The sequence below is a fragment of the Pinus tabuliformis genome, chromosome 7 (assembly GCF_031772625.1).
Source record: "Pinus tabuliformis cultivar Carrire ecotype Pingquan chromosome 7, CPIR1, whole genome shotgun sequence".
NCBI classification, from domain to species: Eukaryota; Viridiplantae; Streptophyta; class Pinopsida; order Pinales; family Pinaceae; genus Pinus; species Pinus tabuliformis.
The window spans coordinates 1,613,557,346-1,614,100,637 of NC_142293.1; the positions used below are offsets into that span (position 1 = coordinate 1,613,557,346).

General features: G+C 39.2%; 1 protein-coding gene and 1 pseudogene across 1 annotated transcript; both read left to right on the forward strand.

Moving 5' to 3' along the window:
* The first annotated feature begins 235,393 nt into the window (after positions 1 to 235,393).
* LOC149254378 (aldehyde dehydrogenase family 7 member B4-like) lies at positions 235,394 to 481,328 on the forward strand. The gene is made up of 12 exons (XM_089454764.1): positions 235,394 to 235,529; positions 236,688 to 236,918; positions 239,541 to 239,627; positions 255,791 to 255,922; positions 284,859 to 284,931; positions 317,112 to 317,134; positions 317,381 to 317,444; positions 338,653 to 338,698; positions 436,415 to 436,595; positions 480,601 to 480,777; positions 480,875 to 481,039; positions 481,128 to 481,328. The coding sequence occupies exons 2-12, from the start codon at positions 236,778 to 236,780 to the stop codon at positions 481,326 to 481,328; spliced, it is 1,290 nt and encodes a 429-aa protein (XP_089310890.1). The 5' UTR covers positions 235,394 to 235,529; positions 236,688 to 236,777.
* Positions 277,910 to 279,542, forward strand: LOC149254379 (nucleolar complex-associated protein 2-like; annotated as a pseudogene).
* Positions 481,329 to 543,292: the final 61,964 nt, after the last annotated feature.

Below are 543,292 nucleotides of genomic sequence, written 5' to 3' on the forward strand. Positions count from 1 at the left end.
CTAAATCTTTTGTTAAGGGATAACTCTTCTCCAAATCTCAGCTCATGGAGTCTAAATTGGTAACCATAGAGTATATTGAGCCTTCCCTGACAATAAATATACTTGAGAGTGTGATAGCTTACTTCATCCCAAGGATAGGGAAGTCTCTCCCTTCTAATCCCATTTTTGTCCTCAATTGGCTCTTCATATCTCAAGAAAAAGTTCTTCTTGGCATAAGTGTTGCTAGCTTTATCCTCCTTTCTCCATTGCAAGGCTAGAGGGAGTGTAGTGATTCTGCTAATGCTTTCAAGGGTAATTGTTATGACAATCCTCTCACCACAGAAGTAGCACTGACTCTAGCCCAAGGTGTGAGTGACATAGCAAATTCCCAAGCTACATCAACATCATATCCTCTAAGCAGCTCAAAGAATCCCAACCATTGATTCCTTCTAAATATCTCTACCACAGGGGGATGGAGGTGTATTCTGGATGTCCCTATGGGTTCCCTTTTGTTGAAACCTCCCGTCATTTTCTCTTCTCTGTCAAGTTGAATGTAGGTAGTTTGGTGGCTTAGCTCTAGATATTTCCAATGTGATTGAGGGTTTAGAGTTTAGGAGGGTGATGACTGCAATTATTTCTTTATCCACACACAATTTCTCCAGACAATTCTGTCTATTCCCATGCACACTGTAATTACTAGAAAAAAAATGGAGATTTCTTTTCCTTTTCCTCTTTCCTAGTTATCAATTCAAAACACAGAAGATATGGGCCACCTATTATTTGATGCCCTGAGTGAGGAGAATTTCTGAGTAGTTGGGCCCTAGGCACCCCCTTGCAGAGTTTTTTGACAATTCCCATTGTTTCATGTAGTTTCTCTGCCTTTCTTGTAGGTGTTCACTGTAGGATGGCCGAGACTAGATTTATTTTTTGATGGCTCCTCCATGTGGTCCTAGTTCTATAAATCTCGAAATGAATGATGTGTGCATGAAAGTTAGGAATTTTTTATATTTATGGTTGATTCCTTTGGGTGCTGTGTTGGCTGGCAATGTACAAGATTTTTCCTTTTGGACCGTTGGCCCACCTTTAGTTATCATGCAACCCTTTCTAGTAATCATCACCCACTCCTATACAACTTAACTTGACCACCTTTTTGACTTATTTGCTTTGATGTGACCTTACTACGTGGCATGCTGACTAGAACTTCACTTTTTGTTTTCGGGCTGAGGGTGGTCAAGTTAAATGGCCACCTTCAGCTTGTAAAATCAACTTTTTCATATTCCTATCTTTTTATCATATTCATACTTAGGAAAGAGTGTGGATGAGGTGCCATACCTATGGTCCTTCACTTGGTCGATGCATGCTGGAGGGTGGCTTTGTTGCGCATCTTCTTGTTTAGGTGCATGTTTTCCTTTGCTCTTGTTTTGTTGATTTCACCTAGCTGATATTTGTCTTCCTTGTTGTGGTGTGAAGGTGCTGGCCTCTTCTATTGCCGTTGAGCTCTAGATAGGTGCCATATTGACTGCAGGGGTGATGATACTCTTTCTCTGCATGGATGCTGAAGGAGGAGCATGGAGACTGCTGCTATCATAACACATGCTGCTACAAGGTTTCTTGTAGTACTACAAGAAATCCTGTAGCTGCCTCTTTCTTAATTTTTTTTTTTGTTTCTTTTTCTTGGAGGAGGAATAAGTGGTGAGGTAGGAGTGGAAGGGGTGGCAATGGGGGATATGGAGTGGTAGGTGAGGGAGGTCATTGATGGTATGGCCATTGGATTTTTTCTTTATCTTTTTTTTTTTTTTTTTCGAAAGACACACAGGCAGCCTCAAAGGAGGTTTTCAACCTATTTGATTTCCCTAGGCACCTCAAGGGAGGTTTTCACCCATGGATATTTTATTTTCCCTTTTTCACTCTTGGGCTGCCTCAAGGAGGTTTTCAACCCAAAAGTTTGCCTCAAGTGCCTCATGGAGGTTTTCACCTGGGTCCCTTATTGTGTTTTTTTTTTTTTCTCTTTTTTTCATTTTTTTCAAAAATAAAATAGTCTTTAAGAATTCAGTGAGTTGGAAGCCGAGACACTTCCAATCACCATCACTTCCTTACTGATAGTACTAACAAACTCTTCCTTTGATAGAGGTCTTTTGTAGGATTTCAATCTGTACCCATTGACAAGCAAGGGGATACCTTCTTCATCAATGGTTCTTATCTGAACAACCCCATTGTCATGGAAATTTTCTATCACATATGGGCCCATCCATTTGGTCATCAATTTGCCTTTGAAATCCTTGAAACTAGAGTAATATAGCAAAGCCCAATCACCCTCTTGAAAAAAATTGTCTTTGATGTTTTTTTCATGTCAAATCTTTCTTTGTACTTGAGTCACCTTTGTGTGTAGGAGGGCCTACATCTTGAATTCATCTAACCCATTAAGCTGGAGCAACCTCTCTTGTTGTGCCCTTGTAACATCCAAATCCAATTGTGCTGCCATTCTCAAAGTGTTGTAGTCAAACTCAATGGAGAGAAAATCCTTCTTCACATAGACCAAATCATAAGGGGTGAAGCCAGTGGTTGTCTTCCAAGTTGTATTATAGGCCCAAGTGGCCTCCACTAGTCTGTCAGCCCAATCTTTCCTGCTACTACTCAACACCTTTGTGAGAATGCTTTCCAATGCTCTATTGGTAACCTCTACTTGTCGATTGGCCTGAGGATGGTAAGAAGTTGATTTCCTGTGATTGATCTTATGTTGGCTCAACAGATTCTCAATCAGGTGTGATGTGAATTGAGTGCCCTAATCAATGACTAGCTCTGTAGGGTACCCAAACTTGTAAAACACATTATCCCTTAAGAAATCAACCAATTTATCTTATGTTGCTACATTGACAGCCTTGGTTCTAACCCACTTTGTCAAGTAATCAATGCACACAATTATGTACTTTTTTTGCCCTAATGGTGGATCAATGGGCCCAATGAAATCCATGCCTCACTTGTCAAATGGCTCAAAAGTCACTTGAGGTTGCAAATACATTTCATCCCTAGGAGTACGTTTCCCCATTCTTTGGCACCGATCACATTGACTGGTATATCTTCTTGCATCTTGGTGGAGAGTGGGCCAATAGTAGCTAGCTTGTAGTACCTTGAAGGTTGTCCTCTTGGCTGTAAAGTGACCTTCACAAGGCCCATCATGACATGCCAGAAGGATGTCAAAAAATTCCTCCTCCCTGACACATCTTCTTAGAATTTGATCTAGGCCTAGCTTGAAGAGATTGCCCCCAATCCAAGTGTATGGTGCATTTTTCTTTAAAATTCCACTCTTTTCCTTGGAGGACGAATTTGGAGGGAATTTTTCAGCCACTAAGTAGTTGGCTATGTTAGCGAACCACAGAGAGAGAACTGAAATAGCGAATAAATTCTCATCTGGAAGTTGATCATCAACCATTCCTTCCTCACCTACAGGCAAAGCCAGTCTAGACAAAAAATCTGCAACTACATTTTCTCTACCAAGCTTATCAATGATAGTTAGATCAAACTATTGTAACAAAAACAACCATATAATAATTTGGGCATTCACATCATGCTTTTTCATCAAATATTTAATATCAACATGGTCAATATGTACAAAGGTCTGGTAACCAGTGATGTAATGTCTAAATTTATTCAAGGAATGGACAACAACTAGGAGTTATTTTTCAGTCACTGTATAGTTAAATTCAACCTTGGACAAATTTTTGTTGATGAAGTAAATGTCATAAGGTAATGTTTCATCTATTAGGCTTTGTCAGAGGCATCATCATGGATGTGTAAAGGAAGAGCCCAACTTGGGCCTCGAAGCATAGGTGCAGTAGTCAACTTGTCCTTTAGGGTTTTCAGAGCCTCTTGGCAGCTTTCTGACCATAATAATTCAGATTCCTTGGCCAATAGTTCAAACAAAGGTGAGGCTACTTTGCTGAAGTCATTTATGAATCTCGTATAGTATCCAGCTAAGAAACTTGTGACATCCCTCTGCTTGTGAGGAGGAGGGACCCTCTTTATGATAGCAATTTCATTTGGGTCCACTTGCAGTCCTTCCTGGGATATTGAGTGACCTAGAATATTCCCTGCAGTCATCAAGAACTCACACTTCTCAAGACTAAGGGATAAGTTCATTTCAATGCATTTTTTTAATACTTTTCCCAAGTTAGAGAGAGCCTCTAGGAAATCACACCCATAGGGGGTGAAATCATCCATATAAATTTCCACAGAGTCATGGACTAGCTCTGCAAAGATGCTCAGGATTTCCCTCTGAAAAGTGGCAGGGGCATTGCATAATCCAAAAGGAAGGACCCTATAAGCAAAGGTACCCCAAGGATAGGTGAAGGTGGTTTTATCTTGGTCCTCTGGGCTGATCTGGATCTGATTGTAACCACTGAATCCATCCAGGAAAGAGAAGAACTTCTTTCCTGCCAAACCATCTAATACTTGGTCAATGAAAGGTAGAGGGAAATGGTCATTTTTTGTGGCTTTGTTTAGCTCTTTGTAGTCCACACAAATCCTCCACTTCCCATTTTTATTTGGGGCCAGAACCACAAGAGACACCCACTCAATATTTGAGATGGGGTAAATGAACCTTGCGTCCAACAACTTCTGCAGTTATTCTTTGACTATATCCTTGAGGGCTGGGTTCATTCTCCTCTGATGTTGGCGCACTGGCTTGTATCCTTCCTTGATATAAATGTGGTGAGTACACACCGAAGGGTGCACTCCACTCAATTCCTTATAACTCCAAGAAAAGGAATCCAGATGCTTTCTCTGCATGTCTCATAACTCCTCTTCCTGATGTGCAGAGAGAGGGGTTGATTTTCAATGTTCTTTCTAGACCAAATTCTATCATATTGAAATGAGTAGGACTTGAGTCAGCGAGGCATAAATCAGTCCAAGGGTTATCTTCAGTTTTCTTCAATAACTCATCAAGAGACATGGTGTTGAGGGGCTGATTCTGGAGGATTTTCTCAATCAAATCATCTTTACTAGGTTGCCCCCCTCCTAGAGTAGCATTGAGGGTATAGATCAAGGAAGAGTAGACTTCATATTCCTCCTCATATTCTAACCATAAAGGTAAGTCATGCTCTAGAGATGGTTGAGCAAGAGGGTACAAGACCAATTGTTTGGACAAATGCCCATTTTTAATGGTCATATTCCCAACCCTGCAACTTATGTAAGCATCAACAGTGGCTAACCATGGCTTTCCAAGGATGAGAGGATAACTATTGTACTTTGTCTTAGGTTGGAGAACTAAGAAGTTAGCAGGGTATTCACAGAAATCAATGGAGACCATCACATCCTCAACAGCTCCCTCAGGAGCTACTGTGGGCTTGTCTGCAGGATGCAAGACTGTTGTGGTCTTCCTTAATGATCCTTGGAGATTTAATTTAATCATACTATCCTTAGTCATCACATTTATGGTAGCCCCAAGATCGATTAAGGTATGGGGGACAATGATACCATCGATGTGCATATCTACCACAGGACTTCCAGGATCTAGATACTTCAGGAAAATCACTCACCCCAACATTAAGTTGGACAAGTTTCCAATGAAATTAATGGTAGGGGTGCCTTTCTTTCACCTTCCAAGATGTTTGAAGCATTTCTCCTTGAATAACTTGTTGTAGATGGGAAAATCCTTGATAGCTTGGAGGAGCGGGATTTTAACACACAAGTTTTTCAATTCACCCAAAAGTTCAGTATCTTCTGGGGTGTGTTGGATATGATGGATTAATCTCTCAGGAAAAGGAGGTGGATTGGCTTGAGGAACACTATCCTCCTTTTTCTCTTCAAGCTCCTCAGGCGGGGATGAAGGTTGATTATCCAGAAGCACTCTTCCAAACCTAAGGTTGATTTCTTGAATTTCCATAACACAGGCAGGGTAATATGTTTCCCCATTGTAGACCTGTTGTGACTGCCTGTTGTTTGGGTTCGGATTTGGTTGAGTAGGCATTTGAGGTTGCTTCAGGGTGAAGGAGGTGTGGTTGGGATAGAGGTAGAGGCAATATGGCTGGAGATTGGTTGTATGGGGGCCTCCACCCCTGGGATGGTGCATTCCATTGAGGTTGTGGAGGAGCATATGACTGAAACGATTAATTGGAAGGTTGGGAATGGTATTGAGGTGAAAAATTCTATGGATAAGGTGTGGACCATGAAGGATGAGCATGACAGTACCAAAGGGGGAATGGATGCATTCTGGTTAGGATTGTAATATGAATAGGATGCCCCTTGCATGCTTTGCTGGTTTGGTCGAGATCCTTGAGGCCTTCTTTGGTTGATATAACAGAGTTGTTCAGTCACCCCTTCAGTTCCTTGATACACAACTTTCAATCGAGGCAGAGAAGAGCACTTTTCTGTGGAGTGGTTCTCCTCACAAACTGAACAGATCTTTATAAGATTCAATGGACATTCATTTTTAGGATGCCTTTTGGTGAATCTAGGGCAAAAGACAACTAAGGCTCTTTCTGATTCCTCCTGCTTCCTCTTGATCTGCATGGTGTCCATTTGCAGACCAAGAGTATGCAACATTTTACTCTTGAAGTCTTCCAACATGTTCTTGATTTCACTTTTGATGGATGTGTTGGAGGAGGATGAACTAGCCAAAGATTGACTAGCCCTACCCTTCTTTCTGGCTACCCTAAAATGATTTTTGAAAATTATCTTGATATCATCATATGGTAACTAATAGACGTCCCCTTCTGACAACATGTTTAGGGTTTCTAGGAGATCTTACTTGATCCCTCTAAGAAGGACTAGTTTAAGTGATTCAGGATCGAGGGTGCATCTGGCCCTTTTGTAGCTGAGTTGGAACCTTTCCTCATAATATTCCAAAGACTCATCATGTCCCAAGGTCATTCTAATTTTTTTATCTTTGGAATCTTTGGACTTGCAATAATCCATGTACTTATTATTGAAGGCTTGTCGCATTTGAGCCCAGGTGGTGATGTTTTCCCTAGGTAAACCCATGAACCAGTGCAAGGTTGCATATTTGAGGGTGGATGGGAACAATTTCAACTTCTGGTCATCAGAGGTATAATCATAAGTTCTGCATATGACAACAAACTCAAACAAAAAGGTATCCGGGTCCTCTGAGGTTAAGCCATGGAAGTGAGGAAGGGTAGAGGGGCTTATGTTTTTCATCATAACATCTCCATTAGTTTCTCTGATGGGAAAATCACCCTCAACTCTATTTTCAACTCCTTCTCTATTTTCAATCCCATTTCTATTTTCATCCATGGCGTAGGTTGGTGGAATGGTCTCTTCTTCTTCTTCTTCCCCAATAGGCTCTTCAAAGATCTCTAGTTGTTCGCTTAATGGGTCCTCTAGCTCATAGCCAGCGAAGAAGAGGGAAGGTTGGGTGTTAGATGCGGTTGGGGTATTTGGCAAAATTTTTCCTAAGTTGTCTCTACTCCTACGAGGCATGAAATGAATTATTTATTTATTTATTTATTTTATTTATTATTATTATTATTATTATTATTTATATATATATATATATATATTTTTTATTTTTATTTTATTTTTTATGTTTTGTTGTTTTTGTTTTTGTTTTTTTGTTTTTTGTTTTTTCAGAATTACTTGCAGAATGGAAAGAAGCAAAGATTTTCAACTATTTTCTGAATGGAACTACTTGTAGAATTGGAAAGAAAGCAAATATTGCAACTATTTGTTGAATGGAACTACTTGCAGAATTGGAAAGAAAGCAAGGATTGTGACTATCTGTTGAATGCAAAAAAGAAGGAAAGCAGAAATCACATCTACTTAGACACCTCCCAGCAACAGTGCCAAAAAGTTATGAGCCCCAGTATTGCAACAAGGATGCTGTAACTCATAGGGCTACCAACTTTACTTCATCAACTCGGGGTTCATACAAACTTAGAGGTGAGAGTGTTGTATACATAGTAGATGCAATGGTATACTCTTGTCACTTTTCAACTGGGGCAATAGACCACTACGGTTTTTCAAACCAATCTTCTATTGACTAGAAGGAGTTTGACTACCAAATAGCAAAGGGAAAACTATTCTCAATGCAGAAAGGAAATGCTTCCTACTCTAGGAAATGAAAGTTTTGAATTGGAAAATGTTATAAAGTGACATGAAATCATCTAGCTAAGCATCTACACATATTTCTTGCAAAAGAGACCTAACTTAACCTTGCATCTAACATCTAGTTATCTGGATTAAATAAGCATGGAAATTATCCTAAAACTATTGTGACTGTTGCATGCATGTGCTAACTAGAAATTACAGAAAAGCCTTTTTGATTTTCAATTTTATGAATGCAAATGCTAATTTAACATATTTTTTCTTTGGCAGGGGAGATAGGTATGGGGAAATAGGTTTGGAATGGTGTTGAGGGTATGGAAGCCAAGTGGAGGCCTAACCTAAGATCAGATGACCATTTCTGCTCAATTCGGGCTTAAAACAAGCTGCTATAGGGTTTCCTGTAGTACTACAGGATGTCCTAGTTCTACTACAAGATGCCCTGTTTTACTATAGGAAACAAGCTGAAAGCTTATAGGCATAGGAAAGGTAGAATGAAGTGTGGGAAAGGTGTCTGATGGGGAATAAGGCACAAAGGAGGTGCACACTACCCAAGGCTCAACCCAAGTCTTCAAGATGGTTGGACTTTCTCAAGGAAAATTTCCACTTTGCTACAAAACAGAAATTCAGAGTAGGGTTTGGTGGACTTTGGCAGCGTAGGTGGAGAAGACTTGGATGAGGCTGGCAAGATGAGGCCTTCCTGCTAATCAGAAACTCTTTCAACAACATATATTCTTTTCTTCAAGTATGCACAACTTCATTGATATATGGAAAACATGAGTTGAATTTAGGAAAAACATAGTTATTAATAGCTAATGAATAAGTCTATGAATGGAAGTACTTCTAAACCATAACAAACTCAAGAACCCAAAATGACAATTGCAGTTAATTCTGAGGAATTGAGAAACAATGATCTATGCAACAAGAAATCCTAAGTTATGCAGCGAGAAAATAATAAATCTGTTTTTGGGTTGTGAGAATGGAACCCTCAAACCATGATCCCATAAGGGAGATGAGGCAGAGGCCACTACCACCAGCTTTTCTGAAGTGTTCACCTTCACTATTGTACCACTGATCCATTTGTTCACAAATGAAAGCAAACTAAGTAATCACTTTAGCAGCTAACTATGAATGTAATCTAAGCATACATATACAGAAAGAGGAGCCTTTGCTGTTAGGGTTGGGCCCTAACCCAAGAGCTTTAGCCCTCTGAATCAACTCAGTGTTGGATCAAGGGAATGCTTCTCATTCTCATCAAAATGTCAAAAATACATAAGAATTATCAGTCACAATTTTTTAGCTCGAAAATGCCTCTTGGCTACAACAAAAAAATTCCAATCCTAATGAGGCCCTAGGCCTTCTTATTTATACAACTGAATCTAGCAACAACTTCCTTAAAATTAGGGAGGGTTGGCTCCCAACTCGATATCAACTTGTCTTCAACTATCACTGGCTTGGCCACCAATGACCTCGGTGGGCTTGGATGCTTGTAACTTTGAGCTTATGAGATCTGGTGGAGGAATCTTCGAGTGATTGAGGAGTTAAGGAGGGAGATCCAATCTCCTAAAATATCTCTTGCTTGTCTACTTCGAGTTCCTGCAATTAAAAATTGCTCCAAATCCTACAATTAATGCACATTAGGCCACATGGCATAACATCTCATCTTTACCCTTCTCACTAAGCAAAATATTAATAAAATATGTAAATAAATGTGAGAAAAGTTGATTTTAATAAGTTGGAGAGTGGCATTAAGGTCCATATAATTTACCTATTGATGAGCCTCATCATATAACTTGTAGGGGATAGGGTTTGGAGGTGATCATTGCCGATTTACTTGCCCGATTGGGCCATATTAGGTCAAGGGAAAACCCGTGTTAAGTTTTACAGGGGATTTGTTAGGTAAAACTTAACTCTGTGAAAGAGTCAAAGTTGTTTGATTAAATAGTGGTGGTTTTTGGCACATGATTTTCGTTTCCCATGGTTTTTTGCCTATGGATTGTATGTAATGAAGCATATAAAAGGATTGAATAATTCATTGTAATGGGTCAACAAAGGTGAGTTGTGAAGACTCACTTGGTCGACTTGGCTGGGTTTTGGCCAAGGAACTAATATAATTATATTAGCTAGTTTTTTACCCAGATTAGGTTTTTTTTCTAAGATAAACATTATATGCATTGTGTTTATGATTTATGATTTATTGCTTATCATTTATTGATCTTCTGTTAGTAAATTTATTTATTACTGATAATGTTAACACTTTAGGTGGATGAAGAGAATGAATGCAAGAAATGTTCAAATTCTTGATTTATTAATCCAATGGAATAGATGTGGATTATTCAACCTTTCTAATAATTTCTCATTGTCATACAACCATTCTTATCTCAAGTGTAGATTCTAGGAATATCCTACAATCTGATGGACATGCGTAAGTTCAAACAATTGAATTTGCTCTTATCTATGAGATTCCTGAATGTTCCCAAAATTTGCAATCAAGTTAAGTTAAAAAATTTCCATACTTTTCATTATTGTCAACATTTGCAAGTACGAAACCTATCAAATTTTGCATTTTTTTTCTTTTGGTGTTGAAATATGTAACTAGGTTCGGTGTTCATAATGATAAATGTAATCATGATTTTATGTATTTAATGAAAAATAGAAAAATAAACTTATTATTTTGAGTTTTGAGGCATGGGTTTCATGCTCAAAAGAATCTATTTTTATAAGTCAAAGAACCCATTGAGTGCTTCTAGGTTTGTTATAAAGTCATTGAGTCATTGTCATGTATGAATGACCCTTTTGGGCATGTTACATATTGTAAAGAAAATTATTTGAGTCAAATTAGAGTCAAAAGACCCTCCAAGATCTAGTCAATCATGCAAGCATCAAGTTAGCCTAATGGAGCAATAAGTCGACCTAAGGACATGTCAAGTTGGCCTAATAGGAGGCTCAAGGAAGCCTATATATAGGGCACTCAGCCTCATTTGGAGAACACACTCATACTCACACAAGTTCGATCATAAATAAGAAAAATAAGTGCAAAGAAGAGGAGGTCGAAGGGAGAAGAAGAAGTCAAAGTTTTGGGTTTTGTTTTTAGGCTACTTCTCTCCACACGTGTGAAGGAATTAGGGCGTATATTGTTGCTGTAAAGTCGAGTTGCAGAAGAGAAGTTAGGTCACCAAAAGGAGTTTTTATGAAGGTCGAGTTCTTTAAGATAAAGAATATACCTAAGCAGAAAAGTGAAGTTGCAATTGAAGTTGCAAGTCAAAGTTGCAGTTTCTGGGCAAGTCGAAGTTACAGTTTCTTAGCAAGTCGAAGTTGCAGTTGTAGTTTCTAGGCAAGTCGAAAGTGTAGTTGCAGGATAGGTCGGTGTTGCTAGAAAGAGAAGATACTCAAAGAAGGAGCATTGAGTTGGTCTTAGTAGGGTTCTTGGTTAAGGGTATAGGTCTTGGAATTCGTCAGTTGAAGATTCTATAAGAAGAAGAATTCATTGCATTTTCCTCTCAAGCTTGGAGATGTTTTGGCCCTGGTTGATCGCCTACATCTTGTGTCCTTTGTCTCATTGTTCTTTATGGTTTGGTAGTTGTTTTATGAAGAAATAACACATAATAATAATCAAGTACAAGAAGAACCTAATTAAGAAAAGTAAAAAGTCCTCATAAGTCATTATCATTATAAGATAAATCATCTAATATCTCTGCCCTAGTTTCTCAACATTAAAACTCTATTAAGTGTTTTATTCAATCAATAATTATATACATATAAATACATCAAGCCTTGCCTTGAGATAGGTACACTATCTTAGCACTTAAAAACTATTGAAAGAATATCTCAAAAAACACGAAAATAAGAGCCAGTTAGTTAAAAAAGATTATCATATCCAACTACATCTAACAACCTCCTAAAACTTAGAAGCAAACTATTCATGTAGGGATAAAATCTACTTTATAGTAAGTAATATAATAACAATCATAACCTTCGCATATGATCAAGTATCACACATTTGTTTTTTTAAACCAGAACAATAATTTATATTAAGTGAAAATCTATGTTTAGGGTCTAACTATTACATCAAGATGTTATAATAGAATCGAGTCTTCCAAAGTCCTAAGGAAGGATGATCTAACTCAAACACTATCAACATGCCCAGAAAGAACATGGTTGACTCAAACTATCAAATATTTAAAGGAATTACAATCCAACATTTCTGACATCTTGCATTCTTACTACATCTAATACCATGGAAACGCTCAACACTTTGTGAGCAATAAATACCAGCTTATGAGGCCTCATTCTAATGATTTTTTATGAAATTTGTGCACTTTGAGGGGGAAACCTACTTTTAATTAATACAATGTCTAAGACAAGATTTGATGATCATATATATATATATATATATATATATAAGAAAAATGGTACAATTATAATAAAATGGTACAATGAAAGTTTCTAGCCTACGTATAAATATAATAATAGAAATGTAATCACTTAATATCCATGGCTTAATAAAATGTTTTAGGGTTAACTTGGGGCTTATATAAGTCTTAACATGACCCTCCCCTTAAAATAAGTGTTTCCCTCAACATTTTACTATCTAAGAGTATTCATGCATGAACAACCCATCTTCACTTGTCACCTCTTCCACTTGTAGGTACTTCCATTTGATGAGGTACTTGGTAATTGCTTGATTTCTGAGCTACTTAGTCCTTATTTCTAGGATTTTTTCTAGTTCTAGTATGATTTTCCATTCTTCATTAATCTCCAATAAAATAGTTTGGACTAGGATCTTGTCATTGATTACCTTCTTTAACCAAGAAACATGGAATATTGGATGTACACGTGAAGATGGAAGCAAATCCAATTTGCAAGCCTACTTCAAATCCCCTAGAACACCCTATAGTGGCCATAATACCTTAATTTTAATTTATTATACTTGTTTTGTTGCTTGAGGGAAATATTTTTATATGGTTGTAGTCTCACAAATATCCATTCCCCCACTTCAAATTCTCTTTCATTGTGATGCTAATTTTCTTGTTTCATCCTCTTTTGTGCTATAACCAAGTTGTCCTTCAATAGTTTGAGAACCTATTATTGGTGTTATATGTGGTCCTCTATTTCTTGAGCCTCTATAGTCCCTTTCAAGGGTGATGTGATGGATGGAGGATAATATCCATAAAGTTCCATAAATAATGACATTTTTTATGAAGTATGGAAGGATGTGTTGTACCAGCATTTTGCAAAGGGAAACCACTTGATCCATTATGCTATTTATCATATGTAAATCAATGTAGATAGAATTCTAAACATTTAGTCATAATCTAAGTTTTCCCATAAGATTTAGGATAGTAAGATGAGTTGTGAGCTAATTGAGTATCCAAATAAGAAAATAATTTAGTTCAAAAATTTCCAGTGAAAATTGGATCACTACCACCTACAATAATATTTGGTATTCAGTGTAGTTTTTGGATTGTTTCCATGAATGGTTCTTCCATTGTACTTGAGACTTTAAAAGGATGATAAAGAGATAAAAATTGGGCATACTCTTTCATTCAATATACCATTACCACAATGAGTAAACTTGTAATAGAATCCATTGAAACTTCTTCCTAAAATTGTCTTGGTATCACAAATGGTTGTAGGAGCCTTGGGGTCTCAATTGTCACTCCCTTATTTTGTTACCATACCACACATTCAACCACAAACTTTTGCCAACTACTTTATTAAATTCCTTGATCCTATGGTATGTATTCAAGAACCTTGAATGTCCTCCTCTAGGAGAATTGTGTTATTCCAAAAGGACCTTATGTTTGAGTTGAGAATTTCTATATAAGTGATCTTGATACCACAACAAATCATTCTTCCACATAAATTTTTCTATTGCATCAGGATCCTCCTATAGTTGTTGAATTATCTTGCATACCTTCTCATCTTGCTTATGTTCTATCCTTGCTTCTTCCACCCAGTCATATTGTGGAATGGAAATAATGTGTAGTAGAACCTTTGTGTCTTCCTATATCCTTGAGAGTGCATCTCCCACAATATTTTAATTTTCCTTTTTGTAGATAATTAAAAAATCATAACCCAACATCTATGTAACCCTTTTTTGTTTCTCTTTTGAATATATTATTTGTTCCAAGAAGTACTTCAAACTATCATGATATGTTTTTATTTTGATGTGCCTTCCTATTACATATGGACATTATTTCCTAATTGCATGTAGTATTTCCAAAATTTATTTTACATAGATGAGTCTCGATAAGTTCTTTCCTTTACGTTTGCTACTTTCAAAGGCAAGGGGCCCTCCTTCTTGCATCAAAATTGCACCAATACGATGACCTAAGGCATCACACTCCACAATGAATTTTTTTGTGAATTTAGGTGTCACAAGGACAAGAGTTGTGCACATAGCCTCTTTAAGTTTTTTCAAAATCTTTTGTTGCTTCTTTAGCCCAAGAAATGCTTCTTTCTTTAATAATTTTTTTACAGGTGCTACTATTTGACCATAATTATTGAAGAACTCTAAAATTTTTGTTGGAGATGTTTCTCTTTGACCATAATTCTTGATAAACTTGTGGTAATATCCTATCAATACTAATAATATTCTAAGTTTTTTCAAGGTATTGGGGATTAGTCATTCCCTCACATATTTTATTTTGTTACAATCCATTTTGACACCTTCATGGGATAAAATATGACCCAAATATTCCACTTCTTGAACCCCAAGGGCACATTTGTAGTTATTTCTCTTCCAATAGCATTAAGACCTTGTAAAGATGTTGTACATGCTCTTCCTAAGATTTATTATGGATTTGTATGTCATCAAAAAATTAATAACACAAATTTTCTAATGAAGGGTTTGAAAATAGAAACATTAAGCTTTGAAATGTTAAGGGTTCATTTTTAATTCCAAATGGCATAACCAAAAACTCACAGTGACCTTAGTGTGTTCTAAAGGTTGTTTTTGGAATGTTTTATTACCTCATTATAATTGATGATATCGAAAATGGAGATCCAACCTAAAAGGAAAATTTCTTCATGCAATTCATTTATTAAATCATCAATGATAGGAATAGGAAACTTATATTTGATTGTCATTTTTCTATATTGTCTGTAATCTAGACACATACACCATGAACCATCATTTTTAATAACCATCACCACTATTGAGGAAAGAGAAATTTGGATATCATAAATGATGCGAGCCTCTAGCATTTCTTAACCGATATGCTCAATCTCACTCTTTTGTGCATATGGATACTTATAAGGCTTAAAGTTATGTGGTACACTTCGAGGTTGCAAATGAATAACATAGTCATGATCTCAAGCAAGTGGAAAGCCCTTAGGCATCTCTCCAAATACCTCAGTATGTTTGTTGATAACTGTTTGGAGATCCACTAGAGAAAATGATATATATGTTTAAACATCTGATGAACACAACTATACAATTACACCATGGTGTCCCTTTTTAGGAATTTTGTCATGCTATTAGAGTTTATCACTTTAAAGGGTTTCTCTTGGATACCTATAAGCTCAATTTCCTTTCCTTTTGAGTAAAATCTTATGAAAATATCTTGAAAATTAAGGTCCATTGTTCCCAATTATTGGAACAATTAGACCCTTATTATAACATCAACACCACCCATTTGGATTGAAATCATGGGACTATACAATATATACTCCCTCATTTTCAACTTACTATTATGACACTTCCTTGAATAATTTATGATACCTCCAGTTGCAATTATTACTTGAAATTCTGGTGTTGGATATATAAAGTAGCTAAGAAGTTTTGCCAATTTGTAATTGATGAAGTTATTGGTACTACCTGAATCAATCAACATTGTCACCTTTTTCTTTTTTTACATATCATTTTATCTTGAGGGTATTGGAGAACTAATTATGACTAATGTATAACATGATATTGTTGGACTAGTCTCTTCTAGCTCTAGATCTCATGATGATTACAATGCTTGATCTTCTTCATCTTCATAGTCTATGTCAAATAATGTATTTTCACTGCATTTATACCCATTACTATACTTTTTGTTACAACTGAAACATAATCCATTTTCTCTTATTTGATCCATATGTTGAGGTGTCAATCTTGTTAGTTTAGGAGAGGGAGCATGATATTCTCTATATTTATTATTGACTAATTTTCTAGTATCCATATTTTTACTTCAAACTTTCCTTGCTAGATTGAAATAATGGTCTAGAGATTTAGATTCAAAGAGATGAACTTCATGTTGGATGCTTTCCTTTAAAGTTCACATAAATAGGTCCAACAAATTATCCTCTGAAATGTTCTTTACCCTGTGACTCAACTTTTGGAATTGGTGAATGTGCTTTGTAACCGAACCGTTTTGTCAAAGATTTACCAATTGACTAAATAACATATTTATCTTAATATACCATAATGTGCTATCAATTCCTAGGTTAAAATGGACCAAGATACAATATAATCATTTTTCCTTTCACAAAGGCATTGATATCATACATGTTGATCTTGCTCTAAAAACATGGATGCAATATTAACATTTTGTAAGTTTTCTACTTGTAGTAGGTCAAAGTATCACTCCATCTGGAATATCCATGTTATAGGATTACTATCATAAAAATTCATCGTATCGAACTTTGGAATGTAGTAGGTTCTTCACGCTAACTTGAAACCCTAATCATGTGGATCTTGGATTGAAACACCATGGTTATGGTTCTATGATTCAATATTTTTGTTCTTCAATTGTGGTAAAATACTCCCCATATGAGATTTGGTCTCAAAAACCTTCTTCTCCTTATGTTCATGATTTCCTTGGATCTCCACATCCCTCTTAAGAAGATTCTGTAATAGCATGGTTTGTATTTTCTTAATTTCTTCCTTATTTTCAATCATGGATTTTTGTATTTCTTGTTTTCATTCATCTCCTTTTTCATTTCATCCATCATTTCCCTATTAAATTCTTCTCGATAACATGATAATTTTTCCTTTTTCAACATACTAGCATCTATTTCAATAACTTTCTTCTATAAATGGGAGAATATAAATTCAAAGTCTTTGCTTTCTTCATGAGTTCTGGATGAGTCTTCAAGAGATTTAATTAATGTAGTAGCTTTTTTTGGAGGCACAATAATAATACTCATCTTTGTCACAAATTTTAGTCACAAGAAAAATAGATCTTCTAATCAAAATTTATGTCACTTGTCAGTTATGCACCTTTAAAACCTTAATTTGGAAAATATCTAAATGACTAACCTTTTTATTGATATATCTTCCGAGATTTGAGCCTTTCTGTCTCAAAAATCGTGGCTTGCAATACTATGATATGTCTTCTATGCAATTTAATAGGCCTAACCATAATTTGATGTGTCGAATGAAAGTTATGGTAACTTTCCCAAAACTTGCTAACTTTTGGCCTCTTCTCAACAACAAACTTGTATGGCATGTCACTTATCCAATTCTTCAAATCTGATTTTGAAAATTTTACCTAAGGTATTTTAATTATGTCTTCTTAGATCTCTGAATTTTTACAGCCTAAAGTGTCCCAAAAAAATTTATAGCGAAGATGTCATGATCACATTTGAAATTGATTTTAGGACCGTTCACAAACCCTAACTTCCATAGGGTATATCTCATAAATTATAACGAACCAAAATCTAAAATATTTAATAGATGTACCTGGTGATGCCTTTTAAATCTATTCAAAATTTCATAATCTGAAACATCCCAAAAAAACAATCATGGCAAAGAAATCGATATGACTCATTTGAAATAGATTAAAGGACCAATCATAAACTTTAACTTCCTCAACACATATCATAGAAGGTATAGCCAAGCAAAATTTGAAATTTTAATTAGATGTTACGCAATATCTCTCCTCAAATGCTCAAAATTGCACTATCTAAAACATCTTAGAAATTTTTTTATAGCAAAAATGCCAAGACGAGGCTTATTTGAAGCAACAAAACTCTACGTTCATATGGTCTAATACCAAATGTTATGAACCTTGTGCCTTAAAAATGATAAGAAACCAATAATTATGGTCCACTTCAAGGTGGAAAGCTTCTTTTAAAATGAATACAATGTATAAGACAAGATTTTATGATCCTAAGACTAGGTCTCATTATATCACAATTATAATAAAATGGTACATTGAAAGGTTCTAGCCTATATAACAATATAATAATATAACTATAATCACTCAATATATGGGGCTTAGTATGGGGTTTTAGGGTTAACATGGGGCATATATATGGATTAACATGTTTTGTCAACCTACCCTTTTTGGTATGCTTACCAATATTGCATTATGGGAGCTGAGCCATATAATACTTCAAAAGTATCTTTTGTTGGATCGGATGGGATTTTCACAAATTTTCATCTCTCTATTGAGTTTGGAAGATATTTTTAGTTGAATCATTATAACTCTATAACATAAGAAAGTTGCACCCAACATTGAGTTTCAACACCCATTTTATCACGCCATAATCCATGGTAATATGAGTTACATATACAAATGAAAAAAAACACTCTTCAAGATTTGAAAGGGATATTTGACAAAATTACGTCATTCAGAGAAAAAAGTTATGAACAAGTTGTTTCAAGTAATCATGATTTTTTCTTTTATACACACACATACACACATGCATGTGTGTGTAAGTGGGTGTAAATAATATTTTAAATGGGCATGTTTCCTATTTAAAAGGAAAAGATCCCATGCCTTATAATTTAGGGTCAAGGGAAAGCTTTCCATCACCAAGATTGTTATGAGTCATCCACAAACCCAAAATTATAGATTAGCCACATAAAACCCATCATCATTGGACATCAATAATTTGTAAGCATGTTTCCACTATCAACATTATGTGGTCTCTTTATTTTACATGGATGAAGGGATGGGAACCGTCATTTTGTAAGTGGGAAATACTCATCTCAATCTTAAAGGGGGTTATTGTTCAAGGTTACAATGTATAAATCATAATTTTATGAAATGTAAAATGGAATGTGATGAATATGTATTTGGCACAGTAAAAAATTAATCAAAATTGACTTCATCAACCAATCCCCATTGTAAAAAGGAAATAAGGGGAGAGCTAAGGTCGGGAATGATAGGGCCTCATATTTTCCGTATTGAATGTAATGGTTCATCCTAATAAAATAAATTTTCCCCAACAATCTCTCTCATATTTTCGTGTATTTTTAGTTATGTATTGTTAAGCATTATCTTTCTTGGGCAAAATAATGTATTATATTCCAACATTTAATTATTGAACCGAGAGTCTATGAACTTAGAGGTGCAAGCATAGGAGATGCATGATCATAGCCTATTTTAGCATATCTAAGAAATGATGGAAATAACTAACACTGAGGATTATAACTTGTCACTATACTATGGGACTCTAACGCTTATTGAGTTTGAACCACAATCTTTCATTACCAATAGATAATGTTCATGCGGTTTTTTTATATAGACTTCAATGGTTTTAATATTGTAGTGATCTAAGAAATCAAATCAATCATAAATTAATTAAACTAACACCACAAGATGTACCTTAACATTGGATCACAAGATCATATCTCCTGAGTTAGATCTCAATCTTCAATGGCTTATTCCTATAGTGGTTAGCAAAGAAATAAATGTAGTAACCAAACTATTCTAATTTACATATGGAGTTGTTTGATGAACACTTCTAGGAAGTGAAGAAAAAACATGAATTCACCCTTTCCATACCAATAGCATCATGCAGGTATCCAAACAATAATGATTTTCCCTTTTAATCTAATTAACATCATGAAGGTGTCCAAGTGCTCTATTTAGTTCATTTAGTTTATCAAATAGTAAATAAACACACAATACTAGAATGTAAAATCAGGAAATCTTGGTCATAGGTTCAATCTCTATGGTATTTCAACCATGTTCTGAGTTCCATGGGTTAATGACTTCAAGATTGTCTGAACACACCACCTGAGATTCCTACAAAACATTCAACACACTTTCATGAAATGTAAATGACTGAAAGATATTGAATAGAAAGATAAAAGCAAATGTTGAAATAAATATTACACATCACACATGCTATGAAATAAAATATAATTACTAATATTGTAAGTGCATCCCAGAGTAGGGGGACCTCCTAGTTGGGTGCACGAATTACACATTAACTTGATAAGTTATCAACACAAAGTTTTTATTAATCAAAAAGTGTCTCCATACATCAAGAGTAGAGGACGCTCTTACAATATTAACAACATATTGCTAGTCGAATATAGATTGATTACTATATTGAGCTAGAACTAGAACTAAATATCCTTTACGTTATTACATGGTAATTTATAAAATTGGTGTTAATAGACAAAGATCTAATTTTCATGGATCATTTCTTACTTAAAATGGAGTATATCACACGAAATATTATGCTTTTAATAGAAATTATATCGTATCCTCTTGATGCTTATTGTGCCATAACCATTTCATGAGTGATAGCATGAAAACATTGGAGTAAAACTCGATCTTGAAACTAAAGATAGATAATTAGTTGACCATATGGTTGTTTGTTGATGAATCCAGTTGAACACATTCCACAAGTTGAGAAAATGAGATAGAACCATACCAATCATCCCTGGAGTAAAACCCACATCGTAGATTTGGATTTCCTTGCCCGAGAATATCTCAACTTGGATGTTAATTCACCTTCAATCATTTTAGTAACAAATGCACAAAATTATAACATTGGTATATTACCTAAGTATCAAATTTCAATAGCAAACACAAACAATTTGGTAATTGAAGTCCTATGGCACTATGTGCTTTTGGTCCTATATGATTGAAGTATGTACAACAAAGAGTGCTACGACATCCAACGATCATTAGTCCAAAACTAATTCCATTTTGAAATGTAGGCTAAAACATAAGAAATTATGAATAATTGAGAATAATTATCTTGGATGGTTTCATAATGATTAGTACATAACGATGATTGATACATAAGGAAAATTGGGTAAAATGTGGTAAAATGGGTGAATGGTTGGTAGAAAGGAACCATCTTGATAATGCAAAATTGGACAAAATGGAGATCCAACATTCCCCCCCCACACTAATATTTTTGCATGTTCTCATGCAAACACTATTAAAAAAGTTGTTTCTGGGCCTCCTACCTCTCAGGCTCATTTGGCTGCTTGCACATAATATTTCAAACGCCCTTCTTTCTTCTTTTGATATACCTTTGTTTTCAACATTGCTCCATAGGTGAATTTTGTATGCTTCTTATTATGGGAATCTACGGTTTCAAGGTCTTTGTGCTTACTTTCAAGATTCAATTTTGTTTTTTCCAAATTTGAAGTTTGACTCCTTCTTTTTCTAGGTTGTAGGGGCTTCATAAGAGATTTATTATTTGTCCTTTGCTCCACATTCTCCTTGACTGACAAAATATCAACATAATTCCCAAGATGTTAAAATTCTTCTCTATTTCCTAATCTTACTGAACTCCTAAGCCAAAAGGTCAAGATTTGAAGGAGCATGTTCGTGTCCCCATTTCCTTGTTGCAATATTTTGGATTTTAAATTCTTATTTTTTCTCTCTAATTTCTTCATTTTTAGGCATCTCCTTTTGACACATTTGAGAAAAGATTTTTTGCAGGTATCTAGCTCTCTTCTTTTTCCTCTTTCCCTTAGTAGCCTATCAAGTAATGTTATTATTTGGTCTAGGCTTGGCTCTTCTTGTTCAATCCCCTTAAGCATCTGGTTTTGTTAATTGTCTAATGCCTAAAACTTTATATTTCCACCCTTTTCTTCTTCTGAAGTGGATTTTACAAAGGATCAACAAATACAAGTTCTTCATCCTGGTTATATTTCTCTGAGTCATCATCTTCTATGTCTAAATAGGGTAAACCAAGAATGTTTGTTTCTATTGGTTCATGTGTCTCTGCTTCCATTTCCTCCAAAGGCATAATAACTTCCTTCTCAGAGATTACTTTTTCTTTGCCTCTTGGTTTTGCCTCGGGTTCTGAGAAGAGCTTCTTTGCCCTACTAGTTTTAGTCTTGGACTTAGGATTTACCTCAATAAGTTATTTAGGATGGATCGCTGGCTCATTCGTCTCCATTTCCAACACAACCTTTCTTTTCTTCTTAGGGTTGACCCCGGAGGTAGATCCTCCATCACGATTGCCTTTTTTTATAACAAAAGTGATTATAAATTTGATTAAGTCTATGCATGGAACGCAATAGGAAACCCAAGAAGTGTTTAAATTTAGTATAGAGGCAAAAGATCTTCCCTTAAGATTATATATGGAGTTTCAAAAATGACAATTACCCTACTATCTTATTTAAACATTATGCAAAAAATACTACAACTATAAACTCTACAGAATTGACCACAAAACATAACACATTTGTAGAATTTAGACATAGAGAAACTATGGGGGGTCAATGGACATATTATCTAAATGTCCTCCTGAGGCGTTTCTTGTTGTGTTGTATTTTTTTCAACATTCCTTTGGAGCTACATGTGATCCAATTGGCATCAAATCCAAATGATTTCCTCTTCAAACTGGTTAAATTTTTACTAGAAATTTTGTAGATCTTCCATGAGAAACAAGATGGAGGTTGATCATTGCCTCAATTGTTATATTATCTAATTATACCCCTCATTGCTTCCTATGTGAAGATGGGGACAAAGGTGACATGGGCTAGGACATCTTAAACTAGAGTCAATATTATATTGGTTCTCCATGTTGAGTTGAGACATTAAATGGCTTGATACCACCCTCCATGTTTTGAACACGTTGTTGGAGTCAGAAGGAGAGTGGACAACAGAGTCTCTTCACACTGTGGTGAACAAATGAGCATGCCTCCAAGGAACTAATCAATAGTGTCTAATATAGGGAGGGATCTCTAAAAGGAACCATGGAGCTACCCAACTATAGAGATAAAAGAGAGAAAATGTATTAAGAGTGTTCAGAAACACATGTGGAGGAAAATTAGAAGACAAAGAGTTATCTTACAAGTGCTTGAAGTTGGCCCCTCGGAGAAAATTGATACTAATACAGAGAGATAGAACATCAAATATACCTACAATAAAAAATTATGGACAACCGACCTTTGCAAAATTGAATCCTATTGGCTCCTTTGAGAGAGAGAAAATTAGCTTGTTCACAGAGATGTTTAACAATAAATTTCCATTTATGGGCAATGAAGCATGGGTACACCACCCCTTCTTCGATCCTTTAAGAGGAAGATTGTCAACCTTTGAAAAGAAAATGAAATCACTAGAGTCATGAAGGTCAATTTACCGCCACCATACATAAATACCAACCTTTTGTTCCACTATGAATTCTCGAATAATCTCCGAATTGTTTAATTTGAACTTTTCTTCCATGAATTTTGCACGGGACTCTAAGATCTCCCATGCTCCAAGGACCGATTTAATCCAAAAACATTTAACTTTTCACTGTCTAGAATCCATCAAAGTGAGTGCACATTCATAAGGTATGTAGTGACCAATCCAGGGGTCTAGATTAGACTAAATTTAATGTCAACCAAGGTAGGTAAACTTAGAGGCACGTGTCTAAAGTTTATAGACCTAAAAGGATCTCAGCTATCTAAATAAGTGTCTATTGTGACAGGCTACATCACTCTTTTACAAGAGATTGGAATATGTTTCCTTTCACAATTTAAACACCTATATCCTCTAATTTAATTAGCTGTTCTAAAACAGAGTGTTACTAGTCTGAGTCTTCAATCCTCTTACAAGGATATGGTTCACAAAAACTCCTTCCAGCTAACACACTAAGCATTCATGAAAACCAAAAACTCTTTTAAGCATACTAAAACTCAAATTCATGAAAACAAAGTCCATAGAGATACTTTGAAATTCAATGTTCAATTAAACCTTTTACAAGATCTTGTTCAATAATTTAGCAATTGAATTTTCAAGCTATCACCATGAATCATACAATAACACTCGCCAGAACTTCTAATTGAATTAATAAACTCACAAGCAAGGAAATAACATCAAACGCTATTCAGATATGAAGGCTAAATCCTATGAAAATGAAACGACAGTGTACCAATCTTCACGTAGGGCCCTTCCACGCTTTGATGGAACACTTAGTAAACTTCAGGTGATGAAAACGTTAACACATAAACACTACAATTGATGAAACATTGTCTGTGATTAAGTTCTGGAAAATTAATTACATACTAGAATAGAGTTCTGGAATATGCAGCCTTTAGCCTGCTCTTGTCTCCTCCTAGTTATTACCATTTACATCCAAACGTACATGCATTATCGCTTCAGATGTTTCTGCTTTTACAATAAAAAAGGCTAGGTTCGTTTTTTTCTAATCCTAACTGATTTCTAAAACAAAACGAAATCAGTTTAGGTAACTTTAGATTTTTGCTGCTTTTACAACCAAAAAGGTTGGGTTCGACCAGCATTGACCATGTATTCAAGAGCTCCAGATTTGATGCTGAATAGATATTTCACCATGTATGTACATCCTAGATCACGTCCTTATCCTCTGTTTCGATTTTCCTGCCATACCACGTGTCACAACATAAACCAATTACAGGAAGTCATGACATCCTGTAATTTTGTTGAAAATTTCCAATTTTTAACATAAAAATCCATAAATTAAATTTAATGTAAAATAATAATCATAATGCTTCATTAATCAATTTCAATGGACTATGAGGGGTTTATGGAGGAAAATGATAGATAAATGATGGATTTTTAGAAGAAAAGAATGGCAATAAAATAGTACCAACAAGGTATAACAAAGATTATAATTTGATTTGTCCTCTCCGCCTGAGGTAAGAAAGGATGTGCATGTCCTACTACCCAATAGTCCACCACCTTGCATTGAATGAAGAGATCTTGATGCCAACCCTGTACACCATATTTATTTGAGATAGAGGAACACAATGAGTGCACCATTGGGAGACACTTATTTTGCACTTCATGAAGCCTTATTTATTCTATCCACCTAAGATGATAAGACCTTATATGCATAATAAGGGTTATCATGGGATAGCTTGCAACCCCATCAATATGTTGATTTCCTAGTGCCCTGCTTCAAGCTAGCATGCACGAATTGTTTGAGTGCCCACTTCCTTATTGTGATGTCGAATAATGTTATACTATGATTTTTGAGATAAGGATTCCATAATGGTTCTAATTTTGCAAAGAATGAGAGATAATTTATTATTTGTAGAGAGAGATCTTTTGAGGAGATGCCTAATTGTGATGAGGGAGTCACCTATAATTACAATTGAAGAAGATACCCTATCCTTGACCAACTAGAGACCGAAATAAATCTTGTACATTTCAACAAAATTATTCGATTTGAGGTCTAGCCCCCAAGCGTACTTTTCTTTTTGTATTTCTTCAGGATTAAGTAGAATCCCTCCCCCTCATGCATAGTAAATTTTAGGGGCGAATTTTAGCCCAAGGGCGAAATTTAAGGGGTTTTTCATTTTAGAGGGGTGAAATTTTTATAAAACACCCATTTCATATATTTAGCCCAACTTTTATTTTAAAAAGTAAATTTTTTTTTTCATTTTAGCCCAAAAAAGGCGCAGATAAACTATGAAAAGACTCATTTGACCCAATTCACCTAGTTTGGGAAGTTCTATTCCATTATAATCGCCCAAATTTTCTTCTTTGCAATGTTAAGTTATATTCCATTACAATCGCTCGATTTTTCTGCTTTGCAATGTTAAATTCGTTTGCAATCGCTCATTTTATGGTTTGGGAGGTTGCATTTGGTCCTAATAAATAAAAATATAAATAAAGTGGAGGTATGTTAAATAAATAAAACCTCTTTTTATACTTACTCCAAAGGTATGGTAAATAAATAAAAATATAAATAAACTAGAGGCATGGTAAATAAATAAAACCTCTTTTTATATTTAGTCCATAACCCTCTTTGTATTTAAGAAGGCTCAAAAAAGAGGTTTTATTTAAGTGAATCCTATGGGCCAAATACCATATTTATAAAAGAGGTATGGTAAATTAATAAAAATATAAATAAACGAGAGGTATGGTAAATAAATAAAATATTTATTTTTATTTTTATTTTTATTTTATTTTTTTAACTCCGTAAGTCACCTTATATTTATGAACACGCAAGGGTGTAAATACATAAAAATAAAAATAAAGTAGAGGTATGGTAAATAAATAAAATCTCTTTTTATACTTACTTCAAAGGTATGGTAAATAAATAAAAATATAAATAAACTAGAGGTATGGTAAATAAATAAAACCTCTTTTTACATTTAGTCCATAACCCTCTTTCTATTTAAGAAGGCTTAAAAAAGAGGTTTTATTTAAGTGAATCTTATGGGCCAAATACTATATTTATAAAAAAAGTATGGTAAATTAATAAAAATATAAATAAACGAGAGGTATGGTAAATAAATAAATCATTTTTTTATATATTTATTCCATAAGTCACCTTATATTTATGAACACTCAAAAAATGCGTTATATTTAGGTGAAGCTTATGGGTTAAATACCATGGGCCAAATTATTATTAATACCATGCAAAAAAACATTATTAACCCTAATATTAGTATTAATAAAAATAAATATGGCACATGGTATTCATGATGGAATGTAGCCTATTTAAAGGGGGGAATTAAACTAGCATAGATCCATCTTTACTCTAGATCTATTAAGCCCCGAGAGGGATCAAATATCGTGATATGCAAACTAGCATAGAGTGAAAAAATATTTGATCCCTTTAGGGGCTTGGTAGATCAAGAGTAAAAATGGATATTGTAATTTAATGTCATTTAAACATTCTAACTTGGTTACAAAAAAAAAAAATCATTTATTAATTTTTATAAATTACTAATAGTAGTTTTTAAGCTTCAGGTTTATGATTACCCATGGTATTGACCCATGGTAATACCATAGTATTCATGTCAGCATAGACTATTTAAAGGGGGGATTCTATCATCTTAGATCCATCTTAATTCCAGGTCTACCAAGTGCTGAGAGGGATAAATAGATTTCATCATTCTAAGAGTGGTAGATGTGGAGTTAAGATGGATATAGGTTGGTTTTTATGATAATGAAGATATTAAATAGACTTAGGAAATTATATTGTAAAAAACATCTTAAGGTGAATGGTTAAAGCTACATTTAGTCCTTTCACAAAATTTAGTAAAAAATACCAATATCTCCATCAATATTGGTTTTTCTGATTTAACAAAAAAAAGAATTCAAAACAGTGAAATCTTATCACTCTTTCCGCATCACCTTCGCAAAAGAGAGATAGTCACTGCCTATATTTCCCACCATTTTTCAAACGTTCTTAATATGATATCTTCATGAAAAAGTTAAGGTACTGATGTTGGATTAGTTGTTTGAAAAATATGCTAGTTTGTACAACCTTTCATCTTCTCTGTTATTCTTAGTTTGTCGTAATGATATGTAGGGGTTGGGCCACTACACCATATTGTCCTAAAAGGCAGAGATTGTGCACCAAAAAGGAAATTAATCCACATGTTACAACGATGTTAAAAAATGCAAGATGTATGAAGGTAGTGAATTATGCTAATAAGCAATTTAGATTGGGAGAGACGTAATTAAATTTTATTATTTAATTGAAGATTTCCAATTAAAATAATAATAAATCTACATTTATATATTTATATATTGATTGGAAGGCTTCTGACAATGGTCACTTCTTTCCATTAGATCCCCTTTAGTTCTTTGGGATACCTACTACTTTTTTATATTATATAGTTGGGGCTTGCTACTTGTTGGCGTGTTGGGGTAAACAAATTTGATGTGTTTTTGTTTTGTTTTGTTTTGTTTTTGTTTTGCTTTTTTGTTTTTTAATATCTCGTAGTTGGAGTCTATGGAATAAGAAAGAAATTGATAGCTTGACAAAATTGGTAGAGAAAAGATTAATCTCTTCGACCTTGACAGAACTTGTGGTCAAGATCAACACCAAGAACTTTGTTGTGGAATATTATCAAAACTAATAGAAGGATATGAAAGAGTGTATAGTAAGAACCTTGACAAACACGGCCACTGAAACTTGCAACATTGTTTGTAGGAAGAGAACATTATGTTTCTTTTTTCCAAACATGTATGTTAGTATATTACAGTTTAATGAATATGTTTTCCTATTGTCATATATGGTTTCATACTTTAACAAAACATTCGCCTAGACTTCACAATGTCTTATTATTCAGTGAAAGATTTGCCAAGATCTTACAAGATTTTATAATTCAGTGAAAGATTTGCCATGACTTTACAAGATAACATAATCTGGTGAGAGGTTCACCAAAAAAATTATATATACATATTATATTATTGATAAAATTGCCTCCCATTTTTCCTATGTATCATGGGGATTTGCCCATTTATTATACATATAAATTTAGGGTGGTTCTTAAAATTTTCCCTGCTCTCATGCCACCTCTATCATTGTTGCTTTTAACCTTAAGAGTTTCCTCTAGCAATTTTATAGAAGGGGTTGCATTCTTGGTCGACCGTTTCTTTCTAATGTTTGTTTTGGCTGATGGCCCTGTATCTTTGCTACTCCCCTCTTTTTCCATAGCTACCTTTTGACCATAGAGGTTTTACCCTTATCCACAAACTATTTTCTAGTAGCATTTGTCCTTCCCTTTCCTTGAGTAGTCTCAGTATGCATAGGGGTTTCCTCTTTTGTCTCATTTCTCTTCAAGGGTTCCCCTTTCTTCTTTTAAATTCGAGGAGTTGACTATTTTTGTTTAGAATATCCTTTTGCAAATAATTAGGGGTTGTAGAGGGGTTTTTATCAAACCGTCCCCGAAAAATGAAATGCTCCCAAGTTTGGTTATTTTTCTTCAACTCTTCCTCCACAAATAATGTGATGGCCTTTGATGACAAAGGTTCGATTCCTCATTTTTTAGATGAGCATTTTAATCAAGCTCTTTAAAAGAAAAAAAATGGCAAATTAATTTTCTTACCTCCAACAAAATGCAGAAGGACTCTGATATGATACTGAAATGTCACAACATATCTTCCCTTGTACGTGATGTACTTATATGACACAATGAGAAGATCCCTCCATTTCTTCTTGACTCATTCTCTCTGTAATCTCTTTCTCCAGTTTGGGTTCTAATGATCAAGCTCAAAAATTGGTTCACATCAAATTATTTAACTGAATTTCCTTTGAACCAGTGTTCTCCTTCTCTTGGAATCCCTATGCATGTGACAATGGATTTCTCTAAGATGGTTAGATACAGAGGTCCAACTCGTTCTACTGGTTCATTCAAAGAATTGGCGATTTCTCAGGTAACATTGACATTATGGCCAAGTAATTTTTCACGCAGAGGGAGCCATCCAATTTTTTCAAAAGACATCCTACATTGTGGGTAAATCTCCATCAATTTTGTCCCTATGGGTTCATACCTAAGCACTAAAGTTCGCTTATTATCATTACTTACTTCATCCTACATTACTTGTATTATTTGAAGGTTTGATAACTCAATGGAGTTTCTCTACTTCTGCATAATCAGATGGTTATGGAAGAGGCTGGTTTTGGGTGTCATGATAACATTAGATAATGATTTCGTGGTTTTATATATTTAATGGTTTTAATATGGAGCATGTAGTGGAGGTATTGAAAACGTAGCCTTCGTGCAACTAGAACATACTACGTGATGAACAACAACAAGAACACACATGAGAATACAAAAAGAGAAACATAATTTGGGAAGGAATTCCAACTGGATTTCTATTAGTCTTAATTTGTATTTATACATGAGAGATGTGGTTGGAGCAGTTGTACCTATTCTCAACCACCTATTCACTTTACCTCGTAGATTTACCAAGTATTACTCACATTTACATATATTTTTATGTATGATGAAAAACATTGGCCTAAGAGGCCCATACAACATCTCTCCCACCCTCAATGCCTTTCTAGTCTCAAGCAATGACGCAACAAATTCATGGATCTCTACTTCTTGTAGAAGTATCCTTAATGTACATCAACCATGCATATCGATATACATAGGTAACTCAGCCACAACAATCACCAATAGGATAGGGAGATGCATCTGTACAAGTCTTACTATGACTTCTACTTGTCTAGTGGCCACTTACTATAGATATCAACTGTTCACATTCTCTATGGTTTCTCTACTATATGGACTGCCACTAAAACGAAGAGTTTTCAGGAAGATCCTCTCCAATCCAGGGGCGTCCTTTTCACTCCCTCTATGGATGAGTCCAACATGTGATTGTCATTCCTGGGATTCTTTCATTCAAGCATAAAATAAGTGAACATCTTCCATATCAACCATCCTACTGTTTACTTTTTCTACAACCTAAGAACCATTCTACAACTTTATATTTGGGAGATACAATCAATTCACTAGTCATCATCTCATCATTTCAATGCTTTATGTGTATGTTCTTCTTATCTAGTCTCATTCTTGACTGTGTCCTTTCACTTCTCACAAACTGCAAGTTTTTCTATTAAATAATTGTTTATGTTCATGCTCTGTCGACTTTTTAACTACTTTCATTCTCTAAAATTTTTGTATGTTGCAAAATTATGTATGTTGGTTGTAATGGATGTTCTTATGTATTAAAATTCTATCTAATCTTTTGTTGAAGGTGCTAGAAATACGTCAACCAAGGGGTCTCCCCGATGTGAAGTCCTAATTAGACCTCACATCATTTGGAGTAGGAGCCCCATCCAGAATATCAACTCGGTTTCCATGTATTCTTATAGATTTTCCTTGGCTCTAACTGTCAATAAGAGAGTGGAATGCATGGTGGCTTCAAAAATAAAGGGGGGTGTGCCTGGTGAGTGTTCGATTGTATGTGTGTCAAATTTCTTTCACTGTGGAGGGGAGGAAAAGTGAGCCTCTAAGAGAGAGGTAGTAGTACCACCCTAGTAGAGACACACATGAACAAAAAGGGTTCGTACAACATCAAGCAAAATAGTCCACAAAGATGCGATGGTCATTGAAACCAGCAGAATAGTCCACGAGGATGTGACAATGATAATAGAAATTACAAGACATTCTCAATATGATAAGTACCAAAATCACTGAAATAGTTCAACTACTTTAGCACATATGAAAGCAAACATGAATCACAAACATCCATAGAATAGACTTACAAATATCCATAATCCATGCATGAAGAATGTGTTGGCCCATAGGGCTTCTTATATTAAGTAAAAGTTCCAAGACACATGTATACAATGAACACCACTAACTCCAATGGTGGAGCATTGGAGTCAATCCTTGCTCCTCAAAATAACTAGCTCATCTCTCTGATGCCTTTGCGGGAGGAGCCAAGGTGAAAAATCCTTTGCTCATACAATGAGGGTGTATATATAACGAATAGGTGATGCTTCACCCTCCTTGTGACTCTTTGACTACCCTCATGATTTTTTAACTTCCTATGACTTTTCAACTTACATGACTCTTCATATTCCATGTCTGTCCTTTGGAATTTCGTTTTATAATACATTTCGAATAAGTAATTACATAATCCACAACAATGATGTGGCATATGGTGACTTGTGACAGGACATGGCATGACACTGATGACATGGACTGCATGATGATGTGACATTGCCAAACTGTCCTTCTTGCTACTTCTTTCTTTATGTCTTCTTGAACAGTAATTTCTAGAAAAGCCCTCACAAGTAGTGAAGTGCATATTCACATGTAGGTCTAATCTCTGCCTCCCTTGTTTCTTCTCCTGGTTTGATTGGTTTTTGTTCCTATGTATATTTTTAAAGATGTAAAACATTTTTTTGTAGTTGCATCCTTTTAACATCAGTCAATGTTATTATGTAAGTTTTTAGAGCACTCTCTGTTACTGTCCATGATGTATGAGTCGACTGTAAACATTTTTTGTTTTGTCTACTTTTAAATTGAGATGGATAATTTCTTTTCCTAAATACATGTACTTTCGTAGTTAATAAAAAGCTTTTTTCTTTGTGAAAATTAAAAATCTAATCAACTTTCATTTAGTACTGAAAATTCTATCCTACTCTTTCTTTTCTTTTTTGAACTAAGCTGAAATTAACCTGAATGACATGCTAAATTCTATCCTACTCTTTTTTTGGGAACTACGCTGAAATTACGCTGAATGACATGCTAATCTATTAGTAATAATGATTTTTAAGAGGGAAAGTTATTATTAAAGGATAATAATTTCCTTTAATGCAAATTGAAATTACAATTTACATTTGCTAGAAAATCGAAAAAGTGAGTAGGATTGGAATCTACTTTCCAAACTCCTCCATTAATCAATAAAGACACCATCATTCTCATGTTACGTCCACTGAGCTTTGATTTTGTTCTAAAATTTTGAAGGCCTTTTCAAGATTCCACAAGCATCTCGAAGGTCCTCACATGAAATGAATATTCACACGTTAAGTGTAATATGCTTTGATCTTGTTCTAGAATTTCTAACGTTGTTCCCCTATAATCTCGAAAAAGTTATTATTAAAGAATTATTTCCTTATGCCAACAATTTGGGAAGGATTTACAGAGCACCAAATTCCCATCTATCACTCATGACTGAAACTTAGGGCAGACTCACATTGTGCTAAAAATTCCGCAGTGTCATTCATAATTTCCATAGCTTTGGCTTAAATGTTTATTTATTTTTATATGTTTTGATTATATGGGTTTGTTGATAAAAAATAATTAGAATGGAACATCTACAAATTTGAGTATAAACTGAGTATTTAAAAGTGGTTTGGAATTGGTTTACCTAATAAAAATAACAATCTTGTTCAAAGTTTCAGGGAATTGAGAAATAATTAAACTTTTTTGAATTTTAATGGAATTAAATGATTTATTTTGTAGATTTGAAGTTTTAATTGAAAATTTCAATTCTGGTGGGAATGTGGTAAAGTGGGTGTTAAGGGGAATAGGTGAAATTAGCTCGCGCTCGCTCCATAACATGAAAAAACACAGGTTATAAAATAGTTGATAAAGGGCATCCATACCACATTGCAACTCTGCTCCTCCTTCCTCTCCTTTCCTGTCTTGGCATTTTCATTTTCAACTCCAAAAGTCATGACGTTGCCTTCTCTTCTCCTGTGGTTAATCCTCTCATTGTTTTCCTTCTCCTTTGTCGTCTTATTTCACCATGATCAATCATCATTGTTTCAATTCAACATTCAAGAATCTCATCATGAGCGATCCTTATGATTCCAAGGCCAATTGGGGTCCAACGACCTATCTCTGCAATTGGACTTCAGTCACCTACAGTTGCCGACATCTAAATAGAGTCATTAAAGAAATCACACCAGAAATCCATTAAGCACTTATTGAAGAAGTTGATCATGATAACTGTGAAGGTGGTACCTAGTGGAAACATGTCCCTATTGTCACCATGTTCTTCTTCTTCGTCCTCCTTATGAATTGAAGATGAGGAGTCTTCCATGTGATCTTGATCTTGATATTCTGTTAGAGTTCGATGTTCCTTCGTCTTCTCGCTTCTTTATCATCTTATCTCTTCAGCTCCATATGTCTCTTATAGCATGTTCTCCTTCTCCATCTCCTTCTTCATCATCTTGCCATAGCATGATAGAGTTATTATATATGAAATTCACTCATGACAAGTCAACATCAGTCCGATAAACCCTAGGCTAAGATGGTGTATATTGATCCACTACCTGCACTGGAACCTGGTGACAGGCTGGGAAAGAGGCTTAGTAATTGTTCAATTATGTAGCTTAGGCAGTCATGGGTGAAGCTTGAGCCTTGAGGTTGCGTAGTGCGTAGTTCAAGCAAGACTAATGAAGAAATCTACACAACCTGGGAGCTCGGGATGACAGGCTCAGGGGATAGGAACTGGATCAACCTACTACATAGTTCTAGAGGACAAATGAGCTCAATTAACTACAAAATTAACAGTTTAAGAGCTCAGGGCTAAGGCTTGAGCCTTGAGACTGCGTAGTGTGCAATTCAATCTATATGGAGGGAGAAAACTGCGCAGTTCAAGGAGCCAGAGAGGCATGCTGAGGGGATGGACACTAAGTGAACACACTGTGTAGTTTTGGGAGACAATAGATGTTGGGCTATTACGCAAATGCACATTTCAGAAGCACATGGAATGATCTTGTGGCTTGTGATTGCACAGTTAGGGCTAGGCTGGGAGAAAGGATGTGCAATTCTGGGAGAAAGGATTGCATAGTGCCAAAGGGGAAGGTCACAACTAGACGGTTGAAACTACGTAGTGCGCAATTCAAGGAGGCCGGGTAAAGCTAGGTTGCTTAGTTGGGATGCCTTTCCAAAAATGGATAAGTGTGAGGCTGACGTGTGGACAGTGATAAGACTTCAACTGTGATCATACACTTAGAATACTTGATGGCACAATCAACATAGACCATCCATGACACATGAACAATGAATTTCCCTCCATGTGACAACTTTATGACAAGTGCGACACTTAGGATACACTCTACAACAACTATGACGACACTTGTACGGCAGGGCTTAAAACTTTGGGAATGAGTGTGACTGATGTTTACATGGTGAGACCAACTCATTCACACAAAGATAATCCCTTGAAACCACCAGAATAGGCATCCATACATTGTGCAATAACTAACATGCCAAAAAGACGACAATTACTCAAGTGGAAACAAATCTTGCGATATAAGAACGACAATGAAAGTAACACATGCCAGAGAAAAGCTAACATGAAAACGACACCAGTTATAGTGAAAGCAAGTGAAAGTGACACTCACAAAAACAAATGTGCACGAGAGCGACAATTTTCAAAACTCATCGAAATAGAAGTACAAACACATATATAATGTGAGAAAATGCCATTGTCAGTGCACACTGAATGTCGACATGGATTGGGCATCGCACATGCACAGTCTTGATGGAACATGCTATGCTTGTCCTAGCTTGCGTAAAATAATGCACTCATGAACTTGTTGCAATTTGAGCATATAAGAGCAAGTGACTTCGACACTTCCGATCCAAGAAGGGAGCTTAAAAGCATCAGCTTACCAAGAAGTGACTATGGAACGATCGATCATAGAATCCACTGTAGGATCCAAAATTTGAGTGTATGCAAAATTTTGGGGGGTGTTTGTCGTAGTGACAACACTTAACGACTCAATAGTAGAACTCCAACGTCTCTACCTCATTCAATTCTTTTGTACAGGGTCTAGTTCCTTAGGAAGTATTGATTCATCATTCATATTACCATGGCTTCCCCACTTATCCCATGCATAAACATAGTCCCCTTCATTCCTTTAATTGGTTAAACACAAACATAAGATCAGCGATTACACAATGTTTCGAATTAGGATAGGGTAATGAAGTTCGCGAGCTTTAGAATTTCAAAGTATAGTTTTTCATCTCTGGTGTTACTTTACTTCCAACAAGCCTAGACAGTACCCCAGTGGAGTCACTACAGGAACACAAACATTGCTCCATTGCCAGCAAGCCTGGACAATACCCCGATGGAGTTGCTTGCTTCACCTCTCTGCACAGGAAGGCTTCCTCTTCTTTCACATTTATTTATTTATTTAAAGAGGATTGTGCATTGACACTTATTTATTTATCAACGAAAGAGGGATCCCGACTTATCGAGGGTAGGATAGGTTGTCGCTTCAGAGAAGCATATATAATAACTCTAATATTGGTTTGCTCGTTTAGATTTTCCCCTTGTCCTTCTCTACTTGATTGGATCAGCTTGAAAACACCGAAACATAAAACCCGAGTGCAGGCATGAGGTTTCCAGAATAGACATGGAGGTCATGGTTTGACACAAGGATTTATTAATGCAAGGATTGTATTTTCCATCAGAATATCATTGACCAAAATATGTAACCCAGACAAGGAAGAAGGACAAAGAGTTAGCCAAATGTTGCAGTGTTACAAAGTCCTTTTCTATTTTTCCACATTCCCTTCTGAGCCAATAGAGCATATTCATGTAAGGTCTTATTGATGGAACAAAAGGAAAAGACACAACACAACAAGAAAGAAAAACAAAAGCACAAGCAAAAGAAGCTAAACCAAAGCATAATGCAAGAGAAAAGTAAGAAAAGACAAGAGAGACTAAAGAGAATAAGCACATGATGAGTGCAAGAGAGGGAAAACTAGGATGCAGCTAATCCTACTCCATCTCCTAACATCTAGAAGATTGGGGTCACATATAATGAAATTTCCCGTGAAGCCACCGTAGTTGTTTCTGACCTACAAAGAAAAATATGCGATCGACTAAAACAAATATAAAGTAGTGTGCAAAAGAAAATATAAGAACTTGAATAACTTGCATAACAAAAAGAAGGTCTTTCTTGTGGGCAGAAATATGTGTTGCAACCACTACTTTCATCCAATTCACATTCTTACCTTTTCGACGAAAACCATAATCAGACAAACCTTGAAAACTTCTTGCAAATACACCTTCTTCTTCGTCATCCTAATTAGCAAGCATGAGAAAAGGTCAAAACTTTTTTATTGAAATGGAGCTTGTCGAGTAAGATTTCTCAAACCATTCAGTGATTAGATCATAAAAATCATGATGATCCTCTTGAAAACCCCAAAATCTTTGAAAATATGGATTTCAATTAGAGGCATGGGATTATAATGAGAATCTGATGAGGAAAAATAGATCTGATCATATTCAGCAGTCATGTCGAGACAATGAGGACCTTACATAACCATCAATGAAGGCTGAAGTGCCTCAACTACTCAACAAATATCCAGATAGTGAAAAGTTGAACCAAAAAGTTCGAAGGATGTAAAACAATTGTCATTGGATGTGCTGATGGGAAAATGATAAAATGAATTACAGTCTTCGGAAATAGAATAATTATCAGATTGGTTGATTAAAGAATCATATTCCCAATTTGTAATAAATGAAGATAAATCAATTTGAACATTTTCTCAAATACTCTGAATAATAGAACCAAGTTCCTCGCAAGACAAATGTGACAAACCATTTTCCTGTAACATGTGACAAACTATACAAGCATCATAATCATCAAAATAATTTAAAAGGGATGCTAGCACAACAAATACATGAGACTAGTTAGGGCATGGTGAATGGAGAAGAACTTGATTCGTGCGATAACTCGTGCATTCATTATCACTCAAGAGGATTTCAGGTGCGATGAAGGGAAATATTTGCAATATAACATTCGCAAGAAGAACTAGGAGTTGACTATTAAGGAATGAATTCGATAAGCATGATTCCTTCAGCCAAAGATAGTCCTTGGAATGATCAACTTCGCAACATCTTATGACTTTTCGAATTACATGACTCTTCATATTCCATGTGTGTCCTTTGGACTTACACTTTACAATACATTTCGAATAGGTAATTACATAATCCACAATAATGATGTGGCATATGATGACTTGTGACAAGACATGGCATGACACTGATGACATGGACTGTATGATGATGTGACAGTGCCAAGTTGTCCTTATTGTTGCTTATTTCTTTGTGTCTTCTTGAACAAATGGCACATGTTCTTCTTCTTCCTCCTCCTTATGACTTGAATATGAGGAATCTTCCATGTGATCTTGATCTTCATCTTCTATTAGAGTTCAATGTTCCTTCGTCTTCTCGCATGTTGATCATCTTATCTCTTCATCTCCATATGTGTCTTCTAGCATGTTCTCCTTCTCCAACTCTTTCTTCATCATCTTGCCATAGAATGATAGAGTTCATGTATCTGCAATTCACTCATGATAAGATGGCATTAGTCTGATAAACCCCTAGCCTAAGATGGTGCACATTGATTTGCTAACTAAGCTAGAACCAGGTGACAGACTGGGAAAGAGGCTCAATAACTGCGTAATTGCATAGCTCAGGCAGTCAAGGGTGAAGATTGAGCCTTGAGACTGTGTAGTTTAGGCAGGACTAGGAAGAAATCTACATAATCTAGGAGATCACTATGACAAGTTGAGAGGATAGGCACTAGATTATCTTATTGTGTAGTTTTGGAGGACATATGAGCCCAGGTGACTGCGTAGTTCAGGCTAGATAGAGGGAGAAAACTACGCAGTTCTGGGAGCCAGAGAGGCAGGCTGAGGGGATTGACACTGAGTGAACACACTGTACAGTTCAAGGAGACAAGGGAGGTTGATATATTGCACAACTGTGCATTTCAGAAGCTCAGGGAATGATCTTGTGGCTTGTGATTGCACATAGCATAGTTAGGGTCGGGATGGGAGAAAGGATTGCGCAATTTTGGAGGTCAAGGTTAGAGCTTGAGCCTAGAAACTGTGCAATGCAGCGGTCCTAGGAGGCAGTAACTGTGCATTACGCAATGCCAAAGGGGAAGGTCACAACCAAAGGATTGAAACTGCGCAGTGCATAATTCAGGGAGGTTGGGTGAAGCTAGGTTGCTTGGTCGGGAAGCCTTTCCATAAATGGCTAATTGTGAGACTGATGTGGACAGTGATAAGATTTTGACTGTGATCACACACTTAGAATACTTGACGACATAATCACATAGACCATCCATGACACATGAACAATGCATTTCCCTCTGTGTGACAACTGTACAACAAGTGTGACACTTAAGATACACTTTACGACAACTGTGACGACACTTGTGTGACATTTCTTAAAACTTTTGGAATGAGTGCAACCAATGTTTACATGGTTATAACAACTCATTCACATAGAGATAACCCCTTGAAACCACCAAAACATGTATCCATACATCGTGCGATAGCTAACATGCGAAAACGTCAACAATTGCTAATGTGAGAACGACTCTTGCGATATCTGAACGACAATGAAAGTAACACGTGCTAGAGAAAAGATAACATGAAAATAACACTAGTTAGAGTGAAAGAAAGCGAAAGAAATAGCCAAAAAAATGAAAGCGACACTCGCGAAAACAAAGGTGCGCAGGAGTGAGAGTTTGCAAAACTCATCGAAATTGAAGTACAAACACAACTATAATGTGATAAATTTTTGTTGTTAGTGTGAACTAACTGTTGACATGGATTAGACATTGCATATACACCTTGATGGAACGTGCTATGCTTGTCCAACCTTGCGTAAAAGAATGTGCTCATGAACTTGTTGCGGTCTGAGCATGTGCGAGCAAGTGACTTCGACACTTCCAATCCAAGAAGGGAGATTAAAAGCATTAGTTGACCAAGAAGTGATTGTGGAACGACCGATCACAAGATCCAAAGTAGGCTCCAAAATTTGAGTGTATGCAAAATTTTGGAAGGTGTTTGTCGCACTGACAACATCTTCTTAATAATGTTCTTTTTATAGCTATTTCATCATCAAAATATCAACTAGGTTGATTAGTTGTTGCTTACTCTTGGGTCCATTTCAAATATGAAAGGTGCTCTACTTGCTTTTCTAATTTGGTCGTAAAAAATGTGTCAACAATACTTGTGGAGATCCCAAAACAACCAGCTTCTAACAAATATAATTAATCCAATAGTTGTGCATGTCACATTATTTTCAATTTGGAACTTACAACCTCATTAGATAGTGACTCAAACCAGCAAAATATATTCAATCAGAATCGATTCGACATTGGAACCCTATAACTAATTTCAAAGGTGATCAACCATTGAATGGGCAATTAAAAAGTTTCTGGCATCTACCAAAAATCAGTGATTTCTTTTAATATCAAGAGTTAAGGATTTAGCAAACTCTTTTCCACTAATATTTCTCAACATTATACGCAATTAACTCGCGTCTCTTCTATTAATTTGTGACCACAAACAACTATTACCTTGCCTCTTGTTGTCTTGATTATTGTGCACATATTGGAATTCACCTTCAAGCTTTGTTATTCTAATTATATACTTTCTTTGAAATATCATTGAAATCATTAATCAACGAACTAAGTACCTTCCTCTTACACACGAGCAAATGATCAATACAAGAGTGCATCAAAGACATAAAAACACATAGCTTAAGATCCATAGGTACAAATGACAGAAACGTTGTCAAACATTGCACGTATATGGAATCAAAGTTAAGTCAATTCACTTTTCATTTAGTGGGTTCTGTCATTTGGTCAAATTGGGCTCATGAGTCAAAGGTTGAGAGTTGACTTGGTCAAATAAACCACAAATCAAATGTTGAGAGCTAGCTAGTTCCACGAGTCGAAGGTTGAGGGTCAACTACATCGGTTGGTTGAATAGACCACAAGTCGAATTCTGAGAGGCCACTCTACCATGATGATTTTGAGAGTCGATATTGCATTTGCTCGAATTCAATACGAATTCAACTTAAACAATTTTTGGAGTGGATACTTCCACAACCTAGCAAGGTCTACCTTTAATGATGATATACCCATTTTTATGAATGACCCCTGCTTGCTAGGGGAAGGAAGTAGTTGTTCATAAGAAAGAAGCCCGAGATCATCTTTGGTGTTTCCATGGTCATCCATCAAACTCACAAATCCTTCCTACAAAACATTAGTCACTTTAAAATCGGTGCAAGTAACATATGGGATGTTACTGTTGTAACATAGTTATCTATCAAACGGGAAAATGACCTAGTACCCATTTTTTGAGGTAGTAAAAAATCAATCGATTTTGAAAAATGGTGATTCCAAATTACACCTTTTTTTAGCATATTTTTGGCACTTTAAATTTTTTTATGTATCAAGTATGAATATTTTTTTTGAATGTTAGTGATTTTCATGCTCATTTTGAAAAGTGATGATGCAGCATCAACACATTTTTTAAAAGACTTATTTTTTACACTTTAAACTTTTTTATGTATCAAGTGTGAACATTCTTTTTTTTTGTTAGTGATTTTCATTTTGATTTTCAAAAGTGCTTGTGAGTATCAACCCTTTTTGTTTAGAGGGCTTATTTTTTACACTTTAAATTCTCTAAAGAATTAAATGTAAATAATTTTTGTTAAATGTTGGCGATTTTCATGTTAGTAATAAAACATAAAAATAAAAATAAAAGAGCATGACAAAAAAAATCAAATACAAAACAAAACAAAAACAAAACAAAAAACAAAAAACAAAAAAAATGTTAAAAAAAAAACAATTAAGTTGTAAAAATAAAAAAACAAACAAACAAACAAACAAACAAGCAAACAAACAAATAATAAAAAATGATTTTTCTTTCAATATATATATATATATATATATATAATTTAAAGAAAAACAAATTAAACTTAAAACAAAATCAAAAACCATTTTTTTAAGTTAAAAGAAAAAACAAAAAAAAAAACTCATTAGAAAATAAATTTAAAATAATTACAAAAATATAAAAAAATAAAGAGCTAAGAAAAATAAAAATCAATTATATATGTGTGTGTGTTAAATAATTTAAATCAACAAAATAAAAAATAAAATAAAATAAAAATTTAAGAATTTTTATTTTTATTTATTTATTTTTCCAAATTAAAATTAAAAGAAAAAAAATTCAAAACAATTAAAATTAAAAGAAAAAAAAAATCAAAACAATTAAAATTCAAATTCAAAGAACAAATTAAAAAATATTAAATTAAAAAAATTGTAAAAAAACTAAAAATTAAAAATTAAAAAATAAACATTTAAAAAAAAATCAAAAAAATTTAAAAAATTATATATTTAAATTAAAAAAAAAAAGTTTTAAAAAATTATATTATATATATATAAACCCCCCCCCTCGCTCGCCACCCGACCTCCCCTCTCCTCCTCCTACTCCTCCCCAGCCCACCCGAGCCCCCTTCCCTTTGCCGCCGCACCCAACCCCCCCTCGCCTCCCTCACCCCCTCCCCAACCCCCCCTTCCATCCCCATCCTCCCCTCTCTCCCCCCCCCCCTTTGCCATCCCTTCCCACCCTTGGTGGGTGGGGGGGAGGGGGGGGGGGGCTCAGAGAGGGGTGCGGTGGTGGGGTGCAAGGAGGACGGGTGTCTAGGTGTCAAGCTCATGAGTTGGCGGTTAGTGTGCGATGGAGTGGAGCGACGCGCCCTCGGTTAAATGCGATGAGCTGGCAGTGAGTCGGTGAGTAGGCGAGTCGGTTGCGACATTTGTTGCGATGATGGGACGAGTTGGTGTTGGGACGAATTAGGGTGGCCGGTTAAAGGCACCCGGGACATGAGTTGTGACGAGCCAACGAAGAGTCGAAAAACCGAAATTTGGCTAAGTGTGGAGACTTTGCGGAGGTAAGATTATATGGTGCGAAGTTGGGCAAGTGGACCGGGCGGGGTGATGACGTGGGCGAGCCGACGTAAAATGGGGGTGAGTTGGTCGAGTTGATAGGTCGGCCTAGGTAGACTGATCCACGTTATGTCCTTAGAGAAGTGTATAAGTAAGAGGACGCCATGGGGGAGAAAGACAACAACTTCAAGTTCAACCATCTAAGTGTGAGTTCAAGGAGAAGTGGACGAGCCAAGGAGGTGGGCGAACAAGCCAGGCAACATGCAGACGGCTGTTGACCGAAGCACCAAGCCGAGGAGCAAAACACATAGTTTTCGGGTTTCATAGATTGCAGGTTGGGCATGTCTGCCCGACGAATGAACCAGGTAGGGCGTTGATGCACGGGGCGGGCATGTTTGCCTGGCAGGCAACCCGCGGAGGGCATTGCTGCACGACAGGGCGAGCTATGGCTTGAACGATGAGTTTTCTACGGTGCGACTGCTGGAAGGCTGTGGTAAGGCGTGCAGAGGTACGGTTAATGCGCTGAACGTTTGGATGAGTTGCGGGTAGGCGCTAGAAAGGCAACACACCATAGGCAAGGGTAAAACGAAGCATGAGCTGCAGTAACCGGTTGCGACATGAGCTGGGCAAGGTCGCATGGTGGGTGGACTGCCCTGGGCAAGGCTGCGCAATAGGTCAGGCAGGCTGAACGACAATTGGAGGTGAAAATTCTAGATTGGGTGTTTGGCCTTCTTTGGTGAGAAATAATTTGGGGTTGCCTTGAGAGGTTGTTGTACATTGTTTTTATAAAATATTATTATTATCATTGTGGGTAGACTCTTATCAGGGAGTTTCCCCTCCCATTAAAGATTGTATCCGTTATGCATATGTTGTAAACGATAATGATGATGAAAGAAGATTAAATGAATGTTTTCACTATGTTATGAATGTTAATGCTTAGAAAATGAAAAATAAACTAAGTATGGAATGTTAGGCATAGTCCACACTTGAAAGTATTGTTGAAAAGAAATCAGGTGGTGGTGTCGCACTTGCCTATGAGTGGTTGAAAGACTACCGCCAAGATAGGGGCGTGACAAGTGGTATCAGAGCTCCGGATTCTACAGGCTTTGATTTGCAGGAAAGTTGAAACACTTGCACTTTGTGACAAGTGATATCAAGGGTTTGATTCAGTCGAACAAGGTTGTAGAAGTAGAGAGGTGTATCTCTACACTTCAGGCAGATAAACGACGGAGGCTTTTGATCGGTTTATGGTCTATACCAGACTACAAAGGAAGCGGATGGCTGAAATGGTAGAGGAACCTCAAGTGATAACAGGTGAATCTAGTAGGGATGCCGAAGCTGCTTTCATGGATAGGGTGTTGGATCGAATGGAGGAGCTAGCTTCTGATGTAGCTTCGATAAAGGCTGAGAATGTTGAAGTTCGAGATGGCTATTCGAAGGTGAAAGGGGAGCTTGAAGACCTCAAGATCCGATACGAATATATTGAATGGCAGTATCTACAAACAGAAAGGGAAGTCAAAGAGATTGGAGCTGCAAGGGACCAAGGTTTGGCTGAAATCTTGAAATTACAGAAAGATCTTGATGATGCTTAGAATGAGATAGCGGTTTTGAAAAAGGTTGTTGGGCACAACTCAGGTGGAGGAGTGGCTCATGTGAAAGTCAAGGAACCTGATTCTTATGACGGGACAAGGAGTGCAAAAACTATTGGTAACTTTCTATGGGACATGGAACAATACTTGGAGTATTTGGGGATGTCCGATGAGGAAACCAAAGTCAAGGTAGCTGCTCAATTCTTGACGAAGGATGCTAAGATGTGGTGGCGAAGGAAGATGGATTAGATTGCCAGTGGCAATGCTGCAGAGATCACTTCGTGGGATGAGATGAAGAAGGATTTGCAAACTCATTTTAGTCCACAAGACGAAACATGGGATGCAAGGATGAAGATAAAGTATATAAAGCAAACAGGGAGTCTACAAGCTTATTAATGAGAGTTCTCAAGTGCAATTTTGGAACTTCCAGACATAGTGGAGAGGGACAAGCTATTCAATTTTATCACAGGATTGAAGCCTTGGGCACGTAATGAAGTGAAGAGGCAAAAGATAAAAACACTTGAAGAAGCATTTGTTGTTGTGGATCACTTGGTAGAACACTATGATGAAGGAAGCAAAGAGAAGAAGAAAAAGATTGACAAGCCAAAAGAGAAGTCTACAAAGGAAGAGCCTTCGAGATCGTATGATAATATGAAGACGAAGAAACCGTTGAAGTTCTGGATATGTGAGTAACCACATATGGTGAAGAATTGTCCTTCAAGACCAAAAGTGACTGCGATAGCACAATCCAATGTGAAAAATAAAGAAGAAACTTATGTTGGGGTCATGCAGATTCTAGGAGTTGCGGTGGCTACGGAAGCGGTCTCACGAAGAGATCCGAAAAGAAACAAGTTAGAGTATGTTGAGATGAAAGTTGGGAGTGATCTTATACTCGATATGGTTGATAGTGGGGCAACTCACAACTTCATGAGCGAGGATACTGCGAGAAGGATTGGATTGAAGTTTGCACCGGTGCAGGCACAAATGAATGCAGTGAATTCTCCTCCGAATTCTGTGATTGGTGTAGCTGAGAGAGTGGATGTGACACTTGGTGAATGGATAGGGAAGGTCGATTTCACTATGGTGCGGATAGATGACTACGAAGTTGTATTGGGCATGGAGTTTATGAAGCAATTTGAAGCTATGGTAGTTCCCCATATGAAGAAACTGTACATTTACAACGGACGAGAGGATGTACCTATTGGTGTCCCAACCGTAGGAGTTACAAAGATCGAGTGTAAACTGACAGCGATGAATATGGAGGATGACAAGCGAGATGAAGAGGTCTATAAGCGGTTTTCTTCTACAGAGACAAAGCTTATGGAACAATCACAGGTGATCCGCACATTGTCTGATAGTATCTTGGATCTATCAAGGAGGCTAGAGGCAGTGGAGATGGATGAGGATGCTAGGCCGAATGTTCAGACGAAGGATCGAGAAGCATACTTACAGAGGTTAGAAGTGGAGGATCCTAATAGATGGATTGAGTTGATTGGTGAGGAAGAGGGAGAGCCTTCAAGCTCCACTTCCTCCTTATCTTCTTAGACTATCATGGAGATGAGGCTCATTGTTAGCTGCTCATGGCAGTGAGTCTCCAACATTTTGAGCAGGCATCTAGGGGTGAGATGACACAAATTGACAGGTGGCATGCAGTGGAGAGTCATGATGATGTAGGGGCATGAGTTCTTATGGAGGCGATGCACGGTTGGATTAGCTACCCAACTAGTCACCGACATGAGGGGTACCAACACATGATTTCTTGTAGAGTTTGACATATCTATGGCATGAGGCAGGTCAAGAGGTGGACACATCTAGATTACCCATACACACATTTGTGTGGTTTGATAGTCTTGGTGATGGTGATTGCTGGGATGGAGAGTTGTCAAGGATGATAACTATTTAGAGTGGGGGGGTATGTCAAGCCCACGAGTTGGCGGTTGGTGTGCGATAGATTGGGGCAACGCACCCTCGATTAAATGCGACGAGATGGCATGCGACGAGTCAATGGGCGGTGAGTTGATTGGTGAGGAAGAGGGAGAGCCTTCAGGCTCCACTTCCTCCTTATCCTCTTAGACTATCATGGAGATAAGGTGGGGGGGGGGGTCAGAGAGGGGTGCGGTGGGGACGGGAGTCCAGGTGAGGTGGGGTGGGGTGCAAGGAGGACGGGTGTCTAGGTGTCAAGCTCATGAGTTGGCGGTTAGTGTGCGATGGAGTGGAGCAACGCGCCCTCGGTTAAATGCGATGAGCTGGTAGTGAGTCGGTGCGACGAGTCGGTGAGTAGGCGAGTCGGTTGCGACATTTGTTGCGATGATGGGACGAGTTGGTGTTGCGACGAATTAGGGCGGCAGGTTAAAGGCACCCGGGACATGAGTTGGGACGAGCCAACGAAGAGTCGAAAAACCGAAATTTGGCTAAGTGTGGAGACTTTGCGGAGGTAAGATTATATGGTGCGAAGTTGGGCAAGTGGACCGGGCGGGGTGATGACGTGGGCGAGCCGACGTAAAATGGGGGTGAGTTGGTCGAGTTGATAGGTCGGCCTAGGTAGGCTGATCCACGTTATGTCCTTAGAGAAGTGTATAAGTAAGAGGATGCCATGGGGGAGAAAGACAACAACTTCAAGTTCAACCATCTAAGTGTGAGTTCAAGGAGAAGTGGACGAGCCAAGGAGGTGGGCGAACAAGCCAGGCAACATGCAGACGGCTCTTGATCGAAGCACCAAGCCGAGGAGCAAAACACATAGTTTTCGGGTTTCATAGATTGCAGGTTGGGCATGTCTGCCCGACGAATGAACCAGGTAGGGCGTTGATGCACGGGGCAGGCATGTTTGCCCGGCAGGCAACCCGCGGAGGGCATCGCTGCACGACAGGGCGAGCTACGGCTTGAACGACGAGTTTTCTACGGTGCGACTGCTGGAAGGCTGTGGTAAGGCGTGCGGAGGTACGGTTAATGCGCTGAACGTTTGGATGAGTTGCGGGTAGCGCTAGAAAGGCAACACACCGTAGGCAAGGGTAAAACGAAGCATGAGCTGCAGTAACCGGTTGCGACATGAGCTGGGCAAGGTCGCATGGTGGGTGGACTGCCCTGGGCAAGGCTGCGCAATAGGTCAGGCAGGCTGAACGACAATTGGAGGTGAAAATTCTAGATTGGGTGTTTGTCCTTCTTTGGTGAGAAATAATTTGGGGTTGCCTTGAGAGGTTGTTGTACATTGTTTTTATAAAATATTATTATTATCATTGTGGGTAGACTCTTATCAGGGAGTTTCCCCTCCCATTAAAGATTGTATCCGTTATGCATATGTTGTAAACGATAATGATGATGAAAGAAGATTAAATGAATGTTTTCACTATGTTATGAATGTTAATGCTTAGAAAATGAAAAATAAACTAAGTATGGAATGTTAGGCATAGTCCACACCTGAAAGAATTGTTGAAAAGAAATCAGGTGGTGGTGTCGCACTTGCCTATGAGTGGTTGAAAGACTACCGCCAAGATAGGGGCGTGACAAGTGGTATCAGAGCTCCGGATTCTACAGGCTTTGATTTGTAGGAAAGTTGAAACACTTGCACTTTGTGACAAGTGATATCAAGGGTTTGATTCAGTCGAACAAGGTTGTAGAAGTAGAGAGATGTAACTCTACACTTCAAGCAGATAAACGATGGAGGCTTTTGTTCAGTTTATAGTCTGTACCAGACTACAAAGGAAGCGGATGACTGAAATGGTAGAGGAACCTCAAGTGATAACAGGTGAATCTAGTAGGGATGTCGAAGCTGCTTTCATGGATAGGGTGTTGGATCGAATTGAGGAGCCAGCTTCTGATGTAGCTTCGATAAAGGCTGAGAATGTTGAAGTTCAAGATGGCTATTCGAAGGTGAAAGGGGAGATTGAAGACCTCAAGATCCAATACGAATATATTGAATGACATCATCTACAAACAAAAAGGGAAGTCAAAGATATTGGAGCTACAAGGGACCAAGGTTTGGCTGAAATATTGAAGTTTCAGAAAGATCTTGATGATGCTCAAAATGAGATATCGGTGTTGAAAAAGGTTGTTGGGCACAACTCAGGTGGAGGAGTGGCTCATGTGAAATTCGAGGAACTTGATTCTTATGGCGGGACAAGGAGTGAAAAAACTATTGGTAACTTTCTATGGGACATGGAACGATACTTGGAGAATTTGGGGATGTCCGATGAGGAAACCAAAGTCAAGGGGTAGCTGCTCAATTCTTGACGAAGGATGCTAAGATGTGGTGGTGAAGGAAGATGGATTAGATTGCCAGTGGCAATGCTGCAGAGATCACTTCGTGGGATGAGATGAAGAAGGATTTGCAAACTCATTTTAGTCCACAAGACGAAACATGGGATGCAAGGATGAAGATAAAGTATATAAAGCAAACAGGGAGTCTACAAGCTTATCAATGAGAGTTCTCAAGTGCAATTTTGGAACTTCCAGACATAGTGGAGAGGGACAAGCTATTCAATTTTATCATAGGATTGAAGCCTTGGGCACGTAATGAAGTGAAGAGGCAAAAGATAAAAACACTTGAAGAAGCATTTGTTGTTGTGGATCACTTGGTAGAACACTATGATGAAGGAAGCAAAGAGAAGAAGAAAAAGATTGACAAGCCAAAAGAGAAGTCTACAAAGGAGGAGCCTTCGAGATCGTATGATAAGACGAAGACGAAGAAACCGTTGAAGTGTTGGATATGTGAGGAACCACATATGGTGAAGAATTGTCCTTCAAGACCAAAAGTGACTGCGATAGCACAATCCAATGTGAAAAATAAAGAAGAAACTTATGTTGGGGTCATGCAGATTCTAGGAGTTGCGGTGGCTACGGAAGCGGTCTCACGAAGAGATCCGAAAAGAAACAAGTTAGAGTATGTTGAGATGAAAGTTGGGAGTGATCTTATACTCGATATGGTGGATAGTGGGGCAACTCACAACTTCATGAGCGAGGATACTGCGAGAAGGATTGGATTGAAGTTTGCACCGGTGCAGGCACAAATGAATGCAGTGAATTCTCCTCCGAATTCTGTGATTGGTGTAGCTGAGAGAGTGGATGTGACACTTGGTGAATGGATAGGGAAGGTCGATTTCACTATGGTGCGTATAGATGACTACGAAGTTGTATTGGGCATGGAGTTTATGTAGCAATTTGAAGCTATGGTAGTTCCCCATATGAAGAAACTGTACATTTACAACGGACGAGAGGATGTACCTATTGGTGTCCCCACCGTAGGAGTTACAAAGATCGAGTGTAAACTGAAAACGATGAATATGGAGGATGACAAGCGAGATAAAGAGGTCTCTAAGCGGTTTTCTTCTACAGAGACAAAGCTTATGGAACAATCGCAGGTGATTCACACATTGTCTGATAGTATCTTGGATCTATCGAGGAGGCTAGAGGCAGTGGTGATGGATGAGGATGCTAGGCCAAATGTTCAGAATGAGGATCGAGAAGCATACTTACAGAGGTTAGAAGTGGAGGATCCTAATAGATGGATTGAGTTGATTGGTGAGGAAGAGGGAGAGCCTTCAAGCTCTACTTCCTCCTTATCTTCTTAGACTATCATGGAGATGAGGCTCATTGTTAGCTGCTCATGGTAGTGAGTCTCCAACATTTTGAGCAGGCATCTAGGGGTGAGATGACACAAATTGACAGGTAGCATGCAATGGAGAGTCATGATGATGTAGGGGCATGAGTTCTTATGGAGGCGATGCATGGTTGGATTAGCTACCCAACTAGTCACCGACATGAGGGGTACCAACACATGATTTCTTGTAGAGTTTGACATGTCTATGGCATGAGGCAGGTCAAGAGGTGGAAATATATAGATTATCCATACACACATTTGTGTGGTTTGATAGTCTTGGTGATGGTGATTACTGGGATGGAGAGTTGTCAAGGATGATAACTATTTAGAGTGGGGGGGTATGTCAAGCCCACGAGTTGGCGGTTGGTGTGCGATAGATTGGGGCAACGCACCCTCGATTAAATGCGACGAGATGGCATGCGACGAGTCGATGGGCGGTGAGTTGATTGGTGAGGAAGAGGGAGAGCCTTCAGGCTCCACTTCCTCCTTATCCTCTTAGACTATCATGGAGATAAGGTGGGGGGGGGGGGGGGTCAGAGAGGGGTGCGGTGGGGACGGGAGTCCGGGTGAGGTGGGGTGGGGTGCAAGGAGGACGGGTGTCTAGGTGTCAAGCTCATGAGTTGGCGGTTAGTGTGCGATGGAGTGGAGCGACAAGCCCTCGGTTAAATGCGATGAGCTGGTAGTGAGTCGGTGCGACGAGTCGGTGAGTAGGCGAGTCGGTTGCGACATTTGTTGCGATGATGGGACGAGTTGGTGTTGCGACGAATTAGGGCGGCAGGTTAAAGCCACCCGGGACATGAGTTGGGACGAGCCAACGAAGAGTCGAAAAACCGAAATTTGGCTAAGTGTGGAGACTTTGCGGAGGTAAGATTATATGGTGCGAAGTTGGGCAAGTGGACCGGGTGGGGTGATGACGTGGGCGAGCCGACGTAAAATGGGGGTGAGTTGGTCAAGTTGATAGGTCGGCCTAGGTAGGCTAATCCACGTTATGTCCTTAGAGAAGTGTATAAGTAAGAGGATGCCATGGGGGAGAAAGACAACAACTTCAAGTTCAACCATCTAAGTGTGAGTTCAAGGAGAAGTGGACGAGCCAAGGAGGTGGGCGAACAAGCCAGGCAACATGCAGACGGCTCTTGACCAAAGCACCAAGCCGAGGAGCAAAACACATAGTTTTCGGGTTTCATAGATTGCAGGTTGGGCATGTCTGCCCGACGAATGAACCAGGTAGGGCGTTGATGCACGGGGCGGGCATGTTTGCCCGGCAGGCAACCCGCGGAGGGCATCGCTGCACGACAGGGCGAGCTACGGCTTGAACGATGAGTTTTCTACGGTGCGACTGCTGGAAGGCTGTGGTAAGGCGTGCGGAGGTACGGTTAATCCGCTGAACGTTTGGATGAGTTGCGGGTAGGCGCTAGAAAGGCAACACACCGTAGGCAAGGGTAAAACGAAGCATGAGCTGCAGTAACCGGTTGCGACATGAGCTGGGCAAGGTCGCATGGTGGGTGGACTGCCCTGGGCAAGGCTGCGCAATAGGTCAGGCAGGCTGAACGACAATTGGAGGTGAAAATTCTAGATTGGGTGTTTGTCCTTCTTTGGTGAGAAATAATTTGGGGTTGCCTTGAGAGGTTGTTGTACATTGTTTTTATAAAATATTATTATTATCATTGTGGGTAGACTCTTATCAGGGAGTTTCCCCTCCCATTAAAGATTGTATCCGTTATGCATATGTTGTAAACGATAATGATGATGAAAGAAGATTAAATGAATGTTTTCACTATGTTATGAATGTTAATGCTTAGAAAATGAAAAATAAACTAAGTATGGAATGTTAGGCATAGTCCACACCTGAAAGAATTGTTGAAAAGAAATCAGGTGGTGGTGTCGCACTTGCCTATGAGTGGTTGAAAGACTACCGCCAAGATAGGGGCGTGACAAGTGGTATCAGAGCTCCGGATTCTACAGGCTTTGATTTGTAGGAAAGTTGAAACACTTGCACTTTGTGACAAGTGATATCAAGGGTTTGATTCAGTCGAACAAGGTTGTAGAAGTAGAGAGATGTAACTCTACACTTCAAGCAGATAAACGATGGAGGCTTTTGTTCAGTTTATAGTCTATACCAGACTACAAAGAAGCGGATGACTGAAATGGTAGAGGAACCTCAAGTGATAACAGGTGAATCTAGTAGGGATGCCGAAGTTGCTTTCATGGATAGGGTGTTGGATCGAATGGAGGAGCCAGCTTCTGATGTAGCTTCGATAAAGGCTGAGAATGTTGAAGTTCAAGATGGCTATTCGAAGGTGAAAGGGGAGATTGAAGACCTCAAGATCCAATACGAATATATTGAATGACAGCATCTACAAACAAAAAGGGAAGTCAAAGATATTGGAGCTACAAGGGACCAAGGTTTGGCTGAAATCTTGAAGTTTCAGAAAGATCTTGATGATGCTCAAAATGAGATATCGGTGTTGAAAAAGGTTGTTGGGCACAACTCAGGTGGAGGAGTGGCTCATGTGAAAGTCAAGGAACCTGATTCTTATGACGGGACAAGGAGTGCAAAAACTATTGGTAACTTTCTATGGGACATGGAACAATACTTGGAGAATTTGGGGATGTCCGATGAGGAAACCAAAGTCAAGGTAGCTGCTCAATTCTTGACGAAGGATGCTAAGATGTGGTGGCAAAGGAAGATGGACTAGATTGCCAGTGGCAATGCTGCAGAGATCACTTCGTGGGATGAGATGAAGAAGGATTTGCAAACTCATTTTAGTCCACAAGACGAAACATGGGATGCAAGGATGAAGATAAAGTATATAAAGCAAACAGGGAGTCTACAAGCTTATCAATGAGAGTTCTCAAGTGCAATTTTGGAACTTCCAGACATGGTGGAGAGGGACAAGCTATTCAATTTTATCACAGGATTGAAGCCTTGGGCACGTAATGAAGTGAAGAGGCAAAAGATAAAAACACTTGAAGAAGCATTTGTTGTTGTGGATCACTTGGTAGAACACTATGATGAAGGAAGCAAAGAGAAGAAGAAAAAGATTGACAAGCCAAAAGAGAAGTCTAGAAAGGAAGAGCCTTCGAGATCGTATGATAATACGAAGACGAAGAAACCGTTGAAGTTTTGGATATGTGAGTAACCACATATGGTGAAGAATTGTCCTTCAAGACCAAAAGTGACTGCGATAGCACAATCCAATGTGAAAAATAAAGAAGAAACTTATGTTGGGGTCATGCAGATTCTAGGAGTTGCGGTGGCTACGGAAGCGGTCTCACGAAGAGATCCGAAAAGAAACAAGTTAGAGTATGTTGAGATGAAAGTTGGGAGTGATCTTATACTCGATATGGTTGATAGTGGGGCAACTCACAACTTCATGAGCGAGGATACTGCGAGAAGGATTGGATTGAAGTTTGTACCGGTGCAGGCACAAATGAAGGCAGTGAATTCTCCTCCGAATTCTGTGATTGGTGTAGCTGAGAGAGTGGATGTGACACTTGGTGAATGGATAGGGAAGGTCGATTTCACTATGGTGCGTATAGATGACTACGAAGTTGTATTGGGCATGGAGTTTATGTAGCAATTTGAAGCTATGGTAGTTCCCCATATGAAGAAACTGTACATTTACAACGGACGAGAGGATGTACCTATTGGTGTCCCCACCGTAGGAGTTACAAAGATCGAGTGTAAACTGAAAACGATGAATATGGAGGATGACAAGCGAGATAAAGAGGTCTCTAAGCGGTTTTCTTCTACAGAGACAAAGCTTATGGAACAATCGCAGGTGATTCACACATTGTCTGATAGTATCTTGGATCTATCGAGGAGGCTAGAGGCAGTGGTGATGGATGAGGATGCTAGGCCAAATGTTCAGAATGAGGATCGAGAAGCATACTTACAGAGGTTAGAAGTGGAGGATCCTAATAGATGGATTGAGTTGATTGGTGAGGAAGAGGGAGAGCCTTCAAGCTCCACTTCCTCCTTATCCTCTTAGACTATCATGGAGATGAGGCTCATTGTTAGCTGCTCATGGCAGTGAGTCTCCAACATTTTGAGCATGCATCTAGGGGTGAGATGACACAAATTGACAGGTGGCATGCAATGGAGAGTCATGATGATGTAGGGGCATGAGTTCTTATGGAGGCGATGCACGGTTGGATTAGCTACCCAACTAGTCACCGACGTGAGGGGTACCAACACATGATTTCTTGTAGAGTTTGACATGTCTATGGCATGAGGCAGGTCAAGAGGTGGAAATATATAGATTATCCATACACACATTTGTGTGGTTTGATAGTCTTGGTGATGGTGATTGCTGGGATGGAGAGTTGTCAAGGATGATAACTATTTAGAGTGGGGGGGTATGTCAAGCCCACGAGTTGGCGGTTGGTGTGCGATAGATTGGGGCAACGCACCCTCGATTAAATGCGACGAGATGGCATGCGACGAGTCGATGGGCGGTGAGTTGATTGGTGAGGAAGAGGGAGAGCCTTCAGGCTCCACTTCCTCCTTATCCTCTTAGACTATCATGGAGATAAGGTGGGGGGGGGGGGGGGGGTCAGAGAGGGGTGCGGTGGGGACGGGAGTCCGGGTGAGGTGGGGTGGGGTGCAAGGAGGACGGGTGTCTAGGTGTCAAGCTCATGAGTTGGCGGTTAGTGTGCGATGGAGTGGAGCGACGCGCCCTCGGTTAAATGCGATGAGCTGGTAGTGAGTCGGTGCGACGAGTCGGTGAGTAGGCGAGTCGGTTGCGACATTTGTTGCGATGATGGGACGAGTTGGTGTTACGACGAATTAGGGCGGCAGGTTAAAGGCACCCGGGACATGAGTTGGGACGAGCCAACGAAGAGTCGAAAAACCGAAATTTGGCTAAGTGTGGAGACTTTGCTGAGGTAAGATTATATGGTGCGAAGTTGGGCAAGTGGACCGGGCGGGGTGATGACGTGGGCGAGCCGACGTAAAATGGGGGTGAGTTGGTCGAGTTGATAGGTCGGCCTAGGTAGGCTGATCCAAGTTATGTCCTTAGAGAAGTGTATAAGTAAGAGGATGCCATGGGGGAGAAAGACAACAACTTCAAGTTCAACCATCTAAGTGTGAGTTCAAGGAGAAGTGGACGAGCCAAGGAGGTGGGCGAACAAGCCAGGCAACATGCAGACGGCTCTTGACCGAAGCACCAAGCCGAGGAGCAAAACACATAGTTTTCGGGTTTCATAGATTGCAGGTTGGGCATGTCTGCCCGACGAATGAACCAGGTAGGGCGTTGATGCACGGGGCAGGCATGTTTGCCCGGCAGGCAACCCGCGGAGGGCATCGCTGCACGACAGGGCGAGCTACGGCTTGAACGACGAGTTTTCTACGGTGCGACTGCTGGAAGGTTGTGGTAAGGCGTGCGGAGGTACGGTTAATGCGCTGAACGTTTGGATGAGTTGCGGGTAGGCGCTAGAAAGGCAACACACCGTAGGCAAGGGTAAAACGAAGCATGAGCTACAGTAACCGGTTGCGACATGAGCTGGGCAAGGTCGCATGGTGGGTGGACTGGCCTGGGCAAGGCTGCGCAATAGGTCAGGCAGGCTGAACAACAATTGGAGGTGAAAATTCTAGATTGGGTGTTTGTCCTTCTTTTGGTGAGAAATAATTTGGGGTTGCCTTGAGAGGTTGTTGTACATTGTTTTTATAAAATATTATTATTATCATTGTGGGTAGACTCTTATCAGGGAGTTTCCCCTCCCATTAAAGATTGTATCCGTTATGCATATGTTGTAAACGATAATGATGATGAAAGAAGATTAAATGAATGTTTTCACTATGTTATGAATGTTAATGCTTAGAAAATGAAAAATAAACTAAGTATGGAATGTTAGGCATAGTCCACACCTGAAAGAATTGTTGAAAAGAAATCAAGTGGTGGTGTCGCAGTTGCCTATGAGTGGTTGAAAGACTACCGCCAAGATAGGGGCGTGACAAGTGGTATCAGAGCTCCGGATTCTACAGGCTTTGATTTGTAGGAAAGTTGAAAGACTTGCACTTTGTGACAAGTGATATCAAGGGTTTGATTCAGTCGAACAAGGTTGTAGAAGTAGAGAGATGTAACTCTACACTTCAAGCAGATAAACGATGGAGGCTTTTGTTCAGTTTATAGTCTGTACCAGACTACAAAGGAAGCGGATGACTGAAATGGTAGAGGAACCTCAAGTGATAACAGGTGAATCTAGTAGGGATGCCGAAGCTGCTTTCATGGATAGGGTGTTGGATCGAATGGAGGAGCCAGCTTCTGATGTAGCTTCGATAAAGGCTGAGAATGTTGAAGTTCAAGATGGCTATTCGAAGGTGAAAGGGGAGATTGAAGACCTCAAGATCCAATACGAATATATTGAATGACAGCATCTACAAACAAAAAGGGAAGTCAAAGATATTGGAGCTACAAGGGACCAAGGTTTGGCTGAAATCTTGAAGTTTCAGAAAGATCTTGATGATGCTCAAAATGAGATATCGGTGTTGAAAAAGGTTGTTGGGCACAACTCAGGTGGAGGAGTGGCTCATGTGAAAGTCGAGGAACTTGATTCTTATGGCAGGACAAGGAGTGAAAAAACTATTGGTAACTTTCTATGGGACATGGAACGATACTTGGAGAATTTGGGGATGTCCGATGAGGAAACCAAAGTCAAGGGGTAGCTGCTCAATTCTTGACGAAGGATGCTAAGATGTGGTGGCGAAGGAAGATGGATTAGATTGCCAGTGGCAATGCTGCAGAGATCACTTCGTGGGATGAGATGAAGAAGGATTTGCAAACTCATTTTAGTCCACAAGACGAAACATGGGATGCAAGGATGAAGATAAAGTATATAAAGCAAACAGGGAGTCTACAAGCTTATCAATGAGAGTTCTCAAGTGCAGTTTTGGAACTTCCAGACATGGTGGAGAGGGACAAGCTATTCAATTTTATCACAGGATTGAAGCCTTGGGCACGCAATGAAGTGAAGAGGCAAAAGATAAAAACACTTGAAGAAGCATTTGTTGTTGTGGATCACTTGGTAGAACACTATGATGAAGGAACCAAAGAGAAGAAGAAAAAGACTGACAAGCCAAAAGAGAAGTCTACAAAGGAGGAGCCTTTGAGATCGTATGATAAGACGAAGACGAAGAAACCGTTGAAGTTTTGGATATGTGAGGAACCACATATGGTGAAGAATTGTCCTTCAAGACCAAAAGTGGCTGCGATAGCACAATCCAATGTGAAAAAGAAAGAAGAAACTTTTGTTGGGGTCATGCAGATTCTAGGAGTTGCGGTGGCTACGGAAGCGGTCTCACGAAGAGATCCGGAAAGAAACAAGTTAGAGTATGTTGAGATGAAAGTTGGGAGTGATCTTATACTCGATATGGTTGATAGTGGGGCAAATCACAACTTCATGAGCGAGGATACTACGAGAAGGATTGGATTGAAGTTTGCACCGGTGCAGGCACAAATGAATGCAGTGAATTCTCCTCCGAATTCTGTGATTGGTGTAGCTGAGAGAGTGGATGTGACACTTGGTGAATGGATAGGGAAGGTCGATTTCACTATGGTGCGTATAGATGACTACGAAGTTGTATTGGGCATGGAGTTTATGTAGCAATTAAAAGCTATGGTAGTTCCCCATATGAAGAAAATGTACATTTACAATGGACGAGAGGATGTACCTATTGGTGTCCCCACCGTAGGAGTTACAAAGATCGAGTGTAAACTGAAAACGATGAATATGGAGGATGACAAGCGAGATAAAGAGGTCTCTAAGCGGTTTTCTTCTACAGAGACAAAGCTTATGGAACAATCGCAGGTGATTCACACATTGTCTGATAGTATCTTGGATCTATCGAGGAGGCTAGAGGCAGTGGTGATGGATGAGGATGCTAGGCCAAATGTTCAGAATGAGGATCGAGAAGCATACTTACAGAGGTTAGAAGTGGAGGATCCTAATAGATGGATTGATTTGATTGGTGAGGAAGAGGGAGAGCCTTCAAGCTCCACTTCCTCCTTATCCTCTTAGACTATCATGGAGATGAGGCTCATTGTTAGCTGCTCATGGCAGTGAGTCTCCAACATTTTGAGCATGCATCTAGGGGTGAGATGACACAAATTGACAGGTGGCATGCAGTGGAGAGTCATGATGATGTAGGGGCATGAGTTCTTATGGAGGCGATGCACGGTTGGATTAGCTACCCAACTAGTCACCAACGTGAGGGGTACCAACACATGATTTCTTGTAGAGTTTGACATGTCTATGGCATGAGGCAGGTCAAGAGGTGGAAATATATAGATTATCCATACACACATTTGTGTGGTTTGATAGTCTTGGTGAGGGTGATTGCTAAGATGGAGAGTTGTCAAGGATGATAACTATTTAGAGTTGGGGGGTATGTCAAGCCCACGAGTTGGCGGTTGGTGTGCGACAGATTGGGGCAACGCACCCTCGATTAAATGCGACGAGATGGCATGCGACGAGTCGATGGGCGGTGAGTTGATTGGTGAGGAAGAGGGAGAGCCTTCAGGCTCCACTTCCTCCTTATCCTCTTAGACTATCATGGAGATAAGGCTCATTGTTAGCTACTCATGGCAGTGAGTCTCCAACATTTTGAGCAGGCATCTAGGGGTGAGATGACACAGATTGACAGGTAGCATGCAGTGGAGAATCATGATGATGTAGGGGCATGAGTTCTTATGGAGGCAATGCACAGTTGGATTAGCTACCCAACCAGTCACCGACATGAGGGGTACCAGCATATGATTTCTTGCAGAGTTTGACATGTCTATGGCATGAGGCAGATCGAGAGGTGGACACATATGGATTACCCATACACATTTGTGTGGTTTGATAGTCATGGTGATGGTGATTGCTAGGATGGAGATTTGTCGAGGACAAAAACCATTTAGAGTGGGGGAGTATGTCAAGCCCATGAGTCAGTAGTTGGTGGTGTGTGACAGAGTGGGATGATGCACCCTTGGTTAAACACAACTAGCTAGCGTGCGACGAGTTGATGGGTGGTGAGCTGATATGATGAGTTGGTGAGTGGGCGAGTCGGTTGCGACGATGGGACAAGTTAGTGTTGTGATGAATTGGGGTGGTCGGTTAAAGGTGCCTGGGAAACGAGTTGCGACGAGCCAACGGAGAGTCAAAAAACCAAAATTTGGCTAAGTGTGGAGACTTTCCGGAGGTAAGCTTAGACGATGCGAAGTTAGGCAACAGGACCCGGTAAGGTGATGACATGGGCAAGCCTCTGTAAAGTGGGGGCAAGTTGGCCGAGTTGAGAGGTCGTCCTGGGCAGGCCGACCCACGTTATATCCTTGAAGAAGCATATAAGTAAGAGGATGCCATGGAGGAGAAAGACAACAACTTCAAGTTCAATCATCTAAGTGCGAGTTCAAGGAGAAGTGGACGAGCCAAGGAGGTGGGCGAATGAGCTAGGTGAGGTGCAGACGACTCTTGACCAAAGTACCAAGCTGAGGAGAAAAACACAGCGTTTTCGGGTTTCACAGATCGTAGGTTGGGCATATCTGCCCGACAGATGAACCCGGTAGGGCGTTGTTGCACGGGGTGGGCACGTCTGCCCGGCGGGCGACCCACGGAGGGCGTCACTGCATGACAGGGAGAGTTGCGGCCCGAACAACGAGTTTTCTGTGGTGCGATTGCGGGTAAGGTTGCGGTAAGGCGTGTTGAGGTGCGAGTAAGGTGCCGAACGTTTGGACGAGCTGTGGGTAAGTGCCAGAAGGGCGATACGTCGTAGGCAAGGGTCAAATGAAGCACGAGTTGTAGTAATCGGTTGCGTCACGTTCTGGGCAAGGCTGCACGATGGGAAAACCGCCCTAGGCGAGGCTACACGACGGGTCGGGCATGCCGAACGACAGTTTGAGGTGAAAATTCCAGATTGGGTTTTTAGCCTTCTTTGGTCAGAAATAATTTGGGGTTGCCTTGATAGGCTATTGTACATTGTTTTTAGAAAATATTATTTTATCATTGTGGGTAGACTCTTATCAGGGAGTTTCCCCTCCTATTAAAGATTGTATTCGTTGTGCATATGTTGTAAATGATAATGATGATGAAAGAAGATTAAATGAATGTTTCCGCTGTGTTATGAATGTTAATACTTAGAAAGTGAAAAATAAACTAAGTATGGAATGTTAGGCGTAGTCCAGACTTGAAAGTATTATTGAAAAAAAAATCAGGTGGTGGTGTTGCACCTGCTTATGAGCAGTTGAAGGACTAACGCCAAAATAGGGGCATGACACCAGGTGACATGGGGAGGGATGGGGGTTCGGGTGGGGTGGGGAGGGATGGGGGTTCGGGTGGGGTGGGGAAGGATGGGGGTTCGGGTGGGGCAAGGAAGGGAGGAGGGGGAGCGAGGGGTTTTTTTAATGTTTTTTTTTAATAATTTAAATTTTTTATTTTTTTATTTTTTAAATTTAAATGTTTTTACATTTAATTTGATTTTTTTTTATATCATATATATATATATATATATATATATATATATATAGATATTTTAAATTTAATTCATTTGGTTTATAATTTAAAATTTATAATATAACTACTTCTACTTCTTCTTCTTTTTTCTTTTTTCTTTTTTAATTTGAATATTTTTAAATTTATTAGTCTTTTTTTTTTCAATTGTTTTCCATTATTATTATTATTATTATTATTTTAATATAAATATTTTTTAATTTGTTTTTCTAATTTTAATTTTAATGGTTTTGATTTTTTTTAATTATATATATATATATATTTTCCACTGGAAAAATCCGTAATTTTCATTATATGGAAAATTACATATTGTAGATGCTATACGCATATGCCTGAGGTCACTATTCACAGTGTGCCTGTTAGTTACAAAAAGGATTCTGTTCATGTAAATCAGATCAGATGTACCTCGCAGGGTCATCTTCCAGTAATCTATATAAAAAACCTGTTTACAAAAATGCCTTTCGGCTTTCCTAGCTATTCAAATATGTTTAAAGATTACAAAAAACTGTTGCTGTCATGTACAAAAATTCATCAGATAATTTATTGCTCAGGTGCATGCTGATATCTCGGATCATTGTATGGACGATGGTAGTATTTGTACTCCTGTTGGCCTTGAACCTCTGTAATCTCCCATACTCCTCTGTCCATCATCGAGGCCTCCTTGGATAGTTTGTCAGCACTCTCGTTATGTTCCCTGTAGATGTGTGAACATGTGATGTTGTTAAATGCAGCTTTGAGTTCAAGAACTTCATTCAATATAATGCTGAGTGTGTGAATGTGACAAATAGATATGTTGTTGAACCAATTTATGATGATTTTTGAATCCCCGAAGATGTTTATGCAAGTGAAATGATGACTCAAAGCAAAATGAAGTAAATGACGAAGGGTGATGAGCTCTGCAAAATTGTTTGTTCCCGTTCCCAGTCCTGCTTTTACTTTGTAATAATGATGCTCGGTTTTGTATATATATATATATATATATATAATGTTATTTTTTGAATTTTATAATTAAAAAATAAAAAATAAAAATTCTTAAAATTTTATTTTATTTTATTTTTAATTTTGTTTGTTTAAATTATTTAATTTAAATATTTTTTATTTTTTATTTTAATTGATTTTGTTTGGTAATAAATAAAAAATCAAAATCAAAAATCTAACGAGGTTTTTATATTTTATGTGTTTTTTTAACATAAAAGATGGTTTTAGTTTTTTTTTTTTTTTAATTTCTTTTTCTTTAAATTATATATATATATATATATATATATTGAAAAAAATTTAGTTTTTTATTTGTTTTTTGTTTTTTCTGTCAATTTTTTATTCAATCTTTTTATTTTTACAAGTTAATTTTGTTTGTTTGTTTTTTTTTTGGTAAAGTAAGAGTGGAACCTTCAATTAACCGAACAAAGATTACATATTGTACACATCTTTACAAGTGTAAAGCCCAACAAAAGACAGACTCGTTGATGATCAACAAACAACAGGGTTTACAGAACCCAAAACCTTACACACATAACCACAAAAGCCCCCTGGGCCATATTCCTAAGTGTTCAGACTGTTGATCTCTCTGCAATTCTTCTCATTCAATTCTTACCGCTCAATCTCGCCAATTCTTAACCCTCCATCTCCACCGTCGATCTTTCTTTCAATCAGACAGTTGATAGATCCTCCGATCAACTGAGATCCACCGTCGATCTTACCTTCATTGGACGGTTGATAATCGCTCCAATCAACCGAGTTGCACGGTGATCCTGCACCATAGATCAAAACCCATTTGATCTGACAGTCCTCAAGTTATCGCTTCGGAAACTTGTGCGGTACTTACCCGCTTTACGGAGCCGATATAGATTAAAACCTTGGTCTATAAAAATTTCGGGTCCACTCTTCGGCTTAACCTTCGATCATTTTGAAACCCGATATCCATTTGATATCAAAGGCCTTCAGATCCTATGGCCTGCGACCCTTCAACTAGCACGTTGTTTATCACATCCTCAACACCCATAGTTGGCTATGACATAAGCATTGACTATGGGATCGACGGTTAGGATTTACTGCGGCATTTCAACCAAGCTCGAGGACTTCCGCTCTTTCTTACTCCTGCTAGTCTTCCTCCTGCTCATTATTCATCATCTGGAAGTACTCTATGACAATCTTCACTCCGTTTACCAAAGGGTATGGAATCCAAGTCGTACCAGATATAGCTTTCCTTGCATATCACGCCTTCATTCGCCAGACGATTAGCTAACATATTGGCTTTTTTTCGCACATGAACAAAACTGACGGTTCTCAGGGTTCACAAGTGGGAATGAATACACTGAAAGACTTGCGAGAGCCTCCAATGTTTCGACACTTTTCCAGGTGCCGTACCATTACACATTTTCTTGGCTGCATTAATGACCAATTTTGAGTCAACTAATGATGACATTGTGTAAATTTAACTCAATCAGGATTTCCATGCACTGTTCTAAGGCCATGAGCTCTGCCATGTTATTAGTGGTAGTCCCCAAATGACTGTGGAAAATATCCTTTATGCTCCCCTGCTCATCTCTTATGACTCCTCCAAATCCAGCAATCCCTAGGTTGCCCTTAGAGGCCCTGTCTATATTGATTTTAAAAAACCATGAGGAGGAGGCTGCCATATATCTTTACCAGCAATTGTTTTGCTCACACTCTTAACAACACCTAGGGGAACTAGAGAATGAAGACCCAGCTGCCTCAGAATGCAAGCCTCCTGAGCTGAACGGGGTCCTTGGGAATTTTCCACATAAGGGCTCCTACTGTATCTTTGATCTGTCGTAGAATTTGAACAATGATATTCTGGGTCGAGCCTATTTTGTTCTTGAAAATCCTGTCGTTGCGTTCTTTCTAGACATCCTAGATAATAAAGCCTGGAACCAGAGTCCAAGCCTTGTTAATGATTTCATTACCTGAGAAGTCTTTCCTCCAATTTTTTAACATGTTGGTGATGCTGAGTATGTCCCTGTCAGTTTGCCTGAAGACTAAGGCCGCCCAATCCCACAAGGTAGAGGTGAAGGGGCAGAGGTTTAGTAAATGTTCCATCGTTTCTTCCTGTAAGCCACATAGATGGCATTTGGATGGGCCAACAAATCCCCTTTTAAGAAGATTCTCCCATGTGAGAATTTTCTTTTGGTGAACCAACCACATAAACAACTTGACTTTCATCCATTGTGGGTTCCTCCAAAGGTCCTTCCAAACCTAGTCAGGGTTTGGATAATCAAAACCTAGGGCCATGCATTTAGCTTCTTTGAGGTTAAATGTGCCTTTGGTGTTTCAACTCCATCTCAGTTGGTTAGACAAGGAAGACACTAAAATCTTCCTCTTCTTCAAGTCAAGAGCAAGGGAATCTGCCTGGACTTTCAAAGGACTCTCTTCACTGTAACCAAGATTCTTCCATATTCTCCATTTACCATTGTCCCTTACCTGATCCCAGAAGTCACTTACCATGAGTAAACCTTTGTTGTTAGTGTCATTTTTTAGAGCAGTTAGTTCTTCTCTAAACAAATTTGGTTCCTACTACCAGTTATCCTCCCAAAACCGTGCAAGGTTCCCAGCTCTGATCTCCCAGAAACTATGTTGCTAGACAATGGCTCTATTCTCCCAAGAAAGGTTCCAAATGTGGGAGCCTTTGATGAGCCCTGACATTCTAATGTGATCCTTCTTCTGCCAATTATTTGCATATTTCTGTTTCCAAAGCTTTGCCCAAGGGGTTGTCGATTCCTTGAGCCACCTCCACCAAAGTTTGGCTCCCGAAACTCTGCTGAGGATTTTAGGGTCATGAAGCCCCAACCCACCACGGGCCTTAGGTTTGCAGAGCTTGTCCCAAGCTACCAAAACCCACTTCTTTTTCTCTTCCCCTTTGCCCCAAAGAAAATCTCGTTGAATACTCCTGATTTGTTGTATAACTCCTTTGGGAGCAGGAAGAGTTGAAAACATGAAAATGGGTATAGCCTGCAAGACAACCCTTGTAAGCACAAGACGCCCTGCCAAATTCAAAGACCTATAGGTCTGTTTCCTGACTTTATCCTGAAGTTTATTAGTTACCGGCTCCCACACTCCCTTACACAGAGGTTTGTCAGTAAGAGGCATTCCAAGGTACTTGGAAGGTAACTGAGCCCTTTGAAACCCAAGGATTCTGGTGAGGTTCCTCTGAATAGAAATGTCAGTATTGAAAAAAAAAACCTTTGATTTATCAAGGCTTACCTCTGTACCAGTAGCCAATGCAAAGTCGTTCAGGATTTGTTTGAAAGCTCTCGGTTCCTTGACCATAGTAATGCCCTACAGCATTGTATCATCCACAAATTGTTGATGAATAGAGGCAGCCCCAGCCGGGGTAAGTTCCAGACCCTGGATTCTTCCTTCAACATTTGCCATTTTTATCACTCTGCCTAGTCCTTCCATCTTGAGAACAAAGAGGAAGGGGGAGAGCGGATCCCCTTGTTTGAGACCCCTAGAGGGTATAAAGGTTCCAGAGGGTGAGCCATTAAGCAGAATGGAGAAACTATCGTGGATACAAGGGCAATAACCCATCTTATCCAGTTGTGGTCAAAGCCATAAGCTCTTAGCACTTCCCTGATGTATGCCCAACTTAGCTTATCATAAGCTTTCGCTACATCCAGTTGCATGATCATACCATCTTGCTTATTGCTCTTAAGAGAGTGTACTACCTCGTGAGCTTGTATGATGTTGTAGAGAATATGTCTTCCTTCCATAAAACCAGTTTTCTCCTCTGAAACTAGAGCAGGAAGAAGAGGCTTGAGTCTGCTAGCGATCACTTTGGAAATAATTTTGTACACCACATTACATAAGGCTATGGGTCTGTATCTGTCCGGTGTCATAACTTTTTCTTGCTTTGGAATCAAAGCTATGAGCGAGGCATTAAGAGCTTTCAAAATAGTTTTGGATCTTCTAGAGTCTTCCACAACCTCAAGGATATCTTGTTTGACTGTTTTCCAACAAGCTTTAAAGAAATCCACATTGAATCCATCAGGGCTAGGAGCTTTCCCATTTTGCATCTCATTGATAACTTCACTAACCTCTTCCTTAGACATTGGCTTGTTAAGATTGTGGTTGTCTTCCCTGGTTACAAGCTTAGGAAAGAACTTTGTGAATTTGTTAATGAATCGAGCTCTGTCGACGAGAGGCTCCTCTGCTATGCTAAGGAAGTGTTGAACTAGGATAGATTCTATATCTTTGTGAGAGAGGTGCTCTTGCCCTTGAGATTCTTTAAGTTTGGAAATTTTTTTGTGAGATATGTGATCCAAGGTTGATCTATGAAAAAACTCTGTGTTTCTTTCTCCTTCTCTAATCCACTGCACCCTCGATTTCTGTCTCCAGAAAATCTCCTTTTGCATGCACCGATATTCCGATTCATTTTGAAGAGAGTCTGCCTGAGTTTTCCGTTCCTCGGTAAAACCCTCTAAGATGTTGATCTGATTAATTTCCTAGAGTTTCTTCTCAACTTCTTTTTTGGCTTTAAAAATATTACCGAACTCTTGTTTGTTCCAATCTTTAAGCCTAGATTTGATGTGTTTGAGTCTCTGCTGCAGCACGAACATTTTAGTGCCTTGAACGGGCCTATCTTCCATCCACCATTTGTCAATATTGCTGGTGAAATCAAGGTGAGAGAGCTAGATATTAAGGAATTTAGACTTCTGTGATCCATGACATTGTTTAGATAATCTTCAGCAAACTCACATAACCATTCTTTTGTCAACGCGTTTCGAACCAACCAGTGTGGTTCATCGTCAACTTGTCCTGACGATGAACCACACTGGTTGGTTCGAAACGCGTCGACAAAAGAATGGTTATGTGATTTTGCTGAAGATTATCTAAACAAGAGCTAGATATTTTCAAAACTAAAAGGTCTGTTCCTCGGTGTACCCATAAAAGTAGCTTCCATCTGGACAAGCTAGTGGTCCGAGCCACCGAAGGGAAGGATTAAAGCTGAAATATCTAGGCCTGTGATAAAGAGGTCCTTTGAGATTATGAATATGTCTAATTTGGAGGCGACTTGAGAAGCCCCTCCCCTCTTATTATTCCAAGTAAAAATGCCATTTACTATTTCTGTGTCCACTAGCCCCATGTTATTCATGAAGTTCTGGAAGGCAATGGAGTTCCTGCCTAGTTTTCTGGTACCGCTTTTTTTCTCTGTAAGAGATCTGATCATATTGAAATCCCCTACTAGAATCCAGGGCATATCAGGATATCTCTCCCTCAGGTCCTCAAGGGAGGTGAGAAGCTTTAGTTTGTCTTCTAGTTTTTGAGGACCATAGACATTAGTGATCATGTAGATCTCCTTATCTCCCAAAGGTTGAATCACCATCGATAGATAATTACTAGAAGCTTCAACATCCAGAATTCCAAGTTTTTGAGGATCCCATAGAGTGAGAATCCCACCCGCCGAGTTATCCGCTTTAACCTCTAAATACTCATACTTGTTTAACAATTTTCTGTGTATCTCTCTGATCTTGTCCATCGAACATTTTGTTTCCTAAATAAAAACCATATCTAATTTTTCTTCTTTTATTCTACTGCTAATATTTCTTTGTTTCCTTTTACTTCGTAGACCCCTAATGTTCCAAGTTGTAAGCGTCATTAGGAAAGGTTTGTAAAGGAGTAACTGATCAGACCCCTCATCTTACCTGAGTTAATCATAAGTTTCCCACGTTCAGACAACAGTTCATTTTGTTTTTTCCTTCCTCTCTTCCTACTCGGGTTCTTGGAAGAAAGCATCGGTGTATCCTCCATCATTTTCACTCCCCTATTCTCCTGGCTGTCATGATTTTTTTTGACTCCATAACACTTTGTTTATGATCTCCAGAGGAAGAGCTGTTGAACCCTGTCAAACTCCTTTTTTGGCAGAGAGTCTACCCCTTTCGTAATTCCCTGGTCTAGAAAATTTTCTAGATCTAAATTCTCCCTCTCTAGAATCTCCTGTAGTTCATGGTCTTCCATTCCTGCCTCACTTGGGGTCATCTCGTTGTCCCTACTAAGCTCCATCATGCTCGAAAAATCCTCCATTTGTTTGCTGTTTTCTGGTATATCCTCCATCTCAGCATCCCTTTCCTTCTCAGTGGGAATATTCTTCGCTTCCTAGCTCATCCCAGTGTTTTCGACTTCTTCTTCTAAGATCTTGAAACTATTGTGGTTCGGTTGTCCATCTTCAGTAATTTTCTTTTGGTTCCGCTTGCCTCCTTTCCCTTTACCTCCAACCTTAGTAAAACCTTCGGGATCCTTGCCTGTAGTGGCTTTCATATTGCTCTCCAGCTTGTTCATTGGGCAGTCCCTGTATAAGTGCCCGTGTTCATGGCACTTACGACACCTAAATGGGACGTGTTCATAGTCCACCGCCTGCACCCATTCCTCGTCATACACTTCTAAAATGATTGCATCCGGAAGTGCCCCTAATAAGTCCATTTCCACACATATCCGGGCGAAGGAAGTGTATTTGCCTCTTAGAGTAGCATCTGAGATCTTTATAAAATGCCCTAGTTTGTTGCCGATAGCCTTAGGAGACTCCGACAGCCAATAATATAAAGGGAGGGAGTAGAGTCTTATCCATACCGGCACTGAGGTGAAAGTCTCTCATTCTGGGACAAAGTTCATTACCCATGGTCTCATGTAAAGGCCTGCAAAAGTGTAAAAATAGGGTCCTCCTTCGAACACTCTATCTTTATCCTCTAAGCTTGTGAACACCACCGTGAAGAAGCCCTTGGACCCAAGGTGAAGTTCAATTTTCCCCTTTGGTTTCCAGTGGTTCTTGATCCATGCTTGCAAAGCCTTCTCCGTTGGCCAAATCCCCATAAATTTACAGATAACAACATATTCCGCCATGTGTTCTCTATGCACCTGCAGCGCTGGGTCACTTAAAACAACTCGAGGAATGGTGGTCGACTTTGGTTTACAGGCCCAGGATGTACTCAGAGGAGCAACTTTCTGACTGCTAACCTCTGTTCTCTTCTCCTTACTAGCTTCCTCAGGATTCTCTTCCTGTCCTTAAGGTCCAATGGTTTCCGATTTTTCTTTATTCTTAGCCTCTCCTACTATCTCCGTCAGTTTCTTGAAGCGATGCGATCCACCTCCCTTGCTTCTGTCCACAACTACTTGACTACAGGAGGAAGCCGAACTCCCCCCTCCACGCCCCGCTATGGTGACTAGAGACCAAACCCTAGAGCAAAACCCTAGTTCAGATTTGCAGAGCTCCCATTTCTAAATCGATCTTTCAATCCAGTTAATTTTTCTTTTTCTTCTTTTCTTTTCTTTTTAATTTATTTTTTTTTAAATAGTTTTTATAATATTTTTTATAATTTAAATTTTATAATATAAATTAAAAAAATTATATTATTTTAACTTTACTTTTTTTTTATATAATTTAAAATTTATAATATAATTTTTATATTTTAAATATTTATATATATACTTTTTAATTTAAATTTTTTTTTTCAATTGTTATTTAATTTTTTTCGTAATGATTAACTTTTTCTTTAATGATGTTTTTGTTTTTTTTTTTTACTTTTAACTTAATTTTTTTATTTTGTAAGTTTTTCATTTTTACAAGTTAATTTTTATTCTTATTTTATTATTATTATTATTATTATTTTTTTATGGTTTCTTTTTTCTTTGTCATGAATCGTCTCCTTGCCACCCTTCGCCGGTTGGGCTTTGGGGTGTCCGAGGAATTTTTTACTTCTTTTTTGAAGTTTTTAATTTTTTTTTTTTAATGTTGTATTTTATTTTTGTAACTTTTATTTATTTTTCTTGTTCTTTAATTTTTAATTTTTATTTTTCTATTTGGTTTTTATTTTATTTTACTGTTTTATTTTTTATTTATTTTCTATTTTCTATTTTTATATAGTATGGTTAATTTTTTTTTACAATTTTTAGTTTTTTTTATGTCATTTCTATATATTTTTTATATTTGATTTTTTTTTTTCACGTTTGCTTATGCTTTATTACTTGTTATTATTATTATTATTATTATTTTTCTCAATATTTGAATTTTTGTTTTTAGATATATATAAATATATATTATATTTGTGTAGGCCTATGTCGATGCTTGTCTAGCAACCCGATCCCATTATGTGCAATTTGATAGTTGATTTTAAATTTTTCGTTATAATGAATCAAATCTACCCCACAATGTATTAATTTCATGGTTGGTCTTTAAGTTTTCATTACAATGGATTGAACTCACCTACACTGCATGTCAATTTGATAGTTGATTTTTAATTTTTTTTTGCAATGTATCAAATTGTCTTAGGCTAAGATTTTAAAATTGCTATACATACAGCGTTTAAAAAAATTACTCTTAGTATAATAACTCTTTAATTCAGATGTTCATCTTTAAAGTTTTTTTAGTCATAAATTTCTTCCATAATGTTATGCTTGAAATATTTTGAAAACTTAAGATTGTTTTATAGTCATAACCTTTGGTTTTAATTCCATGGTTGAAAAATTGTCAAGATTTTAATGTTTTTCTAAGTCGTGATATTATATCTTTAATGCTATGGTTGAAAACAGTGATAAATATTTTTTCTTAGCACCATGCTTGAAAATTGTTAGAATTTTAAGGTTTTTCAAAGAAGTGATATTTTAAATTTAATGTCATGCTTAAAAATCGTTGGAATTTTAAGGCTTTTCAAAGACGTGATATTTTATCTTTAATATCATGCTTGCAAATCGTTGGAAATTTAAGTTTTTCATAGTCATGATATTTTATTTTTAACGTCATTATTAAAAAATGTTGAAAATGTACCCTAAAAAAAAAGACGTTATTCTGGCACCAACACTTTGCGATTTCAAGGTGTTTTTTGCACCAAACAAAATGGCTTTTATTGTTTTTTACTGTTATTTTTAAACAATATTGAAAATTTACTCTGAAAAAAATGGTAATGCAGAATCAACACTTTTTATTTTTGGGTTGTTTTTCAAGTTTTTTTGGGATTTTTGGGCTCAGGTACCCATTTTGAGGTAATAGTCCCGGTTTGATCTGTAACTATGTTTTATGGGAAGATGGGACAATATCTTCAAGTCTTTTCCCATTAAAAATATTAATTGCAACAAAATGGCACTTTGCATGCCCATGGTACGTTATGGTTGAACAACACCTTTAGCTATATAATTTAAAAGCATGTTCGCAGGTTAAAAATCTATTTATTCCTTCTTATAACTATTATTGAAATATTGTGGATGAGTCTGTTTCTATAGAAATCATGGTCATATATATATATGTGTGTGTGTGTGTGTATCTGACTACTAGGCAGCATAAAATTTGGGCTCTGACCAGCCCATCTTCAAAAAAAATCATCATTAAGCCATAAATATTTTTTTCTTTTTAAGCTTCCAGGCAGATGGAGAACAAACTTACATTCCTTTCCTCGAGAGAATTCTGGTAACAAATCATAAGACAACAATCTCAAATCTTATTCTTATAGAAATTTTATGTGTTCACACCAATTTTGTACCTCATATCAAAAGGAATCATCTTAAATTCTTCTAGTAGGTTCTCCCATTTAGCGCCAAACCAAAATTGTTTGACTTCCATGTATATCTTCTTACTTTTTTTTGCAAGTTTTATGGAGCAACATCTAGCAATAGACAAGTTCTTCTTAGCATATATGAGCACTTCTTTATGGAGAATTTTTTTCTTAGAAAACATCTTCTCGAACAGGTTTTCATGTGAAACATGCACATTCTTTAAACATCTCCAACATATTTCATGAAAATCTCTTCACTTGTAGACTAATCCTCTTCATTTTTCTTTCTTCTTGTAGGTTTCACGCAGTCTTCGTTTTGACAACCTTGGACTCAATACCAACATCAGTGGAACTGTGATGTTGTAAGCATAGCCTTCATGTAGCCAGAACAAACTGCATCGTGAATAGTATCAAGAACACACACGAGAATACACAAATAAAAACATAATTTGGGAAGGAATTCCAACCAAAACTATTAGTCGTATTGTGTATTTATAGATGAGAGATGTGGTTGGAGCAATTTTACCCTCTTTCAATCACCTATTCACTTTACCTTATAGATTTACGAAGTATTACTTACATTTACATAGATTTTCATGCATGATGACAAACACAGGCCTAAGAGGCCCATACAATGGGGGTATTAGAAACAATCCTAATTGGATATGGATGACGTTATGACAACATAAAGTTATGATGGGATTGTGTGATATTATTGGTATGATTATGATGGGAGTGATAATATGGAAATACTATAAGGTAAATATTTCAATTAGACACAATGTTTTGATGTTAACCATACATTCAAAAATGAAAATTGACTTGGACATCATTACCTCCATGGCATGCAATTTACTTATGGAGATCCATCGAATTGATACAATTATGTGATGTTTTTTGTCTGTGATTCGCCTGGAATAGAATATGCCAGTAACTGTACACTTGGCCTACCAATTGTTCTTATTGGTCTATTTGGTTTCCATTTTCCGAAGGTTTTGATCACAATTCTTTTGGCATAATTACATGCAAAGAGAATCTATTAGTGATCCTCAACATAGTGGATGCAGGAACTTCCTGCGACTCTATCCCATGTTCTATGTTGAGCTTTGTCTTCCGGAAGTTCCAACAACCTTGTGTGCATCATGTTGGTTTTTAATGGGATCTTCTAATTGATAATTACTTATGATTTCTTACGTTAATCTTTTCTTGCATTCAAATTCATCATAAAGAAATTACACAAACGATCTCAATAGTAGAAACAAAATGCTAGTAAGATCTTAAAGAGGGAGCCAAAAATGAGACAGAAGAGTTTACCCTAGGAAAACCCACATGGGGGAAAAACCCATTAGAGAAATTATTCAATTAAACAAAGATACATCTAATTCTTCTAGCCAATAACAAGGTCAAACTGACCAACAATATCACTATGGTCAAGCCTAGTCAAACAGCCCTTAGGTCAAGTTAGAAATATGCCCAATCGACTCGGCCTAGTATGATATGTCTATGTTGAATTTTTGCTTGCCAGAATCTCCGAGAAAATCAACCTTGTTGCTACCCAAAAACTCAGACCTCTACCCAAAAATTGTTGCCCAAAAAACCCTCATAAACACACACGTGTGAGCTCAAACAAGAGAAAATGTAAGAGATATATTTGTCCTCTTTATCTACTTCTTCTTCATTAGATGACCAGAATTTTTTTTTGTCTTGTGTGATCCAAATTTCCCAAGAGGAGGAGGTCGAATGACATATATATAGTGATTATGATTGGTCGAATGGGTGTCTCTTTGTTTGGGGTAGACTTGACTTAAAGGAGGGCTAACTTGACCTTATTTGGAACCAAATATTCAAATTTAAAAATTTAAAAATTATCTTTTGAAAGTGACATGAAGAACGTGCCAATAATTATGTCTCAAGGGATAAAGTAAAAATGACATGAAGAACATGTCTTGCATAATTCAAGGGCTAAAATATTAATTATGAAGACCAACCATAGCTATAGAATACAACACTCCCTCTTAGCTAGGGAGGTATTCATAATGACTATCAAATGTTCTCTTGTTGACAAATTTCTCTAAGAAAAAGGTTATAACAATTCATCATTAGCATCATCAACATCAACATCTTCTAATTACTTAGTTAGCAAATTTAACACATGGTAAATCAACAATATCAACTAGTTACCATAATTTCGGTCAGCAACTCTGACCTATGGTGCATCATCACCATAATCTTGGTTAGTACTCCTGACACATCATACAACATTAGCATTTATTAGTCACCATAATTGATCTGGTCCCCCTAACACATGGTAAACAGACTAGTCTTGGTTCACCATCATTTTAGTCAACATCTTTGAGTTATGGTGAATTTCCAAAGGCCTAACTCTTCATGAGTAATTTTGAGCTTAATGCTAAATGTGCTAACTCAACTATCTAGATATTTTGAGCCTGATTTTGAAAGGCACCCACTCAACTAAGTGATTATGGGCCTTTAGGACCATTCTTCCTAATTTCAGTCAACATTCTTGACACGGGAAGAATAATGTCGTCTGTTGGACCATTCTCCCTAATTCTGGTCAACAAATTTGACATAGGGAGAATGTTTATCCCTGATGCTATCACATCAACATTGTGGACCATTCTCCCTAATTCCGGTCAACAAATTTGACATAGGGAGAATGTTTGTCCCTGATGCTATCACATCAACACTCTAGACCATTCTCCCTAATCCTGGGCAACAAATTTGACATAGGGATAATGTTTGTCCCTGATGCTATCACATCAACACTCTAGACCATTCTCCCTAATCTTAGTCAACTTGACCTAGGGGAATGAATGTCCTTGATGCTGCAATTTGATCACTCTCTCTTGCTTGAGAGGCATGCTCAATCACTCTAAGCTTGTCCTCGAAGTATAAAAACTTCATGCTAGGATAGAGGCTTTGTGAATAATTCACTTGACTACATAATAGTGTTGGAGGCATATTGCTTCAGTTTGTACCATGTATTGGTACTAGATCTTACTACGCTTTGACTCGTCATCATGGTCATCACCTGCACTTGATCAAACAATCCTGCAAGTATTTTCTGAAGCCATATTTCTTCTCAACTTGCCAACCAAGCTACAATGTATTCAATTTCTGAGTGCGAAAAGTGTTTGATTCTTTCTCATCCAAGAAATCATAATGAATCACACAATGAAGCAATATCCTGATAAGCTCTTTATGACTTCTACACTCTTTGGTCAATTTGCATCTCTGAATACTTGTAATTGTACTTTACTTTTTGAGACATATCTCAAACCATAGCTAGTTGTTTCATAACCAACTGTACCATGTTGGTACTTCAACACATGTTGAGCTTCATGCCTTGACTCAACCATAAGTTGATTGATTACTTTTTGGTTATCCTAACTAGGTGCTCTTTCTGAAACAACTTATGTTATGGAAATCCTAGTCGCTCCCTCTGCCACTAGTGCTTTTTAGCATGTTGCCTATCTAGCCTGATAATGTCAATGACAGTCCAACGTCTCAAACTCAAAGGTCAACTTCCTCTGAAGCTAAAACAAGGCTCCCTAACTGCTCCCTATATTACAGAAGCAATTTTTTTTGCCATAGTTGCTCCCTTTAACAAATGAGCCCTTATGTTTTTGTTGGAAACAAATCATATAGGATCAACCTTGACCAATCAATCCAAAATATCAGGTACAATCTTCTATTTGCAAGTAGGATACTTCTTCATGGCCCTCAAAGTCTTGAGGTGATTCCATGTACACTTCTTCCTCAAATTATTCATGGAGAAAAACAACCTCTACATCCATGCATAACATAAGTAACAATAATTCTAAGAGAAGTGTACTAGGCAATTGGAGCAAATGACTTTTCATGATCCTCTCCCTCTTTCTCAGAGAACCTTCTCAAATCTTTCTTTTATGCTACCATTTATTCCACGCTAGATCTTGTAGATCTATTTGGAAGTCACCATTGACTTCTCTTGAACATAATCAAGGTATAATTCAAACTTGTTGATCTACATTCTCCCTCTGAGCTTGGATTTCATCTAGTACAATATCTATTAACATAAATCATCGATTATGGGAAATTCCTCTCGTCATGATTTTTGCTTTGTTCTTCCATTATTTCCATCTTCCACCAGTGTTGAAATTGTAACTAGGTTCGGTCTTCATAATGTATCTTTATCATTTATATATTTATTATATTTTTGTCAAGCATGTACTTCATGATAAGGTCAATAGAAATTTATTTTATGTCAAAAGGAAAATTATTTGAGTCATGTCCCATTTTGACATTAAAATAATAATAAAAATGAATTTTTATCTTGAGTCATAAGACCACAGGATGACCAAGTCGACCCTCCTTGGACAAGTCGGCCTGCCCCTCCAAAGTGACATTTATTTGACCCTCCTGGGAAGCTATATATAAGATATATTTTGGCCTCTTGGAGATATAACTCACTCAACACACAGAGAATCATTTATGAACCTACTTGTAACACCCTCCTCCCACATCTACCCAAGTAATCGGCCAACTGGGGTAAACATGTGACGAGAAGTTACTATGATATGATTTGAATCCCCATGTGTCAGTCAAGGAAGTGGAACTGGTGGAACACATCACACAGACCTTCCACATCAGCAACAGAACTCCCGGGAGCCATCCCAACCACTCAGGTAACCAACCCCTAAGACCAATTAAAGTTTTAGTGCATCAAACCCTTGGACGCTCCCTTGATATTGACAAGGGTGCACTTGGGAGGCTCCAGAAGCTCCCACGGCAGGGAAAGGGAGCTTCCAGGGACTTTTTGCCCAATTTTGTGCCTGTGACTCTAGGATTTGTGCCACTTTTTTAGGCCCAGAGCCGAGTTCACTGCCCAGAACTCAATGAAACCTTAAAAAATGAATTTACACAATAGAACAATGATACATTTGCAAAAACATTGACAAGGACTAGACTGGACCACTACTAGCCATGACAGGCATTTCGTCAAACATGTCACAAAGATGCAGTCTACAGGTTTAAACTACATATCTAAGCATAGGGGTCTCATACTTATCCGAGAATCACTAAGAAGCATTGATGCCTCATCACAATAACTACATTACCATCTATTAAGCCATATATTCATTGTGCATTCAATGATTAACCAAAACATGATGAGAGCCATACATTTCCATTGTCATAAAACTCATTCATAACCAACATGTAAATTACAAAATATCAAGGATATAACAGCCATATAAACCACATGTAAACAAGTATATTTACCCATAACATACCAAGGTGAAAGAGAGCTCTTATTGAATATTTCATAGGCTGACCACGTATGGGACTTCCACGAACCACCCGACTGTAGACTAGGCTGAACCAAATATTTCTTTAAGTCAATCACCCCCATGCCATATTCCAAGCATGAATGTGGGATCTCATGGAATAATCCATCAAAACCGAACCAGGGCTTCCAGAGGCCAAACCACCTCAATTAATTAAACAGTGATTCCACCTCATGGTCAAATATCACAAACCATCACTAGATTGGTCTCTACCCAAGCCTTCAAGGTCACGAGAGCATTTGTTCCAACCGAGGCTTCCAGGACTGGTAACTCAACCCACAATTATCGTCGACCTTCCAGGACTAGTAACTCAACCCACCAAGGGCTTTCAAAGTGTTTGTCCAACCAAGGCTTCTATGACTAGTAACTCAACCCAACTTGTTACAGGGCTTCCAGAGCGTTTGTCCAACCAGGGCTTCCAGGAACTAGTAACTCAACCCAAGCTAAAGAAAACATGAGAACCAACCATAAAAACAAAGAAATGAACCCACAACACCATGGTTATCCAGGAAATGGCGAGGCTAGGAAAATCCACCGTGAATCTAGGAAATCCTCCATGCAAATGACAAATCATAACCAAGTAACCACATGCATGTGACATGCATGCCAAAACTAGTAAGGAAAACATACATGCAACTCAGTACCTGCAAGAAAAACCCATTGTAGTTGCTAATCCCAATGTCCTCTTATGCTTTCCTGCTCTTCCTTTGCCTTCTTTCTCCAAGCATCCAAGTATGCCACACTCTCCAAGAGTGCTCCAAGAAAACTCTAAGTGTCCAAGAGTATGAGAGAGAGAGAATAGAATGAGAGCTCCAAAACTGAACTGACAAAAAGCTCTACTAACTAAGCCTACCCACTGATCCTCAGAAGCTTTTTTATCAATGAGGCCTCTATTTTCTTCAATTTCCATTATTTTCCTTCATTTTCCTCCTCACATGCAACCTGTGACCTTTCACCTTCATTTTCTCCTAATTTCCATTATTTTCATAAATAAAATGCCAATTAATGCATCTTTTCCTTTCCAAAGCCTTTGCCATTGCCTTTGCCACTTTCCTTTAGCCATAATAACCAAAATGAACACCCACTAGGATGTTTTTCCCACCATTCAGCTTGGAATATGCTTCCCATGACCCTGGTCTTATATTTTTTACATGAATTTTTAACCATGACTGTTACAAACCCCCCCCCCCGGGGGAACACTGTCCTCGATGTTCAATGACACCTTTAACCAACAAGATTGTTGAAAACAAAACATACTTCCCATGGAGATTTATAACACATCTCGTTGTAGTATTTACAATGACCATTGTTGAAGCATGACAAACATATCATTTATTAGAGCTTTATAACGCAACTCATTATAGTATTTACAATAACCACATATACACTCATGCACATTAATAACCATATTGTCTATGGAGCTTTATAAATCCATCTCGATGCAATATTTACAATAATATACACATTTTCTCAACTAGAAAATAAAAGGATATGATGCCCGTGTCAATCAACAAGGGAATCCAAAAGCTCACACCTCCACCCTCAAAAATAGTACCAGGATTCACCTCCTTCCCAAGAAGTCCAGAATCCACTGTCAAGGTCAAAGATGCATCCAATGTCTAGCACTACAATCCTGCGCCACTTGTCCTCTCAGTGAACAGTTACCGACTCATTGTTCCAGGGCACACTCCCAATGTGCATCTGATTCCATCTGGAAATGCTAATGACCAAAACAAACCCATCCTCGTCCTTCCCTTCTCTGCTACGCAGTCCCTCGGGCAATCTAGTCACCCCATTCTGTGTAGTCACACACCTTCCAAGTTACACAGGCACCCTATCCCAGGCAGTCCATCCCTCGGCAAGGTTTCCTCGCATCGGAAGGTATAGAAACCAAGGCATATCCCTGCCTCAAACCATCATACCAACCATAACATGCTCATGGAAATCAATGGACTCTATTGTGTACCATTGTCCCATAATGGCCCTGCTCATAAATACTTTACCAGCATATTGTTGCCTGTTCCAATTCCTTTTGTTGTTGTTGCTAATGCTTGATGTTAGTTTCGATCACCTAGTCGGGCATTTCATGCTTTCCTGTACAAAGCACATAATTTCCATTAGATTCAAAATAAATTGAATAACCTCAAATCATACCTCATTGGTGGCCTGTCAATAAGGTACACTTGCAATTTTGTTCGCTTCCTGTCACAACAAGTCAAACTAGCATCTTTGACCAAATCATAATGTATAATCATATCACATCAAGTTAGCTCAAAACACAACCATCATATATCAAAATCATAAGTCACATGTAACCATCATAAACCATAATCATAAATCACATGTAATCATCATAGACCAGAATCATAAATCAAATGCATAATAAAACCAAAATAAAATATTGATACTTATCCTTTAATCAATCCTTGGCTTCTACCTTTGTCCTTATTCCATATGCACATCGGATCGGTTTCCACACCCGAAAAACACCCAATTCCTTCTCTTCAACCATGTACTCATACACATAGTGGGCATCACACACATACAACCACATGCGACATACAACACCATGTAATACATGCACCTACACCTGAAATACAAAACATACACCTACACCCAGTGTACAACATAACACAATACATATGCTTACATCCAGTGTACACCACCACACAATACATACACCTACACCTGATGTACAACACAATACATATACGTACACAGAGTACAACACAACAAATACACATGTCATGATACCACGACTACACAATGCACATACATAGTATTGCATGCCTGCAACACAACATGTATGACATGTGCACAATACCACATGTGCACCAGTACCATATGTACAACATGTACACAGTACCACCTGTACATAGCACCACCTACACAATGTGTACACAACATCACATGTACACAACACCACATGCACAACGTGTACACAGTGCCATATGTACATTGCACCACCTATACAATGTGTACATAATACCACATCTACACAACACCACATGCACTACATGTACATGACACCACATGTACATAGCGCCACATGCACGACATGCACACAACACCATATGTACATAGCACTGCATATACAACATGTACATAGGATCATATGTACACAACACCGCATATCCAACATGTACATAGTGCCATCTATACCCAGCACTACATATGTAATATACACACAACGTTATATATACAATAGGCATACATCATATTTACACAATACTACACATACAACATTACACATCACCATAGGTACAATAACTGAATATACATCATGCACAACATATACACCACAATAGCACTACACATCCAAAACCATACTACTTCTACCAAGCAAGCTTGCTTCCAATGTCTCTCTGCCATCCATGCTTATCCTAGCATGCCGCAAAGCACATTGTTTTCATTTCGTTGATGTATCCTTCAACGTTACCTATCATAACATAAACATAGGCATAATACAAGCATACAATATCAATTCATATCCACATGATACTAACCTCGTATATTTTTCATGACTACTCTTCCCACTTGATTCCTCATAAACTAGGAACCTCTTCATGCCATTCACCTCCATAAGTAATCATTCATCCAAAATAATGATCCCTGGTGACCCTATCACACAACGATATACATACATACATGTATACATATAAACATCAACATAAAACAACCATTATCCATGATGACCTTGTGAGATAATCATATACATACATACATATATGCATGTAAACATTAGCATAAAGCAATCATGATCACAACATAATTACTAGATCTCAAGTTCAAGGTTAAGAGAACTCTTGTTATTCATGAACAACATTGAGAACAATAGTTACCAAGATAACCAAGGCATTTGTTACCTTAAGCCCATTTACTTTGCCTTTCTTGTTACCTTTCTCGACTGTCACGACACCATCCATTATCCCAATGGACCAAACCAATCCAACTGGCTGTCATATTCTTTCCTTCAACTACCCTGTACTCATGCACTAAGCTTCATTTGAGCCTTACATTGCTTGCTAGATTTCATTCAGCTCTCCCCAAGCTCCACTAACTTTCCTCTTTTCCCAACTAATTCCCAAGACTCTCAAAACATAAAAGGCGATACCAAGAAGCAAGCAAGAGAAAACCATGAAAACCAATAACAATACGACACCACAAACAAAGAGGTATGTCCATACACCAGTCGTAAACAAAGCCACAATCAATCACAACAAATCACAAAAGACCAAAAGCACAAGACTAACAACAAACATTGTGACTCAATCCCATGGTTCCCATGGAAAGCTCAACCCGAGCCTTCTTCAAGATTTCATGGCAGCCTCTCTCGCCATGCAATTCCCTGCATCACATTACTATAAACACATAATTGTTAGTGTATAAATAAATATAACAATATACTAGTTACCTTACCTTGTTATGCCAAGCACGTTGCCTTGTAGCTGAACACATCTGTGCCATGTCTCAAGGGACTCCAATTCCCTTGACAGATCTAGCTATAACTAGACACTTGATGTTATACCTGTCAAATACATGTCCATGAATATATCACATATCCACATAACTTCAAAGAAATTAGGGTTAAGAAGACTTCTTGTATGCAAAGCACCAATTCATTTGGAATTGCGGTTTCCAAACATAGCCAAAGGAATTCTCACCCAATTCCTTTCTTTTACCTTTACCTTGTTGTAACTGAGTCTTACTATGTACTGTCACATCACCCAATGGATAGTTATATAAACAAATCAACTATTACCTTGTCATGCTAATACCAAGCATGTTTCTTGCAACTATTTACACATGTCGACCACATGTTCCAAATATCAAGACAATCATATCTATCAATTTGAAATCAACCTTTAACAAGACTAACAATCATGTCATAATCCATAGTCAACTCATATTCATTAGACATAATGCTACAATTACCTATTACACTCAAGTACATGTCAGTTATCTTAACACATATGTGTTAGTACAATCATCTTAAAACAAGATCATTTCTTGACGCAATCTTATGGACACATACTCATATCATGTAATTAATCAAACATTCAATAACAGATAGACGACATAATAGACACCAACACTCAAACACCAAATAGACGACATAATCAAATATTCAAGCACAAAGTAGATGACATAAGAAATCTCATACCTTAATGTATATCAGGGGAGGCTATCTTGTCTACACAATCAATCTATATTAGTGTGATATAATTTCACGACATATCAACTCAAACATAAATAAGTTCATGATATCCATAATAGTCACTAGCTAACATGTTCACATCATAAAATCATAAACTATTATCATTCATACATAATAATCACATTTGCATAGTCAGTCTAGATTAGTATGACATAACATCACAACATATTAACTCATACCTGGATTTCATAACCCTAACCATTTGCATAGACCTATACAAATTAGTATGATACGTATAACATCAAGATCTTAATGTAATAACCCTAATCATCAAGTTACTAGCATATAACAACAAAAAGTTATATATCATGCTCATCAACAACATATAACCTAATCATTAAGTTATCTAACATAAAACAACAATAGCAATGCATACAACCACATGTTACTATCATTCATGACTATCCGACACATGTGCATATGACTACACTAATCAAATAGCATCTATCATGTATGTAACCATAACATCAATAGAATGAAAGGCATACACATAACCATAATGCATATAACAAACCTTAACCTACATACCTTCATGCCCAACATACAAACTTGTATGGCGACATGCTCTTGCCTCGATATCCAATGCTGTAATTTCACTTTGATGGTTTGCATCTCCTACTTTATCTCATCCAACTCATTAGCATCATAACATACCAATAACATCATGATGACCTAATTGCATACAATGACCTCACAATGAATGTCTAACCTACCATACATGCATAACCATAACCATGACAATGTATGCATAACAACATATAGACACTGATATGCATAAAAAATTCATATACAACCGACATGCATTCATGAAAAACACATCCCAACAACAACATCATCAACTTCTACATGACGACACAATGGCAACAATGACCACCACCATGCAAACACAACAAGCACATAGTCCACAAACATAAAGAGCACATATGCAACTGACATGCATGCATGAAAACCACATTCCACCCATCCAGCCCAAGAGATGAACATAAACTAGACACCTAAAGATGACATAAACCAGACACCCAAAGAGAACATAAACTAGACACCTCCCAAGGAGAATAGAACCATGCTCTGATACCACTATGTGGTATCAAATATCACCCAAAAAGAACGGAAACCGGACACCACCCAAAGAGAACGAAACTCGTTATGATACCACTCTGTGGTATCAGATGACACCCAAAGAGAACATAAACCAGACACCTCCCACAGAGAATAGAACCATTCTCTGATACCACTCTGTAACACCCTCCTCCCACATCTACCCAAGTAACAGGCCAACCGAGGTAAACATGTGATGAGAAGTTACTATGATATGATTTGACTCCCTATGTGTTAGTTAAGGAAGTGGAACAAGAGGAACACATCACACAGACCTTCCACATCATCAACAAAACTCATAAGAGCCATCCCAACCACTCAAGTAACTAGCCCCTGAGACCAAATGAATTTTTAGTGCATTGAAGCCTTGAATGCTCCCTTGATATAGACAAGGGTGCATCTGGGAGGCTCCATAAGCTCCCACAACAAGGGTAAGGGAGATTCTAGGGAATTTTTTTACCTGGTGTTGTGCCTGCAACTCCAGAATTTGTGCCACTTTTTCAGGCCCAAAGCCCAGATCACTGCTAGAACTCAATGACACCTTCAGAAATGAATTTACACAACAGAACAATGATACATTTGCAAAAAAAATGACAAGGACTAGACTGGACTCCTACTAGCCATGATAGGAATTTCTTCAAACATGTCACAAAGATGCAGTCTACCAGTTTAAACAACAGATCTGAGCATAGGGGTCTCATACTTATCTAAGAATCACTAAGAAACATTGAAGCATCTTCACAATAACTGCATTACCATGTATTAAGCCATATATTCATTGTTCATTCAGTGATTAACCAAAACAAGATGAGAGCCATACATTTCTTGATCTGAATGGAAATTGGCATCCACTCATGGAATATACCTATGGTATTATAAGTGACATCCACCCATGGTATTCATCTACTCAAGGTGTTTATCGACCCATGGAATTTACCCATGGTATTATAAGTGGCATCCACCCTTGGTATTCATTCACCCATGGTATTGTAAGTGAGATCAACCCATGGTATTCAATCATCCATGGTATCTACCATCCATGGAATTTACCTGTGGTATTATAACTAAAAAAAGACTATAAGTAACAATTGAAATTTTGTAAAAGGAAAGATTGTCCATCACAATGTAGCTTTTACAGTTATTCTCTATTTTCAAAAAAAAAATCTTGGTGGTTTTGGTTGCTATGTATTCTCATATTTTCTGGCATTTCAATTTTTCAAATCTTAGGAGCCTCCCCCTAAGATCCAAATTAGTGCTATCAGATTCAAGTTACAACTCCATGGGAATGAGGGTTAGACGCATATTTCAGTTTAATTATTTTACAACAATCTTCAACAAACTTCATACATGTGCTATGACATCCGCATAGCACTTTATTGGGCAAAGCGGGAAGAATTTTTTTTTTCATTTTTTTTGCAAGATTTTTTTGGGCGGCAAGTTTGTAGATCATATATGAAATTTTTGGTGAAAAATTTACAAAAACAAATAACATATCTAGATTAATTGCGCAAAAATACCCAAATTCAAAAAAAGAAATCGACCGAATCGGAATTTGGATTAATTGCGCAAAAATACCCAAATAACACTTTATTGGGCAAAGCGGGAAGAATTATTTTTTTTCATTTTTTTTGCAGGATTTTTTTGGGCGGCAAGTTTGTAGATCAGATATGAAATTTTTGGTGAAAAATTTACAAAAACAAATAACATATCTGGATTAATTGCGCAAAAATATCCAAATTCAAAAAAAGAAATCGACCGAATCGGAATTTGGATGAGGGAGATATAGTTGATTTAAAATCAATTGTGTTGCAAAAAATTTTCTGACGAGAATTCATGGAAGACGATTCTCCTATCATTTTTGTATAGTTTTTATGTTGAATTTCATAAACATGATTGCAGATATGATCTCATCTTGAAAAATCACCTAATTTCAAAAAAAAATTGGTCGAATCAAAGTTTAGATGACTGAGATATCGCGGATTTAAAATCAGCTATTTTTTTCAGAAATTTTGTGGCGGTGGGACAGTGGCAGCGCGCATCTGAGTTTTCAAAGTGTCCAGATAGGGATTTCAATCACATGGCAAGACATAGAATGATCATTCTATTTCAAAAAACATGTTATAATAAAGATTATGAGTTATATTGACCAATTCACGGCCATTTTAAATTAGTTTTTATATTCGGAGAGGGTTCCCTTTGGAGACGTGCCCTCCCACCCTGCTTTAGTAGGCACCTGCTTCACATTGATCAATTTCAACATAGCAACATCTAGATTGGGTTATTTGGAGATGTGCCCTCCCACCCCAGGCTATGTAGGCACCTGTTCATCAACAATCAACATCACGGTTATGGGTCAACCGCACAAAACCCTTGTCATCGAAGTCCATTTACTAGGCCGCACACTATTAGTATCACAGTCGATCACAAGAATTACATGGTATCTCTATCCTTGGATCTTCGTTTGTCACAGTTATGGGTCATCCACAAACTCACACTTCATTGAAGTCCATTTGCTAGGCCACACACTGTCAATATCATAGTTGATCACAAGAAATACAAGGCATCTATATCCTCGGATCTTCATTCATCATAGTTATGGGTTAACCACACAAAATTGTTCTCTTTAGTGGCTCTTCATATTCAAAAAAGGATTCTTAGGAGGGAACTCCACGTAATGGGGACCATTTCTTGTTAAAGGGGGAGGAATGATCTGAATGGAAATTGGCATCCACCCATGGTATTGATCGACCCATGGTATTCATCGACCCATGGTATTTATCCACTCATAGAATATACCCATGGTATTATAAGTGTCATCCACCCATGGTATTATAAGTGTCATCCACTCATGGTATTCATCTACTCAAGGTATTTATCCACCCATGGAATTTACCCATGGTATTTTAAATGGAATCCACCCATGGTATTCATTCATCCATGGCATTGTAAGTGAGATCCACCCATGGTATTCAATTGTATCTGCCCACCCATGGAATTTACCTGTGGTATTATAACTAAAAAATACTATAAGTAACAAGTGAAATTTTGCAAAATGGAAAATTGTCCATCACAATATAGCTTTTATAGTTATTCTCTATTTAAAAAAAAAAAAAGTTTCTTGGTGGTTTTGTTTACTATGTGTTCTCATATTTTTCTAGCATTTCAATTTTTCAGATCTTTGGGCCCTCCCCACAAGATCTGGATCATTTCCATTGTCATAAAAACTCATTCATAACTAGCATATAAACAACAAAATATCAAGGATATAACAACCATATAAACCACACATAAACAAGTATATTTACCCATAACATACCAAGGAGAAAGAGAGATCTTATTAATGATTTCATAAGCCGACCAAATATGGGACTTCCACGAACCACCTAATAGTAGACTACGTTGAACCAATTATTTCTTTCAGATAGTCACCCTCGTGCCATATGCCAAGCATGAATGTGAGATCTCATGGAACAATCCATCAAAACTGAACTAGGACTTCTAGAGGCCAAATCACCTCAACCAATCAAACAGTGATTCCGCCTCACGGTCGGACATCACAAACCATCACCATACTGGTGTCTACCCAAGCCTTCCAGGGCCCCGAGAGTGCTTGTTCCAACCAAGGCTTCCAAGACTAGTAACTCAACCCACAGTTGTCGTTGGGCTTCCAAAATGTTTGTATAACCAGGGATTCTAGGATTATTAACTCAAGCCACCAAGGGCTTCCAGAGTGTTTTTCCAACCAAGGCTTCCAGGACTAGTAACTCAACCCAAGCTATTACAGGATTTCTAGAGCGTTTGTCCAACCAGGGCTTCCAAGAACTAGTAACTCAACCCAAGCTAAAGGAAACATGAGAAGTAACCAGAAAAACAAAGAAATGAACCCACAACATCATGGCCATCTACTAAATGGAAAGGCTAGCAAAATCCATTGTCAATCCAAGCAATCCTCCATGCCAATGACAAATCATAACCAAGAAAGCACATGCATGTGTCATGCATGCCAAAACTAGTGAGGAAAACATACACACAATTCAGTACTCGCAAGCAAAACTCGTTGTAGCTATTGATCCTGATGTCCTCTTGTGCTTTCCTGCTCTTCCTTTTCCTTCTTGCTCCAAGCATCCAAGTATGCCACACTCTCTAAGAGTGCTCCAAACAAACTCTAAGTGTCCAAGAGTATGAGAGGGAGAGAATAGAATGAGAGCTCCAAAACTGAACCGACAAAAAACTATACTGACCAACCCTACCCATTAATCCTCATAACCCTTTTTATCAATGAGGCCTCTATTTTCTTCAATTTCCATTATTTTCCTTCATTTTCCTCCTCAAATGCAACCTGTGACCTTTCACCTTCCTTTTCTCCTAATTCCATTATTTTCATAAATAAAATGTTAATTAATGCCTCTTTGCCTTTCCAAAGCCTTTGCCAATTTCCTTTAGCCATATAACTGACATGAACACCCACTAAGATGTTTTTCCCATCATTCAGCCTGGAATACATGTCCCATGACCTTGGTCTTATATTTTTTACATGAATTTTTAACCAGGGTTGTTACACTAGCGAAGAAGAAGAAGTTGAGTCAAAGGAGAGAGAATACCAAGTCAAAACAAGAAGAACCTAGCATCATGTACCAAATTTTGACTTCTACTAGCATGCACATGTGGAGCACAATTTTTTTTGAAAGAGGCCGATATTTCTAAGGTAGTTACAATCCAAATTTTAACCCCTTATTAAAGGTTTGAATTTCATAAGTTTGACCATATTTGGAGTAGTTTTACCTGCGTTGAATTTGATATTTGAAGGTGACTTGGAGGAGGGTTTGACTTGGCATATTGGTGGCAATTTGGTATTGGTATTGGCTTGGATATCTCTCATTTTGAATTGATTCTGTAAGATAAGGATTGTTGGGTTTTCCACTTATGGGTTTTCCCCTTGTGGGTTTTTCCCTAGCCATTGGCCTGATTTCTAGTGTCTCTTATCTCATTGTGATCTCTATATTTTCTTGAAAGATTGAAAAATTGTATTATTGCTTGGTCAAGAAGACATAAGAATTAATAAGAAGACATCTAATTTTCACAAGTAATTATCAAGAAAAATAATTAAGTGTTAGACTTCATTACACTTGGTTTCTCAACATGGTATCAGAGCTAAGGTGAAGGAAGGAAGCTTGAAGATCACAATTTGTTGGCATACTTGATTGAAGACACCCTTGTAGAAACTCTCTCTCACTCCCAAGTAAGTACTCTTATATTAATTCCAATCAAATGGCCTCTATTTGCAAGGAAGGCAACAAGCTTGAAGGAGCATCCAATTTCAAAGCTTGGAAGAAGAGGATTGATATAGTCCTTATAGAAAATGAAGTCATGCAATTTGTTGAAGGCAATGTTCCACTACCAAATAAAAACAATGCTCAATAAGTGGCCAAATATAATAAGGGTGAAGTACGAGCACAAAGGATTCTCTTTGAATCCATTATATACCATCTCATTTGTTTTGTTTCATATTTGTTTACATCCAAGGAAGTTTATGACACTTTGGTGAAATTATACTCCATCAACACAACTGATCATAAGGTATCTTTGAGGAATCAACTTTATGGAACAAGGATGACAAAAAATGATAATATGGCTTCATATTTTATGAATATATCTAAAATCAAAGATCAACTTCAAAGGCTTGTGAAACTATATCTGAATCTGAATTGATCACCTATGTAATCAATGCTTTACCTCAAACTTAAGATGGTTTTGTTGTAGGCATTTATACTAGAAAGGAAACTCATAATTTTGAAGAATTATGGGTTGCTTGTATTCTAGAGGAATGAAGACTGAAGGCTAAAATAAATACTCAACCTAATAATGAAGATTCTCACTTTTTTGTAGCTAAATCAAAAATGAAGTTTGGAAATAAGAAATTTGGATCTCAGAACAAAAATGTTGGTAACAAATCTTAAGGAAATAAGGATATGTCCAATGTTCAATGTTATGGATGTCATGAACATGGAAATAACAAGAGAGATTGTCCCAAAAACGCTAAGAATAATAAGAGGAAATAAAGACTTGAAGCATCAACAACTGAAGATGACGAAGCTCCGAAGAAACCCAAGGACAGAAGTAAAGGATTTACTATTAAAGTTAATGAAGAATATCGCAGGTGTACATAGCTCTACAATCTACTTTTGTACTAGGTTTGCAGTAAAGTTTGATTTCTATTTCTTGTTTAGAAGATAATAGATAGAATAATTTTTATTGATGGTAAGACAATTATATGACCTATGGGGGATAACATAAAAGACTATTGGGATTTATGAAGGAAAAATGTATAAACTTGTAAGTCTTTTTCAAGGAGATTGAAATTAAGAGGGAGCTCATAGTCATATACAATGAAGTAGTTGAAAGAAAGAATTGATTCATTAAAGTATGTTCCAAAGTTCTTATAAATAAAAGTCTCCTTAACCATTCTCTACATAGAATCATTCATAGAACTATAGAAGAAACATTCAATTGCATATGAGAAGACCAAATATGTTCCCACATAATGTAGAAATACTCATGTTTCCAAAATTTCATCATGATTATCCTGAGGAAGCTAATATTTTTCTCTAAGAAGTAAGGACTACAGGATGGCAATAAAGACTTTGAAAGAGCGAAATAAAGATAGAGTTAAGAAGTCTGTCAGTGAAAGTCAATATCTAGCTTGCAGCATGTTAGAGATTCTTCCAGCTAGAAAGAGTTAATATTCACTTCGAATTCCATTAAAGAATTTATACATCAAAGAATTAGCTAGTGATACTACAAGCAAATGAAAGAATTGGAAGGGTCTAGAAAAGAATATTCCAAAGGAGGAGAAAGTTGTTTGAAGTATGCATTAAATAAGTCAAGACTTGGCATTAGATGGTAGCATGGAAGAAGTTGATAATAAGACACTTGGTTTGGTTGGAAATATTACTCCTGATTCTTGAAAGACATGAAAAATGAGTCTCATGATTAAATGAGACCTCGTACTTTGGGATCAATTGAATGATTTAAGAAGGACTCGTGAATTAAACAAAAGTATTGCCTTTAAAGAGAGTTGGAAGTAGAAGGATCTTGGATTGATACACTACAACTTGAGGTTTGGAAAAAAAATAAGAGTAGCTTGTGATCAAGATCCTCCAGAAGTTTGGATGATGGATTATAGACCTATGGAAACATCTATTAGCAGAAATTGGAGAATCCTGATATTGATGATCCTTCACTGTATCAGTAATTGTTGTACTTATTTTGATTGGGCTTGTTGTGTTGTCAATGTGAAAAAGGTGCTAATAGTTTCAGCTTAATATTGGTTATGGTTTCTTAAGCGAGCATGAAGTATAATTGTGTTGCATTGGACATTGCAAAAGTTATCAAAACTTTGCAGTGATTTTAGCTCTTTTTGATGGACTATTTGATGACATGTTGGATTTGAATATAATACTTTGTTTTGACCAACGTTGTATGAAGGTTGTCAGAGAAACTGGAAGGTCGAAACACATTATGATTCGAGATACGATGCAAATAGGAGCCAAGTAGCTACAAAAAATCTCCACATATGAACATGTATCTAATGTAAGGGAAGCTTGAATAATTTCAAGACAAGCTTGGACTTGTGGATAACTCCTCCTAGATTGAGAGGGAGTGAAGTTGGACACCTTGTTTCTCCCTGTGTCATGTATTGTGACTGATTAGGATTAACACACTAAGTCAAGTGCATGGACCTGGATAGGGAGAATGGTAGATTGGATAAGCATCATGGACTAACATTCTTGAGTCATGCACTGTGACTAATTAAGACTAACCGTCTAAGTCAAGTAAATTGAATCGATTTAAGAATAGTCCAGTGGACTGACATTTCTTTGTGCCAAGTACTATGACACTACATTAGGAAATGGTCTTGTGAAGTACATACTTTGGTGAACCTAGGTGGAGTATGTGCCTTAGAGAGGTGGTTGTGTGGTGTCTTATTAAATGCCTCCAATCATTGTGCTATGATCTAGTTGAGAGATAGAGCTTACTGGTCAAGGTCTTGGTAGTTTTAAAATGTTGGTCATGATGATGTTTATAACGATGCTTATCAATCTAGACCCTTTCTTATAAGAATATTTCAACTTGATATTATCTCGATGAGTCATTATGAATACCTCCATAGGTAAGAGAGAGCGTTGAAATTGTAACTAGGTTCGGTCTTCATAATGTATATTTATTATATTTTTGTCAAGCATGTTCTTCATGCTAAAGTAAAATAAAAATTATTTGAGTCACGTCCCATTTGGACATTTAAAAGAAAGAAAAATTGAAATTTTTTTTTAGTCATAAGATCACAAGATGACTAAGTCGACCTGGCCCTCCAGAGTGACACCAATTCGACCCTCCTAGATAGCTATATATAAATGAAAGTTTGATCTCTTGGAGAACTCACTCACTCAGCACACAAAGAAGCATTTTCAAACATAGTGAAGAAGAAGAACTTGATTCAAAGGAGAGAGAAGACCAAGTCAAAACAAGGAGAATATAACATCTTGGACCAAATTTTGACTTCTAATAGCTTGCACGTGTGGAGGACAAATTTCTGTGAAAGTGGATGAGATTTTTGAGGTAGCTACAAGTCAAATTTTGGCCCCTTGTTGTAGGTCCAAATTTCAAAAGTTTGACCATATTTCGAGTAGTTTGACTAACATTGACTTTTACTTTTGGAGGTGACTTGGAGGAGGGTTTGACTTGGCATCTTAATGGTCGTTTGGTATTGGTCTTAACTTAGATATTTTTCATTTTGATATGATTCTATAAGAAAAGGATTGTTGGGTTTTCCCCTTGTGGGTTTTTCCCTAGACACTGGCCTAATTCTTGGTGTCTCGTGTCTTATTGTGATCTCTATATTTTCTTGAAATATTGAACCATTGTATAATTTCTTGATGAATAAGACATAAGAAGTAATAATAAGACATATAATTTTCACAAGTAATTATCAAGAAGAGGAATTAAGTGTTATATTACATTACACTTGGTTTCTCAACAACCAGAGCCTTGGCAACCTTTTCTATGTACCTGCAATCCTCAATAAGAAGCCATGGAAGAAAAATTATAACCAAACAAAGGATATAAAAGAAAGAGGCTAACTAAAAGTAAAACAATAACAACAATACAATCAAGGAAGAGAGATATAAAGTACTTATCTTTTGAGGGTTATATGGAAATGCCATCTCCCTCTTGATCTTGGCCTTCTTGCATCCATCTTGTAAATTTATCAACCTCATCCTCATCATTAGAATGATGCCATTCCTTCCTTGCATGACATGGGGTTTCTTATTTTTGTGAAAACATTAATCTAGCTCTAGACTTTTGGGTTTTATTTGAAAACCCTAGGGTTTTCATATCCAAGACTTCTAGTCTTCTAAGATTTACAAACCCTAGTAGCCTATGTTATCACTCAGGTTGTCCTTTAAACTCCTGAAAGGATACGGCCGAGGTAACCACAAACCAATCTTTGGACTGCAGGTTCTAGCCCACCTGCAATCAGAGAGGGCTCTCTCTTTCTGATTTAGCTTTGTTGAAGATGATTTTAGGCTAGTTATTGAGTTCAAGGGGTTTTGTTTTGATTTTGGTGGGAAGATTGATGCTTTCAAGTAGAGAGGCAGAGATAGCATGAAGGTTTTAGAACCATTGGGCGTGGAGTCATGGAGTAAGACTGCTGGTGCATTTTCTTGGTCACAAGAAGGAATATGGAGCAAGCTAGCTGCACATGAAACAATGATTCAAGCTTAAAAGGATGGAATGAGGGCTAGGAACGAGAGGCAGTTAAGAATCTCTCTTTCAGCTTAGCAGAGGGAAGGCGAATGAGCTCTATCTAGGAGCAGTGAAGAATCCCTAGATAACTGTCAAACATGAGTGAATTAGGGAAAATATGAGCCACAAGGAATTCATATTCATTACTAATCCAGATGAAAACATAAAGAAACAGCAGAAATTGAGCATAGAGGGCAATTAAACCAGTTCTAAGCTAATCTTTCTTTCTGCTATTTAGACGGTGATACAAGTATGATAAAACATATATGAAATTGAAACAGAGGTAAGAAACACTTATTGCATCATGTTGCAGCACAAGAATTCCACATTCAATTCTTCAGACCACTAATACACAGCACACAGTCATTCCTCCAAGCTTTTCAGCAATCTTTGATTAAGTAAAACCTCATGTCCACAGAGCGAGTCTCTCCTTTTCTATACAATCAACTAACCAACCCCTTTAAACAGTGAATTAGGGTTGTTTATATAAGCAAAATATCTACACTAATCAGATCTCAGATAGATCTGCTGTAATAAATGCCCTAAACCTAACACATGTCTGAAATAAATGTGGGAAAATATCCTCGAGCTGCGCTGGGTGCAGCTGTAACAAAAAGGAATTAATGTATTGCCTTTATGGCTCTGTGATGGTCACTTAGCCATAACTGTGCTTCGGGTTTTGATCCATTGCTGTTGAGTGGTTCTGAGGTGCATTAACTGTGATGGGAGAGCCTCGATATAGCTCCACCGCTTTCTTTGACTTTGTTGGAGCTCATTCAATGTTCACCTGTATTGGGAAAAAGGATTTCCATTAAAAAACATTTAACTGATACTCTTTGCCGCTTCCTTGATCTGCTTTGGCGTTGAACCTGGAGTCTTTAATGTCTTCTGAGTGCTTTAGACTGTCTCATCGACTTTAATGGCTGCTGTTCGGCCCTCTGTTGCTTTAAAAACTGTGTTTGCCTCTTTCTGTATGCTTCGCGAAGAAATTCTAGTCATTTTGTGCCTTTTGGGCCTGCTGGAGGCCGAGTCAAGAAGGAGCTTTCCATTTTCGCCTATTTCCCGTAGCCATGCGCGATTAGCGCATGAACAACTGCCTCAGATTTTGATTCCGGGCTTCCTAGGCTGCGATTTGCGCCTTTCGTGCTTTTTGACGGTGACATCAGCATGACGTCAGCGGTGGGTCCCAGTATGGTGGTGACGTGGCAGGATGATGTCAGCAGGGTGACGTGGTAGTACGGTGGCAGCTACGTGGCAGGTTCACAGTGGCAGGAGGGCGACGCGGGATGGTGATGCCAGCATGACGTCACTCGGCGGAGGCGGTGTCCGGTTTCATGGCGCACTGCCTTTCCGCATAGGTGGTATTGGAGGAGGGGGCTCCGCCACAGCTGAAAGGGTGACGCGTGGCAGGAGTCAACGGGAAAACCGTCGATCTCCCGGGCGTTAACCCTCGGCGGCTTCGGAGATGACAAGACCCGCCCATCGTTGATCTGCGGCGCACCAGATCTGACGGTCGGCGGCACAGATTTGAATAATTTATTAAATGGCGGGGGGGTTTAAACATTAGAAAAGTGGGTTTACGGGGTTATAAGCGGGCGGGGTAGATATTTACATGTAAAACTTTAGGATAAGGGCGGAATATGGGTGTTGTAGGGTTGGGGTTAAGGGGGAATGGTTGTTAGCATGACCAGGTGTCAGACTAACTCCAGTTAGGACACGGATGGGTTAGTAGGAGCCCCAGATGGACTGCTGCCTCCCGGACTTAAAAAAATATGGCTATAGTGCCAAGGGGGGAGGGCTATTTAATATTTTTGGGATTTTATATATTTTTGCATAGTAGGGGATAGGAAAATGATTTAGGGAGCTAAATAATAGAGTTAGTAGTTAATATGGAGATGACAAAAAGCGCTAAGTATGTGGATCTTAGGCTATCAAGGGGGGAAAGTGACTCATAGAGGAAGAATGTAAATCCTTGAGTGAAGCAGATCTTCACCCAGGCAAATGATATGGAAAATAATGAAACTAAGAGGAATCAAGCAGATCTTGACCACTTTAGGAAATTAGTGAGTGATTTGGGGAATAAGAAGAAAGGGGAGTTAGTCATGCCTCGCTTGAGCTCCTCCAAATGAAAACTGCCTTGTACCTGTGATTTGAAGTACAATATCACTTTGACACACAAAATTGATCACAAATCAACATTCTGCAACCTCAAAAGCTACCTACCCAGCCTACTTACCTAGCATTTTTTCTCCTTTTTGGTTTGGGTGCACTTAGGCTTGCAGACCCTGCTTATCCTTTTTTCTTTTGACTGCCCTCCTATCTAAATCTACACTTATTTCTTCCAAGGGCCCAGATTAAGCAGTTGGGCTCCTTTGATTCTCTACTTATCTATAAATCTGCCAAGATTAAGCTGTTTGGACAGATATTCATTCTCTATATTCTAAAACAAGAAATTGAAACCTAGGGAAACCAAGATTAGGTTGTTTGGACTTCCCTTAACAGAACATTCTTCAAAAATGGTTAAGTCTTGGAATAGAGCAGTGGCATTTAGACTGGCACACTTTCATGGTCTCTTTTTTTACCTCTTTCTGGAAATATGGAGCATTGCAGCATGCAAAGTATGACATATTTGGCATGTAAAAAGGTCGATCATGAAATATAAACACCTGTTGCAACAGGAGGCTAACAGTGGCTCCACTTGGGGATGGATTTTCCTTGTGAAAAGCCAAGAATAGCAGGTCAGACTGCCTTGATCTTCTATTGTTGCCGTAGATTAGAAAACTTCTTTATGCTGGCTGTTAAGAGTGTGAAACTTCGAAATATGAACAACCCTTTCCTCAACTGCATTGTCATGAAAAGTGAAGCATTGCTTGCTTTCTTCTACGTGCTTGATATTATATATAATGTTGCTTGAGCATTGCCATGAAATAGATCCAAAACATGGATCAAAACTGATGCATTTCCTGTAGGAATTTACAGGGTAAGTTCCACAGAAGAATACCAAAAGGACACCGCTCACAACCAGATCTCAAATCAATACACCAGTATTTTTGACGTGGTTAAAACCCTCAGAGTGCAAGGAGGGAAACAGTCCACGGCCTGTCCCAACGTGGGTACAGACAATTTATTAATCAAAGAATGAAAATTTACATAAGCTTCTCTCATGCACGGATTACCCGAACAATGACCCTCCATGCGCTTTAAATAGAACTCATGGACCAATCGGGTGTCAAGCCACGGATCAAGTGTCGGTAATACCGAGGTGAGAGTGAACCGTCGGATCACTACATATCGTGACCGTCGGATTGTAAGTTACAAAATGTACAACGGTAAAGAAACACACTTTACCTAACTCTAACCTAACTCTATACTAGACCAAGTTGAACTTAACTATATCCTATGTGTCGGAATATCCTAACATCCCCCCTTAAGAACAACTTGGGATAGGATTGAAGGATTTACAAATATGACACAATAGGAGAAGGAAGGAGGCACTAGAGCCTATCCCCCCTTAGTGACAACTTCCTGAACTCCAAGCATATATCGAAGTTTAGTGAACTTCGCCTCTGTGAGAGCCTTTGTGAAGATGTCTGCAACCTGATCATCCGTTGGACAATATTGCACTTCAAGAACATGGTCATGAATGAGCTTTCTGATGAAGTGCATGTGTAGTTCAATGTGTTTGCTGCGCTGATGCTGGACTGGATCTTTGCATAGCTGAATGGCACTTTGATTATCACACCAAAGTGTGGTTGGATGCTGCTGCTCAAAGCCAAACTCTGATAGGATCTGACGAAGCCACAAGGCTTCCTTACTAGCTTCCACGGCACCACGATACTCTGCTTCTGCTGACGAAAGAGAAATGGCAGCCTGTTTCTTACAAGCCCATGTAATAGGTCCTGAACCAAGAGTGAAGACATAACCGGCAGTAGACTTCCGATCATCAAGGTCACCAGCCCAATCAGAATCAGTGAAACCAACTAACAGAGGAGCTGCTTTGGCACTGTAATGAATCCCAAACTGTATTGTACCTCGAACATAACGAAGTATTCTTTTAGCTGCTTTCCAATGACTTTCACGGGGGTTTTGCATAAAACGAGCAACAAGGCCAACAACAAAGGAAAGATCAGGACGAGTATGGGTTAAATACAAGAGTTTTCCGACAAGTTGACGGTATAAGGTAGCATCAACTTCAGGAGAAGTACAAGAGACTGAAAGTTTGACTCCAGACTGAAAGGGAGAAGGGGCTGGCTTACAGTCTTCCATGTGAAAATGACGAAGAATATCACAAGCATACTTGGACTGGGAAAGGAAAATACCCTCTTGGGATTGCAAGACTTGAAGACCGAGAAAATAGTGTAAGTGTCCTAAGTCTGTCATTTCAAATTTCTTTTTAAGGCTGGACTTCACATGGTTTATAAGGTTGGGATCACTACCAGTAAGAATAAGATCATCAACATAAAGAACAAGGATGATGAGAGAGTTGCCCACTTTCTTGGTGTAGACAGTATTGTCAGAATGACACCTAGAAAAGCCAGATTCTAAAAGAAAGCTATCCATTTTGGCATACCAAGCTCGAGGAGCTTGCTTGAGGCCATAAAGGGATTTCTTAAGTCGACAAACGAGGCTGGAGTCTGTTTGTATGAAGCCAATGGGTTGTTCCATATAGATTTCTTCCTGCAAGTCCCCATGCAAGAAGGCAGATTTAACATCCATTTGATGGACTTCCCATTTTAAAGAGGCAGCAAGGGAAAGAACAAGGCGGATAGAGTTCATTTTGGCAACTGGAGAGAAGGTTTCAGTGTAGTCAATGCCTTCAACCTGTGAAAAGCCCTTAGCAACTAGACGAGCTTTATGTTTATTAACTTTCCCATCTGGTCCATACTTGGTTCTGTAAACCCATTTGCATCTAACAAGTTTGCGTCCCTTTGGTAGAGGAACAAGATCCCATGTATCATTTGTCATCAATGAATGATATTCTTCATTCATAGCTGTTTCCCAATGTGGATGGCCTGAAGCTTCTGCAAAAGTGTCAGGATCATGATTTACTGGAGCTTGAGCCAGTAAAGAAGAGGCTCTTTCAAACTGAGAACGTGTACGTCGCTGATCTGTAGGATCACCGGCAAGATCACCTGCTGCATCCCGAGTAGCACGGACCCATCTTGGAAGTTGAGGATCCTGAGAAGGTGGGGAAGGATTATCATCCTCGCTTTCATCATCAGAAGAAGAAATGTTTTCAAAGATAGAAGAGATAGGAAGAGGTGGCACATCCGCCGGACTAGGCTCGCAGGCCGATTTATTTTCATCAAATTTTACATCTCTTCTAATGATAACATTTTTGGACTTAAATGGAATAAGTCTATAGCCTTTTACATCTTCAGAATATCCAACAAAAGTACATTTCTCACTCTTAGGTTCTAAGGCTTTATGCTTTTCATCTGGAATATGGGCCCATGCTTCACTTCCAAACACACGAAAGTGACTTACATCTGGTTTAATGGAACTCCAAGCTTCTTCTGGAGTGATATTCTCTAGAACCTTAGTAGGAGTGCGATTGATTATATAATTTGCACAATTAATTGCTTCGGCCCAAAAACTAAGACTGAGTCCTTTAGATTGCAGCATACAATTAGCCATTTCCTTTAAAGTGCGATTTTTCCTTTCAGCTACACCATTTTGTTGTGGAGTGTATGGAACAGTATGTTGCATTTGAATTCCATTTTCGGTGCAAAAGGTGATGAATGCATTTTTAACATATTCTCCACCATTATCAGTTCTTAGCTTAAGAATTTGATGTCCAGATTGTTTTTCAACGAATGCTTTGAAGGCCAAAAAGGTGGTAAATACTTCGCTCTTGAGTTTTAAGAAGTATACCCAAGTGCGTCTAGAGAAATCATCAATGAAAGTTAAGAAGTACTTGCAGCCAGAGAATGAAGCAACAGGAAGAGGACCACATAAATCACTGTGCACAAGCTGTAAAGGGGCTGAGGCGTGCCAAGAGGCACGTTTGTCAAAACTGTCCCGATGATGTTTTCCGAGTACACATCCGGAACAAACACCATCTTTGCAAGATACCATAGGAAGACCTGTCACCATGTTTTCTTTACAGAGATGCTGAAGGGAGCGATAGTTTAAGTGACCATACCGCTCATGCCAAAGTTTGCTCACTTCATCATTATGAGCAACAAATACTGAGGGAAGATGGGATGACCCAAAGTTGTGAAACTTATACAACCTTTTGGAATCATCAGCAAGACCAGTAGCTAGAATCTGTTTAGGATCTTTTAGATCCTTGATTACAACATCATGAGGTGAAAATTCAACAATTTTACCTTCACCTGAATGAGTTATCTGATAGACAGATAGAAGGTTGCAGGATAAGTTTGGAACACATAATACATCATTGAACTGACCATTGTCTAGATGAACAGTTCCAGTCCCTACAACATTAAGAGATCTATCATCACCAACATATATATTTTTGGTGTTACAATCATTTAAAGAAGAAAACATGGCTTGGTTTTTGGCCATGTGACAAGAGGCTCCAGAATCAATGAGCCACTCATGAGAATGAGAAGAAGAAGAAGATACATTTAATGCATAACCAGACTGAGATGATTGACGATGACATGCAGAAAATGCCGTTCCGGAAGTTGAAGTTGAAGTAGGCTCCAGATGGATGTTATGTTTCTTCATTGCGGCTTCCAAGGCTTCCATCTTCTTAAAGCATTTAGATTCTAAGTGGCCATCTCGATTACAAAAGTTACAATGTCTTTCAGTCTTCTTCCATTTGTTTTTATTGGGCTTATCATATTGCTGAAATGATCTTTCATCTTGAGGCTGAGTTGGTTTAGGACCATTCCTTTGAGGATAAGACTTCTTAGGATTCTTTGAATTTGGATACTGCTGGGCGGCTAACGCTTTTGTGGAAGAGTTTCCAAGATTAAGAAGACCAAGGTGTAAGAGTTTTTCTTGTTCTCTTATTAAGGAATCACAAAAGGAGTCAAAGGAAGGGGGCTTGTAGTCTTTGCCTTGACAAATGAAAGCTTCCCTGGTAGAATGGAAAGTGGAAACAAATACAGAGTAGGCTGGCCCTAACTTAGTGAGGATGGAATAAATAAGGTTACCATCATCTTTCTTAACTTTAACACCTTCCAAGAGATATCTAAGGTTCTTGAATTTTGACAAGAAATCTTCAATGCAAGAAAAATTATTAGGATCCAAAGTAAGCAGCTCATTTTCAAGTTGATGGGATCTAATTTCATTTTTAATCCCAAAAACTTTAGCAAGTTTTTCTAATGCTTCATGAGGAGTTTCAATTTCTGCAATGTGGAATCTAAGATCAGGAGAAACAGACATTCCTATCAAGCCACGTGCTTGATCTTGTCGATTTTCCCATTTTTCGGCCTTGTCTTCATCTTTGGGTTTCTTCTCTTGGTCTGTGGCTATTCTGAAGAGACCTTTACTTCTAAGTAAATCTCCCATGTAGGCGACCCATTGGAAGTAGTTAGTGCTGTCAAGAATGACTTGGCATGGACTTTCCATTTTTGAAAAACAACTGAAGCTGAAGATGCTGAAAGTGAGTGGTCCAATGGATAGATCTCGAAAAAATAGGCGGTTTTAAAAAAAACGGCTCTGAAAAAGGCTTCCGGATGAAGAAGTTATGGCTTTTTGAAAAAAAATTGTTGACGTTGCCGGCAAAGTGCGCGAATGTGCGGGAATGAAAAAATCCGCCCCCACAAAATGGAGACTTGAACCCAAGACCTCTACTCTCTTAAAAGGTCTTTGAACCAATTGATCTATACAAAAGATTTGAGAGAGAGAGAGAGAGAGAGAGAGAGAGAGAGAGAGAGGGGGGGGGGGGCCTCGATTTGCGTGCTTGCCTTGGGAAGACTCTTTTCCCCTACAAAACACAAAACACAAAACCCAACACGAATATCCAAAGAAAAACGAACCTTACGGCTCGAAGTTAGCTTTAGCCAAAAAACTAGAAATTTTAAAAAAAAATCTCAAAGTTAGCTTTTAGCCGAAAAACTAAATATTTTTCTCAATGTTTCTGATTTTCCGAGATCACACTAAGGTGCAGGGAAAAGAGCATACGCATGAGAAAAATCCTTTCTTTCTGTTTCTGATTTGCCCAGATCGCACAGAGTCGCAGGGCAAAGAGCATACGCAGAAATGAAAGGTATAGATCCGGGAAAAAAAAGGCTAAATAAACCGAAACCGAAATAAGCAGAGAGAAAATGACAGTAAACTGCAAAAAAAAAACACTGTATACCTCCCGATCTGAAAAATGACGCAGCTAGGGCTACCGGAAACCTTTTCGCGTGAAACGAAAGGGGTTCCTCACTGAAACAGATGCTCCGAATGCAACAGAGCAGTCCTCTCGGCCCGAAAGCAGTCAGAAACAGCAGATCTAGGAAACGACAGCCGCATGCAGTTCTACCGGCTTCAGATTTGGATCACCAACGGACGCGGCCCTCAAATAGCTCTGATACCATGTAGGAATTTACAGGGTAAGTTCCACAGAAGAATACCAAAAGGACACCGCTCACAACCAGATCTCAAATCAATACACCAGTATTTTTGACGTGGTTAAAACCCTCAGAGTGCAAGGAGGGAAACAGTCCACGGCCTGTCCCAACGTGGGTACAGACAATTTATTAATCAAAGAATGAAAATTTACATAAGCTTCTCTCATGCACGGATTACCCGAACAATGACCCTCCATGCGCTTTAAATAGAACTCATGGACCAATCGGGTGTCAAGCCACGGATCAAGTGTCGGTAATACCGAGGTGAGAGTGAACCGTCGGATCACTACATATCGTGACCGTCGGATTGTAAGTTACAAAATGTACAACGGTAAAGAAACACACTTTACCTAACTCTAACCTAACTCTATACTAGACCAAGTTGAACTTAACTATATCCTATGTGTCGGAATATCCTAACATTTCCTTAGCCTCTGATCTACAAAAATTGCTCCTCTCTTATTGATACTGTTTAACTGAAGACTGCAAGCCGCAAACAGTTTCTTTTTACCATGAATTTCTGTTATATGACAGTGCTACTCTTCCTGTTTTGCTGAGATTAATGCCAAGACAGAGCTTTAAAAAATGGAATACTTGCATTGGTTGTGTCTTCACAAACTTTGCTGCTGCTCCTCTAACACTCAGACTGCTTATACATAAAATAAAAACAAAGTGCTGATATACACAAATATCGATGTACAAAGAGATATATACAGAGTTGCATTGTATCCTTTAAAAGGGATCATGGTAATGTTTTAACATTCGGCCATTTACAGGGCCTTCTTCAGCAGTGCTGCCCTCTACAGATTTGAGAAAATATGTGTTATTTCCCTGAACAGCAGAAATAACGAATGGCCCTTTCCATAAAAAATCAAATTTTGCATGTTTTCCCTTGTCTTCTCTTCGTGAGTCCCACCTTAGAACTTTGTTGCCAACACAGAAATCTTCCGCCTTAGCTCTTTTATCAAACATCTTTTTGAGCTTCTCTTGCAAAATCTGAGCTCTGTCATAAACTTGCTCTCTGGTTTGCTGAAGATGAATGGTCTGATTGATTCTTCGTTGAATATCATTTGGTTCAGCCTGGATCTCCTGTAACAGTTTGATAGTAGGGATGCCCAAGGATGAAGGAAATCTGGCCTCCATGCCATATACTAGCTCATAAGGGCTCATCCCAATGGATTTCTTTGTTGAAAGTCTGTCTGCCCATAGGGCATTTGTGAGTTTTCTATGCCAGTTCTTCTTGTTTTCTTCTAGCACTTTCTTTATGATATTAATCAGGCTCTTATTAGATGACTCAGCCAAGCCATTACCTTGGGGGTAATAGGCTGTGGAATGCCCCAAGGTGATGTGAAATTTATGGCAAAAATTGATCATTTTTTTGGATTTAAAAGCAGTGGCGTTGTCAGTAATGATCTTCTCAGGGCAGCCAAATCTAGAAAGGATATTGCACTCAAGGAACTGGATAATGATGGAGTCATTGGCCTGTCTGCATGGGATGGCTTCAACCCACTTGGTGAAATAGTCGGTGGCTGTTAGAATCCACTTGTGCTGGCCTGAGGAAGAGGGATGGATTTCTCCAATGAAGTCAAGACCCCATTGTTGAAAAGGCTTTTCAGTTGAGATGGGTTTAAGGGGCAGGGGCAACAGCTTTCTTTTGCCCTCAAAGATTTGGCATTTATGACATGAAATGGAAAATTTCCTTACATCTGCAAAAAGAGAGGGCCAATAGAAACCAGCCCTTAAAATTTTATCAGCAGTGGACTTCCAATATAGATGTCCTCCACAGTCACCTGCATGGAATTCTTTCATGACATCGTTAGTTTCATTCATGGTTAAACAATTAAGCAATATACCTTCATGATTTTTCCAAAATAATGCACCATCTATGACACAAAACTTTGAAGCCTTCATTTTTAAAAATCTTTTCTTGGTCCTGGACAATCTTGGGGGAGCAAACAGGTTTAACAATACAAAGCATATATCAGCATACCATGGGGATTGAAAAAAGGTTTCACTGATCTATGGAGTCGCCAGCTCCTGTTCATTGTCCAATTGGTTGATGTCCAAGGTTTGAAAGTTTGTTTCGGACATCAGTTTGGCTAAACCTTGTCCATTTATCAGTTTGGTTGGTTTTATTTCTATGTCATACTCAAGGATGTTAGCAATCCACTTGCCTCTTTTGCCCTCTAATCCCTCTTGGGTTAATATGTCTTTTACAACAGCGTTTGGTACATAAGCAATCACATGTGAATATAAAATGTAGACTCGGAAATCTTTGATTGCTTTGACCAGGGCATAGGCCTGCTTCTCCATGATTGGGTACTTCAAAGGGGCATCTCTTAAGGCTCGGCTAAAAAATGCAATTGGCTTTTCAGCTCCCTGGTCATCCTTTTGCAAAAGGACAGCGGCTATGGAGTGCTCCGATGCAAATGAAAATATGATGAAATCTTTGTCAAATTGTGGACTGGTGAGGACAGGGGCTTGGGTTAAGGCAGTTTTGATACTCTCAAAGGCTTGCTTGGTCTCAAGAGACCATTTTACCTTAGCATCCTTTTTTAACATGTTACTTAACAGTCTTATTAGCTCGGCTAGATTTGGAATAAATCTCCTCAAGAAGTTGATTTTTCCAAGGAATGCTTGCAACTCTTTTATGTTTCTTGGATATGGGACTTGGAGGATGGCTTGGATTCTTTCAGGATCAATTCTAATCCCGTCCTTTGATATGATATGGCCAAGGAGTTTGCCTTCTTCAAGGCCGAAGAGGGATTTCTTGGGGTTCAAGGAAATGCCATATTTCCTACATGTCATGAATATTTGCCTCAAATGTTTTAGGTGCTCTTGATCAGATTTAGAGAAAGGGGTTAAGTCATCAAGGTAGACAACTAGGAAATCATGTATTTCCTTGGCGAATGCAATATCCATTGCCCTTTGAAAGGTAGCACCAGCGTTTTTAAGTCCGAAAGGCATCTTCACATACTTAAATGTTCCCCACGGTGTGGTAAAGGCTGTCTTGTCTTGGTCATCCGGGTGAACCGGTATTTGATTGAAACTTGAAAATCCATCTAGCAAAGAAATTCTAGATGACCCCACTACTCTCTGTAGAATATGATCCATTTTGGGCAATGGGTAGTGGTCTTTTAGGGATACTTGGTTTAAATTTCTTAGGTCTACACATAGCCTAATCTCACCTGTCTTTTTTCTTGTGGGAACAAGATTGGATACCCATTCAGAAAATCTGATGGGTGCTATGATACCTGCTTCAAACATTCTTTTCACTTCCTTTTCAATCAAAGGGAGAAGCATAGGATTGATTCTTCTCAGTTTCTGTTTGAAGGGCTTTTGGTTTGGTTTTAAGGAAATGGTGTGTTGGATTTCTGAGGTGTCATAGGACTTCAAGTCCTCATAACTCCAAGCAAATACATCTTGGAATTCTTTGAACAAATCAACATATTTAGGCTTCTGATCGGGTGGCAAATTTTTGGATAATTTGATCATTTTGGGCTTCTCTGTTGTCCCGATGTTATGTTCTTCTATAGCAGTGTTTAAGGGCTGCATTTTTGGCTTCTTGGGAACATCATTTGCATCAAACATATCTTCTAACAGAGTGAGGCTAGTAGGGAGAAAGTTATCCTTTAGATCAATGATCTCGGCCTCTGTTTCGGCTATTCCTCCAAACGCATTTGTCTCAGCTCTTCTATATTGGTTCTATCAAAAACAGTTCGGTTTAACATTTGTTTTGTTGTTATAGCAGTTACAGCCTGCTGACTTTCGTTCGTTTGTTGTTGCTCATCTGTCATGGCATCCATGTCAATGTTAATATTTGAAAACTCATGCTCAAGAGTGAGGAAGTTGTTAATCTGGGCATCATTTTCGAACACTTGCCAATCTTTAACATTATTTGGGATAGCGGGCCTATGTTTTATCTCAGCAGTAAAATGGTGATTTGGCTTAAAAGGGAGCTTGCATGTACTAGCAAAAGTAGCTAGGCTGTGTGCATGAATGTTATGCTCTCTTGAAATCTTGGCAAGCTTGGATTCAGTGAATGCATTGAGTATATTAGTGGCAGCAGTCCTATAGACCCTCATTCTATTATCATTGGTAACAAAGTTACCTTTCATTTGTTGTATGATTAAATTGAAGTCACCTAGGATGGACACCTTTGCAGCTCCTAGAGCTTTGAGCAGTTTAAGGCCTAAAAGGAGAGCCTCATACTCTACCATGTTGTTGGTGCATTTAAAGTTCAGTCTGTAGGCATGGCCTTCTGCATGATTGTTATGTGTATTGTGAATCCAGACACCTGCCCCTACTCCTAACTTGTTAACGGAGCCATCAAACTCTAAATACCATGTGATTTCTTGCTTGTGGTTAGTATCAAGAGTTTCAGTCATTCTTGCAGTGGACAGATTTGAATTTTCTGTTTGGGGAGGTTCTTCCTGTAAGCTGGTTGCCTTTATTGTATTGACAATTTTATCAGTATGGGCAACCGATTCTTCATTGACGTGGGTGTTCAGTTCTAAAGCCAACGGCTTGTCATCAATGGGAGGACTTGTTTCATCATTAAATAAAATAAAAGAATCCATGTCAGAATGGATTGAGTAAATGGGAAAATTTTCAGGCTTGCTCTCACTAGTTACCACATATTTCATCAATGTTTCTCTATACAGTCTCTTTGGTTTCCCAAAGACAGATATAGTGGCGTAAGAGAGATCTAATTGGAGGGATCCTTGGAGTTTTGCTCCCCAAGATCTTGACAATAACATGCCATACTTTGGTGGAATGTCAGCAACCACCACATCCATGAGGATTGTCTTGTTAGGAAATTGGACTAAGGAGACACACAGGTCTTTGATGAGGCCTAAACACTTGACTTGACTTGAGTCAAAGGAGAATAGATCTTTGTAGGGTCTTGTAACATCAAGGTTCAACTTTTCCATTACAGCTTTGGGCATAAGGTTGTGTGAGGCACCTGAGTCAAACATGGCATTGTGTAAGACTTTGTCATGTATGTGCAAACTGACATAAAAAGGTAGAACAGATCCATATGTTGATTTTCCATTAACTTCTGGACCGAACAGTAGTTCAGGTTGATCATCAAGAACATTCACATCATCCTTAACCTCCGGCATTTGAAGTGATCTTTGAATTTGTTGCCTATACACATCATGTTTGGCAAGTTCAGATAAGGGGATGGATATCTTCAGTTTACCTATTTCTGCCTCTAAGTCAAATGATTTTTCAGATTGGGTCTTAGTATTTTGAGAGGCAAGCTTCCCTTTTTCCATTGGAGTATCAGCAATTTGGTCTTGTTTATCAGTGTTATGGGAAGTGACTGCTTGTGGTTTTTCAGTTTTAGGAGGGCTTTTTGGAACGCTGTTCAAATTCTCTTTTGAGGAAAAGGGTGGCAGAGGCTGATCAATAGAAGGCTGCATTTCTGTTATGTCCTCTACAGTCACTTGATGCGGGTTTGGGACAGGTATATCAGTTGGTTCTGTTATGACAACCTTGCTTTTAATCTTGTTGGGCTGTTTGCCATCCTTTGGTTTACTAGGTTCAGGAATGTCAATGGTCCTAGTTCTCAGCTTATATTGTTTGTGGACCTCATACACAGCAGTATCATAGCCTTGTTTAAAATCAAAAGACTCACCAGACTTGGTCTGAAACTTATTAAAGTTATGTTCATCTTGGTCTTGTTGAGTTAGGAAAATTTGTTGCTCAGCCCTTGAATCCACCAAGTTCATGTGAGTGTCCTCTGGGGGCTCACTAGATGTAGATGCTTCCGCATAATTTTCATGAAAAGGGGGTCTTATATCATGGTCTGGGCTAGACCTTCCAGCATTTGTGTTCTGCGTTTTCCTAAAATTTGGGTTCCTTATGGTATTGGACTGTTGTCCTTCCCATGATGATTTCCTCTCAACACTTTCTACTCTGTCTCCCAGCCTTTGCATGCCATTGATAATAGCATCAAGTTTCTGATCTAAGGCTGAGGGTTCTTCTTTGAAGGTGGTTCTTCTCTCCATTCTAGCTCTGTTTCTTTTGGCAATTAGGTTGGCCTCTACGCTAACAACAACATTTTGCATGTCTGCAAGGGTTTGAGGGGCTCTTTCTTTTAACTGGTAGGCCATATCTGGGTCGAATCCATCAGGGAATTTATACAAGGCAAGGTCAGGTGGAGATCTTAGGTTCTGTGGTATTGCATTATAGACATTGTTGAATCTTGCACAGTAATCTAGGACAGACTCTTGAGGGCCTCTTTTTATTGTATCGTATTCAGCTAGTATGTGCAAAGGGTCTTTCTTTTTCTCCCATCTATTGGTAAAGGATTGGTAAAGCTCATCCGGATTGGTTATGGAATTTGCAGCAAGTGCTCTGAACCAAGTTCTTACATCACCTGTTAAACTTTGGACAAAAATTTTCATTCTCACGCTATCATCATCTATTTCGTAGTTCTCAAAATAGTCTTGCATTTTCTTTGTATGCTGAAGGGTTGTGCAAGAACCAGTTCCATCAAAATATGTGATTTTAGTTTGATAATCCTGAGGCATAGCCCCAGGATTTGCAGGTAATTGTAGGGGTGCATATCTATTAGCCATGTTTACAGGGATAAGTGGAACAACAGGGACAACAGGGACAGCGGGAACAGCTGTAACAACAGTGGTGGTAGTGGTAGTATGTGCAGTGAATGGAGGTGTGGAAGGAGTGCTTTGAGATGTGGATGATGAACAAGGGGAAACAGGGGTTGAATGAAATAAAACTTTGACAGGGGTTGGAACACTGCTTGGGTGAACTGCTTCAGGACTATTATCAGCAAAATCTTGGTGTTTCCTAAGAATCTTTGGGATTAAGTTGGGATTTTCAAAAGCAGCTGGGGGATTTGGGTCAGGATTTGTCCTTGTATAACAAGAATTCTTTTTGGGAGCCAGATTCTGAATTTGTTTTGGTATTTTCTATGAATGTTTTTTAGAATTAGCAAGGAACTGATCAAATTTTTGGGACAGCTATCTGCAGCTTAAAACTAGCATGAAGATTGACTGAAGCAGCATTTATTTACTCCTGTAAATGCAAAGCAAGAACAGTTTCAAAGGCTTCCTGGCCGACATTCAGACTTCATCTGTAGTTTTAAGGAATAGACAGCACTTGAACAACTGATTTTTGTTCTCATGGAGTTTTCCAACTTGATTTGTGAAATTAACTGAGGATGGTCCCCAATGGAGTCGCCATTATGTTATCACTCAGGTTGTCCTTTAAACTCCTGAAAGGATACGGCCGAGGTAACCACAAACCAATCTTTGGACTGCAGGTTCTAGCCCACCTGCAATCAGAGAGGGCTCTCTCTTTCTGATTTAGCTTTGTTGAAGATGATTTTAGGCTAGTTATTGAGTTCAAGGGGTTTTGTTTGATTTTGGTGGGAAGATTGATGCTTTCAAGTAGAGAGGCAAGAGATAGCATGAAGGTTTTAGAACCATTGGGCGTGGAGTCATGGAGTAAGACTGCTGGTGCATTTTCTTGGTCACAAGAAGGAATATGGAGCAAGCTAGCTGCACATGAAACAATGATTTGAGGTTAAAAGGATGGAATGAGGGCTAGGAACGAGAGGCAGTTAAGAATCTCTCTTTCAGCTTAGCAGAGGGAAGGCGAATGAGCTCTATCTAGGAGCAGTGAAGAATCCCTAGATAACTGTCAAACATGAGTGAATTAGGGAAAATATGAGCCACAAGGAATTCATATTCACTAGTAATCCAGATGAAAACATAAAGAAACAGCAGAAATTGAGTAAAACCTCATGTCCACAGAGCGAATCTCTCCTTTTCTATACAATCAACTAACCAACCCATTTAAACAGTGAATTAGGGTTGTTTATATAAGCAAAATATCTACACTAATAAGATCTCAGATAGATCTGCTGTAATAAATGTCCTAAACCTAACACATGTCTGAAATAAATGCGGGAAAATATCCTCGAGCTGCGCTGGGTGCAGCTGTAACAAAAAGGAATTAATGTATTGCCTTTATGGCTTTGTGATGGTCACTTAGCCATAACTGTGCTTCGGGTTTTGATCCATTGCTGTTGAGTGGTTCTGAGGTGCATTAACTGTGATGGGAGAGCCTCGATATAGCTCCACTGCTTTCTTTGACTTTGTTGGAGCTCATTCAATGTTCACCTGTATTGGGAAAAAGGATTTCCATTAAAAAACATTTAACTGATACTCTTTGCTGCTTCCTTGATCTGCTTTGGTGCTGAACCTGGAGTCTTTAATGTCTTCTGAGTGCTTTAGACTGTCTCATCGACTTTAATGGCTGTTGTTCGGCCCTCTGTTGCTTTAAAAACTGTGTTTGCCCCTTTCTGTATGCTTCGCGAAGAAATTCTGGTCATTTTGCGCCTTTTGGGCCTGCTGGAGGCCGAGTCACGAAGGGGCTTTCCATTTTGGCCTATTTCCCGTAGCCATGCGCAATTAGCACTAGGCGCTAATCGCGCATGAAAAACTGCCTCAGATTTTGATTCCGGGCTTCCTAGGCTGCGATTTGCGCCTTTCGTGCTTTTTGATGGTGACGTCAGCATGATGTCAGCGGTGTGTCCCAGTACGGCGGTGACGTGGTAGGATGACGTCAGCAGGGTGACGTGGCGGTATGGCCGAGGAGGTGACGTGGTAGTACGGTGGCAGCTACGTGGTAGGTTCACAGTGGCAAGACGCCGACGCGGGATGGTGACGTCATCATGACGTCACTCGGCGGAGGCGGTATCCGGTTTCATGGCGCACCGCCTTTCCGCATAGGTGGTATTGGAGGAGGGGGCTCCGCCACAGCCGAAAGGGTGACGCGTGGCGGGAGTACGATGGGAAAACCGCCGATCTCCCGGGCGTTAACCCTCGGCGGCTTCGGAGATGACAAGACCCGCCCACCGTTGATCTGCGGCGCGCCAGATCTGACGGTCGGCGGCACAGATGAGGCGGCGGAGGGATAATGGACGGGGCCCGCGGCGCATTTGAATAATTTATTAAATGGCGGGGGGGGTTTAAACATTAGAAAAGTGGGTTTACGGGGTTATAAGTGGGCGGGGTAGATATTTACATGTAAAACTTTAGGATAAGGGCGGAATATGGGTGTTGTAGGGTTGGGGTTAAGGGGGAATGGTTGTTAGCATGACCAGGTGTCAGACTAACTCTAGTTAGGACACGGATGGGTTAGTAGGAGCCCCAGATGAACTGTTGCCTCCCGGACTTAAAAAAAATATGGCTATAGTGCCAAGGGGGAGGGCTATTTAATATTTTTGGGATTTTATATATTTTTGCATAGTAGGGGATAGGAAAATGATTTAGGGAGCTAAATAATAGAGTTAGTAGTTAATATGGAGATGACAAAAAGCGCTAAGTATGTGGATCTTAGGCTATCAAGGGGGGAAAGTGACTCATAGAGGAAGAATGGAAATCCTTGAGTGAAGCAGATCTTCACCCAGGCAAATGATATGGAAAATAATGAAACTAAGAGGAATCAAGCAGATCTTGACCTCTTTAGGAAATTAGTGAGTGATTTGGGGAATAAGAAGAAAGGGGAGTTAGTCATGCCTCGCTTGAGCTCCTCCAAATGAAAACTGCCTTGTACCTGTGATTTGAAGTACAATATCACTTTGACACACAAAATTGATCACAAATCAACATTCTGCAACCTCAAAAGCTACCTACCCAGCCTACTTACCTAGCATTTTTTCTCCTTTTTGGTTTGGGTGCACTTAGGCTTGCAGACCCTGCTTATCCTTTTTTCTTTTGACTGCCCTCCTATCTAAATCTACACTTATTTCTTCCAAGGGCCCAGATTAAGCAGTTGGGCTCCTTTGATTCTCTACCTATCTGTAAATCTGCCAAGATTAAGCTGTTTGGATAGATATTCATTCTCTATATTCTAAAACAAGAAATTGAAACCTAGGGAAACCAAGATTAGGCTGTTTGGACTTCCCTTAACAGAACATTCTTCAAAAATGGTTAAGTCATCAAAATTGGAATACAGCAGTGGCATTTAGACTGGCACACTTTCATGGTCTCTTTTTTGACCTCTTTCTGGAAATATGGAGCATTGCAGCATGCAAAGTATGACATATTTGGCATTTAAAAAGGTCGATCATGAATGATGAACACCTGTTGCAACAGGAGGCTAACAGCCTATACTTCATCATAATAAGAACACTTCTATTTTTGTAGGTGATTCATTTTTCTCAAGATGACTTTGGTCTCCAATATTGAAGAGGAACTCAACCTCCTTTTCATTTTAAACTTGTCATGTCAAAAGTGAAGGTAATATCCATGACCTTCCTTCATGAAAATGATCCTTATTCCAAATTTTGACTCCCTTGGAGTGCAATGGATAGTTTCCTGGATTGAACAAAATGGGTCCCATGTTTTAGTACCCAAATACCTTAGTATCAACAATTGATATTAGCAACAAATTTAATGTATGACAACAAATGACATCAATACTTCAAGAGGTTGTAGCTTCAAAATATCTTGCTTCTCAAAACATTATGAAATACAATGCAACATCTCCATAGGTTCATTATATCACACTTCAAACACTCAACACATGTCTATAGATCACATATTTCCCTATATTGGCCTTGTCTTGCTCACAAACCGAATTGTGATGATTTCATGCAACATATTAGTAATTGTAACTAACAATATTTCCTTGCATGAGAATAAGAGAACTTGATCCATAGCGAAAAATTTAGATTTGCATGAGTATGAGATTACTTACTTCATGCTTATCTATAGACGATCCTTTCATTTTTCTGAAATTCAAGTCACTTGATCTCCTTAGAATTGAGGCTTCTTCCTTCGATTTTATAGTCCTAAACCTATGGCTTTGGCCCTATTTCAGAGATAAACAAAACTTTTAGCTAATGTTCATCATCTCGGCCTTTTTGTAACTTGTTCTCCATTTAACCAGAAGAAGGTTTCGATTAGATCACAAATAGAGTTTGGACTTTTACAAGAGACTCCTTGTTGGCTTTTTCACAAAGGTATTTCAAACTTCTTTTAGGGCACATAATTTCAGCGAATCTTCTGAGGCCTTTTGGCCTTCCACAATAGGCCAAATCTAAGGCTTATTATGCCTCTTTCTAGGGTTTGGACTTTCTTTCTTTGCAAAAAACAGAACTTGTTCTTTTAGACAGAATTTTGGTGGCCTTTCCTCCTTATTTAGGCTTGGACAAAGCACAAATTATCCATAATAATTCAACCTAGCTTCTGATCAGACTTGGCCCTCTTCTCATCACAGATCAAACCACAAAATTTTGGTTTCCTTCTAGTTGTAACTTAACTTTGACAATAACCATCTTTCCCTTTTGGGCTAGTCTTACACCATAACTTTGATACCATGTTGATTTTTCATAAGTACTTCTAATCGATAATTACTACTTATGATTTCTTACGTTAATATTTTCTTGCATTCAAATTCATAATAAAGCAATTACACAAAAGATCTAAATAGTAGAAAAAAAATGCTAGTAAGATCATAGAGAGATAACCAAACAAGAGACACAAGAATTTACCCAAGGAAATTCCACATGGGGGGAAAACCCAACAACCTTTTCCTTAGAATTTATTCAATTTAACAAAGATACATCTAATTCTTCTAGCCAAGAACAAGGTCAAACTGACCAACAATATCACTATGGTCAAACCTGGTCAAACTACCCTTAGGTAAAGTCACAAAGATTCCCAATCAACTCGGCCTAGTCTGATTTGTCTATGCTAAAGTTCGGCCTCCCAAAATCGCCTAGAAACTTGGCCCTGTTGCTGCCCAAAAATTTATACCTCTGCCTAAAAACTAATGCCCAGAAAACCCTTAGAAACTCACACGTGCAAGGTCAAACAAGAGAGAGAATGTAAGATATATATTTTTCCGTCTTCTTGATCCTCCTTATCTTCTTCTTCTTCATTTAGATGCATGTATTTAGTGATTCTAGCTAGTCGAATGGGTGTCTCTCTGCCCAGGTCTGACTTAACCTTCTTTGGAGACAAATATTCAAATTTGAAAATTCAAAATTTATCTTTCGAAACCGACATGAAGAACATGTCTTACATAATTCAAAAGCTAGATATTAATTATGAAGAATGACCATAGATACATAATTCAAAACATAATTCTGTAGTCTTGGCTACCGAAAGTTTTCGCACTACCAAAAGTAGAAATTCCAATGGTTTTGATGTATTGTTAGATACTTGGACAATTACCATAATCTAAAGTTATAGTAGCTAGGTTCTAGTACCTGATGATGTCTACATGTACTACAGGTGCAGGAACTAGTAGATCTGATAATAGAACTGAAAATTTTTTACCTTGGGAAAATCTGCACCTATACCAGTCCTAAAAGTGGAAAATGTTGTAATGTTTTTTTCCTTCAAAAGTTGGAAACACTTATAAAATCTTGACACTACTAGTGATCTAAAAAGGTTGAAATTGGAAATTAACTGCAGAAAATGTGAAGAACAGGGGAACTAAGGTCCCAATGGTTAAGCCCCAATCTACGTAACAAGAAAGAAACCATAACTAGGAAGGACCACTTTCCTGCTGAGGGATAGGAACCTTCTCTTTTTAATGCTACACACCATCAAACCATATTGTTTACACTTATTTTTATGACACTATCATGTGGATTGTTATCAAGGCCACGATAGTTACTACTCACTGGTGTTTTCAATTTGAAACAAGTCTAAAAAACTTAAAGAAGACTCAAACACTATCATATGGATTTTTCTCGAGCCCAGGATAATTGATGCTCGTTGGTGTTTTCAATTTTAGAGAGTCAGAAAAACTTAAAGAAAACTCTAGGGGGGTTCCTTTTCCGTAAATAATCTACCAAGACCGGATAAAGAGATAAACCTATACTTGGTAGATGTCCCTCTCATAGTTTAATGAGCACAACAAGGAATAGAGTAAGCTCAAAATTTTATTAACTAACTACACATATTTTTATTGTTTTTATTTATCTATTTTAAAACTAAAATTAAAAGAATAAAAAAGGAAGGATCAAAGATAGGAAGATTACCTTCCTTTTTTACCATCTCCATCTCATTTTGCTAAAGCATGTTTGCTACAAACTCTACTTCTTGAAAGAATGCAAAGGTTGTTTGAAGAGGACCTAATGATACCAACAATCTGTTGATGATCTCTAGAGATGGTCCCTTCTGATTACTAAACTAGTTTATGGGACTATGCAACATTTATTGTAATTTATTCACTATCCTACCCTACTTAAGAAAAAGAAAAATATATCTCAAATGTACGAAGTATTTTCAATGAATCCATGAGTATAACAGGATTAGAAATACACTCACATTCAGGTTTGAAATAAATTCTTTGATAAATACCAAAACATGAGGAGCCAATTGCTTCAAATGATAAAGTGTGAAGAATTGTTGAAGAAGAGAGTGGTTCTTTGATATGGTGGTAGCCTGGAACCAATAGTCAATATTGTCATAATGCTCTTGGTTCACTTGTTTATCTAGATCACTATGTATGTCTTCTTTTGCTATGCCACACAAATTGTCTTCTTTCAAATGATTGGTTTCTTGAGTACACAGGGTGTAACAACCCCTTGTTGAATTTCCATCTAAAAAAAATATAAGACCAAGGTCATGGGACACATATTCCAAGCTGAGTGGTGGGAAAAATATCCTAGTGGGGTTATCATTTCAATTTATTATGGCTAAGGAAATTGGCAGAGGCATTGAAAAAGGAAAAGAGGCATTAATTGGCATTTTATTTATGAAATAAAGGAAAATAGGAGAAAAGGAAGATGCAAGGTCACAAGTTTGCATGCGAGAGAAATTGAAGGAAAATGAATAAAATAAAGGCCTCAATGATAAAAAGGCTTATGAGGATCAATTCACAGGATTTGTTAAGTCTTAGCTTGGAGCTCTCTCTCTATTCTCTCTCTCATACTCTTGCACACTTAGAACATTCTTGGAGCACTCTAGCATTGGAGAAAGGAAGGCAAAGGAAGAACAAGAAAACAAAGGAAAGCAACAATCAAGCAAGGGAAAGGCAATAGGTTGCATGTGTGGTTTCCTAGTTGGTTTATGGATGCATGTATGTAATTAGTTCTCTTGCTATCATTGGCATGGGTTTTTCCAGGCGTGACAGTGTTTTTAGCCTTGCCTTTCCATTTCAAGATAGCCATGGTGTGACCAGGTTCTTTCATTTGGTTGAGCCTTGGATTGCGAGATGGTTTTGGAACTGGGTGAGGTGGTCTAAGGAAAATTGTCAAGGGCATAGGAATCCCTTAACCGGTTTTGGCAAGATTGCGGTAAAGATTGAGGGTGGAGATAGAAAAATTCCTCAAGGTATTAGTGAAGAAATTTGGAGACATCCAAGCTTGTTTGGGCCTAGGAATCCCTTGATTGGTTTTGGCAGGATTGCGGTAAAGCCTACTAGTGTATGTTTTTTGTTTGGGCCTAGGCATCCCTTGACCAGTAATGGCGGGATTGTGGTAAAGCCTAGTTGTGTAGGTGCTTGTTTTGGGCCTAGGAGTATCTTGACTGGTTTTGGTGGGATTTTGGTAAAGCCTAAGGAAGCCCTCGCTTTTTTGTTGTGAGCCCCACTTTCGTGCTTGGAATATAGCACAATGGTGACTGGCTGAAAGAAATATTTGGTTGAGCCCAATCTATGGTCGGGTGGTAGGTGGAATTCCTTGACTTGTTTGGCTTTTGCATATGTTAATAAGAGCTCCTTTCATCTTGTATTTCATGAGTATTTGTACTTGTTATTATGTGTCTTTGATGGTTGCTATATCATGGTTATTATTATGGTTATAAGCATGATTTCATAACATGTTCTTATGGATATTGATATGTTTGATTTATTAATGAATGCATGAGATAGTAGATGTTATTGTAGTTAATGTGAGAGGGAATTAGACCTTCTTGATGATTCCCAGATAAGTATCAAACCCGTATGTTTAGATATGCATTCATGACATGTAGATTACATGTTCTCAATATGTTTGATGAAATGACTGTCATGACTAGGCCTGGTTTGGTTAAGTATTTGAGAAAGTTTTATATGAATGTATTTGTCTTGATGTCATCTATCATTCTGGAAAGTTTCATTAAGTTCTGGGTAGTGGTCTCAAGACAAGCTCTGAAAAGGTGGCCAGATTATGTGGTTGCAGGCTCAAAATTGAGAAATTGGGACTGTAGTCGCATGGATGCAGTGTCCAACCTATGACCGAAGGCCTACAATTGCATGGATGTAGTGTTATGCTTGCGACTGGAAGTTTAGGTTAGTGAAAAAGTAGTCTAGCTTAGATTTTGGGCACCTGGAGTGGTTTTTTTAGCTCCTAGGGGTCCTGTAGCTTCCAAGGACGATCAGTAAGTTTCTAGTTGTCATCCCCACTTTCGTAATTATATCTAAGAGGTCGGGTCATATCATAGTAACTCTTCGTCACATGTTTACCCCAATAGACCAATGAACTTGGGTAAATGTGGTAGGAGTTGTTACAAGGTGGTATCAGAGCCAGGTTTCCATTATCTTTGGGTGATATCTAATACCACAGGGTGGTATCAGAGCTTCCAAGTTTAAACACTTGGACTCGATGGGCTAGATTCATTTTGTTATGCATGCATTGCCATGGGTAAGGTTGTTATGCATGAGCTCATTGTATGAAGTTAGTGTCATCATGATGTTGTTGGTATGTTATGATGTTGATGTGTGGGCTGAGATGAAGCAAGAGATGCAAATTATCAAAGCGAGGTTGCAGCACTAGGCCTTGGGGGAGAATATCATCATATAAGTTTGTATGTTGGGCATGCAAGTATGTTGGTTAATGGTTGTTATAAGAATTATGGTTATATACATGCCTTTCATTCTACATATTTTGTGGTTACATGCATGATAAATGTTATTTAATCAGTGTGCTCATATGCACATGCGTTGGATAGTCATGAATGATAGTAACTTGTTGTTATATAAATTGTGGTAGTACACATGATGATTATGGTCATTGTAGTTAGATCTTGATGTTATATGTATCATGTTAATCTGGATCAACTTGTGCAAATGGTTATGGTTATGATATTCATGTATGAGTCGATATACTTGTGATATTGTGTCATACTAATATGGATTGACTTGTGCAGATGTGATAGCCTCCCCTGATATATATTCAAGTATGAATTTTATTATGTCGTTAATTTGGTTTATATAACATGGTATGTTTACAGGTTGTTTGAATTTTGATTAATTGCATGGCATGAGTATGTGTCTATAAGATTGCATGAAGGAATGAATTTGTTTTAACACTGTTGTACTAACACAATATGTGTCTAGACAACCGACATACACTTGAGTGCAAGTGGGTGCTAGTAGTAGTATTATCGACTATGACTGTGAGTTGATTTTTTATTATGACATGGCTATTAGTATTGGTAAAGGTTGATTTCAAATTAATAGACATGATGTATTTATCTTTGGAACGTGACTGGCATGTATTAACAGTTGCAGGGCAACATGCTTCGTATTAGCATGACAAGGTAACAATTGATTTGTCTATATAACTAACAATTGGGTGATATGACAGTACATAATAAGACTCCATTGCAATAAGGCAAATTAAAAGAAAGGAATTGGGTGAGAATTCCTTGGATATGTTAGAAACTGATCCGTAAACTTCCATGGATATTCCACTCGACAGTTCGTCACAATAGATCTGATAATGTTATATTAAAAATATGAGATTATACACTACTACAATTTTATTTAATTTCTAGATCTGTAAACTTAATTGTAATTAGTGCATGCATGTAAAAGTAAATCAAGCAGAAAAGTAGAGAACAAAAAAATAAGCTCACACACACATAATACACAAGATATTCTCTCTGGGAAACCCTTTTGGGAGAAAACCTAGCTGGAAGGTGAGGTTGCTTCGCTCTCTTTCTCTGTCTGGAAACATGGCTGTAGATACAAAGAAGTAATATATGTGGCCCGTGGTTTGCTACAGTGCACAGATCCTCTCTATGTTCTCTACCTCCTATCTCTCTTAGATATATTTGCTCAACTATGGAACAAAATGATCTCGAAAGAATGGAATGCCTCTTCCTCCTAGTGGCTCAGTTATAACACAACCTGATAGCCTACTAGTGGTTAAGTTTGACTACATCAACTCTTAACTAGAGTTACGAAATATACTCTTCTAGAGTCTTTTACATCACAAACATGTGGCTAGCCCCTTTTCCATGAATAATGGGGGCTGACGCGACATCCTCCCAAACTATAGGTGTGAAAACAGGAAGGTCAACTTCTGAGTGGCATAACTTTTGCATACGTACTCAGATTAACATGATTCTTGCATCGTTGGAAATATTTGTATGTGTATAATAGCATGAAAATGTGTTGCAATTAAGCAGCATAGTTTTACCCCAAAAAACGTCGTTTGATGCCTCAAAACACTCCCGAAAAGGTTTCAAACCATGTTTCGCCAAACTGGGTCTAGCCGGTAAAAATGCTCCTGTGAGTTGATTCCTCCATTTTTTCCACTCCAAATGCATCAAGATGGATGAAAAACAATATAATGATCTAATTCGGATCAGAAACAACAATTACAAATGAATGAGTTCTTTGCATGAATATAAGAAGTCTTCTTAACCTTGATTTTGTCTGACATTATGTGGATATGAGCTAGATTCATGAAAATGTATTTGACAGGTATAACAACTGGTTTTTCAGTTATGGTTGGATTCGTCAAGGAATTGGAGTTTCTTGAGAACTGATATTTGTATCTGTTCAGTTACAACGTCATGTTCTCGACACAATAAGGTAAGGTAACATGTATATCGTTATGTTTATTTATGCACTGACAATTGTGTGTTTATGGCAGTATGATGTAGAGGATTGCATGGCAAAAGAGATTTCCATGAAATCTTGAAGAATGCTAAGGTTGAGCTTTCCTTTGGAAGCACTGGGAACCCATGGGGTTGATTCAGGGTGTTTTTTTTAGTTTTTTGCCTTGAATATTTTGTGATTTGATTGTGTTCGACTTGCGCTTTTGATTTGTGTTTGGCGCATGGCCATGCCACTCTATTTGTGTTGTTGTATTTCTATTGGTCTTCCATGGTTATCTTCTTGTTTGATTCTTGATATTTCCTTTTATATTTTGAGGGTATTGGGAAATGGTTGGAAAAGAGGAAGCTAATGGAGCTCAGAGGGAGCTGAATGAAACCCAACAGGTAATGTAAGACCCGGATGAAGTCAGTGCATGTATAAGGGCAGTTGAAGGCAAGAATATGATAACTGACTGGATTGGTTGGGTCCATTGGTGTAAATGGATGGTGGTAGAACAATCATGATAAAGGTAACATGAAAGGTAAAGTGAATGGGTTTGAGGCGTCAGATGCCTTGGCCATGTTCGGAACTATCATTCTTTGTAACAACCCTGGTGAAAATTCCATGTAATAAAAGTAAATAAAAGCAAAATAATAACCACGGATGATGGGACACTTATTCCAAGTTGAATGTTGGGCAAAATCCTAGTGATGGGGATCACTTGTGATTGTTTATGGCTAAGGAAATTGGCAAATGAAATGGCTAAGGCTTTGGAAAGGAAAAATGGCATTTTTGGCACATTTATTTATGAAAATAATGGAAATTGGGAGAAAAGGGAGGTGAAAGGTCACAAGTTGCATGTGAGGAGGAAATTGAAGGAAAATAATGGAAAATGAAGAAAATAGAGGCCTCATTCATAAAAAGGCTTCTAAGGATCAGTTGGTAACCTTTTGTCAGTTCAATTTTGGAGCTCTCTCGTTATTCTCTCTCTCTCATACTCTTAGAGACTTAGAGTTTTCTTGGAGCACTCTTGGAGGGTGTGGCATACTTGGATTCTTGGAGCAAGAAGGCAAAGGAAGAGTAGGAAAGTGCAAGAAGGCATCGATATCAACAACTACATCATATTTGCTTGCAGGTACCGAGTTGCATGTATGTTTCCTTCACTAGTTTTGGCATGCATGGCACATGCATGTGGTTTGTTGGTTGTGATATGTCATTGACATGGAGGATGCCCAAGATTGATAGTGGATTGCCTAGCCGTGTCGTTTCCTGGATATCCATGATTGTGGGTTTATTTCATTGTTGAGTTTTTTGGTTGGTTCTCATGTTTCCTTAGCTTGGGTTGGGTTACTAGTTTCTAGAGCCTTGGTTGGACAAATTCTTTGGAGCCTTGTAACAACTTGGGTTGAGTTACTAGTCCCGTAGTGTTGGTTGGACAAACACTCTGGAGCTCTTAGAGGGTTGAGTTACTAGTCCTGGAGCCTTGGTTGGAACAAACGCTCTGGAGATCTGGATGGCTGGGATAGAGACCGATCTGATGGTGGTTTTATGATGTCCGACTGTGAGGTGGAATCATTTTTTGATGGGTTGAGGTGGATGGCCTTTAGAAGCCCAAGATGGTTTTTGATTTATGTGTTCTATGATATCCCACATTCATGCTTGGAATATGGCACGAGGATGAATGGTTGAAGAGAGATTTGGCTCAACCATTCTATAGTCAGGTGGAACGTGGAAGTCCCATCCCAGGTTTGGATTTTGCATCATTAATGAAAGGTTATTTATCCTTGTATTTCTATGATAATTTTGATGGATTACATGTGGTCTACATGGCTATACTTTCATGAGTATTTCTGTTGCTATTATGTTGGTTATGTATGTGTTTTATGACAACAACTATATATGGCTTTCACCATGTTTTTACTTGTAATTGAATGATTAATGTATCTATGACCTAATGGATGGAATGGTAGTTTATGTGTTGAGGCATCAATGGTTCTTAGCGATTCTCAGCTAAGTATGAGACCCCTATGCTCAGAACTATTATTTACACCTGTAGTTTACATATTCGTGATATGTTTTACGAAATGCTTGTCATGGCTAGTAGGGGTCTAGTAAAGGTCTTAAACAAGAATTTTCTTTAGTACTGTCATTTCCATGTTATTTTATTTTTCTAAAGGTTTTATGAAATTATGGTAGTGACTTGGGCTCTGGGCCTAAAAAAGTGGCTCAAATCTCGGGGTCGTTGGCATAACACTGACAAATTTAGTCTCTGGACACTGGCAGGCAAGCGTGTGAGAGAGAATTTGGGTTTTTGGACATTGTCATGCCTATAGCATGAGAGCGACTAAGGCTTAAGTTGTCCAAAAGTTTAGTGAGACCCAAGGGCAAGCTGTTTGAAGTGTTGGATTGGTTCCTGAGGGTCTTAACGCTGATTTTGAATGTTTGTATGGTGTGTTTTCGTCGGTTCCACTTCCTTAACGTGACTTAGGAGGTCGAATCATATCATAGTAGCCTCTCGTCTCATGTTTACCCCTGTTGTATGGTTGCTTGGGTAGATGTGGGAGGAGGGTGTTACAAAGTGGTATCAGAGGATGGTTCACCCCTCATACTAGATGAGCTATGTGTTGGTCATGCATGCATGTCAGTTGCATGTGTGTCTCTCACACTTGCATTCCATGTGCTTGTTGCATTTTCATGATGTTGTTCATGGTTGTAGTGATGTCGTCATGTGAAACTTGAGGTTGTTGTTGTGGAATGCAACATCGTGAGTGTATGAATGGTTACATGTCGACTTATGTCACTTACATGTATCGTTGTAGTATGTTTGGTTACAATATTGCATGTTCGGTTACATTCTTGTATGCTTGGTTGCATGTATCATTCTTGCAGGTTTGATTTAAAGTATCATTCACTCATGCTTGATCATATGTGCTTATGCATATGTGTAGTTGGTTATGTATTGCTTATGCATGTTCATGTTTTCATGTGGTCAAGTGTACAATGATGTAGTGGTTGTTGTCATGCATGAGGTCGTGGTGTGTGTTGTTGTTGAGGTCATGCATTGATGACTAGACCCTAGCTAGAATGATGGTTGCATGGTCATATGCTTATGTTTTATATTTCTATATGTTTTCATGATTATGTTATACATGTATCACACTAATTTGTTGATCTTGTAGACAATGTATCCTCCCCGAGCTATACTAAGGTACGTTGGTTTATTGTGATTTGGTTTAGCTAACATGATATACCTTGCAGGAATGAATGTCAAATGTCTAGCAAGATGGTTGACTATAAAGACTCTCCCTATGAATCATAAGACAATTATGGTGTTGGGAACTCTTCCGATTTCGCAGTTACATTAAGAAGCTTAAAGGAAGAGATAACAAGTTGTAAGGTAGATAATGACATAATCATACAGGCACAGAAGAAAAAAGTAGAGGTAAATGTAGTAATACTTTAGAGTTTGTCAGATTTGCAGCGACATGGACCACGTCGGATCAACTATGAGCAGGAGGATAGAACCAATGGGGCATATAGTAGTCCGTCGCATGGTGGTCACAGGTCAAATAGAGATGACACAGTCAGAGATGGCATATTCTTGGGCACTCCGGATAGGAGAGGGGATAAACACAGGTATGATTCTAGTTCTAATTTAGATAGGCATCATGATCGTCATCATCATCCCCAAGGCAGGGATATAGAACCTGACCTGTACGATATTTAGTTTCACCTAAGCCAGGGATATTTAGTAGCGGGATTGGTAATTTGATCCATTTACGAGTAGGATTTCTACTAAGCCGGGTACTTACAGGAGAAGTGATAGGGGATACTTGTCGGATGAATTTAAGAAAGCAAAGCCACCAACATTTGATGGAGAGATGAAGAAACCATGGGATGTAGAGGCATGGTTACTTGGCATGAGGAAATTCTTCAGGTTGCATGATTATTTAGAGAACATGAAATCTAGAGTGGCTACATTCAATCTCAAAGTTAAAGTAGACATTTGGTGGGAAGATGTGAAGAATGTCAGATGTATTCATGAGGAGGATTTGACTTGGAGTGAGTTTGAGAGGCTATTCAAGAAGAATTATTTTTCAGAAAGATACTTTGATAACAGGGCAAAGGAATTTTATGAGCTAAAGATGGGATATATGATAGATCATGAGTACACTAGTAGGTTCTTGGAGTTGAGGTATGTGCCTTAGAGGAAGAAGGCAAAGATTCAGAGATTCGTTAGTGGATTATCGGTTGCATTCAAAGATAGGATTGATTTCGATGAGCCTAGATCATTGGAGGAGGCCATTCAAAAGTTGAAGCATTGTTATGAACAATCAAAGTGCAAAACTGAGACGAAGCCAGACTGGAGAGGCAATGCAAAGAACAAGGGAAAATGGGACAAGAAGCGAGTAAGACCACAAGATTCGGGTAACAAGGAGAATGTTGCACCACCTAAGAGGTTCAATGCATCAGATAGAGGACAGGGACACAGATTTGAGGAGCAGAATAAGGAGCCTGTGCAGTGTTGGACTTGTGGAGGAGATCATCACAAGAGGGATTGTCCACAGTACCAGAGTGGTAGGCCTAAGATATACAGTGTGCAGGAGGCACAGACTGTTGGAGATGTTGGTCAGAGTATTCTGCATATCTATGTAGCATTGGATGACAAACAGGCAAAGTATCAGGCATCTATCATTGAGATGGATAGTAAGCTTTGTGATCAAGTTATTTCTATTTTGATTGACCCTAGATCTAATTATAACTATGTTAGCCCTGACTTGGTGGATAAGTGTTGTTTGAGTAAGGAACTGCATGCAGAGTCTTGGTTAGTACAATTGGCTACAGGGACGAAGAAATGAGTTCATTATTGGGTAAGAACTTGTGCATTTGATTTGAATGGTATGCCTACCGCAACACATTTGAATGTATTACCGTTGGGATCATACAATATGTTGTTGGGCATGGATTGGTTGTATCTTCATATAACCAAGGTGGATTGTTATAACAAAGCCATTGAGTGTGTTTATGACAATGGAGAACCAAGAGTCTTGCAGGGAAAGAAGAAAGCTACATTAGTTAGGATGGTGAGAGCTATGCAAGCACAGCGTAGTCGTGGAAAAGGGTTTAAGCTATTTGCAGTGCAAATTTCTAGTGATAAAGGTAAGGAAGTTGAGAATGCAGATGTTTTGAGCAAGTACCCAGTTTTACACCAGTTTAAGGATGTATTTCCTGAGGAAATTACAGGGTTTCACCTCACAAGGAGGTAGACTTTTCTATTGAGTTAGTGCCAGGGGCAGCTCCAACATCAAAAGCACCTTACAGGATGAGCACACCTGAGTTGGTTGAGTTAAAGTTGCAGTTGAAGGAAATGTTGGACAAGGGATACATTAGGCCAAGTGTATCACCTTGGGGCACACAAGTGTTGTTCATAAAGAAGAAAGATGGAACACTCAGATTATGCACTGGCTACAAGTAGTTGAACAAAGTGACCATCAAGAACAGGTATATGTTGCCGAGGATTGATGACTTGTTCGATCAGCTGAAGGGAGCAACAATGTTCTCGAAGATTGATCTAGGATCTAGATATCATCACGTACGCATCAAAGAAGAGGAAATTTACAAGGCTGCATTCAAGACTAGGTATGGGAATTATGAGTTTGTTGTAGTTCCATTTGGCTTAACTAATGCTCCAGCTACATTTATGTGATTGATGAATAGTGTGTTGCTTTCGTACTTGGATAAGTTTTTTATTATGTTCATTGATGATATACTTGTATATTATAAAAATGAGGAAGAGCATGTCGAACATTTAGCAATAGTTTATAGAGGTTGTTGAGAGAGCATCAATTGTGTGCTAAACTAAGCAAGTGTAGTTTCTTTCAGATTGAGGCACACTACTTGGGGCATGTTGTCTCCAAGGAGGGAATCCCAGTAGATCCAGAAAATATAAGAGCTATCATGGAGTGGGTAGCTCCTAAGAATGTGGATGAGGTGAGATCTTTCATGGGTTTGTGTTTAGTCAATTTAGTGTTATCTAAATTGCTAGTATTTATTGTCAACCCGGGGCTCGTAAGCTGATGAAGTGAAGGTGTACTATATGTACTTAAGTATCCTCTTAGAGTTTTTCTTATCGTTGGGGTGTTGTTGCGGTTTAATTATGTTCCTAAATGGAATGAGAATTTATAAACAAGTGAGTGATGGTGTGTGTGTAGAGTGAATTCTAAATGAGTGGAAGTGTGTGTTGAGTGATTTCTAACTATTTGCTTGAAAGGAAATGCTTGGAATGAATAAATGAAATTGAAATGACTTGAAATAAACTTGAAAGCAAATGACCACTACCAATGGCACTAGACACCGTTCAAGTTGCTGCTAATAAAAGGAAAAAGAGTCACTTTTAAAACCCAAGAATGAAGATTATCTCTCTCTAACTCAATGCCTCAAAGCACATGTACTGTGTAAAGCACGGAAAGAAAGTAGCTTAAGTGGAATTATAAAAGTGAGAAAAATATGCTTGAAAGACTAATGATAATAATTTGTTATTTCTAATACTCTACTTCAGCCATATGTACTATGGGAAGCATGATTAGAAAGTAGTGAGGAAATAGTCTAGGAAACACTTTAAAATCAAAACTTTTACTTTAAAGACTAGTGGTAATGATTTACTCTTTCTAACTCAATACTTCAAAGCACATGTACTGTGTAAAGTAAGGAAAGAAAGTAGCTTAAGAACAGTCCAAAAAGCACCCAAACAAGCTGCAAGTTAGTGATATTTTGATCTTAAAAGATAGTAGTTTATGATGAAGATCATTCATGTATGTTAACAGCTCTTTGAGAAATAAGATTAAAAACTAACTATAAAGACAAAGGCAGCACTTGAATTGTCAACTTCAAATACCATTAGCTGTAAAGCAAACACAACACATATAAAAATAAATCCCGGGCTAAAAGAAACCTGCAAAGAAATAACACTGATCAGCTGAAAATAAAGGAAAACAAGTAAATAAAACTATACATGCTTAAGGAAACAAATGAGAAAATAATGAAATGCTGCACATGAAATACTTTACAAAGGCTGAGATGAGCAGGGGCCCTCTGTTCATTCAGCCACAAGAGAACTCAAAGATCTGGAAACTTCAAAACAGTGCTATATTGATTTCTCCATTTGCAAAAAGTTTACAAAACAGAGTGCTGGAATAGCACTAGAAAACAGAGTTCACAAACGCTTCTAAATTCAACACGAGTGCAGCAAAATACAACTAATCAAAAGTTCTTTGAGCGTACGCAGACGCATCAATTTATAGGAATTTCTAAGCTATCCTTTGCGTACAGCTAGTTAACAGAAAAACGATAACAGTCATGCGTATTAAATGGCTCTTTGACACATCACGGTTGCATAAACGAGTTTGGTGGTTCCTGTCATCATGGATAATAAATCCCTGTTGGATTGCGTCCCCTGCCGTCTTTAGAACCTTGACAAATCACCATTGGAGATGACGTGACCAAATAGCTTTCAAACACCGTTAAACCACTTTGAGTTGACCGTGGTTAAACCAGCTTTGACCATGGATGAAAGTGACGTGGATGGTTGGAACAATAGGATAGGAACCTCGACCACACTGATACCTGAGTGCCCATGTGGCCCGTCTAGCAAACTGACACGTGGATCATAGTGTTTAACAAAAAGGCTGCAGGATCTTCAGATAGCTGCGGGATCATCAGATAGCTGCGGGATTCCTGCAAGTAAGTCAAAAACTAAACAAATAGTCATCCATTAGCAAAACTTGCTTGATCATGCTTATTGACACTGAATGTAATGATCTGAGAGGTTTTATGGTGAAAATGAGGCAAAAGTGAAGGAAAGATAAGGAAAAGTGGAGGAAAATGGTAGACAAATGGGTGTAAAATAGAGGTTCTACATACCCCCACTCCGAGGGTATTGCATGTCCTCATGCAATGAAAACACAATTCAGTCCATCTGCTGGGATTCCTCAGCTAGGACATCCAACCTCCTTCTCTTCCTTTGTGTAGAAACATTAACCTTTGGCCTTTTGAACATGCATCTGAATTTCAAATTAATTAAGGCTCTGTTCAGCCTTCTGCATCTCTTCTTGAGTCTGCTATGTTTCTTCTGCCACATGCTCATGTGAAGATAGGTATTATCTTGGATTGCCTTGGCAATATCAGCTTGCTGCTTCAGGAATTTTTCCCATGTGTCTTGTTTTTCTTTTAACTGTTCTTCTATCAATAACTTTACAAGACCATGGTGACAGATGTAAGCTTCTACATTTCGTGGATTTCGTTGAGCCATGGAACACATTTTCCTAAGGCTTTGAAATAGGAAATAAGGAAGGTTTATATCATGTTCTCCTTGGAACTGCAGCATAATTTTACCATGATAGACATACAACACTCCAAATCTCCCTTCACAGGTGAAAAACTTTTGTACTAATAACAATAGAATTTTCCATTCTTCTTTAACATGGGAAATTGGAATGCCTTTGGTAAAAACACTTGTGTCCATACCTGGGTTTTTAAAAATCCGCTTCCATTGTTGATCCTGGACTGCCCGGTTTTTGAACCAACGTTCACCGGTTTGTGGAAGAGAGGTAGCCCTTGCTATGCATCCTTCGCTGACTGTAACTGTTAAATCTCCCACCTTTGCCTGGCTGTCCTTATCCGTAAACGATCTTGCAAAGGCTTTGGTTACTTCCTTATGGTAGCCCTTAAACTTTCTGATAAATTGTAACCAATTGGCTTTTTGTAGTGCCTCCTCAACCTGTGGATATGCCTCCAAGAATTTCGAACCTTCCGGTTCAGCCCTCAGAAGCTTTCCCATCGACTCTTCAGCTTTGTTTAAACACAAATTTGATGGTGACCTTACACAGTAACTCCGTAACTTCACACAGTAACTTCTCGGTCTCTGTTCAGACTCTGTGGAACAGAGGGTATACGGTGCATAAACAGTCTCAGACACCGGGAATTCACGGCTTGAATTTAGAGTTAAGCGGTGGAATTAGCGTGGACACGGTAAAAACAGTGGCTAACAGTCGTAATACGACTGTATTACAGGTTTACGGCTATACGGCAGAGGGAAAACAGAGGATGGTTTATGGAGGTAATCGTAGTGAGTGAAAACGAAACAAGGGAGATAATGGCGAGGAATAGGGTGTTATGAACATAGAGGGTTTTGAAATGACGAACGGAACGGCTACATTCTCCAATTTCGGATGTGGAGTGACACATGGCTGCGGAACGAGAGCTGAGAGACGTAATGCGGTAGGTTACGTCATTAGGGTACAAGACCTTAATGACCGAAACAGCCACATGTAATTTCAAAAATCGTGGTTATTATGAGCTGGTAGACGTGGAGGATTCGGAGATTTGTAGTCGCATGGGAAAAAGAAAATGGGTAATCATTACGTTTAGTGGCCAACAAAACATAACCCAGAAAGTTCGCATAATGAAACAACCATAGGTTTAGAGTTTTGAACATACCTCGGATCACATTCGATTTGGCTTCTGATGATTTACTAACCTTTTGTTAACTTTATTGCTAGCACATGATCTTTTCTCCTTGTCTTTGATGATTTTGAATTGTAAATATTTTCTTCAGACAAACTGTGTTTCTTGTGCAGATACAGAAGGCTGCAGGAAAGCTAATCGGCTGCAGGATTGTCAAATGGCTGCAGAAGCTGTAATGAAGTCTTCTAGCTGCATAAAATACTTTAGTTGCCTAAAAAAAAAACTTTATTAATGAAGTGAAATGGAATGAATGAATGAATGAATGAGTGAAAAGCAGTGAGGTGAAGTGAAGATGGTAAGATGAAAGAAAATGGTGAGATGAAATAAATGAAATGGAAATGAAAGAAAGAGAGAGATTTTTTTTTTGGAAAACATGAGGTGTCAGGTGACCCTGATTTTCACCTTATGTTTTCTGCATGAGACTGCCAATCAGAGATTGGTTTTCAGGTTCATACATTTATTCATTTTTCTCTTCTTTTTTTTTTTTTTTTTTTTCTTTTTTCTTTTTTTTTTTTTATTGAAATTGAAATTGAAAGAAACAGAGATTAGGCTGATGGAGGAGAAGAATTCTTCTCCACCAGCCTCATTTCAGAATCGCCTTGGAATAACTTAACAAACTCCTCTCTTGAGAGTGGCTTGTGGTAGACTTTTAACCGGTGGCCATTCACAATAAAGGGATTTTGAAGTTCATCAATAGTCTTCACTCTAACTGCTCCATTGTTAAAGACTTCATCAATCTCATATGGCCCAAGCCAATGAGTTTGAAATTTTCCTTTGAAGTCTTTAAATTTTGAATCAAACAATAGTGCCCAATCACCCTTTTGAAACTTCTTTTCTTTGATATGTCGATCATGCCATTTGCTTCTTTGGTGCTGATCTATATCGGTTCTTAGAATTGCATCTTGTCTCATTTCATCTAGTTCATTTAACTGGTCCATTCTGTGCTTCTGGGCTTCTGTTAAGCTCATCCCCAATTGAACTGCTGTCTTGAAGGTCTTGATTTGGAACTCAATGGGGAACAGGACTTCCTTCCCATAAACAAGTTCATAGGGAGAATGTCCTGTAGTGTTCCTCCATGTAGTTCTATAGGCCCATAAGGCTTCAGGAAGCCTTTCTGCCCAATCTCTTCTATGAAGATGAACAGTCTTTGTGATGATGCTTTCAAGAACTTTATTTGTAGATTCTACTTGACCATTCGCTTGCGGATGGTATGGAGTAGATGTTCTATGCTTAATCTTATATTCCTCCATCAGCTTTTCCACCATCCTTGATGTAAACTGGCTTCCCTGATCTGTTACAATTTCTCTTGGGACACCAAAACGAGTGAAAATATCCTTGAAAAGAAATTGAACAACTGAATTTTCAGTAGCAGAAGTTAATGCTATAGCTTCTACCCACTTGGTAACATAATCAGTACAAACCAGTATATATCTATTTTGCTTGGATGGCGGATTAATTGGTCCAACAAAATCTAGAGCCCATTTCTCGAAAGGTTCGATGCATACCTGTGGCTGTAGTGGCATTTCATTTGAAAGAGTTGGTCTCCCAGTTCTCTGACAACTGTCACACCTTTTAACATATTGCTTTGCATCCTTAAAGAGAGAAGGCCAATAATATCCTGATGAAAGGATTTTATAGGCAGTCCTCTTATCAGAAAAATGCCCGCCACAAGGTTCGTCATGACATGCTTTAAGGATGTCAGGCATCTCATCCTCTCGTACACATCTTCTGATCATCAAATCTGGCCCTGTTCTGAACAATTCATTAGAAATCCAAGAATAAAGTGAACTATCCTGAATGATTTTCCTTTTCTCATTAGGAAATAAATGTAAAGGTAATTTTCCAGTAACTAAATAATTAGCAATATCAGCATACCAAGGGGTTTTGGTAGTTACTGCAAACAAATACTCATCTGGAAATTTGTCCTCCACCGGAGAGTCCTCATTAGTGTTTTGGATTCTGGACAAGAAGTCAGCTACTGTGTTCTGCTTACCTGGTCGATCTAACACAGTTATGTTGAATTCTTGTAAAAGCAAAAGCCATCTTGTAACTCTACCATTAGTGACTGGTTTGTTCATGAGGTATCTAATGGCAGAGTGATCAGTGTGGACAAAGGTTTCATAGCCGGTTATATAGTGTCTAAACTTGTTTATAGCATGAACAACGGCTAGAAACTCCTTTTCAGTAACAGTATAATTTAACTCAGTAGGAGTCAAATTCTTACTCGTATAATAAATGGCATAAGGGATCAAATCCTTTTGTCCCAAAACAGCTCCTAAAGCTGTATCTGAAGCATCAGTAGAAATGTGGAAAGGGAGTTTCCAATTTGGACCCCTTAAAATGGGTGCTTCAGATATTCTAGACTTTAAAGCTTCAAAGGCAGATTGACATTCAGGATCCCACTTAAATTCACAATCTTTGGTAAGTAATTTGAAAAGAGGGGATGCTATCTTTGTGAAGTTTTCAATAAATCTTCTGTAATAACCAGTAAACCCAAGAAAACTTCTAACATCTCTTTGGCAATTTGGAACAGGTAACTTAGAGATGACTTCTACTTTAGATCTATCAACTTTGATTCCATCTCCTGAAATATGATGTCCTAAAACAATCCCTTCAGTAAACATCATAAAACACTTTTCATGACTTAAAGAAAGATTTGTTTCCTTACATCTTACCAGTACTTTTTCCAAATTTGCCAAAGCTTCTTCAAATGTATTACCATAGACTGTGAAATCGTCCATGTATACCTCTACACAATCATGAATCAGATCTGAGAAAATTCCTAGTACAGCCCTTTGAAATGTGGCTGGTGCATTGCATAAACCAAAAGGGAGTACTCGATAGGCAAAAGTCCCCCAAGGACAAGTAAAGGTGGTTTTGTCTTGATCTTCAGGTGCTACCTGAATCTGATTGTAACCACTAAAACCATCCAAGAATGAGAAATACTTTTTACCTGCTAAAGTGTCTAATACCTGATCAATAAAAGGTAGGGGAAAATGATCCTTTAAGGTTGCCTTGTTCAATTCTCGATAGTCAATGCAAACTCTCCATTTACCATTCTTTTTGGGCACTATAACCAAGGGAGAAACCCATTGGCTATCTGAAATGGGGTAAATGAAGTTTACCTTGAGCAATTTCTGAAGTTCTTCCTTCACAATTTCCCTAAGATTTGGATTCATCCGTCTTTGTGGCTGCCTAATAGGTCTGCTGTTTTCTTCAATGTAAATATGATGAATACAAGTCTTAGGGTCGATTCCTTTCATGTCGGTATATTCCCATGCAAAGGCAGTGGAATGTTTTTGCAACAGTTTAGTTAATTCTTCTTGTTGTAGTCTTTCCAAGTTTTTGTTAATGTTTAATGTTTTTCCTGGAAAGATTTCAACTGTAGAACTACCAAACTCTTCCATTGAGAAGAGAGACATTTGTCTAGAGGAGAGATATTCAATATCTGCATCTAACTGGAATTGTGAAGAGTCATATTCTAAAGGTGCCTCAAAATTTTCTAATGTATTTAGAATTTGACTGTCCTCACTGATTTCAGAGATGGTTAGAACAGGTTGAAGAGTTTCCTCATCATTAATCCACTCATCTTCTCCTATTTCTGTTATTGCCTTTGCGGGAGGATACAAGTTGAATTTCTTGGTAGAATTACCATCTGATATATACATGTCTCCCGACCTACAACTTATGAAAGCATCAGCTGTGGCCAGCCAAGGTCTTCCTAAAATAAGAGGATGTCCTCCTAGATTGTTCTTGGGAGTTAAAATCATAAAATCAACTGGATACTCCCAAGAGTCTAGTGAGACTGGAATGTCTTCCAATACACCATCAGGTTTAATGATTGATCTGTCTGCAAGTTGCAGCAAAGTAGGTGTAAAGAGAAGATTAGGAAGTTTTAACTGATCCATGGTCTGTCTACTCATAATGTTGATAGCGGCTCCTAAGTCAATCAAAGTATTTGGGATTTCAACCCCATTAATATGAGTTTTAACAATAGGGCTACCGGGATCTACATATTTTTGCATGGTAATTTTACCCATCATAATGTCTGCAATTTTTCCAACTAGATGTATCCTTTTTGTGTCTCTGGTTCTTTTTATTGTTTTTTTCAAACTCATCTCCTTTATTGTCTTTGCTAGAATGGGAATCTCCTTAATGGCTGTTAACAAGGGGATCTTGATACAGACATTTTTTAATTCATCTAGAAAGCTATAGTCAGGCAACCAAATCTGCTTCTCCACTCCTTTATCAATTTGCAATCTTTCAGGAAAAGGAGGAATAGCTGAAGATGTAGGTTGCTCTACTAAGGGAGTTGATTCTTTTTCTTTTTCTTTAATGCTTGGGTTTTGAAGGGATACTTCAGAACCTTTATTGGCTTTGAGAGATTCTTCCTCAGAGATGCTTGGTTGTTGAGTACTTGTAGAAGGTTGGTCTAAGATTCTACCTTATCTGAGTTGGACCTCATTGAGAGGGACAACCATATAGGTAGGGAATGGTTGACCTTCCATAAGTGGTTGACCTTCCATCACATAAGCATTTTGAGGATTCCTATTATTGGGGTTTGGTTGAGGTTGAGAGGGAAGTTGATTTGGCCTCTGCTGAGATTGTAACAAGAGTTGAGAATTTTGATTTTGTGGAGGAGGTTGTTGTTGAGGGAATGGTAATGACAATTGTTGACCTTGATTTGGAAGTTGGGGAGCTTGCTGATTCTGAAAGGATTGAGGATATTGATAGAATTGGGCAAATCTCTCATAAGGATTTTGCATTTGCATGCTTTGCAACCATGCTTGGAAAGGATTTTGTGGTTGTGACCAAGGTTGTTGCCAAGGATTCCAATTTGGTGGGGGCTGGAAATTCATAGAGTTGTTAAACCCTTGATTTTGCTGCCCCTGCCAAGGTTTCCTTGCAACAAAACAAAGAGATTCAAGCGTACTTGGATCTTCTTGAAAGACTGCTTTGAGGCCAGGGATTGAAGGACATTCCTTGGTCTCATGGGTTTCTGAGCAAATTACACAGGTTTCCACAACTTGTGCTTCCAAGGGACATTCCCTTAAAGCATGCTTCTTTCTACACTTCGGGCAAAAAATGGTCATAGCCTCGGCTTCTGCCTTTTGTTTATTCTGAATCTTAAGGGTATCAATTTGTTCACTAAGACTCCCTAAGATGTCAGTTTTAAATTCATCTAGCATATTACCGATTTCAGCCCTACTCACTGATCCTGTTGCAGATTTATTTGCCCTAAGGAGAGAAGGATCTCTAGGCCCTTTTTGAGTTTTTGATTTGCCTCTTGAGAGATGGGTACATAGTTCTGCTATATCACTGAGAGGAAGTTGAGAAATATCCCCTTTCCCCATCATGTTTAAGATATCTATCCACTCATCCCTAATGGCTTTTAATAAGAGGGCTTTTAAGGTCTCTTCATCCAAGGTGCTCATTTTTGCTCTTTTTAAATTATATTGAAATCTCTCAAGTAAATCTTCTAAGCTCTCATCTTCTTTTTGCATCATTTTAAAAACTTCACCCTTATGATCAGTAGGCATACAATAGTCCAAATACCTATCCAAAAAGGTTTGTTTCATTTCATCCCAGGTCCTAATGGACTGAGTAACTAATCCCATGAACCATTTCAAAGCTTGATCTTTTAATGTTGATGGGAACAGTTTGAGTTTCTGAGTATCATCCAGATAGTCATAAGTTCGACACACAACTTCAAATTCAAACAAGAATGTTTCAGGGTCCTCAGTTCTTAATCCATGAAAATTTGGGAGGACGGATGGTGATATGTTTTTCATTGTGGCTCGGGAGTCCTCATCAACAATGGGAAACCCAAATGTGTTATCCCCATCTCTATTTCCTCTAATGGGACCTCTACCTCCTCCATTGTTATTGTTATTTCCTCCTCCTCCTCTACCTCTACCTCTACCGCCTCCTTCTTCCTCTGCCATGATGATTCTCCTAGGGATTTCAAAATCTTCTGGTTCTTCTACAAGGGGTGAATGAGAAGAGATTTCTCCTTCCTCTTCAGGTGAGTCTATTTCCTCAATTACAATTGGTTGTCTGGTAGGAGAAAGAGAAGAGTCTCTTCCTAGTTCGAACTCAATAGAAGGTATAGGAGAGTCAACTCTTGGTTCTTGAATTTCAGGACTAGGAGTTTCGGTTGGAGATAAGGGAGGTATCTCTTGTCTATCTCTTGAAGCAGATGGACTTGTAAAAATTGAACTTCGAGCTCTAGCTAAAAACCTTCCCCTAGAATCTCTAGCTCTATGCATGTCATTTTTATTTTATCCTCAAGTTAAGTTAAATAGTTCTTTTTCTGATCTTCCAGTTCACTCTAGGTGCAAGAAGAGAGCATACTTAAGAAACTATTAGATTAATAACTTTCTCCTTTCTGATCCTCCAGATCACTTCAAAGTGCAAGAGGAGAGCATACTTAGATAGGTTATTAACTTCTTTTCTTGAAGTTGTTGTTTTTTTTTTATATTTTTTTTCTTCTAAGAATATGGCTACTTAATTTCACTTCCCCGGCAACGGCGCCAAAATGTTTAGTCAATTTAGTGTTATCTAAATTGCTAGTATTTATTGTCAACCCGGGGCTCGTAAGCTGATGAAGTGAAGGTGTACTATATGTACTTAAGTATCCTCTTAGAGTTTTTCTTATCGTTGGGGTGTTGTTGCGGTTTAATTATGTTCCTAAATGGAATGAGAATTTATAAACAAGTGAGTGATGGTGTGTGTGTAGAGTGAATTCTAAATGAGTGGAAGTGTGTGTTGAGTGATTTCTAACTATTTGCTTGAAAGGAAATGCTTGGAATGAATAAATGAAATTGAAATGACTTGAAATAAACTTGAAAGCAAATGACCACTACCAATGGCACTAGACACCGTTCAAGTTGCTGCTAATAAAAGGAAAAAGAGTCACTTTTAAAACCCAAGAATGAAGATTATCTCTCTCTAACTCAATGCCTCAAAGCACATGTACTGTGTAAAGCACGGAAAGAAAGTAGCTTAAGTGGAATTATAAAAGTGAGAAAAATATGCTTGAAAGACTAATGATAATAATTTGTTATTTCTAATACTCTACTTCAGCCATATGTACTATGGGAAGCATGATTAGAAAGTAGTGAGGAAATAGTCTAGGAAACACTTTAAAATCAAAACTTTTACTTTAAAGACTAGTGGTAATGATTTACTCTTTCTAACTCAATACTTCAAAGCACATGTACTGTGTAAAGTAAGGAAAGAAAGTAGCTTAAGAACAGTCCAAAAAGCACCCAAACAAGCTGCAAGTTAGTGATATTTTGATCTTAAAAGATAGTAGTTTATGATGAAGATCATTCATGTATGTTAACAGCTCTTTGAGAAATAAGATTAAAAACTAACTATAAAGACAAAGGCAGCACTTGAATTGTCAACTTCAAATACCATTAGCTGTAAAGCAAACACAACACATATAAAAATAAATCTCGGGCTAAAAGAAACCTGCAAAGAAATAACACTGATCAGCTGAAAATAAAGGAAAACAAGTAAATAAAACTATACATGCTTAAGGAAACAAATGAGAAAATAATGAAATGCTGCACATGAAATACTTTACAAAGGCTGAGATGAGCAGGGGCCCTCTGTTCATTCAGCCACAAGAGAACTCAAAGATCTGGAAACTTCAAAACAGTGCTATATTGATTTCTCCATTTGCAAAAAGTTTACAAAACAGAGTGCTGGAATAGCACTAGAAAACAGAGTTCACAAACGCTTCTAAATTCAACACGAGTGCAGCAAAATACAACTAATCAAAAGTTCTTTGAGCGTACGCAGACGCATCAATTTATAGGAATTTCTAAGCTATCCTTTGCGTACAGCTAGTTAACAGAAAAACGATAACAGTCATGCGTATTAAATGGCTCTTTGACACATCACGGTTGCATAAACGAGTTTGGTGGTTCCTGTCATCATGGATAATAAATCCCTGTTGGATTGCGTCCCCTGCCGTCTTTAGAACCTGGACAAATCACCATTGGAGATGACGTGACCAAATAGCTTTCAAACACCGTTAAACCACTTTGAGTTGACCGTGGTTAAACCAGCTTTGACCATGGATGAAAGTGACGTGGATGGTTGGAACAATAGGATAGGAACCTCGACCACACTGATACCTGAGTGCCCATGTGGCCCGTCTAGCAAACTGACACGTGGATCATAGTGTTTAACAAAAAGGCTGCATGATCTTCAGATAGCTGCGGGATCATCAGATAGCTGCGGGATTCCTGCAAGTAAGTCAAAAACTAAACAAATAGTCATCCATTAGCAAAACTTGCTTGATCATGCTTATTGACACTGAATGTAATGATCTGAGAGGTTTTATGGTGAAAATGAGGCAAAAGTGAAGGAAAGATAAGGAAAAGTGGAGGAAAATGGTAGACAAATGGGTGTAAAATAGAGGTTCTACAGTTTGGCAGACTATTATAGGAGATTCATCAATAACTTCTCACAGATTGGTTATCCTATCACATCATTGCAAAGGAAAGGTAAGAAGTTCAAATGGACAGAGGAGTGTGAGGCTAGTTTTGAGCAACTCAAGCAGTTATCGACACATGCACAAGTGCTAAATATTGCAGATACAGACAAAGATTTTGTAGTATGCACAAATGCTTGCAAGAGAGGACTTGGTGGATTCCTTATGCAGGATGGACATGTGGTATGTTATGAGTCGCAGAAACTAAATGAGCACGAGCATAACTATCCCACGCATGATGGAGTTAGCAGTGATTATACATGCACTGAAGATGTGGAGACACTTATACATGCACTGAAGATGTGAAGACATTATCTTCTGGGCAAGAGGCTTACATTGACGAGTGATCACAGTGCTTTGTGATATCTATTTGACCAATCGAATATGAATGGTAGGCAGGATCAATGGTTGGCTACGATCAATGAGTTTGATTTTGAGATTCGATATATCAAGGTAAAGAGAACAGAGTGGCAGATGCTCTTAGAAGGTGGGTACTGGTAAATCACTTAGTAGCCATGAGCTCCTATGGGACAGATCTATAGGATAGGATCTTGTGGGAAGGTCAGCAGGATGTCAGATATATAGATATTGTGCACAGGTTGCAGCATAGCACAAGTACAGGTACATGTGATAATATAGGTACAAGTACAAAAGATATGGATTATCATCTTACAACGGATGGATTGGTCAAGTTTCAAGACAGGATATATGTGTCAGATAGCAGTGAGCTCAATAAGGTGATCTTGAGGGAGTTTCATGCGAAACCTTATTCAGGTCACCCAGGCTACTAGAAGACCCTCACAATAGTGAAGATATTTTATTATTGGTCGAATTTGAAGAGGGATGTAGCACAGTTTGTGGCTAGATGTTTTGATTGTCAACATGTAAAGGCAAAGTGTAAACATCAAGGTGGACTGCTACAGCCGATTGCAATTCCAGAGTGGAAATAGGAGGTCATTTCCATGGACTTCATCACAGGGTTACTGAAGACAGTGAAACAACATGATTCCATCATGGTCATTGTGGAGAGGTTAACAAATGTTGCACACTTCATTCCAGTGAAGTCTACATTCTCAGCTAGCAATGTAGAATAGGTATTCATCAAAGATGTGGTCAGATTGCATGGTGTCCCAAAGAAGATTGTGTCGGACAGGGTTGTGAAGTTCACTTCCAAGTTTTGGAAGGAGTTATTTGCAGGATTGGGCACAGTTTTGGCCTTCAGTATAGCTTATCATCCGCAAACAGATGGACAGATAGAGAGGGTCAACAGGATATTGGAAGACATGTTGAGGGTGTATGTGATGCATCGGCAGTGAAAGTGGGAAGAGTACCTTCCACTGGTATAGTTTGCGTGCAAAAATGGGTATCAGGAATAATTGAGGATGAGTACTTTTGAGGTATTGTATGGGGGGGTTGCAACAATCCTATTAGTTGGAGTGATCCGGTTAACATGGCATTGATTGGACCATATATGTTGGTAGACATGGAATAGGAAATGCAGGTTATGAAGAGGAATCTAAAGGAAACACATGATAGGCAGAAGAGTTATTCATATCAGAACAGGTCGTTCGAGGAGTTCCAGGTTAGGGAACAGGTGTACTTGTGCATCAAAACAAAGAAGATCTCCTTGCGGATTGGATCATTTGCCAAGTTGGCACCACGGTTTTGTGGACCCTTTAGTATCATTGAGAGGATTGGGAAAGTAGCATATCAACTTACACTGCCTCCGGCAGTGAAATTCCATGATGTTTTCCATGCACCATTACTTAAGAAGTATGTTAGAGATAATGGATTGCAGATTTCTGTGGTTCGGTTTTTTAGAATCTAAACTCGGATAATCCATAGTTTTCATTTTTCTTTGTCGAAGTTTCAAGTCTATACCAAGACTTATCATCAGGACTTGATTTACAAAGGAGAGAGAGAATAGTGTTGATAAATAGGGTTGAGGTTGAACTGTCAAGAATGTGAGCCGATGTGATTGAATGGTTTATATTGTAGGTGGAACCAGATGGAGAATTCTAGTCGTAGCCTCAGTGTATATTGCAGAAAAAGGTGCTCATGCTCCAAAACCAAGCAATTGAGCAAGTTAAAGTGAAATGGAAGAACTTTAGGCCTGATGAAGCTACATGGGAGATGGTGGATCAAATGCGGGCTATGTATCCTTCCTTGTTTGTCGGTTGAGGCAAAGCAATTTTGGCTTGGTGTTTTGGTGTGATTATGGTATATGTCTTGGCATATGTTTTGGTACATGTTTGGTGATTTTTGGTATATGTACATATGCATATGGATGTAAATACCGCCACGAGCTATGTTATAAAGCTCCAATAAATGGTATAGGTGTCACGTCATTATGATGTCATGTTTTTATGTTTTCATGTTGGTTTTCTTCTCAACAGGTTGATCATTGTAAATACTGCATCGAGCTAAGTTATAAAGCTCCATCGAAAGTGAATTTTGCTTACAACGGTTTTGTGATTATAGGTGTTGTTGAACACCGAGGATGATGTTCCCCCAAGGGAGAGGGTTCTGTAATAGCCCTAGTGAAAATTCTATGTAATAAAAGTAAATAAATGCAAAATAATAACCACGGATGATGGGACACTTATTATAAGTTGAATGTAGGGCAAAATCCTAGTGATGGGAATCACTTGTGATTGTTTATGGCTAAGGAAATTGGCAAATGAAATGGCTAAGTCTTTGGAAAGGCAAAATGGCATTTTTGGCACATTTATTTATGAAAATAATGGAAATTAGGAGAAACGGCAGGTGATAGGTCACAAGTTGCATGTGAGGAGGAAATCGAAAGAAAATAATGGAAAATGAAGAAAATAGAGGCCTCATTCGAAAAAAGGTTTATGAGGATCAGTTGGTAATCTTTTGTCAGTTCAATTTTTGAGCTCTCTCATTATTATCTCTCTCATACTCTTGGAGACTTAGAGTTTTCTTAAAGAACTCTTGGAGGGTGTGGCATACTTGGATTCTTGGAGCCAGAAGGCAAAGGAAGAGCAGGAAAGTGCAAGAAGGCATCGGGATTAGCAGTTACATCATGTTTTATTTCAGGTACCGAGTCGCATGTATGTTTCCTTGACTAGTTTTGACATGCATGGAATATGCATGTTGTTTGTTGGTTGTGATCTGCCATTGGCATCGAGGATGGTCGAGATTGATAGTGGATTGCCTATACTTGCCATTTCTTGGATAGCCATGGTGAATGTGGGTTTATTTCATTGTTGATTTTTTTGGTTGGTGCTCATGTTTCCTTAGCTTGGGTTGAGTTACCAGTTCTTGGAGCCTTGGTTGGACAAATGATCTTGAGCCCTATAACAACTTGGGTTGAGTTACTAGTCCCATAGCCTTGGTTGGACAAAGGCTCTAGAGCCCTTGGTGGGTTGCATTACTAGTCCTGGAACCTTGATTGGACAAACGCTCCGGAGCTTGACGGTAACTGTGGGTTGAGTTACTAGTCCTGGAGCCTTGGTTGGAACAAACGCTCTGGAGCCCTAGATGGCTGGAATAGAGACTGATCTGATGATGGTTTGGTGATGTCTGACCGTGAGGTGGAATCACTATTTGATGGGTTGAGGTGGATGGCCTTTGGAAGGCCATGATGGTTTTTGATTGATGTGTTCTATGAGATCCCACATTCATGCTTGGAATATGGCATGGGGATGAATAGTTGAAGAGAGATTTGGCTCAACAATTCTACGGTCGGGTGGAATGTGGAAGTCCCATCTCGGGTTTGGATTTTGCATCATTAACGAAAGGTTGTTTCTCCTTGTATTTATATGATCATTTTTATGGATTACATGTGGTCTACATGGTTGTACTTTCATGAGTATTTATGTTGCTATTATGCTAGTTATGTATGTAGTTTATGACAGTGGCTATGTATGGATTTCACCATGTTTTTACTTGTAATTAAATGATCAATGTATCTATGGCCTAATGGATGGAATGGTAATTGAAGTGTTGAGGCATCAATTGTTCTTAGTGATTCTCAGCTAAGTATGAGACCCCTATGTTGAGAACTGTTATTTACACCTGTAGTTTACATATTCGTGATATGTTTGATGAAATTCTTGTCATGGCTAGTAGGGGTCTAGTCAAGGTCTTAAACAAGAATTTGATTTAGTACTGTCATTTCCATGTTTTTTTACTGTTATGAAGGTGCCATGAAATTCTGGGCAGCGACCTGGGCTCTGTGCCTGAAAAAGTGGCTCAAATCCCCAGGTCCCTGGCATAGCACTGACAAATTTAGTCTCTTGATGCTAGCAGGCAAGCCTGTGAGCGGTTTCTGGACATTATCATGCCTATAGCATGAGAGTGACTGAGGCTTAAGTTTTCCAAAAGTTCAGTGGGACCCAAGGGAAAGCTGTCTGAAGTGTTGGATTGGTGCCTGAGGGTCCTGAAGTTGATGTTGAATGTCTGTATGGTGTGTTTCCGTCAGTTCCACTTCCTTAACGTGACTTAGGAGGTAGAATCATATCATAGTGGCCTCTTGTCGCATGTTTACACCGGATGGACTGTTGCTTGGGTATATGTGGGAGGAGGGTGTTACATTCTCAATGTTGTGCATGAATAAAGGAAGTTATCTTAACCTTGACCTTATGATAGCTAGTAATTATGTTGTGATCATGTTGATGTTTATATATATGTATACATGTATGTATGTATGTCATTCAATGACATGGTCGTTTGGGATCATGATTGTTTATGTTAATATTTATATGTATATGTATGTATGCCATTGTTTAACAGGGTCATTAAGGATCATGATTGTTTTATGCCAATGTTTATGTGTATATAAGTATGTATATATGGTGTTGTCTAATAGGGTTGTTAGGGATCATTCTTGTGGACTAATGATTGGTTAGGCAAGTGAACGACATGAAGAGGTTCCTGGTCGTATGAGGAATTGAGTGGGAAGAGTAGCCCTGACAGATCTGTGAGGTCAATATCATGTGGATATGAATTGATATTATGTGTTTATATTATTCCTATGTTTATGTTATGGACAAGTAATGATGAGGGATGCATCAGCGAAACGAAAGCAGTGTGATCTACAACATGCTGGGACAAGCATGGATAATGGGAAGACACTGGAAGCAAGGTTGCTTGGTAGAGTCAATGTGGTTTCTGGATGTGCAATACTATTGTTGTGTACATGTTGTACATGTTGTTCCTATGATGTTGTGTGCATCTTGTATATGTGGTGTTGTGCATACATGGTGCTATGTAGATGTTGTATATGTGGTGTTGTGAACGCATGGTGTTGTGAACGCATGGTGTTGTGCACATGTTGTATATGTAGTGTTGTGTATAGATGGTGTTGTGTACATATTGTATATGCGGTGTTGTGTACATGAGGTGCAATGTACACGTTGTACATTCAATGTTGGGTATATATGGTGTTGTGTGCGTGTTGTACATGTGGTGCTATGTACACATTGTACATGTGGTGTTTTGTGCATGCACTATAGTGTACATGTCGTACATGTGGTGTTGTGTGCATGTGGTGCTGTGTACATGTTGTGTAGGTGGTATTGTGTACATGTGGTGTTGTGTACATGTTGTACAGGTGGTGTCATATACATGTGATGTTGTGTACATGTTGGGACGTGGTGTTGTGTACACGTTGATCTGGATTTAAATAGGAATGCAACAAATTACAAATATAACCATAAACACAGAGATGTAGTGGAAATAATACTTCATTTCATTAATGTAAAATACTGAAATATTCTTACAAACAACAATGGAAATAAACCAGCTAGGGCGATGGTAGCTTATCTCTGAGAAGAGATGTGGTGGCTACATGCCTCTGAATTGTGTTACAATGAGGCTTGAAGGCCAATTTATTGTTGAAAAACAATGGAAAACCCTTAACATCCCAAAACCTAACCCTAGAAGATGAAACACCAAATTGTGGGCCCCGTTTTGGGTAAGTTGGTACATCAACTTCCCGGGTTCGTAACTTTGGCACCCAATCTTCGTTTGACGCGTACAATAGCTCGTTAGAAAGATCTATCCGAGCACTACAACTTTGGGAAGAGCAACATCGGTCCATGGACCCATGTTGCTCCTAGATTTCCCAAAAACAATCGTTTAGGGCCTCAAAATGGCTCTGGAAGTTCAGGACCCGAAAAACTGCTAAAGTAGTAAATTGTGCTACAATTACGAAAACTGAAAGAGACAGTTGTGGGGGTCCAGGTGGGATGGGTGGTGTTAGTGTCGGTCTTGAGCCCTCCATCAGTGATCAAAAGCTCTTTGCATATGCATAGGTAGGTATCTCATCAGTGTCAGTTTTGCATCCCGTTAGGCATGCCATAAAACTGATGGAGGAGCTGGTCCTTGTCCCCTTCTTGGCTTTGCTGGATCAGGTCATGTCAGGTATTAAGCTTGTGTCATATTTGTTTTGTTTTGTCTTGAAGTCCCAAGTCTTAGGTCTAGGGTTTTGGTCAAAAATCACTGCAAGGTCACGAGTCAAAGGTCCATGAGTGCCCAGCAAGCCAGAAGGAGGTTTGTACATATGTTCCATTGATATTTTTCATCAGGTACAGATCATTTATACCTTGGATTTAAAAACCCTGTTTTTAAACCCAAGGTCATGTAATATTTGCAAAAAAAATAAGGAAAATTTCAAAAGTCTTCAAAATGCCGGCAATAACCCTGGTCTCCTCGCCAGACTCCATCATATGGTCAACCTGCAAAAAGAACGGAGTTAAAGTGCCTCAAAAGCTAAATTCAGGACAAAACAACTCAAGAAACAGTGTTAAAGTGAATGCCAAAATAGAACATTAGAGAGTGGGTTTTGTGATTTAATTTTTTCAAATTCAACCTACAAGAGCTAAATTTCCCTCTAAACATTTCATTATGCCTCTATGAGCTAACAAAGAGGAGCAAGAGGGCGAAAATAGTGAAGGAGGTCCAATTGCAGTGAAATTGGAGAGTTTCTCTGGTGCGCGACCACTCGGGCAGGGTGCGCGACCACCTGGGCGTTGCGCGACCACTCGAGCCCTCCTCCGCAGTGCAAATTTTACACTGGCGCGACCACTAGAGGTGCGCGCGACCACTCGAGCTGTAACTTGCAGAACCGGCCCAAACTCACTCAAATTGCCTTGTGACTTGTAAATTGCTCGAGGTAGGCCTCTCAAATGTTTTGAATGTTGAAAATAAGGATGATGAGCTTGTGTTTGTGCATTTTGATCATCAAAATTATGAAGAGAAATAGGTTAAGTGATTGCTTGTTCTTGTAGGCAATTTTGCTAAGGTTGGTGTTTGCTTTCAAGGTTTTTAATTCCTTTTTATTCCCTCCATTACTCCTATTAGATTTACACTTGTCATCATGTGTCTCAATCTCATCACATTTGCAATGAATATCAATTCCCCATTCCCTATACCTAAAACCCTAATCCCTCTCATATGCATCCCTTAAACCCTAATTCCTTCCCCACAGCAATATTATAAAAAATATATATATATAAAAACACAGCAAGAATCAAAATAGTGATGTGTAAAAGGAAAGAGCAATTGCAATGGTAAAAATAATAAAACAAAAAAGACAAAAAACAGAGGAAAAGATTACTATGTGTAGCCAAGCCATTGCAAGAACAAAAGAAACTTATTGTTGTGCATAGTCCTCACAAATACAGTGAAAAGAAGGCTGTGTTATTCAAAGCAAAAATAAAGCAAATACAGCTGTACATATTTATTAAAGGACATGCTGCTCTGAAATACTGTTTGCAAAAGAATGTTGCTGTGTCTCCAAAACCAAACCCTACGCATCCTTTTCCCTTCTATCCCCCTAATACCCTTGATGCAATGCATCTCCTTTCTCTTTTGAATTTGTTAAGTAAAGCCCTCCTCCCCTTATGACAAATGTAAATTAATTCCTTATTTCCCCTTAGCATCAAAAGTACATCAATCCCTTGGAAAAACAGAGTATGCCTAATAATGTACAGTCAAAGGACAAAATCTAAGAGCTATCTGTTGATGCTAGTAATCAGTGCTGCCCCATCTCCTGTATTACATGCTACCCCTTACCCCCTGTTGAAAAATGTATTGTCCTTTCCCTTGGTGACCTTATTACATGTCTTCCCTACTAAAGATATTTCTTTGCAAATGATTTCCCGATAATGAGAGATGAGATAAAATGTTTGACATTTTGTGAATTATTCCTTAAAGGTTCCCTGTTTTTATATATTTTCCCATTCCTTATGAAAAAGTCCCTCCCCTAACATTTCCCTCATGATTTTTTCCCCTTGAAAACAGCATACTTCTCAGCATTTTGCAGGCAGGGCAGCAGTCAACTTTGTCTATTTTCTCCACCTTGCTCAATAACACCATGTCAACCACTGAAACTAATGAGCAAGGTGATGACCGGTCTTCTTCTACGGAGGTTGAGGCACAGCAGAGGCCTCGTAGGGGTGGCAAAGGTGGTCATCATAGGAGAGAAGAGCCCACATCTTTAGCAGAATTACAGGCTTGCCCATTGGAAGTGACTTGTTTCCAGTACATGTCATGTTTCCAGTTTTGCGAGAGGCTTGCCCAGATTCAGCACCACAGGGAGTTGGCCCGGCTATTTGTTTTGCGCCTTCATGATGGGCAGGTTACTCTTGCAGGGGTGAATTTTGTGTTTTCTCCTGAGATGATTTCAGAGGCTACCGGGATACCCAATGTGGGTGAGGTGTGGCCAAAGCGCAAATGGCTGGATTTTGTTTATTTTGAGCCATATGTCAAGCCAGCATTCGTACATCACTTGTCAAGGAACTTTCCTTTCAGATTCCTCCGAGAGGAGTATGCTCCGATCATGCGGCTTATCATGCATTACTTCACATGTGAGGGAAGGTTTTCACGAGTCTTTGCTTGTCACATTCGCCTGTTGATGCACTTTACCCGAGTGAGGATGATGAACATCCCGGTTTACTTCTTCCAGGACATTCAGAGGATGGTGTCCGTGTTTCAGAGGCAGTCCCCAGCTCAGCGGCATAGGAGTTTGTGCCATCATGGTCTCATCCAGCTCATTGTTTCCCATCAGTTGAGTCAGCAGGGCATTCCATGGGCAGACTTCATTTCTCATGAGTTCTTTACAGTGCCACCACAGCCACAACCAGAGCCAGAGGTCATTCATGAGGCGGGAGGTCCATCACACCAGCCCGAGATTATTGTTCCGAGACATGTTGCTTCCCCCCCGCAGCTTACATATCAGAGGGGTCATAGGACCTTATTTGCAGCAGCTCGACGAGTATTTTCTCCATAGCAGGTGGAAGGGGTCTCGTCATCTTCTTCAGATCAGCGAGTGTTATCTCCACACCAGGTGGAAGGGGCCTCGCATTCTTCATCAGCAGAGGCAGTACGGGAAGGCAAGCAGCCCATGGTTGAGGATGAGAGAGCTGACGATACACATCATGATTTCATTGACCTTGACGCTCACTCTCCTTCTTCAGATTTTTATGAGCTTATCAGACAGAGAGAGGAGGAGAACCTCGTGTTGCAGCAGAAGCTCGAAATGGCTCAATGGACCATCACTTATTTGGAGCAGCGCAACAGACAATTAGAGGCGGAGAAAGAACTTGATGAGCTATGGAGGATCCGCGGTAATCGAGGTTTGAACCGTAGGAGGCCCGGGGACCCATTGCCTGCTGACCGGGAGTCTTTGCTCATTCAGGCAAATGCTCGCTTGGAGAAACTGTTGGAGAAAGCCAACCAAGACAAAAGGCTGCTACGGAACATGAAAACTCATTATTGGGCGAGAATGCATGTTTGCAAGGCAAAAATGAAGATACTCCAAAGGAAGTTGTCCGAGGCCCGCAAGAGGAGGAAGAAGACCAACCCGCTCCGTATCTTGGCTGAGGCCTCTCTTACTCACCATGATACTCATTAGCCTCCTCCTGGCAGCAAACTCAAGAAATTTTGAGATTTTTGAGGCATTTTTGGCATTTTTGAGAATTTTACAGGTTTTGGCCATTGGAGTGGTCTCACCCCGCGCGCGACCACTCGTGGGGACAGCTCAGAACGGGGAAAACTCTACATTTTTGGAATTGTCATGCAAAAATACACTTGCCTATGCATGGGGTCAAATTTTTATGGAGATTTGGGCCTCCAAAAGCTCAAAATACATGCAAATTTTGACTTTCTGGCCCTTTTTTGAGTTGCAGAAAGCTGTCTTGGGAGAAATGACTTTTCAGGGGTCAAATCAACTCCAAATTCAGAAATTCCAGTTGGGTTGGAAAGTAGACTCACAGACCTTTCCAATGAGCTATCTTGCACCTGATTTGGACACCAGGAAAGCCCTCAAACACAGCTTCCAATGCACACGACCACTGCAAGGGAGGGGCGCGACCACTCAGGGAAATTTCACCATTTTGACTATTTCGGCCTGCAAAACATTGTTTTTACTTTGGTTGACTTTTGATGTATGTAAATGATGGATTGTTGGGTAATTTTCATGGCACATGGATACATTTACTCTCCTTTAACACTTCTAGAAGTTTCCTTGATGTAAATAGTGAATATTAAATGCATGGATGGGTTACTAAGTTTTAGAGGCAAGTTGTTTTGACTGCCTATTATCTAGTGCTCAGTTTAGAATTAGTTCAAACTGCTCCTAGGAAGCTGAGCTCGACCCCTAGAGGTGGGGATGATCTATATTATGCCTTCTCTTGCTCATTTTCATGGTTGGACTCTTGAGGGAGAAACTCTATTGTATATTTTACTTGTATCTCTACAATTTGAGGAAAAGGAAGGCCAGGGTTTTGCAGACATCATTGTGGATTCTTGTGGATTATTGTGTTGATGGTGTGTTTCCTACTTGTCATTGTAAGTGTGTTTATGTGTTCCATCTCTTATTCTATTGCTGCTAATTAAACAAAAGAAGTGATAAAGTTTGAATTCATGCATGCCATGCTCAGCTTTCAATTTTGTTTAATATTTATGTTTTCCACCGTCTAAAGAGGATTCAAAGTCATTGTTTGCCCTCTTTAGCTCCCTCTCTTTCTTCCTTGATCATCCATATCAGCTTAAGGCATCAGCACAAACTCCTTCCTTGCCCCAAAGACCCACCTGCAAAAACTGAGCTCAATCCCCACATCCTGAATTGCACTCCCTCCAATTGCCACCAAAAACCCCAAAAACTTTAAATCAACCCTCCTCATCAGTTTACTAGCCTAATATCTTTGATCCTAATTGGTCAGCTCACCCCATTGAGAAAATACCTTGAGTCTGACCGGAGAGAGCCTTCTCCTTCCTCGTAGGGCTAGCTACGAGGTGTAATGGTTTGATGTAGCCTTGAGATTTGTCTATCTCAGCCTAGGTGAAATTTCAAGTGCTAACAGGTGGGTCGCCACCAACATCCACCTAGATCATTCCTCCCCCCTCAGGAAGCAATGGTCCCCCTTACGTTGAGTTCATCCATCTGTTGAGCTTGGTCCCTGATGAGCTGTTCTGCAATCTCTGATGTGTCCAGTAATGATGGGAAGCATGGTTGAGGGCGTTCCACATTGAACACTTGGTGCAAGCGAAGGAATGGAGGAATGTTGTGCTCCAAATCATTGTTTCCCACAGCCTTGGTAATGCTGTAAGGACCATGTCGGAGTGGTCTAAGCTTCTGATGGGCTCTTGTCAAACGTTCTTTCTGCAGATGCAACCAGACTTTGTTTCCCACTTGAAACTTGTGTGGTACCCTTGTGGGTGAGGAGAAGTTGTTCTTGTGTTCTGTCATGACCGTATCCCTTTGTTGTTGCTACTGCGTGGAGGAACCCTTCATGGGGGTCATGGATGTGGCAACGATCTTCCCCTTACTTTGGGAGCGAACCAGATAGAAAATGAATTTCCTAGTATGGGAGACGATCTTGCTGCATTTCTTAGCAGAGATCAAAGAGGTGGCAGTAGGTGGGGCTACCTCCGGTATCCTGTATAATGAATTACCCAAAGTAATAATAACAGCACGAGGCCTTGACTCATACATAGCATGTCGCCTCCACAAGTATGGTTGGCCAAATAGTACATCACAAACATCCAAAGGTGCAACATCACACAATACCTCGTTGGTGAAGGGCTTGATGCTGTAGGGAAGGCGGCACTGCTGGTGAACTCAGAGATCTTGTCCTTGGTGAAGCCATCAGATATTGTATGGTTGTGGGTGTGGTGTAGTCAGTAGGCCCAACCACTTCACGACCTCTGCTGAAATGAGGTTCTTTTGGCTGCCACTATCGACAATGAATTGTAGCGGCAAACCCTTCACCCACATTTGTGAGTGGAAAAGACGCTCCCCCTCCTCTGGATCTTCGAGCTCATTCTTCTGGATCTTGGCGGTGGAAACAGTGACGCTGGGCTCCGCATCAATGATCTGCATCCCTTTGCCATTCCCCTTGTTGGGTTCTGACTCAGGATCGGACCATGCATCTAATTATGAAGCCTTCAACTCGGCCACCAGTGATTGCTTGGTCCGACACTCACTTGTGTTGTGAGTAGGGCTCTTTTGGAACTCACACCACTTTCCTGTGTCCTTCTTCGACTTCGTGGTGTTGTTCTTTTCTTGCGGCTTCAATGAGCTGTCTTGGGTCACCCCACCTTGGCTTTGTCCTTTGGTCTTCGGATTTGCAGATCCAAAGTCTCGCTTCTTCTGTTTGAACTTCTGCTCAATTTTGACAGCGTATCGGTACGTTGTGCCGAGTGAGGAGATGTTCAGGAACTCCATATCTTCCTGGATGTATCTGTGTAGGCAACCGTTGTATTTGAGTACCAAATGTAGCTTAGAGTCCTTTATACCCAACTGTGTGTGAAGGGTATGAAAAATGTTTGTGAACTCTGGCACATCTTGGTCCCTTCCTTACCGCAACGTGGTCCACTTATGTATTTGTCCTCATAGCTTTTGACGGGGTAGTACTGCTCCTTGATGGCATCCCAGGATGAATTTCAAGTGGGTGCGGCTGAAAATAGTGAGTCCGTACTTTCATCCTGCTGCTCGCAGTAAGTTTCCCACCAGTCCTTGACGTGGGGGGATTCTTTGAGAAGAGCGAAAATAATATTTTCTCGACTCGAAAATTCATGAACAGAAAAATAAGCTTCTAGCAGATTTAACCATTTATCTATGACATCTGCGTCTATCTGACCCTCAAATATGGGGATTTCAAAATTAACTTGTACCTTAAACGGTGTGGTGTTTCCAGAGTATCTGTTGGAAGCTGATGCATCGCCTCTGGGTAGCCGCTGAAGGATCTGGGCAAAGTTGTCCATCATCACGTTCCTTTGTCTCTCGAGGGCTTCTTCAAGCAAGATTTTGATAAGATCTCCTGCCCCCTCATCTTTCTTTTCATCCGCCATGGGAGGCCTTCGGGATTTAAGAGCCTGGTCTTGCAAAGGTTCGACTAGTTCAAGCCCTAACTCCTTATATCCCGACCTCGTTGGGGACATGCAAAAAAAAAACAGAGAAAAAGCAGACCGCTCTGATACCACTGATCCAGATTTAAAAAGGAATGCAACAAATTACAGAGATAACCATAAACACAGAGATGCATAAGAAATAATACTTCATTTCATTAATGTAAAATACTAAAATATGCTTACAAACAACAATGGAAACAAACCAGCTAGGGCGATGGTAGCTTATCTCTGAGAAGAGATGTGGCGGCTACATACCTCTGCATTGTGTTACAATGAGGCATGAAGGCCTATTTATTGTTGAGAAACAATGGAAAACCCTTAACATCCCAAAACCTAACCCTAGAAGATGAAACGCCAAATTGTGGGCCATGTTTTGGGTAAGTTGGTACATCAACTTCCCGGGGTCATAACTTTGGCACCCAATCTTCGTTTGATGCGTACAATAGCTTGTTAGAAAGATCTATCCAAGCACTACAACTTTGAGAAGAGCAACATCGGTCCATGGACCCATGTTTCTCCCAGATTTCCCAAAAAATGTCGTTTAAGGCCTCAAAACGGCTCCGAAAGTTCAGGACCCGAAAAACTGCTAAAAATAGTAAATTGTGCTACAATTACAGAAACTGAAAAACTGAAAGAGACAGTTGTGGGAGTCCAAGTGGGATAGCTGGGTGGCCACCAACATCCACCTGGATCACACGTTGTGCAAGTGGTTCCATGTATATGTGGTGTTGTGTACACATTGTGCAGGTGGTGTTGTGTACAGGTGGTACTATGTACATGTTGTACATGTGGTATTGTGTGCATGTCGTACATGTTGTGTTGTGTACATGTGGTATTGTGTGCATGTTGTACATGTTGTGTTGTGTACATGTGGTATTGTGTATGTGATTCGTGTAGTAGTGATATCGTGACATGTGTATTTGTTGTGTTGTACTCTATGTATGTATATGTATTGTGTTGTACATCGGTGTAGCTGTATGCATTGTGTTGAGGTGTATGCAGGGTGTAGGTGTATGTGTTGTGTTGTACCCTGGGTGTAGGTTTATGTATTGTGTGGTGGTGTACACTATGTGAATGTGTATGTGATTGAAGAGAAATTAAGACACTAGGTGCTTGCCAGGTGTGGAAACTTATCCAATGTGTATACAGAAAGAACAAAGGTAGAAGCAAAGAACCGATTGAAGAATAAGTATAAGTATTTTATTTTAGTTTTAACTAGGCATGTGATCTATGATTTTGATTATTATGGTTGCATTTTAAGCTAACCATATGTGATATGCTTATACATGATTTAATCGAAAAGCTAGTTTGACTTGTTGTGATAGGAAGTAAACAGAATTGCAAGTGTACCTTATTGAAGAGCTACTAATGAGGTATGATTTGAATGTATCTCGATTCATTTTGAGTCTAATGGCAATTATGTGCTTGGTACAGGAAAGCATGGAAATTCCTGGTTTGGGTGGTCGGATTGACTTCCAGAGAATTAACAACAATAACAAAAAGGAATTGGAACAGGTAACAATGTGTTGGTAAAGCATTTAGGAGCAGGGACATTGTGGGACACTGGTACCCAATAGTGTCCAATGATTTTCATGAGCAGGCTATGACTGGTATGATGGTTTTGGGGTAGGGATATGACTTAGTTTTTGGATCTTCGGATGAGAGGAAACCTTGCCAAGGGATGGATCGCCCTGAAAAGGGGATGTCTAAGAACTTGGAAGGTAAGTGACTACATGAAAGGTGGTTACTAGATTTCCCAAGGGACTGTGTAGCAAAGAAGGGAAGGTTGGGGGATGGGTTTTGGTCATTAGCATTTCCAGATGGAATCAGATGCACATTGGGAGTGTGTCGTAGCATAATGAGTCTGTAACTGTTCAATGAGAGAACACGTAGTGTAAGGACCGTGGCTGGATATTGGATGCGGACTTTGACTATGGAAATGAATTATAAACTTCCTATGAAGGAGGTGAATCATGGTATTACTTTGAGGGTGGAGGTGTGAGCCTATGGATTCCCTTGTTCCTGATGCAGGCTATACATCCTTCATTGTTTTTCGATTGAGTCAAAGGAGTTTTGGTATATTTACATATTTATGTATGCTTGTTATTGTAAATTCTATAATGAATTGTGTTATAAAGCTCCACTAAACGGTATGATTGTCATGTTTTTAGCAGGATGTCATTGTAAATATTGCAACAAGATGGGTTATAAAGCTCCATAAGTAGTATGTTATTGTTTTTAGTTATTGCAAGTTTATAAGTGTCATTGATCACCACGAATGGTGTTCCCCCAAGGGGGAGGGTTTTGTAACAACCCCTGGTTGAATTTCCATGTAAAAAAAAATAAGGCCAAGGTCATGGGACATGTATTCCAAGCTGAATAGTGGGAAAAACATCCTAGTGGGGTGTTCATTTCGATTTATTATGACTAAGGAAATTGGCAAAGGCATTGGAAAAGGTAAAGAGGCATTATTTGTCATTTTATTTATGAAATAAAGGAAAATAGGAGAAAATGAAGATGAAAGGTCACGGTTTGCATGAGAGTGAAATTGAAGAAAAGATGAAGGAAAATGAAGAAAAAGAGGCCCCAATGATAATAAAAAAAATGCTTTTGAGGATTATTTCATAGACTTTGATCAGTTTTAGCTTGAAGATCTCTCTCTATTCTCTCTCTCTCTCATACTCTTACACATTTAAAGCATTCTTGGAGCACTCTAGCATTGGAGAAAGGAAGGACAAGAAAGCAAAGGAAAGCAAGGATCAAGCAAGGAAAACTTGGATACAACAGCTTCATCAGAAATACTTGCAGGTAAAAGGTTGCATGTGTGATTTCCTAGTTGGTTTATGGATGCTTGGTACATGCATGTATGTAATTGGTTCTCTTGTTTCCATTGGCATGGGTTTTACCAAGTGTGACAGTGGTTTCAGCCTTGCCTTACCATTTTCGGATAGCCATGGTGTGATAAGGTTTTTTCATTTGGTTGATATTTGTATTGCCAGATGGTTTTGGAACTAGGTGAGGTGGTCTCAGGAAAATTCCCAAGGCCCTAGGAATCCCTTGACCAGTTTTGGATGGATTGCGGTAAAAGCTGAGGGCAGAGACGGGAAAATTCCTCATGGTATTCATGAAGAAATTTGGAGGCATCCAATCTTGTTTGGGCCTAGGAATCCCTTGACTGGTTTTAGTGGGATTGCTGTAAAGCCTAGTAGTGTCTGTTTTTTTGGGCCTAGGAATCCATTGGTCGATAATGGCAGGGTTGTGGTAAAGCCTAGTTGTGTAGGTGCTTGTTTTGGGTGTGGGAGTCCCTTGACTGGTTTGGCGCGATTACGGTAAATCCTGAGGAAGCCCTGGTTGTTTCGTTGTGAGTCTCACATTCATGCTTGGAATACAGCATGGGGGTGATTAGCTGAAAGAAATATTTGGTTCAACCCAATCTATGGTCAGGTGGTAGGTGTAAGTCCCTCACTTGCTTGGCTTTTGCATATGTTAATAAGAGCTCTTTTCCTCTTGTATTTCATGAGTATTTGTACTTGTTATTATGTGGCTTTGATGGTTGTTCTATCACGGTTATTATTATGTTTATATGTTGATTATAAGCATGGTTTCATAACATGATCTAGGTGGATATTGGTGGCCACCCACCTATTCCACTTTGACCCCACCATTGTTTCTTTCAGTTTCCTTGATTATAACACAATTTCAGTTTCCTTATATGTAGCACAGTTTACTATTTTTGGCAGTTTTCTAATCCTGGACTTCTAGATCCATTTTGAGGCCCTAAACAACGTTTTTATGGGAAACAGGAAAACATGAGTATGTAACTAACATTTATAGTTGAAATTTGTAGTCCTCAGTCAGATATTTCTAATGAGGTATCGTGCGCGGCAAATGGAGATCGTATGCCAAAGTTACGACCTCGAGAAGTTCGGGTAACAATTTACCCCAACGGGGCCCATAGTCTTGGTGCTTCATCTCCTAGGGTTAGGTTTTTGGATGTTTAGGGTTTTCCATTGTTTCTCAATGATAAATAGGCCTTCGAGCCTCATTGTAACATAGTTCAAAGGCATGTAGTCGCCACATATCTTCTCAGAGATAAGCTACCATCACCCAAGCTAGTTTATTTCCATTTTGTATGTAAGCAGATTTAAGTTCTTTGATATTAATGAAATGAAGTTATATTTCTACTGCATCTATGTGTTTATGTTTATATCTATACTTTGTTGCATCCTGCATAAGTCTGAATCAATGGTATCAGAGTGGTCTGCTCTTTCTCTGTTTTTCTTTTCATGTTCCCAACAAGGTTAGAGTATAAGGAGTTAGGGCTTGAACTGGTTGAACCTTTGCAAGCCCAACCTTGCAAACCCCGACGTCCTCCCATGGTGAGAGAAAATAAAGACAAGGGAGTAGGAGATCCTTTCAAATTATTGCTCGAGGAGGCCCTCGAGTGATAGAGGAACCCGATGATGGATAAATTTTCCTAGATCCTTCGGCGACTACCCACATATGATGCATGTTCATCCAACAACCACTCTGGAGGCGCCACTCCTTTTAAGGTACAAGTTAATTTTGACATTCCCATATTTGAAGGCCAGATAGATGTTATCATTGTAGATAGATGGTTAAATATGTTGGAAGGAAATTTTTCGGTTCATGACTTTTCCAATAAGGAAAATATTACATTTTCACTCCTCAAATCCACCCCCCCATGTCGGGCACTGGTGGGAAACCTATTGTGAGCAAAAGGACAAGAGGGAATCCTCATTGTTTTTAGCCACACCCACTTGGAATTCTTTCTGAGACGCCATCAAGGAACATTATTACCCTGTTGGGAGCTATGAAGATAAATAGATAAAGTGGACCACTCTGCGATAGGGAAGGGACCAAGATGTGTCGGAGTTCTCAAATGTTTTTCATGTCCTTTGCACGAAGTTGGGTATCAAGGATTATGAGTGGAATTTGGTACTCAACTACCACCACTATCTACATAAGTACATCCAAGACGAAATGGAGTTCCTAGACATCTCCTTGCTTAGTGCCGCATATCGGTATGTTTTCAAGATCGAGTAGAAGTTTAAATAGAAGAATCGAGACTTTGCATCTTCGAATCCGAAGCAAGGGAAAAGTGCCCCCAAACAGAAGAACAAAAGGCAAAGCCAAGGTGGGGCGGCCCAAGACAACCCGTCGAAGCCAAAAGAAAAGAAAAACACGACAAAGACAAAGAAGGACACTGGAAAGTGGTGTGAGTTCCATAAGAGCCGCACTCACAACACAAGTGAATGTTGAGCCAAGCAGCCACTGGTGGCCGAACTGAAGGGTTTTGAATCAGATGCATGTTCTAAATTTGAGTCAAAACCTAACAAGGGAAATGACAAAGGGGAGTAGATTCTTGATGCAAAGCCCAATGCCACTGTTTCCACCACCAAGATCCAAAAGATTGAGCCTAAAGATCCAGAGGAGAGGGAGTGCCTATTCCACTCACAAATGTGGGTGAAGGGTTCCCCGTTGCAATTCATTGTCGACAACGAGAGACAAAATAACCTCATTTCAGCAGAGGTCGTGAAGCAACTAGGCCTACCGACCACACCACACCCGCAGTCTTACACCATCAGGTGGCTTTACCAAGGAGGGGATCTTCATGTCAGCCAACAGTGTCGCGTCCCTTACAACATCAAGCCCTTCACTGATCAAGTATTGTGTGATGTTGCTCTTGAAGTTTGTGATGTATTATTAGGACAACCATACTTGCAGTGTCATGTTGTGTATGAATCTAGGCCTCGCATTGTTATTATTACTTTGGGAAATAGGTTGTACAAGATACCGAAGGTAGCACCGCCTACCACCATTTCTTTTATCTCTACAAAGCATTGCCTTAAGATCATCTCTTAGACAAGGAAATTTGTCTTCCTCATGATTCGCTCTCAGGGCAAGAAGGAGATTGTGGCCACCTCTATGGCCCCTAGACAGTGCTTCTCCGCACAACAAAAATAAATGGACAAGGTCATGGAGGATCACAGGGACATCTTCACCTCACCCACAGGCGTACCCCTACAACGTCAAGTCAAGCACTCCATCGATCTGACCCCGGGCGCATCACTACCCAATGGACCAATCTACCGAAGCTCTGTTTAGAGAACGAGGAGATCGTAAAGCAGATTCAGGAGTTGTTGTAGAAATGGAACATTAGGCCGAGTTCATGACCCTGTTGGAGCGCGATCGTGTTGGTATAGAAGAAGGATGGAACCTAGAGGCTCTGTATTGACTATTGGGCGCTGAATAAGATCACTGTCCAGAATAGGTATCCAATCCCACGGATTGATGACCTTCTTGACCAACTCAAGGATGTCAAATACTTTAGCAAGATTGACCTTAAGTCCGATTATCACCAGGTACCTATTGAACCCTCCGATGTAAGGAAGATTGCCTTTAAATCCAAGAGGGCATTTTCGAATGGTTGGTCATACCTTTCAGGTTGACGAATGGCCCCACAACCTTCATGCAGATGATGGATGACATCTTGCGGCCATTTACCAACTCATTTGTGGTAGTGTACCTAGATGACATCATGATCTTCAGCAGGAGCTGGGAAGAGCACATACACCATATCCGACAAGTCCTCCAAACCTTGCGACAACACAAATTGTGTGCCAATTTAGAGAAATGCACTTTTGATATGACCCAGGTTCAATATTTGGGGTACATAATTGATGAGTGAGGTGTGCATGTGGACCCAACCAAGATACAAGTTATTTGGGATTGGCCAGCCTCGACCACTCTAACAGAGCTCCGTGGCTTTCTACGTCTTGCCAATTTCTATCACAAGTTCATGTTGGGATTCTCTCATATCACTTGGCCTTTGAGTCAAGTCACCAAGGCAAGAGTGAAAGAAAAGTTCTTTTCATCTAAATCCCAACAGAAGGCATTTGTCGAGTTGAAGCATCGCCTCTACTCTGCACCAGTGCTCACATTACCATACCTTCAACAACCATTTGAAATTGAGACAGACACCCCTGACTATGCTATTGGTGCAGTTCATACCCAGCAGGGGCATCAGTGGCATATCACAATGAGACACTTTCAGATACAGTCTAAAATTATCCCACTTATGACAAAGATATGTATTCCATTATGCAATCCTGCCAACAATGGAAGCATCACATTCTGGGGAAGGAAACAATCATCCACACAAATCATCAACCCCTGAAATTTATACAGACACAAGGAAAGTTGCAAAACAATCGACATCAGAAATGGTACACATATCTGCAACAGTTCTATTTGAACATCAAGTACAAGAAGGGAAGCACCAATAATGTTGCAGATTGTCTCAGCCGACCACCGGCTATGGCGTTGACCACTGTGCTCGACTCTTGTGGGCACATGATTTCGGGATGGCCGCATCTTTACAAGAGTGATCCAGAATTCAGCAACATGTACCAAATGCTCTTAGAAGGCAAGAAATTTCAAAGTTTTCACCTCCAAGGCTCATTGTTATGCCACCTGGGACACCCAATTTTTCCTTAAAACGAGTGTGCCAAGATGATTTGGAAGGCATACTACAATCAGTTCGTTGGAGATTTCAGAGCAAAGAAAATAATGGTAGTGCTGCAAAAGTATTTGTATTGGTCGAACCTTTGAAGTACATTAGATCCTGCATTTCCTATGCCATTTCCAAACCGACAATCAAGAAGCAACGAATATATACCCCTCTTACTACTCCTAGTCATCCTTAGGAATCTGTCCTCATGGATTACATGTCGAGCCTTCCTTCTACTAAGCATGGAAATGACTGTGCTTTTGTGGTCATCGACAGATTCTCTAAGATGGCCATTCAGGAGGCCTATCAGAAACCACTACTGAGCTCTTCTTTGAATGAGTGTGGGTACATTTTGGGATCCCACAATCCATTATATACTATTGGGACAGTAGGTTTCTGAGTACATTTTGGTTGAGCCTCTGGTTGATGCTCGATACCAATCTCACTAAGTCCACGGCCTTCCACCCCTAAATTGATGGCCAAACAGAGGTTGTAAATAGGATGATCGTGCACATTATGCGCATGTACAACTTGAAGAATCCTAGCACATGGGATGAAATCCTCCTCTATGTCTAGCACAGCTACAACATAGCTCTTCATCGTGTAGGTTTTAACCCCATACAGAAATTACCTGCACACAAATTCTAAAACGCAGAAAATAAACAATGCGAGAGCATAACACATAAAAGACATATACATAGAGATTTTCCCCTGGATCCCAAAACTAGGACTACCAGCTTGATTTTTCATTATGTTCCTTTCATTGTTACAATACATATTTATACATGCCGAAGCATCCAATACCATGGACTGAAAACCATCACATCCTAAACCATAGCTCGAAAACCATCGCATCCAAAACCATGTGTGAAAATCATGCACAAAACCATAGGTAGGTCCGCTCAACCTAACATAAGGTCCAGAAAACAAAATTTTCTAGGGCGTTGCCCCGGACCATATAGAGGGGGTTACCTGAACCCCTCAAACGCCATGTGACCCCCTTGCTACGCAATCAGCGCTACGAAGGGGGGGCTCCACCCCCCCTCTAACCCCCGGTTAACTACGTGGGCTAGTCGTGGAAAGAATATAACACAACCCAACATTCTCCCACTTATTGTTTTCTTTCCACAGTGGGCCACAAGAGAGCTTAGTCATTTATCCAGCCCTACAACACCCATTGTTTCTCTACACAAAGAGAACTTCTCAGAGCTCACAGATTTTGTCAATGCATCTGCATTATTCTTCAAAGTGTCCAAATTTACCAGCAACACCTTTTTGTCTTCTATCATATCCCTCACAAAGTGATATTGAACATCAATGTGCTTTGTCCTTGAATGATATGTAGGGTTCTTTGCCAAGAAAATTGCACTTTGGCTGTCACATTCTATCCTTATAGCTCCCTGTACTAACCCCATACTTGAACACAATCTCTGCAACCAAACTGCTTCCTTGCTTGCATGAGTGGCTGCCATGTATTTTGCCTTTGTAGTTGATAGTGCCACTACAGATTGTTTCTTAATCATCCAACTCACTGCACCTCCAAATAGGTTAAACACATACCCACTTATATATCTTCTTTGATCTAGATCTTCAGCCCAGTCTGCATCAACAAAGCCACGAATATCCAACACTCTGTCCAATCCTGGTCTTCCTTGGTAGCACAAACCATAATCACTAGTGCCACGCAAATGCCTAAAAACCCACTTCACCATTGTCCAATGCTCCTTCCCTGGTTTTGACATAAACTTGCTCAATACTCCCATTGCATGTGCAATTTCTGGTCTAGTATAGACCATTGCATACATCAGGCTACCGACTGCACTTGCGTATGGAACACGGGACATGTCCTCTTCCTCTTCTTGTGTCTTAGGACACTGTTCAACAGATAACCTCACACCTATAGGAATAGGAACCTTCACCGATTTACTATCCTGCATATTAAACCTCTGCAGTATTGTCTCGAGATACTTCCTCTGGTTTAACCAGAGCTTCCTCTTTTCTCGGTCTCTTTTAATTTCCATGCCCAAAATATAGTTTGCAACACCAAGATCTTTCATGTCGAATTTGGAGGACAAATTGGGTCTTCAAATCTTGGATAATTTCTTTGTCATTTCCAACTAGAAACATATCATCCACATACAAGACCAGATAAATAAAACGGTTACCAATTAATTTAAAATACACACAGTGATCTGCTTTTCTTCTGGTGAAGCTAAGTCCCCATATAAATGTATCAAATTTCTGATACCACATCCTTGGTGACTATTTTAACCCATACAAAGACTTCTTTAACTTGCATACCATTTCTTTCTTACCCTTCACCGCAAAACCTTCAGGTTGCTTCATGTAGATCTCCTCTTCCAGATCCCCATGAAGAAACGTTGTCTTCACATCCATCTGTTCTACCTCAAAATCAAAAGCAACAGCAACAGATAAAAGTAATCTAATAGAAGCTACCTTGGCAACAGGAGAAAAAATATCACCAAAATCAATTCCTGGCACCTGGGAATAACCTTTTGCTACCAACCGAGCTTTGTATTTCTCCACCTTTCCTTCTGCATTTGTCTTCTTCTTAAACACCTATTTTCTGCCAATGGGTTTCCTTCCAGCCAGCAACTCCACTAGATCCCAAGCCTCATTTTTGTGCAAAGATGCCATTTCACCAACCATGGCCTCTTTCCAGAGTTTGCCATCCTCTAAATCTACTACTTCCTTCACAGTTCTGGGATCATCATCAATAACAGATAAAGCAAAATTTGAACAGAAAGTAGATGGACTACACCTTTCCGGCTGCATTCTTTCTCGAACTGATCTCACACCCAAAGTTTGTGGCTCTATATATTCTGATTCCTCCTCTGCTATAAAGTCTGATTCTTCCTCCATAAGCTCAAGCTCTATCTTCTCAGGTTCCTTTGGTTGGACTTCATGTTTAATAACATCTTTCACCTCTCCAAACACCACATCTCGGTTGTACACAACCTTCCTTGTTACTGGGTTCTAAAGTTTATAACCCTTTAAACCATCCTTATACCCAATAAAGATGCACTTTTCAGATTTACTATCCAACTTGGTTCTTTTCTCCTTTGGAACATGTACATATGCATCACATCCAAATACCTTCAGATGTGAAAGAGAGGGTTTCTTACCAGTCCATACCTCTTGTGGAGTCTTATCCTTGAACACTAATGAAGGTGATCTGTTGACCAGGTAACATGCTGTCTCCACCACCTCTGCCCAGAATTCCTGTCCTAACCCGGCACCACTGAGCATGCTTCTTGCCCTTCCATCAACGTCTTGTTCATTATTTCTGCAACTCCATTTTGCTCAGGTGTGTATGGAGTAGTCTTTTATCGTGCTATACCACACTTCTTACAGAATTCTTCAAATTCCTTGCTGCAAAACTCTCCATCGGTATTTTTCCTCAACACCTTTATCTTCTTCTCTGTCTGGTTTTCGACCAGAGCCTTAAATTTTTTAAACCTGTCAAAGACTTCAGATTTCTTCTCAAGGAAGGATATCCATGTATTCCTTGAGAAATCATCTATAAATGATACATAGTACACAGACTTACCCAGTGATGGAACCTTCACAGGTCCAAACACATCACTGTGCACAAGTTCTAATATATGTTTCGCCCTCTTACCACTAGAGGGGAAACTCACCCAATTCTGCTTCCCATATACACAATTTTCACAGAAATCAAAATCCAGAGAGCTATTACTCACACCTTCTACCATACCTTTACCATGAAGTATTGAAAGGCCCTTCTCTCCAATATGTCCAAGCCTTTGATGCCACAACATGGTCTTCTCTCCAGAGACCACTATATTTTCTGCTCCACTTTCAGGAACCACAGAACTGTTGCACCCATCAACAACAGTGCTACCTTGCAGCTTGTATAGAGTTCCAATTCGAACTCCCCGCATCAATACCAATGCCCCCCGAACCATCTTGCAGGTATCCTTCTTGAACATTGTTTTTACACCTGCATCATCCAACTTGCTTACAGAAATCATATTTCTGGCTAATGCAGGAATATGCAAAACACCCGGAAGTGTTCTAACTCTTCCACCTTGCAACTTCAACGTTACTTTTCCATGACCAACTATTCTAGCCTTCTTGTCATCCCCCAAGAAGACATAACCACCATCATATTTCTCATACTCACAAAGCCACTCTCTATGGGGAGTGAAGTGAAAGATGCACCTAAGTCAATCAACCATGTCTCATGATCTACATGTGTACTTGAAGAAGCCAAGTACACATCCCCACCTTCATCTGAGGTGGTTTTCGCCTCTGTAGAAGGAGCATCATCAGATCCCTTTCCCTTATCAGGATCTTTAGATTTACAATCCCTTTTGTAGTGCCCTTCCTTTCTGCATTTCCATCTCACCACCTTTACAGGTTTTCCTGGAGATTTAGATCTCCCACTCGATGACTTATTTTTGTCTCTGTTATGGGACCGTCCTCGTACAGACAAGGCATCACCATTCTGGCTCTCCATATTTTTCCGTCTCAGTCCTCCGTCAGCAAGGATGAGACTATTTCATCAAACTACAAGGTAGGTGTATTGTTACCTATTGCAATAACCAGACTATCCCATGAATATGGTAGAGAGCACAACAAATTGATGCACTTATCTTCATCTAAAACTTTAATATCAACAAATAATAATTGACTTACCACAGTATTAAATGCATTCAGATGCTCTGTCACCGAGTCTCCATCTTTCATCCTCAGGTTATACAGCTTTTTCCACAAGAATAGTTTATTCACCAAAGACTTAGATTGGTACAAAATCCCTAACTTGTCCCACAAAGCCTTCGTCGTAGCTTCCCCTGATACATTCAAAAATACTGAATCTAAGACACACAATCGTATTGTGCTCTTTGCCTTCCGATCCAACTTCTTCCATTCTTCATCGGACACTCCCGTTAGTTTAGTACCCGGATCTACCGCGATCCACTGATATTTATCCACCAACAGATCCTCCATCTTGAGTTTCCACAACTCAAAACTCTGACCATTAAATTTCTCGATCTCTATATTTCCAATACTCGCCATCTTCTTTCACCACCAGAATCGATCTCACAGATCTCCCGCTGAACAGGGTCTACCACAGGCCCGAGAGAAACCCCTTAGCAACAAAGGTGTCCCTTTGAAGCCAAAACAACTATGATACCAAATGTAGGTTTTAACCTCGTACAAAAATTACCTGCATACGAATTCTAAAATACAGAAAATAAATAATGTGAGAGCATAACACATCAAACACATATACGCAGAGATTTTCCCCTGGATCCCATAACCAAGACTACCAGCTTGATTTTTCATTATGTTCCTTTCAATGTTACAATACATATTTATACATGCCGAGGCATCTAATACCATGGACTGAAAACCATCGCTTCCAAAACCATAGACTGAAAACCATCGCGTCCAAAACCATGTGTGAAAATCATGCACAAAACCATAGGTAGGTCTGCCCAACCTAACATAGGGTCCAGAAAACAAAATTTTCTGGGGCACTGCCCTGGACCCATAGAGGGGGTTACTTACACCCCTCAAACCCCCTGTGACCCCCCACTACGCAATCGGCACAACGAAGGGGGGCTTCGCCCCCCCTCTAATCCCCCGGTTAACTACGTGGGCTAGTCGTGGAAAGAATATAACACAACCCAACACATAGCTACTCTGACCACAACCCCTTTCAGGTGGGGTTTGGATTCAAACCACTTTGTCCCATTGATGTAGGCATACCATTTGCAGCTACTCAGGCAAAGTCGGCTCATGTCCAGTCCAAAGCGAACAAGGCTAACAACTTCAATGAGTTCATTCAACACATCTGCCAGCAGGTCCATGACATATTGTACAGAGCTAATGCTAAGTACAAGTAGCGTCATGATCAACATCAGGTGCCACACAACTTCCAGGTGTATGACAAAGTTTGGTTACATTTGCAGAAGGAGCGCCTCACTTTGCCCAATCGCAAGCTTCGCCCTCTTCGATATAGGCCATACACCATCACCAAGGCTATAGGAGATAATTATTTCAAGCTCAGCATTCCACCATTCCTTGGCCTTCACCTAGCGTTCAATGTGGGCTGTCTTCGGCCATATTTTCCACCATTATTGGACACATCAGGCATTGCAGAACAACTCACACCAATAGAGCTAAACCCAGACTACATGGAACAATCCACAACTAATCAGATCAGGGACATGCATATCAATAACACTCGCCAGCAAAAGATCCAACTATATATGGTTGTCAAAGTTTGCCAACTCCTGGACCAAGGAAAGTGGCTGATGAGGGACCAAGTTCAGTAGAAGTTTCCCCATCTCATGGAGACACTAAATGCATTGGGGACCATTGCTTCCTAAGGGTGGAGGACTAATCCAAGTGGATATTGGTGGCCACTTGCCTATTCCACTTGTGCCCCCATCATTGTTTCTTTCGGTTTCCTTAGTCATAACACAATTTCAGTTTCCTTGATTGTAGCACAGTTTACTATTTTTGGCAGTTTTTCAGGTACTGAACTTCCGGAGCCATTTTGAGGCCTTATACGATGTTTTATTTGGAAAACAGCCAAACGTGAGTCTTTGATTTCCAATTAGAGTCGAAATTTGTAGTCCTCGAATAGATATTTATAACAAGGTATTGTGCGCGTCAAGCGAAGATCGTATGCCAAAGTTACAACCCCAGGAAGTCGGTGTACAAATTTACCCTTATGGGGCCCATAGTCTTGGTGCTTCATCTCCTATAGGGTGTTAGGTTTTTGGATGTTTATGGTTTTCCATTGTTTAGCAATGATAAATAGGCCTTCAAACCTCATTGTAACATAGTTCAAAGGCATGTAGCCACCACATCTCTTCTCAGAGACAAGCAACCATTGCCCGAGCTAGTTTATTTCCATTTTGTATGGAAGCACATTTCAGTTATTTGATATTAGTGAAATGATTTTTTATTTTTTATTTTTTTTTGCTGCATCTATGTGTTTATGTTTATATCTGTACTTTGTTTTGTTCCTGCATAAGTTCGGATCATAACAGGTTCTAGCTATGTCTCTTGATATGTTTGATTTATTAATGAATGGTTAATGAACGCATGAACTAATAGATGTTATTGCAGATAATGTGAGAGGGTATTATACCTTCTTGACAATTCTTGGATAATTATCAGACCCCTGTGTTCAGATATGCATTCACGACCTATAGATTACATGTTCTCAATATGTTTAACGAAATGTCTGTCATGGTAAGCCCTAGTCAGGTCAAGTATTTGAGCAAGTTTTGTATGAATGCCTTTGTCTTGATGTCATCTATCATTCTGGAAAGTCTCATTAAGTTCTGGGAAGTGGTCTAGAGACAAGCCCTGAAAAGGTGGCACGTGTTTCACTATTGCAGGTTCATAACTGAGAAATTTGGACTATAGTCGCATGGATGCAGTGTTATGCTTGTGACTAGATGCCTAGAGTTGCATATATGTAGTTTTATGCTTGCAAATGGTAGTCTAGGTCAGTGAAAATGTAATATCGCTCAAGGTTTGGGCAGCTTGAGTGGTTGTTTAGATCCTGGGGTCTTGTAGCTCCGAGGAAGATTAATAAGATTCTAGTTGTCGGCCCCACTTTCATAATTGTATCTAAGAGGTTGGGTCATATCATAGTAACTCTTCGTCACATGTTTACCTTAGTAGATCGGTGAACTTGAGTAAATGTGGGAGGAGGTGTTACACAGGGTCTATTGATAGGCATGTTAGCAACTCTTCGATATCAGGTTTTAATGGCCTCTCTCCATTGAATACCATACATGATTCATCGCTCTCCTTGGTAGATTGGTAAGAAGGATCAAATGAGGCTTATAGATCTTCTTGGGGATGTGGAGAGGCAAATAAATTCTTGACTACTATCAAGATTTGTTCTTCATGAGAAGTAGAGATCCTAGTTACTACTAGGATTTGAGAGAGTTCTTTCAAACTCTTGATCATCCTTGAATATTACTTTGTAGGTTGTTAATCCTTTTCATGCACATGGATTAGTGTATGGGGTTCTTACAACACCAAAAAATCATAAATAAATGGAAAGGGAGCACACTTTAAGCAAATACAAGCAAACCAATTGAAGCGTCGCCATGCTACTAGGACCCTGTTGTCACCAAGTTATATGTTCACACAAGTTAGGCTTCTCTTGTTTTCATGAATCAAACTAAAAGAAAACACACTTGCACAAAAACATACTAAACCATATGAAGAGGCTTTAGAGAAACCTACCAAAGTGGATGCGACATGCTTGGACCCTTTTCAAATATTTTGAAACAAGGGTGTCCTTGCATCTTACTATTTCTCCTCCCCCAAGTCACAAGTGTTAGAAAAATAAAGAAAACAACTAAGCTACCAATGCTCTAATCCCCTTTTAGTACCTCCCCAGTAATGGCGCCAAAAATTTTGGTCAAAATATAAATATTATATTTCCAACATATAATTATTGAACCGAGAGTCTGTGAACTTAGAGGTGCAAGCACAAGAGGTGTAGGATCAAAGCCTATTCTAGCCTATGTATGAAATTATGGAAAGAACTAACACTAAGGATTATAACTTGTCACTAGACTATGGGACTCTAATGATTATTGAGTTCTGAATCACAATCTTTCATTACCAACAAACAATGTTCATATGTTTTTTCTTATATAGCTTATTAGTTATTTAGAATTCAACGATTTTAATCTTGTAGTGATCTAAGAAATCAAACCAATTAGAAATTAATTTAACTAATGCCATAGGATGTAGCTTAGCATTGGATCATAAGATCATATCCTGAGTTATTTCTCAATCTTCAATGGCTTATTCCTGTTGTGGTTAGTAAGGAGATAAATGCAACAATCAAAATATTATAATTCACACAACTAGGAGATGTTTAATGAAAAATTCCTAGAACTGAAGTAAAAGCATAATTTCACCATTTCCATATCAATAGCATCATGCAAGTATCCAAACAACAATGATTTAACGTTTTCATGCAATTAACATCATGAAGGTGCCCAAGTGCTTTATCTAGTTCATGTAGTTTTTCAAACAATAAATAAAAACGCACTGCTAGAATGTAAAATAATGAAATCTTGGTCATAGGTTCAGGCTCTATGGCCTTTAAACCATGTTCTGAGTTCCATGGGTTAATGGCTTCAATATTATCTCAACACACCTCATGGGATCCCTACAAACCATTCAAGACAATTGCATTAAATGTAAATGACTGAAAATTATTGAATAGAAAGATAAAGCACTTGTTGAAATAATATTACACAACACACATGCTCTGAATTAAAATATACTTACTAATATTGTAAGTGCATCCCAGAGAAGGGGGCCCTTCTGGCTGGGTGAACAAATTAAACTTTAACTTAAGTTATCAACATAGAGTTTTTATGAATCAAAGAGTGTATCCATACATTAAGAGTAGAGCAACTCTCTTACAATATTGGCAACACACTGCTAGCCAAATACATATTGATTACTGGACTAAGCTAGAACTAAAACTATCTCTCCTTACACCATTACATGGTATTTTATAAAACTAGTGTTAACAGACATATATCTGATTTTCATGGATAATTTCTTACTTAAAACAGAGTATATGATTTCACACAAAATATTATGATTCTAATATAATCATATTATATCCTCCTGATGCTTATCGTGCCATAATGATTTTATGAGTGATAACATGAAATTGTTGGAGTAAAACCTGATCTCGAAACTAAAGATAAACAATTAGTTGAACATACAGTTGTTTGTTGATGAAGTTAGTTGGACACGTTCCACAAGATGAGCAAATGAGATAGAACAATACTAATATTCCTTAGAGAAAAACCCGCATTTTTTATTTGGATTTCCTTGGATGACAATATCAAAACTTGCATATTGATTCACCTTCAAGCAATTCGGTAATAAATGCGCAAAATTCTAACATTGGTGAATTACTGGAGTAGCGAATTTCAGTATAAAACACAAACAATTCGGTAACTGAAGTCCTGTACAACTACATGTTTTTGGTTTTGTATCCTTGAAGTCTGTATAACAAAGAGTGCTACAACATCCAAAGGTCACTAGTCCAAAACCAATTCCATTTTTAAATGCAGGTTAAAACACAAGAAATCATGAATAATTGAGAATAATTACCTTGGATGGTTTGATAATGATTAATACGTAAATGTGATGAATACCTAAGGAAAAATGGGTAAAATGTGGTAAAATAGGTGAATGATTGGCATAAAGGAACCATCTTGATTAATGAAAAATTGGACAAAAGAGACCCAACAATATTTAATTGTTTTATGAGAAGATTTTTCGGTGTAAATCACATTATAATACATTTGTCGACGCATTCCGAACCAACAACCTTTAATTGTTTTCATCAATATTGCTTACACTTGCAAAGCTAGTTTCTTGCATAATTTCATGATGGATCTATAGGTCAATTTCATCCTCTTCTTAGCATTCAAGCATTCTATATCTCATCCCCTAATATTTGGATCATAAGAAGATGACTCACCCCAATGCTAAGTAAAACAACTAGTAATGCCACTTGACCATCCCCCAATATATTTAGGTATTCCTAAACCTCCTTAAAAAAGGCTTGTAATTTCATTCTTTATGCTACAAAATCTTTTCCAAATTGATATCTTAATCTTGGTTTACGTCTCAACTTCCACTTTCCATGCTCTTGGGATTGCTTGGATAGGTTGTTTTGCTTACACAAGCTTGGAGGTTTCTATAGTCATTGTTATCCTATCCACTTGGCTTTGGAGTATCTTTGTTTCTTTAGTTGGATTGACTGAAGTGTTTGGCCTACTCCCATGTTCACAACCAGTCTTCCAACAACATATCTAAAATGTAGATTTAATGCAAAGTTGTTAATGGGAATAAAACCTTCTTGTATTTATATATTTACTTGTGTGGTTATTGCTTTGTATTATTGGAAATAACTTATCACATTTTTTTGCATTAGGATAGTACTTCATAAGTTTGTAGGATAGTTCCTAATCCTCTATTTGCTTACTTATTATTTGTGTTCCTTCTACAAGACAAGTGTATTCCTCTATTCGATAGATTATATCATGTTTAGACTGTTCAACACCTAGTTAAGGGTTTTGACCCACATAGGGAGGAAATAAATCCTAGGTTCCCTTTCTTGTATTACTTAAACATCATAGTGAAAAGGATAATCTACCTAATACTTGTTGTATGTTGTTATCATTGGGTGGAATAGAGGGATTAGTTAGGATTGTGTATTTTTTTTATTTTTTTTGCAAGTAGGTAATCAACTTATCAAACGGAAAGAGTTGAATAAACCCTTGTTAATTTGCATTTCCTTCATTAATAAGTTGGCTATTTATTTGTTTATCTAAAATAAACCTTAAATAAATTGCCATACATACATAACCTATAACTATGGATCACTGGGTAGAAATAATACCTTAATAAACTTAGTGGCCTCTCATATCCCTTGTTGCCTTCATGGTTTTCTCCTAAAAACTCAGTAGCAACCCCACCTACCTTTTTAGTGATCAAGATCGGATTTCCTTTCCTTATGGTACTACAATATGCCATTTACAACTACGATGTATAGATTTATTGATTCCATTAGTGAGTTCCCATTAATACTCTTATTTCTAAGGTGAAAGCTTCCCTTTCATCCTGCTATAGTTATATGTGTAGCTATTATAACCCTATTTCCCTTTATCTTGGTGTTAACCAAGTCCACCCTTAAAACATAACAAAATGGTCACATGTAAAATAAACGAGCATTGTGAACATGCCTCCAAATGCTTATCCAATTACACATTCAACAAAGATGCAAGGACATCTCCTTACCCAAGATTTCCATCTAATTATTCCACCTCAAAACATAGATATTCCTCCTCCTCTCTTAAATTGAACCTAATGATAAGGGGAAAATAACCATTACCAATAACAACAGGTTCACCATGAGAAGAAATCTCAATTTTGACCTCAACTCAGTTGAAATAGTGAACTGATTTGAATTTTGGCCTAGCAATTGTTATTGGTTTTATGTTTTTTCTATTTGCAACTGGTCCATATAATGCAAATAATGAAATGCATCCAATTTGCCATGCAAAATGTAAAAAATGTAGCCTAAGCTACTCCCAAGAGCATAGTGACAAGAACAATTTTAATAAAAGACAAGTGGAAAGTAAATAAAGTAGGGAGAGTAATCTACCAACCATAATTAATACAAAACCTCGCGAGTCAAGCTCTATTGGAAATCAAAGATGACTTATAATTATGAAGGAAAACACACAAGCTTTCCCTCCACCACCTATATGAAGGTAGCTTCAAATTCTAAGAAGAGGGACTTGTTTCCTATCAAAGGGGTTAAACATAAAATTGCCCAAAAACGAAGACAACTTACGAATTTCTAGGTTGTATACCTAATAATCCCATCACACAAAGTTTAACCCACAAACACCAAGAAAGAGGAGCAAAAAAGTGCAACCCCCACTATGATATTGAATGAGTTGCCAAACATAGGTGACCAGGTAGCAAGCACATTTTTATTAACTATGACCACAAACTAAGCCTTATGAATCATGAATTTGACTAACTCTAGCCTCCTCATTCAAAAAAAAAAAATCGTCATACATTTTGCAAAGAAAGAAATCCTCTTATGTGTGGAAAAAATTGCATTTACTCTATCTTTTCTAATAAATATATTTTCCTTTTTCCCCTTTCCATGTGGCAATTTCACTTACATCTCAAAAATATTATTGCCCTTTTTCCCTCTCTAAATTTGTTTCTTTAACAATTTATCTTTTTTTTTGGTCAAGTAAGAGTGGAGCCTTCAATTAACCGATAAAAAGATTACATATGGTACACATCTTTACAAGTGTAAAGACCATCAAAAGACAGACCTGTTGTTGGTTAACAGACAACAAGGTCAACAAAACCCAAAATCATACATCGCATCACAGAGTTACAAAGACTCAAAAGCATATGCACACAGGATTCCCGACTTGCGATATGTGATTTCCCTTTTCCACCGTTGATCTCATCCGCCAGATCAACGGTTGTCGCAAGATCGCATCGCACCATCAAGTGATTTCACCGCTCTCGCATGCGAAATGCAAAAACAATCGGACTTCAAATAAATTGAAACCGCACCGAAAATCTTCTCGGGTCCGCTCGCCCAAGCCTAATCGCTCAATCACCATCGTCAAACTTACCCTCAATCTAAGGATAATACTTCCTCTAATCAACAGAGCTGCTCGGTGATCCAGCGTCGTAGATCAAAACCCATTTGATCCGACGGTCTACAATGACATCACCTCAGACCACTTACACAACATTTAACATCCTTACAGAGCCGATAAGGATTAAACCACTTTAATCTATAAAAGTTCGGGTCTGTCCATGAGGTTAACGTTCGATCCCTTTCCAGCCTGATATCTGTTGGATGACGAAGGCCATTAAATCCTACGGTCTGCGGCCCTTCATCTAGCAAACAGGTTAACCAACTCTCGACCCCCGTAGTTGACTATGACGTAAGCAATGACTATGGGATCGACGGTTAGGATTTACTGCGGCATTTCAACCAGGCTCAAGGACTTCCACTCTCTCCTACTCCCGCTAGTCTACTGATCACTGTCGATCCACCATGTCGATCCAACGGTCCAGATCGATACTCACCATTCAACATCCACTAGTACTTAGATTGAAACTCCGCCTTTCATTTCTAAGCTCCACCTTATGCGACTTAATCCTGGCCACCCATCACGAACAAATCTCATCTGTTGATCTTCTAGATCCAACGGTTACTATGCTTCAACACTTCACTTCTTCGCTCTTCTCTTCATTTGAGTTTTTACAGTTAGGAGTTACTGTGGCTCAAGGGCTTCTACTCTCTCCTCCTTCCGCTAGTCTTCCTCCTGCTCATTGTTCATGGTCTGGAAGTGCTCCATATCTTTGGCAGCCTGACGTTGACAATCATCACGCAGTTTACCAGAGGGTATAGAATCCCAATCGTGCCAAATATAGCTTTCCTTACATAGCACTCCTTCATTCGCCAGACGATCAACTAACATGTTGGCTTTTCTTCGCACATGAATGAAGTTGACGGTTCTTAGGGTTCGCAAGTGGGAATGAATACGCTGAAAGACCTGCAATAGCCTCCAATGTTTTGACACTTTTCTAGGTGTCTTGGCCACATTAATGACCAATTCAGAGTCAGCTTCAATGATGCCATTGTGTATATTTGACTCCACCAGGATTTCCAGGCATTTCTCTAAGGCCATGAGCTCCGCCATGTTATTGGTGGCAGTCCCCAAATGACTATGAAAGATATCCTTTATGCGCCCCTACTCATCTCTTATGACACCGCCAAATCCAGCCATCCCTAGGTTGCCCTTAGAATCCTCGTGTATATTGATTTGAGGAGGAGGCTGCCAGATATCTTTACTAGCATTTGTTTTGCACACACCCTTGTCAATGCCTAAGGGAACCAGAGAATGGAGACCCAACTGCAGTAGTATGCTAGCATCCTTGGGTGATGGAGGGTCCTCAAGAATTTTCCACATTATGGCTCCTATTGTATCTTTGAGTTGTCGTAAAATTTGGACAATGATGTTCTGGGTCGAGCCTGTTCTGTTCTTGAAAATCCTACCATTGCGTTCTTTCCAGACATCCCAGATAATAAATCCTGGAACCAAAGTCCAAGCCTTGTTAATGATTTCATTACCTGAGAAGTCTTTCCTCCAATTCTTCAAAGTGTTGGTGATGTTGAGTCTGTCCCTGTCAGTTTGCCTGAAGACTGAGGCTGCCCAATCCCATAAGGTTGAGGTGAAGGGACATAGGTTTAGTAAATGTTCCATCGTCTCCTCCTGTAGGCCACATAGATGGCATTTGGATGGGCCAACAAAACCCATTTTTAGAAGATTCTCCCATGTGAGAATTTTCTTTTGGTGAACCAACCACATAAACAACTTGATTTTCATCCATTGCGAGTTTTGCCAAAGGTCATTCCACACGTGATCAAGGTTTGGATAATCAAAACCTAGGGCCATGCATTTAGCCTCTTTGAGGTTAAAGGTGCCTTCGGTGTTTCAACCCCATCTCAATTGGTCAGATGAGGATGACACCAAAATCTTCCTCTGCTCCAAGTCAAGAAAAAGGGAATCCGCTTGGGCCTTCAAAGGACTCTCTTCACTATAACCAAGATCCTTCCACATTCTCCATTTACCATTGTCCCTTACCTGATCCCAAAAGTCACTTACCATAAGTAAACTTTTGTTGTAAATAAAAAAATTTAGAGCAGTTAGTTCTTCTCTAAACAAATTTGGTTCCTACTGCCAGTTATCCTCCCAAAACCGTGTAAGGTTCCCAGCTCCAATCTCCCAGAAACTATGCTGCTAGACAATGGCTCTATTATCTCAAGCAAGGTTCCAAATGTGGGAGCCCTTGATGAGCCCAGACATTTGGATATGATCCTTCTCCTGCCAATTATTTGCATATTTCTGTTTCCAAAGCTTGGCCCAAGGGGTTGTCGATTCCTTGAGCCACCTCCATCAAAGTTTGGCTCCTAAAACTCTGCTGAGGGTTTCAGGGTCATGAAGCCCCAAACCACCATGGGCCTTAGGTTTACAGAGCTTGTCCCAAGCTACCAAAGCCCACTTCTTTTTCTCTTCCCCTTTGCCCCAAAGAAAATCTCGTTGAATACTCTTGATTTGTTGCATAACTCCTTTAGGAGCAGGAAGAGTTGAAAACATGAAAATGGGAATAGCCTGCAGGATAGCCTTTGTAAGCACAAGACGCCCCGCCAAATTCAAAGACCTGCAGGTCCATTTCCTGACTTTGTCTTGAAGTTTATTAGTTACCGGCTCCCACACTCCCTTGCTTAGAGGTTTGTCTGTAAGAGGCATTCCAAGGTACTTGGAAGGTAACTGATCCCTTTGAAACCCGAGAATTCTGGTGAGGTTCCTCTGAATAGAAATGTCAGTGTTAAAAAGGAAAACTTTGATTTTTCAAGGCTTACCTCTATACCAGCGGCCAAAGCAAAGTCGTTCAGGATTTGTTTGAAAGCTCTAGCTTCCTTGACCATGGGAATTCCCTATAGCATTATGTCATCCACAAATTGTTGATGAGTATAAGCATCACCATCCGGGGTAAGTTTCAGCCCTTGGATTCTTCCTTCAGCATTTGCCATTTTGATCGCTCTGCCTAGCCCTTCCATCATGAGAACAAAGAGGAAGGGGGAGAGCGGATCCCCTTGTCTAAGACCCCTAGAAGGCATAAAGGTTCTAGAGGGAGATCTGTTAATCATAATAGAGAAGTTAGTTGTGGATACAAGGGCCATAACCCATCTTTTCTAGTTGTGGTCGAAGCCATAAGCTCTTAGCACTGCCCTGATGTAAGACCAGCTTAGCTTATCATAATCTTTCGCTAGGTCAAGCTACATGATCATACCAGCTTGCTTATTACTCTTAAGAGAGTGTACCACCTCGTGAGCTTATATGATGTTGTTGAGAATCTGTCTTCCTTCCACAAATCCAGTTTTCTCCTCTGAGATGAGAGCAAGAAGAAGGGGCTTGAGTCTGTTAGCGATCACTTTGGAAATAATTTTGTACACCACATTACATAAGGCTATGGGTTTGAATCTATCCGGTGTCATAGCTTTTTCCTGCTTTGGAATCAAAGCCATGAAAGAGGCATTAAGAGCCTTCAAGATAGTTTTGGATCTTTTAGAGTCCTCCACAACATCAAGGATATCTTGTATGATTGTTTTCCAGCAAGCTTTGAAGAAGTCCACATTGAAACCATCAGGGCCAGGAGCTTTCCCATTTTGCATCTCATCGATGACTTCACTGACCTCCTCTTCAGACACTGGGCTGTTAAGATTGTGGTTGTCTTCCCTGGTTACAAGCTTAGGAATGAACTTTGTGAAATTGTTAATGAACCGAGATCTATCTATGAGAGGCTCCTTTGCTATGCTAAGAAAGTGTTGAACTAGGACAACTTCCATTTCTTTGTGAGAGATGAGCTCTTTCCCTTGAGAATCTTTAAGTTTTGAAATTTTGTTATGTGATCTGTGATCCAAGGTTGAGCTATGAAAAAACTTCGAGTTTCTTTCTCCTTCTCTAATCCACTGCACCCTCGATTTCTATCTCCAGAAAATCTCCTCTTGCATGCACTGATCTTCCCATTCATTCTGAAGAGAGTCAGCCTGAATTTTTTGTTCCTCGGTAAAACCTTCTGTGATGATGATCTGATTAATCCCCTGGAGTTTATGCTCAACTTCTTTTTTGGCTTTAAAAATATTACCAAACTCTTTTTTGTTCCAATCTTTAAGCCTAGATTTGATGTGTTTAAGTCTCTGCTGTAACATGAACATTTTAGTGCCTTGAACAGACATATCTTCCATCCACCATCTGTCAATATTGCTGGTGAAGTCAGGGTGAGAGAGCCAGACATTTTCAAACCTAAAGGGTCTGTTCCTCGGTGTACCCATAAAAGTAGCTTCAAGCTGAAGCTGGACAGGCTAGTGGTTCGAGCCTCTGAAGGGAAGGATTACAGTTGACACATCAAGGCCTGTGAAAAGGAGGTCCTCTGAGATTATGAATCTATCTAGTTTAGAGGCAACTTGAGAAGCCCCTCCCCTCTTATTGTTCCAAGTAAAAGTGTCGTTTACTGTTTCAGTGTCCACTAGCCCCATGTTATTCATTAAGTTCTGGAGGCAATGGAGTCTTTGCTTAGTTTTTTCGTACCGCCTTTTTTCTCTGTAAGATATCTGATCATATTGAAATCCCCTGCCAGAATCCAGGGCATATCAGGATATCTCTCTCTCAACTTCTCAAGGGAGGTGAGAAGCTTAAATTTGTCTTCTAGTTTTTGAGGACCATAGACGTTAGTGATCATGTAGATCTCCTTATCACCCAAAGGTTGAATCACCAGCAATAGATAGTTCCTAGAAGCTTCAACATCTAGGATTCCAAGTTTCTGAGGATCCCATAGCGTAAGAATCCCACCCGCCGAGTTGTCCGCTTTAACCTCTAGATACTCATACTTGATTAACCATTTGTTGTGTATCTCTTTGATCTTGTCCATCGAACATTTTGTTTCCTGAATAAAAACCATATCTAGTTTTTCTTCTTTTATTCTACTGCTAAGATTTCTTTGTTTCCTTTTACTTCCTAGACCCCTAATGTTCCAGGTTGTAAGCTTCATTAAGAAAGGTTTGTAAAGGAGTAACTGGTAAGACCCTCATCTTACCTGAGTTGATCATGAGTTTCGCACATTCAATCAGCAACTCATTCTGTTTTTTCTTCCTCTTTTCCTACCAGGATTCTTGGAAGAATACATCGGTGTATCCTCCATCATTTTCACCCCTCTATTCTCCTGGATATCATGGTTTATTTTGACTCCAGAAGCCCTCATTTTTGATCTCCAGAGGAAGAGCTATTGAACCTTTTCAAACTCCTATTTTGGCAGAGAGTCTACCCCTTTAGTGATTCCCTGCTCCAGAAACTTTTCTAGATCTAAATTCTCCTTCTCTAGAATCTCCTGCAGTTCATGGTCTTCCATTCCAACCTCACTTGGGGTCATCTCATGGTCCCTACTGAGCTCCATAATGCTCGGCATATCATCCTTTTGTTTGTTTTTCTCTGGTATATCCTCCATATTGGCATCCCTTTCCTTCTTAGTGGGAATATTCTCTGATTCCTGATTTGTCTCGTTGTTTCCAACTTCTTATTCTAATATCTTGAAACTATTTAGGCTTCGTTGTCTGTCTTCATTAATTTTCTTTTGGTACCGCTTCCCTCCTTTCCCTTTACCCCCCACCTTAGTAAAACCCTTGGGATCTTTGCCCGTAGTGTCTTTCGTCTTGCTCTCCAGCTTGTTCAATGGGCAATCCCTGTATAGGTGCATGTGTTCATGGCACTTACAACATCTAAATGAGACGTGTTCATAGTCCACCGCCTGCACCCATTCCTCGCCATACACCTGTAAAATGATTGCATCCGGAAGTGCCCCAGATAAGTCCATTTCCACACATATCTGGGCAAAGGTAGTGTATTTGCCTCTTAGAGTAGCATCTGAGATCTTTATAAAATTCCCTAGCTTGTTGCCGATAGCCTTTAGAGACTCTGGCAGCCAATAATATAAAGGAATGGAGTAGATTCTTATCCATACTAGTACCCATGTGAAAGTTTCTCGTTCTGGGACAAAGTTCATCGCCCATGGTCGCATGTAAAGGCTTGCAGAAGTGTAAAAATAGGGTCCTCCTCGAACACTCTGTCTTTATCCTCTAAGATTTTGAACACCACTGTGAAGAAGCCCTTGGACCCAAGGTGAAGGCTAATTTCCCCCTTTAGTTTCCAGTGGTTCCTTATCCATGCTTGCAGAGCCTTCTCCATCGGCCAAATCCCCATAAATTTGCAGATAACCGCATATTCCGCCATGTGATCTCTGTGCACCTGTAGCGCTGGGTCACTTAAAATGACCTGAGGAATAGTGGTCGACTTGGGTTTACAGACCCCTATTTTACTCATAGGAGCAACTTTATGATTGCTAACCTCTCTCCTCTTCTCCTTACTAGCTTCCTCATGATTCTCTTCATGTTCATGAGGTCTGATATTTTCCGATTTTTTTGTATTTGTAGCCTCTATTGCCACCTCTATTGGTTTCTTGAAGCTATGTGATCCAGTTCCCTTGCTTCTGTCCGCAACCACTTGATTGTAGGAGGGAGCTGAACTCCCTCCTTCGTGCCCCACCATGGTGACCAACGACAAAACCCTAGTTCAGATTTCCGCCCAGGGCCCTCGCATAAAGATGTTTGTTTCTTTTACAATTTATCATTTCTTGATGGGATTGTATTTAGATTAAATATTGTGATGAACCTTTATCTTCATAATCTCTCCTTTCCCCTTTGGATTTTCGATAGAAATTTGTGGTGTGATACATTAATGATTATAATTGTTTACTTATATAGGTAAACAACTAGTAAAAGAAGATTACAAATTAATGATTTCATAGTAAAAACAAATTACAATCTTTTCGGAAAATGATGGATGCACACCCTTTTCCTTAGATTCATTGCCATATATGTGTGATTTTTTTTTTATTTTTTTTTTTATATATATCCTTCAAACTTTGCAACTTTCGTTCTCTTCCTTTTATTGTATTTGTTGTTTCTAGCCTAATGTTGTCAAGCATTTATGTCATAAAAAAAAAAGTAGTTTCAATGATAACCAATGTAATTATTACTGATATAGCAAGATAACAATGTCAACATACCTTGCTCATGAGGGGCAGGTCAAGTGGCGATAGCCATGTTATGAAGTAATGTAAACCATGTGATTCAAGGTTCAAAACCCCCTGTGAGTCAAGACAAAAGAAAAAAAACAATGTTAACATCCCTTGGTAACTTTCTAGCTCTTCAGCATATACCTTATTTTCTTCTACAAACTCGCTATCCCTTACTCTCTTGCATATTATTTAAAATAAGACAAAATAAGGACTTGTGATTTTGTCATCAACTTACTCTCTAAAATTCCCTTTAGCTTCAAATGTGTTATCTCGTCGTTGTAGATTTCAATCATATAACATTTAATTAAACACACATGAAATGAATAAAATCTAATACACAAATAAGCAAGTGAGACCAAGATTTTACATTCAAGTAACCCCCATAGGTAAAATTATATTCACTTAATGAATTTTTATTATACAATAAGTCCCTTTATATAACAATAGATAACCATAACAACTCATCATAATTAGATATTCAATTCAAGCATTTGTAGAACTATCTCCAATAATATCTCTATGAATTATTCAACCCAATTCTATGAAATCCAAATCTTGATTTCAATCCTTTTTTTATTCGTAGTTTTATATATAAACATTTAAGCTTGGTCCACTACATTAATTTGAAGAGGCTGTGTGCCTTGCATTAAATAAATCTTCATTTACTCCAATATTACATTGTGCCACAACATAGTGAGCGGATTCAGGTGCTTTACCTTTGTCTGTATCATCAGTTTTACCTTTCTGTTGGTTTCTTTACTGCTCAATTTTGTCCCATGGTAACTTGCATGTAGAGGCATCATGTGATCCATTTCTTTTGCAGTGTATGCAGTGCAAATCTGCCTTTTCTCCTTGAGAGTGTCTACCCCCCCTGCCTCTAAAATTTCTTCCTCCTCCTCTTTGACCACCTCTTCCTCTTGAAGAATCTTGAGCAGGATGCTTTTCTTTATGAGCAAGGCACACAACGTCTTTAGAAGATTCAGGGGTTGTCTTCTTTCCAAAAGCTTTCTCTCTTTCAGCAAATTTTTTCACAGGAGATTCAAAGGTAATGTCTTTAAGATTTCCATTTTCTTGCAATGACTCAAGATAATTGGAGTAAGTAGGATAAAGTGCCTTGAGAAAAGCGATAAGAGGAATATCCAAATCAATTTTAGTGGCTTGGATATCATGCATTATAGACTTTACTTCGAATGCAAGAGCAAGAGGATCATTATTTTGCAATTCAAGAGGGAAGAGTTTAATCATAAGTTGAACAACTTCAAGTGCATAATGTGAGTCATAGAGTTCTTTCAGCTTTTGTAAGGCTTCGAAAGCAGTTGAAAATGGCGTAATATGGTGACTCACCTCTTCACTTATAGATGCTACAATTAATGCATAGGCTTTGTTGTTCTAGTTTTCCCATATGGCGAGCTCTTTGTCTGAGGTAGGCTGTTCTGGGTGTTTGTCTCCGTCTCCAATGCACCCTCCTTTCCAACACTCATTGAAAATGAGGGTGTGTTTTATCATCCGGGACCGCTAAGGATACTTCTCCTTGCCAATGAGAACTATTCCCACAATGGATATGACTGAATGCATACTGTAACAAAAACTTCTGCTACAAAATTTTACTCCTAATGAGAAAAATATAATTTTGATATGACTGGACAGTAAATTCAAATGTCAATACGCAAGACTGTAAATACACAAAACTGTATAGTGCATTCAACTGGACAACGCTCTGAATTGGACAACGTAAATACAAAACTTTATAGTGCATTCAACAGAGGTATATACAGCATTCTAACAGAGGTACGACAGAGGTATAGTTTTGCATCTCTTCTCCTTGCTATCGGTGCCACTTCTTTTACCAAATCCGTCAGCTCTCGGAGTGTAGCATCCCTCCATGTGTAGATCTGCACTTCATCTTTTGATGATTTCCTATCTTGGTAAAAAAACCGAAGTAACAACGGACAAGTCTTCTCACGATCAACAAGGGGCGGTGGTCACAAAGGGCTGGGAGCTCGGGCTTGGAGAGCTAGAGCCTTTACAGGCCTGTTCTGTGCTTTGACACCAACAGCGCTCTGATACTTATCAACTCCTGTATGGAGTGAGCACAAACGTCGAACCGCCGCAAGGAACACATTTGCATCAAGGAATCAGAAACCTTGGTCTTCGCTCGGCATGGTTGAACAGAGGAATCGCTTTGATACCAACAGCGCTCTGATGATTACATAAAAAGACCATAAAAAGACCATATAGGCATAATACTGCGATGATTACATAAAAGGAGCAGCGTCTAAATTCATTTCATAGCGTCTATGATACCACAGCATCTATGATACCAGCGTCTATGATACAGAGAAGCGTCTATGATTACATAAAAAGACCATATATAATACTGCGATGATTACATAAAAAGGAGCAGCGTCTATGATACCAAGCAGATACGAAAGCACCAGCGGATATGAATAAAATCTCAAAAATAAGAAGATGAAGTCGCAAAAGAAACCGGTGAACAGGATTCACATGTTTCCCTTTTGGCTCTATCAATTTCTCCAACAGGGAGTATGCACAGAGGGCTATTACATTTCAGAGTCGAATGGGCGACTCCTGCTCCACTTCTGGAAAACCGAGAGACATTACAATCATACAAAAAAACGTGCCAACTGTTAGGAGGGAATGGTAGAGAGCCCAGAGAGCGCAGAAATGACACCAGACAATTATGCACAACTCAGGGAGCGCAGAGAGCGCAGACAAGGAGTTACAACTAATTTTAGGAACTTGGCTCTGATACCATGTCAGGCCAGGTAGTAACTCCACAAAATTAATTCATATTATTCCTTTAGGTTGGTCTTTATTATATACATGAGGGAGACTGTTCACTTCATCTCCCGATGACTGTTCATATCTCTTATTATTTATTTACATTGATCATATTTATTCACCCAATCCTGATGATTATGTGTCAACATAATGACATTCATATTTTCAAGTATTAGTTATTCCCTCATATTCCTCTTAATAAATACTTATGAAATATTCAATTATCATCCTCTATCTCTTCAATTGGTCTTTTGAGCCAGTCCAATATTCATTTCATCTTTAATCTTCTTAAATATTATATGTTCTATAATCATTATCTTTTGTCTTCTTAGTTCTATATCTTCAAGATTTTTTAGTGTTCATCTTATACTTGCAAAATATAAATATTGTATTTGTTTAAGTCCAAATAAAAAAGTCATCATCCATAGGAATACATGCATCACCAATTGTATCTGTACATTCTATAGTAATATTTTTCTTTTACATGATTCATTAACAAATCTTAGATCACAAACCTTTATATTTTTACCTTTTAACCCCTGCATCATCATCAATCATTATCCTAGGTTTTATTTGGCTTACTTGTAACCACATTTTGGAGTTTTGTTGGTTACCCTTTACCATTACATCTTGTAGGCTTTACATTGTTTTACCCTTAACCATTACAATTCTCAAGTGGTTTTGGTTTGCTACAAACCATTCAATATTCAAACTATGGGGGTTTACTTAACTTATAAGGCTTACAACCAATACACCATCATTGACTCAATTACATACAAATAATTTCATCATACATGTTCATTTGAGGCTAATTTATCCTATTTGAAAATAAAGGACTATAACAATCTTCTATCCCATCACTAAAAACAATAATAAGGATGACCATCAATCTTTGTAGGATTTCATTTTTTATGAATTCACTTTACTTACTTTTGCATCTCAATTATTAACAAAAAAAATTATTTTCACTACTTATTTTACCTTACTTTTGTTGCTTCGTTCTTCTTTTTCTTCTTTTGTTGCTTCATGTTTCTAAGATTGCCACTTATCATTGCATAATTTGTTCATTCCAAAATGTATGTTTATTCCTTTATCTTCTCTCACTTTCTTTCATTCTCCTCTTATTATTTTATCAAATTCTTTCATTTCTCCCACGTTCTTCTTCTTTTATCTTGTTAAATTCAACCTCTTGCTTCTCTTGTTGATGCCTAGAATTTTGTCTTCTTCATTCTTTGTATCCTTCTTTTTTTATTCTACCATCTTCTTTTGTCTTACATAATTCTTCATCTAACTCTTCCATTAAAATACTTGCATAAACATGTTTCTTATTAGAGTGGCGTCTCCATCGAATAAGACCTATGACATTAGATTAGGAAACTAAATGAGCCACTAATGTCATAATATGGCACAAGTCAACTATTGACCCAACATTGGGGTGTGGAAACTCTCATGCAATGATTTGACCATGAATTTAAACATAGGGTGTGAAGTTACATTAATCATGCACCCACTTTCAATGAGGTAAAACCAATTACAACCATTGACACAATTTCACACATTTAACCATGTCTCCAATAACTTTACTATGAACCCCATAATTATTAAAAAATAAGTTATCCTGTGTGAAGTGACCAAGCAAATTCCCATGGATTGACTTCAATAAAGACACCTTAAACTTGAAAAATCCATATATGGAAGGATTTGATGTGCGGGAAGCTCTGTAACTTGAACTAGGGTTAGGGTTTTGACGTTGGGCACCACGGCGGGACTCGCAGGGGGGAGTGCTACTCCCTCCTACAGTCAAGTAGTTACGGATAGAAGCAAGGACATGGGAAAGCAACATTTCAAGAAACCTCTAGAGAAGGCAACAGGGGCAAGTAACAGAGAAACATTGGGAGGAAACAGACCTCATGAACAGGAAGGGGAGCAGCAAGAAGTAGTAAGGAAAAGGAGAAAGGGGATAACAGTCAAAAACCTACTTCTATAAGGACATTTGGGGTCTGCAAACCTAAGTCAAACACCATTCCTTGGGTCATCTTGAGCGACCCTGTGCTACAAGCGCATAGGGATCATATGACGAATCATGCGATCATCTACAAATTCATGGGAATATGGCCGATGGAGAGGGCGCTGCATGCCTGGATAAGGAGCCACTGGAAGCCAAAGGGGGAAATAAACCTTCATCTGGGATCCAAGGGCTTTTTCACAGTAGTATTCACAAGCCTAGAGGATAAAGACAGAGTGTTTGAAGGAGGTCCATATTTCTACACTGCTGCAAGCCTCTACATGCGGCCATGGATAATGAACTTTGTTCCGGAACGCGAGACATTTTCATTGGTACCAGTATGGATCAAACTATACTCCCTTCCTCTGGATTATTGGTTACCAGAATCGCTGAAAACAATAGGCAACAAACTAGGGCATTTTCTAAAGATCTCAGATGCGACTCTAAAAGGAAAATACACCTCCTTCGCCTGAATCTGTGTGGAAATGGACTTATCTGGAGCACTTCCGGACGCGATAATTTTAGAATTATATGATGAATAATGGGTACAGGCGGTGGACTATGATCACATCCCATTTAAGTGCAGCAAATTCCATGAGCATGGGCATCTATATAGAGACTTCCCAACAAATAACATAGAGAGAAATGTGAAAACCACTGTGGATAAAAATCCTAAGGGTTTTACCAAGCTTGAGGGCAAAGGGAAAGGTGGAAAGAATCCACAAAAGAAGATCAATGAGGAAAGACAACCGAGCCACAATAGCTTTAAGATCCTAGAAGAAGAAGAAGGAAACAAAGAAACAAACCAGGAAATGGAGAACATTATCACTGAGAAGGAAAGGGATGACAACATGGAAGATATCATAGAAAACATGATGGAGATAAATAGGGACCATGAGATGACTCCAAGTGAGGTGGGAACGAAGGACCATGAACTGCAGGAGATTCTAGATAGGGAAAATCTGGATCTAGAGAAATTTCTGGAACAAGGAACGACCAAAGGAGTGGACTCCCTACCAAAAGAGGAATATGATAGGGTTCAATGGCTCTTCCTATGGAGATCACAAACGAAGGGAACTAGAGTCAAAAGAAATCATGAAATCCAGGAACATAGAGGGGTCAAAATGATGGAGGAGACACAGGCACAATCTCCAAAGAACCCAAGCAGGAAAAGAGGAAGAAAAAGACAGAAGGAGTTGCTGAATGAATGTGGGAAACTATTGATTAACTCAGGTAAGATGAAATAGCTTACAAGTTACTCCTTTACAAACCTTTCTTAATGAAGCTCACAACCTGGAATATTAGAGGCATAGGAAATAGAAGGAAACAAAGAAATCTCAATACTAGAATAAAAGAAGAAAAATCAGATATGGTTTTTATTCAAGAGACAAAATGTTCGATGGATAAAATTAGAGAAATTCATAATAAATGGCTAATCAAGTATGAGTATCTAGAGGTTAAAGCAAAAAACTCACCGGGGGATTCTCACGCTGTGGGATCCACAGAAATTTGGAATCCTGGATGTTGAGGCATCTAGGAACTATCTTTCTTTGGTTTGTCAACCTTTAGGTGATAAGGAGATATACATGATCACAATTGTCTATGGACCTCAAAAACCAGAAGACAACTTCAAGCTTCTCACCTCCCTTGAGGAACTAAGAGCAAGACACCCTAATATGCCCTGGATTGTTGCAGGAGATTTCAATATGATAAGATCTCTTACAGAAAAAAAAGGCGATATCAGACAGTAAGGCAAAGACTCCATGGCCTTCCAGAACTTCATAATGAACATGGGGTTAGTGGACACTGGAATAATAAATGGGACCTTCACCTGGAACAACAAAAGGGGAGGGGCTTCATAAGTCACATCTAGACTAGATAGATTTATTATCTTAGAGGACATCTTTCTCTTAGGCCCTACCATAACAGCTTCTATTCTTCCCTTTGGAGGTTCGGATCATTGGCATGTACAGCTGGAAGCCACTTTTATGGGTACACCAAGAAATAAAGCTTTCAGGTTTGAGAATGCATAGCTCTCTCACCCTGAATTCACCAGTAATATTGACAAATGGTGGAAAGGGGATCTCGACATTCAAGGCACTAGAATGTTCCTGCTCCAACATAAACTTAAACATATCAAATCCAAGCTTAAAGGTTGAATTTGGCAATATCTTCGAAGCCAAAAGAGAAGCTAAGCAGAAACTCCAGGAGATCAATCATATCAACATCACAGAGGGCTTTACAGAGGAACAGAAAAAGCTAGCTGATTCTTTGCAGGAAGAATGGGAAGAATGGTGCTTGCAAGAGGAGATCTTCTGGAGACACAAGTCAAGGATACAGTGGATTAGAGAGGGAGAAAGAAACATGAAGTTCTTTCATAAATCCACCATGGATCACAAGGCACACAATAGAATCACAAAGTTTAAAGACTCTCAAGGGAGAGAAATCATCTCTCACAAAGACATGGAATCTCTCCTTGTACAACATTTCCTCAGTATTGCAAAGGAGCCTCTGGGGGACAGATCCAGGTTCATCAATCATTTCACTCAATATATCCCTCAGCTAGTTACCAAAGAAGATAACCACAATCTTAACAGGCCAATGTTAAAAGAGGAGGTCAGTGAAGTGATCAATGAAATGCAAAATGGAAAAGCTCCAGGCCTGGATGGGTTTAATGTAGACTTCTTCAAAGCTTGTTGGAAATCAGTCAAACATGATATCCTTGAGGTGGTGGAAGACGCAAGAAGATCCAAAAAGGTTCTGAAGGCTTTTAATGCTTCGTTCATAGCTTTGATCCCAAAACAGGAAAAAGCCATGACTATGGAGGGATTCAGACCCATAGATTTATGTAATGTGGTGTATAAATTATTTCCAAGGTGATCGCCAATAAACTCAAGCCCCTTTTACCAGCTCTCATCTCAAAGGAGAAAACAAGCTATGTGGAAGGATCCTCAATAAGATCATCTACGCCCATGAGGTGGTACACTTTCTCAAAAGCAACAAACAAGCTGGTATGATCATTCAACTGGACCTAGCAAAAGCTTACGACAGGCTAAGTTGGTCTTATATAAGGGCAGTTCTAAGAGCCTTTGGCTTTGACCAAAACTAGATAAGATGGGTTATGCACTAGTTACCATGACTAGCTTCTCCATCCTGCTTAATGGCATTCCTTGAAGACTCTTCACACCCTCGAGAGGTCTCAGACAAGGGAATCTACTCTCACCCTTCCTCTTTGTTCTCATGATGGAAGGGATAGGCAGAGTGATTAAAATGACAAATACTAAAGGCAGAATCCAGGGCATCACTCACCTTGGATGGAGCAGCTAATACTCATTAACAATTTGTGGATGACACAATGCTGCAGGGCATACCCACAGTCAGTGAAGCCAGAACAATCAAAAAGATTTTGAATGACTTTGCTATGGTTGCTGGCACAGAGGTAAGCCTCAACAAATCAAAAGTTTTTTTCTTTAACACTAGCATTGCTATTCAAAGAAATATCACCAGAATTCTTGGGATTCAAAGGGACCAACTACCTTCCAAGTATCTAGGCATACCACTCATAGATAAACCTCTCAGCAAGGAAGTGTGGGAGCCAATTATAAATAAACTTCATGACAAGATCAGAAAATGGACATGCTGGTCTTTAAATTTGGTGGGGTGCCTTGTGCTCACACAGGCTGTCCTGCAAGCCATTCCCATGTTCATGTTCTCAACTCTTCCTGCTCCTAAAGGAATTAAGCAACAAATCAAGAGCATACAAAGGGACTTTCTATGGGGCAGAGGAGAAGAGAAAAAGAAATGGGCTTTAGTTTCCTAGGACAAGATTTGCAAACCCAAGAGCCATGGTAGCTTGGGGATTCATGATCTTGAAACAATCAGCAGAGTTTTGGGAGCTAAACTCTGGTGGAGGTGGATGAAGGAATTGGCAACTCCCTAGGCCAAGATTTGGAAACAAAATAATGCCAAGCATTGGCAGGAAAAGGATCACATTAGAATGTCAGGGCACATTAAGGGCTCACATATTTGAAACCTTGCCTGGGAAATAAAAGTATTGTTCAGTAACATAGTTTCTGGGAAATTCGAGCTAGGAACTTAGCTCGATTTTGGGAGGACAACTGGCAACAAGAACCCAACTTGTATAAGGATGAATTAGCAGCTCTCAAGAATGACATAGACAACAAAGGTCTACTTATGGTAAAAGACTTTTGGGACCAGGATAGGAACAATGGAAAATGGAGAACTTGGAAGGATCTCGGCCACAGTGAAGAAAGTCCTTTGAAGGCCCAGGCAGACTCTCTTACCCAGGATCTAGAGCATAGGAGGATTCTGGTATCCTCCTTGTCTGACCAACTAAGATGGGGAAAGAACACCGAAGGAAACTTTAACCTCAAAGAAGCTAAATAGGTAGTAACAGGATTTAACTATCTAAACCCTTATCAAGTTTGGAAGAATCTTTGGCAGAGCCCCCACTGGATGAAAATAAAGTTATTTATTTTGCTAATTCATCAAAGGAAAATATTAACTTGGGAGAATCTCCTGAAAAAGGCTTCACTGGACCATCCAAATGCTACCTTTGTGTCTCATAAGAGGAGACGATGGATCACCTTCTCAACCTTTACCCTTTCACCTCCACTGTGTGGGAATGGGTGGCGTCAATCTTTAGGTACACTGATAGGGACAGACTCAACATCTCCAACACTTTGAAGAATTGGAGGAAAAATTTCTCAGGGAATGAAATCATTAATAAAGCCTGGACTCTGGTTCCAGGCTTTGTTATCTGAAATGTTTGGAAAGAGTGCAATAGTCAGATCTTCAAGAACAAAGCAAGCAAGCCCCAGCACATAATTGACCAAATTTTAAGGCAGCTCAAAGACACAGTCAGTAGCTTGTTGAGGTCACTTCCTAAGGACCCTCCTCTGCCCCAAGATGCGAGCATTCTACTTCATTTGGGTCTCCAGTTTATAAGCCCACGGGGCACAATCAAGGGTGTGAGCCAAACAAATGCAGATATAAATATTTAGAAGCCTCCTCCACATGGTTTCTTAAAGGCCAATATAGACGGAACTTCTAAGGGCAACCCAAGGTTAGCTGGTTTTGGGGGTGCTATAAGAGATGAATAGGGTCAAATAAAGAAGATCTTTCATGGCCACTTGGGGAAGGCCACTAATAACATGGCAAAACTCATGGCCCTAGAGCAATGCTTGGAAATATTGGTGGATTCAAATTCACATAATGCTATCATTAAAGCAGATTCGGAAATGATTATTAGAGCGGCTAAGAAAATATGTAATGGCACATCACCAGACAAAGTGTCAAAACACTGGAGGCTATCGTAGGTCTTTCACTGTATCTACACCCACCTACAAACCTTAAAAACTGCAAGCTTTGTCCATGTGAAAAGAAAAGCTAACATGTTAGATGATCGTTTGGAAAATGAAGGAGTGACTAATAAGGAAGGGGACACTCGACACGTTTGGGATTTCTTACCCCCAGGTAAACTGCTAGAGGATTGTCTCTATCAAGCTGTCAAAAATAGGGAGCAATGGATGGACAGGATGGATCGAAGAGGATTAGGAGATATGCGGGAGGATATGGAAGCCTAAACTGTATGCTTGTTGCTTGGCGGAAGAGTGTGCAATTTAATTCGCTTGGCAGAAGAGCACGCAAATTAATTCGCGCGGGAATGGTTTCTAGAACCACAAGTGGTATTTTGGGTGGGGTTTGAGTGGTAACTGGTTTTTCGAGGTTGGCCTTTGATTCCACTCTTTAAACGACACGTAGCAGCGAGGAGGAGAGAGGAAACTGCTTTTCGGGCGGTTAATCCTCATGCTACTTGTCCACCCGAATTCAGCGTGGACCATTGGATCCATGAGGGGTAGATCAACGGTGGAGGTGCAGTTGTGTGGACCTGCCATTTTTTATGGTTGCGGTTGTGTTATTTTTGAAATCCAACCTTATGGGTTGCGGGTCGGGTTTGTGTATTTCCTGTGTAATCCTTATTTTCCGTTAGAGTGAATGGTTCTAAGTTTTAAAGGTTTAAAGCCAATAACGCTTCTGATAGGTTATGTGGACCATTTTTTGGTAAACGAAAGGAATTTTGGTTTACCCTGTAACATATGTAATGTACTTGTTCGGTTAATAGAAAGATCCATTCTTACTTGACCAAAAAAAAAGAAGACACCTTAAACTTTCTTAGGAATTTCAATTTCAACTAATGCATTTCTGCAAGCCTCCTTCATGTTGCTTCTTCATATTTTTTTGAAATCAAATTATCCCTATTAATGTTGTCTTATCCTTTAATCAAAGGAACAAAATCATCCATTTATTAATAACCATAATCACCAACCCCCATTGTTTGGTAAAGGAGCACATTTCTTAACCTAGACTTTCCACTACCCACTTCTCCCCTAATTTTGTCATTATATAGATGACTATTATTTATATATAAATCATAACACTATCATACAACATGTCAATGTGGAATGATATTTGAAATCTAAAAGAAAACTCATATAATTTCATTCAACTCATGATGTACGTTTTCTTTCTAATTATTTTGTGTTATTTGTGGGGTTCATTAAGCAACTTATTATGACTACAACCATGTGAATGTCTAGTTGTATCACTTAATAGTTTATTCTAGTATATTTCTAGCTAACATTCATTTGGCATGGGATGTTCAATGTCTTACACTATGTCTAACTTGGTATCTCCATAAAATCAATGAGCCTATCTTTGATTTCCCATGAATAAATTATGGAATTAAATATTCTTTCGATCTATATGATTTAATTAGTAAATCAACCAACCCTTTGTTGGAAAATGTAACTTGTTTCGGTCTTCATAATTGTCAATGTACTCAAGTCATTATGTATATCTTATGTTACAAGAAAAATAGAAAGAAAAATATTACTTTAAGCATGGATTTCATGCTCCATTTTAATGGTCATCTAGGTCAAGCATGTTCTTTATGCTTCGATGGGTTTTCATGTCAAAAGAATATTTTTCTTGTGACAAGAGAGTCCTTATCATTTGTATAAGACCCCATTGGGCAAGTCGTAAAAGATATCAATTTTGAGTCTAGAAAGTCTTATATGCCTTCAAGCACAAGTCAACCCTAGTCAAGGACAAGTCGGCCTAGAGAGGGCTAATTAGACCCCGTGAATAAGGTATATATAGAGACATCTTCGACTTCATTTGAGACACCAACCAACAAGTTCAATCTGCAATAGAAACAAGAAGAAAAAGAGAACGAAGGACAAGAGTTAAGGAGAAAACCCTAGAGAAGGAGAAAAGACGAAGTTTTGATATTTTGTGGTCAAACGTGTGAGAATATTAGGGTTTTTGATCAGTTGCGGGAGGCTGAAAATTGTAGGCTAAAAATCTAAAGTCACTACGGGTCCGAAGTATTGAGATTGCAGGTTGAAATCTGAGTTTGGAAGCAAACTTGAAGAAAGTTGTGTTTTGTTGACTAGAGTGTACTTTTGACCTCTTGGAAGGGTTTCTTTACATGGATGAATTGGTGTTTGGATTATCTAGATCATTGGAGGAATGAGGCTTAGAGAGTGACAAAAGAATAAAAACTAGAAATTCCCAGCAAATCACCCATCCCAGTACTACTCTAGCCCAAGAGCACTTAACTACAAAATTCTCTTGAAATATAATGCATTAATGTTAATGGGATCCAAGTTGAAACTTCATGAGTGAAAAAGGTATATGTCATAATGTGTGATCTGTAAACTACCATGGATATTCCATTGGACATTTCATCACAAAATATCTCATAATATTATATTAAAACTCTTAGATTCTACACTATTACAATTTTATTAAAACTTTAAGTTCTGTAGATTTAACTATAATTAATGCATGCATGCATATGGAAATTATACAGAAAAATAAATAACAAAAAAATAAGCTCACACACATACATAAGACACAAAATATGCTATGGGAAACCCTTTTGGGAGAAAACCCAAATGGAAGTGAGGTCGCTTCGCTCTCTTTCTCTGTCAAGAAATATGGCTGCAGGTACAAAGAAGTAAGTTCTGTGGTCTGTGGGTTTCTACAGTGAATAAATCATCCATGTGTGCTCTACCTCCTATCCATCTTGGCTATCTTTGCTCAACTATGGAACAAAATGCTCTCGAAATACCTGAATGCCTCTTCCTCCTAGTGGCCTAGTTATAACATAGCACGATAGCCTACTAGTGGTTAAGTTTGACTACATAAACTCAATGTAGACTCTTCTAGAGTCTTTTACATCACAATCATGTGGCTAGCCCCTTTTCCATGAGTAATGGGGGTTGCGGCGACATCCTCCTGAATTATAGGTGTGAAAACAAGAAGGTCAACTTCTCAGTGGCATAACTTTTGCATATGGACTTTGATTGACGCACCTCTTGCGTCACTGGAAAGATTGCTATGTGTAGAATAACATGACAAGGGATGGTGCCAAAGCGACAAAATTGTACCCCCAAAAAATGTCAATTGATGCCTCAAAACGCTCCCGGAAGGTTTCAAACCTTGTTTCGTCATACTGGGTCTCGCCGGTAAAAACAATCTTGTGAGTTGATTCCTCCAATTTTTCCACTCTGAATGTAATTGAGATGAATGACAAACAATATAATGATTCAATCCGGATCAATGCGCGAGGGAAATATTTCAACCAAAACATTATAAAAAAGGATAACTCGTAATATGGCACCATTTCAAAGAGAGATATTGCAGAAAAACACTAAAAATGAATCAAATATTTATTGAATTGATACCATCCCATGAGACTACATTGCGAGAAACAGATGATTTACTCTACGGTGAAGTTGGGTATTTATACTTTTACGAGTACCTTTCACCAAGAGTCATGCCTCCTCCTACATTTCAAATACCATGGTTTACAAAATCCATGAGTGAATACTATGGGAAAATATAATAAATTATGACACCATGGGTAAAAACCATGGTTTACAAAATCCATAGGTGAGTATCATAATTAAGATAGTAAAATTGAAATCATTATGAGATTATATTCTCACTTTAATACTCTAGTTTATTTTATCTTTTATCATGCATTATCCATGGTTTTAACAACCATTGATAAAAAATTAATTATTAACTACAGTAATTATTTTCCACCTGGATCAATCCTCCCCCCTTAAGAAGCAATGGTCCCCATTGCATAAAGTTCCCTTCACGAAAACCTTTGTTGAATAGGAGCATAACTATGGGTTTGTGGATGACCCAAAACCAATTGTTGAATAGGAGCATAACTATGGGTTTGTGGATGATCCAAAACCAATTGTTATTGAAGACAAGTATTTTGCGTGGTTGACCCATAACCGTGGGTTTATGGATGACCCTTAACCATGAAGATCCGAGGATAGAGATACCATGTAATGCTTGTGGGCCAAATGTGATGCTGATAGTGTGCAGCCTAGCAAATTGACTTTGGTGGTAAAGGTTTTGTGTGGTTGACCCATAACTGTGATGAACGAAGATCCGAGGATAGAGATACCCTGTAATGTTTGTGGGCCAATTGTGATGTTGACAGTGTGCAACCTAGCAAATGGGCTTTGGTCGTAAGGGTTTTGTGTGGTTGACCCATAACCGGATACCCTGTAATGTTTGTGGGCCAATTGTAATGTTAACAGTGTGCGACCTAGCAAATGGACTTTGGTGGCAAGGGTTTTGTGTGGTTTCCCCATAACTATGCTGAAATAGTTCGCTTGATGATCTTACTGGTAGAAATATGGTGGATTATCTTTGTAAATTATCACCATCCAATGAGATCTTATAAAGGCTTTCGTCATCTCACTCCTTTTTCGTGTAAGTTCTTCCTCAAGCAACAGATTGACAAGATCTCCTGCTCTAGCATTTTTTTTGTTGTCCACCATGTGAGGTTGTTGGGGTCGATGAGGACGGTCTTACAAAGGTTGCAATAGTTCGATCCTAAACTCCTTGTACCCTGACCTCGTTGGGGACATGTGAAAAAAAACAAACAAGAGAAGCCCCACTCGGATACCACTGATTTGGATCATTGGAGGAATGAGACTTAGAGAGTGACAAAAGAATAAAAACTAGAATGCTCAGCAAGTCACCCATCACGGTACTACTCACTCTGGCCCAAGCACACTTAAGTGCAAAGTTCTAATGTTGCAACTTCATGAGTGATAAAAGTATATGTCATATTGCGTGAGAGAAATATTTCTGAGCCAAACATTATAAAAAAAGATAAATCATGATATGGCACCATGGGCAAGAGAGATATTGTCTAAAAAATCTAAAAACGAACCGAATATTTATTGAATTGATATTATCCCACAAGCCTACATTGCAATAAAAAGATGATTTACTCCACGGTGAAGCTCTGTATTTATACTTTTACAAGTATCTTTCACCGAGAGTCATGTCTAGTGTTACATTTCAAATACCATGGGTGAATACCATGAGAAAATATAATAAATTATGACACCTTGCAATATAATAAATGACGACAACATGGGTAAATATGATACCATGGGTAAATACCATGCTTTACAAAATCCATAGGTGAATATCATAATTACAATCGTAAAATTGAAATGGTCGTGCGATTATATTCTCAATTTAGTATTATGATTTATTTTGTTTATTATCATGCAGTATCCATAGTTTTAATAACCATTGATAGAAAATTAATTATTAACTGCAGTGATTATTTTCCACCTCGATCATTGGAGGAGGACTTGATCTAGCATTTTGGGTCTTGGTTTTTTCATTTGAAGCGAATTTTCTAAGAAGATAAGAGATTTTTCTGGGTTTTCCCCTTTGAGGGGTTTTTCCCGAGCCTAATTTTTGTGTCTATTGTCTTTACTTTTTTTGTTCTTGATAATTTTTTGATGAGAAGGTCTAATAAAGAAAAATAAGAAGTTAAAGTAAATTTCACAAGCAATTATTAAGGTTACTGATAATTTGAATCAATAGATGCCCTATTGCATTATCCAACATGGTATTAGAGCTAAGGTGAATAACAAAAGGCAGTTAGAAGGTCATTTTGAAGGGTTTGCAAGAGAAATCATTTGCAAGAGGACACAAGGAAAGAAAAAGAAGATTTATTGACCTAGAAGGAAGAATACTACATCAAGATTTTGTTGAATAATACCTCATCATCAAGCTTTCAGTGAAGGAAGGATAAGTCTTTGTTGAATATTATCTAGTGCATCATCTTGAAGAAGAGGGAGCATCAAGGAATCTTGGTATCATCTCTCACTCTTTGAACTTGTTTTAGGGCAATTTTGAAATCTCCTTGTAGGTCTTCAAAACATCAAGATAGTTGGAGACAACATCAAAGGGGAAGGACTCTTGGTTGACAAGTAAGTTTTACATTATCTTCTATGTCTCAATCTATAGATCATAAGCTACATTTTGCAAGGAGAGAAACAAGCTTGTTGGATCAACAAACTTCCTAGCATGGTCGAAGAAGAGGATTGACTTAGCACTCACAAAAAATGAAGTCATGGTATATGTCCTTAGTGAAGTAGTTGTACCAGACATAGAGAAGACTCAAGAGTTGGAAAAATACAAGAAGGGAGAAGTAAGGGCACAAAGACTCATTGTTGAATCTATAAAGAATCATATTGTTACCTTTGTTGTTGATTTGAAGACATCCAAGACTATGTATGATAAGTTGGTAAAATTCTACTCTATAAGTACATCAGACCAAAATATATCCTTGAGGAGTCAACTATATAGAATAAGGAAGTCAAAGGATGAAGACGTGGCCACTTACCTCATGAAGATCTCATAAATAAGGGACTAGTTACAAGGGCTTGGGGAAACTGTTTCTGACTCTGAAATGACCGTTTGTGTATTGAACGATTTCCCACTTGATTGGAGCAAATTTGCAACTAGTATCTACTCTAAAAAGGATACTACACCATTTGATGATTTATGCGATGAATGTATCTTGGAACTTGGAAGAATCAGGGATCAAGGCAAAGGATGACACCAAATCAAATGAAAGGTCTCGTGCCTTTATTGCAAGGACCAAGAAGATGAAGAAAAAGAAGTTTGGAAAGTCCAAGATTCAAGGTTATGAATACAATGAGTATGGACACTTTAAGGGGATTGTCCAAACATGAAAGATAACAAAAGAAAGGAAAGAAGTGAAGCTCACATAACTAAAGAGAAGGGAGAACCTGAGAAGAATTCAAAAGAAGAAGATCCCAAGGATCTTTACTATTGAAGGAAGCTCCATCTCTGTCAAGTTATTTATGAAATTTGTCTTTCTTTTATTAAGTAGTAAGTAGAGTAGTATGCATTGTTGGATTCTCTAAAATAAGTCTTGATTTTTGTAAAATCATGAAATCATAGATAGTAGAGAAATTAGAATATACTTGATTAAGTTCTTTGGGAAATATCATCTAGTTTAAAAGGAATGAGAATATTGGAACCATATTGCATATAATTATTCATCCAAGCATTTTCTAACATCATGTTAGAGGTAGTCATTTTGCAAAGAAGTATCACCAAGATCCTATAAGAACCATCATTTTTCGAAGGTTCTTGGAAAGAGCATTATGACATGAGTAGTATATATTCCATCTAGTATGGAAACAATACTTCTGAAGGATGAAGGAATGCAGATGGTCAAGTTGCAGTGTGAAGGGAATAATGAAAGTATTTCTACTTTTCGGAAAAGAAACCTATAGGAAGCAAGCTCATTCAAGAAAGGATGGCTAGATGATTATATGGAAGAAAAGGTATGCATATTTTAAGTAACTCTTCTCTAGGTAAGGTTCATATCTACAAGAATCTTGCAGAAAGAGTTGAATATAAAAGTGTGCTCGGTAAGTCTTCCATATGGCTACATGATGCTTGAAAGAAGAAATTTGACATGCTTTGGAATGGATGGAGATCAAGACTCTCTCACAAGATTGCATGGCATAAAAATGAAAATATTGATCAACATCGTGTTATGTAGAATTTATGATTGCAGGCAAAAGTATCTTCCCTAGACCTAGTGGATTGGTCTAGAACAATAGAAAGCAAATAATATAGAGCTTTACTTAGAGATATTGAAGAATGGTCAAGAGGGTTACTTGGAATCCATCGCAAGCTTTCCTTTCCTCCCAGCTTGTAAGCTCCAATCGTAGCTCTGATTTCTATAATTAGAACATGCACATACAACCAAAACAAACCAAGGATCCACAACATCTACATAGCATAATTCAATTACTCTATTCAATGAATCAACGAAGCATTGAAATACATGAATGTAAATGTAACACACCACATATAGGAAAACAATATACTCTTTGTATTAATAGAAATTAGAGAGAGTTTACAACCAAAAATAGTAGCTGATCTTGTAGATATGTCCCCAAGTTGACTTGTCCTTCCTTGTCACAAAGCATGCCTCAATGTCACCCTAATGCATGAAGATGATGTCTCTCTTAGATTCAAGGCAAAAACATAAGGGAATGATCAGTCTCCAAAATCCAACCCTAATGTTGTAGATGGCAGTAAATTTATAGGAGAGGGTTAGGAATTCTTATCTATTTACCAATCTAGGCTTGGGATCTACTTAATATGGGAGAATGAGCTCAAGGGATAAGAGGTGAAGTCTCCAAGGTAGGATCATATAGGACTCGAACTCCTTATTCAAGCTAAATGGTTAAAACAACCCTTGTAAGCTTCTGGAAGAGGAAGCTTCAGATATCTTTTTAATTTTCCCAAATTTCTAGAATAAACGCACCCCTAGCAAGGAGCAAGTTGTTGTTGATCAGCACTAGTACAAAAGGGAGAAACTAGCGTTGCACGCAGTCTCTAAAGGTGTGGAGTGCACTGGGGATTAAAAGCACTGATTTTTAGCAATTAGACAGTGAAACTCAGTTACTTGGAAAGGTCATGCTTAGGGATTTGTGTAGGGATGATGGAAACATGTTCACGAATGATGATTGGTCTGATTTGTAGGCCTATTGACCAGATGCAACAAAATGGCCTATAACAAATTGCCCCTTAAAGCATAAAGACAGAAACAATAGTTGATGACTGAAGTGCTTTACCTTGTGACAAGTTCAAACCAAGAAAAATTGGTCACAATCATCATCTATTACAATACATTTTCATCATGATATCTTTGTTGAGGTAGGCATACCCATGCTCGGTACATAAGATAGCATTACATGTACAGTGATTAAGAAGTTTGTCCACTAATAATAGAGAGTGGACCCATGCTTGGATGATTGTCTTGTGTAATCATAGCCATCATGCTTTGCAATCTTTCATTAATCTTAAAAGCGCATCTCGGATGGAAGGAACTAGATCTCGGGTCTTTTATCTCATTCACTCAATCATTAATGTACAATTCTAACCACACGAATAAGGAGTTGGAGTCGAACATGGAAGACACCATATGATTACTATCCAATGATGTAAGTCGTTAACGGACGCGAGCGAAACCACTGATGATGTTAATGGCTCTTAAGTACTACGATACAATCTGTATGGTGTGAATGAATTAGTTGAAGTCAAACACCACACAAAATCTGTCAGTCGAAGGCCAATAATGAAAACTTGTTGTCGAGAGCTAGGAAACTTGCCATTGATGTATACAAGCTCCAAGGTACCGAAGGGAGAGTTTCTAAGTCAACTTCCTAGATAATGAGCTAATGTCGATAGGAAGTGACAAGTCGTAGGAGGGTCTTGATGTATCCCCCATCAACGACACAATACAGGTATCATGATTCGAGAAAAAATTATGTTGATGTGGAACTGGTTCAGAAATGAGAGACATGAGATGAAGCCTTAAGAATATCGTAGCAGATATCAATTGAATCATTTCTCTTAAACATATTAGCGACACTAAATGGAGTTGGAAACAATGACCCAAAACCAAAAGCATGTTTTGATATGATGCGTTGAACCAAAAAGACAAGCAGATTTCCCAACCCAACGACCACGAAGATGAGGTGAAGAGTGTCATGTTTAAGAGTGACTCACTGCCATTGATAAGTAAAGAACCATGTTTTCCCAATTTCCCCAACCATTTATGGTCAATATCCCTTTATTTTTTAACAAGCTTGAGGATGATAACATATACTTGATATGTAAGTTCCTTCAGATGAATCCCTCTGAGTATTTTTAAAGAACCTTGAGAAGGAGTGGTTTGGTCCCATCATGTTCGACGATTCCATCATTGTTTGATGTTTTTACGAGTCCAGCGAAGGTCTAACTCGACTCCCTTTTCATGTTTAGAGAGTTTGAAAAAGAGGCGAAAAAGAAAACTCCAAAGGTTCCTTTTCATAAATAGTCCCTTGAGTCTGAAAAGGAAGAAAATCATACTCAAGAGAACCTCTTAGCCATGTTCAACTAAGGTATTCATTTTTTGTAAATAGTTTATCTCAGTCCGGAAAAGGGTTAAACTTGTACTGAGTAGACGTCTTTTCATTTACTTTAACAAGTTTGAAAAGACAAGTGCTCGAAATTTTTTTCATATTTTGGGAGTCTAAAAAGAGCTAAAATATGAATACAAGGGGTTCTTTTTTCATAAGTTTACAGAGGTTGAAAAAGCAATAAAAGTATGCTCTTTGGTCAAAATGATTTGTTTCGATTCAGACATAATTAAATCCGTTATATAGTTGTTAACCTACTCAAAACACCACCAAAAGATTAAAAATACCTGATTCATGATAAAATTAGATCATATTTAGGTCAATATAATAAAATAATCATGAAAATGACCATAAATAGGCAAAAAAGTAATTCATTTTTACCATTTTACATTTTACCTCTTGGTGAGTGAGTTATGAGTGCTTTTTTCCCCTGATCTTCTGCAACTGATTGTGACCAATACGGTGGATCGTTTCAAGTGTCGTCACTTCCACGGAGGAGATCTCACTTTCTTCTTGCTTTCTACAGTTCTGTTTTTATATTTCATGCAAAAGAAAAATCTAGTTTTGGGTGACCTAGGGCTTCAATTTTTCGCCCTAGCTCCAGCACACCACAATAGTGTCAAAAGGTGCACTAGGTAGGAAAAATTTACACTATCAAGGGCGTTGTAGTGCACTGTCTCCCCTTAGTAGGCTGTGTTGGGCACATTTCACATTTTTTTTTCCTTTTCCACTCAAAATTCTCTCAAATTTTTACATGAGATTAACCCTAATGATTCTTCTTGTCATGTTTCAGGTTTCTATCAGAACAAAATGGCTATGATATGGCGAGAAAGAGAACATGAGGAACAAGATATGAATGTAGCTAATGATCCAGCTACAATCCATACCTTGATAAATTGTGGGCTCCTGAAATTCTTCTGGCTTCTTGGGATGAGGCAACAGATGGAGTTGTTAGAGTATCTTTTTCGAGCACAGGATGTTCAGGTACATGCTTTCAAGCTTGGATCACACATGCTTACCATACAAGTGGAAGACATATCTTTTTTGACAGGTTTACCGAGGAGAGGTGCTCCCATCTCATTATCTAGTTTGAGGAGGGGTGGAGAGACAATTAAGGATTATATTAGCACACACTATGACCTCGATCCCAACTGACCAAGGATGTGAAAATCAAGATAAAGGATGTGGTACATTTACCTTTGAGGGAAATCTTATTTATCATTGCTAGATTGTTCGGCAACGCTACCTTGTATTTGGCCAATAGGTCCCAAATGCAGTATGCTCTAGACTGTATAGATTCGACAGTATTCAACTAGAGCGAGGGGATACCAGAAAATATGAAAGAACAACTTACCAAGGCAAAGGATGGACGGTTGAAGAAATTTGGGTATGGTTTGATTTTGATTTCATTTGCCTTGGAGTGGATTCCATTACTCTAACCACAACATATATCACTCAAGCTCATAGATTCGACGGTCCCACAGATGAGGAGATGGGTGGATGTCATGTCCAGACATGCAGGTTCATCATCTATGAGCTTCACGTCAGTATTCTTCTTATGATTGTGCATGCAACTCATTATGATTGAAGACTATCCATATGCAGGGATGGATTTCCGCAGAGACCCAGAGCTCGTGGTCCCTGAAGGTCATCGATGGGGTGCCATAGGTAAAACAAAAACATTTTGATCATTTTTTTTTAGTTTTAAGTTTAACAATTTTTTTTGTATCTAAGACTAAACTATCGATTTTTACATGCAAACGTTGGACTCGTTCGACCTGTGGGTTCTTCCTATCTTCAACGTGCAGGAGATCCACATTAGGCACCAATAGGAGTACACATTACTATAGGTGGAAGAGAGGCATTGCAGGATCTCAATGTGGTCGAGACTCTTGCAGAGGTCGAGTGTCACATTGAGGGGGTTGACCCAGGGCATAGTTGAGACTAGGGTCGACCAAATACCTATGAGGTTGTAGAGTCATACTATTGGCGTGCATGGTCATATCAACCGGCTACTATGCAAGATGGCTCACACAGTTGCTTGCTATCATGAGCATCATGATTAGTCTACTAGAAGGCTATATATAGCCATATTTTAACTGTAGATATATTTTTTATATGACAGGCCGTGTGGCCATATGTGTCTCGGGCACAAGTTTTTGTAAAACCAAACTTTGATATATATATATATATTCCTACCAATGCTTATTATATGTTCTATTATCTCGTCAATGTATGTGATGTGAATTGAATTGAATTTACATATGTCACAAATGTTTGTCTAAAACCTGATTTGCCAACGCATCTGTCAATGTATTTAAACTTCTAGAAATGTGTTGATATTGGATATAATCAAAATATCTTTCCAGAAGGCAAATCCTTAAGAACATACGAAGCATAGTTGGACTTCTAACATAATAGACATTAGTCAACTGTAGTACTACAAGTTGTGAGTGAAGTCTGATAACTATATGGCAGATACCATAAGAAATAGCATCAAACAATAGCTCGATCAATGTGTTATACTCATTGATGTTATTTTTAGAGAAACAGATACAAATTCCTTGTAAACTCACTAACTCACCATTTGGAGCATATATAGCCCATGCTACAGAAGAAAGGTTTTGAGTAGTACGACTAGTGCCATCAACATAACCAACATATGGTTGAAGGGACATCAACATCTACAAACCAAATGTAAACATGATTAATAGAAATCATAAGAAACTTTGAAGGGAATACACTACCAACACACTCGACACACCTATATACAATGTGTACATAGTGAACTACGCAAAAATCACCGAAGCATAATATATTTTAAGGTACAACCCATTTCTAGGCTGTGCCAATGCAACTCCATCGAAATCAACAAGATCATAGGCCCCTTTAGCAAGAACATGTTTAACGATGTATGGGCCGAGGCACTTTGTCTCAAACTTCCCCAATACTAAATTTTTAGACTCTTCATCATACAACAAGACAAGGTCACCTTCTGAGAAGACATGAGGCTTGATATTCTTGTCGTATTGCGCCTTAATGCATTTCTTATGGGCTTCATTAGCCATCGCGACATCACGTCAAGTTTCATCTAAGCACGTGAGATGTAAGAGACTCTCTTATTTTGCATAAGTGGTAGGGAGGAGCTCGACAACAAGTTTCAAAGATGGAATTTCACACTCAATAGGAAGGATTTCTTCCATACCATATACCAATTGGAATGGCGTAAACCCAGTAGTAGTCTAAATAGAGGTTCGAAACACCCACAAGGATGCATAAAGGATAAGATTTTAATCCAATTTATGGACCCTATCATGCGTTGAAGCATTTTTTTCAAAACTTTGTTGATGGCCTCAAATTTCCCATTTGCCTGACGATAGTAGGGAGTCGAGATCTCATGGGAGAGGCCTAACTTGGCAGTCAGTTCAGACATCATGTGGTTACGAAAATGTTTCCCATGGTCTGTAAATATAGCCTATGGTACACCAAACCTCGCAATGACATGATTGAAAAGGAAGAGAGCAATTGTTTCTCCGGTGTTATTATGTGTAGGAATCGCCTCATCCTACTTGGTACAATAGTCTACTGCCACAATGATGTAACCATGCCCCCCATCTGAGTGTGGGTTACATATCATGAAGTTAATGCCCCATTTCACGAGAGGTCCAATGGCGATAACATGGTACAAAGGAGCGGGTGGATCACGGGTTTTATGATAGTATATCTAGTAGGTGTGAGACTTTTGGACCATGAGGATGTAATCACAAAACATCGTAGGTCAAAAGTAGTCAGCACACAAAATATTATGTGAGGTGGCATAACCAAACATATGTCCACCACATGCCCCAACATGGCATTCATTAAGGGCTTTCTCAGCCTCTTCATAGGTGAGGCACTTTCGAAAAATTGTATTAATACCTTGATGATAGAGGGTGTCGTCGATTATAATATAATTTTTAGCATGATATCAGATCCGACCAAATTGCAACACAAAAAATCGATTCAAACTCAGAGAAAGGTCTTCCTAGGGTCAATCAAGATATAAGTGAGGCAATGGAGGTTTGTTCAAGAAGTGAAATAAGATATAAGGTCAAGGAAATCACTAAGGGAAAAAAACGATCCCCAATATGGTCGTCAATTTGTTATGCGGAACTTACGATTGTAGACAAAATAATATTCCCTAGACTTAGTGGACTAGTCTAAAATAATAGAAAGAAAAGAATATAGAGTTTTTCTCAAAGAGATTGAAGAATGGGAAAGGGGTTTACTTGGAATCCGTCACAAGCTTTACTTTCCTCCTGGCTTGTAAGCTCCAATTGTAGCTCTGATTTCTATAATTAGAACCTGCACATACAACCAAAACAAGCCAAGGATCCACAACATCTATGTAGCATAATTCAATTACTTTATTCAATGAATCAATGAGGCATTGAAATACATGAATGTAAATGTAACACAACACATATAGGAAAACAATATACTCTTTGTATTAATAGAAATAGGAGAGAGTTTACAACCAAGAATAATAGTTGATCTTGTAGAGATCTCCCCAAGTTGACTTGTCCTTCCTTGTCACAAAGCACACCTTAATGTCACCCTAATGCATGAAGATGATGACTCTCTTAGATCCAAGGCAGCAGTATGAGGGCATGATAAGTCTCCAAAATTGAACCCTGATGTTGTAGATGGCCGTAAATTTATAGGAGAGGGATGGTAGTTTAGGAATTCTTATCCATTTACCAATCTAGGCTTGAGACCCACTTAAGATGGGAGGATGAGCTTAAGGGATAATAGGTGAAGTTTCCAAGGTAGCATCAGATAAGACTTGAGCTTCTTATCCAAGCTAAATGGTTAATAAAAACCCTGCAAGCTTCTGGAAGAGGAAGCTTCAGAAATCTTTTTAATTTTCTCAAATTTCTAGAATCAACGCACCCCCAACAAGGAGCAAGTTGTTGCTAATCAACACTGGTGCAGAAAGGAGCAACCAGCACTAAACATATGTATCTAAAGGGGAAGAGTGCATTGGGGCTGAAAAGAACTAATTTTTAGTAGTTATACCCATAAAATAAATTATTTGGAAAGGTCATGATTAGGGCTTTGTGTAGGGATGATGACAACATGTTCATGGATGATGATTGATCCTGTTTGTAGGCCTATTGACCAAATGTGACAAAATGGCCTATAACATCAAGTATAATCTCTAGAAGAAAGCAAAAGAGTCAACAATGACAACTCCTTGGGAGATATTGTAGCTTGGTAATCAAGTCCAATCCGTGGGCACTTTGATTAAAATGAATACATGGAGAAGGATACTTGTACTACATGGATATTAATCATGTGAAAGGATGTTGATCTCGAATAACTCAAGTAAGATGATGTTTTCATCAGAAGGCCATCATGATAAGGTAAGTCTAATATTAATATTTTGATATTGGTTATCTGGTTAACATATCGTTTTGCTACCTGCAAGGATATTGCAGGAATACATGTTGATCGTTGAGGTAAGTTCAACTATTGGTGTTGAACTCAATTTAAAGAGCATATGGATTGAGTATATGATTTTGGAAATTATATACTCAATATGTTTACATCATCATATTGGGATTGAAAAGTATCAATGTCATAACATAAACTAATCACTTTCATGTTTAAAGGGAGCAATGATGGATTCAATATAATTCCTTCATTGACGATGAAAGGAAAGTGATATGTAAGATTAATGGTATGAACCCTATCACAAGATTAAAGGAAGAAGATGGCTCCAAAATGTGCAGGAAGAAAGAAAGCTTAATATTATGAGAAACAAAGGAAAGAAGGAGCCATGCAACTATCTCCATGAAGAACTGGTAGTTGATACACTTATGGACAAGTTAAAGAGCATGTGGTTATGACTTCCCAATTGAAAGTAAGTTAAGAATCTCATCGATATTTGAGAGAGATTAAATCGAGTTTCCTTAAATGCATGAAAAGGAGCAAGGATCAATTCCCTAATCAAGAAGGAAAGAGGATCTCCTCTCTGGTTGAGAGGGAGTGTCATTGGACATCACATTTGTATTCTCTACTCCATATGTCATGCACTTGACCAACACTAACAGTTGTACGTGTAAGTGAAGGCCATGGAGGGAGAATGGAGTATCAAGGATTGGATAAACATGTGTTATTTCCTTGAGGATAGTGAAATCCAAGATAGGAAATGGACCGACACTCTTTGAGGATTGGATAGGTATCCAAGACAAGAGTGGTCGAAGAGGGCCAATATTCTTTGAGGATTGGGAATCCAAGATAAGAATAGTCCTAAAAGGACATAATTAGTGAACATCTAGGTGGGGTATGTATCTTATAGAGATAGTGTCGCTTTTGTATAAGAAAGAGCTTGCAAAAGTTAAGGCCTTACAATGTTGACAATGTTAGTCATGATGTTTGATGCTTAAAGATGGCTCACCAATCCGACTCTTCTTATGAGAACTCTTCATTTTGAGAATAACCTTGTACCAAGAGTACAATTATGAATACCTCCATAGTTAAGAGGGAGTGTTGGAAAATGTAACTAGTTTCAATCTTCATAATTATAAATGTACTCAATCCATTATGTATACCTTCTATTACAAGAAAAAAGAAGAAAGAAAAATATTATTTAAAGCATGGGTTTCATGCTCCATTTTAGTGGTCATCTAGGTCAAGCATATTCTTCATTCTTCTAGGGTTTATCATGTCAAAAGAATATTTTTTTGTGTCAAGAGAGTCCTTATCATTTGTATAATACCCCATTGGGCAAGTTGAAACATGTAAAAGATATCAATTTTGAGTATAGAAAGTCCTATATGCCTCCAAGCACAATTTGGCCCTAGTCAAGGACATGTCGGCCTAAAGAGGGATAATTCGACCCCATGAAGAAGGTACACATAGAGACATCTTCGACTTCATTTGAAAAATGAGACACCAACCAACAAGTTCGATCTACGATAGAAACAAGAAGAAAAAAAGAGCGAATGATAAGAGTCAAGGAGAAAACCTTAGCAAAGGAGAAAAGATGAAGTTTTGATCTTTTTTGGTCACACATGTGAGAAGATTATGGTTTTTTATCTGTCATAGGAGGCCAAAAATCAGAGCCTAAAAGTATGAAGTCACTAGAGGTCCAAAATATTGATATTGCAGGGAAAAATATGAATTTGGAAGCAGACTTGAAGAAGGTTGACATTTGTTGACTATAGTGGACTTTTGAACTCTTCAAAGGGTTTCTTTAGACGGCTGACTTGGTGCATGGAGGAGGGCTTGGTCTAGGATTTGGGGTCTTGGTTTTCTCATTTGAAGTAGATTCTATAAGTAGAGAAGATAATTTTTATGGGTTTTCCCCTTGGAGGGGTTTTGCCCTGGCTTGGAGCCTAGTTTCTGTGTCCATTGTCTTTACTGTTTTTGTTCTTGATAATTGTTTGATGAGAAGATCTAATAAAGAAAAATAAGAAGACAAAGTAAAGTACATAACCAATAATTTATTAAGGCTACAAAGAAATTGAATCAATAGTTTCCCTATTGCATTCTCCAACACCTTCTTTGCCACATTCAATCCAAAGTTTTCCACAACTTTCTAGTAGTTGTGAGAATCTTGGTGATCAAAGTTAAGTAATATATTTGTTTTTATTTCTTTGACCATGATAAATTTACTCAATCCACACCACTAATCTCACTTCTCAACATTTATCATCAAACAAAAGCATGCATGGGCATACATGAATTTCTCACAATCTCACCCTCTAGTTTCTTATCACCACTTCTCATGTTTTCCACTAAATAAGTAACTCTAGTAGTGCTTGCACCTCTAAGATACTCAAGCAAAAAATACCAACAATTGTTTAGAGTCGCACCTCTAATTTTTATCATAAACCAAATTAATTGTTTAGAACAGAATATATAGGATCTCATGGCATCCAAAACCCATTATCCATCAACTTGGATTAGATTACAACCTTATTTCCTTATATGTAATTAGAAAGCCACCGACTGAAACACCGTGCACTGCAAAACCACCACAAGTGAAAACCATGTGTCAAGAACTACCAAAAATAGATGCAAGAGACCACCGAATTTATTTTATTTATTTTCGAGGGATTTGTCACCCTGAACATACACAAGAGCCTAGCCTTGCAAATAATATAACACATAAATAGGGAATTATGATTAAATATGAAGATTGATAATTGAAGTATAATAAATATACTATAACACATATCTCCATATTTTCCGATACCAGCAAAACATGCAAGTATCGAAGTTGCAAAATTGGTACTTTCCTTGATTTGCATTGTTTCAAGCTAAGTGAACTATTGAATGCTTAGGCCAAACCATTTACTAATTTTCTAATATAAAACTTGCTAATTCTTCCTTGTGACTCGATTTACCTTCACACTATGTTATATTTTCAATTATCCTAAGAACTTCTAATTTTACAAAATGCATCAAAACTACTCTTACACAAAATGTAAATTAAGCCTATATAACTTAGTAAAATACATGTTGATTAGTCCAAGGGTGTAGCTCAATCATTTTCCACCAATGTTAATGCGAATTTGGCTAGTTCTAAGCCAATAGGTGCCTAGTTTGAATCCCCTAGTTCATGCACACTAGCTACACTAGTGTGTTTACTAGGGATGCCATGCACAAAATGGGAAATTTTCCTTGGGTTTCCTCACAAGGTTTTCTTTGGAAAAAGAAATGCACACTAACCCTAGAAAAAATGTGCACATGTGGACATATAAATGTACCACATTAGAGTATTTCACATGGTTATTGACCACTTCTATCAACATCTCCTCAATATTCCTTCACTTGTAACATCTATCTTTGCCAAAATGCCAGTTTTTAATGATTTTCACTATAATTTTTTTACAATCTTAGAAAAACACATATCACCTTTACAAAAAGCACACGCTACATTGACTATGAACCCAAATAATGCTCTAAAAATTGTATATTATTATTAAGGAGCTTCTATATTTCTCTATAAGGTTAGATTTCATGGATGTATCTCTCAAAGGTCTTTCAATTCTAAATGAACTAGAATACTTATATTTGGGATAAAATGCAGGCCAACTTTCAAAATTACACTCCATATGCTAGTTAAACCTACCAAATTTTTTTAGCTTCTAGCGAAGAGTTACGAAGCTATATTAAACCTATCCATGAATAGAAAATGTATATCATTGTTTTCCTATGGATGTTCATGTGACATATATAATAATGCCTCGTTGTTAGAGTACACATTGATAACAATTAAATTCATATCACATGTTTAAATTAAAAAAAAAAAAAAACAAAAGTAAATATGAATAAGAAACCACAAAAGTTACTCAAGTCGATGGCCAATGTTAAGAACAACATAGTAACAACAACACTATTTTACCCTTGAAAACCCAAACTAGGAAAAACCGACATCAATAGATCTATTAATATCCTTAATCAAACCTAACTAAGATCGCTAAGTGAGCCTTCATTGCTCACCTCCATACCCATAACAATGAAATATCTCAATCCATTTAAAGGCTTCATTACATGCAATCCATGGGCTTGAAAACCACCACCATTAACCTAACTCATTCATTGACTCAAGGTTAACCTAACATTCCCCCCCTTTAAATTTTATTTGGGTTAATTATCCAAGTTCTACCCCCCTCAAAGTTTATAACTAAGGCATCCAAAATTTGACATAGCCCCCTATATCACCTAGGTCTCTCTCTAAACTTTATCGGCAATTTACCAAGGGTATGCATGTCTAATTAGGTTTAACATTCGTAAAAAGTTCAACTCCATAATATTTTTTATTTTTCCTTAAAGGCTCTATGATAATGCGCTCATAATCTCCATTACCTTTTTTACTAACACTTCTCTTGCTATTACATGATAAAGCCCCACAGCCTCCTCCAAGAAACCCATTTTTTGAATACCTTGCAATCATAATAGTCCATGATACATCATCTCTTTGAGGCATTTTGTGAAACACTTTGCATGCATCCTCCAAGATGTTAAAATTTGGATACATACACATAAGGGCATGCTCCACAAACACATCCCAGTCCATTTCTCACAACCATGGCTCTAATACTAGTTGGGAGGAGTAAAAATGCGAGAGAGAGAAAAATTACAACATAGCAACAAGAACCCAAACCGGGAAATACCAACATCAATAGATGTATTGATATCCTTAACCAAACCCAACCAAAATGGCCAAGTGAGCCTTCAGTGCTCACCTCCAAGGCCATTAGAATGGAATTTCTTGAACCTTTTAAAGAATTCATTACGTATAGTCCATGAGCACAAAGCCATGGGCCTAAAAACCACCATTATTGACCTAACACAACGACTCATTTAGCCTCGAGGGTTAGCTCAGTTGGTCGAGTCCCCGTCGGTAAAACACCTCCGCTATTGAGAGGCCATGGGTTCAATTCTACAAACACTCTTAGGGTTAGGCTCTATAGTTGAGCTAACAAGAAGTGATCCTTTCATGTAGATCTACCTTGTACAAATATTTCATGGACATAGTAGTCACCGATCTTTGGATATTGTGAACCACATAGGTAAAATACACACGCACACACACACAATGACCCATTCATCGTCTAAAGGTTAACTAAATATCCAATGGTTAGGGCCTTCATACAAACTACATCATAAACAAAATATCAATTTAAAAACCTTGCATCTATAACCAATTATTTCATCAAATTTGGGTTTAGGTCATAGATCTAGAGTTTCCCCTTTGTCCATTTCTTCAATTTTCCTCACTATGATATGGTTAAATCTTCTTCAATTATCTTCAATTTTCTACCTTGCACCTTCTCTTTATCTTGTAGAAACAATGGGTGTTTCAATAAGGAATAAGAATGGTTTTGATAACAAACCCACCGTAAACAAACTCTTTGATGGGAAATTTAGACTTATTTAGCTTTTGATACGAGAAAAAACACCATAGACATGAAATGAATCATTTATATGGTAATGAAACATGATAACTACAATTTAAACAAAATTATAACATTTGAATTCTAAGCATTGAACATAGTGTTGCAACTACTTTATGTTAGGTAAAACTTAACTCGATGAAAGATACAAAGTTGCTTGCCTAGATAGGGGTGGTTTGGGTAAATGGTTTTGGTTTCCCATGGTTTTGTGTATGTGGATTGCATTTAATGAAGCCTTTAGAAGGCTTGAATACTTCATTGTAATGGGCTAGGGTAGGTGAGCATTGAAGGCTCACTTTGTCGACTTGCTTGGGTTTTGGCTAAGGAACTAATATAATTTCGTTAGCTAGTTTTTTCCCTGGATTGAGGTTTTTCCAAAGTAAACATTGTATGCATTGTGTTTGTGATTTGTTTCTTATTGCTTTTTAATCTTGTTTTAGTAAAATTATTTGTCACTGGTAATTTTAACATGGTTTTAGAGCTCAATTGACCTGGACTCTCTAACGAGAGTGGTTTGATAATGGATTTGAGATTGAGGTTGTGGATCTGTCGAGAGCACTAAGATATATGGCTTGGATCTAATGGATATATCAGGTGTGTGGTTAGATCTATTTTCTCGTCGTAACTCTGTGGAAAATATGATGGTGAATAAAATTAAATAATGGTTCATGTTTATGAGCCATATGCATGGATAAGAGGCAGGCAGTTGTGGAGGTCATTGTGCATAGGTTCACAAGGAGAACAAGCACATAAGTTCGATCTAGAGAGGAGAGCATCGAGTGAGAGAATGGCGACTTAAGTACTAGGATAATAATTAAAAAATATTTTATTATAATGAAGTTGAAATTTTTTTAATTGCATGTAAATGGGAATATGATTGTAAGACCTAGTAAGGCATGCATACCCTTGGGAAATTACCTGTAAAGTCTGGAGTTAGAACTAGGTGATAGTGGGCATGCAGGATTATCGAATAACCTGGTTATAAACCTTGAAGCGGGTATGGTTTTGAGATGATCATTATCGACTTACTTGCCCTATGGGGCCGAATTTGGTCAAGGGAAACCCTAAGTTGAGTTTTAAGGGGGATTTGTTAGGTAAAAATTAACTCTATGAAGGAGTAAAAGTTGTCTAATTAAATAGTGATGGTTTTTGGCACATGATTTTTGTTTCCCATGGTTTTGTGACTATGGATTGCATGTAATGAAGCATTTAAAAGGATTGAACAATTCATTATAATGGGCCAACATAGGTGAGTTGTGAAGACTCACTTGGTCGACTTGGTTGGGTTTTGACCAAGGAACTAATAGAATTATACTAGCTAGTTTTTTACCCAGATTGGGGTTTTTTCTAAGATAAACATTATGTGCATTGTGTTTATGATTTATTTATTATTGTTTTTTAATCTTATCTCAATAAAAAAAATTATCACTAATAATTTTAACACTTTAGGAGGCTCAAGAATATTAATACAGGAAATGTTCAAATTCTTGATTTGTTAATCCAATGGAATAGGTGTGGGTTATTCAACCTTTCCAATAATTTCTCATTTCCATACAACCATCCTTATCTCGATTGTAGATTCTAACAATACCCTGCAATTTGATGGATATGAGTAAGGTCAAATAATTGACTTTGCTCTTATCTATCAGATTCCTGAATGTTGTCAGAATCTGCAATCAAGTCAAGTTCAACAATTGCCATACTTTTCATTATTGTCAACATTTTCATGTACGATAACCTATCAAATTACCATTTTTTTTTTTGGATTATTTTTATAGACAGATGGGATATTAGAAATTTTTTCCACCCACATTAAAACTCTAATAAGTGTTCTATTCAACCAATAATTATATGCATATAAGTACATCAAGCCTTGCCTTAAGATAGGTGCATTATCTTAGCACCCTAAAACTATTGAAAGAATATCTCAACAAAACACTAAAATAGGAAACAATTAGTTAAAAAATATTCTCATATCCAACTACGTCTAACAACCTCCTAACACTTAAAAGCAAACTATTCATGTGGAGATAAACTCTACTTCATAGTGAGAAATATAATAACAATCACAACCTTCACATATGATCAAGTATCACACATTTGTTTTTTTAAACCAAAACAATAATCTGTGTTAAGTGAAAATCTATGTTTAGGGTGTAGCTATTACATCAATATGTATCAATAGATTTGGGTCTGCCAAAATCCTAAAGGAGGAAGATCTAGGTCAAACACTATCAACATACCGAGAAATAACATGGTTGACTTAACTACCAGATATTTAAAGGGCTTCCAATCCAACATTTCTGACATGAATATATTCTCATGAAATGATTACATAAACATAGACATAAGTAAAACATGCTTATACTAGCCTTATGGTGTGACTTCTTATCACCATTGGTTGAGATGCTACTAGGTGTTTCTTTTTCTTTTTTCCTACTTTCTTTTTTATTTTCAGGCTTCTATTGCATTTGGAGGATTGGTTGCTGAAATAACTGAATCTAGACTATTTTGTGCATATGATACTTCATTTTCTTAATATTTAGTTGCATCTTCCTGATCTTCCCAACTTTCAAATATCTGAGTGCTAGGCTTACCATGTGAATTAATACCCATGTCTGGAGGATCTAGATCTTCTTTTGGAAAACTTTTCGAGTCATGATCTTGTAGCTTTTCTTTGGAAAATAGAGTCTCTTGAGGAGTAGGAGGAGATTTGTATCAAAGGACTAACTAATGATCCTCAATGGAGCCAACCCACCAAGTATATTTTCCCTGCTTCTCTTTACCATTCTTTAAATCACAAGGATAATGAGCATCTCTACGACATGTATTAAAACAAACCCTACATCACAATGAAAGTAACTCATAATCAAGTATTTGAGTCTAGGAATAATGTTTCCCAATCAGATCAATTTTAGCTGGAAACTGAAGGTTGAGATCCATTTCAACACAAGTTGTAGCAAAGGTAGCAATGCTTCTCCTATGAGTTTCATGAGAGAAAAAAAATGAATTTTCCTAAAGTAGACCCAATACACTAAAGAGTGGGAAAACCCCATAGAAGCAGTGATAGATTTGGAAGCCACACCCAAACATGAATATAAGTCAACACATAAGTCATTGTATCAAAGGAGGGGGACCGAGGTTTTAAACACACACCAAAATTAAAACAAAACCATGAACCAAAATTAAATATCAAATCCCCATATTCAACGTCATTAAACTTAGCAACAAAAAACCCCTTAACGCATGGGTAGATGAAGACCTCATGCTTGATCACTGGAAGCCAATGTTTTGCAATCCACGGCCAAAACAAAAAAAAAAATAGCAAACCAGGTTGCCAAATATAAGGATCTCAACTTCCTCATCAACTTCTGATACAATGATGATTTAAATGGATGGATATACATGGACAAGAAATGAGGAAGGAAGCATAGGAGAATGTTGAAGCACTACATGCTTAAAGGAGATATCATTACACGAGGCAATGGTTGGATCCAAAACTAAAGGACTAGAATAGACATGACCTCCAATGACTAGATTGGATAAACCCCCCTTTGAACAAAGGGATTAGTTCACAAAACCTGTAGCATAGGAGTAGAGGCGGTTGCTATAATCATAGCTGCATAAAAAGGAAACTCTAAATCGCAATAAAAAATACCAAAAACAAACTACAAACCAATATCTTCTCTTAAATACACTACAACTTAATGACACCTTTACAAAAGGTATGCAAACACATTGGAATAATGGCACAACAAACCGAGATCTACACGAACATGTAACATATCGATGACACCTTCTACAACACGATGGTGATGAGGTGGGGGAACTCTCTAAGTGACCATAATGGCTAGGAAAGCCTAGCCGCTCATACCCTCACTTGTTAGGAGATGGAACATTCTCCACTAAATAGAGGTAGTGTATTGTATTATGATCAAGTACCACACATAAATCTTCAAGACAAGTAGGAATTAATAATTACAACTCTTCCCCTTAAGGAATACTTGTCTTAATCTCTACTAAGTTGGATCTTCATCAACATCCTTTACCAACCTCAATCAATAAAGTTTATATCTCATCCAACTTGACACTTGCATCTTGTATGTTGATTATGTAGACTTCATCAAAATATCAAATTACATATGAAGGATCAAAAATCCACTAGAATACATGGGTACCTAACCATTGCAATTATCAGTCTAGTAGGATGTACTTCAGATACATGGTTCATTTAACTCCTTGATGAATTCCCCTTGATTGTAAAATACTTCTCATTTTTTTGCACCTCCAGAAGTCTACAACTAAAATGATCAACTCATAAGCATCTAGTTGACACACAACCCACTCGTCCAAGTGTTAACAACTCCACAATATAGGCCTTGCACTATATTGAATAAGTTTATCCAAATCATTAAGGACACATGGAAAAGGGATACACGTGCATATGTAGGTCTTACAATATATGCCTTTTATATTTTGCATACCTATATACATACACATACTATTTATATGTAACTCCTCATTGAGAAACCAGTTGCAAGCTTTTATAAATCACTTGGGTACCACCACAATAATCCCCCCTAGTACCAACCCTAGGAAAGATACAAGTTTGAAAATTTCAGTGACTAATACATAGGATCTACATATCATAGAATTGTTACAAATACGAGGTGTGATTTAGATTTTCATATGGTCACTGCTCTCATTAAACAAAACACACAAACTTAACCTTATTTTTCCATCACCAATTGATCTCCATTTTTTCCATAAGAACCATCACCAATATCCTGTCGACCAAACTCTAAGAAAACTCTCTATACATCCTAAACAACATCTTTGTCATTTCTACTACAGTTTTACATTACAATGTAGAATTGAGTATACAATCATAACTTTGCTTCTCTAGTGAGAACAATAAAACTTCATTGTATATTTAGCTACTATAATAACCAACCAATAACTATTCATTGTAGTTAATTGCTTCCATCAATAAACCAATTTCCATGTTGCTCCATTAATTTATAGGATTTCCATTTGAACAACATACTAGCAAGTAACCAACTACACATTTGGGTTGAACTTTAATACCACAAGGAACCTATTGTACTCCGGGGCCTAACATCAAATTTACTATATATTTAACAATTAACCATCATATGGACATATTTCCATCTATTAAGACACCTAGATACTCAACCATGGTGCTCATTATTTATTTAACAAAATGGTATGGATACAAGATGTAAGAAGCATAAGGTGTCTATTAATCATTTATTAATGTCCCATGCTTTCACTCTTCAATTTTCAATGGAAGTGGGGGAAGTGGGAGACATCATATGTCTTAGAGAGGTATCGGTCAAAGATTCTATCAAGGAGAGCCTCAAATCATGGTGTTTAAATCCATACTAAAAAAAGTTAGAGATCTTCCTCTTATAGTTGGTTGGGATGTTTCTTCACCTTGGAATGCAAGAATTTTTTGAGATCTTAATATTCAACCTCTCTAATTTGTTTCTCAAAGTAAACCAATACTTGAAAATTTCTAACAATCCCATAAAGAAAAATCTTGTGAGCTTGGCAATGGTAAAGCAGATTGATAAAAATGGTACCTAGACATTCTTCGACAAGTCATCCTAAGGTAACCCTCCTACTTGTGGGGCCAAGAGTGGGTGTCTTACATTTGGATAATTCTCGTTGTTTAAAGTTTAAAGAAAATCTTGGCAAAGGTTTGAATAGTTATATTGAATTAATGACCCTAAACTACTTATGATTCTCTTAGTTGACAAAGGAATTAACAATATACAATATTTGGTGACTTTATGGTGTTAATAAACAAGACGTGGTGCATCGATGGGTTGGAGAATTATATGTTGAGGCTCATTTTCAATGAAGTGCAAGGTTTCAAGTATGAAATAAACTTAATTTCTTTCTCTTACATATATAGGGAAAGAAATGGTGAAGCAAATTCCACCTCAAAAGTGGGTCTACAACTGGACTTGGGAATTTGGCATGTTTAGGAGTTCAAAGAGGATTAATCCTTTGAACATTATCATTCTTGTATTTTATAATATAGTTGTTTGCAAACCTATGCTAGTTGTTATGATATGCTTTCATGCTCCTTATTGATTTGTGTGTGTGAAAAGTTATATGTATCTTTTTGATGTTATATTTTTTATGGTTATGCTTAAGATCTTTATGCAAAACTCTTAGAGATGATAGGAGACATGTATATCCTCCATTCATGGAAGCTCAATGATGAATCTTTTTGGACTTATTAGGTGGATGTAGGTGGGAACACTTTATGTGTTCTTAAAGGTGAAAAACTTTCTTCCAAAATCTTTAATTGCTTAAATGCATATGCATAGTAATTTTATCTCAACAAGAATGATATATATATATATATATATATATATATTATCTTTTTTTAATCGCCCAGAAAGGAAAAATCATCATTTTCTTTAATTTCTTAAATAAATATGCATAGTAATTTTATCTCAACAAGAATGAAATTATGTTTTTGTTTTTGTTTTTTTTTTCAAAAAGGAAAAATCATCCTTTTCTATTCATAAAAAAGGAGTACATGGCCAACTACTTAGCAATACTTTTCATGCATGGAGAGCAAGTTATTATATAAGGATGTAGCATGTACAGGTTGTCTAAAAGAACCATCAACATCAGTTGTATACAAAAAGGGATATATAGATAAATAAAAGAGAGTAGCAAATATTCACTAAGATATCTAGATACAAGTTAAATGTTATAGTGATACTAGAAAATATGACATGCATAGATGATCCGAAGATGCCCCGAAGAGTAGACAGAAGTAATGCAACATTTATAGACTTGTAACAAAAAACAAGACATGGTTACTCCACTAGAAGTTCTTGACCCATGGAAAGATGTATTCTCCCACATCTCAATAATAAGTTGCCTTGTCTTTCTTCAAAAATGATGGAGCCTTCTTCCACATATAAGGCCTTCTTAGATAGGAAATTTGATAGATTGTTCCATTCCCTGTGAACATGTTGGAAAGAGAGGAATACTATTTTTTCCTTCATATTTGTGATCCTGTCTTGCTAGTATATCAAATTTAAAACCTTAATATATTGTCTCCCAGCTAACCAATCTGTGATGCACTTTGAGTGCCCATATAACTACAAAGAGTCAATTTCACAATGAAAGGCAAAAACAGGAGCGCCCAACATGCAACAATCTTTGCCTTGGTGTTTGTGCCAAACCCCAGGTTTAGCCTTATATGGAAGGAGAGAACCCCCTAGCAGCATAAAGATGCACCCTCAGCACACATACATTCTTGTGTTGCACCATAAAAAATCTAATATTACAAGACTGAGGGCTCATAGGAAAACAAAAATACTCACCGAATTTTAACTTATGAGATTTCAAGGTCTCTAAAGAAGCCAAGGATTTGTGCAAGTATAACTAGCTAAGAGATAAGATGATTTTCAAAGATAAGATTTTTATGGACCTTCCATATGCCCCAAGCAATGAATAGAGGCAAATATTTGTAAATTCCCATCTTAACATCCCACCAGTGGTGGCAAGACTCAAAGGAAGGATGTAGACCATCAACCTGTATACTGAGAGAAGCTAAAACATCATAAAAGAGATCAGTATAAAAGGTACAATCGAGAAAAAGTGAGCTACCGATTCAGGCCCTCTTAGACAAAGTCAACAAACATTAGGACCCGTGAAGCCCCCTGCAAGACAAGTTATCCCATGTGAGTATATGCTTCTCCAAGGCAATCCATAAAAAATATCTGAGTTTTAGTGGTAAGGTCCATGTCTAGATATTCTTGTGTCACTAGATGTCCTTAACGCCATGAGAGAAGGCATAAATGGGAGCATAGGCCTGATTGGAAGTGACCTGCCCCATAGAATTGTTCTAGCTCCAAACAATAGAACCTTCTTCATTCTTGAAATAAAGTCTACTAAACGTGAGTTTTTTTTATAAAAGTGTCCCATTCGACAACAAGGGAGCCCTGCAAACCCAAAACATGAGAACTTTTCCACCAACAAGGAGATATAGCTGGAGAGCTAGAGGAAGAGGCATGGTAAAGCCAGGATATGCCAGGGGCATCGAGATTAGAAATAAGCTCTCTCGAGAGATGATAGTAAATATTCCCCCCAATAAAAGGGTCCTTTCCGAAGATTACACTATTCCCATTGCCCACCTTCCAGGCAATCCATTTGGCAATCCAGGGGAAATCCTCCATAAGACCCCTTAAAGTAATCGAACCCAAAGGAGATTTATGTACATGAAAGGACCTCAACCACTTCAGAAAAACTTGTTATGAATATATTTATCATAAATATTCTGAATCCAAATGTCAGTACCCATAACATCCCTCCAAAAGATTTTCACAACAAGAGCAAGGCCAAATCAATGAAGGTTTTTAAATCCCCAACCCCTAAAGACCTTTGGCTAGGAGATAAATTCCCATTTGGCCAGATGAAAACCAACGCTAATCTTCTTACCGGAGAAGAAAAATTTAAACATACACTGACGAATCCTCCTAATGGTTGATTTGGTAATCTTTGAGAGATTAAGGTAATAAACCGATATACTTTCTAAAACAGATTTGACCAATGTCATTGAACCACCCAGAGAGAGCCACCTATAGCACCAATTATTGATCCTATCTTTAATCTTTGTGATAAGTAATGACCAGTCTTTAAATTACTAGCAACTTACGGTAACCCAAATAGACCAGGCTAATGTCTAAAGGAGCCATCTAAAATGGAAGAAATGAAGTGATGGAATCTATGGTCTGCCCCTCTATATTGTTCTGGATAAAAAATGATTTATGTATGCTAATCTCCATACTAGTCGCAGAACATAAAGTAATGAAAATATGATGAAAATGTACCCATTTAGAAACAAAACCATCCCAAAAAATCAAAACATCATTTACAAAGAGTAGATGTGTTAGATAAAGAAACCTAGAAACTTTGACCCCATTAATTATACCATCACATTTTGCCTTGGATGTCATCATGCTAAAACCTTCAATTATAAGAAGAAATAAAATGGGGGATAAGGGACAACCTTAACGTATGCCTCTAGAAAAAATGAAAAAAGCGATAAGGGTACCATTGAACAAGACAACAAAATTAGCAGATGAAATGCATCCCATGATCTAATTGGTAACCTTAAGATCCAGACTTGTATGTATGAGCAACAGCTTGAGAAATTCCCAATTCACCCTGTCATACGCTTTGACCAGGTCCATTTTGAGGATCATTGTACTACGCTTTTTTGTCTCGATTAAATGAAGGGCCTCTTGATGGAATCTGTGGTCATGGATTGTATGACCAGGGAGGAAGCCAAATCGTTCAGGAGATACAACTGAGGAGAGTAATTTTTTTAGTATGTTGGAAATGACTTTAGCAATGACTTTGTATGTCAAGTTACATAAAGATATTGGCCAAAAGTCATTAAAAGTGAGGGGTTTTGTGTTAAGTCCCTATAATACGAGTGTATCCCCCATATTTTTCTTGGTGTGCCCCATAGAAGCCCACTATTGTTATTGTTGTCCCCTTACATTAGTATTGTTATGTAGCACCAATTAAACTCCTATATATACCAAGGAGGTCTTGTCATTTGAATCATCGAAGAATTGTTCATTTATGTGATGTAAATGAGGTTTCCCCCTCGAAGGGGATTAATATATAGTCGTTGATCTATATATTCTTCTATTTTTGTGTTATTTTCAATTGAAAACATAACTATTGTTGTTAGAGCTTTGGATCCTACGGTTTTTCTACTTCAAACAGGTCATCTCAGAATTTTTCGCTATAAATTATTTTTACTGCGAGGATTCAAAAGCTAAAAAATTTATCCCATGGAGTCAAAATCTTGTTGAACTTAATGTAAAATTTTTAGATATTTGTTTGCTATATTTTCAAAGATATGGTCCAAGGAATTGAGGGTTTCTGCATGCTCTAGAATTCAGTCTCAAATAGGTGACCTAGGGAAAATCGTCATAACTTTCTCTTCGTTTATTGGATTTGAATTCCGTAAAAAGTGGCTGAGAGTGCACAAAATTTAGTTTCTTGGGGATGAGTTTCAAGGCCAAAACAACGACACGTGGAATTCCATACAAGTTCGCTATATTGAACCAGTCCATAATCAAGTCATTGTAGGAGATTTGGTATAACTTTCCCTTAAAGAATCCAATTTCAGTCTAACTTGTGGGGTTGGAAAGAGGACACAAAAAGATACCTCATGACATATTTTCATATCTTGGGAGGATGTAATGATGGAAATACAATAGTTTAAAGATCAAGATCCAAAAAGCAAGAAAAAGGGTTTGTTTGTTTGTTTGTTTGTTTTGTCTTGTTTTGTTTTGTTTGACAAATAAGTTTGAAGTTATTCAAAGGGCATAATTAAGCATATATATCATTATTTGGTTCCAATATTTCTCACAACAAAGAAATGGATACACCTAGTAAGCCAAAAAAAGCAATACTATGGCGCATGAAGAAGAGGAAGAAATGCAACATGATATATCAAAATTACGAGACCAAGTGCAAAAAATTTCACTCTCATGAGAGCAATTAAAAATGATTTAGATGGTATAGAAGTAGCAATAAAAGGGGCAATGGGAGTTTTGAAGGATGGTTAAAAGCAGACATGGAAGCAGTGATGAATGTCAAGATGGAAGGTTTGACAAAGTCATTGCAAGAAAGGCTTCCTAGTGGTGACAAGGTATTCTATGAAAATAAGGATGAGGATAAAAGGAATATGAATTATGATTTTAGAGACTCCAATAGTGGGTTGAAGATTAACCACACTCTAACGATCGATATGAGGAAGTTTGATGGAAAGGATTTGGTAACATGGTTACTATAGATGAAGTAATTCTTTGGTCTACACGATGTGCAACACACAAAAACAGTGCACATTGCACCTTTATATTTAGAACACAACCAATTTGTATGGTATCGATGGCTTTGTTCTCATAAAGCACTAGTCACTTGTAAAAATTTTACGGAGGAATTGATAACACATTATGAGGATAGAAAGAGCAATACATTCTTTAGCCAAATGATAAATCTCAAACAAAATGGTTCAGTAGGGGAGCACATTGAGGACTTCCAAATATTGAATATCAAGGCAACTGATATTCTAGAGAAGCATCTAATTTATGTCTTGATAAGGACTTTAAAGGATAACATCCAACATGAGTTTTGCCTTTGGGAACCTAAGTCATTGGAGAATGCATTTAAGGTGGCAAAAAAGGATGAAAGAGAAATTATGGCAACAAGGAGGTCTACCATTCACAACTATAAAGATGGAAGTGTTGTCACTCTTAGTTTCCCACAACCTACAGGGTTGATACCACAACAACTGAAGGAAAAAATAGCAAAAGGGCTTTGTTACAATTGTGATAGAAAATACACTAAAGGTCATAAATGTGCCGAGAATAAATTATTTTACATGGATTGTGAAGAGGAGGAAGAAACAAAACAAGAAACATCAAAATAAGAATTTATACACTAGGAACCAAGCCCTAGGGCTCAAAAAAGATGAAATGAATCTGACCATATCTTGTAATGCATTGGCAAGAATTACTACTCAAACTCTCAAGGTAGAAGGATATATCAAGAAGAAAAAGGTAATAGTGTTGATTGATTCATATGGTACTCATAATATTTTTCATTGTAAGATAGCCAAGGATTTGAATTGTTTCTATACCCAGCACCAGAGTGTCAAGTGATGGTTGCAAATGGAGGAACCATAAATTTCTCAGGGAAGTACCATAATATCAATCTAACCATGGGGGAACGTGTATTGAATAGTCAAATTATTTCCATTCTAATGGGTGGTGCAGATGTTGCATTAGGAGTCCAATGGTTACAATCTTTGAGGATGATAGTCTTAAAATTTCAAGAACTTTTCTTGAAATTTTTCTCAAAAAGATAGGAAATTGAATTAAGGAGTATCATAGGGAAACCTCAAAAGAAAATCAACTCTAATGGCATGAAAAAGTTTTTGAAGAAGGAATAATGAGGGGTTATTGCATAATTATGTTCACTAGATGTTCAAATGTTTAAGTGATCCATTTATCCAAATCTCCAAAGATTCCTTGACAATCATTCCAAGGTATTTGAGACTCCCAACACTTTCCCACCTATTCACAATCATGATAATTCTATTCACTTGATTCCAGGAAGTGTTCCCCAAACATTAGACCTTATAGATATCCTTATGCTCAGAAGAGTGAAATTGAACGTATGGTTGCAGAAATACTAGAGGCAGGTATAACTCAACCTAACCAAAATTATTTATCTTCCCCAGTAGCATTGGTGCACAAGAAGGATGGATCATTGCGTATGTGTTTGGATTATAGAGAGCTCAACAAGATCACTATAAAAGATAAGTTTCCCATTCCCATCGTTGATGAATTGTTGGATGGACTGCATGGATCAATTTACTTCACAAAGTTGGATCTTCGTTCAGGATATCATCAAATTAGAATGAAGAAAAAATACATTCTGAAAACAACATTTAGAACTCATGAAGGTCATTATGAATGTTTGGTCATGCCTTTTGGCTTTACTAATGCACCTTCCACATTTCAAGGTTTTATGAATTCCAATTTCAAACCATTCCTTAGAAAATTTGTGTTAGTATTTTTCTGATGATATACTAATCTATAGCAAGTATTGGAAAGATCATGTTCGACATGTTAATAGGGTGCTCAAACTATTGGAGGAGAAACAATTGTATGCAAAATCCTCCAAATGTTTCTTTGGAGCACAAGAAGTGGAATATTTGGGTTATATTTTATCCCATAATGGTGTTAAGGTAGACCCTAACAAAATTAAAACCATCAAGGAACGGAAAATCCCCACAACCTTAAGGCATATTTGAGGATTTCTCGGGTTAACGGGGATTATCATAAATTTTGTTAAGAATTATGGGAAGATAGCAACACCTCTAACAACATTATTGAAGAAAGATACCTATTTTGGGACTCCAGAAGAAACTAAGGCCTTTGAATATCTTAAGGGGCAATGTGTCGAGCTCTGGTATTAGCTACACCAAACTTCACAGGAAGCTTTATTTTGGAATGTGATGCCTCAGGAAATGCCATTGGAGTTGTTTTAATGCAATAAGGAAGAACCATTGCTTTTGAAATTCACCCAATTAGGGGAAAATATTTACAGAAACCTATTTATGAGAAGGAAATGTTGGCAATACTACATGCACTAAAGAAATGACGCCCTTACCTAATGGGAAGACACTTCAAGGTAAAAATAGATCATGACAGTCTTAAATACTACTTGGAACAATGATTATCTTCAGAAAAGCAACAAAAATGAGTCACAAAGATGTTGGGTTATGACTTTGAAAAATCTATAAAAATGGAAGCAAAATGTTGTTGCAGATGCACTCTCAAGAAGGAATGATGATGTGGAAGCATTTCTCTATGCCATTTCTATTATACATCTTGATTGGATAACTGAAGTAAAGGAGGAATGGAAGAATGATGAAGAGGTATGGACACTCATTCAAAATTTGCAACAAGATCCCAATGCATCTGATTCATTTATTTGGAAAAATGATTCACTGTGGTACAAAGATCACTTATATCTATGTAAGAACTCCCAAATTAAATAGAAGGTTATTTTGGAATTGCACACCTCTCCTATAGGAGGGCACTTGGGATTTTTAAAAACTTACCATGGGGTCAAGAAGGAATTTTTTTGGGATGGACTTAAATATGATGTTCATAATTTTTTGGCAGGAGGTTTGTTTTGCCAACAAAATAAAGTTGAAACACTTAAGACCCCAAGTCTTTTACAACCATTAAACATTCCAAGTCAACATTGGGAAGAGGTCTCAATGAATATTATCACAGGTTTACCCAAGTTTGAAAGAAAGAGTGTCATCATGGTTTGTAGTTGATAAACTTACCAAGTATGCACACTTTTGTGCAATATCTCATCCTTTCAAAGCTAGTATAGTCGCTACTAAATTTATGGAAATAATTAAAAAGCTACATGGAAACCCAAAGATTATTGTAAGTGATAGGGATCCCATTTTCACTGGAAGTTTTTGGACAAAACTATTTGCTTGTATTGGTACTCAATTAGCTCATAACTCATCTTATCATCCTCAATCGGATGGGAAAACTGAGATAGTGAACAAATGTTTTGAAGGATATCTTCATTGCTTTGTATATGATAAGCAAACACAATGGATCAAGTGGTTACCCATGGTAAAATGGTGGTATAACACTTCCTTCCACACTGCAATAAAAATGACCCCATTTATGGCGCTTTATGGATATCATCCACCATCCATCACAACGTCTTTAAGAGACAACTCTAAGGTTCAAGCAGTGGAAGATCACATCAAGCATCAACAAGAAATTATTCAACTCCTAAAGGATAACTCGAATATGGTGCAGAACCAAATGAAACAAAAGGTAGATCAACATCACATTGAAAGAAGTTTGATGTGGGTGATTGGGTATTTTTATGACTACAACCATACAAAAAAATGTCCCTCAAGTAAGCTAAGAAGGATAATAAATTATCACCCAAGTACTATGGCCCTTACAAGGTGTTGCAAAAGATTGGTACTATGGCATACAATTGGAGTTGCCTGCATCTCCACGAGTACACCTAGTTTTCCATGTTTCATGCATAAAGAAGCTCACAGGTGAAAAGCTTCCAGTTCAAACTATATTGCTAGAACTTGATGAGGAAGGAAAAATCATATTGGAGCTTGAAGCAATCATAGAAACAAGAATCTCATAACTACGAAACAAATCAATTTCAGAGTATCTCATTAAGTAAAAGAAATTTCCTGTTGAATACTCCACATGGGAGGATGAGTATTTTATTCAGAAGCATCCAAAACTACTCAAGCATTGAGGACAACACTTTTTTGAAGGAGGGGGCATGTCAGATCCCTATAATACTAGTGTAGCCCCCATATTGTTATTGTTGCACCCCATAGAATCCCATTATTGTTGTTGTTGTGCCCATACATTATTATTGTTATGTAGGCCCTAATTATATTTTAACCCCTTAGACTCTTATATACCAATGAGGTTTTGCCATTTAAATCATCCAATAATTGTTCATTTGTGTGATGTAAAGGAGGTATCCCCCTCGAAGTGGAATAATATCTAATCATTGATCTTTATTCTTCTTATGTTTTTGTGTTATTTTTAGCTGGAACCATAACATTTTGAGAATTTAGGGATAAGAGCAATGAATGTAGCATTGATTGGTTGAGACACCCTCTCCAGTCTCTTGGCCTCTTCCATCACCTGTAATATATCATTCCCGAAAAGGTCAAATAATTCCAAGAACAGTTCAATTTTCCAACCATCAGGGCTAGGACTCTTGTCCTTTGCAAAAGAGTGAAGGAAACTTTTAATCTCATCTAGTGAAATAAACCCCCCGAGACTTGCAGAATATTCCTCAGAGAAGAGTCGAGGAAAATGTTGAATAACTTGGAACTGGTCCTGAATCTTGTTGCCACCAAGATCCCTATATATACGAGTAAAATGAGAAAGGGTTGACTTTTCCAAATCCTATTGGTGGCAATGAGAGGTAATTGTATCATATTGTAAGTCCCATATAAAAGTTTTATTCCTCCTATGGGCAACAAACCTATGGAAAAATCTAGTGTTTCCATCCCTTTCCCTCACCTAAATAGCCTCGCTTTTTAAACACCACCTTTGCTTTTTGGCTTTAAGAAGTTGATCTTTCCTTTCAGCTAGGGTGCAAATATTTCCTTTAATTACATCTCGAAAACATGAGGATATAAAAGCATTGTTAGGCCCCTATACTACTAGTGTAACCCCTTATTGTTATTAGTACAACCCCCTTATTATATTGTTGTGCCCATGTAGTCCCCATATTGTTGTTATTGTGCCCCATAGAAGCCCACTATTGTTATTATTGTGCCCTTACATTATTATTGTTATGTCAGCTCTGATTATATTATGACCCCTTAGACTCTTATATATAGAAAGGAGGTCTTTTCATTTGTATCATCTAAGAATTATTCATTTGTGTAATGTAAAGGAGGTTTCCCCCTCGAAGAGGCTTATTTCTAAGGTGTTGATCTATCTTTTCTATCTTTTTGTGAGTTGGTTTCATAACATTTGGTATAAGAGCTTTGGATTCTAGGGTTTCTGCAACGTTTCAGGAGCGAAAAAAAACCCATTTGAGACGAACTCGCGTTAAACCTTGGGTCTGAATTTCAAAGCTTGTCTCACTATATTTTCGGAGATATGATCTTAGGAATTTAGGGTTTTTGCAAGATCTAGAATTTCAACTAAAATAGGTCATCATGGGATTTTCGCTATAAATGTTTTGCTACGAAGTTTTAGAAGCTAAACCAAAAACCCATTTGAGAAGAAATCGGTCTGAACCTCGGCTCCGAATTTCAAATCTTGTCTCGCTATAGTTTCAGAGATATAGTCTGAGGAAGTTAGGGTTTTTGCAGACCCCCGAATTACATTCCAAACAGGTCACCTTGGGAAAATCGTCATAACTGTCTCTCTGAGAATCAGATTGAAATTTAGTAAGAAGTTACAAAAAGAGGATGGACTTTAGTTTCCTGTGTATATTTTTCAGATCCAAAGGTCAAAACAGTGACACGTGGCACTTCATACAAGTTCACTCTTCTGAAAAGGTATATAATCAAGTCATCTTGGGAGATTGTGCATAACTCTTTCTTGGAGAATCCAATTTTGATCAGACTGGTGGCATTGGAAAGAGGACGCAGAGGGCTACTTCAGGTCGCAATTTCAGAACTAGAAGAGCCAAAATTACAGAGTTATAGTCGTTTCAAGATCGAGCTCCTAAAATCAAGAAAAGGCAATATGAGGAAGTTTGATGGAAAGGATCCGGTAAATTGGATACTACAGATGGAGCAATATTTTGATCTACATGAGGTGCAACTGTTACAAAAGGTACGTATTGCATCTTCATATTTAGAACCAGATCAATTTTTATGGTATAAAGGGATTTGTTCTCGTAAACCACTTGTTATGTGGTCAATTTTCACGGAGGAAATGATAGCACATTATGAGGATACAAAGCGAAACACCTTATTTAGCCAATTGATAAATCTCAAACAAAAGTGTTCAATGGTGGAGCACATTGAGGACTTTCAAAAATTGAATATAATGGTAAATGATATTCCAGAGAAGCAAAGGATTGATGTCTTCATAGGTACTATAAAGGATAACATTCAACATGAGGTTCGTCTTTGGGAAACTAATTCATTGGAGAATGCATTCAGGTGGGTAAAAAAAATTGAAAGCGAAATTATGGAAACAAGGAATCCCACCACTCACGACTATAATTATGGAACTGTTTCTTCTCCTAGCCTTCCACAACCTACAATGTTTACACCACAACAATTGGAAGAAAAAAGAGAAAAAGGGCTTTGTTACAATTGTGATAGCAAATGCACTAAAGGTCATAAGTGTGCTAAGAAGAAATTATTTTACATAGAGTATGAAGAGGAGGAAGAAAAGGATCAAGAAACATCAAAAGAAGAGGATATACGCTAGGACCCAACCCCATAGAAAGAAGAAATGAATCCGACCATATCTTGTAAAGCATTGGCAAGAATTACCACTCCTCAAACTCTCAAGATAGAAGGATATATCAAGAAGAAAAAGGTTCAAGAAGTGAAAGATCGCATCAAGAAAGAAGAAATGAATCCAGCCATATCTTGTAACGCATTGGCCGGAATTAACCTCCTCAAACTATCAAGATAGAAGGACATATCAAGAAGAAAAATGTTCGAGAAGTGAAAGATCACATTGAGCATCAAGAAATGAATCCGACCATATCTTGTAAAGCATTGGAAGAAATTACCACTCCTCAAACTCTCAAGACAGAAGAACATATCAAGAAGAAAAAGGTTCAAGCAGTGAAAGATCAGATTGAGCATCAACAACAAGCTCTCCAACTTTTAAAGGATAACGCCACTTTGGTGCAGAATTGAATGAAACACCAGGTAGATCAACGTTGCAGTGAAAAAAGTTTTGATGTAGGTGATTGGGTAATTTTACGGCTATATCTCAAGAAATCTATTTATGAGAAGGAAATGTCGGCAATATTACATGCACTTAAGAAATGGTGACCTTACCCAATGTGAAGACACTTCAAGGTAAAAATGGATCATGATAGTCTTAAATACTTTTTAGAACAAATATTATCTTTAGAAGAACATAAACAATGGGTCACAAATATGTTGGGTTATGACTTTGACATCATCTACAGAAAAGGGAAGAAAATTTTTGTTGCAGATGCACTCTCAAGAAAGGATGAGGATGTGGAAGCATTGTTTTGTGCTATTTCTATTATCCAACGAGATTGGATAAACGAAGCAAGGGATGAATGGAAGAGGGACGAAGAAGTGTGGCCACTCATTCAAAAGTTGCAGAAGATCCCAATTCAAACAATATTGTGAGAACTTGAAGAGGAAGGAAAAATCATATTGGAACCTGGAGCAGTCACAAAAACAAGAACCCGACAGCTATGAAATCAATCAATTTTAGAGTATCTCATCAAGTGGAAGAACTTACCCACTGAAGATTCCACATGGGAGGAGAAGAATTTTATACAGAAGCATCAAGAACTACTCAAGCGTTGAGGACAACACTTTTTGAAGGAGAGGGGCATGTTAGGCCCCTATACTACTAGTGTAACCCCTTATTGTTATTAGTACAACCCCCTTATTATATAGTTGTACCCATGTAGTCCCCATATTGTTACTATTGTGCCCCATAGAAGCCCACTATTGTTATTATTGTGCCTTTACATTATTATTGTTATGTCGGCTCTGATTATATTATGACCCCTTAGACTCCTATATATAGAAAGGAGGTCTTGTCATTTGTATCAATGAAGAATTGTTCATTTGTGTAATGTAAAGGAGGTTGCCCCCTCGAAGAGGCTTATTTCTAAGGTGTTGATCTATCTTTTATATCTATTTGTGAGCTGGTTTCATAACAAGCATCTTGAGAGGAAATAAAATTAGATTCAATTTCTTCAAACTCCCTTCTTTGATCAAGAATATGGTCTGTAGCCTATCATTTGACACATCTTTTCAGTTCTTTTGTTTTATATGTCCAAGGATCCGTCACAGACATTGATGGATCCACTAGGATATGTTTCTAGCAAGAGTTTATCAAATATATGGAGGAATACTCATTAATCCAAGAGTGGTTGAATTTTAAAGGGTATTTATAGGGAGAGAGGTTAAATTCCAACTGGAGGAAAATGGGGAAGTGGTCAGAGATGACCTTAGGCCTGATCCAAGCAAGGTATGTTCCTAAAACAACAACCAAGGAATCTACTATCAGGAATCGATCTAATCACTTGGAAATTCCCTTATTACCTAACCTCCCATTTTTCTAGGTTGCAACTATGGGAAAAGGACAAATATAAATGAGATATGAGTCATCACTGAGTTGGGAAATGAAAGGAGCGAAGGGATCATGTTTGGAAATATCTCCCCAAACCTCACTAGAGGAGGTGGTAAAGTTAAGATCCCCAGTAAGGATAAGGGAGTGTTCCAAAAGTAGACCACCGTAATGTAAGAGACTCCAAAAGACCTCTTTTTCCTCATAAGGTCCATAAAAATTTACGAAAATGATCGAGCAAGACAAACGTTTAAGACGACCTTCCAATATAATACACGACTTAGAGGACAAAGGGTTTAGGGATGCATCTTTGGGATTCCACAAGACAATGAGCCCTCGAAAGCGACCCATGATATCTATCGAGCAATTGCACCAGTCTCGACAGACTTTAAGAAGTTCCTCCCTCGCCTTTTCGCTAGGGACCATGGTTTCCTAAAAGAAGATAACTGAGGGATGTTGGGAGACACTCAAATGAAGAAGAGCACATTTTTTGGGAGGTCCTCCAACTCCACAAATATTTAGGGACATAAGAATCATGAGGAAACCTTGTTGAAGGGCATCTGCAAAGGGTCCATTTAGAATCAGAAAAGCTCATATTCTCTGAGAAGAGGCCACCCTGGATGGACCCCTTGTAAGAAATCTCTTTTTTGTTTTGCCTTTTCTTTTTGATAGTGACATTATTAATGGACTATAGAGGCTCATTATGGACATGAGCACGAGGATTTGGGGAAGGGAAGGTATAAATGGAGGATAGATAGAGGGATGACTTATCCAAGGGGTCCAGAATGAGAGGGTCATTTATAGGAGAACCCTCAGACTGGACAACGAAAATAATATTTGTGGAGTCGGTCGGCTAGCTAAGATTTCTATCCGAGGGGGGATCTAAGGGTCTTAGGATGTCATATTGGAACAATGAGGATCGAGGAAATCCATACTAGCAAAGGAGAGGGTTAATGCATACAGAGTCGAAGGATAAAGGGTTAGTGGAAGGTTTTGAATTATCTTTTAAGGACATAAAGTTCTCCAAGTAGGAGTCCGAGATATTAAAATCAGAATATGCACAGGAGGCTTTCCAAGAAGGCACAAAAGAATTTATAGCTAATGTAACATCCATGGTGAAAATTCCATGTAATAAAAGTTAATAAAGGCAAAAATAATAACCACGGTTGATGAGACACTTATTCCAAGCTGAATGTTGGGCAAAACATCCTAGTGGGTGTTCATTTGGTTTATTATGGCTAAGGAAATTGACAAAGGCAATGGCTAAGGCTTTGGAAAGGAAAAATGACATTTTTGACACATTTATTTATGAAAATAATGGAAATTAGGAGAAAATGAAGGTGAAAGGTCACCAGTTGCATGTGAGGAGGAAAATGAATGAAAATAATGGAAAATGAAGAAAATAGAGGCCTAATTGATAAAAAGGCTTATGAGGATCAGTCGGTACCTTTTGTCAGTTCAGTTTTGGAGCTCTCTCATTATTCTCTCTCTCTCTTTCTCACACACACACACTCTTAGACACTTAGATTTTTCTTGGAGCATTTTTCAATTGGATCAAGAAAGGCAAAGAAGGCAAAAGGAAGGAAGGAGCAAGCAAGGAAGAGCAGGATCAAACAATGACAATAATATTCTTTGCAGGTATTGATTTGCATGTGTATTTTCCTTGCTATATTTGGCATGCATGGTATTTCATGTTGTTATTTTGCTGTTATGGCATAGGTTTTTCTAGGTGTGATAATGTTTCCAGCCTAGCCTTTCCATTCCCGGATAACCATGGTGTGATGGGGTTCTCATGTTTTGGTTGAGATGGATTGCTAGATGGATTCAATGCTGAGTGAAATGGATCTTCGAATGATATAACACATGGCCTAGTAACCCTTAAACTAGATCGTGGGTTGTGGTAAAGCTGGATTTTGTGTTGCCTCGGTGGGCCTAGGAATCTTTGTTGTGATTGGTAGGATATATGGTAAAGCCAAGAGGTGGATTTCTCTCTGTAGGGCCTGGTAATCTCGTGTTGGGATATGCATTAAAGCCTGGAGAGTGGGTATCGGTTTAGGGCCTAGTTATCCAGTGTGGATTGCAGTAAAGCTTGAGAGATTAGGAGACAAGAAAATTCTTCACGGTGTGGGTGGAGAAATCTAGTGGCATCCATGCTTGTTTGGCCTAGTGATCAGGTGGAGATCATGGTAAAGCCTGTTATTACATGTTTATTGTGTTGGCCTAGTGATCCAGGATGGATTATGGTAAAGCATGGTTTCTATTGATGAGGGTGAGGTGATTTAGCCTCGGGATGCCCTGGTTGGCTCTTTTGGTTTGAGTCCCACATTCATGCTTGGAATATGGCACGGGGGTGAATGACTGAAGAGAGATTTTGCTCAACCATTCTATGGTCGGGTGGAACGTGGTAGTCCCATCCCGGGTTTGGATTTTGCATCATCAATATGAGGTTATTTCTCCTTGTAATTCTATGAGTATTATACTGGTTTATATGTGGATCATATGGCTGTGATTTCCTTGGTATTTCTATTGCTATTATGCTGGTTATGTATGTGTTTTATGACAGTGGCTATGTATGGCTCTCATCATGTTTTTACTTGTAAATGAATGAACAATGTATCTATGACCTAATAAATGATAATGCAACAAATGATATAAGGGAACAATGCTTCATAACGATTCTCAGATAAGTATGAGACCCCTATGCTTAAATATGTTGTTTACACATGTAGATTACATATTTGTGATATGTTTGACGAAATGCTTGTCATGGCTAGTAGGGGTCCGTTTAAGGGTTTGTTCAAGTATTTGCATTTGCATCATTGTTTCCTTGTTAAATTTCTATTCTGAAGATGTCATTCAATTCTGGGTAGTGACTTGGGCTCTGGGCCTGAAAAGTGGCTCAAATCTCGGGGAATCTAACACAACACTGAGTAAAATAGTCCCTGGATGCTGGCATACCTTATCATGAGAGTGTCTAGAGCCTCCTGGACGCTGTCAAGTCCATATCATGGGAGCGTCCGGGGGTCAAGTGGTCTAAAACCTCATTGGGACCCAAGGGCTGGTTACCAGAAAGGTTGGGATGGTTCTTAGGAGTCCCGTTGATGATGTGGAAGGTATGCATGATGTGTTTCCGTCAATTCCATTTCCTTAAGGTCACCTAGGAGGTTGAATCCAATCATAGTAGCCTCTTGTCACGTGTTTACCCTAGTTGGCCGGTTACTTGGGTAGACATGGGAGGAGGACATTACAACTAAGTAGTCTAACAAATGAATGTATTCCACAAAAAGAGAATTGATAATCTTACCGAAGATAGCAACAAATATGTCTGAAGAAAATCTAGGTGAGTGACGAGTGGGAGGCACACCGATAATAGAGTCCCGGGAGGAGTACTTTAAGCCATCTAGAGGGACCATGGTCCTCACATATTTAAAAGGAGTGATTCCATCCACATAAGGAGGGACTGAAGGAGGATGGGGCATATTGCCCAAACTCATAGTGGCAACAAGGATAACATGATGAGTAGCTTTGATATCTAGAGAGACACGAGGAAACACATCATTCGATGCCAGAAGGGGAATCACATGTAAGCCCAAACCACTGGATGGAGTCCACCTCGAGACCCTCGCCACCATGAATCAAAGGGGAGATGCGATGGGGAAATATTGAGACTTGTCCACTATGCTGGGGTCATAGGAACGACAAACAACATCAGAAACACGAGACACTTTGAGGTGACCTATTTGTTTGCATTGAGTGCATATGAATGGAACCTTCTAAAAGTCCAACCTCTGACAGAAGGATGTATCCCTAAGAGTAATTTCAATTTTAGCCGGGAGACCCAACGACGAATCTAACTAACAATTTGCTGAGTCCATAATTTGAGTGAGAAGCTAACCAAATTTACCTAGAGATATTGGGATTTGGGTTTCTTTGTGATTGGAAAACCTTACATGCCACCTTTGAAGCCATAAGTAACCTCACCCAATAACCCAGGCTTGCTAGAGAACCAACGACACATCCTCTTCGCCCAAAAAGTGGAAGTGTAACCAGTTGTTCATGAGTAAACTAATGGTCGAATAGTGGCCAAGAAAGGGCTTCCAGTGAGTTGACACTAAAGGTTGAATTTGGTCCTTTGAAAGAGTAATGTAGAAAAGCTTCCCCATAAGAGCCCGAGACGACAGGCTGGAAACCTTACGAGTATTGATATCACATCCTAGCATGAGCATTGACTTCTTACCATGAACATTGAGTGCTTTAGGAACTCGGGAGAGTTATGTCTTGGGAGCCCGAGGGCAGGAAGGTGGTAATGGTATATGGTTCAAGCATATGACGCCCTTATTTTTAGATGTTTGTTCTTGACAGCCATGTGTCCCACCTAATGGTATTTCCAAAACACCCTTCTCCATGAGCAAGAAAAAATGTTGAATTGATAAGGCAAAAGACGAGGCCTGATTGACCAAATAGAAATGCGAAAAAGGAGGCAATCCAATCCTCGAAAGGTGAAAAATAGATCCTGAAAGGGGCCCCAATGGGACCGAGAACAATCACAACTAACTATCCTCAAACCAACCATTACACATCGTCACTTGGGAGACCTATACCCCTCGGTTATAGATGGCCACTGCGAATCTCCCGTCGCAGGACCAAGAAACCCTCAAACCTTATCTTTATAATATTTTGACAAATTTGCTTTGCAACAACAACACATGAGAAGGGAGGGGGACACACCAAATGAAATCTAGTGATTTTAGAAAAAATCCTCATTTAGTGGGATTCACCTACTAAAACATCATATCTATATTACTTTCATTGTATAACATGCCAATCAATCATTATAAAGAGGCTTATCTAATTGGCAGAAGTCAAGTGAACTAGGAAAACCATTGCACTTGCCAAATAGTTGACCTAGTGATGGTCTTAAATGACTCAAAAAAGATGTAGGTTTGATGAAACTACATTACTAAGTTTGAAGATTAAGCTATGAGAAGATAAAATGCCAATTTTATAGGACAAACCGACTTGATATTTTCACACCATTCACATAAATATAAGATAAATTTAATTTATGGATTATGATATTTTGTAGTAAAATTCAAACTATTCTCAACTATTTTGATAAATTCTTTCGGATTAATCACAACATGAGTTTTTTGGTCGACGTTTCGAACCATCTAATGTGGTTCATCATCAGGACAAAGGTGAAAAAATGAGTCAATCATGTTTAAATCGCAAGGATGCATCTGTTCCTAACGGCTAACTCTGGAACAAATGCATCCTTGCTATTTAAACATGACTGACTAATTTTTTCACCTTTGTCCTGATGATGAACCACATTAGATGGTTCGAAACGTCGACCAAAAAACTCATGTTGTGATTAATCCGAAAGAATTTATCAAAATCAGTGTGGATCACAAAAGTCTAAAATCAAGCATTATTCTCAACTATGTTGATCCACTAAAAAACTCTTCAAGCATTACATTCTAAAAGCTCTATGACCATAATCACATTCACTTACAAAAATATGAATTGAAACTTCATCATGCCTAAAGTAGCATCACCTTAGAAACCATTTTTTTAGTAATTTATTTTTTATTATACCATTATAATTTAATATTAAAAATAATTCATCCCTTGTTTCATAATTTCAAAAAAGAATGTGGATTGAACAATGAGAAGGAGAAATTGAAAATTATTTGGTTGAAGCAGAGAAGGTACAAAAATGCACATGTAGAGTTCTGTTTTTGTTTTATTTTTTTCATGTATCATACATTTTGTCCGAGTAGCTTAATAATAATTATGAAATTTATGTATGATACCAATCCTTCTCCTCCATTCGACCTTGAAATACAATAATGCAAAAATCAACACATTTAGAATCAAATTATGTGCAGGTAGAATGTAAAAGACTCGAAGCTTTTGATCAAGTGAAACAATTCAATATTGATAAATGGTTAGAAACAACTAGGAGAGCAGAAAGAAATATGCACTAAACTTGTGTGGAAGGAAACAATCTCAACATCAAATGTACACTTCGCAACCTTTTCTAGTTTTTGGGAATAGATCCTGCTTTCTGAAGCATAAAAAACCTTTTGTGTTTATTTATAGGCCCCTGCCTGGTCAAATACATAGCCAAGTCTCACAGAATATCATGTTGAATAAAGGAATTATTTAATCAATGCTCAACAAAAGATCCACTTCTCTCCTATCAAACATGTAAAGTTGTTATGTCACTGACTAGATTTATGAATATCATATCTTTACTTTAAATTAGTTCATCCAATAGTAAATTTTGAATTTGTCATTTTCAAAAAAACTTTGAATAAACCTCTTATGTCACAAAGGAGTCCAAATGCGAAAAATAAGTTGAGCAAGGACAAGCAAAGGAAAATCTAATCACCTTAAGAGCAAGTGGTAAAAGATTATAAGCTTTTGATAAGTCAGACAGTTCATTATTGAAAAAGAGCATCTTTTTGATCAAATATTTGCTATTGGAACTGGGAAGAGCATATTTGAAGATTCAGAGGCAATCTATGTTGTAAAGGTTATAGAATCTATAAATTTGGCATAATGTAAGTGGTTTCTCTTTATCTTCTAGTTTTGAATAACATTTTGTTTACTAATTTTTATATTGAGTGATTTTCAATATGCCAAACTTTTCTCGAATTTGCTAGTTTATTTATTTTTATACTATTATAATTTAATATTAAAAATAATTCATACATCGTTTCATAATTTCAAAGTAAATAAAAACTTAAATGAATATGGAATGTCGTAATCAATCCATGTTCAATCCCAATACTGGTTTACAAATAAACAAATGACGAATCAGCTCTCTTATCCTCACCCGCACTGAACCTGGATCGTACCTTGCCCATCCTTTTATTTATATATATTCTTTTTATTTTATTGTTTCCTCGTATGTGGAATTTATAACTCCAACTTTATGGCATGACAAGTCCATTTTAACAATCCTTGCTGCACCATAACGCGGTGAACTAAAATAAAGTTGTTCATTCATTTAATACCATCACTCTAGCCTGTACTCCGAAACAAACGTGACCTGTTGATTGGGAATTTCAGTTGCATTTTTTGGGAATCTTGAAAGATTATCTGGATTTGTTACACAGACGCATCTTCGTGGCACAGTTAGGTTGTCGTTGTCGTTTCCAGGAGAAATTTGATAACGTAACGCCACTATCAACAAATCCCCAATAAAACAAAAGAAATGTCACCCCACATACCCACTATCTAAACATTTATCGTCTGTATCCCAATCATTTATATCTAACCATACTTCAGCTGGGTGAACTGATAGATTTGCATCCCCTCGAAGGTATGGTTTCATCAACATTTTCCCCAAAATTTCTGAATTTATTGTGCATAAAATTCGTCTTTTTGTCTATCAACAACAAAATGTTTACACAGATGTTCCACGCACGCTATGTCTCTTGTTAGTACCAAATGCTTAGTCTCTCATTTATTCCATTTACCCCTTTCGATCATCACTAGATGTAATTTTACATTTTTCTTCAGAGATATGCTGCATCTGTAGGCTTCGACGCGGTCTCGGATGCACTTTGTTAGCAGTACTAATGTGGTAGCATGTCTTTGAAGACTTTGAATCCCAGTTCCAGAACTGAAAGTGCTTTGATTTAACTACTCACAACGCCCTGCTTTATGTAGAACTGCTCGACTTTCTCAAATAATTATTGAAGCTTTGGCCATTTTTTAACATTCAATTTTTCTTCTTAGAGAAGAAATATTTCAAGATCCTCTCCTTGGGTGATCTTACATAAAAATAATCAAAACTATAAATCTGATATGATCCTAGACAAAAGCTCTAAAAGTCCACGACAGAGGTGACATCATGCTATCATAAATATGTCTTTATAGAGATCTCAGGTTTTCCCTAAAGGCAAGCCATCAGTCCATCAGAAATCTTGGAATTCTCTAAAACACTAATACCATCCCTGAAACTATCAGAAAATAGTAGTGTAGGATAAAAAGGGATAACAACAGCTGTTCAGACCAGAAGAACGAGAGTGTTGAGATGTCTGCCCATCTTTTAATTCTAGTGTACCAAGCTGGAGCCTTTTTTTGGAGAGAGCAACGGTTTCTCTGATTATTGATTCTTCTTGTATTATATGTGGAACATACCAATTTTCTCTACAGATTTTTATTTTTATTTTGTTTTTTGTTTTATTATTTTTCAATTATTTTATTAATAAGAATTGCTTAAGAAACATGTCCTAAACTACTGCATTGAAAATAATAGGCTGCTTTTTGCTTAGGTGCCCGGTCTGACGAGCAGCTATTCCACCAATATTACCCAAAATTTGTAACCAGTCTTAAATTTTTTTCCATGCGGGGCATACCACAATAAGAATGTAACCTTAGTGGATAGTCCGCTGTCGAGTGAACCAATGCTTTCTTGAGTTCAAGCAAGAAGCTTGAAGGTGCAATTTACAACCCGTTAGATTGAATCCTTTTCACCCAAGGGAAAGTGCTTGGGCTTTACCTTAAGGGAAATTTGCATCCATAGATAATAATTTTGTAGGGATTTCAACTTCAGTTTGCGTGCACTAAAGTTTGGATCGTAAAAACCCAAACCTATAGATTTGTGGAGTAAATTTAGAAGAGCTTATCGAATTTCATGTCTTCTGTAATTTGTGGAGCAAATTGAGGAGAACTTATTGAATTTCGGGTTTTCTGTTTTGCTTGTCCTGATTCTGTATAGTGATTTATGAATTTGCAGGTGTTCTACTAGGTCTTAGTCTTATTCTGTGTACGGGCAGAATCTGCAGAGACTTTGGTCTAATCCATTGGAAAGTTTAAGCTTGGAACCATGGGAGCAGACTTTGTAAGAAATGAATATCAGTTTTTGAAGGGGCTTGGCTTACATTCCCATAACCTGGGATGTTACGGCAATGGAATATGGAAAGGAAGTGGCAATACTGTGACATCAGTAAATCCTTCTAATAACCAGGTATGGAGGCTGGAGTTTCTTCTATTTACAGGAGTATCTATTTGAACAAATAATGCTTGTGATATACAATTATGTTGACGTAGAGAAGGAAAATGCTATAATTGAAGTTCCCACGCTAAATGTAATCCTGGTCTGCGGACCCTATTATGATAGACAACTAACATTGGGCCTGCAAAATCCTTTGTGCAGTCATAAAATTGTTCTGTAAAGTTGACCTATTGATGACCGTTAGTCTAACCATTAGACCAAACTTGTTGCTTTGTTTAGTCTGTAGGAAGCTTGGCATTTCAGCTTGTCTTTCCTAGCGTGAAGACTTATTTAGGCAGGAGAAAATAATCTTGAGTGACTTAGTCTGGGTTCTCACATATGGATAGAATTTTATGGTATTGGATATGTTTTTAACTTTTGCGGCAAGTAATAAATTGAAAAAGCATGGTTTCTTATGAAGCCCAGGTTAGGTGAAGATATGTACTGTTTATGCAATTTGCCAGGCGAAGTTTGTTTGTTTGTTTTTTTTTTACGTTTAAAATATTTTTAATTTCTTAATGAAAACCAAAAAACACCTGCAGCAACCAATAATTAAAATCAAAAGGGCCTGCCTTGAGGTTAGATCAGGTGAGCGCACAAACTATTTGTGCAAAATTCCAAATATTTGTTTTATTGTTCTGAAATTACTGGCTCCTTCCAATCAAGAGAGCCACTTTACATTGCATGTCTTTGGTTGGCCCTTCAATCTCCATGCAGTTAGCTTGTAAGGTGGTTCTTGAACCTGGTAGAACTGGCATGTCATAGTCCCTATGTCATTGAACTTGGAAGGTATGTAGAAATGCCTCCCCCCAGAACTGTGTCTTACTAAAACAAAAAAATTCAAGTATTTTTAATGATAAAGGGGGATTTGTGATGATAACTATCGAGCTTTTTTTATTTTTATTATTTACTTTCTTCTGTGAAATACACATCCCAGGGAAACCTACTGGGCATTTCCCCTCATTTTTCAAGGATGGTATCCAGGGTAGACCTGATTTCGCAGAAGTTTGAGGCTTTGACAACACAAAGTTCAAGGCTGTTACAACAATATACTCATTAAGAGCTCAAACATGCGACTTGTGGGAATTGAATCTGAGTGAGTAGGATAACAAACCTTCCCTCAACCACCTGAATTAAATCCAACTGACAATTTTGTTTGGAATATATTCCTGAGAAACTAAATTCCGGATTCTTATTTACTTTCTTCTGTGAAATACACATCCCAGGGAAACCTACTGGGCATTTCCCCTCATTTTTCAAGGATGGTATCCAGGGTAGACCTGATTTCGCAGAAGTTTGAGGCTTTGACAACACAAAGTTCAAGGCTGTTACAACAATATACTCATTAAGAGCTCAAACATGCGACTTGTGGGAATTGAATCTGAGTGAGTAGGATAACAAACCTTCCCTCAACCACCTGAATTAAATCCAACTGACAATTTTGTTTGGAATATATTCCTGAGAAACTAAATTCCGGATTCTTTAGGGTTCAAGGCCATACCAAATGTCACTAGTGAGAATAGAACTCAGGTGGGGAGGATAACAACCATTCCTACCAAACACCGGAGCTAGACCTGATTGACAACTATAGAGCATATTTGAAGTCCACTAGCATAGATTTAAGGGAACCTTTAAAACCAAAACTCCTACTTTTGTTTCAGGTATATAAGGGTTCTTATATAACATTGCCTGAGATTTCAATTGGGTCAGTTTGTCTGTCTTCTATGATCTATCATCAGCTCGAGATACTTTGCCATCTTACTTGATAGCAAAACTTTTTACTATTTAGATTCTGTAATATGGAACCAGAAGAGCTCCCAATTTGAGATAGTTTGCCATCTTACTTGATAGCTAAACTTTTTACTATTTAGATTTTGTAATATGGAACCAGAAGAGAGCACTGCCTTTTATCGAGAGATAGCTATTCCAGCAGGAGGTATTCAATACTAGATCTAAGGAAACTATTAGTTCTCAACTGATTACTTTTTTCTTCCAGTCCAGACTCGACAGGAGGTATGAGCCATAAAGAACTAGGTCAGATCAGTTTGACAGAAAATCATGCTGAGACATTGGACTGCTACCCAAATGCATACGTACCAATTTATTTTTTTCCTTGCTCTGCGTATGGATATCTCATTTTGTTTCATTTGCCATGACAAGAGCTTTGAACAAAAATAGTGGATTTTTAATTGCTTTCGTGCAATTTGGCATTTAACACAGTATTATTAGTGACTTTCATGCATAGCTGTGCTTTAGGTAGTTCAGTTCAAAATACAAGCAAACTTTGGTGCTCGAGTTCCATACTCATTTCAATCTATGCTATGGTCTGTTTGAAACATGATATTATTTTTACTAAATAGAAAATTTCCTGTCATGTTGTTTGTTTGCAACTAACATATTAAGAAATATTCAAGATGTAAATTCAATTAATTTTAGAGTTTTTCTTGATATTTGTCTACATATCTCTCAAAAATCCTTGAAAAATGATGCTAGTAATTCATGAACTCTGTTTTGTATGAGCTATATAATATTGTATTTTTGGTACATGATTATTGCATATTAAGACTGATATCGTTTGTCTGATCAATTTTGTAGCCAATAGCAACGGTGGTTGAAGCTTCTATTGAAGAGTACGAAGATAGCTTGAGAGCCTGTGCTGAAGCTCGTAAATTATGGATGCAAGTAAGAGATACTTTCTATCCTTTGAAGTATTTTCTCTTTCAGCTACTGGGATATGGTTTGAAGAGCTCACCTATCATTTTCTAGACGTCCATTTCTTGTTCACAGAATTCTGTACCCTTATTTTTAAATCTAATAGTGGGAGTACAAAAGGAACTCCTAACACAAATTCACAAAAAGCAAAAGAGCTAAAGAGCTAGATAGTAATGATAAAAAAATAATACAAATAGAAGACATATTTTGAACATTAAATGCTGGCATTCAAGTACATCAGATCTAGAAGCAGAAACAGAATGAGGGGAGAACGAAGAGGACTCCCTGATAAACAAGCTGCAATCAGGTCATAGGTAAAACTCGATGAACAAAATATTGGCCTTTACAGAAGAATTTCAGAAATATGATCCTTAAGATTGAAGCCTTTTTAGGTTAGCTACATAATAAGATCATATTACGTGCCCGCCATGAAATTTTTTTTTGTCAACACATGCAGACATGTAGCCATGAAGTAATGAATCCATAGACTAGCATGAACAAAAATCAAATTGTTGGATTCCAATAAGCCAAGATAAACAATGAAAGGAGGAACCTCAGGCACTTCTATGATTATACATATCTATGATGAAAATAGGATCTCCAGATTTTCCTAGCATATATAATTATATATATCCTAGAAAAAGCTCATATATATATATATATATATATGTTAATTGGGGTTATCCAGGGTGGTTGGGAGGAAGGAATGGAATCCTCCCCACCCAGGTTCAATTCCCGCAAGTGACATGATGGATGTTGACAGTCAGTATATGTATATTCCTCATATGGAATATACGGCGTTATATATATATATATATATCGCATAATTATATTAGCGAATTCTGTGCAAATGAACAACAGGATTACATCTTAAATATTGAGCTTCAAAATTGTTCTGATTTCCTTTAGCTAGTCTGAAACTCTTTGGTCTGCGAGATCATAGTGCTGTTACATATATCCAACCATATCTGAAGGTATATACTCTATAAAATATACCTGGGATTAGACAATACTTTGCAGGCCTTATCAAAACTCAGTACCAAAACTACAGCAAATAACTTCTAAAATTACTACATCAGTTGTCTAGAATCACCAGTTTTTCTACTGAGGCCATCTGGTTCAGGTTGGGTACAACAGCCCTTGGAGAAAGTGCTGTGTTTGCTGATGACACTGAAGCAATCACTGCATGCTGACCATCCTGGAAAGCACCATGGATACTTTGCTGGTACAGGCGAAGGTCCTTTATCTTCTCGCTCAATTGGTGACTTAGCTGCCTCTGCTCCACATAACGTCCATCATGGAGTTGAATTGGGCTGTTAACCTGTTGACCCTCAGCTTAAGGGTGGCAATTTCCAATTGTGCATCTGACTCCACAGAGTTAGACTTTTTGTCTTCCCCACAGTGCCGAAATCCCCTACTATGCATTACAATTATCACCGGACCTTCATCCCCTGTCATGACCTGAGGGAGAGGAGAGTTTCCTGCTAGCTTTGATCCACAGTCAAATTCTACCACCTCAGATATGCACCAAAATAATGCCAGAAAGCTGCGGACTGAAGGAACTATATTGCCATAAAAGCCTTAAAACGGATATGCATACCAACTGATTCTTTGAATGAAATAATGCCTAAAAGTTGGAGACGGCACACAAACATGAATGCATAGGGAGTACAGAGATAAACCCACAGCATACTTGTTGCCTCACATGATGAACCGAGTGTCATTGTCACCTGCGAGGTTTCGACCTGTCCTTCATCCACTGCCGACTTCCCAGACTCATAGGGGGATTTAACTCTACAGGATGATCAACAATAATGGTGGTTTTAATGCCTGGCTGGGCTCACATGTTGACACAGTTCTTGATGATCTGCACCGTCTTGACCTGACTTCTCACCTCCATTATGTTTCAATTGACCTTGCTCACGATGAAGAATATATTGCACAACTTCATATAATGCACATACGTCCAACCACCCATGCCACGTGTTCCCATGAGGGGCCAGGTTTTGCATGTGGTGTAATATGAGGTGGGGGGCTCAACCCATCCGTCACACTATGGGAGCTGGCCATGCCCCAAGTCGTTACCTTAACCGCAAGGAGGGGGATGCCGAAGGCTGGGCTAGTGACTGGAGTGAAGTCGTAACAAGGTAGCCGTACTGGAAGGTGCGGCTGGATCACCTCCTTTTCAGGGAGAGCTAATGCTTTTTGGGCTTCTTCGTTTGACACTGCTTCCGGAAGGACTCACATGTGAGTAAAGAATTCAAACAGTTTTTAGGGATCAGAGCACCCAACAAGGTTTCATCCACCTTCAAGTTTCCCGGGGCTACGTTGGTGGCTAAGAATATATTGCACATACGTCCAACCACCCGTGCCACATGCTCCCGTGAGGGGCCAGGTTTTGCATGTGGTGTAATCTCAGGTGGGGGGCTTCAAACCATTAGAATTCAAAGTTCAAACGGATGCTAGGGGATCGGAGCACCCAACAAGGTTTCATCCACCACCAAGTTTCCTGGGGCCATGTTGGTGGCTAAGTTTGCCATTACATCTGCCTGATGATTCAGTTCTCTTAACACGTGATACACATGGGATTCCTGGATAGTAGAGAGAATGATCAAAAGTCTCCTGTAAAGAAAATGTAGCTTAAGATCATGCGGGGCAGTTTTTAAATTAAAGTGTCTGATTGAATTATGAGAGTCTCCAACATTAATTAGCTTTGGGATTAAATTGTTTAGCCAATTGGAGTCTCAGATAAAGAGTATATATCTCTGCCTGGTTATTAGATGCTTTTCCTAGGCTCCATGAAAAGGTTGATTCTTTTAGCCCTCCAGGTGTGGTGTGCTGCTAGACCAATGTGTGCAAGCTGAGCCAGGAGAGAAGCAAACTTCTTGGGGAACTTAGCTCATGGTGCAAGGGGTCGAGCTCTAGAACTATAGAAATTGCTGGAGATGTGCCAGCACTAACTCGACCTTCCTGGCCTGAACATGAATCTGCAACTGCAAATTGACATAGATGAGAGCACCATTATACTATGTGAAACGAGTGAATTGTGCTTTATTAAAGACACATTCATTTCACATTTTCCAGATAAAGAATAACATCTCTATTCTAACATGTTGCCATGCTTCATGAAACTCTATGATCCGTGGGAGCTGGTCACAGAGGGTAGTTTGCCAAGTAACTTCCATAGGGAGGAACTGACCACATAGATGGGAGACCCAAGCCCATGCTGATTGGGCAGATACATAAAACCAAAATATATGCTTGACAGTTTCATTTTTATGATAGAAGGGGTATTTGGATCAAGCATCTTCCATATATTTGCCAAGAGAAAGGCCACCTAGAATCAAAGACCAAGCAAAAATAACCTTCTTAGGCTCAATGTAGGATTTCCGTATCCAGTGCAGCCTAGTCAGCCACTTAGAGGGTCTAGAACACATTCTTTAGATCTTATTAAGCTTGGCGTTGAGTTTAGGTCAAACACTGAGCCATTTATACTCGTCTACAGTTTTATATTTTTAAAATGCTTAGAGCCATTCCTTCCACCATGATGTTGCACAACTAGTACGGAAATTGAGAAACAGGTAATTATAATGAGGTCCCGCACTTTTTTCAATTACCGGTTTGTTAAATCTCACAAGCTTGAATTTAGTCTTGAGTGCTATCCATGGTTTCCAAGAGTAAGTCCTGCTGTCATAAAGGTGTCCAACACAAGAAATGCCCTTTTGGAAGTGTCGCTTGGCTGAAAGCCAAAAGGGCTTTGTGTTAATTTTGAGTTAATATGTTATTTTCTTAGGTCAGTTTCTTCATTAATCCATTAACCCATTATTAATTCCATTAATCCATTATCACATGACAGTAACTGATGAAAGAACATCAAACATAGATGCAGGAGACAAGCCAAGAGAAGAGAACACAAAATATGGCTCAAGCCAGGGAAAAACCCAAGATGGGGAAAACCCTTAATCAATTCTTCTGATTATCAACATCAAATTCTCAGCAAAGAGAGGGTACAATAAAGTCAAGATTGACTTGCCAAAATGATAAATGGATGGCTCAAAATTGCAATCCTGAAGCAGACTAATTTGCCCTCTGAAGCTGGAGTCAAACTGCTGTAGGTTAGGGTAGTCCACAGCTGTCTCACTTAACAGCTCCAAAACATCATCTTTCAACTGCGGCTCTTTAAGGCAAACAAGGTGCTGCTCTTCGCTGGCCCTTAGGGCTGGTCTTATGATCAAATTAGGTCCCTTGTTGAGTTTATCTAGGCTGGGACAGACCTGTGGTCCATCCTGAAGCAACAGTCCTCCAAAAGGCTGCGGCCTTCCTCCTTTAGCCTCCAATCCAACATACAGTTGTTCTAACTCAAGTTTAGGCCTCACGACCCCACCAATCTGAAGCACTAGGGCTCGGACCCCTCTGCAACCATCGAGCTATCTGCAACCTGTTATTAATCTAGCCTTCAATCATGAGACGTGAGACTTTCCACGAGGCAACTACAACAATAAACTTCTAGAAAGCTCTAGGTCAAAGAGAAAAATTGTGAAGGATTGTCATGGTCCTTCTTCAACCAGGGAGAAGAAATCCTCCCATGAGATTATGTCAAAGCAGCTGTATTATACTTTATCTCCAGATGATAGCTACCAACGCATTAGATTACCCAATCCATGATGTGGAGGGTTCCTTCGCATTCAGGCGTCCATATCTATAAGACCATTCTTCATAAGATCCTGGCTCAATGCAACCAAGATGCCAGAATCAGGGTCTTCTGCTTATTGTGCTTATCAAGACATAGAATTTATCATGCACTTTCTTTAAGGCACATCTGTTTTCATGCTGATAAGAGTTGTTATGGACAACTGTTCCAAAGTGCCATGCGCTTCTTCTCCTAAAAATGAAGGCTTCAAGTGTGCTGCACCCCTTATCAAAGTCAAAGGTGTTGCAATTTCTTTTACTGGAAGATCCCTGTAGCTTCTTCATAGTAGATAACTTTTCAAAAGATAAGCTATCCAACATTTGTATTTGTCTTGTTCACAACTTTGTTTGTGAACAAGACTATAACACTGTCATCAATTTATTGGGTCTACAACATATCATCACGACTACTGGACTATAAAGAGACCATAAATGATGCTGAGCTGTATATACTGAGATGCCATCCATACACATAGCAGAACTGATGACACATATCAAGAATCTTCTCTGCACAGGGTTCTATCCTTGACTTTTATGGTAGCTTCAGGTCTTCAAACTTCCAGGAGGACCATTCCTTCTTGAGAGATCCAAGATCTTTGCCCACTGACATGTCTTCAGCAGAATCTCTGCTCTGCTACATGTCGCTTCCTACCAGTATAGAAGATTTCAATATTTCTTCTCAAAACTGAAACAGGGTTAACTCTGTTTCAAATATCAAATGCTTTCACCGCTTGATGCTTGTAGCTACTGTAAGTCTGAAAATTTCCATAAGTTGGCTCAACTGATATAAGAAGTTTAAATTGAGTATATATATGAGCTGATCATGTCACTGTAGAATGTGCAAGTCTTGGATCTCATTCAGAGACGAATACTATCAGCATTTATCACTGTAGAATGTACAGATGCATTAATGCTACTGAGCTATAGGACTGATGAGCAATGTGTGTGCTGTGATTGCTCCTCTTATCTCAGTACCAAACGATACCAAGAAATGAAACTGATCTGTCATTCATGTGCGTTAGGATTACCTTCATAGTCCAGGTTTCCGAAACACAGATGTCATAGTTTCATGAACTTCATATGAATCAGATGTAGGTTCTTCACATCGGTTTCTACGAATAGATCCATCCTTGGCAACTACTTAAAGAATAACTCTTCCTTTTCAGATTTGATTACTGATTCGAAGGAATTCACAACCATGCCATAGTCAAATTTGCACATCTCCAATGAATTCACACTAAGCGCACAACTCCTTTTCTTCATGTAGTTGCACCACTCAACATAGGAAGCACACCTCTCATATGCATGCGGCTCCACACTAGACAGGGTTCTCTCATGGCTCCGCAGAATTTTTTAATTAAAGATCACACGCTCCATGCTACGTGGCTTTTCTTATGCGTAGGGTTCATGTTAAAATTGGAAACTAGGGCCAAACTCCATGTGGGTCATCTTATTAATGGCAGCTGATATTTTTCTTGGATCCCTCTCATCGAGAGGTGTAGGATTGATCTAAAGATCATCCGATTCCGATAAGTATTCATGGAGATATGAATTTATTTGTGTTAAGGGACAATTCGTCAAGGTCGGCCAGCAACCGAATAAACTCCACTTGTGCTCAACGTTTTAGTATAAATAGAGGTGCCTTGAAAGTCATTTGGACACACATCCTCTTGGTGATCTCTTCCTCTCCACTTGTTTTTGGGTTTTGGTGGGAGGAGAGATCTAAAGAGGATACGCTGCCCTAGAGGATGCCCTAGATCCTAACACTATCATGGAGGAGATTTTAACGCAGTGAAGGAAGCCTACATAACGCAGCAAGGAGAGATCTAATTGCTGGTCTAAAAGAGAAGCCCTACACTGCCCTATACACAGCTCTATGGAGAGCCCTACGCTGCCCTATACACAGCTCTATGGAGAGCCCTACGCTGCCCTATACGCAGCCCTATGGAGAAGCTCTATGCTGCCCTAACCGCAGTCCTTCAGGTGACATAAAGGAAGACTATACAAGCATGCCCCAGTCACAAGGAAGGAAGGTCTGAAAGCGGCTTGTATGACATGGAGAAGAGTGCTGAAGGGTATACGTTGAAGTCTGTCCAGCAAGGCAGCATATGTTAGGACTGTGTTGATAATAGTACAGTCACTTGGATGGAGAAAACAGTGATGATACATTGAAGCAGCGTGATGTTGCAAGCAGCAGATATATTGCAGTAGCATGTTGATGAATGTTGCAACATGATGGGTACAACAATGAAGTGTATCATAGCATAATGAGGGGCAGCACAATGGTGAGGTACAACAGTATGATATAGCAAGTTCATAGTGCTGCTAGTATAACACATTGGGACAGCAGCATGATAATTAGTGTAGCAAGTATAGCAAGCATGCTAGGGACAACAAGCATGCTTGGGACAACAAGCAAGCAAGGGACAACAAGCTAGCTAGGTGCAACAAACACACAGGTCAATGTGGCAACATGGTGCAGCAATGGCACATATTGCAGTAAGCATGATGAGATGCAGCATTGTGATGATGGGTGCAGCATAGTGCAACATGGTGAGGCGCAACATGATGGCGAGATGCAGCGCGATGATAGGTGAATGAGTCACCTTGAAGAATCAGTTGAAGCCGCATGTCTTCAACTAATCTCATGTATCATCTTCTTAGAGAAGATCTATGCTCTCATCTAGATAAGTCAAAGTGTTGACTTCAGTTGTAAATGTACTATCTCTCTCTCTCTCTCTGCTAAACTATTGAAGAACATATAAGAAGAATTGATCAAGGGTTTCCCCACATTGGGGTTTGTCCTTGGCTAGCGCCACATCTTGCGTCCTCTTATCTTGGCTTGTCTTCTGCGATTTATGTCTATGTTCTATCTGCCGTTTACTTTAATGCTGATGTGATTGCTAATCTGGAAAAGATATTGAGCTAACTATGAAAATTGAAATAAATTGCTCCAAGCATAGAACGTACCTAAACTTAACATGGTATCAGAGCTGAGGTGAAGACAAAGCCCAAGCAAGAGTGAAAGAGCAATCACCGAAGACAGTTGGAAAAGGACAAAAAGATCAGTGGATTCCTTATCCCTCTTCAAATTCACCAAGGGTGAAATCAAAGTAGAGAATATTATCAGAATAGCGCAGCGGAAGCTTTTGATGGCCTACCTAAAGATCACTTCATTGGGAAGTCCGGATCTAAGGGTGGAAGGAAAGGCAAATGCCTTGGTTGCAATAAGTTCGGCCATTATGCGAAGGAGTGTCCGAATGGCAGGGACACATCACTTGATGATGATAACAATCATTCTAGGGACATCTTCAATGATCAGAGGAATGACAGGTAATGCAGGTCATCAAGGAAACAACCGACTCCTCAGAGAAAGCAAGGAACCCTAGATATGAAGAATCAAATGTTGTTTATGATAAGATAAAGAAGCATTATCTTGTATTGGTCCTCTCCTTTAGATTCTTTAGGAATCTGGCTTATTGATTGTAGTGCTTCAAAGCACCTCATCAGATAGAAGGGTGCTCTCTCAAATTTGGTAGAGATGGAAACAACCGTGGGATTATACTTGGAGTCGATGCCACCTATCCCGGAAAGGGTGTAGGGAATGTTACCCCTCAATTGAATGTGGGTAACTCGATTCATTTACAAGAATCTCTTTTATGTACCTGATCGCAAGAAGAACCTGGTGTCCATTTCGGCAATGGAAGTCAAAAGGTTTCAGGGTGGCATTCATCGATGGAAAGGTACGTGTTTGGAAATAGAATTTTCAAAGATGCTTTTATCTTTGAGTTCAGGGTTGGCAGGAAGTCCATTGGGGACCATGTCAGTTGACACATAGCACCAGAGGTCTATAAGTCAGATGATGACAGGGATGCCTGAATTCAAAAGGAGCATGAAGGTACATGTCTGAGATGTACCGAAGGGAAAATCTTACAAGGGGACCATTCCCCTCATGTAGCAGGTCCACAGGTTTGGAACAACCCGAGGGGTTTGAGATTCATGATCGGGAATCTCATGTGTGCTGGTGGAAGAAAGCCCTCTATGGCTTGAAGCAAATCACCCCGGGTTTGATATGAGAGGATTGATAGCTGTCAGATGAAGCTGAGATTCACTAAGAGTGAAGTCAATCCAAACCATTGTTTGAAGGTTGTGGATGATAGACCTCTCATACCGACACCTTCTGAGGACGACCTATTTCAGACAAGTGCAGACCCTCTCACTTGCAGAAGTAAGAGGGAATTGGATTCTGGAAGGTGGAATGGTGAATTGCAAGCCCGTGACTACCTCGAGGATCTTAACTTTCAGAAGTTATATTGTGATGATGCAGACCAGATTTGGGAAATGCCTCTGAGTTTCATAAACTCATTTGCATTGATGTTCTTAGTGAAATTCTGTCTGGACATATGTTTTGCAATTAGCATGGTGAGCTCATATTTGGTTGAGCCTCATTGGATTGGTACCAAGAATCTTCTGAGATATCTTCGGGGCACAATCTCTCATGGATTGAGATACACTGTCGGAAATATGAAGCTGCATGATTATTCAAATGCTGACTAGGCAGGTAGTGTGGAGGATCACTAGAGCACTTCTCAGTGTTGGTTCTCTTTGGGTTCTGCTTCGATATCATGGATGAGCAGGAAGCAGAAGTCGGTTGCTATAAGCACCGCCGAGACCGAATACATAGCTACGAGTATGATCTCGTATGAAGTTGCTTGGTTGTGGAAGCTCTTTAGTGAGCTGTTTGTACATATGATGAATACCACCATGATCCTCTGTGACAACCAGGGGGGATTCGATTGTTGAGGAATCCCGTATTCGATGATTGCTCCAGCAGATAGACATTAGATACTACCTTATTTGGGATATGGTAAGTCGATGAGCGAGGAGGCTCCATCGCATTGAGACTGATGTACAGGTTGCAGACATTTTGTCAAAGCCCCGGGGAAAGGTCAAATCTGTGACTTTCCCGAACGACTTGGAGTCGTTGAGAGACTTTTTTATAACGGTCCTGCATGTTGCATGCATTGAGCTTTGGGAGATCTGGGGGGCTTGGGGTACTTACTGGAGCGACATACAACCGCAGGGCGACTCACCCTCCCTTGGTGGTGCGTTATGTACAGGGTGAAAGGTTCAACCTTCCCCTGTGATACCCGGTGACGACTTTGGGACAGAATGATTAGTTCTCCTATGGCGACTGTTGGACAGGATGATTCGTTCTCTTGTGGGTCAGGATGATTAGTTCTCCTGTCGAGGCATCCTACCCATGCAGTATGGGACTCATGGGAAGTACCTCTCATCTGATCAATGAGCAGGGAAATGGGGTTAGGAACCATAGTTGTATCTACCGTACTCCCTATGCTAGGATGACCTCCATTGATCTAGGATCAGTATGAGTGGTTTGAGACACTCTCTTGTGATATTGATCTGGGATCAATAAAACTGACTTCGGGTCAGTAAGAGTGATATGACACACTCTCTTAAGATGAAACTGACATCAAATCAATAGAGAATGGTATGAGACATTCTTGATCAATTCTTCTTCTTCATGGTTCAGCAGAGCAGAGCAAAGCAGAGCAGAGCAGTGCAGGGCACTGATGGCAGAGATAGTACAGTCAGACATATGAATCAGTAAATGGAGTTCTCCCTAGTTGAGAGGGAGTGTTAAAATTGGCAACTAGGGCCAAACTCCATGTGGGTCATCTTATTAATGGAAACTGATATTTTTCTTGGATCCCTCTCATCGAGAGGTGTAGGATTGATCCAAAGATCATCCGATTCCGATAAGTATTCATGGAGATATGAATTTATTTGTGTTATGGGACAATTCGTCAAGGTTGGCCAACAACCAAATAAACCCCACTTGTGCTCAACGTTTTAGTATAAATAGAGGTGCCTTGAAAGTCATTTGGACACACATCCTCTTGGTGATCTCTTTCTCTCCACTTGTCTTTGGGTTTTGGTGGGAGGAGAGATCTAAAGAGGATACACTACCCTAGAGGATGCCCTAGATCCTAATGCATGGAGGAGATTTTAACACAGTGAAGGAAGCCTACATAATGCAACAAGGAGAGATCTATTTGCTGGTCTAAAAGAGAAGCCCTACGCTGCCCTGTACACAATGCTATTGGAGAGCCCTACGCTGCCCTATACATAGCTCTATGGAGAGCCCTACGCTGCCCTACACACAACTCTATTGGAGAACCCTACGCTGCCCTACACACAACTCTATGGAGAGCCCTATGCTGCCCTATACACAACTCTATTGGAAAGCCCTATGCTGCCCTATACATAGCTCTATTGGAGAGCCCTACGCTGCCCTATACACAGCTCTATGGAGAGCCCTACGCTGCCCTATACGCAACCCTATGCTGCCTTAACCGCAGTCCTTCAGGTGATATAAAGGAAAACTATTCAAGCATGCCCTAGTCACAGCCATGGAGGAAGGAAGGTCAGAAAGTGGCTTGTATGACATGGAGAAGAGTGCTGAAGGGTATACGTTGAAGTCTGTCCAACAAGGCAACATATGTTAGGACTGTGTTGATAATAGTACAGTCACTTGGATGGAGAAAACGATGATGATACATTGAAGCAGCATGATGTTGCAAGTAGTAGATATATTGCAGCAGCATGTTAATGAATGCTACAGCATGATGGGTACAACGATGAAGTGTATCATAGCATAATGAGGGGCAACACATTGGTGAGGTACAACAGTATGATATAGCAAGTTCGTAGTGCTGCTAGTATAAGACATTGGGACAACAACATGATACTTAGTGCAACAAGTACAACAAGCATGCTAGGGACAACAAGCATGCTCGGGACAACAAGCAAGCAAGGGACAACAAGATAGCTAGGTGTAGCAAAGACATAGGTCAGTATGGCAACATGGTGCAACAATGGCACATGATGCAGTACATTGATGGGTATCGTCACGATTGATGAAGCATGATGAGATGCAACATTGTGATGATGGATGCAGCACAGTGAGGCGCAACATGATGACGAGATGCAGCAAGATGACAGGTGAAGGAGTCACCTTGGAGAATTAGTTGAAGCAACATGTCTTCAACTGATCTCATGTGTCATCTTCTTAGAGATGGTCTATGCTCTCATCTAGATAAGTCAAAGTATTGACTTCAGTTGTAAATGTACTATCTCTCTCTCTTTATCTGCTGAACTATTGAAGAACATATAAGAAGAATTGATCAAGGGTTTCCCCACATTGGGGTTTGTCCTTGGCTAGTGCCACATCTTGTGTCCTCTTGTCTTCTGCAATTTATGTTTATGTTCTATCTGCAGTTTACTTTAATGCTGATCTGATTGCTAATCTGGGAAAGATATTGAGCATAGAACATACCTAAAGTTAACAGTTCACACCATGCTAAAGGGTTACACAAGAACAACTTCAACACAGATCTTTCGACGTAGAAACATATAAAGTTTTTGTGCAAAGTTCAACTCCACAATAATGCCGAATCAAGATTCCACTTTGTCCAACAACCACACTCCCTGGATCTTCGTTGATCTTTAAAATGGGTTGCATAGAACTAAGATCAAAAATACCACATGTTGTCTTTGTTTTGGTAAGGCCACAAGAAAGTATGATATGCTTCAGAATGCTGGAACAAGTTTTTTTTTTTTTTTTTTTTGTTCTTTTCTCAGAGAGGATGCCCATCATTTTTGCATTGGCAAGCCTTAGAAAGGCCAAAGAATATCTTGATCACTTGCACAAATTCAAGCAAAACCGTACGCTAACGAACCAAAAATGAGCCAAAAACTTAAACCCCTTTTGAGTTGCCTTTACTCCACTAGCCCAAAAGATTTCGGAGCTCTCGTTCTATAATATAAATCACTGCTAGAATCTCGTACTCAAATCATCTTATGCAAAATCCTTAAATCTTATGTCAACATGACACTATAACACCTCAAGAGTTATCGCATCTGAAAAATTCCAAAGTCATTAGAGCCATGCGAAGTGCCTCAGATCAATGCGAGGATCTCAAAGGGAAACATCATCTGCGCTATCCTTTAGGGAATATACGGTCTCACCCCAGCTACATGCTTGATGTTTCGGTCCTCCAAAACAAGTACTATAACCCTTCAAACAAGGCACCACAGTGGCTCAACTCTATCTCCAAAATCACAAAAGATTTCGTCCTTCAAGACAAAATATCCTTCCACAAACAAATGCACAGAAGTGTCCCCAAACTCAACCAGAAATAGAGAGAATTAGACCTCCAAAATGAGCACAGAGCTTAGCCATAGTGATCATAGTGATCATGCCTAGAATTTGATTTAATGCCACACGGAGCTAGGTTCTGGGTATGCTTCTGTCTTTTGATGTGATGAAGCTTTCTTAGTGATTGCATTCTCTCTTGTTTGGGCTTGTCCTCACCTGAGCTCTCATCCCATGTTAATTTTGAGTTAACATGTTCTTTGCTTAGGTTAGTTTCTTCAATCCATTAGCCCATTATTAATTCCATTAATCCATTATCATATGACAGTAACTGATGAAAGAACATCAAACATAGATGCAGGAGACAAGCGAAGACAAGAACACAAAATATGGCTCAAGCCAGGGAAAAACCTCAAGATGGGGAAAACCCTTGATCAATTCTTTTTATTATCAATATCAACTGCTCAGCAGAGAAAGAGTACAATAAAGTCAAGATTGACTTGCCAAAATGATAAATGGATGGCTCAAAATTGCAATATTGAAGTAGACTAATTTGCCCTCTAAAGCTGGAGTCAAACTGCTGTAGGTTAGGGTAGTCCACAACTGTCTCACTTAACAGCTCCAAAACATCATCTTTCAACTGCAGCTCTTTAAGGCAAACAAGCTGCTGCTCTTCGCTGGCCCTTAGGGCTGGTCTTATGATCAAATTAGGTCCCTTGTTCAATTTATCTAGGCTGGGACAGACTTGCGGTCCATCTTGAAGCAACAATCCTCCAAAAGGATGCGACCTTCCTCCTTTAGCCTCCAATCCAACATGCAGTTGTTCTACTCAAGTTTAGGCCTCATTGCCCCCACCAATCTGAAGCACCAGGGCTCAGACCCCTCTGCGCTCTCTTGGACAGGCCTGCGGCTCCTTGTAGGCTGATTCAAACATGAAATTTGGACCCTACAATATGACAGAACCTGCAGCCTAATAAAATGAGGAAGAACCCTCTCCATCCATCCACAAATAGCCTTCAAACAAGCCTTCACCTACTTGGCCCTGCTGCTGAATGTCTGCAGCCCTCCACAACCCTAAAGGGAACCCAAAACAGTGTTCTAACCCTTGCTTGAGTAGCTCCTCTCCTGCGGCCAAGATCAGATGTGTTTTCTTGTGATAAGATGTATTTAAGATATTACAAATGAGGTTGGAGGACACCTCTATATATACAAATTGGTGAGGGTCAAGAGACATGACGTTTGGGCTTTATGAGCCTACATGGAGGTGAGGCCGACCTTGACAATTTGCATATGAGTGGGCATAAATTCAAAAACACATTTCTCCTTATCCAAATTTGATGATCTTTAGGTCGATTTTGGTCCTCTCGAAAAGAGGAATTCAATGCAATAATCATCTCCATCAAATGAGCTGTCCAAAGTGGAATTTGGCCCTAGTTGCCAATTTTAACACTTTGCAAAGGGTTTGCCTACAAAAGGAACCAGAGGTGACCAACAAATGTGATCATTGAAGGATAAGCCAGTGCAAAGGGATTCCCCTTGTTGACTAGGCTATTTGTTATGGGCTTCCCATGCTTTCTAGATGATTGGGCCAACATGCCTTGGATATGAACTTCGGTAGGATTAAGCAACAATGTTCAAAAGTTGAGATTCGACGAACTTCTTTTTACCCAATGGGGCTCTTCAAAAAATACAATTAGGTAGCAGAATCTTCCGGTTTTCTTGGTGATCCACTACTTTAGTAACCATTGCAACAAAACATCCAATTAACACAGTGAAAATCCCTTTTTCCCTACAAGGTAGCTTTGAGAGTTTTGCAAGAGCTTCCAGGCTGTTGGTAGGCTGCTTGGCAAGATACCCTACATGATGAATAATAGGCATGAGTTGTAGCAAGGACATTGGAGCAAATTTGGAATGTCATTGCCAAGGATAAAGGTCAAGAAACCCATTGGTACACCTTCTTAGAAATCCTCTGAAGCACAATGTTCCCTTGGATTTTTGGCAAGGATCAAAAGTCAAAGGGGATCCCAAGAATTTAAACACTTGGCCTAGTTGAATGAGCCCAATCTTGGCTTGTGAGATACTTAGGAGCAACCTCTTGGGAAAGATGATAATGTCGGGTTTTCATTGCTTGAAGCTTAAAGCTTGAGGTGTCATTGAAAATCTAAATGCACCCCAACATGTTTTCCATGAATTCTCTGTGCTCTAAAATGGGGAGAAAGAAGTCATCTGTAAAACATCCATTGAACATTTGGCCAACATCAAACTTGGCAAAGAGAATGCTCAAAATCGACTCCTGAGTCCTGAATAATCCTGTGGTGGAGCAAGTAACCTAAAGCTTTTGCAGCCATCACATGGAGAGTAGAGGCCAAAGGGAAACATTACTTAATGGAGTGGTAGAGCTTGACACTCTTTGATCAGGTGTGATTGGTAGAAAGATAGGCCAAGGCTTCAATAAAAAGGGTCTCAAACCCTAGGGCTTGAAGCGTAGTGAGAATGAAGTGCCATTCTTCTTGGTCACAGGCTTTCTCAAAGTCTAATTTGATGGAGGGCGCTTTTGGCCCAAGACAACAAGCCCATTCCATACCTTCCCAGACTACAATGACGTTGAGGATAAATTGACCTTGGACCCTAACTTAGACAATCACTTAGAGTAGATTGCTCTACTGTGCATGTGTGAGTGCCTAGAATATTGTGTCCAACTAGGCTAGGGATCAACACCCAGCGAATTCTGGAATCTCTCCTAAGTAGGGTGCCTTAACTAAAATTTGAACAGCAGCTAACTAGAAGAAGGAAAGCCCCTATTTTATCTGGAAATTCAAGTTCAGTCGTTAAACAGAAAAATAAATTCTAATGAAGTCAAGAACTAAAACTGGAAGTGCCTGAAGGCTGGAACATGCATGTCCTACAGCATGTATCATTTATCCATAATTGTGTCTCATCCTCACTAAATTGCCTCTCTACTGCTGTTGCTGGGCCCACATCTTCACTGCTGTGCACACGTATTAAGGGGAATGGGGATTTTCTGTAGCTGCATCCCTGCTGAAAGTGAATACAGACTGAGCAACACAAGCAAACTCTAACACCATTAATACTGCTTGCAGTTTTAGCGACATGTTACCAATGTTGTCACCTCTTAAGAGCTAGGAACATTCTCAAAGTTCACAGGACAGCTTTTATCATTTAGTAACTGTCCTGTAAGTGTGGAAGTTTAGATTTGTATCTTATTGAGGTCTTTTGTTCTTAATGATATATTCTTTTCATGCAGACTCCTGCTCCAAAGAGAGGTGAAATTGTAAGGCAGATTGGGGATGCTCTGCGATCAAAATTGGATCTGCTCGGTAGACTTGTATCGTTGGAGATGGGCAAAATCCTTGCAGAGGGGATAGGAGAGGTTCAAGTAAGATATATATATTTTTAATGCCTTTTTCTGGTTTTGATACAAGTTCATAGACTAATATTTTGAGTGACGTAAAAGTTAGATTTATGACTTAAGAGTTAGATTTATGCCTTATTCAAAATAATGAATCGATACTAGAATTTATATTTACGTCACATTACTAATGGGATACATGGTTGTGGAAAGGAAGATGTAAATACATAGACTTGAGAAGTCAGAATAAGAATATACTTTTTAGAGAATGGAAATATGGGCTGGAACCAATATAGGTTGAATGAAGAAGTTATATTGAATTATGATAGCTTTTCCTACAAACCAAAAACTAACCAGAACCTCAATATGATCATGTAAAATGTCAGACATGAAGTTACATCAATCAGTGCTAAAAGATTGGAGTTTCTAGGACTTTTGTTATACATATAAATATGTAATGTCGCCAACTAAGGTTTACCACACAGACTTGCACTAGTTTCAAAATTTATCTCTCAGGTGTTTTGTCAAACACTTTGCATACATAAATCTTGCAAAAATTCTATTTAAAGCATTTTGACAAATGCTTGGCATAAAAACATTTCTACAAACAAAAAATGACTTTCACCATACAGTCATTTCTTGAAATATTTTGCAATCAAACATGAAACCTCTACTCGATAATACCACAAACTCCAATTGAAAGTAGCTACCACCATTGAGACATTTCTTCGAACACTTCACTTGCAACTAAGATAGGTTTTGTAACAGACACATTTTGCCAAATAGTTTGCACTCAATTAGACATTAATTCCTCATTTAGCAACAAATACCATAAAGCTCCCAATCTCAGCCAATTTATTAATATTAAACAGAAGATTACATGCCATCTATACAATTTTGGGCTCCTGGAAATAGCTCTGCAGAAATAGCACACTTTGCTTGTAGGAATGGCTGAAAGTGACAGTGCTGTAGATGGAATTAAGCTAAGGAAATACAGCCTCCAAAAGATGGACTGCTGTCCTCACCAATAGAACAGCAGAGAAGTATAAATGGCCTGCTACAATGGTACTGCTGTAATGTGGCCTTTCCACAAAAAAACTTCTGCCCCAATAATCAGCTTGGTCTGCAAATAATTTACCCACTCGGCTTGTAGAGAGAATGTTGCTCAGCGTGTAATAAATAGAAGCAAACTCGACAACTCAGCCTGTCTGTCCTGTATGGGATAGTGAACTGGGCCCCTAACCTGGACTGCTACAGGCTGCAATTTGGCCTGCTACAGCCCTCAGAAATTCGACCTTCAAAATAGTGTAAACTTGGCTGTAATAAAATACAATTTCGGCCTGTATAAATTATGTAGAACTCAGCCACCAAAGAGATCAGTTTGGCCTGCAAACAGTGGTGATTTTGGCTTGCGAATACTAGGGAGTTTGGCCTCCAAAAATAATGTAACTCAGCCTGCAAGAGACAATGATCTTGGCCTCTAAAAATAAGACACAGCTGTAAGGAACTTGGCCCTCCAAAATTAAGCAGAACTCGGCCTTCTAAAGCGTGTATACAGCCTGCAAGAGGAGTATATTCAGCCTGGAAGAGAAAGGGAAACTTGGCCTACAAACACATTGTGAACTGTAATAAACTCGGCCCCATTAAGTATAAAAATTGAGCCTCCAAAGAGACCCCTGCAGTTCAGATTCCGGCCTCCACAATATCTGCTTTGTTTCACAAGTAATGGCCTGCAAAATAATCCTTAGGGTGAAGGATCTGAAGTGATCCTCCCTTCTTCCTTAATTTGAAGCCCTAGTGATCGATCGGCTTGATCTCTCCTCATGATCTCCACGTTAAGCTCGAGTGAGTGGATCTGATTTGATCCCTCCTTCTCCTTCAACCTGAAGCACAAGTGAGTGATCTGAAGTAATCCCTCCTTCGATTGGCTAGGGTGTATTGTTGTAACACCGAAACCAATCTAGCTGGATCACATAAGGTGGATCTCGCTCCACTGAAACTACCCTCCACATGGGGTTGCACCCAACCTTTAAGCTTCACGAGCTCTCAGATTAATTAACAAAGTCAATATTCAAATCAACATGTTCATGAGAGAGCTCTAATCTTCCCTTTAAAGTCTCGAGCTATCAGAATATCATGGGCGAATGCAATGGGCTATTACCATGGGTCATCCAACTTGGAAAGGGACATAACAAAATACTTTATAACCTCAAAATTTGAGGGATATTACAAATCATTGTTGCAAATATCTCGATTCTCCAGATATTTTTGATTTCTCCAGAGTTGTGGGGTTGCTGATTTGTCCGATGTTTATGGAGTTTTTCAAGTACCAGTTTATTCTTGCTGATAATTTACATAATTTCCAATATTTATATTTCCTATATATTTCTTTGCAGACTCCCAGCAATATTCCCTGAAACGATATTTGCAACATTGTTAAGACAGATAATTTGAATTTGCTGCAATTTGCATCTTTAATTTTCCAGTGAATTACTGAAGTTTCACAGAACTGTAGGATATTTTGGAAGGCTTTTCCACTACATTGTAGAAAGGACACGCCCCCATCCCTGGTGGATGCTTCCCCAGCTTTTCTCCATTCCTAAAGGACAGTGGGATAGGGGAAGCACACCTTTTCTGTGGAGACATCCCCTTAAAATAGGGGACGTTTCCCTGTGCTGGGACATCCCTCAGTCACGCTTGGTGTCCCTAGACTGTCTAGGTTGTATCAAGGCATCCCTGGGATAGTTGGGGGATGCCAAAGCATCCGCTCCCAAAACCCAATGCCAACAATAAAAAGTTGTCGGCTAACAAAAAAAGGCACCAACCTAACCTTTGGCAACCCCACTACCCAAAACACTAACCCACTATCTTTTTAGCCCTTTTTTAACATCCTTAAGAGTGGTGTATGAAAACATTGAAGCATTTAAGGAAGAAAATTATTCAGTTGGAATGGAGCTTTAAATGAATTCTAGCGAAGATTCGAGAATTGCTCTTTGCTTTTCAAGAATTCAAACTTTTATATTGTATGAGTTTGATGTTATAACAGGTCATTTTCAAAATTGCAATTTTCTCATTCCAGTTTTTAGGATTTTACACATCTATTTTTATTTTTCTTCGCGTAGTGCATTTCCTGGGGAAACCTATTGCCTATTGGGCACCTCCCCTCATTCCAAGAATGGTACCCAAGGTAAACCAGATTCTGTAGCAGCTCAAAGTTGTTGTCTGTTGTCAACAACATGCTCATTAAAGCTGAACATGTCACTTGGGTGAATTGAACCTAGGTAGGGAGGATGACATTCCTCCTGACTGCTTGGGCTAGACCCAATTGAAATCTTACACATCTAATTATTTGCTTTTTCTGTATTTTTGATTGTTTTATTAGCACGACACCCTATGTTGTCCTTAGTTTTGGGCCACTTCGCAATGCCTTATGTTGTCACGCAGATTGACACGACAACGCTCAGACCGGGGGCTGTCACCTTGATCCCCGATCCCTCCGTTTAAGCTTGTCTCCCGCGGCTAAGGGGGGTAGTCCCTGTGAGATGATGAGACCAACTGTCGACCAGTTGGTTGGGAGACACGAGATACGATATAAAAAAGCACTTGATGGATTTGATTAATTTAGCAGACCAGTGCCTTAAGAGATTGTGGTTAAAACGATCACTTGTTAAATGATATAAAAATATGGACCATGAACAACAATCATCTATCATCAGCTAAATCACAATACTCTTAGAATGACCAAAACGATATCCAACAATTGAGAATTTTCAGAAAATGAATGCTTTAAACCACCACGAATCATAAACCATTAACCAGATATCAATTTCGCATCTCGACTTGAAAATTTAGATCTCAGCATGAAAGATATGACAATTCCCGAAAATAACTGGATCTAAAAATTTCCACAATATTTTTATATTTTTTCGATTTTTTTTTTTTTTTTGAAATAAAAATTCTAAATCTAAACTATATATAAAAAAAATAAACTAAACCAAAATTAAAATAAATAAATCCTTTTTTATTTTTTAATTTTCATATAATAAAAATCTATAAAGAAAAAGAAAATGATTAACTATAAAAATTAAAATCTAAAAATTTAAAATCTAACAAAATATAACTAAGGCTAAAAAATTTAATTAAAAGAAATCTAAATAAAACAAAAATTAAATCAAAATCTAATTAAAACTAAGTCTAAACAAATCTTTTTTATTTTTCATATTACTATTAGAAGCAAAATTTTAAAACTATATAAAAAATCTAATGAATAAAACAACCTACCACTAAAACGAAATTCAAAATTTTAAATTTTAAAGTTAAAACAAAACTTAATTAAATCTAACTAAAACTATTTTAAATATAAAACAAAACTAAATTTTTTTTAAATCTAAAGCATAAACTAATCTAAATTAGTCTAAAGAAAAACCCAAAATATACCTACGCTATCAAAACGCATCGAATTTTTTTTTTTGTTTGTTTGAAAACTGATAAAATCAAAAAAAGGGAAATAAACATAAATCGTAAAAAATTTCGAGATTGCCAGATCGAAAGACGTAACCCCTGAATACTTTCACGCCTAAAACCCAAAAATGAATACGCAGGCAGGGAATAAGAATTCGATCAACGACTCAAACCTACCATAACCACGTAAAACCAAAACAGTAAAAAATTACCTGTGCGGTGAATCGATTTTACCTGCGGCAATGAACCAAAGTCTTCGACGGATAACTGAGAAAATTTCTGCGGTGAATGAATTCGATATGGAACAGGTTTGTGGTCTGATCGGATCGCGTTGTAGGCATCTCCAAAACACGTCCTTTTTTTGATTTTATAAATGCATTCACCGCGCGTTAAAATGAAGATCCCGACCTTGGTGCTCGAACAGTTTTGGACGGCAGGCAGAGGCTACACAACGGGAGGCGAAAATACCCAGATGCATTCGATTTTGGCCTAACGCGTGAGGATACTGAGACTGCAAGCGTTGAGTTTTGTTGCCAGAGATGGATACAATGCACTGAGATATTTTTCTTCTCTGATGCCTGCAACCTGAAATGATGAAATCACCCAAAAGGATAATATGTACATAAAACCAAAAACCAAACCCTAATGAAAAATTTGTGTAAAGAAAGATTTGAAATTTGAAACCCTAGAACAGCTGATTAACATACAGATTTGGCCCCTTAACAGCCAGATTTAGCAATGAGCACAGGAATATTTTAAAGAAATAAAGATTTCAGATTTTCACTGTGAAGAACTTCAGAAAATCTCATGCAAATTAGAAAAATAAACCGAATGATAGACCCAGGATCAAATCCAACTGGGCTCAACAAAAAATGCTTGCGGGAGTTGGCTGGTTCAGCCGAGAACTTCCCCGAACGCCCACAAATTTCCTTCAGAAAATGTTTTCTGCACAGCTCAAAACAACCATCAGTAAAGAGGGCAAAAATGCTGCTAGATCTCAGGAAGTAATGGAGATACCTGCCATTACTTCAGAAACCCTAACAGCATCCAAACCCTAGCAAGTGAACAAGATACCTGCGCTCACAATACTCTACAAAAAGCTATTATTAACGGCTGAAAATAACATATGCAGAAAATTAAACAATCTCACAGCATTTCAAGAGAGTAACACCAACAAGATATGGACCCCAAAGTCTTCTTTTATTAACCAGAAACAGATTTACAAGAGAGCTTCTTCAGTCTTAGACTCACAGATCCCCCAATATCTCTGAAATGACCCCTAGCACCCTATATAAAGGAAATGACTCCAACGGCTAGTTCGAGTGATCCATGCTGAAATGATCTCGACCGTTGATGAGGATCAAGACATCTCTTGATCTCATCCGTCGATTTATTCACTTAAAATATTATTATTTTATTAGTTAGGGTTTTTGCTTTATTTTTTTAATTTTTTTTTTTTATTTTTTTTTTTATTTCATTTTTTAATTTTTATTTATTTTATTATTTTTATTCATTTTTTAATTTCTTAATTCATTTTAAAATGGATCATCGAACTAAGCCTTTGGAAACATCACCTAGGACCTAGGACTTAGGACTCATGAGGGGATTTAAAACATTTTTCGACCCTCAGGACACATTACATCATGACTTTTACAATTTACATCTTAAGGGAGAAAACCCCTTTAACATAGACCCTCACAAATCACCAAGTTCTGCGACACAACTATAATCTAGCAGATCAACACACTAGGATTCTCCTAAAATTCCAATGACAAAATCCATCCCGGCTTTGGGGTCAGGTTTGAAGGAAAACTCTGCCGATCCATGGATCGGTGAGACGAAAAACCTTCCGGGACGTAGATTACCACTAGAAAGTTAGGTCCACCTAGGCAATTCACATACACGACTCATATCTGCTAAGATTATTTACAATTAATACATGCAGACTGGGTTTACAATTAGATTGATCAAGCTGCTGATGACTGCTGGATGGCACGGACACGCTGATCAGGTGCTGCCCCTTTCTTGCAAAGAAAAAGGGGGTGTACTGCATGGGTAGTTGACCGGTAGAGGTCAACACCTTAAAACTTGTCCCATCATCAATGCATGCCATCCCCACCCCTTGTTTGTGACCAAGTGCAGCATGACTTTTCCTTATTGATGAATTTTGACTTCTGAAATTCAATATACAATTAAATAAGTTTATTGCGAGACTGTATTAATTTGTAGGTTTCCCTATTTTACAAAGAAAAGAAAATGCAGATGGATATTGAGACTTACAGGGATGCCTATAAGTCTCCTATAAATCTCAATATAAGTCTCAATTCCATCTAAATTCCTGCCAAGATCCACTGGTTTGCTAGGCCCTTCTGGTTCTTCTTGATGATCTATGGGATGTTCTGCAATATTGGATGGACCTGTAACTTCTTCCTTGGGAGCTTCATGTTCTTCGCCATCATCAGAATCCATGGAAACTTCTTTAGATTTCCAATAGGCAACATTTTCATCAAAGGTCACGTCCCTGCTAACTTCAACTTGTCTTTGACTTGGAACATAGATTCTATAGGCCTTTGATGACTTACTGTATCCAATGAATATTCCTTTCTTTCCTGAAGGCTCTAGCTTCCTTCTCTTATCTTTAGGTACATGGATATAAACAGGACAACCAAATATTCTCAAATGACCAACCTATGGTTTTTGTTTGGTGAAAGCTTCTTCAGGAGTCTTGTTTTTCCAGAATTCGATGAGGACTTCTATTTTGAATGTAGACAACTATCATAGATGCTTCACTCCACAAAAACATAGGCAGGTCTTGATCATGCATCATTGCCTTAACAAATTCTTCAATGGTTCTATTCTTTCTTTCAACAACTCCATTTTGTTGTGGATTATAAGGGACTATCAACTCCCTCTTAATCCAAACTTCTTTGCAAAAGGCAATGAGCTCCTTAGAAGTATATTCTCCTCCATTATCATATCTTAGGATCTTGATCTTCTTTCCCTTCAAGTTTTCAACTTCAGTCTTGAATTCTTGAAACTTGTCAAAGACTTCATCCTTTGTCTTCATGAAGTAAATCCATGTCTTGCGAGAGAAATCATCAATAAATGTTACATAGTACAAGGAGCCTTCAAGAGATTTTACCGGCATAGCCTGCATAGGGTTCAACGCTGCCCTAATGATGCCCTAACGCTGCCATAAAGAGCCCTAGACGTGGAGAAGGAAAAGGTCTTCTAAGAAGCACCTATGCTGCCCTATTACAGTCAATGAAGCCAACCCTATGGATGCTGTCCTAGAGGAGAATTATCTCATCGAAGAGAAGCACCTTCGCTGCCCTAAAGGAGGCTCCTAGCCGCAGAGAAAGAAGGGTTCTATTCACAGCAAGCCGCAGTCCCTATCACACCTACAGGTCTACGTTAGGAGGGCGTAAGGCATGCTGGGGTATGACAAAGCCAACGTGGGATGTAGGAGTGCTGAAGAAGGGTAACTGTAGCCTTGGTAGGGATGTTGCAGCCGATGTGTGAAGGCTGGTAAGACTGTCAGTTGCCCTAACCAGTCCATGACCACATTGTGAAGGCTGTCCTAAGTGCTGTCCAGCGATGTCGCAAACAACTGCATGATATGATATAATGTGACAACATTGTGGTGAATGCTGTAGCATGATGATGGGTATAAAGATGAAGTGTATCACAGTACAATGGTGAGGTACAACAGTATGATATGTTACAGCAGTTTGATACATTACAGCAGTAAGATATATTGCAGCAGTATGATATATTGCAGCAACATGATCCGCAAGTTCATGATGGTGCAATAGAATAGCACATTGGGACAGCTGTATGGTACTTAGCAGCAAGTACACGAAGCATGAAAGGGGCAACAAGCTAACATTGGGACAACGGTATGGTACTTAGCAGCAAGTACACGAAGCATGAAAGGGACAACAAGCTAACATTGGGACAGCTGTATGGTACTTAACAGCATGTACATGAAGCATGAAAGGGACAACAAGCTAACATTGGGACAGCCATATGGTACTTGGTGCAGCAAGTACACAAAGCAGCTATGGTGCAGCGAGTACACAAAGCAGCTATGGTGCAGCGAGTACATGGGTGACAACATGGTGCAGCAGTGGAACAAGGTACAACAGTGACAAACACTGGGACAACAGTGCAGCATAAGGTGCAACAGTATGATGTGTACAACATGGTCATAAGGTCCAGCATTGTAATGATGGGTGCAGCGTGGTGCAACACGGTGAAGTGCAGCATGATGAAGAGATGCAACACAATGATAGGTGAAAGAGTCACCTTGGAGAATCAGTTGAAGCAGCATGTCTTCAACTAATCTCATGTATCATCTTCTTAGAGATGATCTATGGTCTTACCTAGATAAGTCAAAGTGTTGACTTCTGTTGTAAATGTACTATCTCTCTCTCCGCTGAACTATTGAAGAACATATAAGAAGAATTGATCAAGGGTTTCCCCACATTGGGGTTTGTCCCTTGCTAGTGCCACATCTTGTGTCCTCTTGTCTTGGCTTGTCTTCTGCGATTTATGTTTATGTTCTATCTGCAGTTTACTTTAATGCTGATGTGATTGCTAGTATGGAAAAGATATTGAGTTAACTGTGAAAATTGAAATAAATTGCTCTAGCATAGAACATATCTAAAAATAACAATTGTTTTATGCACTAGGTTGTGAGACAAGACAAGAGCTCACGAGATTGTGAGGAAGAAGCTTGTGCTGTGCGTACTTGGAGGAGCTAGTGCGCAGTATTGAGTGAAGCTTTCTTGTGGCAGAATTGTGCTAAGAATTAGCAGACAATTCTGCACTAAGAAATAGGAGTTGCGTCCTAGGAATTAGGAGGCCCTTTGAGCTAGGAAACAGGGGACCTGTGTGCAATGAATTTGGGCCAGGCAGAGAGCAAGGAAGCAAGAGCTGGGTTAGCATAATTTTAGGGTGGTTTAGGCTAGTATAGCTGAGAATAAGTGCGTTCTCAGTTAAATAGTTTGTCTTGTAATTGATTCATTTGCTCAGTGAATAAAAGACCACATCAAAGAAGAGGGTTTTCCCAGTTGGGTTTCCAAAGAAAATTATTGTGTAATTGTGTGATTGTGTTTTTATCTCCATGTTCTAATTTCGCTGCTTATAAGTGTTAAGAAGTTTTGTGTCTTGGGGAAATAAATTTTGGTTTCAGTTTGCAGTTGCTTTAGTTTCAGATTGTTCATCTAAGTAGTTAAAGAATTTTGTGGAAAATTAACAACATTTTCTTTGAAGAGTCAAGCTTTGCAATATATGGGATTAAATGATCTTTGATGGAATCTACAATGATACTTCTAGCTATACTATCATCTTTCTCAAATTTTAATCTTTCTTCATCCTTTTCAAGTTCACTGACCTTGCCCTTTACAATACCCAAGAGTTCATTTTTCGCAAGAAGAAGACCAACCTTGGTTTTCCAAGCCCTTAAGTTTGTAGCTCCTTCTCATTTATTTTCTGCCTTCATATAGGAACCCGTAGTCATAAACAAGAAAATGGATCTTAGATGAGGTCTTCTATCCCTTTATCAAAGATTTCGAAGAGCAATCTCAATGTCCTATCCTTCACCAAAGCTCTAATACCATTTTGAGTTTTCAAGTGCAATAGATACAATCACCAATTTTCAAAACATTGATAATTACTTCAAATGATGTAGATCTTCTAACAATTCCAGTTTATCATTAAGCAACTACACTTTAGAAATTCAACCATAAAACCATAAGGACAATAGAGACCACAATGCACAAAGAGAAAACAAGATTTACCTGGGGAAAACCCACCTGGGGGAAAACCCCAACAACCTTTTCCTTAGAGAATTTCTTTAGTTCGACAAGAGATATTTTGGAAATACTGAGAGGGGAGTGAATCAATATTTCTTTTCAATTGTTATTTTTACTAGTTAGATCACTTATAATTTAGAATACAAAATGAACAATAAGAATAAATACTTTTATTAACTTCTTCTTTACAATAAATCCAATACAAAATAGTGTAGGGCTCCAACCTTAGATGAAGACACCAATCTTCAATCTCCTAGGCTCTAACCTGTATTTTGCCAAGCACTGACCTGGACTTCCCAAGGCTCCAACCTTGTCACTTTGAGGCACCAAACTCTAGGGCTCCAACCCTATCTCTGGTAGAGGCTCCAACTTGGTCCCTTGAGGACTTCTATCCTCTAGGGCTCCAACCCTATCTTCCAAGGCACCAACCTTATCTGTATGAGGCTCCAACCTCTAGGGCTCCAACCCTTGGCTTCAATTTGTCAAGATAAGTTTGATGATTTTTCACGACTCCCGATATCTTCTTCAACGAGCCCTGTCTATCTTCAACAATGCCTACTCCAAATCACTTCATCAATGACAACCTTGTCTTCTTAGAAGGTGTCACCACTGCTCTTCATATTACCCACACAAGTTTCTTCAAGGTTACATCATGAGGGCCTTCAGCAGTACATCACGTGTTTTCAATTAGCTAAAGCTTCTCAACAAGATGTCTTCGCCAGACTACACTAAGCCTGCTCCAAAAAGATCTTCAAAATCAACCCTCCTTCAAGAGTACTTCAAATTGGTTCAATCCCAAGGTCTTGCTCCACTACAGGTCCTCAACAAAGTACTTCAAATTACTTCTTCAACAAGTTCTGAGGCACTTGTGAACTAGTCTGTCTGTGCTCCTTATCCCTTTAAACAATACCTACAAGCTGGCCTTCAATCGATGTTGATGACATGCTATATAATACAGGTCTCCAGGCTACAATGGATCTGTAATCCGAGCTCCACAGACCACACAGGTCCGATCACTTAAGTGAGTTACCACAATAGTCACCACAGATCCGAGGTTTCTCTTGTAGCTGGCCACAGGTCCTCTGTAATCCGAGCTTCAGTTCTTGGTTACTGACCACAGGTTCGAGGGTATGGTAGATCATTGTTGATGACCACCTTGCTGCTTCAATTGATGCGGACCTTTTGATCTCCTCGTCTCTTTTTGGTACTATAATAATCGTTTTCTGTGTGAAATTGTCTCGGTTATTAATGGAATGCTTCGAAGACTGCTTGTTTGCAAATTCTCGACTAGTATCAGAATACTTCAGATACTGCTTGTTCTCAATGGATGAAGGCCTTCCGAGTTCCGATCCAAGAGGTTCGAGATTTCTTCAGATATGTCTTGAAAGTTTACAAAGCCTCGTTATATATCAAGCATAATGTTCCTTGTCGCTGGTCCGAATGTTTCATAGGTTCGAGAGATTTTGTTTCATCAATTTTTAACCCAACCAAAATTTGCTTCCTCTTCTTGGCTTTAAGCTTCCTTTCCTCGGTGCTGTAAAGTTTACGAGTTGTGAACTGTGTCTTACTCTCTGTGTTGGATAACCAAAGATGATTGTGAAATGAAGATCCAAGTTCATATATATATGGATTTCAGCTTGAAGTGAAGAGACGTGACCTATGGAGGAAGCTGACTTGAGAGACAAGGTATAGGTCGGCTAGACTGTAAAAATAAGACATATGACCTTCAAAAAAATCAATTGTCATCAGTGGCAGATGTGTATGGGTATCGAAGGTTTGGGTATCAGAAGCTTTAACATGACACAACCTTCAAAACTTGCGATATAGGAAAGTTCCGATGCAATGGACTCGATATTATATTAAAACGTTATGATAAAGCCAATCGGGTCTGCATAATGGAAATCGGAGCTTAGGTCCCATTTCAAAAGTTTCGATAAAGTGGCGAATGCGATTTAATAATTAAATTGTTAACTTAAATCAAGTCGGGTCCGCATATCGGAAGTCGGAGCAAATCATAGGTTATATGATATCGCATATCAGAGATCAGAGGTTTTGAGTGGTGACACATAATAAAAATGCCGATATGATATTTCTCCGATAGGGTTTTATTATATGCGTTGTGTTATATATGATCTCCACTGTCATGTCTTCAACTATGTCATCATATCATCTCCATGTCATCATATGGTCCTCCATATCATCATGTGGTCTCCATCCATGTCATTATGTATAGTCATCTAAGTCATCAACTTATTAAATGTTTAGGTTAAGGCTTCTTCACATGAGCAAGGACACCATCATGGTTTTAGGGCCTCTTCATCAAGAGCAAGGATATCATATTCCCACAACAAGGATAGTTCTAGGGCTTGTATATTGGACACATAATTGACACTCAAAGACTAGATCACTATGAACATCAATCTTCATGTTTTAGAGCATCATGGGCATCTTAGACTAGACTTCTTCATTAGTGTCTTGACATCTTCATAATGTAAGAGCAACCTTAGCACCTGGGGATTGCATGAGGTTCATTGACATCACAAGAATATTTTCCATCTCCAATAATGCTATATTGACATCAATGACAACCTTGACTAACAATCTCCCCCTTTGTCATTGATGGCAATATTTTTGCCCTTCCAACATTTTCTCCCCCTTTGACATCAATGGCAAACGAGGTGCCCAAGTACTGCCCCTATCAATTTGCTTCGTGATATGCTGCTCCCATTGTATTTTCTTCAATGATAGTTCGCTGTGATAGATATGTTACTCCCACTATCAAGGTGCTCTTCCTTCTGGCAATGTGGTCCATGATAGATGTGTTTGCATTTCTTCATGTAATGAACCAACTCCCCCTACCTGCATAAAATCCTCTAGCTCTTGGCTGCCCTTTAGCTCCTCCAATGATCAATCCTTAGGACTCCAAACCTCTTGCCCACTAACAACCCTTACTGTCCTTCACAAGGGACTGTACTTAGGGCACAATAAGTAGCTACCTAATAGCCCTCCTAACTATACACGAGCTGCTAAACAAATTTGTCCAACAAGACCTACATGACCTTGCAAATTCATCAACTTAGAAAGCAAACAACATACCTTTGAAGGGCGTCTTTCTTGCCCTCAATTACACCTCGGCTTGTGTATAGAACTCTGTGTTGAAGAAAATGTAACTAGGTTCAGTCTTCATAAACATACTTTCGATATTTGTATCAATGTTGCACGAAGCGGGGACGCGGAAGTGTCATTTTCCAAAAATCTAGGAAGCGAAGCGTCTGATATCTATATATATATATATATATATATATATATATTTGCATTTATACTCAAAACAAACATCCCAAATACCAAATTAATTGTAGAAGACATGAAAACATGCATATTTTTGCATAAATCAAGATAGATATGGGATCCATGATTCCATTGTAGTTACTAGTATGTACAACAATCATCTATATTCTAGCTATTACAAACATACATCAAATTTTTAAGCATATTATAAAACCTAAAACATTTAAGCATATTATAAAACATAAAACATAGAGCATATTATGATTTATCTAGCAAGTGAGCAACTGTCAACATTTGTCATGTCCACATTTCAAATAATAGTGTTTACAGAATATGTCACTTGGTCACCGCCAAGACAAAAAAGGTTCAAAATTCAAATTCACAAGCCTACAAGTCTAATGAGTAATCTATGACAAAAAGTAGTAGATTGTGAATATATCTACTAATCTCTCCTCCTTCCACCACGAAGAGAATGTGGCGGCGGGCCTCCACGTGGTGGCAATGAAGAAGATGGTGCCTGTGGAAGTTGTGGCACTGAAACTGATGAAGAAGAACCCCCTGCTGTTGGTGTTGAACCATGGAACCTAGGAACCAAGGGACCAGATGGGGGTGGGGGTGGCATATCAACACGATCATCATCTTGGAATTGCTCAAAAAATTCATGCAAAAAAAAAAACACTAGTTAACAAAAAAATTAAAAACATGAATTAGAGAAATGCTTTATAAGGAAAAATTGGAAAATTCATACCACAATGGACATACCTGGATAAGAGCATCCTCTAATTGCTCTAATCGCAACACTCCATCCTCCAAATTGGGCTCCTCTGGATTCTTGTCCCAAATCAACAGGTCTTTATTAGACTTTGCATCTTCACAGTAATGGGACAACAATCGCAAGTTGTAATGAACATAAACCAAGCTCTCTGCCCGGTCTAAACTCAACCTGTTCCTTTTAACATTGTGGATGAAAGAATAAGAGCTCCAACACCTCTCTGCAGAAGAAGTGTTTACCACCTATGATAGCACCCGCAATGCCAAAGCCTGTAGAAGTGGAGTACCCCCTCCATGCATGTTCCACCACTCAAGAGAAGAAAAAGTCTCTCGATCTTTAATTGCATGCATGCTCCCAAATGGACCAGTGTTAAGCGTATAGTTGCTCACCTGTCTCTGTACCAATGCAGCCTCCTCCTCATCAGGGATTAATTTACTCAATGCAGCCATATATTTTCTGTGAACCTCTTGATCTTGGTGTGGTTTTCTCCTGCTTCCCTCCCTAGGTGCTGGTGTTGAAAGCCATGATGGATGATAGTATTTAGGTGTCAAAACATATGCTAATGCATGCAATGGAACATTTAGCATTTCCCATTGGTTTTCCACCTCTACACGAATATAATTGTACAAGGTGGTATCTCTAGGCTCAACAATGTCTTTAATCTGCCCCAACATGCTATCCATTTGCTCATACACCTCCCCAATTACTGGTCGATCTGAATCTGCAAACTTGATCATGTAATAAATTGGTTTGGTGAATTGCAAAACATATTTAACCTGTGCCCCAAAGTAACTGTCAAGAACAGTGTCCTTGACTGCATTAGCACCATCTATGTCAGTGTTAATTTCATCCCATGATTCAGCACACACTAGATTAGTTAAAGCTTGTCTCACCTTCACTAGCTGCCTAAAGGTGAGGTAATAACTAGCAAATCTTGTCTTTGCAATTTTAAGCAACTGCAACTTGGAGTAAGTGCCATAGAAGTAGTTTACCCTTGTATGCCTTGTGATGAATTTAATGAGTTGCTTCCCTCTCCTGTAAAGCTCAGTAATCCACCCACATTCTTTGTGCTTCACAATATCATGCATCAAAAGGTTCAATGTGTGAACCAGGCACCCAGACCAAAAGATGTGTGGATGAGTACGCTCAATAATTTTTCCTGCTGCCTTACAATTTGTTGCATTATCTGTGATCACTTGAACCACATTATTCGGACCAACATCTTTGATTGATTGAAATAGGAGATCTGCAATTTTTTGTGCAGATGCACTGATGGAGGAGGAGTCATGACATGAATAAATACTGCATCACTACAAGAAACACCAAAAACATTTATCAAATGTTGGTTTCTAATGTTTGTCCACCCATCTGATACAATGGATACCCCAGAATCTACCCACTCATTTGTAAAACGTGTCAAAGCTCTTTGAACCGCTTTTTCTCTTTCTAATAACACTGTTCTAGCTTTCTCATAGTTGGGGGCCTTGTATCCTTTTGGGGCTTCATTGATGGCCTTTACCATTTCATGCCAATAGGGAGAGCAAAGCACATTGAATGGTACACCGCAAGCACAAAGAAAACGGACTATCTTTCCATCCACATCATCCCTCCCAGCAACATTAAGGAAATCCACTATTGTTCTTCTACCTCCAGAGCTTGCAGAAGTACCGTGAGGAGATGAGCAGCTACCAAATTTAGAGGTTGCACTTGATTCAGAATGAGTTTTTTGTTTCTTGTTTTTTTTGTTGTGCAGCGATCTCTATTTGGATGTATTTTCTTCTTTCTTCAGTTGAAATGTTTGGGCAAATTTGTACCCCCACAAGACCCTTTTTTTCATCACTGTCCAGCACCCCACAAAGATGCCTCCTCAGACGGGTATATGAACCACAATATGGTTTTCCTCCATGACAAGCATGAGGGCACACAAATTTGTAAGATCCACCACCCTTTCCCCCATCAAGTTTGGTCACATAGTTCCACAAGGGTGTTGATGTAGCTTTCCCATCTTGTGTTTCAGTGTCCCCTTCAGGTTCATCCCTTTCCTCTTCAAACCCTTCCTCCTCATCATACATTGGGTCATTCATATTGGGACCACTGTCCTCTTGTGTTTCTTCCCTTCTATTCCTATTCCCCTTTGCCATCATTAAAACCAAGAGTGGAATGATTCATAGAAGCCAAAAGAAAACCATTTTGGAATATGGATATAGGTGGTGGACAACCGGTAAGTAAAGGAGCAAGTAGAAACAATGGGAAAGAGTAGGAGGGGGAGGAGAAAAATACAAAAAAATTGTCAAAAAAATAAGGCAGTTTGGGGTTTGAACTTACCTCTTTAGCTCTTGTAGATGAAGTCCTCCAAGCTCTTGCTCCAAGCTCCTCCTCCTTCACTCCTCCAAGCTCTCCTCTCTTCTCCTCTCCTTTCATCTCTTCTCTTCTTCTCTCCTCTCTTCTCTTCTCCAACTCTCATAAACTCAAAGTGAGAAAATGAGGAATGAATGGGGACTTTATTCTTTTCATTCCTCACCTTAACCTCACTCTATCCTCACCCTAATCCACCCCCTTTATGCTAAGTTAACATAAATTAAAAAAAAAAATAAAAAAAAAGATTTTTTGCCTTGCACGCGACCTCTTCCGGTTCTGAGGCCCGAAGTGCCATACGAAGCGCGCTTCGGAGGCCTGGAAGCGGCGCTTCCGAGGCCTGGAAGTGGCGCTTCCGTACCACGCTTCTGAATTTCCAGGAAGTGGCAAAAAAATAGGAAGCGGCGCTTCTGAATTTCGGAAGCGCGCTTCCGGCCAAGCTTCCTAGGCGCTTCCGTACGGGACGCGCTTCGGGGCTTGGAACTGGGGGGGGGGGCGCTTCGTGCAACATTGATTTGTATTTATTTTAGAAAAGAAATATTATTTTTGTTATATTTATCAATGAGTTTCTTTCTCATTGAAATAGGTCTAGCACATGTTAAAGTGCTATAGGTGAGTCAAAGAGTCAAAAGAAAATGTTGAAGACCTTAAGGGCATGTTACACCATGTATATTTATGTATTAGAGTCAAAGATATTCCTCCAAGCAAAGTCACAAGTCCTCACCTAGCAACGACATCACCAAACAAGCAAATATGAAGTGGAAAAGTCAAGTCAGCCTCAAGACTGTTAGTCGGCCTCAAGTCGTCCTAAAGGAGGGACAAGCCTCTATATATAGAGGCTGTGCACTCCTCCAACGACAAGCATTCTTCACCTCTGAAATCAGCGAAGGTAGAAGGCAAGATAAAGGGCAGCGAAGATAATAGAAGGACAAAAGAAGAGTCTCCAAGGGCAGCGAAGAAAGGAGGAAGAAGACCGAAGTGTAATAGGGTTGTCTTAAGGCCTATTACAGTCACACGTGCGAATAAAGGAGCCTGTTCCTGCGGTCATTACAACACTACTATCACAGTCATATAATTTCCTTGGTTTGGTGATCAAAGTAGGCCTATAAGGCCTCTCACTCAAGTGAAGAAGAAGCTCACTCAAGCGAAGAAGGAAAGAGGACTTACACATAAGATCTTTAAAGGAATCCTCTCACACGTGCGAAGAAACAGTAATACACTGCTGTCATATCAGACCTGCAACTTGTTGGAAATAATATTGAGAGGGGGGGTGAATCAGTATTTACAATTCAATAATTTTTCATTTCCCAACAGATTTATGTACGCTACTTCAGTGAAGTGAACTTGCGTGTGCATGCTACTGTGATTAGAGAAACTAGCGTATACCTAGAGAACTTATGATTTAGTCAATTTATCATGTCTTGATCTTTAATCAGTGCATCAGTAACTTATTATACAGTAACTATGTGCAGTAATAACATAATAAACCATCACACATAAGCAACACACATGAACACCAAGATTTAAGGTGAAAACCCAATGCGGGAGAAAAACCACCCACTGCTGTTGTCTCTGTCTTCTTTTAATGTAAAGAAAATCTGTTTACAATCTTGTACTGATGCTGACTCATACTAGCACGCAGGCACCCACCTGCAGAAGGCTACAACCTTCTCTCGTTTTCCAACTTCTACTAGAAGGGAGCTACAACCCCCTAGCTCTTGCACTAGCCGATATGTTTACTAGTACGTAGGCGCCGACCTACAGAAGGCTACGACCTTCTCTCTTCCTCCAGGGACCACGTTTCATTAATTTTTAGACTGGATGCTCTTGGTACACAACAATACAAAATGAAGGCCTCGTTTCATCAAATTTTCACACTGGACCCATCAGAACTTTCAAACTGCATCAACCAACAATCAGTTAATTTGAACAGTCAGATCACTGTCACCAGAACACTGTGCTGAACCCAGAAACCTGCATCATCATTCAAAACCAGCTGCAACCTCAAAAATCATACATCGGAATGCATACGCTACTTTACTGAACCCAACCTTCGTGTATATGCTACTTCTTTAACAAAACCTGCGTATACCTTCAAAACTACTGAATCATAAAAATTTCTGAATCAGATCTGTACCAACCAGTAATATTCTGAACATCTACTGTCAATTTACAGAGATCTAGACAGTCAGCAGCAAAGATAACCCTTCTCACTTAATCAATCAATCAATCAGACACAAACTCCTTATGCATTTAGTTTTACTTTCATATCTAAGAAGACTTCATTGACAGACAACAGTAAAACAACAACACTGATCAGATAGATCAGTCATTTTTGAACAACAGGCTTTTATTTTGCATATGCTACTTGGAAGAGTAGAACCTGCATGTATATGCACCTTTACCAAGGTGAACCAGCGTATAGATCTGCAAAAATTAACTTACTACTTCGCTGCTATTCCAGACTTCAAACATACCCAGATCATGACATTTAAAGAATAAAACATGTGTAAGCAATCAGATCTAGCCCAACCATTATCAGATCATATAATGATAAGTCATTTCAGGTCTCATGATCCTGATCCAACATTGTAAACAAGGTACACAAAAATATTTCAAATCATATCATAATCATAGCCCCTGTAACATAAAATATACTTCAGATAAAAGTATTCCTAAGAAACCCTTTCACTTGCACACTTGGCCCTTTGATCTTCTCCTCCTTATATAGTTTTGGCCTTCCTCAATACCTCAGACCAAAATAACACTTAGAGCTTGTGGTATTCTTGGACGGGATCAAATAATCATTACTCCGCTCAATATTGTGGGCTAATACCATGGTATTCACCCTTAGTATTCTTTACTCTTGAATTTTCTTGATTTTCCAACCCATACACGCTTTTCCTCTTGTGAAAGTGCGTGCATACGTATACGCTCTTTTTGTTTTGTGAACCTGCGTGTATACGCTGCTTTGTCAAGCTGAACCTGTGTATACAACTTAAACTATCTAAAAACATCCTTTTCCTTCAACTTCTTGATTCTGATCAGTAGACCTTTGTTCCAACTTCCTGTTCTTCTGTACCAATGCCCTGTTACCTCTAAATTGACTTGTTACACTGTGAGTTGCCATCAAGGACAACACCTGTATCATAATGCCAACACAACTATATCTCAAGAAATAGCTCGGTTGGAGGAGGGATAAAGTACTCTTCATATGTGAAGGAATCTACCAAGGATCAAAGAGGAATATCTCTTAAGAAGCATAACAAGGACTACTATCAGTTGCCAGAAGAAGGACGAAGTGCCGGAGGAAGGAGGACGAAGTGCCGGAAGAAGAAGGACAAAGACTTGACTTGTGCTTGGAGGATATTCTTGTCAAGGGTCTAGGGTTTGGCATTTATCAATAGAAGCTTCAATAAGAGAAATTTGAAGAAGGGTTTTCCTCTCTAAGAGAGAGAGGTTTTTCCCTGGCAGAGAGCCAACATCTTGTGTTCTTGTCTTTTGTATTTTGATAGCAATTTGATGAAGTAAAAGAACATACACTAATAATAAGAAGAAGATCAAGCTAACAAGAAAAAGTAAAAGTGCTTCACAAATTGTTATCATTGCTAGAAGAATCCTATCTTAACTACGATGCCCTAGATTCTCCAACACTCGGGGATTTTTGGCCCTCTGTTAGGGCTTCCTGTAACAACCACGTCAGTCCTACAATACAACATCCAAACTACCCCAACAACTACGCTATCCTCTTCTACAAGGTCTTGAACTTCTACGTTGTCCTTCTTGGTAACTCAACTTGGTTTCTACTGCAGTTCCAAAGCTATTTCTACCTCAGACTTGCTCCTAACTAGGGCTCGACCCTCCTGCAACAAACACAACATTAGGTCCTGTTATCAAGAAAAATGCACCATGATCATGCACAAAATTGTCCCTAAATTCAGCCAACAAACTGCCTAGTCACGTCCAACCCAAAAACACAGAAAATAGATCAAACTTCGTCCTTCCTTCACTTGGAACTAGCTCCTATAGGTTGTGGCTAGATCAATTGCTTTCTTCTTAGATGCTTTCCACTTGATGTGTGTCTTGAATGAGCTCCAAGGCTTCTTATTTATATTGAACATTGGAGGAGCCAAGGGGTGCCTTATGTGGTGAGGCCGACTTGATGAAGACCCGATTATGATATATTCTTTGTTGCTAGGAAGAGAGGCTGACTTGATGAAGATGATTGCTTACCCAACATTGATTTTAAGTCACTTTATTTAATAAAAGGAATATCAAGCCGATTTGAACACATTAATAATAATGATTTTCTTTTATCCAAAATTGAATTCTCACATGGAGAAAAATGGTTTTTCCTTGGGGTAGTTGAGCTTCTTCTTGGGGTAATTGAATTTCTCTTGGGGAAATTCATCCCAAAGTTGCCCAAATTTTAACAAAGTATTGAAGGTTGATGCTTCCGCTAGAAGAAGAAACCCTTGATCATGGAAGGAATGACATCATGCCGATGATGAAAATTAGGATGATGAACTTGCAGATGAAGTGTTCAAGAAAGCAAGGATCAAGAGGGAACTGTCAAATTCCCTTCATTCCTTAAAGATAAGTATCTTATATCTCTCTTCACTGATTATTATTGTTGTTATTTTTACTATTAGTTAGCCTCTTGCCTTTATTTCTTTTTGATGGGTTGTAATCGTTTTTTGCTATGATAATTCATAACAAGTAAATAAATAAAATAAATGTAAATATTAAATAATCAAATATTGGTTATGTTAAATAGTCATTAAGTTAAGTGAAAAGGCATGTCTAAAAGACATGCCCAGTCATGAAAGGACACCTTCTTAGGTATATATATGCGGATCCTCATTGTAACATTCATCACTTATACATTTTTATATATAATAAATTATTATTACAAAATACCTCTTGGGTATTTTTACATTCAAGCCGACAAGCTATAAGTTTTGTTGCTTCAGTGGTATCGGAGCCATGGCGCACAATATAATCATGCGAGTCTTTGAACGTTGTTCACCACACAATATGCCATTACATTCATGTCCTGGATTCATGGAGCAGTTTAGTAAAATCCAAGAAGCATATTAGCGTTTAGAAAAATCATATGCAGAAGTTAAAGCATGTCGGAAGAAAATCGGTAATAAGGAAAATGATCTAGATGATGATTCCAATGAAGCTTATACAGATCAAGATGAGGATTAAGATAAAACTGATCTTGATGTGAATGAGGATGATCTAGATCAAGATAATGATCTCGATGAAGCTGATATAGATCAAGATGAGGGTTCCAATGAAGCTAGTCTTGATATGGATGAGAATGTTGCAGAAGATTCTCGAGCCGAAATTTCAGAAGGTAAGGTCGAAGATGTTGCAGTTGTGGAAAAGGTTAAGATGGAAGAACAAAGCACTGAAGATGATACTCTTGTTGAGGACACAGTCTCAGAAAGCGATGGTCTACCCTTGGAGGAAGAGAATGACTTCTTAGATATATTTAGAAGTGAATTTGTGGAAGATAATTCAGAAGAAGATGATGCTGGTAATGCTTTGCAAGGCCAAAATAAGACACTGCAGTTAAAGATTGATAAGCACAAGAAACAGTTAGAGATACTTAAACAGAAGGATCCTAAATTTTTGAATTTTTAAAAGAACATGAAAAGGAACTTCTTCAATTCAATCATGAATATAACACTGACTCTGAAGAAGACAAAGAGAATCTCAAGGAAGGTGTTTTGAAGCCTGGTCAACTAGAAGAGAGTGACAACAAAAGTTTGAAATAAAAAAGGTCCTCACAGCTGCTCATGTTGATGCTTGGTGTCAAGAAATAAAGGAGCGACAAAACATAGGAGCTCTTCGTTGCCTCTTGCAAGCTTTTAGAACTGCATGTCACTATGGGGATGGGAGAAGAGATGATGCTTTTTCAATTTTGACAATTGTAAACAACAATACCTTTAACTAAATCATGATATCTATTATTGGTGACATTGATGGTATATTCAGGAAATTGCTGCGAATGCCTCTGTTAGGTGGAAAGAGGGAAGCAATTTTAGAAATGAAAGACACTCCACGATGGAAGGACCTTGAGGGTCTCATCAAGTCATATTTTGTCAACACAACAAACCTTCAACAGATTGAGTTCCTAAAGAACTATGTTGTGGAACTCTATGGAGTGGACTTATCAAATGCTTATCAACATGTATTTACATTCATTAAACAGTTGGGAATGGTTTTACGACGTGCTCTCACATTAAATACCAAGGAAGCATTGGAGAAGGCTTATAGCTGGAAATATATGAATTGCCTTGAACTTTGGTTTAAATTTCTTTGTGCCAATGCCAACAATATTGACTTCCAGCCTCCTTCCTATCCAATGGCTCAGATTGTAATTGGAGTTGCTCATTTGGTGCCTACTGCACGCTATACACCTTTGAAGCTGAGATGTACTAAAATGTTAAACACACTTGCTTTTGCTAGAGGAATTTTTATTCCTTTGGCTTCTTTACTTTTTGATATGATAGAGTGTAAAGAATTGGACAGGACACCAACTGGAGGATATGGGAAAGCTTTTGACTTTCCAATAACATTAAAGGCGCCAAAAGTTTTCTTGAAAACTCGTGCTTTCCAAGACGAGTGTGTATATTCTGTGCTTCATCATCTCACTGAACACTTGGCTCAATGGAGCTATCATGTAGCTTTCCCTGACTTAGCATTTAAAGTCCTTGTACCTTTACAGTGTTTCCATGAAAGAAGCAACATTGGTAAAATTGAGACGAAGCAAAGAGAAAAGGAAGAGTTTTTCATCTATCCAACCCATTATTATAATAAGGCTTCCAGAATTGATAAACATGAACCTTCTACTTGGGTTGGAAAAGGCCAGCTGCTTCTAGCAAAAGGTGATCTTGAACAAGCATATGGTGCATTCAAAATTGTATTAGATGGATAGGCTGATAATATTCTTGCTCTTCTTGGAAGGGCATGTGTACAATTCAACTGCAGACGATATACCGAGTCATTGGAGTTTTATAAGAAAGCTTTGCAAGTTTATCCCGGGTGCCCCGCAATGGTGAGACTTGGTTTAGGTTTGTGTCGGTACAAACTGGGTCAGTTCAGGAAAGCCAGACAAGCTTTTGAGCGTGTTTTACAGTTAGACCCTGAAAATGTGGAAGCTTTGGTGGCACTTGGAATAATGGATTTGCAAATGAATGAATCAGAAGGCATTCACGAAGGAATGGAAAAAATGTGGAGGGCCTTTGAGTTATATCCATACTGTGCAATGGCATTAAATCATTTAGCCAACCATTTTTTCTTCACGAGGCAACATTTTCTTGTAGAACAATTAACTGAGACTGCTCTTGCTTCAACGGATCATGCTTTGATGAAATCTCATTCTTATTATAATCTTGCACGGTCTTATCATAATAGGTTGATTATGAGACTGCATTTGCCCATTTTTCTGTGTCACAGGGGCTCTAGAGCTCCGTCCCCGAATATCTGCGGGTCTTCTACCACGATATCCGTCGGCTCCCTTGACTCTCACTGTGGCCCTGACCATGCCTCTGTGACGACAGTCCTCGCTACTGTCACAATTATCTGCACCGTTCAAATAACCCATTAACTACTCTGTCGCAAACCCCGATGTTATCCGCAAACCCCGAAGCGACCATCCAACAAACCATTCTGTCAAAACCTGCACACTATCGTTTATCATCAACCAACACACCAGCGACTCCATGTGCCCTTCAATTCAAAGTTCCATATTTCCCAACTGTAGTCGTTCCCCGTTGCACCGCAACTACCCGCATCTCCCCTCGTTGTCTCTGCTGCGTGGTCTATTGAGCCGTCAGCGTTAACGCTTCCACCTTTCTTCACTCTTGCATCAACGACAACAACACTTATCTGTCCGCCTGTACCAACGACAACAACACACGCAACACGCTGTGCCCTGTGGCCAGTTCTCCGCTCCTGCACTGACGACAACAACACACATAGCATCGTTAAAGACCGGGTTGTCCTAAACGACGTGCTTCGGTCAACGACTGGTGTCGTTTCGATCGGGCGTATAAGCGTAAGCCATCCGGTTAAATTCATATAAATTAATTAAAACCTATTAATCAATTCATATAAATTAATTAATTTATATCATTTAATTAATTAAAAAAAGTATTATATATATATGTATGTATGTATATATGTATATATTAAAAAAAATAATTATTGTTTCAAAAAAAATTAAATTCGATAACCCGAGATTCAGACAGTGTTCCAGCGAATTACATATGCCGAGATAACAAACACAAGATGAAGAACAATGAATTACATATGTCGAGATGACAAACACAAGATGAAGAAATTGTTAGCAATACAGCTTTGAGGACAAAGCTTCCGAAGGAAGGGGCTATGCTATGAATATAATACATAACAAGTAAATAAATAAAATAAATGTAAATATTAAATAATCAAATATTGGTTATGTTAAATAGTCATTAAGTTAAGTGAAAAGGCATGTCTAAAAGACATGCCCAGTCACAAAAGGACATCTGCTTAGGTATATATATGCGGGTACTCGTTGTAACGTTCATCACTTATACATTTTTATATATAATAAATTATTATTACAAAATACCTCTTGTGTATTTTTACATTCAAGCCAACAAGCTAAAAGTTTTGTTGCTTCATTCTTCCATGGCCTCCTAGTGAGGATCGCAGGTACATTGTGTAGGCTGTCAAGGCGCTGACAACAGATAAAAGAATGGAAGAACAAAGTAAATCTTGTGACAAGAAGACTGTATTGTATTAGATGAATTATGGACTTTGAGGGAGCTGACAAGTCAACTAGATTGAAGTATGTCTCGAAAAGAAGTCACTTGTGACTTCCAAGATGAAGATGGCTAGAAGTTCACAGGGAAGGATTACCTCAGTAAGAGGAAGAAGATTATGAAGAGCCATTTGCTCCCGTTGCTAGGCACCTAGGGTGAGAAGTCTTGAAGAGCGATGCTGATCCAAGTATGTACTACAAAGTTGTTGAAGATGAGCCTGTGGTTTTTCTACTATATGCTGATGATCTATTTCTAATTGAGGCCAAGGATCTCATTGTCTAGTTTAAGAGGGAGCTGATTTTTGAATTTGAAATGAAGGATCTGAGTTTAAAAAATTACTACCTGAGATTAGAAGTATGGAAAAAGCTTGGAGAAATCTTTGCTGAGATCCTTTAGAAATTTGGCATGATGGACTGTGAGACACTGATTTTGACTTCGTTGATCCTACTGATTGGATCATTTGCTGCATGTATTTACAAATTCTGATTGGGCTAGATGCACACTAATGATAGGAAAAGCACTTTTGGATGTTCTTCAACTATAAGCTCATAATGTTCCTGTCTTGGTGATTCATCTGACACTCACATGATGATAAATCTGAAGAAGCTGTGAGACTCTGATTTTGACTTGGTTGGTTCTACTAATGGATCATCTGCTACATGTATGTACAAATTCTGATTGGGCTAGATGCACTGAAGATAGGAAAAACACTTCTAGAGGTTGTACAACTATGAGCTCATAATGTTCTTGTCTTAGTGATAAGTGATGTTCATGTCTTGGTGACAAATGCTTGTCTTGGTGGCAGATGATATTCTTGTCTTGATGATGGATGCTTGCCTTGGTGGCAGATGATATTCTTGTCTTGATGATAAACGCCTGCCTTGGTTGCAAATGATGTTCTTGTCTTGGTGACAAATGCCTGCAAATGAAGTTTGCTTACTTCTGTCAGAAGTGTGAAGTGGTTGAGAATTCCTCTTGGAGAGAGAGAGCATTGATTGTATAGCATTATGCGAATGACAATCTTCCTTGGGCTTGGTTGAGAAACCTCTATGGTTGGAAAGATTGGTTCTGAGACTTGGAGTGCTCCCTTGGGTTGTTGTGTTTGATTGAGAGGCCATATGGCTGGGGAGATTAACTCTTTTGACATTGGGATCGGGATTCCTCCCTTTGTTCATGGACCGAGAGACTATATAGTTGGGGAGTTCATGTCGAGATAGGGATTCCTCCCTTGGGTCATGGACCGGGAGACCTTGTTTATGGTTGGGGAAATGGGCCATGCGTACTCTCTTAGGTCATTAGGTTTGAATAGGAGACCATTGGTATGGTCAAAGAGTTTGATCCTGATTACTCCCTTGGGTCATTGTGTTTGATTGAGAGACCAGTGGGCTTGGTCGGGGAGATTGATGTTGAGTTTTTTCTCTTGGGTCATTGGGTTTGATTGAGAGACCAGTGGGATGGTTGGAGAGATTGACTTTGATTACTCTCTCTTGTGTCATTGTGCTTGTTTGAGAAACCATTTCATATGGTTGGAGAGTTTGTCCTCATGAACAACATAAAATGCTCCTCCAGTCAGTGGGGTTCTGACCTTATTGTCATTGGGTTTGGCTAGTTGGTTGAGCTTGTACTTGATGCTAATGCTAGATGCTGTCCACATGTTTCCGGTGATGAACATGTGGTGGATGGATTCATTCAACCTTTTCTTGGAATAGAGAATTTTTTCAACAAGAGAACATCTGTAGAACTCATTATGAATACCTCCCTAGCTAAGAGGGAGTGTTGGAGTTTTGTAGCTTTGGCTGGTCATCATTATTTCTATTAGCCTTCCAAAATTGGCAAATTTAAATTGGCTTCAAGTCGGTTTTAAAAGAAATGAAATTGGAATTTTTATAATATGAATTTTTCCTTCTAAAATTTGTTAAGTCAGCCCAGCATAAAGTCATGTCGGCTCCTCCCAAAAGTCACACCTCTTGGGGCTCCATTGATCACAATAAATAAGGTCAATCGTCCTCATTTCACAAGAGAATTCAGACCACTTCTGAGTTCAAATTCAGACTGAGGCAAAATTTCAGGACTAATAGAGGATGGATCTGAGGCTAATCTGATGCACTTATTTCTGGGCATATCTGGACAGCAGACTGAGTTTATGGAAGGATGAATTCTCTGAGCAGCAGATTGACGTGGCTTATGGAAAGTTTGACCAGGTTTGGTCTATGTTAAATTCTGTTGTCAGGATGACCTAGTTTGATTTGGAAGTTCAGATTGTATCTCTTGTTGAATGGACAAATTTCTCTAAGAAAAGGTTGCTGGGTTTTTCCCCTGGTTTGGGGTTTTCCCAGGGTAAATTTGTGTCTGTTGTGTTTGGCTGTCTCTTCTTGTTCTTACTGGCATTATTGTTCTACTTTTGATGATTTTTCTTGTATAATTGCTTAATGATGAACATGGTATAATATGAATTGAACTAAGAATCACCGTAAGTATGTGTCAATTAAGAAAAATCTCTGTAAAATCAACATATATAACATGTCTAAATATAGATGTTTCTATGAATAGCAACCCCTTGCATGTCACTGAAAATAGCCCCATCATACCCGTTTACTTCCAAGGAACACAGGTATGTGCTTTGTTTCAACATGCAAGCCTTGTAGCCTTGACTGCAATAAATAACATTTTCAGAAAACACCTCGTATGTTGCCAAATAAAGGCTCATCAGAATCATGAGCTCGCAAGGACTGGGAATATGTACTCAATCTTTTATGTGGACCCCAGAACTCTGGCTTCTTAAAAGTAGCAGAACTGCTAAATGGCAAGTCCTCAGAATTTGATGAAACTTGAAGCAGAGAAGCTACTGAGCCATAGGAAACCCTGAATGTACTCATGAATGCACCCTTTTGATGAAATCACTTTGGAAATTAACCCTTCAGTTGTCCAACGCAATCTGGGGATTAACAAGGTTTAAAATATGTCAATGCAACAATTTTAGTACCACTAAGTGGACTTAGCTGTAACTATTTATTGTTCAAATCTTGACAATTTTGTTAAAATTGGTGAGCAGGTAGATCTTCTCAATGCATGTCTGGCTTTATTTTGTAATGTAACGCAACCATTAGGGAAAGATCATTACCTAGATTCTTAAATGCTTATCAAATTATTGTGTAAGATCAATTACCATCAAAATAAGACAGACTTATATTGGACATAATGAACAACATACTACAGGGCTTTCTTACAGAGTTATTTGTATGCAGTATGATCTTAATTGATGTGCATTTATTTTTATACATTTCAAGTAATATCCCTAGTTAGTCATTTTTGTGTACATAGAAAAACTGTTTTTCATGTCATTCTGTGTTTACGTTCAGAGAGAATAAACTCTATAAAATAATTGTAAATTAAATTAAGTTTCTTTTATTTGTCCTTCTGTAACTCACTTTTGCATTCTGCAGGAATTTATTGACATGTGTGATTATGCGGTTGGCTTAAGTCGACAGTTGAATGGGTCCATCATACCTTCCGAACGTAAGCTTTTATAATCTTGAATCAGTAGAAAAGTTTGGCTGATATATATTCCATTAGAACTGGAAATAAGAAAAATTTAAACATGCATACTGTTTTTTGCTGAGGTTTGTGTTTAAGTATACCCTACAAATATTTCAAAATGGACATGGAAAGAAGTTATGTCCATCTATATGCTCTCCTTAATAATTCGTAGAAAGTTGATGGCCAACATGTGCACATTTTTCAGTGGAATCATAATGACTGAGGAGTTATTATCCTTTATTCTGTGATGGGCAGGCTATTTATTCGAAGTGGCTAATTTAGTAAGAAATATCTTATTGTTTTCCTTGACATGATGCAATCACAACTTAATGCAATGCACACCACTCAATCGTGGGGTATCGATGATATGTCCCTTAAACTGGTTACCAATCTTCAAACCTTTGACGAAACATGTCACATATGGTTAGTTGATAATCAATACCATGATTCATGCAACAAAAGTCTCACTTTGTCTGGCTCATTAATCTGAAACAACACTCCCCAACATGATCGTTATTGTTCATCAATTGGGCAATAATGAAGAAATAAATTACAAGCTCCTGAAAGTGTAAATAACATCCAAAGATAGAATAGTAGTACTTAAAGGTACTGAACGACTCTTGAAGGTGAGTAATATAGCACCTAAAGATGAACAGTAATACTCCAAGGTAATGAATAGCATCTGAAGGTGAGAATTGTTGAAGAAAGTGTAACTAGGTTCAGAATTTACAAATGTAATTTTGAGCTTTGTACTTGTCAAGAAAAAGAAATATTATTTTTTGTGAATTATAAGAATGAGTTTCTTGCTCATTTCTTAGGAAAGTCAAAGAGTCAATGTCATGCTCTTCTTGAGCCTATATGTAATGTAAATGAGTCAACCTAGTGTCTAGATCAAAGCCCTCCAAGACAAGCACCATCCCCTTGAAGAAGGCAGCAAGCAAAATGAATTAATAAGAACAGTCATGTCGGCCTGCAAATGAATTAACTAGCACAGTCATGTCGGCTCAATAAAAGACACAACCGTTCACACTGTCATGTTGGCTCAAATGCATAGGCTGACCACTATATATATGTGGCTAGGGTCTACGCAAAAGGATAGGAACAGAACTTGCATTCCTCTGAAGTTTCAGATGGCAGCTACAGGAAGGGTTTCGTATGCCACAGGAAGGTAATGTCGAAGTCTGTCCATAATGCAGGTTGGGTATATTTCGGGTGAATACCACTGCCTCGGCACCCTAGTTGCAGTCACTGTCTCGGCATACTTACACTCTCAGAATACTATCTTGGTACTGTTACAGTCTTGGCTTAATTGAGATGAAGAGGACTTCGATGATCCTACAGTAGCACTCTCTATCTCACAGTGACATGTTTTGAGTATAATCCCAGTGTCATACATTAACTTGACATGTATTCTGGACACAGTCATGAATTCAGTCTCTGTCATGGATATGTTGAAGATATAGTTACAAAGTCTTGATCATGTAAAAGTTCTCGGTGCAGCTCTCATGAATACACACATATGGACCTCATTGTTATGATGGTGATCGTGATGAAGGTGCAGAGATGATCTCAGTAAAGGCACAGTGGTGATCTCAATGAGCAGTCAAGGTGCAGCAATAATGATCTTGGTAAAGCAGTAATGATGATGATCTCAGCAGTAAGAAGAGGATTGGTGTCTTGGTCTTGGAGTGGCTTGATAGGTCAAGGGTCATGGTCTTGGTGTTTGTCAATGAGAATCTCTATAAGAAGAATTATGTGCGGGTTTTCCTCTCCAAGAGGGAGAGGTTTTGGCCCTGGCAGAATGCCACTTCTTGTGTTCTTGTCTCTTTGTTTTGGTAGCAGTTTGATGAAGTAAACACACACACTCATAATAAGATGAAGATCAAGATAAGATAAATAGTAAAGGCATTTTACAAATTGTTATCAAGTATAGAAAAATAAAAAATCTACCTAATGCTAATTGCCCTAGATTCTTCAACATGGTTTCAGAGCTATGGTTGCAGTCTAAGGAAGGGCATAAAAGAGACACTTAAGGATCAGCTTCAAGAAGGACATCAGAACAAGTTGAAGGCATTGAAAGATCAGTCTTCAACAAGCAGTATACTACATCAAGACAAAGATCAATCTCAGTTAAAGTAAAATCTCAATGAGCACAGCGAAGTATGATATCTCAGCATTCTTGTGATTACAATACAATCACTGTCTCGACCTTCTCATAATCACAGTCCTCAACATGCTCATGATGAAGAGATACTAACAAGTCTTGGTATCTTTGTTCCGGTAATCTCTCAGCATAAGAATGATGGCTTCAAAGACCCTATAGCACCACTCAGTTTTGATGGAAAGAATCATCGTAATCCCTCAGTAGGGAACAGTCTCATACACATCTCAATAAAATCACAGTGAAGAATTCGGTGACAAGTTCAGGCTCACAACACAATGCACAATTCGAATGAACAACACTCAAGACATCGCTGTCTCGGTGCAGTGTTACAGCGATATACTTGTCACAACTCCGAATCTTGTAGCATGATGCTCAGATCAGAGGATGAACTTGCTGATGCTAAAGTATAATAAGGTCCACTTGTGTGATGGCAGTATTCCGAGCATGACAACAATGTGTTCAGTACAGAATGAGTCAAAAGTCATGATGCCAGAAGGTCCCCAAAAAAGTTTTGGTAAAATGATGCTACTGGTTCATGATGGGAAGCTCAAGCAAAAGAAGCATCAAGGTGAAGATCACCTCTTCACATGCCAAGTAAGTATCTTTCAGTTTTTTTTGGTTTAATAAATTTGTTGTGCAAGGAAATGGAAATACTCCTCATGAAAAAGGTCCTAGCTTAAAATAAGGAGGATTGTAATAATCCTCATAAAAAGAGAAATCATTGATTTCTATGGAAAGGTCTCTGAAGGTTAAGCATTGTTTGAATACATCAAGAGATTCATAGGATTCATATGATATCACTCAAAATCCCTCTCATACTTAAATAGTAGAAGAGGAAACATAAAGAGAGATATATGAAATGCTAGATATACTCTCGGAAATTTAAGTAGAGAAGGTCACTTAGACCTACACAATAGTAAAGGTATCAAAGAATGAAGGAACAACTTCTTAAGGATCTAGGAAAGATGATGAGAAGGTAGTCATCATTGATGAGCAAGGTAACAAATATCAATAAACAAAGAAGGTTACCTCACTCGGCAATTTGTGGTCTCTATGCTCGATAGAGAAAGACAAGTTGCGGTCTATGGTATTAAAGGATAAACCATGTGCAGAAAGGAAAAGCAAGGTTGGTCCTCAAGCAAAGGCAAAAATAAATATAGTGAAGATTCTATGCTATAGAAAGATTTTGGAAGCTCATATCACTGAAAGATGGAGGAAGCTAAAGAAAAGGGCCAAGGAAAGAGGGAGTATCACATCTCTCCTATCAATAAGATAGTATCCCTCAGAAAAGGGTCCTATCATAAGCTCTTAAATCTTGTGTTATAAGATATGACAATGATAATAAGATGCATCATGGCATCATGGAAGCATTAGAAACAAGAGATTGTGACATCACCATGGGAATCATGAAGGACAAAATCCATGGCAGACAAACATGTAGGGTATATAGCTCTTGGGAACCTCAGTGGACATTGAAGAAAAGAAAGGAGTCATCTAAGGCTCATCATACATCAAGTAAAAAAGGAAACATCTTCCAGTTGGGGATATACAAGATCCTAAAAAATTCTTTGATGGAATCCTCATCATAGGGTTCACTAATCTAGAGAGGAAGCAAGTGTTTCAACAAGAACTCCAACTTATGGAATCCATGAGATAATGGTGTGATGACATGAAGCAGATCAAGGGATTGAAGATCTCTTCAATCAAGGAAGCTATTGGAAGAAGCCTAGATGACCTAAAGGTAAAATGAGGTATGTATGCGTGTATTTAATTTTATAATGTCATGTCGTATGGTTGCAGGTAATATAGATCATCTCTTCTATCTTAAGAAGCATGATCAAGAGAAAAAGGATCTTCCCCTCTGAAAGAATGCAGGAAGGCATAAATCACACCAGATGAAATCAACATAATATGTCCTCATGTGAAGTATGAGGCAGTTGAATAAGAAACTATGATTAAAAGCTTCGGGAAATGGAATGTGTGAGGAAGGAAGACCGTGAGATATGCAACCATGATGAAGGAAATCAACATCCAAAAGACCAAGAAGATTTGACTAGGAAATCTCCCAGAAAGATATAAAGACTCTAATGAAAGGCGGAAAAAGATGAAGACCCTTGACAATGGATATCTTTGGGAGATATGTCAAGAAGTGTGCAGGATGTTGATACCTGCAAGAAGATGTCATGATGAAGAGTCATCTCGTAAGGTATGATTTAATTTAATATGATGTTTTGATTTCTTGAATAATATCTGGATGAGTTCATGTAGGGCTACTAAAACAAGACTTGTAAGTACAAGTACAACTAGCATTCATGCGATGGATGGAGACTCCTGATAGAGGCATGGAGAGAAAAGAAGTAGCCATATGAAGAAAGCTCCAGATATATGCCAAGAAGGCCACTTTCCATGAAGAAAGGAATGAGATGACGAAATAAGAAGGAAAGTGATCGATGGCTGTTTCCCTACAAGGAAGAATCTCAACTAAATTTCATGACATCAAGGAGAGAAGTTGATCAAGTAGTTGAAGAACCCACGAAGAAGAAGATGCTAATGTATAAAAGAGTCCCTAGCTAAGAGGGAGCTCTGACAAGTCCTTGATCAAGAGGGAGTTTGAATTAAGATCACCCCTGATCACAAAGGCGTGACAATTGTGTTTTTTCCATGTCATGTGTCATGCACTAGACCAGGACTAACAGCCGTAAGTCTAGATGAAGGCCATGAATGGAAATGTAAACACATGATAGACACAACATTCTTGTCTTCACTTGGGAAGAAAGAATGGGGGGATTGGGTAATCATTTGGCATCCGATACTCTTTGAGGATGTGTAGGGCATCCAAGATAAGAGTAGGCAAGAGGACCAATATTATTTGAGGGATGGGAACCCAAGATAAGAATAGTCCTAGAAGGTCATACTCAGTGAACACCCGGGTGGGTAGGTACCTTAAGAGACAATGATAAAGGTGTCTATAAATCATTGGTCTCGCTAGCATTGTAGCTTATGGTCTCGTAGAGAGATGGAGCTGTTAGTCAAGGCCTTGCACTATGACAACGCTGATTGATATGATGCTATACAAATAGGATTACCAATCCGATTCTTCTTATGAGAAATTCTTCAGATTGAGAATAACCAAGTACCATTGTAAATACCTCCCTAGTTAAGAGGGAGTGTTGAAGAAACTGTAATTAGGTTTGGAATTTGCAAATGTAATTTTGATCTTTGTACTTGTCAAGAAAAAGAAATATTATTTTTTGTGAATTATAAGAATGTGTTTCTTGCTCATTTCTTAGGAAAGTCAAAGAGTCAATGTCATTCTCTTCTTGAGCCTATATGTAATGTAAATGAGTCAACCTAGTGTCTAGATCAAAGCCGTCAGACAAGCACCATCCCCTTGGAGAAGGCAACAAGCAAAATGAATTAATAAGAACAATTGTGTCGGCCTGCAATTGAATTAACTAGCACAGTCATGTCGGTTCAATAAAAGACACAACCGTTCACACTATCGTGTCGGCTCAAATGCATAGGCTGACCACTATATATATGCGACTAGGGTCTACGCAAAAGGATAGGAACAGAACTCGCATTCCTCTAAAGTTTCGGATGGCAGCTACAGGAAGGGTTTCGTATGCCACATGGAGGTAATGTCGAAGTTTGTCCATAATGCATGTTGGGTATATTTCGGGTGAATACCACTGCCTTGACACCCTAGTTGCAGTCATTGTCTCGACATACTTACACTCTCATAATACTATCTCGGTACTATTACAGTCTCGGCTTAATTGAGATGAAGAGGACTTCGATGATCCTACAATAGCACTCTCTATCTCACAGTGACATGTTTTGAGTATAATCCCAGTGTCATACATTAACTTGACATGTAATCTAGACACAGTCATGAATTCAGTCTCTGTCATGGATATGTTGAAGACATAGTTACAAAGTCTTGATCATGTAAAAGTTCTCGGTGCAACTCTCATGAATACACACATATGGACCTCGTTGTTATGATGGTGATCGTGATGAAGGTGCAAAGATGATCTCCGTAAAGGTATAGTGGTGATTTCAATGAGCAGTCAAGGTGCAACAATAATGATTTTGGTAAAGCAGTAATGATGATGATGATCTCAGCAGTAAGAAGAGAATTGGTGTCTTGGTCTTGGAGTGGCTTGATAGGTCAAGGGTCATGGTCTTGGTGTTTGTCAATGAGAATCTCTATAAGAAGAATTATGTGCGGGTTTTCCTCTCCAAGAGGGAGAGGTTTTGGCCTTGGCAGAATGCCACTTCTTGTGTTCTTGTCTCTTGTTTTGGTAGCAGTTTGATGAAGTAAACAAACACACTCATAATAAGAAGAAGATCTAGATAAGATAAATAGTAAAAGCATTTCACAAATTGTTATCAAGTTTAGAAGAATCTACATAATGCTAATTGCCCTAGATTCTTCAACAAGAATAGCAGCCCAAGGTGAAACACCAATTAGTGGCATGTAACAAACTAAATTTATAAAAATAAACACAAATAATGTAAAAACAACAAATAAGATTAAACAATTAATTACTTAGCAATTAATGAAAAGGTATGTCCCTAAAGGACATAACTGTTCGTGAAAGGGTACTTACCTCGCTATATATACAGGACCCTCATTCTCATTGTCATCATCCTACATCAATTCTTTATATAATATACAATTTACACTTACTCTCCTACGATGGATGTATTTGTCCACGAAGTATTTTAAATATTTCCGTTGCATATACGACTTTTCGTCGTTACATTGATATCAGAGCCACTTTGGCTGATCAACAGGCCTTTGGCCGATCAGCAGGCCTTTGGCCATCAACCTCCCGACAACCTTGTTGTCTTCAATCAAGCATTTGCTACAAGGAGCTTCTCCATTATGCAGTTGCTAATAGGACATTGGCCATATCAAAAAAAGAAGGATATATATAATAAGGGATTTGTATATATAATTTTGTTTTTTATAAAAAAATATATACATACAAATAAAAAAAAGCAAAACAAAACATTGCGGCATTGTCACTGCAACTTCACTGCAAATGCACCACCGCTTCACCGTTTCTCCTGTTTGCAGCCACTGATATTCCCACTGAACACGCCAACCACCTTTGCCTTTGGAAACACTGCTCAAACCAATCCAACAAACCCCGCTCCATCGGTAATCTGCTACCCCTTCTGCCTCACTAATCCTTCAGCCTCTGCCAATGATGTACCCCCCACGTCACCAATATTCCGCATACTCCATCCATTACTGCGTCCGTCCTCGACACCTGACTCACCCTGATTGTTGCTTGTGGCTGCGTATTTTGTCGACTACTGTTCCCGTCCGCTGACCATCCGCCCCGCAACATCGTGTTCCCCGTTCCATACCTTCCCTGCTAGTTCTCCATCCAAATGCTGACACACCTCCGGTCACGTACGGTTAATTTAGGTGGCGTCAACATTTGATATTTCCTCCCTGTCTGACAACGCTCCAACATTCCGACCGCTCGGTGTTGGACAAATCTAACCGTTACTGCCCATCTAACAGTCACGTACATTGGAATCAACACGATTCATACACTGTTGACTCCTTTTATTAACTTAATATAGTTTAATTAATTAAAAATATTATTAAAAAAACTATATTATATAATTTTTAATATAGTTATATAAACTATCTTATAATTTTTAATGTAGTTACATGTTAAAAAGAAAAATTATTAATTTAATTATACAATAATAATAATAATAATAGAAACAAAAATGAATTATATTTAAAAGAGAAAAGAGAGAGAAAAAATTTATTATGACAAAAAAAGAAGAAAAAAGCTACATTAAAAAAAAACAATCAAAGAAAAAAGAAGACGATTATCATTAAACCCTAAGCTCTTCGACAGACACAAAAGAAGTCCATTTTTGAAGAACATACCAGTGTTGCTGACAAAAAATTATCAAAAAACAAATGGGATCAATCATTGAAAAAAATGATGGAGCTCAATTCTAAAATGACGAAGGAAGAAATGTTTTCCTATAATGGCCTTTCAGTTATAGATCACGAAGTAATTACATTAAAAGGAAGTATCCAAGGAAGAGAAGTTAATGTCGCCATCAACCCAACCAATGATAAAAATTATATCAACATCAACTTGGCAAATCAGCTATTAATACCAGAGCTAAGCATTGGTGTAAAGAAAATTATTTTTGACCAAAAAGAGTATAAAATTAAGGATCTACAAGTGACAATAGGTCATTATGAGTACATATCTCAATTTCATGTTGTAAGGACAGATAAAAACATTGACATCATACTTGGTCAACCTGGTTTAAGGATTTGGATACATTCATGTTAAACATAGAGAAACAAGTTTTGACGTTTCCTTATAAAGGGAAGATGGTCACGTTTTGAGACAACAAGTAAATCAAAATCAATAAAATCTTCATTAGAAAACCTTAAGGATATTTCAGACTTGATGTTTCAAGATAATGAAAAAACTATATCAAAGAAGCAAAAAGAGCTTGAAGAAGTCATCTGCAGCAAAGATGAAGAAATTTCGCGCCTCAGAGATCACCAAGAAAAGCTACTCAAACAAGTCAAGAAAGTTAAAGCATCAAAGAATGAACTCAAGGAGCATTTATTAGACAACAAGAAGAATATTTACATTTAAAGAGCCTTAACCAAACATTAGTAGAACAAATCAAGTGTTTAAAAGACGAGAAGTGTGAAGGCCAAAATAAAGTTGACTTAGGGAATGAGGAATGCTTACTTCTCAAAAATCATAATCAAAATCTGCTCAAATAGATTAAAAAACTTAAGGACGAAAATAAATCATTGACGAATACGTTCAAAGAACTTGTCGCAAAGGAAGCATCAAAATCTCCAGATGTAGCAGTCCAAGCTGAAGAAACAAACATCGATGACACTAATTTCACAGTTCAGGCAAATCTAAATCCTACTGAAGTAAAGACGTACTCAGAGGTTGCAGTTCAAACAACAGATACCCCAAATGAGGATTTAGTAGTCAAGTCAACAACAACAATGCCTGAAGGAGATCTGGAAACTGCTTGACACGATTCATGTCTAGAACAGATAGGATTTTGGCCTTCCAGACTACGAAGTTTGAGGCTTCGTCCAGTCTGTCCTGGTCTCTTACCCAGTTCAATGCCATCTCGCTGCTCCTCTACTCCCCTCCTGGAAGTTCTTGGTGTGACTCCCTCTGAGCCTCGATTTCCTCCTGGAAACCCTTTTGCCAATGTCGAGATGCCCCCACTCCGATCGTTAGTGCAGTTGCACCACTGATCCGGATTTCTCGGCTAGAAATCCTCGATAGCAACTCCCTCCTCTTTGGCCTTGCCCTGTTAGGTACTGTTCTGACTACACTACCCCACCAGCTCCACTCTGCAACTTACCCATAGCCTCCTAAACCCCAGCAAACTGAAGGTTAGAGCTCCTAGGCTCTGCGCAATCCTGGCACCAGCAAATAGACTTCCTCAGCCAACTATGTCAGCCCTCTTGGCCTCTGCGTGGCTCTGCGTGAGCCTGTATTTGCGTCCCTTAGCCTCTGCGCGAGCTCCTAGGCTCTGCGCAATCCTGGCACCAACAAATCAACTTCCTCAACCAACCGTGTCAGCCCTCCTAGCCTCTGCATGGCTCTACGTGAGCCTGTCTTTGCCTCCCTTAGCCTCTGCGCTACCTATTCTTGGCTTGAACTTGATGACTGAAGCACTGCGTCACCCCTTCCTTGCTGCTTCTCTGCTAGGAACAACATCTGTCACTCGAGACAACTATTTTCCGCTGTTGCTGCTCTGCTCGGCTGATGTCCTTAGTTCTCCTGTGATCTGCAACTACGCTCTGATACCATGTTGGAATTTCTAAGTCTAACTGTTGTAAACCCTTCATGTACTTTACTGATTTATTCCTACCTACTTGTTTTGTTAATTAACAAGTTACTTACCATGTAAATATTGGAAATAAATACAAGTACATGCTCAACACATTACAGATCATCAACTGAAGGAAACAGAAACAAGCACACAAGTGACACCGTTGTTTTTGGACTAATGTCCCCGGAAAAACCCAATGCCCCGGAAAAACCCAATGCGGGAAAACTGGTGCAGCTATATGAGGGTTTGATTTATTAAGCTGTTTCAGAATACAATTTGGGTGCCAAATCCGGCTCACCCAATAGAGAAAAATCTCGGCAGTAGTACCTCTCTACTTGGAAGCATATATTCTGGCTGAAACCTTGGATAAACACTCCGGCAGCTCCCTAGCTCCAATCTGCCCCATGAAACCCCAACTTCAGCCTCTAGGGACTACGTCAACTCTTTCTGGCCCAGCATTAGCCCAACATTGCTTTGGCTTGGCCTGTGTCAGCCTCTGGAGGCACTGTGTCAGTCCTCTGGCCCTCTGCATCACTCACGCTAGCCCTCTGAGGCCTGGCTGCCTCTGCGTGAGCCCTTGTTGGCTCTGTGTGAACCCTTGGCTGGTTCTGCGTCCCTCTCTCCGGCTACTGCGCTGATCCTCCCGATGCTATCTTTGCCTCTCTGCTTCTGTATTCACTGCCCCTCAGCTGCAACTCTCATCACTCTCTCAACTTTCCCAGCAAACCCAACCTGAGAAAGTCGAAATCTTGATCTCGTGGTGTGTTCTCCAAGTGACCCTCAAGCCTCCTCTTATACTTTTCTCGTTGACAAATCAACGACCGAGATTAAGTCCCAAATCAACGGCTAAGATTAGATCTAGCTTGATCCATGACTTTTGGACTACTGTAACATAGTTTATATTAATTCACATTAATATTTTATTTTCCCTAAGTTTAGACTTAGGGACTCCATTAAAAAAATTAATTATTTTAATATTTCCCAAACTGTTTAGAATCTGCCCAAACCCTTTCTGGGAATTGGAGATCTCATGTGCCTTAGCCTCTCCACCAATTTTTGTGGGTAGAGCACATTCGATGCTACCCCAAATCAACACTCGGAAGAAGCGTCTCGCTGATTGTCTACATTCCACCTTGTGTGGGATCCACTGTTTAGAAAGATTATGGTATGGTGACAAAGGAGTGTAACATGTCAAGTTGGTTGAAGAATTTTCATCTTCAAGCAAGGAAAGGAAGCTGCTAGAAGGAAGTCTAGATGACCAAAAGGAGGAAGAGGTATGTATATATTTGATAGACAAATTGATGTCATCACATAGTTGCAGATAGCGTGATTGAATGCTCTATCTCATGAGCATGATCGAAGAAGAAGGATCTCTTCCATTAGAATGATGCATGAACGCCTGTAGACAGAATGCCTTGAACTCTTCTACATATTGATAAGATGTAATCAACATAATATGACCTCATATGGAAGATGAGGTGGTTGATAATTATGGTTCCTATAATGAAGGAACTATGTATAGAAGTTCCTGGGGAAGCGTAATGTGAAGAAAGGAAGAAGAGTTCATGAAAGATGTAACTATAGTCATGTAAAATAAAGATATGTGATCAACATCCAATAACTAGAAGAATTAGCTATGACATCTCCATGGAAGAAGAAGGTATGAAGACCCTGATAATGGATACTGCAAAAGAAGAATCCTGGTAATGGATGTCTTGAAGATGGGTTCATACATATGAATGATGTTGATGTTGCAAGAAACTGATGTCATGACAATGAGGTGGTTGATAATTATGGTTCTTATAATGAAGAAACTATGTATAGAACTTCCTGGGGAAGCACTATGTGAAGAAAGGATGAAGAGTTCATGAAAGATGTAACTATAGTCATGTAAAATAATTATATGTGATCAACATCCAATAACTAGAAGAATTAGCTATGACATCTCCATGGAAGAAGAAGGTACAAAGACCTTGATAATGGATATTGCAAAAGAAGAATCTTGGTAATGGATGTCTTAAAGATGGGTTCATACATGTGAATGATGTTGATGTTGCAAGAAATTGATGTCATGACGAAAGGCCATCATCAAAAAAGTAACTTTGATTTGATGTTCATTTTGATTTTGAAAACATCTGGTTGGGTTGAAATAGGGCTACCGAAAGAGGGTTGTAGATGTCACCTACAACTAGTACTCATGAGATTGGATGGAAGATCCTGAAAGAAACATAACTTGGAAAAGGTAGTTGTATGAAGGATAACCAGATGTGGACTAGAAGATCACTTTCTGATGAGGAGAAGGAAGACATGACTATTGGTTCAAAACTTCAACCCTATGGTTCGTTAAAGGAAAGTGATGGAGAAAGATGGATGAAGCCCTATAAATAAGTTATGATAAAGAAGGCTACATAATGAAGAAGATGAAGTTCATGACATGATGCAGAAAGGGGAGCCCTACAAGCAGTTGATATTACCATGCTCTCCATCAAAGAGCAGATAGCTGCTGATTGGAATCAAGTCCCTAAGTTAAGAGGGAGCTTGGACAAGTCCCTTGTTAAGGAGCTTGGGTATATTTCCTTTTATAGGAATGATTTGATCCTCCCTATTTGAGAGCGAGAGATAGACACATCATTCTTGTCTTCATGTTATGAAGAAAGAATGGAGGATTGGGTAAGCATCTGGTTCCTGATACTCTTTGAGGATGTGGTAGGACATCCAATAGGTAAGAATAGTTGAAGAGGAAATTCCTCGAGGATATGTTATTCCAGACAAGAATTGTCCTAGAAGGACATACCTTGTGAACTTCCGGATGGGTTATGTGCCTTAAGAAACAATGATGATGGTGTCTATCAATCATTGTTTATCCAACATTGTGCTCTAATCTTGTGGAGAGATAGAGCTATTAGCCAACGCCTTGCTATATGACAATGCTGGTTAATATCATGAGATGTAATGAGATAAGCTGAAATAATAGCTTATGAGATGGCTTACCAATCCAACTCTTCTTATGAGGATTCTTCAGTTTCAGAATGTCCAAGTACCATGTATGGATTATGAATACCTCTCTAGTTAAGATGGAGTGTTGAAATGTGTAGCTAGGTTCGGTATTCATAATGTCTATTATAATCATGATTTTTATATATTTGATGAAAAGAGAAAAATAAATTTATTATTGTCATTCTTGATGCATGGGTTTCATGCTCAAGGTAAATTTATTTGTAGGTCAAGCACCCATTGAGTGCCTCTAGGTTTGTCATAGAATTATTGTTAAAATTGGCAACTAGGGCCAAACTCCATGTGGGTCATCTTATTTATGGCAGCTGATATTTTTCTTGGATCCCTCTCATTGAGAGGTGTAGGATTGATTTAAAGATCATCCGATTCCGATAAGTATTCATGGAGTTACGAATTTATTTGTGTTATAAAACAATTAGTCAAGGACGACCATCAACCAAATAAACCCCACATGTGCTCAACCTTTTATTAGAAAAGGAGATGATTTGAGAGTCATTTCTCACACACACTTCTATCTTTATTTCTCTCTCCACTTGTCTTGGGTTTTAGTGGAAGAGAAATCTAGGAGTGGAAGACCTAGACGTTGGAGGAAAAGAGGCAGCCCTAGACGCAGACTAAAGGGTGCCCTAACGCAGACCTAAAGGCTTCCCTAAACACTAGTCTAATCCAGCCCTAAACGTTGATCTAATTCAACGCTAAATGCAATTAAGTTTATGAGCCGCAGTGAGGGTTTGCTGTAGGTGACAACATGGTAAGTAAGGGTTGTTCCAAGTGCATAATGCTGGGCAGATTAGGTCGAGGAACAAATCTGTGGACAACAGAGTCTTAGCCGCCGTATAAAGGGTCAAAGGGATAGTGTGGAGGCTGCCCTAGATAGCGTGAAGGGATGTATGGACAACAACTTCTCAAGGGAGGTAAGCCACACTCTTTTCAAGGACTGTTGCCGAGTTTAGAGGTGGTTGTTAGGGTACTATTGATGCCCTAACCAGAGTTGCAGAACTACAATAGTGCACCAACATTCAAGTATAAGTATGAGGATAATTTGATGATGAGAGTGTTGTTAGAAGAATCAGTGTAAGCATGTACAACTTGGCAAGCATGGCTGGACAACATGGCAAGCATAGCAAGCTGTGATGGGATAGCAGTTGTGACATGGCAACAAAGGTACATGGTGCTGCAAACTCATTGGATAGCACAATGATGGGACAACAACATGTTGGGACAACAGCATGTTAGGACAACAACATGTTGGGACAGCAACATGTTGGGACAACAACATGTTAGGACAACAACATGTTGGGACAGCAGCATGTTAGGACAACAGCATGTTGGGATAGCACAATGATTAGGACAACTATGACATTGTGCAACAGTGGCACAATAGGACAATAGCAACAAGTACATGGTGGTTGTACATAGTGGTATGGTACATGGGACAACTGTATTTAGTGCAACAAGTTCATGGTGCTGCAATAGTATGGTACATGGGACAACAACAACAACAAGGTGTAGCAAGCATAGTGCTGCAAGCACATTGGGACAACAGTATGGTACTTGGTGCAACAAGTACACAAAGTAGCAATGGTGTAGCAAGCACATGGGTGACAACATGGTGTAGCAGTGGCACAAGGTACAACAGTGCTAAACACTGGGACAACAGTGCAACATAAGGTGCAGCAGTATGAGGTGTACAACATGGTCATAAGGTCCAACATTGTGATGATGGGTGCAGCATGGCGAGGTGAAAATGATGACGAGATGCAACACAATAAGAGGTGAAGGAGTCACCTTGGAGAATCAGTTGAAGCAGCATGTTTTCAACTGATCTCATGTATCATCTTCTTAGAGATGATCTATGGTCTTATCTAGATAAGTGTAAGTGTTGACTTCTGTTGTAAATGTACTATCTCTCTCTCTCTCTCTCTGTCGAACTATTGAAGGACATATAAGAAGAATTGATCAAGGGTTTCCCCACATTAGGGTTTGTCCTTGGTTAGCGCCACATCTTGTGTCCTCTTGTCTTGGCTTGTCTTCTGCGATTTATGTTGATGTTCTATCTGCAGTTTACTTTAATGCTGATGTGATTGCTAATCTGGAAAAGATATTGAGCTAATTGTGAAAATTGAAATAAACTGCTCTAAGCATAGAACATACCTAAAATTAACAATTATGAAGTCAAAAGAGTCATTGTCATACATGTAGGACCCCTTTGGGCATGTTGTATCTTGTAAAGGAAATTTATGTAAAGTCAAAAGTGTCATGTAGACCCTCCAAGGCTTTGTCATCATCAAAAGAACAAGTCGGCCTTCATGAGTGGATAAGTTGGCCTACAAGCATTAATTCGACCTAGATAGAAGCCTATATATAAGAGACTTCGATCTCACTTGAAGAACACTCACTCATCTCACAAGATATTCAATCAAGGAAGAGAAAGAGACCAAAAAGGTGCGAAGAAGAGGAGGACTAGAAGAGGAAGAAGAAAGCGAAGTTTTGGACTGTCTTTGGGCTACTATACTTAACATGTGCGAGAAAAACTAGGGCATCTATTGCAACAACAAGACCGAATTGCAAAAGGCAAATTAGGGTGTACTTTGCAAGCCAAATTCCTTAAAAGAAAGAACCAAGTCAAACGAAGGATAAGAAAGGAAGAAAACACCATCTTTGTCACATGTGCAAGAGCTAGGGTTTTTGCACTAATCAAAATTGCAGAAGAAACTGTTGGGGTCGAAGTTGCAGAAGAAATTGACTAGGGTCGAAGTTGTTGGAGAAGTAGTTGGGGTCGAAGTCACTGAAGAAATCACTGGAATGAAAACTCATCAAGGAGGAAAGATTGACTTGGCCTTGGAGGGGCCTTGGTCAAGGGTCTTTGGTCTTGGAATTCATCATTTGAAGATTTTTTAAGAAGAGAAGAATTCTTGTGGGTTTTCCTCTTAAGAGGAGATGTTTTGGCCCTGGTTGACAACCTACATTTTGTGTCTCCTTGTCTCATTGATCTTCATTGTTTGGTAGCTGTTTCGTGATAGAGAACACTAATAATAATTAAGTGAAAGAAGAAGCTAATCAAGTTAAGTAAAAATACATCACAAGCAGTTTCAAATTAAGAGAAATTATCTATTTAGCTGCCCCTAGATTTCTCAACACAAATGAGGGGCTTCACTGATCGAGAACATTGAGCATAGCTGTTCCCCCCTTGGTTGAGCTCCCAAGATGGGGATAGAGCGTTAAGGGCTCCTGAGGTTGAGGAATCTCTGGAAAATAGGGTATCTCCCCTATCTGTCACCCATAGGGTGTGTGTGATCCTTGTCCGTTTTGACATGTCAGGTATCTCCCCCTATCTTGGTCTAGCATAGTATACCCCAGTTGGCCTCATACCCGGGTTTGTTGGGTTTGGCCAACGGGTTGAGGAGGCCTGGAGGGTGTGTGATCCTTACCTTTGGTAAATCGGGTATCTCATCCAAGCTCGGATTATGATGCAGGTGTTCTACCACATGACTCTTGAGGGTCATTGTTAGGAAGATCTGTAGGCAATAGGATGGATGTTTTCCTTACCTCTTCTATATCAAGTGGTATCTCGCCCATTGATTGTATAATGGGATGGTTGTGATCCTTGATTGTTAAGTTGTATCTCGCGTATTGCTCGATATAGGGTGGAAGCTGGATGCTCCCCTATGAGATGACTTGGGGTGAGTGTCCCATAGGACCTTCCCCATTGTCATAGACATGAAGTATGAGTGTCCCATAGGACCTTCCTCATTGTCCTTGATTAGAGGGTGGTAGCTATAGCTCCACTAAGATTATTCTTCTTTAGATTCGAGAATGATTCAGTAGATAGGGTTGAGCAGAGATGATCAAAGACAAGCCATGATTTGATGATATAGTTGGAATTTCTCACTAGTTGAGAGGGAGTGTTAATTTGGTAGCTCAGTGATAAATTCCACTCATTGGACTAGATTTCTCTTTTCGAGAGGACCAAAATTGACCTTTGAAGCACTGGATTCGGATAAGGGAAAGTGTATTTTTTGAAGTGAAGCCCACAATGTCACATTTGATCAAGTCGGCCTAGAGGCTAATTAGCCCTCCTCCAACTCCTATAATTTAAGGACACCTCAAGCTCATTTGGACATCAATGATTCACACATTTCTATCTCTCTTCTTGGGTTCGACACTTCTAAAATTGCAAGAGTTTCTCTTCACACGTGCAAGTAGAAGGAAAGACATTTTCAGGAGGCCGAAATTCAGAAATTCATTTGCACTTTGACCAATGTTGACCACTTGTTTTGGATCTGTTTTGGAGTTCGATCTCTCGGGCATATTTCTGTTTTGGCAGGCCAAGCTTGTTGGCACAAAAACGAGGTGATCTGGGCACTTTGACTTGGGATGACCGCAGAGATAAATTGCAGATTTTGACTGCAGAAAATCTCTCTCCTTTGACTGAGTTTGATCGAGTATTCTTGGACTATTTTGGGCTGACTTTGACCAGCGATTGAGGTTGAGTTGTAGGACTGTTGACTGAGCTCTTGATGGACAGATTTGATTGTTGACTCGGGACTGGTTAGGGCACATTGACTGCTGTTGACTTTTCAGAATTGCAGGCTTTATGATAGTTGACCAGATTTGACTATTGGCTCATATTTTGGATATTGGTTGGTTGAATTGTTGACAAGTCAAAACTTTGACTTTGATTATTGTTTATGGATTTGGGCTCATTGTACTCTCTGCTGAACATTTTATGACAATCTAATAGAAGAAGAATTTCAAAGGGTTTTCCCCCTTGTGGGGTTTTTCCCTGGTCTTTGACCAAATCGATGTCTCTTGTTGATGTGTTGATTGTCTCCTATTGTCATTGCATTTACTGTTCTATCTTCAGTTACTAAATTGAATTGGAAAGATTAATTGCTACTGAATTGCTTATTGAAGAAGTGAATTGGGCTAAAGTAATTGAAATAACATAGAGCAATGGAAAAATTAACAGTGTCCATTGTCTTTATTGTTTTGATCTTGTTATTTGTTTGATGAAAAGATCTAATAAAAAAACATAGGAAGATAATTAAAGTTCACAAGCAAGTATTAATGAATAAGGAAAATCTGACTTGATAGCTGCCACATTGTATTTTCCAGCAAGGTATTAGAGCTAAGGTGAACAAGAAGGTAGTTGGAAGGATCATCTTGTGGACACAAGAAGGTTTTGCAAAGGGGAATCATTTGCAGAAGACTACATCAAGCTCTCATCAAAAGAAAGCCTGAAGAGGAAGACTACAAGAAGGTTGTTGATCTCTCCTAGGAGGAGATATATTCAAAGGCTCATTGAAAGACATTTTTGAAGGAAGCATCAAAGGATATTGGCATTATTCATCACTCTTGGAAGCTGTTGCTAAAGATATCCTAGAAGACATCTTTTTAGGACATCATTGAAGTCTTATTGAAGATCTTGAAAGCCTCAAGATAGTTGGAGACATCATCAGAGAAGGGAAGACTCTTGGTTAACAAATAAGTATCATATTATTCTATGTTTTAATACACGGTCATGTGGGTTATGTCTGCAAGGAAAGCAATAAGCTCGTTGGCTCAGCAAATTTCCTAGCATGGAAGAAAAGGAGTTAATTAACACTTACAAAACATGAAGTAATGGAATATGTTCTTGGGGATGTCACTGAACCTAGCAAAGACAAGACTCAAGAGCTAGCAAAATACAAGAAAGGGGAAGTAAGGGCACAAAGGATCATCTTGTTCCATTTGTTGCTAATTTGAAGACTTCAAAGGCTATGTATGACAAGTTAGTGAATTTGTACTCTATAAGTACATCAGGTCAAAATATGTCTTTGAGAAATAAACTATATAAAATGAAGAAGTCAAAGGATGAGGACATGGCCTCCTTTCTTATGAAGATTTCTCAAATAAGAGATTAGTTACAGGGGCTTGAGGAGACAATTTCTGATTTTGAAATGACCATATATGTACTAAATGCTTTGCCACCAGAATGGAGCAGTTTTGCAACAAGCATCTACTCTAAGAAAGACTCAACTCCTTTTGATGAGTTGTGGGCTCAATGCATCTTGGAAGAAACTAGAATCAAGGCAAAGGATGATATCGAATCAAATGAACAGTCTCAAGCCTTCATTGCGAGGACTAAGAAGCTAAAGAAGGGAAAGTTTGGAAAGTCCAAGAAGAAGCTAGATATGTCCAAGTTTCAATGCTTTGGGTGTAATGAATATGGACACTTTAAGAGGGATTGTCCAAACAAGAAAGGAAAGAAGCGAAGCTCGCACAGTTGAGGATATGGAAGAACCTGAGAAGAAGCCAAAGAAAGAAGATGTCAAGGATCTTTACTATTGAAGAAGGCATCCTCCCTGTCAAGTTCTTTAGGAAGTTGGTCTTTCCTTTAGAATAACATGCATTGTTGTTTGCTCTAAGAGAATCTTGGTTTTGTAAATGCATAGCATCATAGATAGAAGCATGTGATAGTAGCATATTTAGAGTCTACTTGATTGAGTTGCTTTGTAGGAATCATATACTCTTTCAAGAATGAGAAGCTTGGGACCATGTTGCATAGTGTTCATCCATACATTGTTTAACATTATGTTATAGGTAGTCTTTTTGCTAAGGTGGATCATTAAGATCCTATAAGAGCCATCATTTTGAAGGATCTTGGAAGAAGCATTATGACAAGGTTAGTATACATTCCATACAGTATGGAAATAATACTCTTGAAGGATGACGAAATGCAATTGTTCAAGTTACAGGCTCATTCTTGGGCACATAGCTAGATGATTGAATGAAAGCATAACATTGCATATTTGAAGTATCTCTTGGGTAGGATTCATGAGAACAAAATCCTATAAAAGAAACTAGGGCACATAGCTAGATGATTGAATGAAAGCATAACATTGCATATTTGAAGTATCTCTTGGGTAGGATTCATGAGAACAAAATCCTATAAAAGAAAGTTGTTCATAAAATATGCTTAATATGGTTGTATGCTGCTTAAAAGAAGAAGGTGACTTACTCTAGAATGAATAAAGTAACAAGACTTCCTCACTAGATTATATAGAATCATGATCAACATCCTATAGAGTCGAAGAAAATTGTAACTTGGTAATCAAGTTCAATCCTTGGGCACTTTGATGCATGAAGGTGCATGTTGAGATGGACCATGAGGATGTTGATGCCTTGAGGAGAAAGCCATCACAATGAGGGAAGTCTAATATTTTTGTTATTGGTTATCTGATTAACATATTGTTTTGCTACTTGGAAGGATATTGCAGGAATTCATATTGACAATCAAGTTCAACTGTATGAGTTGAAGATATGGTCCTGGCAATTATGAAGTCAAGATGTTTTCATCTTGAGATTAAAAGGTAGCAGTGCGAGAAGATAACTTGAAGGTGAAATTCATAAAACAACAAGGAGATCACTTTCATAAGGAAGCTATAATCAACTTGAAGCTTGGAAAGGCTCAATATAATGTCTTCATTTATGATGACAAGATGAAAGTGATGTGCAAGATTGATGACCTGGATCCTGTCACAAGATTGAAGAAAGAATATGGCTCCATGATACCTCGGAAGGAAGCAAGCTCGATACAATGAGATGTGAAGGAAAGAGGGAGCGATGCAATTATCTCCATCAAGAACAAGTAACTGATACTCTTATGGAAACAAGCTAGATAGCTTGTGGTTGTGACTTACCAAATAGAAATGAAGTTTGTAATCTCCTCTAGATTTGAGAGGGAGCAAAGGAGTCTCCTTGAATAGGAGAAAGGATCTATTCCCCAGTCAAGAGGGAGTATGGATATCCTCTCTAGTTGAGAGGGAATGATGATGGACATCACATGTGCATTCTCTTCTTCATGTGTCATGCACTTGACTAGGACTAATAGCCGTAAGTCTATGTGATGGTCTTGGAGAGAAAATGGTGGAGGATTGGATAAGCATCTGTGGTTTCCTTGAGGATAAAGCATCCAAGAAAGGAAAGGTATCGACACTTTGAAGATGGGATAGGTATCCAATATAAGAGTGGTCGAAGAGGATCAATATTCTTTGAGGATTAGAGGTTAAAAAATCCAAGATAAGAATAGTCCTAAAAAGAAATACCTTGTGAACATCCGGATGGGGTATGTGCCTCGCAGAGGTAGATAGGTATCACACGTAAAGCCTACCAACATAATGCTCTTGAATGAAGTTAAACTTGTCTTGTTAGGCCTCAAAGACAATGTTGGTCATAATGTTGATGCTTACAGTTGGCTTATCAATCCAACCATTCTTATGAGAACTCTTCAGTTTGAGAATGGTGTTGTACTGGTTGTACAATTATGAAAACCTCCCTAGTTATGAGGGAGTGTTGGAAATGTAACTAGTTTCGTTCTTCATAATTGCTATTGTACTCATTTCAATATGTATCTTATGTAACAAACAAAAGAAGGAAAAAAAAGTTATTATTCTAAAGCATGGGTTTCATGCTCCTTATTGATGATCATCTAGGTAAAAGCATGTTCTTCATTCTTTTAGGGTTTGTTAGGTCATAGGATATATTGTCATGAGTCTAAAGAGTCAACATCATGTGTATAAGACCCTTTCGGGTAAGATGTAACTTGTATACAAAATTATTTTGTGTCTAGAAAGCCCTGTAAACCTCCGAAGTACAAATCGGCCCTGGGAGCTACAAGTCGGCTTAAAGGAGGGAATTCAACCCCTTGGAAAGGTTATATAAAGAAGTAGATTCAATCTCATTTGGCACTCGCTCACTCACAAGTTCGATCCATCAAGAAGAAGTTTGATTTGTAGCTGGGATGCAAAAGGAAAAGGAGAGCGAAGGTCTAGAAGGTAAGAAGAAGGAAGATATGTTTTTGGGCTCTATCTCTCTCACATGTGTGAAGATCTAGGGAATCTGCAACTTCCATGAAGGCAAAAGTTGCAGGTCCGAATTGCAGGAAATCAAGTTGCAGTATCAAGCTGCTAGAAGAGCAAATACTCTGTTGTGACCTTGTTGACCTTGGGAGAAACTATCTCTCTCAAAGGATAATCTCTTGAAAGAGTTAAATTAGGGTTTTGTAGCAACTGTAGGGCCGAAGTTGCAAGTCAAAGTTGCAGGGACGAAGCTGGGGTCGAAGTTGTAGCTGGAAGCTGATTGAAGCAGGATCAAAGCTTTGTTGATCTGATCTAATTGAAAGGATTTCTTGAAGGGTTGTCTTGGTACTTGGAGGAGGAATCAGTCTAGGATTTGGGTCTTTGTTGTCTCATTTGAAGCAGATTCTATAAGAACTTAGAAGAGAAGATTTTTTCTGGGTTTTCCCCTTGGAGAGGTTTTTCCCTGGCTTGGAGCGTAATATCTATGTCTATTGTCTTTATTGTTTTGATCTTGATATTTTTTGACGAAAAGATCTAATAAAGAAACACAACAAGATAATTAAAGTTCACAATCAAGTATTAAGGAATAAGGAAACTTTGACTTGATCGCTGCCACATTGGGGTTTTCAACAATAATTTCTTAATTCTTTTCTATAAAAATGTTAAGACGCAATGGCACCAACTCAAACTGCATGGAGAGCAACTGTATAGATGGTACAAACTCGTCGAATGATTGTGTGAAGGCTGCCGCAAGTTGTATGGATGCGATGTCGTGGTTGCATAAATGTTACATTGGTCTCTTGGATTTTGCTAACCACACCACAAATTTTGCAATTTTAACCCTCAAGACAACACAAAATCATAGTGAGATTGAAGACTCTTTGTATTCTCCAACCTTGTGGAGTTTATGTTGAAATATGTAACTAGGTTCGGTCTTCATAATGACATATGTAATCTTGATTTTATGTATTTGATAATTTTGATGTAATAAGAAAAATAAATTTATTATTGTTGATCTCGAGGCATGGGTTTCATGCTCAAGGAAATTTATTTTTAGGTCAAGCTCCCATTGAAAACTTCTAGGGCTTATGAGTCATTGTCATGTATGAGAGACCCATTTAGGCAAGTTATATATTGTAAAAGAAAATTATTTGAGTCAAAGTCGAGTCAAAGAACTCTCCAAGACCAAGTCATAATGCAAAATACAAGTCGGCTTAAAAGCATGGATGAGGAAGTCTATATATAGGGGGACTCCACCTCATTCTAGCGTCATCAATTATCATCACAAAAGTTCGATCACTAAGACAAGAAAGGGTCTCACATCAAGCGAAGAAAAGGAGGATAAAAGAAGGAATAAATCACAGTCTTTCAGGTCTGTTTTTGGGCTCATTCCTCACACATGTGAACTATAACTAGGGCACACTTTCAGCCACAAAAGGACGAAATCATAGTCAGACCAAGAAGGTGAATCAAGGATGAAAGAAGTCTAGAAAAGCAAGCCGAATAGTCCAAGAAAGGAAGCCTTCCCAAGTGAACGAAATAAGAAGTCTATAATATCCTCAATCTTGGCACACGTGCAAAATGTACAGTCGATTTCAAGAGACCGAGAATTTCAGAGAAGTATTGCAAGGTTGAAGGTCGAAAGTTGAAGAAGAGATTGCAGTTGAATCAAGAAGAGGTCAACTTTGAGTTGAGGCAAGTTTGACTTGGTATTGGAGAAGTTTTTGGTCAAGGGTCTAGGTCTTGGAATTCGTCAATTGAAGATTCTATAAGAAGAAGAATTTCTGTGGGTTTTCCTCATTGGGAGAGGTTTTGGCTCTGGTTGATCGCCTATATCTTGTGTCCTCTTATCTCATTGTTCTTTATGTCTTGGTAGTTGTTTGATGAGAAGAACACAATAATAATCAAGTTGAAGTAGAATCAAATTAAAATAAGTAAAAATTCATCACAAGCAGTTATCATAGAAAGAGAAATCTCCTATCAATATGCCCTTAGATTTCTCAATAGTTTATGCAACTCTTTACACTTTTAGTTACGATAGTTTGAACTGGATAGAGCCTTAATTTAATAAAATGTGTATTTTTATCCACATTGGCATTGAATTAATTACATGCTATGCTTCTCAATGATTGTACTGCTCTTTCGGATGGATGTGCCCCTTGCTAGCTCGACCTCGCCTCATGGTTTAATCTCTGTCTACGGTTGTGGCTGTGAATAATAAACTTAAAGCCCAATGTGTTCAACAATTAAAACAATCCTTGATAGTGGCTATGATTGTACCTTAATTCAATTATTGCAAAGAGGATTGTAGTAGATTAAACATAGTTGTGGAGGGTTCGATGGCTACAACAGTGTTTGGTGGTGGCGGCAATGACTATGGCTATTGTTGAAAAGTGTAACTAGGTTCGGTCTTCATAATGACATGTAATTGTGACTTTTGTAAATGATGAAAAGAAAAGAATAAATTTATTTTTTGTATTCCCTTGCTCCATGGGTTTCATAAGCAAGATATTTTATTTAGATAGCTCCCATTGAGAGCCTTAGGATTTGTCATTAGAGTCAAAGAGTCAATGTCATGTATGAAGAACCATTCTTGGGGATATAACACTGTATATGAGTCTATGAAAATGTCTAGAAGCCCTCCACCGACAAGCACTAGTCCTTCTCTTGAAGTCGGCCTCAAAATAGAGAGTAAACTCATGTTGGCTCACCTCAAATAGACACATCTATTTGGATAAGCATAGGTTGGCTTATTTATGGGACAAACCACTTTAAATACGTGGGCAGACTCTTCACATTTCAACAGTGAAGTGAAGTGATTAAGATATCTCTCTCTGAAGTTCGGATGAAGTTACAGTCAAGTTCAGATCTCTGAATTCAGGTGGACCATCACAGTCAGAATTTCAGACATCTATATCTGAGATTTGGATGGGCAGAACAGAGAGAGATTCAGATCTCTAACACAGTGAAGACAGTTTGGATGGGATAGCGAAGGGACAACAAGGAGTAATGAAGGGCCAACGAAGTATTGTCTAGATATAACAGTTCAGATGGGATAGCAAAGGGACACCAAGGAGTAATGAAGGGCCAACGAAGTATTGTCTAGATATAACAATTTGGATATCATGGGATTAGGGCCTTGGTGCTCCAGCAAAAGAACACCACTTGATAGAAGCATATAGACTACACCTCTGTCCTTTCAAAAGGCCACAACTCGGTGCTATCTTGGAGACCACTGTGTGGTATGAAGAAGTTATCCTTCTGAGATCTATCACAGTATTTCAGTGCTGCTACAATGGTCACATTTTGGTGACGCTACATTGACATGTCCTGGTGCCATCCCTAGTGTATCTACAATTTGTTGAGGAGATGATCTCAGTGATAAGAAGGTCAAAAGGGAAGAGGAGTCAAGAGAAAGAAAAGAGTAGAAGACAAAGGACTAGTGTCTTGGTCTTGGAGTGGCTAGTAGGTCAAGAGTCTTGGTCTTGGTATTCGTCAATTGGAATCTCTATAAGAAGAATTTGTGCGGGTTTTCCTCTCAAAGAGTGAGAGGTTTTGGCCCTGGCTAATAGCCTGCATGCTGTGTCTCTTGTCTATTTATGTTCATGCATTGGTAGCTGTTTGATGAAGAAGAACACTAATAACTTAAGCAAAGAGAAGATTATAATCTAATGAAGTAAAAGATACTCACAAGAAATTACTAATCAAGAGAAATCATCTATTCTAATGCCCTAGATTTCTCAACGGCTATGTCACTATACCTCTGCGTACGATTGTGACGCCAACAACTATTGTTGCATTTGACCTTTTTCTTATTTTATTTTATTTTGTTTGACTTTTTTTTATAACTCTTTTTATTTTATTTTAGTTTTATTTCCTTCCTTATATATATATATATATATATATATATATATAATTTTCTTTTCTTTCTTTTAATGGCCAAAGGCCTAATGATAGAATGTAGAATCTCCAAAATCTTTTTATTGCTAAATACCTCAATCACAATGACAACGAACTTGATGAAGAGTTGATGGCCAAAGGCTAGGACCATGTTGCTTGGGAGCGGGAGCGGGAGCGACCATTTTCAGAAGTTCCCGGTTTGGGAGCGAATCCGGGAGCGATTTAAAATATATATATATATATATATATATATATATTTAAAATTTTTGATACATATATGTCAACAAAAACATGTAGAATGATGAATTAGACATAAAAAACATAAAAAAAACATAGATTGATCATTGAACCATATCACATCAATCATGTAGAAATTATAATCGTCATCAACCATGTCCACAAGTTAGTAAAATACATATTACAACTGCAACATATTGAGTCTCATGAATCATGATTCATCAAATTCAATCTTAAAGTTTCAACTTCAAGCTTTCAAAATTGAAAATTCAATAACATTTATCATCATTGATCACCAAAGTTGTACTTGTAAGCTAAGTTTAACCATTACAAGAAGTAATATCTAAGATATTTCTAAGTCCTAACTTCTAACTGTTAACATGATATGAAATGTTATAAATTTGTAAAATGAAACATGAATAATGAAATGAAATGAAACAACTTTAGTCTTTCACGAAGCATCATATTCATAATTCACATCATTACCAATGAGTTATAATTGCCAAGGCCCAACTTCAAACTTCAAATTTTCATTGTTACAGTGATATATTGTTTACAAAAAATATCATTATGATATGAAAGAGTCAAGAGTCAAGAGTCAAGGACTCAAAACTCAACAGTTATGAAAACTAAAGTCTAATAGAAACTAAAAAAGACAAGTAAACTGTAAATCTACAAGTGGCCCTTGCCACGAGAGTCTCCAGGAGTATAAGCAGGTCGTGGTGGTATTCTAGGAGTCTCCCGCACAGACCGACGACCAGAACTAGAACCTCCACGTGAGGGTGTAGATGGAGGTGGCGACAGCAAAGGAACAAGACTCGGACCTCGAGCACTGCTACTGGATGGTGGAGGTGGAGGTGGAGGTGGCATGGCTGCTGCAACTGCTTCATCTTCATCCCTTACAAGTTCCTCTTCCAGTTCTTCAATATGTACAATGCCATCCTCCAAATTGTCATCTTCTGGGTGATTGTCCCAAATTTTATATGTGGGATCCTCATAAGCCCGATCACAGTAATGACTCAACAACCTCAAGTTGTAGTGCACATAAACCAAGCTTTCTGCTCGGTTTTCATTGAGTCTGTTTCTTTTCACATTATGTATGTAGCTATAGGTGCTCCAACACCTCTCTGCAGAAGAAGTATTTTCAATCTGTGAAAGAACTTTTTTTGCCAATTTTGGCAAAAGTCCGTGGCCGCCATATGTTTCCCATCATGTGAGAGTATCAAATCTATCTCTGTCGTTCATTGCATGGAAGTTACCATACAAACCAGTGCCACCGAAGTATCTGCCTATTTCAAGGCGCACATCTGCACATTCCTCCCTGTCAGGTACCAACTTTTCTAATGCTTCCAAATATCCTTTAGTTACCTCTGGATCTAAATGGGGTTTGGTCCTAACCCCACCCCCTGCTGCAGGTTGGCCCAACCAAGATGTAGAGTAGTATTTTGGCGTAAAGATATACGCCAAGCAATGTAGTGGAAGATTAAGTCTATTCCACCGTTCACACACACAATCATGAATCCGTTTGTACAAGTTGGGATCTCTGTTATGAACAATATCTTTTATTTCCCCCAACATGGTATCCATCTGCTCATACACCTCGCCAATCACTGGTTTGTCTGTATCTGCAAACCGAATCATGTGATGAATGGGCTTGGTGAAATCCAATACTTTCCTCACACTTGTCCAAAACTGACCATCAAGAGCGGCCTCCTCCACCATTTCAAAACCTCCCATGTCAGCTACATTTGTAGCCCTTTCCTTTAATACCTGCCAATGTGGACTTGATACCATGCTAGCCAATGCCTCTCTTACCTTCAAAAGGCGCTTGAAGGTGAGGTAATAGCTATCAAATCTGGTCTTCGCAATCTTCAACAACTCCAATCTCGAGTGACTATGGAAAAGGCCATGGGTATTGCTATGATTTGTAATAAATTTTATCATTTGTTTGCCTTTCTTGTACAAATCACCAATCCATTGGTATTGTTCATTTTTGTTCTTGACAATATCATGCAATAAAAGGTTCAATGTGTGAACCAAACATCCAGACCAAAACATGTTGGGGTATTTATCCTCAATAATTGCTCCCGCTGCCTTACAATTAGGAGCATTATCAGTGATGACTTGGATGACATTGTATGGGCCAATACTCTCAATTGTTTCAGGGTATGCTTCTGCAATGTTGATGGCGGTCTTGAACTTGTTTGAGTAATCATGTGCAGTTAGAAAGATGGGGCCACTAACAGACACAACGAGAACACTTATCAATGGCTTGCCTTTTACATTTGTCCATCCATCAGATACAATGGACACCCCATGGTCAGTCCAAGAACTTGTCATTCTATTCAAAGAATGTGATATTTTTGCTTTTTCATGATCAAGGCCAACGGTTCTTGCCTTGTCATACCCAGGGCTCTTGTATCCTTTAGGGGCATCATTTATGGAAGAAACCATTTCGTGCCAATAAGGTGAAGGAAGAACATTGAATGGTATCCCACATGCATAGAGAAACCTGTAAACCTTTGAATCCACATCATTCCTACAACCCTCATCAAGGAAATCTGATATGGTTCTACGCCTTAAAGATGATGACCCTATGCCTCCATATCCACTGCCTTGGGAGGATGCTGAAGGAGTTCTTTGTGATTGTGAGCTTGGTTCAAAGAAACCCCTTGATTTTTTTGATCTGTATTGGGCTTCCTCCTCTTCCCTTATGTATTTGGCTCTATCCGCTGCTGACACCGCTGTACAAGTTTTGATTCCTATTTGTTTGTCTCCATCCCATGGCCTTTTCCCGCAGAGGTGTCTTCTAGCACGGGTGTATGAACCTGTGTAATCAATGTTGCAATGGGGGCAATGAAATTTAGTGGTTCCACCCCCTCTCCCTGTTTCAGCCCTGTTAACATATTTCCACAATGGAGTTTGGTCTTGTTTAGTTTTTTGAGGGTCATGTTCACCCTCCTCCAGCTCCTCCTCACCGGGTTTTCACCAATTTGACTTTCTCCAGCTTCTTCATCCCCCTCTTCAGTTTGGCCCCTCCGTTTCCTACTCTCCAGCACCATAATAACCATAAAAGGGACCAGGAAGAGGAAAATGCCAAGAAATATAGCCAGGTCCATGGTGTTTGATGTTTGTAGGGTTTTGATTCTTGAATCTGCAAATTAATTTAATTTATTGGAATTAATTAATTTAATTTAAATTCATGATTTTTAAACTCAATAAACTAAATTACTACCTAACTAAATTAAACTAACTAAACTAACTAAATTACTAAGTTACTTACCTCTGCAGGCTTGCTCCTTGCTCCTTTGCTCTTGCTCTTGCTCAATGAAGTGATAATGAAATTTTTTTAGGCCCATTGGGCTTTTAAAACAAAAAAAAATTTTTTAAAATTGGATTTTTTTTGGCGTCCGCGGATTTTTTTTTCCCGCTGGATCGCTCCTGGCCCCGTCGAAACGCTCCGGGAGCGACCGCTCCCTACAACGCTCCCGAAAATGGCAGGGAGCGCAATTTTTTTTTTTTCGGGAGCGCTCGCTCCCGCTCGGAGCGCGATTCGGGAGCGGGTTCGGGGGGGGGGGGGGGTGCTCCCTCGCAACTATGGGCTAGGATCAGAGAACACAACTCTGATACCAATATAACGAACAGGGTTCATATATGCAACAAAATATTCAAAATATTTGAACAATATCCATTATAGGACAGATAATATATTTATATAAAGAATGTTGAATGTACAGAAGATATGAGATGATATAGTTACAAATGAGTATTGAATTTTGTAGCTATGGTTGGTCTTCATAATATTAATTTATATGTGTAATAACAAAATATAAATTCTATTTGCAAAAGAAAAATTATTTGAAGTATGTTCTTTGTGCTTGCAAGAGAGAAAATATTTATTGTTTTATATTCAAAAGAAAATTTTATAAGGCATGTTCTTCATGTCCTTATCAAGAGTGGGAAAATGAAAATTTGAATTTGTATTCTAGACACCACAAGATGCCCAAGTCGGCCTCCTAGTGATGAAGTCGGCCCTATCCAAGAGGCACCTATTTGACCCCTTCCAGTGTGTATATATAGAGACCACTTGTCTCCACTCCAAGCATAATTCGCATCTCATCTTCAAGTGTATTTCTGATCCAACATAGCGAAGGAGGTCGAAGAAGAAGAAGCCAAATTGAAGAGTCAGTCTACTCGCACATGTGATCTTCTGCTGCCCTTGCACTTGTGTATTGCAGGTCTGAATTTCTGTGGTAGAGTCCTGTCAAAGGTCCGAATTCTCAGATAAAGGAGAGGCCGAAATTTGGCCCTAGTGCAGACCTAGTGCGAGTTTGAGGAGAGGTTTCTTAAAGTGATTTGGTGAAGTTTTGGCTTGGCATCTTGAGGCATCTTATGGTTGTCATCTTGCTGGTTAGTTTGACTTTGATGTATCTCTTGTTGCATTAATTCTCTAAGGAAAAGATTGTCTGGGTTTTTTCCTGCTTAGTGGGTTTTGCCCAAGGTAAAAACTTTGTGCATTGTGATCTCTATTGCTCTTTTGTCTCTATTGTTGAATTTCTGAATGTATAATTTCTTAATGATACATTGAAAGAGCAAAATAATTACCTACATCATTGGAAGTAATTATCAAGTTTCAGAATTAAAGTACTTGTATCTACTGTACTGGAAAAATCAACATGAGGGACCACATATATACCTGGTCATGTGCCCTTTCATGAAAGGTCATGTCCTTTAGAGACATGCATATTCAGTATACTAATCATTATTAACTATTAATTATTAATTATTTACATTCATAACATCGAATATTGAGTTGACGCCCATTGGTAAACTCTAGACTTCCTCCCAGTCCCAGTCCTGTCTTGACTTGGAGGCTGGGTCAAGGGACAATTCTTGATGGACCTGTGACTGTCTGGCTCTGTGGTAGCTGCTGGCCACTCTCCTTACCATAAGCCAGGAGAAAATTAAAGCTGTCACCTTTTACAATACCATTATAAATCATTTGCAGTCAAGGAAGCAACAGATAACATTTCAATGTTTGTACAGGAAAGGATTACTTACAATAATATCTATAAGTGTAGTAGTCACCAGTGGCATAGAACAGAATGAATTAAAGCTGTAGCAGTCATCAGTGGCATAGACAGAATGAATCAAAAGGATGACCCCCAAATTGAGAGGGATTTCTAGGCTAGAAATTGTGCCTCTGTTTAACTGCAGTTTTAAAAGTGCTATGAAAGGGTCAAAAAGAGAAAATTAGACAAATTAGCCCCAAGTCGATTAGCTTTACAGCATGTGCTGAAAAAATTCTTTTGCTTTATAGTTACAAGAACAATACATGATGTGTGAAATTTTCCAGGAATCATCTCTAAAGTTGTTGACTGCGAGAAAGTCCTAGGAACTTGCCTAAGGTTATAATTTAGTGTATAATCTACTAGATGGGGCTCTGTTGCAATATACTGGTTGACCTTGCAGTAGTACAGCTGGAAGAGGAATAGACAGCTCTCCTATTGAAGGCTTTGGAGAGAAAGAGGGAAAGTTTTTTCTGAGGTAGCATTCATACCTTCGTGAGTTTAATAACGGGCATCCTATTAGTTCACCCATCCAAAACAGTCCAATGATTTTCCTAACTTTAGATCTATATAACTGTTTTATAGACTTATACAGTGCTTGCGCTAAGGACCACCTGTTTTAAAATTGTATGTTGAGCCACAGACAGTGACGTACATGTGGGTTAGAGTTTAAAATATCATATAACTCCATTTAATGTTTTAATTGAATAAAAAACATCTTCTGAAGGTTTTTAAAGCCATAGTCAATGGATCGGCTGATTTCCATCCACTTGGAAGTGGGCTGTGACAAATTAACCTTTTCGAAATGTTAGAGCTGTGTATTAATGTTCTTGCAATTCTGTTATCACTCCATTGCATGTTCCTTGATAAGAACTGTTTCAAATTATTTTTTGGTGAATCCTTGTTGTATTTGCTGGTAAACTGAAATTTCTCTCAGGCCTCGTGAATATAACTTTTAGTTGTGCACACTTACTGGTCTCTGATGAATTTGTATTTCTAGTTATGTACATGTACTGGTCTCTGATGAATTTGTATTTCTGAATGATTATGCAGGGCCCAATCATATGATGATGGAGGTATGCTATGACTTAAACCACATTGCAGCTTTTAGTTGTAGGGTTATCATTTCTTCCAAGTACGTTTTTGGTGTGCCAAGGGGAAGAATATTTCTATTGGCATATATCTTGGGAAAACTTACTGCAAGCATTTAGCTTTTGGGAGTGAGAGCTTATTGTGAAACTCTTGGTTAGAACTTCTTATAGTAGTGTTGGGTCATTTTAATAGTTCTAACTTCTATCAACTATTTGTTTGGCTCTTGAAAGGTTTGGAATCCTCTTGGCATAGTCGGAGTAATTACTGCATTCAACTTTCCATGTGCTGTACTTGGTATGTGCCACTAACTCTTTGGAAGAGATACCTTAAGAGGATGACTTGCAAATTTTAGTTGAAGCAATCTGGTAGTGATGCAAGTAACAGATGAAAAAATTTGAGAGCATTAAATTTTGAACTGCAAATACTTAATATGTTTCAGATTGAATTGAGATGGTAGTTCTCCTGTTAACATGTTCAATTTCTAGAGCTGTTATCATGGAGGATATTTCTGATGCTATTGAATTGTGACCCAAGTATCAACCTACTGGTGAAGGAAAAGTTCCTGGTTCCTAAGAGATTATTAAGATTGGAAATGAAGCATATGCCAGCTGCAACAATGTGGATATTCTTATTTTCAATAAAAAATTGAGGCCCAACCTATTTACATGGAATAGCTACCAGCAAATGGCAATGTTAGCTAAACATTTCATTGATAATGAATCTGTTGAATTGATCATTGTTAAGCACCCCTTAGATGTCGCTTCCTATGCAGGGATAATGTATGTTTAATTTTTATGATCATCAATTACAAAGAAACTCTCTTATCTCTACTCGGAAAGGATTTTTGTTAGCTCAAATTTTGATGTGATGTCACATTTGATCTTTGTTTGTTTTATTGTTTAGTGACAGTTATCTTATTGGCATTGTAATTAAAACCCATATGGTAGATAAAGTTGCGATCTACTTAAAGTTATACATCACCTGATAAGCTGTATAGGAGTTAGTAATTAAAGAGCTTATCATGGGGAAGTCTTGAATAGGAGGTCCTGATTAGTTGGGGGTTTCATAGTTGCTTCCTCAACCATTAGGTAGTAATGTACATTTGACCTCGGCATGTGTAAAACCCCTGTTTTTCAAATTGAGTATTATTATTATAATATGTAGGCCAACCAACTTCAGATAATTCTTTGATCTCGACAATGCTGGTCAACCCATTTGGATGAATGTTTTCTTATTTAAAACATTATCTTGCAACTTAAGTCTATAATAACTTGAGGGATAAATAGTCATTGACCTCTAGGTTGATTTGGAAGTTGAAGTCAGAATATATTCCTAGACTTGATTTCGATCTTCATCTTCCTTCAAATGTGAGTTTTCAATATTTTTTTATAACAATTGGATTAATTCAAGGAACTTACAACATTGTCTTCATTTATGTCAATTGGGTTCAACTTAGACAATTGAGAGTGTAAGTTTTTACAGTAAGCAATGCATACATAGATCCTTTATAAACAAACAATTAAACGATGACAATCACACATAGTATTTAGAGATTTATCTTGGAAACCCTCAACGAGTAAAACCAACAAAATGTTTAGAGCTGCACCTTTAACTTTTTATCATCAATCAAGTTCATCATTTACAATACAATATATAGGATCATGCAGAGTCCAAAATCGCTATTCCATTGACCTGGATTAGATTACAACCTAAGTCATTTGACACGATGACACGAGACACGAAGGACATAGAAATATGAGTATTTGACATGAGATATGATGACCCTAGAAATAGGACATGTTACATATTAAAAAATATAACAAATTAGTGAATTGCGCATACAAAAATGAAGAATAAAAATATTCAATTTTTCTTAAAATTAAAAAACTAAAACATTTACATGATGATGATGCAAATTTGATCATAAAACTATTACTACATTAGTGATGATAAAACGACAAACACAAAAAGTGTTGGAACCATAAACTATAGCTTTCTCATGAAATCATCAAAATCAAAATGCATTACATAGATATTGAGTCACTACTGCTATGGTGGGGATGCCAATGGCAAATACAAAATAGTGTAGATACTACTAGAAATCCAAGCACCCCAGGTCTGGTCCATGTTTTAGTTGGAAAACATAAACACACTGAAATGCCTAACTTTAAAACAACTTGCACAGCAGAAAATACACCAACAATTAGATCAAGCACATAACATTGAAATTTAATTGCCAAAATTAATTTCTTATAAGTCCTTTAACAAGAAATCCAAGGGCTCCCGTACCAGGGATAGTGGCCCTTTACAATCCTTGAAAATGCCCAAAAACACAAGTACAAAATCCTTGGGTTGAGGCTAAATCCTTCAAGCCCTCACTGCCCAAAATCACTCAGTCCAACTTCTCCTTTAATGGACTGTCCACACAACCACCTTGTTGTAGCACCTTAGGGCTTCCCAACCCTCCTTAAACACTCGGTCCACCTGCAATCTTCCCTCTTTACATGTTTTTTCTGCTGTGACTACCTCCTGTAGCCCACGACCCTCACATAGGTCCCTCGGTCTGTACTTTTTTGGTTGCAGATAGCACTCAACAACCCCCAACCCTTCCTTTTTACTGTGCATTGTTCCTCTAAGCTATAGACCTCTTGCCAGCTACCAAAAAAACACAACTTACCCTCTTTCTAGAGCTCAGGCCCTACATGACTCCCTCTTTAGTCAACCGACCCTCCTCAGGGCACAATTCCTTCTTCCCTTGATTGCAATTTTGCCCCTCAAACCGCAATCAAGGGAAGAAGCTAGCTTCCTCTACCTTCAATGCCTTGTCCTTTAGCCTTTGGATGGTAGATTCCCATAGGTCCGACCCTTCCTAGGGAATGGCTGCCTTTAATGCCCTCAACTTCTCCCTTCCTCCTTGCAGCCTTTCCTTCCTTGCCTTTAGAATAGCCTAACGACCTCCAGGATCTGTCTTAATAGATTTGCCACATGAACCAATTTACTCACATCCTTCAAGAGTTACCCTGCCGCTCCTTTGCAGGTCTGCAGTTTCCTCAGCAAATCAAAACCCCACTCAAGAAGAAACATCCATTATTCTACTCTCCATAATTGATCTCAAGCCTCTCCATTGGCGTCTAATTTATACTTTTCCTTGAAGTGTGCAGCAATACCATGTGTCTATACCATGGGTTATCAGAATACTATGGGTCATCAGAATACAATTGATCTATATGATGGGTCTATGGGTACAAAGCCCCATCACTTGCTCATAAACTTATACAATCACTTTTGTGAGCGTTTTCCTCTCACATACCCAACACCAAGGGGACGTGAGAGTACCTCTCGATGCTACCAAATTTCAACCCTCCCTCTTAGCGATGGAGGTACTTCCATACCCTGGAAGTCTCTCTATTTCCCACATTGGAACACAATCCTCTTCCACAGTTGTGCTCCAACACTCATCATAAGCTTCTTCTTCCATCACTAAAGAAAAACTTGCTATAAGAGTTGAACCCTTCTTGGAAGTTCCCTTGCTACTAGAAGCCTCCTGCTTCTTCTTATCTTGCATGGCCTTTAAGCCAGACCATGACACCTTCTTGTCAGTTTTGGAAGACTCCTTTCTTCCATTTAAAGACACACTCTTCTGGGGTTGCTGACTCTCCCTCTAAATCTATCAACTCCCTCTGAAACCTGACTCCCTTTGAGTCTCTAAAACCAAATTCCTTTTTGCTTGGTTAATAGGATTTCCCTTTAGTTTATACGAACCACTCTCACTAACTCCAAGAACCACCCTTTGGTTAGAGTTAGATCAACTGATCTGAGAATTACCTTTCCATCCTGGAATACAACTTCAAACAACTTTGCCTTGTTAGTTGGCATAGTGATCTTGGTGTCAACATACTCCCACAGATCACCAACAAGACTAGCTTGATTCTCTCCTTCCACGAATTGTAATTGGAAATCCAATCCAATCGGTTTTCAATTCTCAAGCCAAAAACCATCTTGTCCATTGATTTTTTACCCATAAATCCAAGAGACCAACTGTCAATCCTTCAACAACAAAACAACTTAGCTTCCTCTTAGCGCTGCCACTTGTGAACAAATCTGGCGCAAATGCTCTTCAAAGTGCTCCGATACCATGTTAGAAATCCATGCACCCAATTTTTGGTCTATATTTTAGCTGGAAACGATAAACAGACTAAAATGCCATACTTTTAAATAATTTGCACAATGGAAAATACACCAACAATTAGATCAAGCACACAATGGTGAAATTTATTGCTAAAATTAATTTCTTATAAGACCTTTAACAAGAAATCCAAGGGCTCCCATACCTAGGGTAGTGGCCCTTTACAATCCCTGAAAACGCCCAAAAATACAAGTAAGAAATCCTTGGGTTGAGGCTAAACCCTTCAAGCCCTCACTACCCATAATCACTCAGTTCAACTTCTCCTTTAATAGATTTTCCACACAACCACCTTGCTATAGCACCTTAGGGCTTCCTAGCCCTCCTTAAACACTTGGTCCCCCTACAATCTTCCCTCTTTACAGGTCTGTCCTGCTGTGACTACTTCTTGTAGCTCACGACCCTCACACAAGCCCCTTAGTATACACTCTTCTAGCTGCAGATAACACTCAATAGACTTGCGACCTTCCCTTTTGTTGCGACCCGGTGTCCCATCCTCAAAACAACAACCCCCTACCCTTCCTTCTCACTGTGGGTTGTCCCTCTAAGTTTCTGGCCTCCTGCGAGCTACCAACAATGTTGATTTTTATCCATCATCAGGAGGTATTCTTGCATGCCAAGAGGCCTCCTGAGTTGGCTTAAAATAATTATCGAAATAAAAAATAAAATAAATTTTATTAACTGGGTTTCATGTAGGCTAAAAAGTGACTAGTTGGTTCCACCATGAAAGGGTGTGTCCCTTGGGGTAAATACACCCATTCGACTTGTATATATAGACATATTGTGACACTTCATTTGATCACTCACTCACATCATATCTCTTCTATAGAAGACACTCGTGGGGGTAGAAAAATGATGAAATGACTAATGTTTGGACTTGGTTTTTGGCACAGATTTCTATACAATTTATTGTAAACCTTGTTGAGGAACAATTTCTCTTAGAAGAAGAGTTGTTGGGTCTTCTCCCAAGTTTGCATTTCTCAGGGAAAATTTGTTTTCTCTATTGTGCATGGCTATTCTTTTTTGATCTTACTGTTTCACTACATTACTGTTAAGATTTTTTTGTGTATAATTGCTTAATGATATATGTGGCACAAGATAAAGTAATTGAAAATCATTAGAAAGTAATTATTAGATTAGAAGATCAGTTTCTATTGTGTATTATTGTAGAAAAATCAACATGGTATCAAAGCCTTGACAAAAGAGCAACCATTGGAGTGCCTTAGCATGTTTGTTCATCAAGGGCTGGATTTCTGGCCAAGTTTAAGAAGAAGGGTTAATGCCCTAACCATAGATTAAAGAATGAACAAAAGTCTAAGGCCAAGGGGTCGCAACCTTAGAGGATGGCCAAAGGCCTTCGGAAGAGGACAAAGCAGGTCAGGAAGGAGATAGGGAAGCTTTGGATTTAATTCTATTGAGATCCTTACACCAGTTGGGATTCTGTGTGTGGACAACGGTTCCAACATCGATTCCGAGGAATGGAGTTCAGTGGAGGCAGTTACGAAGACATTATTAGCCCATGTCATGAAAGAATTTCTTTTGTCGACCGAGAATGTTGGTATACAAGTTCATGACGTTGTTTAGGTGAACCCCCATGTTCAGGAATGTTGTTGGTATCGAATTCTCACATGTTTTTTCGTGAGTGAAGAACTGAGGTAGTTGAATCCTTTGGTCAAAATTCCTTTGGCTACGATCGACAGGACATGAGGATTCTTGTTCATGCCTTTCCTCCACGATTTAGACGAAGGAAACCTAATTTCGAAGAACTGGCAAGGCATTTGAAGGCGGACTTGTGGAAACTATATGCTTTCATCTGCAGGCCATTCATGATGAGTAACTTGAATCCAAATATACGATTGCTTCAAGAGTATATCAAGTTTTTCGAAGAGGAAAATCTGAAGGGCTCGAGGAAATCAAATAAATGGTGGAGAATTAGTGGTGTGCGTTGGAAAATACTAAGAGGGGGGTGAGTCAGGATCTCCTTTATTTTTACACTTGGTGAGTTAGTCATTAAATCGTTCAGAGCATTCAGATAATCATCACATCAAAAGAAAATAGGAACCAACAAAGAGACAATACAAAAGATTTGGCTTTAATCAAGCTCTGTTATGTATGAATTTACATACAACAATTTACTAGACAAGTCTGGAAGGAAGTACAAGACTCCCAAGGGGTTTTACCAGCAAGCTGGAAGGAAACAAATGCTCCTTGAAGGATGGGCTCCTGTACCAAAGAAAATGGCCCAAGTACAATTGACAGTTGTCACTGCAACTACCCTTGCTTCTGTAATTCCACATTGTCATTATCTAATGGTCCTTTCCGCTACGACTTTTGCTGCGACTGCCATTGCTTCACCTGCTGCCACATATATTGCGACTGCTATCACTTAAAGCTGCTATCCACTACTAACTGTCACTTCAACTTCTGTCACTGCCTTTGTCTATGCTGCCTCGTCAATGTCGCATGAAACGCCTCCCCCCCGGATCTAACCTGGGATTCGTGTCCCATACGGATCTGTGGGGGATCCGTCGCCGGATCTGCAGTTTGGAAATCTAGAACTGTGGATCACGTCGGAAAATAGGGTTCCTAGAATTTTGGAATCGTGCCGGCCTGATCTGCGATTCCATATTTCCGAATAGCGGATCCATGACGGATCGGTCAAGGATCTATACGGATCCCAAGTGGGTTTGATGCCCAACGGGCGGTTCTGCGCGACCGACCCAAATAACTCATTTTATTTATTTATTTATTATCTAACTTGAGTTGGGGGTGGGTTTAGGTTGAGTTAGGGAAATGATAGATGGGGATAAAGCTCATTTCCCCTCTCATTTCCTCACTCTTGTATTTTTGGAGAGATTGGAGAAGAGAGGAGAAGAGAGCTTGAAGAAGAGAGTAGAAAAAGAGGAGAAGAGAGGCTCGAGGAGAGCTTGGAGGAGTGAAGGAGGAGCTAGGAGCAGTGAAGGAGGAGGAGCTTGGAGGAGTAAAGAAGGGCTTCCATCTACAAGAGCTAAAGAAGTAATTGCAAACCCCAAACTCCCTCATTTTTCTGTTATTGTTGTTTGTATTTTTTGTCATCCCTCTCCCACTCTTTCCCATTCTTTCTTCTTGCTCATTTCATTGCAGGTTGTCCATCTATATTCATATTCCAAAATGGTGTTCTTTTGGCTTCTATGTATCATTCCACTTTTGGTTTTCATGATGGCAAGGGGGAGTAGGAATAGAAGGGAAGAAGAACAAGAGGATAATGGTCCCCATATGAGTGACCCAATGTATGATGAGAAGGAAGGGTTTGAAGAGGAAGGGGATGAAGAGAACATTAAAATGCTAGAGGGGAAAGCTGCATTGACACCCTTGTGGAATTATGTGACCAAACCTGAAGGTGGAAAAGGTGATGGAAGCTACAAGTTTTTGTGCTCTCATGGTTGTCATGGAGGAAAACCATATAGTGGTTCATATACTCGTGTAAGGGGGCATCTTTGTGTGGTGTTGGATAGTGATGACAAAAAGGGTGTTGTGGGGATAACAATTTTACCAAAGGTTTCAGCTGAACAAAGAAGAAAATACATTCAAATAGAGGAGGTTGTACAACAGAAAAACAAGAAACAAAGAACTCATTCTGAATCAAGTGCAACCTCTAGATTTGGTAGCTCATCTCCTCATGGTACTTTTGCAACCTTTGGAAGTAGAAGAACAATAGGGGATTTCTTGAATGTTGCTGGGAGGGTTGATGTGGATGGAAAGATAGTCCGGTTTCTTTGTGCTTGCGGTGCACCATTCAATATGCTTTGCTCTCCCTGTTAGCATGATATGGTTAAGGCCATCACTGAAGCCCCAAAGGATACAAGAGCCTCAACTATGAGAAAGCTAGATCAATGTTATTAGAAAGAGAAAAAGCAAAGGTTCAAAGAGATTTGACACGTTTTACAAATGAGTGGGTGGATTGTGGGGTACCCATTGTAACAGATGGGTGGACAAATGTTAGAAACCAACATTTGATAAATGTTCTTGGTGTTTCTGCTAGTGGTGTTGTGTTTATTACATGTCATGACTCCTCCATTAGTGCAACTTCCTAAAACATGGCAGATCTCCTATTGCAACCAATCAAAGATGTTGGTCCTAACAATATGGTTCAAGTGATCACTGATAATGCAACAGGAAAAATTATTGAGCGTACTAATCCACACATCTTTTGGTCCGAGTGCTTAGTGCACATACTGAACCTTTTGATGCATGATATTGCGAAGCATAAAGAATGTGGATGGATTAATGAGCTTTACAAGAGAGGGAAGCAACTCATTAAATTTATCATAAGACATACAAGGGTAAACTACTTTTATGGCACTTACTCCAAGTTGTAGTTGCTTTTACTTGCAAAAACAAGATTTGCAAGTTATTACCTCACCTTTAGGTGGCTAGTGAAGGTGAGACACACTTTAACTAATATGGTGACCTCTGAATCATGGGAGGAAATTAACACTGATAGAGATGGTGCTAATGTAGCCAAGGACACTATTCTTGACAATTCCTTTTGGTCATAGATTAAATATGTTTTGTAATTCACCAAACCAATTTATTGCATGATCAAGTTTGCAGATTTAGATCGACCAATAATTGGGGAGATGTATGAGCAAATATATATCATGTTGGGGCAGATTAAAGACATTGTTGGGCCTAGAGATATCACCTTGTACAATTATATTTATGCAGAGGTGGAAAAACGATGAGATATGCTAAACATTCCATTGCATGCTTTAGCATATGTTCCGACACCTAAATACTATCATCCATCATGGCTTTCAACACTAGCATTTTGCCTAGGTGTTCCCAAGGGTAGAACCTAGTAGGATCAATTTGACATCTTTGGGAGAATATTCTTGTTTGATCCTTTCCCCTCACCTTGGCCAGGGAAAGAACATCATTGGTTGCCAAAATCCATCCCCTAACCTAGGCTGGGTCCACTTGGCCTCGTGTGGTCCCATTCTTTACCAAAGCCTATTTAGCAAGGACTATTCTAGAATCCAAGTTCTGAAAAGGATTTTAGGGATTGATAACATCATTTATAGGTCTTAAACTTCTACCTCAACGCTCCAATCCTCATCCCCTTTCCCTAGAAGATCAAGTCCTTTGCTTAAAAAGCAAGGAAGCCCTATCCTTCAAACTCTTCTGGAAAGGGAATCATTTGGGTCACTCACCCCTTCATTGATCTATACTTTATAAGTGACTTCCCTAACTGTCGGGTCTCCTCCCATCGATGATGTCTGTAAAGAGCATGGAGTCTTAGCTGAGGTGTCAGTGGGCTAAGACTCTATTTGTTGCCCTTGGTCTAGCATTTGCCCTTTAGGGATTCCCCATAGGTCCCCTGCTAGTTTGAGTGGTAACAGATCATAGGTGCTTCAATTCTCCATAGAACAAGGTCTTGGATTTTCTAGGGTTTCTGGTCAATTCAGAAGATAAAACAAATAACATACGTCAAGTCCCTTTGGTTTCTCTTTAACCAAAGCTCTGAAACCATGTTGATTTTTCAAGATTTCCTTAAATGATAATAAATTTCCAATGTTTCTTAAATGAATTCATCTTCTACTACATTTATCATTAAGTAATTATACAAGAAAATCTCAACAGTAAAACAATAATTCCAGTAGGATCATGAAGAGATAGCCAAACACAAGAGACGCAAAATGTATCCCGGGAAAACCCCAAACCAGGGGAAAACCCAACAACCTTTTTGTAGAGAAATTTGACTAATTCAACAAGATATACAATTTGAATTTTTCATATAAAACAATGAAAAACTGATCAGGAACCAAACCCAAGTCAAACCTTGTCAAACTGTGATAAATTCAACCTCTTGAAATTTCGACTTCCTGCACTTTCCTCAGAGAGTTCGATTTGCCTCAGAATAACATCCTTTTTCTGCCTCATATGTCGTCCCTGATTGTTGAATTTTCTAAATCTATCCGCTAGAAAATTAATCTGTATTCTGCTGGTTTATTTCTTCTACTTGTTTAAAATCGAACAAGTTATTTAATACATTAAATACCAAAATAAACACAATACAATCACAACATCTACAGATCATCAACTGAAAGAAAACAAGCACACAAGTGACACCGTTATTTTGGACCAATGTCCCCAGAAAAACCCAATGCGGGAAAACCGGTGTAGCGATTTAGAGGGTTATATTATTATGCAGTCTATTTGAGTAGAACTGGGTGCCTAACCGGTTCACCCGACAGAGAAAAATACACGACAACAATTCCTCTATTTTCGGAAATAGGTATTCAGAAAACCTGTCCCACAAAACCCTCTCCGGCACAACTGAAGCTCAACATTGGCCCTTTTGGCCTCCTGCTGACCCGCTTTAGCCCCAGGACCCTCTGCGTCAGCCCTCTGAGGCACTGCACAACCTCTGGGAGCCTCTGCGTCACTCCCTTTGCCCTCTGCGTGGATGACATAGTCTCTCTGGGCTCTGCGTTGCCTCTATTGGGCTCTGCGTAGCTTGGACTGACTGCTGCTCTCACTGTCTCTGCTTCTGTGCTGGTCTCCCAGTATTGTCCCTGCCTCTCTGCCTCGTACTCACTGCCCCTTGCTACTGATCACTGATTCAACTTTGCTTAGCAACCCCACTCTAGCAAAATGATCGACTGATCACTCTGGTGTATTTTACAAACCTCTTCTTATACTTTTCTCGTTGGTTTTTCAACGACTAAGATTATATCTCTAATCAATGGCTAAGATTAGATTTGGCTTGATCCATGACTTTTGGAACCTTCTAAACCAGTTTTATATTAATACCCATTAATATTTTATTTTTCCTAAGTTTAGACTTAGGAACTTTATTAAAAATATTAATTATTTTAATATGTCCCAAACCGGGTACAATTTGTCCAAACCATTTCTGGGTCTTGGAGATCTCATGTGTTTTAGCCTCTCCACCAATTTTCATGGCTAGAGCACATCCAATGCTACCCCAAATCAACACTCCCTATTAGCGAGGACCTATGTCACACAGTTCGAGTTCGAATTCGAGTTCGACAACGATTAAGTTCGATTCGAATTCGAATTTTCCGATCAGGTTCAAATGAGGTTCGACATTAGGTTCGACTATACATATTTTTCAATATATATATATATATCTATATATGACAAATAATAAAAAATTCAAAATCGATCCATAAACACATGAATACAAATTCTTATTAGTAAACATACATGAATAATGTAATCATTCTAACATCTAGGTATGAGATATGAGATGACCATCATTTAATGAATAACGTCTTAGCCATTAAAGTGTAAGATAATAAATAAGTTCTTCATAAATTTCTATACGGTTAGAAATATAATCATAAAAATTTATATAAAAATGCCATTTTCAATATTTTTTATAATGTATCATAAATATTTGTGCAAAAATATAAGCAAATTTTTAATATATTAGGTCCTTTAACCATGAAAAAATAATGAGAGGACGGCTTACAACTTTTTATTAACTGGACATCCCAACCATCTCCTATCTCCTATTTTTATTTTCTAGCTCCAATTCGGCAGGCGAAAACCTGAATGAAGAGTGATAGCGATGTTGAAAGCCCCTCGTAAAAAATAAGCAAACCAGGGCTATGGGGTGGATGAATAGAAACAACGGTGAGTGCAGAGCTCGTGTTTTTTAAAAATGCGGGTCACTAGGTCGTAGGTCTTTCAGTTTGGCTTGAACCCCATCTACAGGCGAGTCGACCCAGAGTACCCGATTTTAAATATACAGGAGGTGTTGGACAATGGTTTCGCTTATGGATTTGAGCGTCTCATAGCGCTTGGCCTTTGCAGGGAACAAGGTCTATCCCTTATTTCTGTTTTAAAATATTCATTTTGCTACAGCTACTGGAATTTCCAAAAGCTGTCAAAAAAACCGTCGAACCTCAAAAAAAATTCATTCAAATTCGCATCAATGTTCGTTCAGATTTGCTTTCAGGTTCGGGTTCAGATTAGTTTCGAATTCGTTCATGTTCGTTGTTCAGGTTCGAATTTTAGGTTCGGCAAACCTGAACGAATTTCAATTTTTTTTTAGGTTCGCCGAATTTCGAACCTGAACCTTCAAATTCAGCGAACCCTGTGCAATAGGCGAGGACAATGCTCTAGTAATACTCCACACTGAGTATCACACTGATTATTCGGCACCGGTACCTGTGCTGATGCTAGGCTTCCCTGCCCAACATCCTTTGCACTGCTACATCCAGTACTGTTGCCCATGGCCCTGCCACTGCCACTGCTGCATCTGTACGACAACTCCCTCTGCATCCTTGTTGCTGCTGGTCCATCCTCCCAACACTGCATGTGCAATGCATTCCCCTCTCATCATGCTGCATCGTGCTACTGCATTGCAACTCAGTTATTGAGAAGTAAGTCACTGATCCACCCAACATCTGACATCCCTGTCAGGCTAGAAACACTCTCGATGCTGAAGCTCCCTTTGCCGCTAACAAGTGCTCCCTCTACTGACCTCTGCGCTGATGCAACAACTCCTTGCATCTCGCACCGTTGCACACCTCTTTGTGCCATCCTGCACTGGTGCAACACTCCTGTGCCTCTCGCACTGTTGTAGCTTGCTAGCTTTGCGTTGCCTCGGGACTCCTGCACTGTAGCACTCTCTGCTGCTTCATCCGCATCTATTTCTACCTACACCCGCTAGTCTTGCTACTCCTCTTGGGGGCTCCCGTAGCAAGGTATAATCCAAGAGGTTGGGTACCTCAAGGATCCTGCCCCTCATCGCCTGTAGTCCTCCTGACTACAACTCGATGTCTCCCCACTTCTTCTCAAGTGGTACATGAGCACTCATGGCACAATCATCATCCTCCTCGACTTCTTTCTCCGCCTTCGCTGGCGCTGCCTTCGAGTCAGAAGCCTCTCCCTTACTCTTCTTCCTCGGACACTGGTTCGCAAAATGACAATTACCTCCCAATCCTCGGAGATTGCGTTAAGTGCGGTCCTCACCATCAATTCATCATCCGGCGTGGCCCCTATGGAAGTTAGCTGGTCATGGATCTACTTTAACCGATTGAGGAAGACATCTATTTGCTCTCCCTTCTGCATCTGGTATGCCCTTAGCTAATTTTGTAGGAGCATCTTCCTTTGCACAGAAGTATGCTAGTATAATGTCTTCAAAGTGTCCCACATCTCCTTTGTCGTTTCCTTCTCGGCAATATGTGGTACCACATGATCCTTGACCCCATCAAGGATGATGCACTTTGCCTTAGCCATTGCCTCCTCGTACCTATCATTTGCTACTGGGTCAACTGGGATAGCCATCGTTCTCAAGGCGAAGCCCTTGATGCGATGTCTGTCTAGAATGGACAAGATCCTGGCCTTCTAGACCACAAAGTTGGACACTCCGTCCAGCCTGTCCTGATCTCTCAAGCCATTCACGACCATCTCGCTGCTCTTATCTGACTCTCTGAGTCTCTCTACTTCCCTCCTGGAAGTCCTTTGTTCGACTCTTGCTGAGTCTCTCTACTTCCCGTCTGGAAGTTCTCTTCTGGACTCCCTCTGAGTCCTGATTTCCCTCCTGGAAATCCTTTTGCCAACGTCAAGGTGCCCCACTACGATCGTCTATGCAACTGCAACATTGATCTAGATTCCTTAGCTAGAAATCTGCCTCGGCAGCAACTCCCTCCACCTTGGTCTTGCCCTGTTAGGTACTATTCTGACCACAATACCCCACCAGCTTTGTTTTGCAAATTACCCACAACCTTCTATGCCCCAACAACTGAAGGATTGAGCCTCTTGGCTTTGTGCAATCCCGGCACCAGCAAAACAGCTCCCTCAGCCAACTGCGTCTGCCCACCTGGCCTCTGCGTGAGCCTGTGTCTGCCCTCCTCAGACTCTGTGTTAAAATTGGAAACTAGGGCCAAACTCCATGTGGGCCATCTTATTTATGGCAGCTGATATTTTTCTTGGATCCCTCTCATCAAGAGGTGTAGGATTGATCTAAAGATCATCCGATTCCGATAAGTATTCATGGAGTTATGAATTTATTTGTGTTATAAGACAATTCGTCAAGGTCGGCCAACAACCAAATAAACCCCACATGTGCTCAACGTTTTACTATAAAAGGAGATGACTTGAGAGTCATTTCACACACACTTCACTCTTGATTTCTCTCCACTTGTTCTGGGTTTTAGTGTGAGAGAAATCTAGGAGGAAGTAGCCTTAAGATGCAGGAGGGAAGGAGGCCTACACACTGCCCTCTACAAGCCCTAGACGCAGTTCTAGATGATATACACAATCCTAAGGAGGATGCCTAACGCTGTCCTAACCTAGAGGATGCAATCATGAAAAGATGCCCTATCCTCCGCGTTGTCTCAAGGGTAACCTAGCTGCAGTCAAGAAAAGGATATACGCTGTCCAAATAGATCCTAGCCGCAACAAAGTCATGGGTCTTTTGGAGGACCAAGTTGCTGTTAGGAGGGCCGAGAATTGGTCTAGAAGACTGCAATACAAGGTCTACTTCAGCAAAGGAGAGGGGACGTTAAGGTCACCCTTGTGACTGTTTGAAGAGGCAACAAGGTCTATGTGAAGGGATGATTAAACTGCAGGCCTGTAAGTATTGTTTTGATGGTCAAAACGACCCTATACATGGAGCTGTAGGTGTCTCCTCAAACAGCGAGGTCACTTACCTTGTAAAGAAAGGGAGGCCGCATAATTCAAGGTGAGTTATGGCATGATCGTTGGGTTGCTGTAGGTTACCGGAGGATGCCCTAACCAGTGACCGAACTCTGTCCATGAACAACAATACAGAGGTATGTATGTACTCCATTAATGACTTGTGTTGGGTCCATGATTTTGGATCAGTTTGGATGGGATGTGCTTGCAGCCTATAGTAACCAATGTGGAGGGGCAGACTTGGTGGTTAGATGCCCTAACCAGTGGCAGCATCTACAGTGATTTATTAGACACTTGGAGAATCTGTTAGCAGCCATGTGGAGGGGTTTCTTAGGTGTTGGATACTGCCACATAGGAGCAACAATGTCACTAACAATGGGACAACAGTGCTAATAGTATGATGGCATGATGCAATGGGATAGCAGCAAGCATGGTGCTGCAAACTCATTAGGACAGCAACAAGGTACAACATGCCAAATAGGACAGCTAGGCAAGTGTGCTTAGTACAACATGGTAAATGGGACAGCTAGGCAATGGTGCTTGGTGCAGCAAGCTAATGGGACAACAAGGCTATGATGTTTGTTGGAGCATAGCAAATGGGACAGCAGTATGCCAAACATGGAATGGCAATGTCACTAACAGTGGGACAGCAGCAATGGCACATGGAACAACTGTGGTAGCATGGTGCAACAATGGCACATGGGACAACAATGGCAGCATAAGGTGCAACAGTATGATGTGTGCAGCATGGTTATGAGGTCCAACATAGTGATGATGGGTGCAACATGGTGCAACACGGTGAGGTGCAGCATGATGACGAGATGCAACACAATGATAGGTGAAGGAGTCACCTTGGAGAATCAGTTGAAGCAACATGTCTTCAACTGAGTTCAGCCATCTCATGTATCATCTTCTTAGAGATGATCTATGCTCTTATTTAGATAAGTCAAAGTGTTGACTTTTGTTGTAAATGTACTATCTCTCTCTCTCTACTGAACTATTGAAGAACATATAAGAAGAATTGATCAAGGGTTTCCCCACATTGGGGTTTGTGCCTGGCTCGCGCCACATCTTGTGTCCTCTTGTCTTGGCATGTATTCTGCGATCTATGTTTATGTTCTATCTGCAATTTACTTTAATGCTGATATGATTGCTAATCTGGAAAATATATTGAGCTAACTGTGAAAATTGAAATAAATTGCTTTAAGCATAGAACATACCTACAATTAACACTCTGCGCTGCCTCTCCCTGGCCCAAATTGATGACGCAGTCCCTCTGTGTCACTCCTTCCTTTGTTGCTTTCGGCAAGGATCAACTTTGTCACTCGAGACAGCTGAATCTGCTACTCTGCAGCTGATGCCTTCAGTTACCCTGTGATTTGCAACCATGCTACGATACCATGTTGAATTTTCTCAGTCTATTCATTAGAAAATTAATCTGTATTCTGCTGGTTTATTTCTTCTACTTGTTTAAAATTGAACAAATTATTTAATACATTAAATACTGAAATAAACACAATAAAGTCACAACATCTACAGATCATCAACTGAAAGAAAACAAGCACACAAGTGACACCATTATTTTGGACCAATGACCCCGGGAAAACCCAATGCGGGAAAACCAGTGCAACTATTCAGAGGGTTATATTATTATGCAGTCTATCTGAGTACAACTGGGTGCCTAACCAACTCATCTGACAAAGAAAAATACACGGCATCAATACCTCTATATTTGGAAACAGGTATTCAGAAAACCTGTCCCACGAAACCCTCTTCGGCACAACTGAAGCTCAACACTGGTCCTTCTGGCCTCTGCGTCAGCCTCTTGTTGACCTGCATCAACCTCCTGCTGACCTGCGTCAGCCCCAGGACCCTCTGCGTTAGCCCTCTGAGGCACTGCGCAGCCTTTGGGAGCCTCTGCGTCACTCCCTCTGCCCTCAGCGTGGATGACACAGTCTTTCTGGGCTCAGTGCTGCCTCTACTGGGCTCTGCGTAGCTTGGACTAATTGCTGCTCTCGCTGTCTTTGCTTCTGTGCTGGTCTCCCAGTATTGTCCCTGCCTCTTTGCGTCATACTCACTGCCCCTCGTTGCTGATCACTGATTCAATTTTGCTTAGCAACCCCGCTCTCGCAAAATGAATGACTGATCACTTTGGTGTATTCTCCAACTGACCTTCAAGCCTCTTCTTATACTTTTCTTGTTGGTCCTTCAACGACTGAGATTAAATCTCTAATCAACGGCTAGGATTAGATTTGGCTTGATCCATGACTTTTGCAACCTTCTAACCCCCATTAATATTTTATTTTTCCTAAGTTTAGACTTAGGAACTCCATTAAAAATATTAATTATTTTAATATCTCCCAAGCCATGTACAATTTGTCCAAACCATTTCTGGGTCTTGGAGATTTCATGTGCTTTAGCCTCTCCACCAATTTTCATGGCTAGAGCACATCTGATGCTACCCAAATCAACACTCATATGTCTCCCATGTCTCCCAAATGAAGAGGACGAATGGCCCTTTTATAGTGGTAGAATGTGCCCAAGTGTTGTGACTGTTGGGCTGAACTGACATGAACAGATTGGGGCCAACTTTACATTTGGAGGTAAAATTCACAATTAAAAATTCAATTTTTTTGTTCTTTTGAAATATAATTCATATTTGTCATTTCTTTTTATTTGGAGGGCTAAGACAAATTATGAAGACCGACCTTAACTACAAAAATCCAACACTCCATTGCATGTTTGGTATCAACACCAAACTCCAGATGCATATCTGAGTCCCAATTTGCCAGGTTGTCAAAAAACTCTTATGCTTCTGTCATATGATGTGTGGCTCCATTATCCAATAGCCATGCACCCGTTGGGATGGTGCTTCAAGAAAGGTAGGAATAAGTGTGAATTCCATCTCAAACTTATTGACAAACTCTTCCACTTGAGCTTTTGCTGACGCAGATACAACTCGTTACATCCCCTGCCCTTCTTCCTCTCTGAACACTGTGATGTAGTGTCCTATCTTGTGACTTGCAAAACACATGGCCTTTGTCCTTCTTCTTCATCTGCTGCAAGGCTTACGCCTCACTCTTGCTGCTCGAACCTTTTCTTTTTCTCTTCATTGCCTCACTGACAAGAGCAAGATTCTCATCATTGCTTTGTGCTGGCCTCTTGATAGAGATTCCTCCCAAATCTCCTCTTGGAAGAAATCATCCCACAGTCTTTCCCAATCAAGAAGTTTCTCTCGTGCCATGATGCCCTTGATGAATGGAGCCAATGGCTTGGTGAAGCCATTTAGGGTCATCCTTACCATCTCTTGATCTGACACGACCTACCCAACTGCAACAACTCATTATGAACTTGTGAGATCCTAGTGAGATAAGATTCAACTATATCTAATTCGATCATCTTGGTGTTCATGAGATTTTCTCTCAACCCCATCCTCTAGTTGGTATTATCACTCTGGTATAACTTCGTTAGAGCTTCCCACATCTCCCTTGCTCTATTCTTCTTGGATAGGTGAGGAATCACATGATCCTTCACTACATCCAAGATAATCCTTTTGGCTTTCACATCCTTTTGATCGTGGATGGCTAGATCTGCAACATTTGTAGGCTGGGTGAGTTTGGTGTTAGTGTTAGCAAACTACCATATGCCATTCTGCATGAGAATTAGTGAAACCCTTGCATTCCAAGGAATGAAGTTATAGACAACTGCCAACCCGTCCTCAAACCTCAAACTAGTTGTGGCCATCTCCAAATCATAAACTTAATTAAAAATATTTTCTTGGTCCTTTAGGTACCCACAAAATTAATTTGCCAAATCCTCAACTGGTACGGTCTCCCTTTGAAAGGTGACCTCTGCCAATCCCTTCTAAAAATTTGGTAAACTCGTATGCTATATTCAGCCTTTGCTAATTGACCTTGCCAATGTTACTAGCTCAGTTAGTTAGTATTGGCTTGTGCCTCTGTCCCATGCGACATGTTAGCTGGTGGCTGCTTTGGCTACTCACCTTGCACTTTAACAAATGTTGGATCTTTGCTTTGAGGCTACGGTCAGCGATCCTTGGCAGCTTGAATAGTTTGGCAGCTAGGCTGTCGGCTGATCTTACGCAGCGACTCAAGTCTTGACCCCCGGTACTTGTTGTTCTTGAAGGTTGGTCTACTCTCGGCATCGACTCCCTACAATAGACTCACCGCATGAGACTGCTCTTCGACAACTGCATCTACTTGCTCCCCACACAGTTCATCTCCTCATGCTTAGCTCCAACACCCCCTGTGCACATGGTGACAACACGTCTTCACCACGACCTTGCATACCACGTCCTGTGGATATGTCTTGGCTTTTCCCAATGGTACCACTCCTTTGTTCTACCTCGCGATGGATTATGTCAGTTTTCTTCGCCGACTTTGATTGGCAGCTGGTCACCCCTCGACTCACCATGGCTAGGTCCCCACGTTGGCCTATCCACGACGTGCTTGTTGGCCACCCAAAAAAGTACCTTGTTTTTTGTCTTTAGACTTACACAATAGGTCTCTTCTAGCCACAAAAAATTGTCTTTAGCGTGTGCATCCCGCGTCCATACAACCTACCATCTCAACCCTTGTGCGATCAGTCTGCAATTTTATTTATTTATTTCCACTTTGTATGATTGCAAGCCGAACCTGACCTCTGCGATGCTTGTACAATCTTGGCTTCTATAATTATGATATTGACTTTCTCATAATTTATTACTCTGATACCATGTTAAATCTCCATGAACCCATCAATTAGCAATTAATTCCTACCAAACTATCTCAGATATATTGAATAAAAGAACAATTGGATTCTTAACATAAGCATTCAACGGAAGCAAAATGAGAAACAATCTCAATCACACATTTGACACACACAAATTTTGCCCAATAAAAAAATCATCATTAAATTAATCGCAAAACTTGTTCAGGATCCCTACCTGGGAAAATGGCCCTTAGAGGAATTTACATATACAAAAATACCTTATATATGATCCAGCAGATCAAGCCCTAGATCTACTCCCAATCTAGCTGATCTAGGTCTCCTTGCTGCCCCCTTTGCGCCTTCCTTGGACTTGGCACATTTGAGTGGAAGTCTTTCCACACCTTGGGCTAACCCTTCTTTTATAAGCTTGAGTTATGACCAAATCCACAACCCCAATCTCCAAAGTGATGACAAATGAGGTTAGTTCTCGCCTAACTTTCAAGTTTCGATCAATGGCTGAGATTCATCTAATTCACTGATGCGAATATTCTTTGCATTAGATTATTATAAACTCACTTTCTCCTTATAAATGAAATTATTTTAATAATTAAAGTAATTACTAAGGTCTATGGGTGTATTAGGCGACTTTTGAATGCCTAGACACTTAGGCTTGTTCAAAAGTACTTGCCTAAGCTACAAACATCAACATGTAATGCTAGGAAATGTGTGTGTGTCTATAGTATGTCCCTAGGTAATGCCCATATATAATTTGAACCTATGTATGTAATTGGCTACTGAGAGCAAAATGCTCAAAAACATACTCGTGCATGAAAGTGGGTAACAGTTACAAACAACTCATCCCGCAACGTTTTTGTTGATTTATGATGGAATCTGACTTCCTTAAACTATGAATTGGAATCTGTAAGTCGCTATAGGATGTGTTTTGATTTCTTTTAAATTCTAAGAGGCTAGATGTTGCCCACTAGTGTTATAAAAAATATAGAAAGAAATTGCTTTCCTTTTCATCTTCCTTTTTTCTCTTGCAATATAGTATAGTGCGCCCTTCATGAGTTCATTTTGTGCTAAGATTATTTTTAGAATACTTTTTTCCACTGAAATTTTGTTGAGATTTTGATTTAAACAAAATATAGGCTAGTTAAAATGGGTTTGGAAGAGTCGGTCATATCTTTTGTTAGGCTTGTTAAGGTCTTGATCACACTACCATTGAATTAATACATTTTGAGTTGTTCTCTAGCGTTTACCATTCTTAGTGATTATATTTTTATTCTTCACTCCATATAAATCTTTGTTTGTCTTTTACTATGTTTGTCTATCTAAGGCCTAATTGGTTGAAGGTTCTACGTTTTAGCTTTTTATTTTTGATATGATTGATATATTTTGTAAATAACTCCTTTGTCATAAGAATTTGGACAATTCTAAACTAGTATAAGCAAAAAAGTTAATTCCACTTTTCATTTAAAAAAAAAATATACTGATTTAAATGTTATATGCTACACTACATGCTTTTCCCATATTCAAAATTACACCTAAAATGGGAAAAAAAATATATGTTGTATTAGTTGGTTGTTTATTTGTTGTATGTAATTTTTTTCAAGAAAACCCTCATGGAAACCCTCTGAGTACTTCCATGTGATCCGTGGATGGTAAATGGGGTAAATTGTTGGCCCTAATTATAGAGCCCAATCCCGAGAGGATCAAGAGAGTTGAACCCGTGACCTCCCCAAATTTGGGCGAGAAATAGGAGGTCTCATGTCTAGCTCCTGACCACTTGAGCTAAACCTTAGAGCTCATTATATGTATTTTATGTGACACATAGTATTCTATAATGTAATAACTCTGTATATTATATCTAGATGTTTGATTTTGCTTATTTTTCATCATTAATTCTTCATGTAATTCAACTGCCTATTTTTTTTCATGTTTCTATGTTAGGGTGGAATGCATGCATCGCTTTGGTTTGTGGCAATTGTGTTGTTTGGTAAGTTTTCTTCCACTTCCTTTTGTTTTCTGTTGCTACAATCTCATTCTATTTCTTTGTGATTTTCCATCTAGTATTTACTATTTTCAAAACATGTACTTAAATTGGATGAAGAGCATTTGTTGAACTTGAAAGTAAAAGGTGGTTTATGTTTCCTTATGGACTAATGTAAATTTTGTTTACAAGGTTATGTAGCTACAAGTTTGGCCAATCTTTAGGAAGTTGTTAGTTGATTGACGTTGAAAACCCATTATTTTTTTCACACTGAGCACATTCAATATAGGTTTGCAGAAGTAAGATGCGACACAACTTGTTGCTTCATTGACATACATAAAGTCAAACAAGAAATCATCTCATGTGTTGTTGTCTCATTTATTGTTACTCGATCATTTTACGTCAAAAAAAAATGCAATCTCTAATTTATACTACTTAAGAACTATACAAGTTTACCTTTTGAAATTGGTTCAACATTGTTGTTAGATGTTGGTATTCATGACCACCTAAGAACTGTTTAGGCACAATGGTGAAGCTATTATTTTAAGGGGTAATGTATAAGGGAACAAAATCCCTTTTTGGCATTTGGAAAATTTTGTCCATGAACTATATGATGCACATATATATCAGCCAAGACTTTGTTGTACCTTAGTTTCCTAGATATTCTGGACTCCAACCCTAAACTCAAACAAGTAAGATTGCAAGGCTTAGGTTTCCTTTCCATCCTTGAACGCTTGAGAAACCTTGCTACTGAAGGAAGGTTTTTGGATGCCATAAACATATAATACAATCTAGACATTCGTAAGCTAATGTCCAATCCACTTGCTTATCATTATGTAACCATTGTTCGTAGGAACTGTTCCAACATAAGGTGTCTTTATAAACAATAGGAGGGATATCCTTTAAAGCTAATTTCATTAATCTCCTCGATAGAACCCTACTAAAGTTTTCCACCACAATATCTAAAGTTGAAGTCTGTATTCTGGCAATGGATTATGTTATAATTATCTGGTAAAAGCAATACAAGCATAACACGATTGTGTACTGAAGCATGATATCCATAGACATGGCCAAGTGTTACCATAAAATCAAACTTTTACTTAGACACCATTGCTCCGTTGTAAAACTTTTACATGCAGAATGGTTTACAAATGTTTATCTATAAATTTTCTTTTTGATGCTTGCATATGTTAGCCATAATCAGCATTGAGATCAGGCATGCAGTAATATCAGCAAGTTTGATCAGTTGAAACCAACCATAAATTATCAAGGAGTTTCCTTTTTTTATGAACTAAATTTGGGGCCAAGCCAATGGCAGATCATTTTGGACTCTTGGGGAACGTTCCAGTCATGACAGATTTTAAAATGCCTCTCTAATGAATTAATTGTTGATTTTTCAAGTGTAATTTAAACAAGCACAATTTCTGAAACTGATAATTACTTCCAATGATATTGTTATTACTTTAGCACATTCCAGATTATCATTAAGCAATTATACTTCAGAAATTTCAACCATAAATGCAATAATGACAGTAGGATCATAAAGAGACAGTCAAACACAAGAGACAAATTTTTACCTTGGGAAAACCCTAACTAGGGGAAATCCCAACAACCTTTTCTTAGGAGAAATTGTCCAATTCAACAAGAGATACAATCTGATTTTTCCTAATGAAGCAGGGTCAAACTGACCAGCAAACTAACACTTGTCAAACCTGGTCAAACTGCCCAGAAATAGACTTAGTCAACCTGCAGTTGAACTGCCAGAGACAGGACAGATTTCAGCCTGTTGAAGCTTCACAGAAATTCTGTCAACCTGCCTTAGAAAGCCTCAGAAATCTTGGTCAAACCCTGCCTCAGAAAATTTGGTCAATGCTGGTCAAAGAGATCTCAACAAGCTCAACTTAGCCTCAGAAGTCTTCTTCCTTCCTTCTCACATGTGAACAGAGGATGATAATTGTAAGTGATCCAAATTGCTCCAAATGGGTGAGAACAAGTGGCAATATATAGTTGTTGAAGGAGCCAAATAGGCATGTCTCTTTAGCTGGGCCGACTTGAGCAATATGGAGCTGACTTGTATTTTTGGAGGTAATTTCAAATTTCAAAATTCAAATTTTCCCTCTTTTATTTTGAAGTCGAATTGAATCCATATTTGAATTTTTACTTCTTTTAATTTTGTGGGCTAATGTAGTTGAAGATTAACGACTGAAACTACCAAAATTCAACACTTTTTTTTAGCTAGGAAGGTATTCACTTTGACTTCTTCAGTGGTTCTCTTGTTGAAAAATTTCTCCATCCCAAGAAAAGGTTGAATAAGCTCAACTATGTTGATGAATCCATACACTTCATGTTCTATTCCAGAACCATGTGGAAAACATCTTGCATCAGCATCATGCAAAGGGATCTAGTTACCTACTAGTCACATCTCCCTTGCAAAGGATCTAATCACCCACAAGCCACCCATTGGCTGGTTAGGTACCCCCTGACATAAGGCAGGTACCCCTTGACACAAGACTAGTCCTTGTTTCATCAACTCACCAAGTCGTCACTTGGAATTATGTCTGGTACCCCCTGACAAATGGTGAAACCCTGGGCTATAACATCAACACTCCCTTTAACTAAGGGAAGCATTCTCACCCACTCCAAGCTTGTCTCTAAAGTATACAAACTTCATCCTAGGACAAAGGCTTTGTCAGAATGTTAGCAACTTTCTTGTACATAGAAATGCATTGGAGCCTAATTGTTCCCCTTTGTACCATGTCCCAAATGTGGTGGTACCAAGATCTCGATGTGCTTCGACTTGTCATCACAGTTGTGTTGAAAAGTGTAACTAGGTTCGGTCTTCATAATGACATGTGTAATTGTGATTTTATGTAATTGATGAAAAGAAGAAAAATAAAATTATTATTGTAATGCTTGTCTCATGGGTTTCATGAGCAAGGAATTTTATTTTAGTGATGGCTCCCATTGTGAGCTTTTAGGATTTGTCATCTAGTCATAAAAGTCAATTTGAGTCTATGTCATGTATGAAGGACCCTTCTTGGGCATGTTATATATTTATATAAGTCCTTAAATAAGTTAGAAAGCCCTCCAAGACCAAGACAAAGTCACCTCCTTCAAGTCGGCTTCAAAAGAATAATATAAATCTCTCAAATAGACATGTCGGCTTATTTTGATGGGAAACAACTATAAATAGGGTTTTTCATATTAATTTCAGAGCAGAATTTCAGAGATTCGGTCCTCACACAATCTGAAATGTGAAGTACAGCGAGGAAGCCTAAAGACCAGCGAAGTAACAAAAAGGAAGAGCGAAGTTTAAGGGTATTTTGGGACTGTTTTAAGGGCAGAAAACCTCTATACAAGAAGTCTGTTGCAGCAGTAAAGGAGAAGTCTGTTGCAGCAGTAAAGGCTGAAGGTAAGTCTGTTGCAGCAGTGAAGAAGAACTATGTTGCAGCAGTAAAGGCCGAAGGTAAGTCTGTTGCAGTAGTAAAAGCCAAGGAAAAGTCTGTGGCAGCAGTGGAAATTGAGGAGAAGTGCAGTTCTCCGAAGGAGCCGAAGTGGAAGAAGGACTAGTCAAGAAGGCCAAAGGTCTAAAGCAAAAGAAAGCCAAGGTTGAAGAAGAAGCCAAGAAGGAAGAAGGAGCTGGAGGTTGACTATCATTGACTAAGGATCTCGTGTCTTGGTCTTGGTATTCGTCCATTGGAATGTCTATAAGAAGAAGAATTTGTTTGGGTTTTCCTTTCAAGTGGGAGAGGTTTTGGCCTTGGTTGATAGCCTATATTCTGTGTCTCTTGTCTCTTTATGGTTTATGCATTGGTAGCTGTTTGATGAAGAACACTAATAACCTAAGTAAAAGAAGATCTTAATCTAAAGAAGTAAAACCATTCACAAGCAGTTACTAATAGAAGAGAAATCACTTGATTTCTATGCCCTAGATTTCTCAACATGGCATTAAGCTAAGGTGACTAAGTCAATGAAGGGCACCTCATCAAGGGACACTCAAGGATCAAATCTCAAGGAAGGCATCAAAGCAAAGATCATCTTGAAAGGAAGCATCATAACCCTAGATCAAAGAAGTCTACAAAGTAGTATTGGGATCATCATCAAGAGGGAGAAGGACAAAGCCCTACATCTACTCAAGTTAAAGTGTTTTGAAGACTATTCATCCAAAGGAAGCTAGATCAAAAGGCGGTGTCATCTCACTCTCTGTGGGATCAAGGATTATTCTTGAAGAAAACCACCTTCATCAAGGAGAAGTTTTCTATCCTCTATATCATCATCAACAACAAGGAAGCAACAAGAAGGAGCATCCTATCAAGTAAGTATATTTATGTCCACATCTTAGTTTGTCAAAATGTATTTTTGCAAGGAAAACAACAAGTTGGTTGGGGCTTCAAACTATCTTGCATGGAAGAAAATGACAAATTTGAATCTCATTGAAAATGAGGTTATGGAACATGTCAAAGGTTCTATCACCTAAACCAAGAAAGGAAGATGCTCATGCCTGATACAGAAATGACTACAGTCGTATTAAATGCACTATCGAAAGAGTGGGGTAACTTTACTTAAAGTATTTATGGGAAGAAAGAAGCTAATCCATTCTAGGATCTATGGTCACTGTGCAAGATTGAAGAATCTAGATTAAAGGCCAAATCTGATATGGGAGCAGGTGAGCAAAATCAAGCTTATGCTGCAATGACAAAAAGAAAGGGACAATTTGGAAATTTTGGTCCTCAGAAAAAGAAGAAGAACATGTCTAAAAGACGATGCTATGGGTGTCAAGAATATGGACACTATAGGAGAGATTGTCCTAAGCTCAAGAAGGAAAATAACAAAAGAGGAAGAGAAGAAGCCCACATCACCAAGGAAGTGGAGGAAGCCGAAAAGAAGAAATCCAAGAAGGAGGAAGTAATAGATCTCCACTATTGAGATAGTCTTCCTCACATAAGTTCTTTTCAAATTCCTAAGCCTTCTAAGATATGGCTATCATGATTCATGAAGTAAAATAATGGGATGCATCAAGGCATCATGGAAGCATTGAAAGCAAGAGCTCAAGACATCATCATAGAAAAGCATGAAAGACAGTTAGAATCTATGGAAGTCAAGTATATAGCTCTTGGGATTCTCATTGAAAACACAAGTGGCAAGGTCATCTAGTACAAGGTTCATCATACATTTGTCAAATGGAAACATCTGCTGATGGGGATACTTTAGATCCTCAAGATTCGCTGATGGAATCTTCATTGAAAAGTTCACCGATCATGAGGGGAAGAAAGTGTTTCATCAAGATTCCGAATTTGTGGAATTCATGGGATGATGGTATGATGACATAAAAGTGAAGCAGATCAAGGGATTGAAGCTCTTTCAATCAAGGAAGTTGTCGCAGAAAGTCTGGATGACCCAAAGGAAAATGAGGTATGTAGGCTTATATTCAATATCAAAAAGTCATGTCATATGGTTGTAGGTAACATGAATGAATGCTCTATCTTGAGAGCATAATCAAAAGGAAGGATCTCCTCCCTCGAAGGAATGCAGGAATGCATGGGTCACACATTCACTAGATGAAATCAACATAATATGTCCTCATATGAAGTATGAGGTGGTTGACAACAATTGAGGAACTCTGATTAGAAGCTCTTGGGAATGAGATGTGTGACGAAAGGAAGGAAGAGATCGTGGAATATATAACCATGGTAAAGGCAATCAACATTCGAAAGACCAAGAAGATTTGACTAGATATCTCCATGAAAGATATGAAGATGATGGAGTCTGAAAAAGAAAGAGACCCTTGGCAATATATATCTTTGGGAGATGTGCCGATATGTATGTAGGATGTTGATGCAAACTAGTAGATGTCATGATGAAAGACTATCACAAAGGTAATGTTGATTTTTAATGTTCATTCCTTTATTTTTATTTGGATAGGTTTATGTAGGGCTGCCAAGGGAAGATCTATGGATGTCTTCCACCACAGATGCACATGTAGTAGGATGAAAGATCCTTAAGTAAACATGGCATGAAGATAGCAGCATGGCATGAAGGAAGGCCAAATATAGATTGATGGATCACTTTCCGATGATGACATGGTTGACTCATGGATGAAAGTGATGGATGGTCGGTGTCCTGTGTAGAAGTCCCTAACATGAAGACTCCTCGTTAACAAAAAGAAGTTCATGACATTGTGAAGAGGAGTTCTTCAAGTAGCTGGTTGTCCCATCATCTCCACCTGAGGAGCTGTTGTAGGTCCCTAATTAAAAGGGAGCCTGGAAATAAGTTTCTTACTTGGAAGAAACTTGGAAATTCCTAAGCCAAGAGGGGGCTTAGGTACATTCCTTTATTGGAATAGATATGTCCTCCCTAATTAAGAGGGAGAGATAGACATATCATTCTTGTCTTCACTTGGGAAGAAAAAATGGAGGATTGGGTAAACATCTGGCATTCGATGCTCTTTGAGGATGTATTAGGGTATCCAAGATAAGAGTAATTGTTGAGGACCAATATTCTTTGAGGACTGAGAATCCAAGATAAGAATAGTCTTGGTGGAACACACCCTGAGAACCAGGGTGAGGTATGTTCCGAGAGAGATAATGATGAGCATGTCTATGCATCATTGGTCTCGCCAGTATTGTGCTTAGATCTCGTGGAGAGATAGAGTTGCTAGTCAAGGCCTTGCTATGTGACAACGCTGGTAGATATGATGCTAAACAGATGGGTTACCAATCCGTCTTTTCTTATGAGAACTTCTTCAGATTGAGAATGACCAAGTACCATTATGAATACCTCCCTAGTTAAGAGGGAGTGTTGAAAAGTGTAACTAGGTTCGGTCTTCATTATGACGTGTAATTGTGATTTTATATAATTGTTGAAAAGAAGAAAAATAAATTATTATTGTAATGCTGGTCTCATGGGTTTCATGAGCAAGGAATTTGATTTTAGTGATGGCTCCCATTGTGAGCCTTTAGGATTTGTCATCTAGTCACAAAAGTCAATTTGAGTCTTTTTCATGTATGAAGGACCCTTCTTGGGCATGTTATATATTGATATAAGTCCTTAAATGAGTTAGAATCCCTCCAAGACCAAGACAAAGTCACCTCCTTCAAGTCGGCTTCAAAAGAATAATATAAATCTCTCAAATAGACATGTCAGCTCACTATCATGTCATGCCGACTTATTTTGATGGGAAACAACTATAAATAGGGTTGTTCGTATTCATTTCAAAGCAAAATTTCAGAGATTCGGTCATCATACAGTCTAAAATGCGAACTATAGTGATGAAGCCTAAAGACCAACGAAGTAACAAAAGGGAATAGCGAAGTTCTTAAGGGTATTTTGGGACTGTTTTAACGACAGAAAACCTCTATACAAGAAGTCTGTTGCAGCAGTGAAGGAGAAGTTTGTTGCAACAATAAGGGCTGAAGGCAAGTCTGTTGCAGCAGTGAAGGAGAAGTTTGTTGCAACAATAAGGGCTGAAGGCAAGTCTGTTGCAGCTGTAAAGGCCAAGGAAAAGTCTGTGACAACAGTGGAAATTGAGGAGAAGTGCAGTTCTCTTAAGGAGCCGAAGTGGAAGAAGGACTAGTCAAGAAGGCCAAAGGTCTAAAGCAGAAGAAAGCCAAGTTTGAAGAAGAAGCCAAGAAGGAAGAAGGAGCAAGTTGACCATCATTGACTAAGGATCTTGTGTTTTGGTCTTGGAGTGGCAAATAGGTCAAGGGTCTTGGTCTTGGTATTCGTCAATTGGAATCTCTATAAGAAGAAGAATTTGTCTGGGTTTTCCTCTCAAGTGGGAGAGGTTTTGGCCCTGGCTGATAGCCTATATTATGTGTCTCTTGTCTCTTTATGGTTTATGCATTGGTAGATGTTTGATGAAGAAGAACACTAATAACCTAAGTAAAAAAGGATCCTAATCTAAAGAAGTAAAAAACATTCATAAGTGGTTACTAATAGAAGAGAAATCACTTAATTGCTATGCCCTAGATTTCTCAACAAGTTGTCTCCTGCACCTGATCAAACAATCTTGCGAGAAGCTTCTGAAGCCACACTGCTTCACAACTCGCCAAACTAGTTGCAATATACTTGGCTTCTGCAGTTTTGAATGTGATAGATTTCTGCTTCTTGCCCATTTAGGATATCATAGTATTGCTGCCTTAATCCACACCTGAGATTGTCGTGGAGAAAGTCCTTAACTCCACTTGGTGTGGACTTGGGGGCAAGTTTTGAGGTGAGGCTGTCACTCAATTCTCAATTCTTGCGTCTAGGTTTACTCCTTGCAAAGTCAAGGTGGTAGACCCTAAAGATGTGTAAGGTTTAGCTAGCTCAATGCTAGCAAGTTAGTTTCTTAGGAGTTAATACATGGTGATCAATATACACCTCAAATATATAGCATCAATTACAATTATAAGCTCAGTGAGCACATGTATCCACAAATATAGCAAGTAAGACCAGTGCCCAAGTATAGCTACTTGCTAAGGATATTCCAAGTGAAAATATAAATTTTCTATGTTGCCAGGAAACGTGGGTTCGGGGACGGGGACGGGGACGACATTTTTGGAAACAGGGTGCGTGGGTTCGTCGGGTAATATAATAATATTAAATTTTAATAATTATATTTTATAAATTATAAATTTATATATTATAAATATATAAATTATAAATTTATAATTAATAATATATATGAAATTTGAATTTGTATATTGTTTCAACTTTAAACAAGAAAACTTTAATGATAATCATTTAAACATGCACACCATTGAACATTCAACATTGACATTGAAATTTCAAAATTTATCACCAAAAAACTGTTCATTGTTTACATATTAACATGAATCATGATATGGGACAGATTTTGTCACACATAGCTGACTGAGATACACTAGCGAAGTTCCTACAAACTCAGGAGTACACTCAAAAATCCTAAAGTATTCTGCATTCTCAAAGACTCAACATTTTAAACTTTATTTTATTGGGCTGCCTTGTGTGTTTGGTGGGACAGCAGTGAAATATATGCTGCCAGCAGCCATAATTTATACTTTAATGTAGCCACAAGCCTAAAAAAAACCACAGAATTTATATGTTAATGTAATGATTCAATTTTTCAAAAATTAAAATATATATACTATGAACTGTTTTACTTTTTCCTGAACAAATTCTGAACCATTTAATTGGATTTTGTTGATCCATGGTGAAATTACATTGCAAGGGCAAGCAACACCATTGTTAGAGGGTAGATAATGAACTGGCTTGAATGTTGTGTAGATGATTGAGTTGAAATACATTCTCACTGAACAGTTTATATTGTAAAGAATAGCACAGAGCTATATTCAGTGTATGAATGCATTTATGTAATGCCATTCATTAATGCAAAAAATGATGAAGATTTTCTGCGCTTTATTAATCTAATTGCAACTATTTCAGGTTAAAAGAACTGAAACGTATACTTCTCATATTATAGTATATAGCAGTGATGCGGGGGAGCGGCCCCCCCCCCTACGAACCCGCTCCCGAAGCGCGCTCCGGGCGGGAGCGGCTCGGGAGCGCGCTCCCCAAATCGCTCCCGTAAAAAAATTTGCGCTCCCTGGTCTGTGAGGGAGCGCTTCAGGGAGCGATCGCTCCCGCGCTCCCGGAGCGCTTTTTAATGCCCGGGAGCGATCGGGGAGCGATCGCTCCAGGGCATTAAAAAACGCTCCGGGAGCGAATTTTAAATTTTCGGGAGCGATTCGGCGGAAAAAAAATCCGCGGACCCGAAAAAAACAAAAAATTAAACAATTTTTTTTGGATTTATAAGCCCAATGGGCCAAAACAAAATCATTCTAATGAGATTGAGGTTGAGTTTGAGAGCAAAGGAGCAAGGAGCAAGAGCTGAGGAGCAAGGAGCCAGAGCTGAGGAGCGAGGAGCAAGTGCCGAGGAGCGAGGAGCAAGCTTGCAGAGGTAAGTAACTTAATCATTTAGTTAGTTTAGCTGGTTAGGTAGTTAATTTGGTTAGTTTCATTTACCTGTTTGAGTTTAAAGATCATTAATTTAAATTAAATTAATAAATTAAATGAATTAATCCCAATAAACTAAATTAATTTGCAGATTCAAGACTCAAACCCTACAAACATCAAACACGATGGACCTGAGCATTTTTATTGGCTTTTTCCTCTTCCTGGTCCCCTTTCTGGTTATTATGGTGGTGGAGAGTAGGAAACGGAGGGGGCCTGAAACTGAAGAGGTGGATGAAGAAGCCGGAGGAAGTCAAATAGGTGAAAACCCCAGTGAGGAGGATGTGGAGGGTGAACATGAGGGTCAAAAAACTAAACAAGACCAAACTCCATTGTGGAAATATGTTCAGAGGCCTGAAACAGGGAGGGGGTGGAACCACTAAATTTCATTGCCCCCATTGCAACACTGATTTCACAGGCTCATACACCCGTTTGAGAAGACACCTTTGCGGGAAAAGGGCATGGGATGGAGAGAAACAAATAGGAATCAGAACTTGCGACGCGGTGTCAACAGTTGATAGAGCCAAATACATAAAGGAAGAGGAGGACGCCCAATACAAAGCAAAAAGATCAAGGAGTTTCTTTGAACCAAGCTCACAAAGAACTCCTTCAACATCCTCCCAAGGCAGTGGATATGGACATGGAGGCTCAGGGTCATCATCTTTACGCCGTAGAACCATATCAGATTTCCTTGATGAGGGGTGTAGGAATGATGTGGATTCAAAAATTTACAGGTTCCTCTATGCAAATGGGATACCATTCAATGTTCTACGCTCACCTTATTGGCACGAAATGGTTTCTGCCATAAATGATGCCCCTAAAGGATACAAGAGCCCTGGGTATGACAAGGCAAGAACAGTTGGCCTTGATCATGAAAAAGCAAAAATATCACATTCTTTGAATAAAATGACAAGTTCTTGGACTGACAATGGGGTGTCCATTGTATCTGATGGATGGACAAATGTAAAAGGCAAGCCATTGATAAGTGTTCTTGCTGTGTCCCGAAGTGGTCCCATTTTTCTAGCTGCACATGATTACTCAGACAAGTTCAAGACCGCTATCAACATTGCAGAAGCATTGCTTGAAACAATTGAGCGTATTGGCCCATACAATGTCATCCAAGTCATCACTGATAATGCTCCTAATTGTAAGGCAGCGGGAGCAATTATTGAGGATAGATACCCGAACATATTTTGGTCTGGATGTTTGGTTCACACATTGAACCTTCTGTTGCATGATATTGTCAAAAACAAAAATGAACAATACCAATGGATTGGGGATTTGTACAAGAGAGGAAAAAAAATGATAAAATTTATTACAAATCATAGCAATACCCATGGCCTTTTCCGCAGTCACTCGAGATTGGAGTTTCTGAAGATTGCGAGGACTAGATTTGGTAGCTATTACCTCACCTTCAGGCGCCTTTTGAAGGTAAGAGAGGGTTTAGCTAGCATGGTATCAAGTCCAAATTGGCAGGTGTTAAAGGAAAGGGCTACAAATGTAGCTGACATTGCAGGTTTTGAAACGGTGGAGGAGGCCGCTCTTGATGGGCAGTTTTGGACAGCTGTGAGACAGGTATTGGATTTCACCAAGCCAATTTATAACATGATTCGGTTTGCAGATACAGACAAACCAGTGATTGGCGAGGTGTATGAGCAAATGGATACCATGTTGGGGGAAATAAAAGACATTGTTAATAACAGAGATCCCGACTTGTACAATCTGATTCACGATTGTGTGTGTGAACGGTGGAAAAAGCTTAACCTTCCACTACATTGCTTGGCGTATATCCTTACGCCAAAATACTACTCAGATTCTTGGTTGGGCAAACCTGCAGCAGGGGGTGGTGTTAGGACCAAACCCCATTTAGATCGAGAGGTAACTAAAGGATATCTGGATGCATTAGAAAAGTTGGTGCCTGACAGGGAGGAATGTGCAGCTGTGCGCCTTGAAATAGGCAGATACTTCACTGGCAGTGGTTTGTATGGTAACTTCCATGCAATGGACGACAAAGATAAATTTGATTCTCTCACATGGTGGGAAACATATGGCGGCGACGGAGTTTTGCGAAAATTGGCATTGAAAGTTCTTGCACAGGTTGTAAATTCTTCTTCTGCAGAGAGGTGTTGGAGCACCTACAGTTATATACATAATGTGAAAAGAAACAGGCTCAACGAAAACCGAGCAGAAAGCTTGGTTTATGTGCACTACAATTTGAGGTTGTTGAGCCATTACTGTGATCGGGCTAATGAAGATCCCACATATAAAATTTGGGATAGTCACCCTGAGGACGACAATCTAGAGGATGGCATTGTACATATGGAAGAACTAGAAGATGAGCTTGTACGGGATGAAGCTGAAGCAGCTGCAGCAGCCATGCCACCTCCACCTCCACCATCCAGTAGCAGTTCTCGGGGCCCGAGTCTTGTTCCATTGCTGTCGCCACCTCCATCGACACCCTCGCGTGGAGGCTCTAGTTCTGGTCGTCGGTCTGGGAGGGAGACTCCTAGAAGACCGCCAAGACCTACTTATACTCCTGGAGACTCTCGTGGCAAGGGCCACTTGTAGATTTACAGTTTACTTGTCTTTTTTAGTTTCTATTAGACTTGTCACTTTAGTTTTCATAACTGTTCAGTGTTGAGTTTTGAGTCCTTGACTCTTGACTCTTGACTCTTTCATATCATTATGACATTATGATATTTTTTGTAAACATTATATCACTGTGACAATGAAAATTTGAAGTTTGAAGTTGGGCCTTGGCAATTATAACTCATTGGTAATGATTGTGAATTATGAATATGATGCTTTGTGAAAGACTAAAGTTGTTTCATTTCATCTCATTATTCATGTTTCATTTTATAAATTTTTAACATTTCATATCATGTTAACAGTTAGAAGTTAGGACTTAGAAATATCTTCGATATTACTTCTTGTAATGGTTAAACTTGGCTTACAAGTACAACTTGTTACTTTGGTGATCAATGATGATAAATGTTATTGAATTGAATGTTATTTTAATTTATTATTTTACTAAGGTTGATGACGATTATAATTTCTAGATGATTGATGTGATATGGTTCAATGATCAATTTATGTTTTTTTATGTTTTTTATGTCTATTTCATCATTCTACATGTTTTTGTTGACATATATGTATCAAAAATTAAAAAATATAAAAAATATATATATTTTTAAAAAATCGCTCCGGGATTCGCTCCCAAACCGGGAGCTTCTGAAAATGGTTGCTCCCGCTCCCGCTTCCGCTCCCGCTCCCCGCTCCCGCTCCCCGCTCCCGCTCCCGCTCCCCGCTCCCGCTCCCGCTCCCGCTCCCAAGTAACACTGGTATATAGTATAAAAAATTAAAAATTTAACAAGTGTGGGCTAAGTAGAGGTAAGTTTGTGGCATTGTCATCTCTGTTTAGGGCTTCAGTTGGGTACAGGAGTCTGCATAGGGAGGCTGAGGTCTGTTCCTTAGTGAACAGTGAGCTGTTTTGTGTAAACAGTGGCATGAATCAAGCCCTATAGCTCAGCGTTTGACAACAACAAGGAGGAGGGACTATGCCGCAGCTGTAGGAGGCAAATTGAGTGTATAAAAGTGGACTGACAGTTGTGGCTCATGTTGCAGACAGTCCGAAACAGCAAGAAATTGTGACATTCATTCCAGCAAGCCTTTAAAAGAACCCAAAGAACCCAACCCGAAGAACCGAAGAACCCATTAAAGGAAAAGAACCCAATTTTTTTTTTGAAGAACCCAGTTCTTCTGGGTTCTTCTGGGAAGAACCCGTACCCGAATTTGGTACTTGGGTGCGAGAAGCCGGGACGGGTTCGAGAATCCCACCCCTGGGTGCGGGAACCCGTGCAACATAGTAAATTTTCAAAATAGCTTGGAAAGAAAATAAAGAGCCACAAGATAGATGTGAAAGTAAGGTTAGCAAGTTACAACTTTAACAAGTGCAATAAATCAGACAAGTGCTTGAGATTGGAATAAATGTTCATCAACTCAGAAAAATGCTTAAGTGATAAATGTGATACTAGCAAGCAAATAAAATCTACTCAAGATAAAAGAACCATTCCAAATGTTGCACATGAAACACAAACTTAAATGATGACGTTGCTTTGTAGTGCGTCTGCTTTGTAATGTGATGAGATTATTGTTAATTTTAGATAACCATGGTATGTTCTATGCTTAACACAATTTACTTCAATGTTCCTTAGCAGCCCAATAACAATTTCCAATTATTTCCCGTAGCAATAACATTAACCATTAATCACATTAACAGTAAATGTAGATAGACCATAAAACAAATGCAGAAGACAAGCCAAGACAAGAGGACACTAGATTTGGCTGATGCCATGGAAAAACCACAATGTGGGGAAAACTGTTTGATCAAATCTTCTTATTATTATTCAATAGTTCAATAGAGAGAGAGAACAAAAGTCAAATAGAATAGCCTAGTAAAAAGTCAAATCAACCCTGTCAAATTCTGCAGTCAACTGCAGTCAAACTTCAGCCCTAACTAGAAAGTCAACGCTGGTCAAAACAACAACAAAACACCTCTTTTGAAGCTCGGTAAAAGGCAGTCCAATTCGGCCTCCAACAAAGGTCAAAGTCAACCCAAAATAGTCCCAACAACTATGGTCAAAGTTGGTCAAACAACAATCATATTTGTGGTCAAATAGGCCTGCAGTCAACTTAGGTCAAACAACCCCAAAATCCTCGATTTCTGTGCCAGACAATGCGGCCTAGAGAAACCAAAATTTTGCCCTCGAAACTATAGTCAAATTCAGTGTAGTCAAAAACCCTGAAATTTAGCTCTGTTTTAGCCTAGAAATTTTGTCCTCCTAGCCGCACGTGTGAGAGAGAGACAAAAGATGCCCAAGTTGTACGAACTAATCTGATGAAGAGAGAGAAGAATGTGTGAGTGAATGATGTCCAAATGAGGTGTGAGGTCTCTTCTATTTATACACTTTGTTGTGGGTGAGGAGACACATCCATTGGGCTTCTTGAGCCTACATTAAGCTGAGGCCGACTTGAACAATTTGCACATGTGAGGGAATAAATTCAAAATCACACTTCTGCTTGTTCGAATGAGATGATCTTTATATCAATCTTGGACCTCTCGAAAAGAGGAATCCAATGCAATCATCATCTCCATCAAATGAGTTGTCCCAAGGTGGAATTTGGCCCTAGTTGCCAATTTTAACACCCTCTCAACTAGGGAGAATTCCACTTGCCAATCCATCTATCATCATCATGCCATCCTGTCATCATATACCATCTGTGTCACCTTTGCTCTACTGAACCATGAAGTAGTAATGAAGAAGAAGTGATTGAGAGTGAGTCACAAGACCTTACTACTCTCCACTGACAAAAGTTAGTCCAGAGGTAGAACCTCAAATGATCCCAGATCAAGTTGCTGAACACCATGCATCCTAGTCATTGGGAGTATGACAGCATATGATGCGTCCATCGGTAGTGCTATGGTCCCTAACCACTTTTCCCAACTCATTGGCCAGATGAGAGGTACTTCCCATGAGTTTCAGACTCCATGTGTAGGATGTATGCTGGGGCATCGACAGGAGAAGGTGAACCACTCATCCTGCTTATATGCCATAGGAGAAGGTGAACCACTCATCCTATGCATATGTCAATCATAGGGGAAGGTGAACCCCTCATCCTACATACATGTCAACATCATGGGGTATCACAAGGGAAGATGAACCACTCACCCTACATACATGTCAACCATCATGGGGTATCACAGGGGAAGGTGAACCACTCACCCTGTACATAGCACACCACTAGGGGAAGGTGAACCACTTACCCTATGGTCACTCATAGCTCCAAGAAGTACCCCAAGCCCCCAATAGCTCCCAGAGCTCAGTGTCCAACTCATGTGAGACCCTCATAGGAGGGTCTATCCACGACTCTAAGTCTCTCTTGGAAGGCTAAGAATTTGACCTTCCCCAAAGGCTTCGTGAGGATATATGCGGCCTGCTCATCAGTCTTGATGTGATGGAGCCTTATTGCTCCCCGTTGTATCGTATCCCGGATAAAGTGGTACATGATATCAATGTGCTTGGAGCGATCGTGGAACACAGGATTCTCTGAAAGGCGAATCCCACTTTCACAGTGGTATTTAACACGTGCTCAAATTGTTGAGAATTTGGTAGGGCAATGAATATGTTAATTCTCTTAACTTGATAATTATTTGTGTTACCTTTTACTTATTAGCTTTGTTCGTTATTATTCCAATGTGCAATACATCAAACAACTACCAAAACAGTAAGAACAGTGACATAGTATATAGGCTGCAAGCCAAGGCCAAAACCCCTCCTCTTGAGGGGAAAACCCGTAAATCTCTTCTTTATCTTTTAAATCTTTCAATTGATGAATACCATGACCTAGACTCAGACAAATACCCTCCAAGATCAAGTCTACCATGGCCTCCTACTGCAATATCTTCGACCTCCCAATAGATCTGAAATTCTGCTCCCCAGCAACTACTGCTGCTTCTCTAGGAGACTTCAATCTCCCTCTAATAGCCTTCCTCTTGACTTCGCTTGCCTTGACTTGAGTCCTAGGGCTAGTAAGATGCCCTAAGAGACCTTCGCTTGCCTTCCCTTCTCTTTTGCTTCCAAAATTGAACCCCAAAAGATCCAGCGCAGAAACCCTAACTTCGATCTTCCTAGAAGAATAGATAAGGCCCAGAAACACTTCGACTTCTTCGACTTCCTCTTCTTCGCACTTCTGCTTTGACTTCTCCTTCTTCTACTTCTTTGTATAAGAGATGAGAGAGTGAGTGATCCAAACGGAGGACGAGTTTCTCTTATATATAGGCTTCTTCAAGGGTGGACGTGGCTCTTCATGTAGGTCGACTTGACAACTCATTAGGTCGACTTGATCTTGAAGGTATTTTGACACTTTAAAGACAAAACAATTTTTTCTTTACAATTTACAATGTGCCCATAGGGTCTTCAATATATGACAATGACTCTTATACCTAGGACAAACCCTAGAAGCACTCAATAGGTGCTTGACCTATAAAATAAAAGAACTTGAGCATGAAACCCATGCTCCAACAATAACAATAATAATTTCTTTTTCATTTTATATTTACAAGAATACATTTCATACTTATGAGGACCAAACCTAGTTACACATTTTTCAACACTCCCTCTTAACTAGGGAGGTATTCATAAGAGGTACATGGTCATTCTCAGTCTAAAGAGATCTCATAAGAAGAGTTGGATTGGTAAACCATCTGTCTAGCCTCATATTAACCAACATTGTCACATAACAAGGCCTTGACTAACAACTCTATCTCTCCACAAGATCAGAGCATAATGCTTGCGAGACCAATGATTTATAGACACCATCATCATTGTCTCCCAAGGTACATACTCCACCCAGGTGTTCACATAGTATGACCTCCCATTGGACTATTCTTATCTTGGTTAGCTAATCCACAAAGAATATCGGTCCATGACTACTCTTGTCTTTAATGCCCTACCACATTCTCAAAGAGTATCGAATGCCAGATGATTACTTAATCCTCCATTCTTTCTTCCCAAATGAAGACAAGAATGCAGTGTCTATCTCTTCCTCTCAATTACGGAGGACAAATCCACCAAACCAAGCTTGTCCCTTAAGTATACAAGCTTCTTGTTTGGAAGTGATTTTGTCAATATGTCAGCTACTTGTTCATCAGTGGAGATATACCGTAGCTGCAACACACCATTTTGTACTAGCTCTCGAATATAGTGATACTTGTTGTTGATGTGCTTTGTCTTTCCATGAAACACTGGATCCTCAGACAAACGAATGCAACTGGTGTTATCACAAAGTATCACTATAGGGTTCATCGGTCCTTCAAACAGGTTGGATAGTAGCTTCCTTAACCATACTGCTTCTCTGCTTACTTCACATGTTGCAACATATTCAACCTCAACACTACTCAAAGCAACAGTGTCTTGCTTTCTGCTCATCCATGAGACCATAGAGGATCTTAAACTGAAACATCCTCCCATATTGCTTCTTCCATCCTGTTCATTGCCTCCCCAGTTGGAATCTATATACCTAATCAGTTGGACATCATTCCTTCTATCATATTTCAGACAGTAGTTGATGGTTCCTCGTAGATATCTCAGAATATGCTTTGCTGCTATCCAATGATCATGCTTCGGCTCCACTTGGAATTGACTGAGTACATTTACTGCAAAACATATGTCTGGTTGAGTATTCACCAAGTACATCAATGAGCCAACAAGTTGTCTATACCTGGAAGGATCCACAGGGCTTGATTCAAAACTCCTCAGTCTCTTCAAGTTTGTGATCATCAGAGTGGTCATAGGTTTATAGTCCATCATGTCGAACTTCTTTAGAATCTCGATCACATACTTTCCTTGACCCGATTAGATTTCATTTGGTCCTTGCTAAACTTCTAGTCCGAAATAGTAATGCATCAACCCAAGATCCTTCGTGTCAAATTTTGCTGCCATTTGCTTCTTGCATTCTTTAATTCGACCTTCTACCCCTGTCAAGAGAAGATCAACTACATACAAAAGAATAATTGCATGTTCATTTTTTACAACCTTAATATAGAGGTTTTGGGTCAGCAAAACTTTTTGTGAAGCCTATTCTCTGTAGGTATGCATCCATCCTAGCATACCATGCCCTTGGTGCTTGCTTGAGGTGATATAATGCTTTCTTCAATCTGCAAACATGTGCTAGGATTTGACTTCAAATCCCAAGGGTTGTTCTATATCGCCTTCCTCATCTATAGTTCCATTCAGAAATACAGTCTTGACATCCATTTGGTGGAAGTTCCATCGCATCAATGCTGCTAGAGAGACTAATGATCAAATCATTGTATATCTTGCTGTTGGAGCAAATGTTTCTTCATAGTCGATGCCTTCAAGTTGAAAGAACCCTCTAGCCACAAATCTTGCTTTATACTTATCTATACTTCCATCAGCCACATGCTTGATCTTATAGATCCACTTGGAAGTAACCAAAGATTTGTTTTCAAGCCTAGGTACGATCTCCCAGACTCCATTCTTAGATTGATACTCTTCATTCATGGCATCCTTCCATTCTCGATGTTCTACAACCTTTTCAAAGGTGGATGGTTTTGCTTCTATTAATTTTGTCATTTATGCAGCATACCCAAACTATTTCTTGGGTATCTTACTTTCTCTAAATGATCCTTGCTCTGCCCCATGACCTTCTTCATGGTGTGATTCTTCTCCTTCCTTGTCAACTTCCTCCTCAAATATTGAAATTTCTTCATCATTAATATCTATAGAAAGTTCTTTTGATTTCTTGAATGCTATACTCTCATCAAATATGACATCACGACTAACTTCAATGTGATGTCCATATTTCATATAGATTCTGCAAGCTTTCGATGAGTTACTATATCCAACAAATATTCCCTTCATATCGGAAGGATCCAACTTCTTTCTTTTGTCCTTTGGTATATGAATATACACAGGACACCCAAAGATTTGGAGATGATCTACAGATGGCTTCTTCCAAGTGAACACTTCTTCTGGAGTCTTGTTATCTAGAGATCTGTGAGGATATCGATTTTGAATATAGACTGTTGTCTTTGTTGCCTCTCCCCATAGAAAATTAGGTAGATCTTGATCGTGTAACATTGCTTTTATAGTTTTTTCTACGGATCTGTTCTTTCTTTCTGCGACTACATTTTGTTCGGGATTATATGGGACTATCAACTCCCTAAATCCCAGACTCATTACATAATGCTATAATCTCTTTGGATGTATATTCTCCTCCATTATCATATCTTAGTATCTTGATTCTTCTTTCTATCAGATTCTCCACTTCAGCCTTGAATTCTAGAAATTTTGTAAATACTTCATCCTTGGTTTTCATTAAGTAAACCCAGGTCTTTCTTGAATGATCATCTATGAATGTGACATTGTATAGATGGCCTCTAAGTGGTTTTGGAGTCATAGGGCCACATACATCACAGTGAATGAGATCCAAGATTTCTTTCGACCGCGAAGCACTGCTTCCAAATGGTCTCTTGGTATTCTTGCGCAATGCACATCCCTTGCTAACACCTTCATGATCTTCCCTTAGATTTGGGATTCCATCTACCATGGAACTCAAAGTTGGAAGTATTTTGAAACGTAGATGACGAAACCTTCGATGCCAAAGTTCACATGGACTAATGTCAGTGTGAATTAGGGCGTGGTTTACAGGAGATATTAATCTATAAAGCCTTCCTTCTCGGATACCAATAACTTTAGCTTGATCTATGCTTGAGTCTTTCCCCAAACAACTACTTTTCCATCAATGAAGGCTACCCTATTTCCTTTGTCTTCTAAACTTGAAATAGAAAGTAAATTTTTGTGAAAACCTGGAACAAATAGAAAGTTGATGAGGTGGATTTTGCTTCCATCTTTGAGTTTGATGGAAGTTGATCCAATGCCCTTCAGAGATAGCTCTTGTTGTCTCCAAGTTCCACAGAGTAAACGGATTTTCCTTTTGATAAGGTCTTCAATTAGTTAGAGTGACCAATCATGTACCTTGATGCACCACTATCAATTACCCAGATGTCTTCGTCTTGGAATGTACCAGAGAGAGCCAAGAAGAGACCTTCATCCCTTTCATTGGTTGATGCCTTCTTTGAAGAGAATAAGAAACTCCATGCTTCCTTGATACCTTTCTTGAGATGGCTTGCAATTTTCTTGATGAACTTCTTCATTGTAGAGGAGATCATCTTGATGCCCCTAGAGAACCAAAGCTCTGATACCATGTTGAGAATTCAATAAGGCAATGAATATGTTAATTCTCTTAACTTGATAACTGTTTGTGTTACCTTTTACTTATTAGCTTTTTTCATTATTATTCCAATGTGCAATACATCAAACAATTACCAAAACAATAAGAACAACGACACAATATATAGGCTGCAAGCCAGGGCCAAAACCCCTCCTCTTGAGGGAAAAACCCGTAAATCTCTTCTTTATCTTTCAGATCTTTCAATTGACAAATACCATGACCTAGACTCAGACAAATACCCTCGAAGATCAAGTCTACCAGGGCCTCCTGCTACAATATCTTCGACCTCCCAGTAGATTCGAAATTCTGCTCCCCAGCAACTGCTGCTGCTTCTCTAGGAGACTTCGATCTCCCTCTAATAGCCTTTCTCTTGACTTCGCTTGCCTCGACTTGTCTTAGGGCTAGTAAGATGCCCTAAGAGTCCTTCGCTTCCCTTCCCTTCTATTTTGCTTCCAAAAGCGAACACCAGAAGATCCAACGCAGAAACCCTAACTTCAATATTCCTAGAAGAATAGATAAGGCTCAGAAACACTTCGACTTCTTCGACTTCCTCTTCTTCACAATTTCTTCTTCGGCTTCTCCTTCTTCTACTTCTTCATATAAGAGATGAGAGAGTGAGTGATCCAAATGGAGGACGAGTTTCTCTTATATGTAGGCTTCTTCAAGGGTGGACGTGGCTCTTTGTGTAGGCAAACTTGACAGCTAATTAGGCCGACTTGATCTTGGAGGTATTTTGACACTTTAAAGACAAAATAAGTTTTTCTTTACAATTTACAATGTGCCCATAGGGTCTTCAATATATGACAATGACTCTTATACCTAGGACAAACCTTAGAAGCACTCAATGGGTGCTTGACCTATAAAATAAAAGAACTTGAGCATGAAACCCATGCTCCAATAATAATAATAATTTCTTTTTCATTTTATATTTACAAGAATACATTTCATACTTATGAAGACTAAACCTAGTTACACATTTTTCAACACAAATAGCTCATTGAAGAGCTTCCTCAACCAAATAGCTTCACAACAGGCCATACTAGTAGCAATGTATTCGGCGTCGGCGGTGCTTAGTGCAACTGATTTCTGCTTCCTACTCATCTAAGATATTGAAGCAGACCCCAAAGAGAAGCAATACCCAGACGTGCTCTTACGATCGACCTCACTGCTAGCCCAATCAACATTAGTATATCCATGTAGCCTCAAATTCTCGACAATGTATCTCAAACCATAATGGATTGTGCCCCAAAGATATCTCAAGAGATTCTTAGCAACAATCCAATGAATGTGATGAGGCTCGACCATAAATTGACTCAACGTATTCATAGTGAAGCATATGTCAGGATGGGAGTTTACGAAGAACATCAGGGCCCCTACAAGTTGTCGATACTTGGAATGGTTCGCTAATCCGGGCCCAAAAACGCTTCCACATAGCTTCTTGAAGTTGAGTTCCATCGAAGTAGACACGCACTTGCAATCCACCATCCCACATCTCTGAAGCAACTTCACAATGTATTTTCCTTGAGAAAGGAAAATCTCACCTAACTTTTGCCAGACCTCCAGCCCTAGGAAGTAGTGCATCAGTCCTAGGTCCTTCATCTCGAATTCAGACTCCCTCTTCCATTGATAAATGAGAGGGTCATCACCTGTCAAAAAGAGATCATCCACATAAAGGACCAGAATGAGAGGCCTGTCCTTTTCAACCTTGAAGTATAGGTTCAGGTCAACTTCACTCCTTGTAATACCCAACTTCATAAGGTAGCTATCTATCCTCTCATACCAAGCCCTACCCATATAGGGCTTTCTTCAACCTACATACATGTGTCTTGTGATCTTGAACTTTGAACCCCTCAAGTTGTTCTACATAGACTTCCTCCTTAAGCGAGCCATGCAAGAAAGCAGTTTTGACATCCATTTGGTGTAGGCTCCATCCTTGAGAGGCAGCAAGAGCTATAATCAAACAGATAGTGGTATATCGGGCAATCGATGCAAATATCTCATCATATTCCACTACTTCCTTTTGAGAGAAGCCTCGAGCAACAAATTTGGCCTTGAACTTTTCAACACTCACATCAACTCAATGTTTGATTTTGTAAAGCCATTTTGAAGTGACCACTGAATTGTCCTTGGGTCTAGGAACTACACCCCAGACATCATTCTTCATGATTGATTTGTATTCATCATTCATCGCATCCTTCCATACTTGGTGCTTCACAAGTACATGGCTCAAATTGAACAATGCTACTCATAACAGCTAAGTATCCATGGTACCTATTCGACTTCTTGCTTTCACGAAATGTCCCCCTTGGTGCAACATGTATTTTAGCACCTTCAAGAGTATCTTTGAGCCACAAACATCTTTTTCTTGAGGTAGAGGGCTCACCGGGAGGTGGATCAATGGGATCCATCGGTCCTTCAAAATCGGGTTTTGACTCATCGGTCGGAGATTCATCCTTCTTTCCTGCATCATCATCATTGTCCTTCATAGGGATAGGAAGATCTCTGAGTTTTTCGAGGGTAGAATCTTCATCGAAGGTGACATCATGACTTATTTCCACTTCTCTTTGACCAGGCACATAAAGTCTATATGCCTTTGAAGTTTCATTGTAGCCCACAAAAGTTCCTTTCTTCCCAGATGCATTTAGCTTGTTTCTTTTCTCTTTCGGCACATGAAAATATACAGGACAACCAAAAATCTAAAATGGGAAACATCAGGTTTCTTACTGGTGAAAACTTCTTTGGGTGTGTTGAAGTCTAATGCTTGATGCGGCATCTATTTTGAATATATACAACGGTGTTGGCAGCTTCTCCCCATAAGAACTTCGGTAGGCCTTGGTCATGAAGCATAGCACAGGTAGCTTCTATGATTGTTCAATTCTTCCTTTCGGCAACTCCATTTTGCTCAAGAGTATATGCAGTGATGGTCTCCCTCTTAATGCCAACTTCTCTATGTTGAAATACTTATTATTTCGTTAAATTGTTATAATTAATGCCAATTAAGATTTTTCACAATTACAACCAGAAAGTAAATAATAAGAATTTTATTAAGAACAAATGAGGACAACAATCCTCTTTTTACAATAGAATGAGTAAAATATTTGTTGAGGGCTCCAACCCTTCAATCCACCAGGCTCCAACGTGTTTCCAAGCTCTAACTTGGGCTCCACGAGGCTCCAACCTGCTTTTCCACAACGCTCCAACCTTGTTTTTATGAGGATCCAACCTCTAGGGCTCCAACCCTTCAACTTTTAACAAATAGAATGTTTAAGTGACTTACCAAAGTCCAAAGCTCCAAATACTTGACTATCCAAGGCTCCAAATACTTCACTGTTCAAAGCTCCAAATGTTTATCACTGTTCAAGCCTTCAAATTCTTCACTAGGCCACAAGTCCTTTACTGCTCACACTTCCAAACTCACCACTGTTCAAGCCTTCAAAATGCAATTGTCCTTGATCCAAGCTTCACATATGACTGGTTTCAAGGTGATCACAGGTTCGAGCTTCATAAATGTAGGCTACAAGTCTGAGCTGCAAAATCTGAGCTTGCATAGAAGATTGCTTATCTGAGCTCCCATAGAAGATTGTTTATCCGAGCTCCCACAGAAGACTGTAACTTCGAGCTTACAGGTTCGAGGCACAGATGCTATTACAGGTTCGAGATCTGTGGTAGTAGAAGCCCACTGTTTCGAGCCTTCCACAGAAGACTCACCACAGGTCGAAGTTTGTGTTACTTCTTCAAAATTGTTCTTAATGTTTATCCTAGTCTGAGCTTCTTCCATAAGTTCGTGATGAGGTCTATTCGAGCTTCAATTCACAAGTAACTGTCCGAGGCCTCCACAGTGCTTATACTTTGATTCTCTAATAGTTCGAGTCACCACAGGTCAATGAAGCAGGTCCGAGATATATTTGTCGCAGTCAGAACCCTTTACCAAAACTCATCCTTCTTGGCCTCCTTGGTTCACGAGATGTGAATCCTTCTCTTTCTTCTTTGTTCCTGTGATTTTCTTCATCGGGATGGATGAATCAAACGAATGAGCTTAGACCTATATTTATAGTTGCTTGTCTTGACAAAAGGACATGTCGGTTGGGCTGGAGGGTCGACATGTGTAGGCTCAAACAATGCTGGAGGGCACATATGTGTAGGCTCAAACAGACTTTTCAAAAAATTAATATTTCTGCAACAGTAAGGAGTTATGAGGAGAATAGGTATTCATTAGAAAGGTTATGACCTCCTTTACAAACTGGTGTAGACTTCTCTTCAAAATATGACCTTTAATGTTGACCATTTTCATTTTCTTTTAACATATGTATATTTTCCATAATAATTATGTTTGAAGGATTTATTTGGCAATTTTTCATTAGATCATATGGGCATGCATCAAGGACAACATCAAGGATTAAGCTTCTTCATTTTAGGGTTTCCAAGTGTATTCTTCTTTTAGAGCATCTTCAACAAGGCTAGGGCTTCAACAATCATCCATGCATCATTATCTTCATATTGACATCAATGACAATTTTGACCAACAATCTCCCCCTTTGTCATTGATGGAAATATTTTTTCCTCTTCCAACATTTTCTCCCCCTTTGACATTAATGGCAAATGGGGTGTCCAAGTACTCCCCCTATCAAGCTGCTTCTTGTCATGCTTCTCCCCCTATCATGGTGCTCCTTCCCCTGTCAATGTGTTGTCTTAATGTGATGCAAGAGAAATGACCCCCATCTTCTGACGAAGATATTCAAATGCTTCTCGTGGTAGGGCTTTGTGAAAATATCTGCAATTTGTTCCTTTGTATTGACATATTCCAATCTGACATTTTGCTCTGCAACTTGTTCTCGGAGGAAATGGTATTTGATTGGAATATGTTTTGTCTTTGAATGCATTACCGGATTCTTTGAAAGACTGATGGCGCTGGTGTTGTCACAATAGATAGTGATTGGTTGATTAGTTTCTATGTTGACATCTTTCAAAGCTTCCTTCATCCACAATATTTGAGTACAACAATCTGCAACAGCTATGTATTCAGCTTCAGTTGTGGAGAGAGATATAGATGATTGTTTTTTGCTGAGCCAAGATACAAGACAATCTCCCATGAAGAATGCATTTTTGCTAGTACTTTTTCGATCATCTATGCTTCCAACCCAATCAACATCAGTGTAAGCTGTCAAAGTAAGAGTTGTGCTTTTGGGATACCATAAGCCAAAATTAGGAGTACCTTTCAAATACCTGAGAATTCTTTTAACAACCATCAAATGGGATTCCTTAGGAGCTGATTGAAATCTTGCCACCATTCCTACTGCTTGCATAATATTAGGTCATGAAGCAGTTAAGTATAGAAGAGCTCCAATTATTGATCTATAAAGAGTTGCGTCTACTGAAGGGATTCATCATCTTTGCTTAATTTGCAATCTATAGTCATCGGTGTGCTCATAACAATACATTCTTCCATCCCATATCTTTTAAGCATGTCTTTAAGATATTTTGTTTGGGATATGAACATACCTGCTTTAGTTTGAATTACTTGTAGTCCAGGCCACCCCCTTTTTAAACCCTTGTTGTTGTAGATAATGATCCAATCTTGCGTACCAAGCTCTAGGAGCTTGTTTTAATCCATATAACGCCTTTTTTAATTTACAAACAAAATCTTTTCCTTCTGCTAGATCAAACCCTTTCGGTTGCTCCATGTAAACTTCTTCCTTTAGATCACCGTTAAGAAATGCTGATTTCACGTCCATTTGATAAACTTTGAAACCTTTTGAACAAGCAAATGCCAAGAACATTCTTATAGCTTCCAATTGAGCTACTGGGGCAAAAGTTTCTTCAAAGTCAATTCCTTCAATTTGTGAGTATCCTTTGCAAACAAGCCTTGCCTTATTTCTAATGATCTGTCCATCTTCATTCATTTTGTTTTTGAATATCCACACATTTTTTCTTCCATAGCTTTTACCCAATGAGGATCCTTACTGGCTTGAGCAAAGTTTTTTGGTTCTACCACGGATAGTAAGGCAACATAATCCTTTCTTGGTGTATTTGTCATCCTTCTTTGGGTTTGTTTTCCATCATCTGCATTCCCAATAATCTTTTCTTTTGAATGGTGTTTTTGAACAAGTTTTTCTTTTGATGGAGTTTGAGATGGTTCTTTTTGACTTTCTTGATCCTTTTCTTCCTTTGTTGTATCTTCTTCAGATTCTTCAAGAATAGAATCTTCTTCACAGACTTCAATTTCCTTTTCTGGAAGTGCCTTGTCAATCTTCACATCAATGCTTTCTACTATCTTTCGTAGTCGATTATTGTAGCATTTGTATGCTTTGCTCCTTGTAGAATATCCAAGAAATATTCCTTCATCAACACGAGAATCAAACTTGCCTGGTGAGTCATCATTGATCTTCATAAAGCATTTACTTCCAAAAATTCTAAAATATTTTACTGAAGCAGGTCTTCCTTTCCATAATTCATATGGAGTCTTGTCATTATTTGGTCTTAGTTGGGCTTTGTTGTCGCACAAAATGTTTAGGCAACGCAACAATGGCTCAGATCGGGGGCTGTCACATTGATCCCCAATCACTCTGTTTGAGTTGTCTCCCAATAGCAGACTAAGGCAGGTAGACCCTATGGAAATGGAAAAATGAAAGATTTGTTGAGAACCAACTAACCTGGGAGACACAGCTAAGCAACCAATGCTTGTTTTAGATTGCGCAAGATTTTAAAGCTTCAAAATGATTTGAAGAAAGTAATACCAGTGCCTTGTGGAGTCAACTATCTTGCGAAGAAAATAAAGTTCAAGTAAAGGATGGGAAACTGCTGTTGAAAAGAATCCATTGTCTCATGTGCAAATGCAAAATTCAAAATTATGTGAAATGCAGGGACTTGGTTAATTTTAGTTAAATGAGGGCCTAAAATTATTTCTGAAATATGTCTTAAATGTTACTTAACTTAAGGCTCAGAAATGTGGTGATCTAAATGTCAAAGAAGGTACTTATACCAACACTGCAAAATGTAAAATCTGCACAAATAATTACTGAAATGCACAATGGACTGAAATGTAAAATGCTGGAATAAAACACCTTTAAATTCAAAAATCATTTGTATGAAATACTCAATCAAGATCATTAGATGCATAAGTAAAACTAGATTAATCCTACTTGCATAAGCATGTAAAAAGCAAATGAACTTCAGAAGTTAAACTAAATGTTTTAAACTTAGGTCACATTAATGAAGTATCAGTCTAGTAATTTGCTCTTACATCAAATGTTAAAACCAACAATATATTCTAAAACAATACTTGTAACCATGCAATATTTAGAAATTTCTATGTATAACAACAGAAGATTTTAAATGACAAGCTGAAAACTACAATTTAGAAAATTTCTGAGTTTAATTCTTTCTGATCTATTGATGTATTTAATCTCAAAAACTCGGAAATAAACTACTGAACAACAGTAAAACAATTTTCAGACATTTGTTTGCAAAAGTTACTAAAGCTAACTTCTATTTCTGCAATTATACAATAGTAAAAATGTAAATTAAATATGTTGTTAAATTCAGAAAATTTCCGAGTTTAATTCTTTCCGATCTATTGATGTATTTGATCTAAAAACTCAGAAAACTACTGAAAAAACATTGAAATAATAATCAGAAATAACATGCAAAAGTTTCTGAAAGTAATTATATTTCTGAAATGTAATGGAGTGAAAGATGAAAACGAATCTGCTGCTAAATTTCAGATAACTAAAATTTTATGCCAGTATTAATCTTGCTTTCAATTAGATCAATGAAAGAGGTAAGGGTTTAGAGGATGTGCATCAGTCAGCCCCTAAGGGCTTGAAGACACTTGAAGATGGGCTGCCCAAGTCACTGAAAATTCTCCAATGCAAATGCCAAACTCATAATTTTTTTGTTAAAATTTGTTAAATTTTTTAGGGAAATTTATGGAGAAAATTTAGTGATGGAGGGTGAAGAAAGGGAGGCTGAAAGGAGAATGATGGGAGGCCGTAAGGAGGTGGGAGATGGCCAGCGCAGGGCCTCAAGGCTCTAAATTTTTTTTCCCACGATCTTCTTGCAATTTTTCTTCAACCTGCAAACAAAATGGAGATGCCCTCCGAGGCTTAGATCTCTCTCCGGAATCCACAAAAATCACCTGCAATTTTCAGATTTTTTCTTGCACAAATAAAAGACAGAAAATCCCAAAGCATGTATATACAAAAATATGAAATACTCAGAACCCCAATGAATTAGAAATTTGCTATTTACAAATCTACAATAATATTCTAGAGATCTAGCAGATCTGCAAATCAAAGCCCTCTATTAGCCAGATTTAAACAAATTTTACACAATATTTAAAAATAAATTTGAAATTTTAAGGAGGCACAATCTCAAGAAAAACCTTGTAAGTAAGATATTCTATAAAATAACTTCAGAAATTAAAAAGACAGTGGACTTTTTTAGATTCTGCAAACTAAGAGTCAGTTGGTCCAACTGAGGACTTCCCCAAACGCCCAAATCTTGAATGATAACTTCTACACATTTAGATCTGATTGTTAGATTAATAGAGATTTAAAAATGATTATAAAAACATCAAGAAATAGAGATACCTGCTACTTCTATCAATCAAAATGATATTCTAAAAACCCAGAAATTTGTGCAAGATACCTGTACACAGATCAATCTTCAAAGGCTATTAACCAACAAATGCAAATAAAAACAACAAAGTATTATTACCACATAAATCTGAGAGAGGAACATCATGATCTGAAACCCCACAGTCTTTGTGTTTTATTAACCAGATAAAATTACAAGAAATTTCTTAGAGCAAGTACACGATTCAGAAATTGTATCCAAATAATGGGGAGAGGCTTTTCATTTATAGAAAAATTCTCCAATGGCTAGTTGGCTTGAACCCCATCAAAACAATCTCAATCGTTGATGAAGATCAAATGATCTTTTAATCATCATCGTTGAAATAAAGTTATTTTTTGAGGAAATTTGAATTTCACTTTTAATTTCCTTATAATTAAATCAAAAATGATTATTTTGTGTTAATTGCCGCAAAAAGTTGACTTTGACTTAACTCATATGGCCCAAGGGTTCAAAATATCTTGCAATTTTCAATATTCCCATGGTTAGGGACCTCCAAAAATTAAAAACTATAAAACCCACAAATTTTAAATGTTGAATGATTTAATTTTTCCTAGGACCTAAATTAATTAAATTTATGGCTTTAGCATTTTAATTTATTTTAGCCAAAATTTTTAATTAATTGATTCATGAGGGGATTATTAATTTTTCCAACCCTCTAATATTTAGCCATGCTGTCTAACTATGAGGTACCATGCACTAAATATTTTTTACATGAAATATTACATTTCTAACCCATGAATGGGAACACCTGTTCATTATAGACCCTCAATAATTACCCATTTCTGCAACACAAAATATGATCTAGTAGACTAAGTGACTTGTAATAAAATAATCTAACCAAATAGTTAGAATTATTCCCAATTCACTTTTACAGAGACTCGATCAATAACAATAAGACTTATTTAAAATCCTGACGACAACATCCACCCTAGCTTTGGGGTGAGGCTGGAGAGAAAAACTCTGCCGATCATCCGTGTTTAGAAACACACATGGATCGGTGAGACTAAAAATTTAAAACCTCCTAGAATATAAATCATCATTAGAAAAATAAATTTACCTAGGTTGTTACATACATTTGTCTTACTAGCATCATTTACATTACAAAATGCAGAATGGGCTTACAAAACTCCAGTGTACATATAGCTGATAATGATGAATCTGTGGATCATCTGAGTGCTTGGACATGATGGAAATCCATGCATGAAAAGATGTATAACTATGGGGTAGTTGACATGGAGTGGTTAACGTCTGGCTCTACTTAGGGAGATGTTGCTTCATCGAAGGAATGTGAGAATCCAAAATCTGCACCCAAAGAAAACACAAAATGACATAAGTAGCGTCCATCCAAATATAATCCAAAAATCAACATTTAACATTATAAAAAATAAAAGCTAGCTGATAATGATAAATCTGTGGATCATTTGAGTGCTCGGACATGATGGAAATCCATGCACGAAAAGATGTATAGCTATGGGGTAGTTGACATGGAGTGTTCAACATCTAGCTCTACTTGGGGACATGTTGCTTCATCGAAGGAATGTGAGAATCCAAAATCTGCACCCAAAGAAAACACAAAATCACATAAGTAGCGTCCATCCAAATATAATCCAAAAATCATCATATAACATTATATAAAATAAAAGCTCTGTAACAATTCTACAAACATGAAATGTAAACTTAATCTAAGAACATAAATAAAATGCTAAAATGACAAGGTGTAAGGTTAGAGATACAATACAAAGGATGCCCTTGTGGCATCAGATGTGTTCAATATAGTGCATATTGAGCATCTGTCGACTTTCAGGCAGATCAATGGGTTGTTTCTCTGATGTGCCATGCCCAATCCTGCATATCGAAGGACTCTGACTTATCCCAATGTTGTGTTGTTCTCGGCCATCAGTTGTATCAAACCTCTTCCTTCTTCTCTTCTGCTTTGTACATTTGCTTTTGTTAGGATGTGATGTTGATGATGATGTGGTCGGCGCACAACTTCCTTCTTGATCCGAAAAACGCTCATATGGAAAATTTGGAATGTTCAAGACTTCTGTGATCCACGCTTCTTTATTTTCATGAACCTGATCTGTTATGACTAGCAGATCAACCTTGCAAGCATCAACCTGATCCTTATCAATTTCCCTTTTAGTCGGGTCATCTTCAATTAGCCACTTTTCAATGGAACAAATGACCTCCTCATAATAAGATGGAGCTTGTTGTAGCAGACAGGGAAGCTTATGATCTGTTGACGTTTCCTTGTTTCTTTCATCTTCTGACCCATGCTGAAATTCCTGTATCTGTATCTTTTCCATTACTTGCAACTTATTCTGAAGAGTGATCTTTTCAATTGTTATGGGATCCATTTGGTTAGAGTGTTCAACCTTCATAACACTGACTTCCTTGGCATGGTTTTCCTCCATGGTCAATAACTTATTCTGAAGACATATCTAACCAGCTTCCATATCTTTTATTACTTTGTCATTATTTGCTTTTATGGTCATCAAACAATTTGGCATAGATCCCATTTCTTTGTCATGATTAGGTTTCATGATTTCCATTTCCTTAGCATGTTTTGCGCTCATGAAAAGTAAACAATTTTGCATGGAATTCCTTTCTTTGTCATGATCTGCTTCCATGGCTTCTATCCTATTTTGAAGATTGATCTGGTGAACTTAAATCTTCTGAATCATTTGTGTATAATTGAGTTGTATGTCCTTAATCGTCTGAGGATGTTCATGAGCTTCTATAGGCAAATGATATTCCTTACCAACAACATTAATTTGATTGCTTGTCCCTGCCATTCTACTATCTATGATTCTTTTGACAACATGGCAACATCACAGGCCCTACAATAAGGCAGAGCCTCATCCAAAAGATTGGTAGACTCAGGTGGATTCAGTGGTCTCTGCTCATTAGATGGGCCTTTATTATGCCAAGTATTATTATTATTTCTAGGTTGGAAACTCTGTGCTTGAGATCTTTCCATTTGGACCAACCTAGCCTGCATGGCACTCATTTCCTTAGCATTATTAGATATTAGCTTTGTTTGATTAAGTTCCATGCTTTCAAGTTTCTGCATCAGTATTTGCATAAGGTCATCGTAAGATTCATTGGATTCTTTCGATTTACTTAGACCCTCATCAAAACTTGAAATTTCAATCTTCCCAGATGCTTTCTTATCCTTTTCAATTTCCTCAGCTAAAACCTGGGCAACCATATAATCATTAGTTTTAGCTCACCTCAACTCATAAGAAGTATCAACATCAAAGGCATCAACATAAAAATCCAAAAGAGACCTGGCAGGAGGTCTATAATCTTGAGGTAATTCTTTAATAATACCATTAAACCTCTTATTAAATTCCTCTACGGTTTCATTTTCTTTCTTCTCTATGATGCTGATAGCTTTAACCAAATGTCTTTCTTCTCTTTTGTCTCCATACTTGTCCTTAAAGGCATTAATAATCGATTGCAATGAATTAAACGAATTATCAGGCTTTTCTAAAAACCAATCCAGAGCATCTTCCTCTAAGGAAAGAACAAAGAGGCTCATTTTCACATCTTCATGATTATAGTTAGCACCTCTAGCATATTTACCCAACCAAGAGCTAAAAGCATTTAGATGAGTCATAGCACTAACCACATTATTTCCTTGGAAAAAAGGCAACTTGTCAAGGCCATTGTTAGGAAGGTCATTTGGATAACCTTGAATGTTAGCAAAGTTACAAGGGGCGAACAAGTCCATGATGTCTTGCTCAAAGGGAAAAGGAGGGGCCAAATGGATGCTAGAGAGAGAGATCCTTGCTCAAGAAAATCAATAGATCCACAAGAAGTGAGCTTCTAGCAGAAATTCTTGAAAAAAATGAAAGAAGTGGAGTCGCCACTTGAACATGAATCTAGCTCCAAGATCCAAAAAGCAAAAATCAAAAGGTTAGTCAGGGAGAAGCAGCTGGATATCAGGGAGGGCTTCTTGTCTGAGAAATAATGGATGAATAAGTAGAGTCGCCACCCAAACAAGAAACCAACCGAAATGTCCAGGTGCTAAAGGTGCATATAGAGAAGATGAAAGGATTAGTGAGAGGAAAAAGATAAGGCGATGAAAAGATGAAGAGATGAAATGGTGCCAGAAAGCATGATGTTGATGGGATAAGAAATGATGAAATATTAGATGATTAGAAAAATATTGTGAGGACCAATGACAAAAAAACTGTCACTGACAGCAGTGCCAAAAAATGTTGTGGCACAGAATGTCTGGGCATCGCGACAACGACTCAGATTGGGGGGCTATCACACTGATCCCTAATCACTCCGTTTGAGTTGTCTCCCAATCACAGATTAAGGGGGGTAGACTTTATGGAAATGGAAAAATGAAAGATTAGTTGAGAACCAACCAACCTAGGAGACACAGCTAAGCAACTAATACTTGTTTTAGATTGCGCAAGATTTTAAGGATTCAAAATGATTTGAAGGAAGTGATACTGGTGCCTTGTTGAGTCAACTATATTGCGAAGAAAATAAAGTTCAAGTAAAGAATGGGAAACTGCTGCTGAAAAGACTCGACTGTCTCATATGCAAATGCAAAATTTAAAACTATGTGAAATGCAGGGACTTGGTTAATTTTAGTTAAATGAGGGCCTAAAATTATTTCTGAAATATGTCTTAAATGTTACTTAACTTAAGGCTCAGAAAGGTGGTGATCTAAATGTGAAAGCAGGTACTTATACCAACACTGCAAAATGTAAAATTTGCACAAATAATTATTGAAATGCACAATGGACTGAAATGTAAAATGCTGGAATAAAACACCTTTAAATTCAAAAATTCATTTGTATGAAATACTCAATCAAGATGATTAGATGCATAAGTAAAACTAGACTAGTCCTATTTGCATAAGCGTGTAAAAAACAAATGAAATTCAGAAATTAAACTAAATGTTTTAAACTCAGATCACATTAATTAAATATCAGTCTAGTAACCTACTCTTACATCAAATGTTAAAACCAACAGTATATTCTAAAACAATATTCTTGTAACCATGCAATATTCAGAAATTTCTATCTATAACAATAGAAAATTTTAAATGACAAACTGATAACTAAAATTTAGAAAATTTATGAGTTTAATTCTTTCTGATCTATTGATGTATTTGATCTAAAAAACTCGAAAATAAACTACTGAACAACAGTAAAACAAATTTCAGAAATTTGTTTGCAAAAGTTACTGAAGCTAACTTCTATTTCTGCAATTATACAATAGTAAAAATGTAAATTAAATATGCTGCTAAATTCATAAAATTTCCGAGTTTAATTCTTTCTGATCTATTGATGTATTTGATCTAAAAACTCAGAAAATTATTGAAAAAATAGTGAAATAATAATTAGAAAATAATATGCAAAAAGTTCTGAAAGTAATTATATTTCTGAAATGTAATGGAGTGAAAGATGAAAACTAATTCGCTGCTAAATTTCAAATAACTAAAATTTTATGCCAGTATTAATCTTACTCTCAATTAGATCAATGATAGAGGTAAGGGTTTAGAGGATGTGCACCAGTCAGCCCCTAGGGGCTTGAAGGCACTTGAAGATGGGCTGCCCGAGTCACTGAAAATTCTACAATGCAAATGCCAAACTCAGAAATTTTTTGTTAAACTTTGTTAAAATTTTTAAGGAAATTTATGGAGAAAATTTAATGATGAAGGAGGGTGAAGAAAGGGAGGCTGAAAGGAGAATCATGGGAGGCTGTAAGGAGGTGGGAGATAGCCAGCGCAGGGCCTCAAAGCCCTAAAAATTTTTTCCCATGATCTTCTTGCAATTTTTTTTCGACCTGCAAACAGAATGGAGATGCCCTTCGGGGCTTAGATCTTTCTCAGGAATCCACAAAAATCACTTGCAATTTTCAAATTTTTTCCTGCACAAATAAAAGACAGAAAACCCGAAAGCATGTATATACAAAAATTTGAAATACCTAGAACCCCAATGAATTAGAAATTTGCTATTTACAAATATACAATAATATTCTAGAGATCTAGCAGATCTGTAGATCAAAGTCCTATATTAACCAGATTTAAACAAATTTTGCACAATATTTAGAAATAAATTTGAAATTTTAAAGAGGCACAAGCCCAAGAAAAACCTTGTAAGATATTCTATAAAGTGACTTCAGAAATTAAAAAGACAGTGGACTCTTTTAGATTCTGCAAACTGAGAGTCAGTTGGTCCAGCTAAGGACTTCCCCAAATGCCCAAATCCTGAATGATAACTTCTGCACACTTAGATCTGATTGTTAGATTAATAGAGATTTAAAAATGATCATAAAAGAATCAAGAAATAGGGATACCTGCTACTTCTATAAAATCAAAATGATATTCTAAATAGTAAAAACCCAGAAATTTGTGCAAGATACTTGTACACATCATCCTTCAAAGGCTATTAACCAACAAATGTAAATAAAAGTAGCAAAGTATTAAGAACAATATTACCACATAAATATGAAAGAGGAACACCACGATCTAAAACCCCAAAGTCTTTGCGTTTTATTAACCAGAAAGAGTTACAAGAGCTTTCTTAGAGCTAGTACACAATTCAGAAATCGAATTCAAATAATGGAGAGAGGCCTATCATTTATAGAAAAATTCTCTAACGGCTAGTTGGATTGATCCCCATCAAAACAATCTCAATCGTTGATGAAGATTAATGATTTTTTAATCATCACTGTTGAAATAAAGTTGCTTTTTGAGGAAATTCAAATTTCACCTTTTATTTCCTTTTAATTAATTCAAAAATGATTATTTTGAGTTAATTGTTGCAAAAAATTGTCTTTGACTTAACTACTATGGCCTGAGGGTTCAAAATATCTTGCAATTTTCAATATTCTCTTGGTTGGGGACCTCCAAAAATTAAAAACTTTAAAACTCACAAATTTTAAATGTTGGAGAATTTAATTTTTCCTAGGACCTAAATTAATAAAATTTATGGCTTTAACATTTTAATTTAGTTTAGCCAGAAATTTTAATTAATTGACTCATGAGTGTATTACTAATTTTCCCAACCCTCTAATATTTAGCCATGCTGTCTAATTACGAGGGACCATGCACTAAATATTTTTTGCATGAAATATTACATTTCTAACCCATGAAGGGGAAACACCTGTTCGTTAGAGACCCTTAATAATTACTCATTTTTGCGACACAAAATATGATTTAGTAGACTAAGTGACTTGTAATAAAATAATCTAATCAAATAGTTAGAATTATTCCCAAATCACTTTTACAGAGACTCGATAAATAACACTAGGAACCATCTAAAATCTTCACGACAAAATCCACCGTAGCTTTGGGGTGAGGCTGGAGGGAAAGACTCAGTCGATCATCCGTGTTTAGAAACACACATGGATCAGTGAGACTAAAAAGTTATTAGGATAGAAATCATCATCAGAAAAATAAATTTACCTAGGTTGTTACATACATTTGTCTTACTAGGATCATTTACATTACAAAATGCAGAATGGGTTTACAAAACTCCAGTGTACATATAACTGATAATGATGAATCTGTGGATCATCTGAGTGCTCAGACATGATGGAAATCCATGCGCGAAAAGATGTATAGCTATGGGGTAATTGACATGTGTTGAAGGAAATGTAACTGTGCTAGGTCTTCATTAATGTAATTTTGATATTTGTATTTATTCAAGAAAAGAGAAATTATTATTGTAATATTTTGTCAATGAGTTTCTTGCTCATTGAAAATAGGTCAAGCACATTTTTGTGCTTCTAGAAAGTCAAAGTCAAAATGTAATTATGATAAGACCCTTTAAGGGCATGTTACATCAAGTAAGTCAATATACATGGTCATCGGAACACCTCCAAGATAAGTCATATCCTCTCCTAGCATCAACGAAGTCTCCAAGCAGCGAATTGATGACTAAAAGAGGAAATATAATGTAACTGCCAAGTCGGCCTAGAAGACAGTGAAGTCGGCCTAAAGGAGGAGGGACAAAGCTCTATTTATAGAGGTTGTCCACTCCTCATTTGACACACAACTTTCTCTGAAATACGCAAGCAAGAAGAGGAATAGAAGGACGCAAGGAAGCCGAGACAAAAAGGTTGCAGGAATAGAAAGACAAGGAGACAAAACAACGAAGGTGAAAAGACCGTTATTAGGGCATCAACAGTCACATGTATGAGGAAGAAAGGGATCTATCTGCGGCCAAGTATAACAGGAAATCATATCTCTGTTTTGGGTTAATATCCAAGGTCTATTAGGCCTCCCCATCCAGCAAAGAAGGAAGAAAAAGAAAGCGAAGAAAGGAGGACTGTTCTAGGGTTTCTGTCCACACATGTGAAGACTTTAGTAAGGTAAACTTTTGTGGATTCAACAGCAGTCAAGGGCTGCAACATAAGCAACCTCATTCAGATGTGCATTGAGGTCTACAAGGTATCCAAAGAAGAGTGAAGAAGGTTCTCTTTATAGCGAAGTAGAGAAACCCTAATATACTAGGGTTTCCTAACTAAGACAAGTCGAAGAAAAGGACGAAGTACTAAGGAGTAGGAGTGACGAAAGGTAGAGGTCCATGTGCTGGAAGTGATTGTGCAGAAAGAGGAAGGATTTGACTTATGCTTGGAGGACATCCTAGTCAAGGGTCTAGGGTTTGACTGTTGTTCAAATAAGAAGCTTCAATAAGAGAAAACTTACAAAGGGTTTTCCTCTCAAGAGTGGAGAGGTTTTGTCCCTGGCAGAGAGCCAGAGCTTTGTGTTCTTGTTATTTTGTTTTGGGAGCAGTTTGATGAAGTTCACACATATACACTAATAATAAGAAGAAGAAGCATAAGCTAACAAGAAAAGTGAAAAGACTCCACAAATTGTTATCAAGTAACGAAGAATCATCACAACACTACTTTGCCCTAGATTCTTCAACATGGTATCAAAGCGTAGGTGACACATCAAGGAAAGGGCAACTCAAGAACACTCATCAAAAGAAGCATCTAAAATGTTGAAGCATCAAGCATGGAAGTCTCAACCACTTCAAGGACAAGAAGGGTTTACAAGGAGGTCTATAAAGCTAGAAGAAGAGCCTTACGTAAAGGCACCTACAAAGAAGAACAGATTGGAGCAGGACATAGATCAAGCTACAAGTCATCAAGCAAATCTCATCATCAAGCGAGTCCACTTGAAGAGCATCAAGATCCAGGGAAGACAAGCCACCAAGTCTTCAAGGAAGAAGCAATTCCATTACATCTGAAAATCTACCAAGTAAGTAAATGTCCCCTTCTGAATATACATCAATGCCGTTTTGCAAGGAAAGCAATAAATTGGTGGGCACCAATAACTTTCTTGCATGGAAGAAGAAGGCTGATCTACTACTCAAGGAGAATGAACTCCTAGAGCATGTCAAAGGGAATATCACTATCCTTGCTAAGGAGTAGACTCAAGCCTTAGCCAAGTACAATAAGGATGAGACAAGACCTCAAAGGATTTTGATAGAATCAATCAAAGACTTTCTCATTCCCTATGTCTCCAAGTTTGAGACATTGAAAGAAATTTATGTTAAGCTAGTAGTGCTATTCTCGGTATCCACCACTGGAGAAGTAATATCTCTGAGGAATGAATTATACAAGATGAAGATAATAGAGGAAGGAATAGCTCCCTACTTCATGAAAATGTTTGAAATGAGAGATCAACTTCAAGAGCTTGGGGAAGTCATGTCAGATAGAGATATGACAATTGTAGTACTCAATGCTCTACCTGGGGAGTGGGGAAACTTCACATCTAGCATATATGCAAGAAGGAAGCAACCACTCTCAGTGAAATGCGGTCTTTATGCAGAACAGAGGAAACTGGACTTAACGAAAAAGAAGATGTGGGACCAAAGGAGCAAGCATTTGCTACCATGGCCAAAAGAAAGGGTAAATTTGGCAAGTTTGGTCCATGAAGAACAAACAACAAAGACATGTCCAAGATCCAATGTTTTGGATGCCAAGAATATGGACACTACAAAAGGTATTATCCTAAGCTTAAGAAGGACAACAACAAAAGGAAGAGGGAAGAAGCTCACATAACTCAAGAGATGAAAGAAGAAGGAAAGAAGCTAAAGCAGGAAGATCCTTCGGATCTCTACTATGACTAGGTCAAACTCTTTACTTCTAAACTTCTTTCAAAGTTTTGAGTAGAATAAGAGTATGTAGGAATAAATTAAATTGCATGGCTAGAATCACCCTCTAGAATCTAGCAACATGATGTACATAGAGTTCTAGACACTCATGTAGATGTAACATTTACGATAAGAACAAAATGCATAAGTAGAAATATCTTCTAAAATATAGGAGCATGGCAGAATCTAGATACAGCTCAATTTATTCATGTAGAAGAAGCGTACCTAGTATAGGACCTCATACATAATGAAAAAAACTTGATCATGATAAGAATCTTAGAAGACCTACGTCATAAAAGGAAGGAAACATTTGCAAGGCTAGGATCCTTAAGATCCTATGATGGAATCTTCAAAAGAAGGTTCATGAACCAAGGCAAATGTCTCATTGGGAATCCCATTCATAGGATTCAAGAAAAGGATGATATGCAGGAAAGCTAAGATGAAGCAAGAAGGGCCACACCAAAGGATGATCAAGGGAGAATCAAGATGAGGTATGTATGCATCGAAGTTTAAGTCATGTTATCATTTGTATATTATTGAGTCATGGGTATAGTTCTATAACATGATCAAGCATGAAAGAATCTCTTTCACCAAGGACATGCTCGAAGGCATGCACTATAATGCGATGAAGGTCAACAAAAGAAAATGCTCACATAAGGAGCGTAAGATTGCTGACTAAGAAGCAAGAAGAAATGCTGACAAGTCTAGAAAGCAAGCAATGAAGGAATGCTCTCACAATAAGCATTAGATGGTTGACCTATCTATTTGAGAAAAAAAAACAAATGAAGAAGGAGATCAAGCATGTGGAGAACACCATGATCACCAAGAACCATTATCTGACAAATGCCTTGAAGATGTCTCTCGAAAGAAGGCATGACAACTCTGATAAAAGAAGAAAGGACCCTTGACACCTATGAAGGCCTTGGAGATATAAAAGGTGCAGATAACTGATTCTACTCTATAGAGATGTCATGATGAAGAAGCCATCCAACCAAAGAAAAAGCAATGTTGAAGCAATATGGGCTACTAAGTCAAAGCATGTAACCTAACAAGTACTATGAAGCATCCATGAGAAAAGTATTCCAAAGCATGGACAAGATGATGAAGGAGTATCCAAGATGACAAGAAAATCTGATAGTCACTTTCCACAAAGCAATGACATGACAAACCAAGAAGGAAAGTGATCGATGGATGGTGCCCTACCTAGAAGAAGTTCGAACAAAGATTTCAGACATCAAGAAAGAAAGGAGATCAAGCAGCTGAAGGACCCATGAAGAAGAAGCTGTTGATGAAGGAAGGAGTCCCCAGTTAAGAGGGAGATTTGATAGGTCCCTGATCAAGAGGGAGTTTTGAATCACCCCTGACTACAAAGGAGTGACAATTGTGTTTTCTATTTCATGGGTCATGCATTAGACCATGACTAACAACTGTAAGTCTAGATGAAGGCCATGAATGGAAATGTAGACACAAGATCAACACAACATTCTTGTCTTCATTTGGGAAGAAAGAATGGGAGGATTAGGTAATCATCTGGCATCCGGTACTCTTTGAGGATGTGTAGGGCATCTAAGGTAAGAGTAGCCAAGAGGAATGATATTCTTTTAGGGCTGGGAACCTAAGATAAGAATAGTCCTAGAAGGTCATTCTCGGAGAACACCCGGGTGGGTATGTACCTTGAGAGACAATGATGAAGGTGTTTATAAATCACTGGTCTTGCCAACATTGTAGCTCACGTTCTCGTAAAGAGATGGAGCTGTTAGTCAAAACCTTGCACTAGGACAATGCTGATGAATATGATGCTATAACAGATGGATTGCAAATTCAGTTTCTCTTATGTGAATTCTTTAAGATTGAAAATTGCCAAACACCTTGTAATATTGTATGAGTACCTTCCTAGTTAAGAGGGAATGTTGAAGGAAATGTAACTAGGCTAGGCCTTCATAAATGCAATTTTGATATTTGTATTATTCAAGAAAAGAGAAATTATTTTTGTAATATTTGTCAATGAGTTTTTTGCTCATTGAAAATAGGTCAAGCACATTTTTGTGCTTCTAGAAAGTCAAAGTCAGAATGTAATTATGATAAGACCCTTTGAGGGCATTTTACATCAAGTAAGTCAATATACAAGGTCATGGGAACACCTCTCCTAGCATCAACGAAGTCTCCAAGCAGCAAATTGATGAATAAAAGATGAAATATAATGTAATTGCCAAGTCAGCCTAACAGAGGAGGGACAGACCTCTATTTATAGAGGTTGTCCACTCCTCATTTGACACACAACTCTCTCTGAAATACGCAAGCAAGAAGAGGACTAGAAGGATGCAAGGAAGTCGAGACAAAAAGGTTGAAATAACAACAAGACAAGGAGACAAAACAACGAGGGTGAAAACACTGTTATTAGGGCATCAACAGCCACATGTGCGAGGAAGAAAGGGATCTGTCTCCGATCAAGTACAACAAGAAATCATATCTCTGTTTTGGGCTAATATCCAAGGTCTATTAGGGCTCCCCATCCAGCAAAAAAGGAAGAAAAAGAAAGCGAAGAAAGGAGGACTGTTCTAGGGTTTCTATCCACTCATGTGAAGACTTCAACAAGGTAAACTTTTGCGATTTCAACAACAATCAAAGGCAACAACATGATCAACCTCATTCAAATGTGCATTGAGGTCTACAAGGTATCCAAAGAAGAGTGAAGAAGGTTCTCTTTATAGCGAAGTAGAGAAGCCCTAATATACTAGGGTTTCCTAACTGAGACAAGCAGCAAAAAAGGATGAAGTACTAAGGAGCAGAATTGTCGAAAGACAGAGGTCCATGTGCCGGAAGTGATTGTGTAGAAAGAGGAAGGATTTGACTTATGCTTGGAGGACATCCTAGTCAAGGGTCTAGGGTCAACAGGGTCAATAAGAGAAAACTTACAAAGGGTTTTCCTCTCAAGAGTGGAAAGGTGTTGTCCCTGGCAGAGAGCCAAAACTTTGTGTTCTTGTTATTTTGTTTTGGTAGCAATTTGATGAAGTTCACACATATACACTAATAATAAGAAGAAGAAGCATAAGCTAACAAGAAGTAAAAAGACTCCACAAATTGTTATCGAGTAACGAAGAATCATCACAACACTACTTTGCCCTAGATTCTTCAACAACATGGAGTGGTCAACAGGCTGTATTCAAGGTATACACTGCTGCCCCAACTTCTTCTCTTCAAAACTTGGCTTGCAAATCAGCTGCTAGTAACATTGTTCTCGCCATTTCTTGCACAATTCTGTTTCTTCTTTCCAATACTCCATTTTGTTTAGGAGTTCTAGCTACAAAAAGTTCTCTTTTGAGTCCATGTATTTTACAGAAATCATTGAAATCTTGCTCTATCTATTCTAAGACACTTGATTTTTGATTCTTTTTCATTTTCCACAAGAGCTTTGAAATTTTTAAAACATTCAAGAGCTTCAGATTTAAATTTTATAAAGAATACCCACATCATTCTAGTATAGTCATCTACAAATAGAGCAAAGTACCTTTCTCCTTGTAGAGTTGGAGTTCTGGTTGGTCCACATAAATTTGCATGTATGATCTCCAAAGGCTTTGATGTTGAGAATTCCTTAGTCTTGAAGCAAGTTCTAGTTTTCTTTCCATGTTGACATGGGCCACACACAACTTGTTCCAGTTTTAGAATTTTTGGAATGTCTCTTACTGCACTTGTTTTGTTGATTTTAACCAAGTTGTCAAAATTTAGGTGTCCCAATCGCTTGTGCCATAACCAGCTTTCATCTGTTTGACTCATGTAGCATTTTTCTTCTTGAATTTTACTCAAAATGTATACGTTATTTGGTGTTCTTACTCCTTTTCCCACAAGTTCTCCTAAAGAGGATTTTCTTATCTCACAATCTTTAGTACTGAAGATAACATTATGTCCTTGGTGACAAGATACATTTCCATCCTTTTTGTTTAATGAGATAAACTTCTTTTGGTCACCTGTCATGTGTCTTGAACATCCACTATCCACAAACCATTGATTTTCATCACTTTGTGCACATAAAGCTAGACCACATTTATTTGTAGTGGGTTCCTCCTTTTTCAACTCTTCCCTTTTTGACATAAGTGGACAATTTTGTGCATCATGATCTAAATCATTGCATTTTGAACATACTAGATCATACTTAGCCAAAGGATCAAATGAATTATAGGTCTTGATTTGACCTTGTTCTTTTGAGCCAAGCGACTTATTTTGATAATTGGTCTTATATCTCCTTGAGCTATTATCCTTATAAGCCTTGCAATGCTTAGCTTGATGACCAAAATTTTTACAGTAAAAACAATAACCAAGAAAGATAGTTTGATACCTGTTTGGATAGCCTTGACTTGATGCAATATTCTTTCCTGGAGATAGCTTTCTTTCATTCCTTGGGTTGTTGTAGGTGGATCTTTGTTCTAGGTGGAACGACTTCTCTTCATTTGGAGGATTGCAAAGGATGTCAACATAACTTCTTTGGATTTCTTTATTGGCATTCTTCTTTGAACTTGATGATTCACCTTTGAAACCAATTCCAGTCTTATCATGTTGAGGTCTTTGAGTATTAAGGATGGTATCAAGAGTTTGAGAACTTTTCCAGCTCTTATTAACTTGATTCAACTCTTTCCTTAGAGAGACAATTTCAGCTTCACGTTTCTCGCATATTTCTTCTCTTTCTTTTAGTTTGTTGTTCAAAAATTCTTCCTTCCTTTTTGCTTCTTCCTTTTCTATTTTGAGAGAAATGACCTTCTTCCTTAATTTCTCATTTTCTTCAATAACACTCTACTTTGAGAGAAATGACCTTCTTCCTTAATTTCTCATTTTCTTCAATAACACTCATTAGTAATTCATCTATATTTCCTTCTTCTTCTTTTTCAGAATCATCATCATTTGTGAATGCCATGAATAACACTTCACTGCTTCCAGCATAGTCATCCTCTTCATCAGACTCATCATTATCCCTTTTGAGTAGAAAGGTATTTTTAGTTGATTTTTTCTTTGTAATCATGAATTCTTCTTCATCGAAGTCATCTTGTTTGGAGAAGAAATTCTTTTTATATGACCCTTTCTTCTTGAACATCTTTTTGTATTCATCTTCATCATCGTTATCATGTTTATGAGGACATTTTGCAGCATAATGTCCTATTCCACCACACTTGAAAAAATGAGAGGATACTTGCCTTTGAGTTTGGACCCTTTCCTTTGTTTCTTTGACTTTGGAATCAAACCGTTCTGGAAGTGATCTCAAAACTTTTTGGACAACTGTGCTTTCTTCAATGTTTTCACCTAGACCGTTGAGTGAGTTAACAACTTCATCCACTCGAAGGAAAAAGGCTGCAATGTTTTCTTTGACATCCATTTTAAGACTCAAATTGTCCTCTATGAGTTTGGAGTTTTGCCTTCTTGACCTTGGAGTCTCCATCATAGATAGAAATAAGATTGTCCCACATTTCCTTGGCAGATTCACAGTTGATAACTCTTGTAAATTCTGAATCAGAAATTCCACTTGTTATGGAATTTAGTGCTTTGGCATTTGCTATACAAATTTGTCTTCCATCCTGATCTGTTGGTGGAGAAGATGGAACTTTATATCCATCTAGAACTAATTGCCATACTTTTGGTCTGTTGTCGCGCGGATTGACACGACAACGCTCAGACCGGGGGCTGTCACTCTGATCCCCGGTCTCTCCGTTTAAGCCTGTCTCCCACGGCTAAGGGGGGGGGACCCTACGAGATGGTGAATGCCAACTGTCAAACAGTTGGGCTAGGAGACGAGATGCACGATATGACAAGCACTAAGATGATTTGATTTAGCGGACCAGTGCCTTTAAAGTGATTACTTGTTAGCTGATATAGAATATAAAACCATGAACAACGATCACTTATCATCAAATAGCCTGAACAATGCTTAAATATTCAGTAAAACCACAAAGATCATGGAACTCAATAATGATGTCCAGCCACTAAGAGAAATAAATTGCCTTAAATGACAGTGAAACCAGATACTTCTTTCGTATTCAGACTTCAGCACGAAAGATATATAATGACAAGCAACTGAAGGTGACAAAAGCAATTCTCCACAAAGAAATTTTTTTATGCTTTTCGATTCTTTTATATATATATATTTTTTTTTATTTTTTTATTTTTTTATTTTTTTTTTGATATAAAAAAAATAAAAAATAAAAATCTAAACTATGAAAACTTTAAAACTAAATCTAAAATCTAAAGGACTTTTTATTTTATTTTTTTATTTTAAAAGAAAAATAAAACTAAAATCTAGAAATCTAATTAAAATCTAATCTAATAAAAACTATAAAAAAAATTTTTAAATCTAAATCTAAAATGCCTAAAAAAAAAACTCTTTAAAAAATATTTTTTTTTTTTATATATTTTTATATTAAAATAGAACTACATTAAAATCAAACTAAAATACAAATCTAAGACAAACTACAAACGTATTGCTTGCTTGATTTTCCCTTTTTTTTTTTTTTTTTTTTTTTTTTTTATGGAACTAAAAAAAAGAAATACACAATCTAAATAAAATCTAAAGAAAAACCCTAACTACACCCTATCACACTTACGCATACAAACAAAGATTATGAAATCAACTGTGCATTGCGGCGTAAGACTCAGACTCAACGTGAAAACGATTTACACTAATCCGGGAATACATGAAACGATTTGAAACCGACTCGAAATTTGGATTAAATGGAGCGTAAACCCTACGACTGCGCAGACACTGACGGGAATAAAAATTAGGGAAACGGCTCCACGGTGAGATGTATTATGTGTGAAAGAAGGCGAGAAGGGCTTGCGGGCTTGGAGGAGACAAACGCAGATGCATTCCCCAACAAATGCGACGGCAGCAAGAAGAGCAAGGCAGAAAACGATGAACGTGTGCCCCCTTTTAACACGAGAAATGAAAAAAAACTAAACCGCAAATGCTGGTTGGGCGTGAATCAAAACAGCGAAAAGGAAATGTGTCTCAGATTCGAACAGGCAGATGGAGGCTGGAGGTTTGCAGGTATGGGGACGGAGTTTCGATAGGCACAGGGCTGCAGGCCAAACCCCAAAAGAGAAAACGCAGCAGCAATGCCAACCTGGAACGAAAACTTAAAGGAAATGCGGCTTCAGAGATCGAGTATCATCAACATCTAGCCTGAATGCTGAAAAGGCGGAAAAGCAAAATCGTTTCAACGCAGCTGCACACAGATTTTCCTTAGATTTCCCAATAAATTACTGAGCTTGGTTGGACTTGTCACTGGTGTGTTTTGTCAATTAGTTCGATGGCACATTTCTGTAGGTGTAACTTGTGATGTTTTGTCTCAAGTGTACATACAGTGCCCAGAATGTAAACCAGACCTCAAATCAGCAATTTATAGATAATATTGTGCTCAGAAATTGGCGTTGACATGGAAATATAATGCATTAACATCAAGCTGGAACTTACACAATCATTCTATATTCATTGACAGAGGCTACAGCAGTAAAGAAACAATGGAACCTGGTATACAAGACAGCGCAGTAAACTTCAATACAATGACCAGCTCCTTGTACGATATCCGTAGTGTAGTTTACTGGTGTTGTCCCCTTCAAATTTCAGTGTTTGACCCCTGCTACAGCCACATAACCGATATATGCAAGAGTTTAAAGTGAAACCCTTCAAAATTTACCAAAAGTTACAGAAATTTACAGCTCTGACACAGCCGAATTTAGCAATAATTGCAGTAATATTTTCAATCTATCAGAAATTTGAACTTTACTGTGAGCAGAAAGAAAATTTCTCAATGTAAATCATGAAATAAACTTTAAAAAAAGGATTAACCCAGGGCACAATCAGCTGGGCTCTGCATAGAACAGCCTGTGGGAGTCGGCTGGTTCAGCCCAGAACTTCCCCAAACGCCCACAAATATCCTGCACCTAAAGGTTTCCTGCACACCTCAAGCAGACATCAGCAAAGAGGGCAAGAAATGCTGCCAGATTTCAAGAAATAATGGAGATACCTGCCATTATTTCAGAAACCCTACAACATTCAAACCCTAGCACGTGAGCAAGATACCTGTACTCACAATGCTCTGAAAAAAACCAGTTATTTTAACTGCTGAAAACTGAAATATGCAGAAAAGCAACACCTCACAGCAATTCCAGAGAGTAACACCAGCCAGTTTGAACCCCAAAGTCTTTTTATTAATCAGAAGTCAGTTTACAAGAGAGCTTTCAGTACAGACTCACAGATCAGATAAACCTGTAAAATGACCCCCTAAGACCCTATAAGAAGGAAATGATCCCAACGGCTAGTTTTGGGTGATCCATGTAGAACTGATCTCGACCGTTGATGAGGATCAAGACATCTCTTGATCTCATCCGTCGATTTTATTTAAAAAAGATATTTTGCATGTGTTCACAAAAATATTATTATTTTATTATTTAGGGTTTTTGCTTTGTTTTATGAATTTTTTATTTTTTATTATTTTTTATTTTTATTTTTTATTTTAATATTTTATTTATTTTCTAAATGGATCATTTGAACCAAACCGTTGGAAACATCCCCTAGGACCTAGGACCTAGGACTCATGAGGGGATTTACACATTTCTCAACCCTCAAGACACATTACATCATGACTTTTACAATTTACATCTTAAGGGGACGAACCCACTTTAACATAGACCCTCATAGACCACCCAGATCTGCGACACAACTACAATCTAGCAGATTAACACGCTAGGATTCTCCTAAAGTCCTAATAACGAAATGCATCCCGGCTTTGGGGTCGGGTTTGAAGGAAAACTCTGCCGATCCATGGATCGGTGAGACTAAAAACCTCCCGGGACGCAGATCGTCATTAGATTGTTAGGTCCACCTAGGCAACTTTACATACATGACTCTGATCTGCTTAGATTATTTACAATTCAAACATGCAGACTGGGTTTACAACAGGAAAGATCAAGCTGTCGATGACTGTAGGCTGGCACAGACATGTCGCTCAGGAGCTACCCTTCTCTGCCAACAGAAAGGAGGTGTACTGCATGGGTAGTTGACCAGTAGTGGTCAACATGGTCCAAGAGACATTAAATAAAACGTTATCCTACGTTTCTGAAAGGAAAAATCTATACCATCAATTTGAGGGATTTTTCCTGAATCCTTACTGGTCATTGTGACTAAGAATCCTTCTTCGAGCTGTTAGGCTGATTATGAAGAAGTTGGCTCTGATACCAATTGTTGAAATACTAAGAGGGGGGTGAGTCAATATTTCATTCATTTGTTATAATTAATGTCAGTTAAAATTTTTCACAATTACAACCACAAAGTAAATAATAAGAATTTTATTAAGAACTGTTAAATTGGCAACTAGGGACAAACTCCATGTGGGTCATATTATTTATGGCAGCCGATATTTTTATTGGATCCCTCTCATTGAGAGGTGTAGGATTGATCTAAAGATCATTCGATTCCGATAAGTATTTATGAAGTTATGAATTTATTTATGTTATGGACAAATTGTTAAGTCGGCCAACAACTTATGTAGGCTTAGAAGCTCAACAGTTATGTCTATTCAACCTCTACGTTTTAGTATACATAGAAGAGGACTTCAAGTCATTTCTACACACACTTGGATCTCTTCCTCTCTCTACTTGTCTTTGGGTTTTAGTAGGAGGAGAGATCCTAAGGAACTACCGGAAAAGCCGGAACTACCGGAAAAGGCGGAATAGCCGGAAAAGCCGGAAACGCTGGAATTGTCGGAAAAACCAGAAAAGCCAGAACTGCTGAAACTGCAAGAAAAGCCAGAACTGCCGGAAATACCGGAACTGTTGGAAAATCCGGAAAAGCAAGAAAAGCCAGAAATACCAGAAAAACCAATAAAGCTAGAAAAGCTAGAAAAGCCGGAAATGCTGGAACTGCTGGAAAAGCCGGAACTGCCGGAATTACCGGGAATTGTTGAAATAGCCGGAGCATCTGTCTCCGAAGGAAGGCAACATGATGTATGAGATCATGGGCAGCATAATAAGCAGCATGATGATATGAGCATGGGTAGCATAATGATGCATGATGATATGAGCATGGGCAGCATAATGATGAATGAGATCATGAGCATGGGCAGCTTGATGATGAATAAGACCATGGAAGATACAACATGATGAACATCATGAAGATGAGAGAAGCTCAGTCATCAAGGTTCAACACATGTGACAGTACAGCAAGGTGTCACACGGTAATGTGCAACAAATAGACGAGATGCAGCACTATGATAGGTGAACGAGTCACCTTAGAGAATCAGTTGAAGCAATATGTCTTCAACTGATCTCATTCCGATATCAAAAGTCAAAGTGATTGAATTCTATTGTAAATGTACTATCTCTCTCACTTTTTCTGCTGAACGTTGAAGAACATAAAAGAAGAATTGATCAAGGGTTTCCCCACATTGTGGGGTTTGTCCCTGGCTAGCGCCACATCTAGTGTCCTCTTGTCTTGGCTTGTCTTCTGCGATTTATATTTATGTTCTATCTGCAGTTTACTTTATGCTGATGTGATTGCTAATGTGGAAAAGAAATTGAAGTAAATTGCTCTAGCATAGAACATACCTAAAATTAACATGGGATCAGAGTTGAGGTGAAGACAATGCCCAAGCAAGAGTGAAAGAGAAATCACCAAAGACAATAGGGACAAGACAAAAGGATCAATGAGTCCCACATCTCTCTTCTAAGTTTGCTAAGCGTGAAGTGGAAGCAGAGAATATTATCAGAATGGCACAGTGGAAGATCACTTCATTGGGAAGTTTAGATCTAAGGGTGGAAGGAAAGGCAGATGCCTTGGTTGCAAGAAGTTCGACCATCATGCAAAGGAGTGTCCGAATAGCAGAGACACATCTCTTGACGAAGATAACAATCATTCCAAGGACATCTTCAGTGATCAGAGGAATGATAAGTAATGCAGGTCATCAAGGAAATGGTCGACTCTTCAAAGAAAGCAAGGAACCCCAGAATCTCTTTTATGTACCTGATCGCAAGAAGAACCTGGTGTCCATCTCGGAAATGGATGTCTAAGGTTTCAGGGTGGCACTCATCGTTGGAAAGGTACGTGTTTGAAAATAGATTTTTTCAAAGATGTTTACAGTTTTATAATTCAGGGTTGTATCAAATCCACTGGGGACCATGTCCATTGACTCAACACCAGAGGTCTGTGAGTCAGATGGTGACCGGGATGCCTGAAAATAAAAAGAGCATGAAGGTAAATGTCTGAGATGTACCAAAGGAAAATCTTACAAGGGGACCATTCCCCTCATGTAGCAGGTCCACAGGTTTGGTACAACCCGTGGAGTTTGAGATTCATAAATGAGAATCTCATGTATACAGGTGGAAGAAAGCCCTCTATGGCTTGAAGCAAAACACCTCGGGCGTAGTATGAAAGGATTGATAGCTGTTTGATGAAGCTGAAATTCACTAGGAGTGAAACCGATCCAAACCATTACCCGAAGGTTGTGGATGATAGACCTCTCATACTGGCAGCTCATAAGGATGACCTATTTCTGACAGGTGCAGACCCTCTCATTTGCAGAAGTAAGAGGGAGTTGGATTCCGAATGTGGAATGAGGAATTGCAAGCCTGTGACTGCCTTGAGGATATTAACTTTCAGAAGTTATATGGTAGTGATGTCAGACCAGATTTGGGAAATGCCTCTGAGTTTCATAAACTCAATCACGTTGATGTTCTTGGTGAACTCCGGACATATGTTTTGCAGTTAGCATGGTGAGCTCATATTTGGTTGAGCCTCACTAGATAGGTGCCAAGAATCCTTTGAGATATCTTTGTGGCACAATCTCTCATGGATTGAGATGCATTGTCGGAAATATGAAAACTGCATGATTATTCGAATGTTGACTGGGCAGGCAGTGTGGAGGATCACTAGAGCACTTCTCAGTGCTAGTTCTCTTTGGATTCTGCTTCGATATCATGGATGAGTAGGAAGCAGAAATCGGTTGTTATAAGTACCGCCGAGACCGGATACATAACTACGAGTATGACCTCATATGAAGTTGCCTGGTTGTGGAAACTCTTCAGTGAGTACACATGATGAATACCACTGTGATTCTCTGTGACAACTAGAGGTGGGATTCGATTATTGAGGAATCCCATATTCAATGATTGCTCCAACAGATAGACATCAGATACTGCCTTATTTGGGATATGGTAAGTCAATGAGCAAGGAGGCTCCATCGCACTGAGACGATGTACAAGTCACTACACTTTGTCAAAGCCCCGGGGAAAGATCAAATTTGTGATTTTCCCGAACGACTGTGTAGCAGGATGACTAATTCTCCTATGAGGTCTGGATGATGTGTTCTCCATGACGATTGTGTAGTAGGATGATTAGTTCTCCTGTGACGTCTGGATGATGTGTTCTCCATGACGATTGTGTCGCAGGATGATTAGTTCTCCTGTGAGGCTTGGATGGTGTGTTCTCCATGGCGATTGTGTAACAGGATGATTAGTTCTCCTGTGAGGACAGGATTGGTTAAGTTCTCCTGTCGAGGCATCCTACCCATGTAGTCTGGGACTCATCGGTAGTACCTCTCATCTGATCAATGAGCAGGGAAATGAGGATAAGGACCATAGTAGTACCGATGGACGCATCACTGTATCTACCGTACTCCCTATGCTAGGATGACGTTCATTGATCTGGGATCAATGATACTGGTCTGGGACTAGTGGTAGGAGTTGTACCCACTATGACACTGACTTCAGGTTGGTTGAGGACTGGTCTGGGACTAGTGGTACATACTCTGAGACTAATTTCGAGTCAGTAGAGTACTGGTCTGGGACCAGTGGTAGGAGTTGTACCTACTATGACACTGACTTCGGGTCGGTTGAGCACTGGTTTGGGACCAGTGGTACACACTCTGAGATTGACTTCGGGTCAGTGGAGAATGGTATGACACATTCTCGATCAATTCTTCTTCTTCATGGTTCAACAGAGCTAAGTTGAGTAGTGCAGAGCCAGCAGAGCAGAGCAGAGCTAGCAGAGCTGAGTAGAGCAGAACAGAGTCAGCAGAGCTGAGCAGAGCAGTGCAAGGCACTGATGGCAGAGATAATACAGTTGGACATATGGATCAACGAATGGAGTTCTCCCTAGTTGAGAGGGAGTGTTAAAATTGGCAACTAGGGCCAAACTCCATGTGGGTCATATTATTTATGGTAGTTGATATTTTTATTGGATTCCTGTCATTGAGAGGTGTAGGATTGATCTAAAGATCATCTGATTCCGATAAGTATTTATGAAGTTATGAATTTATTTATGTTATGGACAAATTGTTAAGTCAGCCAGCAACTTATGTAGGCTCAGAAGCCCAACAGTCATGTCTATTCAACCTCTACGTTTTAGTATAAATAGAAGAGAACTTCAAGTCATTTCTACACACACTTGGATCTTTTCCTCTCTCTACTTGTCTTTGGGTTTTAGTAGGAGGAGATCCTATGGAAAAGCCGGAACTGCCGGAAAAGCCGGAAAAGCTGGAACTGCCGGAAAAGCCGGAAAGCCAAAAAGCGGGAAAAGCCGGAACTACCGAAAAAGCCGGAACTGCTGAAAAGCCAGAAATGCCAGAAAAGCCGAAAATGTCGGAATAACTGGAAATACTAGAAAAGCTAGAAATGCCGGAACTGTCGGAACTGCCGGAAAAGCCGGAACTGTCGGAACTGCCGGAAAAGCCGGAACTGCCGGAAAAGCCAAAACTACCTGGAACTACCGAAATAGTCGGAGCATCTTTCTCCGAAAGAACGCAGCATGATGTATGAGATCATGGGCAGCATAATAAGCAGCATGATGATATGAGCATGGGCAGCATAATGATGCATGATGATATGAGCATGGGCAGCATAATGATGAATGAGATCATGAGCATGGGCAACTTGATGATGAATAAGACCATGGAAGATGCAACATGATGAGCAACATGAAGATGAGAGCAGCTCAGTCATCAAGGTTCAACACATGTGACAGTACAACAAGGTGTCACACGGTAATGTGCAACAAATAGACGAGATGCAACACTATGATAGGTGAACGAGTCACCTTAGAGAATCAGTTGAAGCAATATGTCTTCAACTGATCTCATGCCGATATCAAAAGTCAAAGTGATTGACTTCTATTGTAAATGTACTATCTCTCTCACTTTCTCTATTGAACTTTGAAGAACATAAAAGAAGAATTGATCAAGGGTTTCCCCACATTGTGGGGTTTGTCCCTGGCTAGCGCCACATCTTGTGTCCTCTTGTCTTCTGTGATTTATATTTATGTTCTATCTGCAGTTTACTTTATGCTGATGTGATTGCTAATGTGGAAAGGAAATTGAAATAAATTGCTCTAGCATAGAACATACCTAAAATTAACAAGAATAGATGAGGACACCAATCCTCTTTTTACAATAGATTGAGTACAATAATCTTGAGGGCTCCAACCTGTTTCCAAGCTCCAACTTGGGCTTCAGAAGGCTCCAACCTCTAGGGGCTCAACCCTCTCTTCCACAAGGCTATAACCTTGTTTTTATGAGGCTCCAACCTCTAGGGCTCCAACCCTTCAACTTTTAACAAATAGAATGTATAAGTGACTTACCAACTGCTTCACAAGACTGTTCCAAATACTTGACTGTCCAAGGCTCCAAATACTTGATTGTCCAAGGCTGCAAATACTTCACTACTCAAAGCTCCAAATGTTTATCACTGTTCAAGCCTTCAAAATGTAATTGTCCTTGATCCAAGCTTCACATGTGACTGATTTCAAGGTGATCATAGATTCGAGCTTCACAAATGTAGGCTACATGTCTGAGCTGCAAAATTCGAGCTTCCATAGAACACTGCTTATCAGGGTTCCCATAGAAGACTGTTTATCCGAGTTGCTACAAAGGACTGTAATTCCGAGCTTACAGGTTAGAGGCACAAATGCTATTACAGGTCCGAGATCTGTAGTAGTAGAAGCCCACTGTTCCGAGCCTTTGCAATGGTGACAGTTCACTGTTCTGAGCCTTCCATAGAAGACTCACAACAGGTCGAAGTTTATGACACTTCTTCAAAACTGTTCGTAATGTTTTTCCTGGTCCGAACTTCTTCCATATGTCCGTGATGAGGTTTGTCTGAGCTTTAGTTCACAGGTAACTATCCGAGGCCTCCACAATGCTTATACTTCGATTCTCTAATAGTCCGAGCCACCACAAGTCAATGAAACAAGCCCGAGATATATTTATTACAGTCAGAACCCTTTACCAAAACTCGTCCTTCTTGGCCTCCTTGGTTCACGAGATGTGAACCCTTCTCTTTCTTCTTTGTTCCTGTGATTTTCTTCAATGGGATGGATGAGTCAAATGAATGAGCTTAGACCTATATTTATAGTTGTTTCTCTTAATGAAAGGACGCGTCGGTTGGGCTGGAGGGCCGACATGTGTAGCCTCAAACAAACTTTTCAAAAATTTAATATTTCTGCAACAGTAAGGAGTTATGAGGAGAATAGTATTCATTAGAAAGGTTATGAACTCCTTCACAAAATGGTGAGACTTCTCTTCAAAATATGACCTTTAATGTTGACCATTTTCATTTTCTATCAACAATATATATATTTTCCATATAATACTGTTTGAAGGATTTATTTGGCAATTTGTCCATTAGATCATATGGGCATGCATCAAGGACAACATCAAGGATTAAGCTTCTTCATTTTAGGGTTTCCAGGTGTATTCTTCTTTCAGAGCATCTTCAACAAGGCTAGGGCTTCAACAATCATCCATGCATCATTATCTTCATATTGACATCAATGACAATTTTGACCAACACTCTACAATAGTCATTGAATTCATTTGACTCATATTCAGTTCCATTATCGATCCTCAATATTTTGATCTTCTTCCCTATTTGATTTTTGACCAAGGCTTTGAAAGAGTGGAACCATTTGAATACTTCGTCATTTTTCTTCAAGAAATAGATCCATGTTTTGTGAGAGAAGTCATCCACAAAAATTGCATAGTACAATTATCCTCCTAAAGATGTTATGGGCAACATACCTGATAGATCAGAATGGACCAATTGAAGAATATCAGTAGTTTGACTTTCATTTGACGGGAATGGTCCCCTTGTATGTTTTCCAGCTGCACAACCCTGACGAACTCCTTCATGATCTATGTTGAATTCGGGCATACCTGTGACCATCTTCCTTACATCAGGTAAGGCTTTGTAATGAAGGTGAGAAAATCTTCGGTGCCATAATTCGTATTGAAGAGAAGTATTGCAAGTCACAGCTCTCAAAGGACTTCCTCCAACCTGATAGAGACCTTCAACCCTAAATCCAAGTGTGAATGCATCTTTCGGGTTCCTTTGCCAAACATGCACCTTACCATCAACGAATGTCACCTTGAAACCTTTGTCTTCTATCGGAAAAATAGATACCAAGTTCTTTTTCAAATCAGGTACACACAATACTTCTTATAGATGAAGGGTTTGACCTTGATTTAAGTGAAGAGTGACAGTCCCAATCCCTTTCACGGGGTAGGTGGCGTTGTCCCCAAGTATGTGTAGGGCTCTAAACAATTTAATCAGATATTTATGCTAAACAAAATAGGAAACGTGCTATGGAGTTTAACCAAAATTCATAACATCAGAATTCGTTAATTTGTTGTTGAGTAGCTACCTGGTTTGCTGTGGTTGAAGATTCTTTAGAATTACTCCCGCTCTTGCTCCCACTACCAAAAGACCAAAACATCCCAGCCAAACTGGGTACAACCTAGGTACTTAGTCCAAAATGCGTCTCAATTGATGCAATCTATTACCCCGTGCCCAAAAACTTCAAGAACAAACAAGGTTCAGTTCTTACTGTCTGTAATCCTCTGTTACAAATTTTCCTCCTCTCAACACTATTCTCCCAAGCAGCAAAAAGATCCTCTTTCAGTTCTACTCCCTTCTCCTTTTATTTCTTAGAAGCACCACTCATTCATCCTTCATTGCCTTCGCTGTGTGCCCCCTGTCTATTACGTGGCTCCTCACAGTGAATTAAAGAGGTAGTCACGCTTTATTTTGACACTCATCACTTTATAAGGTTTTAGGTGATACCAAACTATATTACGTAGTCCTTTTTTCATTAAGATTTATTTAATATTTTATTATATTATACCTCTTTTAATGTTTAACCTTTAGTTAAGAGTTACTTCTTTTATAACAATATAACTCCCTTTTAAACTTTAATAATTTAATTTAGAACTTTTGGATAATGTTCTATGGTTACCTATTATGATGATGACACATACTAAAATACATATTCCAATATATTTTTGTGAGTTAGATATTTATTTAATATCTTCAACAATTATGTCTTTTATCCTATGCTTGGAATTTCTTCACAATTTAATATGACTACTAGTGCAGTGTAGGCGACGCATGCATATGTAGCTATCATATGCATGCATCATATGCATGCTAATAATTCATATTTCGTTTGCACTGGTAGATGGGTCATTATAGTGTGATATCCAAATTTGTCTTCTTTTCAACCAAGTTTGAGAGGGCCTCCTTGTACCCAGTGAAGTGACTTGAGGCACCACTATCAATCAACCAATGATCCAATGTATCCGGAGGAGAGGCAGTGGTGAGGGAAAAAATAAGATAAAATTCTTTTTGCTTATCTACAACATTAGTTTCCTCATACCTGGAGTTTCTCGACCTTTTGGGAGGACGACCATTTCCATATCGAGCAACGGGAGCATTTCTCTTTCCTTTGTTGTTGAACTTGTTGTTCCTTTGATTTCCATTGCTTTTGTAGTTGTGGTGGTTGTTGTTGTCATCATCCTTGGGAGTATCCTTCTTGTGAGGACACTCTCTAGCATAGTGGTCAAACCTGTTGCAATTCAAGCATCTTCCTTTTCTTCATTCTTTGAATTACGACTTAAATCCTTGACCTTGTCTTTTTGGACCAACATTGTTCTTCCTTTTAGCATGATCGGAGAAAGCAGTAGGATTATTTTCATTTGAGGGCTTATCTCTTTCCATCTTTCTTATTTCTTCTTGAGTGCATCTAGCCAATAATTCATCAAAACCCCAAATCCTGTCGTTTTTGAGGATGGTGCTGTTAAACACATCCCATTCTCTTGTACGACCGCCAAGTGCAATAAGAGTGAGCTCCCTATCACCAACAACTTCTCCAATAGATAGGAGTGTTGAAGAATCTAGGGCAATTAGAGTTAATGAGATTCTTCTAGTCATGATAAGTATTTGTGAGGTGTTTTAAACTTTTCTTCTTATTCCAATCTTCACTTTCTATTATTAGAGTGTGTCTTATTTTAGTTCATCAAATAGCTACCAAAATAAAGAGACAAGAACACAAGATGTTGGCTTTCTGCCAGGGCCAAAACCTCTCACTCTTTGAGAGAAAAACCCACACAAAATTATTCTTATAGAGATTCCAATTGACGAATACCAAGACCATGACCCTTGACCTATTAGGCCACTCCAAGACCAAGACACCAATTCTCTTCTTTGTCATAGCTGAGATTATCTTCATCACTGTTGCTTCACCAAGGTCATCATTATTGTATTACAGTTGTACCATTGTTGCACCTTCACCTAGATGATTGCTGCACTCTCCCTGAGATCATCACTCTATCAACGAGGTCTCTATATGTATGAGAGCTACACCGAGATCTACCTTGTCACTATGTCCTCATCATGATTATGCCGAAATCATGAGAGCGTTTAGAATGGATGCCTAGACAGAGCGTGTTACTGTGGGATCATCACAACTATGTCAAGACTGTGTTTTTCTTCCTGCACTGCGGTCTTCTTCATCATAGGTATGCTGACACTGTTATTGTATTTTCTCCATCATTGATTATGCCGAGAGTGTACTACTTGAGAGAGATGTACATATGCCGAGACTGGGACTGCTTTATCTGTTGAAAATAGTGTAACTAGGCTCGGTCTTCATCAAATATTGTAATGATGTATTTTTTGTATGAAGAATTTTTTTATATTACTGCTTGAGACATGGGTTTCATGCTCAAGAAGTTTCTTGGTTTAGTCGTGGCTCCAATTGAGAGCCTTAGATGAGTAATGTAATATGAAGACAATCGTGTGTTATCACACTTGTAAATGTAATTGATGTAAGTCAAAAATCCTTCTAGATCATCAATGAAATACTCCAACATGTACCCACGGATTTGATGCAAAAAAATCACTTGGAATAACTCTGGAAACCTCTTATTATCACGTCGGCCTAATCAAGGATCATGTCCGCTAAATCAAAGGAACACGTCGGCTTAAAGGTGAGGAGGCAAGCCTATATAAAGGCCGCGTTGACACCTCCTCAACACACACAATCTTCATCTTTCATTCATGATCACAAGAGAAGAAAAGGGTTGATGATAATGGTAGCCACAGTCACTAAGGAGGTCTGTTCCCTCATCCGAAAGTTTGTTCTCTCTTGCGGCATTCTGATCCGGTCTAGGGCATCACATTTTATAAGTATATTGTTGGGTTAAAGGTCTATTCTAGTTGTAGTTGAAAGAAGGAAGCCATTGCCAAAGAGATCGAAGTGATCGTAGTGCTAGAAGAGCCCTAACCCTCCTTGTATATGTTCTCACGTTCTGAAATGGAAAGCTCTGTTCTCACAGCCCTATAATAGTCATCACTTTGGCATTATGAATTCTCAGATCAAGAGGCTATTAAGGTGTGTGATGGATCTACATGAAGTGCGTAGATAGAAAGAGGCTAGAAGAGCCTATCCAAGACCATCATTGCTGAATGTCATACCTTTTGCTACAAACCTGATACACTGTTTAGAACTGCAGAAGGATACATTATGTTTGGGTACATGTTTGGAGGCATTGTCATCTGATGTTGAAGGTATTATTGAGTCAATGTTTGGGTCATGTAATTTCTCAATAAAGATTCTATAAGAAAGAGTTCAAATGGTTTTTTCTCTCACAGTTTGGAGAGGTTTTTGCCCTGGCTTGGTGCCAATATCTTGTGTACTTGTGCATTTTGATCTTCTTGTTTTGATAGTTGGTTGATGATAATAATTCATGTAAACAATAAGGAGCAGAATCTAAAGAAATAATATCACAAGCAGTTATCATAGTTAAGAGAAATCAAATATTTTAAATTGCCCTTCATTTCTCAACATGGTATCAGAGCGTGGTTCTACAAAGGGTGTGAAGAAGATCATCTCCCTCATGAAGAAATTTGCTAGCTTCGGATCAGTTATGTCAAATTTCATTGGCCTAAAGATCAAGCAAGTATGGGTCTATTTGATCTTCAAAACTGATAGATCTACAAAAGATGATGGCTTATTCTCCGCACTCTCGGGCACCTTCCAAGATGAGAACATTTGGGTAATACACAGTGGAGCTTCGAGACATATGATGGGACACCATCATCAAGTCAAGACTCTCTCCAAGGGAAAGTCTTCCTATTCTGTGGAGCTTGGTGACAACAAAAAATATCCAGTGAAAGGCATCGGATCTACCTCCATCAAGCTTGAAGATGGAAGTAACATTCATCTCAACAACATCCTTTATGTTCCAGGTCTGTGCAAAAATCTTATTTCTATTTCATCTATAGAAGAAAAGGGTGATAGAGTTGCTTTTATAGATGGAAAGTTAGTTGTTTGGGCTAAAGATTCAAGCATTGAAAAGGCTAGAACCATTGGTGTCTGAGAAGGCAGATTATATAGATTAGCTTCTCCTATAAATCAAGCACTTGTTCATACTGAAATTAGTCCATGTGAATTATGGCATAGAAGATTGGGTCACCTGCACTTTAAAATTATTCTAGCCCTAAATTCCATAGTAAATGGAATCCCGAGTCTCAAGGAAGAACATGAAGGTGTATGTAAGGGCTGTGCATTGGGCAAGATCGCAAAGAAACCATTTGGACATAGCACATCACGTGCTCAAGAAATACTTGATCTCATACACTCTGATGTTTGTGGTCCCATTACCAAATCTCTTGGAGGACATCTATACTATGTCAACTTCATAGATGACCACTCCAGGAAAACTTGGGTTTACCTTCTTAAATCCAAAGATGAAGTCTTTTCAAAGTTTCAAGAATTCAAAGCTGAAGTGGAAAATCTCACAGAAAGAAAAGTCAAGGATTTGATTTCTGACAACGGTGGAGAATACACTTCTAAGGAAATTATTTTGTAAGGAGGTTGGGATTAAGAGGGAGCTCATAGTTCCATATAATCCCGAGCAGAATGGAGTAGCTGAACGAAAGAACAGGGCCATAGAAGAAAGTGTCAAGGCAATGCTTCATGACCAAGATCTACCGAAATTCCTAAGGGGCGAGGCAACGGAGACTACTATCTATATTCAAAATAGAAGTCCGCACAGGTCTCTGAACAATCGAACTCCCGAAGAAGTCTTCACTGGGAAGAAACCTACTGTGGACCATCTCTGAATATTTGGATGTCCGCTATATATCCACATTCCCAAGGACAAAAGGAAGAAGTTAGATCCAACAAGCAAGAACGGAATATTTGTGGGATATAGTAATTCATCGAAGGCTTACAAAATCTACATCAAGGAAGGACGTCAAATAGAGGTAAGCTGAGATGTAATCTTTGATGAGAATATTGCATTCAAAAAGTCAAAAGATATTTCATCTGATTCCGATGAAGAAGATCTTTCTACGTTTGAGGAAGAAGTCAATAAAGAAGAAGAAGATGTTCATCAAGAAGGTGAAGGTCCTAGCGAACCTATCACTATCCCTGAAAAGAGGAAGAGACCTAATTGGTTGACCTCCACACTTCAAGACGCTGACAGACACCAGGCAAGTGGAATGTTTAGAGAAAGCAAGAAACCTAAATGGTACTTTGGGTATGTAACCTACATGTCAAAATTGATAGAAGATGAGCCATCCACATTTGAAGAAGCTTCCAAGCACCCTGAGTGGAAGTCTGCCATGAATGAATAATACCAATCTATAATGAAGAATGGTGTTTGGGAAATTGTTCCTAGACCGGAAAACAAATTTGTGGTAACTTCGAAATGGATTTACAAGATCAAGCATGCTGCAGATGGGAGCATAGACAATAACAAAGCCAGATTTGTGGCTAGAGGCTTCTCTCAAGAAGAAGGAATTGACTATGAAGAAACCTTTGCTCCTACAACAAGATATACAACCATTCAGTCACTAATTTCTCTGGCAGCATCCATGAAGTGGAAAGTTCATCAAATGGACGTAAAGATTGCATTTCTAAATGGCACCATAGATGAAGAAGTCTACATTGAGCAACCTTTGGGATTTGAAGTTGATGGGATTTGAAAAAGGCTCTATATGGCCTCAAGCAAGCACCTAGAGCATGGTATGCAAGGATGGATGCTTATATGCAAAGATTGGGCTTCATCAAAAGTTCGGTTGATCCCAACTTCTACATCAAAGTGGTAAAGGATGAACCTGTCATCATTTTACTATATGTAGATGATCTTCTACTAATTGGTGTAGAAGAATGTATTCAGGAATGCAAGAAACAATTGACTACAGAATTCGATATGAAGGATCTCGGATCCATGCACTATTATCTAGGACTGGAAGTATGGCAAGAACCCAATGAGATTTATTTGGGTCAAGGAAAGTATGTAATTGAAATTCTCAAGAGGTTTGATATGATGGAGTGTAAACCTATGTTGACTCCTATGATTACAAACCTGAGACTGTTGAGAAACTCTGAATCCAGTCTAGTGGATCCCACAAGGTACAGGCAATTAATTGGATCCCTGATGTACTTGGTAAATACTCAGCCAGATATATGTTTTGCAGTGAATGTTCTTAGTCAGTTCTAGATGGAACCCCATCATGATCATTGGGTGACAACCAAGCATATATTGAGATACTTGCGTGGAACCATACATCACTGCCTAAAATATGAGAAAGGAAAAGATGTACTTTTGACAAGATTCACTGATTCTGATTGGGGAGGTAGCGAGAAGGATGGAAGAAGCACAACCGGAGGATGCTTCAGTCTAGGATCCTTGATGGTCTCTTGGATGAGCAGGAAGCAAGAGACAATTGCCTTAAGCAGTGTTGAAGCCGAGTATGTAGCAACATGTGAAGTCAGCCGGGAAGCAGTCTGGTTGAGGAAATTGTTATTTGATTTATTTGCAGGACCGTTGGCCCCTACAACTATTCATTGTGATAATACCAACTGTATAAGATTGTCTGAGGACCCAGTGTTTCATGGGAAGACAAAGCACATTAATAACAAGTATCATTATATTCGGAAGCTGGTGCAAGATGGTGTACTAAAGGTGGAGTATGTTCCCACCGATGAGCAAACTGTTGACATATTAACAAAATCACTTCCGAAAAAGAAGCTTGTGTATTTTCGAGACAAGCTTGGTCTGGTTGATATGTCGTCCCTATTTGAGCGGGAAAGATAGACACTACATTTCTGTCTTCGAAAATGAAGAAGAAATGGAGGATTGAGTTATCATTTGACATCCGACACTCTTTGAGGATGTGGTAGGGCATCCAAGATAAGAATGGGCAAGAGGACTGATATTCTTGAGGGTTGGGAACCCAAGATGAGAAATGTCCTAGTAGGGCATACTCGTAGAACACCCGGGTGGGTATGACCCCAAGAGAGACAATGACGAGTGTGTCTATAAGTCATTGGTCTTGCCAACATTGTGCTCTGATCTATTTGAGAGATAGAGTGGTTAGTCAAGGCCTTGCTATATGGAAACAATGTTGGTTGAAATGATGCTAGAACAAATGGATAACTAATCCGACTCTTTGCTTATGAGAACTCTTGTATTGAGAATGTCCATGTACCATGTATGTATGAATACCATCCTAGTTAAGAGGGAGTGTTGAAAATAGTGTAACTAAGCTCGGTCTTCATCATGTCAAATATTGTAACGATATATTTTTGTAATAAGAAAATTTTTATATTATTGCTTGAGACATGGGTTTCATGCTCAAGAAGTTTCTTGGTTTAGCCGTGGCTCCAATTGAGAGCCTTAGATGAGTCATGTAATATGAAGACAATCATGTGTTATCACACTTGTAAATGTAATTGATGTAAGTCAAAAATCCTTCTAGATCATCAATGAAATACTCCAACATGTACCCATGGATTTGATGCAAAGAAACCGCTTGGAGTAATTCTAAAAACCTCTTATTATCACGTCGGCCTAATCAAGGATCACGTTGGCTAAATCATAGGAACACGTCGGCCTAAAGGTGAGGAGGCAAGGCTATATAAAGGTTGCGTTGACACCTCCTCAACACACAATCTTCATCTTTCATTCATGATCACAAGCGAAATGAAAGGGTTGATGATAAGGGTAGTCGCAGTCATTGAGGAGGTCTGTTCCCTCATCCAAAAGTTTGTTCTCTATTGCGGCTTTCTGATCCGGTCTAGGGCATCACATTTTATAAGTATATTGTTGGGTTAAAGGTCCATTCTAGCTGCAATTGAAAGAAGGAAGCCATTGCAAAGAGATCGAAGTGATTGTAGGGCTATAAGAGCCCTAGCCCTCCTTGTATATGTTCTCACATTCTGAAATGGAAAGCTCTGTTCTCGCAGCACTAGAACAGTCATCACGTTGGCATCACAAAATCTCAGATCAAGAGGCTATTCAGGTGTGTGATGGATCTATATGAAGTGCGAAGATAGAAGGAGGCTAGAAGAGCCTATTAGAGACCATCATTGTTGACTGTCATACCTTTTGCTACAAACCTGATATACTGTTCAGAACTGCAGAAGGATACATTATGTTTGGGTACATGTTTGGAGGCATTATGACCTGATGTTGAAGGTATTATTGAGTCAATGTTTAGGTCATGTAATTTCTCAATAAAGATTCTATAGGAAAGAGTACAAAGGGTTTTTCCTCTCACAGTTTGGAGAGGTTTTTGCCCTGGCTTGATGCCAATATCTTGTGTACTTGTGCATTTTGATCTCCTTGTTTTGATAGGTGGTTGATGATAATAATTCATGTAAACAATAAGGAGCAGAATCTAAAGAAATAATATCACAAGCAGTTATCACAGTTAAGAGAAATCGAATATTTTAAATTGCCCTTCATTTCTCAACATTATCAAGACTGTGAGACATCACCGAAAACACAGAGATCCTTCTTCCTTCGTAACACTTAACTACTGCACTCATTCGAGATTTTTGAGCCACTGTACTTGCTGTAACTCATCCGAAATTTCAGAGACACTGTACTTTCTGTAACTCATCTGAAATTTCTGCACCTTGTGACAGACCTCCAAAATTCTCAGACAAATTCGAGTTCTGCACTTCGGTTTTTTGGATACCCTAGCTGGGTATTTATAGTAGTTAGTCTCCCATATTTAGTTGACGTCATTGTGAACCATTGTGTCTATTTCTTTGAGTCGACATGACTGTTCTTAATTCATTTTTGTTGGCTGACATAAGAAGAGGATTGTGCTTGTCATTTGGAGGGCTACTTGACATTGTTTATGACACAAATATATTTTTCTCATGCTCAAGAAGAGCTGCTTCATACATGACTTGACTCTTTGACATTATGACAAGTCCTAAAGACATCAAGAAGAAGTCTTTGACCTATGAATGAAACTTCTTGCTCATGAAACCCATGCAGCAAGGCATGCAAAAAAATAATTTTATTCTCTTTTATTACATCATTTACATTAGTCATAATTACATGTCATTATGAAGACCGAACCTAGTTACATTTTCTTCAACACTCCCTCTTAACTAGGGAGGTATTCAGAATGGTACTTGGTCATTCTCAATCTGAAGAATTTCTTATAAGAAGAATCAGATTGGTAATCCCATCTGTATAGCATCATATCAACCAACATTGTCACAGTGCAAGGCCTTGACTAACAATCCCATCTCTCCATGAGACCATGAGCTACAATGCTGGCGAGACCAATGATTATAGACATCTTCATCATTGTCTCTCAAGGTACATACCCATCCGGGTGTTCACTAAGTATGACCTTCTAGGACTATTCTTATCTTGGGTTCCCAACCCTCAAGGAATATCGGTCCTCTTGCCTACTCTTCTCTTGGATGCCCTACACATCCTCAAAGAGCATCGGATGCCAGATGATTACCCAATCATCCCATTCTTTCTTCCCAGGTGAAGACAAGAATGTCGTGTCTATCCCTCCCTCTTAACTAGGGAAGATATGCCCATTCCTGTAAAGGAATGTACCCAAGTTCCCTCTGACCAGGAACTTGCCCAAGCTCCCTCTTAACTAAGTATGACCTTCTAGGACAATTCTTATCTTGGGTTCCCAACCCTCAAGGAATATCGGTCCTCTTGCCTACTCTTCTCTTGGATGCCCTACACATCCTCAAAGAGCATCGGATGCCAGATGATTACCCAATCATCCCATTCTTTCTTCCCAAGTGAAGACAAGAATGTCGTGTCTATCCCTCCCTCTTAACTAGGGAAGATATGCCCATTCCTGTAAAGGAATGTACCCAAGTTCCCTCTGACCAGGAACTTGCCCAAGCTCCCTCTTAATTAGGGACTTGTCAAAGCTCCCTCTTAACTAAGGACTCTCATTTTTATCAGAAACTTCTTCTTCATGGGTCCTTTAGCTTGATCAATTTCCTTCCTTGATGTCATTAAATTTAGTCGAGCTTCTTTCTTGTAGGGCATAGGCCATCCATCACTTTCCTTCTTGGTTTGTCATGTCATTCCTTTCTTCATGGAAAGTGGCCTTCTTGATACATATCTGGAACCTTCGTCATATGGCTACTTCTTCATCATTGTTTCTTTCAAGGATTTCCATCCACCACATGAATGCTAGTTTTACTTGTACTTACAACTCTTGTTCCAGTAACCCTGCATGAACTCATCCAGATATTATTAAGGAAATCAAAGCACATTAAATGAAATAGTACCTTACAAGATGGCTCTTCATCATGATATCTTCATGTGGGTATCAAAATCCTGCATACATGTTGATACTTCTCCCAAAGATATCCATTGTCAAGAGTCTTCATCTTTTCTATCAGAGCCTTCATATCTTTCTTGGAGATTTCCTAGTCAAGTCTTGTAGGTCTTTTGGATGTTGATTGCCTTGATCATGGTTGCATGTCTCATGATCTCTTCCTTCTCACACATTCCATTCCCAGGAGCTTTCAATCAGAGTTTCTTCATTGTGGTCAACCGCCTCATACTTCATATGAGGACATATTATGTTGATTTCATCTAGTGTGACTTATGCCTTCTTGCATCCATTCAGAGGAGGAGATCCCTTTCCCTTGATCATGCTTCTCAAGATAGAAGTAATGATCCATGTTACCTGCAACCATGTGACATGACATTACAATATTAAACACAAGCATACATACCTCATTTTACCTTTAGGTCATCTAGGCTTCTTCCAGCAGCTTCCTTGATTGAAAAGATCTTCAATCCCTTGATCTGCTTCATGTCATCACACCATCATCCCATGAATTCCATAAGTCTGATGAAACACTTGCTTCTTCTCTAGATTAGTGAACCCTCCGATGAGGACTCCATCAGAGAACCTTGAGGATCTTGCATATCCCCCTCTGGCAGATGTTTCCTTTTGCCTTGATGTATGATGAGCCTTGTCCTGGATGACTTCTTCCTGTTCAAATTTCTAAGTATTACCCGTTAGGAATTTTATTTGTATTCTTTTGGTTTATTTCTCCTACTTGTTAATTACAAACAAGTTTATTTAAACATATAAACAACGAAATAAACACAATACAGTCTCAACCATTTACAAATCAACAACTGAAAGAAATAGCAAACACACAAGTGACACTGTTATTTTTGGACAACTCGTTCCCGAAAAAACCCAATTCGGGAAAACCGGTGTAGCAATTCTGAGGGTTATTTATTATGCAATATGTCCTTGAGTACAACTTGGTGCCAAACTGGCTCACCTGACAGAGAAAAATCATCGGCAGTAATACCTCTCTATTCAGAGGTAGATATTCAAAAAAGCTACCATACGAAACCCTCTCTAGCACAACTGAAGCATTGCGTCAACCCTCCTGGCCTCTGCGTTAGCCTCAAACCCCTCTGCATTAGCCCTCTGAGGCACTACGCAACCTCTAGGACCGTCTGCGTCACTCATGCTGCCCTCTTCATGGATGACGCAGGCCCTTCTGGCTATGCGCTGTCTCTGTTGAGCTCTGCGTGGCCTGCTCTAACTTCTGCGTCTGCCTCTCTGCCTCTGCGCTGGTCTCTCGACACTATCTCTGCCTCTTTGTCTAGTACTCACTGCTCCTCGCTACAAACTGATCACTGATTCAACTTTACTTAGCAAACCCCGCTCTAGTAAATCAAATGACTTATCACTCTAGTGTATTCTCCAACTAACCCTCAAGCCTCCTCTTATACTTTTCCTGTTGGTCCTTCAATGACCGAGATTACATATCTAATCAACGACTAACCCAGTTTTATATTAATACCCATTGATATTTTTTTTTTTCCCTAAGTTTAGACTTAGGAACTCCATTAAAAATATTAATTATTTTAATATCTCCTAAACCGGTTAGGATCTTCCCAAACCATTTCTCGGTCTTGGAGATCTCATGTTCTTTAGCCTCTACACCAATTTTCATGGCTAGAGCACCTTCGATGCTATCCCAAATCAACACTCCCTCTTAGCAAGGACTGTGCTCTAATAATACTCCACACTGAGCATCACTCTGATTATATGGTACCGGTCCCTGTGCTGATGCTAGGTCTCCCCGCTCAACGTCCTCTGCATTGCTGCATCTTGTACTGCTGCCCATGCCCTTGCCACTGCCACTGCTGCATCCGTACGACAACTCCCTCTACATCTGCGCTGCTACTAGTCCTTTCTCCCAACACTGCATCTGCACTGCAACCCCCTCTCATCATGCTGCATCGTGCTACTGCTAATTGCTACTACACTGCAACTTAGTTACTGAGAAGTAAGTAACTGATCCACCCAACTACTGACATCCCTGTTAGCCTAGAAACACTCCCGATGCTGAAGCTCCCTCTGTCGCTATGAAGTGCTTCCTCTATTGCCTTTGTGCTGCTGCAACAACTCTCTGCCTCTCGCACCACTGCAAAGCTCTCTGTGCCATCCTGCATTGTTGCAACCCTCTTTGTGCCTCTCGCATTGCTGCAGCCTGCTAGCTCTGTGCTGCCCGGGACTACTGCACTATAGCACTCTTTGTCGCTTCATCCGCATCCGTTTCTACTGACATCCGCTAGTCCTACTACTCTCTCTTCGGTGCTCCCATAGCAAGGTATAATCCAAGAGGTTGGGTACCTCAAGGATCTTGCCCCTCATCGCCTGTAGTCTTCCTGACGACAGCTCGATGTCTCCCCACTTCTTCTCTAGAGGTACATGAGTTCTCATGGCACAATCGTCATCCTCCTCGACCTCCTTTTTCGCCTTCGCTGGCGCTGCCTTGGAGTCAAACACCTCTCCCTTGTTCTTTTTCCTCGGACACTAGTTCGCATAATGACCCAGTTCCTCATAGTTGAAGCACTTGACCTTGGAGAGGTCCTTTTTCTTTCTCTTCTCTTGCTTCCCCGCAGATTCCAGAGCTACATCCTCTTCCTCTTCCTTCTTGATTCATACTCCTTTGCTGCTACTTCTCGTCTTGGACAACCATCTGATCTCTTCTTGGTGAAGAGCTGCCCACAATTCTTCCCAATCTGGAAGATTCTCCTTGTCGAGAATGCTCTGGAAGAATGTCTCCCAATCCTTAGAGACTGCGTTTAGAGCGGTCCTCACCATCAACTCTTGATCAGCGTGGCCCCTATGGAAGTCAGTTGGTCCCAGATCTCCTTCAATCCCCCGAGGAAGTGATTTATTTGCTCCCCCTTCTGCATCTGGTATGACTGCCACTGATTCTTAAGTAACATCTTCCTCTGCACGGAAGTATGTTGGTACAATGTCTTCAAGGCATCCCACATTTCCTTTACTGTCTCCTTCTTGGCAATATGTTGGACCACATGATCCTTGACCCCATCAAGGATGATACAGTTCGCCTTGGCCATTGCCTCCGTGTACTTCTCATTATTAATCGGGTCAATTAAGATAGCCACTGTTCTCCAGGCGAAGGCCTTGATGCGATGTCTATCTAGAATGGACTGGATCCTGGCCTTCTAGACCACAAAGTTGGACGCCCTATTCAACTTATCCTGATCCCTTAGTCCATTCATGGCCATCTCTCTGCTCCTCCTATCGACTCCTCCGAGTCTCTACTTCCCTCTGGAAGTTCTATCCTCGACTCCCTCTGAGTTGCTACTTCCCGTCTAGAAGTTCTCTGCTGGACTCCCTCTGAGTCTCGATTCCCTTCCTGGAAATCCTTCTACCACTCGTCAAGTTGTACCTCTCCGATCTTCTGTGCACCTGCAACACTGATCTAGATTCCTTGGCTAGAAATCCGCCTCGGTAGCGACTCCCTCTACCTTGGTTTTGCCCTGTTAGGTATTGTTTTTGCCCACAACACCCCACTAGCTTCACTCCCTGCAATCTGCCCACAGCTTCCTCTGCCCCAACAACTGAAGGACTAAGCCTCTAGGCTCTGCGCAATCCCGACACTTGCCGAAATGCTCCCCTAGCCAACTGCATCAACCCTCCAAGTCTTTGCGTGGCTCTGCGTAAGCCTTTTTCTGCCTTCCTCACTCTCTGCACTGGCCTCTCTCTAGCCCGGACTAATGATGCAGTCCCTCTTCGTCAACTCTTCTTCTGTTGCTTTCTGTAAGGAACAACTTCTGTCACTCAGGACAGCTGTCTCTGCTGCAAATGCTCTGCTTCAACTGATACTTTTAGCTCTCCTGTGATCTGTAACCACCCTCTGATACCATGTTCAAATTTCTAAGTATTACCCGTTAGAAACTTTATCTGTATTCTTCTGGTTTATTTCTCCTACTTGTTAATGACAAACAAGTTTATTTAAACATATAAACATCGAAATAAACATAATACAGTCTCAACCATTTACAGATCAACCGCTGAAAGAAATAGCAAACACACAAGTGACACCGTTATTTTTGGACAACTCGTCCCTGGGAAAACCCAATGCGGGAAAACCGGTGCAGTAATTCTGAGGGTTATTTATTATGCACTGTATCCTTGAGTACAACTTGGTGCCAAACTGGCTCACCCGACAGAGAAAAATAACCCGCTGCAATACCTCTCTATTCGGAAGCAGATATTTAGAAAATCTGCCCCATGAAACCCTCTCGATCACAACTGAAGCATTGCGTCAACCCTTCTGGCCTCTAGGTCAGCCTCAAACCCCTCCGCGTCAGCTCTCTGAGGCACTGCGCAACCTCTACCCTCTGTGTCACTCCCGCTGCCCCCTGTGTGGATGACGCAGGTCCTTCTGGCTATTACTATCTCTGCGAAGCTCTACGTGGCTTGTTCTGGCTTCAGCATCTGCCTTTCTGCCTTTGCATTGGTCTCTTGGTACTATCTCTACCTCTTTGTCCAATACTCACTGCCCCTCGCTGCAAACTGATCAATGATTCGACTTTACTTAGCAAACCCCGCTCTAGTAAATTGAATGACTGATCACTCTAGTGTATTCTCCAACTGACCCTCAAGCCTCCTCTTATACTTTTTTCTGTTGGTCCTTCAACGACCGAGATTACATCTCTAATCAACGGCTAAGATTAGATTTGGCTTGATCCATGTCTTTTGGAACCTTGTAACCCAATTTTATATTAATACCCATTAATATTTTATTTTTCCTAAGTTTAGACTTAGGAACTCCATTAAAAATATTAATTATTTTAATATCTCATAAACCGGTTAGAATCTGCCCAAACCATTTCTGGGTCTTGGATATCTCATGTGCTTTAGCCTCTCCACCAATTTTCATGGTTAGAACACATCCGATGCTATCCCAAATCAACACTTCATTTTCTTAATGTACAATGAGGTTCCCAAGAGCTATATCCTTCATGTTTGACTGCCATGGATTTTGTCCTTCATGATTCCCATGGTGATATCACGAGCTCTTGTTTCTAATGCTTCCATGATGCCACGATGCATCTTATTATCATGGTCATATCTGTAAAAGATTTAGGAGCTTATGATAGGACCCTTTTGTGAGGGACACCATCTCGTCCCTTTCTCCCTCTTTCCTTGGCCCTTTTCTTCAGCTTCCTCCATCCATCCGGCGATATGAGCTTCTTTCCATAATCTTTCCATAGCATTGAATCTTAGCTATACTATTCTGTGTTGTCAACCTTCCCTTTCCTTTCTGCTCATGTTTGAGTCCTTTAACCTTTAACACTTTTGCCCACAACTTGTCCTTTTCTATCTAGCATAGAGACCACAAGTTGTCGAGTGAGGTAACCTTCTTGTTCATTGACATTTGTTACCTTGCTTATTAGTTAATGATGATTATATTCTTATCATCTCTCCTAGATCTCCCAATTGAGATCTCATGAAGATATTTCTTCATTCTTTGATACCTTCAATCAAGTCTAAGTGATGTGACCTTCTTCACTGCATTTAAGAGTGTATATCTTCTAGCATTTCATATATCTCTTTTATGTCTCCTTTCTTGCTACATAGGAATGAGAGGACCTTAAGAGTTCCCTCTTATGAATTCAAAGGAGACCTTGATATGTTCATTGACTTCTCTTCTCCATGAGGATTATGACAATCCTCCTTATTCCATGCAAGGACCTTTGATGACCCATCCAACCTATAGATCTTCTTGCAATCATGAATTCATTGAACCAAACTTGATTATAGAATGAAAATATAGTTACTTGATTATGAAGATGAAGTCTTCACCTTGATTGCTTTGATGATGGTTGAAGAAGATGTATTAGTACTTCTTCTTGAATGACTTTCTTTTGAATGAGAGATTCTTTCCTCGATAGAAAAGGTTACTCATTTTGATGAGGACGATTTGGTGCTTCCTCAGATGATCTTCTTCTGGGGCCAGGAGATGATCCTTTGAAGATGTCCATGCCTTCAATTGTAGTTTAGATCAAGACTGCTTTTAGGACTTCGACCTTCTTCAAGATGATGTAATCTTCGATTTTGAGGTCCTTTGAGCTTCATTTCTTTGTAGACATCGTGATGAGAGTCTTGGTGGCCTTTTGATGATGACTGTGGAGACAAAAGATCTTGCTGTTGTAGATTGTCTCCTTGATTGCATAGACAAAAACCCTTGTTATTGTATACTGCTGTTGTAGACTGATCTTTCAATTCCTTCAACTTACTTTGATGTCCTTTTTGAAGCTTGATCATTGAATGTCTCTTTGCTGCCCTTCCTTTTGACTTTAGCACCTACACTATGATACCATGTTGAAGAATCTAGGGCAATTAGAGTTAATGAGATTCTTCTAGTCATGATAACTATTTGTGAGGTGTTTTTAACTTTTCTTCTTATTCCAATCTTCACTTGTTATTATTAGAGTGTGTCTTCTTTTAGTTCATCAAATAGCTACCAAAACAAAGAGACAAGAACACAAGATGTTGGCTTTCTGCCAGGGCCAAAACCTCTCACTCTTTGAGAGGAAAACCCACACAAAATTCTTCTTATAAAGATTCCAATTGATGAATACCAAGACCATGACCCTTAACCTATTAGGCCACTCCAAGACCAAGACACCAATCCTCTTCTTTGTCACTGCTGAGATTATCTTCATCATTGCTGCTTCACCGAGGTCATCATTATTGTATTATAGTTGTACCATTGCTGCACCTTCACCTAGATGATCACGGCACGCTCCCTAAGATCATCACTCTATCAATGAGGTCTCTATATGTATGAGAGCTGCACCGAGATCTACCTTGTCACTATGTCCTCATCATGATTATGCCGAGATCATGAGAGTGTTTAGAATGGATGCCTAGACAGAGCGGGTTACTATGGGATCATCACAACTATGTCAAGACTGTGTTTTTCTTCCTGCATCGAGGTCTTCTTCATCATAGGTATGCCGAGACTGTTATCATATTTTCTCCATCGTTGATTATGCCAAGAGTGTGCTACTTGAGAGAGCTGTACATATGCCAAGACTGGGACTGCTTTATTAAGACTGTGAGACATCACCGAAAACACAGAGATCCTTGTTCCTTCGTAACACTTAACTACTGCGCTTATCCGAGATTTCTGAGCCCCTATATGTCTTGTAACTCATCCGAAATTTCAGAGACACTGTACTTCCTGTAACTCATCTAAAATTTATGCGCCCTATGACAGACCTCCGAAAATCTCAGACAAATCCGAGTTCTGCACTTCTGTTTTGCAGATACCCTAGCTGGGTATTTATAGTAGTTAGTCTCCCATATTTAGCCAATGTGTCATTGTGAACCGTTGTGTCTATTTCTTTGAGCCGACATGACTGTTCTTAATTCATTTTTGTTGGCTGACATAAGAAGAGGATTGTGCTTGTCATTTGGAGGGCTACTTGACATTGTTTATGACACAAATATATTTTTCTCATGCTCAAGAAGAGCTGCTTCATACATGACTTGACTCTTTGACATTATGACAAATCCTAAAGACATCAAGAAGAAGTCTTTGACCTATGAATGACACTTCTTGCTCATGAAACCCATGCAGCAAGGCATACAAAAAAATAATTTTATTTTCTTTTATTACATCATTACATTAGTCATAATTACATGTCATTATGAAGACTGAACCTAGTTACATTTTCTTCAACAAGGGGATCATTCTTTATTTCGGTAATCCTCTTGAAGTAGGATTGAATGGACTCTCCTCTCTTTAGCTTGATGTCTTTCAACTTGTTCTTGAGAAAGAGGACTTGATTTGCATTGTTTACTTAACATCCCAACCAGCTTTTCATACATCTCCTTAGATGTTTCCAAATAAAAAATATAGGCAACCAAAGGTTTGTGAATGGAATTAACAATAATTTTCTTAGCTTTGACCTCACCTTTCTTGTACTTTGTTTTGACAACAGCAGGTGCATTTTAAGGAGGCTTCACTACTTTCCTTTGACATAGTCCATAGCATCATTATCTTCCAAAGTCAAATCTAGAGACATCTTCCATGCATGATAGTCGGATTTGTCCTTAAGCTTGTTGTCGGATTTGAAGTATGATGTAGTTGTCATTGAGGCTAGCTCCAAATTCTTGTCCAACAACTACCCTTAGTGATTTCTTTTCTCACTTTTGCTTGGGATTTGTCTTCAACCGTGCTCTAATACCATGTTAATTTTAGATAACAATGGTATGTTGTATACTTAGCACAATTTACTTAAATGTTCCTTAGCACCCAATAACAATTTTCAATAATTTCCGGTAACAATCACATTAACCATTAATGATATTGACAGTAAATTCAAATAGAACATAAAACAAACGCAGAAGACAAGTCAAGACAAGAGGACACTAGATTTGGTGGATGCTAGGGAAAAACCCCAATGTGGGGAAAACCCTTTGATCAAATCTTCTTATTATTATTCAATAGTTCGACAGAGAGAGATAGTACAAAAGTCAAATAGACTAGCCCAATACAAAGTCAAATCAACACTGTCAAATTCTGCAGTCAATCTTCAACCCTCACCAGAAAGTCAACATTGGTCAAACAACAACAAAACACCTCCTTTGAAGCTTAGTCAAAGGTAGTCCAATTCGGCCTCCAGCAAAGGTCAAAGTCAACCCAAAACAGTCCCGACAACTTTGGTCAAACTCGGTGAAACAACAGTCCTGAAAATCCTGAATTTCCGTGCCAGAGAATGCGGCCTAGAGAAACCGAAAATTTTCCCTCAAAACCATAGTCAAATTTGGTCAAAGCAGCCTTGGTCAACGCTAGTCAACTCTGGTCAGACAGTCTAAAATTTGGTTATGTCTTAGCCCATAAATTTTGTCCTCCTAGCCGCACGTGTGAGAGAGAGAGAAGATGCCCAAGCTGTACAAACCAATCTAATGAAGAGAGAGAAGAATGTGTGAGTGAATGATGTCCAAATGAGGTGTGAGGTCTCTTCTATTTATACACTTTGTTGTGGGTGAAGAGACACATCCATTGGGCTTCTTGAGCCTACATTAAGTTGAGGCCGACCTAAACAATTTGCACATGTGAGAGAATAAATTCAAAATCACACTTTTGCTTGTCCGAATGAGATGATCTTTATATCAATCTTGGACCTCTCGAAAAGAGGAATCCAATGCAATCATCATCTCCATCAATTGAGCTGTCCCAAGGTGGAATTTGGCCCTAGTTGCCAATTTTAACAATTATGTTGGTTAATTCTAAGTTTTCAAAGTTCTAAAGCAAGTTTCAAAGAACTTCGTTTCCCTAGATCTCACCCTCGCTTGGGCCCTAGTCTCAGAGTGAGGAGTCAATGGGAGATGGAGGGTCCCTATCGTCTACTTGTACCAACTTATGGTGGAGGTTGATTTGTTAGTGCCATATTGCTATGAAAGAAGAGCTTTGCAAGGTAAATGACAATTGAAAGTAGAACTAACTAATGAGATTGCCACAAAGTAAACCCAATGGGATTGCAAAAAGAGAGAGTTAATCTAAGTGACTGCAATAAAGAGATAAATGAGACTATGGAATTAGAAAATGAAGTTAACGAAGAGCATTCAACACATTAAATTACATAAAATGTAAAATGAAATGAGAACTTAGAGTGGGTCCTTTGGAAAAGGGCTTACAAGAACTTCCCTCAAAGGGGATAGATACTCTTTCCAATCAAGTTACAAGAGATATGAATTCTCAACCCAAAAAAGCACAATGAGTTCGAGTAGATGATAAGAAGAAAGGTTAAGGAAAATCAACACTCCTTTGTTCTCAAAGAAGAGCCTATTACAACAGTGTCACAAAGGAAGAAACCTCCTTGAAAAGATTCGTAATGATTGAACAATATTCAAAGAAATTTGATGTTACCATGAAGGAATTTCAATGGCCTTTTGGGCTGCTTGTTTGGATGCACCAAATAAAGTTCAAATGCTGCCCCTTCTTGGAAAGTGTGCCAATAAAATTCTGCTTTCAAGACAATGAAGTCTTACTCAAGAGGAAGCCCCAAAACTGTGTCTAAAGGGGGTTTAAAGTTTGCCCATAGGCTGCAAAAAAATGAGTCTTTGAAGTGAGGTGAAGTCTTCCCAAAAGAGCAGTCCCAAAGGCTGTCTTCTTCCGCTCAAAAGGTGGCCCAAAAATCTGCTTTGAAAGAGGCTTAAAGTCTGCCGAAGGCTGGACTGCAATTCTGCCTTGAAAGAGAGTCTAGGTCTGCCTAAAAGGACAGACCTTAAACTGTCTATCACTGCCCCAGGAGGTCTGCGAAAAAAGGACAGTCTACAAATTTGACGAATAGTACTAATGATCAGCCTTCAGAGGTAGCACAGGCTGCCTTGATTTTCTTCCAAAAAGACAGCAAACATGGGTGTATCAGTTAGCAAATAAACTCACAAATGAAACAACAAAAATCTAGTATAACCTAAGAGCATCTAGCCCAAGAAAATAACACAGATTTAGATGATTAAAAATTTATTCCAAGTTTTCTCAAAGGGAACAAGCAAACTTGTTTCCCTTAGAGCAAGAAAAGCCACTGTTGGGACAGTGGTCTAATCTTGAGCCTAGCGCTTTGATATTCAATGATGAACCAAAACAAGTAACCAAGAAATAAATTTGAGACTTGATAATGGAGAGAAGCAAATCTTGGGGGGCCTTAAAGCCCTCTTTGGTTGATCCTCTGGAAAACTTGGATGGCCTTTGTCAACTTTGGATTGAGGCTTCTTAGCTCTCTTGGAGATGGATTGTTTAGCCGAAAACTTCACCACCTTCAAGCATGTAAGGCACCTTGCAACACTAAACCACAACACTTGGAAAACGATGATTAGCAAACCTTTGAGAGTTTGCTCATATAATGGCAAGGATGGGCTTATTGTTCAACCAAGAGCACATACGCCTAAACCAAGCCTAGGATATGAGCAAATGTCAAAGAAGAGATCCAAATAATTGGATTCCTCTCCCGTAGGAAATAGTGCCCCTATGGGCTAGGATACCAAAACAAATAGCTTGCAGGCAAATAAATAAATCATGAACATAAACACATCAACCATTGGAAAGATACCAGATGTTACCTTCCAAAAGCGAAGCAAAAGTCCACAACCCAAGTGAATTGACCTCCAATATCTTGATATTATCAATCAACTAATGAGAATACAAATGAGCAGAGTTTAACCAAGCACTATGCTTCCAACCATGAACAAATGAGAGCCCAGAGGGTTGCTTTATACAAGTTTGGGAGCAAATCCCAATGAAAACCAAAACAAGTGGCATGATAGGTGTGAATCCCAATGTGAGGTCAAAAACAAGACAAACATACCATAAAATCCCATACATGTGGGAATAAATGCTATAATAGTATGACACCACCTTCCAAATGAGCTCAATCAGCCCTCAAAATGCGAGGTAAGTGCTAATGATTGCTCCATACTCCAAGAAGTGCCTCATGGATCATGTGCAAGCCATCAAAAGTTTCTCCATGTCAAAACATCATGCCCAAAGTGCCCTACGTCACCCTCAAAAGAGGAAAAGGGGTGACATGGCATCAAATATCTCAAGTGTTGGGGCTCCAAGGTGATGTACAAGCCCTCCCTTGCCATCTCAAGGATGACCATCATCATCTAGGCTTTGCATTAAGTGATTTCCCATCAAATAGTGTCAAGGCCGACTTGGGGGCACCTTGGGTCCATTGGGCACATGATCAATATCTCGAACACTAAGCATCATGGGCTGAACATCTCAACCTTTGGGGGTCCCTTCGGCTGTCAAGCATCATGTGAAGCCTTTAAATAACCGAATGCTCTGCTCTGGGTAGGCAACGTTGCACCATCAAACTCAATCCCTCTCTCTACACTATGTAGTACGACTTCTATTGCACTATTGAAACAGTGGGACAATCACCTTAATAAGCCTTTGTTGCTATGATCTAGACCACTTGGAAAAACCTCAAGGTCAAGTGTAAATAAACAATTGTTAGGTAACTAAAACTATAGATGCATCATTGTGGACCACACTTATGGTTAGGGGCATGACTAATACTTCACATACAAGTTTTTGTCTCTTATGTTTGGGATGGCTAGATGGATAACTTTATTAGATATTTCCAACCCCCAAGAGGAAGTGACCGGTCCCAGGTCAACCATTAGTCCATAGGTGCAAGTGTAGATGGTGGCAATGGAGTGGGCAAGACTTCAAGGCTAGGTGCCATAGCTAAGTGACCAACTAACAATGGTCCAATATCTTAGTTATATAGATGTAAGGAGGGAGCAGTTGTGGAGGCATGAGTTGCCCTTTTCGTCAACGTGTTTTCTCCACCCCTCTGGTGCGCTTTTTTATTCTTTATGATAATTCTTTGATATGGGTACATAGCTTAGGAGCCCAAGCTTGCATTTGTGATATTTAACATTTACTCCTCCTTAAGGTGAGGCAATTTATTGCTCGTCAGGGTTGGGACAATATGATGCTCCTTTTTATGTGTGGAGCATCAAGTGCTCTAGGAACTGGGTGATAGCTAATGAAGGGGGTAGAGCTCATGCTAGGATTTTTTTTCCACACATTAATTTAGTCCCATCCATCTTTTGCATCTTTCCTTTTTCTTTCTGTGTGGCTTTCTTTTCTTTTATCCTTCTTTTAATTGCATCAACCTCCAGGGCAATGTTTTCTGTCCCAGACCCAAGGATGAGGATGAGAGAGTGCCAATCCCCATGACCAATGACCACCTGCCCTATGAATGGATGTGGAATAGAGGGAATAATGGAGAGTATCAAGTGTGGAATATCAAAAACATGCTACTTCAGTTAGAACCTCCCTAGTAGTGTTCTTTTTATAACCCTAAGGCCTTAGAGGAGGTCCTACTAGACTAGGATCAAGGATTAACTACCCAGGTGAAGTGAGGGAACAAGAATACAATCAATCATTTGGATCACCCCTTGATTAATATTAGTGTGCCCTAAACAATAAGCGAAAGCACATGATTACAAAATGGTAAAAGTACTTGCTGTTGAAAATTGGTAGCTACGGTCGATATTTTGATTGGCAAAAACAAAGGAGAAATTATGTATTTTCTTGTTGACTAAGTCGGCCTCGTTTTCTCAAGTTGGGTCCACTCATTGAAAGGGTTTGACCCCAAGGTCAAAACCCTCCTAGCACAAATATAAATTGGAGTTCGATTGACCTCATTTGGCATCCATGTCAATCTATTCATTTCAATCTTAAATAATAAGAATAGTCGACATGTGCGGGGAGAAGAAGAAGAAGATTCATTTTGCATTGACCAACTATTTGACTTCTGTTTGACCAACGTTGCCTTGGGATTTTCTGTTGATGTTTGACTGAGCTTTTAACTAATCTTGGAGGTTGAGTTTATCTGTGGTTCTGTTGTAGTGGCTACAACCACTCTCCAAAATTTTGGCTCACATGCAAATTTCGGAGCCTACCTTCGATCCTGCGATCGATTATCCTTGGTCGCTTATTGGTAAGCTGATGATTTCAAGCTCCCCTCCTTGATCCTAAGAGTTGTCCGCGTTCTCATCTTTATACAGCATGTGTCATTTTCAGGCATAGGGGTTGTTGTTTGTCATGCAAAGGGAATGTTGTTTTGCTTCAAGGGAAAGCATGTGCGCATGAGTGGTTGTCATCACATAGACATGTTTCACACTCACTTCACGCACTCTTGTCATGAAGGTTGTTGCATCAAGCAAAGTATGTCTTATGCATTTTGGATGGTCTACGTTGTGTCACTAAGTGTCCGTGTGTGATCACAATCAAGTCTTAGCAATGTTTACATATGTTTCACTGATCTCACACTTGGCCATTTTCTTGAGCAACCTAGTCTCATCAAGCTTCCCGGAACTGTGCACTTTTCTTCTTCAACCATCAAGATTCCTCCCTTGCCTGTTGAAACCCCGTAGTGCGCAGAGACACCAACCTCCCTTGCCTGTTGAAATCTTGCAGCCTGCAGAGACCCTAGCCAACACTGCTCTCCAGAATTGTGCAGAGCAGTCCAGTTGAACTGCATTTAGAAATTGCGCAGAGGTGTCCTCCCAGGACCCCCATCCCGCAGCAGTGTCCTGTGCCTCAAAACTACGCAATGTTGTCCAAGCTGCCATGTCTATCTTGCATGCAGAAACTACGCAGACGGGCCTCCCAGGGCCTCATTTCGACAGCAGTCACTGTCCGCTAAAGTTGCGCAGATCTACCTCTCAGTGACTACACGAAAAGGTGACATGCTGAAATCGTTTCCAAGGAGTTGTGGAGAAGGACCAAGGAACCAAGTAATGGAAAAAATTGGGACCGCATGCAAACTCCGTCAGATGCATGATCATCTTGAGGGTAAGTATGGTAAGTAAAGAACACCTTTCGAAGCACACATCTAAGTTGAGTGTGCAGGACTACTTGTCATTGTCATATCATTCTGTCCTCAGTAACATGCATGTGCGCAAACACGAAAAGTTATTTTACGTGTTTCTTCTACATATCTTGCTTCCTTTTCACTTGTTCGACCAACTGTCGTCTTCAACATGTTGATTGCTATGTCATTTTTGCGACCTCGTTCTAGTGATGTTGAAGGTTGTGTTTGAGTTGTGTTCGCTATGTAAACATCTATCGCACTCACACACAATGTTGTATGCACTATCGCGCAAGTGTCGTGGTGGTTGTTCGACGATCTATCACAAGTGTCTCGCTTGTCGCTCGCATCGTCAATCAGTCACATTGAGTATATGTTGTCTTGATGGTTTGAGGTGTCTTGTTGTCGAGTCATGTTGAGTGTGTGTTCGCAAGGTAAGTAAAGAACACCTTTCGAAGTACACCTCTAAGTTGAGTTTGCAGGACTGCTTGTCATTGTCATATCATTCTGTCCTCAGTAACATGCATGTGCGCAAACACGAAAAGTTATTTTACGTGTTTCTTCTACATATCTTGCTTCCTTTTCACTTGTTCGACCAACTGTTGTCTTCGACATGTTGATTGCTATGTCATTTTTGTGACCTCGTTCTGGTGATGTTGAAGGTTGTGTTTGAGTTGTGTTCGCTATGTAAACATCTATCGCACTCACACTCAATGTTGTATGCACTATCGCGCAAGTGTTGTGGTGGTTGTTCGACGATCTATCACAAGTGTCTCGCTTGTCGCTCGCATCGTCAATCAGTCACATTGAGTATATGTTGTCTTGATGGTTTGAGGTGTCTTGTTGTCGAGTCATGTTGAGTGTGTGTTCGCAAGGTCGTGTATACATGTTGATTTGGGGTAGCATCGAATGTGCTCTAGCCATGAAAATTGGCGGAGAGGCTAAAGCACATGAGATCTCCAAGACCCAGAAATGGTTTGGGCAGATTCTAACCGGTTTGGGAGATATTAAAATAATTAATATTTTTAATGGAATTCCTAAGTCTAAACTTAGGAAAAATAAATTATTAATGGGTGTTAATATAAAACTGGGCTAGAAGGTTCCAAAAGTCATGGATCAAGCCAAATCTAATCTTAGCCGTTGATTAGAGATGTAATCTCGGCCATTGAAGGCCAACATGTAATCTCGGCCGTTGAAGGCCAACATGAAAAGTATAAGAGGAGGCTTGAGGGTCAGTTGGAAGACACACCAGAGTGATTAGTTATTCGATTTTCTAGAGCAGGGTTGCTAAGCAAAGTTTAATCAGTGATTAGCAACGAGGGGTAGTGAGTACTGGACAGAGAGGCAGAGACAGTGCCGAGAGAGTAGCGCAGAGGCAGAGAGCGAGAGGCAGCAGCTCGAGCAAGGCACGCAGAGCCCAACAAAGACAACGCATAGGCTAGAGGGACTTCATCATCCATGCAGAGAGTAACTGGAGTGATGCAGAGGGTCCTAGAGGCTGCACAGTGCCTCAGAGGGCTGACGCAGAGGCCAAAAGGGCCAGCGTAGTGCTTCAGAGTCGCTGGAGAGGGTTTCGTGGGACAAGTTTTCTGAATACCTGTTTCCGAATAGAGAGGTATTGTTGCCAGTTATTTTTCTTTGTCGGGTGAGCCAGTTTGGCACACAGTTGTACTCACAGAAATACTACATAATAATAAACCCTTAGAATAACTGCACCAGTTTTCCCGCATTGGGTTTTTCCGGGGACATTTGTCCAAAAATAACTGTCACTTGTGTGTTTGTTTTCTTTCAGCTGATGATCTGTAGATGTTGAGACCTTATTGTGTTTACTTCGTTATTTATATGTTTTAAATAACTTGTTCGAATTTAACAAGTAGAAGAAATAAACCAGTAGAATACAGATTAAATTTCTAACGGATAGACTTAGAAATTTCCACATGGTATCAGAGCGTGGTTGTAGATCTCAGGAGAGATGAAGGCATCAACTAAGTAGAGCATTTGTAGCAGAATCAGCTGTCCCAAGTGACAAAAGTTGATCCTGGCAAAAGCGACGGAAGAAGGGTTGACGCTGAGGGACTGCGTCATCAATCTGGGCCAGAGAGAGGCCAACACAGAGGCTAGGGAGGGCAGAAAGAGGCTCACGCAGAGACTAGAAGGGTTGACGTAGTTGGCTGAGGGAGCTGTTTTGCTAGTGCTGGGATTGCGTAGAGCCTAGAGGCTTAGTCCTTCAGTTGCTGGGGCATAGGAAGATGTGGGCAGTTTGCGGGAGCGAAGATGGTCGGGTACTGTGGTCAGAACCATACAGAACAATGCAAAACCAAGATAGAGGGCGCTGCTACGAGGCGGATTTCTAGCTAAAAACTCTGGATTAGTGTTGTAGGTACATAAAAGATCGAAGAGGATGCAACTCTGGCATCTGCGGGAAAGCAGGAGAAGAGGAAGAAGGATCTCTCCAAGGTCAAGTGCTTCCACCGTGGGGAACTGGGTCATTATGCGAACCAGTGTCCGAGGAAGAAGAACAAGGGAGAGGCGTCTAACTCCAAGGCAACACTAGCGAAGGCAAAAAAGGAGGTAGAGGAGGTTGGCGATTGTGCCATTAGTGCTCATGTACCTCTAGAGAAGAAGTGGGGAGACATCGAGCTGTAGTCAGGAGGACTACAGGTGATGAGGGGCTGGATCGTTGAGGTACCCAACCTCTTGGATTAGACCTTCCTACAGGAGCCCCGAAGAGAGAGTAGCAGGATTCGCAGATGTCGGTAGACACGGATGCAGATGAAATGACAGAGAGTGCTACAGTGTAGGAGTCCCTGGGCAATGCGAGGCTAGCAGGCTGCAACAATGCGAGAGGCACGAAGAGTGTTGCAACGGTGCAGGATGGCACAGAGAGGTTTGCAGCAATGCTAGATGCAGGGAGTTGTTGCAGCAACGCAGAGGTCAGTAGAGGGAGCACTTGTTAGAGGCAGAGAGAGCTTTAGCATCGGGAGCGTCTCTAGCTTGACAGGGATGTAAGAAGTTGGGAGGATCAGTTACTTACTTCTCAGTAACTGAGTTGCAGTGCAATAACGGTTAGTAGTAGCACGATGCAGCATGATGAGAGGGGGTTGCAGTGTAGATGCATTGTTGGGAGAAAGGACCAACAACAAAGCCATCAACAACAGTATAGGTTGCAACAGTGCAGAGGATGTTGGGCAGGGAGGCCTAGCATCAACACAGGTACCGGTGCCGTATAATCAGAGTGATGCTCAGTGTGGAGTATTACTAGAGCATAGTCCTTGCTAAGAGGGAGTGTTGATTTGGGGTAGCATCGAATGTGCTCTAGCCATGAATATTGGCGGAGAGGCTAAAGCACATGAGATCTCCAAGACCCAGAATGGTTTGGGCAGATTCTAACTGGTTTGAGAGATATTAAAATAATTAATATTTTTAATGGAGTTCCTGAGTCTAAACTTAGGAAAAATAAAATATTAATGGGTATTAATATACCACTGGGTTAGAAGGTCCCTAAAGTCATGGATCAAGCCAATTCTAATCTTAGTCGTTGATTAGAGATGTAATCTCGACTGTTGAAGGACGAACAAGAAAAGTATAAGAGGAGGCTTGAGGGTCAGTTGGAAGACACACCAAAGTGATTAGTCAGTCGATTTGCTAGAGCGGGGTTGCTAAGCAAAGTCGAATCAGTGATCAACAACGAGGGGCAGTGAGTACTGGACAAAGAGGCAAAGACAGTGCCGAGAGACCAGCGCAGAGGCAAAGAGCAAGAAGCAGCAGCTAGAGCAGGGTACGCAGAGCCTAATAGAGACAACGCAGAGGCCAGAGGGACTGCGTCATCCAAGTAGAGAGCAACTGGAGTGACGTAGAGGCTCCCAGAGGCTGGACAGTGCCTCAGAGGGCTGACGCAGAGGCCAGAAGGGTCAGTGCAGTGCTTCAGAGTCGCTAGAGAGGGTTTCATGGGATAGGTTGTCTGAATACCTGTTTCCGAACAGAGAGGTATTGCTGCAAGTGAATTTTCTTTGTCGGGTGAGCCAGTTTGGCACCCAGTTGTACTCAAGGAAATACTGCATAATAATAAACCCTCAGAATAGCTACACTGGTTTTCCCGCATTGGGTTTTTCCGGGGACATTTGTCCAAAAATAACGGTTTCACTTGTGTGTTTGTTTTCTTTCAGCTGATGATCTGTAGATGTTGAGACTGTATTGTGTTTATTTCTTTATTTATATGTTTTAAATAACTTGTTCGAATTTAACAAGTAGAAGAAATAAACCAGAAGAATACAGATTGAATTTCTAATGGATAAACTTAGAAATTTCAACAATGCACAAATTCACTTGCTCACACACTTAGTCATTTTGTTAAAATTCTGATGACCAAATCACCCTCCAATAACTGAAACTTTGCTGAGCTACATTGTGCTCTTTCAACTCTCAGTGATCATGTACTGTTGCCCAAAATTGCACAGAGCTTGAGGCTGCCTCCCAAGCAGTTTGCATTGCGCAATCCTGGAATTGACCCGACTGACTGTTACCCAGAACAACGCAGAAGTTGCTCAGCAAGTCATCCAAAATTGCGCTGCCCGCAAGCACATCAACCTAGCCTTCAATAGGTCAACTAGAGAGTTTGACCGGGCAGTGACCCCAGGCCTCACTCCAAAAAAATTGCGTAGAAGCTACCAAGCATACCCGCTTCGGCTGACTGAAGAAACTACGCAGACATGTTGGATAGACACCTATTGCCTGTCACTGCACTGCCCTAAAAAATTGCGCAGTTTTTCCAACCAGTCACCCTTGTCAGCCGACCTGTTGCTCATCCTGAAAACTGCGTAGCTTTAAGGAGTAGTCTCCCAGCTGCCCAACATTCCTCTCAACTAAGAAACTGCTCAGGGATGTCCAGTAGGCCAGCCTCCCAGCTCTTGTAGTTGTTGCCCGCAGCCTCCCGTAGCCCGCTACTAGCTCCCCAGAAAAATTGCGCAATCGTTGTGAGTAGCCTCCCATAGCCCGCTGCCAGCTCCCTGGAGAAATTGCGCAGTCTTTGCTGCCAGTCTCCCCCTGCTGCCTGCACTGTCTCCTTGAAAGAATTGCGCATATTTGCCCTCCAACTGAGCCAAATCTCGTAGATAGTCACTGTTGATCCGGATTGCCCATCTTAGCCTCCTAGTGACCTCTGCGCAATTTTCATGAATAGTGCCCGGAGCTTGCATCCCAGCTTGAAATTTGCCTTGCGTAGTTTTAGAGCCTTGTCGTCTCTCTCGGTCACCTGCATCTGAAAGCGAACGAGAATGCATCATGGCAGGCTAGGAGATTTTTGGATTTGATGTCGTCTCGTTGTGAATGATTGCAGATACAGGTACATGGATGAGAAATGACGGGACGATGAACATGATGAACAAGGGGCACATGCGAGGAGATTGTTTGGCGAACGAAAGAACAAAGACAAGGAATGCATGCGAGGAGATTTGTTCGTGAACGGACGAACATATGAAGCATGCCAAAGTACAAGTGAAGGAGTGATGTGCACATGCAACATCAAGTGAACACCAAGACCATCGAAGACTCTGCACACCTTTCCATGCGGAGGTGAAGCTATGATACACCTAGAGCACATCCATCACTCAGCAGCATTGCAGCTTGACATGCACAGTGTATCTGTTAGAAAATTAATCTATATTCTGCTGGTTTATTTATTCTACTTGTAAATTTTGAACAAGTTATTTAAAACATTTAATCACCGAAATAAACACAATACAGTCACAACATGTACAGATCATCAAATGTCCCCGGAAAAACCCAATACGGGAAAACCGGTGCAACTATTTTGAGGGTTATATTATTATGCAGTCTTTCTGAGTACAACTGGGTGCCTAACTGGCTCACTCGGCAGAGAAAAATATACGGCAACAATAACTCTATATTCGGAAACAGTTATTCAGAAAACCTGTCCCACGAAATTCTCTCCGGCACAACTGAAGCTCAGCGTTGGCCCTTCTGGTGTCTACGTCAGCCTCCTGCTGACCTGCGTCAGCCCAGGACTTTCTGCGTCAACCCTTTGACGCTTTGCGCAGCCTCTGGGACCCTCTGCGTCACTTCCTCTACCCTCTGCGTGGATGACGCAATCCCTCTGGGCTTTGCGTTGCCTTTGCTGGGCTTTGCGTAGCCTGGACTGGCTGCTGATCTCGCTCTCTCTGCTTCCGCGCTGGTCTCCCAGTATTGTCTCTGCCTCTCTGCCCCTCACTGTTGATTATTGATTCAACTTTGCTTAGCAACCCCGCTCTAGAAAAATGAATGACTGATCACTCTGGTGTGTTCTCCAACTGACCCTCAAGCCTCTTCTTATACTTTTCTCATTGGTTTTTCAACAACCGAGATTAAATCTCTAATCAACAGCTAAGATTATATTTGGCTTGATCCATGACTTTTGGAACCTTCTAACTTAGGAACTCCATTAAAAATATTAATTATTTTAATATCTTCCAAACCGGGTGCAATCTGTCCAAACCATTTCTGGGTTTTGGAGATCTCATGTGCTTTAGCCTCTCCACCAATTTTCATGGCTAGAGCACATCCGATGCTATCCCAAATCAACACTCCCTCTTAGCAAGGACTGTGTTCTAGTAATACTCCTCACTAAGCATCACATTGATTATCCGGCACCGGTACCTGTGCTGATCTTAGGCTTACCTGCCCAACTTCCTCTGCATTGCTGCATCTTGTACTGCTGCCCATGGCCCTGCCATTGCTGCATCCGTACGATAGCTCCCTCTGCATCTGTGCTGTTGTTGGTCCAACCTCCCAACACTGCATCTGAACTGCATCCCCCTCTCATCATGTTGCATCGTACTACTGCATACTGCTACTGCATTGCAACTCAGTTACTGAGAAATAAGTCACTGATCCACCCAACTTCTGACATCCCTGTCAGGCTAGAAACACTATCGTTGCTGAAGCTCTCTCTATCGCTAACAAATGCTCCCTCTACTGACCTTTGCGCTGCTACAACAACTACATGCATCTCGCACCGTTGCACACCTCTCTGTGCCATCCTGCACTGGTGCAACACTCTCCGTGCCTCTCGCATTGTTGCAGTCTACTAGCCTCGCGCCGCCCGGGGACTCCAGCACTGTAGCACTCTCTGCCGCTTCATCCGCATTCATCTCTACCTACATCCGCCAATCCTGCTACTCCTCTTCAAGGCTCCCGTAGCAAAGGTATAATCCAAGAGGTTGGGTACCTCAAGCATCCTGCCCCTCATCATCTTTAGTCCTCCTGACTACAGCTCGATGTCTCCCCACTTCTTCTCAAGTGGCACATGAGCACTCATGGCACAATCGTTATCCTCCTCGACTTCTTTCTTCGCCTTCGCTGGCGTTGTCTTCGAGTCAAAAGCCTCTCCCTTACTCTGCCTTCGAGTCAGAAGCCTCGCCCTTACTCTTCTTCTTCGGACACTGGTTCGCATAGTGACCCAGTTCTCCACAATGGAAGCACTTGACCTTGGAGAGGTCCTTCTTCTTCCTCTTCTCCTGCTTTCCCACAAATGCTAGAGCCGCATCCTGTTCCTCCTCCTTCTTGATCCTGACCCCTTTGCTGCTACTCCCTGTCTTGGTCAGTCGTCTAATCTCTTCTTGACAAAGAGTTGCCCATAGTTTTTCCCAATCTGGAAGACTCGACCTGCCCAGTATGCTCTGGACAAACGTCTCCCAATCCTCGGAGACTGCGTTAAGTGTGGTCCTTACCATCAACTCTTGATTCGATGTGGCCCCTATGGAAGGCAGTTGGTCACGGATCTCCTTCAACCGACCGAGGAAGACATCTATCTGCACTCCTTTCTGCATCTGGTATGACCTTAGCTAATTCTCTAGGAACATCTTCCTCTGCACGGAAGTATGCTGGTACAATGTTTTCAAAGTGTCCCACATCTCCTTTGCCCTTTCGTTCTCGGCAATATGTGGGACCACATGATCCTTGACTCCATCAAGGATGATACACTTTGTCTTAGCCATTGCCTCCTCGTACTTTTCATTAGCTATCGTGTCAACTGGGATAGCCATCACTCTCAAGGTGAAGTCCTTGATACGATGTCTATCTAGAATGGACAAGATCCTGGCCTTCTAGACCACAAAGTTGGACGTTCCGTCTAGCTTGTTCTGATCTCTCAGCCCATTCACGACCATCTTGCTGCTCTTTTGTCGACTCCTCCGAGTCTCTCTACTTCCCTCCTGGAAGTCCTCTGTTCGACTGCTGCTGAGTCTCTGTACTTCCCGTCTGGAAGTTCTCGGTTTGACTGCTACTGAGTCTCTATACTTCCCGTCTGGAAGTTCTCTTTTGGACTCCCTCTGAGTTGCAATTTCCCTCCTGAAAATCCTTCTGCCAACGTCAAGTTGCCCCTCTCCAATTGCTTGTGCAACTGCAACACTGATCCATATTCCTTGGCTAGAAATCCGCCTCGGCGGCAACTTTCTCTACCTTGGTCTTGCCTTGTTAGGTATTGTTCTGACCACAGTACCCCACCAGCTTCGCTCCCGCAAACTGCCCACAGCGACCTTCGCCCCAACAACTAAAGGATTGAGCCTCTTGGCTCTGTGCAATCCTGGCACCGGTAAAACAACTCCCTCAGTGAACTGTGTCAGCCTTCCTGGCCTCTGCGTGGCTCTGTGTGAACCTCTCTCTGTCCTCCTCAGCCTCTGTGCTGGCCTCTCTCTGGCCCAAACTGATGACATAGTCCCTTTGCGTCAACCCTTCCTCTGTTGCTTCTGCAAGGATCAACTACTGTCACTCAAGATAGCTGATTCTGTTGCAAATGCTCTACTTAGCCGATGCCTTCAATTCTCCTATGATTTGCAACCTGGCTCTGATACCATGTAATTTTCTAAGTCTATTCGTTAGAAATTTAATTTGTATTTTGTTAGTTTATTTCTTTTACTTGTAAATTCTGAACAAGTTATTTAAAACATTTAAACACCGAAATAAACACAATACAGTCACAACATCTACAGATCATCAACTGAAAGAAAACAAACACACAAGTGACACTGTTATTTTTGGACAAATGTCCCCGGAAAAACCCAATGCGGGAAACCGTTGCAGTTATTCTGAGGGTTATATTATTATGCAGCCTTTCTGAGTACAACTGGGTGCTTAACTGGCTCACCCGACAGAGAAAAATATATGGCAGCAATACCTCTATATTCGGAAACAGGTATTCAGAAAACCTGTCCCACGAAACCCTCTTCGGCACAACTGAAGCTCAGCGCTGCCCCTTCTGGCCTCTGTGTTAGCCTCCTGCTAACCTGCGTCAGCCCCAGGACCCTTTGTGTCATCCCTCTGAGGCACTGCGCAGCCTCTAGGACCCTCTGCGTCACTCCCTCTGCCCTCTGCGTGGATGACACAATCCCTCTGGGCTTTGTGCTGGCTCTGCTGGGATTTGCGTTTTGATTTGGGGTAGCATCGTATGTGTTCTAGCCACGTAATTTGGTGGAGAGGCTAAGGCACATGAGATCTCCAATACCGAGAAAGGGTTTGGGCAGATTCTAAACAATTTGGGAGATATTAAAATAATTAATATTTTTAATGGAGTCCCTAAGTCTAAACTTAGGGAAATTAAAATATTAATGTGAATTAATATAAAACTATGTTAGAATGGTCCAAAAGTCATGGATCAAGCCAGATCTAATCTTAGCCGTTGATTAGGGACTTAATCTCGTACGTTGATTTGTTAACAAGAAAAGTATACGAGGAGGCTTGAGGGTCACTTGGAGAACACACCAAGAGATCAAGATTTCGACATTTTGGGGCTGGGTTTGCTGAGAAAGTTGAGAAAGTGATTTGGAGTTGCAGCTGAGGGGTAGTGAATATAGAAGCAGAGAGGCAGAGATAGTGCCGGGAGGATCAGCGCAGTAGCCGGGAAAGTTGACGCAGAGGGCAGAAGCTGGAATTGCCAGGAATTGCCGGAACAGCTTGGAAAGCTAACGCAGAGGGCAGAAGCTGGAACTGCTGGAACAACTGGGGAAGCTGGTGCAAAGGGTAGAAGCCGGAACTACCGAAATTGCTGGGAAAGCTGACACAGAGGGCAGAAGCTGGAACTGCCGGGAAAGCTGATGCAGAGGGTAGAATCCAGAACCGCCTGGAACAGCCGGAACTGCTAGAACTACCGATAAAGCTGATGCAGAGGGCAAAAGAGGCTGATGCAGCCCCTAGAGGCTGACGCTGGGGTTTTTCATGGGACAGATTGGAGCTGAGGAGTTGCCAGAGTGTTTATTCGGGGTTTCAAGCAGAGCAGCTGTCTCCGAAGGAGAGGTACTACTGCCGAGATTTTTCTCTGTTGGGTGAGCCAGATTTGGCACCCAGATTGTATTTTGAAACTGCTTAATCAATCAAACCCTCAGATAGCTGCACCGGTTTTCTCGCATTGGGTTTTTCCGGGGACATTAGTCCAAAAATAACGGTGTCATTTGTGTGCTTGTTTCTGTTTTCTTTAGTTGATGATATGTAATGTGTTGAGCATGTACTTGTGTTTGTTTTCAGTATTTACATGGTAAATAACTCGTTGATTAATCAGAACAAGTAGGAAGGAATAAATCATAAAGTACATGGAGGGTTTCTAACTGCTAGACTTAGAAACTTCAACATTGCGTAGCTTGGACTGGCCGCTGCTGTCACTCTCTTTGCTTCTGCGTTGATCTCCCAGTATTGTCTCTACCTCTCTGCCTCGTACTCACTGCCCCTCGCTTCTGATCATTGATTCAACTTCGCTTAGCAAGCCCGCTCTAGCAAAATGAATGACTGATCACTCTGGTGTGTTCTCCAACTGACCCTCAAGCCCCTTCTTATACTTTCTTGTTGGTTCTTCAACGACCGAGATTAAATCTCTAATCAACGACTAAGATTAGATTTGGCTTGATCCATGACTTTTGGAACCTTCTAACCTAGTTTTATATTAATACCCATTAATATTTTATTTTTCCTAAGTTTAGACTTAGGAACTCCATTAAAAATATTAATTATTTTAATATCTCCCAAACCATGTACAATCTGTCCAGACTCCAAACCATTTCTGAGTCTTGGAGATCTCATGTGCTTTAGCCTCTCCACCAATTTTCATGGCTAAAGCACATCTGATGCTACCCCAAATCAATAGTCACGAGTCATCTTGACCACATCACTACTGTGGGCTATACTGTTGTAATCGATGTAATGTAACATGGAAGTCCAAGAGACCCACATGTAAATCTGAAGAGTCATGTAAGTCAAACAATCATGAGGGAAGTCGAACAGTCACAAGGGCCTATTTTACCCTTGGCTATAAATACCCCTCATTTGTACATGTAAAGGACTTTTCACCTTGGCTCCTCCCACATAGCCTTGAGAGTCTGTGATCTTTTCTTTGAGGAGCGAACAGTGGCTCCAACGCCCTGCTATCGGGGTTAGTGATGTAATGGTATACATATGTGTCTTGGAACTTTTGCTTAGTTCAGAAGGCTGTTAACAGGCCAACACGTTTTCACACATGTATTGTATTTGTTTGTAAGACTATTCTTTGGACGCTTGTAATGCATCTTGCTTTAACTTGTATTAAGACAGTTGAACTATTTCGATTGTTTTAGTACATATGCTATTGGAAATGTGTTGTATCAGTTGCTAACGCTGTCTCGCCCGTGTGGGCTATCTTACCGAACACTCGATAGATTCATTCTTGTAAACGTGTTATAACGCCCGTCATATTCGTGTGGACTATTCCACTGGGTGTTGTACGTGCTATCTGTTCACCTGGTGTTTGTGACTATTGCATCTGCGTGGACTACTCCATGGGACACTGTGCATGTCTTGTTGTGTTGTGTGTCTCTAGCAGAGTTGGGACTATTCCCTTTCAACCTGAGACTCACTTCCACCCTCTCCCTCTGCAATGAAAGAACTTTGACACAAGCGGCTCTAAGCACTCACCAGGGACATGAACCTCGCTGTTCAAAGACAAAGCAAACCACTATCACATGCTAACAAGCAAGAGATAAGGCATATCTTTAAGATAATGGCAAACGGGCCATCGTATTGGATGGGACTTCTACACCAAACGGTGTGAGCTCTAGTTGGGACTTCATACCGGGGAGATCCCCTGAATGTTGGCGGGTCTAGCACTGTCAACAGGTTTGTTGACTGGGTTTGACCAAAGTTATATCTTCGTTCAGGGTTGTTGACCGAGAGTTGACTGTAGGTCAGTTGTGGAACTTTGAATGACCTTTAATATGGATATTGTAGGCTGGGTTTTAGCCCTTTGACAAGTTGCCTTAGGCCGAAATTTGGCCCCTCAATTGCAAACTTTGACTTGGACCAACATTGACTAATTCTCTCTCCTTTGATTGGTTTGACTTGACATTTATTGAGGTTAGATGATTGGAATTTTGATTATAATATTTTGATGTACATTTTGATGAATTGAACTCTCTCTCATAAGAAAAGATTTTTGGGTTTTCCCATGGTTTTTGACCTAACTTTTGGTGTCCCTTGTCTAATTGTTTACTGTGATCTTTATTGCTCTATTGAAGAAGTTAATGGTTGAAATTTTTCATGTGTAACTACTTAATGATTGGAATGCTCTAAAGAAATTGAAATGTATCATTGGAAGTAGTTATCAGTTTGAAAAATTGTACTAGTCTTGATTGCACTAGAAATCAACACTTGCTAATGGATGGTCCGCCATGACTTCAAGGAGGAATGTCGAATGGAAGAAAGAAATCTGACTAGAGCATATATTTGGAGGTTCCATGGCATCATGTCAAGTGTTGGTCAATAGGGTTGATGGCTAGTTTGCTGTCCAAGGAAGAGAAATTTTTTTCCTATGGGTTACCCACTTTTTGGTGGGTGACAGTTCCCAAGAAAAAATTCATCCTTAAATGCAAATTTGCATTCTTCCTTGTTGTTTTGTTTGTTTTAATGCATATTACATGTTTGATATTTATATTATAGCAAGCATTTACTACAGTTTGGTAGTGTTGATGTCTGTAGCTTGGGCATATAGTTTTGCACAAGCCTAAGTGTCTAGGCATGTAGAAGTCGCCCACTGTGTTCTTAGGTCACTTTCTCAAGTGTGTGAATGTTGCTAATGCAACTTAGCCTAAGTTTAAACTTAGGAAAAACACATAATTATTATGTTGGTGAATTGAGCTATAAGAAAACTTAGGAAAAGTAAAGTAATTTACTTTACTTATTATGTTTAAATCTCAGTTGTTGATCTCAAGTGAGGAGAGATGTAATCTCAGCCATCAATAACTTTGGAGATGAGGATTAGGGATTTAGCTCAATGTAAAGTTATAAAAGAAAGGTTAAGTAGAGGAGAAAGACACTACCATACAACAAGATTATCCTTTGAGAGAGGAATTTTCTCAAGCGAGGAGTGTGATACTTTAATGTGCTATCTTTGAGGAAGTGCATAAGTGCAACATTGAAGATCCATATGGGCCAAGGAGATTGAAGACAAATCTAGGGCATGATCTGCTATATTAGATCTAAGGCATATTTTCTATAATTTTCTAAATTTGGCCATTATCCTGGGACAAGAGTCCAAATAAGTTTAGATTTAATAAAGAAGTGTTGATTGGGCATTGTTGAAATATGTAACTAGGTTTGGTCTTCATAATGACATATGTAATCATGATTTTATGTATTTAATGAAAAAAGGAAAATAAATTTATTATTTGTGTTCTTGAGTCATGGGTTTCATGCTCAAGGGAAAATTTATTTTTAGCTCAAGTACCCATTGAGTGCTTCTAGGTTTGTCATAAAGTCAATTGAGTCATTGTCATGTATTGAAGACCCATTTGGTCATGTTGCATATTGTAAAGAAAAATTTATTGAGTCAAAATAGAGTCAAAAGACCCTCCAAGACCTCGTCATGGCACAAAGATTAAGTTGGCCTACATGAAGGCAGAAGTGGGCCTCAAGATAGCAATTTGTACCCCTCACAAGGCTATAAATAAGAAGGAATTCGACCTCATTTGGACACTCACTCAAGCAAGTTTGATCTCCACAAGAAAGAAGTTGGAAAAGAATGAAGGAGAAGAACAAGTTCAAAGTTTTGGGCCTCTCTCTCTCTCTTTTGTTAGGGTTTCTACAATTATTGGGAAGACGAAATTTTGAAGCTGCATTGATGCTGGGAAGCTGCATCGATGCTGGGAAGCTGCATCGATGCTGGGAAGCTGCATCGAAGCTGTGAAACTGCATCAAAGCTGTGAAACTGCATCAAAGCTGTGAAGCTGCAACGTCGAAATTGTGATGCTGCAAGGTCGAAGCCATGGAGCTACCTCTAGGTTGACGCTGCTTCTAGGTCGAAGCTATGAAGCTGTTAGGTCAAAGCTGCATCGAGGTAGAAGTTGCAAAATTGTTGGTGGGGTCGAAGTTGTTGGAGAAGTTTTGCTGGAAGGTTGAAGTTTGTTGCTGGAAGCCGTTCAAGAAGGAAAAAATTGACTTGGTCTTGGAGGGTCTTGGTCAAGGGTTATAGGTCTTGGAATTCGTCAATTGAAGTTCTATAAGAAGAGAAGAATTTTGATGGGTTTTCCTCTTAGTTGGAGAGGTTTTGGCCCTGGTTGATTGCCTACATCTTGTGTCCTATTGTCTCACTGTTCTTTATGATTTGGTAGCTATTTGATGATAAAGAACACTAATAATAATAAAGGAAAGAAGTAGTTAATCAAGTAAAGTAAAAATACATCACAAGCAGTTATCAAAGTAAGAGAAATTACCTAATCTAGCTGCCCTAGATTTTTCAACATGGTATCAGAGCTAAGGTGACTTCATCAAGGAAGGGCAACACAAAGAAGGATACTCAAGAGCTGAAGTATAAAGAAATCATCTTGGAAACAAATTTAGTGATCAATGATGATAAATGTTATATATGGAATTTTGAGAGCTTGAAACTTTAAGATTGATGAATCATGAGACTTGATATGTTGTATGTCACTAACTTGAGGATGTGGTTGATGAGGATTATAACTTCTAGATGATTGATGTTATATGGTTCAATCCCTGTTTTTATGTTTTTTATATCTAATTCATCATTCTACATGCTTTTGTTGACATATGTGCAGCAAAATATATTATTATATAAAAATTAGCTCCTGATTCGCTCCCAAACCGGGAGCTTTTGAAAATGTCGCTGCCCTCTCCCACTCCCGCTCCTGCTTCCACTCCCATGTAACCTTGATCTGTCCCATAGATTATCTTTAGCCTCTTGGACGTTAAAATAATTTCTTCTTCGTCTGAACTTAATATCATTAAACTTTATGACAGATTCACCATTTGGTTCCTATAAATTACTCTTTCGAACTTTTGAATATAATTTTCCATCCCAAGGGATGCATCTTGAGATTTTTTTTAAATTAATATTGTCACTCCAATGAAAAAGTGATAAATCTCATTGAGTCCAACAGTCAAGATATCACTGTGCCTGGTCCAAGTAGTCATGGCTCCAATGGAAATTAGATCTTCCCAAAAGAACACCTTGATATACAATGTCCACAACTCGAAGTTTCGTCAAACGCATGTTTTCCCCACAAGCCAATTTTAATGTCCATGATGGCAGTTGGCTGCAGTGGGGTTCGCTTGTTTCGTTGTTTTTTTGCAATTAATGGTTGATGCTGACTTTCAGTTCAGATTCCCCAAGGATTGTTCTCAGACTCCCACTGTTCAATTGGAAATTTGGACATAATACAAGTCTTGAATTCGATTATAACTTAATAGGTTGTCTCCTTTATTGATTAGTGGCAGCCTGTTTTTTCTTTTGTTGCTTTTCTGCTGCGTTAACACATTTTGTGGCTTGTACAAATGCCAATTCAGTAAGGTGGCACTCCGTAAGTTTCATCCCCAAAATTGGTAACTGATGCTGTAAAAACGCTGCCCTGTAGGGATTGAATCAAGATTGTTAGGCTTTGCTTTGTTTTTTTCACTATAATTAAGCTCAACCATGCAGGGTTTAGAAATTACGCTAAATGCAGTCCGAATCTGTGATTTTGTTCCTAATTATATAAAACCTAGTTCAATATTTATTTCGTTTTTGGGCTTTTTTGAATTGCAATGTCTGTATTCACTCTAATGTTTGGACTGAACTTAGTTTTTTAATGTATGACAAAGTTTCTTTAAACAAAACTTTTGAAATGTCAGTGGCCGAAAACCAATTATGGTCAAAGATCTGGTAATGGGAGAAACTCTTTAAAAAAAAACATTTATGCTCAAAAACCAAATCAAGTGTGATCTGATAAAAAGTGTGGCCAGAGGCCAGAATTGGGGTTGGGCCTGATACTAATGAAATGAACAATGTTCATTTAGTAAAGAAATATCCAACCTACGAAGCATAGTCGACTGGAAATTATATAAAGCATAGACAACGGGAATCCATCTGGGATCATTAAATAATTAAAAAGATATGAAACTGAATGATATGATTATTGATGGCATATATATGCATTGACATTGACAGGTAATGAGATTGATGGGACATGTCATTGTGTTAAGTCATGTGTCAATTCATATCTATATATATATATATATTACTTGATAGTCTCTTCCCAAAATGATTAATATTTTGTTTTGTGTAGTAACACATTTCATGGCACAGAATTGGTCACAAATTTGGCTGCTGAGACCTACAGCCAAAATATACTCACCCCATTATCTTAAAATTGTTGATTCTATCTTATCTTAAGTCTATTAATACTTTAGTAAAATAAAGTGCTGTTCTTAACCAAGGATTTCATCTTTTAGCAGCAATTTTCGGTTCTTTGAATGAAATAATGTAGAGTCCTGTTTAAGAGCAGAGTATTGGTATTGTAAAGTACTGGAATGTGTTGATAATGAGTCCCTTTTCTCATGTGATACAGGAAAGGTGCTCCTACTACACCATTGATCACTATAGCGACAACAAAACTCATAGCCGAGGTGTTAGAGAGAAATGGCTTGCCTGGTGCCATTTTCACCTGCACCTGTGGTGGTGCAGAGATTGGGCAGGCGATAGCTGAAGATGGAAGAATCCCATTGGTCTCTTTCACTGGAAGCACGAAGGTAACTAGTATCACCCCGACTCTTTGGTGTCTCCTCTGGTTTGTTTCCATGTGCAGCCAATGAATTTGGCATTACAATAAATTCCAATAAGATGACATCGATCTTCAAATCTAAAGTTGATGCTGTGTTACTCTAATTATGTAAGTAGTTATTGCCAAATCTAATTATGCGTGTATATCTGTTAGATTATCTTCTTCTATTTGAAATCTAGGAGTTTAATTTGTTCTTACAAGTTACAAATAGTCGACAATTGCCTCAATTCCATTGACGGTATCCATGAAAAGATGTATGGCATGACAAGATGAACATAATACAACAACAACTTAGTGGTTAAAATCACCTGCCTTGTTAGAGCTTCTGTTTGGAAATTAGTAGAGAGTAAAGCATGAACTTGTTAGAGTCAAGTTTATGCTTGTGAAAACCCAAGGTATTATTTATTTCATGAAGTGTCAAATCAAATTTTTAATTATTATAACTAGAAATTCTATGTCAATCTTTACCTTGTAAATTTTAGGAGTTCTAAGCTAATTTATAATATTTAGCTCTCTATTTCAAAGGAAATAAGGTTTTAAAGTTGAAACCACTGCTCACTCTTCTTTCCATCTTAAAGCATCTTTTAGGGCCATCTCTTCATGTTGCTTCTTCGAAAATATTTCTGGAGGTGATATAGATATTCATTGAGATTTTTTCTCGATTATTCCTCGTGATTTTTTGCCTTTAGTCAAAATAAATGATTGACTCCCCTTTATTCAAATAATTTATTTGAATTTTTAGTTATTTCATGTGCCAAAAATATGTTGTAAATTACCATCTCCAAAATTATCTTTTTAGTGCTTCTAAAGTATAATTAATACACTCTTCTTGAATTTCTTAGCTCTTTTTTTTCAAGTTAGTTTGTTTAATACATTTGGCATATTATGACATTTATCTTTCTTTTTCTTGAAGCTGCAATTTTTTTTTTTTTAAAGTTGATCATTTATCCCTGTAATGATTGGATTAAGATTGCTTAAAACTTTTATACAATCTTATATTTCTTTTATATCTGGTTTATAAAAAGCACCATTGATTAATTTGTTTTTAACGTCACCTTAATCAATGTTGATCATAAATAAAATACTTCAAATCCCACCTTAATTTTATATCAACTTTATATAGAAATATAAAGTAATTGAAAGTATAAAAAAATTAATTTAGTTTTTAGTAGGAGAGAGATATGTAATTCCTTGACTACTTAATATGGAGTTGATAGATTGCATGTAAAGCTAATATTATTGATATTATATGATGTGCATTTCATTTTGTGTTTAGTTGCCATGTAATATTTAAAACAAAAATATATAAATAACAAAAAAATAGTGTCATCCATAAATAAAACATTTCAATGTCCATATTAAATAACATAATTTTATATCAGCTTTATATAGAGAAAAATAAAGTAGTTTAAATTTAAATTTAAATTTTCTTATATTTCACATTCCATTCTAAAGGAGATGTGTAATTTATTCAATTCTTAATATGCAGTTCATATATAATATTTGAAAAATATTAATAATAATAAAAAGTATAATGTGCTTCATAAATCAAATATTTCAATATGTATGTTGAGTAAAAGATTTTAACATAAAATATATAAATATAGAAAGAGAAAGAGTGACATAGTTCTTAATCCATTAATTGGTTCTTTTTAATTCAAGTTATGAAGGACATTTGTAATTCCTTCAATGCTTAATATGGAGTGAACATGTAACATTTAAAAATATATTAATAACAAAAATAAATAATTCAATGCGTGTATATATATATATATATATATATATAGGAGAGAAAGAGAGAGAGAGAGAGAGATGCTTTCTACTTCCAAATATGAGGGAGCATGTATTAACATTTTAATGTGGAGAATGTATATCATAAGTAAAATATTTCAATGTCAATTATTTATATATTTTATAAAACAAGCCCCATATTGATTTTTGTAGGAATTTATAGGGTAAGTTTCTTAGATAGAACACCAAAGGACACCGCTCACAAACAGATCATAGATCGGTACACCAATATTTTGACGTGGTTAAAATCCTCAAAGAGGGAAACAATGCACGACGTAAACCAACGCGGCCACTTAAGGCAATTTATTAATGAAAAAGAAAGAAAATTTAAATAAGCTTCTCTCATGAATAGTCACCTAACAAATGACCATCCACGCTCTTTAAATAGAGATCATGGACCAGTCGGGTGTTAAGCTACGGATCAAGTGTTAGTAATACCGAGGAGAGAATGAACCGTCAGATCACTTCATGTCTAAAACATATCGTGACCGTCAGATTGTAAGTTACAAAAAGTACATACTAAAGAAACACATTTTACCTAACTATACACTAGACCAAGTTGTACTTAATTATTTCCTATGTGTCGGAATATCCTAACATCCCCCCTTAAGAACAACTTGGGATAGGATTGAAGGATGTACAAAGATGACACAATAGGAGAAGGAAGGAGGCATTAGAGCCTATCCCCCCTTAGTGACAACTTCTTGAACTCCAACCATAAATTGAAGTTTAGTAAATGTCGCCTCTGTGAGAGCCTTTGTAAAGATTTCTGCAATTTGATCATCGGTTGAACAATATTGCACTTCAAGAACATGGTCATGAATGAGCTTTCTGATGAAGTGCATGTATAGTTCAATGTGTTTGCCGCGCTGATGTTGGATTCGATCTTTGCATAGTTGAATGGCACTTTGATTATCACACCAAAGTGTAGTTAGATGCTGCTGCTGAAAACCAAACTCTGACAGGATCTGATGAAGCCACATGGCTTCCTTACTAGCTTCAACAACGCCACGATACTCTACTTTTGCTGAAGAAAGAGAAATGACACTTTGTTTCTTGCAAGCCCATGTAATAGCTCCAAAACCAAGAGTGAAGACATAACCTGCCATAGACTTCCGATCATCAGGGTCACCAGCCCAATCAGAATCAACGAAACCAACCAATAGAGGAGATGCTTCTGCATTGTAATGAATCCCAAACTGAATTGTACCTCGAACATAACGAAGTATTCTTTTAGCTGCTTTCCAATGACTTTCATATGGGTTTTGCATAAATTGAGCAATAAGGCCAACAACAAAGGAAAGGTCAGGACGGGTATGGGTCAGATACAAAAATTTTCCAACAAGCTAACGGTATAAGGTAGCATCAAATTCAGGGGAAGTACAAGTGACTAGAAGTTTGGCTCTAGACGGAAAGGGAGAAGGGGCTGGCTTACAATCTTCCATGTGAAAGTGGTGTAGAAGATCACAGGCATATATGGACTAGGAAAGGGAAATAACTTCTTTGGATTACAAGACTTGAAGACCAAGAAAATAGTGCAAGTGTCCTAAGTTTGTCATTTCAAATTGCTTTTTAAGGCTAGACTTCACATGGTTTATACACTACCAGTAAGGATAAGATTATCAACATAAAGAACAAGAATGATAAGAGACTTACCCACTTTCTTGGTGTAGACAGTATTGTCAGAATGACACCTAGAAAAGCCGGTATCTAAAAGAAAGCTATCCATTTTGGCATACCAAGCCCGAGGGGCTTGCTTGAGACCATAAATGGATTTCTTAAGCCGACATACAACGCTAGAGTCTGTTTGTATAAAGGCAAGAGGTTGTTCCATATAGATTTCTTCATGCAAGTCCCCATGCAAGAAGGTGGATTTAACATCCATTTGATGGACTTCTCATTTGAAAGAGGAAACAAGGGAAAGAACAAGGCAGATAGAGTTCATTTTGGAAACATGGGAGAAGGTTTCAATATAGTCAATACCTTCAACTGGTGAAAAATCCTTAGCAACAAGACGAGCTTTATGTTTATCAACTTTTCCATCTAGTCCAAACTTGGTTCTGTAAACCCATTTGCATCTAACAAGTTTTCGTCCCTTTGGAAGAGGAACACAATCCCATGTATCGTTTTCCAATAATGAACGATATTCTTCATTCATAGCTGCGTCCCAATTTGGATGGCCTGAAGCTTTTGCAAAGGTGTCAAGATCATAATTCGCTGAAGCTTGAGCCAACAAAGAAGAGGCTCTATCGAACTGAGAACGTGTACAACGTTGATCTGTAGGATCACCTGCAAGAGCACCTGCTACATCTCGAGTAGTGCGGACCCATTTTGGAAGTTGAGGAGCTGAAGGAGGATCCCGAGAAGGTGGGGGAGGATTGTCATCCTCGCTGTCATCATCTGAAGAAAGAATATTTTTAGAAGTAGAAGGGATAGAGAGAGGTGGCACATCCGCTAAATGAGGCTCGTAGGCAGATATATTTTCCGCCAAATTTACATCTCTTCTAATGATAACATTTTTGGATTTAGGTTGAAGAAGTCTATATCCTTTGACACCTTTAGAATATCCAACGCAAATACATTTTTCACTCTTAGGTTCTAAGGATTTATGTTTCTCATCTGGAATATGGGCCCATGCTTCACATCCGAAAACACGAAAGTGACTTACATCTGGTTTAATTGAGCTCCTTGCTTCTTTTGGAGTGATATTCTTTAAAACCTTAGTAGGAGTGCGATTTACTATGTAATTTGCATAGTTAATTGCTTCTGCCCAAAAATTAAGAATAAGTGCTTTAGATTGAAGCATATGATTAACCATTTCCTTTAAGGTGCGATTCTTCCTTTCAGCGACACCATTTTGCTGTGGAGTATATGGAACAATATGTTGCAATTGAATTCCATGCTCAGTGCAAAAGTTGATGTATTTTTTGTTAACATATTCTCTGCCATTATCAGATCTTAGCTTAAGAATTTGATGTCCAGTTTGTTTCAAAACAAAGGCCTTAAAGGCCAAGAACATGTTAAAGACTTCACTCTTGAGTTTTAAGAAGTATACCCAAGTGCGTCTGGAGAAATCATCAATGAAAGTTAAGAATTACTTGTAGCCAGAGAATGAAACAACTGGAAGTGGACCACATAAATCACTATGCACAAGCTGTAAAGGTGTTGAGGCGTGCCTCACGTTTTTCAAAACTATCCCAATGATGTTTTTCGAGTACACATTCGGAACAAACACCATCTCTGCAAGATACCATAGGAAGACCTGTCACCATATTTTCTTTACATAGATTTTGAAGGGAGTGATAGTTTAAGTGACCAAATCGCTCATGCCAAAGTTTGCTCACTTCATCATTATGAGCAACAAATACCGAGGGAAGAGTTGATGACCCAAAGTTGTTAAACTTATACAACCTTGTAGAATCATTAGCAATGTAATTAGCTAAAATCTGTCTAGTATCTCTTAGGTCCTTAATTGCAACATCATGAGGTGAAAATTCAATGGTTTTACCTTCACTTGAATGACTTATCTGATATGCAGATATAAGGTTGCAGGATAAGGTAGGAACACATAATACATGACCATTGTCTAGATGAATAGTTCTAGTCCCTACAACACTAAGAGATCTATCATCACCAACATATATATTTTTGGTGTTACAATCATATAATGAAGAAAACATGCCTTTGTTTTTGGCCATGTGATAAGAAGCTCCAGAATCAATGAGCCACTCATGAGAATGAGAAGAAGAAGATACATTTAGTGCATAACTAGATTGAGATGCTTGACAACCACATGCAGAGAGTGCTATTCCTGAAGTTGAAGTTGAAGAGTGCTCCAAATGGATGTTATTCTTCTTCATTGCTACTTCCAAGGCTTCCATGTTCTTAAAGCATTTGGATTCTAAGTGGCCATCACGATTACAAAAGTTGCAATGTCTATCAGTCGTCTTCCCTTTATTTTTAGTTGCCTTATCATTTTGTTGAGTTGATTTTTCATTTTGAGACTGAAATGGCTTAAGACCCTTGTTTGGTTTAGGACCATTCCTTTCAGGATGCTGCTTCTTAGGATTCTTTGAACTTGGTTGTTGTTGGGCTGCTAAGGCTTTCTTAGAAGACTTTCGAGTATTAAGAAGACCGAGGTGTAAGAGTTTTTCTTGTTCTTTTATTAAAGAATCACAAAAAGCATCAAAAGAGGGGGACTTGTAGTCTTGTCCTTGAGAAATAAAGGCTTCTCTAGTAGAATGGAAGGTGGAAACAAACACAGAGTATGCTGGTCCTAACTTGGTAAGAATGGAATAGATAAGGCTACCATCTTCTTTCTTAACCTTAACACTTTCCAAGAGAAGTCTAAGGGTCTTGAACTTGGACAAAAAATCTTCAATGGAAGAAAAATTATTGGGGTCTAATGTAAGCAACTCATTTTCGAGTTGATGGGCTCTAATTTCATTTTTAATTCCAAAAAAATTATTGAGTTGTTTCATTGCTTCATTGGGTGTATCAATTTTTGCAATGTGGAATCTAAGGTCTAGAGAAATAGACATCCCTGTAAACCCACGTGCTTGATCTTGCTTATTTTCCCATTTGACTTACTTATCTTCATCTTTAGGTTTAGACTCTTGGCCTGAGGCTATTCTATAAAGACCTTTACTTTTAAATAAATCCACAATGTAGGATAGCCATTGGAAGTAGTTGGTTCTGTCAAGAATAACTAGGCATGGACTTTCCATTTTAAAAGAAACTGAAGTTGTAGATGCTGAAACTACGTGTTCCAATGGAAATATCTGGAAAAATTAGGCCAATTAAAAAAAATGGCTATGAAAACGGCTTCTGGATGAAGACGTTACGACTTTTTGAAGAAAAGTTGTTGAAGATGCCGACGAATTACGTGAATGTTGGGAAGTGAATGATAATTGTTAAAATTGGCAACTAGGGCCAAACTCCATGTGGGTCATCTTATTTATGGTAGCTGATATTTTTCTAGATTCCTCTCATCAAGAGGTGTAGGATTGATCTAACGATCATCTCATTCCGACAAGTATTTATGGAGATATTAATCTATTTGTAATTACTTGACAAACTGTCAAGGTCGGCCAACAACTAAATGTGTGACACACATGTTCAACATCTCATATAAATACAAGATAGGTGGAGGCATTATTTCATCATCTCATCTCACTCATTCCTCTCTCTCTCTCTCCTTAGCATTGGGTTAACAAGGAGCAACCAACGTGGGAGAAGAAGGATGCAACAAGAAGGCAAGGAAGATGCAGAAGAATCTGGTAATCTCTTTGACCAAAGTTGACCAACGTGGGCAATTCAGGGCTGTGGTTTTGGTGTGGCTGCCTCTCCTAGGTAAGCCGCAAATTTTGGCACAAAAACCGAGGCATTCTGACCTATGGTTTGACCAGGGTTGACTGCCCTAGTTTGGGGCAGCAGGCTGATTACAATTGACTGCTGTTTGATTGTGTTTTTGGGGTTGTTTGAGGGCTGCTTCTTGTTGTTGTTGGAAGACTAGATGACTGGGAAATTGACCAAATATATTGAAGGTCAATTTCACCTTGTTTGACCAGATTTGACTTTGCTGGTTAGGGTTTACTGCTGCTGTCATAAAATTACAGATTTATGAATTTGTACTATTTCTCTCTGCTGAACTATTGAAGATTAAAGAAGAATTGATCAAAGGGTTTCCCCGCATTGGGGTTTGTCCCTAGCTAGCCGCTACATCTTGTGTCTCTTGTCTTGGCTTGTTTTCTGTCGATCTGTTAATGTTCTATCAGCGTTTTACTTTATGTTTATGTGATTGCTAAACGACGGCTAATAAAAAGAAATTGAAGTAAACTGCACTAAGCATAGAACATACCATAAATGGAAGTTGTCTCTCGATCTGACATTAAAAGAGCAGGAAGTGTTGGACCATGTGAGAGGCAGAATCGTTGAGCCTCCATCAAATGCATCTACTGCTGCTAGGAACAAGTGGACCAGGGGAGAAGTCAAAGTGAAGAAGATCATCCAGGACTCTACCGACAAGTCTCTGGTGGCCTATGTTTCTGAGCTGACCACCTCGAAGGAAATCTACGATAGACTGGTAAGTTTATTTAAATTTAATGATGCAAATCAAGTTTCGTTCCTTAGAAATAAGCTGAAGGAAGTTAAGAAGGGCAAAGATGAGAGTATGCAAGCATACTTCTTAAGGATCACCGAGATCAAGAATGATCTCCTATCAATTGGGGAAGTCGTTCCTGACAGGGAAATGACTATCACAACTCTCAGAGGGCTCCCATCTGAATGGTACATATTTAGAACCACTCTTCTCAACAATAATGTAATCCTTGGATTTGAGGAACTGATGGCGAGATGCATTCAAGAAGAAACAAGGATGGAAGAGCAGGAAATGCCTGCACTTAGAGGCAATCCCGCTGCATTCTCCTCTCATGCTAAAAGGAGAAACAATTCCGAGGCTAAATCTAAAGGAAAGGCTTGATTGAAGGGTGGAAGAAAAGGAAGATGTTACAATTGCAACAAGATGGGCCACTATGCAAGGGAGTGCCCTGATAAAAGGGACTCACATCATGACGATGATCAAAATCACTCACGAGGCAATCAAAGGAATGGCAGGTTCAATGGAAAGAGGAATGCTGGAAATCAAGGAAGTGGTCAACCCTCCAAGAAGCCAAGAAACTCCAGGTATGAATGTAACGTTGTTAACAATAAGCAAGATGAATATTATCTACCAGCGACCTTCTCTACTCCTGCTCCCCCGGGCTCGCTGGGAAATTGGCTTATTGATAGTGGTGCCTCAAGGCACTTCATTGGTTACAAAGAAGCTCTCTCTAATCTGATAGAGAAGGAGACCAACCTGGAAATTGTTCTTGGGGACAACTCAAAATATCCCGTGAAAGGCGTAGGGAATGTCACTCTTCAATTGAATCAGGGTAATACAATTCATTTGCAAGAAGTCCTATATGTACCTGATCTCAAAAAGAACTTGGTGTCCATTTCAGCAATGGAAGACAAAGGCTATAAGGTGGCCTTCGTCGATGGCAAGGTACGTGTATGGAAAAAGAATCTTAAAGATGCTTTCACTCTTGGGTTTCGAGTTGATTCATTATATCAGGTTGGAGGAAGTCCGTTGGGTGTCATGTCTTGTGACACATCCCTTCAGTTCGAACTATGGCATTAGAGGTTTGCTCACCTTCATTATAAAGCTCTACCTGATGTGAGACAAATGGTGACAGGGATACCCGAGTTCAAAATAGAGCAAGAAGGTGTATGTCTGGGATGTGCCGAAGGAGAGCTCAAAAGGGGACCATTCCCCTCAAGCCATAGCAAGACCTCCGATATATTGCAGTTGGTTCACTCAGACATATTTGGTATGATGCCTGTGAACTCCTTGGGAGAGTATTTATATTACCTCACTTTTACAGATGATTATTCTCACAAGACTTGGATATACTTCTTGAAAAAGAAGGATGAAGTTTTCTCCTGGTTTCGTCACTTCAAAGCCTTGATCGCGAATCAAACCGAAAAGAATATCAAGATCTTAAGGACTGATAATGGGACCGAGTATGAATCCAATGAGTTCCATGACTTTTGCAAAGAGGCTAGCATTAAGAGGGAGACTACAACACCATATACTCCTGAGCAAAATGGTGTGGCAAAAAGGAAGAATCATACAATTGTGGAAGTTGTTTGTGCTATGCTCCATAATCAAAGGCTTCTGAAGTTTCTATGGGCCAAGCTCTGAATACCGCCATATATGTTCAAAACCGATGCCCTCATCAAGCATTGGGTTCCAAGACTCCTGAAGAGATGTTTACTGGTAAGAAACCCGATGTATCTCATTTTAGAATTTTTGGAAGTCCTATATATTTTCATGTGCCGAAAGAGAAAAAGAATAAATTGGGTGCATCTGGAAAGAAATGAATCTTTGTGGGCTATAGCGAAAATACTAAGGGCTATAGAATCTATGTTGCTGGTCAAAGGGAAGTCAAGATTAGCCATGATGTCACCTTTGACGAAGATATGGCTCTTAGCAAAGTTGACAATCTTCCTACTCTAAGGGAATCTAAAGAAGCTGACACCAGGAAACCGGAGGAAAAGGAAGAAGAGACGATGCCCGATGTGGAAGAACCTATGGATCCTATTGATCCCCCTCCGCAAGAGTCTTCCTCTTCTAAGAAGCGGCCTTCATGGCTCAGGGGGACACTTGATGATGCCGAGGGACACATTGCACCTAGAGGGACTTTCCATGAAAGTAAGAAGACAACCATGTATCAGGGATACTTGACCATCATAAGCACGATCATTCAAAATGAGCCTTCGTTGTTCTTAGAAGCTGTGAAGCATCAAGTATGGAAGGATTCTATGACTGAGGAATACGAGTCCATCATGAAGAACGATGTCTGGGATGTGGTCCCCAGACCCCAGGACAAAGCAGTTGTCATTTCGTAATGGCTTTACAAGATAAAGCATGGAGTTGATGGAAGTGCTAAAAAATATAAGGCTCGTTTCGTTGCTCGTGGCTTCTCTCAGAAGGAAGGTATAGACTATGATGAGATATTTGCACCTGTTGCCCGATATACCACCATCCGCTCGATCATAGCCCTTGCTTCTTCGCAAGGATGGAACTTACATCAGATGGATGTCAAGACCGCATTCTTGCATGGTTCGATCAAAGAGGAAGTCTATGTGGAACAACCCCAAGGATTTGAGATTCATGATCGGGAATCTCATGTGTGCAGGTTGAAGAAAGCCCTCTATGGGCTAAAGAAAGCACCCCGAGCATGGTATGAGAGGATTGATAGCTACTTGATGAAGTTGGGATTCACTAGGAGTGAAGTCGACCCTAACCTTTAATTTAAGGTTGAAGATGACAAACCTCTCATATTGGGGTTGTACGTTGACAACCTCTTTCTGACAGGTGCAGACCCTCTCATTCACAAATGTAAGAGGGAGTTGGCTTCTGAGTTTGAAATGAAGGACCTAGGACTGATGCACTATTTCTTAGGACTGGAAGTCTGGCAGAAGCCAGGGGAGATTTTCCTATCTCAAGGAAAATATGTGGTGAAGATATTGGAGAGATTCAGTATGGTGGACTGCAAGCCCGTGACTACCTCGATGGAGCTTGACTTCAAGAAGTTAAGCAGTAGTGCTGCCAGACCTGTTTTACAAAATGCTACCGAGTATCGTCAACTCATCGGAGCATTGATGTTCTTGGTGAACTCCTGTCCGGATATATGCTTTGTAGTCAACACGTTGAGTCAACATATGGTTGAGCCTCACCACACACATTGGATTGGTGCCAAGAATTTGTTGAGATACCTTCGTGGCACAATCACTCATGGGTTGAGATACACTGCTGGAGATGTGAGGTTACATTGATATAATGATGCTGATTGGGTAGGCAGTGTGGTGGACCGAAAGAGCACTTCCGGGTATTGTTTCTCTTTGGGATCTGCCTCGATATCCTGGATGAGCAGGAAGTAGAAGTCGGTGGCTTTGAGCACCGCTGAGGCAGAGTACATTGCTGCGAGTATGGCCTCTTGTGAGGCGGTCTAGTTGCGGAAGCTCTTCAGTGAGCTGTTTGGATTTACATTGGATACTATCGTGATCCTGTGTGACAACCAGAGCGGGATTCGTTTATCAGAGAATCCCATATTTCATGATCGTTCCAAGCATATCGATATCAGGTACCACTATATCTGGGATATGGTGCAGTGGGGAGCAATAAGGCTCCAACATATCGGTACAGATGAGTAGGTCGCCGAAATTTTGATGAAGCCCCTGGGAATGACTTGATGTCGTTGAGAGACCCTCTTATGAGGGTCGTGTATGATGCATATATTGAGCTCTGGAAGCTCCGGGGGGCTTGGGGTACTTCTTGGAGCGACATGCGACCATAGGGTGACTCACCCTCCCCTAATGGTGCGCTCTGTACAGGGTGAAAGGTTCAACCTTCCCCTGTGATACCTCGTGGCGACTTTAGGACAAGATGATTACTTCTCTTGTCGAGGCATCCTACCCATGTAGTCTGGGACTTATGGGTAGTACCTCTCATCTGATCAATGAGTAAGGAAATGGGGTTAGGGACCATTAGTAGTATTATCGATGGATGCATTGTTGTATCTACTGTACTCCTTATACTAGGATGACCTCTATTGATCTGGGATCAATGATACTGATCTAGGATCAGTGAGAGTGGTATGACACACTCTGAGACTGACTTCGGGTCAGTGGAGGATGGTATGATACATCCTCGATCACTTCTTCTTCTTCATAGTTCAGCACAACAGAGCAAAGCAGAGCCGAGCAGTGCAAGGCAATGCATTTGATGGCAAATATAGTACCGACGGTCAGACAGAGTGCATTTGAGAGAGAGTGTTAAAATTGGAAACTAGGGCAAAACTCCATGTGGGTCATCTTATTTATGGCAGCTGATATTTTTCCTAGAGTCCTCTCGTCGAGAGGTGTAGGATTGATCTAACAATCATCCCATTCCGACAAGTATTTATGGAGATATGAATTTATTTGTAATTACTTGACAAATTGCCAAGGTCAGCCAACAGCTAAATGTGTGGCACACATGTTCAACATATCATATAAATACAAGATAGGTGGAGGCATTATTTCATCATCTCATCTCACTCATTCTTCTCTCTCTCCCCTTAGCATTGGGTTAACAAGGAGCAGCCAACGTGGGAGAAGAAGGACGCAGCAAGGAGGCAAGGAAGATGCAGTTTTGGAGGACACAGAAGCAACAGGTCATCTCTTTGACCAGCGTTGACCAACGTGGGCAATTCAGGGCTGCGGTTTTGGTGTGGCTGCCTCTCCTAGGCAGGCCGCAAATTCTGGCACAAAAACCGAGGCATTCTGACCTATGGTTTGACCAGGGTTGACTGCCCTAGTTTGGGGCAGTAGGCTGATTACAGTTGACTATTGTTTGAGAGTTGCTTCTTCTTGCTATTGGAAGACAAGATGACCGGGAAATTCACCAAATATATTGAAGGTCAATTTCACCTTGTTTGACCAGATTTGACTTTGCTGGTTAGGGTTTACTGCTACTGTCATAAAATTACAGATTTCTGAATTTGTATTATTTCTCTTTGCTGAACTATTGAAGATTAAAGAAGAATTGATCAAAGGGTTTCCCCGCATTGGGGTTTGTCCTTGGCTAGCCGCCACATCTTGTGTCTCTTGTCTTAGCTTGTTTTCTGTTGATCTATTAATGTTCTATCAACGTTTTACTTTATGTTTATGTGATTGCTAAACAACGGCTAATAAAAAGAAATCGAAGTAATTTGCACTAAGCATAGAACATATCATAAATTAACAATAATGTTATATTAAACCCCCCCCCCCTTTTCCAAACTTAATCTAATCAGCTCACTTAAAAAAACGATTACTTTATGTGACCCACTTTTATAAATAAGTGAAAGTCACTTTTACAATGGTACTATATGAACTATCCTCTAAATTGTAACTTAAATAAAAGATAAAGTGACTTTAGAATTATAAGTGACTCACTTTTTATAATGGGTGAGAACACTTTTACATAAAGTAACTTTAAAACATCATGTGCTTTTTGAAAAAGTAACTCAACAAAAAGAAAGATTTGAACCCAAGACCTCTATTCTCGTAAAGTAACTTTGGACCAAGTGAGCTAGTTTAAAAGGTTAGTAATTTTGGAAATGAGGAAGGGTTTTTTTTTTTTGCTCACTGAAGTTTGGAGTGTGTGCTTACTTGAAAAACCCTTTTTTGCTTACAAAACAAAAAACAACCACACAAACCAAAACAAACATGCAAAAGAAATTGAACCCTTGCGGCTTAAAGTTAGATTTGGCTGGACACTATATATTTTCCTCAATGTTTCTGGTTTTTCGAGATCACACAAAGTCGCAACGGAAAAGATCATACGCATGAGAAAAATCCTTTTTTTTTTCTTTTTTCTTTTCTGTTTCTGATTTGCCCAGATCACACAGAGTCGGGGGGCAAAGAGCATACACAGAAATGAAAGGTATTGATACGATAATAAAAAGAATATAGAGGACTGTAAACCGAAATAAACAGAGAGATAAATAACTATAACTGCAAATAAAGACTGTATACCTCTAGATCTTAAAAATGATGTAGCTAGGGCTACCAGAAACTTTTTCGCATGAAACGAAAGGGGTTCCTCACTGGAACAGATGCTCCTAACACAATAGAGCAGCCTTCTTGGCCCAAGAGTGGTCGGAAATAGTTGATCTAAGAAATGACAGTCGGATGCAGTTGTACCGACTTATGTCGGATGAAGATCTCTTCTCTTTTGAGTTGACCCTAAGCGGGTATATATAGTAGTGAGTGCTCCCAAATTGAGCTGACGTGAGAGTGTGAACAGTCATGACTTTTTCCAATCCGGCATGACTTTGATTTATTTAATATATTCATTTTGGAGCCGACATAATATTCCTTTGTTGTTTTGCTTGCAGATTTTGGTGAGCTTGCTCTTGGAGGATTCTTTTTGGTCTTGGAGGGATGATTGATACCAATACATTTTACATAGGCTCTTAAAGAGCTTCTCCATACATGACATGATTCTTTGATATAACAATAAAATCCTAAAGACATCAAGATGAAGTCATTGACCTAATTACTTTCTTGCTCATGAAACCCATGTAGCAAGATTACAAAAATAAATTATTTCCTTTTATTACATCAAATACAAAGATCATGTCATTATGAAGATCGAACCTAGTTACACTTTCTTCAACAGTTAAAACCCTCAAAGAGGGAAACAGTCCACGACCTGAGCCAACGCAGCCACTTCAGGCAATTTATTAATGTAAAAGAAAGAAAATTTACATAAGCTTCTCTCATGAACGGTCACCTAACAAATGACCCTCCATGCTCTTTAAATAGAGATCATGGACCAATAGGGTGTTAAGCCACAGATCAAGTGTTAGTAATACCGAGGAGAAAATGAATCATCAGATCACTTCATGTCTAGAACATATTGTGACTATCAGATTGTAAGTTACAAAAATACATACTAAAGAAACACACTTTACCTAACTATACACTAGACCAAGTTGTACTTAATTATTTTCTATGTGTCGGAATATCCTAGCAATTTTTCAAAGGTCTTCTAACTGATAATTACTTCTAATGATTTTACTTTAAATCCATTCATATTCACATTCATCATTAAGCAATTACACAGAAGATCTTCAACAGTAGAACAAGAATGACAGTAGGATCATAAAGAGACAACCAAGCAAGAAACACAAAGCATTTTACCTTGGGAAAACCCACATGGGGGAAAAACTCGACAACCTTTTCCTTAGAGAAATTATCCATGAATTGTGTGAGGAGGATGAGTGGCATATTTATAGTGTTGATGAGGCCGAATGGTTGTGACCCTTGATGGAGCAAAAATAATTTTGAAAATTTATTTTCCCTCTCTTTGATGCCGACATGAAGAACATTTCTTATGTATATCATTATATACATTTCAAGGACTAAGATAAAATGACATGAAAAACATGTCTTACATAATTTAAGGGCCAAAATATTAATTATGAAGACCGATTATAGCTACAAAATTCAACACTCCCTCGTAGCTAGGGAGGTATTCATAGTGATTATCTAGATGTTCTTTGGTTGACAAATTTCTCTAAGAAAATGTTATAACATTTCATCATCAACATCAACATCATTTAATTACCATAATCTTGGTCAACAAATTTGACCTATGGTAAAATCTACAACATCAACTAGGTACCATCATTTCAATCAGTACCTGTAACCTATGGTGCATCATCACCATAATCATGGTCAATACTCCCAACACATAGTACATCATTAGCATCAACTAGTCACCATAATTCCGGTCTCTCTAACAGATGGTATATTGACTAGTCTTGGTTCACCATCATCCTGTTCAATATCTTTGACTCGTGGTGAATCTCCAAGGGCCTCACTCTTCATGACTCATGAGTAATTCCGAGCCTGATGTTAAATGTGCTCACTCAACCTATTTGGAAAGTTTGATCTTGATGCTAAAAGGCACCTACTCAACTGAGTGATTCTGGGCCTCTAAGACCATTCTTCATAAATACAGTTAATATACATTACACAGAAAGAATGATTGTCCTCTATTAGACCATTCTCCCTAATTACGGTCAACGCATTTGACACAGGGAGAATGACTATCCCTGAATGAACTAACTTTGTTGACGTGTCAATCCATTGCCTGCGGAAAGCATCCTGCATCAACATCATGTTCAACAAGTTGTCCCTTGGAGCAATTCGCCAATTATCAAAGTCACTACTTGGAATCTAGTCAACACTTGTGACCTATGGTGAAACCTTGGCCTATTACCATTCCTCCATGCTAATTGAATGGTAACTCTCATGCCTAATGCTAAAGACACTCACTCGCCTACCTAGGGAGCACTCTGGGCCTTGATGCTTTATGGGCCATTCTCCCTAGCCACATTTTGTGACCCTTGGTCAATACTTTGACATGTCTATATTCTAACCTAGGAAGAATTTTTTCACCTTGATGCAACAACGACAACCCCCCCTCTGACTGAGGGAAGCATTCTCAACCAATCTAAGCTTGTCCTAAAGTATAAACTTCACCCTAGGACAAAGGCTTTGTCAACAATCTACTTGACTGTAGAATAGTACAAGAGTCACATTGCTTCCTTCTATACCATGTCTTGGTACTATATCTCACTGTGCTTTGACTTGTCATTATAGTCGTCACCTGCACTTGATCAAACAATCCTGCTAATAGTTTTTGAATCCATATTGCTTCTCAACTTGATAACTAGGTTGCAATATATTTGGCCTTTGCAATACTAAGTTTGATAGATGTTTGCTTCCTATTCATCCAAGAAATCATAATGGAGCCCAAACTAAAGTAACATCATGATGAACTCTTTTTGTCTTTTGCACTCTTTGCCCAATCAAAATTTGTGAATCCCTGCAGTTGTACTTGAATGTTTAAGACATATCTCAAACCATAATTCGTTGTACTATAACCAACTATACCATGTTGGTACTTCAACACATGTTGAGGTTCATACCTTAGCTCAACCATAAGTTGATCGACTACTTTCTTGCTACCCTAACTGGGTGCTCTTTGTAAAATTGCTTTCACTGTGGCGATCTTGGTTGCTCCCTCTACTACTGTTTCTTTCTAGCATATAAGTGATCTAGCTTGACAATGTTAATGACAGTCCATCATTTCGAACTCAGAGGTCAACTTCCTTTGAAGCTAAAACAAGGCTCCTTAACTTCTCCCTTTGTTACAAAAGCAATTCTTTTTGCCACAATTGTTCCCTCTAACACATGAGTCCTTTTTCTTATGTTAGAAACTAATCATATAGGATCAACCCTGATCCATCAATCCAAATCTTAGGTACAATCTTCTATTTGCAAGCTAGATACTTCATGGCCCTCAAAGCCTTGAAGTGGTTCCACTTCTTCCTCAAATTTTTCATGGAGAAAAATGACCTCTACATCCATCTAATGTATATCCATAACAAAAGCAACAATAATTCTAATAGAAGTGTACACGGCCACTAGAGCAAATGTCTTTTCATGATCCTCTCCCTTGTTTTGGGAGAGACTTCTAGTCTCAAATCTCATTTTGTACTTGTCTGTGCTGCCATCTTCTGCACGTTAGATTTTGTGGATCCATTTGGAAGTCACCATTGACTTCTCTTCGGCACAACCAAGGTATACTTCAAACTTGTTGATCTGCCTGCTCTCTCTGAGCTTGGATCTCATTTAGTGCAATATCTCTCAACACAAATCACTGATTTTGGGAAAGTCCTCTTGTCACAAGCTTTGCTTCATTCTTCGACTTCTTCCATCTACTGCTAGAGCCTTGGCAACCTTCATTATATATCTGCAATCCTCACTAGGATACCATGGAACAACAATTACAACCTAGCAAAAAGAAACAGAGATAAGAGGCTAGCTAATAGTAAAACAACAACAATAATCAAGGAAGTGAGATATAAGTTACTTATCTTTTAAGGATCATAGAGCAGAATTCTAGAGCAGAATTTTGTTTGTGATGTTTCTATTAACTAACTGCTTTTATATTTTTCATAATAAAATTGTGGATTTTTCAAAGCAGCCACAGAGCTTTTTAGAATATGTGAATCTGCTCATGAAACTTTTCCTTGATAGTAGTTTTGTGGTTTTCAACTTCTTGTGATTTCTTTATTTTTCTTCTTCTAGTTTGATTTTAAATCTGGGATTTACTATATGTTCCCAGTCTACTTCGTCTTATACATGATCACATGTGTGTGAAAATTCTATTATTGCAGCAACTGATTTATTTTATATACTTATTTTCCAATAAGTTATTTACGAAAACCCTTCAATAAATATCAAAATAAATTCTACTGCAGATATCACACCATAATACAGAAATAAATACATGCACAAGAATCAAACACATCAACACAGATATTTTTGGACAATTTTCCTCGAAAAAACCCAATGGAAGAAAACCCGGTGCAACAGAGGAGGATTTTATTATTAAGCTTTTCTCGAGTACAACTAGGGTGCCAAAGTGGCTCACCCAACAGAGACAAATCCTCTAGTGCCTTCCCTAGGCTCAACGTATGTCCAGCTAGCCTCTGCGCAGCTCCTAGACCCTCTGCATCAGCATCTATCTCACTACGTCAGCACTTGGGCTCTCTGCATCACCTACACAGGCCCTCCAGTGACTCTGCAGTCCAACTGCCTCTACGTCTTCCTAAGTAGCTCTGCGTCTGCCTCTTTGAACTCTGCGCTGGTCCTCCAACACTGTTCTTGCCTCTCTGTTATGTACTAGCTACCCCTTGCTGCAATCCTGACCTTTAGTTTGGATTTCTTAGCAAGCCTCGCTCTAGAAATCGCACTGACTGGTCTCCCTCAGTATATCTCCAACTGACCCTCAAGCCTTCTCTTATACTTTTTTTGTTGACGAATCAACAACCGAGATTAAGTCCCTAATCAACAACTAAGATTAAAATAGACTTGATCGTCGTCTCTTAGAAGCTTCTCATCCTTATCTTTATTAATACTCATTAATATTTTTATTTTCTTAAGTTTAGACTTAGGAACTCATTCAAAATATTAATTATTTTAATAATTTTTTCATTCAGATGGAATTTTCAAAACGATTTCTGGGTCTTGGGGATCTCATGTGCTTTAGCCTCTCCACCAATTTTCATGGCTAGATCAAATCCGATGCTACCCCAAATCAACACTCCTCAGCGAGAAATGTGCTCTAGTAATACTCCACAACTGACCCTGATCATCTGACATCGGTACCTGTGCTGATGTTTGGCCTTCCTGCTTAACATCCTTTGCATTGCTGCATCCTGTACTGCTGCCCATGGCTCTACCACTGCCACTGCTACATCTGTACTGCAGCTCCCTCTGCATCCGTGTTGTTGTTGGTCCTTCCTCCCAACACTACATCTGCACTACAACTCCCTCTGCATCTGTGTTGCTGCTGGTCCTTCCTCCCAACACTGCATCTGCACTGCAACATCATACCCATTTCTGCTACTGAAATGGATTCTTTATCATCCCCATCTTTTCCTTGAAATAATCAAACTTTGTTCTTCCAAGGGCCTTGGTAAGGATGTCTGCCACCTGTTCTCCTGTAGGAGTGTAGCTCAACTGTACAACTCCTCGTTGGACACAGTCTCCGACAAAGTGACACTGAATATCAATGTGCTTTGACCGATCATGAAATATTGGATTTTTAGAGAGTTTGATGCAACTTTGGTTATCACACATGACCCTGGTCATTTCCATCCTTCTTCTGAATAAGTTCACAGGCAGTTTTCTAAGCCATATGGCTTCACACGAAGCTGTGCTAGCGGCCATATATTCTGCTTCCGCTGAGCTCAGAGCTACGGATTTCTGTTTCCTACTGCATCAGGAGGTCATTCCCGATCCAATGTTGAAACAATACCTAGAGGTACTTTTCCGATCCGCTGAACTTCTAGCCCAATCTACATTAGTAAACCCACTCAATCTGATATCCTTAACTTTGGTGTACAAGTGTCCATAATCGACTGTTCCGTGTAAATATCTGAGAACATGTTTGGATGCTGCCCAATGAGCCCTCTTGGTTCCACCATGAACTGACTTAGGGTGTTGACAGTGTAACAAATGTCTGGCCTGGTATTGACCAGATAGATATGGGACCCTATGAGTTGTCTGTATAGGGTGGGATCAACATCTTTGTCTTCTGATGCATCAATTTTTTTCCAGTTGGTGATCATTGGAGTAGCCATTAGCCTATAGTCCTGCATCCTGAATCTCTTTCTTAAGTTATGGTATGTTCTATGCTTATAACAATTTACTTCTTTTTCTTATTATATTCCACTGATTAGCAATCACATGTACATAAAGTAAAGTGCAGATAGAACATTAAACGATCGACAGAAAACAAGCCAAGACAAGAGACACAAGATGTGGCGGCTAGCCAGGGACAAACCCCACAATGTGTGGGGAAACCCTTTGATCAAATCTTCTTTTATCTTCAATAATTCAGCAGAGAGAAATAGTACAATAAATCTGATTCATATCAGCAGTAGCAAACCCTAGATCAGTAGCATCAGCATTAGCGGCTTCATTATCAAACTAGGGCAGACGATATCTTACAAACCGACCGTCGGATTGACTTCATTCCACCACCAAAAGTTTCGGCTTCCAGAGGAGGTTCAGATGAACCTACAACGCAGTTCAGATGAGGAGATCTTCTAGGCCACGCAAGTCAATCTTTACTTCTGCAGTTGCAGCGTCAGTTTCAGCAGTTTCCGGCTTCAAACTAGGGCAGTCGATATCTTGCAAACCGTTCATCGGATTGACTTCATTCCACCACTAAAAGTTGCGGCTTTCAGAGGAGGTTCAGATGAACCTACAGCACAGTTCAGATGAGGAGATCTTCTAGGCCACGCAAATCAATCTTTACTTCTGCAGTTGCAGCGTCAGTTTCAGCGGTTTCCGGCTTCAAACTAGGGCAGTCGATATCTTGCAAACCGTTCATCGGATTGACTTCATTCCACCACCAAAAGTTGCAGCTTTCAGAGAAGGTTCAGATGAACCTACAGTGCAGTTCCAAAGAGGAGATCTTCAAGGCCACGCAAGTCAATCTTTACTTCTGCAGTTGCAGCTTCAAATTCAACAGCTTCCGGCTTCACATGTGTGAGAGAGAGACCCATTTCAGCGTAGTAGAGAAGAGACTCATTTCTGCGTAGTAGAGAGAGAGAGAGATGTGATGAGATGAGTGAGTCCAAATGAGGAAAAGTCCTCTTATATTTATACACAACGTTGGTGGGTGAATAGATGCGATTGTTGGACTTCTGAGCCTACATGAGTTGTAGGTCGGCTTGATAATAATTCCATAATCAAAATAAATTCATATCTCCATGAATACTTATCGGAATTGGATGATCTTTATATCAATCCTACACCTCTCGACGAGAGGAATCTAATAAAAATATTATTAGCCATGAATAAGATGACCCACATGAAGTTTTGCCTTGGTTGCCAATTTTAACACTCCCTCTCAACCATGGAAAACTTCATCTACAATCTGTCTACCGGTCGTTACTATTCATCCATCAAATGCACTGCCTTGTATAGCCTGACCCTTGCCCTGCTCTGCTCTATTTTGCTTGTTCTGCTTTGTCTCGTTCTGCCCTGCACTGATCTGTACTGTTTTGTTCTGTTCTGCTCTGCTCTTGCATTGTTCTGTTCTACTCTGCTTTTGTCCGAATTATGAAGAAGAAGAAATGATCGAGGATGTATCATACTGACTCAAAGTCAGTCTCAGAGTATGTACCACTGGTCCCAGACCAGTCTCATCCAACCCAAAGTCAGCGTCATAGTGAGTACAACTCCAATGGTCCCAGACCAATATCATCCTCCACTGACTCAAAGTCAGTCTCAGAGTATGTACCACTTATTCCAGACCAGTCTCAACCGACCCGAAGTCAACGTCATAGTATGGTACAACTCCTACCACTGGTCCCAGACTAGTATCATTGATCCCAAATCAATGGAGGTCATCCTAGCATAGGGAGTACGGTAGTTACAACGATGCATCCATCGGTACTACTATGGTCCCTAACTTCATTTCCCTGCTCATTGATCAGATGAGAGGTACTTCCCATGAGCCCCAGACTGCATGGGTAGGATGCCTCGACAGGAGAACTAATCAATCCTGTCCTCACAGGAGAACACATCAATCCTGCTACAATTGCCATGGAGAACACATCAATCCAGGCCTCACAGGAGAACACATCAATCCTGCTACAATTGCCATGGAGAACACATCAATCCAGGCCTCACAGGAGAACACATCAATCCTGCTACAATTGCCATGGAGAACACATCAATCCAAGCTGCCATGGAGAACACATCAATCCAGGCCTCACAGGAGAACTAATCATCCTGCTACACAGGAGAGCGAATCATCCTGTTCCACAAGAGAGCGAATCATCTTGTCCCACAAGAGAGCGAATCATCTTGTTCCAGTGTGCACCACCAGGGGAGGGTGAGTCACCCTGTGGTCATATGTTGCTCCAGTAGGAACCGCAAGCCCTCAGAGCTCCCAGAGCTCAATGTATGCAACATGCAGGACCCTTGTACAAGGGTTTCTTGCCGACTCCAAGTCGTTTGGGAAAATCACAGATTAGATCTTTCCTCGGGGCTTTGACAAGGTGTATCAACCTGTACATCATCTTAATGTGATGGAGCTTCCTTGCTCATCGACTTACCATTTCCCAGATGATGTCTATCTGCTGGAGCAATTGACGAATACAGGATTCCTCAATAATCGAATTCCACCTCTGGTTGTTACAGAGAATCACAGTGGTATCCAATGTAAATCCAAACAGATCACTGAAGAGCTTTCGCAACCAGACTGTCTCACACGAGGTTATGCTAGCAACAATATATCCTGCTTCGGCGGTGCTCAAAGCCACCGACTTCTGCTTCCTGCTCGTCTAGGATACCGAAGCATATCCCAAGGTGAAACAGTACCCGGAAGTGCTCTTACGGTCCACCACACTGCCTGCCCAATCAACATCAATATATCCAAGTAGTCTCATATCTCCGGCAGTGTATCTTAATCCATGAGAGATTATGTCCTGAAGACATCTTAGAAGATTCCTGGCATCAATCCAGTGAGGCTCAACCAAATATGAGCTCACAATGCTAACTGCAAAACATATGTTCGGACGCAGGTTCACCAAGAACATCATTGCGAATGAGTTTTAAAACTCAGAGGCATTTCCCAAGTCTGGTCCGACATCACTACCATATAACTTCTAAAAGTTAAGATCCTCGAGGTAGTCACAGGCTTGCAGTCCATCATACTGAATCTTTCCAACATATTTACCACATATTTTCCTTGAGATAGGAAAATTTCCCTTGGCTTCTGCCACACATCAAGTCCTTGGTCCTTCATTTCAAATTCAGAAGCCATCTCCCTCTTACATTTGTGAATGAGAGGGTTTGCACCTGTTAGAAAGAGGTCATCCACATACAACACCAGTATGAGAGGCTTGTCATCTTCAACCTTAAAGTAAAGGTTAGGATTAGCTTCACTCCTAGTGAATCCCAGCTTCATCAAGTAGCTATCGATCCTCTCATACCATGCTCAGGGTGGTTGCTTCAGCCCATAGAGAGCCTTCTTCAACCTGCATACATGAGATTTTCAATCATAAATCTCAAATCCTTCAGGTTGCTCCACATAGACCTCTTCTTTGATAGAACCATGCAAGAACGCGGTCTTAACATCCATCTGATGTAGGTTCCATCCTTGTGAAGTGGCAAGGGCTATGATCGAGCGGATGGTCGTATATCTGGCAACAGGTGCAAATATCACATCATAGTCTATACCTTCCTTCTGGGAGAAACCATGAGCAACAAAACGAGCCTTATACTTTTCCATACTTCCATATGCTGCATGTTATATCTTGTAAATCCATTTGGAAGTAACAACTGTCTTGCCCTGGGGTCTGGGAACTACTTCCCAGACATCATTCTCCATAATAGACTCATATTCTATGGTCATAACACCCTTTCATAGTTAATGCTTGACGACATCTGAGAATGATGCAGGTTCATTTTGCATGATCGTGCTCATAATGGTCAGGTATCCCTGATACCTGTTAAGTTTCTTACTTTGATGGAAGGTTCCTCAGGGTGCAGCATGTCCTTTAGCATCATCAAGTATCCCCCTAAGCCATGAAGGCCTCTTCCTAGAAGAGGAAGGCCCATGTGGATGAGGATCAATGGGATCCATGGGTTTTTCTACATCAGGCATTGATTCATCATCCTTTTCTTTCGGTTCCCTGGTGTCGGCTTCTTGAGAGCTACTCAAAGTCAGCAGATTGTCCACCTTGCTGAGAGCCATATCTTTGTCAAAGGTGACATCATGACTAATCACGACTTCCCTTTGACCGGTGGTGAACATTTCTTCAGGAGTTTAGGAACCCAATGCTTGATGAGGGCATCGATTTTGTACATATACGGCGGTGATTGTAGTTTCAGCCCATAGAAACTTTGGAAGTCTTTGATCATGTAGCATGTCCCGGACAGCTTCCATCATCATGTGGTTCTTCCTTCCCACCAAACCATTCTGCTCAGGAGTATGTGGTGTAGTAGTCTCCCTCTTAATGCCAACCTCAGGTATGCCTGAGTAAACCAATTGTAATATATCGGAGGTCTTGCTTTGGCTTGAGGGGAATGGTCCCCTTTTGAGCTTTCCTTTGGCACATCCCGGACATACACCTTCTTTCTCTACTTGGAATTCGGACATCCCTGTTACCATCTGTCTTACATCGGGTAGAGCTTTGTAATGAAGGTGGGTAAACCTCCGATGCCAAAGTTCGGACTGAAGAGATGTGTCATAAGACATGACACCTAGTAGACTTCCATCGACCTGATATAATGAATCAAAACTAAACCCAAGTGTAAAGGCATATTTAACATTATTTTTCCATATACGTACCTTGCCATCGCTGAAGGTTACCTTGTAGCCTTTGTCTTCTGTTGCCGAGATGGACACTAGGTTCTTTTTGAGGTTAGGTGCATTTCATACATCCTGGAATTTCTAGCCTTCTTGAATGCTTGTCCTCTTCCTTGATTCCCAGCTCTCCTCTTACCTTTGCTGTTGAATTTGTCATTCCTTTGATTGCCATCAGAGGGATTTCGAGTTGCACCACTGCATACTGTACCATGCTTCTCTAATCATGATTATCATCATGCTGCCCATGTCCATGATTTTATCCATCATAATGCTGCTCAAACTAGTGTGCATCATCATCATGCTATCCTATATGTCCATGATCTCATGTTGCCCTTTATGTCCATGATCTCATTTACCATGATGCTCATGACCTCATACATAGTGACTTGCTTTATCGCAAATGTAACATCGTCATTTTCTTCTAGCCTTAGGTCCAGCCTTTCCTTTTGATTTAGTCTCGGAATTATTTCTTTTCTTTGCATGAGAAGAAAAAGCAGCAGGAGGACCTTTAGGCAAGGGCATTTCCTGCTCTTCTACCCTTGTTTGTTCTTGAATGCATTTAGCCATTAATTCCTCGAAACTAGGAATTACATTATTGTTCAGAAGAGTAGTCCTGAACACATAGCAGTCAGATGGTAATCCTTCGAGAGTTGTGAGTGCCATTTCTCTGTCAGTAATGGTTTCCCCAATAGATAGGAGATCGTTCTTGATCTCGGTGATTCTTAAGAAGTATGCTTGCATACTTTCATCTTTAACCTTCTTGATTTCCCTCAACTTATTTCTAAGAAACAAAACTTGATTTGCATCATTAACTTTAAATAAACTCACAAGTCTGTCGTAGATTTCCTTGGAGGTGTCTAGATCAGAGATGTAGGCCACCAAGCGCTTGTCGATAGAGTCCCGGATGATCTTCTTTGTTTTGACTTCTCCATTTTTCCATTTGTTCCAGGCAGCAGCAGATGCATTTGATGAAGGCTCAACAATATTGCCTCTTACATGGTCCAGCACTCCTTGATCTTCAAGGGTTAGATCGATAGACATCTTCCATCCGTGATAGTCAGCTTTCTCACGGAGCTTGTCTTCGGCAGGAAAGAGTGTTGAGGACCCCATAGTTCTTTTAGGATAGCCTTGCCAATCTTCTCTTCAATGATTGCTCTTGCTCTTGCTCGGGCTTTGTCTTCACCTCGGCTCTGATACCATGTTAAGTTATGGTATGTTCTATGCTTATAACAGTTTACTTCTTTTTCTTATTATATTCCACCAATTAGCAATCACATGTACATAAAGTAAAGTGCAGATAGAACATTAAACGATCGACAGAAAACAATCCAAGACAAGAGACACAAGATGTGGTGGCTAGCCAGGGACAAACCCCATAATGTGTTGGGAAACCCTTTGATCAAATCTTCTTTTATCTTCAATAATTCAGCAGAGAGAAATAGTACAATAAATCTGATTCATATCAGCAGTAGCAAACCCTAGATCAGTAGCATCAGCATTAGCGGCTTCATTATCAAACTAGGGCAGACGATATCTCACAAACCGACCGTCGGATTGACTTCATTCCACCACCAAAAGTTTCGGTTTCCAGAGGAGGTTCAGATGAACCTACAGCGCAGTTCAGATGAGGAGATCTTGTAGGCCACGCATGTCAATCTTTACTTCTGCAGTTGCAGCGTCAGTTTCAGCAGTTTCCGGCTTCAAACTAGGGCAGTCGATATCTTGCAAACCGTTCATCGGATTGACTTCATTCCACCACCAAAAGTTGCGGCTTTCAGAGGAGGTTCAGATGAACCTACAACGCAGTTCAGATGAGGAGATCTTCTAGGCCACGCAAGTCATTCTTTACTTCTGCAGTTGCAGCGTCAGTTTCAGCAGCTTCCGGCTTCAAACTAGGGCAGTCGATATCTTGCAAACCGTTCATCGGATTGACTTCATTCCACCACCAAAAGTTGCGGCTTTCAGAGGAGGTTCAGATGAACCTACAGCGCAGTTCCAAAGAGGAGATCTTCAAGGCCACGCAAGTCAATCTTTACTTCTGCAGTTGCAGCTTCAAATTCAACAGCTTCCAGCTTCACATGTGTGAGAGAGAGACCCATTTCAGCGCAGTAGAGAAGAGACTCATTTCTGCGTAGTAGAGAGAGAGAGAGATGTGATGAGATGAGTGAGTCCAAATGAGGAAAAGTCCTCTTATATATATACACAACGTTGGTGGGTGAATAGATACGACTGTTGGGCTTCTGAGCCTACATGAGTTGTAGGTCGGCTTGATAATAATTCCATAATCAAAATAAATTCATATCTCCATGAATACTTATCGGAATTGGATGATCTTTATATCAATCCTACACCTCTCGACGAGAGGAATCTAATAAAAATATTATTAGCCATGAATAAGATGACCCACATGAAGTTTTGCCCTGGTTGCCAATTTTAACATGAGGATCTCTGTAGCATATCTCCCTTGTCCAAGGAAGATTTTATCCTTCTGCTGCCAAACTTCCAACCTATGTCACATGGTTCGGCGAACTTGAAGCTTCAGGTTCGAAATTCGGCGAACCTGTAAAAAAAATTTGAAGTTCGTTCAGGTTCGGCGAACCTGAAAGTTGAACCTCAAGTCGAACTCGAACCTCATCGAACTCCATCGAACCTAATCGAACCTCAACGAACCTAATCGCGAACTTAAACGAATTTTTTGAATTTCGACGGTTTTCTTCACGGTTTTAGAAGAAAATTTGGTAAATTTAGTGAACGTAATGTAGTTCGCCTTCCTGAAAATTCAAGAAATATAATTACGCAGTTCATCTTTCCAAAATATCTGGAAATATAGTGATGCGGCTCACCCTCTAGAAAATTTTGAGAAATGTGGTACGCCATGTCGGTTTGAAGAGTCGCTAAAGGTAAGACAAGAAGTAGATGACATTTTAATATGTACTAGAATTATACGAAAAAGACATAACGTATCATGGAAAGCACTAATGATGTAAATCACTAAGTTTTCTATGGTTCAATTGAATATAGGTTATTTTAATTGTCCATGGATTTTGGAAAAATAAGATGGAAACATCCAATCCTAGAGAAAGATGGATGCATGTTTTTTTTTTTGTTTTTTTGTTTCATAATAATGTTGCATATAATACAAATCATTAGGAATAAGATAAGTCGGTATTACAAATACAATTTTTGATTGATAATATATAAATTATTAAATGTTGATTTTTGTTTAATCTATTTTATATCATTTTACTATAGAGGAGATGATTGATTTTGTTATATATAGAGAATGAGAAAAATTATATTTTTAATAAGAATTTTTGAATATTGATATGATATAACAGATGTATAATTTTTTTCATGCTTTATATGGAGTTGGTATGTACAATTACAATCTTTTTAAAAATAAAAGATTTGAATATATACTTCTATTGTGCGCATTAAAAGAGAGAAAAATAGTCCTTTAATAGGAGTTCTCTAGTGCGAGTATGAAAGAGGTGTGTAGTGAAATTCTCCCTTGAGCTGGTCAGTTGTCTATGTGAAATTTGACATGCTAAAATTCCTCATGTGGACTTTGTCTGTGTTTTATGACCTTATTTTATGGCTTAGGGCATATTGTAAGGTTTATTTCATTTTCTTCCCATTCTTCCCATTTTATGGATTATAACTATTTGGCAATGGTCTTTATGACTTCCTTATTATATTAGCATTGATGATGACTCATTAGATAAGCCAAATGATGGAATTCCATGTGTTGATGACTTTGATGATATTTAAAATTTTGAAATTTGAAGATGTCCTACAATGATGTGTATGTTTAAATTTTGATCATGTTTTGATTATGTGATTTTTTAAAAAATTACTAGTATTTGACATTCATTTAAATTTTGAAGACTGAAAATTATGTCATTTCTTTTTGCAAACTACTATTGTGTATGTTTACATTTAACTAGATGTTAGAATGATTACATTATTCATGTATGTTTACTAATAAGAACTTGTATTCAAGTGTTTATGGATTGATTTTTAATTTTCTATTATTTTGTCATATATATATATATATATATTGAAAAATATGTATAGTCGAACCTAATGCCGAACCTGATCGGAAAATTCGAATTTGAATCGAACTTAATCGTTGTCGAACTCGAATTCAAACTCGAACTGTGTGACATAGCTTCCAACCCTAGGAAACAATCATTTGTCCCAAATCCTTCATGTCAAATTTTGTAGATGCATCTCGAACGTACCACTAATCTGTCTTGAGGCCTAGTGTTAAAATTGGCAACTAGGGCCAAACTCCATATGGGTCATCTTATTAATGGAAGCTGATATTTTTCTTGGATCCCTCTCATTGAGAGGTGTAGGATTAATCTAAAGATCATCCGATTCCGATAAGTATTCATGGAGATATGAATTTATTTGTGTTATGGGACAATTCGTCAAGGTCGGCCAACAACCAAATAAACCCCACTTGTGCTCAACGTTTTAGTATAAATAGAGGTGGCCTTCAAGTCGTTTCAACACACTTGGGATCTCTTCCTCTCTACTTGTCTTTGGGTTTTAGTAGGAGGAGAAATCGTAAGGGATAACGTTGCCCTAATCCAGAGGGCAGATGTCGGAACTGTTGGGAAAAGTCGGAGCTGCCGGAATTGCCGGAACTGTTGGGAATAGCCAGAACTGCCGGAACTACCAGAACTGTCGGGAAAAGTCAGAACTGCCGGGAATAGCCGGAACTGTCGGAACAGGTGAGAAGGCTGACGCAGAGGGCAGAAGCCGGAATTGCCGGAACTGCCGGAACTATCGGGAATAGCCGGAATAGCCGGAACTATCGGAATTGCCGGGAACTGCCGGAACAACCAAAGCATCTGTTTCCGAAAGAGAGCAACATGCAAGGGACAACTAACTAACATTGGGACAGTTGTATGGTACTTAGCAGCAAATACACCAAGCATGCAATGTTACAGCTAGCATGCAAGGGACAACTAGCATGCAACAAGAAGCATGCAAAGGACAACAAGCATGCTAGGGACAACAAGTAAGCAAGATGCAGCTAGCACATAGGTCAGTATGGCAACATGGTGCAACAATGGCACATAATGCAGTACAGTGATGGGTACAGTCATGATTAATGAAGCGTGATGAGATGCAACGTAGTGATGATGGGTGCAGCATGATGACGAAATGCAGCACAACGATAGGTGAAGGAGTCACCTTGGAGAATCAGTTGAAGCAACATGTTTTCAACTGATCTCATGTATCATCTTCTTAGAGATGATCTATGCACTTATCTGGATAAGTCAAAGTGTTGACTTCTGTTGTAAATGTATTATCTCTCTCTCTCTCTACTGAACTATTGAAGAACATATAAGAAGAATTGATCAAGGGTTTCCCCACATTGGGGTTTGTCCTTGGCTAGCGCCACATCTTCTGTCCTCTTGTCTTCTGCGATTTATGTTTATGTTCTATCTACAGTTTATTTTAATGCCGATGTGATTGCTAATCTGGAAAAGATTTTGAGTTAACTGTGAAAATTGAAATAAATTGCTCTAAGCATAGAGCGTACCTAAAATTTAGAATGGAATTAGAGTTGAGGTGAAGAAAATGCCCAAGCAAGAGTGAAAGAGCAATCACCGAAGACAGTTGAGAAGGGACAAAAGGATCAGTGGATTCCTCATCCCTCTTCAAATTCACCGAGGGTGAGGTCGAAGCAGAGAATATTATCAGAATGGCGCTGAGGAAGTTTTTGATGGCCTACCTAAAGATCACTTCATTGAGAAGTCCGGATCTAAGGGTGGAAGGAAAGGCAGATGCCTTGGTTGCAATAAGTTCGGCCATTATGCGAAGGAGTGTCTGAATGGCAGAGACACATCTCTTGATGAAGATAACAATCATTCCAGGGACATATTCAATGATCAAATGAATGACAGGTAATGCAGGTCATCAAGGAAATGGCCGACTCTTCAAAGAAAGCAAGGAACCCTAGGTATGAAGAATCAAATGTTGTTCTTGATAAGATAAAGAAGTGTTATCTTGTATTGGCCTTTTCCTTCAGATTCTTTGGGAATTTGGCTTATTGATTGTAGTGCTTCAAGGCACTTCATCAGATAGAAGGGTGCACTCTCTAATTTGGTAGAGATGGAAAAAATCGTGGGATTATACTTGGAGCCGATGCCACCTATCCCAAAAAGGGTGTAGGGAATGTTACCCCTCAATTGAATGAGAGTAACTCGATTCATTTATAGAATCTCTTTTATGTACCTGATCGCAAGAACCTGGTGTCCATTTCAACAATGGAAGTCAAAGGTTACAGGGTGGCACTCATCGATGGAAAGGTACGTGTTTGAAAATAGAATTTTCAAAGATGTTTTTGAGTTCAGGGTTGTATCAAGTTGTAGGAAGTCCACTGGGGACCATGTCCATTGACACATAGAACCGGAGGTCTATGAGTGAGATGGTGACAGGGATGCCTGAATTCAAAAAGAGCATGAAAGTACATGTCTGAGATGTACCGAAGGAAAATCTTACAAAGGGACCATTCCCTTCATGTAGCAGGTCCACAAGTTTGGAAAAACCTAAGGGTTTTGAGATTCATGATCAGGAATCTCAGGTATGCAGGTGGAAGAAAGCCCTCTATGGCTTGAAGAAAAATTCGCCGGGCATAGTATGAGAGGATTGATAGCTGTCAGATGAAGCTGAGATTCACTAAGAGTGAAGCCAATCCAAACGATTGTTTGAAGGTTGTGGATGATAGACCTCTCATACTAGCACCTTCTGAGGACGACCTATTTCAAACAAGTGCAGGCCCTCTCACTTGCAGAAGTAAGAGGGAGTTGGATTCCGGATGTGGAATGGTAAACTGCAAGCCCGTGACTACCTCGAGGATCTTAACTTTCAGAAGTTATATGGTGATGATGCCGGACTAGATTTGGGAAATGCCTCTGAGTTTCATAAACTCATTTGCATTGATGTTCTTGGTGAACTTCCGTCCGGACATGTTTTGCAATTAGCATGGTGAACTCATATTTGGTTGAGCCTCACTGGATTGGTGCCAAGAATCTTCTGAGATATCTTCGGGGCACAATTTCTCATGGATTGAGATACACTGCCGGAAATATGGAGCTGCACGATTATTCGAATGCTGATTGGGCAGGCAGTGTGGAGGATCACTAGAGCACTTCTCAGCGCTGGTTCTCTTTGGGTTTTGCTTCAATATCATGGATGAGAAGGAAGCAAAAGTCGGTTAATATAAGCACTGTTGAGACCGAATACATAGCTACGAGTATGATCTTGTATGAAGCTGCCTAGTTATGGAAGCTCTTCAATGAGCTGTTTGTACACATGATGAATACCACTGTGATTCTCTGTGACAACCAGAGGGGGGATTTGATTATTGAGGAATCCCGTATTCGATGATTGCTCCAACAAATAGACATCAGATACTACCTTATCTGGGATATGGTAAGTCGATGAGTGAGGAGGCTCCATCGCATTGAGACTGATGTACAGGTCGTAGACATTTTGTCAAAGCCCCGGGGAAAGGTCAAATCTGTGACTTTCTCGAACGACTTGGAGTCGTTGAGAGACCTTCTTATAAGGGTCCTGCATTTTGCATGCCTTGAGCTCTGGGGGGCTTGGGGTACTTACTGGAGCAACATACAACCACAGGGCGACTCACCCTCCCCTGGTGGTGCGCTATGTACAGGATGACACATTCAACTTTCCCTTGTGATGCCTCGTGGCAACTGTGAAACAGGATGATTAGTTCTCCAGTGGGCCGGGATGATTAGTTCTCCCATGGCAACTTTGGGGCAGGATGATTCATTCTCCTGTGGACAGGATGATTAGTTCTCCTGTCAAGGCATCCTACCCATGTAGTTTGGGACTCATGGGAAGTACCTTTCATCTGATCAATGAGCGGGGAAATGGGGTTAGGGACCATAGTAGTACTATTGATGGACGCATCGATGTATCTACCGTACTCCCTATGCTAGGATGACCTCCATTGATCTGGGATCAATGAAACTGATCTGGGATTAGTATGAGTGGTTTGAGACACTCCCTTGTGATATTGATCTGGGATCAATAAAACTGACTTCGGGCCAGTAAGAGTAATGTGACACACTCTCTTCAGATGAAACTGACTTCGGGTCAGTAGAAAATGGTATGAGACATTCTCGATCAATTCTTCTTTTTCATGGTTCAGCAAAGCAGAGCAGAGCAAAGCTAAGCAGAGCTCAACAGAGCAGAGCAGTGCAGGGCACTGATGGCAGAGATAGTACAGTCGGACATATGGATCAACAGATGGAGTTCTCCCTAGTTGAGAGGGAGTGTTAAAATTGGAAACTAGGGGCAAACTCCATGTGGGTCATCTTATTAATGGAAGCTGATATTTTTCCTGGATCCCTCTCATTGAGAGGTGTAGGACTGATCTAAAGATCATCTGATTCCGATAAGTATTCATGGAGATATGAATTCATTTTTGTTATGGGACAATTCGTCAAGGTCGGCCAACAACCAAATAAACCCCACTTGTGCTCAATGTTTTAGTATAAATAGAGGTGGCCTTCAAGTCATTTCAACACACTTGGGATCTCTTCCTCTCTACTTGTCTTTGGGTTTTAGTAGGAGGAGAGATCCTAAGGGATAACGCTGCCCTAATCCAGAGGGCAGAAGTCGGAATTGCCAGGAAAAGTCGGAATTGTCGGAATTGCCGGAACTGCCGGGAATAGTCGGAATTGTCGGAACTACCAGAACTGTCGGGTATAGCTGAAATTGTCGGAATAGCCGGAACTACCGGGAAAAGTCGGAATTGCCGGGAATAGCCGGAACTACCGGGAAAAGTCGGAACTGCCGGGAATAGCCGGAACTACCGGGAATAGCCGGAATTGCCGGGAATAGCCGGAACTACCGGGAATAGCCAGAACTGTCGGAGCTGCTTGGAATAGTCAGAATTGTCAGAACTGCCGGGAATTGCCGGAACAGGCTGGAAAGCTGACGCAGAGGGCAGAAGCCGGAATCGCCGGAACTGCCAGAGTTGCCATAACTGCGGGAACAACCGAAATTGCGGGAACTGCTGGAACAACCGGAATTGCTGAAATTGTCGGGAATTGCCGGAATAGCTAGAGCATCTGTCTCCGAAGGAAAGCAACACACAAGGGACAACTAACTAACATTGGGACAATTGTATGGTACTTAGCATCAAATACACCAAGCATGCAATGTTACAGCTAGCATGCAAGGGACAGCTAACATGCAACATCAAGCATGCAAAGGACAACAAGCATGCTAGGGACAACAAGCAAGCAAGAAGCAGCCAACACATAGGTCAGTATGGAAACATGGTGCACCAATGGCACATAATGCAGTACAGTGATGGGTAGAATCATGATTAATGAAGCATGATGGGTAGAATCATGATTAATGAAGCATGATGAGATGCAGCATAGTGATGATGGGTGCAACATGGTGCAGCACGGTGAGGTGCAGCGTGATGACGAAATGCAGCACAACGATAGGTGGAGTCACCTTGGAGAATCAGTTGAAGCAACATGTCTTCAACTGATCTCATGTATCATCTTCTTAGAGATGATCTATGCTCTTATCTAGATACGTCAAAGTGTTGACTTCTGTTGTAAACGTATTATCTCTCTCTCTCTGCTGAACTATTGAAGAACATATAAGAAGAATTGATCAAGGGTTTCCCCACATTGGGGTTTGTCCCTGGCTAGCGCCACATCTTGTGTCCTCTTGTCTTGGCTTGTCTTCTGCGATTTATGGTTATGTTCTATCTGCAGTTTACTTTAATACCAATGTGATTGCTAATCTGGAAAAGATATTGAGCTAACTGTGAAAATTGAAATAAATTGATCTAATCATAGAACATACCTAAAATTTAACACCTAGGCACTACTTTCTAGACATCATTCACCATTATAGAGTTGTTTTCCTCTACCATCGCATCCAACCAAACTTGATGTTGAGCGGCCTCCTGAAAACTGGAAGGCTCCCCATCCTGAGCTACTAATGCTTGATATCTATCTGGCTGTTTTCGCTCCCTTTTATTGTTTCTTGGTTCATTGATGAAATCTTCTGCATCCTGCAGAATCTGTTGAAGTTCCCTGCTAGTTCTTCCTTTGGTAGCAGGTGTTTCTGTTAGCTCCTCTTCCTGTGATTCTTCCTATTCTGAGGAATAATTCTTGGCTTCCGCTGGTTGAAGTGGTTTGACCAACAACTCATCTTTTGACTACTCCTTGGAAGGCATTTCTCGAGATTTTTTGAAGGCCCTATCTTCCATGAACTTCACATTTCGTCGAACTACTACCTTTCTGCTCCCTGGAAGGTAGATTCTATATGCTTTAGCATTCTGGCTATATCCCACTAGTATCCTTTCTTTGCAGTTTAATCTAATTTCTTCCTTTTCTCCTCGGGTATACGACAATATGCTAAACTCCCAAATATCCTGAAATGGCCGACTTCGGGGATCTGTCCAGTGAAGACTTTCTCTGGAGTAATCTTGCCCAATGCCCTATGAGGAGTTCTATTTTGGACATAGACTGCCCTGTTGCATGCTTTTGCCCACAAGAATTTTGACATATCCTGATCATACATCATGGCCCTAGCTGTTTCCACGATAGTCTTGTTCTTCCTTTCTGCTACTCCATTCTGCTCAGGATTGTAAGGACTTGTCCACTCTCTTCTGATGCCCTCCTTAGCGCAAAAATCAGTGAAGTCCTTATTGACATATTCTCCACCATTATCTGAGCGCAAAACTTTTATTTTCTTCCCTGTCAGGTTCTCCACCAGAGCCTTGAACTCTTTGAATTGCAAGAAAACCTTGTCCTTGGTTTTCAGAAAATAAATCCAAGTTTTCCTTGAGTGGTCATCAATGAAGGTGACGAAGTATTTGGCACCGCTAAGAGCTTTAGTGGACATAGGTCTGCAGATATTTGAGTGTATCAATGCTAGTATACTCTTGACCCTGTTTTTACTTCTAACAAATGCTACTTTGGCATACTTGCCCATAGCACATCCTCTGCATACATCATCTCGTTTTGTACTAAGATCTGGAACTCCTGTTACAGTTTTCCTGAGAATTCTTAGAGCCCCATGGTGCAAATGTCCCATTCTTTTGTGCCATAGTTCATTCAAATCCTTGTCTCCATTACTGCCTATCAGTGCCATTGGTGATTCTAGCTGTAATCTGTACAACCTGTTACTTTTGATTCCAATCTGTACTTTCTTTTTCCAGCTCGGGTGTTTGACGTATACTTTCTCCTTAATGAAGAAAATGTCATAGCCCTTGCCTTGAAGTTGCGATATGGAAAGTAAGTTCATCCCTAGTCCTGGCAGATGCAACACATTGGTAGCACGAAACCGTGCTCCTGTTTCTGTTTGAAAAACTATGGTACCCTTCCCTACTTGAGTAAACTTTGCCTTATTCCCCATGGTGATCTGAAAATTCATCCTTTCCTCCTGATAATCTGAGAAACATTCTCGGATTCATATCATCTGCCAGGAGGCTCCACTGCCTACATACCATACCTTTGATGATGCAGAGCTTGTCGCACAAGCAACTTCTTCTTCCAATATGGAAGCCAGCGTAGAGAAATCAAAATTACTGTCTCTTGTGCAATTTTTTGAAAATCTGTGCGAGTCTCCTAACGTAGATGCCTCTGCATCATGATCTCGACCCATAATTGATTTTCCTTTCTTGTCTCTGATTACTCGCTCTGATACCATGTGAAAATTCTATTACTGCAGCAACTGATTTATTTTACCTACTTATTTTCCAATAAGTTATTTATGAAAACCCTTCAGTAAATATTAAAATAAATTCTACTGCAGATATCACACCATAATACAGAAACAAATACATGCACAAGAATCAAACACATCAACACAGATATTTTTGGACAATTGTCCCCGGAAAAACCCAATGCGGGAAAACCGGTGCAACAGAGGAGGATTTTATTATTAAGCTTTTCTCAAGTACAACTAGGGTGCCAAACTGGCTCACCCAACAGAGACAAATCCTCCAACGCCTCCCCTAGGCTCAGTGTCTGTCCAACTATTCTCTGTGCAGCTCCTAGACCCTCTGCGTCAGCATCTACCTCACTGCGTCAGCACTTGGGCTCTCAGTGTCACCCATGCAGGCCCTCTAGTGACTGCGCAGTCCAGCTGCCTCTGTCTTCCTAAGTAGCTATGCAGCTGACTCTCTGAACTCTGCGGTGGTCCTCCGACATTGTTCCTACCTCTCTGTTATGTACTCGCTACCTCTTGCTACAATCTTGACCTCTAGTTCAGATTTCTCAGCAAGCCCCGCTCCAGAAATCGAACTGACGGGTCTCCCTTAGTATATCTTCAACTGACCCTCAAGCCTTCTCTTATACTTTTCCTGTTGATGAATCAACGACCGAGATTAAGTCCCTAATCAATGACTAAGATTAAAATAGACTTGATTTTCGTCTCTTAGAAGCTTCTCATCCTTATCTTTATTAATATCCATTAATATTTTATTTTCCGAAGTTTAGACTTAAGAACTCATTAAAAATATTAATTATTTTAATAACTCTTCATTCGAATGGAATTTTCAAAAACAATTTCTAGGTCTTGGAGATCTCATGTGCTTTAGCCTCTCCACCAATTTTCATGGCTAGAGCACATCTAATGCTACGCCAAATCAATGGTGTGTAATGGCTGTCTGTAGTGGAATGACTCTTATTTCTATCTCTTCAATATTTTTGGTCTTGTAATAATGATAAAATTCGTTTGAGGTGTTTGTTTGGAGCATGTTAACTACTAGTTGTACTTGCGCAACAAGAGGGCTAAAATCCAGTGAGATTCTATCACACTAGTCTTGTTATAGATGCACCCAGACATTGGTATTTATCAGAGCTCATTACTGGGTCACTGTCATTAAATTGCAGGAAACTACTATTTTTAGCAATCATTTTTTCCAGTATCCAGAGATTGGGGCTCATATGTCAAAGATGATTACTAGTGAGATTGCTTTTGCTTGCATGCGAAATGGTCATTCTTATGCTGCATCTTGGAGTTGTGGTGATGAAACAGAAGTGTTCTCAAGCAGATTAGAGTCAAAACAGTGAAATTTTGAGGACAAATACAAGAAATTCATCCTTTTTTCAGCTATTTGTCCTTTGAAATAGGATGGCTAAGGTTTGCGCTGATGTGATTATTTTGAGTACCTTTTTGTTTGAAAATTTGTCCTCAAACAACAGGTTCATCCATCCACATTAAACCAACGTTGGTATGATGTGGCAGTGATTGTGTTAATAAAAAAAATCATGCAACAGTATGGAGAGGTCACTTAGGCAGTCAAACAGCCTACAAAACTAAATGTTGGGGGTTTCCAGTGTCCAGTGAGACAAAGTACTAAAACCTGGCAGTCTCATGCTTGAAGTTTGTGACTGTTGTTTTGGGAAACAAATTAAGCAAATCAAGTAGGGTCGGCTTGTTTGAGGCAACTAAAGAAGTTAGCCAGAAAGTAATTCAAGTAGTTGTGTAATTTCATGCTTTTGGTTATTGAAAGAAGTCACCTTGGGCAAGTCACAAATCTATGCCAGTTGAAGGTTCATAAAACATAACAGTTTAACAGAGGGCAAGTCACAAATCTATGCCAGTTGAAGGTTCATAAAAAATAACAGTTTAACAGAGATGGATAAGATACTAATGAAGGTGAGCTAGTGGGTGGATATACTTACTAATTCCTGAGGTGGTAAAAGGATAGTTTTTTGTTGAAATTTGATGACTAAAATGTTTTCTGCAATCCCAACCTGGTTTTAATTTCACCTTATCACTCCCTTTCAGTTAAATGCCCTTTCCCATAAACATACATTCAACATATAGAATTTTGGAAATGAAATTTTCAGATTAAAACACATGGGACTGTCAACACATGCTAAAAATAAATATGGACATAAACAGACCAGTAAAACACATAAAAATACACAGATTTTTGGTCAACTTAAACCCAGACAAAACCCCTTCAATCTTCTCCGAGGAAAACTTGTTAAAGAGCTCTTCAAATTTATTTATCTTTCAAGTTCAGGAAAAATACATTTGCAGACAAAACAAAACAACAAAATACAACTTATCTTTTCAGCCGAAAACTTCTTGAAAACCGTACCCACTTTGCCTCAATTTCTATGCCCACTTGAAGTTGAAAATATGTACTATATGGATACGGAATGTACTGTACAGATTTCCACACCGTTGCACGATGGTATGGATTTTTTTTCCAATTTTTTTTCAAAAACTTCTCTTGAACGGCGTGTAGCTCACAACATTAAATGTTGTTCGTATTTTACTTTTTGTTGTCTTCTATGCCTTGATTTCCGTGCCCAGCTTTGCGCAGAAGCCACTCCTTCAGCTTGCTGCAACAAATTTCTCCTTTAGAACTTTTCTCCAGCTCTCAGCCTCCTTTCTCCAATCTGCTCATGAAGAATGAATGCAGTCTCTCTTTTCTTTTTCCCCTTTTGTTTCCCTAAATGACTTTTGGGCAACCCTAAGGTATGGTTCAAATTCATTTAGATGAAGGGATGAGAATAAATGTGCATTTAATTCTCACTTTCTATTTTTTAACTCGCCCATTAAATAAAGTACCCACATTGTACTTTATGTCTAAAGTCACACTTAGGAGAATAATTATTTTGGACACTTTTCCATTAACCCATGGGAAACTACTTGTCCAAGGTACATTAAAAATCAACATTTTTGTCCCTTAAGTATAATGTGGGGAAAGGACAACCAAACAACAATTTCCCATTTATCACAAAAAGCTTAGATCAAACAACAAACATGAGACAGTTGGCAAGCTTGCAAAGGCCTTTTTGCCTTAAACACACTTTCTTTGCTCCTTTCAGTAGTCAAGGCAAATTGATCTTGATGTGAGCTTCTTTATGTACAGTTGTGAGAGACGGAGCAGGGTTACTATGGTGTCACCAGATGAGCATGCTATATTTTTGTGGGTCCATCTCCAGCAGAGCAACCGCCTTCTTAGTGACAACTACATTGTAGTTTGCTACTATCACCCAACATCGCACTTTGCACTTCATGGGGAGTCCGAAGGGGACCCTTTGATCTCTGTGCAAATATCTCCCACTACTCCACTCTTGAGGAGGTCATTCTTCTTGGTGACGGAATTGGAGAGTGGTTGAAAGGCAATTGAGAGTGGCTATCTCTGGATCAAAGTGGCTCCTGGCTAGCAAGCTGGATTAAATGAAGAAAAATATCCCCTGGGGGTTACCCACAGGCTGGTGGGTAACAGGACTTGTAACCTCATTGATAAAATATTAGCAAAGTGCCTCAAATGCTTTGTATATCTAGTGAAAATTTTTCAAGTTTTGGTTGGTGATGGGGAGAGTATTGATTGCATAGGGAAATTCCACAACATTAACTTGAGTATGGTAGAATATAATTTGAAAAGCTTAGTGTATGTCATTCCCATTAGAAGTGTAGATGTTGTTCTAAGGATTCAATGGTTGAGAACATTAAGTACAATTTATACAAACTATAAGGACTTATTCATGAGATTTGACCTGGAAGGAATTAAATGTAAACTCAAAGGGTTGAAATGTAGACCCTTGGTCAGGGATCTAGTCCATGGCATTGCAGTGCCTAAACTCTTCATAGTTCATATAATTTGAGATCTTCCATATGAATACCTCCCTAGTTAAGAGGGAGTGTTGAAAAATGTAACTAGGTTCGGTCTTCATAAAATGTATTTGTCAAAAGAATTTTTATTATTGCTACAATGACTTATTAAAGTATGGGTTTCATGCTTGGGTCATCTTTTTATTAGTCAAAGTCCCCATTGTGGACTCCTAGGATTAATAAAGATTCATTAGAGTCATTGTATATTTTATGAGATCCTTCTTGGGCTTTCAAACGATGTAAAAAGAATTATTTTTTGAGTAAAAAATGAATTATGTAACCTTCGCACCAAGTCGGCCTCAAGGAAGGCAATTCGAACTCATTAGAAGGCTATATATACAAGGCAATTCGACTTCATTTGAGCATCTCACTCTCTCAAGCATAGTTCGATCTCTAGTAGTTGGAAGCTGAAAGTTGGGAAGAAGTGTGAAGTTGAAGGAAGGGTCCAAAAGGAGTGCGAATTTGGTCAAGGTGAAAGAGAAGAAGAAAATTGAAATTTTGGTGCCTCTCTCTCTCTCTCTCTCTCTCGTGTGGGTTGGTTTACGAGATCGAAGTCTCCTAGTCAAGGTTGAAGTTGCTGCTGATGCTAGAAGTTGCCAAGTCGAAGTTGTTAGGGTCGAAGTGTTGCTGCTGCTAGGTCGAAGGTTGGATCAAAGAAGGGAGGTTGGCTTGATGTGGAGGAGGTCTTTTGTCTAGGTAGAAGAGTCTCAAGAAAAACTATTGAAGGAAGAGATTTTCACTGGGTTTTCCCCTAGATAGGGGTTTTACCCTGGTAGAGTGCCTATATCTTATGTCTTGTGTTTTTGTGATCTTCATGCACACATAACTTGGTAATTGCTTGATGAAAGATAATATAACAAATAAGTAAAAGAAGGCAACATAATCCACAAGTAATTATCAAGAAAGAGAGATCTGACCCTAATCCTACTAGCATTGATTTCTCAACAGGTTTTCCCAGGGTAAATCTTGTGTTCTCTTTGTGCATTGTGATCTCTACTATCCTTATGGTTTTATGGTTGAATTTTTGAAGTGTAATTGCTTAATGATAAACTGAAATTGTTAAAAGAAGATCTATATCATTAGAAGTAATTATCAATATTTTAGAAATATTGTGCTTGTATCTATTACACTTGAAAACTCAACAGAGATTAGATCTCAACATCACTTGAGAGCAACGGTTGAGATTCTTATAATTCACTAATGCAAATAATCTTTGCATTTCATTAGATTAACTTGCATTATCTTATAAAAGTCAATTACTTTAATAATAAAGGAATTGCTAAGGTTAAGGGTCAAATAGGCAACTTCTGCACGTCTAGACACTTATACCTGTGCAGAATTACCTACCTGAGATACTCTCATCAAAAATCACTCGGGTACAAAACCTTGCAGTGCTTTTCTAGACCTTGACTACTAGGATCATCGCATCTTTTTTCTGGCCATTCTCAATGACTAGAGGCACTAAGCATTGTGCAGAATTCCCAACCATGGACATGGACAATGTCGAATATGTTAGAGAGTGCACATCCTCCCATTTGATTTGTAGGAGGCCCACCACATGAGGTCACATAGCCATACCCACTCCTTGCTTTGTCTTTCCCCTCAGCATAAATTTAATTGGATGCCCATCACTAGAGTTTTTTCTTTGGCCTTGGATGTTAGGAGAGTTTTGACAAACAGCCCTTTGGTCCTCCCAATTTCATCTAGCTAAGTCCTCACAATGTTGGGGACTCTCTAGAAGGCATTATTAGGCATTGCAACAGCTCCTTCATAGTGATAGATGATGATAGGGACATCTATACTCCCTTCTCTACGTCTACGTATATCTCTCTCTGATGTTGGAGTAGTGTATCCACTTTTTCCAGGGTTTACCTTTTCTGTTTACCATTTCTCATGTGGGTTTTTTTTTTTTTGCCTTTTTATTGGGTACTTTCATTCATATGTTTTCATCTTTTAGAATTTAGGAGTGATCTTGACACCTATATTCCAACGTTAACTGGCTTTATTTTCTAGTCCCATTGAACTATTTTTTTGTTCATTTGTGGACATTAATAGAACTATTCTTTGTTCATTTCTGGACATTATTCTTTTTGTCATTGTTATCTAAATTATATGTAAGGCATGATTGAAGAAGCAAGCCTGGCCAAACAAAATCTGAAAACCCATGATGAAATTCATAAGTTGAGCTGCTGAAATTTGAATTACCAGATAATACCGTCCAATTAACATGTAAATGTTAGGCTGCACAAATTATAAAAAAGTTGACTTCAAAAAGATAAAAGCTTTTGACAGTAAAATTCCATTCTGTAGCAAGTAAAACTCCTGTTTTTGGCTGGGTTAATTCTTAGTATTTTTTCTCTCTAGAAGATTAATAATCTAATATGTAAAAGTCATGGACAAGTGGTGATACTTATTAGCACTTAAATCCATACTACATGTATGCTTGGTTGCACACGTAAATCCACCTGCTTGCTTTTTGGAAAAGAACCCAAACATAGCATCTGAATCTGGTATTACATCTCCACTTTTAAACTGAGGCCTGCTTAGCATGTCTGTGGTAATGTCTCAAACATATAGGAGCCATCATAAGAACATCAAGTTTGTGGTTTTTGTATTAAAAAAAATGCGTTCCCATAGTAGCTATTATTCTAAGCTTGTAAACAAGGGTAATTTTGAAAGTTTGGTTTTACATCAAGAAGTATTTGGTTACATAGATAGTTGTAAGGAATGGGATGGACACATATATGAATTATTAGCTGTATTGCATGCTCATGCTCGCTATGGCTACAGAATTCTGATGCCGACAATAAGTGGATTTATACTATGTAGAAATTACCTTATAGATTTAAGTTGGACATGTTTTATGCTCTCCTCTGTTAATTACTTAGACAAGCATGCATGTACCATTCTCAAATCCTCACTTTGGTCATTTGTGAACTTCAATAAAATTATTTTTTCTACATGGATCATTCAACAGTAATTCTTAAAATTCTGACTTCTTGCATGTCATCTCCAAGTTGTTGTCATTTCATAGAAGTCACAGCTTCTTTCACTCCTATCATCTGTGTTGTTATGGATAAGGTCATTTCTCTGCTTTCCTAGAGCAGTGCTGTAAAAGGTTGAAGAAATTCAATTTCCAGATGAAAGAAAATCTGCAATATGATTTCATTCCTTCAACTCGTTCCTGATTAAATCTCTGTGTCTAACTCGTTATGCATGGGCCAACACATTTTGGTTAGGAACTCCAGGATTGATGATTGTAAAATTAAATTTCTAAATTATTTTCAGGAGAACTTCTTTGGTTTATCTGTTGAGATTGGAAATCATTGATTTTGAACAAATGTATGGTACTCAACTCCAAGTTCCTGGGTCTGTAGTTGTATGATGAAGAGCTATTATACCCTCTTTGCCTAGGGTTATTGCTCCAAGATTCATTTATAATGATGCAATGCATTCTTGATTGTCACAGGTTGGACAAATTGTTCAGAAGGCAGTCAATGCAAGATTTGGGAAGTGTTTGCTTGAACTTAGTGGAAACAATGCCATTATAGTTATGGAAGATGCAGACTTAGCAATGGTTGTGCGATCTGTTTTGTTTGCTGCAGTTGGTACTGCTGGACAACGATGCACCACTTGCCGAAGACTGGTAATTATTGTTAATAATGGTATATAATGTGTCAGATTAAATCTATAAAACATTTAGTAAGTAAAATTACTAACAACAATAATTGGGGTGTTGACAGTTACTCCACGAGAAGATATACCAGCCCATCGTTGAGCAGTTGACTGATGCATATAAGCAAGTTAAATTGGGAGACCCTGTTGATAAAGATACGCTGTTAGGACCACTGCATTCTCGTGCCTCAAAGATGAACTTTGAGAAGGGCATTCAAGTTATAAAATCTCAGGTATTTATATTGTTATTCACGTGCCAGCTAGTTCAACATATACTACCGCTACATGAATTGTTATTTTAGACCTTTTTACTGTCCATAGGCCTTTCAAGGGAGACATTTGTATGTGTGTCTATTAAAGAGAGAGGGGGAAGGAAGTGTAATAGTTATTCATTGGAATATTCATCACTATTGCTTTGCTAATTCGATATCATCTATTTTTGGTTTCACTGGATTGTATGATCTAGATGCCATTCAAAAGAATGCTGTAAGCAGGCTAAATCAAGAAGAGTCTGGGAAATAGCCAGTTACTCTGCACAGACTAATGGATTATGCCTGCTGCACTAAGTGTAGGCTATTTTTGCAAATTTCAATATTAAAATGAGAACTTGAAGAGAAAATTGATTTCCTTTTATTAAACTAGAAATGCTTTGAAGAATTAACTGATTCATGGAGTCTTAATCAGAGGCCGTAAATATGGTTCAAAACGTGTAGGCAGTTACTTTCTATGTATGAACTGCTAGAGTTATGGTGGTAATCTTGTCTTAATGATACTCACGACCATCTAGATACAGATCAGTTGGATTTTTTGGAAAGTTACGATTTAGATTTGGATATATATATATATAGCTTTTCCCTATACGCAGACCCTAAGTTTTCAATATATATATTTAAAGGGAAACAGCCAAATGCACTGAGAATCCAGTTAGAAAGTCAATCTCAATTCAAGTATTAACTGCGGGAAGAGGGTGCTGTTATAGAGAGTTGGCAAACTGATACATTAATCGGTCATCAACAACTCTGCTTAGTCACTGCTAGACCATAGTCTGACATGTACACACACACATAGCATAGAAAAGCCATGAACCTGAAAATGGAAAAAGATCTCTTAATATACTTTGCTGCAAATCTCTCTTACAATTTCATAAAGGTCGATTAGTATGAGAAGCTTAGAGTGGTGTGTTTTAGAATGGGGTTGTGTAAATTTAAGGTCACATACTTTTGCTTCTTTTATTTTTATTTTAGTGCCTGTTACAGCAAAAGCTCACCTTCTCGAGATAAAGTCCAAAAGCTCAAGTGCGAGACCCTGTGTACTCAGGAGGGGGCCACTGTCACCTCACCAACCCTCCTCTTGCTTTTGCCAGCTCTCCTCCATCTTAGGGTGGTTTTCCCTTGTAGATCTTAGGGATTTAATTGCCTAGTCAAACCAATCCAAGAGCCCAGTAAGGCTTCTACTTGCATTACCACTAGTCAAAGGATTGAACAATTAGGGTTCATGATTGATAGGGTTCTTTAGGGCAAATTAATCTTGATGAAAAGGGCCTCCAAACCGTGGCTTCTAGCCCATTCCATACCTACTCATACAACTATTATATTATCCAAGATGTTCCTTCTTCTTATGAAACTTGTTAGTTTAGGCTTGATGATTTTTGACAAAATGTATATAATCGAAAGGGCAAGTGCTTTGGCTAAAATTTTTTAAACTACATTCAGTAGTTTAATCGCCTCTAGCTTGTTATAAGCTCTAGTTCTCTTGGCTTTGGAATGAACTTGATCAACCTTTTGTTAATGCAACTGCGAAGTGTACATGTCAGGAATCAGGATTTCTTCTTTATACACTTAGAGAAAACCCGATCCTACACAGTCCTAGGTGGTGTTGTATAACTCGCACAAGAACTCGTCTTGTTCAAGTGACTTATCATATAACATTTTCTTAATAGTCATCATCAATTCCTCCAATGTAGCCCTTGCTCACATGCTTCTTGTTGTTGCTCTTGTGCCATCTTTTGAAGACTACATTGATACAGGTTTGCATGACTTCCTTTCCTCCACCATACCTTGAGATTGAAGGACCATTTTATAATGATTGACAAATTATCTTTCAATATTTCCCTGGTCTAGTATTCTCCCATATATGGTTTTAAGGGTTTTGATATTCTCTACAACATTGTTGGAGGTGAGGGCTTTGAAGAAGCCTTGGTTGGTTTGTTGCTTGTAATGAGCTAATGTTTCTTGGCTCGAATTTGGTCCTTTGCTTTGTAGATCTCTTCAACCTTCAATGAGTAATGTAGCTTGGCACCCTCGCTTGAGGATGTTCAACAAAAGGGATCAGTTGTAAGTTTGTAACATCCTTGAGACTTGCTCTAATTCATCCATGGCTACTTTATTCTTCCTTCTTCTAACTACAATGAGCAGTCTACCATATCATGTTAAAAAGAAGATGACCATTCTTATGGCATCCTTCAACCATAGAATCCAACCTCTATCTCCATTGGGTCATGGCACAAGGTTCCAAATCCTTTTGATGGATTTAGTACAAGATTCATGCTTTAGATGAGAGATGTTTAACATGATCCTTGTGTTCCATGAATTGGGCTAGTGAAAACCTCAAGATATGGATAAAACATTATTGTTATCATAGGTCCGAAGGGTTAGCTCAATCAATTGAACCATTCTCCAAAAGCATATTGTTAACAAGAAGGCCATAGGTCATAGTCTCAAATTTGGCCGACTCCCTTAGGTTCACCAACTACTATTGTGATTGACGATTGAGCTAGACTCCATCTTTTTTCTAGGAAAGAGGGGGGATCTTATGAGGTTTTCTCTCAATAAAAGTTATTATTATTATTATTGTGATCGAAAGGTCACAATCCATCTTGTATTGGGCCTTATGATTTTTGTATTATGTACCATAGATACTTGTTTATGTTCAATACTTGCCTTTAAGAGCCTATTTGCATGCTACTATGTAATGTGCAAAGTTGTGTGGAGCTATAAATATAGAACCTAATAAATCAAACATATTGTTCCAATAATAAGGATGCTAATACATGTTAGTTTCTGTTGCTCGGACAAGTGTTCTAGTCTCAGATGATGTCTATGAGACTAAGGAACACGAGGATTAATTATCTCCAATACCCAAAAAAAAATTCCTAATGAAATTGTCTCAATATATTCAAATTTAATATGCAATTTATTTTTTGTTTCTCATTTAAATGTTCTTGGGTCTTCGGCCTTGGCACTTGCTCATTTATTCTTAAATATGTATGTGTTTTAAATTATAATGTTAAAAATTGGAACTTGAATGCTTTCTTTCAAAGTTTCAGTATAATTTTCTTATATTGTGTATCCCTGTTTCCTAATTTTTGGGGGCTCATGTTTCCAATGCTTTCTCGTTTCAAATATCGTATTTGTTTCCCCATACCATGCAACCTAGCTTTTTAAGTCATGAAAAGTATGATGATCTTGAAACACTTTTCTTAATGCTTTTCAAGCATTTAAATAAATTTTTAAAGAAATCCAAATAATCCCTTACCTTTTTTAAGGGTTGATTAACCAATGTTAATCTCAGTCGACCTTAATTATCATCATCTTACAATCAATAATAAAACAATAATTATAAAGCAACACGTAATCTAACTAAAGGATATCATTTTTTTTTTAATTATTTATTTCTCCTATATAAATTTCCGATAATTATCCTTCTTATATTGGATATTTCTTTAATAATTTAACTTTGTTCTTTTCATGGTTATCAAAGTTGCGACCATGTTGTTTTATCAAACCTTGTGGAATCTAACTTTTGGCCACTTGCATCTTTTTAGAGTTTATCTTCTTACCGAGTCCTTGACCAAAATCAGGGTGCCATTTGAAGTATAGAACTATGTAACAAGAAAATTTTCCACTGCAAATTGAATATTTTCCCTTTCATGCATTTCTGTAAAGTTTAATCCTTGCCAACAAATTAGCTATCTCAATTTTGGAAGTATCAAGTAGAACAAGGGGGCTTAACCTATCACAATCAATTGGAATTCTTGGGGCATTTGAAGAAAGAACAATCCATTAGGAAAGGAAAAATGGCAAGGATTAACAGAGGTTCCATAAGTAGTGAAGCATTCCCTTGCAAAAATTGTGGCCGGTGCTCTATTAGGAACCTTGGGGGATCTGTCTTGGGTGCATTAATAGAAAGGCGTTGTCTACCGAGGTGTCAATTTCGCCTAGTCGGCTAAAAATCGTTGGAATTTAGCCATTGTTTTCAAAAATTATGACAGTATGAGTGCTTGAATCATGTTTTTGATGGTGGAAATGGATTCAACGCCATCAAAAACCCCTAGAGGACCCAAAATCTTGAAGCTTGATAGTTGTAACCCAGATTTCCAAAACTTTCAGTCGAATTTTGTCAAAATCGTGTCGGAATTTCCATTGTTTTCCGGGCAAAAACGACGCCTCATTAAACTACGACTTAACAAAAATTAGAAATCATAATGAACGAAGGCATTTGACCTTTTGTGATTAGCGATATATTTGGCACAAGTTTTCATGGGTTAAGAATTGTGTACTAAAGAGCCACCATTTTTCACTAAAAGAAAGAAAGAAAGAAATTATTTTATGTTGAAATTTCTAAGTATTACCCATTAGAAATTTTATCTGTATTCTCTGGTTTTTTTCTCCTACTTGAACAGAATACAGTGTCAACCCTCTACAGATCAACGATTGAAAGAAATAGCAAACACACAAGTGACACCATTATTTTTGGACAACTTGTCCCTGGAAAAACCCAATGCGGGAAAACCAGTGCAGCAATTCTGAGGGTTATTTATTATGTAGTATATCCTTGAGTACAACTGGGTGCCAAACTGGCTCACCTGACAGAGAAAAATAACTAGCAGTAATACCTCTCTATTCGGAAGCAGATATTCAGAAAATCTGCCCCACGAAACCCTCTCCAGCACAACTGAAGCACCGTGTCAGCCCTCCTGGTCTCCAGGTCAGCCTCAAAACCCTCTGCATCAGCCCTTTGAGGCACTGCGCAGCCTCTACGACCTTCTACATCACTCCTGCTGCCCTTTGCGTGGATGACACAGGCCCTTTGGCCTCTGCGTTGTCTCAGCTAGCCTCTGCGTGGCCTGCTCTGGCTTCTGCGTCTGCCTCTCTGCCTCTGTGTTGGTCTCTCAGCACTATCTCTGCCTCTCTGTCCAGTACTCACTGCTCCTCGCTGCAAACTGATCATTGATTCAACTTTTCTTAGCAAACCCCGCTCTAGAAAATTGAATGACTAATCACTCTGGTGTGCTCTCCCACTGACCCTCAAGCCTCTTCTTATACTTTTCCTGTTGGTCCTTCAAGGCCGAGATTACATCTCTAATCAACGACTAAGATTAGATTTGGCTTGATCCATGTCTTTTGGAAGCTTCTAACCCAATTTTATATTAATACCCATTAATATTTTATTTTTTCTAAGTTTAGACTTAGGAACTCCATTAAAAATATTAATTATTTTAATATCTCCTAAACCGGGAAGAATTTGCCCAAACCATTTCTGGGTCTTGGAGATCTCATGTGCTTTAGCCTCTCCACCAATTTTCATGGCTAGAGCACATCCAATGCTACCCCAAATCAACACTCCCTCTTAGCGAGGACTGTGCTCTAGTAATACTCCACACTGAGCATCACTCTGATTATACGACACCAGTACTTGTGCTGATGCTAGGCCTCCCTGCCCAACATCCTCTGCACTGTTGCATCCTGTACTGCTGCCCATGGCCTTGCCACTGCCACTGCTGCATTCTACGGCAACTCCCTCTGCATCCGTGCTGCTGCTGGTCCTTTCTCCCAACACTGCATCTGCACTGCAACCCCCTCTCATCATGCTGCATCATGCTACTGCATACTGCTACTGTACTGCAACTCAGTTACTAAGAAGTAAGTAACTGATTCACCCAACTACTGACATCCCTGTTAGGCTAGAAACACTCCCGATATTGAAGCTCTCTCTGTCGCTAACAAGTGCTCCCTCTACTACCTCTGCGCTGTTGCAACAACTCCCTGTATCTCGCACTGTTGCAAACCTCTTTGTGCCATCCTGCACTGTTGCAATCTCCTTTGTGCCTCTCGCATTGCTGTAGCATGCTAGCTTTGCACTACCCGAGACTCCTGCACTATAGCACTCTGCCGCTTCATCTGCATCCGTTGCTACCGACATCCGCTAGTCCTGCTACTTCTCACTTCGGGGCTCCCGTAGCAAGGATTTGATCCAAGAGGTTGGGTACCTCAAGGATCTTGCCCCTCATCGCCTGTAGTCTTCCTGACTACAGCTCGATGTCTCCCCACCTCTTCTCTAGAGGTACATGAGCACTTATGGCACAATCGTCATCCTGCTCTACCTCCAATTCCGCATTTGCTGGCGTTGCCTTGGAGTCAGACACCTCTCCCTTGTTCTTCTTCCTCGGACACTGGTTTGCATAGTGACCTAGTTCCCCACAATTGAAGCACTTGACTTTGGAGAGGTCCTTCTTCTTCCTCTTCTCCTGCTTCCCTGCAGATGCCAGAGTTGCATCCTCTTCCTCTTCCTTCTTGATCCAGACTCCTTTGCTGCTACTTCCTGTCTTGCTCAATCATCTGATTTCTTCTTGGCGAAGAGCCACCCACAATTCTTCCCAATCTGGAAGAGTCGCCCTGCGCAGAATGCTCTGGATGAATGTCTCCCACTCCTCAGATACTGCATTTAGAGTGGTCCTCACCATCAGCTCCTGATCCTGCATGGCCCCTATGGAAGTCAATTGGTCCGGATCTCCTTTAATCTGCTGAGGAAGTGATCTATCTGCTCCCCCTTCTGCATCTAGTATGACAACAATTGATTCTCAAGTAACATCTTCTTCTGCACAGAAGTATGCTGGTATAATGTCTTCAAGGTGTCCCACATTTCCTTTGCTGTCTCCTTCCCGACAATATGTTGGACCACATGATTCTTGAAGCCATCAAGGATGATACATTTCACCTTGGCCATTGCCTCCTCGTACTTCTCATTATTAGTAGGGTCAACTGGGATAGCCATTGTTCTCAAGGCGAAGGCCTTGATGCAATGTCTATCTAGAATAGACAAGATCCTGGCCTTCCAAACCACAAAGTTGGATGCCCCATCCAGCCTGTCCTGATCCCTCAGTCCATTCATGGAAAGACCCAATGTTTCATGGAAAGACAAAGCATATCAACAACAAGTATCACTACATTCGAAAGCTAGTACAAGATGGTGTGTTACAGCTACAGTATATCTCCACCAATGAGAAGGTAGATGACATATTGACAAAATCTCTTCATAATAAGAAGCTTGTGTATTTGAGAGATAAGCTTGGTTTGGTTGATGTATCATCCCTAGTTGAGAGGAAGAGATAGGCACATCATTCTTGTCTTCACTTGGGAAGACAAAATGGAGGTTTGGGTAAACATCTGGCATCCAATACTCTTTGAGGATGAGGTAGGGCATCAAAGATAAGAGTACCCGTGGATTGATATTCTTTGAGGACTAGCTATCCACGATAAGAATAGTCCAAGGAAGGTCATAGCCTGTGAACACCCGGGTGGAGTTTGTGCCTTGAGAGACAATGATGATGGTGTCTATAAATCATTGGTCTCGCTAGCATTGTGCTTTGATGTTGTGGCGAGATAGAGCTATTAGTCAAGTCCTTGCTATGTGACAATGCTAGTTAATATGATGCTATATAGATGGGTTACTAATCCGACTCTTCTTATGAGATCTCCTCAAATTGAGAATGTCCTTGTACCATTTACGAATACCTCCCTAGTTTAGAGGGAGTGTTGAAAAATGTGTAACTATGTTTAGTCTTCATAAATATGAAATGTACTTTTGATTTTGGTAAATTGTAAAATGAAAGAAAATTATTATTATTATTATTTTTGGAGCATGGTCTCATGCTCAAGGTCTTTTATTTTATAGGTCAAGCGCCCATTGAGTGCTTCTAGGGTTTGTGCTAGGTCAGGAGGTCAAAAGAGTCATTGTCATAAGTTGAAGAGCCCTTTGGGCACATTGTAACTTGTAAAAAAAAGTATTTTTGTCATTAAAAGGGTCAAAATACCCTCCAAGACCAAGTCGACCTAAAAGGAAGAGCCACGTCCACCTTGAAGAGCCTATATATAGGAGGAAACTCGATCTCCTTGAGACACATTCATCCATCACTAATTCTAGTGAAGGAGGAAGAAGGAAGAGGACGAAGGAGACTTTTGCTTGGGCTATTTCTCTCTCACAGGTGCTAAGGAGGACTAGGGTTTCTATCTAAAAGTTCGATCTTGGAGACAATAAGGCAAGAAGGTCAAGCGAAGGTCACAAAGGGTCATCCTCAAGCTCTAGAAGTCAAGGAAAGCCAAGCAAAGGTCAAAAGAAGGCTCAAAAGGAAAATCAAAGCTCACAGGTGTGGCAACAGCAACTGCTAGGGGGACCAAAATTTTAGATCTGTAGTGGAGGCCGAAATTCTGCAGTTGGAGGTCAAAGAAGTGCCACTAGAAAAGATTTGACTGGATCAAGGTTAGCACATCGTCCAAAGAGGTTGGTCTTGGTCTTGGAGGGTATTGGGTTCAGTCTTAAGGTCTTGGAATTTGTCAATTGAAGAATCTGTAAGGAAGAGAAGAGATTTACGGGTTTTCCTCTCAACTAGAGAGGGTTTGGGCCTTGTTACCGCCCAAACTAGTAGGGGTTGTAGAAGGGGATCATAAAGGGTCAACTGCTAGGTCAAGGGCAACAATAGAGCTATAGCCCACTATCACCTCAGCTAAGGCTCCCTACTCTTTACGGGTTTTCATTGATGGGAAGAGACCCAGTATAACAAGGATCACAGGAACGAATGGATCATTAATAGGAAGAAAGGTGATCCTAGAAGCCTATTCACAAGAGAGGCTCAAATATATGGCTCACTTGCTTGGAAAGCAAGATGAAAGCCTCTCTAGGAAGGGCTTAAGAGAATTCTAAGAACTGGGGTTTGACTATATGACTTGTCAAGGAGATTCCTAGCCCCTAAAATCCTTGTGGAAACTTGGATTCCAAGTGGTCTTTGTGAAATTGGCTTCAATAAGTTGTGGGACCACACGGGACTATGTGGACCCAGAATTAGGTCAAGGGGATGGAATTGATCAACCAAGATGTGCTTGACCTAATTGAGGGGGAGAAAGGGATTGAAGGAGAAATTTTCTTTAAATTTGATGCAATAATTCCAATGAGGTCACTAGCAAAGGGAAGCTAGGGCAAGAAATGGTCCTTGAGCTAGGGCTTGCAATATCTCGGGATCCCACCATCAGATTCACTTCAAATTTGGAGTGCCTCTGAGCAAACTCTAGCACAGTTGTGGACCAAAACTCAAGGTAATATGGCTAGATTGTGAGATAAGTGATGCCCTAGGTGACCTATGTAGGCTAGGCCTAGAAAGAGAGAGAAGGTGAGAAAAATATGCTTTAAGGTGATCACCTATGGTGGACCAGTGCCTAATCCTTTGGGAGATTGGAGTCAAGAATGATTATGAATATGGATTTTGATTTTCTAGGTTAAGGAGGCTTCAAAGACAACTTCGCTTAGCATTAGGGCAGAAGAAAAGCAACTTCAAAGACTTTACACTTCATTTTGAAAAACAGATGGCTTATCAAGATGAATTTCAACCATAAAACACCCCTAGGAACATTTATTCATTATACATGGCCCATACATGAAGCAACAGTATCTAGAAACAAATTTTCCACAACTTCGCATAAATGGATGCAATAAATTAGGCCTAGTATAGCTAAATCCCAGCAGCAATGTATGCGACAAAATAGAAAGGAAGAATAGCATTAAATTGCACTTACATGTATAAGAGTATATCCAACAATAAAAAAAATTCCAATCAAGAAGCTCCAAGACGAGAAAATGATCCAAACATCAAAATTCATTCCATGCTCCAAAATTCGTCATCCAAGAAGGACAATGAAGTTCTTTTAAGAGATACAAGTCCAAGCCAAGTGATGATGCTAAAATGAAATCACATCACTTGAATTTATACATGTCCAAATGAATTCGGTTTGCCTAATGAGGCGTAATTGAGCCCTTGAAATAAAATAATATACAATATAACTAACTTTTGGTGACAAGCCCACCAAACTAGCTCAAAATCAAAAGAATAAGCCTCTCAAGAGGTCGAATGATCAATAATGCATGTCGTTGGGCCTTGGAGGAGGCCTAATGAAGTCCATAGGTGCCATAATGTGAAACAGGACTCCCAAAAGCAGTGGAAAGGAGGTGACCCCTTGTTCTCGAAGTAGTAAAACTGTGGTGCTCCCAAGTGGTTGTGGGGGTACACAACTGACCTCATGGGTCTCCAAACATATCGAAGATGCATGTAGACCATCTGTAAGGGCTCGAATAATAGTGTAAAGGATGCCACATCATCATACAAGTCGTGGGTCATCTGACAAGTGCATAATGTAGTTGTGGGGCCGGCTGGGCATGGTGAACCAGGTGCATCTTCTTCGTTCGATTGGTGAACCATAAGCGATCTCTAAATGACTTTGGGGATTCATGGAATGGTATTTTCTGTTGTGGAGGCCCATGGCTCTCTACACACACCTTACATGTGCCAATGTAGCCGTCTGGAGGGGTTAGTACCTCGTATAGGGAGACCAAACCCAAAATGGAGACCATATGCAATCTTGCATAAGATCTAATGCGTCTCCGTACCTTGCAACATATCAAGTCATTAAAGCAATCAATTAAAAGAATTTACAAACCATGGAAAACAAGTGGGCACTTCATAATGGCATGCCCTTCCGTAATGGGTTTTGGCATGTGTTAATGTCTCCAAGCTCCAAGGGGGGTTAACCAATCATACTATTAGGTAGTTTCTGGTTCCAAAGGGGCTGATATGTCCATGGTACATCCTTCAAATGGTGGTGGCATGTGATACAATGATGGAACGGAGTAGGGGACGAAGGGGAACAACCTGGGTCACATGCCATGGTACAAGGGTATCCAATAAAAGAGAATCCCACACTTGGGGGTGGCTAACCCTATGTGGACCTAGGTGGGAGAAGTGATGAAAGGGGTTATAATGAGCAGAAGGGGGGTGATATATGTGAATTGGGTAGCGGGACCACACATCAAAATTAGGGTTTCCCATGTAATACCATTCCTAAATCCCAAAGGTTAGTAAAAGAGATCCCATGGGACTATGGTCCAAGGTTAACATCCAAAAGAGACCTAGGGGACAAGAGCACAAACCTAGTCCACTCTTTCTGCCAAATCTCCCCATTAATCCATGCCCAAGAGTTTCTGTGCTATGTAAACTAAAATACTCAAACACCAAATGACAAGGCATACTTGTAGGTTTGGGAGGTCCACCTTCACACATACGATCATGACAGACGGGTGAGGGACCACATGGTTGGCTCAGGTGGCGAAGGAATGGTACAATGAGCTAGTTGATGGCTACAAGGGGCTGTCGGTTGAGGACCATCATGGAGAAAGTTTTTCTCGTTGGGATATCACCCACAAAATGGTGGGTAACATCTAGCTCCAACTGGGACATGGACAAGTGGGCAAAGCTACTCGAACGAGAGGTCATGAGAACACCAACAATCTCTTGTTTACCGTAGACCTGTTAGTTGCACATATCAAATGTAACGACCCATCTAAACTAATCCACTATATAAAGTTTTAAACTTTATAAGAAAACTGATATGATGAAGCCTTATAAATATAAATTTTTAAATCCTTATATTAAAACAAAAATGATGAACTTTAAAATAAATATGATTAAGTTTTTTTTTTTAAATATAAACCATTAAACTTTATAAAATATATGAATTAAACTTTATAAAATTAAACTATATAATAAAAATAAAATCATATGAAGCACCCTTATAAAAGGGGGACGCTTAACCCAGCAGGACATTTATAACAGAGCGCTATGTCAGCAGGGAAATATCTGAGAGCCGTAAGTGCATGGAGGCGTGTCGGGAGGAGGAAAGGCGGTGGCTGCAGGTAGGAGGGCGGTCACCGCCAGGCCCGCAGATAAAAACCGGAGGGCTGAACCAAGAGGGGGGGGAAAACAAGAGAGGAGCAGAAAAACCAGAAGCAGAAATTCACCAGGAGAAAACCAGGAGGAAGATAATTATCCATTGGAAGAGCTTTAAGCGGTTTGAGGTTCTGGGCACGGAGGGACAGAGAGCTTCTGTTGAGAAGCTTTCTGGATTGAGCAACTAGGTTTGCTCAGTCTGGTTGGGTGGTATTGGTCTCCCGGAGATTGGATCAAAATAGCCACGACATCATCAGCAGAATCACCAGTTCAGTAGCAGAATCAACAGCGGTTAAGGTAAGTACAAACTTAAATTCTTCAGGCTTTCTGTATTTCAGATTCTGGTTACTGTGTTTAAAAATTTATATTTATAAGGCTTCATCATATCAATTTTCTTATAAAGTTTAAAACTTTATATAGTGGATTAGTTTAGATGGGTCATTACATCAAAGACTAAATGCATTGGGCAACATGTTTCTATGGTATCTTATGATCACCCATGCTTAGTGTTAGGCCATAAAATCAACAGGAAAGTAAATATAATGCAAATTTAATCTAAATGCATCTAATCTACCATGAGAAATATCTTAATATGTTAATTCTTAATGAGAAAAAGTCATCATGCAATGCATCCTACCCTAACATTCATATAATAATGTTGATGCTAAGTGTAATCATAAAGCCATTGCAACTAACATATCATCATATCAGTATACATATGCCTGCCAGTATGATTACTCATGTAGAAAATCCCGAAGTGAATGCAGATACATATTTATGGAGGATGAAGCGGGCAGGAAAATATGATCTCCATTCGAGGTAAAAGGAAGCTCCGGCGAATCTAGAAGTGCATGGTTTTCCCTCTTAGTACACATTGGTGGAATGAAATATCACTCTCAATAACTGCCTATTACAATCATTGTTTATAATATTATGCTTTGTAGATGCCACAAGGTCGTGATGAGGGGAATGAAGGGTGAAGGAAGGAAGGGGTGCAACAAATAGGTTGCTCAAGATGATGGACACATTGGAGAGGGGAGGTCGTGGAGTGATCAAAACCCTGAGGGTGTGTCCAAGGAGATAAATTATAGTCAATGAGGGGCTCTTCCTTGACACCATATTCAAAAGGGGGAAAGGGCTCATGGTCACTTGAGAACATATTACAAGGGGTGAGGGGATCACTTGAGGAAGAATCAAAATGATGAGAGAAAAAATGGTAAAGGGGAGGGAGAAGTATTATGTTCAACGGGTTTCTCTTCCCCAAAACCATAATCTAAAGGCTCAAGTGATTTGAATATAGAATCATACCAAGGATAGGTGGGAGCCTTATCGATTTCCTTAGTATCAGAGATTGGGTTTCCCTAAAAGGAGAATCGATTACTCCCAACTGCCCCTCTTCATGCAAGGGAAAATAATAACTCTCCTTCCCAAAGGTATCGATGGATATGTCTTCATAAATAATGCCCGAGAGAAAGGGAAAACAAATCTCAGCCTCATCTTCCTTGTCAGTATCATAAATGGGAGTGTTGTCGCGCAAACTGGCACGACAACGCTCAGACCGGGGGCTGTCACTCTGATCCCCGGTCTCTCCGTTTAAGCCTGTCTCCCACGGCTAAGGGGGGTAGACCCTGAGGAAAGATAAGGGCCAACTGCCACAACAGTTGGGCCAGGAGACGAAAAGCACTAAAATGATTTGACGAATTGAGCAGACCAGTGCCTTAAAAGATCTAAATGATTACTAGCTAGATGATCGAAAAACATGAACCACGACCAGCAATCATCAGGAAAAGAGAGCAATGCCTTAAATATCCAGCAAAAAACCACAAAGCTCTTCGAAGGACGATATCCAGCAAAACTAAGAGATAAATTCGCTTCAAATAACAGTAAAACCAGATATCTAATTTAGATTCAGATCTCAGCGTAAAGATATGCAATGATAAACGACTGAATGCAGTAAAAGTAATTCTCCACACACAATTTTTTTTTTTTTTTTTTTTTTTTTTTTTTTTTATATCTAAAAAATTAAAATTTTAAAACTAAGTTAATATTAAAACTAAACTATATAAAAATTCAAAACTAAGACTAAAGCCTAAAATTTCCCTTTTTTTTTTTTTTTATATTATTAAAATCAAATTTAAAATCTAATTACAACCAAAACTAACGCTAATACATAAAAATTTAAAGAACACTAAACTAAATAAAATCTAATTAAGAAAAAAAATAAAACTAAAACATGAATCTAACATTATAGAATTAAAATCTAATAAACAAAAAATACGTAACTGAAGTGAAACCTAAACTAAACTAAAACTATATCTGAAAAACGCATATACATAAAACCTAACTATGCTATCACGACATGCAAAGGAATGAGCCGTAAGCCAATACGCTGCACATTGACGGGAATGTAAAATAGACAAACGGTTCAACGCTGAGTGTGAAGACGAGGTGATATGCAGTTGAAACCACGCCGCAAGAGCCCACGCCTAAGCTGCTGAGCGACAATGAAACAGCCACCGGAGGAAAGAGGAAATCTAACATACGATGGCAGCAGTAAAACGATTCAAACGCATCTGCACACCCCTTTTCCTGAGCCAAGATCCGTGGGTGCGTACACGAAATGGTAAATCGACAATTAGAAGCACGCTGGGATGGAAGCCAGAAGGGTTTTCTGAGACACTACGATGGGCAAATCGAAAATCAAATGCTGACAGAGAGACCGATTTCTTGCTTCTTTCTGTTATTTGATCAGTGCAGGTCGAAGCTTCTTCAAGTGAATGGGATTGTTTGCAGGTTGTGAAATGCACAGGTCGGATGGCGGAAGGAGGGGTTTGCAATGTGTAAGTGTAGGGACTGTTTGAAACTGGAAGGCATACAGCGTTTTGCATATAGAGGCGTGAGAGATCAGACAGCAAGCAGCGTATTTGGATTATGAAGAAAACATACAAATGCGTTACACCAGAAGTCAAATCACAAGTTACTCAAATCTAAAACCGGAGTTGTTATACATTCACGCTTCCATTTTTGTTTCTAGACTTTCTCTGTCGTTTCAGTGTTGCTTGCAGTTTTAAAAGGACAGCAGGGGTTTTGTAAATACCTGGGATGTCTTGAAGCTTGCAGAACGCACCTTTTCACGCTTAACCCACGACCTGGTCACTATAATTGAGCTGCAACATCACCTGATGACAGATACCCTGCAAGAAAAGAAAACTGGCAGATATCCACAAAATTTGCAGTAAAACCCTTGAAACTTTGCCCCAAAATCACAAAAATTATAGCTCTGTACAGCTAGATTTGACAGTAATGACAGTAATGTTCTTGAAATATCAAAAGTAAATTCACTGTGAACTTCACTGTAAATCAGAAAAAAAATTTCTCAATGTAAAACATGCAATAAACTTTAACAGATTAACCCAGGGCACAATCAGCTGGGCTCTGCACAGAACAGCCTGTGGGAGTCGGCTGGTTCAGCCCAGAACTTCCCCAAACGCCCACAAATAACCTTCACCCTAGAGTTTCCTGCACACCTCAAGCAAGCATCAGCAAACAAGGGCAAGAGATGCTGCTAGATTTCAAAAAAAAAATGGAGATACCTGCCATTTTCCAGAAACCCTACAGCATTCAGACCCTAGCACGTGAGCAAGATACCTGTACTCACAATGCTCTGCAAAAAAAATCAGCTATTTTAACTGTTGAAAACTGAAATATGCAGAAATTCAAACACCTCACAGCAGTTCCAGAGAGTAACACCAGCCAGTTTGAAACCCCAAAGTCTTTTTATTAATCAGAAATCAGTTTACAAGAGAGCTTTCAGTACAGACTCACAGATCAGATGACACTGAAAATGACCTCCTAAGACCCTACATAAAGGAAATGATCCCAACGGCTAGTTTTGGGTGATCCACAAAAATATTATTATTTTATTGCTTAGGGTTTTTGCTTTATGCTTTTTATTTTTTATTATTTTTCAAATTTTTTAAATTTTTTAATTTTTTTTTTTTTTTTTTTTTTTTTTTAATTTTTTATTTTTTATTATATATGAATTTATTATTTTTATTCATTAAAAAAAAAAAAAAAAAAAAAAAAATTTAAATTTATTTTAAGACGGATCATCAAACCCAGCCGTTGGAATCATCACCTAGCACCTAGGACCTAGGACTCATGAGGGGATTTACAACATTTTCAACCCTCAAGACACATTTCATCATGATTTTTACAATTTTTACAATTTACATCTCAAAGGGATGAATCCACTTTAACATAGACCCTCATAGACCACCCAGATCTGCGACACAACTATAATCTAGCAGAGTAACACGCTAGGATTCCTCTAAAGTCCTAATAACGAAATGCATCCCGGCTTTGGGGTTGGGTTTGAAGGAAAACTCTGCCGATCCATGGATCGGTGAGACTAAAAACCTCCCGGGACGCAGATCGTCATTAGAAAGTTAGGTCCACCTAGGCAACTTTACATACATGACTCTGATCTGCTTAGATTATTTACATTTCAAACATGCAGACTGGGTTTACAACAAAAACGATCAAGCTGTCGATGACTGTAGGCTGGCACGGACATGTCGCTCAGGAGCTATCCTTCTCTGCCAACAGGAAGGAGGTGTACTGCATGGGTAGTTGACCAGTAGTGGTCAACAGGGAGCACAATCAAATTGAGGACCAACGATTTCCCACTTCTCCTTTTCAATGTGGAAGTAATCTCCAATGTCATCTTCTAAGGGGCTAATGGGATCACCTTCCTCAAGGTTCTCAAAAGAAGAGTCATCGGGAGTAATATCCTTGAGAAAGGCAAGGTTAGTCTTAATTTCATTTTCCATAAACTCATCCTTCCCAACACGTGTTCTCAAATTCATCATGTTCATCATGTGGTCCCAATGATTGTTGAGAAATCTAGGGCATGAATAGTTAAAAGATTTCTCTGCTTGATAATTGCTTGTGATATACTTTTACTTCTTAGCTTATAGTCTTTTCTTTGTTATGTTACTATTATGTTCTTTTCATCAAGACAATTACCAATATGCATAATAAAAGACAAGTGACACTATCTAGGCTTGTCAGCCAGGGCCAAAACCTCTCGCCTCTTAAGAGGAAAACCCGATCAAAATTCTTTTTCTAGATCTTCAATTGATGAGTAAAAAGACCATGACAAAGACCCTTGACACTAGTATCCTCCCAAGAACCTTGTCACTAACCTTGATGCTCTGCCTCTTCCCTTCCTCGACTTTCTTTTTGATCTCAAACTACTCTCCTCAGCTCCTTCTAGAGAAACTTGGTCTCTATCCTTCACACTGCTTCTTCTCGGCTTCCCCTAGAGAATCTCGGTCTCTAGTCTCCACACTTCTCTTCTCGGCTATCTCTAGAGAATCTCGGTCTCTAGATCAAAAACCCTAGTCTCTATACTGCTTCTCTTTGATCTTCACTTGATGCCTTTGGTCCTTCTTCTTTTGTACCTAAAACAAATACACCAGAAGAACCTCTATTTCACAAGACCCAGAAGAATCCTTCTTTGCTGACCTAGAAGAATCCTCCTTCGTTATGCCTAGAAGAATCCTCCTTCTCCCTTTTTCACACTTCTCTTTGTAACCTCTTTCTTCGCACTTCTCCACCGAATGCTTGTCGAGTTGCTTGCCTCTAAGTGAGGTCCAGTGTGGCTATATGTACACTTCATCTCAAGTCCTTTAGGCCGACATGAACACAAGTAGTTAGGTTGACTTCTTCTAGCAAGTCCTTTCATTGTTGTAGGCTGACTTGAAGAGGATAAGTGTTAAGGTCTTGGAGAATACTTTACATAAACAAGTTTGACTCTATACAAAGTATAACATGACTTCGTTACATGACAATGACTCTATCATTTTATGACTAGATGACAAATAATTCCTAAAGACTCTCAATGGGAGTCTTGACTTAAAAATAAAATCTCTTGCTCATGAAACCCATGAAGTAAGCAATACAATACATTTTTTTTTCTTCTTTACATCACATTACATAAAATCATAATTACATGTCATTATGAAGACCGAACATAGTTACACTTTTCAACAATGAGGACTCATCTTCTTGCTCATTACTTAGATCCCTAAGGTTATATCCAACCTCTTCATCTTGACTAATGAGACCTTCCCTTCGAAGGGCTTCCTCTAGGCTCTCACAAGCAACTTCATTAGATTGGAATTTCGGTCCCTTATACTCTATGAATTTGTTGATCAATTCAATAAAAGATGAAATTCTTTCAGGCTCACACGAGTCAAGCCAACCTCGGTGCTTGTATTCAATAGAGGCAATAAATAAATCTATGAGGTTGTCTAGATGAGCCACATTAACCTTGGAAGCATGCTTAATAATTTTTGCTATGTGGTCAATTGTTGTGAATGGATCACCCTTGAAGTGTGGCATATTTTGCATGAACTTCCAATCCAGGTCATTTTTAAGGTAGCCAATCAAAGGGAATCCCACACTTGGGTAAATGATGTGTAGGAGGGAGCAATTGTGGTACATGAGTTACCCTAGCCTTGATTTTTCCACCCTTCTTTGTATGCCTTTTGCCTTTTATGATTTTCTTTGTTTAACTGCTTGAGGCTCAAAGGAATGAGAGCATGACAAGCAAAGTTTAGCAGTGGATACCCCCTTTTAAGGTGGGGTAGTTCATCACCCACCAGGGATTGGGACAATCATGGGTTCCTGAATGATAAAGGAGACTCGTCTATGGCCTTTAGGAACCAGGGTGATGGCCATGGAAGGGGTAGAGCTCATGTAATGGTTTTTGCCCACTTGCTAAATGTGTTTGTATTGACCATCTTTTTGCATTTTGTGGTACAATATCCTATTGAATGTGGCCAATTATGCTTTTTCTTTTTCTTTTAGTTGCATCAACCTCTGGGGCATCGTTCGAGGCCCGAACCAAGGTGTGGGCAAGGGGGGGTGGCTGACCCTATGTGGACCTAGGTGGGAGAAGTGATGAAAGGGGTTATAATTAGCGGAAGGGGGGTGATATATGTGAATTGGGGAGCGGGACCACGCATCAAAATCAGGGTTTCCCATGTAATACCATCCCTAAAGCCCAAAGGTTAGTAAAAGAGATCCCATGGGACTAGGGTCCAAGGTTAACATCCAAAAGAGACCTAGGGGACAAGAGCACAAACCTAGTCCACTCTTTCCGCCAAATCGCCCCATTAATCCATGCCCAAGAGTTTCCATGATAAGTAAACTAAAATACTCAAACACCAAATGACAAGTCATACCTGTAAGTTTGGGAGGCCCACCTTCAAACATACAATCGTGACAGATGGGTGAGGGACCACGTCGCTGGCTCAGGTGGCGGAGAAATGTCACAATGAGCTAGTTGGTGGCTGCAAGGGGTTGCTGGCTGCCGGCTGAAGACTGTCATAGAGAAAAAAATTCTCCTAGGATATCACCCACAAAATGGTGGCTAACAGGCCCTGGCTTGCAAACTATATTCTGTGTTCTTGTTCTTCTTGTTTTTGGTAGTTGTTTGATGATACTCGCACATAATAATAAGTAACAAAGCAAATAAGTAAAAAGGCATCACAAACAGTTATCAAGTAAAGAGAAATCACTGCAATCATTGCCCTATAGATTTCTAAACACATCTAAATTCTATAAGAAGATATTTTCATGGGTTTTCCCCTCTAGGAGAGGTTTTGGCCCTGACTAGCAGCCTAAGTCTCGGGTTCTTATGTTTGCATTGTGATCTTCTTATTGGCATTTGTCTTGATGTTGAACAGAACTAAATAATAATGCTAGTGTTCTAATATAGCTCACAAGAAAATGTCAAGAATTGCAGAGAAATCAATTAATAAACACCTTAATTGTATGCCCTAGATTTATCAACATGGTATAAGAGCTAGGGCTTTGAACAAAGGGCAGAAATAAATGTTTTGCGTTACATCATCTCAAGGAAATCATGTACCATAGACTAAATTTATGGAGGCAAATGAATTAAAGTTCTGGGCATAATTACCAGCCCTAATTGCAGAAGTAAGGTCGCAAGAATTGTAAGGCTAGCAAGAGCACTTTGAGAACAATTCACAGGGAAAATTTAAGGCTTATTTAATAGCCCTCTCCAAACCACGCTCATTGGCTAGTAGATCGAAGCCTTTTTGGACACCATTATCTTGCCCTAATCTTTGCATCAAGGCCGCAGACATATTTTAGCAAAGTGAATGCATAAGGAGCATAGTTGTGAAGGGTTAAAGGACTTATCTAGCAACATAAGAGAGGCCGCACCTCTTGACATTGGAGTGAAGGTTAAAAAGGAGACTACTAGGTTTGCATCTTTCATCCAAATCACCGAATTTCTGAGCAACTTCACAACTCTGGTATGTACATTATAGTCATTGTTGATCAGTGAATTTATCAAAGTTTTGTGAAGGGATTGTTCTAGTTTTGCAAGGCATTCAAGGCCTTCCTATTGTCAACCATATCAAACCTAGAAGGGAGACAAATCTTTTGTACGTGGTCTGAAATTCTATGACATTGTTTTATACAGTCTCCAAAAGAATCAAAATTCTAAACTACACCTGTGCAAATAATTAGTCCAAGATCGATTTTGTTGAAGGTATATTTTGAGCATAACACTGAAGCATAGACTCCTTGTCAAGTGAAACTCATACCCTTCATCTGTACATGATCTTCTCTATACCTGAGCATGAGGTTCGAGATACTCATCAAAATTCTGAGTATACAAGTAAAGGCTAGAAAAGAAGAAACCTAGTTCTCTTATTGCTCTGAGCACAATTTCATTTCAAAAGGACTTAATTCGAGCCTCTGTCACAAAGGAAGAGGAGCCGAGACTTGTATTGCATTTCTATGCATAAAATAGACCTAGGATGATGGATCATTAGGCTTATCATCTCATACAGTCCCATGTACATAAGCATAAGTGTTTTCAAGAGAAGGCCCATCACCTTGCTCTCCGTCTTAAAAGAATGAAAGCATCTATACATCCTACAGTGATAAGAATATATGCTGACCTATGGAGATAGTATAAGTCTTTGTATGAGATCCATGATTTGTGCCTTCTACAGTGACATGGTTAGCACACACACACACACACATATATATATATATACACACAATTTGAACTACTTATATCAATTGAGCTGGCCTGCGGAGATTTTTTATTTACAGTGGCAATATTGTCTTAATTGATGAATAAGGGTCTATATTGAAACAATGATATGTGAGCTCAGAGTTTAAAATAAAGATATATAAGTATGCTTAGAACAACGATGCAAGAGAACCCTCATATACTCAGAACTACTTCACAAGATTGTTCTCTCTCCAAAGTCAGCTTCAGTGGGACTGTTCAAGCTTGGCACAATAGTATATATGAGTGCCTTAGGAATGTGTCTTTTCTCCTCTTTATAAACATACAGAACTACAAAATGTACCTTGATGAATGCTCTTGCAAGATAGAGCTAATGTACCTCCAATCAACTCGTTCTAGGATTCTTAAGTGAACGTGACTAAAGAAGGGATCTCGACTTCTTCTTTGAAAATGATAACTACTGTTATTTATATAAATTACTTAATATTAGAATATCTCTATTTAGTATTTAATGCTCAGTCTTTTAGTTGTTGCTATTTTTATTCTTTTAGCAGTTTCTTAGATGAAACTGTTTGTTTCTATATTCTACATAGAAACCTGATGTTTCTATTATTGTAAATATCCTTGTATTATCATTGAGCTGTTTGCTCCTGGTTAATGTATTCATTCAATATTCTTTTACATGCGTGTTTCGCACTGTTTTATGGTATCAGAGCACAGGAATTTTTTCGAAATAATTTTTCATAGATTGAAAAATTCAGTAGTTCATTTCGAAACTGCTCTCAAGGTCTGTAGATTTCTTGATCTTCATTCCTTTCTAAGGTCGAGCCCTCTGTAAGCCAGGTAGCCTTCACTGAGTCTTAGCCTCGGCTTTGCTCATTGTGATAAAAGCTTACAGTCGTCAATCTCGATACAGAAAGGGATTCATCTCCTGCATTATCATTTTATGAGGATTTAAATTTGTGGCGGTGCTCAGAATCGCGAACAGTTTATTTTTTTTGAAGTCGTGTTTATTTTGTGGCCACCCGATCAACAAATTAGGAAGTCGTGCAGGACCGCCGACGCCTTTGAAGAATCAAGATTCGAAACAGAGCTGTGGGGTCTGTTCTGAGGAGGGTTCCGGATCCATTCGAATCGAGGCACGCCAGAATCGTATCAAAATTCCGGCACTTTCCAGCGGCACCAAAACTCGACCCGAGTTGCGAGGAGAAAACCGGCGAACGCTGTATCGAACCTCCGATTTACTTTGTCACACGGGAAAGTGGCATCACACTCTTCGCTCACACAGTTCGACGCTCACGGGAATATATCAATAATCACTCAGTCTTCGCTCAGCAGAGTAATCGCACGTCTGAATCAAATCATAGTTACGGCAAACCTCCGAATCACGTCCCGTGGAGACCTTACGTCACGTCCCGGCAAACTTACAGCAAACCTGCTCACGTTTTTTTCCAGAATCGAGTCCGTCCGAGACCCGATTGTGCCCGCAATTCATATATATATTAGCTAAAACGTGAAGGACGTGCAGAACGGGATCCGAGTCACCATTTATTTGCTGAGAAATCAAGTTTTTTTTACAGATCGAGATTCTTCAGATAACGTGCCGGCAGTGTCACGTAAGTCACCATTTATTTGCTGAGAAATCAAGTTTTTTTAACAGATCCGAGATCCTTCAGATAACGTGACGGCAGTGTCACGTAAAGGTATTTTCCAGCTTCTCGGTTTTTTGCTTAGAAATTGGATTAAAGTTTATTGTGATCTTATTTGAAGCGGTGGGACCAGAATAAGCATCACAGTTATTTTTTTGAAGCGTGATCAAACCAGCATCACAGTCATTTTTAAGTAAGCATCAAAGTTATTTTTTGAAACAGCATCATAGTCATTTTTAAAAGTGGCATGATCAGACCTGAGTAATAATTTTTGTGTGCAAGTCTATTTCTTTCACAACAGAATTTATTAACAATTTGGTACAATCATCTTGAAAGAAGATTTTTAAGCAGGCAGCTACACTTTGTTGTGTGTCAGACTTCTGTATTTAACTTTGGGAAAATGGCCACGCTCACCAATCTGATGTTAGAAGGAAATCAGCGCTTTAATGGCAGCAACTATAACATTTGGAAACAAAGAATGCTGACCATTTTTGAATACAGGCGTCTTGATCAGCTCATTTTGGGCAAAGAGCCTCGTCCCGGTACAGCTGGTACCGATCAAGATAAATTTGATGATCGAAATCGGGAGGCTGTTATGCTTCTCAAGCTCTCTGTCGCTGATGATCAGTTACCACAAATTCCCTCTGGCAAGACCGCTACCGAAATCTGGCAACAGTTGAAAGAACTGCACGAGACATCTGACAAAAGCAGAGCATTTTTTCTCAAAAATCAGTTGTTCTCCATCATGATGGATGAACATATGTCTTTACAGGAACATCTCAACAAAATTAAAGACATTCGAGATCAGCTCGAAGCCATTGGTCGGACCATGGAGGAAGAAGATATGGTAGTCATTACTCTGAAGAGTCTACCAAAATCTTATGAACACTTCATAGAAACACTCAACATTACAACCACAAATGTTGATCTAAAGTTTCCAGATCTATGTACCAAACTTCTGCAGCAGGATCGGTGGAAACAGCAGTTTGGTAGTGGTACTTCATCAGTGCCCTCGGAAAATGCATTTGCTGCAAAATACCAGTCTTTTCAGCAGACAGGCTCTCCTCAGTCTTTTGATCCTGCTAGGAAGAAAAGTGTGCAGTGTAACTACTGTCACAGGTTCGGTCACATGAAGAAAGATTGCCGACAGCGGATTGCTTCTGAACAGAAGAAACAGGGAGGGCCAAATCAGACAGCGAATGTTGCAGAACATTCCGAGCAGACAGATTCTGCCTTTTACGCCTTTATGGCTAAAAGGTCTTCAGAACATGTTCCTTCCTCTGCATGGTACATTGATTCTGGTGCATCACGCCACTTCTCTCACAGGCGTGACTGGTTTATTGACTTCTCACCTTTCAGTGATTCAGTGGTATTTGGTGGAGGTGAAAAGTACAATGTAGCTGGCAGGGGTACAGTTCAAATTCAGTCTGGTAGACGCACGCTCATATTTCTCAATGTATACTATGTTCCTGGTATGGAGATTAATCTGCTATCTGTCAGCCAGATTATGAGGAATTCTCCTCAGCTTGATGTTGTGTTCAGTGCACACAAGTGCTCCATCATTGACAGGGAGACCAGTCTAACAGTTGCTGTTGGTCTAGAGGACCATGGTCTATACAGGCTACTTGACACCGGTGACTTTCCAGAAGTGGCTCTAGCAGCACGTGTCTCTCCCTCAGCGATATGGGCATCTCAATATGCAGTATCTCGCTCAGCTCTCTCGGGAGGGACTTGTGTCAGGATTACCTGATATTCAGACTCAGCAGTTGGGGGTATGCAGCGCCTGTCAAGCGGGAAAGCAACATCGGTCTTCATTCAAAAATGGAGAATCTTGGCGCGCATCTAAGGTACTTCAGTTACTTCATGTTGATATTTGTGGTCCTATGAATACAACTTCTATCACTGCTTGCAAATATTTTTTACTTATTGTAGATGACTTCAGTAGAAAGATGTGGGTGTATTTTTTAAAAAATAAATCTGATGCTCTTAGTACCTTTCAGAAGTTTAAAACCTTAGTAGAAAAAGAATCTGGTTGTAATATCATGACCCTTAGGACCGACAATGGGGGGGAATTTTGTTCCTCAGCTTTTGCCAACTTCTGTGATATCCATGGCATCAAACGTCAATTCACCACACCTTACACTCCCCAGCAGAACAGTGTTGTCGAGCGTCGCAACCACATGGTTGTTGAAATGGCTCGTTCCATGTTACAACACAGGAGTGTTCCAAACAAATTCTGGGCTGAAGCAGTATTTACTGTTGTTTACCTTCTTAACCGATCACCTACTCAGGCTGTTAAAGGGAAGACTCCTGAAGAAGTTTGGTCTGGTCGTAAGCCTAAGATCAGTCATCTCAAAGTTTTTGGCTCAGTTGCATATGTTTGGATTCCATCTGCTAAGCGCTCTAAGTTGGATCCCAAAAGTCAGAAACTCATGATGGCAGGTTACAGTGATCATCACAAGGCCTATAGACTGATCGATATAGCCACTGGTCGTCTTAGCTTCAGTCGAGATGTAGTATTTGATGAAGACAGAGGATTCTTTCAGTCCTCTTCTTCTAAGCAGCGTTCTGAGGATCAGCCTCACAGTGTTCTTCTTCCAGTCAGTCCACCTAATGGGAGGGATGATGTAGCATCAGTATTTGATAATACGCTATCTGAGCTTCCTTCAGAAGCTAACCCTCCTCTTGCTGTCCCTATTGCTCTTGAGCCTTCTCCACCTCCTTCTGATATTGGTTCCTCTACTCCTGATATAGGTTCTTCTTCTCTTCGGCCAAAATGGTGGGCTAAAACCATAGGTGATCTCCGGGATGATGAGCTCCTTGAAGGTAGAACTTCTAGACATAAGAACAGACAACAGTCTACAGTCAATTTTGCTCTTATGGCTAACCTGCACAGTATTTTTGAGCCTCAAACCTATTCAGAGGCTAAGGGTACATCTGAGTGGGAACAGGCTATGGAAGCTGAATTCCAGAGTCTTCAGAAGAATCACACCTGGACACTTTCTGATCTTCCTGCCGAAAAAAAGCCCATAGGCTGCAAATGGGTGTATAAAGTGAAATACAAAGCTGATGGAACCATAGACAAGTATAAAGCTCGTCTTGTGGCTCGAGGGTTCTCACAAAAGGAAGGCATCGATTATGAGGAGACTTTTGCTCCTACCGCCAAGATGAGTACCATAAGGCTTGTTCTTGCTCTAGCAGCTCAGTTCAATTGGAAAGTTCATGAGATGGATGTAAAGAGTGCTTTCCTAAATGGTGATCTTCAAGAAGAAGTCTACATGACGCAGCCTCCAGGATTCAAGGTTGCTGGTCAAGAACAGAAAGTGTGTCGGTTAGCTAAAGCAATCTATGGATTGAAACAAGCTCCTCGGGCTTGGTACATGAAAATTGATCAGTACCTGACAGATCAGGGTTTTCAGCGGAGCCCATCTGATGCAAACCTGTATATCAAGCATACTGGTGATGATATCTTGTTTGTGGTTGTCTATGTGGATGATCTTATCATTACTGGCAGCTCTGCACATTTGATCCATGGGATCAAACAAGATCTATGCAGCACTTTTGAGATGACAGACTTGGGACTTCTTCATTATTGTCTGGGGGTGGAAGTGTGGCAGACTGAAAATCAGATCTTTCTCTCTCAGTCCAAGTATGCCAAAAATCTTGTGGAAAGGTTCAGAATGCAGGATTGCAAACCGACCACGACTCCTATGGAACCAAGGCTCAAACTTTCAGCACAGTCATCCTCTCCCCTTGTGGACGAAACTTTATTCAGGCAATTAGTGGGCAGTCTCATCTATCTTACTGCTACCAGACCTGACATCAGTTTTGCAGTAAGCTACATTTCTCGCTTTATGTCAGCTCCTAAAACTGATCATTGGATAGCAGCAAAGCGGGTGCTACGATATGTGCGTGGTACTTCTGATTATGGCCTCTTATATACTCGTAGCTCCAATCCTATTCTCAGTGGCTACACTGACTCTGACTGGGCCGGTTCGGTTGATGACCGTAAATCTACAGCTGGGTATGTGTTTAGTCTAGGATCTGGGGTTGTTACTTGGACTAGTAAGAAGCAACAGGCAGTGGCTCTCTCCTCAACAGAAGCAGAGTATCGGGGAGCAGTTAAGGCATCCTGTGAGGCAGTTTGGCTTCGTCGTATGCTTGCAGATATGCATGTTTTCCAGCCAGGGCCTACTCCTTTGTTTTGTGATAATCAGGGAGTGCTCAAACTTGCCAAGAATCCAGTCTTTCATGAACGAACAAAGCATGTGGAAACTCATTGCCACTACATTCGACAGCTAGTTGAAGATGGCTCAGTTCAGTTGCACTATGTTCCCACAACAGAGCAGCCCGCCGACATTTTCACCAAGCCTCTTGGTCCTGATAAATTTGTAAAATTCCGCGGGTCTATTGGTGTTGTAAATAGATTGAGCATTAAGGGAGGGTATTAGAATATCTCTATTTAGTATTTAATGCTCAGTCTTTTAGCTGTTGCTATTTTTATTCTTTTAGCAGTTTCTTAGATGAAACTGTTTGTTTCTATATTCTACATAGAAACCTGATGTTTCTATTATTGTAAATATCCTTGTATTATCATTGAGCTGTTTGCTCCTGGTTAATGTATTCATTCAATATTCTTTTACATGCGTGTTTCGCACTGTTTTACTTAAGATGCTCAACAAGTCGGCTCTTTATTTCTTTGTTCAGGCTCGAATGCACACACACACGCATATATATAAGGCCTTAGAACTGCTATACCTCTTGTCTTTTATGGCACCACACAGGACTGCAAAACATACCTTAATTAGGGTGAATGTAGTCACTCTTTTATCCTTCCATCAAACTTTTAAGGATCTTCAAAGTGATTTGGTCCTCTTTTATTAGCAAAAGATTTTCTCACTGGACTAGGAAGACTTTCTTGTTCACAAAAACTTAGATCTTTATATGCACATGTGACTGTTTGGAAAGAAGTCTAGGTCTCTTCTGTAGCAGATCTTCTAGCAACTTGGGCTAGGTCTTTTAGATGCATAGGACAGTAGCATGGGATTCGACCCTTTTTCAAAATGACTGAGGCTATCAATCAAAACCTTCAAATTGATTTTATGCCCAGAACTTAAGGAAGATTCGGCTCCCTTTGTAGCTTCACTATGGAACTCCCAACTAGGTGGCCTTTGATTAATTTGGATATTCTAATTTGGTTACACAATGCTTGGATTTCTGAGGTGGCTCAGGGTTCGAGCCTTTGAAGAACTTCTTAAATATCAAATGTTCAACAGAGAGAGAGAGAGTACAATAATACAAAGTCAAAGTCAAAATTGACTTGCCAATTTGATGATCCAATACCAATGTCTAAATGCCAAACAAACAACCTAATCAAATTTGTAATTTCTGCACTTTGACAACAGCAGTCAAACTGCCCTAACCAGTGGTCAACGCAGCAGCAAAACAGTCCCTCTTGAGCTCGGTCAAAGTCAGAGTAGCTTGGCCTTCTTTGGAGGTCAAATAGCAGCAGAAACAGTCAACTTTGGAGTGGTCAAACCCAGTCAAACAAAAAGATCAGCTTTGCGGTCACACAGTCACTTCAGGCCTGCAGTCAATGCAAGTCAACCTGCCCAGAAATCCTCGTAAATTGTGCCAATAAATGCGGCCTGGTCAAACAGAATTAATCCTCCAAAAATCGCAGTCAAAACAGGTCAGAGGAACCTCGGTCAATGCTGGTCAAATCTGATTGAAACAAAAAGTCAATGCCCAGTCAAACTGTCCTCCAAAAGCTCGCACTTGTGAGATGAAACAGGTTGCCTGTGATTTGTACGACCCAATCAGATGAGGAGAGAGAAGAATGATGTGTTGTGAATGTGCCAAATGAGGTTGGAGGTCTCTTCTATTTATATGTGATGGAAGGTCAATTTGTCCAACTTGACCCCAAGCCGACCTTGACAAATTGCACATGAGTGGGCTTGACTTCAAAAACATATTTCTCCTTGTCCAAATTTAGTGATCTTTATGTCAATTTTGGTCCTCTCTAAAAGACAAATTCAATCCAATAATCAGCTTCTTCAAATGAGTTGTGCAAAGTGGAATTTGGCCCTAGTTGCACATTTTAATACTCCCTCTCAACTAGGGAGAATTCCACCCGCTGATATCCATCTATCATCATGCCATCTTGATCATCATGTACTATCTCTGCATCTCATCTCATCTCTGCTGAAGATTGATATAAATAATAAGAAGGATCGATCGACAGTGAGTCACAAGACCTTACCACTCTCCATTCACAAAAATTAGTTCACATAAACCGGGGTAGAACCCCAATCAGACTTGATCTTGAGAGATCAAGTTGTTGAACACCATGCATCCTAGACATTAAAAGAATGTTGAATGAATTAATTCAGAAATGAGCAAACAGCTCAATGATAATACAGAGATATTTACAATAATGAGCAAACAGCTCAATGATAATACAGAGATATTTACAATAATAGAAACATCAGGTTTCTATGTAGAATATGGAAACACTCAGTTTCGTCTAAGAAACTGCTTAAAAGAAAAAATAGCAACATCTAAAAGACTGAGTATTAAATACTAAATAGGAATATTCTAATACCCTCCCTTAATACTCAATCTATTTACAACACCAATAGACCCTCTGAATTTTACAAATTTATCAGGACCAAGAGGCTTGGTGAAGATGTCGGCGGGCTGCTCTGTTGTGGGAACATATTGCAACTGAACTGAGCCGTCTTCAACAAGCTGGCGAATGTAGTGGCAATGAGTTTCCACATGCTTTGTTCGTTCATGAAAGACTGGATTCTTGGCAAGTTTGAGCACTCCCTGATTATCACAAAACAAAGAAGTAGGCCCTGTCTGGGAAACATGCATATCTGCCAGCATACGTCGAAGCCAAACTGCCTCACAGGATGCCTTAACTGCTCCCCGATACTCTGCTTCTGTTGAGGAGAGAGCCACTGCCTGTTGCTTCTTACTAGTCCAAGTAACAGCACCGGATCCTAGATTAAACACATACCCAGCTGTAGATTTACGGTCATCAACCGAACCGGCCCAGTCAGAATCAGTGTAACCACTGAGTATAGGATTGGAACTTCGAGTGTATAGGAGGCCATAATCAGAAGTGCCACGCACATATCGTAGCACACGCTTTGCTGCTTGCCAATGATCAGCTTTAGGAGCGGACATGAAGCGAGAAATGTAGCTTACTGCAAAACTGATGTCAGGTCTGGTAGCAGTAAGATAGATGAGACTGCCCACTAATTGCCTGAATAAAGTTTCATCCACAAGGGGAGAGGATGACTGAGCTGAAAGTTTGAGCCCTGGTTCCATAGGAGTCGTGGCCGGTTTGCAATCCTGCATTCTGAACCTGTCCACAAGATTTTTGGCATACTTGGACTGAGAGAGAAAGATCTGATTTTCAGTCTGCCAAACTTCAACCCCCAGACAGTAATGAAGAAGTCCCAAGTCTGTCATCTCAAAAGTTCTGCATAAATCTTGTTTGATCCCATGGATCAAATGTGCAGAGTTGCCAGTAATGATAAGATCATCCACATAGACAACCACAAACAAGATATCATCACCAGTATGCTTGATGTACAGGTTTGCATCAGAAGGGCTCCACTGAAAACCCTGATCTGTCAGGTACTGATCAATTTTCATGTACCAAGCCCGAGGAGCTTGTTTCAATCCATAGATTGCTTTAGCTAACCGACACACTTTCTGTTCTTGACCAGCAACCTTGAATCCTGGAGGCTACGTCATGTAGACTTCTTCTTGGAGATCACCATTTAGGAAAGCACTTTTTACATCCATCTGATGAACTTTCCAATTGAACTGAGTTGCTAGGGCAAGGACAAGCCTTATGGTACTCATCTTGGCTGTAGGAGCAAAAGTCTCCTCATAGTCGATGCCTTCCTTCTGTGAGAACCCTCGAGCCACAAGCCGAGCTTTATACTTGTATATGGTTCCATCAACTTTGTATTTCACTTTATACACCCATTTGCAGCCTATGGGCTTTTTCCTTGCAGGAAGATCAGAAAGTGTCCATGTGTGATTCTTCTGAAGACTCTGGAATTCGGCTTCCATAGCCTGTTCCCACTCAGATGTACCCTTAGCCTCTGAATAGGTTTGAGGCTCAAAAATACTGTGTAAGTTAGCCATAAGAGCAAAATTGACTGTAGACTGTTGTCTGTTCTTATGTCTAGAAGTTCTACCTTCAAGGAGCTCATCATCCCGGAGATCACCAATGGTTTTAGCCCACCATTTAGGCCGAAGAGTAGAAGAACCAATATCAGGAGTAGAGGAACCAATATCAGGAGGAGGTGGAGAAGACTCAAGAGCAATAGGGGCCGCAAGAGGAGGGTTATTTTCTGGAGGAAGCTCAGATAGAGTAGTATCAAATACTGATGCTACATCATCCCTCCCATCAGGTGGACCGACCGGAAGACGAACACTGTGAGGCTGATCCTCAGAGCACTGCTTAGAAGAAGAAGACTGAAAGAATCCTCTGTCTTCATCAAATACTACATCTCGACTGAAGCTAAGACGACCAGTGGCTATATCTATCAGCCTATAGGCCTTATGATGATCACTGTACCCTGTCATCATGAGTTTCTGGCTTTTGGAATCCAATTTAGAGCGCTTAGCAGCTGGAATCCAAACATATGCAACTGAGCCAAATACTTTGAGATGACTGATCTTAGGCTTACGGCCAGACCAAACCTCTTCAGGAGTCTTCCCTGTAACAGCCTGAGTGGGTGATCGGTTAAGAAGGTAAACAGCAGTAAATACTGCTTCAGTCCAGAATCTGTTTGGAACACTCCTATGTTGTAACATGGAACGAGCCATTTCAACAACCGTGCGGTTGCGACGCTCGACAACACTGTTCTGCTGGGGAGTGTAAGGTGTGGTTAATTGACGTTTGATGCCATGAATATCACAGAAGTTGGCAAAAGCTGAGGAACAAAATTCCCCCCCATTGTCGGTCCTAAGGGTCATGATATTACAACTAGATTCTTTTTCAACTAAGTTTTTAAACTTCTGAAAGGTACTAAGAGCATCAGATTTATTTTTTTAGAAAATACACCCACATCTTTCTACTGAAATCATCTACAATAAGTAAAAAATATTTGCAAGCAGTGATAGAAGCTGTATTCATAGGACCACAAATATCAGCATGAAGTAACTGAAGTACCTTAGATGCGCGCCAAGATTCTCCATCTTTGAATGAAGACCGATGTTGCTTTCCCGCTTGACAGGCGCTGCATACCCCCAACTGCTGAGTCTGAATATCAGGTAGTCCTGACACAAGTCCCTCCCGAGAGAGCTGAGAGAGATACTGCATATTTAGATGCCCATATCGCTGATGCCATAGAGTGCTGATGGGAGAGACACGTGCTGCTAGAGCCACTTCTGGAGAGTCACCGGTATCAAGTAGCCTGTATAGACCATGGTCCTCTAGGCCAACAGCAACTGTTAGACTGGTCTCCCTGTCAATGATGGAGCACTTGTGTGCACTGAACACAACATCAAGCTGAGGAGAATTCTTCATAATCTGGCTGACAGATAGCAGATTAATTTCCATACCAGGAACATAGTATACATTCAGAAATATGAGTGTGCGTCCACCAGACTGAATTTGAACTGTACCTCTGCCAGCTACTGTGTACTTCTCACCTCCGCCAAATACCACAGAATCACTGAAAGGTGAGAAGTCAATAAACCAGTCACGCCTGTGAGAGAAATGGCGTGATGCACCAGAATCAATGTACCATGCAGAGGAAGGAACATGATCTGAAGACCTTTTAGCCATAAAGGCGTAAAAGGCAGACTCTGTCTGCTCGGAATGCTCTGCAACATTTGCTGTCTGATGTGGCCCTCCCTGTTTCTTCTGTTCAGAAGCAATCCTCTGTCGGCAATCTTTCTTCATGTGACCGAACCTATGACAGTAATTACACTGCACACTTTTCTTCCTAGCAGGATCAAAAGGCTGAGAAGAGCCTTTCTGCTGAAAGGACTGAGAGGACTGATATTTTGCAGCAAATGCATTTTCCGAGGACACTGATGAAGCACTACTACCAAACTGCTGTTTCCACCGATCCTGCTGCAGAAGTTTGGTACATAATTCTGGAAACTTCAGATCAACATTTGTGGTGGTAATGTTGAGTGTTTCGATGAAGTGTTCATAAGATTTCGGTAGACTTTTCAAAGTAATGACTACCATATCTTCTTCCTCCATGGTCCAACCAATGGCTTCGAGCTGATCTCAAATGTCTTTAATTTTGTTGAGATGTTCCTGTAAAGACATATGTTCGTCCATCATGATGGAGAACAACTGATTTTTGAGAAAAAAAGCTCTGCTTTTGTCAGATGTCTCGTGCAGTTCTTTCAACTGTTGCCAGATTTCGGTAGCTGTCTTGCCAGAAGGAATCTGTGGTAACTGATCATCAGCGACAGAGAGCTTGAGAAGCATAACAGCCTCTCGATTTCGATCATCAAATTTATCTTGATCGGTACCAGCTGTACCGGGACGAAGCTCTTTGCCCAAAATGAGCTGATCAAGACGCCTGTATTCAAAAATGGTCAACATTCTTTGTTTCCAAATGTTATAGTTGCTGCCATTAAAGCGTTGATTTCCTTCTAACATCAGATTGGTGAGCGTGGCCATTTTCCCAAAGAAAATACAGAAGTCTGACACAAAGAAAAAATGTAGCTGCCTGCTTATCCTGGTGTAAATCAAAACAGACTTTGTTCTGCTAGAAAAAATATTTACCCAGCAAAAATATATCTCCCCAGTCTAAAAAAATAGCAATACTGCTGTAGCTGTACCCTTCTTTTAAATTTTAAAATATTCACGATGGAAAAAAATCCGCTGACTTGTATATGATACGGTTGTATTCAATAGATTGGAGCGATCATCTGAAATATCCCTAATTGGAAAAACTGCCGGCAGACAAGACCGTTGATGTTAAAACAAATACGTAGATTGAACAAAGTGAACCCACGTGAGCCGTCGAATGCCGTCAAGGCTTCACGTCTCTGCCAAAAAATTGCACAAGAATCGTGAAAATATAATCGAACGTCTACAATCGATGTCGAGTTCGATTCCCAATGAGCTAGCGGGAGCTTCTGTGCTTTGTCGAATCAAAGCCTGCCAAGAAATTATTTTTCAGCCCAATAAAATATGCAAGGTCATTCACGGGACAGAAAGAGTTCCAAAGTCTCCATGCCACGTCAGAAAGCCTTGATAGGACGGAAGATGAACGACGAATATCACAAATTTCCAGCGACTACTCTGAAAATCTTACAGACTCCTTTCATATCCCGATCCCTGCTTCACAGTAATTATTTATCGGTCTTCTTGCTGGATCTCTGATACAAAACGCTGCTGCTTCACAGTAATTAATTATCGGTCTTCAATGGCAAAATGACGTATCACGATGAGACCAATAGAAAATACGAGAGCCACGATGAGGTGACAGGGGTTCAAAAAACAAATAGACTGCTGCCCATAACACGCAGAGCGTATTTTCAGACCAGCTCGATCACCAATCCAGAATAATTACACGACTCCGATTTTCAAAACAAATGAGATTTGAATGAGAAGAAACACCTGGGTCACCTTTGCCGAAGAAATAGCCGGATTCGAAATGTCGGATTTTAATTTCAAGGCGATTTCACAATTCTGAGCCGGAAAGCCGTCCAGTTTTAATTCACGATTTCACGATTCCAAGCCGGAAAGCCAAAATGACTTTCACGATTCCGAGCAAACTGGCCAGCCAAAAAAAACAAATCCCGCTCCCACGAAACGGTCACCGCCACAAAGTTAATTCCTCAGAAAAATGATCATGCAGGAGAAGAATCCATTTCTGTATCGAGATGGACGACTGTAAGCTTTTATCACAGCGAGCAAAGCCGAGGCTAAGACTCAGTGAAGGCTACCTGGCTTAAAGAGGGCTCGACCTTAGAAAGGACTCAAGAGATTACGATGCAGAGAGAATAACTGTTCAAGAAATCTCTTAACCTCGCTCTGATACCATAAAAGAATGTTGAATGAATTAATTCAGAAATGAGCAAACAGCTCAATGATAATACAGAGATATTTACAATAATGAGCAAACAGCTCAATGATAATACAGAGATATTTACAATAATAGAAACATCAGGTTTCTATGTAGAATATGGAAACACTCATTTTCGTCTAAGAAACTGCTTAAAAGAAAAAATAGCAACATCTAAAAGACTGAGTATTAAATACTAAATAGGAATATTCTAATAGACATAGGGAGTACGACATTGCACAAACGCATCCATCGGTAGTGCTAGGGTCCCTAACCACTTTTCCCAACTCATTGGCCATATGAGAGGTACTTCCCATGAGTCTTGGATTACATGGGTAAGATGTATGTTGGGGCAATCACAAAAGAAAGTGAACAACTCATCCTACTCATATGCCATAGGAGAAGGTGAACCACTCATCCCATGCATATATCATTAACCGTAGGGGAAGGTGAACCACTCACCCTACACACATGTCAACCACCATAAAGGAAGGTGAACCACTCACCCTATACATGTGTCATCTGCCAACATATATGTAGATATCATATTGGGGTATATAGTCACAGGGGAAGGATGAACCACTCACCCTGTACACGATTCGTCCATCAGTAGTGCTATGGTCCCTAATCACTTTTCCCAACTCATTGGCTAGATGAGAGGTACTTCCCATGAGTCCTTGACTACATGGGTAGGATGTATGTTGGGGCAATTGCAGGAGAAGTGAACCACTCATCTTGCTCATATGCCATAGGAGAAGGTCAACCACTCATCCTATGCATATATCATCAACCATAGGGAAAGGTGAACCACTCACCCTACACACATGTCAACCACCATAGGGAAAGGTGAACCACTCACCCTATACATGTGTCATCTGCTAGCATATAGATATATATATATATATATATATATATATATATATATATATATATATATTATAATAGGGTCTACACTCACAGGGGAAGGATGAACCACTCACCATCTACACAACGAACCTATAGGGGAAGGATGAACCACTCACCCTAAGGTCACACACAACTCCAAAAAGTATGCCAAGCACCCAGGAGCTCCCAAAGCTCAATGTTCAACTGGGACCTTGTTAAATTTGACAACTAGGGATAATCATCACTTTGGATAGCTCTTATGAGGCAACTGATATTTTTCTTGGATTCCTCTTTCCGAGAGGTGTAGGATTGATCTAAAGATCATCCCATTCTGACATGTACAAATGAAGTTATGAATTTATTTTGATTATGGACAAATTCTCAAGGTTGGCCAGCCATCAAATTAGCCTCCTCCAGCCTTCAACGTTGCATATAAATATCTCCTCATTTTGGCATCTCATCTCATTCATCTTTCTCTCTCTCATCTTGATTGGGTATGGATTTCTGGGCCTCTCTCTCTCCACACATATGAAAGGAAAATTGTTTTTTCTAGTTGATGCGTTGACCAGATTTGACCGAAATTTCATGAGGCTGACTTTGACTAGCGTTGACCCTGTTTGACTTCGGTTTTGTGAGGGAGACTTCTGTTTGGGCAGGCCATTGTTCTGGGAACAAAAATCGAGGCAGTTTGACCCCTGCATTGACCAGTGTTGACTGCCCTAACTCAAGTTGCTGTGTTGAATTTTGTTGACCAGATTTCACTAGTTATTTTCAGATTGTTTTGGGCTGCATTATCTTGTTGTTGGAGGCCAAGTTGACCGAGTTGTTTTGGAGGTCAATTTCAGCCCTGTTGACCAGCGTTGACTTTCTGGTTAGGGCTTTTTATTTCTGTTGTTTTCACTGATTAGTTTGGGCAAGTGAATATTGTAAATTGTACTCTCTCTGTGCTGAACTTATGAAGAGTTATAAGAAGAATTGATCAAGGGTTTCCCCACATTGGGGTTTGTCCTTGGCTAGTGCCATATCTTGTGTCCTCTTGTATTGGCTTGTCTTCTACTATTATTGTTTACGTTCTATCTGCATTTTACTATTATGTTGATGTGATTGCTATACTGGATATGATATTGAGCTAATAAAGAAAATTGAAGTAAAATTGCTCTAAGCATAGAACATACCATTATCCTAAAATTAACATGGTATCAGAGCTGAGGTGAAGACAAAGCCCAAGCAAGAGTGAAGAACAATCACTAAGAGGAGCAATCACTGATCAAGAACAAGTCTCAATGGCCTCCACATCCTACTTCAAGTTTGATGATAAGCTTCATGATAAGTTTGGTTATCATGCATGGAAGATGTCTCTTGATTTGACTTTAGAAGAGCAATATGCCATGGATTATGTGCAGAGAGATTCCGGAACCTCCTTCAAATGCACTAGAGAAGGGTGAAGTCAAAGCTAAGAAGATCATAAGGGATTCTATTCATAAGCACTTAGTTGCTTACATCTTTGATTTGAATTCATCAAAGGAGATATATGACAAGTTGGTTGGCATGTTCAAATCTAGCAATGCAAATCAAATTATTTTCCTCAAGAACACGCTGAAGGATATAAAGAAGGGAAAATGTGAGGATATTCAATCCTACTTCATGAGGATTACCGAGATAAAAAATGATCTTCTTTCGATTGGTGAAGCTATTGCTGACAAGGAGCTCACTCTCATTGCTCTTGGAGGTCTTCTTCCCGAATGGCATGTGTTCAACGCTACTATTCTCAATAATGATAGAATTCCAGGTTTTGAAGAATTGTTGACTAGATGTTCTCAAGAAGAAACAAGGATGGTGGAATTGGAGATGCCTTCGAATAGAAATAATCCTACCACATTCTTTGCTCATGCCAAGAGGAAGAACAATGCAGGTTCAAAGAAGCAAATTCAAGGAAGACTGGGATTCAAAAATGGAAGGAAGGGAAGATGCTTCGTTTGCAACAAGTTTGGTCAGTATGCCAGGGAGTGTCCAAATAGAAGGGACACATCTCATGATGATGATCACAATCATTCTAGGGGCAACAACAACAATCAAAGGAATGACAGGTTCAACAACAAAGGGAAAACGAATGCTTCCGCTACTCAACTTGGAAAGGATCAAGCTTCTAAAAGAACAAGAAACTCTAGGTATGATGAGTCTAATGTTGTAAATTCTAAGAAAAAGGAATTTTATCTTATATTTGCTCTCTCTACTACCTCTCCTCTAGATACTTTGGGAAATTGGTTGATTGATAGTGGTGCCTGAAGGCACTTCACTGGGTACAAGGAAGCTCTTTCAAATTTGATAGAGAAGGATACAAATTTGGAAATTATTCTTGGAGACAATGGCACCTATCCCGTGAAGGGAGTTTGGAATGTTACCCTTCAATTGAATCAAGGTAACACCATTCATCTTCAAGAAGTACTATATGTACTTGATCTAAAGAAGAATCTAGCGTCTATCTCGGTGATGGAAGACAAAGGATTCAAGGTGGAATTCATCGATGGAAAGGTAAGTGTGTGGAAAAGAAATTTCAAAGAAGCATTTACTATTGGATTCAGGGTTGACAATTTATATCAAGTTGGAGGAAGTCCACTGGGAGCCATGTCTTGCAACACATCTCTTAAATCCGAACTATGGCACTGAAGGTTTGCTCATCTTCACTATAAGGCTCTACTCGATGCAAGGAAGATGGTTATAGGTATGCCCAAATTCAAAATAGAGCACGAAGGTGTATGTCAGGGATGTGCCGAAGGAAAACATACAAGGGGACCATTCCCCTCAAGTGATAGCAAGACCACCGACGCAATTGGTTCATTCTGATCTATTTGGTATGTTGCCTGTGACATCATTAGGAGGATATCTATATTATGTTGTCTTTGTGGATGACTTCTCTCGCAAAACTTGGATATATTTCTTGAAAAAGGACGAAATATTCTCAAGGTTCTGTACCTTAAAAGCCTTGGTGGAAAATCAAACAGGGAAGAAGATCAAAATATTGAGGACTGATAATGGAACTAAGTATGAGTCAAATGAATTCAATGACTACTGCAAGAAAGTTGGCATTAAGAGGGAGACTACTACTGCATATACTCCTGAGCAAAATGGTGTTGCTAAAAGGAAGAATCGTTCCATTATAGAAGCCACTCATGCCATATTTCATGATCAAGGACTTCCAAAGTTCCTATGGGGAGAAGCTGCCAACACTGTTGTGTATGTTCAAAGTAGATGCCCTCATCAAGCATTGGACTCCAAAACTCCTGAAGAAGTTTTTATCGGTAAGAAACCTGATGTTTCTCATTTTAGAATTTTGGTAGTCCTATATACTTTCATGTGCTGAAAAAAAAGAGAAGTAAATTGGAGGCATCTAGGAAGAAAGGAACTTTTGTGGGCTGCAATGAAACTTCTAAGGCATATAGAATCTATGTGCTTGGTCAAAAAGAAGTAGAGTTGAGTCATGATGTCACCTTCGATGAGGATGTTGCCCTAAGGAAGATTAGCAACCTTCCTATTCTAAGGAAGGACAACGAAGCAGTTGCAGGAAATCAAGGAGAATCACAAGATGAGTCGATGCCCGATGTTGAAGAACCGATGGATCCCATTGATCCTCCTCCTCCTCCAAAAGGAGACCCTCATGGCTGAGGGAAACTCTCGAAGATGCCGAGAGACATGTTGAACCGAGGGGGACATTTCGTGAAAGCAAGAAGCCTAATAGGCACCAAGGGTACTTAACTGCTATGAGCACCATTATTCAGTTTGAACCTTACTCATTCGCAGAAGTTGTGAAGCAACAAGTACGGAAGGATGCTATGAATGAAGAGTACGAGTCAATTATGAAGAATGATGTCTGGGATGTGGTCCCTAGACCCCTGGACAAATCTGTTGTCACCTCTAAATGCCTCTACAAGATCAAGCATGGTGCTGATGGAAGTGTTGAGAAGTTCAAGGCCAGATTTGTTGCTCGAGGCTTCTCTCAAAATGAAGGTGTAGATTATCATGAGATATTTGCACTTGTTGCTCGCTACACCACCATTCGTTCGATTATAGCCCTTGCTGCCTCCCAAGGATGGAATGTACACCAAATGGATGTCAAGACTGCCTTCTTGCATGGTTCACTTAAGGAGGAAGTCTATGTGGAACAACCTGAGGGTTTGAAGTTCAAGATCGTTAGACACATGTATGCAGGTTGAAGAAAGCCCTCTATGGGTTGAAGCAAGCACCCCGGGCTTGGTATGAGAGGATCGATAGCTATCTAATGAAGTTGGGATTTATAAGAAGTGAAGTTGATCTGAACCTTTACTTTAAGGTTGAGAATGATAGACCTCTCATCTTGGTACTCTATGTGGATGATCTCTTTCTGATAGGTGCAGACCCTCTTATTCATCAATGTAAGAGAGAGTTGGCTTCCGAATTTGATATGAAGGACCTAGGACTAATGCATTACTTCCTAGGGTTGGAGGTCTGGCAAAAGCCAGGGGAGATTTTCCTTTCTCAAGGAAAATATGTTGTGAAGCTACTTGAAAGATTTGGGATGGTGGACTGCAAGTTTGTGACTACTCCAATAGAACTTAACTTCAAGAAGTTATGCGGAAGTGTTTTTGGGCCCGATTTGGGAAATCCTTCTGAGTATTGTCAACTCATAGGGGCCCTGATGTTCTTGGTGAACTCCTGTCCGGACATATATTTTGCAGTGAATACATTGAGTCAATTTATGGTCAATCCTCATCAATAAAATTGGATTGCTGCCAAGAATCTCTTGAGATATCTCTAGGGCACAATCACTTATGGACTGAGATACACTATCGAGAATGTGAGGCTCCATGGTTACTCTGATGCAGACTGGGTTGGCAGTGTGGTGGATCGCAAAAGCATATTAGGATGTTGCTTCTCTCTAGGTTCTGCTTCAATATCATGGATGAGCAGGAAGTAGTAGTCGGTTGCTTTAAGCACCACCGAGGTTGACTACATTGCTGCTAGTTTGGCCTCTTGTGAAGCTGTCTGGTTGAGGAAGCTCCTTAGTGAGCTGTTTGGACATGTGTTGGATACGACTGTGATCTTCTGTCACAGCCAGAGTGGGATTCGTCTTTCTGAGAATCCTGTGTTTCATGATCTCTCCAAGGATATTGATATCAGGTACCACTTTATCCGGGATATGGTACCGCAGGGAGCAATAAGGCTCCATCATATTGGGACCGATGAGCAGGTCGCCGATATTCTTACAAAGACCCTTGGGAAAGTCAAATTCTTAACCTTCCGTGAACGACTTGGAGTCGTGGAGAGACCCTCTTAGGAGGGTCCTGTATGAGATGGATAGTGAGTTCTGGGAGCTCCGAGGGGCTTGGAGTACTTATTGGAGTGATGAGCGACCATAGGGTGACTCACCCTCCCCTAGTGGTGTGTTGTGTACAGGGTGAATGGTTCACCTTCCCCTGTGATACACCATGGTGGCATATGCATAAGTTGAGTGGTTCACTCTCCCATAAGACATATGAGCAGGATGAACAGTTCACCTTTTCCTGCCGACACATCCTACCCATGCAGTCTGAGACTCATGGGAAGTACCTCTCATCTGGCCAATATGTAGGGAAATGAGGATAGGGACCATAGTACTACTGATGGACGCATTGTGTACTACCATACTTCCTATGCTAGGATGTTGATATTGATCTGGGATCAATGGAAACTGACTATGGGTCAGTTAAGAGTGGTATGACACACTCTCTGTTGTTAGAGACTGGCTTTGGGTCAGTGGAGAATGGTATGATACATTCTCGATGATTTATTCTTTCTTCATGGTTCAACAGAGCACAACAAAGCAAAGAATAGCATAGCAGTGCAGTGACAGGGATGGTACAGTGTCAGACAGTTTAGCAGGTGATGTTCTCCCTAGTTGAGAGGGAGTGTTAAATTTGGCAACTAGGGACAAACATCACTTTGGACAACTCTTATGAGGCAACTGATATTTTTCTTGGATTCCTCTTTCCGAGAGGTGTAGGATTGATCTAAAGATCATCCCATTCTGACATGCACAAATGAAGTTATGAATCTATTTTGATTATGGACAAATTGTCAAGGTCGGCCAGCTATCAAATTAGCCTCCTCCAACGTTCAACGCTGCATATAAATACAAGGTGCCTCCTCCTCATTTTGGCATCTCATCTCATTCATCTTTCTCTCTCTCATCTTGATTGGGTACGGATTTCTGGGGCTCTCTCTCCACATGTGCAAAAGGAAGATTGTCTTTTCTAGCTGCTGCGTTGACCAGATTTGACCGAAATTTCAGGAGGCTGACTTTGACCAGCGTTGACCCTGTTTGACTTTGGTTTTGTGAGGGAGACTTTTGTTTGGGCAAGCCGCTGTTTTGGGCACAAAAATCAAGGCAGTTTGACCCCTGCGTTGACCAGCGTTGACTGCCCTAATTCAAGTTGTTGCATTGACTTTTGTTGACCAGATTTGACTGGTTATTTTCGGATTGTTTTGGGCTGCATTATCTTGTTGTTGGAGGCCAAGTTGACCAAGGTTGACCAAGTTGTTTTGGAGGTCAATTTCAACCCTGTTGACCAATGTTGACTTTCTGGTTAGGGCTTTCTATTTCTGCTGTTTTGACTGCTCAGTTTGGGCCAAGTGAATATTGTAAATTGTACTCTCTCTATGTGCTGAACTTTTGGAGAATTATAAGAAGAATTGATCAAGGATTTCCCCACATTGGTGTTAGTCCCTGGCTAGTGCCATATCTTGTGTACTCTTATGTTGGCTTGTCTTTTACTGTTATTGGTTATGTTCTATCTCCTGAATCTAACACATCAGAAACCCCTACTGCAATTATTGGTTTACAATCTCCTACTTGTTCTTTGCATTAACAAGTTATTTAATTACTTAAACATCAATGTAAACACTATTGCAGCCTACACAAATATACAGATCATGAACTGAAATAAACTGAGACAATAACACAAGGGACATTGTTATTTTTGGACAATCGTCCCTAGAAAAACCCAATTCAGGTAAACCGGTGCAACATATAGAGGGTTTGTATTATTAAGCAGATTTCATGAATACAACTAGGGTGCTAGAGATATCTCACCCAATAGAGAATTTCCTCGGCAGTAGTATCTCTATCCCCACAGTGACTCCGGTTGTTCCTTGTGCTAGACAACGGTGGCTGCTCCAAGCACTATGCTGGAACTGCGTCACTCCTCCAGGAGCTGTCACCTCGACTGTGAGACTACCTTGCTCAGAAATTCGATTCTGCTGATCTGCTCCCAGTCTGCCCCACAAAATCTCCCTAGCGCTGCCTCTGAGGCCCAACGTCAACTTCTACAGCTTGTGCGCTAGCCCTTCTAAGGCCTGCGCTGTCTCTCTTGGCGTTGCTCTGCCTCTCTGCTATGTATTCTTCGGCCTCGAATGGAAAATCCCTTGCTGCCACTCACTACAACTCAGATCACTAGCTCGATTTTCTCAGCAAAACTCACCCTAGAAAAATCGAATTCTTTGATCTCTTTAGTGTGTCGCCAACTGACCCTCAAGCCTCCTCTTATACTTTTCCTGTTAATGAATCAATGACCGAGATTAAGTCCCTAATCAACGACTAAGATTAGAACTGGCTTGATCCTCGTCACTTAGAACCTTCTCACCCATATTTTTATTAATACACATTAATATTTTTATTTTCCTAAGTTTAGACTTAGGAACCCATTAAAAATATTAATTATTTTAATAACTCCTCATCCGAGTGGAATTTCTCCAGACGATTTCTGGGTCTTGGAGATTTCATGTGTTCTAGCCCCTCCACCAAATTTTGGAGCTAGAGCACATTCGATCCTACCCAAAATCAACACTCCTCTTAGCGAGGAATATGCTCTAGTAATACTTCCTCGTCGAAGCATTACTCTGATCCTCTGCATCGGTCCTCTGTGCTATTGATGCTTAGCCTGATGCCCTTCATCCACTGCATTGTTGCTTCCTATAGTGATGCCCATCACTCTGCCACTGACACTGCCGCATTTGTACTACAGCTCCCTCTCAAAATGTTGCCTCATGTTGCCCATAGTACTGCCATTGTTAACTGCTGCACTACAACTCAGTTGCTGAGAAGTAAGCAACTGAAAAAACTCACCCAAACACTGACATCCTGGTCAGTATGGATGCCTCGTGATCCTAGAGCTACCTCTAATCCGTGCTAACCCTCTGCTACCATTGCGTTGCTGCAAACTTCTTTGTGCCTCTCGCACTGCTACAACATCTATTGCGTTGCCTTAGACTTTGGCACTCTAGCAATGCCACTGTTGCTCCATCACACCTCACTCCAACCGACACTCATCATTATGCTACTGTCTTTAAGGGTTCTCGTAGCCGGATGTGATCCAAGAGTTTGGGCACCTCATGATCCTGCCCCCTTCTGTAGTCCTCTTGACTACAACTCCATGTCTACCCACCTCTTCTCTAGAGTCGCATGAGCACTCATGGCACAATCATCATCAGTCTCGACATCCTTCTCCGCCTTTGTTGGAGCAACTTTTGAGTCAAAAGCTTCTCCCTTGCCTTTCTTCCTGGGGCACTAAGAGGCATAATGTCCCAGCTCCCCACAGTTGAAGCACTTGATCTTGGAGATGTCTTTCTTCTTCCTCTTATGTAGCCCCTGCTGTCCTGCTGATGCGAGAGCTGCATCCTCCTCCTCCTCTTTGATTCGAACTCCCTTACCGCTACTCCCCGCCTTGGTCAATCTCCTGAGCTCTTCCTGTCGAAGAGCTGCCCACATCTCCTCCCAACTGGGGAGAGTCGCTTTGCCCAAAATGCTTTGGACAAACACTGAAAATTTCTAACTCGAAATTCTACTGCAGTAATTGATTTATTTCACCTACTTATTTCTCACAATAAGTTATTTACGAAATCCCTTTAGCAAACATTAAAATAAATTCTACTGCAGTTATCACATAATTACATAGAGAAAATAACAAGCACAAGAACCAATCACATCAACACAGTTGTTTTTGGACAATTGTCCCCGGAAAAACCCAATGTGGGAAAACTGGTGCAGTAGATGAGGGTTTTATTAATCTTCAGCAATAATCGCTTTACAAGGAATGATTTTACAGAGAAACTAAGACACTATTGAGAGAAAACACTTGAGACAAGGTTCATCCCTTTCTTGGAAACTTTTTGACACCCTGGAGACCCTTCTCCCACTTCTGCATCACTTTTGCGTCACTCTGCGTCCCTTTGCGTCAGCCTGCGTGAGGACTGCATCTTCCCTCTGTGTTGTCTCTCAATGCCCCTGCATCACCTCCTCCTCAGTCACTGACTGCTGTTGATGCCCTCCTCTTCCTCCACCCTGCAACTCTCCCTCTGAAATCGATCTCCTTCTCTTTGAGAATCGATTTTCCTTGGGATACTAAGTATCCGCTGGTGTGTCTCCAAATGATCCTCAAGTCTTCTCTTATACTTTTCCTGTTGATGAATCAACGACCGAGATTAAGTCTCTAATCAATGGCTAAGATTAAAATAGATTTTATCCTCGTTTCTTAGAAGCTTCTCACCCTTATCTTTATTAATACCCATTAATATTTTTATTTTCCTAAGTTTAGACTTAGGAACCCATTAAAAATATTAATTATTTTAATAACTCTTCATTCGGGTGGAATTTCTCCAAACGATTTCTGGGTCTTGGAGATCTCATGTATTCTAGCCCCTCCACAAAATTTTGGAGCTAGAGTACATCCGATGCTACCCAAAATCAACACTCCCTCTTAGCGAGGAATGTGCTCTAGCAATGTTTCCCAATAGAAGCACCACACTGATCCTTGGCATTGATCCTCTGCCCCTCATTTACTGCGCTGTTGCAACCTATACTACTGCCCATGACACTGCAACTATCACTGCTACATCTGTACTGCGGCTCCCTCTGAATATGCTGCATCATGCTACCCATAGCACTACCACTGCTAACTGCTGCACTGCAACTCTTGATACTTATCCATTTTTGCTACTGAAATGGATTCTTCACCATCCCCATCTTCTCCCTGAAATAAACAAACTTTGTTCTTCCTAGAGCCTTGGTGAGGATGTCTGCCACCTGTTCTCCTATAGGAGTGTACCTCAACTGTACTGCCCCTCATTGGACACAGTCTTTGACAAAGTGACACCTGATATCAATGTGCTTTGACCGATCATGAAATACTGGATTTTCAGAGAGCTTGATGCAACTTTGATTATCACACAAAATCCTGGTCGCTTCCATCCTTCTCCTGAATAGATTCATAAGCAATTTCCTAAGCCATATGGCTTCGCATAAAGTTGTGCTAGCTGCCATATATTCTGTTTCAGCTGAGCTTAGAGCCACGGATTTATGTTTTCTACTACACCAAGAGGTCATTCCTGATCCAATGTTGAAACAGTACTCAGTTGTACTTCTCTGATCTACTGAACTTCTAGCCCAATTTGCGTAAGTGAACCCACTCAGCTTGATGTCATAGCCTTGTGTGTACAATAGTCCATGCTCGACTGTTCCTTATATATACCTAAGAACATGTTTGGTTGCTACCCAGTGTGCCCTCTTAGGTTCCACCATGCATTGACTGAGGGTGTTGACAACGTAACAAATGTCTGGCTTGGTATTGACTAGATACATCAGGGACCCTATAAGCTGCTTGTACAAGGTGGGATCAACGTCTTTATCTTCTAATGCATCAATCTTCTTCCAGTTGGTGATCATTGGAGTAGCCATAGGTCTACAGTCTTGCATCCTGAATCTCTTCAAGATCTCTGTAGCATATCTCCCTTGTCCAAGGAAGATCTCACCCTTCTGCTGCCAAACTTCCAACCCCAGGAAATAATGCATCTGTCCCAAATCCTTCATGTCGAATTCTGTGGCTAGGTTCTTCTTGCAGTCTTTGATGAGCCTGGATGATCTTGTCAGGAAAAGATCATCCACATATAACACCAGGATTAGAGGCTCATTCTCTACGACAAGATAGTAGAGATTAGGATTTGCGTCACTCTTGACGAACCCCATCTTCTGCAAGTAGCCATCAATTCGACCATACCATGCTCTAGGTGCCTGTTTAAGCCCATACAAGGCTTTCTTTAATCTGCATACATGAGATTTCTTCTCATGTGTCTCAAAACCCTCTGGTTGTTCAATGTATACTTCTTCTTCTATCACCCCGTTCAAGAATGTCGTCTTGACATCCATTTGGTGAATCTCCCACCCCATCTGTGTTGCAAGGGATATCATGGTTCTAATAGAAGTATACCTAGCTACTAGGGCGAAGGTTTCTTCGTAGTCTATCCCTTCCTTTTGAGCATACCCCTTAGCCACAAACCTCGTTTTGTATTTCTCCACACTGTCGTCTGCAACATATTTGACTTTGTAGATCCATCTTGAACCTACCACTGACCTGTCCTGCGGCCTAGGTACCACTTCCTAAACATCATTGACCATTATAGAATTGTATTCCTCCACCATAGCATCTACCCATACTTGATGTTGAACAACCTCCTGAAAACTAGAGGGTTCCCCAACCTAAGCTACTAGAGCCTGGTATCTGTCTAGTTGTCTTCACTCCCTTTTATCATTCCTGGGTGCACCAATGAAGTCCTCTGCATCTTGTAGAATCTGTTCGAGTTCCTGGCTTGTTCTTCCACTGGTAGTGGGTACATCTATCAACTTTTCCTGTCTTGAGATTCCTCCTGTTTTGAAGCTTTCTCTTTAGGAGAATTGCTGGTACAGTTTCTACTGGTCAAAGTGCTTGGACCAACAGATCGTCTTTTGACTGCTCTTGGAAAGTCATTTCTCGAGATTTCCTGAAAGCTCTGTCCTCCATGAACTTTACATCTCGCCGAACTACTACCTTCCTACTCCTTGGAAGATAGACTCTATATGCCTTAGCATTCTCGTCATATCCCACAAGATATCTTTTCTCAGCAGTTTGATCTAATTTCTTTCTCTTTTCTTCGAGTATACAACAATACACCAAACTAACAAATATCCTAAAATGACTGACTTCGGGTGTCTTCCTGGTCTTTTCGGAGTGATTTTGCCCAATGCTCTGTGTGGAGTCCTGTTCTAGACAAACTGACGTGCTGCATGCTTTTGCCCACAAGAATTTAGGCATATCCTGATCATACAACATCGCCCTAGCAACTTCCACAATAGTCCTGTTTTTCCTTTCTGCTACTCCATTCTGCTCCGGATTGTAGGGAGCTGTCCACTCCTTCTGATGCTTTCTCCAGCGCAAAAAACGATGAAGTCCTTTTCAACGTACTCTCCACCATTGTTTGAGTGCAACACTTTTATCTTCATTCTTGTCAGATTCTCTACTAGAGCCTTGAACTCTTTGAATCGACCAAAAACCTCATCCTTGGTTTTCAAAAAGTAGATCCAAGTCTTCTTGGAATGGTCATCGATGAAGGTGACGAAGTATTCGACACCACTAAGAGCTTTTGTGGACATAGGTCCGCAAATGTCTGAGTGTATCAATCCTAGAACACTCTGAGCTCTATTGTTACTTCTGGAAAACATTGCTTTGGCATACTTGCCTAGAGCGCACCCTCTGCATACATCATCTCGTTCGGTACTTAATTCTAGAACTCCTGATACTGTTTTCTTGAGAATTCTCAGAGCCCCATGGTGTAAGTGTCCCATCCTCCTGTGCCATAGTTCATTCAAATCTTTATCTCCATTGTTGCCTATTAGTGCCATTGGAGATTCTAGTTGTAATCTATACAACCTGTTACTTTTGATTCCAATCTAGACCTTCTTTTTCCAACTTGGGTGTTTGACATATACTTTCTCCTTAATGAAGAAAATGTCATAGCCCTTGTTTTGAAGTTGAAATATGGAGAGTAAGTTCATCCCCAATCCTGGCACATGTAGCACATTGGTTGCTTGAAGCCGCTCTCCTGCTTCGGTTTGAAAGACTACAGTTCCTCTTCCTACAAGGGTACACTTTGCCTTATTTCCCATGGTGATCTAAAAATTCATCCTTTCTTCCTGATACTTTGAAAAACATTCTTGAATTCCTGTCATATGCCAGGAAGCTCCACTATCTATATACCAAACCTTAGAGGAGGCAGAGCTTGCTAGGCAAGCGACTTCTTCTTCTAGTCTGGAAGCTAACATAGAATAATCGTGATCCATGTCCCTCATGCTTTCTTTTGGAAATCTGCGTGAGTCCCTTTGAGTTGATGCCTCTGCATCATGCTCCTGACCCATAGCCGATTCTTCTCTCCTGTTGCTGGATCTTTGCTCTAATACCATGTGAAAATTTCTAACCTGAAATTCTACTGCAGTAACTGATTTATTTCACCTACTTATTTCTCACAAGAAGTTATTCACGAAATCCCTTCAGCAAACATTAAAAATAATTTCTACTGCAGTTATCACATAATTACATAGAGAAAATAACAAGCACAAGAACCAATCACGTCAACACAGTTGTTTTTGGACAACTATCCCGGAAAAACCCAATGTGGGAAAACCGGTGCAACAGATGAGGGTTTTATTAATCTTCAGCAATAATCGCTTTACAAGGAATGATTTTACAGAGAAACTGAGACACTATTGAGAGAAAACACTTGAGACAAGGTTCATCCCTTTCCGGGAAACTTTCTGACCCCTTGGAGACCCTTCTCCCGCTTTTGTGTCACTTTGCGTGGTTCTGCGTCCCTTTGCATCAGCCTGCATGAGGACTGCGTCTTCCCTTTGTGTTGTCTCTCAATGCCCCTATGTCACCTCCTCCTCAGTCACTGACTGTTGTTGATGCCCTCCTCTTCCTCCACCCTGCAACTCTCCCTCTGAAATCGATCTCCTTCTCTTTGAGAATCGATTTTCCTTGGGATACTGAGTATCCACTGGTGTGTCTCCAAATGATCTTTAGTCTTCTCTTATACTTTTCCTGTTGATGAATCAATGGTTGAAATTAAGTCTCTAATCAAAGGCTAAGATTAAGGTAGACTTGATCCTCGTCTCTTGGAAGTTTCTCACCCTTATCTTTATTAGTACCCATTAATATTTTTATTTTCCTAAGTTTAGACTTAGGAATCCATTAAAAATATTAATTATTTTAATAACTCCTCATCCGGGTGGAATTTCTCCAAACGATTTGTGGGTCTTGGAGATTTCATGTATTCTAGCCCCTCCACAAAATTTTGGAGCTAGAGCAGATCCAATGCTACCCAAAATCAACAAAATGTCTCCCATTCCTAGGAGACTGCATTCAGGGCAGTCCTAACTAAGAACTCTGGATCTAGAGTAGACCCCAAAAAAATAAGCTGGTCGTGAATCCCTTGCAACCTCAGTAGGAAGGGCTCTATCTCCTTTCCTTTCTGCATCTGATATGACCTTAGCTGATTCTCCAATAATATCTTCTGTTGTACGGAAGAGCCCTAGTATAAGGTGGTCAGGGTCTCCCACATCTCTCTTGTTGTTGTCTTCTCATCAATATGTGGTATTACATGGTCCTCGACCCTGTCTAGGATCATGCATTTTGCCTTCGCCTAGGCCTCATCATACTTCTTAACTGCATTAGCGTCAACCAGGACAGCGACTACTTTCAAGGCATAGTCCTTGATGCGATATTTATCTAGGATTGCCAGGATCCTGGCCTTCCAACGACAAAATTGAAAGCTCTGTCCAATCTGTCTTGATCCTTCAATCCATTCACTGCCATCTCTGCGCCTCTTCTCTAGACTCCTTCTGAGTCTTGATTTCCCTCTCGGAAATCCTCCAGCCAACTGCCGAATTGCTCCTCTCCAATACTCCTTTGCTTTTGCAATTCGGATCTAGATTTCTTGGCTATAAATCTGTCGAGGTAGTGATTCCCTCTACCTTGGTTCAATCTCCTTAGACATTGTTCTGCACCGACAGAAATAACGTCCCACTAGCTCCTCAAATCAAAATCTGTACAACTCCCTTAGCCCCGGCAACTCGAAGAATATGAGCCCTTCAGGCTCTGTGCAATCATTGCGTGGACTAGATCAGCTCCTCCTAGCCAACTTATCAATCTTTCCTGACTCAAAAAGGTGGCATGGCACTGCGTGAGCCTGATCTGCCTTCCTCTGCCTCTGCGCTAGCCCTGACGGTTGACGCAGCTACTGCGTGGGCTCCTCTTAGCTCCTGCATCTCCCTCACCGGGCTTAGAGTGCTGATGCAGGCCCTGTGTGAGCCTTTGCGTCACCTTCCCTGCACGCGTCACTCTTCCTTCTGCCTCTTTGGCTTTGGAACAATGCTGTCACTCGGGAGAGTTGATTCTCTGCTGCAAATTCTCGGATTTCTCAGCTGGTGCCTTCAGTTGCCTATGATCTGCAAACGCTCTGATACCATGTGAAAATTCATGAATCTAACACATCAGAAACCCCTACTGCAATTACTAGTTTACAATCTCCTACTTGTTCTTTGCATTAACAAGTTATTTAATTACATAAACATCGATGTAAACACTATTGCAGCCTACACAAATATACAGATCATGAACTGAAATAAACTAAGACAATAACACAAGGGACACCATTATTTTTGGACAATCGTTCCCGGAAAAACCCAATTCGGGAAAACCAACACAACATTTAGGCTTTTGTATTATTAAGTAGATTTCATGAATACAACTAGGGTGCCAGAAATGGCTCACCCAACAGAGAATTTCCTCGTCAGTAGTACCTCTATCTGGAGACAAATATTTCGGCAAACCAGCAAATGGATGATCAACCCTACAGTGACTCTGGCTGTTCCCTATGCTAGACAGCGATGGCTGCTCCAAGCACTGCTCTGGAACTATGTCACTCCTCCAGGAGCCGCGTCACCCCTCTAAGAGCTAAGTCACCCCGACTGTGAGCCTCCCTTGCTGAGAAATTTGATTTTGCTAATCTGCTTTCAGCCTGCCCCATAGAATCTCCCTAGCGCTGCCTCTGATGCCCAACGTCAACTTCTACGGCTTTTGCGCTAGCCCTTCTAGGGCCTGCGTTGTCTCTCCCCGGCGCTGCTCTGCCTCTTTGCTATGTATTCTTCGGCCTCGAATGGAAAATCCCTTGCCGAACTGCCCCTCACTGCAACTCAAATCACTAGCTCGATTTTCTCAGCAAACCTCGCCCCAGAAAAATCGAACTCTTTGACGTCTTCAGTGTGTCTCCCACTGACCCTCAAGCCTCCTCTTATACTTCCTGTTGATGAATCAATGGTCGAGATTAAGTCCCTAATCAATGGCTAAGATTAGAACTAGCTCGATCCTCGTCACTTAGAACATTCTCACCCATATTTTATTCATACACATTAATATTTTTATTTTCCTAAGTTTAGACTTAGGAACCCATTAAAAATATTAATTATTTTAATAAATCCTCATTCGGGTGGAATTTCTTCAAACGATTTTTTGGGTCTTGGAGATCTCATGTATTCTAGCCTCTCCACCAAATTTCGGAGCTAGAGCACATCCAATGCTACCCAAAATCAACACTATTTGCATTTTACTATCATGTTGATGTGATTGCTATACTGGATATGATATTGGGCTAATAAAAAATTGAAGTAAAATTGCTCTAAGCATAGAACATACCATTGTTATCCTAAAATTATCACACCCTCATAATCGGGTCGTTCCACGACTCTCAGCCTCTCTCTGAAGGTAATATAACCTTACCAAGAGGCTTTGTAAGGATGTCAGTACCCTGCTCATTCATCCTTAAATGATGGAGCTTGATTGCTCCCCGCTGTACCATATTCCGAATAGAGTGGTACATGATGTCAATATGCTTGGAGCGGTCGTGGAACACGGGATTCTCTGTAAGATCAATCCCACTCTGATTATCACAGTATATATATATATATATATATATATATATATATGGTATTTAACATGTGCTCAAGTAACTCACTGAAGAGCTTCCTCAACAAAATGGCTTTAACAATAAGCCATGCTCGTTGCTTTGTATATTTAGCCTCATAAGTGTTCATAGCAACAAATTTTGGTCTTTTAACTCATCAAGAAATACAAGTGGCTCCAAAGAGAAATAACATCTGGAAGTCCTCTTTCTTTGCTTAGGTCCGTTACTTCATTAATCCATTAGCAATCACATTGACCATTATCATATGACAGTAACTAATGAAAGAACATCAAACATAAATGCAGAAGACAAGCCAAGACAAGAGGACACCAGAGTTGGTGAATGCCAGAGATAAACCCAAGATGGGAAAAACCCTTTGATCAATTCTTCTTATTATTATTATATCAAATGTTCAGCGGAGAGTGATGAGAGAGAGTACAAAAGTCAAAATTGACTTGCCAAATCAAAGTCAAAATAGCCTTGTCAAATCTATAGTCAACAACAGTCAAATTATGCCCTAACCAGAAAGTCAACGATGGTCAATGTAGCAGCAAATAGTCCTCTATGGAGCTTGGTCAAAGGCAGTCAAACTCGGCCTTCTGAAGTGGTCAAAGTTAGCCCAAAACAATCATGAAAACAATAGTAAAACTTGGTCAAACTTTGCGGTCAACTCTACAGTCAACTTTGTGGTCAACCTTGCGATTGGTCTATGGTCAAAGTCAACAAAATTCCTTTTTTCTTGAGCCAATAGATGCGGCCTACCAAAAACGAAATTCTGGTACAAAACCGCAGTCAAAGAAGGTCAAACCACCCCTGGTCAACGCTAGTCAAATTTGCAACAATCTCTGAAATTTCGGCCTTGTAATTTGTCCTTCTGCTGCTACACGTGTGAGGAAAAGAGATGCCCAATAAGTTGTACGAACCAATCAGATGAGGAGAGAGAAAGATGTGTGAGTGAGTGAGGTGCCAAATGAGGTTGGAGGTCTCTCTTATTTATACAAATCGTTGAGGGTGAAGTGACATGTCTCTTGGGCTTCATGAGCCTACATGAAGATGTGGTCAACCTTGACAATTTGTGCATGTGTGGGCATAAATTCAAAAACACATTTCTACTTATCCAAATTTGATCATCTTTAGGTTGATTTTGGTCCTCTTGAAAAGAGGAATTCAATGCAATAATCATCTTCATCAAATGAGTTGTCCAGTAGTGGAATTTGGCCCTAGTTGCCAATTTTAACACTCCCTCTCAACTAGGGAGAATTCCACTTTCCAATCCATCCATCATCATGCCATTTAGTCATCATATACCATCTCTGCATCTCGTCTCTACTTTGCTAAACACTGATGTAACAATGAAGAAGAATTGATCAAGAGTGAGTCACAAGACCTTGCCACTCTCCACTGACAAAAGTCAGTCCAGGGGTAGAACCCCAATTGGATTTGATCCCAAATCAAGTTGTTGAACACCATGCATCCTAGTCATAGGGAGTACGGCAGTACATGATGCGTCCATCGGTAGTGTTATGGTCCCTAACCACTTTTCCCAACTCATTGGCCAGATGAGAGGTACTTCCCATGTGTCTCAGACTACATGGGTAGGATGATGTTGGGGCAATAGCAGGGAAAAAATAAATCACATCTTGCTCACAACCACAGGATAAATCACATCCTACAGTCACATGTCACAACCATCGTAGGGAAAGGATAAACCACATCCTACGCACATGCAAACCACTGAGAGTAGGGAAAGGATGAACCACGTCCTACATGCATGCCAACCAACAATCGTAGGAAGGATCCTACATGTGGGGAAAGGAAGAACCACATCCCACCAACATGTCAACCATCGATCGTAGGGAATGAGCATCCTACATGTGGGGAAAGGATGAACCACATCCCACCGACATGTCCACATGTGACAACCAACAGATGCCTATATGCATCTCTCACTGGGGTATCCGCAAGAGAAGGTGAACCACTCATCCTACTCATATGCCATAGGAGAAGGTGAACCACTCATCCTATGCATATATCATTAGCTATAGGGGAAGGTGAACCACTCACCCTGTACGCAACATACCTACAGGGGAAGGTGAACCACTCACCTTATGGTCGTACATAGCTCCAAGAAGTACACTAGGCCCCCAAGAGCTCCCATAGCTCAATGTTCAATCGGGACCCTCCTAGTAGGGTCTATCCACGAGTCCTAGCCTCTCTCTGAAGAAAGATAATCTTGACCTTACCAAGAGGCTATGTAAGGATGACAGTAATTTGCTTATCCAACCAACAATGATGTGTTGAAGAATCAAGGGCAGTTATGTATAGTAGGATTCTTCTAGACTTGATAACAATTTGTGAAGCACTTTTACAATTTATCTTTGATCTTCTTCTTATTATTATTAGTGTGTGTTTACTTCATCAAACTGCTACCAAAACACAAGAAACAAGAACACAAGATGTTGGCTCTTTGACAGGGTTGACACCTCTCTCTCTTAGAGAGGAAAACCCTTTTGTAAGTTTCTCTTATTGAAGCTTCTATTGATCAATGCCCAAACCTAGACCCTAGACAAGAATGTTCTCCAAGCACAAGTCAATCCTTCCTTTCTACACTTCGTTCCCCGACACTTTGTCCTCCTCCTTACAACTTGTTGGTAGTCCTTGTTGTACTTGCCCTAGAAGAGACACTTATTCTTGGTCTCTAGTGAGGCCCTTCACTAAAGATAATTTCTTCCTTTTTCTTGGCCAACCGAGCTCTTTCTTCAATGCATAGGTGCAAACTTGATATGACAGTCTTGTAGCCCAAAATTCTCCCACGTGTGGGAGGTTTCGTGGTGTATTTGGTTCCTTTCTCCTTCATATGAGAGAGTCTCTTGTTCGCTCTAGTGGGAGGCCTTATAGGACTAAGTTTCAAGCTAAGTAACCAGATTCATTATATAGGTGCCACGTGTCTAAATCTGGTGTGTCGGACACGATTTGCCCAAAAAACGTGTCCAAAAAACATGACACGTTGAATCCTATCATGACATGTCGAATCCCAAGCGTGTCACGAAATTCACTAGCATGTCCCGATTTTTGACATCGTGTCCTGTTTTCCGGGTTTCGTTTGGCGGAAAAGTGACCTGCGCGGGTTAGAAAAGGTCGCATTTGCTCATTACAGCCACGCTGTTTATCATTTAGCAAGCATTGTTTGAGTTGTTGGCAAGTGGAGAAGGTTTTGGAGCAAGGAGTTAAGGGAGTAGAGCGTTTGGCAAGGAGATTCAAGCATCAAGTAAGTGCATTTCAGCTCTTTTTTTTGCATTTCTTATTCTATTACAGCAGTTTGTATATGATTTTTTGTTTACAAATTTGTGCATGTTTTGTTCATTTGTTTTACAGTATTCATGGCTCAATCAAAGGCAGCAATTAGGGGGCAAAGGAAGGGCAAGAATGTCATGGGTGGAGATGCCCCTCCTCCCCCAATATCATCAGAGTCTGCTACAAGTAATGTTGAGGGAAGAGGAGGACCTAAAGACAATGATAAATATCCATTGTGGAAATATGTCACAAGAGAGGATGGGACAAATATGTGCAACGGAAATGCAACTTTTGTCACATTTATTTCAAAAGCACATATTACTGTGTGAAAGCACATTTGTTGGCTTTACTGGGTTGTGGGATTGGAGCTTGTAAAGCTGTTTCTTTACAAAAGAGAAAAGAATTGGAAAAGGAGTCACTGTTGCTATGGAACATGTGGCTTCAAAATCAAGAAAACCCAAGAATGAAGACCCCCTTCCATTTTTGAGGAAAGCCACCACCAAATTTCCATTTGAGAGTTCTACTTCTACTGGGGGACAAGCAACAAAAAAAAAGAGCACTTGGTCCAATGGACAAGATTTTCCAAAAAGAGAGACGGGAAGAGCTTGATCTCACCATTGCCTTCTTCTTCTATCAAAACTTCATATCATTTAATGTTGCACGCTCACCTCTATTTATTGAGATGTGCCGAGCTCTAACTCAAGGGGCTCCAGCAGGGTATGTGCCTCCTGGGTCAAAGAAGCTGACCACATTGTTGACGAAGGCAAAAAAAGAGGTGCAAAAAATGCTTGAGCCTATTGTAGCATCATGGCCAACATCTGGGGTTAGCATTGTTTCTGATGGATGGACAGATCCAGCACGACACCCAATCATCAACTTCATGGTGTCTTCCTTGAGTGGTCCAGTTTTCATGAAAGCAGTGGATACACTTGGCGAATACAAGGATGCACAATTTATTGGTGAGTTATTTATTAAAGTTATTGAAGATGTAGGTGTTGATTCTTGTGTGCAAATCATTACAGATAATGCACCTGTTTGCAAGGCTGCTGGCATGATTGTGGAAGCTAAATATCCACAAGTCTTTTGGACACCTTGCATTGTCCATTCATTGAACTTAGCACTGAAATCCGTTGTTCTGATGTGCTTTAAATTGGAAGGATTATTGAGGATGCAAGACATATCCGTAACTTTGTGCAAAATCAAAGAAATGCCCTCACTATCTACAAGGAGTACACCAATCTATCATTGCTGAAGATTGCTGATACATGGTTTGCCTCTTCATTCATGATGTTGAAGAGGTTGAGGGAGGTCAAGACCGCTCTTGGGGCCATGGTTATTTCTGAGTTTTGGTCTTTTTGGAGAAAGACAAATCAAGTAGCCTTTAAAAGAGTGAAGGACATAGTGCTAGATGATGCTTGGTGGGAGAGGGTAGATCTAATTATTCGAATCATGGACCCTATCATTTCTTTGCTTCGATTTGCAGATACAGACAACCCATCCTAGGAGAGGTTTATGAGGGATGAGATTCCATGATTGAGTATGTGAGGAGCATTATTCTACAGAGTGAGTGCCTCGAGTATGAAACATCACCAGAGGCCTTCTGTGATACTATACAGAATATTCTTGTCAGCAGATGGGACAAGAATTGTACACCTTTACATTGTTTGGCTCACCCATTGAACCCCAAATACTACAGCCATGAGTGGCTGAATGGTGGACCTTCCCACAGATTCCCTCTTCACATGGATGGTGAAATCTCACAGGGGAGGAAAGAGGCATTCAGGCGGATTTTTCAGGATAGTGCATTGCTTGCTGAGGTGGAGGATGCCTTTGCAAAGATTTCCACTGGCAGTGGTCGATTTGGAGGTTATGATGTGATTAGAGACAGGGGGCTAAGAAGCCCTATTCTTGGTGGGCAAATCATGGGGCAACAAGCCCTCCTCTTCAACAGTTAGCCATGAGGCTCCTCTCTCAGGTGACTTCATCCTCTTGTTGCGAGAGGAATTGGAGCACATATGGGAATTTGTATAGTGTGAAGAAGAGCAGGCTTGAGTAGTCCAGGGCAGAGACAATGGTGTATGTGCACACCAACCTTCGTCTTATTTACAGGCAGAGGGAAGAGTGGTTGAGGGGAAAGACAAAGATGTGGGATGTCTTTCCTGATGATATGGGTCTGGACACCAGTGTTGAGTTGGCATTGGCCAACATGGATCTCAATGATCCAGTGCTAGAGCCTGTTAGATTTGATGACTTAGAGGGGTCATCCTCCACACCAGCAGATGCAGAGGCGACTATGGATACAGGGGAGGAGGAGGATGCAGAGGAGAGCAGTGGGGACCATGATGATGAGGACATTGATGTTGATTCTGATGCTGATGATGAGGATTGATGCCTTGAGGCTTGTATACCTGTAGTTGTTTTATATTTTCTATTTCTATTTGCCATTGGCATTGCACCAACACTACCTATGTAACACATTTTGATTTGATGACTTAATGAGAAAACTACAGTTGTCAGTGTGTTTATCTTACTATCTTGTAGTTGTAAGTTGTCTTTTAGTTATGAATTATGAATCATGATTTATGTGACCAGTACCATTGACATGTATTTGAATTTTGTATGTACTATGCATGCTATAGATGAAGATCTATGTTTGAAATCAATAAATTTGTATCATTAATTAAAATTTGTGTAAGAAATATCTAATTTTTAATATATATATATATATATATATATATAGATATATATATATATATATTAATAAAATAATATATAATGAATCCTACATGTCCTGTTTCGGGGGGTCAACATGTCGAATCCGACACCACGAATCCCGAATCCTACGAATCCCGAATCCCTGTGTCAGGTGACTTAGGTTTCAAGTCTATGAGACTGTTGTATTTCTGCTGTTATGACCACAGTAAGCCCTCCTTTTCTCTCACGTGTGACTGTGTTTTTCCCTAGAAACAGTCCTCCAACCTTCGCTTAGACTTCTTCCTCTTTGATGCACTAGAGGCTCCTTATCTTCGTCCTATTTCACTCTTATCTTGGCTCCTTGTCTTCGCTGATTTCAGAGATGCTTGCTTTTCGTTATGAGGAGTGGGCAACCTTTATATATAGAGAACTATCCCTCCTTTAGGCTGACTTGATGTCTTTAGGCCGACTTGGAAATTCTTCATCAATTGTGCTCCTTGGATGATGTCGTTGTATGGAGAGGACTTGACTTTGCTTGGAGGGATTTCCTTTGACTCTTATACAAGTTAATGCATAGTGTAACATGCCCTTAAGGGTCTTCAATAAATACATTGACTCTTTGACTTCCTAGAAGCACTTAAATATGTGCTTGTCCTACTTCAATTAGCAAGAAACTCATTGATAAATATAACAAAAATAATATTTCTTTTCTTGAATATCAAAAGTACATTTATGAAGTTCTTCAACATGATGGAGCTTGGCAGCCCTCCAATGTACCATATCAAGATAAAGCAGTACCCAATACTTGGAGCTGTAGTGGAACATGGATTCTCTGAAAATGAATCCCACTCAAGAATATCGCAATATATAATGGTGGTTATCAACACATGCTCAAATGGCTCATTGAAGAGCTTCCTCAACCAACTAGCTTCATGATAAGCCATACTTAGTTGCTATGAGTACTATTGTTCAATCCTCTTATATTCCAACTCCCAAAAGACGTGTTCGAAAGTGTACAAAAAGCCCCACGGGCATTACATTCCATTCTACCTCCTCCTGCCTCCATCTGAGCCATGTACGTTCGAAGGAGCCGTAAAGCACCAAGTCTGGAAGGATGCAATGAATGAGGAATATGAATCTATCATGAAAAATGATGTCTGGGATGTGGTGCCTAGATCGAAGGACAAGTCCGTAGTCACCTCAAAATGGCACTCTACGCCAGCCCCTGCTTGTCTACGCCAGCCTTGGGCCTCTCTACATCACCCACGCAGGCCCTTTAGTGATTGCACAGTCTACTGTTGCCTTTGCGTCTGCCTGAGAGGCTCTACGTCTGCCTTTCCTGCCTCTGTGCTAGTCTTCTAGCGCTGATCCCGACTCTCTGTTCCATACTTGCTGCCTCCTATTGCTCTCCAGACCACTAGTTCGAATTTCTCAGCTAACCCTGCTCTAGAAATCGAATTGACTGGTCTCCCTCAATGTGTCTTCCAACTGACCCTCAAGCCTCTTCTTATACTTTTCTCATTGGTCCATCAACTGTCGATATTAAATCTCTAATCAATGGCTAAGATTAGATTTGGCTTGATCCATGACTTTTGGACCATTCTTACCCAGTGTTATATTATACCTATTAATATTTTATTTTTCCTAAATTTAGACTTAGGAACTTCATTAAAAATATTAATTATTTTAATATCTCCCAAACCGGTTAGAATCTGCCCAAACCATTTCTGGGTCTTGGAGATCTCATGTGCTTTAGCTTCTCCACCAATTTTCGTGGCTAGAGCACATTCGATGCTACCAGAAATCAACAATCCCTCTTAGCGAGGACTATGCTCTAGTGATACTCCTCACTGAGTATCACCATGATCATCCAGCATCGGTCCCTGTGTTGATGCTAAGCTTCCCTGCCAAACATTCTCTGCACTGCTGCATCCTGTACTACTGCCCATGGCAGAAGGTTCATTGCTCGAGGCTTCTCTCAAAAGGAAGGAGTGGACTATGATGAGATATTTGCACGGTTGCCCGATATACCACTATCCAATCCTACTTCATGAGGATCACACAAATCAAGAATGACCTTCTATCTATTGGAGAAGTTATTGCTAACAGGGAGCTCACTCTCATTGCACTTGGGGGTCTTTCAAGAGCATGGGATGTGTTTAACACAACCATTCTCAACAATGACTGGATTCCTAGTTTCAATGAATTATTGGCTAGATGCACTCAAGAGGAGACGAGGATGATGGAAAGAGAAAAGCCTTCAAATGGAAATGAACCTGTTGCTTTCTTCGCTCATGCAAAGAAGAAAAAATAATGTTGGTCCAAGGAGACAGGGTCAAGGGTTCAAGCAAGGATTCAAGAAGGAAGGAAAGGAAGGTGCTTCAATTGTAATAAATTCGGCCACTATGCTAGAGAGTGTCCTCACAAGAAGAATTCTCCAAGGGATGACAACAAGAATTTCAAAGGCAATGGCAATCAACGGAACAACAAGTTCAATAATAAAGGAAAAAGGAATGCTCCTGCTGCTTGATATGGAAATGGGCCACCTCCCAAAGATTGAGAAATTCCAGGATTGGGGAAAGTAATGTTATAGAAAAACAAAAGTTGTTTTATCTTATTTCCACTCTATCTACTACCTCTCCTCCGGATAATTTGTATCATTGTTTGATTGATAATGGAGCCTCAAGGCACTTCACTGGGTACAAAGAGGCCCTCTCAAATTTGATTGAGGAGAAGACTAATTTGGATACCATACTTGGAGATAATGGCACCTACCTTGTGAAAGGGATAGGTACTGTAACTCTCCACCTAAATCAAGGTCGAACCATTCATCTACAAGAAGTATTGTATGTGCCCAATTTGAAGAAGAACTTCGTGTCTATTTCTGCAATGGAAGATAAAGGCTTCAAGGTAGCATTCATTGATGGAAAGGTACCTATTTGGCAAAGAAACCCTAAAGATGCATTCACACTTGGATTTAGGATTGATGGTCTCTATCAAGTTGGAGGAAGTCCTTTGGGAGCCTTGACTTGCGATGCTTCACTTCAATCTAAATTATGGCACCGGTGATTTGCCCACCTTCATTAAAAAGCTTTACCTGGGGTAAGGAAAATGGTCATAGGTATGCCTGATTTCAACATGAATCATGAAGGTGTTTGTCAGGGTTGTGCAATGGGAAACTTAAAAGGGGACCATTCCCTTCAAGTGAGAGCCAAACTATCGATATTCTTCAATTGGTCCATTCTGACCTATCGGGTATGTTACACGTAACATCTCATGGGAGGATTTCTTCACTCTGGTTGAAGAAGGACCATGATGATTCTTCAGAGTTTACTCTCTTGATCTAAAGCAAGCTTCCTAGAAGTTTGTTGTTGCAGTTGCCTCGTGGAAAGTCTCATCCCTTGCATGAGAAGCTCATGATTGAAAGCTAGATGATCACGTGAAGCAAGGCTTTAGAGGGAGCTATAGAATCCTTGGCAGTATGACCCGATGACTCTTCTTGCCCAATGTCTATTGATGAAGGCAAGTCATGGCAACTGATTATGATTATGATGACTCTAATGATGCCTTGATATATCCCTGTTACTTGAGAGGTTGCATGGAAACTGCATGATTATGATTGATGACTTTGGCACATGAACCTAAGGAAAAGGGTATATACATCAGCGAATATTTAGTCATGTTGGGAAGGAAGGGAAGTTTTAGGCAGATGTGAAGTCACATCTTTGTGACAGTGACACTATAAGTGCTAGACAATTTTGAGCTATTAACAGTAAACACTCATTATGAAAAATTCATGGGCATTAAGGAAATTATTGCATCTGAGGTGGCTATCCAAAGGCAATAAGTAGAGTCACCATAATTGTGATTTTGTTCCATCATGGGAAAGGTTATAACGATTGCTAACAAAAAAATAAGAAAATATAAAA

Bases quoted from the DNA above. Each gene is read 5' to 3' on its own strand.
- LOC149254378 (XM_089454764.1), top strand. From the start codon at position 236,778: ATGGGAGCAGACTTTGTAAGAAATGAATATCAGTTTTTGAAGGGGCTT. The intron at 236,919-239,540 runs GTATGGAGGCTG...TCAATTTTGTAG, and splicing joins TAAATCCTTCTAATAACCAG to CCAATAGCAACGGTGGTTGA. The intron at 480,778-480,874 runs GTAATTATTGTT...GGGTGTTGACAG, and splicing joins GCACCACTTGCCGAAGACTG to TTACTCCACGAGAAGATATA.